The sequence below is a fragment of the Typopeltis vanoorti genome, chromosome 10 (assembly GCF_054136105.1).
Source record: "Typopeltis vanoorti isolate ZY-2024b chromosome 10, IOZ_Tvanoo_1.0, whole genome shotgun sequence".
NCBI classification, from domain to species: domain Eukaryota; kingdom Metazoa; phylum Arthropoda; class Arachnida; order Uropygi; family Thelyphonidae; genus Typopeltis; species Typopeltis vanoorti.
Window position 1 is genome coordinate 32,878,490 of NC_143558.1, and position 576,716 is coordinate 33,455,205.

The 576,716-nt window shown below is 34.6% G+C and overlaps 2 protein-coding genes across 2 annotated transcripts in view; both read right to left on the reverse strand.

The window, feature by feature from the left end:
• Positions 1-23,377: 23,377 nt before the first annotated feature.
• hppy (MAP4K3-like protein hppy) lies at positions 23,378-475,739 on the reverse strand. Its single transcript, XM_090399556.1, has 29 exons — positions 475,454-475,739; positions 447,395-447,452; positions 428,281-428,371; positions 406,011-406,075; positions 380,983-381,129; positions 372,353-372,425; positions 362,639-362,833; positions 351,826-351,907; positions 328,006-328,113; positions 311,968-312,046; positions 302,655-302,713; positions 290,242-290,286; positions 269,832-269,908; positions 269,315-269,353; positions 228,170-228,223; positions 191,049-191,094; positions 181,102-181,252; positions 180,589-180,797; positions 155,938-156,022; positions 137,178-137,257; positions 126,331-126,391; positions 112,457-112,562; positions 104,804-104,966; positions 85,002-85,099; positions 76,133-76,299; positions 72,217-72,309; positions 69,990-70,116; positions 49,037-49,111; positions 23,378-26,598 (listed from the first exon to the last, which is right to left on the reverse strand). The coding sequence occupies exons 1-29, from the start codon at positions 475,553-475,555 to the stop codon at positions 26,511-26,513; spliced, it is 2,823 nt and encodes a 940-aa protein (XP_090255682.1). The 5' UTR covers positions 475,556-475,739; the 3' UTR covers positions 23,378-26,510.
• Positions 475,740-514,303: 38,564 nt separating this feature from the next.
• The window catches only part of LOC150102316 (uncharacterized), a 107,009-nt gene continuing 44,596 nt past the window's right edge, over positions 514,304-576,716 (reverse strand). The window contains exons 4-7 of the mRNA XM_090399498.1: positions 576,375-576,427; positions 565,257-565,713; positions 536,541-536,686; positions 514,304-514,603 (exon numbers count right to left, since the gene is read on the reverse strand). Coding sequence (XP_090255624.1) covers positions 514,469-514,603; positions 536,541-536,686; positions 565,257-565,713; positions 576,375-576,427 — 791 coding nt within the window. The 3' untranslated portion in view covers positions 514,304-514,468. The remainder of the gene's footprint in view (positions 514,604-536,540; positions 536,687-565,256; positions 565,714-576,374; positions 576,428-576,716) is intronic.

Sequence of the window (576,716 nt, forward strand, 5' to 3'; positions counted from 1 at the left end):
AACTTTTTCGAGAACTGGTCGAAAAAAATGCTTCGACCGGTTCTCAGTCGAAGATATATTTCGTCTTATGTATCGTAAGATATCATCGGAAAATTATCGAACAATAGGAATTGAATTCAAAAAAACAGTAGTGCGCATGCTTAAATTGGAATTCCTCTACGTATACAGTTGTATGTTCATGGATTAAAACTACTGGCCTGAAATTAAAATTAATTAAATTAAAATATAACAGATAATTTATTTAATGCAATTGAAGATAACAATTTCTCAAACTTTTGGAATAGCAAGACAGTCGTTTCCGATTAAGATTAGGTCTATGGCGTAAGGCTTTAGCACTTTCTTTATATAAACGTTTATGTATATATACGGATGTATGTAGTAGCTTAGCATTTATTCATTGGATCCTATGGTTAGCATTTTCGATTGCATGTTGCCCCAGGCCAAATGTGTGAGGTTTTGTAAGACGGTGTGGTCTTGATGTTCAGAAATACGTTTATTTATAGATCTTTCTGTTTGTCTATAGTAAGACAGGTTACATGAACATGGTACTTCGAATACGCCAGGTAGCATCATTGGTGAGAGTTTGTCTTTTGGAGAAGGTAGCAAGTTGTGAATTTGTTGATGAGTTTGTAGGTAGAATGAGTTGATATTTTTTTTTATAATTTTTACCAAACGTTCAGAGATGCCTTTAATATATGGTATAGGTGTCCTATGGGCTTCTTTTTATCAGGATTAATTTGTAGGGAAGGAGTGTTAATTGTTTTTTGGAATGTTATTTGATTATATACGTTTAGTAAGGATGTTTCTTTAATAATTTCCAATTTTTAAAGATTCTTCAGAAGAACAAATCTTGTGCGCTCTGGATACTACAGGTTTTACGATGCCATATTTTTTAGATGGATGGTGTGTTGATGTTTTTGTAGGTATAACGACCTGAAAAAGTTGGTTTTCGGTAGACAGAAATGAAAATGGACCCATCATGTTTATGCTGGATGTGTACATCAAGAAAAGAAATATCTTTTTATGTTCTTTTTCTAGTGGATGATGCAGGGTGTTGATTTTTTGTAAAAGTGCGTAGAGTTCTGTGTGACTCCAAACTACAAAGACGTCAACATAGCCTAGCTAATTGTTGGTTTTGGGTCAAGAGCGAAAATTCTATCTTCTTCTACGTGTTCAAGAAAAAAGTGGCTAAGTTAGGTGATAAGGATGAGCCTATTGCTGTTCCTTCCTGTAGTTTATATATTTTACCTTTCCATGTGAAGCAACTTGATGGGATTGTAAATTTGAATAATTCCATTATATCCGGTGGAAATTTTTGGGTTAACAATTCTATTGTTTCTTTGTGAGGGATATTAATAAAGAGAGAGACAATGTCAAAGCTTACTAACATGTCTATACGAGGGTGGTCTGAAAAGTTCTCGGCCTAACATTGAAAAAACGAATTTATAATTTCAAAATTATTTTTATTTGTCAACATAATCTCCCTTAAGACTAATACATTTATTCCAGCGATGCTCCATCGCCATTATCCTGTCCCTGTAGTGTTCTCAGTAAAATCTGCAAAATACTTCTTTACAGCAGCAATCACCTCTTGATTCAAAGAAAAACGTTGACCAGCTAAGGAGAGTTTTAGCTTTGGGAAGAGATAAAAGTCAGAGGGAGTCAAATCTGGGGAATAGGGTGGATGTTCCAGCAATTCATGGCGCAGATGGCTTGATGTCTTAATTTTCCCATTGCCAAAACACCTTTGTAGGCAGATGCATTGTCCTGATGATAGATGATTTTTTCTTCTGCAAACCGGGATTTTTCTCACGATTTTTTTCGTCTTGTCTGGTTAAAAGATCGGAAATATTCCCCGGTTATTGTTTTACCCTTTTCAAGACAATAAGCAAAATGCCTTTAGCATCACAAAACACCGATGCTATGACTTTTCCTGCTGATGAAACCGACTTTGTCTTCTTTGACGCCAGGGGCGGCTCGTACAAATGCACTGCGGAACTGCAGCACCCCCAATTTTTCTCGATATATAAATATATTTATTAATTTATTTAATTTACTGTAATATTTAATTTTATCGTCAACAATCCTATACAATTTTCTTACTTTGTATAAAAATAATGAAAATCCATCTTGTAGCACTTAGGAGGGCGAAGGACGCTAGCAGCACTGTGTTTACCGCAGTGTCATATTGCTACGCGCGCAAGCATATGCACGTCATAGTGAGACGCGAGCTATTAGCGTAATGTGGGCACTATCCCTCGCGCAAGTTCCACTTGTTTATATGCAGTTTGCGCCAGTAGTAGGGTGTTCGTTGTGCTTATCGTGTTTACTCTGTCTCTTTAAATATTTGGACATTATAATTAAAGACATAACACTTGTTATAGTTTTGATTTCAGAACATTATTGGAGTTATGATAATGGATTTTATTTTTAAGTAATTTTGAATTATACTAAACTGTATAATTTTATCGATAATAAAGAATATTTTCATGTTTAAATTTTTTTTAAAATTTTACTATAATTTTGATATTTTATCCAAACACGTATACTCTGTACTTACAGTGTGTATGTGTATTTCGAAAGTTGCAGCACCCCCCACGTTTTCAAGCCACGAGCCGTCACTGTTTGGCGCTGAACAACCGGCTTCTGTCCACTGTTTTGGCTGCTGTTTGGATTCTAGTATGTAATGGCGAATCCAAGTCTCATCCATAGTAATAAATCGATGCACAAAATCACTTTTATTCTTGTTAAAACGCTCCAAGCACTATTCAGAGATTTTCATTCGAGTGCGTTTTTGATTTGCTGTGAGCAAGTGCGGCACCCATCTTGCGCAAAGCTTTTTCATATGCAATTCTTCATGCAAAATGTTTCCTACACGTTCTTTTGAAATGCCTATAGTCTCAGGAATTTCACGCACTTTGACTTGCCGGTCATCCAATACCATATCGTACACTTGATCAATGATTTCTGGTGTTGTTACACTTTCTGGACGACCTTCACGTGTATCATCTTCAAGGCTGGTAAGGCCACGTTTAAACTAGGCAGCCCATTTCTTATTTGTCGAAAACGAAGGAGAGGAGTGCCCATAAACTTTTATAAACTTCGAATAAATTTCTTTTGGCTTTAAACCTTCTTTTCAAAGAATTTTATAACCGCGCGATACTCATTTTTATCCATTTCAAGGGATACAGACAATACTTTGATTTCCTACAGTATAAAAAAAAAACTACTTGATAGAATGACTGACTTGCAATTTCAAATGGATGCTTTTGAGAGATATATACCAACTTAGAAAAAAAATCGTACCGAGAGTGTTGCCATCTATGGTCGAGGCCGAGAACTTTTCAGACCACCCTTGTATCTATTAGTTTAATGTCTTTTATTCTTATATGAAATTCTTCAGAATTTTATTATTATTATTATTATTATTATTATTATTATCGAAGAAGCTGAGTGCCATTGAGGGAGGGGAGAAGGTTAGACAGAATCTTGATATTTTATACTTGGGACTGCATATAAAATCCACAATATTTCTTAGTGAACCGTTACTTTTATGTAATTTTGGTGAACCATATATTCTAGGAGGTGTTACATGGTATAATTTGAATCTTTTGGTGGTTTCTTGATCTATGGCTGTTGTTTCAGCCAATAACTTGTTGAGTTTTTTTAATCGGGAGTATTTTTTTAAATCTAATTATTTCTTTCTGACTTTTGGTACGATCATTATTAAATTGGGAGTATGCATTGCAATCACAAAGCAGTAAATTCATTTTCCGATCATACGATTTAACATCTAAGACTACAGTGGTATTGCGTTTGTCAGCTTTGGTGATAACTATGTTATTATTTCGTTTTAAGGATTTCAGATAAATAAACATATCTCTGAACATCAAGACATCCCCGTAGAGGGATTCCACGCACGCTACTGTTTTTGAATTCAGTCTCTGTTGTTGTTCGATAATTGTACTGATGATGTCTTATATATGTTACCGCTAAAGTGCAGAAATCGGTTATTCTGCAGATTATCTAGGTATTGTGCAGATTAACTACGGTGATCCGTTAATGTGCGGAAAATTGTTTCATTTCTCAAATTACCTAGGTAATCTGCACATTACCTACTAGGCACTCGTTAAAGTGAAAATAACATCTTTGCTGGAACAACAGCAACGTTTCTGTACGCTTAAATTAACGTAATGTTATTTATTTATTTTTCGATATCTAAAGAATCAAGTTAATACAATCAAACAATCAACAAATTAGTTGATAGAATCAATCATCAATCAATTAATATAATACAAGGAATCAAACGGTTTAAAATATTATTACAACTAAGAAAAAAAAACATATGATAAAATTATGTTCACTTATTAAAAAACTAAACTAAAAGTGGAGGGAGAAGGGGGAAGGAGTAGGGAAAGGAAATGAGAAAAACAAACTTTTGAACTTTAACGATATGGAAGCCGTTAATGTGCACATTACCTAGGTAAAATGCGGAAAACTCTTGATTCCGCACGTTAACGGAGCAAATCAGTTAATCTGCAGATTAGCTAGGTAACATATTAACGGTTTTCGCACTTTAGCGGTAACATATATACGAGTATATAAGACGAAATATTTACATTAAAAAGAAATTATTTACTGTGGCATACGTGTTATTCTATAGTTATGGATACCCCACAGGATTCACTATATATATATATATATAAACTTTCAGTGTCGTTGACTAGAATTGAATCTACAAAATCTTTCCCTTATATACTGTTTTATTTATTTAAATTACAACAGCAACTTTCATTCCAACGTGACGCCTTCTGACGATCGAATAAAATAGAGAAAGAAAAATCACTTAACTATAAGGCAAACGATTTTTGATATAAAGTCAAAAACGGCAAGTCTAAATTTGAGATACAAACATGGGGAGAGACTATGTACAATTGTACATGGTCTCTTTGGTAGGTCCAAAGCAAATTTCTATCCGGACAGATAGCCAAGCACACAGGTGATCGTTCTTTATGTGAAGATGTTCAGTAGCGCACCCAGGGGGGGGGGAAGGGGCCCGGGCACCCCCCCAAAGAAAAGGAAAAAACACTAGAAAAATTTCCAAAAATCTTTTCCTAATTAAAATTCATTTTTTTATTTATGTTGTGTGCTACTTATGAATTAGCGATCACTGCAGATGCTCAGTTATAGGTCGTATGCGATGTGTAGTGTGTATTCGCAAAACGTCTACTCAACTCGTCCCCCCCCCCCAAAGGTTAAATCCTGAGCGCTCGGCCCCCTCCAAGATTAAATCCTGAGTGCGCCACTGAAGATGTTTATGTACAAAATGTCAGTAGTTAGTAGTTATGGGGGGGGGGGGGAAAGACAACAGAATGGAAACGTCGGTTTTATATATTTTATTTCGTACGTTAGAAATATCGAGACTAACTTTATTTGAACGCAACTTTCGCAACTCCCCCCCACACACTACTCCCCCCCCTCCCTGCTGTAATTTCACATATCTAAGTTTATTTGCCTTTTTCCCTTTAAATTAGATCGAACTGAATTAAGAAAATACGAAATTTTTTTTTTTTCTTCGAATTTAGGATGCGATGTTTCACTAACTTGAAATTATGATTGGAATCCATTTTAAACGCGCAAAAGGAATAAATCGAAATAAATGTGTGCAATGTAAAAGAACTTCAGTCTTGATTTCACTAATCGGTACAATGATATTAGATAAATATCCTATTTTTAACAGGTGCAATTTTATTTGGAAGAAAGGATGAACATCAAGTCAGTGACGTCATCTGAATTGCCGCACGCCACTTCCATGAGTTTTCGCCATATCATTCCAGTCATCTGTCATTCATCTGACATGGAGATAAGGAACGATTATCGAGTAATTCCCGTCGTCCTTCACTCCATTGAGTAGCCCCTTTATGTTTCTTGTAGATTTAAACGGGAAAAAAGAAAACCAAAAAAAAAGCTTACCTTTGACATTACTGAAGCTCAATCTCAGTAGTCGCAATGAATAAAATCTGTCATCCTCTCCCATCACATCACTATGCTAATAATTTATGGAAATTCTACGCATCTAGAAGGGTGGAAGGGGAAGACAGTAAAGAAGCACGGATATTCTGACATGGTCACTTGCAATACATATTAAATGCTATATTGATTTTTTCAGTGCTTGCTTTCAACGTGCTTAATGACATTCGAAATTGATTGCAAACGGAAGAGCCAATATTTCGGTTCGAAATAGGAAGTTCATCAATAATCTACCAACATAACAATTAGAAAAAGTGGAGGAAAATAGCGCATTTTGAATGCAACATCTAGTGTGTGGTGTGTCGTGGAACAATAAATTATAGACAGATGGGCACAGCTGTTTTGATTACGCTAAAGCGATGAGACAAGAATATTATGTCGGTCAATTGAAGTTCTCTGGCCTGTTTACATAACACCTGCTAATCTAGGAAGGTGTGTGTGTATGTGGGGCGTGGGTACTACCTCAGTTACAGAGCCTTTGTTCGTCGTAAACTGGGTACTATGACGGAATCGAATTCAACTCTGCCGTCAAAAAGGTGTCGCTACCGACCGATGCTACGGAGACGCTACAGAGATTCGAGGACTCCTAGAAACAAGGCTGTTGCACTAAAGAACACATGTGTTTCAACGAAATTCTAAGAAAAGTCAGTGTTAGTGTGTTTGTGTGTGTGGTGGAACAATAATTTGTAGGTGGACACGCACAGTAGAAGATGATGGTTGCTAGCTGTTTAGATTACGCTAAAAATGCGAGGCTAGAGTATTATGTCTTTCAGTAGCCTGTTTGTATGTTACGCTAAAGGAAACACCTGCTAATCCAGGAAGAGTGGGGTGGGGGGGGGGCACTTAAGTTAATTCAACTTTCCAGTCAAAAAGGCGTTGCTAGGAGACGCTAGAGAGATTCGAAGATGACTTCTAGAAAGAAGGCTGTTGCACTATCGAACACATGCTTTTCGTGAACGAAATTCTAAGAAAAGTCGGTGTGTGTGTGTGCGCGCGCGCGCTTATTTATATATCATCAAGTTTATTTCGTTGTGAAAGGCACAAAGAAAATAACTAGAGCTCAGGTGCATTCAACCAAATAGAGTATTCCCAAAGCAGTGGACTAAAGAAGATTTTAAAATAAGCAAATGGACGAGCAGTTGATTATAGAAGCCTACCGCAGTTTCCTTATCTTATCAACAACCTTAACTATCATTGAAGTCGCGGGGAAAGCATGAGGAATTAAGACTGAACTTCTGTCCCATTTATTACTGTGTTCTCTGACTGCTGTACCTATCTTGTGGAAAGGGGAAAAAAAAATTCTGCCTAATACGAGTTAACACAGCTCTGTTCGAGGTCTGGAAATCATCAGCTACAAAGAGAATTTAAACTCGGGGACTTTTCCCAACCAAACAAGTGAATCGTCAGTGAAAACTGTGGAGACTTTGTAGTCAGTTGTCATCCAATTAACTGACAGACGATTAACATTCAGAAGTTGATGAATAAAGAAACTTCTATTTAACGTATAGGTTTGTCAGTAGAGGAGCCGCTACAAATTGGTTGTGTGACCAAAGAATGCGAAGGCTGTTGGCGATTGCTTTCCTTTTGCGATGAAAAAGCATGATCTGCGTAAAATAGCTGCCATAGCGGTCGGAATTGTGAATCTAGATAGCTGCGTTCGCAAAGTTCCCATAGGTGTGTGTGTGTGTGTGTGTGTGTGTGTATCAGTGGTGTAGCTAGAGCTTTTGCCACTCCTCTCAGTACACACCAAAAATACTACAAAATGTCAAAACGACGTATAGGGAAATAAATAAAAACACTGTTTATTTGTGAAGTAAAACTTTAATTCCAACATTCTAAAATGTTATTTTTCTTGCTTTTCTGTTAGCAAAATTGTCGATGACATTGTCGAAGTCGATTTCATAGTAATGTAGGTAATTCTCAATCAATTTTATTTAGAAAAGTTCACAACTAGCAACACTTACAGCAATTGGGAGGAAAATTCTCTGTAGTATCGCAATAGTTGGAACTGAGTTCTCGAGACTGTATTTTAGAATTAACTGCAAAAGTTCAAAGTGCCGCCAGGGGAGGACCGCCCCCCCCTCTAGCTACGCCTCTGGTGTGTATGTCAGCGAAGTATCCGATTCAAAATTTCAATAAACCTCTTGTTTTCTTAGTACTTGCCTCACGCTTCTGCAAAGATGCTTTTTTTCGATTTTTTACATGAATTAAGTAAACCAAGATTTCATTATCGACATAAGTTAAATTGAAAAATAAAAGTAAATGCCACGGTGTTTACAGCATTTTTCTTTTCATTACAACCTTCCCACGCCGTTCGTTTAGATTGAAATGTGCAGAAATTTCCGACGTCCATATATAAGACAAGCAACCATATTCAAATGTCATCAAAATTGAACGAGGTGACCTGTACAAATGTCTGAGGCATTATCCCTCCCACTTCATATTTTCCCGTTTTCACAACGAACTTGAAGTTCATAACAAACGGTACATATGCTAGCGTTTGGTGAAAAAGGTGAACACCTTCATTTTTGCCCAATTAGACTGAATTTCCCAGGAGACATTAAGTATTGTAAGGAACAACTATATTCCATATTTAGTCAAGAACAACTCTCCCCTTTGTTTTAGTCCGATTAGAATGAATTCCACATAGGGAAATGTCAAAAACAGGCATATTCTAGATTTTGCACGAAATCGGATGAAGCACGAGGCTAGTGGTGGTGATGTCTGGAGAGGAGGTGCCTTCCCCGCCACTTCACTAAGTCGGATATTATGCATAATTTCTCAGGGTTTCCTTCTGTATGAGAAACGACTTTTTATTTATTTATTTAGATTTGGCTGAAATCGATTGAAATGCAACTTATATAGATGTGCCCGCGGAACAGGAAAATGATGGAGAAGAAAAAGAAATAAATAAAAAAGGACCGTCTTTGAGTGGTTTTCGCTGTTAAAAAAAAAAATGGGTTCTCTAGTTATTTATATTTAATGAGACAGTTATTTAGGCTCTGAATTATGATTATTGTGTGTGTGCCACATTTCATTGGCCCTGGAAGAACGTATTCTCAGGTTGAGAAACCCGCAATACAACATACAGATGTTCCTGGTCTAAATTTATGATATTTTGAATGGCTGCCAGTTCGTGTTATAATAATATCCGCGTATAGAAACCGTTTATTTTATTTTTATTTCAGAGGGCAATTATCCCCCCCCCCAAAAACTAAAAGAGTATTAAGAATACCTGCAGTGATGATTAAAATTATTACGGTAAGAATATTACTTGTTTTTTTTTTTTTTTGTCAATATTATCCCTGCTAATTTGTAAACTTTTATACTCTATGATCTTTAAGAGCAATGTATTGACTTTCTGTAAAGAGAAAAGAAAATGATTGCGTGATGGCTTTTTTTTTTTTTTTTTTTAGTTAGTTTCAAAAGTACTTTTTTTTATTCTTCTGACAGACATATATATCATTATGTTGCGTGCACAGTTACATAACTGCGTTAGCGTAAAAGGAAAAAAAAAAGTTTTCGCTAACTTCGTTAAAGACAAAAGTTTCTACGAAAAAAACAGCACATGCAATTAAAGAAACAATTTTCTTGTGTCTGTTGATTTGGAACCGACTGGGCCCTATCTACTATTTGGAAACCTATTAACAGAGTTAATTAAAAACGTCCATTAAACTGGTGTTATTATGCTATATGATCCTGGCATTGTCTGTAGATTAATTACGTGGATCTGAACTAAAATATTTGACTTTATATATAAAATACTTGGTTTAGCCATTTCAAACCAGTCCCTCCCCAGCAATGTTTCACTACCCCCTGATGACAGAACAACACTTCTAATTCCCTTCATCACTGACTTCTTGCATCACTTCCGAGTGTATGTCCCCTTGTCTTGAATGCAACAAGACCAGCCAAAAGAAAAGATGTTTCGTTTCAAACAGAGTTTGAGTTTGTTTATAAAAAAATGCGAACAGAAGCTGAAGTTCTCGTAGTCATATGAATCCTTTTGACGCATCCGTATGCCTTCAGCCATCTCCTTGTAACTGAAGAGGCCAAATTGGACTCCTAGGTCGTAGATGACGCATCCGTATGCCCTCAGCCATCTCCTTGTAACTGAAGAGGCCAAATTGGACTCCTAGGTCGTAGAAGTGTCATGCTTTTCCATGTGAAAGTCAGACAAAACCTAAAATTGAAAATATTCTGCGAAATTTATTATTGCAAGTCGTTTTTTTTTTTAGTACTAGAGTTATGTGTGTGGATTCCTAGAACTAGAACCTGGATTTAGGCTGAGAAAAATATTAATAACCTGCTGATATCGGGAATGAATATCCGGAATCTAAGTTTGGATTAATGTTGAGAAGCTGCCTATATTGAGAACCTCAATATGAAAGTTCCTCAATATGAAACGCAAACACCCAAATAATAACTCTTATTTGGGTGTTTGCGTTTCCCAGTCGCAAAGGCCATGCGGCATTCATTTAAAAAAACCCGAGTTCGAATCTCATTCCTAGTGTGAGGAACCTTTAGAAGCGTTTTTAAAGAGTGAGTTAACAGATCTCACACGGGATGGAGGTTTTTCTTCCAATCAGGCTATAGAACGAGCACAGTTAACAGACGCATTGATATAATAGTCTCATAACATTAATTACTTTGGTCTTAATATCGAATTGGGTATTTGTCCAAGAGTAATCAATCAGAGATTAATAACTCTTCCAACTTTTCATCATTCGGAAACCTGTGGTACCACTCCATCCATCACAGTATACTGATTTAACAAAGAGAGGAACGAAATCACCTCACACGCACACACACACACACACACAAAAAATCCTGGATATATTGTTGATATATATTTCTTAGTCGTTTCCACTTTTGATTCGTTCAGATTCACGAAATCAGACTTTTTATACTGTTCTTTCATTTTTGGAAACTAGTGCATGCTTCAGATAAATTCGAATTTAGTTGTTATGAATATCAAATCAGTTAGCCTGTAGCAAACTGTTGTATCATACAGAGAAATTTTTTATATAAATAGCCATAGGAACACAATGTAATTTGATAATGTAATTTAATAGGTACATTGATATAGACTGAAAAAATAACTCAGTTACAAAAACGACTTCAGCTATCCACAGTGAGGGACAATGGCAATATTCATTCTTACCTTAAGTCAACTCTTCTATTTTAATAGAGCCTTTCTTGGCTTTGCACTCAGTACCAGTTCCGTATTTTAATCTAATACGTGGGCTGTTCAATAAGTAATAAGACTAATTTTACTGTGGCGAAACCACTCATCACAATATTAATTTCTGTGGAATAAAGAAATGTTGCTGTATGTATTAACAAAAAAAGGTTGATAGATGGCGTATACGGGCCGATGTGTCACGTGACTAAACGCAAGTGCTCATCGGCGCGCCTACGAGATGCGACCAGTCTTCGAAATGGAAGCGTCCTTGGAACAGCGTTATGCGATTAAATTTTGTGTGTGTTTTCAAAAATCGGCATCGGACACTTTTAACATGATACGCGAAGCTTTCCACGATGAAGCAATGTCGAGGGCAAGTGTTTTTCGCTGGCATAAAACTTTTAAGGAAGGAAGGCAAAATGTGGAAGATCTTGAACGTGAGGGGGGGGGGGAAGACCTTCAACGTGCATCACAGAGACAATGATCAACACGGCAGCGATTATCATCAAGCACGTCAAAAGGAAGCGTCCATTGCTGAAGAATGGCTTCTTATTGCACCACGATAATGCAAGGCCACATATTGCTGGTTGTGTAGTGGACGTTTTGCAGAACAACAACAACAGATATCCTACCACAACCTCCATACAGTCCTGATCTCGCACCGTGCGATTTCTGGCTGTTTCCTCAGCTCAAGAAACCACTAAGAGGCCGCCATTTCGAAAGCAAAAAAGCATGTGTAAAAGCTGCGGAGACGGTTTTGAAAGAACTCTCACATGTGTTTAAGAAGTGGACGCAACGTTGGGACAAATGCATCGCGTCTCACAGTAGTTACTTCGAATAAGACCATGTAAATGATGACGATTAAAGGTAATCTGTTTTCTGTATAAATATAGTCTTATTGAACAGCATACGTACTAAATTTAGTTTCTGTATTTTAGTTTAGTGCTAAGTTACGTCCGATTTTACTGAATGCTTATTCTGTTTATACCTTCTATATTCTAAGACTAATTTAGATTTGATGAAACTGCTCTTTTCATTACCCTAGGTATGGAGTTCTGGATCTGTAGTCAGTTCTGTTTAAAAAAAAAAAATAAAATAAAAATGTCTACTTTTCTGTGGTCAGCGTCCACTGCCGTTTACGTTGTTGGTTTCTGTGAATATTTTTGTGATTTTCGTTCCATTTAAATTTTATATTTAATAAACTTTAAATTTAAAGAATATGAACTATTCCTTTAAATTTAAAGGAATAGTGCATATTCTTAAGTAGCTAATTTCACTTAAATATCATACCTACAGTATTTGCAATTGCCTGAACGTAAATTTTTAATATGTTGAACACAAATTATACTAGAAGAAATAATACAAAAAAAAAATATATTTGCTTATCATATTTAAGATTTAAGTTAAAATCTTACTTATTTTAGTTAAAAAGTTTAAACTAAAAAAAAATTAGTTAAAAACTACGTTAAATTAAAGTTTAGTATTCGAACCCTTCAGTATTTAATTCAGCACATAAGATAGAGAAAGTGTTTCCAGTGTACCTGGAGACTGAGAAGTCACTTCCGGAAACAACAGATGAACATCGTAAGCTGCGAGGTTAGGGATCGGTTGTTTTGCAAGAACTGTGGTAGGAGGATTGGAATGCTTTTCTTCGTGTGGTAGTGGGGGACATCGTTGTTGAGGAAGCTTCAGATAACTTTTATTACCAACTTAACGTGGATGAGATTTTTCATAGAATATCAGGAGACAAAGGAGAACGGGAAACCATCCCTGGAAGCTGTGTGTAAGGTGGATGTGAGCAAGGGGGTGAAGAGTAGATTTTTTTTCGCATGGAGAGCAGTAGGTGGTTGGAATGCATTGCCTGAGAGTGTAGTGAGTGCAGGGACAGTGAATGCGTTTAAGCCGAGGTATGGTGAGATGTGCGTGTGTGAGAGTGGGACCTCCCACGATGAGTCTCTTGACTCCATGGGGGTCTGTTGATAATAACTTACCAATTGTTGATTGCTATGATATGAGAATGGACTTCATGCGGTGAGTCGTTTGACTAGATAGAGAATCGGAATGACGCCAATTATATTTATACTATCTAATCTAGTGGCTAGCAAAGTATTTTCGAAACATATCGTAGTTGAGAAAGGAAATGTAATGCATGCGAAGCAACTGAATATCACATGTCATTCGTCTTTTTTTTTTTATGTGAATCTCTCCCATGGAAAGTTAAACCTCAGTCTCACACTGGATAGTGAAAATTAAATATCACCTAACGTTTAATATTTAATGCAATCGTTTATTTGTTAAGTAAAATGAAAAAAAAAAAAAAAGGAAATTGACACAATAAACAATCAGTTTTCAATATCAATCTTTGTTATACCGCATGGAATCCTGATGCAAAATGTATACCAACTGGGTATGGACATGAAGCTGGTGATGTGGATAAGAAATTGGTTGATGGAGAGATACTAATTTATACAGGTGCAGTCATGCAGAAGAGAACTGTGACTAGTGTTGTGCTACAGGACTCTATATTTGGGTCACTACTATTTAATTTGTTCATTAATGATATAGGAAATCATCTGAGGGGAAATATTCAGTTGTTTAAAAAGGATGCAAAAGTAGCTAGAGCAATAGTCAATAAAGATGATGTTGTTGTTGTACATGATTTAAATAGACTGGCAGTATGAGTAAAGAAGAATGGATACCAATTTAATGTGGCAAAGTGTAAGTTACGGATTTTGAAGGGAAAAGATTACCAGCTGTGTTGTATTGATGGCCTGTATTCTCCAGGAACTTGATGAAACCAGGTATTTGGAGTATTGGTAGATGGGAGTTGAAATTCGGTGGATTTTGTGGTGGAGACAGACAGATGTAGAGTAGGTGTCCTCCCTCGATGAGTCTTTGGACTCCCTGGAGGCGTCACGTAATAATAATAATATTGAAAAGTGGCTAAAACAGCTCATAGAATTACCTGCTTATTGAAGAACATCCTAAGATAAGGTTATTATTCCATTTTATAAGGCCTCATCTAGATTACTGCGCACAAATCTGGTCGCCTGGGTTTTCTTGGAGATGTGGAGTGGATTTAGAGGCGAATAACATACACATACTAACGTACTATAGGTTGATTAACCAACCTCTCATGTATGGGTTCAATACATACGCAAACAACCTAAGATGGTGGCAGGCCTGTGATGCTCCATATGAAGAGAGATGGGTGATTCGTAAGTTACAGAAGCTGGTGGATAAGATAGACATATAAGTTGCTTAGGGAGATTTAGATTGATGCGGAATAATGTGAGAAAAATTAGAGGTCATCCATGGAAACTGAGCAAGAGTGCGAGGACTAGATTTTTAGTTTGGAGAGTGGTGAATGAGTTTGCCAAAGTCAGTTGTGTGGGCTTTGTTGGTGATTGATTTAAAAAGGCAAAATATGACAGATGCTACACATGTATTTGATAAGGTTGAATTTTGAAATGAACCTCCTGCAATGAGTTATTATACAGGCACCTCCATGGAGATTGGTTGATGGCGAGATAGTATATTATGGAGTCCAGAGGCGCCTATATTATATTATATAATAATAATATTTTATATTTGAGTATTTTAGAGAACGTTAATGAATTAAATCCCAAGATCAAAATATAAGTCACTTTCCTTTAAATGCGCTACAGAATAGAACTTGATCGCGTGCAACTTTTAACCCAAAATAGCGATCTTCGATTGCAGCAACATTTGGATGTCTGATAATTACACAACTCCTAAAGCGAATGCATTAATACATGCAATAAAAACAATTTTGAAAAATACCTCGTAGTTGACTTTAGCAGGAAGGTCATTTTATCGAGTGGCGTAGTATGGGGGGGGAAGGAAGATTAAACAGCACATAATCATAGGGATATATACAATAAATGATTTGGAGATCACACATTTTTCCTCTGTCTCTGAATGCTTATAATACTTACGATGCCGCTGATGTTACCATAAATCGAAATTTATCCTCACTTGCATATTACGGTATCAATATGTTGTGGAACTGCATATAAATCGATCATTTCAAATAATAAAATATAATGTGCAGGGCGGGCTAAGAAAAGAAAAACTTTAACCCAGGTGCCATTGGTGTAAGTCTTTAGCTTTGTTTATTCATTTATTTAATGGAAACTTTTATTGGTTACAGTATAGTTTCGCTTCTTTTATGATTATTTTACTGTATGATTTTAATATTTGCCTGCAAATTAAAACTAAATAGTTGTTTCATTTTGCGTGAATTTATTATCGACACAAAGTCCTTTCTATGGAATATTCATGACGAACCAAACGCATAATGAAACCTGACGTGATGCGACCTTTGCTTTTGGGACTTCACTTGGTGCCATGATTCATTATCTCTCAGTTTCACCACCTATGTGTAGATCTTGGCTCGATCCACTGTGGTTACCATTATCAACACTGGGTTGTCAAGACATCCAATTATTTACTGTGGCATGAACGCCATTATAACACTTGTTACACGCAATGTACATCGTTCAGTAAGTCAACGAGTATCGAAGGCGATATGTAGAATAAAGTGAGGCCGCTGTTGATATAAATGAACAGTCGCGTGATGCTTATAAAACCTGTGTTAAGAGTAGAACAATTTTTCTACAAACAGCTAGTTGGCATCAAGAGAATGAGGTTTATTTTTGTTTTTATTTAATAAACACTATATATATATATCGATTCTTTTATTTGTTATGGTCAAACAAGAAATGCGACGACTTATTTATTACTCAAAAATTGATATTACTGTGGTTAAAGTTAATTCCCGCAAAAAAAAAAAAAAAAAAAAAAAAAAAAAAAAAAAAAACAGACGAATTTTATAAATAAAGTTACGATCCCCCCCCCCCCTTCTTTTTATAATAAGTTTCTCTATTCGCCGATTACAGGAACCTTTTTTTTTTTTTTTTTTGCTGGTCCCCGAGTTAGTCGATCCTGTCAATAAGCAAGTAGACGTTTTTCTCCCGGCTTTTAACCGTCAAAAATCGACTGTAAAACTCACACCATTTCAGAATAAATAAAAAAATAAAAAAAAAATCATTATTATAATGGAAGAATTATTTTAGAATTTTTAATTGTATAAAATTTACCCCCAAGTATTAAGGATATCTTTAGTATGGATTCAAAATTAAACAAATCACATGACAAAGATCCAATAATGAAAACTTGTCATCTACATGTGAATGTAGATTAGCACAGTCCAAACCGCTCTATAGTCCCAACGACATTTTATACGTTACAAAAAGTATATTAATTATGGAGTAATGTGCGAAGAAAAATTTTCTATACATAGATAACTTAAGTCAGTCAGTCAGATTGGGACGATGTAGTAATATTTCTCAGCTTTATTTATATACGACGGTGGTCTGAAAAGTTCTCGGCCTCGACCATAGATAGCAACACTATCGGCATGATTTTTTTTTTAAATTGGTACGTTTGTCATAAGCATCTATGTGAAATTAAAAGTCATTCTATCAAGTAGTTTGTTTTATACATTGTCTGAAGCAAACGTGTTGTCTGTAGCCCTTGAAATGGATAAAATTGAAAATCGTGCGGTTATAAAATTCTTTCTAAAAGGTTTAACGACAAAAGAAATTCATAAGTTTATGGACCCTCTTCTCCTTCATTTTTAGTAATTAAGAAATGGGCTACCGAGTTTAAAACGTGGCCGTACCAGTCTTGAATATGATCCATGTGAAGGACGTCCAAGAAGTGTAACACCACCAGAAATCATTGATCAAGTGCATAACATAGTATTGGATGACCGGCAAGTCACAGTGAGTGAAATTGCTGAGACTGTAGGCATTTCAAAAGAACGTGCAGGATATATTTTGCATGAAGAATTGAAAATGAAAAAGCTTTGCTCAAGATGGGTGCTGCACTTGCTCACAGCAGATCAATCTCTGAACAGTTGCTTGGAGCGTTTTAACAAGAATAAAAACTGATTTTGTGCGTCGATTTATTACTATGGATGAGACTTGGATTCACCATTACGCACCAGAATCCAAAATGCAGTCAAAACAGTGGACAGTGCCAAAGAAGACAAGTCGGTTCCATCAGCAGGAAAGGTCATGGTCGGTGTTTTGGGATGCTGAAGGCATTTTGTTTACAATGGGAAAATTAAGGGATCTACCCTATTCCCCAAATTTGGCTCCCTCTGACTTCTATCTCTTTCCAAAAACTAACTCTTCCTTGCTGGTCAGTTGCAGCTGTAGAGGGGTATTTTGCAGATTTTACTAAGAACCACTACAGGGATGGGATAATGGAGCTGGAATAAATGTATTAGTCTTAAGGGAGATTATGTTGAAAAAAAAATTTTTTTTTCCCCAACATGTTTTTGAAATTACAATTTTTTTTTTTTCATTGTTAGGTGGAGAACTTTTCAGACCACCCTCGTGTATGTATATATATATACATACACGCGACTCCATAAGAAAATTACTTATGTAAGACTAGTCTTTTTTCCAAAGAACCCTACGTTTGGAGGAGATAGCATGTTCAGCAAGTCCAGCTTGTTCACATTCGGCTTTGGTTGTTTTGGTCTGATAAAAAAAAAAAAAAAAGCGAATCACCAACATGTGACTAATATCCAGGAAGAGTAGTTCCATCAGCAGGAAAGGTGTCCTCGAGTAACTGTTGCGAAGTCCACGAATACTGTACTTGGAAAGGTCATGGGTGCTCAAGTACCTGTTAGGACCACTGATAAGATATAATTATATCTACTTAAGTTTGACAAATTAGGAGGTGGTTATGAAAGTATGTTTAGTGTGAAATCATTGGAGAAAGATATTTAGTTGGGAGTTTGCGATACACCAAGAGTTTACTACAGATGACAATGAGAAGTGTATTTTTGCGGAAGTTATCGTGATGGGAGATTTCGACTATGGAAATATAAACTGGCAGGAAAAAAACAGTATGGAAAGAAAGTGAATCGCTCGACTTCTAGCAGGATAGAAGACGTACTCCGCTTACAGGGTATGTATTAGAGAGAATATGCTTGTTAAGAGTACTAAGTTTAAGAGAATTGGATATCTGATCTGATTGGAGAGAAGATGCCAACTCTGCCTCTAGCTGGTTAGAAAAAGTGATCATATATTCCTGATTAAGAGGTAAATAAACATATGGAAACCTCAGGAGAAAGAATATTTATGTGGAATGGTGAAGCAGAGGATTACTGCAGACTTAGAAGAGATAGCTTCAAAAATTTCTTATGGATACAGTAATGCCCAGAAAATAAATACTGTTTGAAGACAATACCACATTATGTAGTAATATCGTAGGATTCGGATGAATGAATTGAGAACTGATGGAAAAGAAGACAAAGGAGTGTTGAAAAAAAAAAAGGGAGATGGCGAACAGTTACGTGAGGAGTATGCAAACTGCAAAATAATGGCAAGTAAGGAAAGAGAAGTTTCAGTATTACAAAAGATCAGCAACATAACCCGTGAAATTTTTTTTTTCGCTGGGAAGTGTCAGCAAAAATTGGTACTGGTTTGAAATTACGGGACGAAAAAGGAGAAAAATCCTTTCGCACTCGTATTTTTTTTTTAATCTGTTTTGAGAGATAATTGGAATTTTCAAGCGATAATACCAGCCACACTACCCTTTCACTTTGGTTCTACTATCTAATCAGCAATTTTAACTTAGGCAGCTCATGGATAAATTTAATTTAGAGAAACACTGTGACACGGTGTAGAATCATAACCATTATTACTTTTTATAATAATGTAAAATGTTTCCTAATCCCCTTTGCTTTAGAAATTTAAATTTCACTGTTACTTTTTTTGCAAGATCAAAAAAATAATAAAAAAAATACTTGATTCATATAGTGTATTTGTAGGACCAGGAAATCGCTTTAATAAATGGAAATTTAGATCAGTGTTGCACTTAATGACTGTCCATTAGCAAAGTAGTTACGGTACGTCATATAATTACTCATAAGACGGGCGTTGCACTTTTCTAAAACGAACCTTAACAGATTCGCGCACCTCTCGTGAAGCAAATGCCGGAACGCAATCAATACTGTTAGGCTACTGTTATCTCATTGATGATTTCCCAGGGGGGGTTATTGACCACTGCTTAACTAAGTATTTAAAAAAAGAGTTAATCACTTCAAGTATCTCTTGTAGATGTAAATTTGTTTCCCCTAAAATTCGCTTTAGTACTTTACAAATTGGCATAATTATTACCTGAACTGAAACTGAAGTTTTTTTTGAGCCCATACGCATCAGTGCATCTTCTTTTAAAATATGATTACGTTGTTTTAAACATCATATTCGATAAAATGTATTATTTTAACATTATTGATAATACAATAAAATTATGTTATTTTCAATTAAAATTGTTAGTTTAATAATTTTATTATAATACATATATGACTGATGATCCCAGATCAATAGAAGAAAAGTTGTTATAGGTTTGATTAGTTACATAGTAGGAACTTTTTCTATGCCGTATTGTCGATCTTTGGCGCAGGCTACTGGGATTTTTTTTTTCTTCTTCTTTTCCCTCCCGAATATTCTGGTTTTTAATCAGAATGATTAAATGTAGAACACACATTATTGCACACAATAATATCTGTTAAGATTACAAATCATTAAACAGAAATGGTCTTCATTTACCTATAAAAATAAATAAATAATACAAGATAAAACAATTAGGGTTAAAAAAGGGGTTCCTCCTATTCTCTTTGAGGAATGTAAAGGCATTACAGGATTGATTTTCATGATACCTTTATAAAAAGAAAACCAACATCCCGAGCCATAGGCAATTCTGTTGCCTAAGAGTAAATATGGAAGATGATTAGCTTACATCTTATAAAAATAGGAATTCAGATTAAGGCATCATCAGTTGGCTAGGAACAAAAATAGAGGATTGAGTAGATGATGGAAAGAGTTGGTATACAAAGGTCAACATTAACACGAATTATGACTATGTCTTATTTTAGTTATACGGTTACATCTACGTTATACGACGTGACTACAAGATGTATTATAATAGAGATGCATATACTGCAATATTTCTGGATTTTACCAGTGCATTTGATATATTTCCAGGTGGTAGATTGGCATATACATTGCTGCAAACGAGTTTGAATAATCAGTTGATTGGATAGATTGACTCTAATACCCAACTCTGATATTAGAGTCAATCTATCCAGTAGACTTTCTAATAGATACCAAAGAGTTATGTATGGAGAAGTATTACTTTTAACACCTCTCCTTGGATTGCTAATGTTTAACTATATGTAGATACTTTTATGAGTAATTTTTAGGGAGATACCCAAATGCTTGCAAATGATTTACAGTTGAACAAAACTACAAAGCATGATGCTGACGATGTAGCTCTTTAAAATAACTTGAATAGTCTTATGTGACCAGAAGGGGAGGTGTACTTGGAAAACAAATGTAAGGGAAATGGGATCTTGAAATAATACCAGATAGAAGATTATCATTCGAAGGACATTTTTAGTGCTGAAAACAGCATAAAGAAAAATAAGAAGGGCATTAACAAGTAAAGATAAAGAAGTGGCCGTTCCCTTATATCATGCATTGACTGGGCTACAATCTGACCGTGCATAGATTTGATCACACAGAGTTCGGCAAGCCGTGAAAAGGTTCAAGGAGGCTAATAACGACTATATCAGATATGTGGAATATTGGCTAAGAGGATGGATGGGTAAAATGTAATTTTTAGAGGTATGCAGTAGTGGAGAGGGATCGGTGAAACAATTGAGTCATATAAATTGATAGTAGTTTAACAGATGAATACCTGTGATTGTTCTTTACTACAAGTGCACTCTGGGCAGCTGCCCTTCACCAGCCACTGGATTTTGCAGTTATTAATATCCTACTATTAACTGAACTCCAGGTTGTTTGTATCTATGTATAAAAAAAATAAAGTAAAATAAAGAAAAAAAAATCATATTTTAAACAAAAAAAATTTTACAACCCTCTTGTTGTAAATCTATAAGTCATAAATAGAGAGAGCTCAAAACATGGAAATTTTTCAAGCCACTTCAGGTCTCTAATACAAAGGGTGGTGGTCTCATGTCAAGCAGTAAAATTCATCTACTACCTAAACACATTCACAAGCATCATACCCTGGGTGGTAATTCAAACTCACCCTGTATGTTACACACTCAGCCAACAGGGTGGGTCTTTCTGTCTTGGGTTGAGGCAGCACCATCACATTTCTATTGGCTTTGATAATGTTACCTATAATCAATTTTGAATGACTGTCATTTTTTGCCTATCTAAATCATTGATGACAGGTTATGACACTTTTTTTTAAAGTTTAGTTCTTCTCTATATGCTACCAAGTTTACAGAGATATGCAATTCATTCTTGAGGTATGTGATTTCTTTATATAGTAACATAAGCCACATATGATGAGTGCAATATTTCAGTATATTTCATTCAAAAACAGTGGGAGGGAATCCCAGTGGAATACCTATTTCAACAAACATATTGGAGACAGCTATGATTTTAGCTTTACCCTTTTCGTGAAAATACATATCCAAAAAAAAATATAATAATAAAATAATACTGTATCACTTCCCAGTGATTTTTATGGCTGAACAGCAAAACAACCCAATGCTTTTTTTCTTCCAAAAAATGTTTGAACTGATAGTGAGCCAAGTTTCAGCAATGGTAATTAGTTATTATGCATCCTTACCTTGAAAAAATACCTCTTAGTTTTTAAAATACAGTTATGTAAAAGTAATTTACTGAATTTTCATTCAATGCTGCATGGCATCTTCAGTATGATTTGAAAGATGAAATAATAGCACAGATGTACATGACAGAATGGACAATAATGCAGATACTAAATCACGAATTGTAATAGAGCAGCCTGATGTTATCATTAATTTCACAGCAAGGTTCAGTAAAAAAAAATATATATATATATATATATAAAAGAAAATAACATCAACACCATGGGGATAAACATAATGTACTAAGCCTGTTCAGATTAGAATGATGACGTAATACTTCTTAACTTTCTGGAAATAATTAGATAAAAAGATTGTGTCTTCTACATAGTAAAACATCCATGGAGCACAAAAAGTGAAGTCTTTACTTTACAATACTTTTATATGGATGATTGTGAAATAGAGAATAATGTTCCCTTTGTACCAAAGGGAACAGTAATAAAAGATAAAGTTCTTGGAAAAAAAGGAAACGGGTACATCGCCATTGAGATGGATAGATAGTATATGAGGAGCGACTGATTTTCAGAGTTGAAGCCTCCAGAAAAGTATACAACAGGACCACATGGTGAGGACTGGTGTGGCACATCACCGAGCATTGGACTGACCACAAGACATCTGTGGATGTGAAATGAACAGAACATGAAGTGTACCAAAGGCTGCCCTCTATTTGGTTAGCAAATAATCAATGACAAAAACTAGTCACTCATGCACTTTGATGCTTACTTTCCTTGCTCCATGGACACTATTACAAAAATACACGAAACGTACACAATCCACTTTTTCTATCTAATGTATTTTGCTTTCAGCCACTGAAAAAGAGGAAGTTATTAGAAGGATGAGAATCGTACCTTCAGTTGGGAAGAGCTGCATGTATTATCAGTCTAGGATACAAAGAACCTTTATAAGTCTTTTCAGCTAAAGTTTGACAGTTTTAATTTGAGGCAGTAGGGTGTGATTCCTCCCACAATACAAGAAAACTGGCTGGGAAATGCATAGGCAGTTCTTTAATTATTTGCTATAAGCCTTGTGGCCACAAGACCTCTTTGTTACCACTTTACATGTTTGGCTAATAATAATTGTTATTATTAGCCAAACATGTGGAACTGGAAAAGAGTTACAATGCAGAACTCTTTTCCAGTTCTGGAAACTTACCAGGGTTGGTCAAAGAAAACTAGGTGATAAATGATTTTGCATAGCTTTGTGCCTAAATTTAAAGCTTTGAAGTAACATAAAAAATGACTCAATGTATGATTCACCTGCTATCTCCTTCCCCAAAAGATTACTACTATCTCACATAATTCATCCATATATGAGAGGGATTGCCATACTGTTTATGATATGCAGTTGATTTAATGATAATTATTATTCAACTCCCCCTTCCCATCTGTTTAAGTGTGAAAATAAAAAAAAAGCACTACGAAATATGTTTTTATTTTTTACATACAGCATATTTTAAATTAAACACTCTTATATTTGACATCTTTCACAAAACCTAATTTTGGCCTTTGAAACACTGCGTATACAATACAAAAACAAAACATGAATGCATAATGCTAAAAGCACTCTGAAGTTTGAGTATTGTCTAAAACCTATAAAATTAAGCTGCTCTACAACTTTATGATTCAATAATACTTTTCTATTATTCATAACTATGCTTGTAATTTCTTTTATGTCCTTTCATCATGGCAAAGCAGAAAAAAACAATCTCGAAGATTTTTATTTCTGCTCTAGCATATCTTGATGCTGCAACATATTTATATGCCCCCCCCCCACCTCCCTGTTTAATAACCCACAGATACCCTTAGGTTTTCTGCATATTCATCTAATTTCATGCATAGTTTAACCTGCATAACAGATTAAATTAGTATAAAATAAAATTTTTTGATAGTTTTCTTAGAAACAACTACACCAGGTATAATACAAAGGCCTGAGCAACTATGCTATTTAATTATATCGTAAGAGATGATTTCTTATAAACTTTTAACAGTGTATAATAACATTTTATAATACATCCTGAACATTATAGGTAAAAAACAATGCACAACAGTGTTGAACTTTCAGGTTCTCTGAACAGTATAAACATAGTTCCAGCAAAATTTAGAGCAACAAACATTCCCATTAACAAAGAATGGTAAAAAAAAAAATAAAATAATAAAAGTACTTGAAACTTTCAGGTGATGCAATGTATGTACAATGTTTAAAAGGTATTTACGTTAACTACAGCTTGGTTTTACTTAAAAAAGGACATACATCCTATGAATAAGAATATCAACAAAATTTTAACATAATTAAATTATATATATAAATAGAGTACTAAAAGATATGATTAGTGAGCATTTATATAACACAATTTCTGCTATAACGAAACTAAATAATCTATTTCTTAGTGATGTATTTATAATTTACTTACTTTATAACATGACACTATTGATTTATAAAGTTTTTGCGAGGTAAATGAATTTCTGAAGCAACTTAATAACCTTACTGTATTATTGGAATAAATTACAAAGAGAGAGATTTTAATCAATATAAAATATTGCATGCTCACAACCTAATATATAAAAATAAAACCATTCAGATCAAAGCCCATTTTTTTGAGGTTTGTAAGTAACTGGAATACATATTTATTAAAGAAATAATCAATTATTCTCAAAGCTGTCAGATTATTTATTGTTAGCTATTAATATGTGCTAATATGTTTACTTTTTTTTTTTCCTTTTAGAGTATAACTATCAACATCAATTTCTCAATAAAAAAGGGGCATTTGTTTACAAAATTTATGCCGAAGTATCTCACAAATTTAAACAAAAGAATAGTAATAATCCTTTAATTTATTAATATATATTAATGGATAATGACAAGCTCGGTAGTTAAGTAACCTCACACAGTTATTAATTACCCTGAAACCTCATTCATTACCTAATCAACAGTTTACTACACAATAAATACATTATATGTATTTTAGAATATGATGGGGAATGGTGAGGGGAAAATAACTCCTTAACCTACTGTCTTTCAGCTTTTTAACTTTACTGCTTACTTGCTATATGTATACTAATGAAAAATATCTTTGTATTTCTAATGACTCCATGATAGTAAAAGCAGTAATTTACTTATTTATGCATTCTTTAGCTACTTTTTTTAGTGGGTTGCACATTAGGAAAATTAATCTTAACCAGTAGAAGAGTGAGGCAGATTCTTAAGCTCTGTTTAGAACAGGTAATTATAATATAGAAAAACCAAGCACATATCTGATATCATCTTTGGCAGGCATTACAAAATGATTCAAACTACTGATAAATGTTAACGGTTCAAAGCTGACAAAAATGACAAACATATAGATGTTTTTAGTCGGAAAATCCAGCAGATCACAAAGGGATGCTGCAAACAGGAACATATACAAATGGGAATGCTTATGGTTCTGTACATTATAATAATGCATGGTGAGATATTTGCATACACAGTACAAAGCAACAAGTATTAACTTACAATATATTACACAGGGATAAAAAAAAAAAAAAAAAATATGCACCAGTTATACCATCTGCCTAAATATATAAGGTAGGCAGCAATGGCGTTTAAAGTAAACAGAGCCATTTTAAATATTAAAGACAATCATCATTAAGTGAAAACCCCAAAATGTAAAGTGATGAAAGATACATACACACAGAATAGAATCATAACTAATATTTTTATTACTTCTGCATAGAAGTAATTGGACTAGGCATACACTTAATCAACCGTATATGTCTTTTGAGAGGTAAATATTCTGTAACAAAGAATATAAGCACTATCTTCAGTTGGTAAATCTACACTTAATTATCAAAACTTCAGGGAAGAAAAAATGGCTGAAATAGAGGAGCTTATTGAATATATATAATTTTATGACAGCAAAATCAAGAGAGGGTTGCACAAATGGTTTAGGATAAAAAAAAAAAGGCTGTACATACAAACCTCTCTTAATAAATAACTGTCAGTGAAGTATAACAAAATAGTAGTGACCAATCTTTGAGGTTAGCTTGTAATAAAAATGAAAAAAATAAAATAAAATAAAAATACATACAGTATTTTAAAGCTATGAATATTTACAAATCATGCTGATGGATCACAACTTAAATTGGAATCACATAAAAAAAAACCCTACAGATTAACACCAAATGCAAGAAATCACAAATCTTGTAACATTCTCAAAATCTAAACTGTAATCCACAACTGTGACATCTTGAAAATATGAAGCCATGTTCTGTACAACACTTTCTATCACTTGTCATCCAAACCTGTGGATGCAGATGTGATACAGTTGCAAAATTACACAAAAGCAATGATTAGAAATTTAGTCTAGCACTTAACTTCGAATATGCTAGAAACCATATACCTTCATATACCTTGTGCAGCTTAGCAGCTGCCAGTTGGAAATATTACAATACTTTTTTTTTCACTTAATGGCATGAGTCATAAATTAACACTGTTCTGTTACATGGCACTGTACAGGAGTAACTCTGAAAGTTATCACAAGATCGGCGAGGAATGAAATTTCATTCCTTCACATCAGTAACTATTTTCATGTCCAGCTAAAATATATAGATTTGAAGGACTTTTTGGATCATTTGTGGGTCTGCTTTCTAAAACCACAATCCTAATTAAAAAAAAAAAAAAAGAGAGAGAGAAACAAGAAATTATTTTATTTATGCAATATCTAATATATATATAAATATATACATATACATTTTAATTAATCATAACAATTACAGTGTGCATACACCTGCACACAGGAAAAGTTGATTATTATAAATATAAAATAAAAATCATGAATTCTGATATCAAATTTACAAATCTTAGCTCTGCATTCATGTATTCTGTATAAATCAATACAACGATCTATTATCATTTATCCAGCTTTCAAATAACTGCAATCTCAGTTTAATGGCACTTGAATGAGTTAATGTGCAAAATGAACAACAGTGTGTAATTGTACACACAAGCCAACAAACTGAATCCCTCCCAGTGTAACTATATAATTAAGACATTACTGCATATCTGTGTTTATAATAACACACTGTTAGAAGCAACCATATTTTTATATTAATTCATTAATTTTGACTGATTTTTACGCAAGATCTGCTTCTCCAATAAATATCCACCTATAAGTGACTTTATTTACTTAAAAATTATTTATTGGTTTATTATAACTTAAAATTTTAAGTGTTTACTTATGCATCATCCTAAAGAACCAAAACAACATGAGGGAACTGCTAAAGAAGCTGAATAATCCTTTAAATAAACACTTTTTTCACAGTATTTGAATGTGTAAGGGTAGGCCAGACTTCTTTAATAACTTAATAATAAAACCACAAAAACCGTATTATTTTGAACTTGAAATTTGAGTCTCAAAATTTGCACTGCTTGTTTGACACTGCAATGAATTCACAATGGTTTTTTTTTTTTTTTTTTTTTTTTTTTTGTAATTTGGCATGTATATTCAGAGCATTTTGTTAACACAAGTCCAAGCATTTGTCTATCAGAGTGGTTTGGTACTTAATCAGACACACAAAAACACTGAATCAAAGCAAGCATACAAATTTTCTTAAATTAGGATAGTTGTCAATTGGCAAATATTTTCAAAAAATTATCTTCCAATGCTCTTGTTTTGACAAAAACAAGATGGTCAAAGTGGTTTGGTACTTTTTCTTAATTATAATCATTTGCAAAAATGCTGCTTCACATAAATACATTGAACAAAAGCAGGCACACATATTTTCTGCACATTTTCTTAAATTAGGATAGTTGTCACTTGACCAATATTTCCAAAAATTATCTTCCTAAGCTCTTGTTTTCACAAAAACATCAATTTCTAAGGTTATCATTTCTGCATAAGTTCAAGAATATTCATATAAAAAATCATATGAAAGAGTTGAATGATTTTCTGCAGTTGTTTCACCTTTTATGTCATAATCAAATGGGAAAAATTCATAAATTAAAAAAACTATTCTATCAAGTTTTTTAAAAAAATCTTGGGAACGATTATCAAAATCTGCAATCTCATCTCATCTTCCTTTTCCCTCTTTTACCTTGCGGTGTCGAGGGTTTATTAATCAACGGACCTCAAACCGCTCACAGGATAAGGTGGTCAGCCCTACACCCTGGTGTATCCTATGTCCATAGTGTTGAGTTCTCAAGGCTGGTTTGTCTGCTTTGCTGGATGAAAAACCCTACTGTTCACGCCCAAGACTGGCTAACTTGGCTATGGCTGAGGAAGATCCTTCAGCTCCTCATGTCTCTGATGGGAACTGAACATAGGACACTTCTTCCCCAGGCATATGGTTGCGAAGTGCACAGCCACTAGGCTAACCGCGTGGAATAAGGTTATTAATTTCTTTGATGTACTTAATTCTGTTGAAACTGACATTAGTAGAACATTTTTAGTTGTGTGCCATCATGTTTGAAAAAGATGACAAGTTACTGTCATTAACTTTGGGCACGAGCAGATTTAATTTTTGTGTAAAAGCATTTACAAAACTTATCACAAGAATAATCGTTTTATCCTGACCTTGCAGCTCAAAATTCAATTCATAGTTTGGCTGTAACATTAGTTTAGCATTTTTTGTCAAAATGCTAAATTTCATAAACAAATATCATCTTATATATATATAGATATATATATAAACACACAATTAACCTACCGCTGAATTCTGGAGTGTGCATTTATTATTATTCTTGTTTGATCTTGAAGCAACAGGCACCGACAAATGCTGACATGCATCACCAGTTAATCAATCAGTTTACAGCTGACTCTCGTGTCATAAAGTTCGATGAACTTCTGATTTGATATGAGCGAACAATTCTGTTTTCGAACTTATATGTTTTTATTAACAGTTCTTTAAGTTTAAGATAAGATTTCTGTTTTCATGAAGACTTAATATAGTTCTGTAAATTTAAAAATAAATTTTTTCATTTTGAACACGTATGCCAAGTTCTTGCCCGCTCCCCTAATTTGCTGATTACTGAAACCTGCAATTATTTGGTGTATTTGTGTGTGTTTTTATGTTTTTTTAATACTATATCTTTCCTTTTTATTTACGTATAGTAGGTTTATTCCTAAAATTTAACTGATCATCAGCAAAGCTTTTGTAATGAGGATGTTTGGGTTGTGTGTGTGATTGCCAGCTGATCGATTGTTTTATGGCAGGAAGCGATCTCGTATTTCATTGGACATAATATATTACGAGAGAGAGAGAGAGCGACGAAAACTCTCTATGAAAAAAAATATATACATGATTTTTAAACTTATAGAACTGTATTAGGCCTTCACGAAAACAGGAATCTTATCTTAATTCTCGTGGAAAGGCTTAGACATTGGTTATGCATTTTCACTATATAATTTAAGGAAATTACAACGTACTAGGATATACATTAAAATTAAATTTTAATATATTTCTATATTTCAGCAATGTCACGTTGCCGAAATATAGAAATCTTTCGACAACGTGCTGTTGCCGAAATCTCTATTAGAATTAAAGAAAAACAAGAAAATAATAATCACCAAAGCTGACAAAGGGAATGCCACAGTATTGCTTAACCAAAAAGATTACAGAGGTAAGCTGAAATTTCTATTGTTAGATCGGGCCACTTACCTCCCTATCCAGTACGATCCCACCAACTCACAAATTAGAAAACTCCACAGGCTCCTTAAGAAGGTCACTTCTTGGCCTGTGGAAATTACTAACAAATTAAAACCATATAGCTCCATACCCCCCCCCCCCCGCATTTATGGACTCCCAATAATTCACAAGGAAAATGTGCCATTACGCCCCATAGTGGATGGCATTGATTCCCCCACATACAAACTAGCTAAACATTTGGCCAAAGCTCTCTCTCACTATACTGGCAACACACCTTCATACATAAAAAACTCAGCCCACTTCAAAGTCAGCATAGAAAACCTTACACTCAAATACACTGACATAATGGTCAGTTTTGATGTCTCCTCCCTATTCACGAATGTCCAACTCAAAGAATCTTTAGAGCTAATCCAAGCTAAATTTCCTCCCGATATCTCAGCCCTATTTCAGTTCAAATGAACTCAGGCTATTTTGTTTGGCAAGGAAAATTCTACAAACAAATAGAGGGGACAGCCATAGGTTCCCCACCCTTGGGCAACTTTTATATGGAGACTTTTGTAGAGAAAGCCTTACACTCTGCCCCACAAAAACCAACCATTTGGCTTCACTATGTAGATGATGTATTCACTATTTGGCCACATGACTCTGATGCACTCCTCTCCTTCTTAACCCACCTAAACAACCAACACCCCAGAATCAAATTCACCCTAGAAGAAGAAAAAAACACTGCATTCCTTTCTTAGACACACTAGTCACATGCCAGCCTGATGGAACCTTGGTTTTTTCAATATATAGAAAACCCACCCATACAGGCAGATACATTCACCAACAATCCCACCACCCCTCCTCACAACAATATGGAGTCATTAAGCCACTACACAACAGGGCTAAACTTATCTGCTCGAATGACAATGCCCTAACCACAGAACTAAATCACATTCTCAACACTTTCTCAGCCAATGGCTATCCCCCTCCCCCCCCCCCAAAAAAAATCCAAAAAATATTTAAACCAGTAAATCACAACCCCCATCCCCTCACAACAAGGATTACTCTAAATCCATCACCATACCCTATATCCGAGGCACCTCGGAAAAAATCACAAAAATCCTAAAAAAACAACTTCTTGTTACAGACCATATAAAAAATTGGCATCCCTTATCTGCTCTACTAAAGACCAACCTTCTCCCCCCCCCCCCAGACCTACCTGGTGTATACCAGGTCCCTTGCAGTTGTAAGCTGTCCTACTTTGGCCAAACAGGCAGGACAGCAAATACCAGAATTTCAGAACACCCGGTTTCACCAATACAGCCACTCGGGTCTTGCTGACCATGCTCTGGATACCTGCCATAGAATACGGTGGAAGAAAGCCAGGATAATACACAGTAGCAAATACAGATATGAAAGGCTTTTCATGGAATCAGCTTCAGCCCTAAGAAACGATCCAAGCCTCAACAAATTTGGTTGCACGAGACTTCCTCAAATTTGGGAAACCTACATCAGAAGACGTTCAGCCCAATCGCCCAAGAATACGAACATTGCCTGTATAGAGGGCACCATCAGGACTTTAGGAGAAATAATGAGCTTCCTACTTCTTCCTCACTTACTGTTTGTTGTGCCTGCGTGCACGTGTCTTGTACTTAAGTTCTTGAAAATGGCAATGTGACGTTGCCGAAATATAGAAATATATTAAAATTTAATTTTAATGTATATCCTAGTACGTTGTAATTTCCTTAAATTATACAGTGAAAAAAAAAAAAAAAAAAGAATCTTATCTTAATAGCAAGCGGCAGTTTAATGAACTGTGGGAAAATTAGTTCTCATTTATTGCAGGTCCTGCAGGAAAACATTGTGCATTGTTTGTGAAAGCACTCTCTCAGATAATAGAAGACATGATCTTAACAGACACTATAGAAAACATCAAGCTGAATTAGAAGAAAAACTGAAGTAATTCCTGGGTCTGAGTTGCAGAAAGAATATGTGATTGAGAAAAAGGAAGAAATAAAAAAGTGACAAACTATATTTGTGAAACGAAGTTGTGAAAGTGTTGGCAATGCTGGAGGCGTCTTATGAAATTGCTTTTATGTTGGCTAAAAAACACAAGCCTTTCTCTGATGGAGAGGAAGTTAAGCCCTGTCTCGAAAAATTTGCAAAATGTCTTGGTGATAAGAATGTTGAAAGAAAAGTAAACCAAATTGCTCTGTCCAAGCAAACAATTACAAGATGCATTGAAGAACTTTCCCATGATGTTACAGAGCAATTGAAAGACTATGTTCATGCTTGTTCTTTCTTTTCTTTAGCCTTGGACGAATCTGCTGACATATGTGATTTAGCCCAATTAAGCATTTTTATAAGAGGAATTGATGATAATTTTAACATCTTTGAAGAACTTATCGGTCTTCAGCCACTTCATGGAAAAACCAGAGGGTCAGACATATTTGACGAAGTAAAGTAATGTCTAGAAAATCAACAACTAGATTCTAGTAAGCTCATCAGTGTTTGCACTGATGGAGCACCGTCAATGGTAGGTAGAGTTTCTGGGACTGTAACTTTACTTGAAAGGTTTTTAGGTCATTCTCTACTAAAGTATCATTGTATTATACATGAAGAATCTCTGTGGAAAAACTCTAAATTTGAAGCATGTTATGATACCAGTTGTAAAGTGTGGGAATAAAATTAGAGCAAGAGGGTTAAACAGACTAGAATTCAGAGAATATTGTGAACTGCTAGATATGGAATATGGTGATCTCATCCTTCATTGTGGGGGTGTTCTCAGTAGATTTTGGAAGCTGAAAGAAAGTGTTCGTAATTTTCTGGAAGAGGACGGGCTGCATGAGGAAAAAGCCCTGTTGTGTGATGAGAAATGGCTACTATATTTAGCATTTTTAGTTGATGTTACCAGCCACCTAAATGATCTAAATTTGAAACTGCAGGGCAACAACAAATTGTTTCCTAGCTTAGTAAATGACATCAGTGCATTCAAAATGAAATTAGAACTGTTCATCTCCCAATTAGAAAACGGGGATATAAGTCAATTTCCACATTTAAAAGAACATAGTGAATCTGTTGAACATAATGGCAACTTTACAGAATATACTGAGAAACTCAGATTATTGCAAGAGTCTTTTAACAGTCGTTTTAGCAATTTTGCTGAAGAAGACGACTGCATACTTGCATTTATAAATCCCTTTTCACTTACTGAACAAAAAATCTTGATGATGACTAGTAACATGCAAATGGAACTCATTGATCTGAAATCCAATTCTTTATTGAAAATGAAATTTAATGAACTTCCATCACTCCCAGATGCTTCTGATCTAATTAATTTCTGGCAATTGTTGCCCTGTGAAAATTTTTCAGAACTGAGAAAATTTGCTCAGAGTTATATCTGTCGTTTTGGAACTACATACAGATGCGAACAAGTATTTTCATCAGTGGAAATGATTAAAACACAGTCATGACTGACTGATTCAAATTTGAAAAACTGTTTGATGCTTTCTGTAAATGATTTAACTCCAAACATTACAAGCTTAGCAAAAGCAAAGCAATTTCAAAAGTTTCAATAAAATAATTAATGTTTATCTTGTCTTTATATGAAATCCTTTTGTTTAAAACTGCTAAAAGTGTCTATATTACCATACATAAATAAATCATTTTTATGCATAACTGTTAAATATATCCATATTACCATATTTTAAAAGGGCTGAAAAGTGGTATAAGTTTGTATGGCGCATCTTAACTAAAAAATGAAAAAATTGACGCATGAACTATAAAAGGTTGGCCACCCCTTAAGGATCAAAGCTGTATAACTGAGCGGAGACCTCCACATAGCCTTTAAAGGAATGCAGAGAACCAACCAGGGCTTCTGACCTAATGTCCAATCCTCACTTTCTCGTGGTGCACCCTGTTGGGTATCTACTTGGATACTGAACGAACGAGGATGGGCTGGCAATTTGGGATTTAGCCAACCAAATTGTATTCTTATTGGTTAAACCAAAATAAAATATGAAGGTACAACATGACAAAATTTCATGCCGGCTGGGGCATTGCCCGGTTAAACAAGGCCCTGTTGTTTTCGCCAGGGCACTAGGGCGAACAGTGAAAAGTCAGCTACTGGAACAAATCTGAAAACACACCCCTACTCAACATCACCAGAGTTAAAGATCAGTACTATCAATATAAGAAGCCTGAATGGCAAAGAAATGGAGCTAGCTGAGGAATTAGAAGTTAGAATTAGCTGAGGAATTTATAAATACCAGATCGACATAATAGGGGTGACTGAAACAAAAATTACAAAAACTGGTGAGATCTTTCTGAGCAATAAATACAAAATGTTATATTCAGGCAATGACAATCAAGGAAAAGAAGGAGTAGCCATAGTATTCAACACAAAATACGAGGCTAATCTTCTTGAATGGCAGTCAGTCTCAAGTAGAGTAATGTGGGCAAATATGAGAATGGGAAACTGGACAATGAGACTTATTTGTGCCTATGGTCCCACAGTAGGTTCTACTAAGGTAGAAGTGGAGGAATTTTTTGAGGCTTTAGAAAAAGCAACTGACACAATGAAAAAGGAAAAGTTGGTCCTTGTTGGGGATCTAAATAGCAGAGTAGGAAAGGATTGTGAGACATATAAAAATATTTTGGGAAAATTTGGAGAAAAGAGCAAAGCTAATAATAATGGCAAATATCTGTTGGATTTCTGCTCAGGACATGGACTGGTTATTACTAACACCATGTTCTAACATAAAAATGTGCACAAATTCACATGGAGAGAAGAGGCAAAGTCTCATCGACTATGTTATTGTTGATAGTGATGTTTTCTCCCTGGTGCAGGATACCAGAGTGTGCAGAGGATTTGAAATTGGAAGTGATCACTATTTAGTCTTGAGCAGGATAAAATAAATTTCATATTGAAAAGAATAACATGTAAGAAAGTTTTAAAGCGAATAAAAGTTGAGCAGCTCTCAGATGTGAAGTGTAGATTAAAATACACAGAGATTATTGAAGAAAAAATGAAAGAGTTTGAGAACAGGAACCAAACCTTGGAGAGTCAGTTGCAAGCCTTGAAAAAAGCCCTGATTGATTCAGCTAGAGAGGCATGTGGTGAAGTTGTCTGCCAGGAGAGAAAAATTAGAACTCCATGATGGACACAGGAAATTAAAGAGGCAATGAAGGAAAAGAAGAAAGCATATCAAAAGTTCCTAGCAAATAAGTCAGCTTGTGCTCTTAGAGAATACAGAGACAAATGCAAGAATGCTAAACACTGTGTAAAACTAGCTAAACAAGTCATGGGAGGTCTTTGGCAAGAATACAGAAAATAAATATCAAGAAGGTGGTATCTGGAGCTTGTTGAAAAAGCTTAGAAATGGAGTAAAGAGTGCTGTAAAAGGAGTTAGAGGTGATAAAGGTGACATGAAAACGGGAGAAAAAGATATTTTTGAAGTATGGATTAATTACTTTGAAAAACTGCTAAATGAAACAAGCAGTGATGACAGCACAGTGGTAAAAAACACTGACCAGGCATGCAGTCAGGAATACATATCCATACTTGAAGTAGAAAAAGCCATCAAAGGCTTGAAATGTGGAAAGGCAGCAGGAGTAGATGATATTCGACCAGAAATGCTGAAGTATGGTGGTATAAGACTCTTATAGTGGCTACACTACATAGTTCAGAAAGCCTGGAGACAGAGGGACAAATTCCCGATGATTGGAGTAGAGCTCTCATAGTACCCATATATAAAAAGAGAAATAAAACTGAACGTGAGAATTACAGAGGTATTTCCCTACTGAGTGTTCCTGGCAAGATCATGCAAGTATACTTGAGAAACGGTTGAGAAGAATTTTGGAAGAAAAGCTTGGTGAAGATCAACCCGGATTCCGGCCAAATAGAGGCTGTCAGGATCACATCTTCACTTTACGATCGAGAAAGCATGGGAATATAACAAAGATCTGTATTTAAGTTTTGTCGATCTGGAAAAGGCATTATATCAAGCAATACTTAGTCTTTATTTGATTGTAAGTCAGCAGTTAGAATTGAAGGAAATACAGGAAGATGGTTCAATGTTAAATCTGATGTCAGACAAGGATGTACATTATTCCTCTGTTATTCATTATCTATATGGATCACATTATGAAGGAAAGTGGTATTAAACATGATATCAAAATTGGAGATGTTAATGTCAGCTCTTTGCGTTATGCGGATGATGTTATACTTCTAAATAAATCCGCTACAACTCTGCAAGATTCGCTGACTAAATTGAATAACTGTTGTAATAGATATGGTATGAAGGTCAGCAATAAAAAGACAAAGACAATGAAAATAGGCAGAATCATTGAAAATGTCAACTGTGTTGTGAATGGAGAACCTGTTGAATGAAACATTTCAGCTACTTAGGCATGATTTTTAGTGAAGATGGTAAATTAAATATAGAAATAGACAACAGAATCAGCAAAGCTGGTATGGTGGGAAGTCAATTGAATAAATTTATATAAAATAAGAGAGAAATTAGTGAAAACACTAAATTAGCTGTATACAAGACAGTGTTCAAACCAGTTTTAACTTATGGATTCGAGAGCTGGGTCAGAAGTAAAACACTTGACCAAAGACTAGAGACCGCAGATATGAGAGTCCTGAGAAAGATTATAGGCGTGAACAGATGGCATCAATGGCAATATCATATTAAAAATGAGGATATTAAGAAAGAACTTTACATTGTCAGCATCCAAGAATGCATTAGCAGAGTGGTATGGTCACTTAAACAGAATAGGCGAAGAAAGATTTTTCAAAACAAGTGTTCTCTGCCAGTTTGGTAGCAAAACAACCCTGAGGAATACCAAGATATAGGTGGATTGATACGGTACAAAGTGCCTTAGACGATAGAAATATATGATCTGATAATGTTGGAGTCTGAGGAAAATTGTAGATGGGAAGTTAGTAATGATGTAATTTTTTTTTCATGAAGTACTATCATATCCTCTACACCCCTTGAGGGTACATGGCAGGAATTTGATGATGATGAAAACAGTTCTTTTACATAATTTGTCTAATTTCAATATAATAAGCTGCATAATATTTTGCCACATGCTGTTTATCTCCAACTTGAAATTTGACACATGTTTGGTGTTTGAAAGAAAGCAGTTCCAATTTTTTGCATTAATATATTTAAAAGTATATTTTTTACTTTTTAAAACAAACATAATTCTTTGAATGCTTGAACTTGAATAAACAATTAAACAGTTTAAAAGTGTCACATTTTGGTATCACAATATATCAAATTCCTATCCTAATTTTCCCCCAACTTAATTTTCCACTGAAATATATTAAGGTTATGTATGCTATGCCAACTACTTCACGATCTTGCACTTAGGGATGGCATATGAAGGATCATCTCTAGTGGTAACATATGATCTATTGGTAAATAGCGGAGTACTAGGCCACTGAGTTTTATACTTTGCCCAAGTGGATGGTAGCCAGAAAATTTTGAAGAACAATGTAATGATGGGTTTCTTTCAAACCTGTTGATAATAAAATGGAGAGACCACCTCCTTGTCAGCCTAGACAGATAAATGTAACATTGTGAAATAACCCCTCCAAAAAAAAAACTTTTTTTTTGGGGGGGGGGGGTGACTGACATTGTGAGCTTAAATGGTAACATTAACTGCATTATTAGCATTAATAATATTCTACTATTATATAAGCATCAACAAAGCATGAATCTATGTTTATGATAATATTCATATCTCCAGACCAATCAATCTGACTAGATGTACATCAACTGTACCTTCCCCAGTATCCCAGCAAGTTGGGGGCAACATATTTATGTGTGATATACTGCATTGTAGGTATGTTCATCATAATATTAAGATATATTACTTAACTAAACAAAAGGCAAGAAGATCAGTACGAGACAATGTTTGCTGGTCATTAGTATCATTAGTATAGTAAAAATGCATTTTAGCTTTAATGTAACATGGTAGTTCTTGTCCAATTTTAACAAACATTAAAGTCCTCAAAAGTCTTAAATATTATGTGTCATCAAAATGGATGCCAGCATGTGTGGCTCAGTGGAAGTGATATCTGCACTCCTCAGCAGGCTGCCCAAAATGACCTAGGTTTGACTCTAGTTGCCAACTATAGGAACTTTTTTTCTCACAGAAACTTTTTTTTTTTTTTTGTCTCATAAACTCAAGAAAGAAAATTGGCTGTAGAACCCACCCCTATTTCAGACATTAAAAATATTGTGTTAGGGTTAGGAACCATGGGATGGCAGCATTTGTTAGCCATCTCTTCAATGGATGCTGCTTAAAATTAGTCATAATCATGGGCCAGTCATTCAGGTTGTCTTGAAAAAAAAAAAAAAAGAAATTTTTCATCCATCCAAGTTTTTTTTTTTCTCTCATTAATCTTCAAGTTACAAAGATGAACACAAAAAAAATGAAACTGATTAGTTATCAGTGGAGATTGAACTGTCTACTCAGTCTCCAAAAGTCAGGGCTAAAATGGCCTTGCCTACTTCCCATAAGAGAATAAAAGGCATTAGCTGATTTTTTTAATCAAAACTGATGTGTCAATCATGTTGTTTAATGCAAACAAGCATAACAAAGCTAACAGGTATCATTCAGTGCGAATATATCTTAAAAAGTTTACTTTCATTTCTGTTTCCGACATTTTTGTCCTAAACTGTATGAATATCAAATGTGTCATATGAATATAGATGTAGGAATGGGATACTATCTCACATATCATAAGGGCTGTCTTTAAAAATATCCCTCTACTCATTAAAAATCCTTATTTAAAAGAGATAACTAAGTTAACTATTTCCCTAACAATTATACCAACTTAAATTCTAATAACTTTTTTTAACATACATTTCCATAAGCAATTAGAACTTGTTAGATGTGAAACTGGCTATTTAAAGTACATTCAAAGCTTGCCAAAATAATTTTATCTCCTCATTTATTCTCTTCAAAAATTTTTCATATGCATCTCTTTGAATATCTGCAAATATCAGTATACAGATACTGAAGATGGTACTGATATGTTTCATAATTTTTGTTAATGATTTTATAACTTCATATTCACAGCTTGGAAACTAACTGATTTCTGTAATTTAAATGTCTGAAATGAAAGAAAAACCACATTTTTTCAATATTCTTCTTTCTAAAAACTCTTCATAACAGTTCTTCATGGTATACACAACACCAGAGAAAATAAATAATTTATCGCACTTGCTAAGTTTAATAAATCCATGAATTTTCCTCTGTTGTTTATATTATGAATAAGAACCTATACCTAAGCCTACCTATACATATCTCTAAAAAAACAGAAGGTTGCATTTCACTGGAATTTCTCAAAAACAACCTACCTACACTGGAGTCTTATCTTCATGCCTCATCTTTTAACACCATTCCTTAAAAAACTATCTCCTATTATAAAAGGTGGTAAAGATAAATTAAAACAATTCCAGTCTATACTAAGTTCAGTTTATTCTTAATGGATATTCCAAGAGCACCATCCAGAAACTACTATTTTCTAAGATGCATCCCTACCAAAACACTAACTTTTAATATAGACATTCTATTTCCATCCCATACATCAGGAATCTATCTGCCAAGAAAACTGTTGCTCTACTCACAGTCATAATGTCAAAGCTGTTTAGAAGCAGCTTTGACTATCTATTATGACTATCTAAACAACATTCTTCCTTTCTAGATCTCCAAAAGACAACTTCCTTCATATTCAAGTGTTTAACACACACAGGTCAGGAAAGGAGGAGTTTTGAAATAAGAAAGAAAGAATATCTTTTGTATGGCATGTCAATGAGAAGAAAAATTGGGGTTTTCATATCATTCATCTATCATAAATCACACCATTGATTGCGATCCAACCACCATGCCTTATCTAGAAGATGACTGCATCCTTATGGCTTGCATTAAGAAATTTACATTGCTCTCCTCAAAATAAACCAGGGATAAACCAAATAAACTAATACGATCCCTTCACATATTTCATTTCAGTTTTTCCGACACCTCAAAACCATCCTGGAAAAAAAAAAAAAAAAAAAAAAAAAAAAAGATCGCATGTGCCATACATTACTTAAGCCTTATGTTGTTATCATTCCGTGTAAATATTAATAGCTACTGCAAACCAAAGTTAATCATGGTTACTGACCTCAAGCTATCTACAGCATTGTAATATTAAAGGTTTAACCACCTCTTGTGTGAAATCATCATTAAAATGCAAACTACATTTGTTTTATGTACATGTATCAAATAAAAGGTAATATGCATGCCAAAAATATATGTAAAACTATCTAAGTTCCTTTATCAGTGTTTTATTCTTTCATTGATTCTTTTCTTTGTCTGAATTATTTATATGCTATTTGAATTCCCTGAAACATTAGAAAGAGAAACAGACAGAGAAAAGAAATCAATGATTCAGACAAAAATGGCAGGACAAACAGTGGTAGGTATCTGATGAATTTTTGTCCTAATCAATTTTTTTTATATATCAACCACCAAAACAAGAGTAGTCACAAAGCTTATTGACAAAGGAGAAAGAAGAAATTTTGTTAATGTATTTCATAAACAGCTAGAAGAGTGCAAGAAAGGCTGTTCAAAATAACAGAGATAGATGGAATGAAAGAAGATGAGAAATTAATTTAGTAAGTATGAAATCAAAATGTGTGGCTGATGTTGGCCAACAACTGAGTGTTTGTATATATATATATATATATATATATATATTGGGTTATTGCAAATGAAATGGCCGATTTTAAGGATGACTGAAAAAGAAGAAGAATATCTGTTTAATCAACGTAATCTCCAGCAGCATCAATGCATTGTTGCCAACGTGTGTCAAGGTCATTTATACCACATTTGTAAAAATCAGTGTCTCTGGAAGATGAAGTCCTCCACTGCCCGATAAATTGATGCGTCATTGGCAAAGCATTTCTTGGACAAAAAATGGCTCAAGTGCCGGAAAAAATGGTAATCTGTTGGAGAAATGTCATGAGAGTATGGAGGATGAGGCACAATTTCGTATCCCAAATTGTTGATTTGCTGTATGGTTGACACTGCCGTATGTGGTCGGGCATTATCCTGAAGCAATAGGATTCCATGTCTATTCACAAGTGCTGATTGCTTAAGGCATAATTTGTATGCATTTGCCGCATATCTGTACAATATCGAGCTGCATTTATCGTTTCACCTTGTGGAAGGAATGAGTAGTGAATAACACCAGCAGAAGACCACCATACAGTAAACAACATCTTCATTGGATGCAGAGGTGCCGTTGGAGTCCTTCCTGGAGTGTCTTTCACTCCCCAACCACTGTGACGAACATGTACGATTTTCATAGAATATCCACTTCTCATCCACAGTCACAATTCGTTGCTGGAACCTTTCTTCTTTACTTCTTAAGAGAAAAGAGCACACTTCCAAATGGCATGCTTTGTTTTCATTAGTGAGTTCATGAGGCACTTACTTGTCGAGCTTCCTTATTTTTCCTATTATTGCCAAGTGCCGTGAAACAGTTGAAAAGTGTACATTTAGTGTCTGGGCGATCTCTTGTACAGTTTGTCGGGGATGATTCGATTAAATCCTTTAATTCATTCGAATCAATGGAGGAAGGACGATGGGCACGGGATTCATTTTGTAGCCTCAAATCTCCTGAGTGAAATTTTGCAAACCAACGGTGAGCGGATCTCTCATTAGTTGTTCCTCCACTGAATGCTTTATTGATGTTTTTTACTGCAGCTGCTGCAGAATTTCCCAATTTGAACTCGTAAAGGTATAGCAACCTTAATTGACTGGGTCCACGATTGACTTGATGTTGGTAGTATTCAATGTTTAATGCTAGTTGAACGAAACAAATACTACAATTGCATCACCCATGTGTGACATTGTCACATGACATCAAAAATTTGCATATACCTCAGTGCTTGCTTTCTTCAGTTTTCAACCAGCAGAAACCCGAGAGTCATTCAACGGCCATTTCATCTGCAACAACCCATTATATATATCATCATCATCTTCCTTATACCCTCTTTTACCTTGCGGTGTCGAGGGTCCATCGATCATCGGACCTCACTCCGTTTACAGGATAAGGTGGTCAGCCTTATGCCCCGGTGTATCCTTTGGCCTGTAGTGTTGAGTTCTCAAGGCCAGTTTGCCTGCTTTGCGGGATGAAAAACCCCAGAATAAACTGGGGAAAAAACCCTGCTGTCCACGCCCAAGACTGGCTAACTTGGCTATGGCTGAGGAAGATCCTTCAGCTCCTCACGTCACCGACGGGAATCGAACCTAGGACACTCCTTCCCCAGGCATATGGTTGCGAAGCGCATAGCCACTAGGCTAACCGCACGGACATATACATTATATATATATATGTGTGTGTAAATAAGTTTTTTTTTACCTTGGGAATAATGTATTAGGGTTACCAAGTAATTTTATAAACTTGGTTATTTTACTCCTAATCACAAGTAAGCAAACAGTTAAGTTTGCGACTGAACGTAATTCAAGTCTAAAGGTGGTGCAACACAAGGGCAACTCATTGTAAAGGTGGGTAAAGCTCTGATCACCATTCTTAGTATTTTCCATAATGTAAAGCACATCTCACTAAGAGATGTATACTGCAATACATTATGGGTGAGGTCACTACCCAGACCGGTTTCAACCTTTTTTGAGGTCTCCTCAGTGAGTAGCTAGACCCTAAATACCAAGGGTTTTAGTAATACAGAGCCCTATCAACTTTACCTATACAAGTTGCTACAAGGTGTTTTTATTTTGTATAAGAATCTCTGGAGGACATATAGATGTAAACATCTATATCTCCTCCAGAGATATAGATGATGTTTTGATGTTTACCCACATCTCCATTTGATACTGCCTATAATCGAAGATATCCTCATATTTAGTATAGAATACTATAGCTGGTCCTGCCCTTTTCCCGATCATTATTGTTCAAATATAACATCTTGCATTTGTTATTTAGAAGAACCTTACCTATTTTTTTCTGTAACACCAATTATGTCAGTGTGATACTACCCTACATAATTCTTTTGCCATTTCCATCTCTTTTTCCATTGATGCTGAGTAGAATTTGTTCCAATAGCTCACTTTTCACCGTTTGTCCTGGTTCCATATGGAACTGTTCATTTCATGCTGTTTAGCATGAAATGTCATGTTGTAGCCTCTTTTGTTCTAAGCAAGTGAGGTCTGCAATCCTTTAAAAGGTCAAGCTAAGTCTCCTTCCATTTATCTAAACTTGACCATTGATTGATCCCATCATATGATTTTGGCAAGGGAAAGTTTTACAGTGGCTACACTGTGTAATTCAGAAGATCTGATCAAGAGGTTGAATTCCAGAATGATTGCAATAGAGCTATAATAGTCTGTATCTATATTTTTACAGATGTGTATAATGAAGGGAAATAAAACTGAAAGTGAGAAATACAGAAGAATTTTCTAAGTGTTCATGTTAAAACTTTTGTAAGCATACTTGAGAAACACTTACAAAACAGTGTGGAATGGAAATTTGGAGAAGAACAAGATACAATAGATGGTGCTTATTGTGATCACTCTAGGACAGTTGCTTTTCAATAACAATAACCAGCTGATAACATTGAGCAAAGTATATAAAAAAACTGCATAATTTATTTCAATTTATTGTTATGAACAACTTTTTAATAAGCAACAACATAAAAATTTATTTTAAAAACTTATCTACGAGGGTTGTTTGAAAAGTTTGGGAAAAAAAAAGTTAAACATATTTTTTTTAGAAAAAATCATCTTTATTTCTCAATATAGTCTCCATCGAGGTCTACACATTTGGTCCAATGAGTTTCAAATTTTTTTCATCCCATCTAAAAAGTAGGATTTGCCAAATTGCGCAAAACAGTCACTGACAGTCTTGATGACAACCTTGTTCAAAGAAAATTTTTTCTCACTGAGCCGAATTTTTAAGTTTGGGAACAAAAAATAATTCACAGGGGACCAAGTCTGGAGAATACGGTGGATGTGGAACTAATTCGAACCTTAATTCGTGCAATTTTGCCACTTCAACAGCCAATGTGCGAGACGGTGCATTGTCTTGATGAAAGAGCACTTTTTTTTTTTTTTGTGTGTGTGTGTGTGTGTGTGTGTGTGTGTCAATCTTGGGCGTTTTTTCTTCAGTTCTTCTTTTAAACTGTCCAACAATGATGCATAATAGACTCCTGTTATTGTCTTACTGTTTTCCAAATAGTCTATCATGATAATTCCTTGAAAATATCAAAAAACCTTCCCAGCTGACAAAACGGTCTTTGCTTTTTTCGGTGCTCTTTCACAGTCATTGTCCACTGTTTTGACTGCCGCTTGAACTCAGGTGTGTAGTGGCGGATCCAAGTTTCATCTACAGTCGCAAATCAACACAAAAAATCCTGTGAATTGTGATTAAACATTGCCAAACACTGCACTGAAATGTCTTTTCACATGCATTTTTGATCGACAGTCAACAATCATGCACACAGCTTTTTCATGTGCAATTTTTCATGCAAGATATTATACACCCGTTCAGTTGAGATGCCTGCAATCTCATGCACTTTCACTCAGTGATCTTCCATAATGATACTATGGATTTTGCCAATCATTTCTTTCATAGTGACCTCAGTCGGTCCGGAGTGCGCTTCTTCTTCAATGGACTTACGACCATGTTTAAACTCATTTATCCAAAAATAAGTAGTCTTTAATGCTGGTGCAGAGTCCCAATGAACTGCATCTAATTCGGTTTTGATCTGTGTGGCTGTCCACTTCTTCAAATAAAAGTGTTTTATCACTACACGAAACTCATTTTTCTCAATTTTTATGAAAAATGTGAACAGTCATTTTAAATGTTTGCCAAATGAGAACTACAGGTCGCACATGGCTAAAATTTTGCCAGGGGTCATGAAAAAGATGATATGTGCTGACACTGGTATGAATGAATTGTGTCGGCATTTATTGGAAATTTACCAAACTTTTCAAACAACCCTCATAGTGTTGTCTGTCGTGTGTTTGAATATAATAGTTCATGAATAAAATTGCAATGTTTTTTGAAGTTTGTTGCTCTATGTTGCACACCATGACAAAGTATTCATATAACTTTTTTGCATGTGGGCATTGGTTGGAGGAGCTTGTATTAGGTTCACTTTCTTTTACTAGTTTAAAGTTCTCACCAGAAGCAGCTTGACATATTTCCAACACTGTCATTGCAGTCACCACTTCAACGTTGTTGTCAATATCCAACCAATTTAGAAATTTTTCTTTTGACATACTGTATGGGGTTTTATCAAATATTTCATTTCTAAGATATTCAAATTCTTCTTAAGGAGTTTCTGAGTTTGTTTTAAAAAAATCCACCTTTTTGGAAGCAGTTTTCAAGTCTTCTCTGAGACTAGCTTCCATGACATTGCTACCAAATGCAATGCATCAAAAAGGGTCTTTTTTGCAATTGCACCAGATTGGTCTTTTTCAAGTTCAGCTATAATTCTTGCATGAACTTCCCTGCAATAATAAGCGTTAAAAGTTCATATGATGCCTTGGTCACACAACTGAATTAACGATGTAGTGTTCCAAGGCAAGAAGATTACCTTGATGATCTTTAATGATAAATTGTTTGTGTGTGGATTGATACGGTATAAAGTGCTTTAGACGATAGAAATATAAGATCTGATAATGTTGGAGTCTTGACAAGTAACAGACTGATTTGGAGGAAAATTGTAGATAGGAAATTAATAATGATGTAATTTTTTTCATGTAGTACTATCATATCCTGTACACCCCTTGAGGGTACATGGCAGGAATTTGATGATGATGATGATTGTGTGTGTGTGTGTGTGTGTGTGTGTGTGCAGTGCAGTGCAGTTGTCTACTAACAAGCCAATTTTTCACTTTAATTTAAGATCCCACTTATTAACTAACACCAATTGTTGAAATTGCATTAGTCATCCAAGCATTTGCACTAGAATAGTAGTCAACAGGCAAACTTTTGACACCTTTAAAGCACTGAGTATTTTTCCTTTTTCAATCACTATTAGCTCTTTTTCTCACCTTTCATATTAGCACAACAAGGAACTGTTACTCACTCTTTTGAAGAATTAAATCCTTTAGTACTTTCATTTTTAAACAAATAAGTATGTTCACTCAGGCATTGCACGAAAATAGTCCTGTTTCGTCTGTACTGTAAATATCCTTGAGAGAATATTTGGCAATAATTTTTGGCCACTCAGTCTTAATCCACGCATCAGCTGATAAAAAATCAGCACTTTTTTCTTCATCATGAATACACTTGTACACAATATTCTCTCTTTTTCCACTTAAACCATCCATCAGTTGCCCATTGTTTTTGCAAGTTCTGCTTTTTGACACATCAAAGGCTCATTAATCGAACATTCTTTTCATGAACATTACTAAACCAAATTTTTAATGCTGATTCAACTTGATTATCCTTACCAGGCCAGGCTCTCTTCCGATCCACGTTCTCATTAGTAAGAGCTGATATTTCAATGTTTGATCTGTTTTTTAAGATCTTACACAAGAGTGGTTGTGAAATGTATAGCTGCACTACGCTGATGCATTTTCGACAACTTATCATAGCACTCCCAAAATTTTTTTGTGCAATCTTTCTTGAAAAGATAAATCTAAGTGTTTACTTGCTTCTGCCATAATGCTAAGGACTGTTTTAATGAGCACTTAAACTCAAATTCACTTAATGAAAGAGAGCACGAAAATAAACTCAAAAAATCACAATTCGACTGTATTTATACCTACTTGCATTTGCCTGGAAGATTTAAGATTTATAGAAGATTAAAAGAAGATTAACACAAAACAGATTTCGACAAATGTTCTTTGCCAAATTTTCTCCTGCTTAACTCTCTAAGTTCTTAATTCTGAGATGCAAACGGTTAAACATTTGAGGATTTTGATAACAATAATCGGATAACAGATGGATTATTTTTAATTCATTTTAAATGGTGTGTTTTGGGACCAACTGATTTTGATAACAATAGCCAATTGATAATATTATCTGCGATCATAATAAGCAGACTCTATTGCAATTTAGGCATGAGACAAAAGTGCATATTATCACCAGTTATTCATCATCTATATGGATCACATAATGAAGGAAAGTGGCATTAGGCCTAATATCAGAATTGGAGATATTCAACTCAGCTCTTTACTTCTGTAGGTGATGTATGTTATGATGTTAAATAAATCTGGTACAAGTCTGCAGGATTCCCTAATGAAATTGAATAACTGCTGTAATAAATTAGTAATCAGGGAAAACACACACACACACACACACACACTATGAAAATACCATTCATACACAATGGTATATTTAAATGTCACACCTTGTAATAAGAAGATTGCTAAAACACCATCTTTAACAAACTATGTTGTTCATCAAAGAAGATGCCGTTCATTGTCAACCCAACCCAAGGTGAGATTCTGCTGTTCACTGACCTCTCAACACTAACTATACAACTCCAGATACACAGACTGGCCTATACTTTGAAGCTTCAGTCTCATCACCTCTCTTATGATGTGGAAGAATTCTGTCCCTTTCTACTCCTTTGGAACTTGGTCCAACATAAGATTTATGATATGGAGGTGGCCCATAAGTCACAGAACCTGCTGTAGAAAGGGCCTGTCTTTGTGAATCAACTGCATAAGTTTTTTAACATCACCAGATTTTTTTATTATTCATGAAAAACCACATCAGGTAAATGCTTTCCATTTTCAGCTTCACCAAGACAGGTCCTTTCTACAGAATGTTCCATGTTAACTCCCTCAAACATTCCCTCAAATGGTGATATATCATTATGAATTGTTCATTCAATATCTCAAGCATACCTTTACAACAGTTATCACTCTATCACTTTCACCGGCCAATATCAGTTTCCATAATCATTCTTTCCCTGCTGGCTACAAATCAAAAGAGCTACCTGGGATTTCCCCATCCCCCTTCTTCACTGGCTAACCATTATTCATACTGCAATTTTGCTATCCCTACTTAAGTGAGTCACCTTCATCTGCTCTTTACACTCCTCATGTGATTGATCATTACTATTTATCTTATGCTGCCTCCATAATGCTCACGTTCAGATTGCATGCTTAACCTCTCCATTCATCCATTTCACTTAATCTCCTGATATTTAGGCATTGCTTCTGTGAAACAGTTCTTGAGTAGGGTGCAAGTAACACTAATCTTCTTTCTACCTAATTCCTCATTCCATGATATGGCTGAAGCAAGCTGTCTCCTGGACTTTACATAATAACCAGTCTTGATATTTTACATATATCCTTTCCTCACAGAAGTCCTCATATGGCTGGCTATTAAACATTCTTTATAAGCCAAGAAGCAAATGCATAAGTCAAGATAACATTTGAGCTGCACTTGGTTGGCCTGTTTTAATCTTTCCAGAGAAATTATTTAAAAAAACTGATATGGTTGTATATTTTTATTCAACTCAAAACAAACTGTACATAAAATATATGTAAACATATCAAAGCAATGATAAAATGTAAATTAGCATCAGCTACTGTCAGTTTTTATCATCATCTGATAACCCACTTTACTAGTGTGCCATCGTTGATGACGAACAGGGTATGTATGGACAAATGACAACCCCTGCGCACATCCATGCATGTGTGCAGCTTAGAAGGAATATTGTTGGTCCCTATCCAATATGATCACTCTCCAACTGTAAGTAGATTTGCCACCCCAATCCTAACATCTTCTGATGAGATGCTCAAATCCAAAACCTTCAGTCCTTGCCAAATGCCCCTCTTTCAAATACTGCCTGTAACTGTCCCTGAAAACTTGAGAAATTCATTCTCTTTTTCCTAGATGCCATCTCTTCATTCTAGTCTATATTATAAACCATACTTAAAATCAATCATAATGATCATCCTCTCTAATCTCATCTAATTTGTTTATACATTTTCTTGTCAATGTCCTCCACACTGATAGGTCATTAGCAACATCCAACTAAATATTTTATCCTGTCCACCACTATCCCTTACCATAATACCTCAAAACTGCTGCACTATCCCCTCCACTTTATCAATGAAAAATCCATTTTATGTGGTTTTATTTTAATTCTAATCTTCTCCAAGCAAAACAAAATTGCCTTTTTTTTTTTTTTTTTTAGCTGAACTGAAATTTTACCATTTTAATCATCTTCACAACGATCTTATATGTGATGCCCACCCATAAAAAGGTGGGAGCCACATAAAAATTTGTAGTACAAGTTCTTAAGTGAGTGTAACAGTCTTTAAATAGCTAAAGTGGGACAACTATCTATATTTTCACTACACAGAATAATGAACTATCAAATTAATTACTGTTATGCTGAATTAATGGACTGAAAGCATGTAAAACATAAAAGAACTTTACTGTCTTGCTTTGTCCACATCCTTGGACTAACTAACCTGAAGGGTGCAACCACACTGGCTTGTGTAAGGAACTGTAGAATCTGTCTATCACACATAGCTGTGAACGCGCCACTGTAACCAATAGTATTAAATAACTTACATGTCAAACATCAGCATTTAATACAGTTTGTTTAAACTGATGGTATTTAATTCGCATGCACTAAAATAAATAAACTAAAATAAATAAATAAATCAAATGATGTATTAAAGCTATAATAAAAACTTGCTGATTAATTCCTCATTAGTGAAAAATTAATAAGCAAAGTTGAATTTAGTCATTATGAATTGCCAAAAATTTATATTTCCTCATTATATTTGTCAGGTGATATGAAAATGATGGACTAGAAAAGATATTTGAGCATCCATATAACAAGATATGCAGGATTATTTACAAAATTGAGGTACAAAAATGTATACAATAACTGAATTCTTTCTAAAGGATTACTATTTATGAAGTTTACAACTGATCTAAAAACTCTGGATATGTCTAAATAAATTTACTGTACATGCATGAATATTTCAGAATTAGTTTGCAAAAAATCAGGCTCCAAAGGGTAGGAATAACGCAACAAATTCCTAATAAAAAAAAATCCAGAACCTTATGCTGAAATTCATATTACAAAGTAAATAAAAAAAAAAAAAAAAACACATCCTATGCATTATATACATTTCAGGACACCTTCATAGAAGGCAACAGCCATTCACACACAATTCAAACTATAAAGACAGTTCTGCTATTATATTAACATTATAGCATGAAACGTGATGAGAAATCTACTGTATTTATCCGTATATAAGACAATAATTTTTTCTAAAATTTTTAGACACAAAACTGGGCATCATCTTATACACAGGGGGGAGGAGGAGAGTAACCGGTTGAGAGACCCACAGTTGCCGTGGCGAAACGGCCGGTACCTTGTCTCTGCGAACAGGCTTCCACTAATCACTAGCCTTTGTTAACTCTGTCAATTGGCATCATTAACAGCTGACTCTGAATAAACCAATCAGAACTCTGAAAACATTCATACATTTGTAACTCGTTGGCAAGGTAAGTTAATGCATTAACAATATTTTGAGTATTAGTCCATAAAAATGTCCGAAAATAAAAAACGATTGTCAGTCTTCAAAATTCAAATTAAAAGTCATCAATTATGCAAAAGAACATGGAAATGAAGCTTCAGAGAGACAGTTTGAACCTCCTCCCACTGAGTGTATGATTAGAAAGTGGAGATGTTTAAAATATTGATTTCATAATTTTGGGTTCGAAAAAGTAGGGTTCGTCTGTCTTATACACAAAAAAATATGGTATTTGCTTTCTAATCATGTCTAGAAATAACAGATGCTAATTTTGTTCAATTTCCCACTAAAACTTATTTTCTAATTGATGCTGTTTATACAAGAAAATCTTTGCTATACCTGAACCAAACTTTATTTTAGAAATGTAACAAGTGCCTTCTTTAAGAAGCCCTAAAAGCTATTTAGAATAAGTGAAAATAATGGAGAAGAGTTTTTTTCATATCTCATACAATAGAAACTGAACAAAACTGGTTAACTCTTATTTATTTATAATTATGACAATGCCTAATACACAATTGATTATTCTACACACAAGAAATATTTCCCCTACATAAGTAAATTCTCCTGTTCAAATCCTGATATTATTAAGATCAATTATTATGTGACCCCTCCAAGGAGTCCACTGAGTCCAGGTGTTCATTAGGGCTCTGTTATATCATCCATCCACTCTTATATTATTATTCAGGCTCCTACTGATCTCATGCCATACCTCTCTCATATCTTTCTTGGAAACATTCATCAAAGATGCACTCACCACATCTATACTCTGCTTTCAGACATGACTAAGGTTTTCCTCCCACCTGCCATGAGCTGCAAAATCTCACTTATGTCTATAATGTAAGCTCTCTCTCCTTACCAATTTGCAGATTTCTATTTTAACTCCTCTCTTCCATCAACCTTTGAAGACCACATTTCTTCATGTGGTCTTCAAATTCTCTTTAATTGCTCTTGAGCTTCTTTTTAATTCTCTGTTGACCATCAACTCCAGGTGACTAGCTTCACTGACAACTTGTAGCAAATTACCATTAATATAACACACTGCCTGTAATGTCCTCAACCCAAAAATGTATAACCTTGCACATGGCAACACTGATGTGCCATTCATTAGTCCATAGAACCAGTTTGTTCAGTTCAATCAGCAGAGATTCTGTATCAAAAATGTCCGTTATCACCCTCTCTAACTTTGCATCATTGGTAAATAATTGTATATTACTATTCAGATCAATTCCAAATTTCATTAATTAAGACTCAACGCTCCTAAACATTACTCTTTACCTGTCACTCAGCCATTCTGCTATCTGCATTATAAGCCTATTTCAAATATCCATCATTTACCCTTATCTAGGCCTGCAGTCACTCCTTTATAAAATATGAGCAAATTAATAACGCAAGACCTCATTAACAAATTCATGCTGTCTTCTTCTCCATGGAGGATCAAAGTGCTATCTACCACTTTTGGATGCTGATCTTAATTAGTGTCTCCAACACCTTAATGATGATCATTCCAGCAATAATGACTGATCTATAATAATTGGTTGATTCTGTTTTGTATAATGGAATTACCAATGGATACCAAGGTTCCTGCAGCCAGTGGAGAGATCATAGCTGGTTCAGGGTAGCACTACTTTTTTGGTGAGCAGACAATTTGAGATATCGGTCACTTACTGCAGTTGTATCCCATGGCCTTCCTTCACTGTATCTCTAGGATACTGTTTGTGACTGTTGAAATTGGTTTCATAGTCTATGACCATGGAACGACTCACATGCGACCACCTGGCTACCTCTGTCTGAGTTTGGCTGGCCTGTAGTCTTACAATAATTGCTTGCCACTAAATTCATTGGTTAAATAATGTTTTGCAGCCATACCCCAGAATTTTGTTATCCCAAAATGTCTTGTGATAATGGAAAACCACTCCAAAACAGCTGCTTCTATGCCGTAACTCATCAGCATATACTGATGACAGTGACACTCATTTATATAAGGTAATCAGATTCAGTGTAACTTTTTACATAATGTACCCTACTTTCAGATGCCCCCCCCCCCAAGTTTTCATAAATTTTCTCATTATTCCTTAATTTATGGAAACTAGTATAGTTATCCTTCAGTAACTCTATAAATATTCTTTCTTTCAACTTGCATGTTTTCTTCCCACAGTCTATATTCCCATACTTTAAATTATCTATAATGATAGTCCTACATTATTCAGAGAGTTTGTCTATCTATGCATTTTACTCTTCAGCTGATATAGCCTGTAGGCAGTATGTAATCGTTGCTTTTTTGCTAACTTCAAACACTGTGCCTATATTACTTATACTACCACCACTATTCACTATTGAGATTTCTAATGTGGTTGAATTTAATCCCTCTACAATAATGATTCTCTTCCTCCTTCACCCTTTCTATCCTGTCCTCCATGAATACATTATACTCATCACATTCAATTCCTGTTAAGGAAATCTGCTTCTGTTAGCCAGGTCTCACCAATGCCAATAATTTTTACCCCACTTTCATTTACCAATACTAACAATTCATCACATTTATTTCCAATGCTTCTTACATTAGTGAACATGCACAATATCCAACTGCCAGGTTGATGTGTATTCAAGTAATTCTTAAAACCTGTTTTAAGTGCTCAATTCGTCAATCAAATTTCTTATCTCATTGCTGCAATCACTGCTTTTCTTGTCTAACAATACCACTTCTACCATTCGTAGGATCAATCCTTTCACATTAGTATTCTCTCTCTCTCTTCCGTTCTTTGTTATAACAACCTCGATCTCTTATCTTAGTGCACGTGTCCAAACTCTCATGCAGCTGTCCTCTCATACTTAGTTTTCCTGATTACCTATATTCATCCTTTCACTGAACAACAATTTCTTAAATGGATTCTGCAAGTACAAAATCCTTTCTATCATCAAAAAGCCAGCCATCTCATATAATCAACATATTGCACATAATTTCTCTTGGGCAGTTTGCTCATACCTTGACAACAAGCTCAAAATCTTGAATCTTTTGTTCTTTTTTACTCCATTCAAGGTGTTTGTTCTGACTAACTTAACCATATTTTCCATAATAATGTTTTACAGTATAAACAACACCAAGAGGACAAAAACATATTTATTAAATTCCCTAGTATTTTGCTGGTTTTCTAACCAGTATCATCAGCATACAGCATTAAACTATGTAATTGAGGAAAATAATTTAAATTGTAACTGACAACAGAATTTATGTCCTTACATGGTGCCCTATGTAGGTCAGATAACCAGATTGGCAGACCATGCTTCTTCACATACGATCAGATGGAAGAAAATATTTTTATTACATAAACATCATTATAGATCTGAGAGATGATTAGAATCAGCATCAGCCATGAAGCACTTTTCTAACCTTAACAAGTATGGCTGCATTAATTTACAAAAGATCTGGGAGACTCATTTTAAGACTTGATAGCCTGACTTCAATAAATTAACTCCATGTTTATCCAACTCATGGTAGGTGCTAGTAAGGACATTAGTTCTGTTGTCAGTTAAAATTTGAATTATTTTCCTCAATTATAATTTAGTGCTGTGTGCTTATCACAGTTATAACTGTGCTCTAATGATGATGTTGGTTAGAAAACCAGTGAAATATTAACGAGTTTAATAAGTGTTTTTTTCTCTCTTGGTGTTGTTTATACCGAAAAACATTATAAATCACCATTACCACCTGCTACAATATAGCTTTAGTCACATTACAAATCTATGCTTTCACTATTCATTCATCTAGTGCAATCACCATATTCTTTTTCACCATTTTCTGTTCTTTGACCCCCCCCCCGACAAATATGTCTCCTTTCTTTCCAACTACCTTTCATATTATGAAGGACTTATCAAGGCTGTGTTTTGTCTTGTACTCCTCCCATACTGCATTCTTTCTGGTTTTTCTCTATTACTATTTCAACATCATCTCTTTTTACCTACTTCTGTTATGGCCATGCACTCTACTTCCATTCATGTTTGCAATATTTCTTGCACACATCACTACCAGCAATGTTAGTTCTTTTGGTCCTTCATTAGAAATTTTGCATTAGAAATTCAAAACCAGATAGTTCTGGTTTTGAATTTCTAAACAGATAGTTCCTCTATCTGTTTAATCAGCACTCATTTTTGACAATTTTCCTTAAAATGAGCCCTTTCCTGATGAACTATTTATATTTGCCAGTGACTATATCTTGTATTACATGAAACTACTTATATCGAAGTTAAAGGGCTGACCATTTCCACTGCTGTCACTACACATGCATGCGTGCGCGTGCACACACACACAGCTATACTTTCATTTAATTAAAACACTCAAACCCAATTAAATTAATATTCTAGCTATATACAAACCTTAATATTAAAAAAAAATCACCTCCCTGGCAATAATGAATATATGTCTTATCACCAAGCATTCTCAAATCCCATATATATACAAATGATTTTCTCTTAGTGACTTCAAGCCTTATTAGTAACTTTGCTGATGATAGCACTTCCCATTTTCCTTCTAACCATATGACAAGCACTGTGGCCGTCAAACATCCCAAACTTCAAGATCATTTACAACCAATGCCCTGGATGCAGATCTCCATACTTCCTTAATGAAACAATAACTGGGCAGAAGATGGAAGAAAACTTAATGCTTCCCAAACACAACATTTGGTTTTTCTATCTGCCACTCAGCATTCAAGATCAGGGATCTCTTCTTGTACTGACACCTATCTCCAGTTTCTTGACATATGCACACCACTTCTACCATCCTCGGTATCCAAAACACTTAGTATCCCCCCCCCCCCCCACATAACTTTTTCATTCACCCAGCTAATAGTACATATTCCAATCTGCCACCAAAAATCTCACTAAAAATTCTTAATGCTTACTTATTTTTTCACGGTATTAACAACACCACAAACACTTTTATCAACAAGGATGTTTTATTAACGCTAAAACATCCTTGTTGATAAAAGTGTTTGTGGTGTTGTTAATACCGTGAAAAAATAAGTAATGAATAACCAGCAACGCCTAAGCTTATTAGTTAGATTAATTCTTAATGCTGTTCACTGGCATTCATCATTCCACCATTTCTGTAAGCTTACAATAAAATAAACAACAGCTGTCCAACATCCATTTACAGTTCAGTTGTTAATCACTGAACCTGCTATTCATCTTTCAATCCATCTATCTTTTTTTTTTTCCAGCCTTCCTCTCAATTACTCCCCAAAGGCTATAATCTCCAGTTCATCAAAAAGAAAATTAACAGATTCCTTTTCTCCTATTCTTTACCCAGCATTAATTTGTATAGGTTCTGGCACACCTATGTGCGTGTGTGTGGGGGGGGGGGGAAGAGAATGATATATACAACCTCTGCCCAAAAAGAAACCAAACTTTTTGAAAATAGAACAAACTAGTGGCGCTACATGTTGTATCTTTTTGTTGTTGAAAGCAGCAACCTTCATTTAGTGTTCTGTCAACTGTTTTTATAACATTTGTTTCATTAGAAGCCAAGTTATAGTGCCAAGAGTGACAGTGTGTTTGACGAACGGTCGGAAAATGAGTTTCAAACAGAGCTGCGATTGACTTTTGTGTTAAACTTGATAAAAGTTTTATTTTACCGAAATGCATCAAATGCTTCAAAAAGCATACAGTGATGAATGTTTATCCTGTACTCAAGTTTAAGAGTGGTTTAAGCGATTTCAAAGTGGTCATGAGACGATTCAGGATGATGAAAAGCTGGGCCGTCCAAAAACTGGACTGAGCGAAGTTAATATCCAAAAAGTGTGGATTTCATCAAAGAAAATCCAAAATCGTCCGTGAGATTGATCGAAGATGAACTGGGAATTCCAAAATCAACTGTGCACAACATTTTGACCGAGAGTTTGGGCCTTCATAAATTGAATTAGCGATTTGTTCCCCACAAGTTGACCGACGACCAAATAATCACAATTATTTGGTCGTCAGTCAATATCAAATTGAACACTGCAAGGACCTCATTAAAACCGTTTGTAAGGACTCAAACTTCCTTGAAATGATCCTTACTGGTGATGAAACTTGGTGTTTTGAGTATGAGCCTGAAACAAAACGCCAGAGTGCTGAGTGGAGACCACCAGAAGAGGGGCATCCGAAAAAAAGTCCCTTGGAGAAGTCAAAAGTAAAGACAATGCTAATTTGTTTCTACGATTCCAAGGGCATTATCCAGAAAGAATTCATTCTGGGCCAAACGGTCAACGGTGAGTTTTATCTCAAAGTTTTGTAGCGATTGATAGCAAGAATTCATCTCATACGGCATGAATACATGACTGACCGTTCATCAAAACACGCTGTCATTCTTGGCACTATAACTATTTCTAATGAAACAAATGTCATAAACAGTTGACACAACACTAATGAAGGTTGCTGTTTTCGACAACAAAAAGATACAACAGGGGACACCACTAATTTCTTCTATTTTCGAAAAGTCTGGTTTCTTTTTGGAACAGAGGGTGTAGTTTTAATCAATGGTAAGTTAGAAAAATTAAAAGTTGTCAACCAATTTGTTCTATAATTCAATTAGGCTAATTAATAATTATAATGAAAGCATTTTCTTTTTTTTAACTGAGAACAAAGATGTATTGTTCATTACTTATTATTACGTGACACCTCCAGGGAGTCCAAAGACTAATTGCGAGAAGGCACCTACTCTACAACTCTTCATCTCCACCACTCAATCCACCAACTACAACGAATTGCAACTACATCTACTACCAATCACCACCACCACCAGTATTTTCACAGACAATCACAAACATCCATGCCCACAGCAGGATTCAAACCTACAGCCTTTCCTTTTGAAGAGCAGATATGGCAACTACTCGGCCAACCAGGCAGACAAATATGTGTATGACAAAGCATGATAAATAAGTGAAATCCAACAAGAATCATGGATTTTAAAATACAGTAAAGCAATTATATTTACGATATAATGATATATCCTCTATATCAATCTGAAATAGTTATTTAAGCTCAGGGATTAATTTCAGATATCATGTAGAATATCTGAATACTGCAAAATACTGTAGATTATTCATTACCATCTTGTAGGATTCAGGCTATAATGTCCAAATAATATTAGAAATGTTTCAGGAGTTTCAAGTAAACATTTCCCATACCTAAAAATACATTAAGATATGATAAATATCTATTAGTATTTTGGTTATAATGCAATAAACAGAAACTATTTTAATGCAAGTTCCTAATCTCATATAAGGTGTGTGTCCTTACATGGTGCCCTCTGTGGGTCAGACATTCTTCCACTTGGGAGGAACTAGTTTTCACAAACTAATTCTACAAATGTAATTTAATTCTCCATACTGTTTTATAGGCTTATTGCAATAATGATAGTTTTTCCAAATGGATTTTCATCCATTAGGAAAATAGCAAATATTTTGGTAGTATGTGAAAAACCATGAATAATTTGGTCTGAACTGTTTTAAATGTGTGTAGCTACTAAGACAGCTCCAATATTCAAAATGTCATTGATGTTTGAAAGGATACTATTAATTTAAAAATATATTAAATTTTGCCTTGTAATGGCAATTAACCGAATTCAGTGAATTTGACATACGTGTTTGTAAGTTAATGTTATTTTATTCATTTATTTTTTTTTTAATGTTCATTACCAAGGATAGATATAAAAGTGGCACACCTTGATCATTATTGGCCTCAGCTATTTCAGCACACAAAGGCACTTTATATATATATATATATATATATATATATATATATATATATATATAGTTTCTAAATTACTGTTAAATAGATATGAAATTAACTGGAAATAAAAATTATCACTGGTAAAAATTTGTGAAATAAAGTTTACAAAATCCTTTCCTTCAAGGTTACATGCTTCCAATAATTTTATAATGCAAGTTTACAAGTCTTAAATTCTTTGTACATATTTGTACCTCTAATTTATTAAAACTGCATATTATCTCAGTAGTTCAAATGAAATTATCCTCAAGACCAAGTCATGCAACAATTCTGGATAAATACATTTTTGATTACCACTGAATCAGAAATCTTTTATTTAGGATGCTACTGACTCTTGCCTTACTTTAAGTGTCTTTAACTAAATGTATTAAATAATAATAATAAATATAAAAGAAGAAAAAATAACAAAAAAAAAAACAGTTATTAAGGGAAAAAATAATAATGTCTTATAATTTAAGTAAACAAAATATACTATATGACAAAAAATGCAATATGCTATCAATATTAAAAATTAAAATAAATAAGAAAAAATTAAAGTGCATACAAATGAAAAAGTCCATGGCATTTGTAAATATTTTGATTTAGCAGCCTTTCAAATGAGAAATGACCACAAAGTTTGAATATAAATATGCTACTAACTCTTCTTTGGAGTAACTTGACTAACAGACATGTTAATCTCTCAAGCATAATGTTTTGTTAATATAAGCCAGTTTGATGGTATCAAATCAGCTAAGATAAGGTAAGAGCAACACAGTATTCCAAGTAGTTTGACAGTTGACTCTGGTTACAGCTTGAGTGTACTTCCAGAAGTCCAAATTGTAATATGTAGCCTAATAAAAAAAATCAATCATGCTCCCAAGTGTGATATGTAAAATATTACTGAGAACTACAGAAAATATTGGAGATTTGCACGCATCACATGTTTATATAATATAAATAAAATAAGATGAATTAAAGAATAAATTAATATGTAAACATCAAGAAATTAAGATTACTGAAATATTAAAAAAAAAGTTTTATATTTTACAATTGCTGCTTCTCAGCAGTTCACCCTCCCCTTTTATGAGCAGAGCAGTTAAGACATACAAGTTATATCTGAATTCTGTCATAACATGTCACAAATTACTGATTTTGTGTGTGTGTGTAAACTGTGGCTAGTTTATCAAGTATATTCCCATCATTTTATAATTGCTGCTTCTCAGCAGCAATTTTTTTATGAGCAGAGGAGTTAAGACATACAAGTTATATCTGAATTCTGTGCCATAACATGCCACAAATTACTGATTGTGTGTGTGTGTGTGTGTGTGTGTGTGTGTGTGTGTGTGTGTGTGTGTGTGTGTGTGTGTGTGTGTGTGTGTGTGTGTGTAAACTGTGGCTAGTTTATCAGGTATACTCCCATCAGAGACAAGTTGTGTCCTTTCAGGTAGTATCATTGAAAATGGTACAACAGTCAAAAATAGCCAATAGCAATCCCATTTCATAAGAAAACTTGTTGACAGGTTGATGGAAGATTACAAGAATCATGAAAGGATTTACAGTTTTTAAAGGCACTTATGACAATAACAATTATTAGACAGAGATATTCAAAAAATAAAGAATAATAATTTTAATCACTGCAAATATTTCAGCAGAAATTAATGAGCTATCATTAGTGCATCAGCATAATTACAAGATAAAGGTAGAACAAAAAAGTTAATCCTATTTACAGAGCTTGCATAAGTGTTGGAATGCCACCATACTAGTGGTTATAAAATGTGGCACTCTAGCATGTGGCTCAGCTCTGTAAATAGAATCATGTGGATACACTGATGGCAGGCCATTAATTTCTGGCCAAAAGATTAGCAATAATAAAAATGATTATTTTTAATTCTGGTGAATACATGTGTCTAATAATCATAGAGTTTTACAAAAGAATATATCAGAATGCCCCATGTGCTAGAGTAGACCCTATAACATTCTTCATTATGGCAAAATTACGCAGACTACTAGTCTGTTGGAGTAATAATTTTTAAGTCAAACTAATTACTTGACATTTAGATCTTCAAGTTAAAGTCATTAAATGGTGTATACACACCCACATATACAAAGAAGCCAGCCTCATTACAACACACTCGGTATACCAATCATTTTTGGGTCAGCTATTGACCCTACTTGTCTGACTTCTAGCAAAAATAAATAATTAAATAAAACATATACAGGTAACCCTCATGTAACATGGATATTAGGTTCCACAGAAATGCTGCATTATATAAATCACATTATGCAAGACTTAGATCACAGAGAAAGTAGGGTTATGTTCTGAAATCGTTTTTTTTTTTTTAAATTATGTAAACAACAATGACATATCCAATAAAAATTTTTTTTTATTTAATTCAGGTAATTCATTTAAGTTAAGAAAACATAAATTATGAAACAAACACATAGTATAAACTTATAAAAATTACAAATTGTACGTAAATTCTTTGCACATAATACATAAATGTTTTAGGCAAAATAAAATAAAGTGCATATTTTAATTACTGTCTTCAAAACTAACATTTTGTAGATGTTCTTTATTTACAAGTGGGCGGACATCGTCATCACTTGAAATCTCGTAGACATCATTTGTATAATTCTCATTACATACTTCGGCTGGTTTAGTTATCAAGAAGTCAGTAATAAAACCTTGCTTACCACTCTGCTGCAATTTTTTATTAAGTTTATAATACGGAGCTAAACAAATATCCAATTGTCTCGTGAATTTTTCAGAGTGCTCCATCGAGGGATCATTATCAATAAAATAACTTCTTAACTTTCTTGCCAAGTACAATCCTTCTGCTAATTTCTTTAAATTGAATTCATTAATGGATTCATCACAATCAGAATCTTCAGCAGAACTTCCCCTGCCACTTGGATTGACGTCATCTATTAATTGTACCAGTTCCTCCTCATTTAAATCTATTTTTTAATCAATTAACTCACTAATTTCGTTTTCAACAATATTGCAAAAGCCCTCTAAGTGGCCATTAGTATAAAAATAAATTTTTTATATAAAAAAGCATCACATATTGTAACTCACCAGAAAATAAGGTGCTCAGCTTGATATTAACACACTTAGAAAACAAAGACACTTTATTGAAGAAAACAAAGATTATTTCAACAATAAACACTTTATACTGTAAACAACTGATATACCTGCTAAAAGGTATTTCCCCTATTTATAAATTCGCTACTTATAACTACATGTGGAAATTTAATGATGATAAAATTTGATTTTTAAGTTGTGTGCTGAAAAATATATGAAAAGATAAAGGGTCACTATAATTTGTAGACCATGTTATATCAAAACTGTGTTATATGAGGGTTACCTGTATATATATATATATATATATATGTGTGTGTGTGTGTGTGTGTGTGTGTGTGTGTGTGTGTCATGGGAAGACTTTGGTAAGAACATAGAAAATAAATAACAAGAAAGTGGAAAGATATTCTGGAGGTTGTTGAAGAAGCTCAGAAATGGAGGAAAGAGCTGTAAAAGGAATTAGAGATGATAAAGGTGACAAGAAAACGGGAGAAAAAGATATCCTTGAAGTATGAAGTAATTACTTTGAAAAACTGCTAAATGAAACAAGCAGCAGTGGTAGCACAGTGATACAGTCAAGAATACATGTTCATACTTGAAGTAGGAAAAGCCACCAAAGTCCTGATATGTGGAAAGGCAGCAGGAGTAGATGATATTCAACCAGAAATGCTCAAGTATGGAGGTATAAAACTCTTACAGTGGCTGCACTGCATAGTTCAGAAGGCCTGCATGGAGGGACGAGTTCTGGATGATTGGAGTAGAGCTCTCATAGTCAGAGGTGTAGTGAGGCTATGGTCAATGTGGCCCTGGCCATAGACACTAATTTTACACAGCCCAAAAATTGAGATTTTTAACTGTGAAATATATTATTAAAAAACATTTTTAAAAAAATTTAAAAGGACAGAGACATAAAAAATATTTTTGACATATTTTTATATTTTTGATAATTTGCAAAAATACGACAGTAATTAATTATCTAACATTCATGCATAAAATATCTTTATAAAACACCTCCCACCTTTCCGTGTATCTTGTGACGAATTTTATTTCAAGTAACAATACCCCGCTTCTCTGCACTAGGCTGATAGTCAAGCTGTGTTTCTATTCACATGATAAATTCAAAATAATGCTTCATTAGTTTTTTTACAGTAATTTTTATGTTAAGTCGAAAATTTGGATTTCAATAATCCTATGCATTGGAATGTACTGCTAATTTTAGAAAGCTACTTGTACTTCATGGCCCTGAACATAAAAATTGTAATATTTATCCAACTTCAGAAGACGGTCGTTCATTTCATAATGAATGGATGTACAGAAAATTACAAAATGGTGAGAAACAATACAGACAGTGGCTTTATTGCAAAGATAAAAATAGTTTATATTGTTTTCCATGTTTACTATTTTCTAAAAAGTTATCTTTATTTAGTAAACCAGAATTAGGATTTTCAAAATGGAAACAATTAAATCCACGAATTCCAAATCATGAATCATCAACAGATCCCATTAATAGTTATACGACCTGGAAAATGTTTGAAAAAAATTTGAAAAGTAAATCCAGCAGCCTTGACAACAATTTAGAAAAACAATTATCTGAAGAAATAGAAAAATGGCGACATATTCTTAGAATTATTTAAAATGTTTAATGTTTTGTGCAACTAACAATTTGCCTTTAAGAGGAAGTATTGAGAATGATGATAACGGCGTTGAAAATTCGAAAAAAGGAATTTTTCTTAATCTAATACAACTTATCAATAATTACGATTCTACTTTAAAACTTGCTCTAAGTGAAAGAACCAAAAAACAAGTATCGTATTTAAGTCCTCAAATTCAAAATGAATTTTTAATTTTACTAGCTACCGAATTAAGAAATAATATTATAAAAGATGTTAAAACTGCGAAGTATTACAGTATAATAGTAGACAGTACACCAGATGTTGCACATAAAGAACAAATTTGGCAGATGATACGTTATGTGAAAATTGCCAACAAAATTGCTATTACTGAAGAAAAATTTTTAGATTTTATTTCTTTGATAGAAAAGACAGGAGAGAAACTTGCTAATGAAATTTTAAACAAACTAAACGATTACGGACTTGATGTTAAAGATTTAAGGGGCAAAGTTATGATAATGCAGCAAATATGTTAGGCAAATACAATGGTATGCAGGCTTTCATAATGAAAGTTAATAATTTAGCTACATTTGTACCCTGTTCTGCACATTCGCTTAATCTTGTTGGAGTTCAGGCTGCAAATAATGACTTAGAAATGATAATTTTTTTTGGAATAATTCAAAAAGTATTTAATTTTTTTGTTTTTTCAACTAGAAAATGAGAAAAAATAACATCTACATTAAAAATAACTTTAAAAGGTCATAGTGACACACGATGGTGTTCTAAATTAAATTGTGTATCTGCACTAAAAACACAATTTAAAGAGGTATTAAATATTATTACTGATATATCATATAATCTATCTTTTGGTGCAGATAGTATTAGTGGTGCAAAAGGACTTTTGTTTCATCTTAGTCTAATAAATTTGTTTTTATGCTATTTATGTGGGAAAAAATATTGATGCAGATAAATACAGTAAATTTACAACTGCAAACTAGAGACCAAGATATTTGATGAACATCCACTCTTTTGAACAGATTAGAAAATTATTTTAAAGATTTCAGAAACAATGGTTTTCAAGCGATTAGCATGGAGTGCCAGCAAAAGTGTCAAGAGCTACATATTGAACCTAAAATGACTGAAAAACAGAAAAAGTTAAAATTGTTGTCAGGTGAATCAAGTAATTCGAATATGATTATCACCGCTGAACAAGAACTAAATCGGTTATTTTTAGAAGTTGTCGACATAATTATTTTGCAACTTACCGACCGCTTTGACAGCATTCATACAATATCGTCACTCTTGTCTTTCATAACAGGAAAAGGTTTAGTTTCATTAACTTTAGAAGACTTCACAAAAGCTGCCAAAGATTGTTGCGTTAAATACGGTGGAAGAAAGCTACAGTAATACACCGTAGCAAATACAAATTCGAAAGACTATTTATGGAATCAGCCTCAGCCCTAAGAAACTCTCCAAACTTCAACAAATTTGGTTGTATGCGAATGCCCCAAATTGGGAGGCTTACATCAGCAGACTTTCAGCCCAACAGCCAAGAACACCTACTTAGCCCGCTAGAGGGCACCATCAGGACTTTTGGGAGAACAATACTTCATCTCTTCTTTCTCAGTTACTGTGTTGTATTGCCTACGTGCACATGCCTTTTTTTGTAAGTTCCTTTTGGAAATGGCAACGTGACGTTGCCGAAATATCGGAAATATTTATTAAAGTGTAATTTAATTTATATTCTTATCTACATTGTTCAATTCCTTAAGTGATTTAGTAATATCTCCTCTGTTATTCATTGTCTACATGGATCACATTATGAAGGAAAGTGGTATTAAACCTAATATCAAAATTGGAATGTTAATCTGAGCTCTTTGCTTTATGTGGACAATGTTATACTTCTAAATAAATCCGCTAGAAGTCTGTAAGATTTCCTTAGTAAATTGAATAACTGTTGTAATAGAAAGTCAGCAATAATAAGACAAAGACAATGAAAATAGGCAGAAACATTGAAAATATCAAGTGCATTGTGAATGAAGAATCTATAGAACAAGTAAACATTTCAGCTAATAAGACACAATATTTAGTGAAGATGGGAAATAGACAACAGAATCAACAAAGCTGGTAGGAAGTCAACTGAATAAATTTATATGGAATAAGAGAGAAATTAGTCAAAATACTAAATTAGCTATATACAAGACAGTGTTCAAACCAGTTTTAACTTATGGATCTGAGAGCTGGGTCAGAAGTAAAACACTTGACCAAAGACTAGAGACTGCAGATTTGAGAGTCCTGAGAAAGATTACAGGCATGAACAGATGGCATCAATGGCAATATCATATTAAAAACAAGGCTATTAGGAAAAAATTGAGATTGTCAGCATCCAGAAATGCATTAGCAAAGCTAATCTCAGGTGATATGGTCACTTAAATAGAATGGGAGAGGAAAGTTTAGCAAAACAAGTGTTCTCTGCTAGGTTGGCAGAAAAAAGACCCAGAGGAAGACCGTGATGTAGGTGTATTGATACAGTAAAAAGTGCTTTCGAAATAGAAATATAAGAACTGATAATGTTGGAGTCTGGACAGGTAACAGACTGATTTGGAGGAAAATTGTAGATAGGAAGTTAGTAATGATGTAAGTTTTTCATGTAGTACTATCATATCCTGTACAAATTCCTGCCATGTGTATCCTCAAGGGATACACATGGTAGGAATTTGATGATGATATACTCAAGGGGGTACCCAAAAATAACCAGAATTATTTTTTTTACAAAAATTTCTTAAAGTTTATAATACCATATTCTAGTCTCTTTCAAAGTACTCCATGTGAATCAATGTACTTGTCCCAACATTTTTTCCCACTTGCTGGAAACAGTTCTGAAACTGTTTATGGTCTCCAGCGACTTGTTGCCCATTCATGATTTTCTTTATCTATGGGCATTAAGAACTTGCTCTCTCAAATCATGGCAAATATTTACATGATTTTATTTTATTTTTTTTCTCCATTCTCTGTGAGCAAATGAGGTAGAAATTTAGTGTTCACACGTTTCACTTGCAAATCTTCTGTTAAAATTTGCTGGCACAAGCTCCAGGAGAAATTTGTCTCTTCAGAAACTTGATTGCCTGCCAAACCTTTTGATGTTTTCATCATTTCTGCTTGTTGAAGGTCAGCCAGATTATGGTTGGTCTTCAACTGATATGTCCCCATTTTTGAAATGGGAAAACTACCTAGAGTCCTGTTTTACCTAAAGTGCCATCCTCATTAAAGGTTTGTTGAAGCATAACAATAGTTTTAGCTACAGTTTTACCCAAAAGAAGACAAAATTGTATGCATACTTTTTGTTCCTTGTGGTCAGCCATCACAAAATCGCCAAACTTGCTTGTAAACACTAATAAAAAAAAGCAGCCTGAACAATGAACCAGTTCACACAGGATGATGCCACTTGCCAGACTAGCACAGAAAACTGCAAACTCACGATGCCTATTGGCAACATCCATAACTAGAAAATGTGCATGCAGCTAGTTCAGATTCTGGTTATTTTTAGGTACTCCCGCATATGTGTGTGTGTATATACACACACAGTGTGCTTTTTTTTAGGTGCTTGTACACAATAGTACAGTGTACAAGCATCTTTCTTAAAAATGACATGTGCCATACAAATGCAGTACATTTAGAAATTTGCAATGCTCAGTAATTTTTTATGCATTTACCTAGTATGCAAATAATCTGGGTTATTTAATGAAATTTACATTTTCACTACATCCGCTGTTAGATATTTGGTGTATAAAACTTTTATATATATATATTTGCTACATAAAATTGTCATTAAAAATTATCATATACAATTTACTTATTTTTATATAAAATAAATTGTGTGTTATATACTTTTGTTGTTCTTATTCCAAAAAAAACATTATTACACAATATAAAGTAAAAATTATTTAGTTTTCTTTTCATATCCTTTTAATTTTCAATTTTTCCTGCTAGCAAAGAATGAGTACCGACACCTATTGTTTTACAAACAAAACACTGTGTGTGGGAAACTGCATCAAAACTAGAGTTTTTTTAAAGGTGTTTTAAACTAGCAGATAACATATCTGCTAGTTTAAAAAAATGCTACTCTGATGCTAGCATCATTTCTGGTAGTGTCCTAAGACCTATCAATGTAAGGTATTTGCATCCAAAATAAAGATTTAAGTTGTTACTATTTAATGCCAAGTTTTGGTATGATGCAAGGAACAGCTGGCTTTCCAATCAATTCTGTTGGTATAATTAGAAAGGCCCAATTTCCCATAATTATTAAATTTATGTCATTTTCATTCCTCCCCACTCCATGACTGAAGCCATGTATCCTGTTTCATCTATATATATATATATATATATATATAGCAAGTTATAGGTATAGTGAATTTGGCACAGCCACATTCTTGGAGAAGTTGAATAACTTTAATTTTGTGTGTGTGGAGGGGACACTATAAAGGTAGTAACAGTAAAGTTGTATTTGTGTGGTATTGTTTATTTTTTTTTAGATATTTCTTTAAATGGTTATGGTTTTACTGTCTAAATTTTTAAGTTTATTATTTTTTTTTTTAGGTGTAGCCTCATGAAGAATTTTGCTGATAATTTGTGATTCATGCTTAAGCTGTTCATCACAGTAAATTGTTATTGCTCTATTTCTGAGGATGCTAATGACAGTTTTTGTGCCTCTTACTGTTTAATGCCTCGAGACATTAAACACTAAGAACATCAATCCTTATTTTAGATGCAAATACTTTTATATTAATAGGTCTTAACATACCAACTAATGCTGCAAGCATTAAAGTGTCTTTTAAATTAGCAGCTAATATGGCTTAAAGCCATTCTCCAATCACTTATAAAAAACAGAATTCTAGATCTGATGTAGTTTACACACACACACACACACACATACTTTTAACAGAGGCCAGGTTAGTATAGTCAACAGGTGACCATATTATTAATAATTTAGTGTGCTATGTGTACTCCAAATGATGACCTTAAATACGAAGGTCAAAATGTTGAGTAATCATTTTGGTTTATTTTAAATTATGTAAATTAAAGATATTGCTCCAACAGTGTCACCTAATTTTGAAATAATGAATGCTAATCACCAGATATCAATAAAGAAAAGAACTGTCACATTTTAACATTTATTCTATTAAGTACTGTGATACATGATAAAAAATATTCATACTGATTGTGATTTCTGATCAAATGTGCCTGAGATTAGTGTTAAGTGACACTCATTTGGAAGGCCAACTGAAGCTGCCCTATGAATTTGCTGAAACCAGACAAGTTCTTAATTCACCATATGCTTTTCTTTTTGAAAACAAAGTTTACTTTTTTTTTTCCTTCTTTTTTTTTATAGGTAAATGTAAACAAATGCTTTATAATAAATTTAAATAGAGAAACTTTTTAGTGAGCTTCATTTTCTTTGTTTCAAATTTTGCCCCTTTTTACCATAAAATGCTACATTAAAAAACTCAAAATTTGAAACACATTTTGAATTTTTTTTACTGTGATATTTTATGGCAAAAAAGCATTCTGATTTGACTAAGAGTAAAAAGTAGACTGGACAACAGATTAAATTGTATTTACTTTCTTTTAATTTTTTTTCTGCTCTCCCAATTTTGCTAAATATGAAGAAATACAACACATTATTCAATATACAAAATTTTCTCTAGCTATGATTGTCTATAATCAAATGGAGAACTTCTTAAATAACTTTTTTCCTATTAAAGAAAAAATTTCATACATGCATGCCTGTATAAGTACTTCTCCAAGAATTTTGTTTGCCTGTTTTGCAGAAAATTAAAAAATCTATTACCTTTTTCCAACACATTTGGCTCAATCCTGATTAAGAAGACCTAAAAATTCCTCATATTTATGATGGGATTCAAATGAAAGCCTTTTCGAGTAAACAATAGCAAGGAAACTGATGTATACCTTTGAACACATTATTTAAGCAATAATTTTACAGGTTTATTATAATTAAATTACAGTATAATCAGTGATGAGCTATAAGGGGCTCGTGAGAGCCCTTTGTTAATTTTTTCTCAAATATGTGAGTCTCTTTGTTTACTTTTTTATTTTTTTCAAAAAAAAATTTTTTTTTTTCCAAACATATTAAGCGACATTTTGTTTCAACTCCTCTATAACGAATGCATCCAAGTTTGAAAATAAAATAAGCGCATACGCCATCGTTACCCTTTACTCTTCTGGTAGCCAATCATATGGTAAAACCAGTAGTCAATCAAATGTTTTATGAAAGATTATAAAAGATTTCATTCTTATTATATTTTGATAGTTAAAAAATGTTTTTTTTCTTATGTAAGATAAATTAACATAGTTGATTGTGTGCGTGCAAATATTTCATTTTTAGATCATGAAATATTTGTTTAAAAATGATAGCCTTTAGAGGTTGATTGTCCTCTCATACTTTTTGATTGGAATTTGTACACGAGTTGTATTAATAAAAGTTTTCGTGTGAAATGCAACTTTTTTTTTTTGCTCAACGATGCAAGCCTTTTGTTAAAATTTCCATAGCTCACCACTGAGTATAATCACAATAAATACAGCAATTTCAATATAACTGCATCAAGAATGAGCCTTCCAAGGTTCTTCTCTCCTTTATAAAGTATCTATATTACATATATTATCTTATCTTTCCCTTCATGTTAGGCTCAACCTGTTTATGATGGAGTAACTTGACTACTTAGAAAGCTGATTATTGCTTATGATAGGGTGGTTAATTATATCTGCATTGTCTGCTATGCCTGTAATTGTCCTTCTGACTGGTTCTCTTGTTTTGTGGGATAAAAACGCTGCCACTTCCATGTGAAGCCAGATAACTCACCTTCATCTGAAAAGTTCTTCACATCCTACATGGGATTAGAACTAAAGTCTTTCCAAACAAATGACACTTTTAACAGGGACTGAGCTAAGAAGGCTCAAAGCATAATATATGTATTAACATATTTCTAGTTATAAAATAATTAATCATACACAGAAGCTTAAAAAAAGGTCTTGAGATTTGCAGAAAATTAAAAAATCTATCTTCTTTTTTCCAACACATTTGGCTCAACCCTGATTAAGAAGACCTAAAAATTCTTGTATATAATTAAACCAAGTACAATGCTATTTATGAATATAATGAAGAAAAGAGTTCAAGTTTTTTATGAGGAGCATATAATATAAAATATTTTTAAAACAGAGGAAGTATTTAATATTTTTTTATTAAATGCATGTTTGAAGAATAATCAGTGCTATAATTCAAAGAAATTTTTTTCACTTCACTATGTGAGAATTATCAGAGTATCAAATTTAAAGTCATATTAATCTTCTAATTACATAAGAAATGTATTATAATGTAAATTACTAAATATTTTACTTTCTATTTCAACCAAAGTTTACTCACCTGTCCGAGCCCAACATCCTGAATATCCTTGTACTGTCACTAATTTCTTGTACCACTTCATTATTTTTGAAGCTTCGACCTTGCATTCCATGTTTGTGAAATGCCAATACACTATCTGCTAGGCACACTAAACATTTAAATACAGTAAATTTTTATAAGATAACAGAATTAAAAATATTAATATAGGTTTTAATGTTAAAATTAGAGGGCTCCATCTCTGCAGCCTTCAGTTATAACTATGGCTGTGAGAGTTCTTTGCCACTCCACCCCCTTCCCCAATCAAAGACAATCTCTCACACTTTGACTAGCTGTTGACAAAGACTGTTTAGAGTTAAGAAATAATGCTTTTGGAGGCTATATATAGAAAAAAAAAAAAAAAAATTCTAAGCAACTCTCAAGCATGCAAAATATTTTGGGAAATTCATTAATGAACTTAAGTTAGCATATGCTTTCCTTAAGCCCTATTCAATTGTGGAAAAAATTATATTCTGATGTCTTTGAGCATTCACAAGTTATTATTATCATTGTTATCAGACTACTACAGAGTCAAAAGACTAAATGTATAGGAAGTACCACTGTGAAATACATAGCTCATCATAGCTGCACCTAAAATCCACTCACCTCTTAGATAATACATTCCACTCACAACCACTCTCCATTCCAAACACTAACTCTTTACTCTCACACTCCTCCTTACACAGCTTCTAGAATGAATTTTAACCAGTTTCTCTCACTCCATGAATCCCCCCCTCCCATTAATCTGGTAACAACTCCTCACTAACTTAAATGGTTCAATCATGTCTAGGCTCTCTTTATCTTCATCCCCCATGAAAACCAGGCAACCAAATGTGCACAGTAATCCATATGTGGCATGATCAAGATGTTATACAAGAGAATCCTAACCTGCTTACTTCTACATATCAATGTTCTCTGCATCATTGCCATAATATGTTGTAATGCCACCAAAAATTCAGCAATACACCATCCAAATTTTTGAGTCTTGTCTATCAATTACCTCCAGATCCCTTATCCCCTCCACCTCCTGCAAGATATCCTAATAAGTTATATAATCTGCAACCTATCCCTGCTTTAAAAAATTTTATAACCAGAAACTTTACTTTAGCAACTCTACTCATCTGTTCTATTCACACAGTTTACTCAAATCCTTCTATAAAGCCACAATATCTGCTTCATTCCTTATAGTTCTCTCAACTTTGTATTATTTATAAACACTTGCATATTACCACTTAAGCCTTTCCCAATATCACTTAACATATAAGTTAAAAATCGGCAGCCAGATCATAGACTTCTAGGTCACACCACTTGTAATTATCCCCTTTCAGAATGCTGCCCCTCTCTCTCTCCATATACAACTTTCATAGCAGACAATCGATCACCTAACCAATGTACTAATCTATTATCCAGCCCATTCTATTCCAGTTTAATTACTAACTTGTCATGTGATAATTTAGCAAAGTTAAAGGGAGTTAAAAAGTTAAAAGCAAAATCTCACATTTTGAGGATTTCCTCCATCAGTTTTAAACAGATGTTAATTCTGTGCAAAATTTCAGCTTCTTAGCCCATGGAAATGGAATAAGCATTGTAATTTATGAATCGGTCAGCTACCCACTGATTCATTCACTTAATAGCATGATATTATTCATGCTGTTTTGAAATCTTTGTTAAAGTAATAAAATTGTATTACTGGATGGATATTTTTCAAGTATTAAAAAGATTTAAACATTAATAAATTTGCCAATCACTCGACCTGGTTGGCCGAGTGGTTAGTGTGTCCACTCTCCAGCCAAGAGGCTGCGGGTTCGAATCCTGCCGTGGGCATGGATGTTTGTGATTATACTACAAACTTTGTGTGGAAAGGGAATCTGCGACCCTACCACTTATTCTAGCAGAAGACATCATTGCCAAAACCATTTGAAGTACGGCAGTGACCATAATGGCATCTACGGATGTCAAATGTGAATTTTTTTATTTTATTTTAAAAAAACATTAATAGTAATGTTTTAATTTTAATCTTAATCCTCATTAACGCGATCAAATCCATCTTGAAAATTTTGCTATTATTTAATATTACATTTAATGTTAATCCTCATTAACTCGATCAAATCCATCTTGAAAATTTTGCTATTATTTCAAGTGGAAAGTGTAAGTATTTCCATTATTATTTTTCATGGTATGCAAATTTACATACATATCTGTAAATACTTACCAATTGATTCTACAGGAAAATCAAAATGTAGCTCTGCTGGTTGGTGGCGGCTAGATTTTAGTTTTCCCTGCAGGTTTACCACTTTTACTAGATCTGAAAATACAAAGCAGACAATATTCTCATGACCTAAAATAAAAAATACTTGCCAAATATAACAATTTAGAAGCAATGAACTGCAGACTGTTGTTCACCAAAATAAATTTCACAATTGTTTCTGCCATGGAAAATTTCTTATAGGAATATATTATGGGCTAATGCCCATAATATATTCCCAAGAAGATAAATAATTAAATCTTTTAAATAATTAATATTTAACGATGTGCTATTTAATAGTGAAATTTATAGAAGGAAACCTTATGGACACTTTATCCACATTTTACCATCCTTTAAATTTCTCAATGGATGATCATAATGGTATAGGGAATTCTTTGGCCTATTAAGGACAAAAACTGAATTTTCTGAAATTCAATTTCTGGCTTCTTAGTACAAAAAGTTTAGTTAATTAAATACACTTTTTATTTAACTGGAAATGCTTAAAATCATGCAAGATTTTTAAGTCAAGCAGAGAAAGGATGCTTTTTAGGTGCTCAGATTAGAACCAGATATAGACCAGAGGATATTGTGATTAGTATCCACTCTGTGCTGTGCAAGGCCAGATTTTAGAAGTCTACTGTTGTTGGTATAAGACTAGCGTTCTTGTAGTTGTTTTTTGACCAAACATCGTCTTGTCCAAAGGAGTAGAGGCAATCACAATGAAATATAATAAATTTAGTTTAATCCTTTATCCACGTGTAAGCAAACAAAGTTTGTACCTGAAAATATCTTCAGGACTGAGGTGATACAACACTTTGGCAACTCGCAGCAAAGGTGGACCAAGCTCTCATCACTCCTTGTCTCAGTATCTCCAATAATGCAAAGTACATCTCCTTGCAGACATGTATAATGCTATGCATTAAGGTAAGGGCCACTACCCAGACCGGTTTGGACCTTTATTGAGGTCTCGTCAGTGGAAGGCACACCCAGAAGTGGTGATACTAAGGCAGAAGCAATAGGAGAGGTCATATTTACCTATATGAGTTGCCAACAGGTATACCACCTTATTATTAAATTACTCTGGATTTAGAGAAAGATGTTGGAAGTTTATTTTGCACTTGGTTAGACTGTAATAAATTTAGTTTAATCCTTTATCCAAGTGTAAGCAAACAAAGTTTGTGCCTGAAAATATCTTCAGGACTGAGATAAAGTGGTACAACACTTTCGCAACTCGCAGCAAAGGTGGACCAAGCATTATGGGAGATACTGAGACAAGGAGTGATGAGAGCTTAGTCCACCTTTGCTGCGAGTTGCCAAAGTATTGTACCACCTTACCTCAGTGCTGAAGATATTTTCAGGTGCAAACTTTGTTTGCTTACACTTGGATAAAGGAACCTGGTAAACACCAAGGAGGGAAAGAGGGGGGGGGGAGAAAGAGAGAGAGGACTGTTTCATGAATGGTAACCAGGAGGAGATTTTATTGATAAGGGGGGAAAATTTACATATAATGTAGCTTTTGTACAGTTTTCTTTGTGTGCTCTAGGAGTACATTCTGACTACTAACAAAGAATTTTCTGATTTCTTCATTTCCACAACTACCTCTTTACTCCTTGAGTCAGATTTTTCAGTTTCTGTACAGAACTTCACCATAGACTTTCCTGGCTGAACCAATCAATGTTATATTCAGATTTTGCCACTGGTATTTTCAAATTTCACTCATGTTTTCAAATTCTTTCACTTTTCTCCAAAAAAAGACTTTTGTATTTGAATCTACAGTCTACCTCTTAAAGATGACTTAAAAAAAAACTTTCATATCTAGTCGGTCCTCAACTTACAACAGGAATTCCATTAAAGTCAAAAAGGTAATAAGTTGGAATGAACTAAAAGAATATTAACATAAGGCATTTAACAAATAACATGCCTGAATGCTAAAATGTGTAGGCCTGTTTATTTGTTTAAAACTAATTTACATTAATAGTGAAATAATACAATATACAGATAACATAAAATTGTTATATATACACACACACACTACTGTACCATGCTTCTGTGCACTCAACACTAAAATACTCACTGGAAACACATGGAGCAACAGTATTCTCCAAAGAGTTACTATTTTATTAATTGGATGATTTATCAGAAGAAACAAGAGAGGGTAACAACAACAACATCAGCAACCAAGTGTTCTGAGGATGGCAAGATTGGGTTTCTTTAAAAATTGGTACATTATGTCTAACTTAGTCTGCACAGTTTGCCTTTTGTACAATACTTATGACCACATACTATATGTGGTCATAAGTCAAGGAGTGACCATGTGTGTGTGTTCAGAAATTTTAATGACTTAAACACCGAGATAATTAAGAATAAAAGTTTAATACAGACACAACTAGTTTCGTTGGTAAGCCAACTGTGTTAGGTGTCAAAGTACAAAGATATATACACAAAAAAGACCCACAGAAACATTACATAATTACAACAGAGCTGTCAAAAAAAACTACAGTTAACTTTCAAATTGGAGTCCGTGCTTCAGTTCTAGCTACTTATCACTGCCTCATTTATATGCATGTGTGTGATCTCGCGAGAATGCCGGCACTGAACAGCAGAGTTATGCGAATCTGGCAAATTGTAGCTAAGGTAGAATCGAGGGCGAATTCATGTGGGCAGAATTGAGGGCGATTTTTTTTTGACTCTAGAATAAATCTTTCAAATACATCATAACATTTGTGAGTATTAGAAGTTTGATTTGGTTTTACCAGTGCCCTCGCCAGCCACGTCTTGTTCTCTGTAAACTCTGATGAAGGCCGCCAACACCAAATAGGCTGGAATCAAACTTCTAATATTCACAAATGTTATGATGAACTCGAAAGACGTATTCTGGAGTCAAAAGAAATCACCCTCGATTCTACCAACATGAATAACAATGTTAGCTACAATTTGCCAGATTCACATAGCTCTGCTGTTCAGTGGTGGCGTTCTCGCGAGATCACACGCACGCGTATAAATGTATCTAGAACTGAAGCACGGACTCCAATTTGAAGTTAACTGTAGTTTTTTTGACAGCTCTGTTGTTGTTGTTGCAAGTGTGTAATGTTTCTGTCGGTCTTTTTTGTGTATATATATCTTTGTACTTTGACATCTGACAAAGTTGGCTTATCAACGAAACTAGTTGTGTCCGTATTAAACTTTTATTCTTAATTATCTTGGTGTTTAAGTCATTAAAATTTCTAAACATGTTCATAAAGCGAGTCAATCTGCATACAAATATATATATATGTGTGTGTGTACACACACTCCTTTTCAATGTGATATTTATTTTTTATCTTGTTGTAAAAGAAATTATGCTGGAAAAGATTCAAATCTAGATCTCTCCAACTAAATGACAAATACCTGTGTGGCAAATGATAATTAACATTGGGTTTAATAGGATGTAATATAGATAAACCTACCAGTTTCACCACATATGCTAGTTGGCTTCTTCTGGGTTATGAAGAGCAAAAAAATATATAATAACCAGTACACATGAACCATTACATAACTAAAACTGAAAATGTAGTAACCATTATACAAAAGTAAAAAAAAACAGCAACACGTGGGGCATGGAAGCTGGCAGAAAATTTAAAGCCTGACACGTGTTGAAAGATTTAATAAGTGACTTCCAAATGTCACATAAAATCATTCCATGGTTTCTGTTGAGAATGCCTTATGATTGGATAACCATCATAGCCTCTTTGATGTTGGGATATTGAGGTTGTCTTCTATGTTATTATTATTATTTATTAGCACTTTGCTTACTTTGTATTTAAATTATCAAAAAAAGAATACATTACTCTAAGCAACAAAAACAGATTTACTTATATATGAGCATGTTAAAACTGTTACTTACTATCATAGCAGACCAGAATTGTATCCTTTTCAAGTTGAGTTACACTAACAATATTGAGATATTCATGACGAGGGACTATTGTATCAGTTCCTTCCACGTCTTCCCCAAACCAACTGGCAGTAGAATTCAAGTTAATCATGTCTAATTTTAGATAACCTCGATCATACCTAAGTAAGCAAAAGAGCAATACTATATAGCTATATCATGTCACTGACAGAGGTGAATGTGAAATAATTGTGTTAACCAAATATTCACTTTATAACTTACAGAAATTGTATTAAAAAAACTTGCCATCAAATGCTTATATAATTATTCAAATGCCATGGCACTTGTGAAATCATTAGCCTCTATATAAAAATAGCCCAGTTGTGAAGTGAATTCACATGTAAACTTTGTTTACTTACACTTGGACAAAGGATGAAACCAAGAATATAATTTATTGGCATCCTTAATTTATAGTATAACCAACTACAAAAACAAGTGAAAAAAACTTTCAACATCAATAATTAAAGTACATAATTACAACATGTAACCGATATATGTGTTAACTAAAATCCTTGAGAAGCATTCACTCCTTGAGCAAGTTTAAGAGAAAGTAACCAAAAGAATTACTGGATTCAGGAACTGAAAGGAAATTAAATATTTTCAGATTTGATCAGTTTGATCTATTAACTCAGCAGATTAGAGTAAATATGATTAGTTGGATATTTTGAATGACTTACATGCGATATTGTTTTAAACAATATAAATAATATTCATTTGATACTCATTCATTCATCTACATACATTTGCTATTTAATTGCTTAAAGGAGAATATTAAATTGTCCCCTCAAAGCATATATCATCTAGGTTATTTAAAATAATGTAAATAATATGCATTCTATGCTTGTGAGCAAACAAATATTATTTATAATGTAATCATTTGATATTCATTCACATATAGCTACTTAAGGGAGAACATTAACGCTTCACTACCACTCAAGGTTATTCGATTCTAATCTTACAGCAACATACAACAGATAAGAAAGATACTGTGTTAGATCTGAAATGGGCGACCTCATTCTAAATGACATCACCTTTCCAGAGTCTAACAGAAATTTTCCACTGAATAAGCATACTTATCATTTTGGCACAATTTAACTATGTTTTAAAAGAAATAACAACTTGCAAATTAAAATAAGAACTATTTAATGAAGTTAATGTATCTATATATTAAATGTAACTGTAAGTCAACAAAAAGGGCAAATGTAAGAGTAATTATAAGTGATTTTTCTACACGTGAAAGAATGCCAATAATTCGGCAAGAAGGGGCAAAGGTCGCCCTAATGCTACAAAAGCAGCGTAAGCGCCCATGAGTGCTACCTCTAAGAAAACATCAAAATGCATTCCCAGAATTGGAAAGGTCTGTATGAGGAACGATGAAATCACCCAGTCGGGGATGAATCAGAAGGGCAAAAACAATCTCGGAAAGGTGGTGCTCATAGGGAGCATATAAAACCTGCAACACAGAGTTGAAAACATCAAAACGCATACATTCCAGAATTGGAAAGGTCCGTATGAGGAACGATGAAATCATCCAGTCGGGGACGAATCGGAAGGGCGAAGACAATCTCAGAAAGGTGGTGCTCGTAGGGAGCGTATAAAACCTGTAATACAGAGTTGAAAACCCCCCGTTTTGTTTGTTCCTGTATTCTCACCATGTGCTTCGAGTGATCATCGTGGTTCAGTTCTTATCTTTAAGAGCTGGCCTTCGAGAAATTCCAGCATGGCACCGCCACTGAACACGGCAAGATCGAACGTAGGCCGTCGATGAGGAAAAGCATTGACGTAAATCCTTAGCAAAGAAACCCAGTGCCCAATTCAGGGAGAGCACGTGATTCCCACGTGGCAGCAGAACCAAGGCAGCCAGAATTTCGTATGAAGGAAGGATGGAGAAAATCCTGAGATAGTGTAGATAAGTACTCTTACATATTCTAGCCCCTTTTAGAGAAATTGATTAACAGAAATGGAAGAAAGTGTATTTCGAATTTGTGATAAAAAGAAGCATGAAGAATTAAAATATGTGTGAATAACTCTATACCATTGGATTGAGTTCTGAGAACTATTAGTTTACTAGATATTTTGTCGTGACCCACTCGAGGGAAATTAATAATGTGCTAAATACCTAGCTGGTTCCAATAAGTTGTAAACTAAATATTTGATAAGTTGCAAGAATTTGTATTATAAAGATTAAGAAATCCATTTATCTAAGAATGAGATAGTGAGAGAAACGTAAGAGATTTAACACCTAGCATTAATATCAATTTTGTCTTTGTATTGTAATTTATTATGAATTCATTAAAATTATTTGTTACTTTTCATGTTTGTTTTTCTGACCATGTTGACTGACCTAGACCCTTCATAAAAATACGAACCTGGTGATTATATATGTGCGCAGAGATATCCTATGTAAGAATGGAAAAGGGGGCACAACTGCAAACAAACTAGAATATCTACGGCTTTTAACTTCAAGTGAAATATATTAGTAGCATCTGATTATTATAACCATCCTTAGGCTGAGATTTACTCTGTCCTTAAGCTTAGGCTGGCGCAATATAAATTTGTCTGAGTAATTGGGGATGACTTATAGAGATCAGAGAACAGGTATTTCTGGGGAGCCCTAAATTAGAATTGTTAGATAAGCAATAAGATCTGATATTCAAAATAGACAGACAATTTTAGAAGTATATAAGGGTTAAAGATAACAGATAGAGGCCAACATATATAACAAAGAAAAAAAAAAGAGTAGAGATCACTAAATCAAAAAGTGTAATACAAAAAAAGAGACGTAACAACTGGATGCAGAATACACACAGAAATATAACAGAGAAGGAACATTTCATTAAGATCTAGAACTACTTTGAACTTTCACGTTTGTATGTTATAGAGGGTTCTGATTCACTGATTATACATGTCCGAGGTATTTCTCTATAAAATTGTGTTAATTTATCTTCATTTATACAACTGATGCAAAGTATAGCATTATAGTGGTGTTGTTTTTTTGCCAGTTTTTATCATTTTAAATGATCACAGCATCACGTAGACTGCTAATTTTTTACAATAGCTATCTCGTTCTGCTTAGTTCAGTCCGTACATTATGGTTTTTAACTTTTTCCAATTTCCTTATTTTGTGTTATTTTTTTCACTGCAGCACATCACATTCTCCCCATTTCTTTATAACCTGGATACAGCAGATGTTTTCTCATAAGGCTTTTCATACATGCTCTCTAATTAAGCAAAACATATGAAGTAATATAAAAACTGAAGCATGTGAAACAATGTTGGAACGAGGCTTTGATGATGGCTTTATAGTAATACACAGGAACTGAAGAGAGACTCAGCAAACAAATAGCAGGAAAGGTATAAAAGGAAGCATGGAAAGTAAAGGAAGGCTCAAGAAAGCAGAAATGGATGAAAAAGAATATAGTCACACACAGTGATTCCATGATCAAGGGTGTGATCATGGATGATCTGGATGAGTGAGCAACAGAAGTATGCTTTCCTGAAGTAAAGATACATTATGTGACTGAAGCAATGTGTAAGCAAGTAGGAGTGGATTATGTTGGTTAGGAAAAAAATGATGTAAATGACAAAAACCTGAGGAAACTAGGACTGAAAAAACATCAGTTTTTTATATATTTCCACATGATTAATACCAGTCATTATTAAAAAAAAAAAAAAAAAAAAAAAAGAAAGAAAAAAAAAAGTTAATCTCAAATCTAAGACATTCTGGATTTAATGCTCTCAGACCATTCTCAAAAATCTGATTAGCAAAACCAATACGATTTACCAAAGTACCCAAATTTACAGAACTACATATAATTATAATGCACCATACCTTGGCTAAACATAAAAAATCCAAAGAGATACGAGCTAAACGGAATTGAATAACATTTGAATTATCCCGAAGATCTATAAGATCTTCAGGAGAGTTTGTGTAGTTTCTGAAAGCAAATATGGTGGTTTCCATAAATTAAGAAACAGAGAGAAAAATCATGATAAATCAAAAACTGTATAATGAATTTTTATGCAATTTGGTGAAAAGTAGTATGATATGAGATATGAAAGAAACATTGACAAAAATTATTAATGAATAGTTTAATTCAGTAACAAATGGGTACATGAAGACAATGTTGACCCTTCACGGCAATACAGTGCTCACAACACTCTTACATACTGTTTAAAATGATGTCCAAGAGCTCAACTGATAATAACAACCATTGTTCCTGCAAAGCTCATAAATCCCTCAAGGTTTTGGAGAGGGGGGAACTGAGAGCAGCAACACATCTACCTAGGGCATCCCAGACATGCTCAATACAATTAAGGCCAGCAGACCAGGCTAGCCAGTCCATACATACAAGTCTCTTCTTGAAGATATTGGTCCATGAGCGTTGTTCAATGAGGATGAGCATATTATCTTGTAGGCTTGCACCTTCATACAGTTGAACATAGGGACTTCATCTCTATAAGTTTCAGCATTCATGGTTCTGCTAAGAAACATGTACAGGTTCCTAGCACCCAATGAGATGCCTCCCCAAACCATGAAACTACCTCCACCATAAGTGTTCTCTTTTCCCTTTCATGGAAAAGGGACACAAAATCATGACCTGTCTGTAAATAATATTTACCCCATTGGTCTCGGGTCCAGCTGACATGGAGCCTGGCCGATTTCAAATGTTCTCTCTGCGGCATATGGAGTCTATCAGTCACTTATTATACAGACTACATTCGTGCAGCCCTCTGTGCACAATGGAAGAAGATATCAATGTTCTTGTAACCAACATGAGGTCAGATTGTAGCTGTTTTGGCAAGCAGCTGATCAAAGATTTCAGTCACTCACTGCAATTGTAACCTGCGACCTTCATTGTATCTCCAGGATGCTGTTTGTTTATGTTAGAAATGGCTCCACAGTCTGTAAACCACAGAACAACTCATATGCAATCATCTGATTACCTTCTAACTTTGGTTGGCCTTTGGTCTTATGATAGCTTGCAGCCTGAATTCATCAGTTAAAATCATGTCTTGCACATATCCAAAAATTTTGCATTCATGAAATGTCTTTCTCACTCTAGACACAAAATAGAAAAACACTCCAAAATATCCACTTTTATGCCATGGCTCATTTGCACATACCTCTGATAACACCACTCATGTTACTTTTTACATAATGCACCTCACTTTCAGATGCCTGCCCACCCACCCACCCAAGTTATCATGATTTTTCTCTTTGTGTCTTAATTTATGGAATTAATGTATTTTGACCAAATTATGAGAAACCACTGTAGATGGTTTCTATACAATTTCGGTCACTGTATGTAGATATTTACCAATGTATTTCAATAGTGATACTTCATCATCATCAAATTCCTGCCATGTACCCTCCAAGGTATATAGGATATGATAGTACTACATGAAAAATTTACATCATTACTAACTTCCTGTCTACAATTTTCCTCCAAATCAGTCTGTTACTTGTGAAGACTCCAACATTATCAGATCTCAAATTTCTATCGTCTAAGGCACTTTATACCGTATCAATCCACCTATATCTTGGTCTTCCTCTGGGTCATTTTCCTGCCAACCTGGCAGAGAACACTTATTTTGCTAATCATTCCTCGCCCATTCTATTTAAGTGACCATACCAACTGAGACTAACTCTGCTAACGCATTCCAGGATGCTGACAATATCAAGTTCTTTCCTAATATCCTCGTTTTTAATATGATATTGCCATTGATGCAATCTGTTCATGCCTCTGATCTTTCTCAGAACTACTTTCGTCAAAAGTGTTTTACTTCTGACCCAGCCTTCAGATCCATAAGTTAAAACTGGTTGAAACGCTGTCTTGTATACAGCTAATTTAGTGTTCCGACTAATTTCTCTCTTATTCCATATGAATTTATTCAGTTGACTTCCTACCATACCAGCTTTGTTGATTCTGTTGTCTATTTCCATATTTAATTTACCATTTTCACTAAAAATCGTGCAAGTAGCAGAAATGTTTTACTTGTTCCACAGGTTCTCAATTCACAAGCAGTCGACATTTTCAATGATTCTGCCTATTTTCATTGTCTTTTTATTGCTGACCTTCATACCATATCTATTACAACAGTTATTCAATTTAGTCAGTGGATCTTGCAGACTAGTAGTGGATTTATTTAGAAATATAACATCATCCGCATAAAGCAAACAGCTGACATTAACATCTCCAATTTTGATATCATGTTTAATACCACTTTTCTTCATAATGTGATCCATATAGATAATGAATAACAGAGTGGGATAATGTGCATCCTTGTCTCACACCAGATTTAACATTAAACCACCTTCCTGTACTTCCTTCAATTCTAACTGCTGACCTACAACTCAAATAAAGACTAAGTATTGCTTGATATAATGCCCGATTGACACCATATAACTGTAGCGTATTGAATAGCTTCTCTCTTGGCACCATGTAATATGCCTTTTCCAAATAGACAAAACTTAAATACAAATCTTTGTTATATTCCCATGATTTCTGCACTATTTGTTGTAAAGTGAAGATCTGATCCTGAAAGCCTCTATCTGACCTGAATCCAGCTTGTTCTTCACCAAGCTTTTCTTCCACAATTCTTCTCAACCGTTTCTCAAGTATACTTGCATATATCTTACCAGGAACACTCAGTAGGGAAATACCTCTGTAATTCTCACATTCAGTTTTATTTCCTCTTTTTATATATGGGTACTATGAGAGCTCTACTCCAATCATCGAAAATTCGTCCCTCTGTCCAGGCATTTTGAACTATGTAGTGCAGCCACTGCTGTAAGACTTTTATACCACCATACTTCAGCATATCATCTACTCCTGCTGCCTTTAAACATTTCAAGCCTCTGATGGCTTTTTCTACTTCAAGTATAGATATGTATTCCTGACTGCATGCCTGGTCAGTGTTTTTTTACCACTGTGCTGTCATCACTTGTTTCATTTAGCAGTTTTTCAAACTAATTACTCCATACTTCAAAAATATCTTTTTCTTCCGTTTTCATGTCACCTTTATCATCTCTAACTCCTTTTACAGCATTCTTTCCTCCATTCCTAAGCTTCTTCAACAACCTCCAGAATATTTTGCCACCTTCTCGATATTTATTTTCTATGTTCTTGCCAAAGTCCTCCCATGACTTTTTAGGTAGTTTTACACAGTGTTTAGCTTTCTTACATTTGTCTCTGTATTTCCTAAGAGCACAAGCTGACTTATTTGCCAGGAATGTTTGATATGCTTTCTTCTTTTCCTTCACTGCCTCTTTAACTTCCTGTGTCACCATGCAGTTCTAATTTTTCTATTCTTGCAGACAACTTCACCACATGCCTCTCTAGCTGAATCAATCAGGGCTTTTTTCAAGGCTTGCCACTGAATCTCCAAGGTTTGGTTCCTGTTTTCAAACTCTTTCATTTTTTCTTCAATAATCTTTGTGTATTTTAGTCTACAGTTCACATCTGAGAGCTGCTCAACTTTTATTCGCTTTAAAACTTTTTTACATGTTATTCTTTTCAATATGAAATTCAATTTTATCCTGCTCAAGACTAAATAGTGATCACTTCCAATTTCAAATCCTCTGTACACTGTAGTGTCCTGCACCAGGTCGAAAACATCACTATCAACAATAACATAGTCAATGAGACGTTTCTTATTCCTTGTCTCTTCTCTCCATATGAATTTGTGCACATTTTTATGTTGGAACATGGTGTTAGTAATAACCAGTCCATGTCCTGAGCAGAAATCCAACTGATATTTGCCATTATTATTAGCTTTGCTCTTTTCTCCAAATTATCCCAAAATATTTTTGTATGACTGACAATCATTTCCTACTCTGCTATTTAGATCCCCAACAAGGACCATCTTTTCCTCTGTCATTGAGTCAGTTGCTTTTTCTAAAGCGTCAAAAAATTCCTCCACTTCTACCTTAGTAGAACCTTCTGTGGGACCATAGGCACAAATAAGTCTCATTGTCCAGTTCCCCATTCTCATATTTGTCCGCATTACTCTACTTGAGACTGCCTGCCATTCAAGAAGAGTAGCCTCATATATTGTGTTGAATAGGCTACTCCTTCTTTTCCTTGATTGTCATTGACTGAGTATAACATTTTGTATAGTGATACTTAGCTAGTATAAACTGGTCACAAATAATAGACAGCAACTTGGAAAATATGTACAGCATTTAGAGAAACACAGGAAGCAGACACAAAGCCTAAAATGGTGAAAAATCTGTATCGGTTGATTGATCACTTGATGATGCACACGCACACACACCATGAGGTGTGTCATCAAGACCCATAATCACTGGTTATGATGAACTAAAGGCCATCACAAGTTGGATTTATGTCAAACATGCACGGTGCTTGCAAAAAAAAACATTGTGAGTAATGAAATCATTTATATGCGTCAAATGGGAAAGGCATACAAACTTAGCAAATAAGTTTACATAAACACACACAGCTGACAATAAATTTCAAGCTAATCAGTGTGCTTGTAACCGCTTCTTTGTCCCAATAATGAACCATTTTTGGAGTGGCTGTTAATGAAAAATGGCTTATGTACAGTAACCAAACAAGCATATTACTGGTTAAAATCTAGCAAAGCTTGTTGCAATTCACTAACAGAAGATTCTGCTGCATATCTGATGGAATACAGCTAAAGTTTTTTTTTTAAATATTCTTAATACTTTTATGTGTGCATATGTATGCATATTTTTTACTATTCAGTAATATTAGCAATCATATCTGCTAATATCATTATTCATTATTTACAATTTAGTTTCAAATTAAAAAAAAATGTAATGGCCGATGGGACTTACCCTTTTCTAACTCCAATACAGATCATAGGATATTCCATATCTGGAGAAATTATCATTTCAAAAGTGGACAGCTTGGAAGGAACACAGCACTCAAATTGCTGTCGAATAACAAAAAGAACAATCAAAATATATCAAAGAACAAATATATAGATACAAAATAAATTTTCCAAGAGCAAGCTCAGTAAGCATATTTTATCAACTTATTTTCAGGAAATCATTTTCCAAAGACAGAAAACTGATTAGTTCTAAACAATAACATAATTTTCTACTAAGCCCTCTCTCTCTCTCTCTCTCTATATATATACAGGGTGTTCGGGATAAATTTGACATATTTATAATTAATTATATTTTTCCATAAGTTACATGTATTAACACACACTTCTCTTCATTTAAAAGTTTGGACCCTTCTTCATTCATATACAAGATGTCAGAAAGGATGGATAGCTGGAACCCACCTGAATCATGGAAGAGAATAACTTGTATCATGATGATTCGTGCCTGCCATCAAAATAAGGATATTACGACTGCTGCCCAATGCTCCCTGAATACAGTAAAAACAATCAGGCATGAACTAGAGACTTGCAATGGTGACTACGAGGATGTAGCAAGAAGAAAGATCCCTAGCAGACGATCTGATTGCGTTCGTACAGCAGAATTCCTCGCAAATCTGCAGGAACAGGTGTTGAAGAACCCTGGCATTGGAATTCGGGCTTTGTTCGTGGAGTTGCTAACTGTAGTCAAGCCCTGGATAACAAGGGTAGCCAATGGTAGGCCGTATGTATGGCAGCAGGATTCGGCCCCTTGCCACACCTCTGGGAAAAGTCAAAAATGGTTGTCTGAAAATTTCTACGACTTCACCAGTCCAAATGTTTGGCCTCCAAACTCCCCAGACCTTAACCCCATGGATTATTTTGTATGGGGCGCAGTTGAAAAAGACACCAATCGCACTTCCAGTAATACAAAAGCCCAGTTAATGGATAAAATTAAAACAGTTTTTGCGGCCCTTCCCAGGGAGACTGTAGCATCAGCTTGTTCGAGGTTCCGAAGCAGGATTGAAGCTGTGATCGATGCTAATGGTGGTTATTTTGAGTAAATCTTGTTGATAGTATTGTAATTAACTCTGCCTGTAATGTTTTTTGTCAATTCATTAAATTTAATAGATACAAAGAAGATTTTCTTTTTCCTTACGAAACGGTCAAATTTATCCCGAACACCCTGTATATATATAACTTTATAAATACTTCAAAAATAAATATTTATTCTAACATATTAATTAAGAAAATGATACTAAAACATTAATTGTGTAAATTGATATACCAAAATTACTAATGTATAGATTCAAATAATTTATTTCTAAATGACAATATATCCAGAATGTATCCAATATATAACCTGCAACAAACCAAATAATAGTCATGAATTATTTTTATAATTCTACTATTAATGAAGTAATAGATCATAAGTATTTTGCCAGATATCAATTGCTCTGTTTTTTTTTTTTTTAATTTCCAGATATCAATTACTTATTACTAGCATATGCATATGACTAAATTAAAATGGAGAAGCTATACAAAAAAGCAAATCTTTACTGATTACATTATTGTCAATACTGATATCTTCAGATTGATCCAAAAATATTTGAAAAAGTGATTGCTAAGAGTTCTAAGCACTTTCAATATAATGGGTATCATTATACTGAAAAGAAAAACATCCCATAAGGACAGATATTTCTGAAATGACAACAGTAAGGATTAATCAAATGAAAGATATAAAGCAGACTTAGTGGGTTAGACAGCTCCTGTTGCTCATATTATTATAGGTTAAGTGGAAAAGTGAAGAAATAATGGACATAGTTCACTGGAACAATGCCCATGAAAGTATTTGCAGAAAAGACAAAACAAACATCTATGAGATATTAGTTGGAGTAAGTCTGTAAAAAAAGTGTCCATACATTAGCTGACCTGCCTTCTTGTGAATATTATCAAGAATTCTTGAGCCCCCCCCCCCCCCCCCACAATTGTAGTACTCAAACATTTCAAGTCTTTCTTAACCAATAATATCTTAAAGAAATTAATGTGGACAACACATCTAGTATATATATTCAAAATAGTCAAATTCATTTCAGACAAATTATGGAGACTACAACCATGTTAGAAATAACTATTTTAATTTCCCGACATTTCGACCTTCATATTAAGGTCATCATCTGCAGTATACAGATGATGCCCTTAATATGACAGGTCATATTAAGGTCATCATTAATCATTATGATGATTGATAAGAATTTCACAGGCCTCCTTAAATTTACATTCATACTACATTTTGGGTGTGATGTAAACAACAGATTCATTTATATTACATAGAATTGACTTGAAAAGCATCTGTTGTTTACATCATACCAAAATGTGGTATGAATGTAAATATGTAATACATATGTAAGATTATGGCCATTCAGAATAGTTCAGTGCATGTACCTTTGTTGTGCCAGTGTACTTCTGTTTGAAGTAAGTGAACCATTGTTTGAAAGCAGTCAGACAGATTAATGTTTGGATTTAGGATTAAATTTTCTTTCTGAAGCAGCAGTGTAGGATTTCCAATGAAAAATTTTACATTCTGAACATTCTAAACAGCTTCTATGAGGACTTAGCAGAAAGACTAAGGATAACACATGCTGAAAGTGCCATAGCCTCATGGCTCTGGTATTCTGTATCTAGTTTGCTCTTTAGTCAGAACTTTAGAGATTTTTTGTATGCCTGTGATATAGGCACTGCAGTTAGACCAAGGCAATGAACTCCAGGATATTTTGGTGAACTATATTTAGGCTTAATGGATTAAAGTAATGAGTGTATTTTTATGAAGGGAATGAACAATGTTTTGATTTTTTACTCTTTGAGAATTTTGGCTTGCCTGACAGAAATGAAACCAATATATGAAAGGGAAATATATTTCATTTCATCATTTTCAGGTATTGGCTACAAAAAGTATGGAGATACTGCAGTATGTGGTCCATTATGTCCTAATCATTTTGTAGGAAGAATTGAAGCTCTTGCTCAAAGGGCTGAAATGATGCCCAATTTGGGAGGTTTAGAATGGTATGTAGAAGCATGGCAGTAACTGTGTGTGTGTACACAAGTCTATATATAGATTTTTGGCTGTTTTATATCCAAGAAAGGAAGTAAACCATTTGACTCTAGGTAAGGATTAAACTTTATATTAGGGAGTGTTGGTTACTGAGGTGTTTTAAAAAAAATCAAGAAGTGAATATTGGCCATTGCTCCAAATTAAAACCGACTACATCAAAGTAATATCCATCTCGATATCGTGTTCATCGAGATGAATATTGCTAAAGAAATGTTAATTGACCTGTCACAACCTTTGATGGTATTGTAAATGCAGGTTGTAAATTGAGAAATCTATATCTTCAACAATAAAACGTTATGAATTTTGGGAGTCCCATAAAAGACAAAGGATGCATTTGACAAAGCAGGTGAAGAGTTATAAGAGCCAATCTAGTGTCTCTGCTAAATTCGTGTTATGTGAAATTACAAATAATTTCCATAAGCTTTTATTATAACAACAGAATTTTCAGTCATGTGCCATGACCAATATCACTATAACTGAATGGTTTAAAAAGAGGCTTGGTTGGTTGAGTATGTATGTTTGTGATTTTTATTAAGCAGTAGATGAATTTAATCATTTCAGGCCTCCAATAACTGGTTATTGGAGGCCTGATATGACTTTAGAAACAATTTTAGTCTTTAGAGCAGTGTATCAGATATCTACCTATGTCTTTAATGCAGATTTAGAGTAGAGATATCAGATATATAATTGTGTTAAACCACCTAAATGGCCACATGGATAAAATATATCATAAATAGATGCTTCATATCCACATTGTGTCAGTTCAATGTCAGTAAATTAAAGTCATTCACTTCGGCATGATTAGACATCCAACATCGCATTATATTGGTAGGATTAGGCTAGAAGAAACTGATGAGGCTAGGGATCTTGGAGTGTTAATAGATAGGAAATTAAAGTTTAGGGGCCATGTGGCAAAGATTGCAAATACAACTCAAAAGATAATTGCAATGCTGAAATGAACATTCACATGTAAAGATAAGGATGTTATTTTGCCTCTTTAGATTGATAAGCCCTCACTTGGACTATTGTGCACAGGTCTGGTCTCCTGGTTTCCGTTGTGATTCTGATATATTGGAGAGAGTACAAAGGAGAGTGTTATAATTATCAAAAGATAATTGCAATGCTGAAATGAATGTTCACATGTAAAGATAAGGATGTTATTTTGCCTCTTTGCAAGGCCTTGATAAGACCTCACTTGGACTATTGTGCACAGGATTGGTCTCCTGTTTCTGTTGTAATTCTGATATATTGGAGAGAGTACAAAGGAGAGTATTAAAAATGATATCAGGATTGTGGAATACTGATTATATTCCACAGATTGAGAATTTGTAGACTGCAGACACTGGCAAACAGAAGAAAGAGGGGGTGATACAATTGAGACTTACAAACTTCTGAAAGAGTCATACGGGATTTTAATTGATGGAATTTTTCAATTTATGGAGGGTGGGGAAAGGACGAGAGGTCATCCTTGGAAGCTGAGAATGAAGGTCACCAAGAAGGGTGTGAGGGCTAGATTTTTTTCTCAGAGGGTGGTGCATGATTAAAATGGATTGCCATTGGATGTTGTGAGTGCAAGCAGTGTGAACGAATTCAAGAATAAGTATGATAGCTGGTGTATGTAGTATATGGCCTCCCTCGATGAGTCTCTGATTCCCTGGAGGTCTCTCTTAATAATAATAATATCAAAAGGTTATATTGACTTCAATAAGCAATTTGCATCCATGTTACTATGGACATATATACAAATGAAAGGTTCTGCTATGGTATGGGAGTTTCCTCCTATTCCATCCCATAAAGCACAAATGGCAGCTATGGGCTATAACTGATTTAAGCAACTTATAAAATAGTTTACAAAGAAAGAAGAAACAGAGATATCTCTCTTAACCAAATAACCACAAATTATAATTTGTACTAAAAATGTGAGTTCATTGCAGAAATCGACTGTGTGCTGATTCAATAATTTATGTTAATTTTACAAAAATATATTTAACTAGTAACTGCTATGTTTGCCTAATCCCAAGTGAGAAAATATATTTTTTCCTTCAAATTTTATTATTGTATTTTATTTCATTTTTATGTCAAAACCACATCCCCCCCCCCTTTTTTTTTGGTCTTTTCAGCTCTGCATGTTGTATTGCACTTTCAAACACCACTACTGCTAAAATGATGCCAATAATTATCAAAATTATATAAATTAATAGTTTTTAACGAAACTCATGAGACTGACAGATGAGTACTGGTAATGTGATAGCTCAGTTCACATACCAGACATATGATGACACCACTTTAGCTAATGCATCACCGAAAAGCACTATTTCCAGGACGTGCAAAAATATCCACTATCCAAAGATGCCATTGACCAAGCTGTTTCAAGCAAGTTAGGCAAATTCCATATGATAAAAAAATGCCCCAACATTATTAAACTTCCATCATTATTCTTGACAGTTTAGAGAATGCAGGCCTATTTATGGGATTTATAGTGCTGATAGCAGATCAAGGTGTTCCATCTCATGAAAACAGACTTAGCAAGATTTAAAATTTGTTCTTCTAAAGTACCAATTTGTAGTCATACAAATGCCAGTTTTTGTGGTTTGTGCACCACTGTAATTGTTGATCATGAACTCTTGTTATCAAGAATTTGTGGGTGTCAGCTTGCCTAAGGAAAATACACGAGTAATGTCTGTGCACCCTGGATCTCCTGGATGATTATGTTGCAGCTTTTCTTGCGAGAATGCCTGACAACAGGTGCTAAATTTCACAGACTCATAAGATCACAGAAAAATCTGTGGTCTTATGAGTCAATGTTTCATTATGGCATTTCTGAACAATCTCTATTTTCACGTGATATTCCGCTCTTTTGTGCAGGGAAAGTTTAACAAAAATCTTTAATGTGCTCACAGTTTCCTACAATGTGACATCTAATAACCCTTTGCAAATTAAAGTTATTAAGCTTCGCCCAGCATAATATTTCAGTTCATACAGAATATGGTGCTTAATAACATATCTTAGATAATTATCTTCTAGAACACTATGTAGATCTTTTGCATAACTTTTACATTTACACATCCTTTGCACCATATACTTCTGTTTGAATATTCTAATAAATATGTCAATATAATATAATATTACAATTGCAAGGAATTTTCAAATAATTGTGATCATCTCTTTCCTCACTCCTTTCTAATTTTCAGGCACATTTAGCAAAATACAGTAGATGATTGCTATATCAAACCTCCAGGACTAGATACTCCAAATTCTCATGAAACAAAAGAAATCCCAAGAAATAAAATAGAAGAAATCATGAGAAATAACACAGAAAACTGCAGGAAGCAGAACAAAAGAAACTGTGAGAAATAAAAGAAATTATATGAAATAACATACAAGAAATCATGAAAAATGTAACAAAGGAAATGGCATAAAATTATACACTGATGACAGAATACCAGGAATTGTTAGTAACCATACATAAAGCACACATAATGACAACATGAAAAAGTAGAAATGGAAACAATAATAGAAGACAAAGGAAACCGCCAGAAGAGTATTATAAAAAGCATATTATAAACTGTCACCTCTATCTTTAGTTGGTGTTTACCAGATCCCAGATGTGAATGTAATTTAATATACCTCAGACAGAAAAAATAATTAATGAACATCATTACTACAGTGAATAGGTGAAACCTCAAAAGTCTGGCACAGCATAGTATTGACACTAAACACAGTATTCAGTGGGATGAAGCACATCTTCTGCAGATAAGCAGTTTTAAATATGAACGCATTCTCAAAAAAAGCTGTAAAGTCCTTTTACATTGGCCTAAATTGAATTGGAATGATTATCTTCCCCCCCTCCCCTCCTCCTAAGTTGGGAGATTCTCATCTTATGTAAACATTAAAAATAGTTTTAATATTATTTACAGCACATGGCAACCATTTTTAATTGATAAAGTGATTGTTATTTGTAGCTCGTATTCCTGTTCTTTGATTTGCTTGCTATTTTCACACATTGATGATGTACTGTTATTTTCAGTAAGAAATATTTGTACTTTCATTAAAGTTTATTACTGTGGTTATCATGTAATTTGTTGTTTTATATATAGGACTGATTATATACTGAAAAAAACATGAATTGTGTTTATTCATGAATGCCAAGAGTATATCAAAAATTGTGGAGGAGAAGTGCTGTTAATGATAGCAGGGGAATTATGGCTGCACATGGTGGAGACACAAGAGGAAAATAATGGCAGTAGCTTTGAGGAAGTATTGTGTTAGTTGGAGGTTGATAAGAAGAGATATTTAGTTAGTGTTGCATTGCGAGAGGAAATGTGAAGGGCAGTGATGAAGTAACATATAGGAAACTTGGGTTTGTGAAGAAAGGAAGGTTGATCATTAACAATGATTTTAATTATAGTAAAATAAATTGAAATGAAGAAATCTAAGAATAAGGAAAATTTGAGTTCTTGGAAGACAATTATTGGCAACAGGTAACAGAGGATACACAAGGATCAAAAATCTTAGATCTGATCATTTCATCAGATGGTGTGAATGAGATGATACATTCCCCAACTAGTTATGGTTGGGAAATGTAACAATAAATAAATACATAATAAATATAAAAATTGAATAAAAAAAATAGAAAAATAAATCCTTAGCCCACCCACCAAATGTACTATAGATTTGCAAATAACCATTTGCCACAAAAGATATCATAATATCATAAACCTGTTTGTCTAAATCAGACAGAAAAAAGTCTCCTGGCCCTGAGGGCATTCCTCCAATTGTTCTGAAGGTCTGTGCACCAGAATTGACTCCTATCCAATGCCATCGGTACACACTCTCTTACTCCTATATATTCCAAAGCCTGGAAACTGGCCAATATTCAACCAATTCCTAAGAAGGGTGACAAATTACTGCCATCTAACTACCGCCCTATCTCACTCACTTCAGTCCTATCTAAAGTCCTATCATCAACTCTCAACTCCTAATCTACCTTAAAGGTACCCTACCCAGCTATTAAGCGACCACCAGTATGGATTCCATCGAAGCCAATCAATAGGAGATCTACTCTCATATATCACCCATCGCTGGACAAATGCCATGGAGAAATTTGGTGAATCCGAAGTAGTTGCACTTAATATCTCTAAAGCCTTTGATTGAGTCTAGCACAAAGGTTTACTAAGCAAACTCCCACCGTTTGGACTGCCTCAGGACTTCTGCAGATGGATTGCCAGCTTCCTGTCTGGAACAAACACTATGTGTGATGGTAGATGGCGCCCTATCTTCTCACCACCCAACTAATGATGCGGTCCCACAAGGTTCAGTTCTCTCACCGACCCTCTTCCTTCTATATATCAATGACCTCTAACCCAATACACAGTTTTGCAGATGACAGCGGATTACACTCCTCCCTTTCATTTGACAAACCTTACTCTACACAACTCACTTCAACCCACAGAACATCAACCACCACTGCTCTTAATTCCGACCTCCAAGCCATCCTCCAATGGGGGCTCAGATAACCTTGTCAACTTCAAAGCTAGTAAAACCCAGTTCTGTCTTATTTCTCACAAAAAAAAAGATCCATTTTCCACACAGCACTGTTTTTGATAACACTCAAATTCTCAGACAAGATGAGATTTCTCTTCTCGAAATTACCCTGACATCAAGCCTCTCCTGACATAAACACATCACAACCTTTGCATCCTCAGATTCCAAACAAACTAGGTTTTCTTTTTCGCTCAAGATGCTACTTCACCTCTAAACAGTTATTAACATTATACAAATCACAAATCTGCCCAGCTATCGAATACTACTCTCACATTTAGAGTGGGACTACTAAAAGCTCCCTCAAAATGCTTGACTCAATACAGAGGAGAGCAATTAGATTGATAAATGACCCATCTCTCGCAACTTGCTCCCCCACTTTCACATAGACGCTTGGTCTCTGCAATTTGTATGTTCTATAAACATTTCCATGGGAAATGTTCATCTGAAACAGCATCAATAATTCCTCCACTCTGTACTAAGGCCATTGGAACATGTACAGTTGCTGCCCAACATCCTTTCACATTACACCTTGAAACCTACAGAACAGGTTTCTTTTCCTCCTCCTTCATCCCTGTTACTGCTGTAATGTGGAACAGTCTTCCCCTCGTGTATTTTCCAAGGAAATACAACACACAGGTTTTTAAATCAAATGTCAACAAGTTTCCCCTTTCTCAACCCACCACCCATATACAGTACTAACATACTATAGGTTGACCAGCCAATGGGCCCAACATAAAAAACTGTTGTGGGTGGGAGCAATATATATAAAAAAAAATTCGTGAGATTATCATGATTACCTAGGTGATGGTCAATGCTATGTAGACTTCTGTGACCTATGGAAAGTTTAGGAGACAGCTTGAAGCTGTAGCATGGAACAAGGAATTAAACAAAAGGAGATAAATGCTGCTTAGACAATGACTAAGAGCTATTTAACAGCACTGATGCGTTAATGTATTCCAAAAGTTAAAGGGATGAATAAGGTAAGTATCAAATGTATGTGAAGGGATTAAGCAAGAAATTTGGAAGAAGAAAGTACCATGGAGGCAACAAAAGATGAATAATTCTAACCTTTAAAGGTGCTTGTGACATAACTATAAAATATCAAAATCACACATCATCATCACGAATCATGGGCTCACTGCCCGTTGATGTCTGATGCCTGTTTCACTATCTTCTTCCACCTTTCTTTGTCCAGGGCACAGTGTCGCAGTTTTTGTACGCCCATTCCACACCAGTCTTTTATATCGTCTATCCATTCTCTGTATGGTCTACCTCTTCTGTTGAAACCATCCAAAATACCAAACATAAATGTCTTTATCTTCCGGTCCTCACTCATTCTACAGATGTGTCCAAATAATTGCAGCTTCAGTTTTATAATCTTCTGCATTATATTCTGTTTTGGTTGTATCTTCTGATAGAGCTCTTCATTGGTGAGTTTTCTGTACCTATCCTATTCTTAGAATCTTCCTGTAACAAGTTCTTTCAAATGACAAAATTCTTTTTCTTGATTCCTTATTTATTACCCATGTTTCAGATCCGTACAGTACACCACTGAAGATGCATGTTTCCAATACTCTTAGTTTTGTTTGCAGACTGATCACTTTACTTTTCCAGATGTTATCCATGGCCTTCAGATTTGTTCTTCCCTTTGCAATCCTGATCTTTATTTCTTTTTTACAGTCCAAGTCATATGTCAGTTTACTTCCCAAATATGTGAATTGTTCTACATTTTCTATATCAGTTCCATCCACTTGTATCTTTTGTTTCATGTTCTTCTCACCAAATACCATTGTCTTTGTTTTTTCAAAGTTCATAACAAGTCCAAATCTCTTCCCTTCCTCATTTAACAGTTTCAGTGTTTTTTTTAGTTCTCTTTCATCTTCTTCAATAATAACAATGTCATCTGCAAATCTCAGATTGTTAATTCTCATTCCATGTACAGATATTCCTTTGGCATCTTCTTTCATTTTATCCATTGCTCTTTCTAGATGTGCGATGAAAATGCTTGGTGATATTGGATCTCCCTGTCTAGTACTTCTGCTTGTTTTAAACCATTTTCCCAAATCATCACCTATTCTAATTGCTGCAACTGCATTCTGGTAAACATCTTTTAATATAGCTATTAGTTTTTTATCAATTCCATAGGATTCCAGAACTGCTAATGTCACTTTCTAGTCAATACTGTCAAATGCTTTCTGAACGTCAACAAAGCAAGTATATATGTTTTTGTTTTTTCTCTTAGCTTTCTCTGCTATTAACCTCATTGTCAAAATCTGTGGAATTGTAGTTCTATCCTTCCTAAATCCTGCTTGCTCATCTGCAAGGTATGTTTCCAATTGTGTTCTCACTATCTTTCTGTCAACATGATCATCGTCACTTTACCAAGGTGACTTATCAAGGCAACTGTTCTATAATTTTTACATTCTAGCTTATTTCCTTTCTTGTATAATGTTACTAATATTGATTTCACCCACTCCTCTGGCATTTCCCCTTCTTTCCATACCATATTGCATAGTTGGTGCATTTCTGTAACCATACTTTCACCACCATATTTAATCATTTCTCCAGTAATGTTATCGTTACCAGGACTCTTGTTGTGTTTTAGCCGTCCTATTGCTTTTTCTACCTCTCCTCTTAAAATGTCCAATCATGCTCATTAAAATCACAATAGAACTATAAAACAATAAGTCAATATGTTGGGACCCCAGATTGTAGGAATTAGTGAGACTTGGCTATCAGAATCACATACTAACTGGTAAAGGATAAAGGATGAGTGTAAAGGATACACTATTTTTAGGAAGAATAGAAAGGGTAGGAGAGGGCATGCTGCTAATGATATCGGATGACTTGAATCCAGTTAAGAGTTGAGACCTATGATTTGTAGTTCTACTACTAACAGTTTTATGTGGCATTGAGTTTGAAGCCATCTGGTGTGAGGTGGAATCTAACATGATCAATTCCATAGTGGGGTTTTGTTACAGACCTGGTGGATCGGTTGCTTGTGATGAAGAAATGCATCACCAAATAGACAAGATGAATGCAAAAAGAGTAATCATAATGGGAGACTAATTATCCAAATACTGATTGGGTAGCAGTAGAATCTCATGAGAAGAATGAAATTGTATTTATTGAGCTGCAGCGAGACAAAAAACTCAAGCAGCATGTGACAGAAGTAACATGAAGTCAAAGAGTATTAGATTTCATTATACTGTTAGAGGGTGTTTCAGTTAAAGATGTAACTATTCTGCCTCTGGTTGATAACAGTGATCATGAGGTACTCACTTGGGAAGTGATTAAGCTTATGAATGTTCCATTCAGAAAAGGTTACATGCTGAACTACAAAGCAGAAAATTATAACCAACTGAGGAGTATACTGAGTTCAGTGAAATGGGATTAGTTGCTGGATGGGAAGAATATTGACAGTGCATAGGAAACATTTAAACAATACTTAAATGATGTGATATCAGAGCGTGTCTCGAGAGTTTGAAGAATAAATAGGGTAGGAGTCAAATGGATGTGTAATCCATTTGACTCCTGTAATCCATTTCGTAAGAAAAGGATGATGTGTGTTATGAAAGTTATAAGCAGCAGGCTAGAATACTCACAACAGTTGTATGGAAAGCAAAGTCTGAGTATGAAAAGAAACTGGCTCTGTGTGCTAAAGACAACCCACAAGAATTCTATTGATATGCTGCAAGTAAAAGAAAAAGAATATGAAAGAATAACTCTTCTAAATGCAGATGGCGTGAGGATTACAGATGCAGACAGAAGAGGTTGTTCAACTAATGTCTCCCATTTTGTTAAAAGCTATCAAACATGGTATACACAACACTGAGCTCACTGCTACCTCTTCACTGGATGAACAAACTCAGGTGTATGAGGACGAGGTATCAGAGGTGTTGCAGAAACTGAATAAGAATTCAACAATAGGGACTGATGGGATATCAGCACATGCACTAAAAGAGTGTTCAGCTGAACTGAATTATTCCTTTCACCAGACTGTTTACTATGAGTCTCAGAACAGGGAAGATTCTGCAGGAATGTATGGTAATTCCATTGCACAAGGGCGGTACAAAGACCGATGTATTCAACTATCGACCAATTAGTATCTCAGGAGTGGTGGTGAAGATTTTGAAAAACTGGTTAGGGCTAATATTCAAAAATGGATTGACAGTGAATCTCTACTTTACAATGGGCAACATGGGCTTACTAAGGCTATAACAACTTGCTCACATTCTATAACAATGTTACCATTGAACTAGACAAGTGGAATGGATATGGCATGTTACTTTTGGATTTTGCTAAGGCTTTTGACAGAATACAGCATGGTAGACTGTTGCATAAATTGGAGAATATGGGTTTGGATTATAAAATATTAGCGTGAATAAGAGGATGGCTGACTGACAGATATCAAAAAGTAGTATATGAGTCTGTAAGATTTAAGGTAATTAGTGGTGTACCACAAGGATCAGTGCTTGGTCTACTGTTATTCAATCTGTACATTAATGATATTGGGAAGGATTTGACAAGCAACATACAGCTATCTGCTGATGATGCAAAGACAGGTAGGGTAATCAGGAATGCTGCTGATATGCAGTACTTGCAGAATGATTTGAATAAGTTGGAATTGTGGGCATGGGAAAATGGATGTCAGTTCAATGTTAGTAAATGTAATGTCATTCACTTCAGCATGATTAGATATCCAATGGCATATTATATTGGTGGGATTATGCTTGAAGAAACTGATGAGGCTAAGGGATTTGGAGTGTTAGTAGACAGGAATTTGAAGTTCAGGGGCATGTTTAGCACTGCAATTATCAAAAGATAATTGCAGTGCTAAAATGAATGTTCACATGTAAAGATAATACAGGTCTGAGCAAAAAAGTAAGGAGCAGGTTTTTTGCCTGAAGAGTAGCTGGTGAGTGGAATGCATTAAATGTTAAAATAAATCTAAAGCATGGTTTGATAAGCTGTATGTCTGACAGCATGTACCTTACCTTCCACAATGAGCCTTTCTAACTCCATGGATATGTAGTGTTAAAACATGGAACAAATAGATGAAATATTCTACGTACTATCATATGCCATACTTTGAAATACGAGGTGTGGTTATTAAATAATGAGACAAGGTGCACTGTAAATTGTGTATACTCGTAGCAGTGGGATGTGCTTGCGCCATAAATGACCTTGAAGGTTTTAGAAGCAGTTGAGATAAGCATTGTTCGCTGTTGCTCATAGTTAGTCTGTAGGTAGTTATAAAAGAAACACACGCGAAGTCACTTTGCCAGAATAATGTCTAAAGTTAAACTCGAGCAGCACATTAATCTCAAATTCCTTCAGAAATTGAAGAAATTGCTGATCGAGTGTTTGAAACTGTTGCAGGAGGTGTACAGTGATGATGTAACGTCTTGTGTGCAAATTTTGAATGCCACAAATGCTTTGCTGAAGGTCAAGAAAATATTGAAAATGTTGAATGACTAGGTCACCCTGTCACAGCAGCAACCGAACAAAACGTAAAAATTAATGAAATTATCCGCAACAATTTCCAATTAAGCATTTGGATGACAGCATTTAAGTTTTGTAGATCTGGATAAGGCATATGACAGGGTGCCAAGAGAAGAGCTATTCAAAACGCTACAATTATATGGTGTCAATGAGGGTATGATATAAGAAATACTTAGTCTTTATTTGAGTTGTAAGTCAGCAGTTAGAAATGAAGAAAGTACAGGAAGATGGTTTAATGTTAAATCTGGTGTTAGCCAAGGATGTACATTATCCCCTCTGTTATTCATCTATATGGATCACATTATAAAGGAAAGTGGTATTAAACCTAATATCAAAATTGGAATGTTAATCTCAGCTCTTTGCTTTATGTGGACGATGTTATACTTCTAAATAAATCCACTACTACAAGTCTGCAAGATTCCCTAACTAAATTGAATAACTGTTGTAATAATATGATATGAAGGTCAGCAACAAGACAAAGGCAATGAAATTAGGCAGAATCATTGAAAATATCAATTGCACTGTGAATCGAGAACCTACAGAACAAGAAAAACATTTCAGCTGCTTAGGCATGATTTTTAGTGAAGATGGTAAATTAAATATGGAAATAGAAAACACTAAATTAGCTGCATACAAGACAGCGTTCAAACCAGTTTTAACTTAGGGATCTGAGAGCTGAGTTAGAAGTAAAACACTTGACCAAAGACTAGAGAATGCAGATATGAGGTCCTGATAAAGATTAGGGGGCGTGAACAAATGGAAATACCATATTAAAAATGAGGCTATTAGGAAAGAACTTGATATTGTCAGCATCCAGGAATGCATTAGCAGAGCTAATCTCAAGTAGTATGGTCACTTAAACAGAATGAGAGAGGAAAGGATTAGCAAAACAAGTGTTCTCTCTGCCAGGTTGGCAGGAAAAAGACCCACAGGAAGACCAAGGTATAGGTGGAGATATGGTAAAAAGTGCTTTAGAAGATAGAAATATAAGATCTGATAATCTTGGAGTCTTGACAGGTAACAGATTGATTTGGAGGAGAATTGTAGATCGGAAGTTAGTAATGATGTAAATTTTTCATGTAGTACCATCATACCCTGTACACCCCTTGAGGATACATATCAGGAATTTGATGATGATGATAGCAGACATGGTGCACATTGATAAGGAGACTGTGCGACAAATTCTGCATGAGCAATTGAACACGAACAAAGTCTGTACCAAAATGGTTCCCAAAAACTTGAGTCAGGAGCAGAAAGACACCTGGAAACAAATTTGCACTGACATCATGGAATGGCTGACAGCGGAGGCAGACTTGTAGGAGAAGATCATCACATGTGATGAGATGTGGATTTCCGGTACGATCCAGAAACAAAGAGACAATCGATGCACTGGAAAACTCCCACATCACCGAGAATGAAAAAAGCAAGAATAAGCAAGTCAAAACTGAAGGCAATGATGATCGTTTTTTTTATATATATATATATATATCAATGGTGTGGTAATGGTTGAATGGGCACCAGAGGGTCAGAGTTAACCAACATTATTACCTTGAGGTTCTGGCCAAGCTGAGAGAACAAGTGAGGAAGAAGAGACCTGATTTGTGGAATAACAACGCTTGGATTCTCTATCAGGACAATGCTCCAGTCAACAGTGCTCTGTCTGTAAAGCAGTATATGGCTGATAAGAAGATTACAGTGTTAGATCATCCACCTTACTCACTGGACTTAGCTCAATGCGACTTTTATTTTTTTCCAAAAATCCACATTGAAGGGCACCCATTTTCAGTTAGTGGATGAGGGAAAGGAGAAAATGGCAGTGCCACTGAAGCAGATAACACCTGATGACTTGCAGCACTGCTTTCCAACAATGAAAAATTTGTATGCAATGATGTATAGATAGAGGAGAGGAGTATGTTGAAGGGGATAACAATTAAGTTGTACAATTGTAATAATAAACCACAATTTTGCAAGCAATCGTGTTATTTAATAGCTACACCTCGTATACTCCTGTTAGGCTTGTGTTGGCCCAATGGAAGTAATCATGAAGGAGGATAATATCTAGTTGTAAAGAGGCTCACCAAAAGCTTATGAAAGTGTTTGTGTGGAGGGAGAGAGGAAGGGGAGTTATCCTTAAGAATGCCATAATTCTAAGGGATATTTATTCCTGAGAACTAACCCATGGATCTTTTTAATACAAAATTCACTAGAATATGCTATGAGTGAATGCATGATATTATTCAAAAATGCAAAAGTTTACAAGAATGCTTATTCAAATATTTTTTCTTAATAGAAAAAAATCATTCCCTATAGGGATTTTCAAAAGATGATCAGCATAATTATATTCTTGATATGTATCTTCAAGATGTAGGATAATATGATAATACTACATAATGTTATTGTTGATAGTGATGTTTTCTCCCTGGTGCAGGACACCAGAGTGTACAGAGGATTTGAAATTGGAAATGATCACTATTTAGTCTTGAGTAGGATAAAATTGAATTTCATATTGAAAAGAATAACATGTAAGAAAGTTTTAAAGCGAATAAAAGTTGAGCAGCTCTCAGATGTGATCTGTAGACTAAAATACACAAAGATTACTGAAGAAAAAATGAAAGAGTATGAGAACAGGAATCAAACCTTGGAGATTCAGTGGCAAACTCTGAAGAAAACATTGATTGATTCTGCCAGAGAGGCATGTGGTGAGGTTGTCTGCAAGGATAAAAAAATCAGAACTCCCTTGTGGACACAGGAAGTTAAAGAGGCAGTGAAGGAAAAGAAGAAAGCATATCAAACGTTCCTGGCAAATAAGTCAGCTTGTGCTCTTAGGAAATACAGAGACAAATGTAAGAAAGCTAAACACTGTGTAAAACTACCTAAAAAGTCATGGGAGGACTTTGGCAAGAATATAGAAAATAAATATCAAGAAGGTGGCAAAATATTCTGGAGGTTGTTGAAGAAGCTTAGGAATGGAGGAAAGAATGCTGTAAAAGGAGTTAGAGATGATAAAGGTGACATGAAAATGGAAGAAAAAGATATCCTTGAATTATGGAGTAATTACTTTGAAAAACTGCTAAATGAAACAAGCAGTGATGACAGCACAGTGGTAAAAAACACTGACCAGGCATGCAGTCAAGAATACATATCCATACTTGAAGTAGAAAAAGCCATCAAAGGCTTGAAATGTGGAAAGGCAGTTGGAGTAGATGATTATTAAACCAAAAATGCTGAAGTATGATGGTATAAAAGTCTTACAGTGGCTGCACTGCATAGTTTAGAAAGCTTGGACAGAGGGACGAATTTTCGATGATTGGAGTAGAGCTCTCATAGTACCCATATATAAAAAGGGAAATAAAACTGAATGTGAGAATTACAGAGGTATTTCCCTACTCAGTGTTCCTGGCAAGATCTATGCAAGTATACTTGAGAAACGGTTGAGAAGAATTGCGGAAGAAAAGCTTGGTGAAGAACAAGCTAGATTCAGGCTAAATAGAGGCTGTCAGGATCAGATCTTTAGTTTACGACAAATAGTCGAGAAAGCATGGGAATATAACAAAGATCTCTATTTAAGTTTTGTCGATTTGGAAAAGGCATACGATAAGGTGCCAAGAAAGAAGCTACTCAATACGCTGCAGTTATATGGTGTCAATGGGGCATTATATCAAGCAATACTCAGTCTTTATTTGAGCTGTAAGTCAGCAGTTAGAATTGAAAGGAGTACAGGAAGATGGTTTAATGTTAAATCTGGTGTGAGACAAGGATGTACATTATCCCCTCTGTTATTCATTATCTATATGGATCACATTATGAAGAAAAGTGGTATTAAACATGATATCAAAATTGGAGATGTTAATGTCAGCTGTTTGCTTTATGCAGATGTTATACTTTTAAATAAATCAGCTACAAGTCTGCAAGATTCTCTGACTAAATTGAATAACTGTTGTAATAGATATGGTATGAAGGTCATCAATAAAAAGACAAAGACAATGAAAATAGGCAGAATCATTGAAAATGTCAACTGTGTTGTGAATGGAGAACCTGTGGAACAAGTAAAACATTTCAGCTACTTAGGTACGATTTTTAGTGAAGATGGTAAATTAAATATAGAAATAGACAACAGAATCAGCAAAGCTGGTATGGTGGGAAGTCAATTGAATAGATTCATATGGAATAAGAGAGAAATTAGTTGGAATACTAAATTAGCTGTATACAAGACAGTGTTCAAACCAGTTTTAACTTATGGATTCGAGAGCTGGGTCAGAAGTAAAACACTTGACCAAAGACTAGAGACCGCAGATATGAGAGTCCTGAGAATGATTATAGGCGTGAACAGATGGCATCAATGGCAATATCATATTAAAAACGAGGATATTAGGAAAGAACTTGACATTGTCGGCATCCAGGAATGCGTTAGCAGAGCTAATCTCAGGTGGTATGGTCACCTAAACAGAATGGGCGAGGAAAGATTAGCAAAACAAGTGTTCTCTGCCAGGTTAGCAGCAAAACGACCCAGAGGAAGACCTGATACGGTACAAAGTGCCTTAGACGATAGAAATATAAGATCTGATAATGTTGGAGTCTTGACAAGTAACAGAGTGATTTGGAGGAAAATTGTAGATAGGCAGTTAGTAATGATGTAATTTTTTTCATGTAGAATTTTTTTCATCATATCCTGTACACCCCCTTGAGGGTACATGGCAGGAATTTGATGATGATACTACATAATAAGTTCACATTATTATTAGCTTCCTATCAATAGTTTTGGACAGGAAAGAGCAGTGCACAACTGCTCAGATTAGCACAAGAGCGCAGTTTGTTCGCCAAGATGGTCGCTGACCTTCGATAGAAGATAGCACAATAAGAAGAAGATCAATAATTTTCTTCCCAGTTAGCCTGCCATTTGTCAGGACTGCAGTATTGTCAGATCTAACATTTTGATTTCTAAGACACTATTAACTGCAACAATCCACCTAGACAAGTCTTTTTTCTGTGTCATCACACCTCTCTGTTAACCTTTCTTCTCACACATTCTTGAATGCTAATAATGTCAAATTCCTTTCTGATATCTTCATTTGTAATACGATTCTGTCATGATATCTGTTTATTCCGCTCATATTTCTGAGAAGTCTCGTATCTGTGATTTCCAGTCTCTGAAGAGCCATAAATTAAAATGGATGGCTTAATGTTCTGTCTTATTTCTCTCTTATTCCATATAAAATTAATCAACTGGCTTCTGCCATACCAATTTTGCTTATTTTACTGTCTAGTTCCAAATTTAATTTGCTATCTTTACTACAAATTTTATCTGAGCTGAAATATTTTACTCGTTCTACAGGATCTCCATTGAGAATGCAGTTGATATTTTCCCTGTTCCTGCTTATTTTCATTGTTTTATGTATGTTCTGCATTTTACAAGGGCAAGGTGTACTGCAATCAAATATACAATTTTTGTCCTACTAGTTTATCATTTTCAATATTTCTCCCTACCAAAATTAACAGGGGAAAAAGCTAAGAGATGGACTTTCTGCCAAACTATAAAGTAGTTTTAATGGTGAGTTAATAAATCTCAAGAGAAAGATTCAGAATTTACTTCGATATGCAAAGTATCACAATACCTTGAGGAGCATAAACTTATTAAGTGGGTTATACCACTGCATTAAGAAAATGCCACAAGGAGTAGCTCCACATAAATATTTGTAGCCATTGTATGGATTCCTTCCAACACAGCATTTAACACAACCTTTGGTATCTGGAACTTTACTAGTAGCAGCAAACCTCCTAAAAAAAAAAAAGTATATTTATATTGATATAACTAATAGCAGTAAGATATATTATCACTTCCTGCACAACATTCAACTCCAGCTTTTACAAGATTCTTTGTAATAAACTGTTTTTCACTGGTTATCTATATATAAAAAAAAATCATCTATAATAATGCATCACTATCATAAATAGAATGGTTAGTCCAACAAAGATTAAAGCTTATTTCATTATGAGAAATTAGTTAATAATTTAATATTACCTCAGAAACAGCAGTGAATTACGTGGGTAAATTTTTACTTCTTATAATCTCAAATTTTCCATAAATTTCCTTCAACTAATCAATTTAATGATTACAGACCTGAATATTTCACTTGTAATTCTGATAGTATTTTTTGAAATAATTTAAATATTACTCAAGCATTTGTTTCAAAAGCATATTAAGTTGTAATAACTTATTTAATACAGTTACTACTTATTTCCCTATCAGAAATTCATTACACAAATAATTCAGTTCTCTCTGTATTATGTGTTCTAATTTTTCAACTTACCTTGTAATTTTATTAACTTATTACTTTTTTTTTTGGTCTAGCAAAGCTATGGAAGAGAAAAAACAACTGTTTGTAGCATACAATGTATTACAGACGGAGAGGATCTCAAAGGAAAACGTACACTTTTCCATTGGATCCATGATCTGTATCCACCTGTTTCTGCATAAGAGGGAGTTTTTTCCCATTGGATCTGATGACCAAGTCACAGGTATCTATCCCAATGGCTTTAACAGGCCTTTAAGGCCCACAACCTTCCAAGCATGCTTGGATTTCGTAACCGAAATACGAGGATAGAATGGTCACTCCTATGCCTCAAGGTATTCTTGGCTGTATCCCTGTGTGTTCAAGGGGCCGGTTTGCCTGCTTGCGGGATGAAAAACACCAGATAAACTGGCGGAAAAAACCCTACGGCCCAAGACCGGCTAACTTGGCTATGGATGAGGAAGATCCTTCAGCTCCTCACGTCTCCGACGGGAATTGAACCTAGGACACTCCTTCCCCAGGCATATGGTTGCGAAGCGCAAAGCCACTAGGCTAACCGCACGGCAAGTCACAGGTATAGATTACAGAATTTGAAAAGAAATTCATTTTATGCAGAACTTACCACACTTAAAAAACACCAAAGTAGGGGTAATGCCAGAGCTTTACTTGCTCTCTTTGAGTATGATAAAAAAAAATGTTGATCTTACTCAGAGATCAATCTACATGCTACCTAATTGACACCCCCCCCACACACACACAACAAAGAGCTCTCAAAAATTATTACAGAAAGCTGTCCTGCTCTCCTGAAACTATCCAAAAACTTAAACCATATAATCTTGGATCTCCCAAGATTTATGGGCTACCAAAAATACACAAAGTGAATATATCCTTGAGATCCACAGTTGACAGTACTGCTTTCTTTACTTACAAAGTGATCAAAAAGTCCAAGAGTTATCTTCATTACAGGCCAACACTTTTTCCATGTTAAAAACTCTGTGCATTACAAATCTTGCTTGTCAGATATGATCCTTGTAGAAACTGACATCACAGTTAGTTCTGATATGGTCTCCCTATTCACTGATGTACCTATAAAAGAAACTTCAGAACTTATTCAGACTCTATCCCCAGACATATCATTTTTATTCACTTCAACATGCATTCTGGCTAGTTTATTTGGCAAGGCAAAACCTACAAGCAGACTGAAGGCACAACCATGGGTTCCCCTTCTTTCTCTCTCCGCATCCAATCATTGTGTGGAACATTTTGAAAATACAGCCCAAAACACCGTTCCTCTGAAACTTACAATATGGCTAACTTGCACTGACAAGTTCTCTATTTGGTCATATCAAAAAAGGAGTTTGAAAATAAGAACCAGACCTTGGAGTCTGAGTGGCAACCTCTAAAGAAATATGAACTGATTCAGCTAGGAAAGATGCAGTAAGGTAGGTTGGAAGGATAAAAAAAAATGAAAACTCCAGATAGACACAAGAAGTTAAAAGAAGCAGTCTTGAAACTTAGCAAGTAAGTCAGCAGATATTGTAAGAGAAACAAAAGATAAATATCTGTGGCAAAATGATCTGGAGGAAATATTGCAATCTATTCATGTCAGAGATGATAAATGTCACATGAAAACAGACACAAAAGGTGTTTTGGATATCTGGAGCAATTACTTTGAAAGGCTGTTAAATGAAACATGTAATGGCAGAACAGCAGCAAAAATATTCAAGAATAATACAATCAGGAGTACATGTCAATACCTCAGTTAGAAAGTCATATCTAAAGTGTGGAGAGGCATCTGAGATAGATGATATTTGACCAGAAATGATCAAATATGGAGATATAAAAGTTTTACAGTGACTGCACTGTATAATTCAATAGGCCTGATCAGAAGGTCAAATTCCAGATGATCGAAGTGGATTTCTCATAATTCCCATCTATAAAAAAAGCAAAATAAAACTGAATGTAAGAATTAGAAATTTCTCTACTAAGTGTTCCAGGTAAGATTTATGCAAGCATACTTGAAAAGCAGGTAAGAAAACTTGTGAAGGAGAAACTTGGAAAACACAAACTGGGTTCAGACCAAACAGAGGCTGTCAAGATCATATTCACTTTATAATAAATAGTCTAGAAATCATGGGAATATAACAAGTCTGTACTTAAATTTTGTAGATCTGGAAAAGTATATGAAGAGATCAAGAAAAAAAAAAGTAACTTTCCAAAATGCTACAATTAAATTATATCAGGTAAATTGAACATTATACAGAGCAATATGTAGTCTATATTTAAGTTGAAAGTCAACAGTTAGAATTAAAGGAATTAGGGAGATGGGTGCATGTAAAGTCAGCTGTAAGATGAAGATCTCCACTCTTACTCATCATCTATATGGATTACATTATGAAAGAAAGTGATTTTAAATCTAATATCAAAATCACTGTGTAAAACTAGCTAAACAAAAATTATGGAGACTTTGGCAAGAACATAGAAAATAAATCTCAGGAAGGCGGCAAAATATTTTGGAGGCTATTGGAAGCACTTAGAAATGATAAATGTGACATGAAAACTGAAGATAAAGATATTCTAGATGTATGGAGTAATTATTTTGAAAGGTTGCTAAATGAAACAAGCAGTGTCAGCAGAGTGGTAAAAAACACCCAACAGAAATGTAGTCATTAATATATATCCATACTAGAAACAGAAAAAGCCATCAAAAACCTGAAATGTGGAAAGGAAGCTGAAGAAGACAAGATGAAATTCGAACAGAAATGCTCAAATATGGAGGTATAGAAGTTTTGCACTGGCAGCAGTGCATAATTTAGAAGGTCCGGTCAGGTGATCAAATTCTGCCCTATCCATAAAAAAAAGGAACATGAGCATATAAAATGGTATGCGAGAATTACAGAGGTATTTCCCTACTCAGTATTCCTGTTAAGATTTATGCAAGTATACTTGAGAAATGGCTAAGAAAAACTGTGGAAGGGAAGCTTGGCAAAGAACAAGTTGGATTCAGGCCAAATAAAGGTTATCAAGATCAGATTTCCACAAACAGCTGAAAAATCTTAGGAATATAACAAGGATTTGTATTTAAGTTTTATAGATCTGGACAAGGCATAAGGTGTCGAGAGGAAAGCTCTTCAAAACAATACAGTTATATGGTGTAAATGGGATATTATATTGCAATTCAAAGTCTATTTAAGCTGTAAGTTAGCAGTTAAAATTGAAGGAGGTACAGGCGGATGGTTTGATGTTAAATCAGGTGTATGACAAGTTTGCACATTATCTCTGTTATCCATTATCCGTGTGAATCACATTATGAAGAAAGTAGAGTGGTATTATGATATCAAAATATGTGATGTTAATCTTAGATCTTTGCTTTAACAGATGATGTTATACTTCTGAATAAATCTAGTAAAAGTCTACAAGTTTCTCTGACTAAATTGAATAACTGTTGCAATGAATTTGGTATGAAAATCAGCAATAAAAAGACAAAGAAAATGAAATCAGGCAGAATCATTGAAACTGTATCCTGAATGGTGATAGAACAAGTAAAACATTTCAGCTATTTAGGTACAATTTTAGTGAAGGTGGCAAGTTAAATATGGAAAAGGACAACAGAATTATTAAATCTGTTATGGTAAGAAGTCAGTTGAATACATTTATATGGAATAAGAAAGAAATTAGTCAAAACATGAAATTATCTATATACAAGACAGTGTTCAAACTAATTTTAACTTATGGATCTGAGAGCTGGGTCAGAAATAAAACACTTGATCAAAGAGTTTTGAGCAAGATTAGTGGAATGAACAGATGGTATCAATGGCAGTATCATATTAAAAATGAGGATATTAGGAAAGACCTGACATTGTTAGCATTCAGGAATGTGTTAGCAGAGCTAATCTCAGATGGTATGGTCACTTAAACAGAATAGCAGAACTAGTGTTCTTTGCCCAGTTGGCAGGAAAAAGACCCAAGATGTAGGTTGATTGATACAGTAAAGAGTACCTTAGAAGACAGAAATATAATACGTGTTATCTTGACAGATAATAGATTTGGAGGAAAGTTAGTAATGGTCTAACTTTTTCATGTAGTACTATCATAATATCCTGTACACTTCCCTAAGGATATATATCAGGAATTTGATGATGATAATTATGATATAAGTTGGTGACAGAAGTTTATCAGAGAGAGAGAGAGAGAGAGAGAGAGAGAGAGAGAGAGAGGGAGATAAGGGAGATATTGCACAGTGTAATAGGTGGTAGGAGAATGAGTCATTACCTTTGGAATTGTATGAGTCAAGTGAGAAAGAAGGGAAGGAAATGAAAATATTTTTTGCACAGAAAGTAGCAAATGAGTAGAATGCTTTCACCAGAGTGGATGGTGAATGCTGTGAAACTGAATGTATTGAAGGCTAGGTATAATGTGAATTATCCAAGTCTGGCTTCCTGCAATGAGTCTTCTGGCTCCATGATGGGTTAAAGTTTTCAATTGTACACTTTGATGAACTGAAGTGAACTGGCTGCTGTTATCTTTTGCCAAAAAAAAAAAACACCCTGTCATTCTATTTAGGTCATCCTACAGAATATATAATATAATAACCACTGCTATTCACAGTTTAGCATAACTGGAAAACAAATGATATTCTCCTTCAGATCATTCTAATATCATTAATGTACAAACTGAACAGCAGTGGACTGAGTATAGAGCCTCTGCATATCACAGAGATTTGATTCAACTCCACCATCTAGTATTCTCTGATATCTATCAGAAACATCTTGCCAGTTTCATATCCATACCCTGAACATATCCAACAGGGTATCTAACCCCATCTTCATTCTGCTCAAACTTATATGTGGTCAACTCTCACTAAGGCAAACATCACTATAACAAACTACTGAAAAATTCTGGTCAAAGCTCTAATATCGCAATGATATGCCAAAAGAAACTGACTATAGCAAACTATTCAAAATAACAAATTATTTACATGGTCCTTCTCATTTTCTTATAGTGAAAATCAAATGCTTTCACAAAGTTGAGCAACATCATGGCATAGTTATCTCTTATTGAAGTCAGCTGGCTCTTTATTATAGAAAGTGAGTAAATTACTAAAATTTACTCACTGTTCATACCCATCTGTTCTGAATTCTGCCCTTAACCAACTTTTCCAATACCTTAACCACCACTCATGAAATACTAACTGGTCTTTCCTTTCCTTTGGGAGTCTAGCATTGCTGATTAGGATTAAATAGCTAGTTAGAGGATATGCCATTTCACATTCACTTTCCTGTAAAACATGGGCTGATATCCAATTGCAATCATATTGACATTTCTTAATAACTTGATAAATTGGGTGGATAGGAATTGATACTCTATGAGGGATAACATGGTTGTGAAGGGTCGGTCATGCCTTAGTAATTTACCAACTTTTTATAACAGAGTGACAGCTGCGCTGGATAAAAGAAATGGTTACAAGATGATTCTGCTAGATTTTGCAAAGCCACTTGACAGAACAACACATGGAACTCTGTTATGCAATAAATGGATATGCTCATGATGCGAATATGAGGGTGGTTGAGAGATAGATACAAAAGGGTAGGGGGGAGACATATGGAAGCATAGAATCCAGGATGTAAGCATCCTTTTCAAAATGTATACCCCTATTTTCATAAATTATGAAGATCAATTTACATATTTTTTTTGGAAATATATCAGCAACGTAAATCTACTGTTTCTATGTGTGCCTTAAAGCCATGTCAGCAACTAGAATAGAAAAAAATTTACAAGAAAATGGCTCAACAACTACAAGCAATGATATTAAACCCAACATCTAAACAGGGAATATTAAGCTTAACATTCTGCACACAATGGTATGCTATGTATAAATCTGTTTTCCCTATTTTCATAAATTATGAAGATCAATTTATATATTTTTTTTGGAAATATATCAGCAACGTAAATCTACTGTTTCTATGTGTGCCTTAAAGCCATGTCAGCAACTAGAATAGAAAAAAATTTACAAGAAAATGGCTCAACAACTACAAGCAATGATATTAAACCCAACATCTAAACAGGGAATATTAAGCTTAACATTCTGCACACAATGGTATGCTATGTATAAATCTGCTACAGGGCTTCAAGAATCTTGAACCAAATTAAATAAGTGCAATTACAAATTTAGTATGGAAATCAACAACAAAAAGATGAACTTTATAAAAATAGGCAGGGAAATAGAAAACATTATTGAATCCCAATGGTGGTCCTATAAAGTTAAAGCATTTTTGCTAATTAGGTACAATATGTCTGGTGAAGACCAATTTAGTATGGAAGCAGTACAAGAATAAGCACATATGGCATAACTGAGAATTATTTCATTAAACTGATATAAAACAAGAATAAAAATATAATGAAAACTACTGAGAAAAAAAGCAGCAGCCAAAACAACAAACTAGCAAAATGGTATTCAAAGCTATTTGAAGATAATATTTAATATAATCAATAAAGCAGGTATTTGGAAGAAGCCGACTTTCACTGTTGCATACTTCTCGGAACTATAGGAACAGTTCATTATAGTGGAGGGTTTGTTGTGGTAACTTTTAGGATAGCATAGTTATGGACTTTGTTCTGAACTATTCGAGTAGTTTGTTATACTGTTTGTTATAAAGATTAAATTTGTTCTAGTGGTGTTTGCTATTTTGTTTTTGAAAATCAACTATACAAACACACATAAAATGGATTAATGTAGTTGAATTCTTGATAAGATAGAAATTAAGAGCTGACCAAATCAGACATGACTTTGAAGAAAATTATTGATAGTAAACTAGTAATGACACCTTAACTGTGTTGCATTATTATAGTATCTATCATAAACTCTCTTGACAGTACTTAATAAGAAATTACCAGAAAGCTAACATAATCCAGATAAAAATATTATCACTATTATAAATTATTAATTAGGAAAATAATTCTAAGAAAAATGCTCACCTTGGAACAAACCTCTCTGGAATTTTGTTCATTGGTAATGAAAAGCGATGGGTTTGCTTACTATGTAAAGATAAGAGATCATGCCTATATAATTGTGGAGCTTTGCCTATAAAGAAAAAAACATGAAGTAAATAACAAACTTAAAGATACTGATTTGTATGTATGTGTGTATATATACACACACACACACCAACACTAGTAATATAAAAAACAATCAACAATTACAAACGATACATTATGAGGCATCAATGCTCAAAGAGAATTGCAGAATATAACAATGCCAAGCAAAGCTCTGTTATTAAAAGAGCTTTTAGGATCAATAATTTTTTCGCATCAACTTTTCTCACACAATCAAAGACTTAGAAGGACAAAAAAAGTCAGTGGGGGTTTTGCTGTCCTAGCTAGCAGCATGGACAATGCCTCTGATCTCCAACCAATAAGTCATGGGATTGAATCCCACTGAGGCATGGATATTTGTGAAAATCATCTCAGGTGGTAGATGAATTTCAGTGCCCAGTGTGAGACTATCTGCTTGCTTCCTGAAGATGTGAACTGGCTTGAATTCCATGTCTGTTCTCTAATCTAAAAAACAGTTTATGGATTATATGCACCTTAGCTTGTACATGCTGGGCTATAGATAAGGTGTAATCCTATACACTCCTCAAGGGCATATATATACCAGAAACTGATGACAACAGCTCACTCTTAACTGAGTAATAATGTGTGATGAGTACTACAGCTGGATAAAGGAACAATGTGTCTGGCATGCTTATATGTTAAATACAATTATACAAATATTTAATCTGCTAGTTTTAGTTTATAAAGCAAATATTTTTTTTTTAATCCATTTCAAAATAAACTGTTAAATTTTTTTTTTTAAAAATGCATTTTGCAAAATGTGTAAATACCTGTGATTTATTTTATTCATCTGTCCACATGCTAGTTATTCTTGGACTCTGGCTGGCTAGATCTTACCAATATTCTGATTTTATTATTATTTTTATTTTTATTTGAAACATTTGCAGGATTATAAAAAGGCACAATGTGTCAAATTTAGTATGGTATACTATAGTAATTCTGCTGATTCAAAGTGGCATTCAATAAACTTAGGGATTTAAATCACCAGAAACCTGACTTAAATATTGAGGTATAAAAATTTTACAAGGTCTACAGTGCATAATTCAGATTGTTACATTCTAGACGATTGGAGTGGAGATCTCATAGTACTCATTTATAAGAAGGGAATCAAACGGAATCTGAGAATTACACAGACACTTCTCTATGAAGCATGCCACATAAGATATAAACATAAGCAGACTTGCATATATATCTTATAACTTACAGCCACTATTGAAAGAAGCAGCTAAAAAAAGTTTTGGAGCAGAAACTTAGGGAAGAACAAGCTGGGTTCAACCAAATAGCCAAAATAATACTCATGTAGCTTAAGGATCAATGCTAAATAACTGAGAGTGGGGAGACATTCATGCAGCCTTTTAAGAAATGCAGAAAAATGACCAGGACTTGTGACTTGCAGGTCACAAGCCCTGGATACCTATCCCATTTGTCTATTCAGAAGAATGCCTGTTGCATTAGTAAGCGTCTACCTGGATACTGAATGAATGAGTATGGACTAACAATTTGGGGAATAGCTGACCAAATTTTATTCTGCGTTGGCTTAAACCAAAAGACAATGATGGTATATCAAAATCAAAATTAATCACGTTGTTTAACTAGGTGAAAGCTGAGCATCACCTAGTTGAACAAGGCCAATCATCAGGAACCTGGGTGAATGAATAGTCAAAAGTTAGCTAGAGGAACCAACTAAAACTCAATATCAGCAGAAGAATTCAAGACTCAAATATAAGTGAAACTGGCAGCCATAAATATAAGAACTATCAATGGGAAGAAGTGAAACTGGTAGAAGAATTGGAGAAGTACCAGACTAACATAATTAGAGTTGATGAAACAAAGAAGAAAAACCTACAGGATATTTAGGTAATGATGATCAGGGAAAGAAAGGAGTAGCTAGAGTCTTCAACAATGAACATGAAGATAATCTTTTAGAATGACAGGCAATATCAAGTACAGTGATATGGGCAAACATCAAAATGGAGAACTAGACAATGAGACTTATTTGTGACTACAGTACAAGAGAAAGTTCTATTTTCCAAGTCATTAGAGGAGGCAGTTGATAAATTTTCAATACAAAAATGTATTGAAAATTTATTGTATTGCTGGGCAGAGAGATGTTGTCGTGTGTTGTTGGTGAATTAAGTAGTGGAGATGGTGAGTTGTGTGTAGTAGAGCAGATTACCCTTCCTGGATGAGTCCTTGGAGGTGTGATGAAATAGTAATATGGAGAAGAGGGTAACGCTAATAATAATGGTAATTCTGTTGGATTTCTGTTCAGGACACAATTCATCACTAATACCATTGTTCCGGCATAAAAAATGTGCACAATTTGCATGCAGAAAAGATAGAATGAATAAGAAAAGTCTCATTGGCTATATTATTGTAGATAGCAATACCTTCATGCTGGTTCAGGACACTAGAGTATACAGGGTATTTGAAATAGGTAGTGATTGCAATTTAGTTTTGAGCTAGAATAAAATAAAATATCATTCTGAAAAGAAAAATAGTTTTAAAATGAATCAAAGTTGAGAAGCTTGCAGATGTGAACTGTAGACTGAAGTACACAAATATTACTGGAGAAAAAATGCAGGAATCTGAAAATAATAATCAAACCTTGGAGAATCTGTGGCAGACTCTGAAGAAAATATTGGCTGATTCAGCCAGAGAGGCATGCGGTGAAATTGCAAGGATGGAAAAATCAGAACTCCAAGATGGTCTCAAGTAAAGAGCCAGTCATGAAAAAAGACGAAAGCATACTGAAAGCTCCTAGAAAGTAAATCAGTATGTGCTACATGAAAATAGAGAGAAAAATGTAAGAAATTAAAGCAATATATAAAAGTAGCTAAGCATTTAAAAAAAAATTTTTTTTTATAAAGTTACCCCTGATGTTTAAAGTCTAATGATTTACAAAACTTGTTGGGTTATATTATTTGGCAAGGTGGCAAGGATAATATCAGGAAGGAACAACAAACTTCTTCCTAATATCCTCATTTCTAACCCATCTGTCAGATTCACATGTTAAAATTGATTTTAACATGTCTCATATACAGGTACTTGAGTGCTTTGACTAATTTTTCTCTCTCTCATTCCATATAAATTTTATTTGTCTGACTTCCTATCTACCACTTTTTTTCTAATTCCTTTTCTCGAGCATGCTTGCATAAATCTTACTAGAAACACTAAGTAGGGAAATTCCTCTATTTAGAGTAATTATTTTGAAAGACTTAAATGAAACATGAAGTGACAATAGTGGCAGAAAATATGCAAGAGGAATGCAATCAGAAGTACACATCAATATATCAGGTATTAAAAAAAGAAAAAGCAATTGATACTGAAATGTGGAAGTGCATCTGGAATAGATGATATTCGATAAGAAATACTCAAATGTGAAGGTATAATTAGATCTAGACATTGGCTGAACTGCATAATTCAGAAGGCATGGTCAGAAGGATGAATTCCAGAGGACTGGATTAGAGTTCTCATAGTACCATCAAATAAAACTGAATGTGAGAATTACAGAGAAATTTCCCTACAAAGTGTTCTTGGTAAGATTTATAAAAGCAGACTAGAGAAAAGGTTAAGAAAAATTGAGTATTGGAAGCTTGGAGAAGAACAAGGTAGATTCAGGCCACAAGGCTGTCAAAATCAGATTTTCACTTCACAACAAATAGTTGAGAAATCACAAGAATATAACAAGGATCTATTACTTAAATTAAGGGGATATTAAATCCCACATAGTTTTAAAACCGAATAAGAAACTCAACGATCGGAATCAGAGAGTTTCTTGCCGAATATAGCAAACTATGAAGTATCGGCGACACTAGCGTTAGCCAATGCAAGTGATCCTAGTACGTAGTACAATAGCGTTAGCCAATGCAAGTGATCCTAGTACGTAGTACAATACCGGGCAACTCGTTTGAACTTCCCCCACCTTTGCAACGAGTTGCCCGGTATTGTACTACGTACTAGGATCACTTGCATTGGCTAACGCTAGTGTCGCCGATACTTTATAGTTTACTATATTCGGCAAGAAACTCTCTGATTCCGATCTTTGAGTTTCTTATTCGTTTTAAAACTATGTGGGATTTAATATCCCCTTAATTTAAGTAATGTTTTCATTGCCGAAATGAAGCTTATTAGCTCTTTATACTTAAGTAACAAGGATCTATATTTAAATTTTTTAGATCTGGAAAATGTACAAGGAAATGTACAAAATGTGCCAAGAAAGATGTTCAAAAGGCTACAGTTATACAGTGTAAATGAGACATTATATAAAGCAATACATAGCCTACATTTAAATTGTAAATTGTAGATTTTTTTACAGTTACTACAATTTTTCTGGTGGAAAGGAAGGAGGTGTAGGAATAGACGATAATCTATTCCTACACCTATTAAACAGATTATCTCCACTGTTATTAATCATTATACAGATCACATTATGAAAGAAAGTGGCATTAAATCTGATAAAAAAAAATTGGAAATATTAATCTCAGCTCTTTACTTGATGCAGATGTGTCATACTTCTAAATAAATCCAGTAAAAGTTTGGAGGATTCTGTAACTAAACTGAATAATAGCTGTAATAAATATGTCAGAAAAATCAGCAATAAAAAGTCCAAAACTATGAAAGTCTTGACCAAAAGTCCAAAACTAGTTATGCATACCTCACAGGTTTCACTTACAAAAAAAAACTATGAAAATAGACAGGAACATAGAAAACTTCAAGTTCTGAATTATGAACTTATGGTACAAGTAAATCATTTCATCTATTTAGGCACAATTTTTTGTGAAGATGACCAACAAAATAAGGTAATAGACAACAGAGTTCTGGTATGGTGGGGAGTCAACTAAATAAGTTTATGTAGAATAAAGAAATTACTCAACATTAAACTAGCATTATTCAAGCCAGTTTTACCTTATGGATTTGAGAGCTGGGTTAGAAGTAAAACAGTTGATCAAAGACTGGAGACCACAGATATAAGGGTCCTGAGGAAGATTAGAAGAGTGAACAGATGATAGAATCATATTAAAAGCAAAGATATTAGGAAGGAGTCACTTAAAAGTCAAAGCCAAATAACAGGAAGGGGACCTCCACATTGCCTTTTAGGAATGCAGAGAACTGACTAATGCTTTTGACCTGATGTCCAATAATCACCTGTGGTGTGTCCGTTAGTAGGTATCTACTGGGTACTGAACAAATGAGGATGGGCTGGGAATTTGGGACTTAGCTGACCAAATTGTACTCTCTATTGGTGTAAATCACAAATGCATATGATGGTAGAACACGATGAGAATTCATGCTGGCTGGGGCATCACCCAATTGAACAAGGCCCTGCTGTTTTGGCCACAGAACCAGGGCAAACAGTGAAAAGTCAGCTACTGGAACAAGCTCTAACTCAAGAAGAATAAACCCAATGTCAGAAGAGCTGAAAATAGGAACTACCAATATAAAGAGTATTAATGGAAAGGAAATCCAAATTGCAGAAGAATTGGAAAATTACCACATGAACATCATTGGCATTACTGAGACAAAGAAGACAAAAACAGGTGAGATTTTACTAAATAATTAGTATAGGATGTTATATTCAAGAAATAATAATCAGGGAAAGGAAGGAGTAGTGATAGCATTCAATACCAACATGAAGATAAATTTCTTGAATGGTAGGAAGTTTCAAGTAGAATTATGTTGGCAAACTTAAGTCTTGCTCCATCAAGGCTGCTGAAGATTTTTTCTGATATCCACCTGGCAAAACTTCAGAGGAGGCATACTCTGGATAGTTTGTGGAATGATAGGAGTTCTGCCTTAACCTTTGGGAGGTGTTACCATATAAGTTGAGTGAGAGGCTGGAGTTTTTGATTGGAGCCATAGGACATATGCTGAATTTTTGGTTTGGATTGCTTTGGCACAATTATTGGAGAACCATGGTTTGGATAAAGGTCCAGGATTTTATATTAAGTAGGGAATAAAAGCACTCATCCTAGTAAGAATAATTTCTATTATTAGATCAGAGCAGAAGCAATAATCAGACCATGGAAATGAGACACAGAAGTCCTGATGATCATTGCAATTGGCACTGTTGTAGGTGACACAGGAACAAGATGGGAGAAGGCCAATGTGGAACAAAAGAGATAAGGACAAGGTTAGGCATGACATGGAATATCAGACCAGACAAAAGCACAGGTCCACATCTTCCATCATGATGGAAGATGTATTGAGGAAAGCTGAAGTGAGATGTTGTTGTAGAAGATGCAAGTTGTGGTTTGGGGATAAATAGTATATCATGTTTGGATGACTAAGTGGTGGTGGTGGTGCACATCACTGATATTGGAATTAAGACTCCTGATGTGTATTTATTTATTTTTTGAAAGAAGGAATTTTGAGAATTTTTTATTTTTATTTTTAGGATGTATTTTTGCTTTCTTACAATTTTTTGAAGCGTTTTTAATGTTTTTAGAGGTCTTTTGGTTTGTAGGAGATTTTTTTTCTGGGATTCTGGGATTTTTTTTTTATTGTTGATCACAGTCATAAGTAAAAAAAATAGTGTTGGATCCTACTTCGTCTTAATCTATACCTTGGATCCAACATGTTGATCACTATGATGTTCTTAAACATAATAATAAGTTGCTAGTTGGTTTCTAATTCAAATATAGAGAAAATTTATATTTATAGACTGTGCCACTCTATATCTGAATTAGTTCAAGAATTGAAGAAAAACCAACTCACAACTATCTCTCCTTTTAGGTGTTAATATTATATATACTGGCCGAGTATATTTGACTTACTTAATTCACCCGCTTTGGTTTGAATATTTTATGAATGGTGCAGTAAAAGAGATTCAGGCAAAATACAACCTTTGATTAACAAAAACAAACATTTAATTTAGTATCACAAATCTTACACTTAAGTTCAAATCACTAAATAAGATATTATAAACATTTTAGCTCTCACAAAATTCAATTAAGCACTTGGTAAAGCTTAAAGTCATCAAGTTCCTCAGTAACCAATTGCACAAATATCTCACAGTTTCATAAGTTTCAAATACAATAAAAATGCAGTAACACTTCTTCATAAGCATACACTTTTAAATCTACACTTCAGCTAATCTCCACAATAGTTACTGTTATTATAGGGATATTCTAGGATGAAACTCACACATATTTCTGCATAGGAATATTAATGGTTGGAATATTCTTACCGATAATCTTCTTTATTCATCTACCTTTATGCGAACATTTTTTTTGTAATTGTAAACACTTTAAACAACTTAACGGCACTCATTAAACAAATCTTCTCAGTAATAACTGAATTAATTAATGGTTCACAATACACATAATTAAACGTTCTAGCATGAAGTACTACTGATCACTTATGAATTAAGGTAACACACAATAATTCTTTAACTTGAAGTTTTATATGCACAGTTGCCATTCCTCTGGCATTCAATTAATCCTTTAGGCACTACAATTCTAAACACGGCTATCGTTAAATTTTAACTTTACAGTCTCTACTTATTCTCTAATTACTCCATGCTATGCTTCAAGATTCAGTGTGTCCTTGAAAGGTCGGCGCTGAAATTAAATCTCAACTAAAATATTGCTAGTCATTCAGTAGTCACTCAGCTGTCTTCTGTAGCTATAACTGTTATTCTACAACTTATTAGCTAACCGCTTCTCGACTACTGGACTTTAATTAGCTACTTGAGTGACTCGCCGACTCGCTATTACCGCACTCCGATTCCCCGAATCAATCTCCTTTTTGATTCCTTCTCCGAATGTCGAATTAGAATATCCTCTGATTCCAACCCAAAGCCTCTCCTCTTTTTTTTTTTAGCGTTCCTCGCTTATATATCCATTCTTCACGCCTAAATTGTTCTCGTGCTCTCTTTAACTCAAATCCTTTTTAGTAAACTTTCAACATTCTCCCTCATACTCTGTTCCAAACTCGTGCAAGCTATCTAACATACGTTTCCATGACAACAAAACAAAACATAATAAAATTGAGGTATTACATAATGCTAAACCTCTACAAGTAGGAACAAATAAAGAATATTTACATTTCAATTAATGCGCAGTTAAAATATCAAATACAAATTCTTATAATATTAACATAGCAATAAATAAAATAGCGTAATAATATTTTAATACAGAGTCTTATTAATATTATTATTAATACATATCTTTAATATTACTATTAATACATATCTTTGATTAAATAATTAAAAATCAAATAAAGTTAAAGGTAGTTATATGAATATTAATTTATAAACAAGTGATTTACATTACATAATATTTACAAGTCTAGCCTATGTGATGGAAGATCATGTTGGATTCTGAAGCAAATAATAATTACTCCAATCTCTATATTATCAGAATCCAACAATAGGAAATTTAAAGAGTAGGAGAATGCATGGCCTTAGACAGAGTCACCTGCAAAGCAAACAGCAGGATTATTATTTGCCAGTCAATCGGGAAGCCTCCTGAAGAGTTATCAGGTTTGTTCCTGTGCACTACCTGGCAGCTGGCCCATGGAAATAGCTTTACAGCTCGTAAAGCTAAATAATAAAAATAAGCTAAAAAATAAAATTAGGCCTACAGGAATCCTCAGGTGGATCCCTGGTTAAAAGATTTGAAAGTGGAGAGCAAAGAACAGGGAGGCCTTCATCCATGCCACATGTAGGAAATAAAAAAAAAGGGGAGTGGGGTGCAGAAATTGGAAATCCTACTCTGAAGATGAAATATGTGATAAGATGAAATAAGATGAAAATAAGATGAAATCAATTCGGAAGTGGATCTAGATCCACTTCCGAATTGATGCAATCAAAAGTACCTTAGAAAACAAAAATATAAGAGACAACAATATTGGAAGTCCTGGAAGATTACAAAGTAATTTGGAAGAAAATTGTTGACAGGAAGTTAGCAATAATATAAATCTTTTATATAGTACTGTCATAAAAATTGTATCCTTTAACCCCCCCCCCCCCAACACTCTTGAGGGCACACATCCAGAATTTGATGACAAAAAAAATCAATAAACCATATCGATATTTAGGTTTTGTATATCTGGAAAAACATTCTGATAAGAGGAAAGCACTTCAAAATGCTGCAATTATAGGATGTATACAGCAAATTATATAGAACTTAGCAGGTAGAATGAAAGGAAATTGAGAATGTTAGTTTGATATAAAATTAGGCCTAAGACAAGGATAAGTGCTATTTTCAGTCATTCACCATTAAATGGATCAAATTATCAAATGGCATTAAACCGATATCAAATGTTAAATCTAGCTTTTTTTTTTTTTACTTTATGTGGATGATGTTCTACTTTTAAATAAATCCAGTGCAAATCTCCACGACCATTAACTGAGTGATTGCTATAACAAATTTGGTATGAAAATCAGCAAGAAAAAGACAAAAACTATGAAAATAGGCAGGAAAATTAAAAAAAAATCAACTGCATTCTCAATAGAGAACAATCTACAGAATAATTCATATATTTCAGCTATTTAGGCACACAATTTTTAGTGACAATGCCAATTAAATCTAGAAACAGATAACAAAATAATTAAAGCTAATATTGTGGTAATCTAGCAGATGAATAAATTTTTTCAAAGAATAGCCAAACACTAAACTAGCAGTATATAAGATAGTTGATTCCAATTAAGTGGATATTGAATCCAACATTATTTCAGTAAGATAGTTTGGTTCGAAATAAAACAGATCAAAGACTAGAACTAGAGATATGAGCATTCTGTGTGATAATGGCAGATCTCATATTTAAAATAAAGATATTACACAATTAACATTCAAGAATGTGTGAGTGGAGCTAATCTCAAGTAATGCTACGATAGTAACTTAAACAGATTAGGGGAGATAAATTTCGAAAATAAGGTGTATGATGACAGAATGACAAGAAAAATATCTAAATGAAGACCATAGGTGATATGACAATATTAGAGACCTGTCAAATAACAAATTAATTAGAATAAAATTGTCAACAAAATTTGGAATAATGCAAGCTTAATCAGTGCTCTTATAGTGCAGCATTCTGTACTCATCTTGAGGATTTATATTAGGAATCTGATAATGAGGAAATTTAAGATATACTATTTATCCTTCTGGAAGGAAAAATTCTAGTATACATCTTAAATTTGTAGTTTCTGTGAGAAAAATTCCCCCATATGAGACTTTGTTGCAGCAAAATTAGGCAAACACAACTACATCTATAGTACATAAACAAAAAAAAAAACAGGCTGAACGTGCATAAACTGCACTTTGAGTTTATAAGATTTTTACAAAAGTACCATTAATAAAAGTACCTTTCTTTGAAAATCATACTTCTGTCAGACATTGTGACGGTTCTTGCAAGACAGCCATATTTACAAATAAAAACTTAACTGAACCATATCAAATTCTACTGTATATAAATGATTATAAGTACCTGAAGTACATGTATTTGGTCATATGGATATACTGCAACACTGAATTTCACAGTCTCAGTTCAAGATTCAATGAAATAATTTCCATCCCTTCAACACACACACACACACACACACACACACACACACACACACACACACACACACACACACACACACACACACACACGCACGCACGCACGCACGCACACACACACACACACGCACACACACACGCACAACATAGCCAAACAGATTCCCACTTCTTACTGCTATGCAATGCTAAAATTCTTAAGCTGCTCAGCATTTATGCAGCTTGTCTGGTCTGAAAATTTTCAACTTTTCTTTCTTCACCTAAAGACAAACTTCTTCCATTAAGCTTGCTAGACATCTAACAGATATCCTGCTCTTATACACTATGATATTTTAGACAATTTGGAAGATCTGATTCAGTTTGTCATGAAGAACATAAAATGTACATCAAGTTTCCTGAAAAGTCATGTCTTGTTGAACGTGCAGTCTCCACTAAATACCGGGTTCTCTGGAAAAACAGAACAACAACAACAGACAAAAATAAAACAGTTTATGGAACAGCTTTATAAATAAAGTTGTGGGGTAATATTACATCATCCTAATTGAACAGATATGATGGCCTACATGTAACTCCCTTCTGGGAAACAATACTTCCACAATCCTAATCTTTCATTTTAACTCTATGAATTAGATGATCATTTGTTACCATACTAAAACTTTCATGACTTGCCGAATTTTTTCTCTTAAGTTATATTTTAACCCCCCCCCCCCCCCCCACTGAAAATGCCTGTGATACACAAGCAAAAATTTTACTAATAATTAACGTCATGTACTCACTTGGTATGAATGTAGTCACAAAAGAAAATTTTATGTCTCTAAATTTAAATCCAATTTCTAAATCCAATTCCTTCCTCCCGTGTGTCCACGGGAGGAAGTCGATAGTGCATGGGAGGTAGTTAAGAAGTGTTTGCATGAAGCAATGGCTGACTGTATACTAGAGTCTGAATAATAAATCAACTAGGGGTTAAATGGATGAATAACACCATTAAGCTTGAGCTGCAAAAAAAGAAACAACTATGGAGGGAATTTAAAGAGAAAGGTGACCGGCAGGCACACGAACGGTAAAAAGCGCAGGCCAGAAGGGTAGCGAGTGTGGTAAGAAAAGCAAAAAAGGATTACGAAAGAACATTGGCCATGCAAGCTAAAGAGAATCCTAAACAGTTTTTTAGATATGTAGCAAGTAAAAGGAAAAATGTACATGGCAGAATGATTTTAAAGAATGAATGCCGATGGTAGGGAGGTAACTGAATCAGTTGATATAGTTGAGTTACTGAGTGAGCACTTTGCAAAAATATATCATCCAGGTGGTGACATTGCAGAAACGAATGTACCAGTAGATTATACGGGAATTGTGGTGAATGAAGTGGAGGTGAGTAGTCTATTGCATAACCTAAATGTCAATACATCTGTGGGATTGGATGGTATACCAGCTCATGTTGTACGAAAAGCAGCTAAAGAATTGTCAGTACCCTTGACCATTTTGTTTAATTTGAGTCTCGGGTCTGGGTTAGTCCCGAGGGGGTGGAAAGAGGGGAAAATAGTTCTACTGCATAAAGGTGGTTCCAAGACTGCTGTTGTAAATTACCAACCGATTAGCATATAAGGAATCATTGTGAAGGTCTTAGAGAAATAAGTCAAGAAAAGAATACAGGATTGGATAGATGAAAATGGGATATTGTATGGGGGACAACATGGTTTTGTGAAGGGTAGATCATGCCTCAGTAACTTGCTCACATTTTATAACACAGTGATGGCTGAACTGGATAGGGGTAATGGGTTTACAGTAATACTACTGGACCATGCCAAGGCTTTTGATAGGATACCACATAGAACCCTAATCAGTAAACTGGAGTAGATGGGGATAGATATAGGATTGGTGAGATGGATAGGCGGGTGGTTGAAGGAGAGATACCAGAGAGTGGTTTATTCAGGAGTGGATTCTAAAAGATGGCTTGTGACTAGTGGAGTGCCACAGGGCTCTGTTATTGGACCACTGCTTTTCAATTTGTTCATCAATGATATAGGAAAGGATTTGAGAGGAAGTGTTCACTTGTTTGCTGATGATGCAAAGTTGGGTAGAGCAATTATGAGTGCACAGCAATTATGAGTGCACAGGAGCAATTATGAGTGCACAAAATTTTACAGGATGATTTGGATAGTTTGGAGGACTGGGCTAGGAAAAATGGATGTCAATTTAATGTGCCAAAGTGTAAGGTTATGCACTTTGGGGTGAAAAGAATAGCAGCAGTATATCGCATTGGTGGAACCGTACTCCAGGAGATTGATGAGGCCAGGGATTTGGGAGTGTTGGTGGATAGAGAATTGAGGTTTAGGGGGCACGTTGCAAAAGTGACCAAAATAGCTCACCAAAATCACTTGGCTTCTGAAAAATACTTTAACATGCAGAGACAAATAAGTTGTTGTTCCTCTGTATCGAGCCTTGATAAGACCCCATCTGGACTACTGTGCCCAGTTATGGGCACCAGGGTTTCTTCGTGATGGGGAGGAAGTGGAGAGGATCCAGAGACGAGTGACCAAGATGATAACAGGTCTGTGGAACGAACCTTATGAGAATAGGTTGAAGATTTGTGGGTTGCAGAAATTGGTCGATAGGCAAAGGAGGGGTGATATGATTGAGATATTCAAATTACTGAAGGGTTTCTATAAGATTGAGCCAGAAGATATTTTTGAAAATATGACTGGTGGTGGGAGGACTAGGGGCCATGAATGGAAGCTGGGCAACAGCGTGGTTGACAAGGGTGTTAGAGCTAGGTTTTTTACTTGGAGAGTAGTGAATGAGCGGAATAAGCTTCCAGAGTCTGTTGTGGGTGCTACGACCGTGAATGAGTTCAAGGCAAGGTATGATAGATACTGTGTGAATGTCGAATAGTTGTTCTTGACATGATGTTAGGGCCTCCCTCGATGAGTCTGTCGACTCCTTGGAGTTGCCCAGAACAACAATAATAATAATAATAATAATAATAATAATAATAATAATAAATTCACAAAGAGTAATATGTACTAGCTTGGAAACTTTAGTTTATGATCAGCAGCACGCTTGTATCCATTTTTTTCTCGATTATAACAAAAAAAAATCAATAAACAAATAGAAATATAGTTCACTGCTACATTATTTTCTAGTTGTTCAAATTTATATATAACTTAAACTTAAGTATAAAGAAATGCACTGCATTGTAAATGACAACATTAAGGAAAAGTATGTTTTAACTAGTACCTGAAAGAGTCATTAACACATCCTTAACAACAAACATCCACACTGTCCTCCTGGGATAAAGCTAGAAATAGATAAAAAAAAAAAAAAAATTAACATAAATATCCAAGTAATGACTTAAATTCTGAAATCTAGTTTTATTAAAGTTTTGTACTAAAGTGTAATGATATTCTAAAGAATGTCATTACAATCTAAGAGTAAATACTACATATGCAGGAGGAAAAACTATTTGAAATACAGTTATTATTAATCAATTATTTAAACAGCACATTTGCTGAATTTGCAGGTGAAAGCAGATTCTGCTTTCTTTATCAAAAATGCTTCAACTTATGCTGAACAGTTTGTCTGTCTGTCTCTCCCTCACTTACATAAAACACAATAGTGTTTTAATATACGTAAGCTCACATAATTAGAAAATTCTTCTTCTGATAGAATAAGATAGCTCTTCTTAAGATAGCTCTGTAACAGGCCTACTGGCCTGTTACAGAGCTATCTTAAGCCCTTATAAGTCGTACCTGTCCTGAGGATAAGGTGACTAGCCCTATGCCTCCTGGTCTATTTATGGCTGTAGCTGCGCGTGTTCACAGGGCTGGTATGCCTGCTTGTGGGATAATTAGAAAATTAAAGATAGGAACTAAAACTACAGTGAAATAAATTTATGAGCTGCAAAATTTTTGCCAAGTACCATAGGCATGTCCAATACAATAACAATGGAACACAAAATAAAATTACAATAAAATAATCAATTAAAAAAAAAAAAAAAAATTAGTATATTGTATTGACTTCCCCACATATAAAGTTTCTAAATCCTTCATTTCAGAAATTATGGACTTTACAACCGTGTTAAAAATAACTATTTTAATTTCCCAACGTTTTGATCTTCATATTAAGATCATCATCTGGAGTATATACAAATATACAAGGACAAGCTGAGTTACATTATACACAGTAAGCTAAAGGAAAAATGATTTGATCACTGGTTAATCTACTGGCATGACCTCTAGCGGGAAAAAAAAAAAAAAAAAAAAAAAAATATATATATATATTTAGAAACTACATCAAAACTAAATTCTATTTAAGATAACATGGGAAAATATTCTTTCTTATAGATGGTCTTCTTTCAGTAACAATGATGTCCTATTTTTAGCATTACAATTGTTATTTTAGATTTAGGATTCTGGATTATCTACAGTCCTGTTTATAGTTAACTCTTAGAGAGAAAAGTTCCGTGGATAGAATATGTGCCTTCCATATGCTTGGGATTTTTAGACCATCATTATTGTTCAGACTGGAGTGGTTGATAAGGATCTCACAGGCTTCCTTAAATTTGCATTCATACCATGTTTTGGTGTGATGTAAACAACTGGTGCTTTTCCAGTCAATTCTATGTCAAGTGTTCAGGGCATGGTCAAAAAGGCCAGCTTCACCATAGTTATTATATTTAATGTGTTGTTTATGTTTCTTTTGTCAGGAATTGTGCATCCTGTTTCTCCTATATATGATATATTTAGCTGGCAAGGTTGAAGCAATGCTTTAATCTTGGTATCACCAATGGGTCTGGCTCCAACTGAAGAGACCTCAATAAAGGTTGAAACTAGTCTGGGTTGTGACCCTTCCCATAATGAATAGCATTATACATGTCTGCAAGGAGATGTGCTTTGCATTATGGGATACTAAGGAAAGTGATGAGAACTTAGTCCACCTTTGCCACAAGTTGTCCTACTCCTGAAGATATAATACTTCAGGTGCAAACTTTGTTTGCTAGGCAGCTCATGGTGTGTTGCACTTATTTAGATATTCAGAAAAGAGTAAAGTGCAGCACTTTGCATCTCCTTATGTGTATGTTATTATAAATTAAACAAAGCTTTTTATAAGAGATGCTGAGTCAATTTTATTTAATAGGCACAGTTGATTTACTACAGAAATTTGGTTGGCTAAATCTCAAGCTGAGATCTCATTCTTATGTGTGCAGTATCTGGGCAGATACTTGGTGATGGGGGTTCACCATGAGAAGGTGAGGACTGGACATTACATCAGAAGCTTCAGTAAGTTCTCCACATTGCAGAATATGGAGAACTGATTTTGACTAGTTTTGACCTTTATTAATTAAACAATTATACAATTAAATTAATTGACTCCAATTAATTAAATTGTATATACAGTAATGTACCATTTATTCAACCTTCCAAACAGCAATTCTTCAATTACATGATATCAACTGACTTATCGCACAGTGCTAACTGTACTTTCAATTATCAGAACAGCAAATTGCCTTCCTGCTGTGGTCTGAGTACTGTAATTCTGATTAAATAAACTAAACGGTAATATTATTATGATTAGTTTAAACTAGCTAGCTAGTTTCATAATGACAAATTACAATGGCATTCTTCTTAAATTCATACTGTCAAAATAAACACATATACTGTCAAAATAAACATATAAAAAGTAAAACAATTTAATAAATCAATGACTAGTTTCATACTATTTAATTAAATTAAATAATTTATTTGATGAGACTTCAATAAAGGTTGAAATTAGTCTGGGCAGTGGCCCTTCCCATAATGCATTGCATTATACATGTCTGAAATGGGTGTGTGTTTTGCATTATGGGATACTAAGGCAACTGATATGAAGTCATTAGCCTCTATATACAATTAGTCCACTTGTGAAGATACCTCACATGCAAACTTTGTTTGCTTACCCTTGGATAAAGGATTAAACCAAGAATATAATTTCCTGGTATCTTTAATTTATAGAATAACCAAGTAAAAAAACTTTCAGCAATAATTTAATAATTATGAATAACACAAGCCATGGAATATAAGCTCCATAATGACATTCTGTCATACAGCCATGATATAGTAACAAATGTCCTGGAACTTCAGTTTTGATGTGTTGTTATTATCTCCATCAGATCCCAAAATTCACTGTTATTATTATTCCTTATACCTCCAAGGAGTCCGAAGACTCATCGCGAGAGGACACCTACAACTGTCTCAACCACTACTGTGAATCATCTCCATCAATGCCATCTACTGCTCACCTTCACAACTAGTATTTTTTGTCTGTAAATTGCATGTATTCTGAAGGGCCGATTTGTCTGTATGCGGGATGAAAAACCCTGCTACCCCACGTATGAGATCGGCTAACTCACCTTCGATTGAAATCGTCCAGATAAAGATTCCTCCCATCGCGACGAGAATCGAACTTAGGCCTATTCCAATCAAAAGGCGCAATGTACCGTTTTTCTTTCAATTGCACTATGGAGGCACTTTTTTATTCAAAAATTGAAAGTAAAAGGAGAAAAACAGAGAAAATTTTGGTTTGGTTTAGTCAGCATTAAGAATATAGGCTGAGGACAGTATTTTATGTCTGTTAAATGAAAAACATGAGTTACTCATTCTGCCAACTGGTGAGTTTGCTGTTCTGCAGGGTGAAAAAAACATATTTAAAAAGCATGGTGACAGTGTTGATATGCAGGAAGTGAAACTCTGTCAATATCACAGATTTCAACAAACTGTCTTAACTTTATTAAAATCAAATATAACTTTATTACAGTTAATGAGCAAATAGAAATCCTGTGATGAAATCAAGATTCATATCATAAATATTATATTCTTTCCAATGTCTACAATTGTCATATTATTGGTATTTTTTGATTTGTCATATATGGGAGTGACCTAAAAAAAGATGCAACCATCAACACCAAATCAAATCTTTTATTCTTTTTCCAACAATAGTCACTTTCACATTTTAAGCTATTTTAGAAAACAATGAAAAACAAATATGAGACAGTTTGTTTTTTTAGATTTATCCTATAAAACAGCATCCTATAGAGCAAACTAGTTAACAGATTAGTATCATCATCATCAAATTCCTGCCATGTACCCTCAAGGGGTGTGCAGGATATGATAGTACTACATGAAAAATTTACATCATTACTAACTTCCTATCTACAATTTTTCCTCCGAATCAGTCTGTTACTTGTCAAGATTCCAACATTATCAGATCTTATATTTCTATCGTCTAAGGCACTTTGTACCGTATCAATCAATCTATATCTTGGTCTTCCTCTGGGTCGTTTTCCTGCCAACCTGGCTGAGAACACTTGTTTTGCTAATCTTTCTTCGCCCATTCTGTTTAGCTCTGCTAACGCATTCCTGGATGCTGACAATGTCAAGTTCTTTCCTATTATCGTCGTTTTTAATATGATATTGCCATTGATGCCATCTGTTCACGCCTCTAATCTTTCTCAGGACTCTCATATCTGCGGTTTCTAGTCTTTGGTCAAGTGTTTTACTTCTGACCCAGCTCTCAGATCCATAAATTAAAACTGGTTTAATTTATGGATCTGTATGAAGCTGTATAACTGAGAGGAGACCTCTACATAGCCTTTAAAGGAATGCTGAGAACCGACCAGGGCTTCTGACCTAATGTCCAATCCTCACCTTCTCATGGTGCACCTTGTTGGGTATCTACCTGGATACTGAATGAACGAGGATGGGCTGGCAATTTGGGATTTAGCAGACCAAATTGTATTCTTATTGGCTTAAACCAAAATACAAAACAGATTAATAAGGTTTTTTTAAAAAAAAATAATAATACCCCCCCCCCCACAAACACACAAGAGGTTACAAAACTAAACAGTACCATGTGTGGACAAGAGGGTAAGGAGAAAGAAGGAATTTATGATCAAGTTTCTTGAAAAGATGGAGATTGTATTCACTGGGGAAAAGTATGGGGGGGGGGGCGCTGTTTCAAAGAATAAGTTGAATAGAATGAAAGAAGATCAGAAGTTGGTTCAACATTTGGAGATAAACTGTGTACAGATGTTGCCCAGCAGCTGCTCCAGTTCTCACATGCTTAGAGAAAATTAGACGAATAGTAGAGTCAGTTCAGTAAGGCCTATGAAAATATCTATAAAAACGCATAATGCAGAAATATAAAGCACCTATATAAAAAGCGAGCAGAACAAGTTTGAGGGAGAGAGGAGTCACACATTAGGCAGATTGCCCTTCCTTCTGTATACAATCAAGAATTCATTCTTATGAAGGTTTTGGGTACACCACCCCAAATGCGAGAGTGCTAAGGCCATTGGAATTTACTTATTCTTCTGTGCCAGAAGAGTAAATAAAGAAGAGTGCCAGCCTCTGATATATATATATATATATATTCCTGACAGGTTCCACTAGGTCTCTTGATCTTTCAGAAAACTTTCCAAGGTTGACAGGCAGTAATCAGTACTTTCGCATTTCCAGACGGGTTTGGAGCACAGCTGACAATATATCTGAAACATATCTGAATAGAAACATTTAGTTTTGGGAAAGCTGTTGCCTAAGTGACCATATAAGTCATGAAATATGATTGTTGCTGCACTACTGGATAATTCACCAAAACTTGAATTCTACCGATGTTGACAAAACTTGGTATGGGTGCCTTCATGTCCACTGTGAAGATGACTTTGCCAAAAATCTAGTTGGGATTATCACTTGAGTGTTTTTTGATGTTACTAATTTTACACTGTTTTGAGAATGTTTGGATCAGAGTTTCACCACTGCTCACAATGTATTCCACTGGACATCTCCCTATTTTAACTGTTCTTAATTGGCTACCTAGCTTCTTACAGAGTTTTACATTTCAAGATAGCACAGTAATCAGGTATTGTTGTGCTACACTGAAACATAAAATTTAACCAAGAGTTTGTCTAGCTCCCACAACTTTAACTAAAACTAAACATTTCCCCCTCCCATCTGTGCAGAGTGAAAGAAAATATCTTAATGGCCCTAGTATGTTTTCCTTCATAGTTACAAGGTGATCAGCAGTCATTATTAAAAAATTATGGAAGCAACTACTGTGTCATAGTAAAACTTCAGTTTAATATAAACCAAAATAACCACTTGTGTTTTGACCTTTATATCAAGATCATACACACATATATATACAAAGAAACAACTATGTTACAATCCACATAGTATGCTAAAGTCAGTAATTTGGTCAACATTAACACTTCTGGCCTGATCTCTGGTGAAAAAAAATAAAATAAAATAAATTCTACACCATTACAATCTTGGCGCTACTTTTAAATCATCTATAAAATTAAAAAAACATATGAATTCTCCATAGATCTCTTCCCTAACTCACCTTGGGTTACACTGAATCCATTACACCTGTAATTTACCTTATATTGATGAAACTGGATGCACAATTCATATCCATAAAAAGAACACAAATGGCACATTAAATTTAACAATTTTGGTAAAGAAGGTCTCTCAGATCATGCTCTTAACACCAACTTGATTGGAAAGGTAACTGTTTCTTTCATTATACAAAAATTCTGGTATGAATGCAAATTTAAAAAGTCTGTGAAATTTGATCGACCTCCTAATGTAAACAATACTGGTGGCATAAAAATTCCAAGAATTTGGATAGCACACATTCAGCCCACTTAAATTCTTAAGTTCTCCAGCAAACCCTTACTTTAGGACTCGAATAATTTCAGCCCTCATTGGCCATCTATACTGTTTTGTTATAATTTATGTGAGAGCATGTTGCTCTCTAGCTTAATATATCTTTTAGTGATTTGTAACCAAATGGATAATAATAACAACAGGACTATAGCTTTGATGTAGTAATTTTTTTTTCACCAGAAGGCAGGCCAGTAGTGTTAACAGTTGACCAAATTACTGTGACTTTAGCATAAAGTAGATTGTTTCTTTGTGTGTGTGAGCACACGCACATGGGCTCCAGATGACCTTGATATGAAGATCAAAATGTCAGGTGATTATTTTGGTTTATATTAAACTGAAATATTACTATAACATGATAGTTGTTTCCATATTTTTTAATAATGAAGACTCTAGTATCTGTTTTAAAACTTAGTCACTCACCTCACCTCTTCATATTTTGATATTTCACTTCCTACTGTATCTAATCGGCAAGCTTTGGTGTTGGATGTTATTTATAACTATTTTAATAGTTTTACAACACTAGACAAACTAAATTATACAAAGATGTTTATTAACTGGCTTATATTATGCTGGATTTCAAACCAGCATCTTCATAGCAAAACAAAATGTTGCAATTTACACATGACAATAAGTATGTGAAACAAGAAGATGCTGATTTGAATTCCTAGTGTTACCTTTGAGGAAATTGGTACAATTATCTCAAAAACTGAAAACTCTGAATTTACTTATTAAAAACACCTTTCTGTCATAAACCCAATGATATAGCTACATTTGATGTTGTAGCTGTACCACTGTGAAATTATTGCCAGAATGTGGCCAAAAAAAAATCCCATAGAACAGATATAAATTGCACTACTAGCAATCTTATAACTTCAAATGAGATTACTATCATATAAATTTCTTATGAATATCAGCTTGAATAATCCATGCTTAGTATGATGGAGAGAACCAACACCAGCAAAATAAAATAAAAAATATCAAAAAATAAGAATGCAGAAGAAACAAAAAATACTTATCTGTTGAAATTCCATATAACCATATACAATAGGAAAATGGATATATTGCCATATTATTAAAATAGTCTGCATTAACCACCTAACCAGCCAAGGTATATATACGTCCAGGTTACCATGGATGTGAAGTGCATATTAAAATTGCAATACCATTGATATTACATTGAAATATATGATGGATACGAAGTGTAGAGGAGCGTATTTTATCCATATTGAAGGCAACATGGTTAAAGAGAGAGAGAGAGAGAGAGAGAGAGAGAGAGTTTTGCAAAGTTTTTCACTTTTTTACAATATATATATAATTTAGCTGACAAAGCAAAACATCTTAAATTAGTGCTACTCTCAGTTTTTACGTATAAGAACTAAAACCTCACCACAATTTTGAAATGTGCTAATATGGTGAGAAACCTCTTATTGAGGTTTCTCAATTCTTGTTACGATTCACTGATTTTTCAAATTAATGATTCCCTAAAGCTCTGTGTGGATGCAAGATGCCTCAATAATTATTTACATCAGAGGTTCACTATAGCAAACCCCAAGTGAGCAAGGAAATGGTGTATTATAGTGCAAGGTTCATATCACAGAAAATTTAGTAGGGGAAAAAAAAAAAAATTCCTGTTCCAGGAAGCAAACTGGGAAACAGAACAAAGTAAATAGCAGATATGATAATTGACAACAGAACACAAAGAATTAACAAAAGCATACAAAATTACATGATGAGAAAGTACAAAGGCCATTTTGTACTTTCACATCTCCTTGTACTAAGTCATGAATGGGTTTAAAATATAACTATTTTGATTATTAATTTTGTTCATTAGGTCTAGGGGAGATGGTTCATTTGAAGCCATCTAGTGCAAGATAGTAGTCAATAGGCCAAAATGTATTGTTGATTGTTGCTATAAACCAGGAGGTCTAACAAGAAGATGTAGATGCCATGCATTGGCAGATTAGATTGAACAATTATTATGGGAGACTTCAATTATAAGGGCATAGAGTGGAGGGAGGAAAGGATGCATGGTCAAAATGGAATTTATACGTACTCGTACAGCTATTGAGTAATAATTACTAGCATATGATGGAGGGATTTGAGAGTGCTGGATCTGATAACAGCATCAGATGATGTATCCATAACAGGGATAGTCATTCTGCCTCCAATTGGGGAAAGTACCCAATACAATCTTGCTGTGGGAGATTGTTAAACATGTGGAATTATTAGTGTCATGGCTTAAGAAGTACAAGGAGAGAATGTCAGTAATGCATGGGATGTAGTCAGGGACTGTTTCAAAGGAGCAATATCAGACTGCAAACCCAGGTTAGGAGGATAAACCAAGTTTGTGGAGGGGGGGGGGGCGTTCAAGTAGATAAATAGCATTATAATGTAGGTACTCAAAAAAAAAAAAAAAAAAATACTGTGAAGGGAATATATAAAAAAAAGTGATCAGCACACTTCTGAGCAGTACAAAGTGCATGCAATAAGGGTGACCTCACAAACTAAAACAATTTATGGATGGAATGATGATACAAAAGAGATATTGTCTAATGCAAACCAAGTTCAATGTTTGATCCCTTCATGGCTAAAGTTTCATGTGCGTGTGTGTGGGGGGGGGGCAGAAATGATCCAACAATCATAATAGGACACATTTTTGCAATGGCATTCTTTACCACTTTAACATTCATTACCACAGCACTTGAACTATTTTAACTTAAGTTAATTTAACTGAATCTCTGTCTCTCCCTCTAACCCCAACACAAATGATTATTTCTATCTTATGTCTCTTCTGCAGGTAATTCTATGAGTGCTGAATAGCACCTATCACTCATACATTTTCAATTAACATATAAAATCAGACTAGTCAATATCCTTTTATAATTTAGCTGCAATGAAATCCAACAAAATCAATTCCTCCTTTCATTTCTCCTCTCTATTTCCCTTAAGAATGCTCAATGTTTCTCAGCAGAAAGCAATTTGGTTAACTCATATTACCTCTTCATCCACACAGAATTTCATTCTAATCACTATCTCATAGGCATTCTCATTCTGTTACTATCTTGTGCATGCCTCTTCTGTACAGTATTTTCATAGACAATGGTACTGAACTGGCCACTACCATTTTGTCACTTTCTTTAAGACTGTAAGACCATGAGCAGCTAATGGTAAACAGTTACTGTCACTTCAAACCAATCAAACCAACTTCCCTTCCTCCTCTTTCATTCTGCCTATGCCTGGGCAGCAACTACTCAACATCCTTTTACTGACCTCATTTAAACCTCCGAAATCAATTTCTCTTCATCAATCCATCTGTCTTGGTTCATTGGAACAAACTCCCTCACTTTCACAAAGACTACAACCTCTAGTTATTCAAGAAACACATTAGCTAATACCTGACTTACTTGCTCATTCTTTAACCTCTTGCTCTATCTCTCTCATAGCACTGATGTGTTACAGGTTTGCAATATTTTGTGTGTGTGTGTGTGTGTGTGTGTTATTATTACATGACTCTCTACAGTAACTCATTGTGGGAGAGCACACTATTCCACTACACAACTTGCCATCTCCTCTACTTAATCCTCCAACTACACAACCACACTATAACAACAACAACACATACAGCACCATCAATTCCCACCACTGCCACCAATAGCATTTTTTTTACTATAAATCGAATGTGCTGTCATGGCCAATTTGCCTGTATGCAGAATGAAAAATCTGAGTTTCTGGGAGGAAAAACACAATGCTCCCTCCACATGAGATCAGCTAATTCACCTTCAACCGGAAAAAATACATGCAAAGATTGCTCTCATCACAATGAGAATTAAACTCAGTCTTTTCAAATTGAAGGGAGTCCCACTATTCTTCAAATCGCTTTATGGAGGCAGTTAAATATATCTAATATACACATAATAATATTAGTACAGATAGAGATATTAGTAGTATGGGCTAAGGGATTTTAACAAAATTTCTTAGCCCACTTTAGGGATCCAATAAGCAGGGCGATGGTCTCACACCAGGTGATAAAATTCATCTCTTATCTAAAATTTTATATATATAAGATTCTCTGCAACTTTAGAGAGGATAGAATTAATAATATATTGTACCAATTCAAATCATTTTACCAAAATTTCACTGCAAAGAGCAATTCACATGCATTGACAAATTTTAACAGATATTCTAAATATCTGATTTCAATTTCCACTAGCCAGAATGTAATTTTAATAGAAGTATATAGACAGACAAACAAAATAAATCTAAGTGCTTAAGCACTGTGCTAAACCTAAAAAGAAAAAAATACACTGGGGTGATTTACATCCAATTAACAGGGACCAAATTTAAATATTTGAGTCATTTGTATAAACGAAATATTATACTTACTTGATCCATACATGCATCATGCAGTTCATTGAGATTAAGGGTATATATACCTTCTTCACACCCAAAGAGAATATGCTGATCTGTAAACAAGAATAAAAGGATTAATTATTATTATGGGCAGCTCCAAGGAGTCCTTAGACTCATCGAGGGAGGCCCAACATCATGTCAAGAACAACTATTCAACATTTACACAGTATCTATCACAGTATCTTGAACTCATTTACAGTCATGGCACCATAACAGACTCTGGCAGCTTATTCCACTCATTTACCACTCTCCAAGTAAAAAACCTAGCTCTAACACCCTTGCTAACCACACTCTTACTAAGCTTCCATGGATGGCCCTAGTCCTCCCACTACCAGTCCTATTCTCAAAAATATCTTCTGAATTAATCTTATAGAAACTCTTCAGTAATTTGAATGGCTCAATCATATCACCCCTTTTCCACCTATCAACCAATTTCTGCAGCCCACAAATCTTCAACCTGTTCTCATAAGGTTCATTTTTCCATAGTCCTGCTATTATCTTGGTCACTCGTCTCTGGATCCTCTCCACCTCCTCCCCATTGAGAAGAAACTCTGGCACCCATATCTGGGCATGTCTAGATGGGGTCTTATCTAGACTCGAAAGAGGAACAATAACCTGTTTGTCTCTGCTAGTTAAAGTGTTTTTCACCAACCAAGTGATTTGATGAGCTGATTTTGCCACTTTTGCGATGTGTCCCCTAAACTTCAACTCCCTATCCACCAACACTCCCAAATCCCTGGCCTCGTCAATCTCCTGGAGTACAGTTCCACCAATGTGATATACTGTTGTTAATTTTTTCACCCCAAAATGCAAAACCTTACATTTTTCCACATTAAATTGACATCCATTCTCCTTAGCCCAGTCCTCCAAACTATCCAAATCATCCTGCAAAATTTTGACATCCTGAGCATTCACTATTGCTCTACCTAACTTTGCATCATTTGCAAACAGATGCACAGTTCCTCTCAGATCCTTTCCTATGTCGTTAATGAACAAATTAAACAGTAGTGGTCCAAGAACAGAACCCTGCGGCACACCACTAGTCACAGGCAGTCTTTTCGACTGTGATATTATTATTATTATTATATATATATATTATATATATACAATCTAGAACAACCTCTTTCTTTCCGTCTTTTCCACACATGCAGATACATAAATCAGTACTTCTATCAGAGGTAACAATTTAATTATTTATCTGTACCATTTTTTTTAATAAGTCAGCAAAAAGTAGGTTTGTATTTAGAGCTCAAAGTAAATATAACTACAACCTTTTTAAGAATTTCAAGCAATGTGTATTTAGAAAAACATGTACATTAAATATGAAAATTACAAATACAGCATACAACATATGGATGTGGAGGTCCATAGGGGAAATCTCTGCACAGCTCAGCAGAGATTTCCATATGGGAAAGTCCGTAAGCCACCCACCCACAAATGCTACTCTAATAGTAGTCATCATCAATTTCCTAATATGTATCTTTACTCAAGGGGTGTTCGGCTAATATGACAGCACTACATGATTAAGTTATTATTAATCTCCTATCAACAATTTTCCTGCAAATACAGGGTGTTCGGGATAAATTTGACATATTTATAATTAATTATATTTTTCCGTAAGTTACATGTATTAACACACACTTCTCTTCATTTAAAAGTTTGGACCCTTCTTCATTCATATACAAGATGTCAGAAAGGATGGATAGCTGGAACCCACCTGAATCATGGAAGAGAATAACTTGTATCATGATGATTCGTGCCCGCCATCAAAATAAGGATATTACGACTGCTGCCCAATGCTCCCTGAATACAGTAAAAACAATCAGGCATGAACTAGAGACTTGCAATGGTGACTACGAGGATGTAGCAAGAAGAAAGATCCCTAGCAGACGATCTGATTGCGTTCGTACAGCAGAATTCCTCGCAAATCTGCAGGAACAGGTGTTGAAGAACCCTGGCATTGGAATTCGGGCTTTGTTCGTGGAGTTGCTAACTGTAGTCAAGCCCTGGATAACAAGGGTAGCCAATGGTAGGCCGTATGTATGGCAGCAGGATTCGGCCCCTTGCCACACCTCTGGGAAAAGTCAAAAATGGTTGTCTGAAAATTTCTACGACTTCACCAGTCCAAATGTTTGGCATCCAAACTCCCCAGACCTTAACCCCATGGATTATTTTGTATGGGGCGCAGTTGAAAAAGACACCAATCGCACTTCCAGTAATACAAAAGCCCAGTTAATGGATAAAATTAAAACAGTTTTTGCGGCCCTTCCCAGGGAGACTGTAGCATCAGCTTGTTCGAGGTTCCGAAGCAGAATTGAAGCTGTGATCGATGCTAATGGTGGTTATTTTGAGTAAATCTTGTTGATAGTATTGTAATTAACTCTGCCTGTAATGTTTTTTTGTCAATTCATTAAATTTAATAGATACAAAGAAGATTTTCTTTTTCCTTACGAAACTGTCAAATTTATCCCGAACACCCTGTAGATCTATTAATTATACGCGTGGATAGGCTTATGTGTTCATCAGACATGTTATAATAGATTTCACGGTATTGATATGAACACAGATGGAAAAGAAAATAACTATTTATTAACTTAAAAGCCAATATTTCGCTGGTATTATATTCAGCATCTTCAGAGCACACAACACAAAGTTTGTTACAAATGTAAGACAACCACAATCCGATGTAACAGTGGGGCTAGTATAAGTAATTGCAGCATGCAACACAAGACGAAAGTCCTAATATGGCACCATCTAGGTTAAAAAAAATTTTTTTTTTTTTTTTGATTGCCTGCCCCGGAAGGGCAGGCAGTCAAAAAATGTAATCAATGTGTCTGGGCCACGTGGCCAAATAGCAAACACACCATCAACATAGCATAGCGAGAGACTAGGTTTGAGAATGGCTGTGTTGATAGCTAATTTTTTTAGATGTTCTATGTAGAAGTAGGCTAAGGGTGGGGGGGAGAGAAAGTGGCAAACCCATCTAATTGTTTGTATATTTTCCCTTTCCATGTAAAATAACCTGCCTGTACTGTGAATTTAAACAGCTGAAATATATCTGGGGGAAATTGTGAATTTAGTAAGTTAAGTGTTTCAATCAGTGGTACATTAGTGAATAATGAGGTGACATCAAAACTCACCATTAGGTCTGGACTATTTAAGGTGTGGTTTTCTAAAATACTTTTTAGGTGGGTAGAATTTTTAACAAAAGAGGGAGAATTGTTTGTGTAAGTGGTTAGTAATTTGGCTAAATGTTTAGCTAGTTTATATGTAGGACTGTTTATACTATCTACAATAGGATGCAAAGGTGTACCTTGTTTGTGTATTTTAGGAGCACTATATATTCTGGGTGTTTTAAGGTGCAAGGGTTTGAGTGTTTTTGACAATTTCATTTGGCCAGGAAGTGACTTTGTTCAGTAACCTGCACACCTTATTCTTTTGTGAGTTGGTGGGATCTCGATCTATGGTTTGATATGTAGATTGGTCTTGGAGCAGTGCATGCATTTTGCTTTCATATTCTGTTGTATCCATTACTACAGTGGCGTTTCCTTTGTCTGATTTAGTTATTGTAATGTGGTTATTATTGGGAGCTATTATTTCTTCATGTGGGATATTATTTTTGGGAGGTTTAGAATGGATGAGGATATTGGCCACGTCTAACCTAATATTATTGGCTATAGCTGGAGGAAAGTGGTAAATCCCACATTCAACGGAAGCCATTATTTTGGTTTTAGGCACATCTTTAGGAGTAACGGCAAAATTGTGTCCAAGACTTAATGCACTCGTGGCTTCTTTGGATAAGGTTGTCGATGATAGGTTCACAACGACGCCATCTTGATGAAATTGCGGCAGCTGCATAACATTGCGTTGCTGGAAGATTTCAAATTTTTTCCAGTGTCGGTTTTTAACTTTAGCAAATTCTTTATTGGCTGTCGAGTCGGAGATTCTATCCAAGATATCCCATAGCTCCGGTTTCAAAATGTCAGATAATATATCACGTAGTACACTGATGGAGGAATTTTTTTTGAAAGTTCAGCGAGAATTCCCTCTTTTGTTAAAAATTCTACTCTAGAAAACCACACCTTAAATAATTCAGACCTAATGGTGAGTTTTGATGTCACCTTATTATTCATTAATGTACCACTGATTGAAACACCTAACTTACTAAATTCACAATTTCCCCCAGATATATTTCAGCTATTTAAATTCACAGTACAGGCAGGTTATTTTACATGGAAAGGGAAAATATACAAACAATTAGATGGGACAGCTATGGGTTCACCCCTTTCTCCCCCCTTAGCCAACTTCTACATAGAACATCTGGAAAAATTAGCTATCAACACAGTCACTCTCAAACCTAGTCTCTGGCTACGCTATGTTGATGTGTTTGCTATTTGGCCACATGGCCAAGACACATTGAATACATTTTTAGTGCATCTAAATAGCCAGCACCCTAAAATCCACTTTACAATGGAACTAGAAGCCAATGACTGTCTGCCCTTCCTGGACACACTAATCACGTCTTCCAGCAGGTTCCTTATCATTTTCGGTTTATAGAAAACCTACACATACAGGGAGATAATTACACAAACAATCACACCATCACTCTTCTCAACGATATGGTATCTTAAAAACACTAAGCCATAGAGCTAGAGCAATCGGTTTCAATGACATTGCTCTCACTGCTGAACTTTCTCACCTACATCACACCTTCTTAACCAATGGTTATAATCCCCATAAGATAGATAACATACTAAATGCTACCCAGAAATCCCCTCTATCTACCATAGAAGACTACAACAAAACCATCACCATCCCATACATTAAAGGCACATCTGAAAAGATATCTAGGGTGCTTAACAAACACCAACCATGCACAGTATTTAAACCTTATGTAAATTTAGCAACTCTCATCTGTTCACCTAAGGACAAATGCATTCCTTTATCACATCCAGGAGTCTATGAAGTGCCCTGTTCTTGCCATCAAGCCTACTATGGACAGACAGGAAGAACTGTGGACATCCGTCTCAGTGAACACAAAAAATATATCCGACACTTTCGCTATAGCAAGTCGGGTCTGGCAGACCATGCTTTGGATACCCTTGCACACAGGATCAATTGGAAAGAAACAAAAGTAATGCACAGAAGCTTCTAGAAGTCAGAGAGGTTGTTCCTGGAATCAACAGAAGCCTTAAAACATAATCCAAACCTTAACAAGTATGGCTGTATAAATCTATCAAAGATTTGGGAGACAGTCATCCTAAGACCAAATTAATATTTATTACTTTTATTTTATTTTTTCAAACTTTCTAAGACTATCATTTGGACTACTATTTCAAAACTTGGGACTTTTTTTTTTTTTTTTTTTTTTTTTTTTTTTTTTAACCTAGATGGTGCCATATTAGGACTTTAGTCTTGTGTTACACACTGCAATTACTTATACTAGCCCAACTGTTACACTGGATTATGGTTGTCTTGTATTTGCAACAAACTTTGTATTGTGTGCTCTGAAGATGCTGGATATAACACCAGCGAAATATTAGCTTTTAAGTTAATAAATAGTTATTTTCTTATCCATCTGTGTTCATATCAATACCATGAAATTTATTGCAACAGATCTATTAATTATCACACTCCAACACTGCCATATCTAACATTTGATTCTTCAAAGGTACAGCAGTACCTTTGAAGAATATTCCTTCTTAATGTCTTCATTTTTAATATGATTCTGCCATTGACACCATCTGTACATTCCCCTAATATTTCAGAATCCTCATATCTATGATTAAGTTATTATTAATCTTCTATCAACAACTTTCTTGCTAATCTTCTTCTCTGGCACTACAGCCCCACGTAGGGCTGTGGCCTCCCATTTTTGAGTTTTCATAACTCACGACGAGGTGAGGTTGTTACCCCCCCACACTCAATCATGTGTAATTGTCTGTGAAGCATTGTGTTCTTAAGACTGGTTTGCCTGCTTTGAGGGAGGAAAAACCCCACAGCTCATGCCCAAGACCAGCTAACTATGTCTGAGAAAGATCCTAAGCTCCTCACGTCGCCGACAAGAATCGAACACAGGACACTCCTTTCCCAGGCATATCGGTTGTGGAGTGTGTAACCAATTGGCTAACCGAGCGGAATGTTCCTGCTAATAGATCTATTAATTATTGTCACTCCAAGACCGACATCTCTAACATTTCAGTCTTCAAAGGCACTGCTGACTGATTCAATCCACCTAGACTTTAGTCTTCCTCGTTAATTAATTATTGTCACTCCAAGACTGCCATATCTAACATTTCATTATTTTCGGTTTCTTTCCTGCCATCTTGTATACTGCTAGTTGGGTGTTTTGGCTAATTTTTCTGTTATTCCATATACATTTATTCAACTGGCTTTGCTTATTCTGTTGTCTATTTTCAAATTTACTTATCATCCTTACTAAAAAACTGTGCATAAATGGCTAAATATTTTATTCGTTCTATAGGCTCTCCATTCAGAATTCAGCTGAGGTTTTCTATGTTCTTGCCTATTATCATAGTTTTGGTCTTTTCATTGCTGATAGTATATCATTATTACACTCATATCATATCGTTCTGAAATTTCATTTAATCATTTTGCTGATCTTTGTAGATCATCTTCCGATACCTAATGCAATTTTTTCATCTGCAAATAATAGCGTAATCTATCTTTATTTGTACACCAAATGGATTATACTGTTTCCAGATTGTTATAATTTTATATATATCATCATCATCAAGAGCCTGTGTAGCTCAGTGGATGTGGCGTTTGCACACCACAGCGCTTGGCCGCATGAAGGAAGACTTGGTTTTGAGTCTAGTCGGCGACTAGAGGAAATTTTTCTAAGCCTTTTTTCGACTGGTTCCCAAGTTAGTTGATCTCTGGCATGGGCAAGTGGGTTTTTCGTCCCATAAATTCAAGAAAATCGACCATAGAACCTACATTATTTCAGACATTAAATATATTGTGTTAGGGACCACGAGATGGCGGCACATTTGAGCCGTCTCTCTTCACTGTGCACCGCTTAATTAGTGATAGCCTTGGGCCATCTATCTCTGATTGGGTACCAGTGGAGATTGAACTGCCCACTCAGTCTCCAAAAGTTAGATAGGGCTAAACGGCCTCGCCTACTCCCTGTATACGGGAATAAAAAGGCGTTAGCTGATTTTTTTTTTGTTTTTTTTATCATCATCAAATTCCTAATATATACCTGTAAAATTAATAATAATTTAAAATTCTGAATATTTTTACGTATGGTTTATGTTAGTATGTTTATTAGTTTGGTTTCATAACATGCACTGTTGGCATTTGCGATGTGCCCATTATTGATATTATTTTGTTAAAATGATATGTAAAGCAATTAAAATTTTATGTACTTACCGGATTTGAATAGTTGTAGTTTAAAATATTAAGTTGTGTTTTTTGAAGACATTCTCTTGTTGCTAACGGAGAATAAACAAGAGTGTTCAAAGAGAAAATTAGAACACAAGCTGGCAGACATTCAGATTCGGAGGAAATTGAGTTTTTTGTGACGGTCAGAGGAAAATCAATAGTATATTCTGAAAAAGGAATTGTGGAAATATGAAGTTTCAAAGTGGAATAAGTATTGATAAATAAACAAAAATATTACTATAGATCGTTTTAAAAGGAATATTCGAGGAAACGCTAATTGGAAGATTAGTAGTAGATTCCGAAAAGGGAATCGTAGAACTGTGAATTTTTTTAAAGTGGAAGAGTTAATTAAGACTGTCAATAAGCAATAGTGAATAAAAGATGAAATTGCTATTTACGTTCTAAAGGAATGTTCGAGAAAACTCTGATTAGGAAGTTTCATCTGTCTTAAGGACGCCGGATCTAACTATTATTTCTACTAAAAAGAGACAGAATTAAGTTAGGAAGAATTAATGTGTGCTACATGAGTGATAAGAAAGGATCCTGTGAAAATGAAGAATAAAGTCATATATCTTCGGAAATGGGCCTTGACACAGACAGAAACTGGCTATGAACATTTTGCCATTGTGAAAACAAAGTGTTTAGTCTAGTCTTAAGTGTAAGTTTATTTTTTAAAAGGCCTTGGATCCAATTAAATTTGTAGTTATGTAATATTGTTTGAAGTGTGTGTGTATGTATATATATATATATATATATATATATATATATATATATATATATATATATATATTGTTTTTGTTTTATTAAATGTGTTAATTTTTTATTTTGGTTTTGAGTCAGTGATTTTTTTGGATTCTGAAAGCAATAGTAAAAAAAGAGGTCACTGCACCAATCGGAGTGAATCCTTGTGCATATATAGGTACACTCGGAAATTAAAAATAATTGTTAGAAATAAAGAGATGAAATAATAAAAAAAATCATTTCTTTTTACAATGGCGCAGTCAACTGACAGGATTGGTTGTGACTTAACTTTATTTTAGAATCCAGAAAGTAAATCTTGACTCAAGTAAAATGGCTACAGGAGATAGTAATTTTAGTAGTGAAGTTTCTTCAATTAAAGATGAGGAATTTTTTAGGTTAATTAATCCAACTTTAGTAATACCTTCTTTTTCAGGAGATAGTAGTGAAAGTGTAGAAACATTTTTTAAATATGCAGGAAAAATTAGAGATTTAGGAAAATGGTCAGATTTTCATTTATTAATTATACTTCATAATAAATTATTGGGAAAAGCCAAAGCATTCTTAAACACATCTAATTTATTGAGAGACACTGACAGTTATGCAACATTTAAAGGTTTGCTAACATCAGAATTTTCAAGTGTAAGAGAATTAGGGTCTAACATTTGGAAAATTCAACTGTGCATTCAAGGTAATAGGGAGTCTGTTTGAGAATATTATCACAGACTTTGGAGTGTTGCTCATAAATTTAATGTTTCATCTGAAGAGAAATCCTCTTTAGAATGGTTGCTGTTTAATCAATTTAGACATGGCCTTAAAGATAATTTGAAAGAAATAGCATACAAGAAAAAGGTTAAAAATCTTGAACAGTGTTTTGAACTTGTTAATGAAAAGGAAGAGAGACTTAGAGATATATTTCATTCTGCAAATAATAAACAGGTAAATTCTTTTCAGTATAATGTAACTCATTCTCCTAGCATTGTGGCTACAGATAAAGTGAGAGAAGGAAAGTCTCATAAATTAAAAAGCTCTAAGAAAGAGAAACAGTCTAAGGAAATTTCTGTAAATCTAACAGAAAATGTTCCAGAATCTGAGTCCAAAGTAAAATCACATGATTTGGGAAAATTAGAGGAACTGAAAACATTTCTTAGTGAAGAAATAGAAAGACAACAGAGACCAATAGTAAAAGGACAGGAACTTCTGTTTAAGATGATATCGGATTTAACAATATCCAAGAATTTTACAGATAATCAATCTTCCTCTTGTGAATCTAATGGTATTGACAGGAATAAAATATCTCAAAGGAGATATATTCCAAAATGCTTTAGATGCAATAAACCTGGTCATTTTGCTAAAGACTGTTATGTTAGGGAAAAAATCTTGTTTTCAACATAAGAAATCAGAGAATAAAGAAAAATCTGGGAATAATTATTATTCCAATATCATACTGGCAAGGACAGAAATGTCAAACTACTCATTAGACTTGGGTAAAGCTAAAGACAGCTCAAACCCTGAAAGAGAGTTTGATGTATCATTAACTCCTTATGCTAATGGAGGTAATCCTTTGACAGTTCTACAAGGATTTATTGAAGATGTGCCTTGTAAAATCTTACTTGACACAGGTGCACATATCTCACTCATTTCTTATAGTTTGTTTAACAGAATTAAATCTCTAATTCCAAATGACATTTCAGTTTTAAGTTATCCAATTAAAGGATATATTAAAGGAGAAATTTCAGCTGATAAGCAAATAAATGCTTTTATCTCAATTTCTTGTTTTCCATTGAAAGTTTGTCATCCATTAATAGTTCTTCCAGAATCATCTTAAGCCAAATGTACAAGTAATATTTGGAATCGATTTTCTGAAACGTCATGCTTTTGCATGCAATTTTTGGTGACGGTACAGTGCCTTTGTGTGGACTAGAATGTCATTTAGACAGGACATCAGGTGATAAAGAAAAATCTGAACAGTCTTCAGAAGTTTTTAAACACCTTGATCATAATGATCAAGTGTTTAATATTGAGACTCTAAAGAATAAAGAACCTGGTTCACAAATTTGGGAAAAGGATGAGATTGTCCAAGCTCAGAAAGATGATCCCGTACTCAAAAGTATTCATGAAGCAGTATTGAAGGGTGAAACTCAACTGGATACATTTTGAAACTTGGAAAACTTATGTTTTGATAAAGATGGATTACTCTTATCTAGACAAATGGAAGAAGGAAGGTTGAAAGTGAAAATATTGGCACCAACTCAAATGATTCCTTGGATTATGTACACTTTCCATGATTCTGACTTGGCAGGACACCAAGGATTTTCTAGAACTTGGGAAAGAATAAAGGATCGTTATATCTGGAAAGGTATGAAGAGTGACATACTCACATATGTCAAATCATGCCATAAGTGCCAAACAAGATCCCCTTTCAGAGGAAAAGCTCCACTACAACCATTTCCAATTCAACTAGATCTTTTCAGGCTGTTGCTATTGATGTAGTAGGTCCACTGCCAATTACTAAAAAAAGCAATAGGTACATTCTAGTAGCCATAGATATGCTAACTAGATTTCCTGAAGCAGTCTCAATGAAGGATCAAACTGCAAAGACTATTGCAAGAAAGTTCTTGCATATGATAATTTGTAGATATGGAACTCCTCAGACCTCACTTTCAGATCAAGGAGCAAATTTCACATCTGAACTGTTATTACAATTATGTAAATTACTCAATATTAGGAAGATTTTTACTACACCTTACCACCCACAGTGTAATGGTATATGTGAAAGGCTGAATAAAAATATAAAGCAAATACTTTCCAATCTGGCAAACACTAAAATGAATGATTGGGACACACATATACTTCTCAAGCATTATTTGCATGTAGATCTGCTTTTCATTCTGCTATCAAAGAAAAAACCATTTTTTGCTTTATATGGCTTTGATCCAATCTTTCATAATGAACTTGTTTCAGTCATTCCTAATACAGGATATAATGACATAAATAAGTATCTGGAAACAGTAGTAGATAAATTTTCCACTACTCATAGATTAGTAGGTGAAGTAAGTAAGTTAAGTTCGCAGAAAACTAGACAGTACATAAATCATTTTAGAAAGTATGTCATTTGCACCAGGTGATTTAGTATTGTTAGATGATAAATCTAGTATAAAAAGAGTTGGGAAATTAGGAAGGAAAGCTTTAGGTCCATATAGAATTTTAGAAAAATTTTCTTCTGTGAATTTTAGGATTCAAGATGTCAAAAATCCTAGTAAAATTATAAATGTACACTCTTATAGGTTAAAAAAGTACTTTTTGGGGAGTAAAAAGTTAGTTATATTAGGAGACAACATGAATAGAATATTGAAAGATCAGCGTTGTTTTCCTAGTACTAATTGTGCATCTCATTCACAATCAAATAGTAGGAAAGGGAATAGTTTTAAAGCTCATAATTCAAATACACAGCAAAGGAGAAAATTAAATTTAGGTAAAACAAAATCTAATGCAGGAAATTTTAGAAACCCCAGGGTACATAATTCAGATGATATACAATGTAAGAGTGATGACAATCAAACTGACTCGAACATGGATGAAATTATAGCAGAATATCATAGGTTAGTTAACTTACAGTTAAATAGTTCAAAAAAATGTGAAAATACCTGTAATTTAGTTAATGAGGATAAAGAATCTCAGACACCTGTAGAATTTGATTCTGATAGTGATGATTCTGCAGATTTAGGGCATAATTCAAATAATTTAAATGAAATATTTGAAAGGTATAGAAATGAGATTTGTAAGTATAGTAAATTGGAAAAAGAAAATTCTGAATTATCTCTAGCATCAGATGACTCTGAAACTAGTGATTCCGAGAGTGTAAATAACGATAAGCAAGAATCACGTTATTTTTTAAGACATAGGAATAAGCATTAAAAGTTTTCTTAGATATATGTTAATTTTTAAAATTTAAAAAAAAAAAAAAATTTTTTTTTCAGAGAAAGATGAAACTGATGTAAAATTAATCATAATTTAAAATTCTGAATATTTTTACGTATGATTTATTAGTTTGGTTTCATAACATGCATTGTTGGCACTTGTGATGTGCCTGTTATTGATGTTATTTTGTTAAATTGATATGTATAGCAGTTAAAATTTTATGTACTTACTGGATTTGAAGTTGTGTTACTTTAAACAATTTTATTGTAGTTTAAAATATTAAGTTGTGTTTTTTGAAGACATTCTCTTATCGCTAACGGAGAATAAACAAAAGAGTGTTTTTTTTTTTTTTTAATTAATGAAACCTGTGGTGAGTTCATAATTAAAAGAAACACACACATTAACCACAGTGAAAATTATTTAATTGTAAATATTTCATCCTAAGTATCTTAGGACATCATCAGTACAGTAGTTTAAACAATAATAGGAATAACATACAGTTAGGGCACATGATTACAATAGAATCTCATTAAACGAGTTTAATGAGTTTCTATTGTAATACCACAATCCTTCTCAAGTATACTTACATATATCTTATCAGTAACACTCAGTAATGAAATGCCTCTGTAATTTCAGTTTTATTTCCCTTTTTATATATGAGTACTATGAGAGCTCTACTCCAATCATCTGAAATTTGTCCCTCTGTCCAGGCCTTCGGAACTATGCAGTGCAGCCACTGTAAGACTCTTATACCTCCATACTCGAGCATTTCTGGTCGAATATCATCTACTCCTGCTGCCTTTCCACATTTCAGGCAATTGATGGCTTTTTCTTCTCTAAGTATGGATATGTATTCCTGACTGCATGCCTGGTCAGTGTTATTTACCACTGTGGTACCACTGCTGCTTGTTTCATTTAGCAATTTTTCAAAGTAATTACTTCATACTTCAAGGATATCTTTTTCATCTGTTTTCTTGTCACCTCTATCATCTCTAATTTCTGAGCTTCTTCAACAACCTCAGAATATCTCGCCACTTTCTTGATATTTATTTTCTATGTTCTTGCCAAAGTTCTCCCATGACTTTTGTTTAGCCAGTTTTACACAGTGTTTAGCTTTCTTTCTAAATAGTGATCACTTCGAATTTCAAATCCTCTGTACACTCTGGTGTCCTCCATCAGTGGGGAAACATCACTATCAACAATAACATAGTGAATAAGACTTTCCTTATTCCTTGCCTCTTCTCTTCATGTGAATTTGTGCACATTTTTATGTTGGAACATGGTGTTAGTAATGACTAGTCCATGTCCTGAGCAGAAATCCAACAGGTATGTCATTATTATTAGCTTTGCTCTTTTCTCCAAATTTTCCCAAAATATTTTTGTATGTCTGAGAATCATTTCCTACTCTGCTATTCAGATCCCTAACAAGGACCAACTTTTCCTTTTTCATTGTGTCAGTTGCTTTCTCTAAAGCCTCAAAAAATTCCTCTACTTCTACCTTAGTAGAACCTTCTATGGGACCATAGACACAAATAAGTCTCATTGTCCAGTTCCCCATTCTCATATTTGCCCACATCACTCTACTTGAGACTGCCTGCCAATCAAGAAGATTAGCCTCATATTTATTGTTGAATACTATGGCTACTCCTTCTTTTCCTTGATTGTCATTGCCTGAATATAACATTTTGTATTTATTGCTCAGAAAGATCTCACCAGTTTTTTTTTTGTTTGTTTGTTTCAGTCAACCCTATTATGTCGATCAGGTACTTATTCAATTCCTCAACTAGCTCCATTTCTTTGCCATTCAGGCTTCTTATAGTACCGATGTTGAACTCTGGTAATGTTGAGTTGTGGTAAGTTTTAGGATTTGTTCCAATAGCTAACTTTTCACTGTTTGCCCTGGCAAAAAGAACGGGGGCCTTGTTTAACCGGGCAAAGCTCCCAGTCCGCAAGAAATTCTGTGATGTTGTACCATCATTTGAAATTTTGGTTTAAGCCAATAAGAATACAATTTAGTTGGCTAAATCCCAAAGTGCCAGCCCATCCTCATCCGTTCAGTATCCAGGTAGATACCTAACAGGGTGCACCACGAGAAGGTGAGGATTGGCCATTAGGTCAGAAGCCCTGGTCGGTTCTCCGCATTCCTTTAAAGGCTATGTGGAGGTCTCCTCTCAGTTATATAGCGCTGACCCTTAAGCACACCTTATATATATATATATATATATATATATATATTAAAAAGCAGTGATAATAGAGAATGTAAAAAGAAAATAAGAGAATGTAAAGGCATATTAAGAGGAGTACATCAATGATGTACTCCTCTTGATATGCCTTTACATTCTGAAATTTGCAATAATTTGAGTGCTATTTTATTTCCTGTGTATATTTTTTGAACAGACTATAAGATCTGGTTGGTATGTTCAGATTGTTTAATATTTTAAATGATTTTTGTCTATTAATTTTATTAAAAGCTATTTTCATAATCAATGAAAGTCGCATGTGTTTCATTTTGAATTCTCTTTTCAATTAATAATTTTAGGATGAAAACAGTATATGCAAGATCACATAGCATGCGTTTTCAGAATTCAATCTGTTTTTCTAATTTATCCATTTCTTGTAGTTTGTCCTCTACAATACTGTTTAGTTTTTCTTTTTAATATTCCTGCATATATTTTGTACCTTGCATTTAGCAGATTAATTCCCCAATAAAATTATCGTAGTTATCTTTATTTCTTTTTTTAATATAAATTGGGATAACAAGTACTGTTTTCCAACAGTTTGGAGGTTTTCGAGAAATCCAAACCATATTAAAGAATTTCAGAAGTCTTTTATTAAATTTGTGCAGTTTTATATTTATTGTTTTCTCCTAGTTTTCCTATTTTTCATCTTATTTACTGTATTTTTTTAGTTCTGATATTATAATATTTTCTGCTAATCATTCTTTGTTATATAAAATTTTATTTCTTTATTATCATCAGTCCAGAGACTTTGAAAAGAAGTTACCCATTTTTCTCTATTGTTTGCATTTTTTACTTTTTTATTTCTTTGTTCATGTATTTTATTATTATATTTTTATAGGTTTTGGCTTAGATATATCCTTTTTTAGTTTTGTTATAAAATTGTTCAATCTCTCTCTCTCTCTCCCTCCCTCTATATTTTTTTCCCCTTACTTCTCATTTTTCAACTGTTCTATTTCTTTTGTACTTAATTTTTGCTTCTATTATCTTGGAATTTAGCCATTTCTTGTAACTCTCTCTCTCTCTTCTGTTTGTTTTCATTATCTTTTCTATTTCTTTGTCCCAGTTTAGTAGTCCTCTTTTTCTATTTTCTATCCTGAGTACTGATATGCATTTCTGGGTGAATGTGTACTCAATATTTTCTACATTTATTAGTTTTTCAAATTTTAAAATTTTATATATATTTTCACACACACACACACACACACACACACACACACACTGGTGTCCAAAAGCTAAGGACAAACTACATTTTTACATGTTTATGAAAAAATTTTCATGACTATAGCCAAATGTGGACATAAATGTATTGCCAACATACCAATAAATGATACTCACAAAAGAATGTATTATAAATTTTGTACAAATTAAAATGCAATACATTTTTGGCAAAGTTATCAATTTCCTAAGGACACAGTAAGGAATTAATGTGTGGTACTTATAGAAAACTATGCAGAGAGGCATTTCAGTATGGAATATGTCCACCCCAAACTGCGATGCAGCTTTCACAATGTTGTACTATTCTTAGCACCAAGTGATTCAGTTCTTGAGGCAAACTGGCCCACTCCTCCTTCAGACCAAGAATAACTCCTTGTTTGTTTTTTGGAGGAGAATATCAAGCAGCAATGCATCTCCTATCACATACACGTGTTCTATGGGGTTGAGATCTGGGGAGTGTGTGCTGGCCACTCAATTTGATTAATATCCTTGGTCTCCACAACCATCTCCACTACCCACTGTCATCCATAAAAATGAATTCTTTGCCTACAGCACCATGTAACAATCGAACATGATGTTGAAGAACTTTGTTGCAATATTGTTCACCAGTCAGTCCCTTTTTCTAGCACTTGTAGTTTGGTGCATCCATTAAGCATAATGCATCCTCATACCATGACCCCAGCACTGCTGTATATATCCCTTTCAAGAACATTCTCGCGATAGTAAGCACTTTCACACAAGATCAAGTGTTGCTTGGTATAGGCCATTGGTGTCTTGTCCACTTTTTATGGATATAACACCACTGGAAATGTGTTCTACGATGAGCTGTGGATAAAGGGATGTGCAGAGTACAGGCATTTGGGCATATAAGCCTGCTTGTTGCAGAAGACATCTTACCACAGTTTGTTAAGAAATCTGTATACCTGTGCTTGATTGGAGCCGACTTGCAAGCTGACCTGCCGTGGTGCATTGATTACGTTTTGCTGTTATAACCAAAAATTTGTCTTCATACTCCATGCTAGAGCGAAAGAGGCCTCTCAAACATCTGGAACACATCTCATTGGTTTGAAACATTGCCCAGAGCTAAGATGCAACACTATGTGAGATTCCAAGTTCTCCAGCAATATTAGTAATTCTGTGGCCTTCTTCGAGCTTTCCAATAATTCTTCCCCATGTGAAATCATCTATATGATGTTTTGAGACATTACAAGACATCTGAGTTTACAACTTTATTCCTTCATGAAAAGAGCTTCCTTCAAACACATGCTTAGTGCAGCCTTTTATCCTGTTGAGTGACCCCTCTTGTGCGTGATTCAAAAATTTGAGTGTGTACCTGCTTTCTACTTGAAATTATTACTTATACAAGTTGCCACATGCTAATTCATCTGAATTTGTGGCTGTAATCTTCAGAAATAGTGTTCATCCTTAGGTTTTGGACACTAGCATATTATTGGAATAGAGCTTTTATTATACATTTCTATAAAAAATGAAATAAAACTCAATGAGAATTACAGACGAATCTCCCAGTCAACTTTTCTAGAAAACACATGCAAGCATATTTCCTAGAACAGGCTAAGAAAAATTATGATGGGAAACTAGACAAAAAAAAAAGTTAAACATTCTCTGGACCAGCTGTTTTACCTTTTATCCTGTTCATTGCTACTATGTGACCCCTTTGCATGTGATTTGAAAATATGAATGTGTACCCACTTCTTACTCAAAATTGTCAGTTATACAAATTGGCACAAACTGATTTGTCTGAATTTAATGTGATTGTAATCTTGAGAAATAGTGTTCGTTCCCAAAATGTACACACATTTTGGACATATGTGGGCACACATATGTGACAAACTATGGCATAAAATCTTTGTGATTTTTGATCCATTTGAGATATTCTTTCCTTCTTTGCTCTCTTAGTAGCTGCCTAAACATTTTGCTTCTTTCATGATGCTTATCTTCTGTATTCTTTACAAAATCTTTTTATAACTTTTATTTATAACTTTTACATATAATTTAGCTTGCCTATTTTTTCCTCTTTTGTTTCTAAGAGCACATACAGCTTTTTCATTACTTCCTAATGCCAGTTTTTATTTCCAAACCGCTTCACTTTTTCCTTCCAATAAAATTTGCCTACTTGAGTCCACAGTTCACATTTTTGGTTATTTTCAAATTTTAATACACACTTTTCTTTAAACTGGAATACTCCACTTCCTGCTGAACAGAGCAACTTCCTATCTCAAATCCATCCCTACATACAACTGTTTCCTGAACCAATATGAAGATACCACCAATAACTTTTTTTTTAATTTGTATGTGTTCTCTCCAGGATAATTTCTGAACATTTTTATATTAAAACATAGTGTTCCTGATATGATCATATGATATGCTGAAACATGCTGTGACTGCCAACAAGAATCACCCTCTTTTCTTTATGTAAGCTGCTACCTCTAATGACCCAAAAAATTCTTCTACTTCTCCCCAATTTTTCAGTTGAAATTACATTTCTGTATTTGAATTTGGATCTCACTCAAGATGTCATCTTCATGTTTAGTGTCAACTACTACAGCTACTTCCTCCTTCTCCTAATCCCTAGTGGCTGAGTAAATCATCTTGTAATTACTATTTAGAAGGATCTTACCTGTTTTGGCATTCTTAGTGTCATTTATACCAATTATGTCAATAAGATACTTATCTAATGCTAACTCTACTTCTTTTCACTAACAGGGTCTTGGACCCATGTTATTTGAATTACAGTGTATTATTATGATTATAATGTGCATGTAGTTTAAGATAACCAACACAGAATGTAATTTGGTCTGTTATATCCTGAACTGCCAGCCCCATCTTTGTTTATTCAACATCCAAATGAATATCATGTCAAAAAGCCAGTTTTCTATATTCTTTCTATATTTCTCCTACAATCATAAATACATTAAAATATCTCTCTGCAGATGTCAGCATAGATTAAACTGTTTTATTTCTTTCAACCTTGACAAGATGGATTACTTAAGGGTTGAAGCTAGATAACCAGAATGAACTTAATTTTTGTCTAGTTATCTAGCTTCAACCCTTAAGTAATCCATCTTGTCAAGGTTGAAAGAAATAAAACAGTTTAATCTATGCTGACATCTGCAGAGAGATATTTTAATGTATTTATGATTCAATGCCCCCCCACCCATTGTCAACATTTTTATATTTTAAAATATTACCTCGTGTGTCTGGATGAATCCAACTAGCTGTACAATGAATTCTTAATGGACATTCATTAAAAACTTTGGAGAAACAAGCTCCCATCTACAAAAAATAAATAAATATAAATAAATAAATAAAAAACAACACACACACACAATGGTATATTATGTATAACACATTTAAATGTCAAATTGCATAAGTGCAGAATGTTTCTTTTCACAAAATTAAAAATTTTCTGCATAATCACAAATTAAAACAAAGATTAGAAGTCATAAAAATATTACATCATCATCATTATTCTGATGTACATGAAAACTGAATGGGAAATTCCAGACTTCAAATTCGGAAAGAAGTTTGATGGGAGAAGAAGTGAAAAATGGAAAGAATATGCAGAGAATCTGTACAAGAAAGATATTAATATTGAAGGAGAATATGAAAGGAGAAAATATGTTGGGGAACTATGATAACAAAAAGTGAGATGATATAGGTAATGACACAGCTGCCCCTATGGAGCTGATGGAGTATTCAGTGGAACTGTATAGAGCAACTGGGACAAAGCAATGAATATATTAAATGAAATCTCTCAACAGATATGGAAGAAAATATTCTGATCTAGAGATCAGAATTATTAATCTCAATTCCAATAAAGAAATAAAAATCAGATCCCAGAGAATGTGAGAATTACAGAACGTTGCTTTAATTTTGCATACAAGTAAAGTTACATTGAAAGTAATCCAAAAGAGACAGGAACTATATACAAATGAAGAAATAATAGAAGAACATGATTTAGGAAGCATTTGACTGTGCTGGTCATAACAGACTATTAGACTACAGAATGTGACAAAAGTAATGTGAATATCTGAGCATCTAATTCTCTTAATTGGATCACCTGCAGTAAAAACACTCTTGAGAAATGAACAGTGTTTACATGGATAAAAAAGGGTGAGCAAGGGGTGTATACTGTCACCCCCCCCCCCTTTCTCTCTCTTTTTTTTTTTTTATAGTGAATATGTTGTGAGAATGGCTGACTTAAAGGCCTGGCAGGAATTAAGATTGAAGTAAGAAAAATAAATGAAGTATGCAGATGATACAACCCAAACAGCAGAAAGTAAGGAAGATCTGAAGTTGTTGATTCTGTTGTTTAAGAGGGAAAGCAAAAAAGTTGGGCTTCATTTAAATATCAGTAAAACAAAAGTGACCACTTCTGGAAACGTGGATGAATTTATTGAGGGAGATAATATAGAGGTGGCTAAAAGTTCCAGAATAAGAAATAATGGTCAATGCAAAGATGAAATTAAAAGGATAGCTATGTGGGAGGAAAAAGATCTGTGTCAAACTTTCGTAAAGCCATGAAAGTTAGAACAATTTAAGCAATAGTCTTTCCAGTGATGCATATGCAAAAGCTGACTCATTCTTCTTCTTATTGTGCTATCTTCTATCGAAGGTCAGCGACCATCTTGGCGAACAAACTGCGGTCTTGTGCTAATCTGAGCAGTTGTGCACTGCTCTTTCCTGTCCACGTCTTGATGTTGTCAAACCATGATATTCTTTTTCTTCCTCTAGTTCCTTTGCCATCAATTCTTCCTACCAAAATAGTTTGGTAGGAATAATTTGGTAGGAAGGCTGACTCATTAAAAGGAAAGAAAACAAACTGATTCATCTAATTATGGATGTCGATGAGACTATTAAGAATCCCAAGGACAGCAAGAACAAAAGAAAGATCAAATGATCCTTGAAAGGACTGCCTATTTTGTAGAAGTTAATATACAAGTATTTGAACATATTATGGGAGCAGATGAATTATTGGAAAAAGCAATTATGTTAGAGAAGGTTGAGATTACCAACATGAAATTACAACTGCCAGCAATAAAGACAAGGCTGATCAGACGGAAAACCTATTTTCATAAGGTCACTGGAAAGTCAGTAACAACTGACTGACATATAACATTGGATCTAGTCAGGTTATTATCAGAATATGGCATCTGCTGTTCAGATAATCACATCTTCTGATAATAGCCAACAAGATCTAATCATGTGTGCAAACATCATAATGCAAAAAAACCAAGTGATTTAGAAATGCATTGGGAGAGCTATAATGCTATGATTATGCACATTTTCATGGGATTTTCTCCTGTCATTATTTTGAAATTTTCAATCATAAGGATATGCATCTGACAAGAAAATGAAAGGTAGTGTGAATAAAACCAAACTGAATAATTCATTAATATAACATATACTAATAGAGTGAGCGTGTCTACCTGTCTAACACAATGCTGCTCACCATGACATCAACATTATGATTTCTCTTTTCAAACACATGAAAACAACATCACAGTCAAATCTGCAATTCCCCTCCAGATGAAAAAAGTGAAATTCCATACTGCTCGTTAGTGAGAAGTATGTACTTCAGCAGAGGATGGGGTAAAGCACTGAATTCCCCCCCCCCCCACACACACACAATGGAGGGAATGAAAAAATAAATATTAAACAGTACAATGGGCTGAATGTATTTTTTCATGCCCACTGAATTTTGAGCCATTTGTTTGTATATTTATCTATTAGTTTGAAATTTGTTTTTGTTTCCAATTAGTAACAGAGAAAAAAGCCAATTTTGTTTTTCATCTGATGTCATGAGATATAACAAGATATATCATATGAAAGCTAATAGGTTGCAATCAAAGTACAAAAACACACAGATCATGGTCAACTGTAAGAGACAATCACAAGTAGGGGCTCATTAAAGACTAAGTCATGGATTGGTTGCCAGCATCTTTTACCATTATACACAATCAGTTTTTGGTTTCTGAGTAGGTGACATACAGTATCACAAACTGGAGAGATAAGGATTACATAATCTAAAAACTATGGTCTAGAGACCAAACATGAAACTTTTTTTTTTCTAGATGCTTCAGGCCAATAAAAGCAGAGGGATGTTGGTAAAATTCATTTACCCAATGCAGCAAAGCATCCATATACCCATGATGGGATTTGAACCTTAAGCCTGTTGGAAAGTGAAGATGCCACACACCCAGCCAACGAAGCTGGAAGACAGTAACTGGATAAATATTCTTCTTTTCAGTTCTTCCTTTGTTACTATCATGAGCAAACATGTCTTAGGTTTGCTTCATCTATCTCAATCTTCTCCTCTAAATATTGTTGAAAATATTCTCTTTTCTCCTGCTTCCCCTCACCCCTAAAATTGCTCTATTTGTTCTTTTCAATCTTCTCCACACTACATATCTCCAAGGCTTCTAATTTGTTATGCACATAGGGAAATTCTTATTTTGGAGTTCAGTATTTGCTTCCTTAAGGTTTTTTTTTTTTTTTTTTTTTAAATATCTGTTGTAGCAGGCAAGCTCCTTTTACCATGAATACTTTATCTGTATTTAATCATGACTTCTTTTATTCATGACTTTAGATTTTACTTCTTCCAGTACTTCTCATTCCTTTGCTTTCTAATTATTGATTACAGCAATAAAGTTGAACAAATGTGAGCAATAAAAGTTAACATTTGATCAACTTTATTGTTGTAATCAATAATTAGAATCTAAATTCTATAATATTCCAGTCAATACCTCATATTTATTATCATTACATAATAATTTAATATTATGTTTACATGATACTTCATCACTGCTAGGTTATTTGCGATTTTGACGGGGGGGAAGGTTTGTTTCCCTTGTTATTTGCAGCTTTTATATATTAACTCTATTGATATTCTATTGTTTTCTTTCTTAGAGCTGTATCCAACATGTCTTCCTTCTGCAAAGATGTTAAAGAGTGCTGGCAAATGTAGTGATGCTGTGAAAAAGTATGACTGAACAAGTCACCTATTTGCGAACTTTTCAGTTTAAACATACACTGAGACAGCCGCATTTTGTTTTTTGTGGACGACCGTCCCCCATTCAATTTCTTAAATAAATTAAAGTCTATAGGCTGTTACATTTGATCAAATGTAACGGCCTAACAGTTACTAAAGTGTATGTTTTGAAATGTAACTTAATGCATTTGTTTTCACGCCAGTTCAGCCTTGAAAATGCTAGATAGTGGCTAGTGAAACTTATTGGCTCTTTGTATATTTTATCATTTATCTTCTGGTCTTTTAATAATAAGAGTTCTTTATTTTAATACATCAGACCAAATATGTACAATTTAAATATTAAAGTCTCCTCAATAATACCTTGTTATATGCTTATTTGAAGTCTATAAAACAAGTGTACAGGTTCTTCTTTCTCCGATTTGTAACCATTTTCCAAGCATTTTTGTTAAATTGTGAATGAAGATATTTATAATTAATAATATTTCATTCATAATTAACAAGACCTACCATATCATAAGCAGGATTTATTTAAATTTATTTTGTTAGTCTCTTGCTTACAAAATGTTATTCATGAATTCCTTTTTAGTTCTGTTAGTTAATTTTAGTTATGTAATTTTTAAATATATTATAGACACGAAAAGCCTCTATATTAAAGTGTCATTTATTTTATTTGCTTTATTCTTTTAATAATAACATTAGAAACTGTAATGTATGTAATTTTAATATATCCAGAAGATTCTTTGTGATATCATTTGATTGGTTGTTGTGAGAAAACATGCAAATTTCTCCTAGTGCGTGTTGGAGCGTGAACTACTATATACGAAAGGAAAAACAAGTTTGATGTGAGCCTAACCGGTGAGAATCAGTTATTAGTGGGGAAAAAAAGAAGGAGTGGATATGAAAACGAAAGTAAGACAGAATCGAATAGGGGAGTATAGAGAACAGTAGCTGGAGACTGGAGGGGAATTTTGACATGCCGAAAAGGGAATTTAAAGGACCAGGAATCACTTGGCAATTTAACTTACCCTTTTCTGAGTTGGATTTTTACCAAAACTTCCTAATGCCTAAGAGTGAAATAGTGCTAGAAATAGGGTAATATGTATAAGAAAAAGAAGAAATAGGTGGATAATTTAAATCAAGTGCATAAAGTTTATATTCTCCCGAGTCTATAAATCAATCGCGAAAATGGAAGATTCTTTTAAGTTTGTGTTACTACAAAGTAAAAGTCAGCAAGGACTTTAAAAATTGTTGTTCGATCTCCTTAAAATGTGATGAAGCTATATTCTGGTAAGATTACCTATACTATACTTAGTGAGAAGTAACGAAAATTAATTCCGTCGAAAGTAAATTGTTCCTAGTTGTTGCATTCAGTGAGTCAAGATTTAATGTGTGATGTGTTAAGACTTTTCCCTCTTTAAGTGACAAGTGCTATTTTATTGAATTAAGTGTCCATTGACTGAACGAGAATATTGAGAAGCATGTTTGTTGTAATTTAGGAATTTCGAACGTACAAGAACTAATTTTGATTAACTGGGCTTAGAGAATTACAAATAAATGTCTGATGGTTCACGGGTTATTCTTTCTGAATATCTTGAACTGATTTGATATTTAAATGTTTTGAGATGTAACCTTGATCATAGTAAGGTTATGATAGAAGTTCTCTGTAATGAGAAGAATAAGATCTGTTAAATATAATCTTTAATTATAAAGTTTAAGCTCAGCTGAGTAGTATACCAGAATCTTAATGAGAGCTTTATATTCGTTTAATTATAATGTCCCTGTTGGAATGCTGTGTTATGATGTAATTTATGCGACACTGCATTAAATAATTTTATTTGAATTGAATCTTGTATTTGTCTGATTGTTTCATTGCACTGCTCATTAAAATAATACGAATCTTAGCGGGAACCCTATGTAGTAAGAATAAAAACCTCGGCCTAAAATTAGCTTATGATAACCTAATACAGTTGAAGGTTAATTTATCTAAATTGCTCTTGCAATTCAGAACATGGAGTGGCACAGTATAATATAAATTTTCTTCATATTCGATCGATATATCAGCCTATAACTAGTTAAATACTAAAGAGAGAGAATTGTAAGACAATAAAACGTAACTGAGAAGAAGTTACGATCAAATATTATCCTACAACTATTTTCTTTGTTTTTGCAATATTGCATTATTATTATTTTATCATCATCAATCATCATCATCATCAAATTCCTGCCATGTACCCTCAAGGGGTGTACAGGATATGACAGTACTACATGAAAAAATTACATCATTACTAACTTCCTATTTACAATTTTCCTCCAAATCAGTCTGTTACTTGTCAAGACTCCAACATTATCAGATCTTATATTTCTATCGTCTAAGGCACTTTGTACCGTATCAATCCACCTATATCTTGGTCTTCCTCTGGGTCGTTTTCCTGCCAACCTGGCAGAGAACACTTGTTTTGCTAATCTTTCCTCTCCCATTCTATTTAAGTGACCATACCATCTGAGATTAGCTCTGCTAACGCATTCCTGGATGCTGACAATGTCAAGTTCTTTCCTAATATCCTCATTTTTAATATGATATTGCCATTGATGCCATCTGTTCATGCCTCTAATCTTTCTCAGGACTCTCATATCTGCAGTCTCTAGTCTTTGGTCAAGTGTTTTACTTCTGACCCAGCTCTCAGATCCATAAGTTAAAATTGGTTCGAACACAGTCTTGTATACAGCTAATAGTGTTCCGACTAATTTCTTTCTTATTCCATATGAATTTATTCAATTGACTTCCCACGATACCAGCTTTGCTGATTCTGTTGTCTATTTCTATATTTAGTTTACCATCTTCAGTAAAAATCGTGCCTAAGTAGCTGAAATGTTTTACTTGTTCCACAGGTTCTCCATTCACAACGCAGTTGACATTTTCAATGATTCTGCCTATTTTCATTGTCTTTGTCTTTTTATTGCTGACCTTCATACCATATCTATTACAACAGCTATTCAATTTAGTCAGAGAATCTTGCAGACTTGTAGCGGATTTATTTAGAAGTATAACATCATCCGCATAAAGCAAAGAGCTGAATAGCTTCTCTCTTGGCACCTTGTCATATGCCTTTTCCAAATCGACAAAACTTAAATACAGATCTTTGTTATATTCCCATGCTTTCTCGACTATTTGTCGTAAAGTGAAGATCTGATCCTGACAGCCTCTATTTGGCCTGAATCCAGCTTGTTCTTCACCAAGCTTTTCTTCCACAATTCTTCTCAACCGTTTCTCAAGTATACTTGCATAGATCTTGCCAGGAACACTGAGTAGGGAAATACCTCTGTAATTCTCACATTCAGTTTTATTTCCCTTTTTATATATGGGTACTATGAGAGCTCTACTCCAATCATCGGGAATTCGTCCCTCTGTCCAGGCTTTCTGAACTATGCAGTGCAGCCACTGTAAGACTCTTATACCACCATACTTCAGCATTTCTGGTCGAATATCATCTACTCCTGCTGCCTTTCCACATTTCAAGCCTTTGATGGCTTTTTTTACTTCAAGTATGGATATGTATTCCTGACTGCATGCCTGGTCAGTGTTTTTTATCACTGTGCTGTCATCACTGCTTGTTTCATTTAGCAGTTTTTCAAAGTAATTACTCCATACTTCAAGGATATCTTTTTCTCCTTTTTTCATTTCACCTTTATCATCTCTAATTCCTTTTACAGCACTCTTTCCTCCATTCCTAAGCTTCTTCAACAACCTCTCCAGAATATTTTGCCACCTTCTTGATATTTATTTTCTATATTCTTGCCAAAGTCCTCCCATGACTTTTGTTTAGCTAGTTTTACACACTGTTTAGCTTTCCCACCCCCCCCCCCCCCCACCCCCCCCCCCCCCCACCCCCCCCCCCCCCCACCCCCCCCCCCCCCCACCCCCCCCCCCCCCCACCCCCCCCCCCCCCCACCCCCCCCCCCCCCCACCCCCCCCCCCCCCCACCCCCCCCCCCCCCCACCCCCCCCCCCCCCCACCCCCCCCCCCCCCCACCCCCCCCCCCCCCCACCCCCCCCCCCCCCCACCCCCCCCCCCCCCCACCCCCCCCCCCCCCCACCCCCCCCCCCCCCCACCCCCCCCCCCCCCCACCCCCCCCCCCCCCCACCCCCCCCCCCCCCCACCCCCCCCCCCCCCCACCCCCCCCCCCCCCCACCCCCCCCCCCCCCCACCCCCCCCCCCCCCCACCCCCCCCCCCCCCCACCCCCCCCCCCCCCCACCCCCCCCCCCCCCCACCCCCCCCCCCCCCCACCCCCCCCCCCCCCCACCCCCCCCCCCCCCCACCCCCCCCCCCCCCCACCCCCCCCCCCCCCCAAATCCAATCATAAATCCACCATCAGCACTGAGACATGCATCCCACTGATTTACAAAACAAATCCCTGCAGAAGAATCCTTTGCTGGATAAACTACCTGCCATGTGTCCTCTTCCATTTCAGTTTTAACATTGTGAGTACCATCTTTAGAACTCATTTTAAACTGAAGGTACAGTTTAAATACAATATACATCCATATTTACATGGATGTGAAGAGTCCAATGAAGTCAGCCACCAGATATTATAGAAAAAATATGGATATGAAGCATATATTTCTGATATATATTATTCATATGGCCATTTCAGTGGTTAATACTATTCAAGCTATGTGAAAACCTTTTCCTGTATAATCTATAAATATGAAATTTGCATTCTCATGAAGAGCAATTTCTTATTAATTCCCTGAACACTTATTTTTGAGAGCTCCATGGTACTAATAGAAAGGCTCTTTAATATCCAATGGTATAGATTATTGGAGATCAGAAAACAAATGGGACATTGATGGATGACTCTGTCAAATTTGCCTTTGGGGACTCTTCAGCTGTAAAATTGCTTGATGTCTTTGACTCTACCTTTTGACTGTGGCAATATCACATTTAACCACAGGTGTCTAATTGGTTCAGGAAAATTATTACCAGTTTGGTCCAAATCATGCACAGCATAGGCAAAATTGATGACTAGTGTCTTTCAGTGTTTTTGATGCATATGTATTTCCATATATTGCTTTCAATCATTGATAAACCTCTACTAATTAATAATGTTCTGCATCTGAGAATGAAATCAGAGCATGCTAATTTTTCTTTGATGTACATGGAAACTGATACACTGTGTTGCCTGATCTTCAAAAAGAATCACATATCTGTTATGCTAAAACTGCTTAAGCCATTGACTAGAACTTTCACTATCTATAAACAGGCTTCTGAATCTGGAAAATGCAATATGCATAAATAGCACACCTCAGGTAATTTCTAGTGAATCACTCCTAGATCAATAATGTCAGTAGAGTAAGATATACAGATATTATCTAAGCAACTTTCTGAATTCATGAAAAATTACAGCGATATCTATTCAAGTCAGATACAAATATAATACAGAATTTCACGAATTCTCTATTATATGTGTGCCATACAAATACGTTATTTTTATTAATGTGATTCTCACCCACAGATTATAAACCTATAGTATATTAGTACTGTATATGTTCTAAAGATTATTTCATGTATTTTATATGTATATTTTTGTATTTCTTTTGTATTATTATTTTTAATATAAAAAAAAACTCCACTCTAGAGACCAAACACTTCAGCCCTCCAGTAAGTAGAGTTGTGGTTCCACACCTGCAAAGAAATTCATCTTCCATCTAAAATATCAATGTATTATTCTATTTATTATTATTATTACTTTTTTTTGTGACAGAATTTGGATACAAAATATAACATAAGAAAGGTGAAAACAGTAATCTAAAAAGATACCTATGAAAAGGCAGGCATAAAGCAGAAACTGACTTCGGTGATGAGAGAAGTCATCAATCTAATTATAGACTGAGAAATTCATCTTCCATCTAAAATATCAATGTATTATTCTATTTATTATTATTATTACTTTTTTTTGTGACAGAATTTGGATACAAAATATAACATAAGAAAGGTGAAAACAGTAATCTAAAAAGATACCTATGAAAAGGCAGGCATAAAGCAGAAACTGACTTCGGTGATGAGAGAAGTCATCAATCTAATTATAGACTGCTAGCATTAAACATTTTTGGAAGAGAACAATATTTTAAAGTAAGGCATTTTTGGGATTTTATAGTATCCCCCACCCCCACAAGTTGTAGAGATAAGAAGTACTGTCTTAAAAGGGTTGTGTGTGTGTGAGAGAGAGTGTGAGTGAGGGAGGAGGAGGGGGGGATAGAAGTCAGACAGACCACATAATGAGAACTTAATATTAGCCTTTTTGTCAAACCAGATCAGATGCTTCAGAGATATCAATAGTAAAGCAGTTGAGATGCCTCAAACTTTTCTATGTCATTAGTTGAAAAATTTATGAATAATAAAAGAAATGCATACTAGCAACTGTGCATCAATCGAGAGGATTGAAGCCAATGTAGAATTGAATGTTAACAATTCTTACCACTACTTTAGAAAGTGCTGAAGTGAGTGAAAGCAGACAGTAATTTGAAAGTAAAGATTTGTTGCTCTTTTTAGGAAAGGTCTGAAAATGAGCTAATTTCCAGTATGAGAGATAGATAGCAGTGGAACAGGAGATCATAAAAAGATATAAACAATACTTCCACCTTAGTATCACCACCTCTGGGTCTGGCTACCACTGATGAGACCTCAATAAAGGTCAAAACCGGTCTGGGTAGTGACCCTTCCCTTAATGCATAGCATTATACATATCCACAAGGAGATGTGCTTTGCATTATGGGATACTGAGGAAAGTGGTGAGAAGTTATACCACCTTTGCAATGAGTTGCCCCAGTCCTGAAAGATACTTCGGGTGGAAATTTTGTTTCCTTACACTTGGATAATGGATTAAACCAAGTATAGACATACCCCAACTTACGCGAATCCAGAGTTACATGGTTTCTTATATGTATGTATTCCCATTCTGCTTCACTACTGGTCGTATGTTTCCAGCACCGGCCACATTCGCCAGTGTCGTACATGCTGTGAACAAGCACTGATATATTTCGCACGTTCTCCATTCATACATGATTTTTATAGTCTACAAACCTTGCGATTGTTTAATGTTATGTTCTTGATACAAATTTTATCACATAAAAAATAATAATGTCATCCAAAAGAAGCAAGTCCGATTCTGATATAGCTAGCAAGAAAAGAAAAACATCGACTTTGGAAACAAAACTCAACATTATTAAGGATTTTGAAGGCAGAATGAAAATTTGTAAGCTAGCAAAGAAGTTCGGTCTACATGAATCCACAGTAAGAACAATCATAAAAGAAAGGGTTACAGATTTTGGAGGACATAGATTCTAACGGGGAACGAATTGTAGCCACAATATTTACATTATGGAAAATACCAAGAATAGCGATCAGAACTTTACCACCTTTGCTGCGAGTTGCCCGAGATTGTACTACATACTAGGACTACTCGCATTAGCTCACGCTAGTATTCGCCGATACTTTTATAATTTATTATACTATATTCGGCATGAAACTCTCTGATTCCAATCTTTGAGTTTCTTATTCGGCTTTAACACGTTCATTGCCAAGCTGAAAATTGGCATTTCATGTGGTGGCCAAATTTTGTTTACCTGATAGCGATGTCCACGCGATAACGAGTGACCGGCTGCCCGGCGAATCACGCGATATCGCGTGATTGACAATGAATGTGTTGAAGCAATGTGGGATTTAATATCCCCTTAATTTAAATAATGTTTATATCGCCGAAATGAAGCCTATTGGCTCTTTATATTTAAGTAAAGAAAGGGTTAGACAACTGAGTGCAGATTTCCAAAGACAGGCTAGGAAAGATAAGCAAAGACATCTAAACAAAATGTGCAAGGAAACTGAAGAAAGCAATATTATGGATAGAACAAGAGATCTGTTTAGAAAAATAAATGATGTAACAGGGAAGTTTATTTCTAGATTAGGAGTTGTAAAAAGTGATTGGGGTAAATGTCTGGTGGAAGAAGAAGTATGTTGATTGGATTTTAATGGTATAGATGCAAACACAGATTAATAAGAAAATAACTATTTATTGACTTAATTGCTAATATTTTGTTGGTATTCTATCCAGCATCTTCAGAGCACACAAACAAAGTTTGTTACAGTAGTGAGACAACTGCAATCTAGTGTATATAATGGCTTCCATTGAATGTGGGATATATGACCTGCCTCAAGCAATAGCCAATATTTGGTTAGACATGGCCAACATCCTAGTCCATTCTAAGCCTCCCAAAAATAATAACCCACACAAAAAAACTTGCCTCTAAAAGAGCTACACAATAACAACCACATTACCATAACCAAATCAGACAAAGGAAATGCAACTGTGGTGATGGATACAACAGAATATGAAAGCACTTCTGAAAGATCAGTCAACATACCAAATTATAGATCGAGATCCCACCAACTCACAAAAGAATAAGGTGTGCAAATTATTGAACAAAATCACTTCCTGGCCTAAAGAGATAGTCAACAAACTCAAGCCCTTCCACATTAAAACATCCAGGATATATGGAGCTCTAAAAATTCGCAACAAGGTTCACCTTTACATCCTATTGTATAGTATAAACAGCCCTATATATAAACTTCCTAAACATTTAGCCAAACTACTAGCCACTTTCACAAACAATTCTCCTTCTTTTGTTAAAAATTTTACCCACCTAAAAAGTATCTTAGAAAATAACACCTTAAAAAGTTCAGACTTAATGGTGAGTTTTGATATACCTCACTATTTGCGGATGTACCATTAACTGAAACCCTTAATTTACTAAATTCACAATTTTCCCCCTGATATATTTCAGCTATTCAAATTCACAGTACAGGCAGGTTACATGGAAAAGGAAAATATACAAACAATTAGATGGGACAGCAATGGGATCCCCCCCCCCTTTCTCCCCCTTAGCCAACTTCTACATAGAACATCTGGAAAGCTAGCTATCAATACAGCCACTCTCAAACCTAATCTCTGGCTATGCTACGCTGATGATGTGTTTGCTATTTGGTCACATGGCCCAGACACATTGAATACATTTTTAGTGAATCTAAATAGCCAGCACCCAAAAATCCACTTTACAATGAAACTAGAAGCCAATGACTGTCTGCCTTTCCTGGACACACTAATCACGTCTTCCAGAAGGTTCCTTATCATTCTTGGTTTATAGAAAACCCACACATTTCAGAAGCCTTGAAACATACTCCAAACCTCAACAAGGGAGATATTTACACAAACAATCACACCATCACCCTTCTCAAAAATATGGTATCTTAAAAACATTAATCCATAGAGCTAGAGCAATTTGTTCCAATGACATTGCTGAACTTTCTCACCTATATCACACCTTCCTGACCAATGGCTATAATCCCCATAAGATAGATAACATGCTAAATGCTACCCAGAAATCCCCTCTATCGACCACAGAACACTACAACAAAACTATCACCATCCCATATATTAAAGGCACATCTGAAAAGATATCTAGAGTGCTTAACAAACACCAACTACGCACCGTATTTAAACCTTATGTGAAATTGGCAACTCTCATCCATTCACCTGACAGATTCTCTCCTTTATCACATCCAGGAGCCCTGTTCATGTCATCAAGCCTACTGTGGACATTCGCATCAGTGAACACAAAAAAATATACCCGGCACTTTCACTATGGCAAGTTAGATCTGGCAGACCATGCTCTGAATACCCCCCCCCCTGCATAAGGATCAACTGGAAAAAAACATAAAGGTGCTGCACAGAAGCTTTTACAAGTCAGAGAGGTTGTTCCTGGAATCAACAGAAGCCTTGAAACATACTCCAAATCTTAACAAGTATGGCTGTATAAATCTACCAAATATTTGGGAGACAGTCATCCTAAGACCAAATTAATACCTTCTTTTCTATCTCATTTTTTTTTCCAACTTAGATGGCACCTAATTAGGACTTTAGTCTTTGTGCTGCATGTTACAATTACTCATACTAGTCCCACTGTTACATCAGACTGCAGTTGTCTCACTACTGTAACAAACTTTGTTTGTGTGCTCTGAAGAAAAATATCAGCGAAATATTAGCAATTAAGTCAACAAATAGTTATTTTTTTATCAATCTGTGTTAGCATCTATACCATTAAAATTCAATCAACATGTGCAACAAACACATAAGCCTTTCCACACGGACGAAGTAGTGAAAAAAAAAAGATGAAAAGAGTATGTAGAGGATTTGTACAAGAAAGGTAATAATATTGAAGGAGAATTTGTTGAGGAATCCATGATAATGAAAAGTGAAGTGATATCAGCAATGGAACTGCCAAAGGGAAACTCCAGGAGCTCCAGGGGCTGATGGTGTGTCAGTGGAATTATTGAGAGCAGCTGGGGATGAAGTAGTGAATATATTAACTGAAATTTGTCAATGGGTTTGGAAGAAAATATATTGGCCTAGAGATTGGAAAACATCAGTATTCATCCCAATCCCAAAAACATCAAATGCCAGAGATTGAGAGAATTATAGAACTATCACTTTAATTTCACATGAAGTTATACTGAAAGTGATCCAACAAAGGTTGAAGCCATATGTGACTAGAGAAATGAAACAAGAACAAGAGAATTCAGAAAGAAGTATTCATTTGTTTTATTTATTATAAGAACGCGTTTGGCTGTGGATTGTAATGAGATTGATGGGAATACCTGAACATCTAATTCTTTTAATAAGAGAGCCATATGATAACCAAGAAGCTTCAACAAAAAACAATTTTTGGAGAAAAGTGTTAGAGTGGAAAAAGGGGTGTGGCAGGGTTATACTGTTGCTCTACCTTTTTAATATTTATAGTGAATATGTTGTGAGAATGGCTGATTTAGACAAAGATCCAGCTGGAATTAAGATTGGTGACAGGAAAATAAATAATTTAAGATATGCAGATGATACAACCCTCACAGCAGAAACTAAGGAAGATGATCTGGAGTGGTTGATTGTATTGGTTAAGACGGATTGGTTAAGATTAGTAACAAAGCCAGGCTTAATTTAAACATCAGCAAAACATGTGTGATGGCTTCTGGCAATTTAAATGAATTTATAATAGAGAGAGATAAAATAGAAATTGTTGAAAGTTATAATTTACTGAGGTCCACAATCAGAAATGATAAATGTGAAGATGAAATTAAAAGAAGGATAGTCATGGAAAAAAAAGCGATGTTAAACCCGACAAAAATTATGAAAGATAGAGGCATGAATAAGGCCATGAAAGTTAGAATTGTCAAAGCAGTGGTATTTTCAGTAGTGATGTATGGATGTGAAAGTTGGAATATTAAGAAGAAAGACAGAAAGCGAATTGATTCATTTGAATTACAGGTGTGGAGGAGACTATTAAGAATCTCATGGATTGCAAGAATGACCAATAAGGTTTTAAATCTTCTTATTAGTCATTATAAAGAATATCAAGATAGAATGCTCCTTGGAGGGAATGATTGCTAAACAGAAGTTGATGCACTTTGGACATATTATGTGAGCAGATGAATCATTGGAAAAGGAAGTTATGTTGGGGAAGATTAAGGGAATGAAAAGTGGAAGACCACAAACTAGTTGGATGGACAACATAAAAGAGATGTCAAATAACAATAATAAAAGAACTTACCAAGTTGAACTTACAATTACTAAAAAAAAAGTATGAGGCCGAATAGGATGGAGAGCCTTTGTTCACAAGATCACCAAGAGTTGAAAACTAATTGATAGCACATAACAACAATGCTTTAAAAAAATAAAAAAAAATAAAAATAAACCCCGATTGTGGTAGGTTTCTTGAAGTTTTACTAAATAGGAACTTGAAGAGTCATGTAGCAAAGAACGAAACTACAACTCAGAGGATAATGGCACTGTTGAACAGTGCCGTAACGAGGGCGTGATGAAAGAGGCACCTGCCAGGGAAGCAAAACATAAAAAATAAAAAAAATAAAAAAAAAATAAATAGATATAAAAGTCCGCTATTTTATATTGTATTTTTAAATTTCAGCAATACGCTGCTTTAGACACACAAATTCTGCAACACACTGCAACTCATTTTGATGGGGTTAATAGTAAGTATTTAACATATCGCATTTAGTAAAATTTACTTGTTACATTTAAATTTTTCAAAACGTTTGTTATTTTTGGGTCCGGGGGGGGGAGGGGAGTTAGACACTTGCCACAGGCGATTTCATACCCTCGTTACTGTACTGCTTGAAGCAACAGAGTGGTGAATGGAATGGACTGCCAATGAATTCAAGAATGACATCTAATGCAATATGCAGCCTCCCTCATGGAATCCCAACTCCATGAGGTCTCTCTCTCTCTCTCTCTCTCTTAATAATAAAAAATATAAACAAGAGCAACTCCCTAGTCGGCATGATTGTACAACATTATGATGACACAACAGAATCATGTTGTATCATGATTCTGTTGTATCCTTGAACAAACAAAGCTCACAACTGACTTAAAAAAGCATACCAGGGCCCAAGAGAAAAATTTTTCGAAATGCTACAATTCATCATCATCATCATCATCAAATTCCTGCCGTGTACCCTCAAGGGGTGTACAGGATATGACAGTACTACATGAAAAAATTACATCATTACAAACTTCCTATCTACAACTTTCCTCCAAATCAGTCTGTTACTTGTCAAGACTCCAACATTATCAGATCTTATATTTCTATCGTCTAAGGCACTTTGTACCGTATCAATCCACCTATATCTTGGTCTTCCTCTGGGTCGTTTTCCTGCCAACCTGGCAGAGAACACTTGTTTTGCTAATCTTTCCTCTCCCATTCTATTTAAGTGACCATACCATCTGAGATTAGCTCTGCTAACGCATTCCTGGATGCTGACAATGTCAAGTTCTTTCCTAATATCCTCATTTTTAATATGATATTGCCATTGATGCCATCTGTTCACGCCTCTAATCTTTGGTCAAGTGTTTTACTTCTGACCCAGCTCTCAGATCCATAAGTTAAAATTGGTTTGAACACAGTCTTGTATACAGCTAATTTAGTGTTCCGACTAATTTCTTTCTTATTCCATATGAATTTATTCAATTGACTTCCCACCATACCAGCTTTGCTGATTTTGTTGTCTATTTTCATATTTAATTTACCATCTTCACTAAAAATCGTGCCTAAGTAGCTGAAATGTTTCATTTGTTCCACAGGTTCCCCTTCAAAACACAGTTGGCATTTTCAACGATTCTACCTATTTTCATTGTCTTTGTCTTTTTATTTCTGACATATATACCATATCTATTACAACAGTTATTCAATTTAGTCAGGGAATCTTGCAAACTTGTAGCTGATTTATTTAGAAGTATAACATCATCCGCATAAAGCAAAGAGCTGACATTAACATCTCCAATTTTGATATCAGGTTTAATACCACATTCCTTCATAATGTGATCCATATAGATAATGAATAACAGAGGGGATAATGTACATCCTTGTCTCACACCAGATTTAACATTAAACCAGCTTCCTGTACTTCCTTCAATTCTAACTGCTGACTCACAACTCAAATAAAGACTAAGTATTGCTTGATATAATGCCCCATTGACACCATATAACTGCAGCGTATTGAATAGCTTCTCTCTTGGCACCTTGTCATATGCCTTTTCCAAATCGACAAAACTTAAATACAGATCTTTGTTATATTCCCATGCTTTCTCGACTATTTGTCGTAAAGTGAAGATCTGATCCTGACAGCCTCTATTTGGCCTGAATCCAGCTTGTTCTTCACCAAGCTTTTCTTCCACAATTCTTCTCATACTTGCATAGATCTTGCCAGGAACACTCAGTAGGGAAATACCTCTGTAATTCTCACATTCAGTTTTATTTCCCTTTTTATATATGGGTACTAAGAGAGCTCTACTCCAATCATCGGGAATTCGTCCCTCTGTCCAGGCTTTCTGAACTATGCAGTGCAGCCACTGTAAGACTCTTATACCACCATACTTCAGCATTTCTGGTCGAATATCATCTACTCCTGCTGCTCTTCCACATTTCAAGCCTTTGATGGCTTTTTCTACTTCAAGTATGGATATGTATTCCTGACTGCATGCCTGGTCAGTGTTTTTTTATCACTGTGCTGTCATCACTGCTTGTTTCATTTAGCAATTTTTCGAAGTAATTACTTCATACTTCAAAGATATCTTTTTCTCCTGTTTTCATTTCACCTTTATCATCTCTAATTCCTTTTACAGCACTCTTTCCTCCATTCCTAAGCTTCTTCAACAACCTCCAGAATATTTTGCCACCTTCTTGATATTTATTTTCTATATTCTTGCCAAAGTCCTCCCATGACTTTTGTTTAGCTAGTTTTACACACTGTTTAGCTTTCTTACATTTGTCTCTGTATTCTGTAAGAGTAAAAGGTGACTTATTTGCCAGGAACTTTTGATATGCTTTCTTCTTTTCCTTCACTGCCTCTTTAACTTCCTGTGTCCACCAGGGAGTTCTGATTTTTTTATCCTTGCACACAACCTCACCACATGCCTCTCTGGCAGAATCAATCAATGTTTCCTTCAGAGTTTGCGACTGGATCTCCAAGGTTTGATTCCTGTTCTCAAACTCTTTCATTTTCTTTTCAATAATATTTCTGTATTTTAGTCTACAGTTCACATCTGAGAGCTGCTCAACTTTTATTCGCTTTAAAACTTTCTTACATGTTATTCTTTTCAATATGAAATTCAATTTTATCCTGCTCAAGACTAAATAGTGATCACTTCCAATTTCAAATCCTCTGTACACTCTGGTGTCCTGCACCAGGGAGAAAACATCACTATCAACAATAACATAGTCAATGAGACTTTTCTTATTCCTAGCCTCTTCTCTCCATGTGAATTTGTGCACATTTTTATGTTGGAACATGGTGTTAGTAATAACAAGTCCATGTCCTGAGCAGAAATCCAACAGATATTTGCCATTATTATTAGCTTTGCTCTTTTCTCCAAATTTTCCCAAAATATTTTTGTATGTCTCACAATCATTTCCTACTCTACTATTTAGATCCCCAACAAGAACCAACTTTTCATTTTTCATTGTGTCAGTTGCTTTTTCTAAAGCGTCAAAAAATTCCTCCACTTCTACCTTAGTAGAACCTTCTGTGGGACCATAGGCACAAATAAGTCTCATTGTCCAGTTCCCCATTCTCATATTTGCCCACATTACTCTACTTGAGACTGACTGCCATTCAAGAAGATTAGCCTCGTATTTTGTGTTGAATACTATGGCTACTCCTTCTTTTCCTTGATTGTCATTGCCTGAATATAACATTTTGTATTTATTGCTCAGAAAGATCTCACCAGTTTTGGTCTTTTTTGTTTCAGTCACCCCTATTATGTCGATCTGGTACTTATCTAATTCCTCAGCTAGCTCCATTTCTTTGCCATTCAGGCTTCTTATGTTGATAGTACCGATCTTTAACTCTGGTGATGTTGAGTTGGGGTTTGTTTTCCGATTTGTTCCAGTAGCTGACTTTTCGCTGTTCGCCCTGGTTCCATGGCAAAAACAACGGGGGCCTTGTTTAACCGGGCGACGCCCCAGCCAGCATGAAATTTTGTCATGTTGTACCATCATTTTTTATTTTGGTTTAACCAATAAGAATACAATTTGGTCGGCTAAATCCCAAATTGCCAGCCCATCCTCGTTCGTTCAGTATCAAAGTAGATACCCAACAGGGTGCACCACGAGAAGGTGAGGATTGGACATTAGGTCAGAAGGCCTGGTCGGTTCTCCGCATTCCTTTAAAGGCTATGTGGAGGTCTCCTCTCAGTTATACAGCTTTGACCCTTAAGCACCCCCACAACATTATGTATAATGCAGAGCAATAAGAATACACAATATCTCCACTCTTATTCAACACTATATAAATCACAACATGAAGAAAGTGGCAATAAACCAGATATCGATCTTAGTTTTTGCTTTATGCAAATGATATGCACCTAAAGCAAATCCAATGCAAGTTTTTAGAATTCTTTAAATAAATTGCTTATAAGCTATAACAAATTTGGCATAAAATTTAGCAATAAAAAGACTAAATTTGGAAAACAAGAAAGAACACAGAAAACTTTAACTGCATTCTCAATGGAGAACCTATAGAACAAGTCAAATATTTTGGCTATTTAGGCACACTTTTTAGTGAAGATGGTAAATTAAATATGAAAATAGAGAACAGGGATGCTTAAGGGTCAAAGCTATATAACTGAGAGGAGACCTTCATATAGCCTTTAAAAGAATGCAGAGAACCGACCAGGGCTTCTGACCTAATGTTAAATCCTCACCTTCTCGTGGTGCATCCTGTTGGGTATCTACCTGGATAATGAACGAACGAGGATGGGCTGGCAATTTGGGATTTAGCCGACCTAATTGTATTATTATTGGCTTAAACCAATATACAAAATGATGGTACAACATGACAAAATTTCATGCCAGCTGGGGCGTCGCCCGGTTAAACAAGGCCCCCGTTGTTTTTACCAGGGAACCAGAGCAAAACAGCGAAAAGTCAGCTACTGGAACAAATCTGAAAGCACACCCCCAACTCAACATCACCAGAGTTAAAGATCGGTACTATCAATATAAGATGTCTGAATGGCAAAGAGATGGAGCTAGCTTAGGAATTAAATAAGTACCAGATCGACATAATAGTGGTGACTGAAACAAAAAAGACAAAAACTGGTGAGATCTGTGTGAGCAATAAATACAAAATGTTATATTCAGGCAATGACAATCAAGGAAAATAAGGAGTAGCCATAGCATTCAACACTAAATACGAGGCTAATCTTCTTGAATGGCAGGCAGTCTCAAGTAGAGTGATGTGGGCAAATATCAGAATGGGGAACTGGACAATGAGACTTATTTGTGAATATGGTCCCACAGAAGGCTCTACTAAGATAGAAGTGGAGAAATTTTTTGAGGATATAGAGAAAGCTACTGACATAATGAGAAAGGAAAAGCTGGTCCTTGTTGGGGATCTAAATAACAGAGTAGGAAGTGATTGTCAGACATACAAAAATGTTTTGGGAAAATTTGAAGAAAAGAGCCAAGCTAATAATAATGGCAAATATCTGTTGGATTTCTGCTCAGGACGTGGACCGGTTATTATTACTAACACCATGTTTCAACATAAAAATGTGCAAAAATTCACATGGAGAGAAGAGGCAAGGAATAAGAAAAGTCTCATTGACTATTTTATTGTTGATAGTGATGTTTTCCCACTGGTGCAGAACACCAGAGCGTACAGAGGATTTGAAATTGGAAGTGATCACTATTTAGTCTTGGGCAGGATAAAATTGAATTTCATATTGAAAAGAATGACAAGTAAGAAAGTTTTAAAGCGAATAAAAGTTGAGCAGCTCTCAGATGTGAACTGTAGACTAAAATACACAAAGATTATTGAAGAAAAAATGAAGGAGATTAAGAACAGGAACCAAACCATAGAGATTCAGTGGCAAATCTTGAAGAAAACCCTGATTGATTCAGCCAGAGAGGCATGTGGTGAAGTTGTCTGCAAGGATAGAGAAATCAGAACTCCATGGTGGATACAGGAAGTTAAAGACACAGTGAAGGAAAAGAAGAAAGCATATCAAAAGTTCCTGGCAAATAAGTCAGCTTGTGTTCTTAGAGAATACAGAGAAAAATGAAAGAAAGCTTAACACTGTGTAAAACTAGTTAAACAAAAGTCATGGGAGGACTTAGGCAAAAACATTGAAAATAAATATCAAGAAGGTGGTAAGATATTCTGGAGGTTGTTAAAGAAGTTTAGAAATTGAGGAAAGAGTGCTGTCTAATAAGTTAGAGATGATAAAGGTGACATGAAAACAGAAGAAAAAGATATCTTTGAAGTATGAAGTAATTACTTCGAAAAATTGCTAAATGAAACAAGCAGTGATGACAGCACAGTGATAAAAAACACTGACCAGGCATGCAGTCAGGAATACATATCCATACTTGAAGTAGAAAAAGCCATCAAAGGCTTGAAATGTGGAAAGGCAGCAGGAGTAGATGATATTCGACCAGAAATGCTGAAGTATGGTGGTATAAGAGTCTTACAGTGGCTGCACTGCATAGTTCAGAAAGCCTGGACAGAGGGACGAATTCCCGACAATTGGAGTAGAACTCTAATAGTACCCATATATAAAAAGGGAAACAAAACTGAATGTGAGAATTAGAGGTATTTCCCTACTGAGTGTTCCAGGCAAGATTTATGCCAGTATACTTGAGAAACGGTCGAGAGGAATTGTGGAAGAACAAGCTGGATTCAGGTCAAATAGAGGCTGTCAGGATCAGATCTTCACTTTACGACAGTTAGTTGAGAAAGCATGGGAATATAACAAAGATCTGTATTTAAGTTTTGTCGATTTGGAAAAGGCATATGACAAGGTGCCAAGAGAGAAGCTATTCAATACGCTGCAGTTATATGGTGTCAATGGGGCATTATATCAAGCAATACTTAGTCTTTATTTGAGTTGCAAGTCAGCAGTTAGAATTGAAGGAAGTACAGGAAAAGGTTTAATGTTAAATCTGGTGTGAGACAAGGATGTACATTATCCCATCTGTTATTCATTATCTATATGGATCACATTATGAAGGAAAGTAGTATTAAACATGATATCAGAATTGGAGATGTTAATGTCAGCTCTTTGCTTTATGCGGATGATGTTATACTTCTAAATAAATCAGCTACAAGTTTGCAAGATTCCCTGACTAAATTGAATAACTGTTGTAATAGATATGGTATATATGTCAGAAATAAAAAGACAAAGACAATGAAAATAGGTAGAATCGTTGAAAATGCCAACTGTGTTTTGAAGGGGAACCTGTGGAACAAATGAAACATTTCAGCTACTTAGGCACGATTTTTAGTGAAGATGGTAAATTAAATATGAAAATAGACAACAGAATCAACAAAGCTGGTATGGTAGGCAGTCGATTGAATAAATTCATATGGAATAAGAGAGAAATTAGTCGGAACACTAAATTAGCTGTATACAAGACAGTGTTCAAACCAGTTTTAACTTATGGATCTGAGAGTTGGATCAGAAGTAAAAACATTTGACCAAAGACTAGAGACTGCAGATATGAGAGTCCTGAGAAAGATTAGGGACGTGAACCGATGGCATCAATGGCAATATCATATTAAAAACGAGGATATTAGGAAAGAACTTGACATTGTCAGCATCAAGGAATGCGTTAGCAGAGCTAATCTCAGTTATGGTCACTTGAACAGAATGAGCGAGGAAAGATTAGCAAAACAAGTGTTCTCTGCCAGGTTGGCATGAAAACGACCCAGAGGAAGGCCAAGATATAGGTGGATTGATACGATACAAAGTGCCTTAGATGATAGAAATATAAGATCAGATAATGTTGGAGTCTTGACAAGTAACAGATTGATTTGGAGGAAAATTGTAGATAGGAAGTTAGTAATGATATAAATTTTTCATGTAAAACTATCATATCCTGTACACCCCCTTGAGGGTACATGTCAGGAATTTGATAATGATGATGATGAAATGAAACAGAGAACTGAATAAGCAAAGCTAGTATGTTGGGTAGCAAGTTGAATAAATTTATATAGAAGAAAAGAGAAATTAGCCAAATCACTACCAGTATACAAACCACTGTTCAAACTAGTTTTAGGTTATGGATCAGAGAGTTGAGTTAGAAATATGGAAATTCTGAGAACAAATTAGAGGAGAACAGAAGGCATGAGTGGCAGAAGTCTATTAAAAATGAAAATATATTAGGAAGGAACATGACATTGTTAGCATTCAAAAATGTGTCAGTAGAGCTTATCTAATGTGGCTATAAGAATGGAGGGAGGAAAGATTAGCAAAAACAGGTGTTTTATGTCAAGATGGTATGAAAAAAAATCCAGAGGGAGACCAAGACCTAGAATTATCCTAGAAAACAGCAATATAAGATATGATAGTATCACAGTGCTGACTAGTGATGGACTAATTTGGAGGAAATTTTTGACAGGAAATTGGTAATAATGCAAAACTTCATGCAGTACTCTCATAGTATCCTGTATATCCCTTGAAAGTACATGTCAAAAAATTAATGATAATGGTTGGAGTTGAGCCACTTGGAAATTTTGATCTTAGACTGCTTTCACAACTTATTTCAGAACCAAGGCGGTCAGGTATTTTGAGTCAAATGGGGGATAAGGGCTTCATTCAAGTTCTCTGAATTTAATGGGAAACAAAACTGAACAAAACAGTCTCTGAAGATATGGATCAAAGATATGGATCCACAAAACCAGTGTGCTTTCTGTCACTCAGTAGATTGCTGTATGGAAATGTGTATTTATGACAGTGCTGCTGCTGCTTTTAGTTTTCAATAAAAAAAAGAAATTTTTTTTTCATCAGATTGGTGAGTGATATAAAACTATACCAGATAGTACTATATAGACTACTACTATGAATAGTGCACACTGCATACAAACAGCACACACATTTAATCCTATAATGGAAATTTCATATCCTTCTGATGCACTTCAAATTAATGAAAAGAAATACAGCCAATTCTCACTACAACGATTGGTTGGTTTATAATGTACATGTTTGTTATAATGATTTTCAATATAGTGAGAGTCAACTGCATAGAATTTTATGTACTAATTAATTAATATTCATACTATTCATATATCTAATCGTTTACAAAATCACTTATATCATAAAGTATGGTTTAGAGCTTAACCTGTCAAATTTGGAAATGTGGCCACTGTACAAGCATTTTGATCATTATCCATTTAGAAAGGAAAATGATAGTTAAATCAGTTAGTATTTCTAAACAAAAATAAACACTCACTGGCGATGTGCTTCTCTTTTTAACTCTTCTCCTTGGGGGTACTTCTGGAGGTTGTTCATTTTCTAAAGAATTTTCCTTATCATCATCTTCACTAATACTATTTCTATTATTATTATCAAGTCGGGTTTCAAGTCGTGGACTATTTCTTGGTGTAAGTGTGCCATTTTGATGTGGAGGTGGTGAAGGTGTTGGATGAAGATCTGTTAAATCTGTTTAAAGAAAAACAAAGAAACATATACATTGGCTAAGTCATTACCTACTGCAATATGAATGATATGAAGTATATTAAATATTTTTAATTAGACATACAAATTTAAGCTTTTTAATTACTTATTTTCAATTAGTATAAAGTTTACTAATTAACATTAATCACTTTAATACAACAGTGCCAACTTATTTTTTATAACTATAATTTAAACATCTCTTAGGTAAAACAAACAAGTAATTTGAATGAACTATTTTATTACCCACATTAATTATGGCATATGATTAATGTCTAATTTAAAAAATTACCTGCTGAAAGATGGGATGATAGCTCATCAGATGAAATGGTCATTGTTTTACTATCATTTTCAACTCTATCATCATCGTCATGTATGCTCAAACCACGTCTATTTTTCCTTCGATAATTTTTTTCACTTGGTGAAGGTCTTTGAATAATAGGCTTCAAATGCAGATATAAATAATGTTATTTATATAAATTTTAGAGGATACATATTCATTAACCACACATTTACTTCTCAGTATATTTGCATTAATTTTTAAAAGTTTAGAAAACATTCTGAATATCATTATTAAATATGTTATTACATTCAAAAATGCTACTACATAAACAAGTGACTCTTGCTACAACATATCTGAAGAATCAAAGAAACAGTATATTACAATAGAAAGTTTGCTATAGCAAAATTTTCTTCAAACCAGTGTTAATATGGGACTCTTGCCAAGAATTTTCAGTTTGATAACATGAGTGAAACTGATATAGAGAGTTGACTGTAGTTTAATCACATATTTCAGTCATTTTAGTGATTTAATAGAGCACTCAAGAAATTCCATCTGTCCTCATTCATTTTTGTTTAACTTTGAAATACAGTTAATTTTTATGATGAAAAACTTTTAATTTGTAATGATTAACAGGATTGTAAATATATTTTATGGCAGATAAAGTCAACACTGAATAATAACAGTGCAGATGAGATAACTTATAACAAATCTTTAGCAATCACTTTGTTCTGGTACCACACAATAATAATAATTATGGAAGTCACTTTATGTGAATGTACAATTTATTGTGTGGAATTTTCAGAAATGTTTCATAGCCATTTTCGATATACTACAGTAAGAAGAGATAAACATAAAAATGAACAATGATTAAATTAAGAGTGCATGATATTATGTGCGCTATCCTCTTGCAGTTATCAACTGCAGGAGGATAACTCCATCTACACTAATAGATACCAATACAAGTCAAATTTAGGCAACACAATAAGCATTCAAATAATTTGTCGAATTAAATGTTTTGCAAAAAAGGTGGAGCGAAGAAGGGGGGGGGATGCAAAATACACTTAGGACTGGTAGTGAGTAGACAAATTTTAGAGACAAATTATACTAAGAAAACATGGTAAAAAGATATAATCAAAGAATATTTTAAAAATCCAAATGTTCTTAATGCAAATAAAGTACTTCATACATAAACAAGAACCAAAACTGACATTTCAAAAATTGCATAATTGCATATTTTTTTTTGGACTTGACAACAATAATTTTTTAATTAACTAAAGGAATGTTGAAAAAAAAAAAAGTAATACTAAGCAATGCTAACTCAAAAATAATCATACTGATAAAAAAATTGCAGATTTTTCATGACTAGTATTTATCAGTAATTATGTGTTATAACATAATCTGTTTTATTTTATGACATATAAATTACAAAATTCATTTGGTTTGGAATTCATATGGCAAAGCATAAGAATGGGAGTCGTTGAATGAGCTGAATGAATGCTTTGGAGGCTATTGAAAAATTTAGAAATGGAGGAAACAGTACTGTAAAAAAAAAGAATCAAAGATAATAAAGGTGATTTGAAAACTGTAAATAAGGATATCTTCAATGTCTGAAGTAATTACTTTGAAAGACTGTTAAATGAAACAAGAAGTGATAGAACCATACTAGAATATTTTCAAGAGGAATGCAAAGAAGAGTGCATATCAATACTTGAGGTAGAAAAAGCTATCAAAAACTTGAAATGTATAAAGGCAGCGGTTGGAGCAGATGATGTCTGACTAGAAATGCTTAATTATGGAAGTAAAAAGTTCTGCAGTGGCTACACTGCATAATTCTGAAGGTCAAATTCCAGATGATTGGAGTACAACTCTAATAGTTCTCATCTATTTAAAAAAAAATTATTAACACACTCAACGTGAGAATTAGAGAGGAAATTCTCTACTAAGTGTTCCAATAAGATTTATGCAAGTACAACTGAAAAAAGGTTGAGAAAGATTGTGGAAAATAAACTTGGAGAAGAACAAACTGTGTTCAGGCCAAACAGAGATCTTAAGGATCAGATTTTAATTTTATGAAAAATATTTGAAAAATCATGGGAATATCACAAGGATCTGTACTTAAGTTTTGTAGATCTGGAAAAGGCATATGACAAAGTGCCCACTGAAAAGCTTATCAAACACTACAATTATATGGGTTAAATGGAACATTGTGCAGAGTAATACATAATCTATATTTAAGTTGTAAGTCAGCAGTTAGAATTGAGGAAATACAGGAAGATGGGCTGATCTAAAATTAATGCTAAGAGAAGGATGTACATTATGAAAGAAAGTGGCATTAGGCCTCATATTAGAATTGGAAATGTTAAACTTAGCTCTTTGCTTTATGTAGATGATGTATTCCTAAACACATCTAGTGCAAGTCTCCAGAATTCTCTAACTAAATTGAATAATAGATGCAACAAATTTGGCATGAAAATCAACAATAAAAAGACCAAACTATGAAAATAGGCAAAAACATTGAACAGGTAAACTGCATCCTGAATAGAGAGCCTATAGAACAAGTAAAATATTCAACTATTCAGGTGCAGTTTTTTGTGAGGATGGCCAGATGAATAAATTTATATGGAATAAGAGAAATTAGCCAAAATACCAAACTAGTAGTATACAAGACTGTGTTCAAACCAGTTTTAAGTTATGGATCTGAGAGTTGGGTTAAAAATAAAGCACTCAATCAAAGACTGGAGACTACAGATATAAGGGTTCTGAGAAAAATTAGAGGAGTGGACAGATGGCATCAATGGCAGAATCATATTAAAATGAAGATATTTAAAAGGAACTTTGCATTGTTAGCATTCAACAATGTGTAAGCAGAGGATATCTAAGGTAGTATGGTAATTTAAACAGAATGGATTAGCAAAATACAGGAAATACAGGAACTTATTGCTGATAGTGTTTGATCCAATATGGCATGAAGGAAACCCAGAGGAAGACCAAGGTCCATGGATCCGGTCAAAAGTGACTTAGAAACAAAAAATATTAGATATGACAATATTGGACTGCTGATAAGTAATCCAATATTCCTGACATCATGACTGTGCTACTTGTATATAGAGACTAATGACTTCACATCATAAAGGATGAAAGCAAGAATATAATCTCTTGGCATCTTTAATTTATAGTATAACCATGTGAAAAACTTTCAACATCTATCTCTATTACAGAGTATCTTAGTAATAAGGTATGACACCTTTTGACTACTTGCATATGGAGATATGACTTGTGCAATGCTTCAACCTTAGTATCACTTCTGGGTCTGGCTCCCAACGAGACTGCAATAAAGGTTGAAACTAGTCTGGGTAGTGGCCCTTCCCATAATGCATAGCATTATACATGTCTGTAAGGATATGTGCTTTGCATTATGGGATACTAAGGCAATTGATGTGAAGTCATTAGATAAAGGATTAAACCAAGAATATAATCACTTGGCATCTTTAATTTACAGAATCCATAGGTGGTGATTCAAATCTACCACACTAGAAGAATTTTTTCTGTTAAGAAAGGATATATCTGGAATTGTTGTACAAAGCAGGTGAGTATGACAAGCTGAGTAGTCAGTTTACAGCAGAGCCATAAAAATTTGGAGAGATGTTAGTGATGCACAGGAGGCGATCAAGGGGTGTTTGAAGAAAGCAGTAGTTGAATGTCTACCTAGAATCAGAAGGGTAAATAGCTCTATTAAGCAGGAGTTACACACAAAGAACAAAGAAAAGGTCATGGAGAGAGTATTAAAAAAAAAAAGGTGATCAGCATGCCCGTGAATGGTATAAGGCACACACAAGAAAAGTGACCAGTATGGTAAAGAAGGCCAAAGCTAATTATGAGAGAAAAAACGCTGATGAGGCTAAAAGAAATCCTAAAGAGTTCTTTCACTGTGGTAAGTAAAAAGAGGAATAACTATGGAAGGATAACCTTACAATGTGCTGATTGTAGGGATGTAACAGAACCAAACCAAATAGTTGAATTACTGAGTGAGCATTTGGCAAGGGTGCACCATCTAGGTAGTGAAACTACAATGCCAGATGTGATATTGACTGATAGGAGAATAGAAGGTGAAGAAATTGTGGTGCTTAAAATACCTCAATACAAACACAGGATTAGATGGCATCTCAGCCCTTATACATTATGAGAATGTATAAGGGCTGAGATGCCAAGCTGTTTAATTTAAGCCTCAGTACTGGGAATGTGCCTGTGGAATGGAAAGAGGGCAAAATAGTCCCATTTCATAAAGGAGTTACCAAGACAGAAGTAGTAAATTATAGGCCAATCACCATCTCAGGAGTGGTGGATAAGGTATTGGAGATGTTGTTTATTTTTTTTACGGTATATATTAGAACACAGAAACTAAGTAAATAATTAATTTATTAACTTATTGCAAAAAAAAAAATGTCCTGCCATTCCAAATTTACATAGCATATACATCTCAGAAACAAAGGATTGAAGTGATCTATAAATAATGATTTTTTTCTCAATAAATTAAGTTTTTTATACAAATTTAATTCTTTTTATTAATGTTGCCCTACCCACCATACGGCACTGGTTTCCGTGTATGGATGTGCAAGTGATATGGATGTGCAAGTCTAGTAGTAATCATATGCAAGATGTGCATATGATTACTACTAGAGGATCATGACCTAGAGACCGGAAGAAGTCAGTTTTCATAACATTACATAAGAAGAGAGATATATGAAGGCTTGCAATAACTATAGAACTATTAGTTTAACATCTCATGCAAGCAAAATTTTATTGAAGATCATGCTAAATAGGATTGCAGCCAAAGTTGAGGCAGAAATGCCCAAGGAACAAGCACGTTTTAGGAAAGGTAAGGGCACCAAAGATCCTTTGTCTTAGAAAGATCATAGAAAAATATAAAGAATTCAGACTCCCTCTGGTAATGTGTTTCTTAGACTACTTTAAAGCTTTTGACTGTGTTCAGCATGTGAAACTGTGGGAAGTAATGAAAAGAATGGGTTTTCCTCAACACACTATCAGGTCAATAGCTAACTTGTACAGGAAGCAAGAATCAACTGTTGGATTAACTGATTGACTTCAGGTGAGAAAAGAAGTTAGGCAAATATGTTTATTTTCTCCTCACTTGTTTAGTATATATGTGGAGGACATCATGCGTGAAGCAATGGATAAGCTCAAGACAGAAATTAGGATATGAAATACAAACAGGGAAGCTCTTGAGAAACAAGTGTACCTTAGTGGAGAAAGAATTGAGAAAGTCAGCAAGTTTGAGTACCTGGGATCTATTATTAATGTGAAGAATTGCTGTTCAGAAGACGTCAGAAGAAAATTAGGAATGGCTAAGACAACAGTCAGAGACTTGTCTAAAATCTGGAAGGATGGATCTATCCAGGGGAATAAAGTTGAGGATTTTAGATGGGGTTGTTTTTCCAAAAGTGACTTATGGATGTGAGACTTGGTACCTAAAGAAATCAGACAAGAAAAGAATAGCTGCTTATGGGATGTGGTGTTACAGAAGGCTGTTGAGGATATCATATACTGAAAGGCGTACGAATGAATGGGTGTTAGAAAAGATCAACAGAACTTTAAGACTCCTCAAGGATATTAAAAGAAAAAAATTAAAATATTTTGGACACATTGAAAGGATGGAAGGAGGACTTCTCAGACTACATGGCAAAGCATGGTGTGGCACGTCACTGAGCATCGGAGTGACCATACAACACCTATGGATGTCCAGCGAACATACGATGATGATTGCTAGACAACATAATGTCTAGTGCTGCACTCTATTTGGTGAATTGGAATTCCATTCCAGCAATCATTCAAGTTTCATGTATAAACTGCATCACAAAAGGCATTTATATGAAGTCCAGAGAAGTCAACATAACAGTGTTGCCATGAGCAGCGTGTACCACAGAAAACTGTGTGACAAATTCAGCAAAAAAGCCTTCACTCAGGACATACTATTTACACTTACTGAAAGCCATTACACCAAATGACACAACCACCTACTACACGTTTTGCACAGACATCATAACATCGTCTCTTACATTGAGGAGGATGCATCATTCCTGTTAACAATGTGTTTCAATGAAGTAATTTTTGAATCAGGAAAAGCAAAGACATGACATCAATATTTGTAGCTCTGAAAATCTGCACACCACTCTTGAATACTCAAAGGACAATCCAAAAGTTGACATATTTTGTGCCTTGACATGAGTCATTTTCTTGAAATATTATGGACAGTTATTGTCACATTTCCTAGAGGCTAAATCCAATGAAACACATGCATAAACAAAGATTCATGAAAATTAAGGACCAATTTCTATGGAATAAATAGAAATATATTAAAATTCAGGGAGATATAGTCTGCAAATGCATAAGTAGTCCTTAACATTTTTTATTCCTGAATATCTTTTTGTCTACATAGATTCTTATCTTTTCATAACTTCAATAACTTTCGCTTCTAAATTTAAGATTTTTCTTCTTCTATTCTGAGCACTACATGCAGCACTTGGTCATTCAGAAGTCATATTAAAATATTTTTTCACTGTTTTATTATTAAATAAAAATAGTGTGTGTGTGTGAGAGAGAGAGAGTAATACAACTGATTTACTCGGCTGAGGGACATATTTCAAGTAGATTAAATAAACTGGAAGCCAAGAGATAAAAATAGAATTACTATTTTTTAATGAAATAAGACACACACAACTAGTTTTGTCTTCTTCATCAGGTGCATTACATGAAAAAAGCATGCAAAAAAAAAAAAAAAAAAAACATAGCTATAAATTAAATTGCCAATGTATTACTGACGTTGGCAATTTTAATGTCCAGAATTTTGATATCCAGAATGCCTTCATGACATTGGAAGGCATTCTGGATATCAAAGTATTGTTGGGCATATGCACGTAGTCATGATCTCGTGAAAGGCAAAGCTGGATAGCAGTGCAGTGACAATCAGAAAGATTACAACTGAGGTTAGTGTTCGGATGTAATGAATTGAGGCCGATTTCCTTAGATTTCATCATTTTTCTCCCGAGTTCATCATAGCATCTAAAGATGCTCTCTGATTTGTTCCAGATGACTGATAGAAATTTTATAATTAGGGTCAGTGGAATTAAGGAAGTGATTAGATATTTGCACTAGTTCTGCCATATGTGATATCTCTTATATGCTCTTCCAGACTTAAAATTTTTCCAATTTTAAGATTTTTTACACTGGAGTTATGGACGTGATTCCTTAACAGGTTCATTGCCAAGCTGAAAATTGGAATTTCGTGCGGTGGCCAAATGTTTTTTACTTGATAGCGATGACCACGCGCTAACGCGCGATCGACCGCCCGGCGAGAATTCACATCACGCGATATCGCGTGACTGTCAATGACCGTGTTAAAAGAGTTCCTAAACCATCTCAACAGTCAGCACCTGAAAATACAATTTACATCGAAATTAGAAGTTGATGGCTCTCTCCCGTTCCTAGATGTCAAACTCACTCATGTATCTGAAAAATTGAAGATCTCCATTTACAGAAAACCCACTCATACCAATAGAATAGATACTCCATGCACAATCTCATCATTAGCAGCATCACAAACTTGGCATTATCTCTACATTAAGTAAACATGCTTGCTTCCTCCTCTGTGAAGAAGAGGATATCAACAAAGAACTACAGTTTCTTCTTACACCCTTTCAGAAAAATGGTGTCTAAATAGACAGAAAGCTACTATTTAATCCACCTCCTCGCCATATTGAAGATAAAGATTAACGAAAATGCATTAGATCTCTACCATATATCAGGCAGTTTCTCCTAAGCTAGTTAAAGTTCTGAAGAAATTTAAAATCTGAACTTCCTTCATTCCTAAGCCCAAGCTCTGTTCTGTACACAGTACACCTAAACAAACACTGTACACAGCACACCCAAACAGCTTAAAATATCCTAACATTTACTATCTTTGGTACAACTGCAACATGCCCTATTTTGGTCAGATTGAAACATCCATTGAATTAAGTCTGGAAGAGCATGTGAAAGATATCACATATGGCAGAACTGGAACTAGGGTACTATCTAACCACGTCCTTAATTCTACTGACCCTAAAGATAAAAATTCTATCACTCATCCAGTTATCTGGAACAAATTGGAGAGCATGTTTAGAATGAACTCAAGAGAAGAAATGTAGAATATAAGGAAAAAATTCCTCAATCCATTACATCCAAACGCTAACCTCAGCTATAATCTTTCTTATTGTCACTGCACTGCTATCCAACTTTAGCATTCAAAAGATCATGACTGCATGCATGTGCTCAACAATACTGTGACATCTGAAATGCCTTCAAATGTCAGTAATATGTTGCCGATTTAATTTATAGCTATGTTCTTGTCTCTTTTCATGAATTGCACCCAATGAAGTCTTCTAAGAAGACGAGACTAGTTGTGTGCATTTATTTAAATAAAAAAAGTATTTCTATTTTTATCTCTCAGCTTCCAGTCTATTTAATCTATTTCAAATGTTTGTCTGTTTGCTTACTTGGGAAATGGAGTAAAACCATATTTAAAATAGCTTGGTATCTTTAACATTTATTATACCCAAGGTAAAATATTTTCTACATTTATATCTCATCCAGAGATTTTTATTTAATAAGGTTAAAACACCTTATGGTAACTTGTTCTGCAAAATACTTATAAGCTCTGTATTACTAAAATCTTGGTATTTCTAGCCTGGCTTCCACTGATGAGACCTCAATAAAGGTCGAAACCGGTCTGGGTAGTGGCCCCTTGCCTTTAATACATAGTATCATACATCTCCTCAAGGAGATGGGCTGTGCATTAAGGATAAATATTAAGAATAGTGATCAGAGCTTATTCTACTTTTACCATGAGTTGCCTTGACTTGCACTACTTTGAGGGTCAGCTAGACTTCCAATACGTGCAGACACAAACTTGACTTGTTTGTCTGTTTGCTTACTTGGGAAATGGAGTAAAACCAGTTTTAAAATAGCTTGGTATCTTTAACATTTATTATACCCAAGGTAAAATATTTTCTACATATAGCAATTTGTAGTATTAACTCGGTACTGGGATATGTTCATTTAATTGTTATTCTAGTCTCGGTTATAGTCAGTATATATAAATATGAATATATATATATATATATATATATATATATATTACTATTATTATGACATAGGTATCTCTACGGAGTCCAAAGACAACACTCATTGCAGAAAGCTCACAGTAACCGTTATCGGCATCAGTGCTCTTCAAAGTTGTTCACTAACAAAGCACACACGCAAATAGTTTGTCTTTACAGCCTACAAACTTCTATTTTGCAGGCTGTAAAGCACAATAGTCCAGATATAGTATCAAAACCTTATAAAGAAGGATAATGACTTGCTTATCCCTGCTTGTCAGTGTGTTTCTTAACATCTAGTGATCCTTTGAATATTTTGTCCACTTTTGAAATGGATCCTCTGAATTTCAACTCTGTTGAAATCTCTCACCTCATCAATACAATACAAAGCCTAGTTCATATATTTATTACTCCGTAATAAAAAGGCACTTTCACTGAACAGATGTGCTCACAGAACTGGGCACTGTAATTATTTACTGTTTAGTGAATATTTGCCATCTATTGAGAAAAGCATCACTCACTGTGATCTTTGAATCTTGAGTTTGCTGTTGATTTTGTAAGTTTTTTTTTATCCTACATAAACATATAACATGTTATTTTAATTTTTATGCATATAATAAGATTTATGATTATAGATACATGTTATATCAAAACTGTGCAAAATAAGACCACATACATGATGACTGAACAGTGTGTGCGCACACGCGATTTATTCTTTTGCAAAGTCAGAATAAAGAATTCAAAAAATTAAATGCAAAATCTCATGAAAGATTCAAACAAAGAAAAAAAAAATGCGTTTCTTACCCTTGTTACAGAATCTTGACCTGTACTTCCAATTGGCAGGGTTGCTCTATTAAAAATAATAAAAATAACATCTCGCATAAATGGAATAGAAACATAGCAACAATAACATTGACAAGGTTATTATTTTTATTATATACTCTCCCCTCATTTATTAGTTTTTGTTAGTATCAATTCTTTAAAATTATGAATTATATTAATCCTTCCCACAATGTGAAAATTAAGTAGTTACCAGACTTTCACATTGGTGTCACTTTTATGTCAAGGTTAGCAATTGGTGGATTTATATATTCAGGACATGAACCACGATTAAGTAACACCATGTTCCAACATAATGAAGTGCATGAATTCAAATGGAGAGAACACAGAAGAAATGAGTAAGGTCTTGAGAAGTTATTAGATGGTAAAATCTTCAATACTGAATGGAATGTAAGACATGATAATTAATTAACATAAGATGGATTTAACTTACGTATATTTTTGTAACTGATATAAAATGTCGCTGAATATGACATGTTTAAACATGTCATATGTCGCTGAATTGAAGCCTTTGGCTCTTCATATATCTAATAATTTATTAGGACACCTCTCGGCAATACTCATAGAAGGGTTGTAAGTTCTGTTTGCTACAAACTTGATATTAACTAGGTCTACCTACTCACTGATGAGACCTCAATAAAGGTTGAAACTGGTCTGGGTAGTGACCTTCTCTCATTATGTTAAACAGTAATACAGCTCCTAGGAGCTAAGTTCACATTATGGGTAAATATCAAGAATAGTGATCGGAGCTTGCTCCACCTTTGACATGAGTTGCCTCAGCTTGCACTACCTTAAGGGTCAGTTGCTGCAGTATCCAGGTATTTGCTTACGCTTGGAATCGCCGAACTTTATTTATATAGTTTCTACTATATTCGGCACGAAACTCTTTGAGTTTCTTATTCGGCTAAGAAATGATATGGGATGTAATATCCCTTAACTTAAACATGTCATATGTTGCCGAATTGAAGCAACATATGACATGTTACTAGATATATGAAGAGCCTTTGGCTCTTCATATATCTAGTAACTATGGAACTATGGATTTAAATTATCCCTCTTATGAGAAATAGTTTTTTGCAAGTTCCAGAATTATTTCTTTTTCAAATCTCTTTAAATAATAAAAATAACTTTAATAAGCTATTTTATGAAGCTTAATTATAATTAGACCATAACACACTGCATCACTTAAGTACAGTTTGCATATTTCATTGCTGAATCTATTGGTTTCTGTTCTTATTTAATCTGAAAATTATAGTGAAGATGCCCTTAATATTATAACAAAAATTTTATACCAATAAAATATATAAATTAAATCCCTCTTATGTTAATTAATTACTTCAGTTCAAGATATGAAATATAGGAGATTTGAAATAAGAAGTGATCATCATCTAGTTTTGAGCAAAACAAAAATGAATATCACATTGAAAATAAAAATGTGTATAAAAGTTCAAAACAAAATTCAAGAAGCCCTCAGATTTGACTCCAGCAAAAAAAATCTGAAGAAAACATTTACTGACTAAGTATGACAAGCATGTGGTTAAGCTGTCTAATTTAAAAAAGCAAAATTAGGTCTGTATGGTCAACTGAAAAAGGTACAGAAATAGCTCAGGTGAAAAAAAAGAATATTGATACTTTCTTGCAAGCAAATCAGCATGCATAGAGCAAACATAAGAAAGTTAAGTTACATGTAAAAGCAGCTGAACAAAAATCCCAGGAAAATTCAGAAAAATATCTGTATGCGAAGGTTTCTGTGGGTAGTTCGAGAGATAGATTCTGGTATTGAGAAAATATGCTTATTAAATACGAACAAGATACGTGAAAACCCAACAAGTTTCGTAAGTCGTATGACTTACATCATCAGGGGGAATTGGTGTATAAAAAGTTAAACACAACTAACAAAGATTAATTTCATAGTCCATGTTTCCAACTGTAACATTGAAAAAATTGAAACATTAGTTACTGAATGTTTGTTGGAACATTATTATTCATTGTCACGTTCTGTGCTTCACGTGTGTTATGTCTGAGAATTGAGGAAGTTAGATTTTTTATGAATGCCGACCACACTTGGTGTAATATCAAACCTTGGTTTTTGTTGTACTGTGTAAAAATTCTAAGCATTTTTGCCGCTTCCTTGAATTTTCTTGTGAAACAGTTTTTATCAATATACGATATGATCGTTTTTTCCCAAAGTACTTTATGGCCAGTGAAAGTTGTGTGGAAAGCTAGGCTTGATTTGTGTTCTCTTCTTTTTTAAGTTCTGCCATTCAGATTTCTCCTGACCTTCCTGACTGGCCTACATAACAAATATTACAAGAAGAATAGATTTGATAGACGCCTGGTTTTTTTTTTATGGGATGGTGTGAAGGTTTCGGTGGATGTAGGAATCTTGATAATTTTCTAAAGGGAGAAAAGCTACTTTTAAGTTGTACTTGTGGAGCAATGTTGCTAATCTGTCTGTGACATTCATTTTTGATGTATGGTAGTGAGATTGCGTTCTTGAAATCTTGGTTTTCTGCATCGGTTGTGGGAACTGTGTTGAGGATTTTCTTGATTGTTTTTGGTTCAAATCCATTAAGTATAAGGCTCTGTGTTAAGTAGTGTAATTGCTCATTTCGCTTTTTTTTGTGCTGAATATCTTATATGCTCTGTCTCTCAAGGTTTTATTATACCTATTTTTTGTGAGGGGGTGGTGGTAGTGGTGTGAGGCCGCATTAAGAAATTTTCTTGTAGTTGTCAGCTTTTTGTGAACGGAAAAGATTAAACTTTTTTCCTTCTTCATTATTTTCTATGAGGATATCCAGGAAAGGTAATTTTTTATGTTCCTCTATTTCCAAAGTGAATTTTATAGTTGGGTGTATTCTGTTAAGATATTCTTAAAGAGTTAATTCATTTGTTATTCCTGGACAAATGACAAAAATGCCATCCATATAACGTAGCCATCTCTTAGGTTTCTTTTGATAGTTTTTTAGAGCATTAGTTTCAAAGGTTTCAATGAAGAGGTTGAGCTAGGGAGAGGGAGGCAGCCCATTGCTAGTTCTTCCTGTTGTTCCCAAAATTTATCCTGGAATGTGAAAAACGTATTATTCATGCAGTGGTTATATAGTTCTACAATGTCTGGTGGAAAAAGATTTTCAAGAAGAGTCACCGTATCATTTCTTGGTACATTAATGAAGAGGCTGACTATATTCAAGCTTGCTAAAATGTCTGAAGGTTCTGTTAACATCCTTGACCTTCTCGATGAAATGTAAACTGTTCTTTATGAATGAATCTGTTTTTCCTATGTGTGGAACTAACATGTTTGTCAGATATTTTGCCAGATTTGATGTCGGGGAGTCTCTTTCATCCACAATTGGCCTTAACGGGGTATCTTTTTTTATGTATTTTTTGCACACCATAAATTCTAATGGGTGTTTGGATGATAGAGTTCTTTTTTTTTAGTTCTTCAGACCAGTTAGGTATCTTTTTGATTAAGTCATTAGTTTTATTATGTGCTCGCCATGTGGGATCTCTAGCAATAGGCAAATAGGTGGTGGAATCCTCTAAGAGAGTGTTCATATTACTTGTGTAATCTTCTGTATTCATGATGACTGTTGCATTTCCTTTATCTGCTTTAATTATCACAATGTCAGTGTCAAGCCTTAATTCTTTAAGTGCTGCAGATTCCAGTTTTGATAAGTTCTTACGTGGTATTTTTCATTTTAATAGTGATGCAGAACTTTGTATGCGGATGAGGTCTGCTGTCTCGCTAGGAAAATTGCAGATTCCTTTTTCAATTTGTGAAATAATATCTACTTTCGGAATGTGATGAGGCATTAAAGCGAAATTGAAGCTTTTCATTAGAAGAATTTTTTCTGCTTTTGACAGGACTCGTGAAGATAGCTTAATCACTACTTTAGAGTTATCTAGATGTTTTTGTTGTTTTTCTTTTTCTTGCTGAAGTAAATTGAATTTCCTTATTAAATTATATTTTCTCTGTTCAGCAACTGATGTAGCTTTATTGTATGTAATGTTATCAATATTATTTTTAGATGCTTCCTCAGCATCTAAAAAAATAGAGCATTGTCTTCTGCTCAAGAATTATTTTCCACCTTCCCTTCTATTAGCTCTATACAAATCCCAGATCCGCCATCCTTAGAGTACTGCTCACATGTTTGGGGTAGTATGCCTAAAATCTCCTTAAAGATTCTTGATACTGCCTAGCAGAGAGCACTTTGGCCCATGGATAATTCCTCCCTTACAAACTTACTTAACACTCTATCTCACAGATGCAAATGTTTCAAGTTCTGCATGTGTTCTACAGGTACTTCACATCAATTCTCCACTTTCTGCTGGTCCTGTTAAAACAAGAGTAGCAGATATTCACAATCCCTTTTCAGTGCAACTACAAACATATCAAACTGGCTTCTCATCCTCTTTTATTCTATCTACTTCTGTCCGTGACATAAGTAAGCTTTGCTGCAGGTATATGGAATCTTGTATGCTCCAAGATGTTTATTTTATTTTATTTTTTAAAGGAAAACTGTCATTTGACAAATGAAGAAAATTCTGTAGGGTGTGAACAGGTTTAAAAGTAACTCTAATAGTGACTTATTTTAGAAAGCGAGCTATATATTTAGAAACTTTACCTATGTAAGGTAAAGAAATGGTACCTTTATAATCTATTTTTGCAATCACACTAGTTGGATTCTCAAAGAAGATTAATTTATTTGGTAACCATTTATTTATTTGAGTAGCCAATTTGAAATAACTAGTGGAAAAGAAGATCAATTTCATCTTTAATTATTCTTTCAGCACAGTTCTTTAAGGTTGTGATGATTCCTAACTTTTCTAGATGATGATGACAGAAGCTATCTTTCCATACATTGGCTTCTAAAGATATTCCTCTGCTTTTTTTTTTTTTTTAAACATCTAAAAATGGAAGTTTATTAGCCTTCTTAATATCAAGAATAAACTTAATTTAAGAGTATAATTGTTACAGAAACTAACAAATGGATTCAGGTTTTTTTTGAGTATGTTTCTGAGGAACAAAAGCATCATTCATCATCACTCAACACTGTCCATGTAGTTTTAAAGTAGCTTAAGACAGAACTTTTTCAAAGTTTGAATTTTTCCATGTATGAATCAGTGACCTGAGGGGACAATATTGAGGAGTCCATCGTTAAATCATATTTTTGAAAATAGAACTTTCTCTTCCAAGTAAGTAATATAAATGAAGGCAATGTTGAAAAAGATTTATGGTGTTAGGAGGGATATTGTCTTCAAGGACACTGATGGGAATTAGATGATTACCTTGCAACAATAATGAACAACTGTATTTCTTACAAACTTGCAAAATAGACTAATATATTAACTAAAATAAATTTAATTAATACTTCCAATATTTTGGCAAAGTCAAATTGCTATCATCAGGGAACATAATGTGTGCACACATGCACTAGACTAAATAATAATGTTGAAGCATGTCAACTGAGGGTAAGCCTAAAGTACTAAATATCCAACCCCACCCCAAAGCGGACTAAAATGGGCATCCTTAACTATTGGGCTGAAATACAGGGGATGAAAGCTTCCCAAATTTGGGACAGTTTCATATGACCAAATTTGTTGAGGTTTCGATAGTTTCTTAAAACAGAAGCAGATTCAAGGAAAAGTCTTTCATATTTATATTTGCTGTGATGGGGAAGAGTGGCCTTCTTCCAGTGTATCCTATGATGGTTGGTTCCTGATGATGATGGCAATTTAATTTTGCCAAAATACTGACAGTATTAATTAAATTTATTTTAGTTAATATATTAGTCTATTTGTAATTTCTTAAAAATAAAGTATGGAATAGTCTCTCTTCATATCTCTTATACAGCTATGTATAAGTCTTACTACCAGACAACAATAAAAGATCATGCATCACACGTCAAATAACATGTGGAACTGATTTACATTTTTATTCATGTTATGCATTTGACAAGCAACTTTTGTTTGCAGTGTTCAGATTTTTTGTATATTCTCTAATAGGTTTATCTTCCAGATGAAGCTGTTAATTATTTACATCAAAACATACAGAGGTTTCGTTTCTCACCATAATAAATCTCCGAGTGAAATTCTGTAAATATAGTTTGTTTAATCCACTGTCCCTATAATTCTGTTTCACGATGAATGTGTGAATAAATGAGGGATTTCCTCACTAAGTGTCTCAGGTAAGATTTATGAAAGCACAAGTGAAAAGAGGCTGCAAAAAATTGTCAAACTCAAGGATGAACAAATTGGGTTCAGGTCACATAGGATTTGTGTTTACGTTAACCCAAACAGTCAATGGGATGTTACTGAGAACAATATATAGCATGTACTAAGTGAGAAGTGAGCTGTTAGAATCGAAAGATGCAGAAAGTTGTATTCATGTAAAATGAGATATAAGGTAAGGTTGTACACTATCTCTACTCTTTATGCATCAATAGTATGAACTACATTATAAAACCTATATCAAAAGCTGTTTATATTCATGACCTACAAAACTCAATATCAAAACCTGTTTAAAACTACATCAAACTTGATACCAAAGGCTATGAATTTATGCTATCAAGATTTAATACCACAGGTTTAACTCATTCTTTACCATAATGTTATAAAAAAAAAAAAAAATAATAATAAATAATTACAAATATTCAAATTTCGCAAACTAAACTGAGTAAGTGATGAAACACATTTGGAACATAAATATAAAACTGTGAAAAATACTGGAATATTAAAAATATTAATTACATTCTTAATGGCAAACTTGAGTAAAAAAGTAGAAAATACTTCAAGCTAATTAGAAGAATTTTTAGTAAAGATGGCAAATTAGATATGGAAATAGATAATACAATAAATAAATTTATATTTATACAGATGTCTATCATATTTTAATGTATAGATATGAGAGTGAGCACTTAGAAATCAGCTATTCAAGCAGAACAGTCGATGGATTACCAATTAAAATTGTTGCCGTGTGCCAGAAAATTAATATTAATAAAATATTATTAAATAATTCTTAAAAACTATTTCAATCAATGGTTGCATAAGATAAGAATCTCCCAAACTTTTGGGGTAGAGAGAGAGAGAGAGAGAGAGAGAGAGAGAGAGACAGTCATTTCGATTCAAATTCGACCGATGTAAAAGGGCTTCGCAACTTTCAAAGAAAGTTGTGAAGAATTCAACCATTGGCTGAATTTGAATCGAAATGGCTGTCTCTCTCTCCCAAAAGTTTGGGAGATTCTTATCTTATGCAACAGTCAATGAAATAGTTTTTAAGAATTATTTAATAATATTTTATTAATATTAATTTTCTGGCTTGCAGCAACAAGTTTAACTGGTAATCCACCGACTGTTCTGCACTTTGTATTCCATTCCTTTAACTGTTTGTTCTACTGATGATATACTGTTACTTTCAGTATGAAATATTTGTACCTTTAATTCATTAAAGTTATTACTGTTGGTTTTATACATGTTAAGTTATTAATTTTAATTATGCCACGGGTACCTCTAAAGATTAGCAGAAGTCATATATTTACCATGTATGAATAACAAAAATATCTGGCTCCCACTGATGAGACCTCAATAAAGGTAGAAATTCTGGGTAGTGGCCTTTTCATACACATCTGAAAGGCTGGTGTGTGTTTTGCATTATGGGACACATGGCAATTAATATGAAGTCACTGGCCTCTATATACAGGTAGCCCAGTCGTTAATATAATTCATGCGCAAACTTTGCTTTGAAGTTTTATTAAAAGGTAGTGTATGGTATGGAAAGGTGCTATGTAATCTTGTGGAAATGACATTTATTTCCATGGTGCTAAATCACTTGAAGAAAGACTGATGCTAAACACTAATTAGAGAAACTTTTTCTAGTTTTTTTATTTGGTTGGTTCCTGAATTAGTTAATCTTTGGCATGGGCAAGTAGGTCGTGCCATTTCCTGGAAACCTAGGTTTTTAATCCCTGGAAAAAACCTCCCATAGAATGCCCACTATTACAGAAAATAGCACGAACATATGGGTTTAGGGCTGTGAGATGACAGCAATCACCTATCAGCAATCCTCTCTCTCTCCCTCCTGAAAGTCTTGATTCATTAACAGCTTGAGTTCACTATCAATGAAAACTGAAGATGGAGACTGACTGCCCACTGTTTTCAAAAAAAAGTAGAGGAAAAGCTCTGACTACTCATTTTGAAAAATAAAAGGTGTTGGAGAATTTTTTTTTTTTAAATAGTAGAGCAAATATATGTAGAAAGAAATTCTATCCTCAGTACATGGATAAAACAAAGAACTTATAACAATTAATTAATAGAATCATAAGAGAAGTAGATCAAAACGGAATGAATGTTCCCTCAAACAGTTTCACGAAAACAAGCAGAGAATAGAGGAAATAACTTGCAGTTATACGCTGAATTTAGTAGGGACTTTTCTTACTGAGATGGAAAACAGTAATTCTTCCAGTTTGTTTGGATTAATGCACAGTGACAACCCTATCTATTAAGCATCTAGAGTTACTGTGTAATATACATTTACTGTATGCTGTATTATTATTTATATTTTTTTTTCATAAGTCAACATTATACTTTTCAATCTGAAATTAACGATAAAGCATATAAATATTATTTATTAACTGTTTATTGAATGGTGTATATGGTGAAACAGAACCTAGAAGAATGAGACTGACTCGTGGAGTACCTCAGGATTTTGTACTAGACCACAATTCCTTAATCTGCATATGATACAAACTGGGAAGGGCAGTAGTTCATAAAGATGATGTGGATATCCTGCAAGATGAAATAAATAAACTGGCACTATGGATAAAGCACATTATGGTTGTCAACTCAATGCTGGAAAATGTAAGGTCATGTAATTCAGGTTGAAAAGATTACATACTGTATATTATGGTGATGGAATTGGATTGAAGGAAACTGATGAGGCTAGAGACTTGTCGGTAATGATGGACAGAGAGTTTAAGTTCAAGAGGCATACGCAAAAGTTAATAAGATTAGTTGGATGTTGAGAAACACACTAATAAGTAAAGATAAGGAAGTGATTATCCCTCTTTATAAGGCTATGATTCAGCTGCATCTTGACTACAGTGCACAGATTTGGTCACCTGGGTTTCTTGGATCAGGATGTGGTGGAGAGAGGATTCTGAGACTAGTGACCAAGTTGGTGATAGGTCTGCAGAATGCTCTTCATGAGGATAGGTTGAAAGTGTGTCAGTTGCAAAGTTTAGTTAATAGGCAGAAAAGAGGGGATACAATAGAAACTTATAAGTCATTAAAGGTTCTATGAGATTGACACAATAAAAATTTTTCAATACATGATAGAAAGAGAGAGAGAGAGCACTATGAGTCACTCTTGGAAGTTATGCAAGAATGCAGTTAGTAAAGGTGTGCAGACTATAATTTTTGCTTGGAGATTGGTAAATGAGTGGAAAGGATTGCCAGAAGTAGTGTTGAGTGACTTAACAGTGAATAAGTTAAAAAAAAAAGTATGATAAGTGTTATGAGAGGTATGATTATTACATGGGTATCTCCATGGGGTCTTCCCACTCCATGGAGATATCCGTGTAATAATAATAATATTTTATACCACTTCAAGTCTCCACTATGCAAATGGTGATGTCACAATGAACAATAAAACTCGCCTACCACTAAGACTTATAAATAAAAAATAAATAAATAAAATGCAGGACAATGGTGATATTCCAATGTAGGTTATGTTTGTGACTCGATGTCAAGTTATCCTATGCACGTCCACTTTACTTTTAACAGTGAGACTTAAAAATCATATGTCTCCTGCAACATGCCTACTATAGATGAACACATGGGGTCTTTTTAAACAATACATAAAATCATCTTCCACAAAAGTGTGAGACCATTAAGATTAAGTAAAAATGTCTATTCATTTTAACATAGCTAATACAGATACCACATCAATTTTCTGAAGCCTCCTGTAGTCTGGGACCAAATTACGAAAGCACACTTGAAATTCATGGGCCAAACATATATGCTATAGTGTGACACAACACTACATATCTCAGCCCGGTAAAATAGTGCCCTCCCAAAGCAGAAACCGGGTCACTTTGATAAAGTAGTATTGCAACATTCTTTATAAGTACAGTGACTGATAAACCTGTTTTCATTTATACTATACTGATAAACCTTACTAATTTCTATCTGTACTATATGTAGTACATTAAATCACTTAATCCTGTAATTAATAATTCTGTTTCAGTGATACTAATAAACTTGTTCCGATCATTTATATTAATGTATTCATTATATATTTAATTAATATTAATTTACATTTAATATTTAAGTTTCTAATTAATAGTCTTAATGGAACATGTGCACTAGCATATCAAAGTAAATTTTACGGCTTACATATGTAGTAAAAATTAAAAATAGAATTTACAATACATTTCATCCAATGTTATGTGAACATCATCATGGAGATAGATCATTAACCACATTCAAAAGATGAATCAAAATAATGAGTCATAAATCATGAGTATATTTGCTCATGTTTCAGTTGCAACTGAAGTATATAATATTACACTCTATATAATTATTAATTCATTAAACCTTATGAAATTAATAGTGATCACTTCCTAGAACTTGGATATTGGCATACAGTCTGACTGGTTCTGATTCAGACAATGAGATGACTGAATTTAAACTTCCTAGAGTGAAGAAGTTTTGTTGGGTTCTAAAGAACTTTGTGACTGGTGTTAATAGCATGAGAAGCAAGAACAGACACATATATATATACATCATCATCCATCAAGTAGCATCCTTTCATTTAAATAATATCCAGGTCAACTATATCATAAAAGTTTACTTCAGAAATAAACAGGTGAAATTTAACAATCATCCAAAATACCTAGGAGTTACCCTAGACAGAAGTTTCATATTTAAATATCTAGAAAATATTGCTGGAAAATTAAAAACTCGTAATAATATAATGCATAAACTTGCTGGTACTTCTTGGGGTGCTGATGCCAACACAATGCGTACTACCGCACTGTCTTTGGCCTATTCTACAGAGTATTGTGCTCCTGTGTGGCTGAACAGTGCACACACTTCTTTAGTAGATGTCCAGCTGAATCAAACTATGAGGATAATCTCTGGAGCTCTAAAATTTACTCCTGGCTACTGGCTCCCAACTCTCAGTAATATAGCCCCTCCTTCGCTTTGGAGGACCCAAGCCTTAAGCAAATTATGGACAAAAATAATTGGAAACAGTTCCTTGCCTATCCACCAAGACATTTCCTTCCATACCTCACAAAGACTGAATTTCACCCCTGCCTGGGGGGAGTGAAATACAAATGAACAACCAGAACTTAGACCTATCGAGTCATGGGGAGAGTATTGGCTTCAATACTCTCCCCAACGTACCTCCAATCTTCAAATGCCCATTTCAAATCCAACATCTCATCTGGAGGGCTTCAACCTCCCTAGACATGTATGGACCACTTTAAACCGGATCAGAACAGGACACGGAAGATGTAAGCATCTCTTGAATAAATGGAACTGGTCCGATACTCCAAACTGTGAATGCGGAAACGGGATACAGACTATCAATCACATTGTGCTTGAGTGCCCTATCTACTCATTCTCCAGTACTAAAGAGGACTTTTTTAAACTGACCCCAGAATTCCTGGAGTGGATCCAAGATTTAAGGATTAAGCTCTGACTCCTGATTCTTAATTTTGATGTTTAATCATGTCAACCTATTGTACCCCTTTGAATATGATTTTACAATTGTTTTTATGCTATTTTATGTAATATCCTGAGACCTGTACATCATACGCTAAATAAAATAATCAGCCATTGTCGATCCATTGTTGGATGAAGACCTTTCCAAGATTGCTCCAAAACTGTCTGTCCATGGCTCTCCTTTCCCATGTCACTCCTGCAAATCTATATCATCAATTCACTGTAATTTAGGTCAGCGTTGTGGTAGTTTTTCCTCTGGTGGAATCCAATCCAGTACTTCTTTTGTCCATCACTGATTCTGTCTTGAAGCAATATGCCCAGCCCAGTGCCACTTCAAATGTTTCACTCTTCCTATGATGTCTTTGGTTTGATTTCTTATCCACGTATTCCTTTTGTGATCCAGTCTCGCAATACCATGCATACTTCTTTCCATACTTAATTGTGCTGTTCTTCATTTTTGAATTTCCTTTGCATTTAGTCCATGTTTCACAGTCATATGTCAATACAGGAAGAATACACAGGTTAAAAACATTTCAGGCATAATGGTAGTTGGCTTTTGAATATTGAATAATTTTCAAAATGCTTTCCACCCAAGCATCGTGCATCTTTTAATTTTGTCCATGATATTTTGTTCCATTGATATCTGTTGTCCTAAGTATATGTAATGATCTACTTGTTTAATTTCATCATTATTGATTTTTATTATTTCTGGTTGGACATAGCTATTGAACATAACTTGGGTCTTCTTTAGGTTTATCTTTGGTTCAGCTGTTTTGCTAGCAATTTGGAGATCTTGGATATGAGTCTGTAATTCATGCACAGTTGAAGTAAAGATAACTATGTCATCTACAAAGCTTAATGGTTTAAATATCTTCCATTTATCTCCAAACCTTTCCTTTCCCAATCAAGAAGTTTAAATACTTCTTTTAGGCATGCTGTGAATAATTTCAGAGATATTGTGTCACCCTGTCTTATACTTCTCTGTATTTCCACAGTACAGATGTTTCCATTGAAATGAACTGCTGCTGTGGCATTGGTGTATGATGATTTGATGATCTTGATGTATGGCTCTTCCACTTGTTGGTTTCGTAATGCTTTAAAAGTACTGCACAAGTTTTTACTGAATCAAAGACTTTCTCATAATCAATAAAACCAAGACATAATGGTAACTGATATTCATTACTCTGTTCAATAATCTGTTGTACAATTTGAATATGGTCCTTTGTACTAAAGCCACTTCGAAAGTCCAACTGTTCTTTTGGTTGTATTAGGTCCAGAGTTGTACAAAGCCTATGAGTTAAGACTTTTGTAAAAATTTTGTAAGCCACTGATAGTAGACTGATGGGGCAGTAGTTTGCCAAGTGTTCTACTTCACCTTTTTTATGTAGCTGAATTAGGGTAGCCTTCTTCCATGTTCTTTTTACATCATTTTTCTTTAGGCATAAAGTAAATAGTTTTGCTAAGAGTTTGTAGATAATTTCTCCGCCTGCTTTTAGAAGTTCCATCTAAAAACTCCATCCTCATCTGTAGCTTTTCTATTTTGCAAACTTTGAATGCTCCACATAACTTCTTCTGGTAGAATCTGTGGTACTTCAGCTATTTCGTAGTTGTTTCTTCATTTAATTCATCATCCTGATATTATGCTGAGTAAAATGCTTCAATTCTTTTTGCTACAGCATATCTATCTCTGATTATGGTCCCATCTCGTAGTTTGACTGCAACCATCTGTTTATTGCTGTTTGGTTTTTTTTGAGAGTACAGTTGTTTTCAATTGTTTGTTGTATGAATTTAAATTGAATTTTCTTAATTCTTCTATGATACATTTTCTGATCGTTTTGCACAATTCAGTGTATTCAATTTTATTCTGTAAGTTATTTGAGTGTTTCACATTTCTTCGTTTCTTCATCAGCTGTTTTGTTTCTTCAGAAATTTTGTCTTGTTTCTGTTCTGTGGTACAAGCTATTTCAAGTTCAAATTGTAAAAGGTTTTGGGTAATAATGTCATTATTTTTTGATGGATCAGCATTGTCATCTATAATAGGATTTTTAAATCTATTGTTGTTTAGTTCATGTTGGAATATATCTTTTTTTAATGTTGAGTTTGTGTACATCTATGTTTTGCTTTGATCTTTGAAACATTTTTCTTCCTTCTTTTTGGCAGTTTATTTGAATCGAGCCATACGATGGTCACTTCCAAAGCTGAAGGTGTTTATAACAGAGCAGTCTTGAAAGATATTTTTCTTATTGCTGAGGATAAAGTCAATTTCACTAGTTTTGCCATTTGGACTTTTCCATATTCAGTTCCCACGTTTTTAAATATTACACTATTATAGTTGAAAGGAACAACTGTAGTAAGTTGCGTAGTAATAAAAAAATTATATATATACATACGAGGGTGGTCTGAAAAGTTCTCAGCTTAATAATAAAAAAATTAATTTATAATTTCAAAATTATTTTTATTTTTCAACATAATCTCCCTTAAGACTAATACATTTATTCCAGTGATGATCCAGCACCATTATCCCGTCCCTGTAGTGGTTCTCAGTAAGATCTGCAAAATACCCCTCTACAGCTGCAATCACCTCTTCATTCAAAGAAAAACGCTGACCGGCGAGGAAGAGTTTTAGTTTTGGGAAGAGATAGAAGTCAGAGGGAGCCAAATCTGGGGAATAGGGTGGATGTTCCAACAATTCATAGTGCAGATCCCTTAATTTTCCCATTTCCAAAACACCTTTGTGGGCAGGTGCATTGTCCTGATGAAAGATGATTTTTTTCTTCTGCAAACTAGGTCTTTTCTCACAAAATTTTTCGTAACCGACTTTGTCTTCTTTGGCGCTGAACAACAGGCTTCTGTCCACTGTTTTGACTGCTGTTTGGATTCTGGTGTGTAATGGTGAATCCAAGTGCCATCCATAGTAATAAATCGACACACAAAATCAGTTTTATTCTTGTTAAAATGCTCCAAGCACTGTTCAGAGAAACTCACATGGTTATTCACACATGAAACTTAATTTTCATCCTATACCATACACATACCACAGAAGAACACACACATTAAAACAAAGGCCTTATATAGTCTTAGTTGCTTAGGCTGTAATTCAAAACGACCTAATCCAAAACAGTAAGTGGTGGATCAGTTTAATTTAATTTTATTAAACTGAAAATAGTATAATAGGTTAGTAATAATGTAAACTTGTTATGTATTACTATCATAATATCCTGTGCCTCCCTTGAGGATACATATCAGAAATTTATTATGATAATAAACTGATTTATACTGTTTTTAAGTAGTTTTTACACTTGGTTTTTAAGTAGTTTTCATTCTAAATTTATGAACAACTCAAATCTTGTCACAGACTATTGTTGTTTATATTGCATAGAGGATTTAACAGCAATTTAACTCAACACAGGTTCAGAAATTAATATTTTAAAATCAATATTTGCTTCTAGTTATGTATATATATTCAAAATACATGAACAAGAATTTAAATTGAGAGGGTGCTAGAACTATCTTGAGTAGTGGTTGCAGTACAGGTGTTGCTTAGCTAAGTTATTATTTTTAGTAGATATTAGTGAAACTGTTATATATTTGGTGGTATTTTGTTTATTTTGACTGTGTAGTTAAGTCATGTTGTTTTAAGTCATTTATTATTAAGCAATATTTTTTCAGAATCATTTTTTGTTATGGCACCGATATGAACGAGAAAAATGGCAACCAAGATGTCAATCTTGGCTGATATCAAAGTGTGGGATTTAGTGCAATGCATTGTGTGTTTGATGTATTCATTGCTGAGACTGAATGGTTTGTGGTACGAGAGCGAGATTGGAGAGAATATTTGTCAGAAATGAGTCATGAAAGAATGGAATGACTGATAATGAGGATATAAAGCAGGATTGTCAAGGTATCATGGAGAATGTAGTAGCGGAAGCAGTGAGTGATAGTGCACAAAATATGGCTGAAAATTTGAAAGAAGTGGTTGAATGTAATGTGGATGATGAGACACTAGTGCAGAAAGAAATTGCATGCACACGTGGACTCCTTCACAGGACAAGCTGTGAGCTTGGGTGACTGGAGAAATGATTGGCATGTGGTAAGAAAGGACAGCATGAAAGAAAGAGTGAATGGGAAAAGTATAATAGTGTGAGAGACTAGGAGAAAAGAGAGAGTATTGTATGTGGATTCGATAATAAGAAGTTTACTTAGAGTGAAAGTGATGAAAGCATGTTTTCCAAGTGCAAAGATAAAGGATGCTAGTGATGCTGTAAGTATGCAGAAGAATGGAGCGAATGAGTAACTGTATTGACTGGCACAAATGATTTGAAAGGTGAGAAATATGCAATTAGACAAGATACGAAAAAGTTGTTAGTGGAAGTAAAAATGAAGAGCAAGAAAGTAAAGATTATGAGTCTGCTACCTCAGCATGATAAAACAGAACTGAGACGCTATGATTGCCAATGAGAAGGTTGTGCATGAGGAATGGTGTGCAGTTTATTGATGTATGGAGTGAGTTTGATAGACAAAAGGACTTGTATATGCCTGATGGACTGCATTTGAATATTTTTGGAGTCAGATGTTTGGAGAAAGTGTTGTTTAGAGTGTGGTAGAGAAAAACCAGGGAAACTATAGGTATTATGGAGCATGAAATCTAACATGTGTCTGGCCACCCCTGTGATAAATGAGCATGGGTACAGTAATGATTATGCAATGCCAAATGGGATTTCACGTCTCCAATTTAAATGGGTCGGTAATGACATTACACAAGGGTAACTATCAGTACAAAGGGATATCGAAATGTATGTACATGAATGCAAGAAGTATCAGGAATAAGGGTGAGGAGTTTTGGGCACTGGAAGATCAACTTGGCCAAAAATTATAGGCATCACTGAGATCTGGTTGACTGAAAATGATATAGTTACAGGGTTAGAATAATGGAATTGGAGGGAGGAAAGGGGGGGGGGGGAGGGGACACAGAAAGATGGAAGTAGTATTTATACAAATGCTAAGGGATAATTACACGAAACAACATTTGAGGGTGTTGGATCTGATAATAGCATCAGAAGATGTATTCTTAACCAAGAAATAAACTCTGCCTCCAACTGGGGAGAGTGACAATGTGGTCTTGTCCTGGGAACTTGCCAAATACAAACCCCTTCTCTTAAGAAGGGGTTTATATTCAATTATAAAGCTGGTGATTATGAGAGACTCAGGAGTCATCTTGGAACAGTGCCATGGCAAATGGTCAGAGATTGCTCGAGGGTAGCAGTATCAGACTGCATACCCAAGATCAGGAGGATAAACCAAGTTGGAATTAAGTGGATGTGTAGGGATATGAAGGGATGCAAAAAAAGAAAACATTGTGGAGGAAATATAAAGAAAAAAAGTGATCAGCATACTCATGAGCAGTGCAAAGTGCAAGCACAAAAAAGGTGATTAGTATGGTAAGGAAGGCCAAATGAGACTATGAGAGAAAATTAGCAAAAGTAAACCCCAAAGTTTTTTTTCCCTTATGTAGCAAGTAAGAGGAAAAATGATTATGGTAGAATGACTTTAAACAATGCCATGGCAGGAAGGTGACTGAACCAAAAGAAATAGTTGAGTTGCTGAGTGATCATTTTGCAAAGGTGTATCATCCAGGTGGTGATTTATTTTACAGTTGCCAATGTTAAGTTGTTACAGACAAGCATATCAACATTGAGGTGGATGAACAGGAGGTGTTCAGCATATTAAAAATTATGAATGTGAACACAGCAGTGGGACTGGATGGCATACCAGCCCATGTACTACATGAATATGCAAGAGAAGTGGCATTGCCTCTGACGAAGTTGTTCAATCTAAGTCTCATCTCTAGCAGGGTTCCAAGGGAATGGAAAGAGGATGAGATAGTACCATTGCATAAAGGTGGCTCAAGACAAAAGTTGCAAACTACAGATCAATTAATATATCATGAGTGGTTGTTAAAGTACTGGAAAAGTTGGTAAAAGATAAAATACAACAGTGGGTGGATAGGGATGCAATACTCTATAGCAGGTAGCATGGCTTTGTAAAAGTTAGGTCCTGTCTTAGTAACTTATTCACATTTTATAATAGAGGGAATCTGACAGCAGACTGGATAAAAGATACCATGATACTGCTCGACTTTGTCAAGGAATCTGACAGAACACCACATGGAAAACTATTACAAAAACTGGAGAGGATGGGAATGGATATGAGGCTAGCAGCATGGATAGAGGGATGGCTGACTGACAAACTGGTGACTAGCAGAAAACATACAGGTATGTTTTCCCCTAGTACTGAACCCTGAGGTACTTAGAGTTCAGTATTAGGGCCAATACTCTTTAATTTCTATATATCAATGACATAAGGAAAGATTTAAGAGGGGATTTTTTTTTTTTTTTGTACTGAGAAGTTCAGCAGGACAGAGGATACTAACAGTTTTAGATAGAAAAATTATGGAAAAAGGATCAAGAGGCAAAAAACGAAGGACATGGCTTGAAGATATAAGATCATAGACAGGATCACATGGCTATGCAGAAACAAAAAGGAAAGCCACCAACAGAGAGAACTGGAAGGACATGGTGCTGTACCCTCTCACTGCGGAAGCTACATGATGATGACGATGATGATTCAGTTGTTTGCTGATGGTGCAAAACTGGAGAGAGTAATAGTTGATAAAGGTAATGTAAATATCCTGCAGGATGATTTAAATATATAGGGGTCCTCGAGTTACGTTGGAAATCCGTTCCTACGGACCGACGTAAGGCGATTTTCGATAGAAGTTGGAATCACCATAGCTTAAGTTACTTACCTAACCTAAAACACCCTAAAATCCCCTTTTCTTGAATTAACATGAGGCTAATTGGGATACGGCGTTGATGCTGGTCTTCTAGCCAAAGAACAAGCCTTTCCATCTCAATCATGAGCCCTACTACGTTTTTTTCGTAATCACAGTTGATTTTATGGGCGCCAATCCTTTCACGTGTTCAAGGATGCGAACTTTATCTTTGATAACAGTCACTGTGGTACGACTTAAGTTCAACATGCGGCCGATGTTCATTGACGTTTCTCCCTTTTAATAATGTCTAATTTCACTTCTAATATAATGGCTTTCCTTTTCTTCGACACACTGCCATCAGAAGAGTCTGCCTTACATTTGGGAGCCATATTCATGGGTAAAAAGTCATAAAAAAAACACAAACACAAAAGTGAGAGAGCAGAGGTAAACAAAGCACGCGGTACTCAAGCGATGCCACCTCTCCTAAACAAACACCGTGTAATGGCATATTCTTCTGCCACGCGCTCACAAACAAGTTCGCCTGCGATGTTTGAATTTGACGTCGTGCTGCTTCAAATCGAAATTTATTTTTCAAATTATTTATGGGATTACCGCTGTAAAGTCGAAACACCGCATGTTGAGGACCCCCTGTATTGACATTGTAAGCAAAGGATAATGATTGTCAATTTAATATCTCAAAATGTAAAGTTATGCACTTTAGGTTGAAAAGGTTGTATATGGTGTATCACAGGGATGGCCAACTGTGCATCCTTTTGGAGCAAAAATAATTCCGGTAAGACTTAAAAGACCAGCAACCTTTAACCAATGTGAAGGTACAGGAGTAAGTGAGTGTGCGGATGGTGAGGTTGTAACAAGCTTGTAAGAAATGCTTTGACTAATTACACACCTAATTTTAAGGAGCTTACTAAGAAAATGGATACAAGGCCTCTACTAGTAAATAAGTAACTAAAATTATTGTGTTTCAACTTTAAAATCATTCTGATTGTTCAAAGTAAACTTTATTTAATGTGTTTTGAATTAAACCATTTTATTGCAATAATTTTATTAACCCTGTTTTTTTCTCTCACTCTCTCTTCTCTGTTTTTTTTTTTTTTTGGTTCATCTTTTTTTGTTGTCTCCTCTTCTCTTTTTGTTTATTTTTTCCTAGTAGATCGTGAAAAGCCGCGTGACGCGTGGATGCGAGCCGCATGTGGCTCGTTGTAGCCACCCCTGGCATATCATATTGGTGGTATTGGATTGTAGGAAATGGATGAGACTAGGGACTTGGGGATAATGGTGGACAAAGAAGCTTAAAGTGCATGGTCTGACAGGCTTATTTTAACTCCTCCATCTCAAATTCCTCCACTATGGTAAAATAGGCCTATCAGATCACGCACTTCGAACATGTCACAGAATTAACTGGAAAGGCACCAAGTCCTCACACCACACCAAAACCCACTCTGAAAGAAAATTCAAAGAAGTCTGTTAAATGTTGAAATATCATTCAAATCTAAACAAGAATGATGGATTAATAATTCCAAAAAGCTGGAAAATGCATCTTCAGCTCATATAGCAACCCGAACAACCCCCAAACAGAAGAAAACCTTAATATGAGAAGACTTTAGAAATTGTTTAATGCTATAAAACTTTTTTTTTTATCATCGGTATATTATTATACCGATGATAAAAAAAAATGTCGAGACTGATGCAACGAGTGAGATCGCACAGTTATGCAGAGCGATACAAAGGACAAATCAGCAGCTGGAGTGCTGACAAAAATGTTTACCGAGTGTGCCGACTAATAAACGGCAAAATTATGATAGGAAAAATAAGAGTATGATAGTGAGCGTAAACAAAATGAAAGAGCGAGTGTTGTACGAAGATTCTTTAGTAAGAGGTGTCATAGTTGAGAGCTTAACAAAATCGTACCAACCTGGTGCGAACGTTAAGGATGTAAGCGAGTCAATTAGAATGCAAAAGAATTGATAGTAGCAGCAGGTACAAATGATTTGAAAAGAGACAAAATGGTTATGAGAGAAGATTTGAAGGAATTACTTGAGGTAGCAAAAGAGAAGAGTGAGAGAGTTAGGATGGTGAGTCTGTTGCCGCGGTATGACAGTGAAGAGCATAGAAGGAGGCCATAATTGCTGACTTTATGCGTGAATTATACAGGAGGAGTGGCGTGGAATTTATGGATGTGTGCAGTGAGTTCGATGGGAGAAAGGATTTATATAAGATGGATGGTTTACATTTGAATGGATTTGGTGTACGGAGACTTGAAAAGGTGTTGTTGAATGTAGTGGAAGTGGATGTGCAGAATCAGGGAAACTAGAGTTATTAAGGGGGGGGGGGGTAGATATGCAGACTTTAGGGAGACAGTTGAGTGTATGAATGTGTGTAATATGCCTGAGCGAGTACGAAAGACAACAAATCAGAATGGGATAGTTAGTATAAGGCATCAAAATAGAGGTGGGACAAATGGGCTTCAGAAATTCATGTATACTAATGCCAGACGTATTAGGAACAAGAAGGAAGAATTTTTGGCCATAGTGTGTTCAGGAATGACAGGGAGAATAAAATGGGGGGAGGAGTATTGTTGATGATAGCTGATGACCTACAGCCAAGGAGAATAGAAGTTGAATTGCAGGATAGAGAAAAGAGCACATTTGAGGCTATTTGGTGTGTGATTGAAACTAGCAGAACAAAATATACAGTTGGGTGCTGCTATAGACCAGGTGATTGAATAGATGGTGGAGATAGTATGCATAAGCAAATAGAAGAAATGAGTGGAAGGAGGGTAATTATTATGGGAGATTTTAACTTTGGTAACATTGATTGGAAGGAGGGAAGGACACATGGGAGGAAGGAATTGGATTTCATGCTGTTATTAAGGGATAACTATCTGCGACAGCATGTAACGGAAAATACTAGTGGTCAGAGAGTGCTTGACCTAGTAATTACATCTAAGGATTTGGCTGTAACAAATATGACCACGTTGCCACCAATTGGTGAGAGTGATCATAGGTCTTGACTTGGGAGGTGACTGATTTGATTGGTTCAGTGCCATGGCATGTAAAACTGCAAGAGCTATATGTTAATAGTGCATGAGAGGCAGTTAAGAAGTGTTTGCATGAGGCAATGGCTGACTGCATATACCTAGAGTCAGAATAATAAATCGAATTGGGGTTAAATGTATGAATAACACTATTAAGCTTGAGCTGCAAAAAAAGAAACAACTATGGAGGGAATGTAAGGAGAGAGGTGACCAGCAAGCTCATGAACGGTATAAAGCACAGGCCAGAAGGGTAACGAGTGTGGTAAGAAAAGCAAAAACGGATTATAAAAGAACATTAGCCATGCAGGCTAAAGAGAATCCCAAACAGTTTTTTCGATATGTTGCAAGTAAAAGAAAAAATGTATATGGCAGAATGATTTTAAAGATGCCGATGGTAGGGAGGTAACTGAATCGGTTGATATAGTTGAATTAATGAGCGAGCACTTTGCAAGAGTATATCATCCAGAATTGTCAGTGGCCTTGACCATTTTGTTTAATTTGAGTCTCGGGTCTGGGTTAGTCCCGAGGAGGTGGAAAGAGGGGAAAATAGTTCCAAGACTGCTGTTGTAAATTACCGACCAATCAGCATATCAGGAATCGTTGTCAAGGTCTTGGGGAAAATAGTCAAGAGAAAAATACAGGATTGGATAGATGAAAATGGGATACTGTAAGGGGGACAGCATGGCTTTGTGAAGGGTAGATCATGCCTCAGTAACTTGTTCATGTTTTATAACACAGTGATGGCTGAACTGGATAAGGGTAATGGGTTTACAGTGATTCTACTGGACCTTGCTAAGGCCTTTGACAGGATACCACATGGAATTCTAATCAGTAAACTACAGCATATGGGAATGGATATAGGGTTGGTGAGATGGATAGGAGGGTGGTTGATGGAGAGATATCAGAGAGTGGTTTATTCAGGAGGGGAGTCTGAAAGACGGCCTGTGACTAGTGGTGTGCTGCAGGGTTCTGTTCTTGGACCACTACTTTTCAATTTGTTCATTAATGGAATAGGAAAGGATCTGAGAGGAAGTGTTCACTTGTTTGCTGATGATGCAAAGTTGGGTAGAGCAATAGTGAGTGCACAGGATGTCAAAATTTTGCAAGATGATTTGGATAGTTTGGAGGACTGGGCTAAGGAGAATGGATGTCAATTTAATGTGGCAAAGTGTAAGGTTATGCATTTTGGGGTGAAAAGATTAGCAGCAGTATATCACATTGGTGGAACCGTACTCCAGGAGATTGATGAGACCAGGGATTTGGGAGTGTTGATGGATAGGGAGTTAAAGTTTAGTTGGCACATTGCAAAAGTGGCTAAATCAGCTCATCAAATCACTTGGTTGCTGAAAAATACTTTAACAAGCAGAGACAAACAAGTTATTGTTCCTCTGTATCGATCCTTGATAAGACCCCATCTAGACTACTGTGCCCAGATATGTGAACCAGGGTTTCTTCTTGATGGGGAGGAGGTGGAGAGGATCCAGAGACGAGTGACCAAGATGATAGCAGGCCTATGGAATGAACCTTATGAGAACAGGTTGAAGATTTGTGGGTTGCAGAAATTGTTTGATAGGCGGAAAAGATGTGATATGATTGAGACATTCAAATTACTGAAGGGTTTCTATAAGATTAATTCAGAAGATATTTTTGAGAATAGGACTGGTGGTGGGAGGACTAGGGTCCATCCATGGAAGCTTGGTAAGAGTGTGGTTAGCAAGGGTGTTAGAGCTAGGTTTTTTACTTGGAGAGTGGTGAATGAGTGGAATAAGCTGCTAGAGTCTGTTGTGGGTTCCATGACTGTGAATGAGTTCCAGGCAAGGTATGATAGATACTGTGTGAATGTCGAATAGTTGTTCTTGACATGATGTTAGGGTCTCCCTCGATGAGTCTGTCGACTCCCTGGAGTTGCCCATAATAATAATAATATGTATGAAAAGTTCATTTTATTTTGTGAATTAATTTTTAATTTTGTATACATTTTGTTTAAAAATTAAAAAATATTTTAATTTTTAAATTAAAATATTTTTTTCATCAGCAATCAAGCTATGGTAAACAATTAACAAAGAATTTAGATTCATCTTACTTTTGTGTAGTATCATGTAGCTTGTGTCCTGTAACATATGTGTTTTCCTGATGATGACCTCAATACAGAGGTTGAAACGTCGAATATTATTATATTTTCTTAATTATAAGTAATTATCCCAACATAGAAAGTATTTTTTAACTTGGGTATAGTTATGTTAAAGATACCAAGCAATTTTAAACCTGGTTTTACTCCATTTTTTCCAAGTAAGCAAACAGACAAAATGTCAAGTTTGCGCCTGCAATTTATGCAAGACTAGCTGATCCCACAGGTCGTGCAAGACCAAGGCAACTTGTGGTAGAGGTGGAGCAAGCTCTGATCACTAATCTTAATATTTACCCTTAATGCCAAAACACATCTCCAAGAAGGGGATGTATGATGTTTTGTATTAAAGGCAAGGGGCAACTACCCAGACCGGTTTCGACCTTTATTGAGGTCTCATCAGTGGGGAGCCAGGCTAGAAATACCAAGATTTAGTAATGCAGAGCTTGTAAGTATTTTACCAGATCAGCTAGTCTTGCATAAATTGCAGGTGCAAACTTGACATTTTGTCTGTTTGCTTACTTGGAAAAAATGGAGTAAAACCAGGTTTAAAATTGCTTGGTATCTTTAACATAACTATACCGAAGTTAAAAATACTTTCTACATCTATATCTCCTCCTGAGATTTTTATTTAATAAGGTTATAACACCTTATGGTAACTCGTTTTGGTAAAATACTTACAAGCTCTGCATTACTAAATCTTGGTATTTCTAGCCTGGCTCCCCACTGATGAGACCTCAATAAAGGTCGAAACCGGTCTGGGTAGTGGCCCCTTGCCTTTAATACAAAACATCATACATCCCCTTCTTGGAGATGTGTTTTGGCATTAAGGGTAAATATTAAGATTAGTGATCAGAGCTAGTTCCACCTCTACCACTAGTTGCCTTGGTCTTGCACGACCTGTGGGATCAGCTAGTCTTGCATAAATTGCAGGTGCAAACTTGACATTTTGTCTGTTTGCTTACTTGGAAAAAATGGAGTAAAACCAGGTTTAAAATTGCTTGGTATCTTTAACATAATTATCCCAACACGTGTATTTTTGTCTCCACAAATTCTTCAGTATAAATGGAAGTAATATCATGTGTATTGCAATTACAGAATATATTTCACTATTTTATAAGTAGGAAGGTGTTGAATCAAAATAATAAAATTCTGCATTAAAATATAGAGTACATTACATTCAGTGAAAGCATTCAGTATAAAAAACTAGCTAAGCCTTACTGTGAAAACAGATAACAGCCATATGGGTAGAAGCTAAAAAATTAATCAAAATATAAAATAGAACAATTACAGAACATACTCTCTTCAATACTTGCAGAATTATGGATATTACTGACTAAAAACTAAGCTATAAAATAAATCAAAGTACTTGAGGGAAAAAAAAAATTAAAACCACTCTACAATAAAACAAATCATGGGCTGCTTTAGAAAGAGAACACACTGTTATTAATCTAGCATTATTCCCACATAACAAACCAGCTATCAAGAGTAGAGTTTTAATTACAACAAGAGTGCTGAAAGAAATTCTAACCACTCACATCATTATATGAATAGAAAAGTAAGTTTAAATTGTACATATTTGGTCTGATGTATTAAAATAAAGAACTTTTATTATTAAAAGACCAGAAGATAAATGATAAAATATACAAAGAGCCAACAAGTTTCACTAGCCACTGTCTAGCATTTTCAAGGCTGAACTGGTGTGAAAACAAAATGCATTAAGTTACATTTCAAACATACACTTTAGTAACTGTTAGGCCGTTACATTTGATCATTCTGTTTAAAGGTGTGCATGTGTTCGAAAGCTTCAGTCAGATTCCGGTACATGACCACGTGTTGTGTAGTTTTTTGCATATTGTAATTCTGTCGAACTGAGAGAGATGATGAGATTTTTCCATATGTCTTTAAGAATAATACCCTGATTTCTATTCAAATTATTGCCTGTGCGTAGTACCACAGCTGCTTCTTTTAAAGTTCTGTATCTGTAGTCATTCTCGATGTGAGGCATAGAACTGTTTTTCCAATCTATAACGTGATTTGATGTTGAGAAATGATGAGCTAAACCAGAAGTGATGATTCTATTATGATTGACATCCCTCACATGTTCCTTCTGTCTTATTTCAAAACTTCTAGAAGTCTGACCAATGTAAGAAAGGCCACACGTGCATGGAATTTCATATACTCCAGGACATTTGAAGAAAGGTACCTCATCTTTAGGTGATCTTAAGATTTGTCTGATCATGGTAGTTGGTTTAAAAACCACTCTGATGTTATGAGCTTTTAAAAATCAAGAGTATTAAAATATCAGAAACGGACATTATGGCTAGTCTTGATGTAGTGTCCTTATTCACTAATGTACCGATCGTAGAGGTGGTTAACATTCTGAAAGATCTTTTCCCTCAAGACATCACATAGCTGTTTCATCATTGCCTGAAATCAAATTTCTTCAAATTTAACAACACTGTATACAAACAATTGGAAGGTCTAGCCATGGGTAGTCCTCTGTCACCACCATGTGCAGACCTTTTTATGGAAAAACTTGAAAAGGATATTCTTTCCACCATTGTACCAAAACCGTCAATTTGGTGGAGATATGTCAATGACGTGTTCTCGTGTTTCTGAACAAAATCAACTCGCTACACAATAAGATCAAATTCACTATAGAACTAGAGAAGAACAAAGAACTTCCTTTTCTTGACATCCTAGTGAGAAGAGAAGATAACAATTTCCAACTGTCCATTTACAAGAAATCCACAGATACTGGTAGATATCTACATTATTCGTCCAACCATCATAGATCACAAAAACACAGCATCATTCACATGCTCTGTAATAGAGCCTTAAGGTCTATTTCAAAAGAAACAGATGTGCAGAGAGAACTGTCACTAATAACTAACACTCTATCTCTTAATGGATACCCTTCTAACATTTTAAACAAATGGCTATTTAAAGACAACCACCAACAACGTGTTACGGTGCCCCAATATGTGTCCACAGCTGTCATTCCATATATTAATTCAGTTTCCACAAAATTGGCAAGAATGTTAAAAGCTCATAACATCAGAGTGTTTTTTAAACCAACTACCATGATCAGACAAATCTTAAGATCACCTAAAGATGAGGTACCTTTCTTCAAATGTCCTGGAGTATATGAAATTCCATGCACGTGTGGCCTTTCTTACATTGGTCAGACTTCTAGAAGTTTTGAAATAAGACAGAAGGAACATGTGAGGGATGTCAATCATAATAGAATCATCACTTCTGGTTTAGCTCATCATTTCTCAACATCAAATCACGTTATAGATTGGAAAAACAGTTCTATGCTTTACATCGAGAATGACTACAGATACAGAACTTTAAAAGAAGCAGCTGTGGTACTACGCACAGGCAATAATTTAAATAGAAATCAGGGTATTTCTATTTTCTTAAAGACATATGGAAAAATCTCATCATCTCTCTCAGTTCGACAGAATTACAATATGCAAAAAATTACACAACACGTGGTCATGTACCGGAATCTGACTGAAGCTTTCGAACACATGCACGTCTTCAAACAGAATGATCAAATGTGACGGCCTAACAGTTACTAAAGTGTATGTTTGAAATGTAACTTAATGCATTTGTTTTCACACCAGTTCAGCCTTGAAAATGCTAGACAGTGGCTAGTGAAACTTGTTGGCTCTTTGTATATTTTATCATTTATCTTCTGGTCTTTTAATAATAAAAGTTCTTTATTTTATTAGAAAAGTAAGTTGCCAATAATGTTCATTTGGATATGGTCCAAATTTGAACAACAGCAAAACTCAAAGAAAGATTTACCAATAAAAACCATAGAATACTTACAAATTTTCAGAAAAATAAAATCTTAAATAAATAAATAAAAACAAATTGGGTTATTTAAGAGGTAAAACTAGGTAACTGGGAAGAGACTTGCATATAGTCTTTTAAGAACTGCAAAAACTGACCACAGCTTTTGACCTAATGTTGAATCCTCATCTACTCTATAGTACACATCTTTGGTGTACCAGGAATCTCTCATTACAGTGAACAAGAATGAGATGGCAATTTGAAGTTGAGCTGACTAAACTATATTCTGTATTGGCTTAAACCAAAAAACAATGTTGGTTACAACAAGATGAAATGCAATGCTGATTAGAGCATTATCTGTTAAACAAGGTGCCTGATGTTTCATCAAAGAACCAGGGTAAACAGTTACTGAGTTAGCTAATGAAACAAACACATTAGCAGAATTCCAGATATCCAGAAGTCCACTATCAACATAGTACCAATGGAAAAGAAGAGAAATTAGCAGAAGAATAGACATATCATGTTGACATAACTGATGTAACTTACCATAACAAAGAAGAAAGACAAAACAGGTGAGACTCCTCTAAATAACAACTATAAGAATTATATTCAGGCAATAATGGTCATATAAAGGAAGCAGAAGCTATAGCATTCAACTAAACATGAAGACAATTTCAAGTAGAGTGATATGGACAGGCATCAAAATAGGAATTGGGTAATGAGACATTTCTACCTATGGACCTAAAGAAGGATCTACTCAGGAAGTCATTAAAGAATGTAACTATTATAAAGAAATAGGACAAATTGGTCCTTGATGAAGACCTAAACAGTAGAGCAGGAAATGAATACCAGGCATGCAGAAATGTTTTTGGAAAATTTGAAGAAAAGACTAATGGCTAATAATAATATCAGGTGGATTTCCTTTTGGAACATAGACTAACAGTGTGTTTAAACATAAAGATGTGCATAAATTCATATATAGAAAACATAAGAAGTCTCACTGACTGCGGTTATCCTTGATAGATATATTCTATCTTGATACTAGTTCAGAACACAAGAGTATAAAGTGATCATCATTTCCTTTTAAGCAAAATAAAAATGAAGTTTTAAAAAGAATCAAACTGGAACAGATTTCAGAAGTAAATCTGGTGTTTAGTCTTATACGTTATCATACATGTTGTTTCAGGAAAATGACAACATAGACTGAATAATAATGTCATCAAAGTTAAATTGGTATCTTCAGAGATTAATATACTTCTATATATGTATGTATCAACACAGGCACTTTCTATAAATGAAATGGAACAGTAGAAATACAGGAAGGACTAAAGTCCTAAAACTAAGTCACCTATTGGCTTTGGTTGGGTGTTCTTGGTGGATGGCTGATTGTCTGCATGAGGGATTCCCATATGAGAGGCAGTTTGATGCAACCATATTTATTCAGGTTGGGATAGTTTGTAAGGGCTGCAGCAGCAGATTTGAACAAAAGCCTCTCAAATTTAAACTGGCTTTGGTGGAGTAAGGTGGTTGTTTTCCATCAGCTGCTGTGATTCAGGTACAATCTACCAAACCTGAGCTGCCTTAGTGATGGAAATGGATGTAGTTTTCGGGTTCTGATGTTGGTTGGCCTATCTGTCTGGTCATAGTATAAATGGCTGCAGATGGTGTTTAGGAGAATGGATAAGAGATGCAAACTTTCAGTGTGTAATCACAAGATTTTGCTTTTTTAAAAATCTTGGTCATCTTTCAGAGAGGTGACAGATATAACTAATAGTGATGGATTTGCTGTGATGTTTAGATGGGGGGGGATGGTATTTACTATTCGTTTCATCTGGTGGAGATGTAATCATTGGCTAAAAAGATGTTTAGTGTGTGGTTGGATTCTGTGGTGAGTGCTGTGTCCTGTACACTAAGATTTTTAGTGCTATATTGTTAGGGGGAAATGGACCAAATGAGTTGCCATTAGAAGATAATATAAAGAAGGTAAATGAAGATGATCTAGGCTCAGAGATTTTGAAGACAGAAGTAGAAATGGCCATTAAAGAACTAAAATGTGGAAAGGCAGAAGGAATAGATGAAATACTTGCAGAATTCCTGAAACAACTTCAGAAGAAAGGAACTGAAAAAATAACAAAATAATAAATTTAATTTATAACAAACGAGAATTACCAAAAGATTTCATGACCTTAATATTTATATCTATACCAAAGAAAAGTAATGCAGTGAACTGCAAGGATTTTAGAACAATAAGTATCATTTCCCATACATCAAAAATACTTATGAGAATCTTAACACAAAGAATTGCACCTAAGGTGGAAGAATTTCTTGGAGAAGTTTGGTTTCGGGACGGGTAGGGGAACAAGAGGTGCGATTGGGCTGTTAAGAATAGTAAGTGACAGAAGTGTCTGGAAGTGAATAAAGAAGTTAATATCTGTTATGTAGATTTTGAAAAAGCTTTTGACTTTGTAAAATGGGATAAAATGGTGGAAGTAATGGAAAAAATTGGTACAGATTGGAAAGACAGAAGGCTAATTATTTCACTATATATGGGACAAACTGCCACGGTGAGAGATATATGGTACAACAGAACTAGGTATCATTGGACGAGGAGTAAGACAAGGTTGTTCTCTGTCACCAAATTTGTTCAACACATATTCCAAAGCAATGTTAAAAGAAGCACTGGAGAATTCGGAAGAAGAAATAAAGATTGGAGGTAGACAGACATTTGCAATAAGATACGCAAATGACAAGGCATTACTATCAAACACTGCAACAGGACTACAACATCTGTTGAACAGATTACTAGAATCCTGTATCAATTATGGAATGAAAATTAACATCAGAAAAACAAAAGTAATGAAAATAGCAAGGAAAGAGGCAAATAGGGATATCAGAATAAATGGGGAAAAATTGAATCAAGTAAAGCCATTTAAATATCTAGGAAGTGTTATTAGCAGTGATGGAAGATGTAAAAGTGACATAAAAGCAAGAATAGAGATGGGAAGAGATGCCTTTAATAGAAAATGGAATTTATTCAAAAGTAAAATGGATAGAAACCTAAAGAAAAGACTAATAAAATGTTATGTGGGGAGTGTTGCCCTCTATGCAGCTGAAACTTGGACATTGAAGAAAGAAGAAATTAAGATTTTGGAAAGCTTTGATATGTGGATTTGGAGAAGGATGGAAAAAATCAAATGGACAGATAAAATAACTAATGAAGAGATCTTAAAAAGAGTAGAAAAGAAGTCTGTTAAGGAGGATAAAAAGAAGAAAGGGAAACTGGATCGGATATTCTGAGAGGGAATGAAATCATCAGAGATGCCATCGAAAGAAAAATAAACAGAAAAAGACCCAGAGGAAGAGTAAGGAAAACAATTTTTCCTTAGGAGTAAGGAAAAGATGAAATGCTGAATGGAGATAGGTACACAACCTTGAAAGAAGAGGGTGGAAGGAGAGTTTTTGCTGCTAAGAGAAGAACCTGCTCAATTGCAGAATACTAAAGAAGAAGAAGATTGTTGGGGTATTTATCTGTGTGTGGAGGGGGATTCATAGATGGTAAATGCCAAGGATCCATCTGGTTGTCGTGCAACTATGGCACCCAGGATGGGCAAACTGTTGTTATTACATTCTATTTCTGTTGTGAATTGGATCCTTGAATGTTGGCTGTTAAAATGGAAAAGGAAAGAGTTTAAAGTGTCCAAGTCTATGTAGCCAAACAGCAAACACATCATCTTTATAGTTTAGCCACAGAGTAGATTCGAGGGAACAGAGTTTAAGATGTTCTTTAAATTGTCTCCATAATAAAGTTTGCCAAGGGGGAAGAAAGAGGGTAAGTCCGTGCCTGTGTCCTCTATTTGTTTGTAGAATTTTTCTTGCCAAACAAAATAGCCTGCTAAGTTCATACTGAATTGAAACAGGACAGCAATGTGGGATGAAATTCTGTTTGAATACTAGAAAAGGGGGTCTTTAAGCAACCATTTATGAATAAGAAGGAGATATTGAAAGCAACTATTATGTCTGTGTTGAGAAGGGTGAGATCTTGTATACTGGACTTAATGAGCATTTTAGCTAAATGTTTGGCTAGTTGGTGAGTATCTAATTCCATCTACAATCAGGTATAGTGGTATTTCCTCTTTATGGATTTTTGGAATTAAGTGTATGGTTTTAGTTTGTTGGTCACCTCTGTAGGCCTGGATGTGACATATTTTAGGAGTCTGGATGGTTGTGGTCTGTGTGTGTGTTGGTGGTGTTTTACTCTACCAAAGTAAGTTTAAATTTGAGAGATTTTTCTGAGAATCTGCTGTAGCCCTCATGATATCCCAATTTGAACCAATATGACTGCATCAAACTGCCTCTCATATGAGAAAACCCTAATCTGCAGACAGTCAGCTCAATGGTCAAGAACACACAACCAAAGCCAAAGGTAGCAGTTTTCAGATATTAGGTCTTCCTGTATTTCTGCTGTTCCATCTCATTTACTAAAGTATGCTTATGTGCACATGTTGATATAAGTATATTAATCTCTGAAGATGCCGATGTTAAATTGACATCTCCAGGGAAAATACTGGAAATAATAAGCAAATTTTTAGTTACTATTCAGTATATGTTGTCAATTTCCTGGAACCGCATCATGTATTTCAGAGGTAAACTAAGCATACGGTCACTTCTGAAATATATAAATATTATTCGAGAAAAAATAAGAGTTTGAAAACAATAATCAAACCCTGGAAGCTCTGAAGAAAATACTGAATGATTCAGCTAGACCAGAGTACATACTATCTCCACTGTTATCACTAAGATCAACAGGTGGCATCATTGGAAGAATCATATTAAAAATGAAGATATTAGGAAGGACCTTAACAGTGTTTCATTCAGGAATGTGTGAGCAGAGATGATCTCAGCTATGGTCACTTAAACAGAATGGAAGTAGGAAGATCAGTAAACAATGTATTTGATGCCATGATAAGAGTTTCTTTTTATCATGATCCAGAGGAAGGCTAAGATCTAGCCAGATTGATGCAGCTAGATCTAGCGAAAATACTGGAGTTCATGACAGATAATTAAAACAAATGAGACCTCAATAAAGGTTGAAACTGGTCTGGGTAGTGGCTTTTCCCATAATGTATAGCACTATATACACCGAAAAGGATGTGTGTGTGCTTTGCATTATGGGATACTAAGGTCACTTATGTTAAGTCATTAGCTTCTAAACACAAGTAGCCCCAGTTGTCAAGATAATTCAGATCTAAACTTTGTTTGCTTACACTTGGATAAAGGAATAAACCAAGAATATGTTTAATGATGTTAGTGAGGCTATTAGAGGACAAAAGGGGTAAGGTGAAAGAAATGATCATAATAGCTGAATGAATGATTTAAAGGAGAAAAGTATGGCATGAGAGAGGACATGAAAGAATTACTGGAAGTAGCAAAAGAAAAGATTGAAAAAGTTGAGATAGTGAGTCTGTTGCCACAGTATGACAGAGTAGAGCTGAAAAGGAGAGCCATAATAGTGAATGACTCAAAGCACAGGTTAGGCAGGAGGAGTGGTGTGGAGTGAGTTTGAAGGGTGAAAGGACTTATACAAGAAGGACGGTTTGCATCTGAATGGATCTGGTGTTTGGATACTGGAAAACGTGTTGTTGAATAAAGGTGGATGTGCAAAATCAGGGAAACTAGAGCTTTTTCGGGGTGGAGGGGGAGGAGAGACTGTTGAATGGATGCAGACATCAGTGAGGCAGTTCAGTGTAAGAATGGGATAGTTAAAATATGGTGTCAGGATAGGAGTGGGCCTAAGTATGGATAATTCTTGACACATGTTTAGGGTCTGCCTCAATGAGTCTAAGGACTCCTTAGAGTTGCCCATAATAATAATAATAATATAATTTCTTGATATCATTAATTTAGTTGAACCAAGTGAAAAATCTCTGATCCAGAGTAATTTAATAAGTGGGTGATACACCTTTTCACTACTTGTATATGGGAAATATATCATTACTTCAACCTTGGTATCCCTTTTAGGTCTGGCTTCCACTGATGAGACCTCAATAAAGGTCAAAATTGATCTAGGTAGTGGGCCTTCCCATAATGCATCTTTATTCACACCTAAAAGGATGTGTGCTTTACATTATGAGATACTAAGCAAACAGAAATTTAAAGTAACAGGACTATAAGAAACAAATAACTGCTGATGTAATTTTAATAAGAGAATTATGTTCTATATTATTTTATTTATTTTTCCCCAGAGGTCAGGCTATAGTCAACAGTTGACCAAGCCATTATTCTCAGCCCATTGTAGTAATATGTATTCCTGAAGATGACCTTGATATAAAGGTCAAAATGTTGAATTTTATTTTAAGTAAGTTCTTAAATATGGTAGTGTGTCTCCTCCATAATTATTCACAATGATTGCTGATCACCATGCAATCCTGAGGGGGAGAGAGAGGAAAAAAAAATCACTTCTCCCAGTTCTTAAAATTATGGTGGAAATTGTCTTATCATTTTTATCGCAAAGTTGCTAGGTGGTTCACTCTCTACATTCTTCCTAAACCAACAGAAAATCTACACACACTAGCAGATATGTGAATATTAACATTACCAGACTTCAATAGTAAAAAGAAACATTAGTAAGTACCCCACTTCAAAATGAATTAGATAACATTATAAGCTATTTTATATTACAAATGGATACATTCCTACAAAAATCAAATGATTTATAAATCACCAACTGCAAAAACTTGCTTATTTATATAGGAAAGTTTGCATTAGCAGGTCTAAAATATCTGCAGCAATGGGGAAAAAAAAATAACACACAAGAAATTAATAATTATTAACTAATTCAGAAAAAATACTACATGCTTGCTACTGTCTATGCAGTTGGAGAGAAAAATGAAAATAACAAAAAAAAAACTGTTTGAAAACTGAGAGAGGATATTCTGGGAATGAGCATATACATTAAGAGTATGACAATACTCTTTTAACTATAAACAACATCAAAAGCAGACAGCCTTGATTACATCCACAGAGCACAGTTAGGCCACAAAGACACAAGCTTGGATCATTGATATCTTGCTCATTTCTTTCTTGTGTGCCACTGTGATCACATGCTGATTCTGAATCTTTACCTTGAGAATGATGAATCAATTACTAGCAGTAAAATACTAGTATTAACATATTTAGTTCTGTACCTATAGTGTTGTGAAATTCCATGATGCAAAAATCCTTTAAAAATTACTAGTAATTTGGTGTTTTCTACCAGTATTTTGGTATATGAAAAGTACTTTTAATGCATGAGGTAATAATTTTATTCTTGACTCATTTTATAAAGTACAGTTCCTTATTTGAATAAGCCAGACCACCCAGATCAATGAAGGTTTCAAATTGCCAGTTGAAATTAACTGGCAATAAGGGGGGGATTCGAAGCAGTCTATGAGATCCAACTCAAAAGCAAAAAGAGCTAAAGACATGTCATTAGAAAGGAATTTCTGTATTTTCATGAAGAAAAAAATATTTTAAAATGGCTTTTGATTTCCTAATGAGCAGTGAGCCAACAAATTGAAATAAGGTCACATTTAAGGGAGCACAGCCTTGATAAGTTGTGTTTTCTATGTGCTCATATTAACAAAAATGACTTTATATTACAAAAAAGTTTACTTTCCTTATTTTTAAAGTTGCCATTTATGTTTTGAAATGAATTCTTTATAATTTATATTAATAGCATTAATACTATATTTTTGTTTGGTGTAAAATGTTTTTATTCGTTTATATTTTTATCATGTTTTGTGTTTCTTTTTGAAAATTGAAGAAATTATTGGTAAATCACTATTGAATTACTGGTAATCAGAAAAGTCAATAAATTTACAAACCCTATTTCAACATTATTCAATCATATGTTTCAACTGCTAAAGCCAAAAGGTATATTATGGTTATCTGAATCCAGATTTAAGTTTTTTTCTTACAATAGCAAGGCCAGAGTCTAAAAATAACCATGAGATAAATCCTTCATATTTCATCCCTCCAGTACAGTACAGTGCAGGAGAGCATAGTCATAATGTTCACATGCATATTACATAGAGCAGTTCATTAATATCTCTGAAAGGGACAAAAAAAAATGCATCCATTCAGTGCACCAGATATGAATCTGAGTAATGGTTTGAGAAACAAAACATCCGGTGTCGACTTTTCCTACAGCGAATACTAACTCATGCAAAAAGATGCCACTGTTGCATTTTCAGTTGTAGCAATTGTAACCATTTGAAGTTTAGATTTTTCTAGCAAGTCATGTCATCTCTTAAAAAAATGTATACGATACCTGAGGAAAATAAGGCCCACCTTATTTAAAATTTGAATAAGTTAGACAATTGTTTAGATTAATTAAAACAACAGTGTTCGTGTAGGTGATGAAGATGGTTGGTGGAGATGGAGAGTTGTAGAGTAGGTACCCTCCCTCGATGAGTCTTTGGACTCCCTGGAGGTGTTAATAATAATAATAATACTTCCATACCATTCCAATATTAGACAAATGACAAATCCATGTGATGTGAAATTTACTTACATGATACTGAGGTAACATTTCTAATTTTCTGATCAAGCAGCATATATATTTCTTTTGATTTACAAAAGAAATTCACAAATTACATTCATTTATCATAAAAAAGAAGATCAGTGCAATGTTTAAACAGGTCTTTAATGCTTTCTAATTTACTTCTGACTGATGATCATAATAAAAGACACAAAGCATTGGAGATAATGTTCTTAAAAGAAATCACTCTCTTATAATTTTTAACATTTATTAGCCATAATTTGCACTCAACATAGAAGCAAATGCTCACAAAATGTTTGATAAACTCTACTGTTTGAATTTTTTTTAAAATTTGGTAATAACCTTGTTTACTAAAAATTAATACATTTCAGTGTTTCCTACCAATTTTTATAATGTAAAAATGTGCAATATAATTCTATACAGACTAATTTTCTCCTTGCCTTACATGAAGAGAATATTACGCTAATGTATTATCATGAAATAATATCCAGTAATTAATTACCATTACACTGTGACTACAAACAACAGTATCCACAACTGTGCACTGTTTTTTGTATAGCAATAAACACTTTTGTTCGATTTCTTTGCATTGATGCAGAATTTCTTAATAGTTAATAACAATAAAGAAATGAATATACAATAATGAAACTGTTTATAAAACTGCTTATTTTCATTTGTTTTATAATTGCAAAAAAAAAAAAAAAAAATTAAAGCTTAATAATTTATTGCACTGTATATGCAATGAATCTTAAAAAAAATGGAGTTCTTAAATCAGATGTAAGAATAAATTTTCAACAAATTTGACTATGAAAATGAAATTCTTGTTTACAAGCATTTCATTTTTAATGAAAAAAAAATGTAATTTTCAATTTAATTTGTTTTAAATTAATTAGGAATAAACAATTACAAAAGTTGTTATTACTGTTACCAAAATATATATTTAAAAATGTGTATTATGGTTTTTTAAGAAATTTACACCGGCCATGTGATAAAAGAACATCAGACATGCAAGACAACCAATTAAAATGATTTTGCAATACATTGGATTCTATATGCTTACTGCTGACAGTACTTGAAATCCTCATCCAAATTTGCCAATCGTTCAGTGTGTCCCCTGAAAGCACACACAGGACAAGGAAGTGAGGGATTAAGGGGTGCCAAAAAACTTTTGTTATATAGTACAGAAAGGTATTCATGCACACAAGACTAACAAAGCAAGTATGGTTAGTAGGTAAGAATATTAAAATGATAAAAATCTACCATATACAAAATTTAAAAATTGGCTCTACATGCAAAAATTAACTTTAAAGAAAGAACAAAATAAAACACCACTCTGTGACATATATAGAATTTGAAAATTAACCTAAAAATAAACACATTAAACAGATAATGCAATCATTAAGTAACAAAACTTTTTATGTACACATAATTTGCAAGCATGCAGTAAACAAAACAACAATAAAAATACATAAAAACTTGATTTTATATATAAACACAATATACACACGCACACACAAACTTTGTGATGAATATAATATATAAACATGAACAACAACAAGAATGTGAACTTGTGCCTCTTAACATAATACCATTCCTATTAAACAAAAAATATTTTTTTACAATTAATACTAAGATCAGTTAAGTTCAGAATTTTTCTATCAGCTTCGTCTTCATAAAGATAAATTGTAATATAATGTATAAGTGAAAGAACAATAAAGTAAACAGAAAAGGAAAAATAATCCAAAATTATTTCACTATTGTAAATATGTTAAAACATTAATGTGATTAAAATAACCTACAATAATATACAATAAATCCACTATTTCATCATAACATGAAGAAATCGATAACCTCAGCTTTACAAGATCAAGTCACAAGGCTTGGTTACTGCTCTGTCAACCAGGAGACACCAGTGCTCCAAACAGAACTAAAGGAAAAGTAAACCCAAACAGCAGTGCAAAAATCTTAGGACAAAAAGCTAAACCCAAAATTTCTACAATATCAAAAAAGGGATCCATCACTTTAAAAAAAAAAAAGAAGTTTTCTTATCATGTCTTACAGCTGCAGCAAAACAGCAAACTTCAATCCAGTAACTCCAGACAAAATTGATGCAGCCCTCAAAACTAAAGCAGATAAAGCTGGCATTGATGGCATCCTTCCAGACTTTCTTACTCATCTCGGCCCAAGAGCAAAATCCTGGCCATCTAATTTCTTTTCCTCAATGATAAATAATGAATGATTTCCAAAACTTGGGCATGAATCAAAGATAATAGTTTTGCCAAAACCCAATAAATCAACTGATGATACTAATACCTACTGCCCTATAGCATCGCTTTGCACTTCTTACAAACTTTTTTAAATGATTATCCTCTCTAGGATTTCTCCCAGTGAACAGACTAGAATTAGACCTGGCAGAAACTGTTGAGAACAAGTCCTAGCTCTCTCAACCCAGATAGAAGCTGGATACCAAAAGGGTTTAAAAAGAGGCACTGCCTTCATAGACCTAACATCAACTTATGACACCATATGGAAGAAAGGTTTACTGTATAAAACAGCCAAAATAATCAACTGTCAAAAAACTTTGAAATTATTAGAACAAATGCTCTCCAATAGGAAAATAAAAATTCATTTGAATTCACAAAAAAAAGCAGAACATTTATCCTGCAGGATGGATTGTCGCAAAGATCTGTCCTCACACCAGCTCTATTCAATTTATACACAAGCGACATCCCCTCCTCAACAGCCAGTCAAAAGTTTATTTATACTGATGGAATAGCAATTGCCACCCAAGACAGCACCTTCCAAGGCCTTGAGGAAACACCAAACAAGATTGAGCTCATTACAAAATTACTTTGAAAGCTGGGGACTATCTCATAACCCAACAAAACTGTTGTTTCAGCTTTCTGCCTAAATAACCTTGAAGCTCATAGAAAACTAAACTTCTGCAACAGGAGTAATTCATGAAGGTAACCTCTGTTATTTTGGTGTCGCACTTTACTGTAGTCTAATATACCAGAAACATTCAGGGAAAAAACTAAGTTAAACAAATCTTCCAGGAACAACATCATAAACAAGTTCATGGTACAACTTGGGGTCGTAATGCCTCAACTCTTACAACAGCAGCCCTGACTCTGGTTTTCCCAGTGACAGAGTATTGTTCACCAGTTTGGAACCAAAGTCACCACCTGACTCTAATGGACAACACAGCTTAACATAACAATGAGAACAATCTCTGGTACGCTAAGATTCCCCCCACTCTTTCATGGTTGCCTGTTCTTACCCACATCACTCATCCATGCTTCAGAAGAGAAGAAGCTGCCATCAAAGAAAGAAATAAAATCAGAAATAATACACACCTTCCTATACATCAAGATATCACTCGAATGCCAGCTTGCTGCCCTACCCCCAGATCTCCCATCTAGCTCATGGAAATACCAGATGATAGTCTAGATTGGTGGAGAAGATTCTGGAACAATACAAACTAAAAAAAGTACCTGATTATAGATCCAATTAGCAAGCCTCCAGGATTCAATCTACCTTCACCTCTAGTGCCAGCTAAATATATTTAGGACTGGACAAGGCAGCTGCACCCACTTATTACATCTGTGGGGAATTGCACAGTTACTTTTTTTGCATGTATGATGCTGTGCAGACTATGTCATATGGCTGATGACTGTACCACACACTCCTTTCCTGGAGGCCTCAGGAACTTGCGTTTACTCCCATATAGTGCAACTGATTGGTTAACTGAGCTGTCAATCTATTATATAGTTTTGCTCATTAATATCTTGTATTTATACACATACATTAAATAAATAAATAACTATGACTAAAGAAAGGATATTAAATATCCATTCTTTTTTTCAACCAAATATACTGAACCTATAAAGTTTCAAAACTAGCACAAGCTTTTGAGAGCACAACAATTAGGCATCAGAGATGCCTTAGGTATTGCTCCACTTAAAAGATGGTGGCCTTTATCCAGAAGTCTATTAGTGTTTTTGATTAAGGTTTTGCAGCTTTGGCAGAAGGTTGTTCTCTCATAAGCTCCCTCGTCATTTCTGAATACTAAAATCTGAAACTTAATAATTTTAGTATTTTTTGGCTGAAAAAAAGGATAGATTTTAATCCTTTCTTTGAAAATTTGGCTAATCCAAGTAATTTTAGGCATTTTTGTCAATATTTACAACTTACGTTCATTTTCAGAGGAATATACTGATTTTAGATTTGACTAAAATTAAGAGGCTATAATGAAGTGGAGTTGCAATTGATGTAAACTGGTTACATAACCTACTGTTGCTAGGCAAGGGACAAAGTAGATGTCACAGTTGCTCACCAACAATGACTAATAGATGTCTACCATTTATTGGTTATGATGGACGTGAACGGAGAGTACCTGGTTTCTCGATTGCTAAGTTTGATATAGTTCAATCTTTATATAATTTGGGTAGAACAGTCTCTTATTTTATACATTATTAGTTAAAGAACAAAGTGATTTTCATGGATGTTCCCTGACAGTAACATTATAATAGATATCTATCATTTACAGATTATGGAAGTGAATAGGAAGACCTTTTAGCTAGCCTGAATGCTCAAAGAGATAACACTTTTTCTACTCTCCAACCAACAGGCTGAATAGATTTGAATCCTGACAGCCTGTTGGTTGGATGTCATTGGGTGGTAGGTGAATTTCATTGCCATTATGTTTATCAGAGGTCTTAAATGGTTTGAAAAAAACTCAAACCTCTTGAGCAGAAACTCCAAATTATCCCACCAACAGCACTAGTGTACTATAGGTTTACACAACCTTTCATAAATGGGATTCACATTTTAAAAACTCTTTTTTTTTTTGGATATAAAGTTTGACATAGTCCAATCTTTATTTGAATGGCACAGTGCAACAACACAGATGTTTTGCAGCTTCTTTTATCAAGCAGCTGTATATGGCTTTTATCTAGCTAACCATATGTATATTCAGAATAATCCAAAGAACACCTGTATTATGAATGGGCCAGAGGTTAGATAAAATAAAACTGCTGTATAGAGACCAAAAATGGTATTCTTCATGTCATTTCAGGCTTCCAATAAGCAAAGTTCCACACTGCTGAAAGAATTTCATTAATACTAATGCAGTAGTGAAGTAGCCTAGTTAACTGTGAGCTCAAAAGCATGCACGTATACACACACACACACTGAGAGAGAGAGAGAAAGGAGACGACATTACCAGTACATAATAATGCATGATGCATTCATGCCAGTTCTCTAAGACATCAGTTGTTATATTTTAAGTGTTTTTTTTTTTTTTAAATCTGATTTAAAGAAGTGAGAGAAATGGTTGATAATTTTCAAAAATTATCTATAAACAAGCTGCTCATGTTTATAGACATCGAAGAAAGCAGATGACTGTTCACTGTCAGTTCAACAGAACCTTGACTATGACAACATCTATCAGAAAAGAAACAGGTAGAAACAGAATGTCTATGATAAAGTAATTGGAGTGAATCTGGAGAAAGATTAAGGGCATCAATTAACCAAAATGCCCTATTCTGGACAGTATCAAGCATTTTTAAGAAGTTCTTTCTAAGGTACTGTCTTAAGCAGAAAAAAAAACTTTGTGGACAAAGTTTTTTTTTTTTTTTTTTTTTTTTTAAGCTGAAAAAGCTTGTAATGTGTTTCTGCCAGGAAAGACTATAGAGGTGTAAATCAGCCTAAGAAGTTATCTGATTTTGCTTGGAAATCTGGGTATTTATTACAAAAAGTAAAGGGGTGAAGTGAGATCTCATGAGAAGTACAACTGGACTGTGTTTTAGTAACACTGAAGTTCATAAGACTGTCCTCCTCACCCCATCTGGAGAATGACAATGAGATTGGAATTTTAGGCAGATCTTGCAGTTGGGAATATGCCACCATCGCCAAAACTATGGATAGAGATTTGTAGTCAGTGAGAGAAGGTCATTTCAGGAGGAAGAGCATGCAAAAAGTACAGAAGCAATCTAGAATGACATGTAGTGGATGACTAAAGAGGAAGCTGGCAATTCAGATCCAACAGGTAAAATGCAAATCATAAAATGGTATTTATTGAGCACTTCTATGCATTCAAATATGTGTTCAAAGGTTGATGGTGAAGCTAGAATGATGTTGTGGACTGAAAGTAGCAGAATCCATTCTAATAATCACTAATTCAGATAGCGTGCTTCCAGGTGGTGAGGAATAAAAAACACTAATGATGACTTTCTCCATGAATTTTTTGAGAATTAATTGAGAGAAATGGAACAATTCTGAGAGCCAACTTTTATTACTTTTTTTTTTTGGAATGGACTGAATATAGCCTCATCCACGCTGCATGGCAGATATAGAATGAGTAAAGAAAATGGAAAAAGGTAATATAAGATGGATGCTAATTCTGTAGCACAAGTTTTGATCACAAATGGAGAGATTCCATCAGAAAATGTGCAGATCTCTAGGCTATTTAAAGATTTTTCTAGTTTTTTTTTTTTGATGAAAGACTAGAAGACAAAGAACTGTTATTGGTATCATAAGAGGTAATTTGATATGGAGAAGTTGGGAAAGAAGTATAACAATAAGCTGGACTTATAGCAAAGTGGATATTAGATCCCGCATTAATTCCCGTAAACTCTCTGGTCAACTTACAAAACTTTCATAGTTTCTACATTCAGCTTTTAAATAATGCTGGATATCCACTTTGATCCTTTGCTTATGTAATTTTGCATCACTGAAATGAAGCCTTTTGGCTCTTTAATTTTAGTAATTATCTATGGATGATTTTATAATGTTGCACCTAATAATATGCTAATAAGGGAACAGACCATCTGATTGTTGTTGTCTGAACAGGAGACAAGTTTTTTTGCATTTGACTTCAGAGTTAGATTTGAATTTGTCAGTGAGTTTTGGCAGAAGTGTAAGATGGATACAAAGCTGGTGCTAGTCTTCAGCTCCTACTTGAGAGGAATATTTTTCATGGACAGCCTTGACACACTTAATGGAGAATGAATGTTTGGATAATGATTGGAGACTTTGAGGAGAATGAAAGAGCTCTTCATTCCAGTTAGGATTATTTCTTACATAACTCATGCTTTCAATGACACATTTTGCCATTGCAAATAAATCCAGGATTTCCTGTTTCCAACCTAAATGCTGTGGTTCTTATTGCAGTATGGATATGAATATCTTCATATAACAGAATTTTCACTGTCTGGCACTGGACTACCACCAGTCCAGTGCCAGACAGTGAAATCTTCAATCCTTTACCCAAGTCTAAACAAACAATGTGCATGTGAAGTATCTTTATGATGAGTCTACTTGTATATAGGCTATTTCTGGTCTATATATAGTCTACTTGTATATAGAATAAAAATGCCCTAAGCTCTTTTATATCATAATGTAGCAAAAGGTTATCTATCCCTCTTCCTTTTTCACCAGTCTCATATATCTGAACAAATCAAAAGACCAATTAAAAATAAATCCAGAGATAACTGGTACCCAGGTGGTTAGCTTTATCTAAGTTAACCACCCTGGCTTGGCCTTCTCTGCCTGGGATAGCTCTCCAGTCATCACTGAAGTTGACCATAAGACCACAGCAAAATAATACGATGGAACCATGAAAAACTTCTCAATAAAAATAGACATCTCCCCACTGGTGAATAATGCATAAGATGGGTGGTCTACACTACCTAGCCAAAAATTTGGTATCTCCTAGAATGCTGCTTTCTAAATATAAAAATCATCAGAATGAACAATTTCCATACTACAACATTGTAGAGAATTTGTTGCCGCATTGCTGGTTTCGAAGCCATGTTTTTAAACTAACTTTCCATAAATGATATTTTAACTCACTAATTATAAAAATCAAAATTCTCTTTCTGTTGCTGAGAGGTGTGTGGGTGTGGGAGGATATTGCAAAATAACCTGTTCTGTTGTAAGTAATGAAATGCCCACCACATTACACAATCTGTAACATATGTCAGAGACTGGATCTCAGATGCTAAAGTACCTCCCCATTTGATGATGTTTATTTGAAGATGACCACATGCAATTCTTCAAGTAAGATCGCTCCTGTTAGGGTATCCTTGGAACTTCTGTAAGTTATTAAATACAGTATCGCTGTTAGTACCCAATTATGGAAGTTTATCGCATTCACGAAAAAATTTGTGAATCTGCACTATGAATTGTTGGAACATCCACCCCTATTCTCCAGATTTGGCTTCCTCTGACTTCTATCTCTTCCCAAAACTAAAACTCTTCCTCGCTAGTCAGCATTTTTCTTCAAATCAAGAGGTGATTGCAGCTGTAGAGGAGTATTTTGCAGATCTTACTGAGAACAACTACAGGGATGGGATAATGGCACTGGAGCATTGCTGGAATAAATGTATGTCTTAAGGGAGATTATGTTGAAAAATAAAAATAATTTTGAAATTATAAATTCGTTTTTTTATTCTTAGGCTGAGAACTTTTCAGACCACCCTCATATAATTGCTTTTCTTCAATTTCTGTAATGTCTGTAATATTTATTATGTACAACTAAGTAAGAAAGATTATGGTTTTAAGTACTATGATTTTAAAAGAAAAGAATAGAAAAGTGACTCATTTTTTACTATACATATTTTTGTGTACAAGTTCCGAATTGACAGATGAAAAATGAAATGGGAGGTGGAAAATTCTAAGTATGGTGATGGATTCTCTCTTAGGGGTTTGTCTAAAAGAAATGCCTCCAAGATCCCATCTTCCGAAAACTTTTAATTTTCTCTTTCAGCACTGAAAGTTAGTCCACTGATTTTGCCAAAGTTTTCAAAAAAAAAAAAAAAGTATACTGAATCATTATCCCTCAAAGTCATCACCTGCATTTGCTAATACAGTGGTATCTCGCTAATCCGAACCTCTTTAGTCCGAACTGCGGTTTGAAAGAAAAAAAAGTTTTATTTATTACGTATTATTATTTTGTGTACTATTATTTTTATTTAATAATTATTAAATATTATTACTACAGTACAGCTTTTGTTTCATACTGTCGACTGTACGGTTATACTGGAGGCCTATTTTGATGTATTGTGTGTTCACGTTTGCTTTTTTTATACTGTACAGTACGTACTGTTTTGTCGGCATGAATCACAAATATACACAAAAAGAGGAAATTCAAAACGTGCATAATTTGGTTAAAAATATAAATCCAGATGTTGAAATTTCACAGACAAATGTTGCGGAATGAATTACAGGTAGAACCGAAAGTGAATTCGAAATCAAATCAGATGCTGAAATTATAAATATGACGCTACAGAATGAATTAGAAGACGATGGTGACGATGAAGAACTCGAAGAAAAAAAAGTAAAACATGAAGAGGCAGTTGACAGTTTTAATATGTGTATAGAATGTGTTAAGAAGAATGATATGCCATTCCACAAAATTTTTATTGCTGATGCAGCTCCGAGAACAAGCATTCGAAAAAAGTTTAACTTCCAAGAAGCAAAAGAAAATTAGTGACAAAAAAAATTAGTTTACAAAGAAATAAAAAACTTTTTTGTGTTATTTTGTGAAACTTTTTGTGTGTTGTGTACAAGAAAGTGATATTTTTTTACACAAATTAAGTTATGTACTGAACTATGCAATTTTATTAAATCAGAATCCTTAATACAGTACAGGTATGTGCAAATTAAATTTTTTAGTAAAATAAACTGGTGTACTGTATTATTATTATTTTTTTTTTGTTTTACAATACAGTATAGTAGCTTTTTTTCTATCAGTTACTTCATTTATTTACAGAATTAAATTGATGCACCATTAGAATCTGATTATTTTGTCTTAAACGCTAGTTATTGTTGTTCTCTTGGGAAAAAATTCGATAATCTGAACTTTTCGCTAATCCGAACGAGCATGGTTTTTATTAGTTCAGATTAGCGAGATAGCACTGTACTTTATTTTTCTTCATAGTCAAGAGAAGTGTTATCTTCTCTCACACAACATGTGAATTGTCAACATGCTGCAAAAAAAAAGGTCCATAATTAATGTAAAGGGCAAGGAACCAAGAGGACAACCTTGCTTGACTCCTTTTTGAATTTTGACCAGGTCTGATAGGAAACTGTTAACTAGGATGCAGGCAGAAGTGTATATATTGGCATAGGCTCCTTTAATAACAGATAGCAGCATCTTGCCCATCCCTATTTGGTGGAGGATGCGAAATAGAAAGTGATGCTGAACATTATCAAATGCTTGAGTAAGATCCAAGATTACTGCCATTGGTTGTTTTAACTAGTCAGAGTCGATCACATAACAGAAACAGATTCCATTCTACTGCTCAGCAGGAACTCCATATACCCATGTGCATTTGGATTATGTATCACATTCCTACTTTGAGCCTGCTATTGATAATATGATAAGAGATCTTATAGCCAGTATTAGACAGAGAAATAAGCCTTCGGCTGTTGATTAAAGTGTAATCGCTATTAGGTTTTTGAATGAGGATGGTATGGTTTGCCAAAATTTACTTCATATGTGACCTGTAGAGTAAAAAGAATTAAAGAGTATAACTAGAATGGGAAGAATAAAATCCCAGGGCTTTTAGTAAAGTTCTATCCCTAGAACGTTGAATCTCAGGGATTTTTCTGTCTAACATTCTTTATGGGCTATAATAACTTGAGCTACTGTAATGGGTCTGTTGAGTTCATCTTGGATATGAACAGGAAAGGCATTAATTTTCCAAGAGTTATAGTTTCCCACAGTACTACTACTATCTTCAAACAGATTTTCATAGTATTTCTGAAAGAAATCAAGGACATCTTGTTTGTTGGACATGTCTTCAACATGTACACAGATATTTGGATAATATTAATTTCTTCACAGAATTTAGTGAACTCTATATTGAAGAAAACAGCTGAAGGGCTGTCTGCTAAGTGCTGCTATATTCTTATTTTAATTTCATTCTTCCACTTGTTTCTGCCTTTCCAGTTCTATCTTTATGTTGATGCATTCTATACCATTGTCTCGATTTGTGAACCAGCTTCTCTCTTTATACAGGTTTCAACCTTTTCCTTTTGAGGATAGCATGTCCCCCCCAACTACATTCAATCATATTGTGTTTTACTGCTTCTTTGAACTTCATGTATTCCAGTACTAATTAACATTATTCCAATTTCAACAGTGTCTGGAGTTTGGTTGAAAAGATCAATGGGAAATCTGGTGGAAGTCTCCAGGGCCAAGAACTGATCACTATAGTTCCATACAGTGGAATTTAAGTAAGACTGGATTGTGATCTGATATGCAGTATCAAATGTTTTATCTGAATTACTCTGTTTTTATATAAGGGAAGAAGAGATATAAATTCAATCAAGATGAAAACCAATAGCTTCATTAATGTTATCATAAGCTTGCATTACCTAGGGATTAGGGTTGTGAATTCTCCATATGTCTACTAGTTGAACATTGTCAATGCATATTTTTAACAGTGTATATCCTACTTTTCCATTCTGGAGTCAACTCCTATTTTGTCTAATGTGAGATTTTCAATATAGTTCCAATCCAGCTGCTATGATGTAGTGGGCACTGTATAAAAATATGGCAGTAATTCCTGGAAAAATATATTGCCTAACTGTTCCCCTGGATAGAGCACATAAGCCTTTAAATATTACAGAATAACCCCTATTCCAGTCCTGTTAGTGTTTTGAGAAACAACAACCTAATGATGGTGTAGCATAAGTTTTCATATGGCTTCTTGTTTAACTGGACTGTGCAATCCTCACATTTAATGAGGCAAAGCAGAAAGGAGATGATATGATCAGTGAAGTGTGTCATAACTTAGCTTTAACCTCTAGATTTTGGATGAATCTGATGAGGTCTTAAAATTTGTGAAGGAGCAATTATGTATCTTGCTTCTTGTAAATTCTTTTCCAACTTTTTTGCAGTTGCCTGCCATTATTTCAATTTCATGGCTACTGTCTTTAATGTGGAACCTGGTTATTTTCTTGTCATGTAGATGGTAATTATAGTGAGAGAGCTTTGCATCAGTGAACTTTATTATTTTTTATTTAATCGTATCCATCTATTTTCCTTGTTCTGTATGAGATAGTTCCCCATAATCCATGAACTCTTTTGAGACTGAGAGTCTTCAATTGGTGATCCACAACATTCTACATCTTTACATTTTTTATTCTTCTCCTTTTAGATTTTGTTCCTTTTTTTTTTAAGTTTGTCTTTTAATTTCTTCTGTCTTCAATTTCTTGAGTTAAATTCACCTTTCCTTTTCAACGATCTTTGTCTAAATGCTAAGTTCTTTCGAATGTGTTACTTGCCTTTCTGTTTCCTCTTCTTGATTTCTTGTATAAGGATTTCATTTGTTTTGTATTTGGTCTTCTGTATGTTCAGATATCATACTAAATTTATTATTATTTTAACTACTGATGTTCTGTTCCATCTGCATTTGACAAAAAAAGTGACTCCTGCTATTCTTAAATTTTTGGGCTACCTTCTGGTTGATACTGTCATGCACTTTTTATGATTTTAGCAAGTATAATTTGTTTGAAAGAGTCCACTTTGTTAGACTGAATTAGAAGATCTCAGAACTCTTTATTATTTACCACTGATGCTTATGTTGTTCTGACAGGTTCTACTGATGCTCTAACTCTTTCAGCAAAAGTTCTAAAAGGGCAGGTAGTAATGCAATGGTCAGAATTTTTGTATATCTGGCAGGATTTGGGACACTGATTGGCAATATGTCTGATGCCTAGAGAGTTAAAATCAGTGCTTTTTTTGGGAGGGGAAAGGAGGCATACAGGCACCTTTATTAACAGTAAAAGGTGACATCTGGATGTAATATCGTTTTAATTTTCAAGTTTTTCTACTAGTAAAGAATGCATACAGGCACCTACTGTTTGACTAAAAAAGGCACTGGTTAAAACATTGTCTTAGGAAGTCACCACCATCCAAGTGATCATATGAACTGCAATGCAGGCACCATCTCTGCACCCCAGGATAGTTCATCATAACTGAAGTAGTACCAATATTGACAAAATTTGCTAAGGGTGTCTTCATGTCCATTGTGAAGGTGATCTCATATCTGAAGGGTATCTGAAGGTGAAGATCCCCTTTCTAGTGTTACTGATATTACCCCAATTTGAGAATGTCTGGATAAGGATTTCATCATTGTTTTCTATATTCCATAGGAAATCTCTCAATTTTTTAATGTGGTTATCCTACCATTATAGGAATTATTGTGCTACCTCAGAATGTAAAACACTGTAATAGTTTATCCCTGGTTTCCACATCTTTAACAACTAAATATTTCCCTCCAACATACAGTTTTACTCTTTCAAACTGTACTAGTCCCCTGCTATTTCTTTTAAAACCTTAAAAAAAAAAACTGTATTTAATTATAAGTTAATTAAATAAATTTCAGCTGTAAGAATGAAAATAAAATAATCCTGTGATATAGAAACAAACAATTCTACACCGCCAGCAAATGCTGTAGCTGAGCTACTATAAAATTATGTCTGTGATGTGGCCCAAAGTAATCCTATATACCGTAACTGCGCTACCATCACACTTCTTAATGCTTACTCAAAAAATCCCAGGCTAATGGGGGAGATCACAACTAGCACCAGCAATATAAAATTAAAATATCAATGGAAAAAAAGCAACTAAGTACAAGTACTTATCTTACTGAAATTTCAAGGTGTCATAAAAAAATTGGAGCCAGACCCAGGAAGATGCCAAGATTAAATCAATGCAGAAATCATATAATTTCTATATACAAGTAGTAAAATTGTGTATCACCATATTATTAAATATTCTGGATGATTAGAGATAGGTGTAGAAAGCTTTAGCTGGGTTAGAAAGTATGTTATACTTGACACGAAATTATATTCTAGATTTAATTCTTTACCCAAGCATAAGTTTGGGTAAAGGATAGTTAAGTTTTACTGTTCAGCAGTTAACTGTTAAGATAGTTGGCCAAGATGATAACTTACATTAAGGACATTAGGAAAAACATATTTGGAAAGACTAAATGAAGAAAGTTGCAATGTCAGTGACTAAATTCTGGCCTGATGGGTCCATAATGACTACATAGATGGTCTTGATAGACCTGGAAAATGCACAGGATAGGAACTTACATGATTTAGTATGGTGAGCACTGAAATGGAAGAATCATTGATTTTTAGTGTGTATCCTCTAGGAGCGTATCATATTATAATAATCCAACAATTAGAGACAGTATGCTATTTGTGTAACAAAAAACAAAGAAATCTACCTCTTTCAAATGACTTCCTTACTACTGAAACTTTTGTAAACTAGTTATATCTTGAAAACTTAATTTACGATAGAAAATATGCAGTGAAAACTTTTCATTACATTGTAATTTAAAGGATTGAAATTACAATTCCTGGAAATGCAAAAATATAATGCTGAAGAAATCTTTCAAATTTAAAAAAACTGTCCACTTGAAATGTCAAATATTAAAAGAACAGAAAGTTGATTAAATTATACAGCTTAATATTTTATATATATATATATATATATATATATATATATATATATATATATATATATATATTTCAACAGTTTTACTGAAAAATTTCTGTTTCTGAAGAACAAGAATGTGCAAATGAAAGATTTCTAAATTAACATGTTTTCTGCATAACAAACTGGAAGTGGAAACTGCACTTCAGGCACTCATTTATTTCTAACATTCATAAAGTTATAAAGAATGTTTCTCCATAATGATGATGATGTAAAGTAATAAATAACACATGCATAACCACTGACCTTTCATCATTCCTTAATTCAATATTTTTTCTCTACTCCACAAAGTTTGATAGCCTTCAATATTTCCATGAAATTTCTCACTTCACATTTGATGACCTGGTTTTTCTAAGTATCTATTTTCTAACCAACAGGATGTGGGTGCAATGCCCACCATGAGCATGGGTATTTGTCTTCAGATAAAAGACAAATTTCCTCATCAGTGCGAAACCATTGCCCTGCTTATTGGAAGCATAAAGTGGCTAGAAAAAAGTACCATGTTTTGTCTCTAGAGCAGGGTTTCCAGATTATGTAAGAAATAAATAAAAATACAAAATAATATGAAATTAAGTTAAACAGAAAAAATCCTTAGCACATGGTACTAATGTGAATAGTTGATAATCTTTTGTGGATGGGACTGATATAAAGAGCAATTCATCAACACACCTCAACAAGAACCGAACTAGAACCATTAATTTGTCATTCATCAACCAGAATCATCCCCATGCCTGAATAGTCATAACATAAAATGTCATTAACCATGTATCAACCACTATATGCATCATGTTATCTCAATAGAACACTTAGCATCCATCATCCATGTTTTGATTAAAACACATCATGGCCAGTTGGGTGGTTAATAAAAATAATATTTTTCAAAAGTCACTCAACTCTGAAGTCTACATCTTACTACATGAAACAAGTAGCAAAATCTAGCCACAAAAATAAAGTAACTACTGTAGTATGTCTTTTTTTTTTATATTAGAAATAAACATGCCCAAATTATATATGCTGCATTCAAGTTTAACAACTTACTAGTTTTAATCTGATGTCAATATATTTAATTAGTATTAGAATAAAAAAAAAAGAAGAAAAACAATTTAACATCACACAACTAGGTGCACCGAAATAACTTCCCAGTTAGCATGGGTTAATTTTGATTAAACTATGGGATGACAAGCATTTATGAGCAAATAGAAATAACATCATTATAAATGACATTTATATTAAGATAATTATACAAAGATAATTCAAACCAGGAAAATGCTGTAAATGTTATTTTAGATCAAATAAAAATTTATCGGTATGGCTTTTTTTTTAGCATTCATTGAATATAATGGATAATTTATTCATAAGTTAATCTATGAAAGATGAAAATGACTTTTGAAAACAATACAATTGAGTAGAGAATATCTTGATTGCCTAGTTGGCCAAATGGTTACTGTATTTGTTCTCCAACCAACAGGGGATGCGGGTTCGAATCCCACTACTTTGTGAATGTTCAGGTGGGGGATGAATTACACCACTCAGTGTAAGCTCATCAACCTGCTTATTGGGGGGGGGGGGGCTAGAAGTAGTTTGAAGAAAGTAATATTTGGTCCCTAGAGTGGCGCTCTTAGATTATGTAAGAAATAAATAAAAAAAAATATAAAATTAATAGAAATAAAAAAGAAGTCCTTTTCCCATCCACAGTATTGAATGTTGAATAGTTTTAATGAAACATGTGCACTAGACATTAAAATACTTTTACTTCTTACATATGTAACAAAAATTATATAGAATTTATTTAAAAACGCCAATTTATTTCATTCAACGTTGTGTGTACATTGCCAGAAAGAGACAGTCAATCACATTCAAAACATGAATCGTGAGTCATAAATCATGCACATATTAGCTTGTTTTGTTAATTTATTTTTAACAGTATTGATGAGAACACAGACTAATAAGAAAATAACTATTTATTAACTTATTGCTGATATTTCACTGGTATTATATTCAGCATCTTCAGAGCACAAAAACAATTTGTCACAGTATGCAAAAGAACAACTATCTGGTATAACAATGGGACTAGTTTAAACAATTGCAACAGACAATACAAAGACTAAAGGTCTAATTAGGTGCAATCTATGGGGGGGGGGGGACCAGAGAAAGAAGGTATTAATTAGGTTTTAAGATGACCGTCTCCCAGATTTTTGGTAAAGTTATACAACCATATACTTGTTGAGGTTTGGAGGCTTCTGTTGATTCCAAAAACAATTTCTCTGGCTTATGACTTCTGTATAGCACTTTTGTTTTTTGTTTTTTTCAGTTGATCCTGTGTGCAGGGGTATTAAGGCATGGTCTGTTAGCCCTGACTTGCCATAACAACAGTGCCAGATGTATTTTTTATGTTCACTGAGGAAGAGGTCCACAGTTCTTCCTGTCAGTCCATTGTAAGCTCGATCACATGAACAGGGCACTTCACAGATTCCTGAATGTGATAAAGAAGAGATTCTGTCCTTGGGTGAAAGGATGAGAGTTGCCAACTTGACCATATGTAAAGTTGGCAACTTTCATACTGCTTTCTCTATTTTTTTTCCCCTCCAACATAGATGGCACCTAATTAGAACTGTAGTCTTTGTATTGTCCGTTGCAATTGTTTAAACTAGTTCCATTGTTATACCAGATAGTTATTGTTTTGCATACTGTGACAAGCTGTTTTTGTGCCAGTGAAATATCAGCAATCAGTGAACACGTAAGCCCTGCCACGCATATTAGCTCATGTCTCAGTAGCAGCTGAAATATATGATATTACACTTGGTTGGAAGTTTTTTCCCACTAGGTCAGACTATAATAAATTTAGTTTAATCCTTTATCCAAGTGTAATCAAACAAAGTTTTCACCTGAAGTATCTTAAGGACTAAGGCAACTCATGGTAAAGGTGGACCAAGCTCTCATCACTACTTGTCTTAGTATTTCCCATAATGCAAACCAGACCGGTTTCTGGGTAGTGGTCCTTCTCTTAATGCATAGCATTATACATGTCTGCAAGGAGATGTGCTTTGTATTATGGGAGATACCAAGACAAGTAGTGATGAGAGCTTGGTCCACCTTTACCACGAGTTGCCTCAGTCCTGAAGATACTTCAGGTGCAAACTTTGTTTGCTTACACTTGGATAAAGGATTAAACTAAATTCAGTATAATATTACACTATTAGAGTTCAAAGGAACAATTGTAGAAAGTTGTATAGAAGAAAAAATTTAAATAATTATTAATTAAAAAAAAAAAACTTATGAACAATTAACAGTGATCACTTCCCAAAACTTGGATATTGGTATGCAATCTGATTGGTTCAGGTTCAAATGATTTTGTAGCTTCACATTTCAAGGAAAAGACGACTGAATTTAAACTTGCTCTGGAATGAAGAAATTTTGTCTGGTTCTAAAGAACTTTGTGTGTAGTGTCAATAGTATGAGAAGCAAGGCTAGCCAGATTTGTTGGATTCCAAAAATGCTGTTCTTCAATTCTAATCAAGGCAGAATGGTCAGCCCGTCCAAAATAACAAAGATAGCATGAGTAGGATGCTTGATAGACACCTGGTAAAAGGAAAGAGGTGGTAATGTAGCCTTCGTAGATGGCAGCAAGGAAGACAGTTTCTGAGCTGGTTTGAAAGGAGTATATAGATTGAATTTATGAAGAATGCTTGCTATTTTTTTCTGAGGTTCCTGAAAGGTAAGGCATTGAAATTCTTTTCACACTGAATTGTAGTCTGACAGAAAGATGATAATTGTGACAAATGATAACTGACACTGGGGTTAGCAGGTCGTGACAATACAGTTTATACATAACTAAAACCAAACGTGTAGGAACTACTGATGGCAGAAATTTAAAGAGGGCATAAAAAAAGCAGTAAAACAAACAATTTCCAAATTTGAGAAGAACATGGGTAAACCCTGGATGAATGAAAAGATACTGAAAATGATGGAGGAAAGAAAGAAACATAAAAATCGTCCTGAATACAAGAACTTGTAAAAATAATCATAATCTAAAATTTTGAATATTTTTATGAGTTGTTTATGTTACAATGTTTTAGTACATAACTAATACAATGTATTAGTTTTAGTTTCATAACACGCATTGTCGGCACTTGCGATGTGCCTGTTATTGAAATTGTTTTGTCAAAGTGATATGTAAAGCATTTAAAAAAATTTATGTACTTACTGGATTTGATATTTGTATTACTTACAGGAATTTTATTGTAGTTTAAAATTATCAAAAGTTGTGTTTTATGAAGACATTCTCTTGTCCCTATCGGAGACAACGTGCCAGTCATACCTAGTTTCTTGCTTGCCACTTTCATTGAGTGCGCATGCTTGCAGAGAAGTTTGATGTGTGATTGAGAGCTGACAAGAACAGCATTCGGTATCAGAGTTAACGGGAGTAAACAAGAAGAGTGTTCAGAAGGAAATAAGAACACAGGTCGGCAGATATTTAGGAGGAACTTGTTTTTATGTGACAGTCGGAGGAAAATTAATAGTATATTCCAAAAAAGGAATCGTGGAACTATGAAGTTTCAAAGTGGAATAAGTTTTGATAAATAAAAGAAAATATTGCTATAGATGTTTTAAAAGGAATATTTGAGGAAACGCTAATTAAAAGATTAGTAGTAGATTCTGAAAAGGGAATCATAGAACTTTATTAAATCATAGAACTGAATTTTTTAAAGTGGAAGAGTTAAGACTGTCAATAAGCATTAGTGAATAAAAGAAGAAGTTGCTATTTACATTCTAAAGGAATGTTTGAGAAAACTCTGATTAGGAAGTTTCATCTGTATTAAGGACACTGAATCTAACTGTTATTTCTACTAAAAAGAAGACAGAATTAAGTCAGGAAGAATAAATGTGTGCTACATAAGTGATGAGAAAGGATCCTATCTTCTTCTTCTGCAGCTTCTCCCACTTAAGTGGGGTCACTGTTGATAATGAGTCTCCTCCACACCTTCCTGTCTTGGGCTGTCACCACATCCAAGTTCTTCATCCTCATGTCTTCTACCAGCTCCCTCCATCTCTTCTTTGGCCGCCCACGCTTCCACCTTCCTTGTACATCCATCTGCATGACCCGTCTTTCCACATATTCGTCCTCCCTCCTCATCACATGACCAAACCATCTCAACCTTGCCTCCTGTATTTTCGCTCCTAAGTTAGTAACTCACTGTTCCCCTGACATAGGCATTTCTCAGATGATCCTTTCTGGTCACACTGCACAATCACCTAAGCATTCTCATCTCTGCTACTTCCATCCTGCTAATGTTATTTTTCCTCAGGACCACAGTTTCTATAGCATATGTCATAGCTGGCTTCATTACTGTCCTATAGATTTTGCCTTTCAGATTGATCGGCACCCTCTTATCGCATAACACTTCAGCCATCTCCCTCCAGTTCCTCCAACCCGCTTGTATCCTGCATCCCACTTCCTTCTCAGCTCCTCCATCTTCTTCCACTGTTGAACCTAAGTATCTAAAGTCTCTCACCTTCCTGATGACATTTCCTTCCAGCTCTAGATCTGTCGCCTATCCGCTGCCGACTGTGCAACACATATACTCGGTCTTATTTCTGCTCAGTCTCATACCTCTCTCTCTCTCTTCCAGTACTTTTCTCCATCTTTCCAGTTTAGTTCCTGCTTCTTCTCTTGAATCTGCACACAGCAAGATGTCATTTGCATACAACATTGTCCAAGGTGCATCTTCTATTACCTCCTCTGTTACCACCTCCATCACAATATTAAACAGAAACGGACTTAATGCTGACTCTCAATGCAAGCCAACTGTTACTTGAAAACTTTCTGTCTGTCCCAGACAGGTCCGAACACTTGTCTTCACATTTCTGTACATTTCCCGCATCAACCTGACATATTTCTCCGGCACCTTCTTCTCCCTCAGACACCTCCAGACTTCTTGCCTTGGCACTCTGGTTTTCAGGAAAATTAAAGGAACTAGAGAAGGACTCTTCAACATTAGAACTATTATAGAAAAATATCTGGAGAAGCAGAAAGAAGTCTACTTATGTTTTATTGACTACACAAAGGCCTTTGACAATATACAACATGAACAACTAATAAAATGCATCAGAGGAGTAGATGGTAAAGTTACCAGATTACTAATAAATCTATATTGGGAGCAAACTGCCTCAATAAAAATATCAGGAGAAATCTTGGAGGAATTCCCAGTAAAGAAGGGTGTCAGACAAGGCTGTGTTCTTTCTCCTATATTGTTTAACCTCTATACTGAAAGTATCTTCCAGCAATTAGAAGAATTTAAAGGAGTCAACATAGAAGGCAGGAATATAAATACTTAAGATATGCAGATGATACAATACTGCTAGCTGAAAATAAAAAAGATCTTCAAAACCTACTAGAAGAGACCAAAGCTAAGCAAAAAATATGGGCTTAATTTCAACTTCAAAAAAACTAAAACCATGCTGGTAACAAGAGAAAAAGGGAAAATACCCGATATAAATATAAATAAATAGAGAAATATTAAGAAGAATAGAAATTGCTAGATCAACCTTCATTAGCATGAAAAACATTCTGACCTCAAGGGAAATTCACACAAAAAGAAGAATTATGTTGTCCAAATGCTACATATGGTAAACACTGCTATATGGAGCAGAAACCTGGACAATATCAAAATATTATGAAAATAAATTAGCCTTTGAGATGTGGATCCTCAGAAGAATTCTTAGAGTCCCATGGACTGCAAAAAAAACTAATTTAGAAATATTAGATATGATTGGAGAAGATAGGAATCTGTTGAAAACCATTAAGAAAAGAAAAACCATCTACCTTGGTCACATACTAAGGCATGAATCCCTACAAAAAACACTTCTAGAAGGAATGATACAAGGAAAAAGAAGAAGAGGAAGACAAAGAACAGATTGGATGAAAAAGATTATGGACTGAACCTTTTTGTCCTATGAAGAATGCAAAAGAGAAACACAAAACCGTACACGGTGGAAGCTCATGGTAGTCAACCTCTGGAAGGAGATGACATCTGACAAGAGAGAGAGAGGGGAACTGTTACACCACTACATACTCATCAAGGATGACAATTATCAATAAAATTTTGAATAGTACCTTTGTTGTATCCATTACATATCAGATTACTCATAGTCATCCTTCTAACAGACTACAATCCAATGTGAAAAGAATTTCAAGATCCCTACCTTCAAGGAACCTCAGGACAAATAGCATGGATTCAAGGAAGACAGTTTCTGAGTTGGTTTGAAGGAAGTGCAAACCAACTAAGAAACTGTCTTCCTTCCTGCCATCTATGAAGGATACTGCCACCTCTTTCCTTAGCAGGTTGTCTATCAAGTACCCTGCTCATCTCATCTTTGCTATTTTGGACAGACTGGCCATTCTGTCTTGATTAAAACTGAAGAACATCGAGACTATATTACATTTTTGAAATTGGATAAGTCTGGCCTTGCTTCTTATACTATTGACAATAGACACAAAGTTCTTCAGAACCAGAAAAAGCTTCTTCATTTGAGCAAGTTCAAATTTGATAGCCTTTTCCTCATAACATGAAAGGTCTAAAAATCATCTGAACCTGAACCAATCAACTGCATGCCAATATCCAAGTTTTGGGAGGTGATAAGTTTTTGTTAAATTGATAATTATTTTAAATTATTTTTATCTATGCAACTTTATACAATTGTTCCTTTGAACTCTTATAGTGTAATATCATATACTTCAGCTGTGACTGAGACACGAGCTAATATACACATGATTTATTACTCATTATTATGATTTTCATGTTTTGAATATGGTTAACAGTCTCTTCCTGATGATGTCCATGTAACGTTGGATGAAATATAATGGAATTTTTGGATAAAATTCTATATAATTTTTGTTACGTGTAAGCTATGAAAGTTATTTTAATAGTACTAAATGTTCTATAAGTTTACAAAATTTTATGGATGAGAATTACATTAAAAATAAATAAAATAAAACAAAAAAGTAATTTGACATGGTACATCTTGATAAATGTTTTCTTTTTTATTCTTTAAACAACCAATTTCACTGAATTAAACAACCAAGTTAAGCATATGAAACAATTTAGTACTGCTTTATTACTCAAAAAAAGTCCATGAGCAGTATAAAACAGCATCAGAAATAATTTTCAGAAAGCAGGAAAAAGAAGGATGAATGAAAAACCTCCATACAATAATGATATTTTATTACCAGTTTACCATAAATTGCAGGTCTCTGATTTCATCAGCTCCTTGCTGATCTTCATTCTTAATTGCAATCAATCTATCTCGATGTGATTCTTCCCACAAGAATTATATATCAATCAATCATATTAAAGGCAAAACTATGGGTTCTGCTTTCATCCACCTCCTTTTTATATAAACATTTGAGGAAAAGTGATAAGATCTTCCTCTTTACAATGTTCCTACATCTGCATTATGTTGAAAACATGTTCACTACTTGGTTACATGGCTGGAATGCATTAGATATGTTTCCAACATGTTTAAGTAGCCTAAATTCTAGAATAAAATTTACAGAAGAAACTGAAAATGACCCTGCTAACTATATCTAGATACTATAGTCACACTTTATTCCTAGACAGCTTTTTCTTTGTGCAATCTGCAGAAAATCCACACACACACACACACACACACACACACACACACACACACACACACACACACACACACACACACACACACACATGCATGCATGCAGTAACAGATACTAAAATATTAATTCAGAAAATCCACAAAGACATATGCATGCAGTGACAGATACTGAAATATTAATTCATATCACTATCCTACACAAAAAAAATGGCATAATAAAAAAAAAAAACACATGCAGAGCCAAAGCCATTTGTGCCAATGACATCACATCCCAAAAAAAGAATTACATCTCAAATATCTTAATGGATTCCACTCTACAAAAGAGTTATTACCCCCCCCCCCCAAATCACAAATACACAACAGCAGCATACTGACTAAGAGAGAACATACAGATCACTCCACAAAACAATAGCAATTTCTTAAATCAAGTGGGGAAGGATATATATATCTGTCTATCAAGTACAAACTATCGATAAACCAATAATCAAGCTAACCTCCCTTAATAGCTTGCCTAAATAAATGAGTAGTAGTTTTTACTTACAGCCAAAGCAAATATGAGATCAGCATATTATTCTTTAATTGCACATGTTCTTCAGGTCTACCTGTTTTTTGCAGATGAAAAACTCAAATTTCTAGGAGGAAAACCCTGACATCTTCACAAAAGATTTGCTAACTCACCTTCAATTGAAACGCTTTTAAAAAGGTTCATGGTGTAGACAAGATTTGAATCAGGTGTTTCCATTCAAAGGGCATTGTATGCATTGAGCTAAGGAACTCCTCTCCTAAAGATGAAATCCATATACTGCAAGTATATCAGGATACTGCAAGTATATCAGGATACTGACAATATAAAATGCCTATACTAGACAATTTGGCAGGTTTGTACTAAACCAAGTGTACACCAAAACCATATATTTATTAATCAAATGAAAAAAACCTTATTCTAGGAATTATTATATGCTCTACAGAACACTCCTAATTTAAATAAATCTAGTTGCAAAAAATTACCAAAGATTCAGGAGAATGTATCAAAAACAACAAAACAATTTTACTTAGTCTTTTCTATTATACTCCTGTATAAAATCTTTCCAGGAAAACAAACTCAGTAAGGAAATTCTTTCATAATTATCTTCAGTTTTATTTTTCTTTTTATAAATTAGCACGAGAACTCTACCAACTAACCAAACTTTCTGAATTATCAAGCAAAACCACTTAAAACGAGGGGGGAGGCTGAAAAGTTCAGATAAACACCTAGAACAAAAACGATATTAAAGCAACAGATATAACCATAAGAAAGAACACATCTTAAAACCCTTTAACCCCATGTTTCATCAAATTGTAATAATTTGTTCTTTTTCTTCTGGATATATAAGAAGATATATCAAAGGTTTTGAAGAAATTCAAAGACAGGGGTGCAGACCATCATCAAGTTTTTCGTGCTGCAAGAAAAGTCTGCAACTAAGAGTCACCAAACTATCTGTGAGACTTTAGGGCCTTAGAATTTTTTGTGTGCCCTAGAATATCCAACAATTGGAAGATACGTGGCCAAGTTTAAAACTATGCATCCTGAGACAACAGATGCCCCCAGATCAGAAGACTTTCCACAGTGATCACACCAGAAACATCAATGCACTGCATTGATGCAACTAAGAGAAAACATGTTAAATGAAGATAAGCAATGAAAAAAAAAAAAAATCCAACTCATTCATAGGCTTTCAAAATCTTTATTAATTTTTTTAAAAATGTATTTGTTTTTACCCTTTTTTATTGCCAATATAGAGCCTCCATAGCTCAGTCGGTATATATGAAGCCCTTTGATCGGAAAGACCTGGGTTTGATTCCTATCCAGAATGTAAGAAACCTTTATCTGGTTTCTTTCGACTAAAGGTGAGCAGCCAGTCTCATACGGAGGTGGAGGGTTTTTTCACCTGAAACTTGGGTTTTTCATCCCTCAGAACAAGCAAACCAGCTCATGAATACACACGGATTTACAATCATAAAATACATACTTAATCCCTCACTAGGAGGGCTCGACCAGTCTTAAGGGATAGTCAAGAAACGGGGAAACTCCGCACGAATAAATTGTCAATATAACTATAAAGGAAAATAAAATGTTTTTAAAAGATTTAAAAATAATAAAATATAAAAATATATATTTAAAATAAAATTATGAGAAATATTTGAACAAGATACTTTTGCAATGACTTTTGTTTCTTTGTCAATGTATGTATATCTTATGGTAACAACTCACAGCTTTGTCTACATTCCAACATACTACAATCAAGATTACAGTCAATATCCATAAACTGTTGTTTTAAAGTTATGTTTTTCACTGGTACATTTTCTTCTGCATCGTTGTTCCAAGATTAATGTCATTATCATTCAATTCTTCTGAATGTGAATAATTCTCAAACATTTATTGAATAAGGCAAGTATTTGCACTGCCGCCATTCCGTCCAAAATCACATGCAATTTTTGCATTATCACAATTGTATCTCTTAATTCAACTTTTTGCTGTAAATAATTTTTCATTTATTTTTATTCTTGAGATTCATTATTCCACTCTACCTTTTATCCATAGTTAATAATGAAGGATAATTTTTTTTAATATTAGTCAGCAGCACAAGGCTTACTAGGCACACAGTAGGTATGTATGTGATTACACATTCTGTATGCACATACATTGAAATTATAAAACAACTCTCAGCAAAAACACTGTAAATTAGTTCATGATACAGCAGCATCACTATGTTTCACTTTCACTTGATGATATACACTATTTGGAAGAAGTCAACAAATATCATAGTGTGAGGAAAAAAACAGCCATCATGCCCACCTTAATAAAATGAAGGGCCTCCTTTTGCTGTGATGACTGCAGCAATCTGCTTGGTGGCAAAAGTGCCTAATAGTCGTGTGAAACAGTGCTCTGTAGTAAACAACGTTTTAATTAGTATTCTATTTAAAAAATGTGTTATAGCAATTCCTGAAGTGTAGTTTGTAACTCGCTCTACCAGGTACAGTAATGCTCAGCTCTATGAAAGTTAACCTCTGCAAGCAGTTTTTAAAAAATTGCCTATTCAACCTGCTGTTATTCAACGGTTGCCATTGGGCTAGTATACAGGCTGAGTACTTAGAACAAAGAATAGGATTAACTTTTGCTAAACTTTATCTAACATAATGGCAGTCCATTGCAAAGTTTGTGAAGAGACATGTATTGATATTACATCTGTTATGAAGTGTGCAGATAAATGCTAACTACTTTTGCATTTTTATTGTGCTGGTCTCAGCGAAAGCCAATTTAAAAAGCTCTCCAAAGACAGGAAACAAAACTGGATATGTGATTCGTGCAAATTCGGTGAACAACAAAGACCTGCTCAATGTTTCAACTCTTTGTTCCACAAAGGATGCCATTCCAGTGCTAGCCAATGCCTGCCAGTACTTCTCCCAGAGTGATGACTCGGGCATTCCAGAGATTAGTAACACAGACAATATATGTATAACGGATTTAATGGGATTAATAAAAGAATTAAAAAAAGACGCCAATGACTTAAGAAGTTTGACTAAATATACCTCGAACAAAATAGATGACTTTCTATCACTGGTGTCAGGCCAGCAATGATGACTTTCTGACTATCATTGCTGGCCTGATAAGGAACTTAAAACAAAGAACTTTGGACTAGAAAACGCAAATATCGAGCTGCATAAGGAGCTTAAAAAATTCATGAAACAGTGGATGACCTGAATCAACAGGCAATTAGCTCCAACCTGCAAATTGTCGGTGTTCCTCATGAACCACATGAAAATGTGCATGAAATAGCAAAGAAAACTGCACGTAAAATCAAGATCAACTATAATGAAGATTATATTGAGGCTATACATCATGTTCCTAGTGGGCAGAAAAACAGAGCGCTTATCATTATAAAATTTAAAAGTAAAGCGATCAGAGACAAATGGCTGGACGGAAACAAAAGTGTCAAATATAGACTAAGTGCAACTGATATATGTAACAATTTTAAGAATAGTAAAATATAATTAAATGAGCACTTGACTGGAAACCTAAAACACATACTGTTTATTGCCAAGAAATGTAAAGAAGTCCACTACAAATATCTCTGGGCCAAACAAGGCAAACTTTTCATGAGAAGAGACGATACATCTAAAATATGGTGAATCAGGTGTGAAGAAGACTTGTCTAAAGTTCGAGAAAACAGTGAAAGTAATAACTAATTATGAACAACAATGGCAGATGAGAATAACAATTGTGATGTCACTTTTCATAAAAGTGAAATTTATCATGATTCAGTAGAGTTAAGAAACTTTTTATCCTCAGGCACTGTAAGTACTTTGAATATTTTGCATATAAATATGAGAAGTATTCGAGATAAATTAGAACACTGTGAATTACTACTAGGCGATTTAAACTATCGGCTAGATGTTCTAATATTAACAGAAATTTGGGTTAAAGATGAAATTGATTTGTACCATTTAAGCGGATTTAAAAATTATTATCAATGTAGAAATTATAACAAATCTGGAGGTGTAATTATCTTTATTCGAAATTCCATATCTGTTAATAACATTACTAACATAAAAATGAAAACAGCTGAAAATGTCAATTTATATTTAGAACATCATAATATATATATAATGGCTATATATAAGGCAGATTGCTACATAGAGTCCAACTTTATACAAGAATTCGAGTGTAGTCTAAATGAGATCAGAAGTGACAATGTTCTCGTAAATGGGGATATGAATATTGACTTGCTGAGGAATAGTGATTCGTCTCAAGATTATTTAGATTTACTTGCCATGCATGGACTTGAACAATATATTAATGTCCCCAAGAGCGAATTCAATGGTGATAGAACAAGCCTAGGTCATGTATTTGGGAGAACTTTATGTGGAAACAAAATCTAAGCAGTAGTTCTGCATCAACATCTCGCAGATCACTTTCCAATCGGTATTAAAGTGTATTTGCAAGTACAGCACAGAGATAGTACAACTGAAAACATTCCCTACATAACAATCGACTCCAGAGTATTGAAAACGATAGAAACAAATATTGATACCTCATATCATAAATTTATTGCAATATTAAACAATAAAATACAAGACTCAATTCAAGTTAAAATACACAAAATGAAAGAGACAAAGCCCTGGATTACACAGGAAATCAGACACTACATAAAAATTAGAGTAATGTGTATAAAAAGTTTAAATAATACCTGCACAATCAATATTATGAACACAGTTTCAAGTACTATAGAAATATAATACACCATAAATTAAAAGAAAGTAAAAATGAATACTAGAGAAATATTCCTAAAATGCCAAGGAAACCCCAGAAAACAATAGAAATTTGTGAATAAATTAATCAGCAAAGATATACACAAACGAACCCTCCGCATACTAAAAGATATCGATAAGAACAGAGGATTAGCTGAAGAATTCAATAATCACTTAATCAATAATCGCTACGGTCAGTGAAAGCATTCTGAAAAATGCTAAAACCACCCCTCAGAATTGCACCCTCAAGAGCAATTGCAATTCCCAAGAGAATTGATAACTCCGTATATATCATTTCCCCACTTGTGAAAATGAAATCAAAAGTGTTAACTTGAATACTATCCCTTAGACATAAAAAAACAACAATGAATACATAAATATCAAGATGCCTTCCTTAGTAGACATAAACGCCTAAATATATAGTTCCTAAAGCAAATAAAGAAGCAATACACTAAACAAGTATAATGTTGCCAAAAATATTCAACACACCACCTTTAACAATAAGAAATGAAACTAACCCAAACAAATACAAAACTCAAATAAAATAATATTTATTTTCACACAGAAATGAGGAAGCTCTGTTCAGAATAATATAAATGATTGGTTTTTGCATATTGGTATTAAAATCGCAGGAGACATGCTAATATGTACAGAGAAGGTTGCATAACATTAATTAGGAACAAAATAAAACAAAGTAGTTAAATAGCATTTAAATTTTTTACATTTTACACCTTCTGCGATTTTATTATATTATAATAATATATGATATGTATTATATTATATGGATGTACATATGTGCATATATAATGATAATGCATTACATAACTTTTTGTAACTTTATGCATATTGTAACCTGGACAAGCTTGTTGCTCTTAGGTTCACATATGATTGTCAAAATTTTGTACTTGAATATGAAGCTTACAAAATAAATTAATAACAAAAAATAAATAATTAAAAAAAACCTAACAGAGCATTTTCCATAAGTATACAATAGCGATCAAAGGGAATTTTGGACCATTCTTCCAGTAGGTGTGTCATGAGGTTCCGGACTGTAGTGGGGTAGCCATCTCTTCATCTCACCTGATGTTCCAATTCATCCCACAGATGTTCAACAGGGCTGAGATTGGGGATGGAGGGGGGGGGGGTGGCCCTCTGTGGAGGCCAGTCAAGTGTGGTGACATTCATGTGCAAAAATCATGCAGTTACAGTAGCAGTCTTATGACACTGTGTATTGTCTTGCTGAAATAGAACAATGGTCAGTTCCATAGAAACATCACAAAGCAGGACTCATTGCACTGTCCAGAATGTTCAGATACCTCTTGGAGTTCAGTTTGTAGCACCACAAACTGAGGTCTGAGGCCAAAACAGGACAGGACCATATCATCACGCCACCTCCAAATTTATAGTTGGGATTATGCACTACACCAAGGGTTCCCAACCTTTTTGTTTCCTAGAGCACATTCTAAAATACCGGTAGGGCGACAGGCACAAGTTATTTTTTCAAGCAAATTTTTTGAATTCTTTTGTCAAATGAATACATACAAAGTTTACATTATATTCAAATGTTTTATTACTTAAAAGTTTACATTATATTTTTAAATATATATATGTAAGTTAGTGTGATCTTTGGCATTGCATTTCATTGGCCAGCGCTTCATACTTAGGAGAATATGATGATATTCCAGTTCTTAAACAATCATCAGTGAATCGTGATCTATATTTTGATTTTATGATGTTCATGGTTGAAAACAATGATTCACAAAGGTATGAACCAAAAAACGATTTTATCTTGTACGCTGCTCTTTTTAAGAATGGAAACTTTTTTCTATCCATTAGATTCCAGAAGTATTCATCTGTAATATTGGATTTTAGCATAATGTCATTCTGAAGAACCAAAATTTCTAGCTCCAGTTCTTCAGCATTTACTTGAACAAGCTTTGCAATGCATGCAGCTATTTCCATTATATTTACTTGGCAAGTAAAAGGATTGATAAAAAAAGGAGATCATTGGCTCGATTGATAGTAAATTCCTGAAATCTCTTTTCAAACTGTTCTTTAAGCACTTGAAGATGTTTAACAAATGGTGACAAGTTAAATTCACTATCACCTACCATTTTTTTCATATTTGGGAAATGAACGGGAGTTCCTATCTGCAGATGTGATATCCACAAATCCAGTTTTGCTTTAAATGAGTTTACAGAGCCTATCATTTTAGCGACATGTCTATCTTTCCCTTGCAACTCCAAATTTAAAGAATTCAATTTTTCCATGATGTCTGTGAGAAAATATAAATCCAACAGCCAGCAAAAGTCATTTACTTCATCAAAATTTTCATTTTTGATGTGACGATATTTTATTTCATCAATTAAGCTTAAAAATCTTGCAAGGACTTTACCTTTACTGAGCCAATGTACTTCAGTATGCAGGATGAGATCAGGTTCTTTATCTGCAATGTCTTGCAATAGAGCCTTGAAAAGTCGGTGCTGCTCGAATGGAGTTGATTATTTTTGTAACAACTTTCATAACATGTCCAAAGGGCAGTATTTTACTGCACAAAGCTTCCTGGTGGATAATACAGTGGTTTATAGTTTTCAAACTATATGGCACATGGTTAAACAGCAGCGGGCACACACAAATTGGTCGACGGGCGCCATGGTGCCCACAGGCATAGGGTTGGGAACGCATGCACTACACCATGTTAGATACTGAATGGAGAACTTCTTGACAAGTTATTCATTCAGGATCTAACATGTAAGCTTTACAAAATTACAAAGAAATTTGAATAATACCTGCTTACCAGTGGAAGGTGAGAAACACCTAAGTTTTTGTATATGTAAGTATGTATCAGTATGAGTAATATTTTGGAATTTATTTATTGTAAAACAGAAAACTAAAAATCAAGAATAATGTCAGATTAGCATTTCATGTAAAGGAATAATAGCTTAATTTATGTATTATCAAACTATCATAAAATCGTAAGTCGCTCGGTAAGAAATGACTAATAGGATCAACAGTCATGTCTAAGCTGCAAGTACCTGTCGTAACACGAAGGCTGATGTAAGCACTTTTCCTCGAAAACAAACACCTAATAGCAAGGGGATCAACCTAAGGGCGATGTAAGCTATGGATTGTGTGAAAAACAATACAGAAAAGAGGGCGCCGAGAAAAAGTATTTAAGGCAATATGCGCCAAGCTCAAGGCTTCTTTTTACCTGTTTTCTTCGGGGATTTTGGAGATCGAGGACTCTCAACGAGTGATCGGAGACAGGACAAGCCGAGGGTGCTATGTCGATGACAGCCGGCCATATTCATGACCTGCGCTGAGAGGTATTCAGCAGAGATCCGTACGAGAATCAACAGCTGATGGAGAATGGTGCCAAACGCTGTACTGTACGATCCACCCGAGCGAGCGGAGAAAGCTTGTAGCAACAGCCATTTCTTGATTTGTGTCCGGTAGCAGAGAACGGAACAACTCAGCTACAAGACAAAGGATGACCCGAACAACATGTTGCAGCTAATAGACCTTCGGAGGGACTTGGTAAAGTAAAGATTCTTTTGTTTTATATCTTGAGATTCTTTGAAGGTGGAATTTGTGTATTATTGATAAAGCAAGACTGAGGACATTTTAGAGAACTTTGATAGGATAGAGTAGCTAATACAGCCAATTCTATTAGACAAAGAATTGTATATCATAAATCTCTAACGCATATATGATTGAATTAGTGAAAACCTTTTGTTAACTGAGTAAACTTAACTAAGAGAGAAATGATTTGAGAAGTATCTATCTAAAGTAAAAATGTGAATGAAGGAACTTAACTTGAGTATAACATTGTTTGTATTATGATTTTGCATGTCAGTTTATGTGAGAAAGTCAGATTAGTATTGAACAGTTTGTATAGATAAGCATAAGACATTAACTTAGCTAGAAATTCAGAAGTTTTGATAACTTGATACAATATTTAATGTAGCTGTCATTTAGCATTAATAAACATGTTTTGTTACTTGAAACTGAGTCGTGCCTGAATTCGAGGTGTCAACCTATCACTTATAAAATTCGAACCAAACAGCGAGAAAGAGTTTAGAAAATTATATAATAGAGATTAGATCTTAGGTCATGACTGCAAGAAACCGAGATCTATATACTCGCGTGTGAATTTAGATTAAAGTATATGCCTAAAACCTAGGAATATTTACCTGAGCCTGAATTATATTCTTGTTATAGGAAGCTGGCTGGCGCAGTTAAAATATAAATTTGCCAGTTTCTGAAGAGGAAATATCCCTAGGAGTCAACCCAGGTTATATATGGTAGCCAAGATATTAAGATATAAGATAGAGAGGTAGAGAACAATATATATAACAAATAACGTTACAACCCTCTACTGAGCAGATGCACCCACAATCGTGCATCTGCTCAGTAGAGGGTGTAGTGTGGTTTGTTGCACCATAACACAGCTTTCCAAATTTCCACTGTACATACTTTTTGCACCACTGAAGATAACAATACTTGTTGCTTTGGGTAATGCAGAGCTTGCATATTACAGTGCTATCATAGAAACCCATGCTGTGAGGCTTGATTCTGAATGCTTTTGTGCAGATGTGTTCCAGCCAATGCTCGGAACTCTGCATACAACATGTTGACCGACGAATGGCAGTTTTTACATATTATCTTTCATAGCACCCTATGGTCACTTTCAGTAAGTGTGATAAGCCATCCACTGCAGGTTACACTTGCAGCTGCCTCCCTGCACTTCCATCTCAGTATGGTGTCAGTGACAACCCACCACACTCACCAAATGTGACATTAAGGTGCTATGAAGGATAACATGTAAAAGCTGCTATTCACTGGCTGACACGTTGAATGCGGAGTTCTGGGCACCAAACGGAATATGAATCTGTACAAAAAAAGTCAGAACCGAGGCTCACAACATAGGTTTCCATGGTAGGACTGTAATATGTAAGCCCCACATTACCTGAACTAACATGCAGCATCCATTCCAGTGGCACAAAGAGTATGTACAGTGGAACATAGAAGCTTGGAATGCTATGTTATGGAGCGACGAATCATGCTACCATCTACTGAGCAGATGGAGGTGTGGGTGTGCTTGATGCTCAGTGAACATCTCGTATAAGAGTGTGTAATCCCCAACTATGATGAGGAGGTGGTATGATGGTATGGTCCTGTTTTGGCCTCAGACCTCTGTGGTGCCATGAACACTGAACTACCAGAGGTATCTAAACATTCTGGACAATGCAATGCTTCCTACACTTTGAGGTATTTCTATGGAACTAGTCACTGTCTCTTTCAGCAAGACAATACACAGTGTCATAAGACTGCTGCTGTAACTGCATGGTTTGTGGACATGAACATCACCACACCTGACTAGACTCAGAGCCCTGATCTCAATCCTATTGAACATCTGTGGGATAAACTTGAGCATCGCGTGAGGTCAAGGGATGCCTTCCACACAACAGTCCAGGACCTCATTACATGCCTACTGGAAGAATGGTCCAAAATTTCCCATTGATCATATGCTTGTGGAAAATATGACCTGTAGGATTGCTGCACTCACTCACTCACTGCAGTGAAAGGAGGTCCTTCATTTTATTAAGGTAAGCACACAATGGCTATTTGTTCCTCACACCATAGTGTCTGTTGACTTCTTTCCAAGCAGCACACGCAAACAGCGTTTCAAGTTAAAGTAACCCTATTCAGAACAATCTGTAGAGAGAACCAGTAGGTGAAATACCCTCAAACTTGATATCCTTACCAGATCACGGGAAAGAGATTTTGACAATAAAAAACTGTTTCAAAAATGACAAATATGGTGCTGTGAGAAGTAGGAAATTACATTAATGTGAACCTGATTGTATATGACTGCAAAATGATTCAGTCAATGACAAAGTTATTCAATGATGTTTATTTTATTTGCTCATTTGACAAAATAATGTGATACAAAATACATATCACATAGAGCTGGCATGCTACAAGGAGATCTAGATGATCAATGGAGGTGACACTGAATGTGTTGCTCTTTGTACAGGCCAATAGCTGATCCTGCCAATACAACACTGTCTACTGTAGAATGCAACTGATCTGTCAAAAGGCTTCACACATGATGTGCCAAGTGAAAGCAGATTTGAAAGAATTTATCCCGATACACCATGCTTTTGAGGTATCCCATAAATCAAAGCCAAAAGTCATGGGTTAAGGGCTGGTGAATGTGATGATCATTTCATAGAAAGTGAGTGACTGATTATTCTTTGTGAAATGATGACACAATAACTGTTGAACTTCACATGCTATGTGGAAAGGTGCTCATCTTGTATTAACACTATTGTGTTCAGGCATCCTCTTTCTGCAGTTGCAGGACGATGAATGAAACTGCTCAACATGTCCTGATAACATGCAATCCTGACAACGCAAGATCGTTGGTCCAGTTCAATAGATTTCTTTGAAGAAAAACAGTCCAATAACGAACTTGGCCATAAATCCTATCCACACCCTGTGTGACTTTCAGCAAATGTAAGGGAACTTGTTGAAATGCATGGGGATTCTCTGTAGCCCAGATGTGACAGTTTTGCATGTTTACTGTTCTACAACTCATGTATGCAATGGTATTGGAGAAGTTTGCATAAAGCATTGTGTTGCTACCTATATTAAATCCAGCCATAGCAGAGAGTTGCAAGTGGGAGATGCCAGGATCAGAGAAATGTTTGCATTGACATTTTTGGCACACATGGAGGTGGACAAAGATTGACCTTGGAACATCCTGTGCTTTATCACTCCACAGGATGTTCCAAGGTCAATCTTTGTCCACCTCCATGTGTGCCAAAAATGTCAATGCAAACATTTCTCTGATCCTGGCATCTCCCACTTGCAACTCTCTGCTATGGCTGGATTTAATATAGGTAGCAACACAATGCTTTATGCAAACTTCTCCAATACCATTGCATACAGCAAATCTAATGGGTTGCTATGACACATGCACTGAATGCATCTACATCATTCTCATTTGACTAAAATGCCAGTCTCTTTAAATCAACAAACGATGCATTGCAGTGGATTCAGTGTCACTGGGCCTTTTCAAAAAATGTTCAGGCATCTGTACTTGCCAAGTGCTGATGCGTGTGAAGTGCAAGTGGCAAGTGAAGTGCAAAATACCATTCACTTGCCAAGTGAATGGTATTTTCCCCATTCCTATAGAAACACCTTAGGCAAGGCATGTTCAGGCAAAGTGAGATTCAGTGCACAAGTTGAATGACTGTAGAGTCATCAAAGTGAGGAATTCTTGTATATGACTTCTGCATTGATTAACCTTAGCAACTTCCAGGGTCTAGCTCCCATTCATGACACTTCAAATAAAGGTTGAAACTGGTTGGGGTGGCGATCCTTCCCATAATGTATAACAAGATACTTATCCAAAAGGGAGTATGCTATGTATTATGGAATAATGCAACATGTGATGTGAAATTACTAACTTTTATATACAAGTAGTGTGGTTGTAAAGCAGCTATACATGCAAACTATTTGCTTACAATTGGCTAAAGATTAAAACAAGAATATAATTTCTTGTGTAAGTAAGCAAGAAAATTACAACTCCAACAGTAATCAAGCTTTATCAATAACATTTTACATTATCTGGTTCCATAGTCAAACTACATGCTCTTGTATCCCATATTAACATCTACCATCACCACAAAATTATATTCACTACATTCAACTATTTTTAGCTGTTTAGCAATGATCCTAAACTGGACTATACTAAAATTTCTAAATATATGCAAGTTATAAAAAACATTTGATAGTGATTTGATAGTGATTGTCAATTTAATGTTGCAAAATGTAAGGTTATGCACTTCAGGTTGAAAAAGTTGTATATTGCATATCACATTGATGATACTGGATTGCAGGAAATTGATGAGGCTAGGGACTTGGAGATAATGGTGGACAGAAAATTGAAGTTCAGAGGGCATATTGCAAAATTTGATAAAATAGCTCAGAGGATTACTTGGATGTTTAAAAACATATAAGTAAAGATAGGGAAGTTATTCCTCTTTATAAGGTTACGAGTCAACCACATCTTGACTACTGTGCACAGATTTTGTCACCAGGGTTTCTTGAAGTGGTATCAGGAGGTGGATTCAGAGACAAGTGACCAACTTGGCAAGAGGTCTGTGGAATGCTCCTTTTGAGGATAGGTTGTATATGTGTGGGTTTACAAAGTTTACAAAGTTTAGTTGACAGGCAGAAAAGAGTGGACATGATAGAAATTTATAGATAAAGGGATTTTATAAAACTGACACAAAGGAAATTTTTCAGTATTTGACAAATAGAAAACTAGGGGAGTCATCTGTGGAAGTTGTTTAAGAGTGTGGTTAATAAGGGTGTGCAGACTATGTTTGTTATTTGGAAAATGATGATAAATGAGTGGAATAGATTGCCAGAATTAGTTGTGTTTCATGACAGTGAATGGGTTCAAGGAGACGCATGATAGGTTTTGTGTGCATAAATGTTAGGTCTCCCATAACGAGTCTTCAGTCTCCATAGAGATACCGTATAATAATAATAATATTATCAATAAAGTTATAGAGATACAAAAACACAACCTGTCCTCTGACAATATCTACAAGGATATTGAGCCCTTATGTTCAAGGGTGTATCTGAATGCACTGACACAGTTTATTGAGATTCAGAGGCCCTCAGTCATACTGTATATCATCCAATTAAGAGGTATATTGATTTTTAATCGCTTTTAAAGAAACACTATTTCAGATATCATTTTCTGGTGTTTAAAGTGTCACATGCATGCAACCTTTCATAGGTAAATGTAAATTATCTACTTAACATTTCCACATAGAATCATTTTTCTTTACTCACACGTATTTGAAGTGATTTTTAGCTATGTGTAATAAGAGAAACAGGTGGTCTAAAGTATGCAAGATTTTGTAGTAATTTTAGACTTGTTTTTATATGCCCTCAGTGGCATAACTCTCAGTTTTTGATTCTCTCACAGCTATGTGAAATTTCATTACTTCTGCAAAAAAATTTCCTTGGACTCAATCTGAGCTACATGCAGAGCCTCACACCATGGATTTCCTAATACAGTTGACTCTCACTGCACCCAAGACCAGCATCAACAATATTAATCATCAAGGAAATTCACTAAAATTATGTTATGCTACAAGAAACTGAAGAGGCAGAGGATCTTGGTGTATTGGTGGATAAGAATTTAAAGTTCAAAGGTCACATAGCAAAAGTTGCAAATACAACTCAGAGGATAATTGCTATGTTGAAGCGAACCTTGACATATAAGGATAAGGAAGTAATTTTGTCTCTTTATAAGGCTTTGATAAGACCAAACTTGGATTATTGTGAGCAGATTTGGTCTCCCGGGTTCCAAGGGAATAAAGAAGCTGTGGAAAGGGTACAAAGATTATATCTGGATTATGGAATTTAGATTATGAGGACAGATTGCAAGTATGTGGATTACAGACTCTGGTTAACAGGAGAAAGAGGGGTGATATGATAGAGATCTATAAACTTTTGAATGGGCATTTCAAATGATGAAAATTTTTAGTTATATGGAAGGTGGGAAGAGAACACATGGGCATCCATGGAAGTAAGGTTGTTCTCAGTCAAGAAAGGGTTAAGAGCTAGATTTTTCTCTGAGAGGGCAGTGAGTGAGTGGAATAATTTGCCCTTATGGGTAGTGAGTGCATCTAACATAAACAAATTTAAGGGAAGGTATGATAGATGGGGTAGGTAATTTACAGCCTCCCTGGAGGTCTCGGATAATAATAATAATAAACAATTATTGCTAGAATTCGAAGGTGATGCTACTGTGTCCTAATTTCATTAAAATTAATTACTGTGGTGATCATGTAATATTATTTTTAGATAAATCTTTAATAATGTTATGTTGAGCTTTGAGCCCGCCTGCTTGGCCGAGTGGTTAGCATGTCCGCTCACCAGCCGAGTGGCTGCAGATTATAATCCCAGGATGGATGTTTGTGATTGTCCTACAAACTTTGTGTGGAAAGGGAATCTATGACCCTACCACTTAATCTAGCAGAAGACATCATTGTCGTATTGGCAATGATGTCTTCTGCTTCTACAGATGTCAAATGTGAAATTAAAAAATTAAATCGTGAGCTTTGATGTCACCTCTATACTCAAAAATATTGTTCTTTCTGACTAAATTTGCTGAAAAATGCTCCCCCCCCCCCAGACATTATTGATCCTTTTAATTTTGCTATCCATACTGTTACCTCTCTTGGAAGGGCATCTTATATAAACAGAAAGTACTTTCTGTTTATATTATGTTTATATTATTCTGTTTATAAATTTGCTGAAAAATGCTTCCCCCCCCCCCCAGACATTATTGATCCTTTTAATTTTGCTATCCATACTGTTACCTCTCTTGGAAGGGCATCTTATATAAACAGAAAGTACTTTCAGGGGCTCCCCCCCCCCTGACTATTTTCTTTATAGAGCATTTTGAAAAACAAGCTATTGATACTGTCAGCCTCACCTTCTATTTGGTTAAGATATATTGATGATGTGTTCTCTATTTTGCAACATGGCTCAGCCACATTACTTTCTCTTCCTCCACCTCAACTGTCAGCATTCCAGAATCCAGTTCACCATTGGGAGGGGGGAAAAGAAACTGTCTTTTTTAGATACCCCAATCATATGTCTGGTCAATAGCACCATTTCTTTTGCAGTTTACAGAAAACCCACCTACACAGGTAGATAGATACATAAACTTTCCCACCATTCCCCATCTCAACATGGTGTCATCAAAACCCTTGTCAATGGAGACACCAACCTCTGTTCCAGAATTCACCTTTATTTGCGAAACCTTCCTGTCTAATGGTTACAATACCAAAAATATTTATAAATCTGTCTCTTCCACCTCCTCACATCCCTCTCAACATAAAGGCTACAGTAATGCCATAACGATTTCCTATATCCAGGGTACCTTAGAAAAAATAGCCAGAACTTTAGAGAAATATAATCTCCGCACTGCTTTCAAATCTAAATTGAAGCTAGCTTCCCTTCTCCACTCTCCTAAGAATCCACTTCCTCTCCTCTCTATTCCAGGTATTTACAAGGTTCCTTGTTCATGCAACTTATCATATTATAGCCAAACTGGGAGATCCGCTAACATCATCCACCTAGAAGAACAAAAAAATACATTCACTGCCACAACTATAGTCAGTCAAGTCTGGCAGACCATGCCTTGGATACCTTGAACAGAATCAGATGGAAGAAACTATCATGCTCCATCACAGTAAATACAAACTTGAAAGACTATTTTTATAATCAGTAGTAAATTTAAAAAAAAAAAAACAGCCTTATCTTAAATAATAAATAAATAACTAATTCTTTAGACCTCCTGCCCAACATCTAAGGCTAGCCAATAGCCTCCCCTCAGTGGGAGGCAGATCCAGAGTGGTGATACAAAGGCAGAAGCAATGGAGAGGTCATATTTACCTTAGTATCGCCACTCTGGGTCTGCCCCACGCTGACGAGACCTCAATAAAGCCTTTGTGGTATGGCATTCTAACACAATATCTCATTAACACATTATTTTTCTGGCTTCGAAAAATTTTCAAAACTTGTTTATACACTGTCTATGATCCAAAATATCTGTATGTCCCTTCACTATAGGGATATGGCTATATATATCACAACTATGGCTCATACAGGTATAAAAGGAAGCACATAGTCTTGCAATCTTCATAGTTAAACATCAACAGTAAAATGGGCCATAACGAAGAGCTCAGTGACTTTTCAAAGTGGCACACTTTTGGTATAATTCACAATATATCCCATTCTTATGCTGATTTTTCTTTGACTTAATGTTCTACTGAAAAATATTAAGGCTGTTTGTTATGTCAACTATTCCACAATTTTGTACTTAGAAGTGACATACAAAGGCTCACCTCTCGTGGTGAAACATGACTCATCAGTAAAGATTGGCACTAGTGGGTTCTGAGTTCTATGCTTTCTTCAGGTGAAATGTAGTCAGAAAAGTTCTGACTGCAGCACACAAAGAATCGTGTTTCCATAAAGTTGGAAACACAATTCTGTGCTTCCAATTATGGCAACAATTCAGTGATGACACTTTCCTATCAACACAAAAATGCTCCTTCCACAACATAAGGTCTGTGCAGGAATGGAAGGGAATTATCATAGCAATGTACCAACATCTAGCAGAAAGTCTTTCCAGAAGATTGAAGGCTGTTAGAGCAGCAAAGGATGGACCTACTACATATTTCTGACTTTAATATTAGAGCAAGAGTTCAGATGAAGAGGTGTCTGGATATTTTTGATCAGATAGTGCATGCTTATGATGATGAGCTGACATAAGTGAAAAAGTGATGGTTGATTAAGAATAGAAAATAGCTTACAAGAATGGATGGAGGGAAGTTTTTATTTCTAAAGTAACTTCCTCTTAACTATCTGGAATTCTCAATATACTTTTCACTCTTCCTGCCATTTGCCTTTTATTTCTATTAATACCATTTGATAAGTTAATTTATTTTTTTACCGCCATCCTCCTACTTACCTTTCAATACAGGATGGTCACCCAAACTGCTTATTTTTTCATTCTTTCCTATAGCAATGAATTCTGTTTAAGTGGAGCTATTCCACATTCAGTAATTACACTTACGCTTTCAATTAGATATCTTGAAGTATTTTTAACAATAAACAAATGCAGACATTAATTTAATTTACAAATGATGCACCTAATAACACAAATGAAGACAGATGATTCACAATAAAAAATACTTAGCTTTACTGTATATTTTAATGTCATATTTTACATTAGAATGTAAAACTTTAGTTTGGGTGCATTAAGGTAGAAGTAAAAACTGATGTATAATGATTACCTAATTCAGCACTATCAAAGATGTCAGTATGTGAATATAAAAATAAAAAAAATACATAAAACTTAAAAGATATGAGAAAATGGAGGTGGAGAGAATATAGCATTTGGTATTATTAGTTTGAATATACACAAGTGAATTTATATGTAAGGTGTATTCTTCCATTACACTTATTGGTTTAATTTGAAATAATAAGAGTAATGATTACTCAGCATGCTTACCTGCTATTCGATATCCCCTCCCAATACTAATATAACTGGTCTTGGGTTGTGAGGTTGAATTTCCTTCTGGTGTAGTTTTTCCCTCACTAATAAAACTTATCTTGAACATAATTAGTAAATATATCATAATTAGGTAGAATGTAAAAATTCAGATAATTTGTGATTAAGTTCATTGTAATGCTGCTCCAAATGAACTTAAGCCTTCCAGTGGAAAATTGACAATAATAATATCATTATTATCATCATCATAAAAAAAATGCCTCAAAACAGACATACCCATAAGAGATAAAAAGATAATACTAAGTTAGTCATCAACTTATTATTAACTTTTTTGTTCTGTTTCATATTGCTATATATGAAAGAGCAGAAAAATATCACTACCAGATGAACTGTAGAAACAGAAATCGCTACATTATTTTGTCATAATGCATGCACTGCAGAATGCAATACACGCTTTATTTTTATATATATTTGTTAGCTGAGGTTAGTATAATATTATCATAATAAAACAGTTCCAGGTTGTTTATCAAACTGGAACCTACGAAACTACAAAGTCAGAAATGATTTTTAAAAAAAAAGGCAATAAGCCCACAGTCCTGCATTTATAAGAGAGAGAAAGAGAGAAGACAAAGGGGGAACACATTTCATACCTTTGCAGAAGTTCTTCATCTACAACTTCCAAAAGACTCCTAAAGACAAAATTAAGTTCAATATAATACAGGGAATAAAATATCTGATTTAAATTTAGTACAATAAGTATTAATATATTAGTCACTTAAAACTGAAGAGAAGAATGATTCACCTGCTAAACTGATGCACTGTTTCAAAACGAATGCAAATTTTATCATTATTAATAAAAACAGAAGATGAATTTTATATGCAAGACAAAACAAACAAAGCTATAAATAACCCATTTAATGTCCTTATCCTATCATTGTAGTTCATAGCAAGATTTATCTTGCCATTATAAGATACAACAAAATATAATGACACATATTATAAAAATGAGATGATTTAGTTCTAATCCTGGAATCAAAGTCAATTTCATTTTATAGATGCCACAAGTATACCTGTAATTTATTTTCTTGAAAAAGTTTAACTGCCTAACAATTATAAATGATTATTTATAATAACATGAAGCTAAATAAAATTTATCAGGATGCTTACTTGCAGATCACTTCAGGCTCCATGTCTTGCTCCATCCATGCTGTAGCTAAATCGTATCCATTCTCTACTGTGGTATCCTGAAATGCATATATACAATCAAAATATCACAATGAAATGAAAATGTTTCATTCCAATACTTATATAATGAAATAAACAAGATTTATTTTGATCATGGTGTGCATTAAATTATGAACAATTATTTTAAATATTAATATCCATATGCTATTTTATAGTACTCTGTTGTATGTGGTGAATTCAGAAAACATGTGTATCTTTCATGCTCTATCTTGTTTTTGTGGCAATAGCATGACAGTGTCTACATAAGTATCTTAAAAGATTTCGACACTGTTCACACGCACAACACCAATATGTAAAATTTTTGCAACTGCTCATGTGGAGTGATAAAAAAAATAACATCTTCAGTTACTTTATGGACATTCTGAGATAATCTGTCATCAAGAGCCCTCCCTCCACACATTTTTTGCTAATGGATTAAAATGTAGACTGATTATTATTATTATTATTTGACACCTCCAGGAAGTGCATGGATTCATCGAGGGAGGGCACCTGCTCCACAGCTGTCCCCACCAACTCAATACACCAACTGACTGCAACTACACCAGCACCATCTACTGCAACCACTGGTATTTCCACAGACAATCACAAACACCCATGCCCAAGGCGGGATTCAAACCTGCAGCCGTTTGGCAGAAGAGCGGATACGCTAACTCGGCCAACCAGGCTACCAGGGTTTTATTAATTAAAACAGCTATTTTTGAATAACATGAGAAATATGGAAATAAGCAAATTAAATGCTATACACTCTAGGACATACTTCATCAGGAATATTTTAATTAATTTAAAAACTTTATATTAGCAAAATGATTCCTATAACAAACTGCCATAGGTAGAACTAACATTAAATTGATGGTATGCATCATGCATACCACAATCAATCATGCTCAGATTTCGAACGATATTTTTGTTATCAGTATCATGGCAACTTTTAAGCTGAAATTGTCCAACTGTGTCATGTAGACTGCAAACAAGAGTATACAAAAGAACATGCAGGTAGATTATTATGTCTGTACACAAATGCTAGGAGTATCAGAAACAAATGGGTAGAGTTTGTTGCCTTAGTCAGTATGTTGCGACCTCAGATTGCAGGAATTAGTGAGACCTGACTATCAGAATCAGACCTACTAACTGGTATCAACTGTCATGGGTACAGTATTTTTAGGAAGAATAGAGTGAATAGGAGAGGAGGGGGTGTGCTGCTAATGATACTGGATGACTTAAATCCAGTTAGAGTTGAGACCTATGAATTTAGTAATGCTACTAACAATATTTCATGTGGCAGTGAGTTTGAAGCCATCTGGTGTGAGGTGAAATCTAACAAGACAAATTATATAGTGGGGTGTTGTTACAGACCTGTCAGTTGCTGTTAATGAAGAAATGCATCACTAAATAGAAAAGATGAGTGCAAAAAGAGTAATCATAATGGGAGACTTTAATTATCCAAATATTGATTGGATAGCAGTAGAATCTCCTAAGAAGAATGAAAATGCATTTATTGAGCTGTTGCGGGACAACTTCCTCAAGCAGCATGTGACAGAAGGAACTCGAGGTCAAAGTGTGTTAGATTTGATTATAGTGTCAGAGGGCATTTCAGTTAAAGACATGACTATTGTGCTCCAGTTGGTGACAGTGATCATGCGGTATTCACTTGGGAAGAGACCAAGTTTATGAATGTTCCATTCAGAAAAGATTACATGCTGAACCACAAAGCAGGAAATTATGACCAACTGAGGAGTATACTGAGTTCAGTGGAATGGGATCGGTTACTGGATGGAACGAATATCAACAGTGTATGGGAAGCATTTAAACAATACTTAAATGATGCGATATCAGAATGTGTCCCGAGAGTTCAAAGAATAAATAGAGTAGGAGTCAAATGGATATGTAATCTTATTAAGCAAGAGATTTGTAAGAAAAGGACGATGTGGAATGAATACCATTTGCATATGGATGATATCCATTATGAACGTTATAAGCATCAGGCTAGAATAGTCACAACTGCTGTACGAAAAGCAAAGTCTGATTATGAAAAGAAGCTGGCTCTGCGTGCTAAAGACAACCCACAAGAATTCTATCAATATGCTGCAAGTAAAAGAAAGAATGAATATGAAAGAATAACTCTTCTAAATCCAGATGGCATGAGGGTTACAGATGCAGAAGAGGTTGTTCAGTTAATGAGTGCCCATTTCGTTAAAAGCTATCAACCTGGTGAATGCAACATTGAGCTCAGTGTTACCTCTTCACTAGATAAAGAAATGCAGGTGTGTGAGACCGAGATATTAGAGCTGTTGCACAAACTGAATAAGAATTCAGCAATAGGGACTGATGGAATATCAGGAAGTGTGATAAAAGAGTGTTCAGCTGAACTGGCCATTCCTTTGACCAGGATGTTTAATATGAGTCTCAGAACAGGGAAGATTCTACAGGAACGTATGGTAATTCCATTGCACAAGGGCGGTGCAAAGACCAATGTATTCAACTATCGACCAATTAAGTATCTCAAGAGTTGTGGTGAAGATTTTGGAAAAATTGGTTAGGGCCCATATTCAGAAATGGGTTGACAGTGACTTTGCAATGAACAACATGGATTTACTAAGGGAAGGTCATGTTTTAGCAACTTACTCACATTCTATAACAATATTACAATTGAACTAGACAAGGGGGAATGGACACACCATGATACTTTTGGATTTTGCTAAGGCTTTTGACAGAATACAGCATGGCAGACTGCTGCATAAATTGGAGAAAATGGTTTTGGGTTATATAATATTAGCATGGATAAGAGGATGGCTGACTGACAGATATCAAAAAGTGGTATAAGGGAGGGATCCGAGTCTGCAAGGTTTAAGGTAACAAGTAGGGTACTACAAGGATCAGTGCTTGGTCTACTGTTATTCAATCTGTACATTAATGATATTGGGAAGGATTTGAAAAGCGACATACAGTTATTTGCTGATGATGCAAAGTAGGTAGGGTAATTAGGAATGCTGCTGATCTGCAGTCTTTGCAGAATGATTTGAATAGGCTGGAATTGTAGGCATGGGAAAATGTGTGTCAGCTCAATGTCAGTAAATGTAAAGTCATTCACTTCGGCATGATTAGATATCCAATGTCGTATTATATTGGTGGGATTAGGCTAGAAGAAACTGATGAGGTTAGGGATCTTGGAGTATTAGTAGATAGGAAGTTAAAGTTTAGGGCCATGTGGCAAAGAATGCAAATACAACTCAAAAGACAATTGCAATGCTGAAACGAACGTTCACACGTAAAGATAAGGATGTTATTTTGCCTCTTTACAAGACCTTGATAAGACCTCACTTGGACTATTGTGTGCAGATCTGGTCTCCTGGTTTAAGTTGTGATTTTGATATATTGGAGAGAATACAAAGGACAGTGTTAAAAAAATACCGAGATTGTGGAATACTGATTATGAAGACAGATTGAGAATTTGTTGACTGTAGACACTAGCAAACAGGAAAAAGAAAGGTGATATGATTGAGACTTACAAACTTCTGAAAGGGTGATACAGGATTTCAATTGATGGAATTTTTCAATTTATGGAAGGTGGGGAAAGGACATCCTTGGAAGCTGAGAATGAAGACTGCGAAGAAGGGTGTGAAGGCTAGATTTTTCTCTCGGAGGGTGTGTGTGATTGGAATGGATTGCCATTGGATGTTGTGAATGCAAGCAGTGTGAATGAATTCAAGAATAAGTGTGATAGCTGGTGTGTGTAATATGTGGCCTTCCTCGATGAGTCTCTGACTCCATGGAGGTCTTTCTTAATAATAATAATAATAATAATAATAATTCTTTAAAACACTAACAATTTTATCCATGAAGTTTTCCATGTGTGGTAAAGAAACTACACCTTTGTAGTTATATTTTCTTATTGTTGTTGTCGAGTCTGTTGAAGAGTTTCTAGATGACTGTGAGCCTGTAGACCTGCTTTGGCAATCTGTTGAACTTTGATGGAGTAGAGCTTTTCTCTAGGGTTATTGTCAATTTTCTGTAGAGCAGTGGCAACTGCTGGACAAGAATAGATATGAGCAGGTGTTAGTTCGACTCCTTGACAGTTCTTCCAAATTTCATAGCTTCCAGTACCATCTGGCTGAATTTTCATTAATTTTGCTGATTTCATGCTTCTTCTTGATAGTTTGTTTTAACAACCTTATTTTTGCAATAGAATTAGCATCAGTTAGGGGTAGCGGGTGTAATTTTTCAGGTGAGTATCTTGTTTCTTTGGCTAGTCTGTCTGCGCTCTCACTGCCTTCAATATTTACATGGGTTGGAATCCATTGCAGTGTACAACTCTTATATTTCAAATTTAAAGTTGTTAGATGTTCATGAATTTCCTGTGTATTTTGTTTTTCCATTTTTTAATGCTTCAAGTGCAGATTTTGAGTCACTGTAGATGGTTATTCCTTCTGTAATGTTTATTATTGAATTAAAGAGATAGAACTTTAGAGCAGCTTGGATGGCTGTTAATTCACAAGTGAAGTTTGAAGCAATTTTGCAAAGCTGTGGATTTGATTTGTGTTTCCTTACCGCTCCAGGTAGAATTAACAAAACCCCAGCTCCTTTTTGATTGAGTACTTCATCAAATGATCCATCAGTGTAGGTGATGACATGGTTATTTAAGTGATGTATAGTGTCAAGTCCTTTTCTTTTCATGCTGTGAATCCTTTTTTGAACTAGATTCTAGGAGATTTAAGTTAATCATTGTGTTTTTTGGTGGTACAGTGGGAAAGAATGACTCTTTGCTTATTTCAATAGACAAGTGTAAAATCTCTTATGGTGAAATAAAGAAAATTTTTTTCACCTATAACAATTGTACATAAGTCATAAAATATATAAAATTAGAAGTGTATATAACCTGCTTTAATGTATTAAACTTTGTATTATATTGTGAAAACAATTGAATGTAGAACTACAAGTATATGTAACTAAAAGGATTAGACAGGATTATGCTAGTGAGGTGGAGGTGAACAATAATCTCTAAGGTCACTGAAATATAGGAGTTTTGCCGCCAAGACCTAAAGTAAGCATGGGTGACGTCAGGGCGATTCCAGAAAATCCAGGAAGTTTGGATGGTAAGAAAAGGAACGAGTGATATAAAATGCCATGATTGGCAGGCAAAAGGGCCCTTTTTTTTTCCAAATTTTTCTGGAGTCTTGGGAGGAGAAGAGTAGGGAGTCCCTTGAGGAGTTGTCTGGGAGAGCTTGGGAAGTTTGTTGGTAGGTAACCCCAGTGCAAGGGGAGAGTTCAGGAGAGGTCAGATTCAAAGGAACCATCCAAGATGTTCTTCGGTGAAAGTATCGATCCATATGCAGGCTGATATGCTGCAACCGGAGCAGTTCCTAACATCGCCGAAAAACTATATTACTTTTCCAAAGGAGAGAACTTGCAAGACGACAACCGTCGAATAGTGCTCAATCGCTTCAGACAGCAGAACTCACCCATACCCCTCGAAAACCCTAGGACTTTACAAGATAATGAGAGCTAGTAAGCAGATTGCTCTATGTTAATGTCCAAGATTGTTTGTGTAGATAATTGATGCTAGTCCTGTTTAATCAATTGTAGCATATAGCAAAGAAGTTAGAGAGTGAAGCGATAGTCTGTATGTGCATAAATGTTAAGTAAAAATTTTATATAAGTTAATTTTGGTATAAGTTTGTATATTGCTTGTGTTAATTAATGCATAGAAAGTGTTACATATACTTTGTCTCAATTTTTATAAAATTGAATGCAAGGCTTTGTGGGCTAAGGACCTTTCATGTAATAAGTTGAGTGTGAGATTTCTTTGTTTAATCTCAAGAGGTTAACTATACTGCATAAATTGTGATTCAAGCATGTGATATGCCCATTGCTGATTGTAAAATATTTGTCTTAGTTAAAATAAACATGTTTAGTTTTGTAAATGGCTTGCCTGATCTTTGTTAACCAATGCACTGTCTTACAAAAACTAATTGGACCTGTGTGACCAAGGTAAGTAACAGCCACGACTGTACAATTCAGAGTTGCTTGAGATTAATGAACAAAGGGCTCTTACATGTGCTTAGTAAATAAATTCTCATGTTTGTAAAGAATATAAAATTTACATAATCCTTGATGGTGCAGTTGCTAACTAATATAAATTTTTCAAGGACTACTAAACATGAGCATTAGCAATCTAAATTAAGGACCTGCCCTTAACTAGAGGTTTTTCCTTTTTTTTTTTCGACACTAGCATGTATAAGGGTATACCTTAAAATATTGAGGGGGGGGGGGTAAGTAAAGCAGATTGCAAACAGACTAAGGTCAAGTAATAGTATCAGATGCGAGTTTTAAGAATAGAATATTTTAGGCTAAAATAGAGGTTACCATCTCCGAGGGAATTTAACATAAACAATTAATAATAATCACAAATTAAATAATAATAAATTTATACAATAAAACGTAATGATATATCATGTGTCACACAGGAACGTTCCAGAGAGTAAGCATGACTTGGCACGTATGTTGAACAAGATTCTTGCAAAAGCACAAGTCCAAATGAGTGAAAGTAAGGGAAAAATGGTTCTGTATGTCCTTCTGTCTGGTTGTCATTATAGACTGGAGCAGTTCATTAACTTTTTAGTTAATATAACAGATTCAGATCTGGGATTAAGAGATTGAGTGAGAGATAAAGAAAATTCAAAAATAATATCTTTATTTCTAAACAATTTAATATTAGTGTAAATTCATGTAAATAACAATGTGTGTAAAATGTTTATATTTTACAAGTTCTATATACAAATTTGCATTATAAATAACACCTACCTTCTAAAGAGAAAAAGGCCTACACACTTAACAACAGAGTTAAAGAATATAAAAAAAAAAGAATTCCTGTGTGCTCTTCACGATCACAGAATTTAATGAGAATACACAAACTGCAAATTTATAAGGCATGGTTTCTTATACTATAAACAGTAGTCTGTCTTTCTTTGAAAACAAAAAGATAATTTGTGTGCAACTTTTCTTAAGAATGAACGTATTTCTTCTTTCATATTTTCTCTGCAATATCAGTTGCTTTCTATTTCCTTGAAATACAAAGATCATTTTAAAGTTTCTTTTTCCTTGTGGAAACTTCTTCCTTAAAAGAATTCATCTCTTTCAGGTTTACAGAGCTTAACTCGAATACATTTGCTGCATAACATATCAAAAGAAATTGTCCATTGTTTTGGAAGAAGATATACAATATATAATTTATCTATGCCACAACCTAGCTTCATTTAAAAGAAATAAATAGTTAATTCTGAGATAACTGTTTGTTTCTCTAATAATGCTCTTTTCCACCTTTTTTAGCTTAAGTATTCTTTCAACTATATTTCTTCCCCAAACTTCCAACTTTTAAGAACATTGCATCTGTTCTAATCAATGCAAGAGCTGTTCTTGCAACTTTGCAACATTGCACTGAAGTACCACTCATATAATCTATTCAAGTCTTCCTGTAAGGCCACAATATCTGCTTCACCCCTCACCATTTTTCCAAATTTTGCACCATCTACAACAGTTACATATCTCCAGTTAGATTAATCACATTATCATTAATATAAAAGTTAAAGAACAGTGGCCCAAAACAGATCCCTGCAGCCACTTGTGACTTACTCTTTCAGATTCCTTACCCATCTACACAACTCAATGATGTCTATCTGACAGCCAGTCATCTATCCACCTCACCAATCTAACATCCAATCCCTAAACTGGGTCAGTTTAATTACCAACTTGTTGCGTGGTAATCTAACAAAAACCTTTGTGAAATTTAAATATACCACTGTATATACATCTATCTTGTCCAATGCATTTGTCAACTTGTTATATAATACATAAGTAAATTGGTAAAATGACCTCCTTTTAACAAAGCCATGCTGACAATCACAAAGAATATTGATGTTATCAACCCACTTCTTTATCTTAACTCTCACCAACCACTCAAACACTTTAACCACAACTCCAGATTATACAGACTGACCTATAATTTGTAGCTTCAGCCTTATTCCCTACCTTTGTGAAGTGTAACTGTAGGATATCTGCTATTTAGTGATATCAGATTCTCTTACATTATTTTCATTTTTTTTTTAAAATAAATTTTTGAATAAATAAAAAAAGAAAGAATAGTGAAGTTTTGTCGTCATCATCATCAAATTCCTGACATGTACCCTCAAGGGGTGTACAGGATATGATAGTACTACATGAAACATTTACATCATTACTAACTTCCTATCTACAATTTTCCTCCAAATCAGTCTGTTACTTGTCAAGACTCCAACATTATCAGATCTTATATTTCTATCGTCTGAGGCACTTTGTACCGTATCAATCTACCTATATCTTGGTCTTCCTCTGGGTTGTTTTCCTGCCAACCTGGAAGAGAATGCTTGTTCTGCTAATCTTTCCTCGCCCATTCTGTCTAAGTGACCATACCACCTGAGATTAGCTCTGCTAACGCATTCCTGGATGCTGACAATGTCAAGTTCTTTCCTAATATCCTCGTTTTTAATATGATATTGCCATTGATGCCATCTGTTCATGGCTCTAATCTTTCTCAGGACTCTCATATCTGCAGTCTCTAGTCTTTAGTCAAATGTTTTTACTTCTGACCCAGCTCTCAGATCCATAAGTTAAACTTGGTTTGAACACTGTCTTGTATACAGCTAATTCAGTGTTCTGACTAATTTCTCTCTTATTCCATATGAATTTATTCAACTGACTTTCTACCATACCAGCTTTGTTGATCCTACTGTCTATTTCTATATTTAATTTACCATCTTCACTAAAAATCATGCTAGCTGAAATGTTTTACTTGTTCTATAGGTTCTCCTTTCAAAATGAAGTTGATATTTTCAATGCTTCTGCCTATTTTCATTGTCTTTGTCTTTTTATTGCAGACCTTCATACCATATCTATTACAACAGTTATTCAATTTAGTCAGGGAATCTTGCAAACTTGTAGAGAATTTATTTAGAAGTATAACATTGTCCGCATAAAGCAAAGAGCTGACATTAACATGAAGGACAAAGTCTGACTGTCACCTCCTCGTGGTGCTCTCTGGATGATCTAACAACAGCAGCATTTCTTTTTTTCCCCGTCATGAAGATAAATTTCAGTGATTATACCTATGCTACAGCGTATGGGGCAGCCGTAAATTACATTGGAATATTAATATAATCCAATGTAATTTAAATGGTATCGTTACCCCAGCAAGCAAAGAAAAACTAAATGAACTATTACTACTAGATGACAAACATGATGCTGATATTATCTGCGTCCAGGAAAACAAACTTCGACAAACCAACAGACTAAACATTAAAAACTATGAAATCACACGACAAGATAGGACTACTGACCAAAATGGAGGAGGCTTCTAACACTAATCCGAAACCTGTCATATAAAGTTGTTGAGCTAGACATAGTACAGAAGAAACTGAAATACAAGGAATCCAAATACTGGAACCAAGTAAAAAGCCATTAAACATATTCAATTGTTATTCAAAAGCCATTAAACATATTCATCCTCCTGACAAACCTGGACCAAATCTTTCCAACCTATCCCATCTCATTGAAGAAAACTCCATTATCTTAGGAGACATGAATAGCAAACACCTGTTATGGGGTTCTGAGGAAATAAACCCAAGAGGAGAAAACCTGAGTAATTTCTTAGATGAAACAGGACTAATAACTCTCAACAGTGAAGAACCTACTTATCTGTCTCATTCTTATGGTATAAAAGATGCCCTAGATATCACTGCAGTGTCTCCAGATCTTCACGACAAAGCTATTTGGTCTGTTATGGAACCAGTAGAAAGCGACCATACCCCAATATTAATCAATCTGAACCCAAAAATGAAAATATCATTGTAACTTCCAGAAGGCAAATTGGAAGAAATACAAGAATGAATTAAAATACAAGTAATATACTAAAAGATCACACATAACTTGGAAAAGTACTATCCTAAATGCAGCAAAGAAAAGTATCCCAAAAGGCTACAGGAGAAAAGTTATTTCAAACTTCACAAAGGTTCACCAGGAACTTGCCAGTAAAATAATTAAACAAAATGAATTATTTAATATCTTAAAAATTATTGAAAGCTCTCCAGAAACCAGGATCGAGTACAACAATATAAATGCTGAAATTAAACAAAAATACAATATATTACAAAGAACTAGGTGGCAAGAATTTTGCCACAACTTAAATCCAAACACTTCAGAGACCAAACTTTGGAAACTGACTGCTAATTTACAAAAAGACCTACCAAAGACAAGTGAGACTAACACGTTAAAAGATCCAGATGGAAATATCAAAATTGGAGATAGGGAGATCGCAAATACCTTGGCCTTTCATTTTCAAAATATAAACAAACTAGAGATGAATACTAGGAAAGACCATCAAATATCAAAACAGGCTCGACAGCAGAAAAATGCTGCAAACTCCCACAATATCAAAACAAACTATTCTGGGATCCATTTACAATCTCTGAATTGGGAGATGCCTTGGAGAGACTAGATATAAATAAATCATGTGGACCAAATAACATACAAGGAATTATGATCAAGCATCTTCCTTCCCTAGCCCTAGATTGGCTACTTCGCCTATACAACAATAGCCTAAAACAAGGAAAAGTTCCGAAAGACTGGAAGACAGCCACAATCATACCAATCTTAAAGTCTAACAAACCGCAAGACCAACCAGGAAGTTATAGACCAATTTCACTGACTTCAATTCCTGGCAAATTAATGTACTCCAACGTCTGAATTACTATCTAAACAAAAATAGTATACTACCACATTTTCAGGCTGCCTTTAGAAGAAATCACTTAACAACTGATCAACTTTTCTACTTAACCCAGACAATTAAAGATAACTTCCAGACCAAACCTACCAAATCCACCATTGCAGCTTTTATAAATTTTAGCAATGCCTTTGACAAGGTGTGGAGGCAGAAACCCTTTTCCAAACTTTGTCATATTGGAATAGAAGGGTTCTTAACTGGATCTATGACTTTCTAAGAAATAGAACAATTAAAGTAAGAATAAATAATACCTTTTCCAAGAAAGTGAAAATAAGACAGAGACTCCCTCAAGGTAGCATTTTGAGCACACTCGTTTTTTCCATCTACTTAAATGACTTAGATAAAAATATAAATAAAGAAACAAAGATATTTGCTGATGATTTGGTCCTATTCTCAGCTCACAACAACCTAGAAACAGCAGAAGGTCACTTAAACAAAGCCATTGAAAGCCTAGCTACATACTGTGAAAACCAAAAAATCAAAATTAACCCTACTAAATGAGAAATCTGTGTTTTTACTATTAATAACCACCTCAGAAAGTGGAGACCAAAGATTAAACTAAACAGTCAAATAATTACATTTAATGAAAACCCCAAATACCTTGGAGTTGTACTCTGGATCCATTCACTAAGCTTCAATAAACATATCAACAATGTTGCAGTCAGAGCAAAAAGATGAATAAATATCATGAAAAGTATTATTATTATGTGACACCTACAGGGAGTCCAAAGACTCATCGAGGGAGAGTGTGCCAACAGCATCAAACGATTAATCTCTTCCAACTACTAACCAAGCTCAAACTTGCTTAACTTTTTGCAAGCCATTAGTAGCAGAGGCTTTACCAATCAACCAACCTTTCAAACTTGCTTAACTTTTTTGTGAGCCATTAGTAGCAGAGGCTCTACCAATCGACCTACCTTTCTCAGGTAAAGAGTGGGGAGCCGATGTTAAAACCTTAAAAGTCACACATACCTCTAATATCCATTACATAATGGAATATGTTTCGCCTATCTGGATGCAAACATTACAAACCAGTTTAGACAAGCTTATAAAAATTCAGAAAAATGCAGCTAAAATCATATGTGGATTAAGGAATACAACTCCTGGAAAAATAGCAGAATTCGAATCCAACCTTGTTCCTTTAAAAATTAGGTGGCAAGAAAATCTTACCAAATTTGTAGAAAAAAGAGCCAACCTTGCACATCATAGAACAAGTGAACTTTTTAAAAACTGGAAACCAACAAACAGAATAAAGAAAAAATCAACAATGCATGAAATCATAGAAAACAAAATTCCCTTGGATTGTCCAAATAAAATAGCCGACTACCCAGCATTTCCTCCAAATCAAGACAGGAAAAATATAGTTATCAACTCTGAAATAGGAAACATGAGAAAAAAAGCCTAGAAAACCCTGAAATCTTGAGATCATTAGCCCTTTCAAAAATAAAACGAAACGCAACCAAATATACAGTTGGATGCTGCTATAGGCCAGGGAGTACGGGGGGAGATATTGAATTCATGCATCAGCAACTTAGTGCAATGAGTGAAGGCTTAGTGATTATTATGGGGGATTTTAATTATGATGATATCAATTGGAAGGAGGAAATATCACGTAGCAAAAAGGAAATGGAGTTCATACATCTTCTACGAGATAATTACTTGAAACAGCACGTAACTGAAGGGACACGTGGTGTGAGAGTGTTGGACCTGGTTATTGGTTCAGAGGTTATATGCATAAGTAAGGTGTTCTCGTTACCTCCAGTTGGTGAAAGCGATCATGTGGTATTGACTTGGGAGGTTGCAAAATCTGTGGATTTTTCTATTAAGAAGGGGTATGTACGGAACTACAGGTTAGGCAATTATAACAAGCTTCGGAGTGAGCTTGCAGCCATCCCATGGCAGAACATATTGCAAGGGAAAGATGTTAGCAGTGCTTGGGATAAAATCAGCGGGTATCTGAGGAAAGCAATATCAGATTGTGTCCCCATGGTCAGGAGGTCAAACAAGGCAGGCATTAGATGGATGAGCAGTAGTATCAAGCTTGAACTGCAAAAAAAGAAAATGTTATGGAGAATTTACAAGGAGAAGGGCGATCAGGACACCCATGAGCAGTACAAGGCTCAAGCTAGGAAGGTTACCAGCATAGTAAGAAAAGCTAAATCAGATTATGAGAAGACCTTAGCCAAAGAGATCAAGGGTAATCCCAAAGAGTTCTTCCGCTATGTGGCAAGTAAGAGGAAGAATGACTTCGGAAGGATAACCTTAGTGGGTGCTGATGGTATTGAAGTGACAAAATCAGATGTAATAGTCGAGTTACTGAGTGATCACTTCTCGAAAGTCTATCACCCAAGTGAGGATATCTCTAGACCTATAGCAATACCAAATGTGAGAATTGAAGCTAAAGAATCAGAGGTATTAAATATATTGCAAAACTTAAATGCAAACACTGCAGTAGGCTTAGATGGAATATCAGCTCGGGTGTTGCGTGAATGTGCAAATGAATTGTCAACCCCTCTTACCTGGATATTTAATTTAAGTTTGAACTCTGGTATGGTCCCTAGGGAGTGGAAGTTAGGCAAAGTGGTTCCTTTGCATAAGGATGGCTCTAAAACTGCGGTATTGAATTACAGACCAATCACCATCTCAGGAGTAGTGGTAAAAGTATTGGAAAAGTTGGTTAAAGACAAAATTCAAGAATGGGTGGATCAGGATATGATACTCTATAGAGGCCAACATGGTTTTATTAAAGGTAGATCCTGCCTTAGCAATCTATTAACTATTCATAATAGAATAACATCTGAGTTGGACAAAGGAACTGGCTACACAGTGGTACTTCTGGATTTTGCTAAGGCTTTTGACAGGATACCCCATACAACACTGTTACGCAAATTGGAGCAGATGGGAATGGATATTAAATTGGTGATATGGATAGGAGAATGGCTCAGGGAGAGATACCATAAGGTGGTGTATGGAGGAGCCGAGTCCAGAATGAGGCAGGTGACCAGTGGTGTGCCTCAGGGCTCTGTGCTTGGGCCAATGTTGTTTAATTTGTATATAAATGATATAGGAAATGGCTTAAAGGGAGATATTCAGTTGTTTGCTGATGATGCAAAGTTGTGTAGTGCAATAAAAAATCAAGCTGATGTTGAAAGTTTGCAGGAGGATTTAAATAAGCTGGTAAAATGGGCAAAAGAAAATGGATGTCAGTTCAATGTGGAAAAGTGTAAAGTCATGCATTTTGGGATTAAAAGATTACCAGCTGTGTACTACATCGATGGAAAGGTACTCCAAGAGATTGATGAGGCTAGGGCTTAGGGGTATTGGTAGATAGGGAGATGAAGTTCAGAGGACACATTGCTAAGGTGTCCAAGATTGCACATAGGATTACTTGGTTGTTGAGGAACACACTGACATCCAGAGATAAAGAGGTTATTATTCCCCTTTATAAAGCATTGATACTTCCACATTTGGATTACTGTGCTCAGGTCTGGTCACCTGGATTCCTTGGAGATGAGGAGGCTGTGGAGAGGGTTCAGAGAAGAGTGACCAAGTTGGTGAGTGATATAAAAAATGCTCCCTACATTGATAGATTGAGAGCTTGTAGATTGCAGAGATTGGTTGATAGGCGAAGAAGAGGGGATATGATAGAAACATTCAAATTACTAAAAGGTTTTTATAGGATTGATGCAGGGGAAATGTTTCAGCTATGTGATAGTGATGGAAGAACAAGAGGCCATCTCTGGAAATTAAAGAAGAGCGTGGTTAACAAAGGTGTCAGAACAAGGTTTTTTGCCTGGAGGGTGGTGAATGAGTGGAATTCATTGCCTGACTTAGTTGTGAGCTCTTTGTCTGTAAATGAATTCAAGAAGAGATATGACAGATATTGTTTTGCTAGTTTGGGTCTCCCGCGATGAGTCTACTGACTCCATGGAGATACCCGTAATAATAATAATAATAATAATGGAATATGGAGCTGACTCATTTCCTCTACCCAGCATTTCCTCCAAATCAAGACAGGAAAAATATAGTTATCAACTCTGAAATAGGAAACATGAGAATAAAAGCCTAGAAAACCCTGAAATCTTGAGATCATTAGCCCTTTCAAAAATAATGGAATATGGACCTGACTCAATAAAGATCTACACAGATGGCTACAAAAATCCAAATGGCAATTCTGGGAGTGGAGTACTCATCTATGGCTCTCATAATGTAGAACTAAAAACAACTAACAGTATTGGATGCAACTCATACCATGCAGAATTAATAGCAATTAACACAGCACTGCAATATTTGGACAAACAAAACCTGAAGGAGTTTATATTTTTCACAGATTCCTTAGCAGTCCTTCAAGCTATTAAGAACTGCTACACTAGCCATCAAGAAATACTTAAGAGACATAGCAAAAAACATAAATAAACTACACAAGGATTCCGAAATAATCTTCCAATGGATCCCATCCCATGTGGGATTAAAGGGAAATGAAACTTCAGATGAAGTAGCAAAAATGGCCGCAGCATCAAGTGATACCACAGATTTCAATCTTTTTAAAACCACCCACAAAGAAAACAGTGGTGAGTCATGTCCTGAACAATTCTTCAGGACATGACTCACCACTGGTACACAGCAGAAAATCCAGGAGCTACCATCAACTCCAAGTTTAATCACAGTGCCACTACCATGATCTCAAGACTGGCCACACAAGATCAATCAAGTTCAGCAATGGCATAAAAGTCTTCCCCACCTGCAAAATCTGTAACATTGAGAAAGCATCACCAATGCATTTGCTAAACTGCATGAATATTTCCAAATGTGAACTCTATAACAACCCAGAAAAGGTGCTGTATAAAATACATGCAGTTGACCTCTATGATCTGGTGTAATAATACCATGGGATAATAAAAAATAAATAAATAAAAAAAAAAAAAAAACATCTCCAATTCTGACATGTTTAATACCACTTTCCTACATTATCTATATGTGATCCATATAGATAATGAATAACAGAGGGGATAATGTACAGTCTCACACCAGATTTAACATTAAACCATCTTCCTGTACTTCCTTCAATTCGAACTGCTGACTTACAACTCAAATAAAGACTAAGCATTGCTTGATATATAATGCCCCATTGACACCATATAACTGTAGCATATTGAATAGCTTCTCTCTTGGCACCTTGTCATATGCCTTTTCCAGATCGACAAAATTTAAATACAGATCTTTGTTATACTCCGATGCTTTCTCAACTATTTGTTGTAAAGTGAAGATCTGATCCTGACAGCCTCTATTTGGCCTGAATCAAGCTTGTTCTTCACCAAGATTCTCTTTCACAATCCTTCTCAAGTATACTGGAATAAATCATGTCAGGAACACTCAGTAGGGAAATACTTCTGTAATTCTCACATTCGGATTTATTTCCCTTTTTATATATGGGTTACTATGAGAGCTCTACTCCAATCATCAGGAATTCATCCCTCTGTCCAGGCCTTTTGAACTATGCAGTGCAGCCACTGTAAGACTTTTATACCACCATACTTCAGCATTTCTGGTCGAATATCAACTACTTCTGCCGCCTTTCCACATTTCAAGCCTTTGATGGCTTTTTCTACTTCAAGTATGGATATGTATTCCTGACTGTATGCCCATTAAGTGTTTTTTACCACTGTCTATCACTGCTTGTTTCACTTAGCAATTTTTCAAAGTAATTACTCCATACTTCAAGGATATCTTTTTCTCCTGTTTCCATGTCACCTTTATCATCTCTAATTCCTTTTACAGCACTCTTTCCTCCATTTCTAAGCTTCTTCAACAACCTCCAGAATATTTAGCCACCTTCTTGATATTCATTTTCTATATTCTTGCCAAAGTCCTCTCATGACTTTTGTTTAGCTAGTTTTACACAGTGTTTCGCTTTCTTACATTTGTCTCTGTATTCTCTAAGAGCACAAGCTGACTTATTTGCCAGGAACTTTTGATATGGTTTCTTCTTTTCCTTCCTGTGTCCACCATGGAGTTCTGATTTTTCTATCCTTGCAGACAACCTCACCACATGCCTCTCTGGCTGAATCAATCAGGGTTTTCTTCAAGGCTCACCAGTGAATCTCCAAGGTTTGGTTCCTGTTCGCAAACTCTTTCATTTTTTCTTCAATAATCATTGTGTATTTTAGTCTCAGTTCACCTCTGAGAGCTGCTCAACTTTCAATCGCTTTAAAATTTTCTTACATGTCATTTTTTTCAATATGAAATTCAATTTTATCCTGCTCAAGACTAAATAGTGTTCACTTCCAATTTCAAATCCTCTGCACACTCTGGTGTCCTGCACCAGGGAGAAAACATCACTTATCAACAATAACATAGTCAATGAGACTTTTCTTATTCCTTGCCTCTTCTCTCCATATGAATTTGTGCACATTTTTATATTGGAACATGGTGTTAGTAATAACCAGTCCATGTCCTGAACAGAAATCCAACAGGTATTTGCCATTATTATTAGCTTTGCTCTTTTCTCCAAATTTTCCCAAAATATTTTTGTATGTCTGACAATCACTTCTTACTCTGCTATTTAGATCCTCAACAAGGACCAACTTTTCCTTTTTCATTGTGTCAGTTGCTTTTTCTGAAGCATCATAAAATTCCTCCACGTCTACCTTAGTAGTACCTTCTGTGGGACCATAGACACAAATAAGTCTGATTGTCCAATTCCCCATTCTCATTTTTGCCCACATCACTCTACTTGAAACTGCCTGCCATTCAAGAAGATTAGCCTCATATTTTGTGTTGAATACTATGACTACTCCTTCTTTTCCTTGATTGTCATTGCCCGGATATAACATTTTATATTTATTGCTTAGAAAGATCTCACCAGTTTTTGTCTTTTTTGTTTCAGTCACTCCTACTATGTTGATCTGGTACTTATCTAATTCCTCAGCTAGCTTCATTTCTTTGCCATTCAGGCTTCTTATGTTGATAGTACCAATCTTTAACTCTGGTGATGTTGAGTTGGTGTGTGTTTTCAGATTTGTTCCAGTAGTTGACTTTTTGCCCTGGTTCCCTGCAAAAATCAATTGGGGGGGGGGCTTGTTTATCCTGGTGACGCCCCAGCCGGCATGAAATTCTGTCATGTTGTACCATCATTTCTGTCTTCCTTTTTTAAGCCAATAAGAATACAATTTGTTCAGCTAAATCCGAAATTGCCAGCCCATCCTCATTCGTTCAGTATCCAGGTAGATACCTAACAGGGTGTACCACGAGAAGGTGAGGATTGGACATTAGATCAGAAGCCCTGGTGGTTCTCCATATTCCTTTAGAGGCTATGGTGGAGGTCTCCTCAGTTATACAGTTTTGACCCTTGATCACCCCTCCCCCCCTAAGGAATTCAATACCAAGAATTATTTTCAAAACATGACTTATCTTTGAGCTCTGAATATCACTGTTGGGATTATAAAAATACTTTCAGAAACTGACTTTCAGAATTACTTTTTTTTTTCTTCTGAATTTATCTTTTTTTTATATTAAAAAAAAAAACAAGTTATCAGAATCAACTACTAGCTTTTATCGCTCATCATTTTTTTGTGATATAATAGCTATCTATTAATCAATATTTTATCTCATGCTGTTCAATCCCCTCTCACCATTTAATTTCTAATTTATATGTTGTGGGATTACCATTTTTCTGTTGATGTCTTTAAACTTTTCTATTCTGATATATTATTATTTTGTACACACTAGCCAGTAAGATATGCATGTTAAACAATAGGTGGCTTTTTTTTTTTCTTTTCAAATTCATCAACATTTATTGACAACTGATGTCTATGAGAATAAAAATTATCCATGAAAGTAATCAAACTGGATATATGAAAAAAAAAGTTTATATCTGACTGAAAGAAAGTTCTGTTTTAGTAAGGAGACTGTTTCACCTATAGGGATATTAGTGAAGAGGAAGGATATGTCAAACCTAACTAAAATTCACCTATGTCCAAACTGTTGAAGATTACAGAAACTATTTGAAAACTGGTAATAATCACTAAGGAGTTAAAGATGGTACATGTGCAGTCCATTTCTGCAAAAACTATCCATTGAGATATACAGAAAACAGAGATAGCAGCTATAATCTTTTCAAAAATTCCTTCTCTCTCAAGAATCAGGTAATGCATTAAACACTGCAATTCTGAACAGTGCACTGTACAATCTGATGAATCAAAATTTCCAACACAATAATCAGGCACTAGAAATGACTTCACAGGAGCTTAAATTTTTCATATGATGTTACCAAAGTTCAAGCAGACAAAAGATAGGTGATAGCTAAGCAATCTTTGAAGATTATGTAATAACTGCGAGACAACAGATCTATTAAATGTCTATTACTTGTGATATCATAATCTATTCAATAATCACTGAATCTTTCAAAATGACAAAGCTACGTATATTAATGAGCAATGTTTATACAGTTTGAGGAGAATGATTGGGTTCCAACCTCCTAGTCATTCATTATCTTAATATAGAGATTTATCTTAAGGTAAAGCACTGTAACAAGTGATAAGGACATTCATCCACTTGCTTATGCAATGTGCTGCTAGAAAAGTGGTCTCTTGGAGAGCACTTAGCTTTCAGAAACTAAGAAAGAACAAATTTCTTGTTAATCAATGTTCCACACTTTTTTAAACAAGATGTATGAATGTTAAATATATATATTAAAATTATACAATTTCAATGAATTAGTATTTTATTATTATTAAGAGAGACCTCCAGGAAGGCCACATACTACACACACCAGCTATCAAACTATTCTTGAATTCATTCACACTGCTTGCACTCACAACATCCAATGGCAATCCATTCCAATCACGCACCACCCTATGAGAGAAAAATCTAGTCTAATTATATATATATATATATATATATAGAGAGAGAGAGAGAGAGAGAGTCATGATTGAGATGGCTAAAGATAAGTGGAGAACCTTTCTTCTTAGTGGACTCAACCCGTTACCAATTGAATGAGATGAGATATATATATATATATATATATATATATATATTAACATTCATACATCTTGTTAAAAAAGAAAGTGTGGAATATTGATTAATAAGGAATTAACAAGGATCAGGAATAGGAAGAGAAGATCATAGGTGAGTGACCAAAATGGTGATGATTGGTTTGTGGAACATTTGTATCCCTACAAGAGTAGACTGAAAGGTTGTGGGTTACAAAGTTTAAATGAGATTTTACTGAAGGGATTTTACTAAATAAATGCTGAAAAAATTTTTCAACTTGACAGGAAACATGAGATAATCTCCCTTACTCCTGAAGCAGTTTATGATTATAGTTAGGAAGGATATGAGAACTAGAATGTTTGGCTGGAGAAAGTAATGAAAAGAACAAGTTGCTATAGGGTGGTTGTAAGTGCTTTTTTAGTGAGGAAAAAAAACAACAATAACTCATGACCACCATATCTATGTGGTCTGTTTAATTTCAGTCAGCCTGTAAGTAGTAAGTAAAAACACAAAGGGAGGAAAAAAAAGTCTTACCTCAGAAATACCCCACGCCTGCGATATATCATACTGGCCAGAACTCTGAAAAATATTGTTAAAAGTTATTTAAATAAACCATACTGGCCTATCAATATTTAAAAATCTAATTCACAGCTCATTTATACAAATGCATTTTGATATTTATAGACATTTGCTATTTGTAAGGAAACAACAGTAAGATTAGCAGCAATATATTATTATTTAGACTATATTTAGATTTTCAGATCATTCTAAAATAGTTTCTATCATGTTTTAGAAAGCAAAATTGTTATAACTAAAATCAATTGCACATTCCCTATCTTAGCTCTGATTACCTTTATGTAACAAGAGAAGTCTTCTTATTATTTTCCATCATTATTCTTCCTTAAGATTCCACTCTAGTTACTTAAATTGGATCACCTGACAAGGAAACATTCCTCTACATTATAAAAATAGTGGATTTCAGTGGTATTTCCACAACCCTTGCTTACTGTATTCTCAACTATTAACCCAGGTAGTATTAGCCTTTGCCTGCATTATGTGGACAATGTGTTTGATATCTGGAGGTTCATTTGTGGGGATGGAGAAATGCATCACCAAATTACCTAAATGAGTACTAAACAAGCAATTATTAGGGTAACCTAAATTATCCAAATACTGATTGGTCATCAGAGTAAACTCATAAGCATGAAGGAGAATTTATTGACCTGTTGCATGACAACTTTCTCAAGCAGAATGTGAAAGAAGCAACTCAAGGACAAAGAGTGTTAAATTTTATCATAGCATCAGAAGGTGTCTCAGTTAAGGATGTGACTATTTGACCACCAATTAGTGATCTATAACCTGTACTGACATAAGAAGTGGCCAACTATATGGATGTTCCAATCAGGACAGGTTATATGTTGAACTACAAATCTGGAAATTATGATGAACTCAGGAGAATACTATCTTTAGTTCCATGGCATCAGTTGTTGAATGGAAAGGATATCAGCAGTGCTTGCACATCCATCTCACTCCAATGCAGACATTGGAGTGAGATGGATGTGCAAGCTCATTAAGCAAGAGATCCATAAAATGATGTGGAAGAAATATTGTGAGAATAAGAGTGAGAGGAGTATGAAATATATAAAACTCAGTATAGGAAAGTTACAAGTATTATTCGGAAAGTTGGAGTATGAAAAGAAATTGGCTGCACAGGCTAAAGACAACTAAAAGAATTTTATTGTTATGCTACAAGTAAAAGAAAGAATGACTGTGGGAAAAATAATTTTATAATGCAGACAGTACTCTAGTATCAGAAGCAGATGAGGTACTTCAAATAATGAGTGCTCACTTCACCAAGATCTATCAACCTGATGTATGTAACCTACTGCACAGTGATACCACTCCATTGGATGAAGAGATAGAGGTGCAAAAGGAGGAGGCTCTAGAGCTGCTACATAACCTGGATAAGAATTCAGCACTTGGAACAGATGGGATATCAGCATCTATGTTAAAGTAATGTTCAGCCAAACTGGTAGACCCTTGAAGTGTTTGTATAATTTGAAGGAAAGATCACACAGGAATGGAAAGAATGTATGATAATCCCATTACAAAAACTGATGTGTCTAACTATTGCCCTATCAGTTTTTCTGGAGTAACCGAAAAGATTTTAGAGAAGTTGGTAAGGACTCACATACAGAAATGGGTGGACAAACAAAATATACTTTGCAAGCAACAGCATGGGTTTACTAAAGGGAAGTAATGTGTTAGCAATTTGCTCATATTTTACAATAACGATGTTATGGCAGTTGGATAAAGGGAATGGATACACTATGATGCCACTGGATAAACAGTTTCAATACAAGTAGTGACCAAGTGACCAGAGATAGTGAGATCAAAAAGTGTTATTAACAAAAGATGGGAAAAACAGAAACTGATTAAAAGAAAAGGACCTATTAATTCATCAAATCTGGAAAAAACAAGAGATCTTCCAGAAAGAGAAAGAAGAAGAGTTTATAAAGTTGATATGAATGAAGACTTGGATAAAAACTATCAAATAATAACTGACACCCTACTAAATAATGGAAGAAACTCTAAACCTTCTTAGGAAGAGAAGAGAAATGAAAAGAGATCTAGACCAGAAAAGTAAAACAGAATTCTTGGAGCTGTGTAAAACAATAAAGAAATTGCTGACACAAGAAATTAGAAACTTCACAACAAGGAAAATCAAAATTATAATAGAAAACAATAGGGGTCTAAAAGGAGTGAGAAGAGAGTTGTCCATAGGGAAAAATAAACAAATTAATAGCCATTAAAGATGAAAATGGAGGACTAATTAAAGACAAAGAATATACAGTAAAAAAAAAACCTGAAGTTTCAAAAGAAGTTCAGTATGAAATAGGTAGCATGAATAGTTGAAAGATACCAGGTAAGATGAGATATCGATAGAAGTTCTGAAAGAAGATGGTAAACTAGTAGTGATTATGTAAGTAAAATTTATACATGCTTTCTAAGATAGAAGAGAATGCTAAAGCATTGAAATAACAGTATCCTTACTATACTTTTTAAAAAGGGAGATAGAGAAGATGTTAAAAATTACAGTCCTATCAGTCTCCTTTCAACAATATATACAATTTTTTACAAAATTCATTAGCAACAGAATATAAAACTAACTAGGTTTTTGCCAATCTCCAGAAGCAGGATTCAGAGAATACTATAGCACTACTGATAATACAGGTATCCCTCGATTAACGCGGTTAATTAATCCCTTGATGTTACCATGTATATCAAAATCGCGTTAATCAAATCTAATAATCAATTGTAAAAATTACAATTCATCCATGATCGATTACTGTATTAATAATTCATTTTATATGGTACTCTTTTAGGAAAGATAAAAAATGAATGCAAAGTAAATGTTTAATAAATGCTTGTAAATTTTTTGATAAAAAAAATTTACTGCAATTTTTTTTTTTATCAAAAGAAGTTATCAAGAGTCGTTTGAACAGTTTTAGTTTTTTTCTTATCGGCACAAATTCTACGATAACAAGCAAAATGACTCTCCAAATTCGGCAATAAAACATAAAGAAAAAATACTGCAAATATAATGCATGATGGTACAAATTAAGTGGATATTGAATCCAACATTATTTCATAGCCGAATATAGAAACTAGAAGAGTTTCGTGCTGAATATATAGAAACCAAAAGTTTCGGCGTATGCAAGCATAAGCAACCTTATGGGCAACTCGTAGTAAAGGTGGAGTAAGCTCCAAATCGCTTTCATTAGTATTTTCCATAATGTAAATCACATCTCCTAGAGGACATGTATGATAAATAAGCCTTTGGCTCTCTATTTCAGTTTATTTATTTATTTATTTTCAGTTACAATCTAGAAATTATTGAACAAATAATAAAAAAACAACAACTAAACCATACTATACTGACATCGGAAGTCGCAGTATCTCTCAGTACAATTTACTGTCAAATATCACAAACCTTTACATAACATGTGTTAAACCAAATTGATAGCAAAAAATAGTGCGGAATATCACTCGTAATATATAAATGCACAGCTACTCATGACCTCCAAGCTATACACTGAACTGTGTAAGAATATTTATATTAAACATTTTGCATGTATCTGTCAGATCAGCTGTGAGCTCCGCAGAGTTAAAGGTGCATTAATCAAAACTTTTGCCACGTATATCAAGGGATTGCCGCAATTAATTTTGCTGCATTAATCAAGGGATACCTGTATATGTATATAATAAGACAAATCACTGAAGGACAGTTGAATACCAAAACCCAAAGTCTAGTATTTATTGATTCTGAAAAGATATTTGATTCAATCTCGATGTCAGCTATTTCAGAAGCTCTAAAAAATCAAGGTTAAAAAAAAAAAAAAAAAAAGACAAAACAAAAATAATGCATAATAAATACATCACCAGAAAGCCAGTACAAATGGAACACCAGAAAATTGATATAGTAACCTCCTATGTTTCCCTAGGACAATAGGACAAAAGATTATAGTAGAGGGAGGCAGTGGAGAAGAAATTATATGTAGATTTAAACTAGGTTAAATACCACCATGGAAAACACCATGAACCACTCAGAAGAAACATCCCAATCTCCTTAAAAAAAAAAAAAAAAAAAGTTGTATATTTCTGGTCAAAATGGAAGTGAAATTGTGGACTTTAACTAAAAAAACTGACCAACAAGTTGTTGTTATGTGCCATTCAGTCATGTCCGACTCTTTGTGATCATGTGAACAATGGATCTCCATCTCACTCGGCTTCTTGCCTTTTCTTTCAACAATTGTAAGTTCAAGTTGATAAGTCCCTTTATGCTGTCCCTCCAACTCTTCATGGTCTTCCTCTCCTTCTCATGCTCTCAATCTTCCCCAACATAAATGCCTTTTCCAATGATTCATCTGCTTATATAATATGCCCAAAGTACATTAACTTTTGTTTAGCAATCATTGCCTCCAAGGAGCATTCTGTCTCTAAAAACTTATTAGTCATTGTTGCAGTCCATGGGATTCTTAATAGTCTCTTCCATGTCTATAATTCACTGTCTTTCTTCTTAATAATCCAGCTTTCATATCCATAGATCACTACTGGAAATACCACTGCTTTGACAATTCTAACTTTCGTGGCCTTAATCACACTTCTTTCATAATTTTTGTAAGTTTTAACATAGCTTTTTCCCCTATGGCTATCCGTTTCATTTCATCTTCACTCCAGTAAATCATAACTTTCAATGTTTATTTTATCTCCCTTATTCTTAAATTCATCCAAATTACCAGAAAACCAAATTACCTTTTGTTTTGCTGATGTTTAGATTAAGCCCAACTTTTTTTTTTTTATTACTTTCCTTCTTACCAACAGAATCAACCAAGCCAGATCCTCCTCAATTTCTGCTTTTGAGAGTTGTATCATCTGCATATCTTAAATTATTTTTCTGCCAGTAATCTTAATTCCTGCTTGGTTTTTGTGAAAGTTGGCAATTGTCACAATATATTCACTATAAACATTAACAATAGTTGTATAATGTCATTAACAATGACATTATACAACCCTGCCACAGCCCTTTTCCCACTCGAACACCAAGTGTTTCTACAAAGGGTTTAGGAGAAACAGAAGGTTCTTGATTGTTATACAGCTCTTCTAATCAAGAGAATTAGATAATCAGGTATTCTAACTGATCTCATTACAATCCATAGTCTGTTGTGATCCATACAATCAAAAGCTTTCTTATAATCGCTAAAATAGATGAATACTTCCTTCTGAGATTCTCTTGTACTTTCCATAATCCATCTAAAGTTTGTTATGTAGTCTCTCTAGTTCCTCAACCTCTCCTAAAGCCTGCCTATTCTTGTGGCATTTCTTAATTCACATATGGGCTCCAGCCTTTGTTGGATCACTTTCAGCATAACTTTACTTAAAGTGAATTAAAGCGATGGTTCTATAATTCTCACAATCTCTGGGATTTGATTTTTTAGGAATTGGGATGAATATTGATTTTTTTTTTTCTAGGCCAGATTATTTTCTTCCAAATATGTTGACAAATTTCAGTTAATATATTCACTATACACTAGTGGCCAAAATTGTGGAAACCTTTTGGAAAAAGTGTATTTTTGAGGTTTGATGGCTCATAACACCACTTTTTTTGGTGTGATACCATAAAATTATATATCAATGGAAAGATAATTTAATCAAGAATGTAATGCAACAAAGTTCGTTCAATTATCTATATTCTATGAAAAGTTATAGCCAAATAACCAGAAAAAAGAAGTACAACTTGCTTAGGTTGATACGAAGTAGCTTTCCTTCATTTGAATGTAGCCAATGAGCATGAGTGTTTAGAGAGCCAATCAGGTGTCATCTTGTTTTGGCAATGAGCCAATACGGTCACAGTAGGATTCAGTTATTGATGTCATGTATTGGAGCTGAGAGGAGGACATTTGTCAGTGTGTTATGTGATTACTATCAAGTTGATTGACTTTTTTTGTATTCTTTCATTTAGTGAGCTTGTAAAACGTAATAAAATTAAAGAAATGGCGCAAAGAGTTGACTGGTCACCCAGAAAGTGATGTAAAATAGTACAATTAAGTGAACAAGGCTACAGTTATGAAGAAATTAGAAGAAAAATTGGTGGATACTTAACCAAAGGTGGCATTTCTAAATTTTTGAAGAGGTATAAGGAGACTCTGTCACTACAAAACCAGACTGGTAAAGGCAGGAAAAGGTGCACAACAGCAAGTGATGATAGAAGAATTGAGAGACTATACCTACGTGACAGAAGAAAATCATCTGAGTGTATACAAGATGAAATGGCGGAATACAATGTGAAGTTGAATGCAAGGACTGTTCGGCGCAGACTGCAGGAATTTGGTCTAAATGCTAGAATTCCACGAAAAAAGCCATTTTTATCTCCTAAACCAAGGTTGAAAAGATTAAACTGGGCTAAAACCCATGTTAACTGGACAGCCGAACAATGGGCCAGTGTTATTTGGAGTGATGAGAACAAAATCTTCCTGTTTGGTAGCGATGGCATAAAATATGTAAGGAGAAGAATCGGAGAAGAATTGCATCCTGATTGCATTACACCTACCGTGACACACCTACTTAGTGTTATGATCTGGGGTTGTATAACATCAAAAGGTGTGGGCAGAATTTGCATGATTAATGGGAATATAAATGCCCAAAAATACATAAATGAAATACTTGAGCCCAAACTGAAGCCTTCAGCACGTGATCTTTTCCAAGATAATGAAGCATTTATATTTCAACAGGATTCAGCTCCATGTCATGTTGCTGCTGTGTGCAAAACGTGGTTTCAAGATAATCATATTCCACTGCTGGAATGGTCTGCAATAGCCCAGACCTTAACCCAATCGAAAATTTATGGAGCCAACTAAAGAAACTTGTTAGTCAGAAGCAACCCAGCAATCTTCTTCTTTCGCTATCCCTTATCCCGTGTTAAACGGGGTCGGCATTCCCATCTTTAATCTTCTTCCAGATTCTCCGGTCCAAGGCATCTTCCCGACTCCATCCTTTCTCCCCCTAAGATCCTCTCTGCCACCTTATCCCTCCATCTGAGTTTGGGCCTGCCTCTTTTCCCTCCACCTCCATACGCTCCACTCGTTTACCAACATACTCCTCACTCTTTCTCTCTACATGACTGAACCACCTCAGCCTGCTTTCTTGTACCTTCTTACCGATCAGTCCCACCTTGATCGCCCCTCTGATGTAGTCATTCCTTATCCTGTCCTTCTTTGTCACACCACTCATCCATCTCAACATCCGCATCTCCATCTTCCTCTCCTGTGCCTTTGTTATAGGCCACGTCTCCACACCATGGAGCCTCACCGGCCTCACCACCATCTTATACAGCTTTCCTTTCATCTTACAACTCACTCTCTTGTCGCACAGGACCCTGCTCATCTTCCTCCAGTTCATCCAGCCGCATGTTATTCGGTGCTGTATTTCCTCATCCAGGTCGCCAGAAAACATTCCTCTCGACAACTGACCCAAGGTACTTGAATTTCTTCCCTGAAGTTAACCTTTCACCCTGGAGTCGTATGATCATATCCTCGTCACTCCCCATTGACATATATTCGGTCTTTACCCAGTTAATTTTCATGCCTCTCTCCTCCAATACCTTTCTCCACTCTTCCAGGGTCTTTTCAAACTTCTCTCGGGATGATTCGCAGAGAACAATATCATCGGCAAACATCATGCTCCCTGACGCCTCCTTCTTGACATCCTCCACTAGTACATCCATGACCAGATCAAAGAAGTAGGGGCTCAGAGTTGATCCCTGATGGAGCCCTACGACAATGGGGAACCCCTCTGACCGGAGTTTTCAATCCCTCATATATCTCCTTAACCAACCCTCACGTACTTTTCTGACACCCCATTCTTCCTCATACACCTCCATACCTCCTGTCTGGCCACTCTGTCTTACGCCTTTTCCAGGTCTATAAACACCATATGTAGCTCTGCCTGCATCTCCCTATATTTCTCCATCAATCGCCTTAGTGCAAATATTGCATCTGTCGTCCCTCTTCCATACATAAATCCAAACTGCTCCTCACCAATTTTTGTTTCCTGCCATATCCTTCCTTCAATTACTCTTTCCCATATCTTCAATGGGTGTGACATCAGCTTGATCCCTCTATAGTTGCCACAATCTTGAACATCTCCTTTTCCCTTGTAGATTGGGACGAGAATGCTTTTCCTCCATTCCTGTGGTATCTTTTCTGTTGGGTTATTTTTCTCATCAGATCCCATAACATGTCTACGCCCTCACTGCCCAAGCTTCTCCAGGTATCTGGTCCTCTCCCACAGCCTTTCCATTCTTCGTTTTTCTCAGTGCCCAATACACTTCCTCTCTGCTTATGTCCTGCACCGATTCTTCGTTTGCCTCTCCATCCTCACACCTCTCTCTTGGATTCTCCTCATTTAGTAGATTACGAAAATATTCTTCCCATCTTCCTCTGATTTTGTCCTCCTCTTGTAGTACTACTCCTGTGGCGTCCTTTATCTGCTCAAGTGATGTTATGTCTTTCAAGACCTTATCTCTAGCTTTCACTATTCTCAACAACTCAGCTTCACCACCGTTTCTCTCCAGTACTCCATAAACCTCTTCAACTGCCCTCGCCTTCACCCTTGCCACAGCTCTCTTTGCACTTAATAGAAGCAATATTTCAATCTTGGTTTCACATTATAACAGCTGCAGAATGAAAAAGCTTGGTTCACTCCATGGGAAGGCATTGTAAGGCCGTAATTAATGCTAAAGGTTACCCAACTAAGTAATAACTTACAATGTGAGAATTTCTGTATATCTCATTTTTTCTGTGTTTCACTTTTCTTCTTTATAACTGCTGTTCTAATAAAAAAATCCTTCATAATAGTTATTGCATTACATTCTTGATTAAATTATCTTTCCATTGATATATAATTTTATGGTATTACTCCCAAAAAAGTAGTGTTATGAGCCGTCAAACCTCAGAAACACACTTTTTCAAAAGGTTTCCACAATTTTGGTTACTAGTGTATTGATAATATCTATCTAGATAGAAAGTACAATACTCGAATCAAAGATTCGACAAGGTGAGACACATTATATCAGCCATCATCATCAAATTCCTGATATTGTACCCTCAAGGGATATACAGGATATGATAGTACTAGATGAAAAACTTACACCATTACTAACTTCCTAACTAGAATTTTCCTCCAAATCAATCTGTTATCTGTCAAGACTCCAACATCAGAATTTATACATCTGTCTTCTAAGACCCTTTTTAACTGTATTAATCCATCTACATCTTAGTCTTCCTCTGGGTCTTTTTCCTGCCAACCAGGCAGAGAACACTTGTTTCACTAATCTTTCCTTTCCAATTCTGTTTAAATGACCACACCATCGATATTAGCATCGATAAAGACAACAATTCCTGGATGCTAATAATGTCAAGTTCTTTCCTAATACCCTTGTTTTTAATATGATATTGCCATTCATGCCATCTGTTCAAGTCCCTAATCTTTCTCAGGACTCACATATCTACAGTCTCTAATCTTTGGTCAAGAGTTTTATTTCTAACCCAGCTCTTAGCTCGATAAGTAAAAACTGGTTTGAATACTGTCTTTATACAGCTAATTTAGTGTGTTGACTAATTTCCCTCTTATTCCATATAAATTTATTCGGTTGGCTTCCTATCATACCAGCTTTGTTGATTCTGTTGTCTATTTCCATATTTAATTCACCATCTTCACTAAAAATCGTGCCTAAGTAGCTGAAATGTTTTACTTGTTCTGTTGGTTCTCCATTCACAATGCAGTTAATATTTTCAATGCTTCTGCCTATTTTCATTGTCTTTGTCTTGTTATTGCTGATTTTCATACCAAATCTATTACAACAATTATTCAATTTAGTTAGGGAATCTTGCAGAGTTGTACTGGATTTATTTAAAAGTATAGCATCATCTGCATAAAGCAAAAAGCCTTAAATTAACATTTCCAATTTTGATATCAGGTTTAATACCACTTTCCTTCATAATGTGATCCATATTGATAATAAATAAAAAAGCGATAATGTACATCCTTGTCTGACACCAGATTTAACATTAAACCATCTTCCTGTACTTCCTTCAATCCTAACTGCTGACTTAGAACTCAAATAAAGACTAAGTGTTGATTGATATAATGCCTACTGACACCATACAACTGTTGCATTTTGAATAGCTTCTCTCTTGGCACCTTGTCACATGCCTTTTCCCAGATCTACAAAACTAAAATACAGATTTTTGTTACATTACCATGATTTCTCAACTATTTGAAGTGGAAATCAGATCCTAACAGCCTCTATTTGGCATGAATCCAACTGATTCTTCACTAAGATTCCCCTTCTACAATCATTCTCAACCTTTTCTCAAGTGTACTTGGATAAATTTTACTAAGAACATTTAGTAGGGAAATACCTCTGTAATTCCCCCAATAGTTTTATTTTCCTTTTTCTATATGGGTAGTATGAAAACTCTACTCCAATCATCTGGAATTTGTCTCTCTGTCCAGATTTTCTGAACTATACAGTGCAACCATTGCAATATTTTTACAGCTCCATACTTGAGCATTTCTAGTTGAATACCATTTTACTCCTGCTGCCTTTCTGCATTTCAGACTTTTGATGGCTTTTTCTACTTCAAGTATGGATATGTATTCCTGATTGGATGCCTGTTGAGTATTTTTTCCCACTGTGCTGTCATTGCTTGTTTCATTTAGCAATTTTTCAAAGTAATCACTCCATACTTCAAGGATATCTTTTTCTCCAGTTTTCATGTCACCTTTATCATCTCTAATTCCTTTTACAGCACTGTTTTCTCCATTTCTGAGCTTCTTCAACAACCTCCAGAATATCTTACCACCTTCTTGATATTTATTTTCCATGTTCTTACCAAAGTCTTCCCATGATTTTTGTTTAGCTAGTTTTACACAGTGTTTAGCTTTCTTACATTTGTCTCTGTATTCTCTAAGAGCACAAGCTGACTTATTCACCAGGAACTTTTGATGTGATATCTTCTTTTCCTTCACTGCCCCCTTAACTTCCTGTGTCCACCATGGAGTTCTGATTTTTCTATCCTGCAGACAACGTCACCACATACCTCCGGCTGAATCAATGTTTTCTTCAGGGCTTGCCACTGAAACTCCAAAGTTTGGTTCATGTTCTCAAACTCTTTCATTTTTTCTTCAATAATTTTTGTGTATTTTAGTTTATGGTTCACATCTGGGAGCTGCTCAACTTTTATTCGTTTTAAAACTTTCTTACATATTCTTCTTTTCAATATGAAATTCAATTTTATCCTGGTCAAGACTAAATGGTGATCACTTCAAATTTGAAATCTTCTGTACACTGTAATGTCCTGCACCAGTGAGAAAACATCACTATCAACAAAAACACAGTCAATCAGACTTTTCTTATTCCTTGCCTCTTCTCTTCATGTGAATTTGTGCACATTTTTATGTTGGAACATGGTGTTAGTAATAACCAGTCCATGTCCTGAGCAGAAATCCAACAGATATTTGCCATTATTATTAGCTTTGCTCTTTTCTCCAAACTTTCCCAAAATATTTTTGTATGTCTGACAATCATTTCGTGCTCTGCTATTTAGATCCCAAACAAGGACCGACCAACTTTGCCTTTTTCATTGTGTCCGTTGCTTCCTCTAAAGCCATAAAAACTCCCTCCACTTCTACCTGCTAACTTATAAATTAAATATACACTATATATTAGTCTGTATAATGTTCCATTTACTCCATATAACTTATGTTTCAAGAGGCTTTTCCAATGGCACTCTGTCATTTCCAGATCTACAAAACTTAACTGCAGATCATGCATGTATCTAATCAAATGTGTGTGTATAATTCTTACCTGGAACACCCAGTAGGGATATTCCTCTGTAATTCTCACATTCAGTTTTATTTCCCTTTTTATAAATAGTAATATGAGAGCTGTACTTCAATCATCTGGAATGTGACCTTCTGACAAATATGATGTATGTTCTATGTCCATGCATCATATTGGTAATTAGGATTCAAAAAAAAAAAAAAAAAAAAAAGTTGCAAATGAAGTGAGTGAACCATTTTATTGTCATTAACCCAAAAGCATATGAACAATTATAACAAAATTAGAATCAAGACTAAAATAAGAGATGAATGAAATTCCTCAACTTATAATTTATTTTCCAATGCTTTTTTTTTATATATTTTTTTTTATTTAAGATTTATATGCCTATCATAAACACAACATTTTTTCTAGACAAATGTTGCAAGAATATCAACACGTCAAATAAGTATATAATATATATGCAGTATCAATTATAAAACAAATTCAAATCCCGACATGTTATTCAAAATGAGACTTAAAAAAAAAAAAAAAAAATTATCACCTGTTCAGTAGATGTCGATAATTCGGTAAGAAGTGGTGGCTCAAAGTTCATACTCTCCACTGAAAACAGATAAATAAAAAAATTAATAAGCATAATATGGTAAAATACATAAAGTATTAAATAATAATCATGATATAATCTAAGATTTATACATAGTAGATTTAAAGTGGTATATTTTCTTTCAGTTCTGACAGCAGAATTTCAAGAGAAAATTAATATCTAGATGTTTAGTTTATCAGGGAATTTTTACTCTAGGAAAGAAGGTACACTGAACTTTATAGTAAACACTGTTGTAAGATACCTGCTTATTATAACAAACTAAAAAAAAAACTCAACCAAAGCCCCAAGCATAATAATACTCCAAAGAAAATTCACTACACACTAATCCACTATAACAAATCATTTCTAAGTTCTTATGAGTTTGCTATGGTGGGAGCTGGTTTTAATATAATCAGTAAAATACGTTTACTGATAAAAGCAGCTTGTGTAGGCAGTATTGCTCAAGAAACACAAGTTTAAATAGTTTTACAAATAGTTTTACTATTAATGTCAGCAGATAAAATAACAGATTGTAAAAGGAAAGTAATGATTTTTATCTTCAAAATATAATTTATCCATAAAATAAAGAAAAGCATAAAAAATTGGCATTTGTGTAATCATAAAATTATAAAATTTGAAACAACAGAGCAAATAGCAAAATGGTAAGAACATGGAAAATAAATATTAGAAAGGTGGCAAAATTGAAAAAGCTTAGAAATTGAGGAAAAATGACTAAAATGAATCACATATAATAAAGGAATGATAACTGAAAATAAAGATATTCTAGATGTCTGGAATAATTACTTTGAAAGACTGCTAAATGAAACAGTGTCAGCATGATGGTAAAAAAACTCCCAACACTTATACATGAAGTAGCAAAAAATCATCAACAACCTGAAGTGTGGAAAGAACAGTTTGAGTACATGAAATTTGACCAGAAATGCTCAAATATGGAGGTATTAAAGTTTTCAGTGGCTGCATTGCATAATTCAGAGAGTCGAATTCCAGATGATTGGACCAGAAGTCTCAGAGTACTCATCTACAAAAAGGGAAATAAAAAAACTGTGAGAATTACAGAGGTATTTCCCTGCTGAGTTTCCTGGTAAGATTTATGTAAGTATACTTGAAAAACTGCTAAGAACAATTGTGGAAGGAAAGCTTGGATTCAGTTCAAAGGGAGGTTGTCAGGATCAGATTTTCACTTGAAGACAAACAGTTGAGAAATCTTGAGAATATAACAAGGATCGGTATTGAAATTTTGTTGATCAGGAAAAGGTATATGACAAGGTGCCAAGAGAAAAGCTCTTCAAAACTCTACAGTTATATGGTGTAAATGGGACATTATATCAAGCAATACATAATCTCTAATTAAGCTGTGAATGGGTAGTTAGAATTGAAAGAAGTACAGGAAGATGGTTTGATGTTAAATCAGGTGTATGTATGACAAGGGTGCACATTATCTCCACTGTTATTCATTATCTATAAAGATCACATTATGAAGAAAAGTGTTATTAAACCTGACATCAAAATTGGAGATGTTAATCACATCTCTTTACTTGATGCCGATGATGCTATACTTTTAAATAAATCAAATACAAGGTCTGCAAGATTCCTTGACTAAACTGAATAACTGCTGTAATAAATTTGGTATGAAAATCAGCAATAAAAAGACAAATAGGCAGAAATATTGAAACATCAACTATATCTTGAATGGTGAACCTATAGAACAGTAAAACATTTCAGCTATTTAGGCACAATTTTTAGTGAAGATGGTAAATTAAATATGGAAATAGACAACAGAATTTGTAAAGCTCGTATGGTAGGAAATCAGCTGAATAAATTTATATGGAATAAGAAAGAAATTAGTCAAAGCCAGTGGTGGCTGGTGAAAATTTCAAGTGGGGGTGCTGCATATAGAAAAAACTTTTTTCCTAATCAGTAACGAATTTATTAATAAATAAATTTACATATTAAAAATTGCTTTATTAAAAATATTTCATCCTCACCACGAACAAACACCAATAATAAAAGTTTCGTATCAATAGCAATGACAAGTGCAAACGAATATCAGCGTTAGATCGCAGTGCATTTGTTTTGTGTAACGATAATTGAAAAAATATAATTCTTTTCATATTTTCAACAGTGACACTCGTCATAATTCAGCCTTGTGTCTATAATAAATAAATAATTATATGTTATTTTAACAAAATAAATTAAGATTTACAAAAAAATAGTTCACTACGAACACACGCCAATAATAAACATTTCATATCTCACAGAAATAACGAGCACAAGCATAAGATACACTGCCCAAGTGGCAGTGTATCTAATGATGTCACATGCAACGACAGCAAATGAATATCGGCGTTAGATCGCAGTGCATTTGTTTCGTGTAATGATAATTGAAAAAATATTATTCTTTTCATATTTTCAACAGTGGCACTTGTCATAATTCAGCCTTGTATCTATAATAAATAATTATATGTTATTTTAACAAAATAAAATAAGATTTTCAAAAACTAGTTCACCACGCACACGCACCAATAATAAACGTTTCATATCTCACAGAATAAGGCATAGAATACTAAAAATACACTGCCATTTGAGCAGTGTGGGAATGACATAACGTGCAATGACAAGTGCAAATGAATATCGGCGTTAGATAGCAGTGCATTTGTTTCATAATATAAAGCGTTAATCAAACAATTCCAATTATTAACTATTCAATCAATGTCAAAACATAAGCTGTAACCTTTAACATGTTGTACTGCATTTAGATAATGTTGTAAGCATTGTTATTATTTATAAACACAAACAAAATTTAATTTTTTCATTGGGAGTGCTGCAGTGTCGCAGTGCTTATGTATAGGCCACCACTGGTCAAAATATTAAATTAGCTATATACAGGATAGTGTTCAAACCAAGTTTAACTTATGGATCTGAGAGCTGGTAAGAAATAAAACATGTGATCAAAGACTGGAGACCTCTGATATGAGAGTTCTGAGAAAGATTAGTGGAGTGAACAGATGGCAGTACCACATTAAAAATGAGGATATTAGGAAAGAACTTGCCATTGTTAGCATTCAGGAATGTTTTAGTACAGCTAATCTCAGGTGATATGGTCACTTAAATGGGAGAGAAAAGATTAGCAAATCAACTGTTCTTTGCCAGGTTGGCAGGAAAAAGACCCAACTGGAAGTTAGTAGTTGTGTAACTTTTTCATGTAGTACTATCGTAATTATCCTGTACATTCCCCTGCAGATGCATATCAGGAATATGATGATGTTCTATTATGTTCTACTATTTATCTTAAAGTGAAAATGTGATGCTAACAACCTTGATTTGTTCTTAATTCTTTCTCTTTACAAGTTTTCTTAGCCTCTTAAGCTTTATTCAATAGCCTATAGTACTTTTGCCATCTTCCTGATATTTTTCTTCTATATTCTAAACATCTTCACTTTCTTTCATTTTTCTCTGTATTCTCTCAGAACACTTGCTGACTTACTTGATATGTTTTCTTTCTTTTCCGTGACTATCTCTTTATCTTTCTGAGATACCCACAGAGTTCTGATTTTTCTACCATTAAGATAAGTTTTCTCCATGTGCTTTTCTGGGTGAATCAATGAATATTTTTCTTCAGAAGCTGCCAATAAGTCTTAAAGGTCTGATGGTTTGCAAACTCCTGCATTTTTACCCAATAATATATGTACATTTATGTCTACATTTCACTATGAAAGCTATTCCACTTTTATTCTTTCTGAAATTTCTTTAGATATTTTCAATATAATATTCATTTTTATTCTGCTCAGAACTAAATGATAAACAAAACAAAGTAAATTTCACATTATCTGTATTTTCAAATCTCTTCCTATTTGAAATTTGCTTATATCCTGAACTATAGAGATATGAAGATATCTCTATCCCATAACACAGTCAACGAGAACTTTGTGTCTTCTCTTCCAAAATAAAGATGTGAAAAATTCATTTCTCAAGTGAATTTTTCACATCTTCATGTTGAAACACAATATCAGTAATGACTAGTCAATTTTCTGAACAGAAATCCAGCAGGTAAAATGATTATTAACTCTGCAATTTTCTCTACATTTTTCAAAACATTTCTGTATGTCTAGTATTTATTCCTACTCTATAACTTTCAACAGGACTGTCTCATTGTCCAATTCACCATTTTGGTGTTTGCCTAGTCACTCTACTTGAAACTGCTTGTATTCAAGGTTATCTTGGTGTTTAGTGTTGAACACTACAGCTAATTCTTCCTTAGCTGATCATTATTGACAGAATATAACATCTTGTAATTGTTATATAAAATAGCCACATTTGATCTTGTCTTCTTTGTTTAGATAATGCATCTTTAATTCTCTGCTTTTATAATTCTTTAGTTGCTATTCTTTTATTTCTAGTGACACTTATGATGATGATGTTCCCAGCTGCTGCAACCATTACACTTTTAAGCAATGGAACCAAGCTTGCAGATAATACAACATTAGGTGTGTTATGCAATTAACTACGGTTAATGCATTACAAATGTGCAACTGCTTATGAGATATCATCTGTTTTCTTTCTTAATATATCCTTTCTTATTACATTTTTTAGCTGTTGCATTATCTTGGCACTATTGTAGAATCCAGATGTGCTGTTTTTTTTTTTTTTTTTTTTTGGGGGGGGGGGGGTGGAACCATAACATTTCTTCAAAAAATTATTTTCAATGACCTGAAATTCATTATTTTGAGCAAAAATATAGTTAATAAAAATTCAAAGAAAATTATGTATTCAAAGTTACTCTAGTACACTTGCTACAATATTTTAATGTTTTTACTGTAAATTAGTGATGTAATAGCAGATAATAAAGTAAATAAGTGTTAATAAGTAATTAAGAGTAAATAACACACACACACACAAAAAAAAAACATTCTATAACTTTTTGCAGGGCTGTCTCATTGTCAAATTGACTTTTTTTCTTTTTCTTTTCTTTTTTTTTTTTTAACAATAAGAAAGTGAAACTTAAAGTAAAATACATAACATGTACCACAATATTTACCCACTTCTCAGATGTGAAGGCTCACCAGTTTCTGGTTTTTAAATTTTTGCTGCAATGGCTGATATAGTTGGTGACTTTTTGTCTATTATAAACTTTTCAGAAGTACATTTTTTTAAATAATTTTTTTCCTATGTGGCCTAACTTGTTAGCATTATCGCACTTCATTCCTCTGATTTTTTTTAATTATCACTGATTTTACTGTGTCAATATGCAACAATCAGTTGCATATTGACACAGTAAAATCAATGATAATTAAAATTTGTTCTTGTTCAAAAATTTCACTAAAGAGAAAACTTTTTAAACTGAATCAGTAGAATCAAGCGGTGTCAAATTCAACAATGATTTTCATATTCTCAAAAGGAATGTTTTCGTTATAAGTGTTGGAAACTTCCATCACTAACAGAAGTCATGAAATCATGAAAGATGGTAAACTAAATATAGAAATAGACAACAGAATCAGCAAAGCTGGTATCGTGGGAAGTCAATTGAATAAATTCATATGGAATAAGAAAGAAATTAGTCGGAACACTAAATTAGCTGTATACAAGACTGTGTTCAAACCAATTTTAACTTATGGATCTGAGAGCTGGGTCAGAAGTAAAACACTTGACCAAAGACTAGAGACCGCAGATATGAGAGTCCTGAGAAAGATTAGAGGCGTGAACAGATGGCATCAATGGCAATATCATATTAAAATGAGGATATTAGGAAAGAACTTGACATTGCCAGCATCCAGGAATGCGTTAGCAGAGCTAATCTCAGATGGTATGGTCACTTAAATAGAATGGGAGAGGAAAGATTAGCAAAACAAGTGTTCTCTGCCAGGTTGGCAGGAAAACGACCCAGAGGAAGACCAAGATATAGGTGGATTGATACGGTACAAAGTGCCTTAGACGATAGAAATATAAGATCTGATAATGTTGGAGTCTTGACAAGTAACAGACTGATTTGGAGGAAAATTGTAGATAGGAAGTTAGTAATGATGTAATTTTTTCATGTAGTACTGTCATATCCTGTACACCCCTTGAGGGTACATGGCAGGAATTTGATGATGATGATGATGAAATCTTTCCAAAAAATCAATTTTTCCTTCAGTTAGTTTTTATGTCCTAGGCAGTAATGCTCCACAGGACATAAAATTAAATGACCTGGACAGCACTAAATAAAACTATAGAAAGGAAAAATGTCATCATGCCAATCAAATGTCAAAAGAATTCATCCATGTAAACTTAAAATGTGATAAATAAAACTTGAAATGTGAATGTGTAAGAAAACTATCATCAATAAAATTATGCAATAACTCTTCAACGGTGGTAGGCAACCATTAATTTTGTTTCATTTTAATTTTGTCAATTAAGATTTAGATCTCAGAGCTTATTTCAAATGCCCACTACATCTGGTTTTTCAGTTCTCTGAAAGACTAGATGTTTTCATGTCGGAATCATAGATGAAAATGACACTCACTGCATATGAAATGTAATTATGAGTGAAAGCAGATTTTCAAAAAAAAAGTTAATATGGTGGGGCATTTATTGATGGAAGGAAAATATCATATTTAAGTTCATTAAAAAAGCAGTTTATTACTCAAAACATAGTAGGCAATAGTGTTAACCAATGTGTGACGTTGTGTCCTAAAATTGTTTATATTCTTCACGAACAAAGTCGCAAAATAATTTTAGTTGTACATCCTTTAGGACAGTGGTTCTCAAACTGGGTGCCGCAAGTATGCCACAAGGGTGCCGCGAAATTTTGAATCGTTTATTTGAAAAAAGCAAAATATTCAATTGCCACAAATAACTAAATCAAAAACAAAAAAATTATATATTTTGATTTTAATGGATGAAGCGTATATAAAAATTATCATTTTTGTATCACTCTTATATTATATCCTGGGATTTCATTAGATCACCGCGTAACTAGATATGTGACGGCACATAAATACTGGGGAAAATGAACTAATGAATGGTTAGTTGTCCTGCTGTCTGTTTTAGTATTTCTCTGTTCAGTGTGACAAGTATTATACATGATTATTTCCCCTAAACAAAAATCATGAATCTTTTGTCATCGGTGAGAATAAACGGAGTACAATATTAAAGTCGTTAAATTCAGTGAGTAGAGGTTTTTCTTATTGTTATATATTCCAACTATAACGAGAGACATCGTAAAGAAATGTTTTTCCTTTTTCCATCCGGAAAAAAAATCATTTACTTGAAAAAAATTTTTAAATAAAATATTATAGTTACATATGCCCTTCAAAATCATGAATAATTTTTTTCCTTAAAAAAGAAGAAGTGAAGATTCTGACGATCAAGAAATGTCTACTTGTAGCAAAGCTAACGAACCAATTCACACTAATAAATTATCAAAAACTGATACTTGCATTAATGAAGATTTGACTATTTTTAACATTCAGCAACAAAAAAAAAAAAAGAAAAGAAAATGAGAACATTATAACGACTCATTGCTTCATTCATCGTGAATCATTGGTGGCAAAGACAATAGGCATGGAATTAAAAAGTGTATTAGAAGAAATCATTCAGATGGTTAATTATATCAAGACCAGACCATTAAAATCTAGAATATTTACAGGGCTATGTGAAGAGATGCAATCTCATTACAAGAATCTTCTTCTTCATACTGAAGTAGGATGGCTTTCAAAAGGTCGCGTATTGGATCGTTTTTTTGAACTTAAAGAAGAAATATTAATGTTTTTCCAAAATGAGGACAAACCAGAATTTTATAAATTATTACAAGATGATTTTTAGTGTTCCAAACTAGCCTATTTAACAGACATATTCGATCATCTGAACAAGCTGAACTCCAACATGCAAGGAAGAAATGAGAATATTTTGACATCTACAGATAAAATTAAAGCTTTTAAAGATAAAATAAAAATGTAGAAGATAAAATTAAGCACCAACAATGTAGAAATGTTCCTTAAAGTTGCCTCCAGAAAATGTAAGAACACTGATCTGCAAAAGCTTATTTACAGTCATTTAACATCGTTAGAAGAAAAAATTGACCATTACTTTCCAGACATTTCAGTCAATTTATATGATTGGATTCGAAATACATTTGTAGAGTCAACATCAGCAATGAGTGAGTTAAGTCTTATAGAAGCCGAAGAATTAATTGATATAAGTAACGACCGTACGTTGAGATTGAAGCATTCAGAAATGTGTCTGAATTAATTTTGGATAACAACTATGAAGGAGTACCCCAATATAGGATTCAAAGCACTTAACATCTTATTTGTGTGAACTGGGTTTTTCTGCACTTGTAAATATTAAAACAAAGAAGAGAGAAAGACTAAAGGCCCTTGAAAATGAGATGAGAATATGTCCCTCAAAAACAAGGCCTAATATCAAAGAAATATGCAACAACACCAGGCACATATTTCATATTTTATTATCTGAACCTTTATAATAGCTTTTGTTTTGTATGTTTTAGGGTTGTTTGAAAATAAACCAATTTAGTTTAAATAAAATCTGTTTTCTTTTAAACACGCTTTCCTTCATATCTTTAGTATCTGTAATATCAATTTATTTATGGGTTATACATGTGAGTCTTTCAGAATCAATTAATCGGCACTTTACTCTCTATAAAAAGCAAATAATACTAGGGGTGCCGTGAAATTTATTTATTGATTTTAGTGTGCCACCAGACAAAAAAGTTTGAGAACCGCTGCTTTAGGATATACTTTGCAATAATAATGATAACACTGTGCTGTAATGCATAGTGTTTTTATTATGCACAACAATATCACTGTTGACTCTTACACTTGAATAAAAGAATAAATATTTTGCTAATAGAAATATATCTATATATGACAAGTTATAAGAAGATAAAAATAAACTTTATTTCTTTGATAATTGTTTGTTTTCTAAATGTTATATGAAAACATTTCATCTAGGGAATCAGACACTGAAAAAAAAAAAGAAGAACATATCGATGTCTGGGAACACTGGGACAATTTTCATGAAAACAGGGGCACTCCATACATATTGGATTCCACCAAATGGAAGCATAAACAATAAATATGAGAAGTAGATAGGAACTCCTGTTTTTAATTTCTATGGTTATTGTTTGAATATATAGTTAAACTTGCTTTATTAACTTACAGTGCCTTATATATGTGAATATGTTTTCTAAATTTATAAAAATTTGTTGTTTGCAGATGAACTTATACTGTTAAGTCAAGAAATAAAGCAAACTTACTGTGCAATTCTGACTGCGTTTTCTGTCTGTTTCGGGCTGAGCGTTTTGAAGCTATTCTTTGTGGCACATTCATTAACACCTAAAAGTATTAACATTTTCAGAAAATAAGAATACTATTTAGATATTCGTAAACATTTTAATAATTGTTATTTTTACAATAAAAAAATTAATTCTATACATGTTCCTCAATTCCTAATTCCTCAAAAGAAATAAGTGGTATTTCTATTGAGGAATAAAATTAAAACCTATAAGACCACTCTTCTACTAAACCAGAATGCTGCGTCAGTAGAAGAAAGGCCACATCATCATCATCAAATTCCTGACATGTACTTTCACGGTGTACATATCAGGAAGTTTCAATAAGTGTTTTATTTCTTACTCTCAGATCAATAAGTTAAAATTGGTTTAAACACTTTCTTGTATACAGCTAATTTAGTGTTTTGACTAATTTCTTGCTTATTCCATAAAAATTTATTCAGCCGACTTCCTACCATACCAGCTTAACTAATTCCGTTGTCTTTTTCCAAATTCAATAAACTGCATGACTTATTTCATTATGTGAAGTAATATATGCTTTTGTTTTGTTTTATGTGATATTTGTTTTGTTTAAAAAGTAATCATAACAAAAAATGAATTCTTTCTTAAGGGAAACTTAAGGGACAAGGTATGAAAAATAATGAGTAAATTAAATTCATTATAGTTATATACAAAACTTAAGAATTATTCAGGAATTCAAGTTCATCAGGATGTTGAAAAATGTGATACATATCATTTAAGATGAATAAACTGATACTCAATGTTTTACAGTAATATTTTTTTTATGAATTTATGCTACACTGACAGATCTATAATGACCAGGACAAATATCATAATGAAGATAATATATAAAGGGAATGAATATTAATACAATGCTAACCTTCTTGTGTAAAAAATATTCAAGTATTCTTACATTTAATGTCAAGAACTATTGCCTCCTCCTTCTTTCACTATTAAGCTTGGATGCATGTAGTGCCACTGTTTTCAAGAACATTCCACCATCTTTGCCTCAGTCTTCCATTGCTTCTCTTCCCCTTTAGTATCCGGTTACATGATCCAAATTTTTTTTCATATGCTTTTTCCATTCTTCATTTTTGTATCCAATCATTTATTGACTGTATATTACAATTTTCTCTGATTTCTGAGTTTCTAATTTTGTTTAATACTGTTACAACTTGAATTTTTCTTAATGTTTTCAATCTCAATAGTTTCATTTTTTTTGTCTAATTTTTGGAGTTTCTGCATGTATTTTTGCAGAATAAGAACATGAGAAACAAAAATAAGAATCTATAAAGAAGTTATAAGACCATTTAGTACTGGTCTAACAACTCCTTCGTAGATTCCTATTTTTGTTTCTTTTCTTATGTTTTTATTCTTCGAGATGAGGCTGTTGAGGCATCCAGATATTCTACTAGATTTTATTAACTATTCTTATATTTAATTTTGTGTGGTTCCATTTAGTTTTATTCCTAAATATTTTATCTTAACTTCAATTGTTTCTAATTTACATCTTATGGGTCCATTAGAAACTGTAATGGTTTGAGTGCTCTATTGATCTCTTCATATTTTTCTTTTTTTGCTGCATTAATGAATGCATTTAGTCATTGTAAATCATCTTCATTTTCTTCTAGGTGAATTGCATAATATAATCTTACATTATATCCACAGCATATCCAGTTATTCTTAAGTTTGTTTTTTTATTTGTATTCCACAATTTTATATTTTGTTTATTTATTTTATTATTTAATCCATTACTAAGTATTTAAATAAAGCAGGAGATAATGAGTCACCTTGTCTAATTCCTTTGGTTATTTTAATTTTATCCATTTGGTTATGCATTTTAAATTGGTTCTGAATTTTGTTTTAGTATTTATTTTTAATGTGGTTATTATGTGTTTTAAGCGCATTATATCAAATACTTAAATCAATAAAATGCATATAAAGAATTTATTGTATTCTAATGATTTCTCTATTCTTTGCTTAATATAAATACTGATCTATATATATTGTTAATCAATTTTTCCTAAATTCTTGTTGCTCATGAGAAAATTCAATATTTTTTTTTTTATAATTCCAAATATAATAACCGAATTGACAACCATTATCCTCTGCCCACACTGCCAATTTATTTAAATCATCCTGTAAGATATCAATATCACCTTTATCAACTATTGTCCATCCCAGTTTTGCATTATTGCCAAACAACTGAATATTCCCTTTCAAATCGTCCACTATATCATTACTGTACAAATTAAAGAGTAGTGATCCTAGTACAGAGCCCTGGGCACTCCACTAGTCACTCTAATTCGTCTTAATTCCACTCCATCATACACCACCCTCACCCACTGTCTGTCTGTCTATCAGCCAACTCCACTATTCAATGCCACCAACCACATACCCATTCCCCTTCAAACAGTTTTCCATGCAGTATTCTGTCAAATGTTTTGCAAAGTCCAGCAGTATCAAGATGTAGTCATTTCTTTTAGCCAATTCTGATGTCACTTTATTATAAAATGTGAATAAATTACTGAGGTAGGACCTACCTTTTACAAAGCCATGCCGCCCCTGAATCATAGGGGGTAGCATGGCTTTCAATTCCCATCCACCTATTCCTGAATTTTACTTTATATTATAATAAAATCCTGTTTAATTTTCCTTATCTCACTGTTTACTTTGTTTCACACAGTTATATTCTTCATAAACTGATATATTTGATTAATGTTATAGTTATTTGTGAAATGCAGTTACCTTTTTGTTCCTTAAGATTTTTACCTCTTTTTTAAACTATAGTGTCAATCTTTGTTTAGTTTTATGTAAGTTTTTTTTTCCTCATAATGTTTTCTCATTTTTCTGCATTATGTACAATATCTTTAAAAGCTATCAATAGTTCTTCAATTGTTTTCTAGTAGGAAAACAATGGAATGGTGCTGTTTTTGGAATTTATCTAACAATCTTTACTAGTACAAGTTGGAATAATTTTATCCTTCTCTATTCTATCCTATTTTTTATTGAGTCAATTCTTAATGAAAGAATTCTTTCATTAAGAATTCTGTCTTAATGAAAAAACAATACAAAATGAAAATATGTTAAGTGAGAATAGTAGTAGCAGTAATTACTTCAAACACATTCAGGATTTTTGAGGAAAAATACAGATATAACTCACTGAAAATACTACATGTAAAAATAAAAATAATAAAACAGCGATGCCTGTCAAGGTAGGTTCTTCAAAAAATGTGTTTCATAAGTAATCATTGAAAATAAGATCCCTCATATACAATAACAAAAGTAAACTGATTAAAGATTATATCATTTATGTTTTGTTTGCTGCTTATAATTTATTACAAAATAAAACATATAATAATATTTAATATATTTAATTCTTCTTAGAGCTAAGGTTTCAGAATGGAATAATTATGTATTCAAGGTGTTATCAAAAGTTTCTTGAATAGCAGCTGAAAGAAAATGTACTTATTACAAATCATTGTTGTAATCATTGTAATCTTCAAACCACTGCATAGGCAAGTTTACACACTGAGTTCAGCATTTATGCCATTGCCAGAAATACCACTAGTAGTCTTCCTTTGAGATTATTTGAGATACTGCATGTGATTTAATCTGAATCTCAAAAACTTCTGCAAATCTTCCTCATATTGAAAAAAAAAAAGAGAAAAAGAAATCACTTAAAGTTAGGCCTAGAAAATACAGAAATATGAGGAGTGCAGGATCACAACCATATTGTTTTAGATGAAAATAACTGTTATATACAAAATACGGCAACCAATTCTGTGAGCATATGCAGTTTAACCCTTGAACAACACAGGTTTGAATTGCACAGGATCACTCGTACACAGATTTTTTTTTTCAATAAATATATTGAAAAATGTTTTTGGAGATTTGTGAGTTTTTTCAAATTGTCATAGAAGCTTAGAAATATCTAAAAAATTAAGAAAAAGTTAGGCATGTCATGTCATGAATGCATAAAATATATGTAGATACTAGTCTATTTTATCATTTACTACCATAAAATATATATAAACCTATTATAAAAAGTTAAAATGCTAAAATTTATCAAAAGTTATGCACGTAAACACTTACAGACTGTACTTGGTGCCATTCACAGTCGAGAGAAACATAAACAAATGTAAAGATGCAGTACTAAATCATAACTGAATAAAATTAATTGTTACTAATTAATTAGTTAAATTTAATTAGCATAAAATAAAAGTTTTATAACGATTCATTCATTAATATAGGGACTAGACTACTGTGAAGCAATAGTGTAATCATATCAATTATACTAAGCTACGATAAAGCAATCATATTGCTGCTTCTTTTTTCACATTATCTTTTCATTTTTGATGTCTAGTGCTAGTAATATGTATAACATCTGAAGTGTTTTGAAACATAAGACAATACTGATGTAGGTACTGACAGATGATTCATCTTGTAAACAATGTGAATTTACAGCATTGATAAATACAGTACAGTACTGTAAAATGTATTTTCTCTTCCTTATGATTTTCTTAATAACATTTTCTTTCCTCTAGCTTACTTTATTGTAAAACTACAGTATATAATACATATAACATAAAAATTATGTGTTAATCGATTTCAGTCTAGAGTAGGATTTTTGATTGCACGGGGAGTCGGTGGCCTTAACCCCCATGTTGCTCAAGGGTCAACCACTTTTTTTGGTAATTTTTTTAAAATGCCTAAGTAATATTGCTGGCTGATAATCTGACATGCAGGAACAAGCTCAACCACTGATATTTGTGATTGGGTTTCTTTTGGGTGCTCTAGTTTTCTCCTCAAATAGGAATGTAATCTAAAGTAATTGAGAGTTAATGCTTTAGGCACTATCGTTGGACTTAAGTCTCTTGTGAAAGACTGACATAATAAAAATAATGTCTCACTAATGCCTACAACACGAGGTCCCAAATGGTCTGGCTAGCCGAGTGGTTAGCATATCTGCTTTCCAGGAAAACGGCTGCGGGTTCGAATCCTGCCATGGGCATGGATATTTGTGATTGTCTGTGAAAATACTAGTGGTGGTGGTGGTGGGCAGTAGATGGCATCAGTGTAGATGATGATGGTAACTGTGGTTTGTTGTAGTTGGTGGACTGAGTGGTGGAGATGAAGAGTTGTGAGTAGGTGCCCTCCCTCAATGAGGCCTTGGACTTCTCAGAGATGTCACTAATAATAATAATCAAGGAAACAAACTCTACTCCTTTGTTTCTGATACTCTTAGCATTCATGTATAGAAATAATAAATTATCTGCATGCTCTTTTGTATACGCTTGTCTGTGGTCTGCATGACACAGTTCAACAACTTGCAGGTGCAATCTTCCCTCAAACTCACTCCATGCATCCAAAAACTCGCATCCATTCCTTCTACACACCTATGCATCGAATCATTTGCATCATAGCCCTTCTTCTAAATTAATTTTTTATCATATCGAGGTAATATACTTACTATTTTCCCTTCCTCACTCTCGTCTCTTCCATCAACCATTTCATGTCCCATTTTATATAATCTACCCATTACTTAACTAAATATGGATGTAAGAATAGCCAGATGAACAGAATATTGGATTATTCTATTCGATGAGTCTCCCTCGATAAGTCTTTGAACTCCCTGGAGGTGTCAATTATTATTATTATTTGACACCTCCAGGGAGTCCAAAGACTCATCAAGAGAGGGCACCTGCTTTATAGCTCTTTCTCCACCACTCAATCCTCCAACTGACCACAACTACACCAACATCATCTACCGCCGACAACTACCACTAGTATTTCCACAGAAAATCACAAACATCCATGCCCACAGCAGGATTCAAACTCGCAATCTTTTGGCTGGAGAGTGGATATGCTAACGATTTGGCCAGCCAGGCTGGCATGGCTGGCCAAGTGGTTAGCGGCATCAAAAAATCATTTCTAATTCCTAATCAAAAAGGAAATTTAACTGATTGTAGTAACTAGAGAGGAAATATCATTATTGAGTACAACAAGTAAAATACTACCAAGAATAGTACTGGGGGGGGGGGGTCAGTAAAAAAAAAGCTATGAGAAAAACAAGCAGGATTTAGAGCCGAGTCATATATAGATCAAATAGCGACACTCCAAATAATAGTAGAAAATCAACAGAATAGTAGCCAAATCTTTATATCAACTGTGTTGATTTCGAACCCAGTACAACAATATTTCTTATTGTTGTAGACCGGGTTAAACCGGTTGACGTTGACCTTGATTAGATTACTCTTTAGTATTTTGATCTCCAAACATATGCATTGAGCTTTCTGAAGCAGTTCTTACTGGTATGAAAACATTTCTTCTTATTTTGCTTCAGTTTCGTTCCCTATGTAAGTCTCAACTTTCCAAGAAGTCTGCACAGGCTATAAAAGAGACACAACTGATAGGCAGCACCTGTGAATAAGTTTCGTTAAACTTATACTCCTGAATTTTATTGTAATTGCAAGTATCTTTTTTGTGCAAAATAACCAGTAAACAGAATACAGAGGGTGCTAAGGAGCCAGTTACTTCTACATAACTTGTAAGTACCCATAGTCCTTCATATCAGTTATTTTTCAATTAAAAAAGCAGCCATGTGAAAGTGCCCAATATGCCTACCATGCGAAGTAAAGATGGCGGCAACAAAGGCCAACAACAAAAGAATACTTCGAGTCCTGTCAGCATAGCGCAGCCGATAGCCAACAAACTTAAAGACAATACGAAGTGCCACAGTTGCGAAACCAAAGTTACCGAAAAGAAAAAAGATATATAGTGTGATTTCTGTTGCAACTGGCTACATACTTCCTGCACAAAAATAGATGAATCGGCATTCAAGCTTTTTATCGAACTTAACCAGCCTTTTTTCTGTTTGATGTGCTTTCCTTCTGTTAAACAGCTGCTGAACCTAGGCAAACAAGTTGAAAATCTTGAACAACACCTTAACAACACAATCAATACTTTCTCGTTCAAAATCCGAAAGTTGGAAATAAAGCTCGAGATACTCGATGACCTGCAGCCGATTGCAAATGATCTGTACCAGCTAACGAGTTCCGTGATTTAATCGCATCAATGGTACATGCATCGCTCGAGGCCGAAAACAGGAGACTCAACGCTGTTATTCTCAACTTTCCAGAGGAAAACGGTAAATCTTTGAAAGAAGAAGGCAACAAACCTAGCAGATGAATGCAACTTCGGTCCCAGGAATATCATCAAATGTCGTTTTGGTCCCATAAACAAAAGAAAGGACGAAACGAACTTTCTACGTCTCGTGAAAGTGATCTGTGATACACGGACAAACACTTCCAAATTAATAATGGCGATAAATAGCAAGCTAAAGGACACTTGCCTAAAATCACGTGTATGTGCTCGACCTAACTTAATATTTGTACAAAGGAAACAAAGATTCCAAATCCGAAGACAGCTAGAAGAAAAACGCCAAAATGGAGACAACAGCTGGACCATAGACTACAAATAAACCAAACTAGTGCAAAAACTAAGTGACACAACTAGTAGCCACCAAGGAGCCCAGTATGCAGGCACCGCACAGTAAACGTGCAAGACCCTTGCGGTCAAAGCCATGCCCCACAGACCCTTGCATATCCACTACACCAACATCCGTGGTTTCGACTCCAACCTTAATAACATTCACTATCATCTGCAGTCAACCAAACCCCACCTACTCTTCTTAACAGAAACTCAAATTTCACCTTCCCCAAGCACCATCCACCTCAACCATCCAAACTGTTCACTATTTAACTCCTTTCGACCCAAGGGTGGTGTGTGTGTGTGTGTGTGTGTGTGTGTGTGTGTGTGTGCGCGCGCACGCATATATCCGCTCTGACATACCCTACCAGAGAGCACCTAACCTAGAATCGCCCAACTTTGACCTTCTTTGGCTAAAAATATCCCTCCCCCACTCAGTGAAATTCATCTGCTGTCTCTATCACTCTCCCAATACCACCAACCACTCCGAGCTCTTTAATTTCATCTCCTCAAAAGTTGATTTCCTCCAGTTCCACTACAACTGCAACATTCTGCAACATTCACTACAGGGGATCTGCAACATCAAAAAGGTTGGGAAACACTGCAATAGTGGAAGGATCTTAACCCTCAAACTTTGCAATTAATGATAGGATTCCAAAAGGATCTGTTCTTTCACTTAGTCTCTTCCTTCTATATTTCAATGACCTTCTCTGTTGGCTGTAAACAAGTGACAGTATACTAAACTTATACTCACATGACAAACCTTGCACTATACAAAATTAACAAAACTACCAAAATATCAACTTCTACAACCCAGAATTCTTATCACAAAACTATTCTTCAATAGGGCTCTGACAACCTTGTAAAACTCAATCCGATCTTATTTCTCACAAAAAAACTGGCTTTCATCCAGTTATTTCCTTTTCTTCTTGGAAAAACTCTTCCAAATCTTTTATACTCTCCTCATTATTCAAGAAATTAGAAGAAATTTTGTTTTAATTTAGCATGTTATGTTACCTTTGAACAGTTACAGGTGGCTTTACAAAAATGACATAGCCATACATTAGGGAAATATCAGAAAAAAAAAACAGAACACAACAGAAATACAATATTAAGGTGACTTTCAAACCTCCTGCAAAATTAAGAAGTATACTCAGCATATGCCAAAGATTCCCCTTCCTTACCTTGCCCACCCAGGAGTTTACAAAATCCAGTGCATCTGCAACTTACCATACATAGAGGAAACAGAACACACAATTCCAATAAGAAAAGATGAACACAAATGGCACATTAAATTCCTTCACTATGGTAAAACAGGCCTGTCAGACCACGCACTCCAAACCTGTCAAAATTAACTGGAAAGGCACCAAAGTTGTTACACCACACCAAAACCTGATTTGAAAGAAAATTCAAGGAATCTTGTTAGATGCCGATTCATCATCTGAATTTCAACAAGAATGATAGATTAGTATTTCCAAGAATCTGGAAGACCCATCTGCAACCTACATAGCATCCAGAACATGATGGCAGAACCCAACAAAAGAAAACCTTAAGGCAACAGGACTATAAAGATGCAATGTAGTTCTGCTGTAATTTTTTTTAATCATCTATGTTATTATACTTATTATGTATAAAAAGCATTTATTGATTTTATTTTTATTTTATTTATCAATTGTTTTTTTGTTTGTTTGCTTGTTTCACCTCTTGTGAAACAAACAAACAAGTTAAACATTTATGGTAGATTTAGCTTACTTTTGTGTATTAAAAAGTCTTTTAATACACAAAAGTAATTTGTCTTTGTTTCACATGTATGTTTTCCTGATGATGACCTCACAACACGGAGGCTGAAATGTCGTGTGCCATTTTCCAAATTATAAGTAATTACTCTAACACCTGTGTTTTTGTCTCCATAAATTCTACACAATGAATCACTACTGAAAAGAGTCAGGCTGATTAATAATAACCTCTCTCTCACCAATTCTCTCTACTCACTTCAACACAGATGTATACAGTTTCTGCAGCCTGTATTTTTCAGAAGTCTCCAGAATCACTGTTCATCAGAATTGGTATCTGTAATTCTATTGCACCATTCTAAATCTGTCCAAACATATTTAGCAGCTATTCAACATGCCTTCACAATTCAACTCAAAGAACAAGCTTCTCTTCATGTGTTTCCTGAAGAGTGCCACCTGCATTCTTCAAATCTAATGTTAATGAGTTTCTTCTTTCTCTTCAACTTTCTGTCCATTCATGGTTCTAATGGACTAACTACAGCTTTAACTACCCATTGTATTAAATAATCATAAAAATTATTTGAAAGAACTGCTTTATCTAACTACAGCTCTAAATCGGTATTCATTCTCACTTTCTGTTATTTATCTTTTCTATACTATCCTAAAGAGGTTTAAAAAAAAATCACTAAGTATTATGCTAAGTGAATGATAATTTAGTCAAAGTTTTAAGCTGTATTATACTTGACAAGAAATTATATTCTTGTTTTAATTCTATTCACATTAACTTCATGACTTGTATATGGAAAATACATTAGTTCGGCATTGATTTAACCTTGGTACTTTGGGTCTAGCTCCTGCCAATGAGACCTCAATAAAGGTTAAAACGAGCCTGGCTAGTGACACTTCCCATAATGTTTTTTGCATTATGGGATACTAAGGCATAAAGTCATCAGTCTCTATATACAGCAAACTTAGTCATGCTTAGACATACTTCACAACTATGTCTATGACTGGGTATAGGAATAAAACAAGAACATGACTGCTTATCAAGTATAATATACAGGAAGGCCTCATTCTATGTTTCCTATGAGCAACGTTTTAAGAACTGCTAAAAAATGAAAGTTTTACTAATATTAGTATTTAAATAATAAATTAAAAATGTCATTTAAATAGCTGATTTGATGTTTTCCTCAGCAGAGGGGGGGGGATAAAATCACTTACCATTGAGAAAAAAATGGAAGTGATTCAATGCATCAAATCAGATGAGTGTCATTCTATTATATAGTATTTTTATTTTAATTTATAATGTATTGGCTCATTATTTATAAAAATTGCAAAGTTATTAACTTGTAGAGGTCAGTTTGTAATGAAGGAATCAATATCATTTAAATACATCATAATTTTAGCTTAATTTACAAAGGCTGAGAAACCCTTCATCAAGTTTTAAGTTATCTTGCCCAGCCCATTTAATAAGTTTACTATTTTAACACTGTAAAACTTATTCAATCTAAACATGATGCTAACTTCTTATCAAGAATGCTGCTCAAACAAAACATTCATCTATATAAATTTTATCCAGCATAATTTTAATTAAATAGCATTTTTTGTTAAACAAAACCTATGAGTAAATAAAAAGAAATAAAATCTTCAAGATTACAAATTAATAACATCCCAAATAAATGCTCATCTTTCAATTATCTAATAAGATTAATTTCAATGTTAATGTAACAGATAAGCTTAGGTGTTGATGGTTATTCATGACTTATTTTTCACGGTATTAACAACACCACAAACACTTTTATCAACAAAGATGTTTTATTAACGTTTATATTTTGCTGATTTTCAACTCAGCATCATCAGAGCACAACACACTTGTAAACGCAACAGTGAGTGAGTGAAACAATATAATTGCAAAAGACAAAAGATCTAAATTCCTATTTTTTGGTGCCTTTAACGGGAAAAAAAAAAACAAAAACAGCAGTTATCCAGGAGTTTTTCTTAGAATAACCGTCTCCCAAATTTTTGGCAAATTAATGCAACCATATTTGTTAAGGTTGGGAGAATTCTTCAAAGCCATTGCTGACTCAAAAAATAATCTTTCAGATCTATAACGACTCCTAAATAGCACATTCGTTTTCATCCATCTAATCCTGTGTGAAGGAGTGTCCAAAGCGTGGTCTGCCAGTCATGACTTGCCATAGTAATAGTAGCGAATGTATCTTTCATGTTCTTCCAGGCGGATGTTCACTGATCTTTCTTTTGCCCATAATAGGCCAAGTCACAGTCACATGAAACTTCATACACTTCTGGGTGTGCTAAAGGGTGAAGTTTATCCTTAGGCGAGCAGATCAGAGTTGCCAGCTTGACATGAAGTTTGAAAGTGGTGCGAAGGCCATGTTTCAACAATACTTTGGCTATCTTTTCCGATGTACCTCTGATATAGGGAATAGAAATGGTCATGTTGTATTCTTGTGTGTTAGGGGAGGGCAGAGTAATGGGCCTATGTAGTATTTTATCTATTTTGTAGGGATTGTAGCCGTTGGCTAAGAACGTATGGCGCAGGTATTGGAGTTCAGTGGTCAGAGCTGTATCGTTAGAACAAATGGCTCTGGCTCTGTCTGTAAGTGTTTTTAAAATGCCGTACTGGATGATGATGTGATTGTTTATGTAGGTATCTTCCTGTGTGTGTGTGTGGGCTTTCTGTAAATAGAAAAAGATAGTGATACATCTGAAAGGCGGGTGACTAATGTGTCAAGAAATGGTAAACAGTTATTTGATTCTTTTTCTACTGTGAAGTGAATTTTGGGGTGTTGGCTGTTTAGGTAGGTGACAAAAGCATCCAAAGTGTCTTGTCCGTGGGGCCAGATGGCAAACACATCATCTACATAACGTAACCACACTTGCGGTTTGTATGTAGCTGTGGTAAGTACTTTGTTTTCAAAGTGTTCCATGTAAAAATTTGCTAACGGGGGAGGGTGGGGGGGGGGGGAACCCATAGCAGTACCGTTAATCTGTTTGTAGAATTCCCCCCCCATGTAAAGTAACCTGCATTCTTGGTAAATTGAAATAATTCAAAAATATCTGGGGGAAATTTAGACTTGATTAAATCAAGAGTGTCTATAAGTGGTACATTGGTAAATAAGGAGGTGACATCGAAACTAACCATTATGTCTGAATCTTTTAGGATTAGATTTTTAACCAGTGTTTTGAAATGGATTGAATTTTTTACAAAAGTAGAGGAGTTGGCAGTAAAGGGGGCAAGCGACTTGGCTAAATGCCAGGCCAGTTTATATGTGGGACTATCTATGCTATCAACTATGGGGCATAGGGGAATATCAGAAAATTACTGAAAACTTTTTTTTTCAGTAATTTTCGGACTTTTTTCTTTTGAGACATCGTAGGGTCTCGATGTATAATTTGATATGTGGAACTGTCACATATGAGATCTTGCATTTTTCTGTTATACTCTTCTTTATTCATGAGAACTGTTGCATTTCCTTTATCGGCTTTTGTAATAATAATATTTTTATTATTATATAACTTTTTTAGGGCAGTTATTTGCTTACGTGGCATATTGCTTTTTGGAGGCTTAGCCTTGTTTATAATACTTGCTATATCTAGTTGCACGTTATTGGCCAATGGCGGAAGATCGTGGATACCCCGTTCTATTTTCATCATAATTTCTAGTTTAGGAATTTGTTTGGGCATGACGGCAAAGTTATGTCCTAGACTGAGAGCGTTCTTGGATGCTTTTGTCACCTACCTAAACAGCCAACACCCCAAAATTCACTTCACAGTAGAAAAAGAATCAAATAACTGTTTACCATTTCTTGACACATTAGTCACCCGCCTTTCAGATGGATCACTATCTTTTTCTATTTACAGAAAGCCCACACACAGGAAGATACCTACATAAACAATCACATCATTATCCATTCCAACAGTACAGCGTTTTAAAAACACTTACACAAAGAGCCAGAGCCATTTGTTCTAACAATACAGCTCTGACCACTGAACTCCAATACCTGCGCCATACGTTCTTAGCCAACGGCTACAATCCCTACAAAATAGATAAAACACTACATAGGCCCATTACTCTGCCCTCCCCTAATACACAAGAATACAACATGACCATTTCTATTCCCTATATCAGAGGTACATCAGAAAAGATAGCCAAAGTATTGTTGAAACATGGCCTTCGTACCACTTTCAAACTTCATGTCAAGCTGGCAACTCTGATCTGCTCGCCTAAGGATAAACTTCACCCTTTAGCACACCCAGAAGTGTATGAAGTTTCATGTGACTGTGACTTGGCCTATTATGGGCAAAAGGAAGATCAGTGAACATCTGCCTGGAAGAACATGAAAGATACATTCGCTACTATTACTATGGCAAGTCATGACTGGCAGACCACGCTTTGGACACTCCTTCACACAGGATTAGATGGAGGAAAACAAATGTGCTATTTAGGAGTCGTTATAGATCTGAAAGATTATTTTTTGAGTCAGCAATGGCTTTGAAGAATTCTCCCAACCTTAACAAATATGGTTGCATTAATTTGCCAAAAATTTGGGAGACGGTTATTCTAAGAAAAACTCCTGGATAACTGCTGTTTTTGTTTTTTTTTCCCCCCGTTAAAGGCACCAAAAAATAGGAATTTAGATCTTTTGTCTTTTGCAATTATATTGTTTCACTCACTCACTGTCACGTTTACAAGTGTGTTGTGCTCTGATGATGCTGAGTTGAAAATCAGCAAAATATAAATGTTAATAAAACATCTTTGTTGATAAAAGTGTTTGTGGTGTTGTTAATACCGTGAAAAATAAGTCCTCAATGTTAATGAAAAATCATATCTTCAGAGATCTCTTTATAGGAACACATCACGTCATCATCATCATCAAATTCCTGCAATGCACCCTCAAGGGGTGTACAGACACATCAGGTGAGATTTTATAAATCTGGATCATATTTCTACATTTAGAATAACTATAATTTCTAAACTTTCTTGATATACACTTTCCACAAGACTGAAAAACATTAAGTAAACAATTAAATAAAAGTTTCCGCTTTTATTTCCAGAATATTTTTGATTCTGAATAACTATTAATCCTATATCTGTTATGTTACAGACTGACTTGTAATATTATTCCCATATAGGAACTGGTATAATAATAGCTTCTCATAAAATAAAGCCTATCTCCTGCTTCAGCCCTATTATTAAAATAAGTAAAGTGTTTTGTTCTATGCTTTTTCTACAGGAATAGAGCAAATTAAGCAGGTACATCACAGAAAGATTTCACCACTTTCAACCATGAGACTGAATAAAACTGAGGTTTCTGTTAGCACTGCCCATCCCACGCTGTTCAATCAATGTTCTGACATTGTAGCTCATGTGGCATTAGCCACTAACCATTCAAGGTTCAACTCCACACCCACTGAAATAACTTTTCTTCTTTTTCATTCATCAAACTGATCTTCATATGCATTTATGAAAATTATAACTTACGGAAATTCAAGTCCACTGTATTAAAATAATATAAAATAAGATTTTTTCTATCTCATGACCCAATCAACTGCTCTAGGATATGTTCTAGTGCTTTTCTCATCATCTCCTCTTTCTTTTCCCTCTTTTACTTTGCAGTGTCAAGGGTTAGTTAATCATCAGACCTCAAATCGTTCACAGGATAAGGTGGTCAGCCCTACGCCCCGGTGTGTCCTATGTCCGTAGTGTTGAGTTCTCAAGGCCGGTTTGTCTGCTTTGCGGGATGAAAAACCCCAGAAAAAACCCTACTGTCCACGCCCAAGACCGGCTAACTTGGTTATGGCTGAGGATCCTTCAGCTTCTCAAGTCTCCAACGGGAATCAAACCTAGGACACTCCTTCCCCAGGCATATGGTTGCGAAGCACACAGCCACTAAACTAATCACGCATTTCTGGGTTTACAAATATCATAAAAAACATGTCTACTACAAAATACTGTTAATACCGTATAATGTGCATATCATAACATTGCGTGTATCATACAATAGTATTATGATATAGAATGCACTATACTACATAATGCATTTCTAACAGCAACTGAAATCAATACATTATAATTTAAAAAGCACTGACTAAGTCAACAAAGTTAACTAATAATTAAGGAATTGACAGCGTACACTAGAAATATAAATTAAATAAACTTTAATATATACTTTCCGATATTTCGGCAAACATCACATTGCCATCTTCTTGGGAACTTATTACAAAGACAAGTGTACACAAGTACTACATAACAGCAAATGAGATCCGAAGATGGAAGAAAGCCACAGTAATACACCGCACCAAGTTCAAATATGAAAGACTATTCATGGAATCAGCCTCAGTCCTTAGGAACATGCCAAACCTCAACAAATTTGGATGCATGAGACTGCCCCAAATTTGGGAAACATTTATCAGAAGAACTTCAGCCCAACGGCCAAGAACTACCAATATAGCCCGCCAGGGGGCACCATCAGGACTTTAGGAAAACGTTAGCTTCCTAGCTTCGGTTCTCATTTGCTGTTAGGTAGTACTTGTGTGCACTTGTATTTGTAATAAGTTCCCAAGAAGATGGCAACGTGACGTTTGTCGAAATATCGGAAAAGTATATATTAAAGTTTATTTAATTTATATTTCTAGTGTACGGTGTCAATTCCTTAATTATTAGTTATCATGTATAACCAGCGTATAAGCCTCTCAACAAGAATAAGTCAACAAAGAATAATGCATTGATAGCTATATAAATTATATGACATACCCCTTCATCATCTGGATCTAATTCTGCATAGCTATGTTGAGGATTATTAACTTTTTCAAGCATTTCTCTTGCTAACCTTTTGCTTAGGTCCCCTTGGAAAAACGGATGCTGAAGAATAAAAAAAATTCTGATGAAATTTCATAAAATAATTTCTCGTTTATACAAAACCACTTTTTTGATGATAACTGTACTTAAAAAAACTGTTTTGACTGTAATATCAACTGGTAGTATTATTTATATGAATAAATGAATACAATTATATATCTTGCTTTCTGAATGGAACTGTAAAGAATAATAATATATTTTAGTTAAAAATATGGGACTTATTTTAAAATATTTACAGGTCAATAAGGATGCTGACTGTGAAATATTTTCTGTGAAATAAGATTAATATACAAAAGAATAGGCAATAAAAAATAAATGAAACTAAAACAGATTTTAGGGACTTGCTCTGTATGCAAGTAAATAAGGGGAAAAAATTAATCTTTTAACAAATTCCAAATGAATTATTTCATAATTCACTTCAAATTTATGTCGACAGGAAGACAATAACAGTACAAAATAAATACTAGAAGACAGCACATGAAACAATAATGAATGGTTTATTCTCTTTTTCCTTTTGCAATAATAAACCGGTATACCATCCAATCCCACAGCAGTGGGATTGGATGGTATACTGGCATGAGTCTTGCGTGAAGCAGCTAAGGAATTATCAGTGCCCTTGGCCATGTTGTTTAATCTGAGTTTCGGGTCTGGTTTAGTCCCGAAGGCATGGAAAGAGGGGAAAATAGTTTCACTGCATAAAGGAGGATCCAAGACTACGGTTGCAAATTACCGACTGATCAGCATATCAGGAGTCGTTGTCAAGGTCTTGGAGAAAGTAGTCAAGGGAAAAATACAGGAATGGATTGATGAAAATGAGATACTGTACAGGGGACAGCGGCTTTGTGAAGGGTAGATCATGCCTCAGTAACTTGCTCAAGTTTTATAACAAGGTGATGGCAGAACTGGATAAGGGAAATGGGTTTACAGTGTTACTGCTGGACCTGGCAAAAGCGTTTCACAAGATACCACATGGAATTCTAATCCGTAAACTACAACATATGGGAATGGATATAGGGTTGGTGAGATAGATAGGTGGGTGGTTGATGGAGAGATATCAAAGAGTAGTTTATTCAGGAGTAGAGTCCAAAAGACAGCCTGTGACTAGTGGTGTGCCGCAGGGTTCTTTTCTTGGACCACTGCTGTTTAATCTGTTCATTAACGATATAGGGAAGGATCTAAGTGGAACAGTTCATTTGTTCGCTGATGATGCAAAGTTGGGTAGGGCGATAGTGAATGCAGAAGATGTCAAAGTCTTGCAGGATGACTTAGATAGATTGGAGTTCTGGGCTAAGGAGAATGGATGTCAATTTAATGTGACAAAATGTAAGGTTATACATTTTGGGATGAAAAGATTGGTAGCAGTATACCACATTGGTGGAACTGTACTCCAAGAGATTGATGAGGCTAGGGACTTGGGAGTGTTGGTGGATAGGGAGATGAAGTTTAGGGGGCACATTGCAAAAATAGCTAAATCAGCTCATCAACTCACTTGGTTGTTGAAAAATACCTTGACGAGCAGAGACAAGCAAGTTATTGTACCTCTGTACCGAACCCTGATAAGACCTCATCTCGACTACTGTGCCCAGATTTGGTCACCTCGGTTCCTTCTTGATGGGGAGGAGGTGGAGAGGATCCAGAGGCGAGTGACTAAGATAGCAGGTCGATGGAATGAACCATATGAGAACAGGTTGAAGATTTGTGGGTTGTAGAAACTAGTTGATAGGCGGAAAAGGGGAGATATGATTGAGACATTCAAATTGCTAAAAGGATTCTATACGATTAATTCAGAGGATATTTTTGAGATCAGGACTGGTGGTGGAGAACTAGGGGATACCTATGGAAGCTGGACTAGGGGACACCTATGGAAGCTGGGCAAGAGTGTGGTTAGCAGGGGTGTTAGAGCTGGGTTCTTTACTTTTAGAGTGGTAAATGAGTGGAATAAGCTGCCAGAGTCTGTTGTGGGTGCTATGACAGTGAGCGAGTTCAAGGCAAGGTATGATAGATACTGTGAGAATGTCGAATAGTTGTGTGGACATGATGTTTAGGGCCTCCCTCGATGAGTCTAAGGACTCCTTGGAGTAGCCCGAAATAATAATAATAATAATTCCTTTTCCATACTTCTCCAAAAATAAGATATCAAAAAAAAAAAAAAATCCTTAAAAAACTGATATAGTCAACTCTTTATAGCAAATTACCAAAAAAACCCACCAAGGCTTCATAGGTAGAGGGGGGGGGGAGTATAACTTTCAAATAATAATTGCAAGAATCACTAAATAAATCTCTAAAATATTCAATTATCACACTAATCGCAATGAAGCATAAATAGCAAGTAAAATTTGAAAAAAGTGAGACATCAGGAATGATTATTTTTTCAAGTTTTTCTTTTTCACATATCATTTATCAGATTGCTTAAGCGTCCAAAATAGATAACTTCACATAGCCTAGGAAGGAATGTAGAGAACAGACTTGAACTTCTGATCCAATTTCCAAGCCTTGCCCTATAGTTGTGATCACAGTTATTAGGTATCTAGCAGGATGGTGAATGAACAAAAAATCGATTGGCAATTTAGCTAACTAAACTGTATTCTCTATTGGCTTAAACCACTGAAAAATAGTTAGCATAATCAAATGTCATACCAACTGAGGTATCATTTCTCAGTTTTTGCCAGTGAACCGCAGTGCATTCCTCTTGAATAGAGAATATTCAAGAGGAATGCAGATAAGAGTACATATCAATACTTGAGGTAGAAAAAGTTATCAAAACCCTGAAATGTGGAAAGGAATAGAGAAGCTGAAATTTGACCAGAAATTCTCAAATATATAAAAGTTTTACAGTAGCTACACGACTTAATTCTGAAGACCTGGTCAGAAGGTTGAATTCCAGATGACTGGAGCACTCATATATAGTTTGCATCTATAAAAAGGGGAATAAAACTGAATGTGAAAATTAGAGGAATTTCTCTACTAAGTATTCCATGTGAGATTTACACAAGCACACTTGATCAGAGACTAAGAAAAATTGTAGGAAAAAAAATTAAGAAAAGAATAAGCTGGGTCCAGGCCAAATAAAGGTTGCTAAGATCATATTTTTGCTTTATGACATATAACTAAGAAATCGTCGGAATATAACAAAGATATGTACATAAGTTTTGTAGATCTGGTAAAGCCATATGACAAGGTGCCTAGAAAAAAGGAAAAGAGCTTTTCAGAACTCATGTTGAAAATTTCTGAAATAAACTATGTAGACACAGGAAATGAAATAACTAAATTAAGTAGTTACAACCTGATGTTGCACTAGCTCAAGTAAGCATTATCAAAGGCATTTTTAAGGCACACATACTATACTCAACAGAGACTAGAATTACAATGGCTTCCAGAAGAATAGTCACATGAATGGAATAGGGCAGTACACCAAAATTGATACAGAATTACACCATTATTTCTGTTACAGTTTAGAAGGTTTTGTAGCACATGAGCAGCTTATAAGAACAGTCACTATGATTCAAACCGGGATCTATGAAGTAGCTTTTTTTTTTTTCCCACCAGATGAAATGGTCTTCATCTAAGGCATGTTAGGCTATTCCACTTTTAGGTAGTCCATTTCAAATATATATATTTTTTAATTGTTCTTTTCTTCTAGTAATGTCATTTCTTCTGGATGGTCTGTCCTATTTGTCCAAAATGCTGGATCCTATATTGACAGAAGATACTGTAGACACCAGGAAAGGATCGTGATGGTTCTTAATTTGTCTTAGGAAATTGGAGACTTGTCCAGAGGTTTGTAAACTGTTTTCATTTTGTGTGGTTTCAAGAGTGAGTCCAGTTTATTTGTTTTACCTTTGATATAAGGTAAGAGTATGGTATACATATAGTCAAGTTGAGAGGGAGGGGGGATAGAAGTTTAGTGAATATTTTTCCATGTTGCCTTCTATGCACGTGGCTGTTCTTGTCCTGGAAACCATTGCAATTCTAGTCTTTGCTGAGTGTACATCTTAAAAATGCCTTTGATAATGCTAGCTTGAGCCAGTGAAACATCAGGTTGTAAATACTTAATTTAATTATTAATTCAGTTATTTCATTCCTGTATCTGCATAGTTTATTTCGGAAATTTTCAACATGCATAACTACAACTACAGAAATCTCAATATGGAAGCTTTTCAGAATGTTACAATTTTATAGAATAAATGGGAAATTACATAGAGCAATATGCAACATATATCTGAGTTGTCAGCAGTTAGAATTAAAGGAAAAGCAAGAAGATGACACCTACATCTCCTTGCGGATATGTAGGTGTGACAGCTTTTGGTAACTCATATATGAAAATATGACTTCTGTATTACTTCATCTTCATATTTCTATATCTCTGGGGGGGGGGGGGTAACCCCTAGAGAGCACATCCCCTGGGTGGCGGATAGGTGAGCCCACCATGTGTGTGTGCATGTGCATGCGTGTGTGTGTGCATATATATGGTGGGGTGGTCCGAATATACTGAATAAGGACTCATGGACCAACAGGGCCATAAGGGGCAATCATCTTGATTGTAAGGGAAGTGGCACTCTCATGGACCCCTAGCTGGATCTATCCTCTCCTTCTTCTACTTTGAGGAAGACCCACTTACTTTAATCTTTCCTATAAGGCCTTATCAGCCAACTCTTCTTCTTATTTTATGACCCTTATGCTATTAGAGTACTCGAGGGCCATGGGGTCATTTCGAGCCTTACAACTATGCCCTCTCTATAAACCTTACTATAATTCTTCTATAATCTACTCTTTCCCCTTCAATATACCCTATTCCTCCTATGGGTTTAAATTCAGAAGAAGGCTAGTTCAGAAGCCTTAAGGTAGCAGCCCTACCTGAACTATTCCATCGTCAGGCTAGTCTCCTGACATAGAGAACATAATCCTACTTGTCAGCTGACAGAAAAAGACAATCGGATTGAATCTATGGGAAACAACCCTGGAATGGAAAAGGTAAAACAAAAATGGAAACGACAAAATATAATACACATAGCAAACTGGAATGTAAGAGGAATAGTATATAAAGAAATATAATTAGACCAGTTATTAAATGAAAGAAATTTTAAAATAGCAGTAATCACCGAAACAAAAAAGAAATTAAAAGGAACTATGAGAACTGAAAATTTTAATGTGATATACATTGGAGTCGACAGAGACCAAAGAGCACAAGCAGGAGTCATGATTTGGATTCATAACTCCCTTTCAAAACAGTTAAAACATTATAAATTATGGAATGAAAGAATAATAAAAGCTAGAATAAAAATAGATAGAGGCTATTTAACAATAATTGGTTTATATGCCCCAGAAGAAGGAAGAGAACAGGATAATAATGATTTTTATAATCAGTATAAAACATATATAATAAAATAAATAAAAATGATTACACAATTTTAGCAAGAGACTTAAATGCAAGAATTGGAAACACAAAAATTAATAATAATATAGGAATACATGGAGAACACACTCTAGACAGAAATGATAAAAAATTGATTGACTTTGTAGTTTATAATAACCTAAAAATAATGAATTCCTTCTATAAACATAAAGACATACATAAATATACTTGGGCAGCAAGAGGATGGAAATCAATATTAGATTACTTCATGTTAAATGAAAAGACATCAAAATTTTCACTAGATGTTAGAGTTCACAGAGGATATGAAATAAGCAGTAACCACTTCCTTGTTAAAATAAAATTAAGATTACCACCTAAATGGCTACAAGTAACAAGAACAGAAAGAAAAAGTGAAACATTTGTTTATAAAACTAGACTACTGAATGACACAAATGTACAATGGCTATATGAACAAAGAATTAATCAATATCTAGATAAAATAAAACAAAATGTAGAAATAGAATGGCTTAATATAAAATGATACTAAATGCAGCAGCAAATGAAAGCTTAGGAAAGACCAAAAAATTCAATAAAATCTGGGATGATACAATCAAAGAAATAATCAAAAAGAAAAAAGAAGCCTATCACAAATGGTTAAGCAGTAAAAGATTAGAAGATGAAATAGAATATAAAAGAATAAGAGCCATAGCTAAAAGAGAAGTCAGAAAAAGACGAGAATCATGGAATAAATTTGTTTCTAATTTAGAACATGATTTATATAAAATAAGACCCAATGTATATAAAATTTTGAAACACTTAAATGCAGATACCAAAGAAAACATAAAATTAAACACTGAATTGAAATTAGAAGAATTTCTAAATTACTACACAGAACTGTGGACAGACAAATATTTTAAAAAAGACAACTGGCAAACAATTAACGAAAATGAAAAGGAAATAACTGAAGAAGAATTAGAAATCAGCCTGAAAGAAAAGAAATGGAAAATTACCTGGAGAAGATAAGCTAGGTTCAGAACTATATAAATATGCAGGAACAAGATTCAAAGAAAGACTCTTATTATTTTTAAATAAAATTTACTCAACTGGTACTCCCCCCCCCCCCCCCCAATAGAATGGAAAAAAGCAATTGTGATTCCTATCTTTAAGAAAGGTAACAGAGATGACCCTAAAAACTATAGAGGTATCAGTATACTAAATTCCTGTTACAAAATATATAGCAGAATCTTAAATAACAAACTAATGAAATATTCCGAAAACTTTATTCTAAAAGTACAGAATGAATTTAGAAAAGGACGATCATGTATAGACCCGGCCTTTTGCCTAAAATTAATAATAGAGAAAAGAAGAGAATATAATTTATAAACACATATTGCATTTATTGACTTTGAAAAAGCATTTGACAAAGTTAAAAGAAACATATTATTTAACATATTAAAAGAAAGATAAATACCAAATAATATCCTAAAAGCTATCACAAGTATATATGAAAATAATCAAATACAAATAAGATTAAATCACGAGCTATCATATACGAGAGAGATAAACCAAGGGGTCCGACAGGGATGTCCCCTCTCAGCAACTCTTAATATCTACTTAAATGAAATAATAATAAAATGGAATAAAAATTTACATCAAGGAATTAAACTTTCTCCTACAGTTAACTTAAACACTCTCCTCTTTGCCGACGACCAAATAATAATTACAAATTCTAAAGATAATTTACAGAAAGCTATTTTAAATCTAAATGAAATATCCAAAGATTATGGTATGATAATATCAACGGAAAAATCAAAAACTATGGCCTTTAAAGGACAAGATCCAGCAAGAACTAAAATAGTAATAGATAACAAGATCTTAGAACAGGTGAATTCATTTAACTACCTAGGATGTATGATCACATATGAAAATGAAAAAGATATGAACGTAAAAATTGCAAAATATTTAAAAATAACAGGTGTAATTAACTCTATATTTAAACCAAACCTAGTTCAAAAACAAACCAGGCTAAAAGTATACAATATAGTATAGGAAGAGTATAAAAAAGTATAGGAAGAGTTTGTCCTAGGAAGGTAAAATCGGAAAAAGGTAGAGACCAGTGTAGAAGACCCGAGTCAAGAGGTAGTGTAAAATCTCGTATCAATTCACGAGATTTTACAGTACCTCTTGACTTGGGTCTTCTGTAACTGTAATCATTGTTCAATTACTGAACAGTTGAAGGGATTAATGAGAATTATACTAGGACTTGAGTACATGTCAGACTAGAATGAAAATGAGCTTGTTACTATTAATTAACAAGTATTCATGTGCCTAGAGATTTATGCATTTACATTGTATTTTAATTAAGAGAGTTTTAAAGGTCAAAAGTGTATATTAGCTCAGCGAAAGGATAGTTTTAATCCATATTGTGTTAGTGAGAAAATTAGAGTAACTGATTTATACATGTCCTAGAAGATACAGAATTATAGCGTGATCAGACCAGTAAGAGGTTAGACAAAGGGTCAACTAGTTCTAGAATTATACATGTTTGTATGTATAGAATCTGTTATGGCGATATGATCACAATTCTTATATAGGATCTTAACCTAATACTTATGTTTAGCTAGTGTTAATATATATTATATATTCTTAGTATTGAATTGAGTTTTATTTGATAAAGAATGAATTGTCTCATGTTTACGAGTTCAATAAACTTTTGTTCCTTGAAAATACAGTTGTCTGAGACTGCAACTCAATGCACCATTTGTAACAACGTAGGAACCTAATCACACCGGGGGGGTTGTTAAGGTGCGAGATAATGGTCACGACTGCATATTAGTTTCACACTCAGACATATTTTGGTAATTACTCCTTGTTTTTGAATTTTATATCTTAAACTAAATGTCATGAAAGGCACAGTATAAAATAAATATTTAGGGACACTAAGGGGAAAAGAAGCTTGAATATTTGTATTTGGGTGATATCTCGTATACAGATAAGATTTGGATAAAGACAAGTAGAGTTTCACATGTAAGGATAGTTGAAAGCCTAATAATCGTAAATTGGGACACAAAAATAGTACTACATGAAAAATTTACATCATTACTAACTTCCTATCTACAATTTTCCTCCAACTCAGTCTGTTACTTGTCAAGACTCCAACATTATCAGATCTTATATTTCTATTGTCTAAGGCACTTTGAACCATAAATCCACCTATATCTTGGTCTTCCTCTGGGTCGTTTTCCAGCCAACCTGGCAGAGAACACTTGTTTTGCTAATTTTTCCTTGTACATTCTGTTTAAGTGACCATACCACCTGAGATTAGCTCTGCTAACGCATTCCTGGATGCTGACAATGTCAAGTTCTTTCCTAATATCCTCGTTTTTAATATGATATTGCCATCGATGCCATCTGTTCACGCCTATAATCGTTCTCAGAACTCTCATATCTGTGGGCTCTAGTCTTCAGTCATGTGTTTTATTTCTGACCAAGCTCTCAGATCCATAAGTTAAAACTGGTTCGAACACTGTCTTCTACACAGCTAATTTAGTGTTTCGACTGATTTCTCTCTTATTCCATACGAATTTATTCAATTTACTTCCTACCATACTGACTTGGTTGTTTCTGTTGTCTATTTCTATATTTAATTTGCCATCTTCACTAAAAGTCGTGCCTAAGCAGCTGAAAGGTTTTAATTTTTCCACAGGTTCTCCATTCACAACACAGTTGACATTTTCAATGATTCTGCTTATTTTCATTGTCTTTGTCTTTTTATTGCTGACCTTCATACCATATCTATTACAACAGTTATTCAATTTAGTCAGAGAATCTTGCAGACTTGTAGCGAATTTATTTAGAAGTATAACATCGTCTGCATAAAGCAAAGAGCTGACATTAACATCTCCAATTTTGATATCATGTTTAATACCACTTTCGTTCATAATGGGATCCATATAGAATAATGAATAACAGATGGAATAATGTACATCCTTGTCTCACACCAGATTTAACATTAAACCATCTTCCTGTACTTCCTTCAATTCTAACTGCTAACTTACAACTCAAATAAAGACTAAGTATTGCTTGATATAATGCCCCATTGACACCATATAACTGTAGCGTATTGAATAGCTTCTCTCTTGGCACCTAGTCATATGCCTTTTCCAAATCGACAAAACTTAAATACAGATCTTTGTTATATTCCCATGATATCTGCACTATTTGTCGTAAAGTGAAGATCTGATCCCGACCGCCTCTATTTGACCTGAATCCAGCTAGTTCTTCACCAAGCTTTTCTTCCACAATTCTTCTCAACCATTTCTCAAGTATACTTGCATATATCTTACAAGGAACATTCAGTAAGGATATACCTCTGTAATTCTCACATTCAGTTTTATTTCCCTTTTTATATATGGGTGCTATGAGAGCTCTACTCCAATCATTGGGAATTCGTTCCTCTGTCCAGGCATTCTGAACTATGCAGTGCAGCCACTGTAAGACTTTTATACCACCATACTTCAGCATTTCTGGTCGAATATCATCTACTCCTGCTGCCTTTACACATTTCAAGCATTTGATGGCTTTTTTCTACTTCAAGTATGGATATGTATTCCTGACTGTATGCCTGTTGAGTGTTTTTAAGCACTGTGCTATCACTGCTTGTTTCATTTAGTAATTTTTTGAAGTAAATACTCCATACTTCAAGGATATCTCTTTCTCCCGTTTTCATGTCACCTTTTCATCTCTTAATTCCTTTCGCAGCACTCTTTCCTCCATTTCTGAGCTTCTTCAACAACCTCCAGCATATTTTGCCACCTACTTGATATTTATTTTCTATGTTCTTGCCAAAGTTCTCCCATGACTTTTTTTATAGCTAGTTTTACACAGTGTTTAGCTTTTTTACATTTGTCTCTGTATTCTCTAAGATCACAAGCTGACTTATTTGACAGGAACTTTGAATATGCTTTCTTCTTTTCCTTCACTGCCTCATTTACTTCCTGTGTCCACCATTCAGTTCAGATTTTTCTATCCTTGCAGACAACCTCACCACATGCCTCTCTGGCTGAATCAATCAGGGTTTTCTTCAAGGTTTGCCACTGAATCTCCAAGGTTTGGTTCCTTTTCTCAATCTCCTTCATTTTTTCTTCAATAATCTTTGTGTATTTTAGTCTACAGTTCACATCTGAGAGCTGCTCAACTTTTATTTGCTTTAAAACTTTCTTACATGTTATTCTTTTCAATATGAAATTCAATTTTATATTACTCAAGACTAAATAGTGATCACTTCCAATTTCAAATCCTCTGTATACGTCGGTGTGCTGCACCAGGTAGAAAACCTCACTATCAACGATAACACAGTCAATGAGACTTTTCTTACTCCTTGCCTCTTTTCTCCATGTGAATTTGTGCACATTTTTATGTTGGAACATGGTGTTCGTAATAACCAGTCCATGTCCTGAGCAGAAATCCAAAATATATTTGCTATTATTATTAGATTTGCTCTTTTCTCCAAATTTTCCCAAAATATTTTTGTATGTCTGACAATCATTTCCTACTCTGTTATTTAGATTCCCAACAAGGACCACCTTTTCCTTTTTCATTGTGTCAGCTGCTTTTTCTAAAGCTTCAAAAAATTCCTCCATTTCTACCTTAGTAGAATCTTCTGTGGGACCATAGGCACAAATAAGACTCATTGTCCAGTTCCCCATTCTCATATTTGCCCACATCACTCTACTCGAGACTGCCTGCCATTCAAGAAGATTAGCCTCATATTTTGTGTTGAATACTATGGCTACTCCTTCTTTTCCTTGATTGTCATTGCCTGAATTTAACATTTTGTATTTATTGCTCAGAAAGATCTCACTAGTTTTTGTTTCAGTCACTCCTTTTATGTTGATCTGGTACTTATCTTATTCCTCAAATAGCTCCATTTCTTTGCCATTCAGGCTTCTTATGTTGATAGTACCGATCTTTAACTCTGCTGATGTTGAGTTGGGGTGTGTTTTCAGATTTCTTACAGTAGCTGACTTTTCGCTGTTCGCCCTGGTTCCCTAGCGAAAACAACGATAAAAATAGGTAATGCATGTAAATCAACATGTTCATTAAATATCGGGAGCGGCACTTTCTGCGGGCCTAGGGGCAGTAAATACCTAAATAAGCCACTGGCTGGAAGATAAAACAAATAACAGACATTTGAAAGGAAATTGTTGATAGTAATAATGCAAGCTGGATTACACAATACCTGTACACTAATTATAGGAATTGACAATGAAATGAGATTATCAAGGTAATGGAATAATCACTGTAAACTAGACTAAGTAGAGAAATAATTATAGAGAAAAAAAAATTTTTAAGAACATTCATATATAATGACATTTATTATCAAAAATAACTGAATCTAGAGCTTTTTTTTTTTGGCTTATATTCTGTAGATGTAATTTTGTTTTACTAGTTTAAATATATGTTTTTTTTAAACTAAATTATACAATTACATAATTAAATAAAGCAATTTAATTAAATAAAGAAATTATACTTGGATTAGGTACTAATGATCTAGTGAGATGAATAAAAAACTGTTTGGCAATAGGTGACATGAAGTAGTGTTTAGAGAGGAATCTTCAAAGAGATGGGTTTTATGACAAAAAAAGCTAACATAAGTAGCAGATTATACGACTTATTGTTAAACTGACCATAGATTTTTAATTCGTACGTATGTTCGTACAATATTGCCTACCGGTTTTGCTAGTAACAGACTAGCTTTCTCTAGGCTTGCACAGTACAAAAATATGGTAAATGCAAAAAAGGTTTAATACAAAAAAAAAAACGTTAGTACTTGTTAGGTAGCTAAGGTAACACGTTTGCGTGATATGATTATTCGCATACTGTAGTTCTGTGGAACTGAGGGAATTAATTAGATTTTTCCAAATATCGTTCAGTATGACCCCTTGATTTCTGTTTAGGTTGCTGCCTGTAAGTAGCACTACTGCTGCTTCTTTAAATAATCGATGTCTGTAATCTTCGTCTACACAGGGCATAGAGCTGTTATTCCAGTCTATAGTGCGGTTCGAAGTTGAAAAGTGATGTGCTAACCCAGAGGTGATCATTCTGTTGTGATTTACATCACCAACATGTTCTTTTCTGTCTTATTTCCAGGCTTCTCATGAAATATTATACACGCCTGGATATTTATAAAATGGAACACTGTCTTTAGGAGATCTTAGAACCTGTCTGATGCTAGTAGTTGGTTTAAATACAAACCTAATGTTATGGGCCTTTAACAATCTCGCAATTTTTGTAGAAATTGAACCCATAAAGGGGATGACTGCTGCTGAAATTTTGCTGGGAAATTGTTCTTTCTTGTTGGTTATCTTTGTAGAGAAATTTGTTGATGATGTTTCGAGGATAACCATTTTGCGATAGTGTTATAGAGATTTGAGACAGTTCTGTTTGAACTTCTTCATTGTCGGAGATAAAGTTTCTAGCTCGATTTCTCAACATGTGGATGATGCTCTGTTTATGTGATCTGTGATGGTTTGAAGAGTAATGTAGATATTGTCCATTGTCCATAGGTTTTTTGTAAATGGACAGTTTGATATTGTTACTTTGTCTTTTAACTAGTATGCCCAAGAAGTGTAGCTTTTTTTTTTTTTTTTTTTTTTTTGGTTTCTTAAACCATTTTTGCATTTACCATTTTTTTGTACTGTGCAAGCCTTGAGAAAGCTAGTCTGTTACTAGCAAAACTGGTAGGCAATATTGTACGAACATACGTATGAATTAAAAATCTATGGTCAGTTTAACAATAAGTCTTATTTTGTAACATTTTACGACCAAACACATGTATAATTGAAATAGTCTGATGAAACACAAAGTACAGTGCCTAGAAAAGGAAAAATGCAGAAAGGCCAAGCTATTAACCACTTAACATTCCTAAAAAGGTGTAGGGATTTCTCTATCATCCCTAAATTCCTTATCATATTCAAAGGACATATTCAATCCATAGAAGCCAAAAGAATTTACCAAAGGACTTCATTGGCACTACTCAGAGAAAACATCCAACACATCAGGTACGAATTGAATATATGTGATATTAATTGCCGCAACTATTTTGATGACATTTCTAATAGTCTAGATTACACAACCTGGAATAATATAGACCACATGATAGAACAGAGCTACGAAAAAACTTTCCAGTTAAATAAAGCGAACAAATTTGAAAATTTGAAGAACTTTACAAGAAAAAATACCAGATACACAAAGGCCTCCCAGATAACGAAGTGATTTTCAACATGTCGAATCACTGCCTTTCGAAACATGAATCAGATATACTAAAGAAATGTTTCAACTTTTCAATCACTCCAAATTACATTCCTAAAATGGACTTTATGTGTGAATTGAAAAAAGTCTCTACCCACTACCACAGGTTGTAGCCAATGATATTAGATTCAAAAGCACGATCATCCTAGCAACAGCAAAACAACCAAAACTGAATACCACTCTATATGATAGGAAAGATATTCGGAACTTGAAGAACAAAGAAATAATAATAACTAAAGCGGCCAATGGGAATGCCACCGTCATCCTAAACTCAAGACTATTTCAAGAAGATAAACGACTTACTATCAGACAGTTCCACGTATAAAATCCTCAACAAAGATCCATGAGACAAACTTCCTGATCCGTAACATGAATACTTGGCCTGAAGAACTAAAACGAAAACCTAAATCCTCACATTCCATTACTCCTAGACTGTATGGGGCACCTAAAGTGCATAAGGAAGAAGGGCCACTTTGCCTGATTGTGTATGGCAGGTCCCCCCCCCCCCACTTACCTATTGGCTAAGCACACCTAGTGAACTTACTTAAAGGAAAAATTAGACAAACAGAATAATACATAAAAAATTCTCAACGCTTTGTTGACAAACTCAAAAACTTGAAGATAACACAAACAGACATGATGGCCAGTCTAGACGTAGTATCCTTGTTCACGAATATTATCGAAGATCTCTTTCCTGTTGATATTACAAAGATGTTCAAGCATTGCCTACAATCAAATTTCTTCAAAGTTAATAACAAGGTATACAAACAATTAGAAGGCCTAGCCATGGGCAGCCTTCTGTCACCACTATGTACAGACCTTTTCACGGAGAAATTTGAAAATGAAATCTTCACCAGCATTACTCCTAAATCTTCAATATGGTGGAGATATGTAGACGATATCTTCATCATATGGCAAGACAACATGGAAAACCTACATATGTTTGTCAATAGAATCAACGCACTCCACAATAAAATCATTACTCTAGAAGTAAAACACAATGAACAGCTACACTTCTTGGACATACTAGTTAAAAGACAAGGTAACAATATCAACCTGTCCATTTACAAAAAACCTACAGACACTGGACGATATCTACATTACTCTTTGTTAGATCTAAAATAGGTGACTTCAATTTTACATGATGTCACCATTCCAGAATCTAACAATTAACAAAAAATATATATGCATACTTATCTTTTAGCGCAGTGTAACTATTTTTTTTTTGTAACATCTTATATGATAAACTGTGAATTATGTGAATTTAAATTAACGTATCTATATGTCTAGCATGAATGTAAGTCAGCAAAAAAGGGGCAGATATGAGAGAAATCATTAGTGAAATATTATAAATGAAAGAATGCGTATTATTCAGCAACATAGGGCAAAGATCGCCCTAATACTATAGGAGCAGCGTAAGCACCCGCGGGCATCACATCTGAGAAGACATCATGACGCATACGTTCCCAGAAACAAGAAGTCCTGTGTGTTGATGGGTGAAGTCACCCAGCCTGAGACCAATGGGTGAGACGATAAGAGAAATTCAAACTCGGAAAGGTGGCGCTCTAGGGGAGCGTATAAAACCCACGACACAGAAGTAAATCACCCCATTTTTTTTGTTCCTGCATTTCTCTTCGTGTGCTCCAAGAGTTCATCGCAGTTCAGCTCTCATTTTTGAGGGCTGACTTACGAAAAGTTCCGGCATGACACCTCAGCAGAATTCAGCAAGATCAACCGTAGGCCGTCAATGAGAAGGTCATCGACGTAAAACCTTAGCAGAGAGATAGCGCCCAGCTCAGGCGAGTACATGTAACCCACGTGGCGATAAGATCGAGACAACCAGAGTAGTAACAAAGAAGGAAGGACGGAAGAAAACTGATAAGATAAGTACTCTCACTTGTTCTAGCCCCTTTTGAGAATTGACTAACTGTGTTAAGAGAATGCATCTTAAAATTTGTAATGGAAGAAAGAGTGAAGAACTAAGATTCATGTAAATGACTATGCTTCGAAATGAACTTTAAGAACTTTCAGTTAGATAGAGATTCTGTCGTAATTAATCCGAGAGAGATTATTTATATGCTAAAATGCCTAAATGTCCAATTGAGCTGTAATTAAGAATGTATTATATGTTGAGTTATTGAATTTGCTAACATTTTGAAGTCAATGCATAATGGTTTTAAGAGTGAGAGAGTGAAAGAATGGTAGAAGTTTAAATTAGATTTGATGACTACTTTAACTTGTATGGCATTATATAATGAGTTTAATAAATATTTGATTCCTTACTTACATGTGTTTCTGATCATGATGACTGACCCTTCATAAAACATCGAACCTGTGATCGTGTGTGTCTGTGCGGGGATATCCCAATTGAAAATAGTAGGGCACGACTGCAAATAAAATAAGCCAGAGAACTCAGAATTCAATTCTGAGTTCTCTGGCTCTAATTGAGCTTCTAAGAATTCAATTAACATTATTAGTGGCACCTGATATTCTATGATTACCTTAAAGGCTGAGTTTATCTCTAACCTTAAGGCCCAGGCTGGCGCAGATAAAAAAAAAAAGGATTTCTATTGCCACTGTATGAGAAATTCCTGGTGTTTTCGCCAATCACTACCTCGAAGGTGTGAAGCCTGCATTAATGTTGGCGGTCACTCTTTTGAGAGTTTCTGTAATTTGTTCAATAAAATTCTTTAATTTATGTTCTGTAATTTCTGCAATTGTTTCAAATCTCCTCTGTCATTCTTGTGTTTCTTCATTGCCTGACACAGTAGTTGCTAACCCCTAGTGCTTCACCGCTTGAGTTCGGACCAGCATTGTATGATGAAAAGTGCTTGTTTAGGTGTGTTCTATCACCCCTTAAAGTTTGGCCTAAGAGTTCTGAATCATCCTCTATGACAAGCAGAAAAGATTCACATGAGGAGTTGCACTCATGCACTTCACAGAAAACTGATAGTTGATTTAATAAAGAAAGCAACGAAGTTTAGACATGCATTTTAGTTTATAATTTTGTATGCATTTCGTAATATTAATATAGCTTTTTAATATAGAAATATACTTGTAATAATTTTAATTTAGAATTTAATAGAATCCTGATTATTCAGAATACAATGAAACGACATATATTTTAGATAACTGTTGGCAGATAGCCCTGGTCAAGCAGCTCTCCAACCAACAGTCTGTAGGTTCGAATCCCACTATGAGTAAGGATGTTTTGTGAATGTCTTTAGGTGGCAAATGGATGTAATTACAAGGAAGAAAAGTAAATAAGTTACAAACAAAAGAAGAAGAAATGAATTGGAAAGGAAAAAAATGCATCATTAGGTAGTCTTGGTTGAAAGCATGGATAACATTATGAAAGTGACATTACAAATGACACTAAAATCATGCACATTTTGTAGCTGTTTTCAGCAGTCTAAAATAGTGACCATGCTCAAGGAGTGTACAAATGTCAAACAGTGTGCTGTTGCATGTTTCTTGGTAGTAAAGGGCTTCCTGCAAAGGATAGCCTGTTTGTGGTGAGAAATATTTGCACATGCAACAGCTCTCAACTACTGCCAACTTCATGAGGCAGACAATTCTGATCGCCCTGTTGAGACGAGTGGAACAGATGATCCAAGATGACAGGCAGATAACAACAGACAGCATAGTGAGTGCAATACATTATTCTCATGATCTGGCCTACAGCATAATCATTTAAATTTTTGGAAAGTGTGTGCATGATGGATCCCCAGGCTTTGCAAGATCTCTTCCGCTATACAGATGAAGGAGAAGATATGTTAAACAGCATCATTGCAAGGGATAAATCATGGATTCACACTGCCAACCAGAACCAAAGTGTGCTTCAATGCAAAACATTCCACTTCACCAGCAAACAAGAAGTTCTAAGGTTATGCCATCAGCAGGAAATTGATAGTCTATTGAGATTCCTGGGGAGTACTTCTGGCAAATTTTCAGAAATATGGGAATATGAATACCAAATTGTATTATGAAATCTTAATGAAGCTTTAGGATGCAATTTCCCAAAAATGTCCAGGCCTACTGACAAGTTACTGCTCCTGCATGACAATGCGAGATCCCATATAGCTACAAAAATCCTGGAGAGAATTCAAGAACTTCAGTTGGAACTCCTTCAACATCCAACTTATAACCCTGAACTTGTCCCAAGTGACTTCTCACCGGTTTGGGCAACTGAAACAGCACCTTTGTGGAAAACAGAATTCTATGCTACTGGTTTTGAAGGACTGATAAAGAGATGGGACAAGTGTATAAATGTCATCATCATCATCATCATCATCAAATTCCTGCCGTGTACCCTCAAGGGGTGTACAGGATATGACAGTACTACATGAAAAAATTACATCATTACTAACTTCCTATCTACAATTTTCCTCCAAATGTTGAGGGGATTATATAGTGAAATAAATGTTTATTTTGAGGTTCACTTTCACCTGTTTTATTTTTTATAACCAATTTGTAACATATTTACTGACTTTTCTTCATATTTCTTCTACCCCCCCCCAATATCTCAGTAATGTATCACTGGTCACTTCTCTTGGATTCATTTCATCATCCACCCTCATAGCCACAAGATCAGCTTTATGTCCTACCCCATTTGCTCATCATCAAATTCCTGATATGTACTGTACCCTTGAGGGGGGGGGGGGGAATTTCAGGATAATTATGATTGTACTGCTTGAAAAAATTACACCAACAATTTTCCTCCAAATTAATATGTTCTCTGAAAAGATTTTGACCTTATCAGATCTTATATTTCTGTCTTTTAAGGCTCTTTTTGCTGTATCAATCCATCTACACCTTGGTTTGCTCTGGGTCTTTTCCCTGCTCACCTGACAAAGAACAGTTGAATTTGCTAATCTTTCCTCTCCCATTTAAGTGACCATATCACCTAAGATTAGCTCTGCTAACACATTCCTGAATGTTAACAATGGCAAGTTCTTTCCTAATATCCTTATTAATGTGACACTGAATAGGTGGCAGATGGATGCAATTACAAGGAAAAGAATAAATAAGCAAAAAACAAAAGAAGAAATCTACTGACACCATCTGGTCACTACACTAATCTTTCTCAGAACTCTCATATCAGATGTCTCTAGTCTATGATCAAATATTTTAATTCTAACCTAGGTCTCAGATCCATAAGTTAAAATTGTTTGAACACTGTCTTGTATATAGCTAATTTAGTTTTCTGACTAATTTCTTTCCTATTTCATATACATTTATTCAGCTAACTTCCTGCCATGTAGTAGAAGATTTTTTTGAGGCTTTAGAGAAAGCAACTGACACAACTCTTGTTGGGAATCTAAATAGCAGAGTAGGAAGTGATTGTCAGACATACAGAAATATTTTGGGAAAATTTGGAGAAAAGAGCAAAGCTAATAACAATGGCGAATACCTGTTGGATTTCTCCTCAGAACATGGAATGGTTATTACTAATGCAATGTTGCAACATATTGTATGCCCACAGGTCATAGAATCCGGTCTGGCAGATTATCAAGAATTGCCAAGAATTAATTTTCTGACGTGTAATAACAAACAACTCATCCCATTATCGGAATGGATTCTCCTTCTTCTGACATGCGCACAAGTGTCGAAGGGTCTAGCATCTGTGAGGTACAGTAAAAATGTGCACAAAATCACATGGAGAGAGGACACGAGGATAAGAAGTTTCATTGACTATGTTATTGTTCAGAGTGATGTTTTCTCATTGGAGCAGGACACTACAATGTACAGAGGTTTTGAAATTGGAAATGATCACCATTTAGTCTTGAGCAGGATAAAAGTGAATTTCTTATTGAAAACAAGAACATGTAAGAAAGTTTTAAAGTGATTAAAAGTTAAACAGCTCTCTGATGTGAACTGTAGACAAACATACACAAACATTATTCATGAAAAAATGAAAGTGTTTGAGAACAGGAACCCAACCTTGGAGATTCAGTGCAAATAGTGAAGAAAACATTGACTGATTCAGCCAGAGAGGGCATGTAGTGAGGTTGTCTGCAAGAATGGAAAAATCAGAACTCCATAGTGGATACAGGAAGTTAAAGAGGCAATGGAAAAAAAGAAGAAAGCATATTAAAAGTTCCTGGCAAATAAGTCAGCTTGTGCTCTTAGAGAATACAGAGACAAATGTAAGAAAGCAAAACATTGGATAAAACTAGCTAAAGAAAAGTCATGGGAAGACTTTGGTAAGAACATAGAAAATAAATATCAGAAAGGTGGCAAGATATTCTGGAGGCTGTTAAAAAAAGCTCAGAAATGGAGGAAAGAGTGCTTGCTGTAAAAGGAATTAGAGATGATAAAGGTGACACGAAACTGAAGAAAAAGATATCCTTGATGTATGGAGTATATAATTCAAAAAATTGCTAAATGAAACAAGAAGTGACAGCATAGTAGTAAAAAACACTCAACAGGCATGCAATGTATTGGAGTCCAAATCAATCTGACAGGTAACAGATTACTATGGAGGAAAATTGGAGATAGGAAGTTAGTAATGATGTAAGTTTTTCATGTATTAATATCTTATCCTGTACCCCCCCCATTGGGGTACATATCAGGAATTTGATGATGACTTCCTACCATATCAGCTTTACTAATTCTGTTGTCTATTTCTATATTTAATTTGTCATCTTCATTAAAATTGGGCCTAAATAGCTTAAATCACTTGAGGTTTTCAATGCCTATTTTCATTGTCTTCATCTTTTTACTGTTGATTTTCATACCAAATTTATTACAATAGTTATTTAATTTAGTTAGGGAATCTTGCAAACTTGTACTGAATTTATTTATAAGTATAACATCATCTGCAAAAAAAAAAAAATAAAAAATAAAGAGCTAAGATTAACATTACCAATTTATATCAGATTTATCACTTTCCTTCATAACATAATCCATATAGATACTGAATAATAGTGGAGATAATGTGCACCCTTGTTCCACACCTGATGTAACATCAAACCATCTTCCTGTACCTTCTTCAATTCTAAACTGCTGACTTAGAGCTTAAATGGATTATGTATTGCTCGATATAAAGTCCCATTTACACCAAATAACTGTAGCATTTTGAAGCGCTTTTGTGTTGGCACTTTGTCATATGTCCTTTCCAGATCAACAAAACTAAAATACAAATCCTTGTTATATTCTCAAGATTTCTCAACTATTTGTCTTGAAGTGAAAATCTGATCCTGACAATCTCTATTCTGCCTGAATCCAGCTTGTTCTTCACCAAGTTCCCCTTCCACAACTGTTCTTAGCTTTTTCTCAAGTATACTTGTATAAATCTTACCAGGAACACTGAGTTAGTAAAATACCTCTGTAATTCTCACATTATTTTTTTATTTCGCTTTTTATAGATGAGTACTATGAGGGCTCTGGTCCAATCATCCGGAATTCATCCCGCTGACCAGGCCTTCTGAATTATGCTATGTAGCACTTGTAATCTTTTATACCTCCATATTTTAGCATTTCTGGTCAGATGTCATCTACTTTGGCTGCCTTTCTGCATTTTAGGTTTTTGATGACTTTTTTCTACTTCACATATGGATAAGTATTCCTGACTGCATTCCTGTTGGGAGTTTTCTACCACCGTGTTGACACTGCCTGTTTCATTTAGCAGTCTTTCAAAGTAATTACTCCAAACATCTAGAATATCTTTATCGTCAGTTTTCATATCACCTGTATTGTGTCTGATTCCTTTTATGGTACTTTTTTCTCATCTACTCAAGCTGCCGTTCTGCATTTTAGGTTTTTGATGACTTTTTCTACTTCACATATGGATATGTATTCCTGAGTGCATGCCTGTTCAGTGTTTTTTCCACTGTACTGTCACTGCTTGATTCATTTAGCAATTTTGTGAAGTAATTACTCCATATATCAAGGATATCTTTTCCTCCAGTTTTCATGTCACCTTTATCATTATCTAATTCCTTTTGCAGTACTCTTTCCTCCATTTCTGAGCTTTTTCAACAGCCTCCAGAATATTTTGCCACCTTTCTGATATTTATTTTCTATGTTCTTGCCAAAGTCTTCTCATGACTTTTGTTAGCTAGTTTCACACAGTGCTTTGCTTTCTAACATTTTTCTCTGTATTCTCTAAGAGCACAAGCTGACTTACTTGACAGGAACTTTTAATATGCTTTCTTCTTTTCCTTGACTGCCTCATTAACTTCCTGTGTCCACCATGGAGTTCTGATTTTTCTAATCCTACAGACAACCTCACATGCTTCTTTGGCTGAATCAATCAATGTTTTCTTCAGGGTTTGTCACTGAATCTCCAAGGTTTGGTTCCTGTTTTAAAACTTTCTTTCACATTATTCTTTTTTCCTTATGAAATTCAATTTTATTTCAAATCCTGTGTATACTCTTGTCCTGAACCAGTAAGAATACATCGCTATCAGCAATAACATAGTCAATGAGACGTTTTTTATTTCTTGCAAATTCTCTCCATGTGAATTTGTGCACAGTTGGAACATGGTGTTAGTAATAACTAATCCATGTACTAAACAGAAATCCAGCAAGCATTTATCATTATTATTAGCTTTGAGCTTTTCTCTTCCAAATTTTCTCAAAACATTTCTATATGTCTGGTAATTCTCTCCTACTCTGCTGTTTAGATCTCTAATAAGAGCCAACTTTTCCTTTTTCATCTGCTCTTATATGCATAATAGAGTTCCATGAAGAATCCTGTTAAGTCATTAAACATTTGTGTGAAAAATATCTTTCTTGTTCTTAAGATACAAGGTTTTAGAAGCTCTTCTGGGACACAGTAATGAGTTATCATATGGATCCAAATTTGGTTTAATTATACTAAATGCCGTATTTTTCGATATAATGCGCACCTAATGTATAACGCACACCCCTAACATTTTCATCACTCCTTTTGATGTTATCAGCAATAACATAGTCAATGAGACGTTTTTTATTTCTTGCAAATTCTCTCCATGTGAATTTGTGCACAGTTGGAACATGGTGTTAGTAATAACTAATCCATGTACTAAACAGAAATCCAGCAAGCATTTATCATTATTATTAGCTTTGAGCTTTTCTCTTCCAAATTTTCTCAAAACATTTCTATATGTCTGGTAATTCTCTCCTACTCTGCTGTTTAGATCTCTAATAAGAGCCAACTTTTCCTTTTTCATCTGCTCTTATATGCATAATAGAGTTCCATGAAGAATCCTGTTAAGTCATTAAACATTTGTGTGAAAAATATCTTTCTTGTTCTTAAGATACAAGGTTTTAGAAGCTCTTCTGGGACACAGTAATGAGTTATCATATGGATCCAAATTTGGTTTAATTATACTAAATGCCGTATTTTTCGATATAATGCGCACCTAATGTATAACGCACACCCCTAACATTTTCATCACTCCTTTTGATGTATAGATAAAGCGCATGTGCCTACTAGCGGTAGAGTTAGGAAGTACAGGCAGAGGACGGAGGAATTCTTTAAAAGCATGTGTGTTGCTAGTAGCAGTGTTCGAGAACATCATGTAAAGATATAGTTACGTGGATTGTAGAAAGTTGGGCTGCTGTAAGTGAAAACTGTGTTAGAAAAGGTTTCATTAAATCACAAGGGAATGTAGGGGTGTCCGGTGACAATGGTTATGAAGCTGAAGAAATACCAAACGAAATTTTTAACGCAATTGATTCTTTCACTATTGGGTCTGATGAAGAATTTTTTGGATTTGAATAGTGTAATGTTCAATAAATATTAAGTAATACTTCTATCTTAGTTTTGTTATTACATTTGATTTACCTGTCATACATTTCAAATGTAACACGCGCATTATCTATCGAAAAATACAGTATATTATATATGGGGGGGGGGTTGTTATGTTATGTTGTTATGTTAAAGTTGTAACACAACTTTAACATAAACTGCATATATATTTAGTTAGCATGAAAAGGCAACAGGACATCAGCTTTGCATTATTTTCTTTTCAGTTTTCTTTTTTATATAAAAATCATCAATTATATGTCTAGGGAAATCTTTACTTATAATCAATTTGCCATTTGATAAGGAAATTTACTTGTAGTAGTCTTTCTGCAGTAGGCCTTTTCTTAGGATTTTTTGTGAGTGCCACCTTGACAAAGTGATGAAAGATGGGAGACCTAAATAAATAAAAATATAAATTAAAATGCTATAAAAATATTTTATCATGCTTCTAAGCAAAACATTGAAATTAATAAAACAAAAATATCCACTTTCAGTGATCAACTGTATATTAAATTTAATTCTAGTGGACTTTTTTCTCATTTGTTGGGTCATATCAAAATTATTGTTCATAAAGTTAACTTTCACCATAACAAATAGTATCTTGACCATATATTTATATATATTCAATTCAATTTGGAAGTATTTCTTTAAAATTTTTACAGTGGCAGGAAGTAATGTGATTTTTTTGTAGCTTTCCAGGTCTAAATGCTTTCTTTTCAAATGAGTCGAGAATTTTTAAAAACTATTTAGGTCTTAGCAGGAACACCATTCCAAATGTGAAAATATTCTAAGGTTGGATAGATTTTCAATTTGTGCAGAGCTGTTCAGAGATAAAGTATCATTCAGAATGGAAAAATTGAGTGTTAAGAAAGCAATACAATTCAAAGATATATTTATGCAAAATAAGATTTATAATTCAAATTAAAAAGGATAAACTAGAGAGAGAGAGAGAGGCAGGGGGAGAGAGAGAGAAAAAGAGAGAGATTTCATTTTGTCTGCTGCAGCTGAGTATTATCAAATGCAAGAATAGAAGAGAGAGTTATTTTTTGTGAGCAATACTATAAAATTGAGTATTATAAACACTGAAACACTGACAAATAGTATTGAAGATCAGAAGTTCTAAGATATTTTTTAAAAATCAATCTATCAAATAGGAAAGTGAATTGCAAAATACTGCCATAATCAAAACAGTAGATTGCATTGCCACTATAGAAGGAGGTCATCAAATAACAAGAATTATCAATGATTATTTTTTAATAAGTGCAAATCCCATCAAATTTGGTTCATGGCAGTATATATTCTACTCCTTTTACATTAATCACAGATCATTAAAACCATTTATCTTTTTGTTATTTTTTAATTGTTACCCTAAGATCTATGGAGTCAAAGACTCATCTGGGAATTCATCTTTTGATGAAATATTTTAAATAATTTGTTTCCACTAGCAGAAATGTTTGGAATTTCTGTTTTTCCTTAGAGATAGCTTTATTTAGATCACTATCTTTAGCTTGAGGCAAAATACTTAAGTAACATTCTTATGATCTAATCCATACAAAATATCCCTCTTAGTAAGAATTACCACAGATTTTGGCCATATGGATGAAATATATCAAATGAGTTATACTTCATACATGTTATTTCCGTAGGCTCCAAATTTTATTTTGGAATCTACAGAAATAATATAATTATAAAATGCATTTCCGTAATACCACGGAAATACATATCAAAGTGGGTATGGTATTAAAACACTGTTTCTACAAGAAACAGTGTAAGATTATTCTAAATATCAAAATCTTCTCCCTCATCAAATTAATCACCATACGAGGATGGTCTGAAAAGTTCTCGGCCTAACAATGAAAAAACGAATTTATAATTTCAAAATTATTTTTATTTTTCAACATAATCTCCCTTAGGACTAATACATTTATTCTAGCGATGCTCCACTGCTACTATCCCATCCCTGTAGTGGTTGTCAGTAAGATCTGCCAAATACCCCACTACAGCTGAAATCACCTCTTCATTCGAAGAAAAATGCTGACCAGCAAGGAAGAGTTTTAGTTTTGTGAAGAGATAAAAGTCAGTGGGAACCAAATCTGGGGAATAAGGTGGATGTTCCAACAATTCATAGTGCAGATCCCTTAATTTTACCATTGCCAAAACACCTTTGTGGGCAAGTGCATTGTACTGATGCAAGATTTATTGATTTAATGATTTATTTCTTCTGCAAACCGGTCTTTTCTCATGCATTTTTCATCTAGTCTGATTAAAAGATCAAAATAATATTCCCCGGTTATTGTTTTACCCTTTTCAAGATAATTAATAAAAAAAAGCTCTTAGCGGGGTGCTTAACAGTCAAAGCTGTATAACTGAGATGAGACCTCCACATAGCCTTTAAAGGAATGCGGAGAACCGACCAGGGCTTCTGACCAAATGTCCGATCCTCACCTTCTCGTGGTGCACCCTGTTGGGTATCTACCTCGATACTGAACGAACGAGGATGGGCTGCCAATTTGGGATTTAGCCGAACAAATTGTATTCTTATTGGTTAAACCAAAATAAAAAATGATGGTACAACATGACAAAATTTCATGCTGGCTGGGGGGTGTTGCCTGGTTAAACAAGGCCCTTGTTGTTTTCGCCAGGGAACCAGGGCAAACAGCGAAAAGTCAGCTACTGGAACAAATCTGAAAACAAACCCCAACTCAACATCGCCAGAGTTAAAGATCAGTACTATCAACAAAAGAAGCCTGAATGGCAAAGAAATGGAGCTAGCTGAGGAATCAGATAAGTACCAGATCGACATAATAGGGGTGACTGAAACAAAAAACCCCAAAACTGGTGAGATCTTTCTGAGCAATAAATACAAAATGTTATATTCAGGCAATAACGATCAAGGAAAAGAAGGAGTAGCCATAGTATTCAACACAAAATACGAGGCTAATCTTCTTGAATGGCAGTCAGTCTCAAATAGAGTAATGTGGGCAAATATGAGAATGGGGAACAGGACAATGAGACTTATTTGTGCCTATGGTCCCACAGAAGGTTCTACTAAAGTAGAAGTGGAGGAATTTCTTGATACTTTAGAGAAGCAGCTGACACAATGAAAAAGGAAAAGTTGGTCCTTGTTGGGGATCTAAATAGCAGAGTAAGAAATGATTGTCAGACATACAAAAATATTTTGGGAAAATTTGGAGAAAAGAGCAAAGCTAATAATAATGGCAAATATCTGTTGGATTTCTGCTCAGGACATGGACTGGTTATTACTAACACCAAGTTCCAACATAAAACTGTGCACAAATTCACATGGAGAGAAAAGGCTAGGAATAAGAAAAGTTTCATTGACTATGTTATTGTTGATAGTGATGTCATCCCCCCGGTGCAGGACACCAGAGTGTACAGAGGATTTGAAATTGGAATTGATCACTATTTAGTCTTGAGCAGGATAAAATTGAATTTCATATTGAAAAGAATAACATGTAAGAAAGTTTTAAAGCGAATAAAAGTTGAGCAGCTCTCAGATGTGAACTGTAGACTAAAATACACAAAGATTATTGAAGAAAAAAAGAAAGAGTTTGAGAACAGGAATCAAATCTTGGAGATTCAGTGGCAAACTCTGAAGAAAACATTGATTGATTCTGCCAGAGAGGCATGTGGTGAGGTTGTCTGCAAGGATAAAAAAAAATTTGATGATGATGATGAATACTTTTAGTATCCCAAAACAACAATGCCATGACCTTTCCTGCTGATGGAACTGACTTTGTCTTCTTTAGTTGAACAACTGCTTTTGTCCACTGTCTGGATTCTGGTGTGTAATGGTGAATCCAAGTCTCATGCATAGTAATAAATCAATGCACAAAATCAGTTTTATTCTTGTTCAAACGCTCCAAGCACTGTTCAGAGATTTTTTTATGTGAGTGCATTTTTGATCTGCTTTGAGCAAGCAAGGCACCCATCTTGTGCAAAGCTTTTTTATTTGCAATTCTTCATGCAAAATATATCCTCCACGTTTTCTTTTGAAATGCCTATAGTCTCAGCAATTTCACTCACTTTGACTCGTCAGTCATTCAATACCATATCGTGCACTTGAGCAATGATTTCTGGTGTTGTTACACTTTTTGGATGTCCTTCACATGGATCATCTTGAAGGCTGGTATGGCCACGTTTAAACTCGGCAGCCCATTTCTTAATTCTCGAAAATGAAGGAGAAGGGTGCCCATAAACTTTTATGAGCTTCGAATGAATTTCTTCTGGTGTTAAACCTTCTTTTACAAAGAATTTTATAACTGCACGATAATCAATTTTATCCATTTCAAGAGATACAGACAACATTTTTGCTTCAGATAGCTGTATGAAACAAATTACTTGATAGAAATGGCCTGCAATTTCACATGGATGCTTATGACAGATGTATCACCTTAGGAAAAAAAAAATCTTGCCAATAGTGTTGCTATCTATAGTAAAGGCTGAGAACTTTTCAGACCACCCTCGTATAAGCTATGGTGATTAATTAATTATGGTGAATAATTTTTATTTACATGTCAATAAGAATATGGCTGTGAAGTGTCCTATGTCATTTCATTTTCAAAGCTTTTATTTATTTTTTTTTGTATACTTTGTTTCATGAAATGAAACAAAGTATACAATATATTTCATTCATATCACCAAATGGATGGTGATTTCACTCAAAAGCCATCTACTATCACCTGAATCATGACTAAATTTATTTAAATCCCAGAACCTTTATTCTATGCTAAATATATCAATTTTCTATATAATTCAGCCAACATATGTCCTGCATCAAAGTAATTCAGTGAGGCAAATGCCAGACATCATCTGAAAGGAATTATTACAATATCTGGATAACTGTTTAGATTCTGTTCACAGAAGAGCAGTTAGGTTAATTTATTACACTATTTCTCTTCCCATTTTTCAATACTCCTCTACATAGTATTCCATAGTATTTGTAATTCTTCAAAAACTTTCCTCAAAAACATGTTAATGTTCAAGTAGTAATTATCACACTATGTATGTTTTGGCATCAAGCTCATAAAACTAGTTTTCTGAGTTTGTCATTTATTTCTTCTATCTTTTCCTCCCTCTGTTTTACCAATTATACACCCATAGTATAGCAGGCTCAATACTCTCCCCTCAGGAGTGGGAGAGTATTGGACTTGGTCATAGACTCAGAAGAGCTATCCATAACCAAGGTGACAACATTATCTTGAATTGGTGAAAGTGACCATGGAGTATTGACTTGGGAGATTGTAAAACATAAGGAATATTCTATCAAGAAGGAGTATTTGTGGAACTACAAGGCAGGTGATTGTGACATGCTTAGGGAAAAAGCTTAAATGCACCATGGCATACAACACTGCAGGGTAAGGATGTTAGTAGTGATGGGATATAGTTAAGGGTCTTCTAGAGGAAGCAGAATTAAATTATGTACCTAGGGTAAGGAGAGTTAATCGGGTAGAAGTTAGATGGATGAGTAAAATCATTAAGCAAGACCTGCAGAAGAAGAAAATGCTGTGGAGGGTATATAAACAGAAAAGTGACCAGCATAGCAAGGAAGGCAAAATCAGATTATGATAAGAATTTAGCAAAGTAGGCTAAAGGAAATCCCAAAGAGTTCATTCGTTATGTGGCAAGTAAGAGGAAGAATGATTATGGAAGATTAATCTTAATGAGCGATGATGGTCATGAGGAGACAGAAGTGGATAAAATAGTTGAGTTACTGAGTGACGACTTTGCAAGCATATATCTTCCTAGTGAGGTTACTGCTTTAACCTATGTGAGAGACACTAATGTGGGAACAGAGGTGGATGAATTTGAGGCTCTTATGATATTGCAGAATCTCAATATAAATAGAGCTGTGGGATTAGATGAGATATCAACTAGGGTTTTGCGAGAATGTGCAAGGGAACTGGCAATGCCTTTGACTAAGCTGTTTAATTTAAGTCTCAGTTCTGGTGGAGTACCAAGGGAGTGCAAAGAGGGCAAAATTATTCCTCTGCATAAGGGAGGTTCTAAGATTACAGTAGCAAATTATAGACTAATCAGTATCTCAGGCATGGTGGTAAAAGTACTAGAAAAATTGGTAAAAAAGAGAATTCAAGAATGGGTAAATAAAAATATGATACTGTACGAGGATCATCATGACTTTTGTGAAGGGTTGGCTATGCCTTAGTAATTTACTAACTTTTTATAACAGAGTAACAGCTGAGTTGGATAAAGGAAATGCTACACGATGATTTTGCAGGATTTTTCAAATGCATTTGACAGAATACCACATGGAACACTGCTATGCAAATTAGAACAAATGGGGATGGATACAACATTGGTTAAATGGATAAGATGGTGGCTGCGCATGGTTAGCCAAGTGGCTATATGCATTACAACCATATGCCTGGGAAAGGGGTGTCCTGGGTTCGATTCCATTGCTGATGTGAGGAAAGGATCTTTCTCAGACATAGCCAAGTTAGCTGATCTTGGGCATGGACTGTAGGGTTTTTCTTGCAGGAGAGCTTGCAGATAAACTGGGGAGAAAAACCCTGCAAACGGGGGCAAACTGACCTTGAGAACTCAACACCTTTACAGACATAGGATACACCTGGAGGCATAGGGCTAACCACCTTATCCTTGTGCATGGTTGCAATTAAATGAATAGAAAACCCTCGATAGTGCAAGGTAAAAGAGGGGGGAAAAGGAAGAAGAAGAAGAGGGTGGCTGCTGAACAGATATCAAAAGGTATATATGGAGGGGCAGAAATGAGGTGAAAACAGGTGACTCGTGGTGTGCCCCAAGGTTCAGTGATGGAACCATTGCTGTTTAATTTGTACATAAATGATATAGGAAAGGACCTGAAAGGAAATATTCAGTTGTTTACTGATGATATGAAAATTAGGTAGAGTAATAATCAAGGTGATGTGGAGAGCTTGCAGAAAAATTTAAATAGGCTGTCAGTATAGGCAAAAGTTAATGGGTATCAGTTTAATGTTGAGAAATGTAAAGTTATGCATTTTGGGATAAATAGATTACAAGCTGTGTATCACATTGATGGCACTGTACTCCAGGAAATAGATAAAGCTAGAGATTTAGGGATGGTGGTAGACAGAGAGTTAAAGCTTAGAAGACATATTGCTAAGGTAGCCCATAAGATTACTTGGCTACTGAAGAACACATTAACAAGTAGAGATAAGGAAGTTGTTATTCCTTTTTATAAGGCCTTGATACGCCAACATCTGGATTACTATGCTCAAGTCTGGTCCCCTGGGTTTCTTGGGGACGAGGAAGCAGTGAATTCAGAGGCCAGTGACCAAGAGTGGCTTTTGGAATGTTCCCTATGAGGATAGATTGAAGGAATATGGATTGCAGAAGTTGGTTGATAGGAGAAAAAGAGGAGATATGATAGAAACATTTAAGTTGCTTAAAGGATTTTATAAGATAGATGCAGGGGAAAGGTTTCAGCACTTTGCTAGAGGGACCAGAACAAGGGTCATCCCTGGAAGTTGAATAAAGGTGTGGTTAGTGGGGGGGAAACTAGATTTTTTGCTTGGAGAGTGTCGAATGAGTGGAATGGGTTGCCAGAGTCAGCTGTGAGTGCTTTCTCTGTTAATGAGTTCAGGGAGTGGCAAGATAGATTGTATGGATAGATTGGGTCTCCTGCGATGAGTCTTCGGACTCCAAGGAGGTGCCCATATAATAATAATAATATATCATCATCATCACCATCTTCAATTTCCTGATATGCACCCTCAAGAGATGTTCAGGCTACTATGATAGCACCACATAATTAAGTTTACATTGTTATTAATCTCCTATCAACAATTTTCCTCAAAATTAGTCGATTACTTGTCAGCACTCTGATACTGTCATATCTAAAATTTCATTCTTCTAAGGCACTTCTGAATGAATCAATCCACATAGATCTTGGTCTTCCTGTGGTTTTTTCCCCTACCATCTTGGCATCAAACACCTTTGCTATCCTTTTTTCTGCCATTCTGTTTAAGTGACTATACCACTTTAGATAGCCCTGCTCACACATTCCTGATTGCAACCATTAAATTCCTTCCTAATATATCCACATTTTTAATGATTCTGCCACTGATGCCACCTGTTCAGATCCCTAATTTTTCTCAGAGCATTCATATCTGTGGTCTCTAATCTTTGATCACGTGCTTTATTTCTAACCAATAACTTAAAATGTTTTGAAAACTGTCTTGTATACTGCTAGCTTAGTGTTTTAGCTAATTTCTCTTATATTCCATATAAATTTATTCAACTGGTTAAATTCAACTAGATAATTATGGCTCTCCATTATGCCAGCTTTGCTAATTCTGTTATCTATTTCCAAATTTAATCTGTTATCTTCACCAAAAACTGTGCTAAACAGTTTAAATATTTTACTTATCTTTGAGACTTGCACTGAATGTATTTAGGTGTTCAACATCACTGACATAAAGCAGTGATTAGTTTGATATCTCCGATTCATACTGGAATCGAATCATATTGGAATATAAGGTTTAATGGCACTTTCTTTCATGACGTGATCCATATAGATGATAAGAGTGGAAGTAGCGTGCATCCTTGTTTTACACCAAATTTTACATCAGACTGTATTTCCTCCAATTCTAACTGTTGACTTAAATATAGAGTTACATAAAAAAGTTATAAATACAATATAATATAACAATATAAATATAAAGAAAATTTAAGTTATATGAAAAACTTAAATATAGACTAAAATAAAGAGCCGAAAGGCTTCAGTTTGGCAATGCAAAATTATATAAGTAAAGTAGATGTTAAATCCAGCATTATTTCAAAGCCGAACATAGAAACTATGAAAGTTTCATAAAGTAAGTTGACCAGAGAGCTTACAGGAATACACTCCCCCAGCATTCACAAGTTGCCTTAGTATGTCTTCTGTTAGTCATGCTAATATAATGCTAATATTGCCCAAGTGTCTATATATTCGCCTTCCATCGGTCCATTTTGATAAGATTTCACTGGTCTGAAAGATGTTTCGAACTGTTGGTTCTCCTCAGGCCAAGGAGAAACCTTAAGAGAGCAAAAAACTTTCATAGTTTCTACATTTGGCTTTGAAGTAATGCTGGATTTAATATCCACTTTACTTATATTAAATATAGACTATTTATTGCTCTGTATAATGTTCTATTTATCCCATATAAATGTAGTGATTAAAAAAAGCTTATATTTGCACACTTTATCGTATGCCTTTTCAGGTCTACAAAATTCAAATATGGATCCTTGTTATATTCACGATTTCTCAACTATATGTCATAAAGTGAAAATCTGATCTTGACAACATCTATTTGGCCTGACCAAAGCCTGTTCTTCAAGTTTCTGTTCCACAATTTTTCTTGGTCCTCAAGCATACTTGCATAAATCGTACCAGGAATACTTAGTGGGGAAATTTCTCTATAATTCTCACATTCAGCTTTATTCTCCTTTTTTATAGATGGGAACTATGAGAGCTACTCCAATCATCTGGATTTGACCTTCTGATAGATCCTCTGAATTATACAGTTGGCCACTGCAAAACTTTTATACCTCCATATTTAAGCATTTCTGATCGAAAATCATCTGCTCCAACTGCCTTTCCACATTTCAAGTTTTTCACATTTTTTTGTTTACCTCAAGTATTAATATGTACTTCTGTTTGTGTTGTTATTAAAAAATTTTCTACTACTGTTCTGTCACTGCTTGTTTTGTTTAACAGTCTTTGAAAGTAATTATTCCAGACATCCAGGATATCCTTATCTTCAATTTGCACATCACCTTTATTATCTTTGATTCCTTTTACAGTACTCTTTCTTCCATCTCTAAGCTTTTTCAGTAGCCTCCAGAACACATATATTATATATATATTGTATGTGTAGGGACTACAGGAATGGTTCAGCTCAAATATTCCATGAATAAACCATGTTTCTTCTCCATGCCAAGGAAATATCATTGAGCACATTGCAAAAGTTTGTAACAGATTTTGCAGGAAGTCACAGTAGAAAGGTCTTGTAAGGCCTGTGTGTCAAACATGATCCTATTAATTGGTCTCCAACGATATCTTTCCATTTGTTGATACAGAATTGCTACACATCTTGACTGATTAATTACATGTAGGTTTTGAGTGGCATTATTAATTTTTATTCTTGTTATTATTATATACTATGACTAATATTATTTGTATGGCTACTTGTGTTTTCTCCAGTTAACATGGAAAAACACAAGGGATAAGTAATACTGTTTAAGTCCATATATTTCAGGCAAATCTATTAGATTTAGACTGAACATAACTCCAGGTACATCTTACATATGATTCTGATCATTTATAATCACATTATTCTTCATTGTATATAACTATCTTCTTTGCATGTTCAGCATTTGTTCTTCAACTACGAATTGCTGTGTCTCAGAAATGCAAGGTTTCTGGTTTTTTTTTTTTTATCTTTTATCACACTATTCATCATTGTATCTAACTATCTTCTTTGCATGTTCAGCATTTGTTCTTCAACTACGAATTGCTGTGTCTCAGAAATGCATGATTTATTGGGATTCTTTTTTCTATTTTTTTATAATAGTTTTCTGGTATAAAACACACCTTTAAAGTTTATGACAGGGTGTAAAATCATCCTGTGTATGCCTGGTGAATTTGCAGTTGGACTATGGTAAGACAGCAGAGAGCTAGTGCTCAAGTTATTAGACAGTGGAAGGCAAAGGAATGATATATGCCATGAGTGCTTTCAGTGGAAAACTGATTATGGAAGTAGCTGCAGAAAATACATAAGGAAGAATCAGTCTACAAGACAGAAGTTGAAGTGAGTCTCTATGAAAAAAGAATTACCAAAGTACCCTCTTCCAGACAGCATCAAGAATTTTTATGGAAGTTTTTGGTACCCTACCTCAATCTAGGAACAGGGTTGAATGAAACTAGTTTTATACAGCAAGTTCAAGGTTTAAGATTCATGCCAATTTTTTTTTTAAAGCATTTAGACTGGTCTTCCACAAATGATTAGAACAGTATCTAATTATTTATGAAAAATTCTCCACAAAAAAAAAAAAAGAAAGAAAAAGAAAAAAAAAAGCTATCTTAAAGAAACTAGACAACTTACCATTTATTTTTGTCCTTAAGTTGAGGCGACTTAAACCCAGACTTAGACATTAGAAAAAGTGCTCTCATTGGATGTAAATCAAACATAGGAGGCTGCAGCTCAGCTAATTCAATTGCTGTTATACCAACTGCCCATATATCACATTGTTGGTTATATCCACCCTTTCTTTCCACAGCAGCAACTTCAGGAGCCATCCTAAACATTTTCGAGAAAAACAGAGATGCATGACATATTGTGAACATTCCTCATTTATAATATTACAATTTTTATGCAAGTGTATATTCTTTCACATGCTAAATGAACATTCCAGCAACTGACCATTATCTTGGCAGCATGCATATACAACCTGTATTACAACAGCCTTCAATTAGAAAAAATTTTGATTTGTTCAGAGACCATGTTTTGCTATATTTTTAGACCAGAACCACCTTTGCCTGGCACAAAACCTTGTAGTGGATTAATTTCTGTTGTTTATATATATTTTGAACCAATTCCAACCGTAAAATTGCCTCCATTACGAACATCTTAAATAAATAGTGAAAAATTTACAACTAGAAACATATAAACACTTAGTAGTTACTTAATTAGGAGCAGCTTCCCATTTAGGAAAATACTGTTCCTGAAGACTGAATTGTTCTTGGAATGCAGAGTTCATCGCACACAGCCATGGATGGGTACAGGAACAAACAACCATTCTGGGTCATGTGGTTGCAGTTTGTTATATAAATCAGGCAGGCAGACAGGCACCCAATCTGTTTTTTTTTGTGTGTGTGTGTGTGTGTGTGTGTGTGTGTGTGTGTGTGTGTGTGTGTGTGTGTGTTTGATGCATCAGAATGGATAAAAGGTATGACAAGGGGACTTTGAATATGGTATGATTGTTGATGCCAAATGTGCTTGTGCTAGTATCTCACAAATTACACCAGAATGGTGTAATAGCCAGACAACTTCAAGCCAACAGTCCAGTGTACAGAAACAGCTCATTGATACACAAGGTCAGATAAGAATGGCAAGAACTGTGAAAAGTGACAACAGGGCCACAACCAGTCAAATCACAGCTTAGTACAACAGTGGTGGTCAGAACATGATCTTGGAGTGCACAGTTCATCACACACAAGGTCAGATAAGAATGGCAAGAACTGTGAAAAGTAACAACAGGGCCACAACCAGTCAAATCACAGCTTAGTACAACAGTGGTGGTCAGAACATCATCTTGGAGTGCACAGTTCATCACACGTTCTCACAGATAGGGTCCAGGATGGTTATCTACTAAGAGGGTTAGATGACCACCTGAGTCCCAATGCTGTCACTAAGAAAAGGAAGATGCAGCTTCAGTGGGCATATAATCACCAACACTAGACAGATGGACTGCAAAAATACCTAGTTTGATAAGTCTCATTTTGTGCTGTATTCATGCTGATGGCAGAATGAGAATATGGTGGCAACAACATGAAGCCATGAACCCCAAAATTGTTGTAGGATGATTTTGTATCAGATAATGCCCCTTATCAAATTGGATGTTATTCTCCAGAGTATCCAAAAGAAATATAATTAATATACAAGTTAAACAATAATGGCCCGAGTACAGACCCCTGTAGTGCTCCAGTAGTGATCATCCTTTTAGACTTGGCACCTCCATATACTGAATCTATTTTGCAGCATACTAATCACTCAGGATTCATAAAACAATCTTACATATGCAAACCAGTCAAATATAGGGATGTGCTGAATATTCAACTTTGTTTTAGTATTTGGCTGATTTGGCATGTTTTTCAAATATTTGGCTTTAACCGAATGAGTAGAAAGATTTGGTATTCAGGAGTTACTAAAGGGTTGTTGATGCACAACATATAGCCTCTCGTAGTCAAGTCATCCCCAGCTTCAAGTGGTACAGCCTGTTTCCACAAACGGGGCTCTGGTGAACCTGGTGAGCATTGCCTGCAACTAGGAAAAAATGCAACAATAAACCTCTAGATAGTAGATGTCTTTCATCACTCAGTTCTCCTTCCCTCCCCCTACTCTTCCCACATGCAGTGAGTGTGATACCCTCAATGACATACCTATCTTACTGTAGGGGTCCCAGACCCTCCTTCATTTGAGGGTACAGCAGTAAAGGGGTTCTGCAGGCCGGCCATTGGTTAGTACATGGGACTGATTCACACACACAGGGAAATTATGGGAGGAAGGGAGTATTGAAGTTTATGTATACTAATGCTCGAAGTATTCGGAATAAGTGCGAAGAATTTTTGTCATTACTTAGTACAACATGGCCAAAAATTATTGGAATTAGTGAGACTTGGTTAACTAAGAATGATATAGTTATAGGGATTGAATGTAAGGGGTACAGTATTTTCAGACAGAACAGAGATGGCAGAATGGCGGAGGGGGTACCACTGACAGACGAAGTGTTAAAGCCAAAAAAAAGGTAGAAGTGCCTCAAGGTGACAGGTATGTAGAGGGCAGTTCATTTGAGATTGTTTGGTGTGAGATAGAGATCAATAAGGCGAATGAAATATGTAATCGGTTGTTGCTATAATCCAAGGGGTATAAGGGAGAATGTAGATAGTACATATTGGCAGATTAACACGATGAGTGAAGATCGTGTTAATTATTATGGGAGATTTTAACTTTGGGGACATAGATTGGGAGAAGGAATGGTCTCAAAGAACAAAGGAAATGGAGTTTATACAGTTGTTAAGAGATAACTACCTGAGATAGCATGTAATGGAAGGAACAAGAGATTCTAGAGTGTTAGATCTGGTCATAACATCGGAGAACATATCAATAAGTAATTTCGTTACACTGTCTCCACTTGGGGAAAGCGATCATGTGGTCTTGACCTAGGAGATTGTAAGATGTGCTGAATATTCTGTTAAGAAGGGGTATATGCAGAATTACAAGGCTGGTGATTATGACAAGCTGAGAAGTCAGCTTTCAGCAGTGCTATGGCATGAGAATTTGAAGGGAAGAGATGTTGATGGTGCGTGGGAGATTGTCAAGGAGTATTTAAAGAAAGCTGTATCAAGACTGTATTGTCAGAGTTAGAAGGAGAAAGCAAGTAGGAGTAAGATGGATGAATAATATTATTAAGCAGGAGTTGCAGATAAAGAAAAGGTTGTGGAGGAAGTATAAAGAAAAAGGTGATGAGTGTTCCCATGAACAGTACAAGGTATAGGCAAAGAAAGTAACCTGTATTGTAAGGAAAGCCAAAGCTGATTATGAGAGGAAGCTAACTGATGAATCCAAAAGAAACCCTAAGGAGTTCTTTCACTATGTGGCAAGGTAAAAGGAAGAATAACCATGGAAAGATTACTTTAAAAAGTGTTGATGGTAGGGAAATTACAGAAGCAAATCAAATAGTTGAGTTGCTTAGTGATCATTTTGCAAAAGTGTACCATCTTGGTTGTGATAGTGCAGTGTCAAATGTGTCATTAACTGATGAGAGTCTAGAGATAGATGAAATAGAGGTGCTTAATATATTACAGAACCTTAATGCTAACACTGTCATTGGGTTAGATGGCATATCGGCCCATGTGTTACAAGAATGTGCAAGAGAATTAGCACCTCCTCTAACCAGGCTGTTCAATTTAAGCCTCAGTTCTGGTAAAGTACCAATAGAGTGGAAAGAGGAGAAAATAATTCCACTGCACAAAGGAGGCTCCAAGACTGAGGTTGCAAATTATAGACCAATCGATATATCTGGTGTGGTGGTTAAGGTTTTTGAGAAATTGGTAAAAATTGGAATTCAGGACTGGGTGGACAACAATATGATACTTTATAAGGGACAACATGGTTTTGTGAAAGGTAGGTCTTGCCTCAGTAACTTGCTTACTTTCTATAATAAAGTAACAGTAGAGTTGGATAAAGGAAATCCTTATCAGTGATACTGCTGGACTTTGCAAAGGCATTTGACAAGATTCCACACGGAACTCTGTTGCATAAATTAGAGCAAATGGGTATGGATCCGAAGATGTTGATTTGGATTAGAGGATGGCTGGTGGATAGATATCAACGAGTGGTTTACGGAGGAGCTAAGTCCAGGAGAAGGCAAGTGACTAGTGGTGTACCTCAAGGCTCAGTGCTTGGTCCTCTATTGTTTAATTTATACATCAATGATACTGGAAATACTTTGAAAGGAAATATCCACTTGTTTGCTGATGATGCAAAATTAGGAAGAGTGATAGTCAATTTAGATGATGTAGATATCTTGCAGGATGACTTAAGTAGGCTGACAGTATGGACTAAGGTAAATTGCTGTCAGTTTAACATGGCTAAGTGTAAGGTGATGCACTTCGGGAGGATGAGATCACATGGTGTTTACTATATTAACGAAACTGAACTGCAAGAAATTGACAAGGCAAGGGACTTGGGAGTTATTATTGTGGACAGAGAACATAAGTTTGAAGAGCATACTGCAAAGATTGCCAAAACATTACATCAAATTACATGGTTATTGAAGAACACACTAACAAGTAAGGATAAGGAAGTTATTGTTCCACTTTATAAAGCATTAATAAAACCGCATTTGGACTATTGTGCACAGATCTGGTCACCTGGATTTCTTGGTGATGAAGAAATGATGGAGAGTATTCAGAGGTGAGTTACAAAGATTGTTGCAGGTCTGTGAGATGTTCCCTACGAGGATAGATTGAAGATCTGTGGGCTCCAAAAACTAGTTGCTAGACGTGGGCGAGGAGATATAATAGAAGCTTATAAATTATTAAAGGGATTTTTCAGGATTGATACTGATGACATTTTTAAGATCAGTGCAGGAAGGGAGAGAATGACGGGTCATTCCTGGAGATTGTGTAAGAACGTGGTTAACAAGGGTGTTAGGACTAGATTTTTCACTTGGAGGGTTGTGAAGGGTTGGAATGCATTGCCAGAGGTGGTTGTGAATGAATTTAAGGAGACGTATGATAGGTATTGTGTAAATATTGGTTAGTGTGTCAATGTGGATGAGTCTTTTGACTCCATGGAGATACCTTTATAATAATAATAATATAATAATAATAATAATAATAAAAATTCAAACAAAATAGACATTTACAATGAAATATACTTTATTTATTTATTGTTATTTTGATAAGGGGGTACTTGGTAATAATGAAAATTAAGAAAGGGTACATGGATATCTGAAGTTTGAAAAACAATGGTATAAAGAATATAAATGATATGCACCACAACCTACGATCATCTAAACCAGAATTACTGTTCCTTTCAGAATCCTCAACTGGCTACCTCAATAGCCACTGTACACCTCAACTGTCCAAACTACACATTACACAGATTTCTCAGCAACAAGGGTGACACTTGTGCATTCGTGAGAACTGACATGCCATGCCAGAGACTGCAAATCCTTGAATCACCATGTGATCTGCTTTGGTTCAAAATTTCTCTACCAAATCAACCTGTCCTTTTCATATGTCCCCTCTATTGCTCTCCAAACTCCAACCACTCTGACCACTTCAAATTTTTCTCTCTAAAGCTTGACTTTCTGTAGTCTAAGTACTCCAACAGTGAGATCATCCTTCTTGGAGAATTCAATATCCAGAATTCATATTGACTCCCCTTCTCCAGTTTTACTGATCAAGCAAGCAGGGATGCTGAGGTGTTTGCAATCAGCAATGACCTATCTCAGATCATCAATCTTCCCACCAGAATATGAAACAACCCCCCACCAATTTGCCAACACACTTGACCCCTTCCTACAAGCTCCCCTTCCAGGTATACTTTGGCTTCTGGTTCTCTTCTCTTGAAAACTCTGACCACAAACTCATACAAGTCTCTTTTGCTGCAGAATAACCTACATCCATCAGTTCGCGTGTCCTTTGGCACCAGAAGGGTGCCAACTGGGAGGACCTCTGTGACTTCTATTCCTCCTTCCCATGGTCCAAATATTGCTTCAGTTCTTCTGATCCAAATGCCTGCTCAGACTGAATAACAGAAATCATTCTCACAGGAATGAAGGCTTTCATCCTTATTCCAGTCAAACTCTTGGCCACTGTTGAATTGTGATAGATTATGCATCTTAGAAATTCCAATATTATCACAGTTCAACATGAGTTTCCCGACAAACAGGAAAATAAGCACATATGTTTGCCTCTGGGTAATATGAATGCCGTATATATATATATATATATATATATATATATAACAGAAAGACAGAAGTGAAGAAATAATTATTGTGAATAATATGTGAGACTTAACCTGTTTTGTAGGAAGTCTAATAGTAAATTTATTTAAGGTATTAATTTATTTAAAGTATCCCATTTCATGTAGTATAAGAAAGCAAAGTGTATAAGCTAAGGTCCAAGGGTCACAATTTAGCCGTCCAAAATAACGTATGGCCGGAGGGAAAGTGAAGTTATACGAAAAGGAAGCTAGAACGCTTTCTAGGAAAACACGCCACGCGACGCGGAAGAGTGAATGTAGCGCGATAAACAATGTGGCAAAATGCCCGCTTCAATCTCCGAGATTGAAGTGGGCAATATAAATGCCAATCCCCCCCCCCACACACACACACACACGAGGCTTTTTGGTTCCTGTTTCCTGACCTCGTGGACGTTGGCTCTCAGTCTCCGCCAGTGGAGAAGATTCTAGGCTGGCCGTAGAAGTTATGTGTCGCCTGCCGTAGCGTGCGAGCTAGGGCTAGCTATTTCCTCAGATCAGGATAGCTATGCTATATCGTGCAACGGTAATCCAGATGTGTGCCTGCGATACTGGTGAAAGTCCTGAGCGGCACATCGCCTTTCCAGTTCGGAGAATCTGGCCGTGCAGCTATCGTATGTAACCCGGAAAATTGTAGACCTTAGAGGAGCCTTGATGTCCAGACAAGGCTGAAGAAAGAACTGAAAGTCATTCCAGGAACGGTAATGTAGATTGTCATATTTTGATTTCCAGTTGAAGATTTGTGTGTGAATTCATTAGGATATTTTGTGTAATGGACATATTGTAAAGAACTTTAGGAACTATCCCTATTTTGGCATTGACCTGTCCCTGTTTGAGAAATGTCTCCCTAGAAGGGATTTGTATAAGAGATGATTGTGATATGTTGTGAGATATAACTAGTGACCACGTGAGTGATAAAAGATAGACTACATAATCTAGAAGTTTGTTAAAATATATATATAAGTGGTCCAAGTAATTTGTTCTTGTATTGTAATGTTAATATTGAAATTGAGATCTTGCTAGCAACGCAATATAGTTAATCATGCATTTATATTTTCTCATGTATAATTTCTTGATGTAATAAATATGTTTCATAGCATTTGCCTGAGTCCAGCTTGTTATATAAATTCAAATAGCCACTCATAAAATTACCACCAAACCTAGCGGGAGGGACCCACGAGTCTAATTTGATATTTAGAGCCATGACTGCATGCAAAGATAACGAGAACAGGAATTAGTTTATTTTATTGTTGGAAGTTTATTACTGTGTATCACTCTGAGAGATCCACCTTGGATAAGAGCTTCGTCTATCCTCAGTATTGGCAATACTGAGGATAGACGAAGAGCGGTCTGAATTTAGCTTGTTTAAAGAAAGGGAAATTTGTATGAGTGTGTAGGGTATACATAACAAACAAGAGTATGTAAAGATACAAAGGTAATACAGTCAAAGAATATGCAACCTATGTAGAGGGTAGGTACATACAACCATCCATCCAAGCCTTGGTTCTCAAAAAAACTGAGCCAGTTCTGTAAAAGAAAAAACCTCTGCTTACCACAATTGGCTCAGGACCAAAACTCCAGCTGCCTTCTCTGCAGTCCGCAACAGTTGTAAAAGAATCATCACCAAGTCCAAGTCAGACTTTGAAAGAGAAATGCTGCAAACTTGCCTCCTGCCCAAACGGGAGTCACTCCTAATCCTTTGCCAAGGCGCAACTTCTGCCCGCTCAGGTTTCCATCACTCTTACACCATCTCACATCACCTCACCAAAAGACAAGGCTAACTTACTTGCATTACTCTTTTCTTCCAATTTGTGTATTGATGTCCTAGGCAAAGTTCCCTCCACTCCATAAAGATGGTTCCATTCGTGTCTTCCAAAAGAAATCCAAAAAATTCTTAATAACCTGAACACAAACAGGGCATCTGGTCCTGATGATATCTCACCATTTGCATTAAAAATTCGTACAGGAGGTTCTTTGAGAACATTTTATGGTAGCCAGAGTGATCAGCCATGTGCTTCCCACTGCATGCTTGCCTCATTCATTTGATCTGACCCCTGTGAAGTTTTGCTCTGGGGATTTCTCAAAGACAGTGTTTATTGGGATTATCCTGATAACTTACAAGAGATGAAAGACAGCTTAATGTAGTATGTGCATACCAACCATATCAGTCGCGACCAGCTGCTATTGAACATGTTGCCCATGAATGCATAATGAAAGTGAATAAAAATGTGTTATTTATGCTTGTGTCACTTTCCTTCTTCTTACACACATAGAAAAATGACTACATCTACATTCGGGTTCGGTGAATTGTGGAACTGCTTTTTATCCCCCTCCTCAGATATCGCTTCCACATGACATACAATGTATTCCTGCAAAGTTTCACAGCATTTAGATCACCAAGTGAAGTGCCACCCGGTGATCTAAATGGGGATACTTTAACCCTTTAACTGCTACGGTCGAGTTAACTCGAGTGCGGAAAAAAATGGTGCCCTCAAGTGGACATCCCTTGCAGATTATGTAAACACTATTATTGCCATTTTTGTGAGTGAACAAGTGTATATCAAGAATGTATGATGGTGTCCGGACTTCTTACTTGTAAGAATTTTAACTGATTTTATTTATAAATTTTTTGCAGAATTAATTCAGCACATGGGACAATGTCAGTAGAATATAAAATCAGCAGTTAAAGTGTTAATTTTGATCACCTTGTACATCATATATATATATGCACACACACACACACCTTTTATCACAATTCATACTATGAGTGAGTAAATTTTTTTTTTGTAAACTGTAGATATAAAGCCTTGTAAAATGTGTATTACATTATATGTCATCTTCATAATACATAATTTGCAATTAATGATTAATAAAACAACAAAACTAAATCTAAATTCATTTATGGCTTTTTAGAATATATCAAAAAAATAATAATAATAATGGGTCACAGGATGCTAAATTATTACCATTCTTTCAATGAATTTCCAATAATGATTATGATGTGAAGTAACATAAAATACTTTATTAAAGTATTTCATGTTCATTTTATTGAACTATGTTACTTCACATCACCTAATGAATACCAGAAATTCAATAAATGTCTTACCAACCAATGAAATCTAATCTAAAACTTTTACCATATTTTTTGCTTAAATTTGCTGAACTATTACTATTCCAATTACAAACTAAGCACTGAAAGAATGCTTTAGATTCATTATTAACAATGAACAATCCTTAAGATACATGCCATCATACTATCAATGAATCAATGATAAGGCCAGAGTACATGATTGAATTTGGTAAAATGCAGTTAAGTAATCTTGACTACATCCAAGTGTAGCTTGCTAAGTCTGTGATCAACTGCATCAAATATACTTTCTTTTAGCTGTTAAAAGAAATAAACAGAACAATAAAGGCATAGAAATAAATATACTTCGAACTTTATTTAGGAATTTAAATTTAAACATTTTGTTCAGATTTCCATTTTGATTCTATCATTATGATTCCACTACACAGCTATTTTCAAGTCATAAATTAGCAACTTACCAATATGGTGTGCCAATAAAGGATTTTCTTTTACTTATTGTTGCTGTGATCTGTGCAGAAACTCCAAAATCAGCTATAAAATATGCACCAAAGCAAATATTAATACTTGACATATATCATTACCATATTCACAAATATTTAGAAAAACATATACAAAAGCAAACACTGTTGTATCATACTTTTTTAATCTAAGTTATATTTTTCTTTGGCAATGTAAGGATATTTGTTCAAAACATTTCAGTCTGAATTTCTGTTTAACTAGGAATTTTTATTTCAAGTTACTGTTGAAACAGGCTCAAACTTTAGTCAAACCATATATAATTAAATTGTGTTTTTAAGTGCAAAACTGATTTTTACTGCAGTTAAGTACATCGTGAAGTTATTTGTGGCAGAATTTCACTTTATAAGGAGCATATCTGCACATGAATATATATTTTTTCATATCCACTAAATCTCACACTTTTTTGAATTTTAGACCTCTCAATTATATGATTTCTATTTTTTTTTTCCAGATTTAAAATGTTTCGTAAAGATTGCAAAAATTACAGTTTTTCTTATTAAATCTGAACTTACAGCTTACAATTGACTTATAACTTACGAAGTTAATTGCTAGAGTATATTGCTTGCATATAACGGAAAATGTTTTAAAAAAAACATTCACACCAAATTAATGTTTTTCTCAGCAAGCTGTATATAAAGCTTACAAAGGAATAGTGTAAATTAAATAGCAAGGCCATAAACTGACATATTTTTAACAAAAAAAAATTAATAAGTAGAAAGAAACACAACCCACCTTTAAATGAAAAGCCTTATGAAGATTACTCACATCCTAGATGGAATCCAAAATCAGGATTTTCCACCCAATATCTTTTGGGTGGAAAATCCTGATAAAAAAATATGTTGTGCTGACATGAAATATATACAAATGAGCAGCCAGGTACATCCCCATCATTCCAATTTATATATATTTATATGCATCTCATCCCCATTCCACTTTCCTTTTTGTGTTAGGTAGGATGATATACTGGTTAATCCTATCTGCATTGTCTACCATGTTTATAAATTGTATCCTCCCCCCCCCCTGCTAGTTTGTTTTGAAAGATGAAAAAACTTATTTCCAAGGGGGAAAACCTCTACCTCCACCTTTATTTTAGCTGCATATAATAAGGACTGCTGCCGATGTTGAAGTGACAAAGACAATTCATTTGCTTTGACATAAAGACTAGGAATAGATGATATTCAAAATAAACTATCTCAAATAATTTTCTGTGGCAAAAATCTAGACCATTTGAGTGTGTGCTTAGTTAGAAAGATGATCAGTGGCATACTGCAACTGCCTTTTTATGATTCTCATATTGCAAGAATGCCAAAGGATTGGAATCTTCAAAACATTAGGCATAAGAAAGTAGTGGTCATTCTTATTGAAATTATATGATGTAATTAAACCTCCAACCTCTCTCTATGAACAAACATTCATGCTTACAATTACTTCTATGGAGACTTCCAATACTAGATATAGCATTAAGCATTCACTAATTCTCTTCTCCACAGGGTGGTAAATCTATCCAAAATACATAAGATGATGTTCCATCCACTTAATAGCAAAGGCAATTAATTAGTGAGCACTAGAACTACATCTGATACCACAAGTCTTCACAAACTTAAAAGGACTAGTCCTTTTAAGCATGAATGTTTGTTTAAATAGAGCTTCATGGTCTTGTTCTACTGTCTTAACAAAAATTACAATGATGGCTTATATAATTATGCCTAAAGTTCAGGGAATTCTGATCCTAATGTAGTTTTAAGTAATAGTCACTTACAGTTGTTTCTGTTTAATTTGTAGAATTCTAGTAGAATTTGTAGAAGCTGTTTTGAATGGTTAATTGGTTGTTGTGCATTCTATTTATTTCAATGCTTGTTGTATTAAGGATGGAATGTTAATTTCAGGTGTGATATCTAATTTTTTAAGATCAATAAAAATTATTTGCATTTCTACTGTGTTTATACTTTTGTAATGTATCTGCTATGTCCCAAGATCCATTAAGAGTTTACTACTCAGAATGATACTGAGAGCCATTGGCATAAAAACAAAACAATATCAGAATTATAAAGGAATTTATTTACTGGATGTTCTAGGTAAGAGTTTTTCAAGCATATATGAAAAGAGAAAAAGTAAAATTTTGGAAGAGAAACTTAATGAAACAATCTGTGTTCAGATAGGGTCAAACAGGGTCTATGAGGACCAGATTTTGACTTTAAGAAAAACACATTGAGAACTTACATATTCAAGTTGTTAATATGTTAACTGAGAATGGTGAGAAAAGTTATCAAGGAATAGTATTCAGATCTGGAAAAGGCATATGATAGGGTGCCAACTTCATCAAAATATTACAATTATAGGGTATAAAAGTGACATTATACAGACAGCCTATACTTAAGTTATATATCAGTTCTAACATCTGACAAACTCATGCTATCAGATATTGGAACTAAAAGATTTACAGGAAGAATGGTTTGATGTCAAGTCAGATCCAGGAGAAGAGTACACACATCTTCATTGTTATTCATCATATATGCAAATAACAATAAGAAAGAAAGTGACAATAAACTTGATATAAAAACTGGAGATATAAAACTTAGTTGTACTTTATGCAGATGATTTTGAACTCCTAAATAAATCCATTATAAGTCTTCAAGATTCTTTATGAATAACTGATAAAACAAATTTGGCATGAAATTAGCAATAAAACAACAAAAACTATAAGAAAACTGAAAACATCAGTTGCAATCTGAATGGAGAACAATTAACATTAGATATTTAGGCAAATTTTAATGATGATGGCAATTAAGGAAATAGATTATAGAATAAGCAAAGCTGGCATGCCAGGAGTCAGTTGATAAATTTATATGGGGGGAGAGAGAGAGAGAGAGAGCAAAAATTAGTCAAAAGAGTAAAACTTTAAGCTGTATAATTTATACCCGGTCAACACTGAGACATCATGTCCAAAAGTAAAATCTCCTCTCATTGCTTGTCCCCACTCTGTCCCTTCATCTAACCCAGAATGCACTCCATGATAGTGATGCTGTGATCAAAATAAATCTCCCTCAAATACTAATCCCAATAAATAAGCTAAACCAAGCACAATATACAAAGATCAATACCAAAATCCCTAGAAGAAAAAAAAACTCTTTCACATCATCAACATTTCATGGCATAAAGGATGCACATGATTACTTACAAACATCCATACCAGAGACTTTACCCCTGACAGAAGAGCAAATTGCAGCTACATTAACCACAGTCCATCTACAATATCAAATTACACATTTGTAATTATGAAACCTGTAGCTTTGCAAGATCTGACAATGCCTGTCAAAGAATGCCTAATTTACAATCTCCTGCTTTTGACCTCTTCTAGCTCAATGTTTCCTTATCCCATTTAGTAATATTCATCTGTATTTAACACTGCTATATTTAGAGAGAGAGTGGTAAATACATTTACTGCTGTATTTACCACTCTCTAAATTTCAAAAATCGCTCTGGCTTCTTAACCTTCTACAAGCTAGCTGTTCAAATAATGAAATCATCTTCCTAGTTTACCTTCATGTTTATAACTCTAATTGGCTCCACTTTTCTGATACCCACTCGCCAAGGTGATGTAATACAAATGTAAGTCTGTGCTTTACCAATACCCTTGCATTTTTTTTTTAAAATTAGTTATCTTTCCAGGTCACCTCTCCTCTAAATAACTCAGATCATATCTTGTGCAAGGTTCCTCTCAAAAAGAATACCATCCCTCCAATCACTCCCAACCTCATGTCCTTTGGCACAATAAAGGTACAAAGTAGGATGACCTCCAGAATCCACTCTTCCTTTCCATGGTCTGACCACTGCTTCCACTCTTTTGATTCCAATCCCCTGTCTAACAGAAACTTAGTTGTTGAAGGTTATTCATAATTTATTCCCCTGTCTAACAGAAGCTTAGTTGTTGAAGGTTATTCATAATTTATTTTTAATGGTATTAACAACACTAAACAAACAATTTCATAAAAAAGATGCTTATTAACTTGCTTATATTTCACTAAATTTCAAACCAGCAACTTTAGAGCCCAATGCAGCATGTATATGGAACAGTGAATAAGCGATACAGTTCAAACTGTAACAGACAAAAGATCTAAAGTCCTAATTTGGCAGTCTCTAATGTTGTAAAAAAGAAGTATTACAGCTATATGGAAGTCAATCTTAAGATACCAGTTTCCCAAATTTGTCCATTGATTTTTGTCAAATCAATGCAACTATATTTGTTCCGGTTAGGAGAATCCTTCATAGTCATGGCTGACCCTAAAAATAATCTTTCTGATCTGTAATGACTTCTAAATAGCACATTAGTTTTCTTCCATCTAATAATGTGTGAAGGGGTGTCCAAAACATGGTCTGCCAGTCATGATTTGCCATAAAAATGGTAGCAAATGTATTTTTTTATATTCTCCAAGACAGATGTTAATAGATCTTCCTGTCTGCCTATAGTAGACTGAGTCAGAGGAACAAAACATTACTATTCCCATTCCCTATGTCAGAGATACATCAAAAAAGATAGCCAAAGTACTAATAAAACATGTCCTTCGCACCACATTCAAACCTCGTTAAATTAACGACACTGATCTGTTCTCCTAAGGATAAATGTCATCCCTCTACACATCCTGGAATGTATGAAGTTTCTTGTGACTTGGCCTACTATGGGCAGAAAGGAAGATCAGTTAACTAGGAGAACATAAACACATTCGCTACTGCATCAGGACTGGCAGACCATGCTTTGGACACCCCTTCACACAGGATTAGATGGAGGAAAACTAATGTGCTATTTAGAAGTTATTACAGATTGGAAACATTTTTAGAGTCAGCCATGGCTATGAAGAATTCTCTTAACCTGAACAAACATGTCTGCATTAATTTGCCATGGGAGACTATTATTTTAAGATCAACTCCCACATAGCTGTAATACTTCTTTTTTTGTTTCCCAACATTAGAGGGAGCCAAATTAGGACTTTAGATCTTTTGTTTGTTACAATTTGAATTGTTTCACTCACTCACTGTCACATATACATGCTGCATTGTGCTCTGAAGATGCTGATTTGAAATTCAGCAAAATATAAACAAGTTAATAAACATATTTTTTATAAAATAGTTCATTTGGTGATAGCTTCCTGGTTTCCGTTGTGATTCTGATATACTGGAGAGTGCAAAGGAGAGTATTAAAAATGATATCAGGATTGTGGAATTTGTAGACTGCAGACACTAGCAAACAGGAGAAAGAGAGGTGATATGATTGGGACTTACAAACTTCTGAAAGCATCATACAGGATTTCAATTGATGAATTTTTCAATTTATGGAGGATGGGAAAAAGACAAGAGGGCATCCTTGGAAGCTGAGAATGAATGCCGCTAAGAAGGGGTGAGAACTATATTTTTCTCTCATAGGGTGGTGTGTGATTGAAATGGATTGCCATTGGATGTTATCAGTGAAAGTAATGTGAATGAATTCAAGAATAAGTATGATAGCTGGTGCATGTAGTATGTGGCCTCCCTCAATGAGTCCCTCACTCCCTGGAGGTAGGTCTCTCTTAATAATAAGTTATGGCCTTCATTCCCCATTCTACCAAAAATTCTCATCCATATTTCAAGCCCCAGCTCAACATAAGATGAATCAAAGCAGCTGAAGAAAAAACTCAGCTTACTAATGTATCATGCAAGAATCCCAGCTTCCAAACTGAGACATGTTGAAGCATGAAATAAATGCAAAAACAATTATCAGAAAATTTGCCAACTGTCCAAATGGAAGCTGTGCCTTCTGGTCTCTTGAAAAGACAACTGGACACAACTTCTGCTCACCTGCACTTCCACTTATTTCATCCAAATTTAAAGCTGACCTCCTGACATCACTCTTTTCCTCTAACGACTGTATAGATGACCAAGGCAAATTGCATCCTACCATACCAAAAGCTGGGCACTTTATGCCTCCTGTGGTTTCAGCAAAAAAAAAAATGACATCAGAAGAATGCTAAATAAGTCAGAACTTCAGAAGAACACTTACAACTTCTGGTCATGATGGCATCTCTTCAATTGTACTCAAACATACTCCAGAACTGACACCAGTCCTTTATCATCTCTACAACCTTCTATACTGAGCTGGCACTTATCCAAATGCACAGAAGCAAGCATATAGCCAAAAAAGGGAGAGAGAAATAAAAATCTGCCATCCAATTAACAACCAACCACTATTATCTTAGTTTTTTTCCAAAACAGTGAAAAATCATCCCTAATCAACTTAATCAGTTGATCAGTGATGACTAATTAACTGATTAAGTTAATCAGTGACCAACAATACAGATTTTGTCAAGCCTCTACTAGCCTCCTTGGTCCATGGTTGAGCTCTTTGCCTACATTACCCACCACAAGACACTTACCATAGAAAGTGCTTGAGAAAATATGTTACTCTTGACATTTCTAGGATTTCTGACCATGTTTGGTATCAAGGCCTGTTAAGCAAACTGCCTTCCTTTGGTCTACCCACCACCTTCTACAATTTGATAGCCTGATATCTCTCTGATCAATCAGTACATGTTGAGGTGGATGGCTCTCTCTTCAAACTTCACCACCAATGCTGGAGTGTCTTGGGGCATTCCTTTGGTCTACCCACCACCTGCTGCAATTTGATAGCCAGCTATCTCACTGGTCATTCAGTATATGTCGTGGTATACAGCTATCTCTTCAAACTTCACCACCAATGCTGGAGTGTCTCGGGGCACTGTTCTATCACTGATACTCTTTCTCAATGGCAATAATAAATGAATAATTCCAATTAAATACATATTCAATTATGTTGAAACTAAATTTAAAAAATTACTTTTATTCAACAAAAAAAGGGCCATTGCTGGGAAACATATTCATGAGTAGGAGACCTATTAATGAGTATTGATTTAGAGCAGGGTTTCGCAAACTGTGTTCCTTGAGAAGTCCTGGAATTTGTCATTTTAGTTTTCTAAGCATTTTTCATGAATAAATATTTTATAGTGGAAATATTCTGAGGAGAATAATATTTGTGAATATGTTGAAAAGCTCAGACCTAGAACGCCTAATAGCATATGTGTATTGTTAATTTTCAAGCATCGAAACCTTTGAACATTTTGAAAAAAATTACTTTTATTCAACAAAAAAAAGGCCATTGCTGGGAAACATATTCAGGAGTAGGAGGCCTATTAATGAGTACTTGATTTAGAGCAGGGCTTCCCAAACTGTGTTCTGCAAGAAGTTCTGGAATTTGTCATTTTAGTTTTTTTAAGCATTTTTCATGAATAAATATTTTATAGTGGAAATATTCTGAGGAGAATAATATTTGTGAATATGTCGAAAAGCTCAGACCTGGAATGCCTAATAGCATCAGTGTATCGTTAATTTTCAAGCATCAAAACCTTTCAACATTTGGGAAAGGGAATACTGCTGTTTATGAAATTTTCCAGCATATTTACAGCTTGCAGGCAATTTTTCTGTAAAATTGCCTGAAAGCCGATTACAACAATGGGCGGCGTATCCTCTGTTCTCAAAACTGAAAGAAATAACATCTGTTGCAAATGTTAGTGACCAATCAGCAAGGAAATATAAAGAAAATTTTTCCACTGAAATTGAAGATCAAGATAGTCTATCTGATTCTCAATCCAGTAATACTGAATACTTTTTTTGCAAGTTCATATTGTAGGTTGAAAGTTTCGAAACCATAGTGCCGTGATTTTTTAAAAGTAATAGGCCTGCAGATTTAAATTTTAATATGAATAAGAGACAAGGAACTTTGTTTAATTTTGGTATTAAGAAATCTCTTATTGAAGGTGTTTGTGATGCAACAGATAGCGAGTCATCCACCACCAGCCTAAAAAAAGTGATCTCCAGGATGTACAAAAGGAGGGGAAAACTACCAGCAGACAGGAGAAAAAGTCTGCATTCACTCGTAAGTACAAATATTACAAATTTTTGGTGATCAGAATGGGATATGTCAATGAAAATGAGTGCAAATTTAATTATGTTAATGTTTAATTGTTGATTTATTATTAATTAGTATGATCAATTATTAATTAATAATAAAAAATCAGCTAAATTCACAATTAATTATTAATTAATACATTAAAAAATAACCAAGGTGTTCAGTGAAAAATTTCAGGATTTGTAAAGTGTTCTGTCATAGAAAAAGTTTGGAAACCCTGATTTAGAGTGTTAAAAAAAATTACATTTTTTGTTTATAATCATTTTTCAAGCATATTTATTATTATTCATGTTCACCTTGTTGTGTTTAAGTTCAATGACCTATAAATATTATTCAAAAAATATAAATTTCTTCACATGCAAACTATTTGTATGATTTTTCCAAAAACACCTGAGTAATTCTGAAATCCATAAAATAAGCAAAACAAATGGAAGATATAAAACATGCATAAGTTACAGGATCAAACTGCACTTTATTAATTTATTTGTGAGATGGATGAATTTTGAATGTGAAAATGACATTATTCAAAAAGAAATAAATATGATGATGGATCTTGAAATTTATAAAAAAACAACATTTAGTCACATTAAACCTCACCTAATTTAACATCTCCATTTTCTGTTAGCAAGATATTAGCACCCTTAATATCTCTGTGCATTTTCCCCATTGAATGAAGATATGCTAAACCTTTTAATGTTTCTCTGCACATATATGCAATCTGAGGCTCAGTTAAAGGACCAGTTACTGCAAAAAAAAAAATAATAACAATATAATAAATAGTAAATAAATAAATAAAACAATAATAAATATCTCTGATATCTTGCAGGTTTAATTATGCTTATTTCTCACTAAGAGTTAGGATGAGATTATGTACTACTATGGGCTGGTGATGGATAATATACATAGCCTCTACCAGCCTTCTTGAGGTGGGTGGCCTATTTTCACCAAGGATACTGATGCCTTCACCGAGCATTTCCAACTGTAAAAGAATACCTTCCTAGTTGGATGAAATGCCAAGATCTTATAAGTGGTAGATGATCTTCATCACTAAGTGAAATGTCACCACTTCGCCTAGTGGTGACATTTCACCACTAGGCGAAATGTTTAGTTCCCCAATCAGGAGTTTTGCTCTCCCCAATCTTCCAACATGCTAAAGCGAGTAATGCCCATCAAGGGCATGCCAAATATGAATACAGAGGAACGTTATTGTGCATGACAGAAATTGCCAATTTCAGTCATGCACTATTATTTAGAAATTGATCAGATTATCAATTACTTCATCAGAGAATTCAAAGAATCAGTGGAAATGTTAAAAAATTCCAATCAACATACATAAACAATCAGACAATGACTGTTGTTGTGTCCCATTCTTGTTTAAATATATATTTTCCTTATACTTTTTCTTCATTTATATATCTTTTCTCCGCATATCGTCACTTCCGTACTAGAAATCTAAGCTCTTGCTCCTTTTAATATCCTAAAACATTTATTTTTTAAAGCTGCGCCAATTAGGACATTTAGTTTATAAAGAAATTTAAAACAAGAAGCAATTCCTAAATAAGTCTAGAAGTGAAATAATCATGCAGTCGTAACCTTGATCTCATAACTTAACTTTTTCTTCTCCCCATGCCTAAGTTCACACGTTATAACAAGGGATGCATTGAATGGCAATCTCAGACAACTGATTATTTGATAAGCAAAAGTTTATTAAATTCATAAATACAATACAATACATTAAATTCTAAAACTTCAATTCAATACTAACATGATACAATGTTAATTAGACTAGCAAAATACAAAAAGGAAAATCTCACACTAGCACGTGGGATAAACTGTTATGCCTCCACAAAGACTACACACACAAGATAAAGGGGCTTTCCCGTCAATGATTAAGTTGGCTTAAATCTTTCACCCGCTTAAGCACATTAGACACAATTGGATTACACACATTAATTTACAAGAGTTATGTGGGCTTAGCAATTCCGTTGCTACAATGAACGCCACATTCAATTCTTTTGACCTTTCTCAATTAAGGGTAAATTACATATACTAGTATCTATACACACTATCACTCGTTCAGCAACAGTGATAAACTAGTTCCCTCTTTCTCTATACTATCAAGTGAGCTAAAGTCCTAGTTCAAGTCTCATTCAAGTCCTTCAAATTGCTTAGTAATACGAACTACAATTATAGCCATATTAAATTAACAGAATTAACATAAAATCTTTCACAATACCGTTTGATGAAGCTCTTCTACTAGACGTTACTTGTCCGATTCCTGAAGAAATATTCCTTCTGTAGTGGGACATATTTGGAGTACTTCGGATCATGAGGGCCACCTCGGTTACACCATATCAGCTTCTTCTTCTAAGGAAACACAATCTATCTGCTGTTCTGCAGTCATCAGATTCGTCATGAGGATATCCACAATTTCTATTGATAATCTCCTTCCTTTAGACCAGGGTTGACTTAGTATACAATAAATACCTTTCTTCCTGACCATGTGGCGGCCTCTGTTCTCGATAGTAGGAAAACGGGACCTAAAATCCCACTTACTAATATTCCATGTTGTGGCAGACGAAGGGGGACTCCTGACCGTCACTCAGGAAACTCCTAAGGTAATCTCCAAACGAAAACTGGCAAAAGACTTCATGAGGGGAGTTCCTAACCCTTTTATATTATGACCCTACTGGCACCTCCTGCAATTAATTTTTCTTCCCCCTGACCTTAGGATACGTTTCTCGTAACCTGATAGGGTGGCTTCTCCCTGCTGGAACCTCTACCTTTGGTAGGCTGTGTGCACGTGACTGACCCACGGCAGTGTCTAAATCGGGAACCGTGATCTTGGAATTTACTTTGTTTCTAGTTAATCCTATGTGTCAGCTTTATCAAACTCTATCAGCTCACCCAATTTTTCCTAGAATTAGCATAACTTACAATCTCTGGTTTCAAGTGTATAACAAGCAAGCCTTTTAGATGCAAATTTCTTATAACTAAACACTGTAAATGAATTATCTTATTTTCTAATATTATACAATCAATGTTCTTATACTAGTTAACATTTATTCTTTTCAATATATTTATTTCATTTATACCTGGATGCAAGCACTATTTTCTCATTAAGGTTTCTACTTGTTAAATTGTGATCAAGTAAATTCTCTTATGAAGTTTACAAGGATCACAAATTTAACACTGTCCATCACCAAGTGAACATTTTTTTTCACTTGGTTAAAAATGAAATTAAATATGCTGAAAAAATTATATTCTTCTTTCATTCTTTATCCAAGTGTAAGCAAACAAAGTTTGTGCATGAATCAACACAATCAAACAATCAGGTTTGGCTGTCCTTTATCAAAAACCTGGTGCAAGATCTCAAACATTCTATGCATCACATTGCTATTTCATTTCAAATATTCTGGATTCCTGATGTTACCTTGTTTGTTGCAAAATCCAGTCAATGTAATGTCAGTGTAATGAAAATTAACTATTATTTAGATATTGGTCAAGTGTAGGTGAATAACTAATTTAATTACCTACCCTTGACCAATATCTAAATAATAGTTAATTTTCATTAATCTTTGTGGTCAAGAATTAACAATTTCTAGCAATGTCAGTGTAGTTTATTTCACCTCCTGAAGAAGTGTATTATAATGCACACAAAACGAGAAGAGATTAAAACTTAAATTCAAAAACACTTAATGTGGCATACACAATGAACATAAACATTCAAAAATGATCACTGTATCACAAAGAGATTCTAAGTAGTTAACATGAGTTGGCAATTCTCATAGTAATAAAAGTTTAATAGAGTGAAACAGCACTAGGAAACGATTAAAAATAGTATTTAATGCTTCTAATATTTCATCTCAGTTACAGAGACATCATCAGGGAGTACAAAATGAGACTAGTGACACGCACACAAAGTTAACACTAAAATAACTGACACGTGGATGAAAGACTAGAGCCCTAACTAGGTGGGGCACCCTCAATGGACACCTGTCGGCGACCTAGGATCTAAACTGGGAGTATTAGTGTTGCCCCTATTTTGGGAAGTTTTATGCAATGATATTTATTTAAATAAGGCTGATTTTTAAGAGCAGCAGCAGATTCTTTAAAAGTCTTTCTCTTCTAAATTTACTGTGATGGAGCACGATGGTCTTTTTCCAATTGATTCTGTGATCTGTATCCAAAGCATGGTCTGTAAGACCAGATTGACTAGTCATGACTGCAGATGTATTTTTATTTTCTTCCATTCCGATGGTAGCTGATCTTCCTGTCTGTCCATAGTGTAGGCCAACTTGCAGGAACAAGTTGGCCTACACTATGGAGACTGTTGTTAGTAGGGGATAAGGGTAGCTAGTTTTAAATAGGGCCAACTTGTTCATGCAAGTTGGCCTGCTATGGACAGACAGGAAGATTTTTAATTGTTTCCTAGTGCTGTTTCACTCCATTAAATTTTTATGATGAGTTTTACCTCTGATGATGTTATGAAAACCCAAGATCCTGTCTGCTCTAAGAGGTTCACATACATGTTGCTTCAGACAATTAACATACATATGCTCCAAAGAATTACTATCTACTGTATTATGAACTCTTTCATTCTCCTAGTCAATAGCTCCCATATTAAAATTTTCCATCTCACTCTTAACAAATTTTTTACTAGAAAGTTTTTTTTCACTTGGTTATAAATTAAATTAAATATGCCAAGAAATTGGATCAAAGCTGTATTACTGAGAGGAGACCTCTACATAGCCTTTAAAGCAGTGGTTCTTAACCTGGGGTATGTGTGCACCCCTGGGAGTGCGAGAAAGCATTTCCAGGGGTGCGAGAGAAGTTTCTAAATTTTGACCCAGATTCGATGGACGACAGCTATTTAATAAAAGACGATCTTATTGAAATACGAGCCAATGCACATATTCAAATGGAATTTGAAAAACTGGACTTAGAACAATTCTGGTGTACACAGAACCTTATTCACAGCTGGTAAAAGCAGCTGTGAATAAGGTTCCTACCTTATTCACCTACCTGTGTGAAATGGGATTTTCATCACTTTTGTGCACAAAAACAAAAGCCAGAAATCGCTTAAATGCAAGTGATGACTTACGTGGCTCTTTCAAAAAAGGAGCCTCGCTTCAAAAGTATTATTATGAATAAACAACAACATAGCCATTAAAAATGTAAATATTGTTTTGTATGTATATGTAAATGTATGTGTTTATGTTTCAATAAATAAATTATCTTGCAATAGATGTAATTTCCTAAATAAAAAAATAGAAACACATTTTTCAAAGGGGTGTGAGAACTTATTTTTAGATTCAAGGGGGTGCCGATCACTAAAAAGGTTAAGACCCACTACTTTAAAGGAATGAAAAGAACTGACCAGAGCTTCTGACCTAATGTCCAATCCTCACCTTCTCTTGGGCACCCTGTTAGGAATCTACCTGGCTACTGAACAAGGATGGGCTGGCAATTTGGGATTTAGCTAACCAAATTGTATTCTTATTGGCTTAAACCAGGAGGTGCTTAAGGGTCAAAGCTGAGAGGAGACCTCCAAATGGCCTTTAAAGAAATGCAGAGAACCGACCATGTTCAATTCTCACCTTCTCTTGGGCACCCTGTTAGGAATCTACCTGGCTACTGAACAAGAATGGGCTGGCAATTTGGGATTTAGCTAACCAAATTGTATTCTTATTGGCTTAAACCAGGAGGTGCTTAAGGGTCAAAGCTGAGAGGAGACCTCCAAATGGCCTTTAAAGAAATGCAGAGAACCGACCATGTTCAATTCTCACCTTCTCTTGGGCACCCTGTTAGGAATCTATCTGGCTACTGAACAAGGATGGGCTTGCAATTTGGGATTTAGCTAATCAAATTGTATTCTTATTGGCTTAAACCAGGAGGTGCTTAAGGGTCAAAGCTGAGAGAAGACCTCCACATGGCCTTTAAAGGAATGCAGAGAACTGACCATGGCTTCAGACCTAATGTCCAATTCCTCACCTTCTCATGGTGCACTCTGTTAGGTATCTGCCTAACAGAGTACACAAGGATGGGCTGGCAACTTGGGATTTAGCCGACCAAATTGTATTCTTATTGGCTTAAATAAAAATACAAAATGATGGTACAACATGACAGAATTTCAAGCCAGTTGGGGAGGATCGCCCGGTTAAACAAGAGCCCCCCCCCCCATTGTTTTCGCCAGGAAACCAGGGCAAACAGTGAAAAGTCAGATACTAGAACAAATTCTAAAACACACCCCAACTCAACATCACCACAGTTCAAGATCGGTACTATCAACATAAGAAGTCTGAATGGCAAAGAAATGGAGCTAGCTGAGTAATTGGATAAGTACCAGATGGGCATAATAGGGGTGACTGAAACAAAAAAGACAAAAATTGGTGAGATCTTTCTTAGCAATAAATACAAAATGCTATATTCAGGCAATGACAAACCAGAAAAACGAGTAGCCATAGCATTCAAAACTCAATATGAAGCTAATCTTCTTGAATGGCAGGCAGTCTCAAGTAGAGTGATGTGGGGAACTGGACAATCAGATTTGTGCCTATGGTCCCACAGAAGATTTTACTAAGGTAGAAGTGGAGGAATTTTTTGAGGCTTTAGAGAAAGCAACTGACACAACAAAAATGGAAAAATTGGTCCTTGTTGGGATCTAAATAGCTGAGTAGGAAATAATTGTCAGACAAACAAAAAATTATTTGCATATCTGACAAATAATTGTCAGATATGCAAAGCTAATAATAATAACAAATACCTGTTGGATTTCTGCTCAGGACATGGACTAGTTATTACTAACATATGTTCCAACATAAAAATGTGCATAAATTCACATGGAGAGAAGAGACAAGGAATAAGAAAAGTCTCATTGACTATGTCATTGTCGATAGTGATGTTTTCTCACTGGTGCAGGACACTACAGTGTACAGAGGATTTCAAATTTGAAGTCATCACTATTTAGTCTTGAGCAGAATAAAACCAAATTATTGAAAAGAACATACAGGAAAGTTTTAAAGCAAAGAGAAGTTGAGCAGCTCTCAGATGTGAACTGTCGACTAAAATACACAAAACATTATTCAAGAAAAAATTAGAGTTTGGGAACAGAAACCAAACCTTGGAGATTCAATGGCAAGCCCTGAAGAAAACACTGATTGATTCACCCAGAGAGGCATGTGGTGAGGTAGTCTGCAATGGTAGAAAAATCAGAACTCCAAGGTGGACACAGGAAGTTAAAGAGACAGAAGGAAAAGAAGAAGAAAGCATATCAAAAGTTCTTGGGAAACAAGTCAGCTTGTGCTCTTAGAGAATACAGAGAGAAATGTAAGAAAGCTAAACACTATGTAAAACTGGCTAAACAAAAGTCATGGGAGGACTTTGGCAAAAACATAGAAAATAAATATCAAGAAGGTGACAAGATATTCTGGAGGTTGTTGAATAAGCTCAGAAATGGAGAAAAGAGTACTGTAAAAGGAATTAGAGATCATAAAGGTAATATGATAACTGGAAAAAAATATTGAAGTATAAAGTAATTACTTTGAAAAATTGCTAAATGAAACAATCAGTGACAGCACAGTGATCAAAAAACACTGACCAGGTATGCAATCAGGAAGATATATCTATATTTTGGATATATCTTCCTGTTTATGGATATGTATGGATATGTCATCAAAAGCCTGAAATGTGGAAAGGCAGCTAGAGTAGATGTTATTTGACCAGAAAGGCTCAAGTGTGAAGGTATAAAAGTCTTACAGTGGCTGCACTGCATAGGTCAGAAGGCCTGGACAGAGGGACAAATTCCCGATGATTGGAGTAGAGCTCTCATAGCACCCATATATAAAAAGGTAAATAAAACTGAATGTGAGAATTACAGAGTTATTTCCCTACTGAGCGTTCCTGGTAAGATTTACATAATTATACTTGAGAAATGGTTGAGAAGGATTATGGAAGAAAAGCTTGGTGAAGAACAAGCTGGACTCAGGCCAAATAGAGGCTGTCAAGATCAGATTTTCACTTTACAACAGATAGTTGAGAAACATGGGAATATTACAAAGATCTGTATTTAAGTTTTGTAGATCTGGAAAAGGCATATGACAAGGTGCCAAGAGAGAAGCTATTCTAAACTCTACAGTTATATGATGTTAATGGGGCATTATATCAAGCAATACTTAGTCTTTATTTGAGTTGTAAGTCAGCAGTTAGAATTGAAGGAAGTACAGAGAGATGGTTTAATGTTAAATCTGGTGTGAAACAAGGATGTACATTATCCCCTCTGTTATTCATTATCTATATGGATCACATTATGAAGGAAAGTGGTATTAAACCTGATATCCAAATTGGAGATGTTAATCTCAGCTCTTTGCTTTATGCAGATGATGTTATATAAATAAATCTCCTTGAAGTCTGCAAGATTCCCTGACTAAATCCTTTCTTTTAATTTTACACAGTGATCCAAATGCATTTTTGAAAATTATGGAGACAACTACCATGTTTGAATAAAAACTTTAGTTTAATATAACTAAACTACATTCGACATTTCGACCTTTATGTCAAGGTAATCTTCTGGAGCATACAACTACACACAGAAAACAAGCTACACTACAATCAAACTGGTTTGTTAAACATACTGACCAACCACTACAACAATTGTTGGCCTGACCTCTGGTGAAAAAAAAAATATATATATATATATATATATATATACATATATACATCAACGGTAGTCCTATTATTAGTGTTATCTGTTGGTTGTAGAAACACATTGGGCACAACAACAAGTATCTATCCATATACATATATTAACATAATGATTATACTTGTACATTCCAGCCAGGAATGTACAAGGTTTCTAATACTAGCTGGAGATTGGCTACAGTCCTGACTTATGCTGGATCTTATATATTAGATAGGCTGAATGTGTGCCATCCAGATCCTTGGAATTTTCATGCCATCTTTGTTATAGATATTTGGATAGTTTATTAGGATTTCGCAGGCTTCCGTAAATTTCCTTTCATACCAGGTTTTTGTGTGGTGTAAAGAGCGGGTGCTTTTCCAGTTGATTTAGTGTAAGGTGTTGAGCATGCGTGGTCTGAGAGGCCTGCTTCACCATAATGGTTATATTTAATGTGTCTAATGTGTTCTTTCTTGTGTATAGGGATTGTCCATCCTGTTTCACCGATGTACGGTAAGTCACAGGTGTAGTGGATGCAATAGACTCCAGGATGTACTAATGGGAGGAGAGGATCCTTAGAGGAGTTGAATATGGTTTTAAGTTTAGTGGGTGGTTTAAAGGTGGCATTGAGGTTATAATGTTGTAGGATTCTGTTGATTTTTTCTGATAACCCTTTAATGTATGGGATGGCTATGGTTTTACTGTAATCTAGATTTGTTTTTGTTGTATGGAGTATTTTATTAATAGTATTTTTGTTATAGTCATTATTTATGAATGTGTCGCTGACAATTTTTAGTTCTTGTTTCAGGGCTTGTTGGTTAGAGCAAATTGTTGTAGCACTGTTTTTAAGGGTGTTAATGACTCCATATTTTTGTGATGGGTGGTGGTATGAATTAGCATGTGTGTATTGGCCAGTGTGTGTCGGTTTTCGGTAGACCATGAAGGATAGACTGCCTGAAGGAAGACGTGTGACTAGTGTGTCTAGGAACGGGAGCGAATTTTGATTTTCGATGGTAAATTGTATGCGTTCGTGTTGTTTGTTCAGGTGGCCAAGGAATGTGTTTAGCATTTATCGCCGTGCGGCCAGATCATGAACACGTCAACAACGTATCTAAGCCAGACTGTCGATCTTAGCATGACAGAATCAAGAGCCCTTTGCTTCAAAGGTTTCCATGTAGAATTTAGCAATTTGGGGGGGGTAGTGGTGAGCCCATGGCTGTACCTTCTTTTTGTAGGTAAAATTTGTTTTGCTACACGAAGTAACCAGACTGTAGTACGTGGGCAAAGAGGGCCGTAATGTCGGGCAGAAATTTGTTCTGTAGTAGGAGAATTGTGTCATTGATGGGGACATTAGTGAAAAGGGCAAAAATGTCAAAACTGACTAATAAGTCTTCTTTGTCGAGTTTTATGTTTTTAATTTTGTTTATAAAGTGTTGTGTATTTTTTATGTATATAACATATATGTATATTTTTATGTATATAACAATGGCTATAACAAAAATACTATTAATAAAATACTCCATAAAACAACAACAAAAACGAATCTAGATTACAGTAAAACCATAGCCATCCCATACATTAAAGGGTTAGCAGAAAAAATCAACAGAATCCTACAACATTATAACCTCAATGCCACCTTTAAACCACCCACTAAACTTAAAACCATATTCAACTCCTCTAAGGATCCTCTCCTCCCATTAGCAATTCCTGGAGTCTATTGTATCCACTGCACCTGTAACTTACTGTACATCGGTGAAACAGGATGGACAATCCCTATACGCAAGAAAGAACACATTAGACACATTAAATATAACTATTATGGCAAAGCAGGCCTCTCAGACCACGCCTGCTCAACACCTTACACCAAATCAACTGGAAAAGCACCCACTCTTTACGCCACACAAAAACCTGGTATGAAAGGAAATTTAAGGAAGCCTGCGAAATCCTGATAAACCACCCAAATATCAATAACAAAGATGGCATGAAAATTCCAAGGATCTGGATGGCACACATTCAGCCTATCTAATATATAAGATCCAGCATAAGTCAGGACTGTAGCCAATCTCCAGCTAGTATTAGAAACCTTGTACATTCCTGGCTGGAATGTACAAGTATAATCATGATGTTAATATATGTATATAGATAGATACTTGTTGTTGTGCCCAATGTGTTTTCTACAACCAACAGATAATACTAATAATAGGACTCTAGCGTTGATTTTATAATTTTTTTTTTCCCCACCAGAGGTCAGTCCAACAATTGTTGTGCGGTTGGTTAGTATCTTTTAACAAACCAGTTTGATTGTAGTGTAGCTTGTTTTCTGTGTATAGTTGTATGCTCCCGAAGATGACCTTGACATAAAGGTCGAAACGTCGAATGTAGATTTTAGTTATTTTAAACTAAAGTTTTTTATTCAAACACGGTAGTTGTCTCCAATAATTTTCAAAAATGATTCCCTGACTAAATTGAATAGCTGTTGTAATAGATATGGTATGAAGGTCAGCAATAACAAGACAAAGACAATGAAAATAGAACTAAAGACTAGAGACCTCAGATGGCATCAATGGCAATATCATATTAAAAATGAAGATATTAGGAAAGAACTTGACATTTTCGGCATCTAGGAATGCATTAGCAGAGTTAATCTCATGTGGTATGGTCACTTAAACAGAATGGGGAGAGAAAAGATTAGCAAAACAAGTGTTCTCTGCCAGGTTGGCAGGAAAAATATCAAAGGAAGACCAAGATACAGGTGGATTGATACAGTTAACAGTTCCTTAGAACAGCGCTTCCCAAACTGTGGACTGTGGCCCTCTTGGGGGATGTAGGTTTTGTTGGGGGGGGGGGGGGTGAAATAATGAAAACAAATTTAAAATATTTTAAGACTAAGTAGATTTTTTTTATTTTAAAAGAAACATATTTAACTTTTATTATTTATTATTTCTTTCTTGTTATTTTTTATATTTTAATGGAAAAAATTAACACATTGGTGTTGGTTTCCCAAACTTTGCTTCCTGCATATTTCGGCGCTTAATGAATATTAGTAAATATTGCTTATTCATATGTTTTCATTTCAAAGCAGTGGGTAATTGTATTTACTTCGAATGCTCTCCAGGGAAGCTCCAAATCTTCCTGTCCCTTTCATCACGCGTTCGTAATCGGGGACTGTTGATATTGACTTTATATACATATCAAAACTTGTTTTATATTATCACTGTCATCCGAGCTAGTTTTCTGTTACCAATAAAAGTTTCGCATATACTTCACACATGAAAAAAAAGCTTAAACAAGTTCATGTGGGGAGATAGTAACTTGCTTGCAGTGGTAAACAACACGTCCTCCCCTAACAGCCCACTATACTGCAGAGGCAATAAAAACAAGTACTTTTATTATGCCAGGTGAATAAGGTATGAGGAGTCTGTGTAATATATTTCTCAACAAATAGTGCAACAATAGAGACAACTGGATAAAAACACACTAATTAATGAATCACGTTCTCCCCCCCCCCCCCCCCATACAGAAACTATGCTATATAGACTGAAACAAAACCATGTTGCATGGGCAAACATAGTATCTAACTAAAAACTATTGTTATTAATTAGATGTGTGTGAGTTCAATTTCCCAAGGCAGCAATAAAATTCAAGCCGAACGTGTTTAAAATTCGTTAAAAGTGTTAAAACTAAGTAATATATATATATAATGAATGTTATGGAAGTTTCACGTATGGAATTTGGTTGAAGAGAGTTAGCATTTCAACTCAATTGTCAGCTATGCTTTTATCTTTCGGTTGCACGATCTTTTGTTAATACCGCACCAATCATATGCATTTCTTAATAACCTGTCATTGCTGTCTGTTTCGCGTTAGGCTTAATTACCGTAAAGGGAGAAAAGTCACAAAAGAGAAAAACGTTCCTGGTCCAGCGATTCCCTTATTCAGGTAATATTCACTAATTTCATGTTGTTAGTCTGTGGTGTGCCAGTATTGGTAAGTGGTGTTATTATTTGATCTATTCTACGTTAAAAAATTTAACCCTGAGATGGATAAGTGGCTGATAAAAAATTTTAAAAATTCTCGCGAACAATAAGAAGAAGCAGAAACAGACTCATAAAAAGGAGTATTTCATATTTTACCAGAACAGCCCACATCGTCTTCAGAACCAAAAGGTAAGAGGCAAAAAATGTAATATATGAATTTGATTTTTGCAATATTCGCTGTGTATGTTTTGTATTTAATATAAATACAATAAATATTATAATAATATATCTCTCTATTACGATTTTTTTTCGAGGGGGGGGGGGGCATGAAATATTTTAATTTTTGCAAAGGGGGGCCCTGACATCCAGAAGTTTGGGAAGCACTGCCTTAGAAGACAGAAATATAAGATCTACTAATGTTGGAGTCTTGACAGGTAACAGACTGATTTGGAGGAAAATTGTAGATAGGAAGTTAGTAATGATAATGATGTAAATTTTTCATGTAGTATGATCATATCCTGTACGCCCCTTGAAGGTACAAGAACAGGAATTTGATGATGATTGACTTAAACCACAATGTAAAATGATTACAACATGACAGAATTTCATGCCAGCTAGGGCAACACCTGGATTCAAATTTGGGAATGGCCTATTATATTTTAGAATTTTTACCTGAAGTAGATGTGATGATAGGCTGTTCTGATTCACATCAGAATTTTCGATGTTTTGCTATCTCAAGCTAGTATTATCAGAGGCACTTCAGTGGACACAAAACAAGAAACTGACCTGGATAACAAGGAGAGTCATGTGCATAGAGGGGGAAACAGTGGCGCTCTTTGTGGTGATTCCTGTCATCAATAATAACAGGTATAGAGCAGTGTGCCAAGATATGTTCAAGATCATACCATCAGTTACTAAATTCGGTTGAACTTGTGTTCCTGGAAGTGGCACATGTTGTGAAGAGTCCACTTTTTGGTTATCCATTCCCGATATATATATATATATTTTTTTTTTTCTCCCCTGAACAAGGTCTGTCTGAAATACTGAGTTCCAAATTGGCAGGAGATGCTGCAGACAATCTGATACATCAGTTTATTTTCCTATTGTAAAGAACCCTACAGAATTAACAAAAAATAAAACTTTAAGTATGCTAGATAACATTATAAGTTGGCCGACTGAAACTGTGCACACTAAAAATGTTTTATTTGCATACACTAAAACTATGAAGGCTACCTAAGGTCCACAAACCTGGAGCCCCATTGCATCACATCATGGATGACATAAATTGTCCCACTTATAAACTGGCTAAACATTTGGCATCCGAATACAACAAACACATCAGCAAGGCATTGACTTAGATAGAAAAACTTCATGCACTTTAAAACTACTATAGAATCTTCAATTAGAAGAGAATGATCACTTAATAAGTTTCAATGTGTCTTCCCTTTTTACAAATATTCCAGTAGATGATACACTAGTTCTTTCCAAAATTTATCCTCTGAACATTTGCCAACTTTTTATGTGCTCTTAAATCAGTTTTAAGCTGGAACCATCAACTCTTTAAACAAATTGAAGGTGTAACAATGATCTTCCCACTTTCACCTTCCTTTGCTAATGTATACATGGAATCATATGAATCTTTGACACTTTGCTCCCACCAAAACCCAGCTGAGGTATATAGATGATGTCTTTGCCTTTTGGCCAGATGGCCCATAGGTCTTCTCTAATGTTTATATTTCCTCAACAATATCCATCCTCAAATTAGTTTCACTGTGGAACTGTGGAAGAGGAAAAAAAGAAGAGGGTTCTAGCCTTCTTGGATACTTTAGTTACAAGACAAGAAGATTGGTTCATCATGTATTTAGACTACCATAAGCCCACACACAAGCAGACACCTACATGCTACTTCATACCATGATCCTGCACAGAAACTCAGAATCTTCAAGCCATAAGCCACCAAAACAGAGCAAATTTTGACCTTGGGGACCATCACTGCACCGAAACAACAGGCCTTTACTCATATCATTCCAGCAAAATGGATACACCCAAAAAAAAAAAAAAAAAAGCCTTGCCAACCACCTTAAAAAGAACAACAAATCTCATCCCCATCCCTAAACCAGACTACACATACATCATACTATACATCAAAGGTACAGCAGATAAACTGGACATAGAATCAGAGACAATAATACAAACCTCTAAACTAAGTAACTACCTTCCTGAGACCAATAAATCAAGGATTGCAGGACTTTCTCTCCTTCCCAGGCGTATATATATATACATAATACAGAACAGACAACCAACCAAAAAAAGAACAATAAATCTCATCCCTAAACCAGACTACACATACAGCATACTTTACATCAAAGGTACAACAGATAAACTGGACACAGAATCAGAGACAATAATACAAACCTCTAAACAAAGTGACTACCTTCCTGAGACCAATAAATCAAGGATTGCCAGGACTTTCTCTCCTTCCCAGGTGTCTACAGCATACCATGCCAGTGTGGAACTTAGTATTTCAGAAAGATAGGACAATATATATATACAAAACAGACAACCAACCAAAAATGGACTCTCACAACATGCCTTGCAAAAAGACCACTTTATCAGATGGAAAAAAAACCAGGCTACTTCACAATTCTCAGTTTAAAGCAGAGAGATTGTTCCTGGAAGTGGCTCAGTTCTACAGAATCCAGGTAACTGTAACAGCACCAAAAGTATGATCTTGAATAAATTTTGGCACACTGCTTTATTTATTCATCATCTTTAATAACAAGAATTGCCACAAAGGGTGCCACTGTTGTCCTCCATACACGACTGTCCTTGTTATCCAGGTCATTTTGTTTTTTGTCTTCAACGAGTGTGTATTGTTAAAGTGACCGATAATGCTAGCTTGAGCCAGTGAAACATCGCTTGTAAATAATTAATTCTAGTCAGTAAATTATTTATTTGTATTCCTAGTTATTATTATTATTATTAGTTTTCTGTTCCAGAAACTGCAACATGAATCATAGCAACAACTTATGGAAATTTGAACATGGAAATAAAATGATAGTGTTTTAAATCCTGGACAGGTGATAAAAATGTTATGACATAAGACAGCCAGAATCTTCATCATCATCAAATTCCTGACATGTACCCTCAAGGGGTGTACAGGATATGATAGTACTATGAAAAATTTACATCATTACTAACTCCCTATCTACAATTTTCCTCCAAATCAGTCTATTACTTGTCAAGACTCCAACATTATCATTATCAGATCTTATATTTCTATCGTCTAAGGCACATTGTACCGTATCAATCCACCTATATCTTGGTCTTTCTCTGGATCATTTTCCTACCAACCTGGCAGAGAACACTTGTTTTGCAAATCTTTCCTCACCCATTCTGTTTAAGAGACCATATCACCTGAGATTAGCTCTGCTAACGCATTTCTGGATGCTGACAATGTCAAGTTCTTTCCTAATATCCTCGTTTTTAATATGATACTGCCAATGATGCCATCTGTTCACGCCTTAAATCATTCTCAGGACTCTCATATCTGCGGTCTCTAGTCTTTGGTCAAGTATTTTACTTCTGACTCAGCTCTTAGATCCATAAGTTAAAACTGGTTTGAACACTGTCTTGTATACAGATAATTTAGTGTTCTGACTAATTTCTCTCTTATTCCATATGAATTTATTCAATTGACTTCCTATCATACCAGCTTTGTTGATTCTGTTGTCTATTTCCATATTTAATTTACCATCTTCACTAAAAATTGTGCCTAAGTAGCTGAAATGTTTTACTTGTTCCACAGGTTCCCATTCACAACAGTTGACATTTTCAACAATTCTACCTATTTTAATTGTTTTTGTCTTTTTAATGCTGACCTTCATACTATATCTATTACAACAGTTATTCAATTTAGTCAAGGAATCTTGCAAACTTGTAGTGGATATTTATTCAAAAGTATAACATAATCCGCATAAAGCAAAGATCTGACATTAACATCTCCAATTTTGATATCATGTTTAATACCACTTCCCTTCATAATGTGATCCACATAGATAATGAATAACAGAGGGGATAATGTACATCCTTGTCTCACACCAGATTTAACATGAAACCATCTTTCGGTACATCCTTCAATTCTAACTGCCGACTTCCAACTCAAATACAGACTAAGTATTACTTGATATATAATGCCCCATTGACACCATATAACTGTAGCATATTGAATAGCTTCTCTCTTGGCACCTTGTCATATGCCTTTTCCAGATCGACAAAACTTAAATACAGATCTCTGTTATATTCCAATGCTTTCTCGACTATTTGTCATAAAGTGAAGATCTGATCTTGACAGCCTCTATTTGGCCTGAATCCAGCTTGTTCTTCACCAAGCTTTTCTTCCACAATTCTTCTCAACCGTTTCTCAAGTATACTTGCATATATCTTGCCATGAACACTCATTAGGGAAATACCTCTGTAATTCTCACATCCAGTTTTATTTCCCTTTTTATATATGGGTACTATGAGAGCTCTACTCCAATCATTGAGAATTCGTCCCTCTGTCCAGGCTTTCTGAACTATGCAGTGCAGCCACTGTAAGACTCTTATACCACCATACTTCAGCATTTCTGGTCGAATATCATCTACTCCTGCTGCCTTTCCACATTTCCACTAATTCAAGTATGGATATGTATTCCTTACTCTATGCCTGTTGAGTGTTTTTTAACACTGAGCTGTCATCACTACTTGTTTCATTTGGCAATTTTTTGAAGTAATTATTCCATACTTCAAGGATATCTTTTGCTCCTGTTTTCATGTCACCTTTATCATATCTAACTTCTTTTACCGCACTCTTTCCTCCATTTCTAAGCTTCTTCAACAACCTCCAGAATATCTTATCACCTTCTTGATATTTATTTTCTATATTCTTGCCAAAGTCCTCCCATGACTTTTGTTTAGCTAGTTTTACACAGTGTTTAGCTTTCTTACATTTGTCTCTGTATTCTCTAAGAGCAAAAGCTGACTTATTTGCCAGGAACTTTTGATATGATTTCTTCTTTTTCTTCACTGCCTCTTTAACTTCCTGTGTCCACCAGGGAGTTCTGATTTTTTTATCCTTGCACACAACCTCACCACATGCCTCTCTGGCAGAATCAATCAATGTTTTCTTCAGAGTTTGCCAATGAATCTCCAAGGTTTGATTCCTGTTCTCAAACTCTTTCATTTTCTTTTCAATAATCTTTCTGTATTTTAGTCTACAGTTCACATCTGAGAGCTGCTCAACTTTTATTTGCTTTAAAACTTTCTTACATGTTATTCTTTTCAATATGAAATTCAATTTTATCCTGCTCAAGACTAAATAGCGATCGCTTCCAATTTCAAATTCTTTGTACACTCTGGTGTCTTGCACCAGGGAGAAAACATCACTATCAACAATAACATAGTCAATGAGACTTTTCTTATTCCTTGCCTCTTCTCTCCATGTGAATTTGTGCACATTTTTATGTTGGAACATGGTGTTAGTAATAACCAGTCCATGTCCTGAGCAGAAATCCAACAGGTATTTGCCATTATTATTAGCTTTGCTCTTTTCTCCAAATTTCCCCAAAATATTTTTGTATGTCTGACAATCATTTCCTACTCTGCTATTTAGATCCCTAACAAGGACCAACTTTTCCTTTTTCATTGTGTCAGTTGCTTTCTATAAAGACTCACAAAATTCCTCCGCTTCTACCTTAGTAGAATCTTCTGTGGTACCATAGGCACAAATAAGTCTCATTGCCCAGTTCCCCATTCTGATATTTGCCCACATCACTCTACTTGAGACTGCCTGCCATTCAAGAAGATTAACCTCGTATTTTGTGTTGAATACTATGGCTACTCCTTCTTTTTCTTTAATTTTCATTGCCTGAATACAACATTTTGTATTTATTGCTCAGAAAGGTCTCACTAGTTTTTGTCTTTTTTGTTTGAGTCACCCCTATTATGTCGATCTTGTATACTTATCTAATTCCTCCACTAGCTCCATTTCTTTGCCATTCAGGCTTCTTATGTTGATAGTACTGATCTTTAACTCTGGTGATGTTGAGTTGGGGTTTGTTTTCAGATTTCTTACAGTAGCTGACTTTTGGCTGTTCGCCCTGGTTCCCTGGTCTAAACAACGGGGGCCTTGTTTAACCTTGCGATGCCCCACCAGGCATGAAATTTTGTCATGTTGTACCATCATTTTTTATTTTGGTTTATCCAATAAGAATATAATTTGGTCAGCTAAATTCCAAATTGCCAGCTCATCCTCGTTCATTCAGTATCCAGGTAGATACCCAACAAGGTGCACCACAAGAAGGTGAGAATTGGACATTAGGTCAGAAGCCCTGGTCGGTTCTCTGCATTCCTTTAAAGGCTGTGTGGCAGTCTCCTCTCAGTTATACAGTTTTGACCCTTAAGCACCCCGAGAGCCAGAATCTTAGGTTTTAAATAGAAGTTATCAGGGGACTATTTTTTTAAAGGACTCCATGAATAAATCTGCTAAGAATGGAGAAAGTGATCCTGGCTCTAGACATTATTTTTACTGGTAGTATTTATCATCAAAATGTAAAAAACATCAGAGCATCCATGCAGTTTGCTGGAGTCAGGAGGGAGAAAAGTTCTTGTAAACAACATAAGGTGTCACTCCTATAGAGTAAAGGCTTAGCAGGAAATCAAGTTGAGTCTAATATTAAATCATTTGCTTTCTCAATGAAGTGCAAGGATTCTTGGAATGGATTCTGTTCTTCCTGTATGAGTATATTAACCTTCATAAACATTCAGATAAACTTTGAGAGGGCGAATCTCTGGCATCTACAATGCTGTATAAAGAAATTACAGCCTTGAATATTTTTGGAATAAGTGTTAAGGGTGGTCAGTAAATTCTCTGGGCCAAATTCAGAAGTCTTTTATTAGATAATTTTGCCTGGAATGCTATGTTAGCATTATATTAGTGTCTAATAAGACACTGACCCAACTACAATCTAAATGTGTGCTAGTCATTAAGTTTTCCATCACCATCTAATTCCTGATAAGTACTATCATGGGGTGTACAAGAAATTTTGATAGTACATGAAAAGTTTGCATCATTACTAACTTCTTACTGATAATTTTCCATCAAACCAATCGTTATCTGTCAGGAATCCAACATTGTTGGATCTTATATTGCAGTCTTCTAAAGCGCACTAATGTATGCCAGCTTGAGCTAGTGAAATCAACCTAGATCTTAGTCTTCCTCTGGGTCTCTTTCCTGTCATTCTGGTAAAAAAACACTTGTTTTGCTAACCTTTCTTCTCCCATTATGTTTAAACGACCATACCACCTGAGATTAGCATTGCTCATACATTCCTGAATGCAAATAATGTCAAGTTCCTTCCTAATATTCTCAGTTTTCATTCCCCCCACCACTGATGTCATCTGTATTCTCCTAATCTTTCTCATAACTCTCATACCTGTGGTCATCTCATCATTGATCAAGTATTTTATTTCTAATCCAATGCTCTAAACTATAAGTTAAAACTGGTCTGAATACTGTCTTGTATACAGTTAATCACTAATTTAGTGTTTAGACTAATTTCTTTCTTATTCCATATAAATTTATTCAGTTGACTTCCTACCATACCAGCTTTGCTAATTCTGTTGTCTACTTCCATATTTAATTTGCCATCTTCACTAAAATTGTGCCTAAACATCTGAAATGTGTTTCTTTGTTCTGTAGGTTCTCCATTGAAGATGCAGTTGATGTTTTCGATCTTCCAATCTATTTTCATCTTTTTATTGCTGGCTTTCATATAAAATTTATTACAGCAGTTATACAATTTAGTTAGAGAATCCTACAAACTTATGGTAGATTTATTTAGGGGTGTAACACCATATGCATAAAGTAATGAGCTGAGATTAACAGATTTGATAGCACTTCCTTCATAATGTGATGCATACATATGATGAATAACACAGGAGATGGTGTGCACTCTTGTTTTACATCTGATTTAACATTAAACCATCTTCCTATATCTCTTTCAATTCCAACTTCTGGCTTAACTACTGAAATATGGACTATGCAATGCTCAATATAATGTTCCATTTACTCCATAACACTGTAGTGTTATGAACAGTTTTTCTCTTTGAATCTCTTCACATGCTTTTGTCAAATCAACAAAACTTAAATACAGATGGCAGTCCCCGGTTAAGTACGATCCAATTTACTGCATTCCGTACTTACGAACGGGCTCCCAAGGCTCCCCATAATGATAATTAATAATTAAATCAGTGTTCCCAAACTGTGCACAGCAAAATATTCCAATATTTTCACTGAAATAACTGCACAAACTACACGCTGCAACTGTTAGGTAGGCCTATGTTCTGACTTATGGCAATGTGGAAAAATTCTGATACACTAAGGGTACCGTGAACCAAAAAAGTTAGGGAACCACTGAATTAAATAATTAAATTAATAATTCAGGAAATAGTTTCTTCAGTACATGTAAACAAACTCATGTGTATGAGTTTGTTTTTACATTCTGTTTGAATTAAAATAAAAAGCACAATAGTTTCTGAAAATTATTATTATTATAGTAAAAAGGTATTATTATTATTACACTGTATTATTATTGCCATATATGAGCCATTATAGTACTGTTATTATTATTACCATATATGAGTGTTCATCAGGGATCCGAGTTACATACAAATCCGACTTAAAGACGCCTGTATTTGCTATTTTTGTGTAATTTCTCAACTATATGTCTTAATGTGAAAATCTTATCCCATTTCTATTTGGCCTGAACCCAGCTTTCTCTTTTACAATGTTTCTTAGCCTTTTTTTCCAAAATGTCTGTATAAATTAACAGGAACACACAGTAACAGAAATTATTATTTCTGGTACTGAGTGTTCAGTAACATATTACAGAAATTTAATTCTTCTTGAATTTTATCACATGCCTTTGCCAAATCAATAATACTTAAAATACAGATACTTGCTATATTTGTATGATTTCTCAACTATTTGTTTTAATGTGAAATTCTCATCCTAACAAATTCTATTTGGCCTAGCTTTATATCATACAATGTTTCTTAGCCTTTTTTTTTCTTTTTTTCAAGAATGTTCGCATAAATCTAACAGGAACACTGAATACAGAAATTGCCCTGTTACGTTGTTGTTTTCTTAAATATTTTACCTCTATTGTTCTCCTTGTGCCTGCTGAGATCTGGCTTCTAAACTGACTTTCTGGGGCCGTTTCTCTCTTCGATCTCTGACAAAATTTATTTGTTTATGCTGCGCCAGTCAGAAGTTCTCAGTATACAGTCATGGCCTTGACAATCTTAAATTCCCCTTTTTCCTCTAAACATTGGTTCGATATTTTCGTGAGTGGTAAAATTCAATCTCTTACTCAGACAAACTCAGGTATACATGGGAAAACACATTTATTATTTATCTAAGAACATTACATTTATATTTAAACAACACATATAATCAAGCAAATTGAGGTTAATACTAAAATACAAGTAAAGCAGGGTAATAATAATCAAACAGATAGGCTATTTAAACACACTTATGAGAATCTAATGTTCATTTATATCACAAACATGGATGTCGGTATTAAACTTGGTCTAGACAACTTATGAATGTAGACTACCAGTCCAATTCAATTAACATAACACAGGAAACTGTCTCAAAAATCTCTCTTTCTTCTTTTCTAAACTGTCCATTTTACACCTTCATCACCAATAGATAACACAAAAAAAGGAAGATTTGTACATTACCACCTTGTTAGATGACTTCTCGATCCTTACGTCTGTTCTTTGTTATAGATTGTCCCTCTGTATGATGGATTGTCGTCACGTGCTCGTCCCAAATTCACCACTTGTTTCTTCTGGGCTTACAAACTTTTTGCATCGCCGCTTCTAACACAATTTACCTTCGAAGGAATCCTTTGCTGCTTTCTCATCAGTCAGATCCACACAGATGGTCTAAAACTCGAACGCTGCCATCATCTCATGTTATATTTTCTTCAACTCACGCCGCTCAGCAACGGGAAACACGCTGCCACTTTGCTGTCTTCACATGTCTAGTCAGGTATCAGACATGCTGATCCGCTCGGGAACTTCGAGCAGGAGACCCGCGGGGGAGGGTCTCCTGCTCGAACACGCAACCAGAGAGCACCACAGGAACCAGGAGAAAACATAAAAAGAAACAAAAGGAAGTTTCTCTCAACAATGTGAATTCGTTTTAAACCCCCCTTATAGTGCTCCAAACTTGTCTACGACGCTCTCCCATTTGCTGTCTCCGAGTGACGTCACCTCCTTGCTGTACGTGCATCGCTTTTTTCGGGGAACGCGAATATCTTGTGCATTCCACAAATGCTTACTCATCGCTCATTACATCATCTTTGGTAGTCAAACTGCAACCTTTGAACTTTCATTTGCACGATGATACATGACTTTATACATGGCATATTTTAACACTGATGTTTTTGACAAATTAAGATTCCATCTATATTAGACAATAGCTTTAAACATAGTACAATTTAATATTTATTTCCTCCTTCAATTTCATTTTAATTTAAGATTCAACCTCTTCTTTTATATTTAAATTCCTTTTTAAGCAAAGTTAATATCTGCATCTTCACATAATATGTCTGTTTTGCCAAGATTACAAGTGTGCTTTTGCTTGATATTGTTCTTCTTGATAAATCTTGAATGGAGCAGTTCTATTCTTGATAGAGCCATCATTCAAGATCTAACAGCCCTCAGATTCAGTTTTAATTTACCTTTTACAGAAAGGTGCTATGAGAGCTCTACTTTAATCATCTGGAATTAAACCCTCTGATCATAAGCCTTCTGAATTATGTAGTGTTGCCATTGAAAAACTTTTACACCTCCAGCAGTGACATCTGCTGTCACTGCTTCTCTCATTTAGCAATCTTTCAAAGTAATTACTCCATTTCTTCAATATTCTTACTTTGGTTTCAATGACTTTTACACACTACTTCACTTTCTTACATTTTTCTCTGTATTCCCTCAGACTAAATGGTAACTTAATTGTCAGAAACGTTTGATACTGTCTTCTTTTCCATGACTGCCTCTAACTTCCAGAGTCCAACATTCTGATTTTTCTATCCTTGAAAACAATCTCATCACATGCCTTTCTGGCTGAATAAATGTTTTTCATCAGGATATGCTACTGAATCTCCAAAACTTGGCTCTTGTCTTCAAAATCTTTCATTTTTTCTTCAATAACATTTCTGTATTTGAGTCCATAGTGTACCTTCAAAAGCTAATCAACTTTGATTTTTTTAAAAACTTTCTTAAACATTTTTCTTTTCAATTTGATATTCAATTTTATTCTGCTCAAAGGTAAATGGTGTTCACTTTCCTATTGCAAATGCTCTGTATACTCATGTTTCGAACCATCACAAAAATATTATCAACAATAACATAATCAATGAGACTTTTCTTATTTCTTCTCTACATGTGAATTTGTGTACATCTTTATATTAGAACATGGCATTAGTAACAAGTAGTACCCATACCAAATAAGAAACCAGCAGGTACTTACCATTATTATTAACTTTGCTATTTTCTGAAGACATTTATTTCTACATATATGGTAATCATTTCCTACTGTACTGTTTAGATCTCTGACAATGACCTTTTTTTTTTTTTCCTTTCATCAGCTGCCTTCTGTAATGCCTCAAAAAAATTCCCACAATCTTCCTTAGTAACCTTCTGTGGAGTGATAGGAACAAATAAGTCTCACTGTCCAATTCACCATTCTGATATTTGAACACATCACTCTACATGATGTTGCCTGCCATTTAAGATTATCCTCATATATTTAGTGTTAAATACTCTAGCTGCTGCTTTTCCCTGATCATTATTTCTGAATATAATATCTAGTGTGCTTAGTAGATTTATATCTCACCTATTTTTGTCTTATTTGTTTCAGTAACAGCGATTATGCTCATCTGGTACTAATCCAATGAAATTTTTCATTTTGAATGAATATGTATTAATGTTCATGATAAGTGTAAAACTTCACAGTTATCATGGAAAATCCATCTAAAACACATCCAAACCCGTTATCAGCAATTAGGAACTCTCACAGTTAATAAAGACATCTTTGTATTAGAGAGAAGACAAAATTCCAAAATGCTACAAATCCCACCACCAACCCAGTGTAATAAAAATTAAGGGCTCATTTTACATCATATCTCACCCTTTCTTATTAAACATCTCAACCATGAGGACCTAGGATATGATGTATATACTTTTTACCACCACCACAATTATATGTACCTCTTAGTATCATTTGCATCATATGCATACTTATGATATTTGCAATGTACCTATAACTATTGAACTGTTTATTCCTATTTTTTGAATATTGTAATTTACTTGCGATTTTTAATACCTTTATTTGTATATTTCTCTGGAGAAAAAAAACCTACCGAAAAGTATACAATAAATCTGAATAGTATTATTAGTAAACCTTTTTTTTTTTAAATTAATTTTATTATTTCTTTGTAGCTAATATCAGCAGTCTCTTTTAACAAATTTTACTGCATTTACAAACTGGAATAATCATTATTAGACTTGAAATATTAAGCTGCAAAGAGTAATGTTGAAATCTTAGAATAAATGAAAAATTCAGTATTGTCTTCTCTTAAAACATTTTCATTGCCAAAATATCATATTTAAAAATACTTTAGTTTTGGATCTATTTTTTTTTCTGCATTTATTATAATGCTTACATAGTTTTCACTTCTTTTTTTTTTTTTTCTTTTTCTGACTAATGATTCTTTCAAAATATACTGAAGTTTCACCACTGTTTAAGGTGAAACTGAATGCTACCTTTAAATGCAATAAAGAAAACTACACTTGCATTGCTTGTAAATTATTTGATTTTCATCAATTCAAAAAATTTGCATTACACTAGCTCATACTTACTGTGATATATATCTTGTAAGGAGCCACCACCACAGTACTCCATGCATATCCAAAGTTTGTCACGCCTAAAATAAAATTTATAAAATAATAAATAATAATAATAAGAGCAAGCCATAAGCTTCTACAATTCTTAGAGTTATATTTTAAAATTACACCTCTTCAAATTGCAACTGAATTATAAATATTGAATACTGAAGCAGTATTCAATAAAATATGTCATTATGTTCTTGATATCTCTCTCTCTCTCTCTCTGCAAGCAGTTCAATCTCTATACGAGGACTGATAGATTTTTGCTTCCAAGGAGGTGAAAAACTCTCAACTCCATTTTGACTCACTCCAGATCTGCAGAGCAGCAGACATGCAGGAAGTGAGGCACTAAATGGAACATACAATAATCAGATAGCACCAGATCTGGATTGTATGCTATTAGAAGCTCTATGATATTCTCAAACCCTGTGCTGTTAGAAAATGTACTAAGGGCTTCTATGCACCTTCCATTCTGATTGTTCATGTGGGAGATAAAACCATAACCCCCCCCCCCCCCCACATAAGAATATGAAGAGAAAAAAATGATAGTTGTAACACCCAAGGCAAATTAATATAATCACATATAACACAAATTTCATCTATAAATATGAAGAAACTTTCAAGGGAAAGTTGTCTTAGATGGAAATAAATGACCATGATTTAAAAATGGATAGGACATTAAACAAGAAGGAATGAACAAAATTCTATACACAATGTATAATTTGGATACTGTACTGGAAAAGATTAGTGGATGAAGAGCTCTAAGGTATTAAAATGGATATAACTGAAGTAAGCAAACAGAGATACAAAGGAAATATGATCCAAGATTGAAGAATCTTGGAAAAATAAGATGGAAGCAAATATGAAGTTGGAGTTTTAATTAATTTAAAAAATGAAAATAAATAAGTTAGAAGTAACTTTCATATCTGTCAAATCACAGATAGAAAAATAAGACTAAAGACATAGATATCTTAAAGGCATTGCTAGCTTCTTTTCCTGCAAGTAGCCATGCTGATGAAGAAACTGAACTTGCTTATGACCAAATACATCTAATTTTGTAAAATATAGTTCCTTATTTGAAGAAACCTCTCAGACCTTAATGAACTTCTAGACAACAAAAAACATTATTTGAAAAATTTAGCAAAAGTTTAATACAAAGGTGGGGAGGAGATCCAAATGAATCATCTCATTAATCAAATGTATCATTGTATCATGTTAAAGGTTTAATGGAATATTGATGGCGCTAGGAAAGATTAAAAACTATTTTTAATGCTATCAATATTTTGTCTCAGTCACTGAGACATCTTCAGGGATTACAACTAATAATTAAAACACACACAAAAGTAACATAATACAGAATGAAACATTTGGCTATATAGGTGGTTCTATCTATGGGCATTTGTAGGAGGCATAAGGTTGTAAATTGGAATCTCTGAGGATTAGTGTTTCCCAAATTTTGGAAAGTTTCTTGCACCCATATCTGTTTAAATTTGGTTGATTTCTGAGAGCCACTGCAGATTCCAAAAACAGTCTTTCTTTTTTAAATTTATTATGATGCAGCATGATGTAGAGACCCATGGATATCAGATTCAACATGGGAACTAATCAAAAGAAGGCGGTTGGAAAAACAGAGACACAGGGACCGAAGAATACAAGAGATTACATAGAGAAGTCAGAAGAGCCATCAAGGAGGACAAGGAAAAGTTCTATACTAAATAAATGTGAAGAAATAGAGTTCCAGATGAGAAGGTATAATTATAAAAGGATGTTTTATTTAGTTCATGCTTAAAGCACAAGTTTAAGCCTAAATTGAATGTCATCAAAGACAGGAATGGATCATTACTAACAGAAGACTTGGAAATCAAAAACAGATGTAAAGAATACTGTGAGGAACTGTACAGCAGAGTGGATAAAGAAAATGTGGAGCCCTCCCACCAAGAAAATTTTGATTTGGAACCTCCTCCACTTAGGCATGAAGTTGAAAGAGCAGTTAAGCAGCTTAACAGCAATAAGGCCCCAGGTGCAGATGAAATCCCAGCAGAGTTAATTAAGGCCACAGTGTTTCATAGATTGATTACAAGGATATGGGAGACATGATCATGGCCTAGAGACTGGAAGAAGTCAGTTTTCATACCACTACATAAGAAAGATGATATGAAGGCATGCAAGAATTATAGAACTATTAGTTCGATATCTCATGCAAGCAAAATTTTATTAAAGATCATGCTAAATAGGATTGAGGCCAAAGTTGAAGCAGATGTGCTCGAGGAACAAGCAGGCTTCAGGAAAGGTAAGGGCACCAAAGATCAGATCCTTTGCCTTAGACAGATCATAGAAAAATATAAAGAATTCAGACTTCCTCTGGTAATGTGTTTCTTAGACTACTCTAAAGCTTTTGACTGTGTTGAGCATGTGAAACTGTGGGAAGTAATGAAAAGAATGGATTTTACTCAACATACTATCAGGTTGATAGCCAACTTGTATAAGGAGCAAGAAGCCACAGTAAGAACAGGTGTTGGATTGACTGACTGGCTTCAAATTGGTTAAGGAGTTAGGCAAGGATGTTTACTTTCTCCTCACTTGTTTAGTATATATATGTAGAGGATATCATGTGTGAAGCATTGGATGAGCTCAGGACAGGAATTACGATAGGAGGTAGATTGATCAGTATGCTGATGATACAGTACTCCCTTGTAATGACATCGAAGAACTAGGACTAATTCTTGACGAAGTTAACAAGATCAGTAATAACAGAGGACTTCAACTCAATCCTAGCAAGACAAAGATCATGGTTCTCAAAGGGAAAAGAAACAGAGAAGCTATTGAGAAACAAGTGTACCTTAATGGAAAAAGAATTGAGGAAGTCAGCAAGTTTGAGTACCTTGGATCCATTATTAATGTAAAGAATTGCTGTTCAGAAGATGTCAGAAAAAGGTTAGGAATGGCTAAAACAACAGTCAGAGACCTGTCTAAAATTTGGAAGGATGGATCTATCTCCATGGAAACAAAGTTGAGGATTTTGGATGCAGTTGTTTTTCCAAAAGCGACTTATGGATGTGAGACTTGGAAATAAGAAAATAAGAAACGGATATCTGCTTTTGAGATGTGGTGCAGAAGGCTGTTTAGGACATCTTATACTGAAAGTCGTACAAATGAATGGGTGTTAGAAAAGATCAGTAGAACTTTAAGGCTCCTTAAGGATATTGACAGAGGAAAGTTAAAATATTTTGGACACATAGAAAGGATGGAAAGAGGACTTCTCAGAACAGTAATAGAAGGTAAAGTTCCTGGAAAAAGAGGCAGGGGTAGACCATCAATGAGATGGATGGATGGCGTGTGTGGAGTGACTGATCTTCAGAGAGTTGAGGTGCCAGAAAAGCAAACAACAGGCATCACCAAGCATCGGAGTGACCATACAGCATCTGTAGATGCCCAGTGAACATAGTAGTGATGTAGCATGGTGGTGGTTTTCTTCTAGGAGATCCAGTGAGTGGTACCCAATACATGGTCTGCAAAACAACCAGATTGACCATAGTCACGATTGCAGATGTAAATTTTGTGTTTATCTAAATGGATGGAGGCTTAGAACGGATAAGGGCAACTAGTTTCCAGTGATTGCTTAAAAGCTGTGCAGAGGTTGCATTTTTTTTAATGACTCGGCTATTTTTTCTGATATACCTCAAATGTAGGGAATGGTGGCATTTCTGAAATCCTTCTGAAGGGATGACTGCAGTTTAGGGGAGGATTGATGATGTTTTTAATTCTGTAAAAACTGTAGCCATTGGCAATGGATAGGAAGGTGATGTATATGTGGCTGATTTCTTTTGAAAGAGAGGTTTCACTGGAAAAAAGATTGTAGGGTCTATTGGTTAGAGTTTTAATGATGTCATATTGTTGGGAGGGATGGGGGTGGAGAGAGTATGTGAATGTATCTGACTGTGTCAGTGAATTTTCTGTATACAGTGAAGAAAAGGTTGCCATTTGAAAGTGTGTTACTAAGGTGTCTCAGAAGAGTAAACTATTGTTATTTTCCTTTTCCATCATAAAATGAGTTCCTGGTTGTATACTATTGAGGTGACAGAGGAAGAAGTTTAATGTGTCTGGGCCTGAGGCCAAATAGAACACATATCTACTACATATCTTACCAAATAGAAGATTTGAAAGGGGGGGGGGGTTTGAGTCTATGGATTGTTTTACAAAACATGAGCATAGAAAAATGCATTAGCCTGGTACTTTTTTTCAACCCAGAGCCCACTTTGAGACTTAAATTTGTGAAGCATTTAATATAAACTGTATTACATTCAATTCATAAAATTTGAGGTGGGATTTTACATTACTGGTTAAAAATTTCTTTGGCAAGAGATTCAGGGAATTATTGTTTTGCAAGAAAACAATAATCCCCTGTTCTTGCAGCTTATGTGATTATAGACAGACTGGTCGTCGTTCTGCACAAAAATTCATGTTGAAGAAGATTAAGAATATATTTCATTTTAAGATTCCAATAAATCTGTGTTTTATAGATAAAGTGTTGGTAACTAACACTTTTCTACAAAACACAGAATTCAGTGAAATAAAGTTCTGCACAAAAGCTATTTTCTTCTGGAAAGACTCTAGAAAGAAAGTTGTGAAGCACACATTCACAATCCCAACCTTAACAAAAACAATTGTCTTAAACTTTCTTAAATTTGAAGAGTTATCCTAATTAATACTACTATTCATGTGTTTCATATATTGTAACTAATTAATTATATTTAAGAATATTTTAGTTATTTTGTTTTAATTTATTTCTTGATAACTATTAATGTGGATGGATTTATTTAATTGTTCTCTCTCTTTTTTAGTTATCTTCCTGTAATGCATTGAAAATGGCTATGAAACATAGCCAAAAATTCTACAAACAATTTTACATTCCAGTATTAATTAATATTATATCATTTTGATTTCGCTTATGAAAGAAAATTCTAAATCCTGTACAGGCATATCTCTGGTCATATGACACATTAGGTTTCAGACTAGGGATTGCAATAGCAGCAAATCAATTTACTGGTAAATGGAGCAAAAATCCTTTAAAAATTTACCAGTATTTTGGTAATCAAAAACATTTTTGATGTGTGTTGTAACAATTTTATTGGTGACTAATTTTGTAAAATATAGTTTCTTATTTGAAGAAACCACTCACACCTTAATGAGTCTCATGGCTGTGCAAGCCACATGCTTATGCTAATAGTCGACTGCTTATTATTATTATTGCAAATATTTCATGATTAAATTAACTTTGTAGTACAAGTAACTTGCAAAGCTGACATGTCCATATCAAGTCATGTGTCGCGCATATATATACATATATATTAAAGATACCAAGTTATTTTAAATATAAACCTGGTTTTTTACTCCATGGAGTAAAAAATGTAGTAAAAAATGGAGTAAAAAAACAGGTTTATATTTAAAATAACTTGGTATCTTTAACATATATTATACCCAAGGTAAAAAATTCTACATATATATAAATATATATATATTCATGAAGAAAAATCCCTTATAAATTACATTGAAATAGGTTATTTGGATTTAGTGTTACAATAAAACAACTTTGTGTTGTGACTGTGGGAGAAAAACATTTTTCACTATACTGGATCATAAATTTCAGCAGTCTAATCCATTAAACACTATAATTACTCTGTCACTAATTACAGTGTAATGGCTTAATACCAATAAAAGTGCTTTGCTTGTAGCTGTGCAGTACGACTTTTGGAGGGAATGTTTTCTGGTTACTTTCATTCCAGTATTAAGATACCGATACAAACAGGTGCTTTTTATTATTGATTATTTTAAATATACCAGATGATATGTTTCCTTAATTATGGGTTTCTAATATATCACGAGACAAACCCCCCCCCCCCCCCCCCGCATACATTTGGCTTTGATGAAAGCACTCATCCCTGCCTAATGTGAAAAGTATCAAATTATTTTCACATTGCATATTAATGAGAAAATTATATCTCATGGTTCTGTGTTCTGACTAATCAGAGAGAGAGAGAGAGAGCAGTCAGTTGTTTATAAATAATGTAGAGAATATTCAGTTTTGGTTCTGTATTCGACCAATTCGGTGTGTTTTTCAGATATTCGGCTGAATAAGCAGAAAGATTCAGTATTCAGCCAGTCAAAGCAGCAAAATTCCTGTTACATCCACCATAATAAATGCAACAAATCAGGAAAAGCCCCACATTATCGTGTAAGAATGCATACAAAGTTTACATTTGCAACAGTGCTTTCTTTAATGTTTTTATTTTAGTTTATATTATGCAGTCTTAAAAGTTGTTTATATTATGAAGTATTAAAATCTGTCTTAAAATATTAAAAGAGACGACAGTTTTGACTATAAATAATAATAAAAATATATATATTTAGATTTTATGATTTATGTGAAGATTCAAAATTTGCAAAATGTAAAATATGCAAACAAAATATCTAGGTGACAGGAAAAAGGAAGTACACATCTATGATTAATTGTGTAAAAAAACAAACACAGCAATGAATTTGTAAAACAAAATAAAACTGAAAGATCAAACCATAACTCAAAAAGAGGCAAGCATTAATCTAAAAAAAAATCCAATAAACATCGTGACATTAATGAAGAAGCTAAAAAATAAATAAACAGAATGCAGATGGAAAGCAGATGGCAATGAAAGGGGGGGGGGGTAATCATATATCTTTATTAGGCCTTGATAAAGCCCTATCTGAACTACTATGCACATATCGTCAGCTGGATTCCATGGAGAGATAAAAGAGGTGGAACGGATTGAGAGGTGAATGACTAAGATGGTGGCAAGTCTATGGGATGCTCTAGAAGATAGATTGAACATTTGTAGGTAACAGAAACTGGCTAATAGGCAGAAAGGAGGAGGTTATGATAGAATCATGTAAATTGTTTAGAGGTTGTTATAGGATTGATAAGGTCTTTAGTGGGAGTCATCCCTGGATATTAAGAGAGAGAGTCTAGTTAGCAACAGCATGAAGACTAAATTAATTTTGCTTGGAGAGTTGAATAAGTGGAATGGGTTGTCAGTGTCAGTTGTGTGTACTGCATTGATGAAAGAGTAACGAGTTCAAAGCAAAGTATGACACATATGCAAATTACGATTAGTATTTAGTTTTTCTAATTTTAGCAGGCCTCCCACAGATGATGGAAAACTCTTAGAATAATTTTGCCTTATCAGTTATTTTGAAATGGAGGTTCTCTTAGGAGGCTATATTGTACTTAAATTGTACTGTAAGTTGGATGCCATCATTGATCCAGGAAGTTAGTTTGTTCATGTGCATGTGTTATGCTTATTTAGTAATTTTTCTGTTTGTTGTGAGTAAAACCATTACCATAATTTTCATAAAAATTTTTTCGCTGTATCAAATGTTTTCTATATTATTTAACAATATTTCATATTTTTAAAACTTTCACAATAATCAGTGAAAAATGCAAGTGCAAATTAATTCAATATTTTGTTGCTATATGCACAGAAAGCTTAGATGCTGGTGGTTATTTGCAAACGCTACTAGAAGAAGAAGAAGAAACAATAATTAATTTACTGAACTTGCTAATATTTGCTTGTTTTCTAACTGGCATCATCATCATCAGAGTGCAATTAGAACTGTGGTGGATACACAGCACTCAACTAGAAGAATGTTATGGAAACAACTGATGTAATCGAAAAGAAACTAATGTCAAGGCATCCTCTAGAGCACTGGTTCTTATGCTATGGGTTGCAACCCCTCTGGGATAACAAAAAAGATTTTGGGGAGGTGTGAGCACAAACATTGATAACTGTGAATAACTTAAATATTTATTATAGAATTATTGAAATTATTATACAGATAACTTTCAATTTATGCAGATTCACTTAAAGGTTCATTTTCCGGCACTGTATACTATATACATATGCATGAACATATACATACACATTAAGCCACTGGCAGTGGCTTAACGTGTATGTATAACTGTGACTACACACTTGTGTGCATGGCACATGTACGCAAGTGTGTAGCCAGCATGTCACCTCATATCTGAGAATTCAAAATTTATTGATTTGAAGATGAACTTTAAAAAGAGACGTATGTAAACATCACTTTGATACATTTCTGATGCCAATGCTTGCATATATGTACATGGAAACATGAAAATGGGTCCACATCCGACCCATCCCAAACAAAGGTGATAAAAGTCAACCAAAGAACTACTGTCCAATTGCTCTCACTTCTATTCTCTCTAAAGCTATGGAGAAGGTCATCACTAACCAATTCTCAAACCATCCAGAGTCACACCAACTAATCAGTGACCAGCGGTATGGATTCCACCAATGGCGATCTACAGCTGATCTTGATTACGCCACTCACCTTTAGACTCAGGTCATGGAGAAATTTGGAGAAACTTATGTGGTGGCCCTTGATATTTCAAAGGCATTCAATCGGGTTTGGCAGAGGGGCCTACTTAACAAACTGCCATCCCATAGTCTGCCTTCCTCACTCTACAACTAGATTGTTGACTTTCTCACTGATTGCTCACTACGTATCATGGCGGCCAGATTGATCTCCTCAGATTTCCTCCACGAATGCAGGAGTACCCCAGGATTCTGTTTTCTTTTACCACACTCTCTTCCTCTTGTATATAAATGACCTGCTCTCTCTCAGACTTCCAATTCTATCCATAGCTTTGCTGACAACAGAACATTCCATTCCTCTTTTTACAACGACAAACATTGTACTGCTCAAGTATTAGAATCCTAAGATCTACCACGACAGCGACATGAACTCAGATCTCCTAGCTATATCTCAGCTCAGCACGGTAAGGACATCAATGTTAACTTCAATGCCACCAAAGCTCATTCCTGTCTGATCTCTTGCAAGAAAGAGCTCGCATGCTCATATATATACCTTCAGTAATACTGAGATATCCAAGCATGACCAGACTTGGATTGACCTGCACCAATGATCTTTCCTGACACAACCACATTTCAACTATAGCTTCTACACCCACCAAAAAACTTTGTGCACTTTTTTGCACAAGACACTACTTCATACCTTTGCGGCTGCTAACTCTATACAAAGCCCAAATCCACCCAGTCATGGAATACGAGGTGTAGCTATTAAATAACGAGACTGGTTGCAAAAATGTGGTTTATTATTACAATTGTACAACTTAATTGTTATCCCCTTCAACATACTCCACTCTTCTATCTATACACTGTTGTATACAAATTTTCCATTGTTGGAAGCAGTGCTGCAAGTCATCAGGTGTTATCTGTTTCAGTAGTGCTGCTGTTTTCTTCTTTATCTCATCCACTGACTCAAAACGGGTGCCCTTCAATGCAGATTTCAACACTGGCATCTTCTTATCAACCAGATACTGCTTTACAGACAGTGCACTGTGGGGATTGGAGCATTGTCCTGATGGAGAATCCAAGCATTATTCTTTCATAGATCGGGTATCTTCTTCCTCACTCGTTCTCTCAGCTTGGCCAGAATCTCAAGGTAATAATGTTGGTTAACTGTTGACCCTCTGGTACCCATTCAACCATTATCACACATTGATATATAAAAAAATAAAAAAATCAGCATTGCCTTCAGTTTTGACTTGCTCGTTCTTGCTTTTTTTTTTTTTTTTTCATTCTTGGTAATAATGTGGAGTTTTCCAGTGCATCAATTGTCTCTTTGTTTCTGTTTCTAGACTTAGCTCCATGCAACTTTTACCTTTTCCCCAAAGTTGAAATCTGCACTGAAGGGCACCCATTTTCAGTCAGTGAATGAGGTAAAGGAGAAAACAGCAGCACTACTGAAGCTGATAACACCTGATGACTTGCCGCACTGCTTCCAACAATAGAAAATTCATACGGAATGGTGTATAGATAGAGGAGGGGAGTACACTGAAGGGATAACAATCAAGTTGTACAATTATAATAATAAACCACATTTTCGCAACAGTCTCGTTATTTAATAGCCACACCTTGTATTGCTCCCATATTTGAGGTGGTGCACCAAAATCCTCTCTAACATTGCTCAATTCTATCCAGAAGAGGGGAAATCTGATAATTAATGACCTCTGTAACATACCCAATTCAATCCCCTTCTCAGAGACGTTCAGTTTCTGCCTTGTGTCTCTTCTACAGATACTTTCACAGCAGCACCTGCTAATGAGCTATAGGTCATGTGACTTTTTGTGTGTGGATCAGATATATAATTATTACAAGTTTAATTTACATTCTTATTAAACATGTCAATAAGATTGGCAAAGGAAAGTTACAACAATGAAGATGTGCTGGCATATAAAAAGGGGCTTGCTATTTACAATTTGGATACAAAATTAAAAATCATACAAAAACTCAAGCCTGGCTTTAAGATTGTTGAGATCACACAAGAATTTAAATTAAACAAATCAATTATAAGAACAATCTTTAAAGATAAGGATCAAAAATTAAAGAAGCAAGTGAAAATATTACTCCCTTCTCAGCAAAAAAAAAAAAAAAAAAATCACCCATTCTCAAAGTGAAACCATCCAAGATATTTTATGATGTTTGTTTCAGGAATAAGCTAAGCAAATGTAGCATGAAAGGTTGTAGTAATAAGGGCTCCTCCCATTTTATGCCCAGGACGCATTCCAAGACATATGTATAAAGCAAATTTCCACATTAAATAGGAAATCATTTGTTTCATGTTTTTATTGATTGATTTTTTTTTCTTTTCTCATATTAACCACCCAACCGACCAAGACATATATATACATCCAGGTTACCATAGATGAAAAGTGCATATTAAAATTGTAATATCATTGATATCACATTGAAATATATGATGGATACGAAGTGTTAGAGAAGTGATGTATTTTATCCATATTGACAGCGACGTGGTTAATCAGCGTATAAAATGTATTATTTGCATGCTGATGCAAATAACTTGCATCAGCATGCAATTTTTTTTTTTTTTTTTTATCTCATGCAAAAACTGCAACACTGCTTGTACACTTGATTTGCCAGCAAGTGCAAAAAATAGTGTTTATGATACAGTACTTTCATACAAATATAATTTGCCCTATGAATTAGGTCATCATCACCTATTATAGGTGCCAATATTATTTCAAAAGGTAAATAGTGCTAAAACAGTGTTATTTACTGTTTTTCTTATAATTGTGTTGTTAATATTAAAGCCGGCTTGGTTGGCCGAGTGGTTAGCGTGTCCGCTCTCCAACCAAAAGGCCGCGGGTTCAAATCCCGCCGTGTGCATGGATGTTTGTAATTGTCTGTGAAAATACTAGTGGTGGTGGTCGTGGGTGGTAGATAGTGGTGGTGTAGTTCCAGCTTGTTGGTGGATTGAGTGGTGGAGACAGAGAGCTGTAGAGTGGGTGGCCTCCCTCGATGAGTCTTTGGACTCCCTGGAGGTGTCAGATAATAATAATAATAGCATGGCTGATGGACAGATACCAGAGTGCTTTATGGAAGAAATGAGTCCAGGAGAAAGCAGTGACTAGCACTGTACCACAGAGCTCTTGGTGCTTTGTCCTTGGTCGTTTAATATGTACATCAATGACCCGACAGGAAATATTCAGTTGTCTGCTGATGATGTAAAACTGGGGAGAGTGATGGTAAATGAAGGTGATGCAGACATCCTGCAGGATGGTTTAAATAGACTGGCAGCATGGGTTAAGGTAAATGGCTGCCAGTTGTTAGGTGATGCACTGTGGGAAAAACAGATCACAAACTATGTACTATATTGATGGAACAGAACTGCAGGAAACTGATGATGCCAGGAACATGAGAGTGGCCATGGACAGGGAGTTGGAGTTTAGATGGCATATTGCAAAGGTAGCCAAAACAGCACATCAGATTACATGGTTGTTAACAAGCAGGGATAGGGAGGTTATTGTTTCTCTTTATAAGGCTTTAACAGGGCCAGATCTAGACTATCACATACAGATCTGGTCACTTGGATTCTGTGGGGATGAAGAAGGTGAAGAATCCAGAGACAAGTGACAACGATTGTGGCAGGCCTATGGACTGCTCCCTATGAGAATAGATTGAAGGTCTGTGGGCTTCAAAAACTAGCTGATAAGAGAAAAGAGGAGATGTAATAGAGGCATACAAGTTATTGAAGGTTTTTATAGAACTGACCCTGAACACTTTTTCTTAGTACATGACAAAGGGAGAGAATGGTGGGTCACTTGTGGAAACAGTGTAAGGATGTGGTTAGCAAGGGTATTAGGACTAGATTTTTTTTGTTTGGAGGATGGTGAATGGATTTACAGAGGTTTTTGTGAGTAAATGCTTCATCAGTGAATGAGCTTAAGGAGAAGTATCTTTCGTCCTAGTGACTAGGACGAAATATAGGAAGTATTAAATTCTATTTTAATTCTTTTTGAGTGTTGTAAAAAATCCATTAAGCCTCCAACATGATGTCCACACAGCACTTAAGCCTCTACACACGAAGTGTGTAGAGGCTTAAGTGCTGTGTGGAGAAGTATGATAGGCAGGGCTCCAGAAATCCACTTGCCACAGGTAAGTGATCAAAGACATCTGGTGAGCGAGTTGTCAGCAGCCTTAGTATAAATTCCCCCCCCCCACTTTAAAACATCATCTCGTTCACTGTCGAGTTATTGATAATGGGTGGATACCAACAAACTTATTAAAGAAATTTTATTTCCAGAAAGTTGGAAATAAAACTCCTGGATCTGAAATCCTTAATCCAAACACTACAGTGTTACCTTCTAAAGAATCATAAAAACACTTGCAATTTTAGTTGCCAGTTTTCTCTAAAAGTCATAATGTAAACCTATCATCTTCATTTTCCTTTATCTTCTTTAAGGTCAGAACTTTTTTTTTCTATATGAAAGTCTAATTAAATATGAACACTCATTAAAAACTCAGCACCATATGTCCTCTTCCTCCAACAGTTGTACAGTCATCATTGCCATAGCATAACAATTGATAACTATTAAACATTTTTTTTCCCCTTATATGAACGACTTCATAAACATCTGCTATTGAGTTCCAAAACTCCCCTCTTTTTCTCACAACAGCATTATACATATAGTCTTGCGATATATACTGTTACAACTTCTGCACACTCCCAACACTGCTCACAGAATTGTGAGCCCATTTCCGTTAGCGGCATCATGCAGCCAACATTTTTGTGTTTATCAGTAGAGAGAGAGAGTTGTCTCGCTGTACAGGTTAACATGCATTGAGGAAATTATGAAAACCATGTAGCTGCAATAGCACTTCACAAAGTTGAAATGCAGCCACCTGTTATTTTCAACATGCTAAAAACTTGACTATTAACTATTATTAAAAAGACTATTAATCATTATAACAATACAGAACACGTATCTGACTGCCAAAGAGCAGGTTGATCATGAGCTTGTGAAGGTATGCCTCTGCCATAATCTTATGAGAATGGAAAAAGTGATGTCGCGAGAGTTGAACATTTCACAGAGAACAATGTTATGCATGCTAAGTGATGACTTAGGGGTGAGAGTCTACCATTGTTCTACTGAGTTATTTAACTGCCAAAACAATCAAGTATATGCCCTGGATGGTCACACACCATACAACAGTGGTTGAAAGCAAATGTGCCCAACCACATATCACCATCTAACTGGTCATCTGGAATCCCAATTTGAACCTGCTGAAGTTCAAACTGAGACTTCAGTTTGAACTCCAGCTTGAAGATTGTGAGATTAGCAAGAAATGATACCCCAGCATCACCAGTCTGAAGATGGATTTGGAGCAAGCAGTGGTAGCATTTCCATTGGTTGCTGGTGTGCCGCCATCGATATGTGGCCTCCAAAGGCTTTGAGTGTGCGTGAAAGCAAAAGGGAAAAAATTTCGAACATTGAGTGCTGCTATATGCATGGTATACATGTGGTTCGTATATGCAGAAAGCTGGAAATGATTTACTGTTAGATTACAGGTTTATACACTGTTCAAGATGTAACAGTATTTATGGCTAGACTAGATCGTTATAATTTATCATTCAAACGTCGACTTTTTAAGAGTGCAAGGGAGGGAGACTAAAAATAATTAAAATTACATAATATTTATTTGTTAACTATCTCTAAAACTTGTTAACTATCTCTCTGTCATTAGTATTTTTCTGAAGAATATATTTTTTTCAATATCAGCTTATTATGTTTAATTTTATTATAAAATTGCCTGCAGTCTTCTTCAAAGTTACATTTTATGGTTAATAAATTTGAAATTGCTGACACTTTCAATTGATTCTTCTCCATAATATTTTTAATTGTATGCACAACTTATGGAACAGAATTATTATTTACAAAATAAAATAATGTCGTTTTTCTCACAACATAATTTCATTATCAAAATAAATCTGTAATTATAAATACAAAAATTAAAATTGGCAAAATCTAAATAATGTAGTACGTCTATACATCTTATTCTTCCAACACCTTTACCCTTTAAGTAGGTGTGCAATTTTTTTATTTATTTATGATAAACCCATACATTTGTACAGTGGGTGGACTAAAAATATTTTTGCCATTTTTTTTATCAATTTTATATATATTTTTGTAATTTTTATGTTTTACGTAGTCCAGAAACCCTGCTCTAGAGATCAAACACAGAACTTTTTCAAGTCACTTCAGGCTTCCAATAAGCAGAGTGGTAGTCTCACACCAGGCAATGAAATTCATCTCCCACCTAAACGCAATCACAAACATCCATGCCAATGGCAGGATTTGAACCTGCAAACTGTTGGTTGGAGAGCAGGTATGCTAACCTCTGGGTCAACCAGGGTGGCAATTGTAATGTAGTATTGCATAAGCTGATTTTCACAGCTCACAACGTGAATTAGCTTAGTACAATAATAACCTGAACATTTCACATGATAAAAATGCTTTATAATACTGTTATTAAAAAAAAAATACAATTATCTTGCAAAAACAAGTCAAAGACCAGATCAAATGTGCATTTAGAAAAATGAGTCTGGCTCCATATCAAGCTTTTTACTTTGCTACCTACTTTCTTGATTTTGTGAATTTTACCATTTGCTCATCATCATCAAATTCCTGCCATGTACCCTCAAGGGGTGTACAGGATATGACAGTACTACATGAAAAAATTACATCATTACTAACTTCCTATGTACAATTTTCCTCCAAATCAGTCTGTTACTTGTCAAGACTCCAACATTATCAGATCTTATATTTCTATCGTCTAAGGCACTTTGAACCGTATCAATCAACCTATATCTTGGTATTCCTCTGGGTCGTTTTTTCCTGCCAACCTGGCAGAGAACACTTGTTTTGCTAATCTTTCCTCTCCCATTCTATTTAAGTGACCATACCATCTGAGATTAGCTCTGCTAACTCATTCCTGGAAGCTGACAATGTCAAGTTCTTTCTTAACATCCTCATTTTTAATATGATATTGCCATTGATGCCATCCGTTCACGCCTCTAATCTTTCTCAGGACTCTCATATCTGCGGTCTCTAGTCTTTGGTCAAGTGTTTTACTTCTGACCCAGCTCTCAGATCCATATGTTAAAAATGGTTTCAACACTGTCTTGTATACAGCTAATTTAGTGTTCCGGCTAATTTCTCTCTTATTCCATACGAATTTATTCAATTGACTTCCCACCATACCAGCTTAGCTGATTCTGTTGTCTATTTCTATATTTAATTTACCATCTTCAGTAAAAATCGTGCCTAAGTAGCTGAAATGTTTTACTTGTTCCACAAGTTCTCCATTCACAACACAGTTGACATTTTCAATGATTCTGCCTATTTTCATTGTCTTTGTCTTTTTATTGCTGACCTTCATACCATATCTATTACAACAGCAATTGAATTTAGTCAGAGAAACTTGCAGACTTGTAGCGGATTTATTTAGAAGTATAACATCATCTGCATAAAGCAAAGAGCTGACATTAACATCTCCAATTTTGATATCATGTTTAATACCACTTTTCTTCATAATGTGATCCATATAGATAATGAATAACAGAGGGGATAATGTACATCCTTGTCTCACACCAGATTTAACATTAAACCATCTTCCTGTACTTCCTTCAATTTTAACTGCTGACTTACAACTCAAATAAAGACTAAGTATTGCTTGATATAATGCCCCATTGACACCATATAACTGCAGCGTATTGAATAGCTTCTCTCTTGGCACCTTGTCATATGCCTTTTCTAAATCGACAAAACTTAAATACAGATCTTTGTTATATTCCCATGCTTTCTCGACAATTTGTCGTAAAGTGAAGATCTGATCCTGACAGCCTCTATTTGGCCTGAATCCAGCTTGTTGTTCACCAAGCTTTTCTTCCACAATTCTTCTCAACCGTTTCTCAAGTATACTTGCATAGATCTTGCCAGGAACACTCAGTAGGGAAATACCTCTGTAATTCTCACATTCAGTTTTATTTCCCATTTTATATATGGGTACTATGAGAGCTCTACTCCAATCATCGGGAATTTGTCCCTCTGTCCAGGCTTTCTGAACTATGCAGTGTAGCCACTGTAAGACTTTTATACCACCATATTTCAGCATTTCTGGTCGAATATCATCTACTCCTGCTGCCTTTCCACATTTCAAGCCTTTGATGGCTTTTTCTACTTCAAGTATGGATATGTATTCCTGACTGCATGCCTGGTCAGTGTTTTTTATCACTGTGCTGTCATCACTGCTTGTTTCATTTAGCGGTTTTTCAAAGTAATTACTCCATACTTCAAGGATATCTTTTTCTACCATTTTCATGTCACCTTTATCATCTCTAACTCCTTTTACAGCACTCTTTCCTCCATTCCTAAGCTTCTTCAACAACCTCCAGAATATTTTGCCACCTTCTTGATATTTATTTTCTATATTCTTGCCAAAGTCCTCCCATGACTTTTGCTTAGCGATTTTTACACAGTGTTTAGCATTCTTACATTTGTCTCTGTATTCTCTAAGAGCACCAACTGACTTATTTGACAGGAACTTTTGATATGCTTTCTTCTTTTCCTTCACTGCCTCTTTAACTTCCTGTGTCCACCAGGGAGTTCTGATTTTTTTATCCTTGCACACAACCTCACCACATGCCTCTCTGGAAGAATCAATCAATGTTTTCTTCAGAGTTTGCCAATGAATCTCCAAGGTTTGATTCCTGTTCTCAAACTCTTTCATTTTCTTTTCAATAATCTTTCTGTATTTTAGTCTACAGTTCACATCTGAGAGCTGCTCAACTTTTATTCGCTTTAAAACTTTCTTACATGTTATTCTTTTCAATATGAAATTCAATTTTATCCTGCTCAAGACTAAATAGTGATCACTTCCAATTTCAAATCCTCTGTACACTCTGGTGTCCTGCACCAGGGCGAAAACATCACTATCAACAATAACATAGTCAATGAGACTTTTCTTATTCCTAGCCTCTTCTCTCCATGTGAATTTGTGCACATTTTTATGTTGGAACATGGTGTTAGTAATAACCAGTCCATGTCCTGAGCAGAAATCCAACAGATATTTGCCATTATTATTAGCTTTGCTCTTTTCTCCAAATTTTCCCAAAATATTTTTGTATGTCTCACAATCATTTCCTAGTCTGCTATTTAGATCCCCAACAAGGACCAACTTTTCCTTTTTCATTGTGTCAGTTGCTTTTTCTAAAGCATCAAAAAATTCCTCCACTTCTAACTTAGTAGAACCTTCTGTGGGACCATAGGCACAAATAAGTCTCATTGTCCAGTTCCCCATTGTCATATTTGCCCACATTACTCTACTTGAGACTGACTGCCATTCAAGAAGATTAGCCTCGTATTTTGTGTTGAATACTATGGCTACTCCTTCTTTTCCTTGATTGTCATTGCCTGAATATAACATTTTGTATTTATTGCTCAGAAAGATCTCACCAGTTTTGGTCTTTTATGTTTCAGTCACTCCTATTATGTCAATCTGGTACTTATCTAATTCCTCAGCTAGCTCCATTTCTTTGCCATTCAGGCTTCTTACGTTGATAGTACCGATCTTTAACTCTGGTGATGTTGAGTTGGGGTTTGTTTTCAGATTTATTCCAGTAGCTGACTTTTCGCTGTTCACCCTGGTTCCCTGGTGAAAATAACGGGGGCCTTGTTTAACCGGGCGACGCCCCAGCCGGCATGAAATTTTGTTATGTTGTACCATCATTTTTTATTTTGGTTTAACCAATAAGAATACAATTTAATACAATTATTGTTTATGGATAATTTATATAAATTCTCATCATGAACAATAAATGAAAGAAAATATAAACCGAATTGTGATGAGCTGTGTTGTGCGTTATTTTAAACCCACATTAAAATAACATATTGCTATTTAGTCATCATAACATTTCATTTTTTAAAACTCCACCTATAATAATATTTATATAAAGTAGACCAATGCCTTGAGCGAGTAAAAATTTTTTGTAGCTAGTATATTTAAATAAAATTTAGTTTTCTTTCTTGAGCCCTGATGACAGATATTGTATAAATGGCTAGTGAATGAATATTGGGCTCTGCAATGAGTCTCCTGACTAAATGGAGATACTGTATAATAATAATAATAATAAAGGAAAGAATTTCTTGTGAATTTGTTCCATCAACCTTAAATTCTTTGCTCAATAAACTGTAAACAATTGCAGTATACAAAAGGACTGGCTTGTCGAACAACTCATGAACTTCAACACCAAATGTATGTCATATTTGGAACTATGAAGAAAACAGTTCAATGAGCTGAAGCATTTCAAACAGGTTACATTAAAAAGTGCTGTTGACTGGAAAGATGGAAAGGAGATGCTAATTTTTGCAATAAAATATTTCAATGAAAGAGTTGTCAGGCAATGAGTTATTTGATGAAATCTCATATTTGAAAAGATAGACATGTATCAGATGAAAAAAAAAAATTCAGGAATTCGATGAAATCAAAATGGAATTATCATGAAATTTTTTTTTTTTTTTTACTGGTGCAAGTAAAAAATTTAGTAATAATCAACAAAACAATTTGTAATGACCAGCATTCCTAATAGATGTAATAACTAATATACATATACAAAAAAAATTTACAACATGCAATATGTAATAGAATTGGCATTACGTAAATAAAATTCGTGATTAAACCAAATCCTTCTGTTTTTTTTTTTTCAGTTATCAACTAAGAATTCTCACTCATCAGTGACAAGCGACACTCATATTAAAGTTGGAGATATTCAATTTATCTCTTTACTTCATGCAGATAATATTATAGTCCCAAACACAGTGCAAGTTTCCAGGATTATTTAATTAAATTGAATAACTACTGCAGGAAATTTGGCATCAAAATTAGCAATAAAAAGATCAAACCTATGAAAATAAGCAGGAAAATGGATAACTCCAACTGCAACTTGAATGTAGGACCTATGGAATATGTAAAATATTTCAACTATTTACACAATTTTAAGTGAAGACAGCAACTCAATATGGAAACAGATAACAAAATTGCAAAGCTAGTATGGGAAAGAGCCAAGTGAATAAATTTATATGGGATAAGAGACAAATTAGTTAAACCCAAGAGTAGCTGTATACAAGACAGTGTTATGGATCTAACAACTGGGTTAGAAATAAAACACTTGATCAAAGAATGGAGACCAGATATATGGGAGTTATGAGAAAGATTAGGGGAGTGAACAGATGGTATCAATGGAAGGATCATAGTAAAAATGAGGATATCAGTTAAGAACATGACATTGTTAGCATTCAGGAATGTGTTAGCAGAGATGATCTTACGAGGGTGCTCTGAAAAGTTCTCAGTCTAACAATGAAAAACAAATTTAAAATTTCAAAATTATTTTTATTTTACAACATAATCTCCCTTAAGACTAATTCATTTATTCTAGCAATGCTCCAGAGCAATTATCACATACCTGTAGTGTTTCTCAGTAAGATCTGCAAAATACCCCTCTGCAGATGCAATCACCTCTTGATTCGAAGAAAAACGCTGACCAGCAAGGAAGAGTTTTAGTTTTGGGAAGAGATAGAAGTCAGAGGGAGCCAAATCTGGGGAATAGTGTGGATGTTCCAACAATTCATAGTGCAGATCCCTTAATTTTCCCATTGCCAAAACACCTTTGTGGGCAGGTGCATTGTCCTGATGCAAGATTTATTGATTTAATGATTTTTTGCTTATGTAAACCAGGTCTTTTATCACAGATTTTTTCGTCTAGTCTGGTTAAAACATTGGAATAATATTCCCTGGTTATTGTTTTACCCTTTTCGAGATAATTAATAAACAAAATGCCTTCAGCATCCCAAAACAACAATGCCATGACCTTTCCTGCTGATGGAACCGACTTGATCTTCTTTGGCGCTGAACAACTGGCTTCTGTCCACTGTTTTCACTGCTGTGTAATGGCGAATCCAAGTCTCATCCATAGTAATAAATCGATGCACAAAATCAGTCTTATTCTTGTTAAAACGCTCCAAGCACTGTTCAGATATTTTCATGCGAGAGCATTTTTGATCTGCTGTGAGCAAGCGTGGCACCCATCTTGTGCAAAGCTGGGTGCCACGTTTCATTTGCAATTCTTCATGCACAATATGTCCTACTCATTCTTTTCAAATGCCTATAGTCTCAGAAATTTCACGCACTTTGACTTGCTGGTCATCCAATACCATATTGTGCACTTGATCAATAATTTCTGGTGTTGTTACACTTTTTGGATGTCCTTGACATGGATCATCTTCAAGGCTGGTACAACTACATTTAAACTCAGCAGCCAATTTCTTAATTGTTGAAAATGAAGGAGAAGAATGCCCATAAACTTTTATGAACTTCGAATGAATTTCTTTTCGCATTATACCTTCTTTCCCAAAGAAATTATAACTGCACGATACTCAATTTTATCCATTTCAAGGGATACAGACAACACTTTTGCTTCAGACAGTTGTATAAAACAAACTACTTGGTAGAATGAATTGCAATTTCACATGGATGCTTATGACAGATGTACCAAGTTAGAAAAAAACATCTTGCCGATAGTGTTGCCATCTATGGTCGAGGCCGAGAACTTTTCAGACCATCTTGTAAGTGGTATGATCACTTCAAAATTTAGCAAAACTTTTCCTCTCGTTAGCATGGCTGGACTATCACGCTCAGATTTGGCATCCTTGGCTCTGAGGGAATAAGGAAGCCTTGAGATGCAAAGAAGAGTTACAAAGATATTAGGATTATGAAATGTAGATTATTAGAAGAGATTGAGAGTATGTGAACTGCAGATGGTAAAGAAGGGAAAGAAAGGGAATATGATGGACCTATAAACTTTTGAAAGGGTGTTACAGGATATCAATCGATGAAATGTTTCATTAGATAGAAGTGGAGGAGAGTACAGGGAGGCATCCATGGACGTTAAGTTTGTGTGCATTAAGAAAGCAGTGAGAGCTAGATTTTTCTCTCATGGATCAGTTTGCCTGCTGAAGTAGGAAGTGGATCAAGCATGAATAAGTTTAAGATATCACCTCCAGGAAATCAAGGACTCATTGAGTCCTTAATTCCCTGGAGGTTTCTAATAATAATAATGGGCTTGATTCTGTAAGTCTAAATAAATTACTACTTAAGATAATTCCATGAACACCAAGAATGAATATGTTTTGTAGAACATAATACTGGTATGCTCTTGAATATGTGTTATTTTGTTTATCAAGTCCCAAGGTCACATGTTGATGAGGAAAAATGACAATCATCACCTTTAAATTATACGATTTTTTGTACATTCCAAGAGGAGGCGGTGCAGGAATGATGATAATGTCATACATTTTAAAAATATTTGTGAAATAAAAAATCAAAATAAAGATTTTTCTGAATAATACAATTGTTTTCTTAGAAAATGTCCATTCAAAAGCATTTTTAAAGTTATTTCTAGATGTGAGGCATAAAATTGAGTCTGAATCTAAAAAAAATAATAATAAATCAGTTATTCATATGAAGATTTTTATAAATAATTATTGAGTGTGTGCATACTCATGTATGAGAATATGCAAAAGAGAGAGAAAGAGGAACCATAATAATAAAATTACATTTCAAAAGAATCATCAGCAAATGGGAATAATTAATAGCATTCTGAGCATAATTCTTGAAAGAAAATAATTGAACCTGAATATTCAAATTTTTCCGTTTGATAAATCAATTCAAAAGTATTGAATAACATACTCACATAACAGTTATACAATCAAAATTTCATAATCATCAGTTTTGCAATATGTAATATTCACCTGAGGTAACTTCCATAGTAAGCCACAATATTAGGATATCTGCATCCTTTCATCATCAAAATTTCTTGCTGAATTATTGCAAAATCATCTCCTAGAAATAACAATTTGATTTTTTTGAATGCCACAAAATGTTGTTTTACTGTATAGAATATATATAAAATGGATAATTTATAAGAAACAAGTAGGTAGCTAAATAGGAAAAAAAATGAAAAATTCAAGGTAAATAAAGGCATACGCATAAAATAAACTTTCACTGTAGTAAACAACACAACCATCAGCAAATTTCTGAATTATACCCTTGGACGAGAAGGAGATGGGGAGAGGGGGGTGAAACAGAATATATTACAATAGTGCTACATGAAAAGTTTACATTATGACCAACTTCCTATCAGCAATTTTCTTCCAAATTAATCTATTATTATTAAAACTCCAATCCCACCTAGATCTTGGTTTTTCTACCATCATGGCAAAAAAATGCTTGCTAATCTTTCCTATCACTTTCTGTTTAACTAATGATAGCACTTAAATTAACTCATCATTGTATTGCTTGATATAATACCCCATTGACACCATATAACTATAATGTATTGAATAGCTTCTCTCTTGGCGCCTTGTCATATGTCTTTTCCAGATCTACAAAACTAAAATACAGATCTTTGTTTTATTCTCATGATTTCTCAACTATTTGTCATAAAATTAATATCTGATACTGACAGCCTGTATCTGGCCTGAATCCAGATAAGCTTTTCTTCCACAATCCTTCCCAAATGTTTCTCAAGTACACTTGCATAAATCTTACAAGGAAAACTCAGTAGAGAAATACCTCTGTAATTCTCACATTCAGTTTTATTTTCCTATGAGTACTATGCGAGCTCTACTCCAATCATCCGGAATTCGTCCCTCTGAACTATGCAGTGCAGCCACTGTAAGACTTATACCTCCATACTTGAGCATTTCTGGTCGAATATCATCTACTGCTGCCTTTCCACATTTCAGGCTTTTGGTGGCTTTTTCTACTTCAAGTGTGGATATGTATTTCTCACTGCATGCCTGTTGAGTGTTTTTTTACAGTGCTAACACTGCTTGTTTCATTTAGCAATTTTTTGAAGTAATTACTCCATACTTCAAGGATATCTTTTTCTCCAATTTTCATATCAACTTTATCATCTCTAATTCCTTTTACAGCACTCTTTCCTCCATTTCTGAGCTTCTTCAACAACCTCCAAAATATTTTGCCACCTTCTTGATATTTATTTTCTATTCTTACCAAAGTCTCTTTCCATGACTTTTGTTTAGCTAGTTTTACACAGTGTTTAGCTTTCTTACATTTGTCTCTGTATTCTCTAAGAGCACAAGCTGACTTATTTGCCAGGAACTTTTGATATGATTTCTTCTTTTCCTTCACTGCCTCGTTAACTTCCTGTGTCCACCAGGGAGTTCTGATTTTTTTATCCTTGCAGACAACCTCACCACACGCCTCTCTGGCTGAATCAATCAGGGTTTTCTTCAAGGCTTGCCACTGAATCTCCAAGGTTTGGTTCCTGTTTTCAAACTCTTTCATTTTTTCTTGAATAATGTTTGTGTATTTTAGTCTACAGTTCTCATCTGAGAGCTGCTCAACTTTTATTTGCTTTAAAACTTTCTTACATGTTCTTCTATTCAATATGAAATTCAATTTTATCTTGCTCAAGACTAAATGGTGATCACTTCAAATTTGAAATTCTCTGTACACTGTAGTGTCCTGCACCAGTGAGAAAACATCACTATCAACAATAACATAGTCAATGAGACTTTTCTTATTCCTTGCTTCTTCTCTCCATGTCAATTTGTGCACATTTTTATGTGGGATATTGTGTTAGTAATAACCAGTTCATGTCCTGAACAGAAATCTAACAGCTATTTGCCATTATTATTAGCTTTGCTCTTTTCTTCATTTTTCAAAATATTTTTGTATGTCTGACAATTATTTCCTACTCTGCTATTTAGATCCCCAACAAGGACGAACTTTTCCTTTTTCATTGTGTCAGTCGCTTTCTCTAAAGTTTCAAAAAATTCTTCCACTTCTACTTTAGTAGAACCTTCTGTCGGACCATAGGCATAAATGAGTCTCTTTGTCCAGTTCCTCATTCTGATATTTGCCCTCATCATTCTGCTTGATAATGTTGGCTTCGTAATTAGTGTTGAATACTATGGCTACTCCTTCTTTTCCTGAAACAGGTTTTCCATGATAAAGATGAATAACCTGTTTCAGGTTATCCATGTGCTTGCTTAAGTTTAGGAACATTTAATAGTGGGGGATACAGGGGACAGAAAAATGTCTAGCTAAGGTTGATCTTCGATCTTTGTTTAGAATGTTTGTTTTTACAAAAAATAAAATAAAAAAAAAACTTTGTTTTGTTTTTAGAGTTTGATCTTTGATTCGTTGATTTTGGCTCAGTTGGCATGAGTCCACTGGCAACAAAAATCGCAAAGTAAACTTTTTTATTTTCTATAATGTCAGTTTGCAGTTTTGACATTTTAAAACTTCAAGATGTCTGTCTGTGATTTGAAGTACTTTGGTGTTGCTCTGTTGTGTTGCCACCATCTTTGCTTATGTCAAACTTAGCTCTTTGCTTTATGCAGATGTTGTATTCCTAAACACATCTAGTGCAGGTCTCCAGGAAATTTGGCATGAACATCAGCAATAAAAAGACCAAAACTATGAAAACAGCAGGAACATAGAAAAACTTCAGCTGCATTCTGAATGGAGATCCTATATGACAAGTAAAATATTTCTTCTATTTAGGCATTTAAGATTGTAATGTTTCTTAAACATTATCTTAAACATTTAAATTTTCAATAAATTTCATAAAATAAACATTTTTTTCAAGTATTTTCTGTATTACACAAAATACTTGTCTTGGAACAAAACCTAATATATTTACATATATTCCCATTATATTTTTGCTTAATTTTATGCCAAAAATCTCAGGAACCTAACCTCAGCATAAACTGAGTCATACAAATAAGGCAAATCAATTTAATGTGATTTATTAATAGAAAGTTAGGTTTCTTCAAACAAATGTGGAAGAAATGGGGGAGAAAGCAAAAAAATTCCTTTTCAATTTATGTATTTTTACAATGAATATTTGTTGTAAAAAGACCTACTGTTTTTTAAAAAAAAGGACATAATTTTTTTTTTAATCCACTTAGAATACAGTATTCCCCCCCCCCATTATTCGCGGGTTCGATATCTGCGGTTTCAGTTATCCACGGTCAGTCCTGGTCTGAAGATATTAAATGGAAAATTCGGAAATAAACAATTTATAATTTGGCAAATCAGTAAATATTGCCAAATATTTACTGAGAGTCCAAGGACTCATCGTGGGAGGGCACACTACTCTACTTCGCTAAATACATCTCATTTTCTCTACTACTACTACTTAATTCTCCAACTACAATACTACTACCATCAACGCCATCTATCTCCCATCATCACCAACAACAGTATTTTTTGTCTGTAAATTATGTGTGTTCTGGAGGCCGATTTGTCTGTACGCGGGATGAAAAACCCGAGTTTCCGGGAGATAAAACCCTGCCACCACCGTATGAGATCGGCTAACTCACCTTCAACTGAAAAAGCCCATATAAGGATTCCCCTCGTCGCAGCGAGAATCGAACCCAGGTCTTTTCCAATTGAAGGGCGCAATGTTCCACTATCCTTCCAATTGCGGTACAGCGGCATAAATGTGTGTGTGTGTGTGTGTGTGTGTGTGTATTAGATCCAACATTATTTCAAAGCTGAATGTTTGTATAAACTATGAAAGTTTTGTAAGTTCACTTGAGAGCTTACAAGAATACAATCATCGGCAACCAAGAGTTGCCTTTGCTACTTAAGTCAAGTAGGTAGTTCAACTCGGGGATGTCGATGATTGTATTCTTGCAAGCTCTCAGGTGAACGTATGAAGCTTTCATAGTTTCTACAAACATTCAGGTTTGAAATAATGTTGGATATAATATCTACTTTGCCTATGTAATTTTACATTGCTGAAATGAAGCTGTATGGCTCTTTCTTCTAGTAATAGACAATTTGGCTGATCCCAGAGGTGGTTCAACACCAGGGCAACTCATTGCAAAGGTGGAGAAAGCCACACACACACGCACGCACGCACGCGCTGAGCTTGCTAAGATTCCATTCACATTCAGATAACAGTATTACGGTATGTTGTTATAATTGTTCTATTTTATTATTAGTTATTGTTGTTAATCTCTTACTGTGCTTAATTTATAAATTAAACTTTATCACAGATATGTACGTAAAGGAAAAAACATGGTATATATGGGGTTCGGTACTATTTGCTGGGTGTCTTGGAACGTATCCCCCGCAGATAAGGGGGACTACTGTAAATTATTTTAGAATTATTCATTTTTCACCATCTTTGTATTTATCTGTAGGTTATTTATTTCATGAACACAATAAAAAATGTAGCAATATATCTTATGAAAAGAATAAATTAAACTTCAAGCATATTTCAATGAACACTTTATATTTTGGTTTGCCTGTACCCTATTCTTGTCAACTTTGTTGTTTTGACAGAATGACAGGTTGTTCTTCCTAGATTAGAGTCTATGAACAAAAGACTATATCAGATTCCTGAAGTATGATAGATTTGGTCTTGTTTACCATGCCCCCGCAAAGCAGGCAAACTGGCCTTGAGAACTCAACACTACAGGCCATAGGATACACCGGGGCATAAGGCTGACCACCTTATCCTGTAAACGGAGTGAGGTCCGATGATCAATGGACTCTCGAGGGTATAAGGAAGATGATGACCATGCCACTGAACACAGAGATTCTTGGTTTTCTAACCAAGATTTTGCTTTGACATAATTTAAATTTGATTTTCTGATTCTTTTAATTTGTGAAACCCTATAACACCATCCAAATCTCAACCACTGTGACTGCATGGATATCTCAAAGTTTTGGGAAGTAGTTACTGTATATTTGAATTTAAAAATGCTAACCAGTTTCTTCTGAACTCTGATAGTGTGTTCTCTTGTTTACCCAATTATGACTGAGACATGAGTAAGTAAACACATGCTATTCAACTCATGTAAGTTTTAGAGTAAGTCTTTCTTTCCATGCAAGGAAGAAATACGAGGTGGTATCAAAAGGTTTCAAGACTAGGTATGTAACGATCCAACAGATGGCACCGCAAGGCTGCAAGCACAGTCACGGGGAGCACCTCACCTACCTTCATAAGTCAGTGTGCCAAAAGACATCGTCCTGTGAACATCGGGAGCTGTGCAACTGATGCTATTCTGACCACCTGTGTTACCACATCCATGATTTCATGAACAAAGAGCAAACATGAAATTCTGCATGAAACTGAGCAAATCTGCCACAGAGACATTTGACATGATTCGGCAAGTTTAGGGCGATGCTATAATGAGTTGTTCGAGGTGTTTTGAGTGGCACGCATGCTTCAAGAGTGAAAGAACATCACTGGAAGACGATGAGAGATCAGGAAGACCTTCAATGAGCTCAACACCCCAAAATGTCGAAACCACTTGGCAACTTGTGCATAAGGATCGTCGGAGAACACGCCACAACATTGCTGCCATTGTCGATGTGTCATACGGAACAGTCCAGGCAATCCTCATGTGTGATTTGAACATGCGCCATGTTGCTGCCAAGTTCATTCCCAGGCTGCTGACCCAGGAGCAGAAGGAACACCGCGTCGAAGTCTGCCAAGAATTCCGTCAGTGTGCCGTGGATGACCCATCCTTCATGTCGAGGATAATTATCGGTGACGAAACTTGGGTGTATGGGTATGATCCTGAGACGAAGCAACAGTCTTCACAGTGGAAGAGCCCATCATCTCCACCACCGAAAAAGGCGAGGCTGGTCTGCAGCTCGACCAAGTGCATGCTCATTGTCTTTTTCGACATTTGCGGCATTGTGCATCGAGAATTCGTCCTCAGGAGCCAGACCATCAATAGCGAGTTCTACTGCCAGGTTTTAAGGCGTCCGAGGGAGGACAATCGGCAAAAGCAACCAGATCTGTGGCGCATGAAAAACTGGATGCTCCACGATGACAATGCACCATCACCGAGCTCTCCTCACACGTGAGTTTCTCGCCAGAAACAACATGATCTCACTTCTGCACCCGCCCTACTCACCAGATTTGGCTCCTGCAGACTTCGCCCTCTTCCCAAAGATGAAGATCCAGCTCAAAGGTCACCGTTTTGATACCATTGCGGAGATCCAGTGTGAATTGCAGAAGGTGCTTGATATGCTTCGAAAAGAAGACTTCCAGGACACATTCCAGAGGTGGCAAGAATGCTGGGAGCACTGTATTGATATGCAAGGGGACTATTTTGAAGGTGATAGCGTGTAAACGTAGATAAATAAAGTAATTTCTCGTAAACAGAGCTGGTCTTGAAACTTTTTGATACCACCTCGTATATGAGTAATAATAAGTTCTTTAGGTTTTTTACATTGTTGTACATCATTTAATTCATAATGCCTACTATACAGCAACCCATCGCTATATAGTAGTGGTGTAATATGAAATCCTTTAAAACATCAGTTATTCATAAATATCCATACTACAGTGGGATTTAAACCCACAGCCTTAGAACAGAGATATAATCTATTCAGCCAACCAGACTAGCATCTAGTAGTTGAGTATATTTTATATATATATATATATATATATATATGAGAACTGCTGGAGACATAATTTTCTGGCTACAGATTGTGCATGTATCTATACATATAATATCTGCACATTGTGCATATATATAGTAAACGCTCAGCATATCGTACTTGTATTTATTAAAGGAATTGTTGATTATAGTGAATGAGTTACTATAATCAATTTTGTTTAGAATAGAATTGATGCAGTGTTTCTTAGTTTGTTAAAATGAGTGATGTACTATAGTGATGATGATCAGCCTGTATTTTCACCCACCCACTGCAGAGTGAACACTTCTCTCATTACAGAAGAATTGGGTTTACTTCTTCAATGATTATCCAGTTCATCTTGGGAGAGTGCACACGTGTGTGTGTGTGTGTGTGTGTGTGTGTGTGTGTGTGTGTGTGTGTGTGTGTGTGTGTGTGTGTGTGTGTGTGTGTGTGTGTGTACACATATTCTTGTATAAATGAACATATGAGGGTGAAAGATAATCACAAACAACTGTACCCTAGGTGGGATTCAAACCTGCAGCCTCTTGGCTGGAGAGCGGATGTCCTAACCACTCGGCCAACCAAGCCAGCGATATACTATAGTAGTAATCAGATTTTCACTTTAAGGCAAATAGTTGAGAAATCACAGCAATATAACAAGGAGCTGCGTATTTGAGTTTTGTAGTTCTGGAAAGGCACAGGCATGGTACTAGAAGAAAAGCTGTTCAAAATGCTTCATTTATATAAAGACATTATATTGAGCAATACAGTTTCTATCTAAGTTGTAAAGTCAACATTTAGAATTTGAAAAAGTCATAGAAAGATTATTTGAATTTAAATCAGGTGTGACAGAAGGGTTTACATTATCTCTTATGTTAAATATCATTTGTATGGTTGATATTATGAAAGAAAATGGCATTAAGCCTAATATCAGAGGTGGAGATTTTAATCTCAGCTCTTTGTTTTATGCAGAAAATGTTATATTCAGGCAATGACAATCAAGGAAAAGAAGGAGTAGCCATAAAATTCAACACTAAATATGAGTCTAATCTTCTTGAATGGCAGGTAGTCTCAAGTAGAGTAATGTGGGCAATTTCAAAATGGGAATTGGACAATGAGACTTACTTTGCCTATGGGTTCTACTAAGGTAGAAGTGGAGGAATTTTTTGAGGCTTTAGAGAAAGCAGCTGACACAATGAAAAGTTGGTCCTCGTTGGGGATCTAAATAGCAGCGTAACAAATGATTGTCAGACACACAAAAATATTTTGGGAAAATTTAGAGAAAAGAGCAAAGCTAATAATAATGGCAAATAGCTGTTGGATTTCTGCTCAGGACATGGACTGGTTATTACTAACACAATGTTCCAACATAAAAATGTGCACAAATTGACATGGAGAGAAGAGGCAAGGAATAAGAAGTCTCATTGACTATGTTATTGTTGATAGTGATGTTTTCTTACTGGTGATGTTTTTTCATTGGACACAATGAAGAAAACAGTGATTAAGCCAGAGAGGCATGTGGTGAGGTTGTCTGCAAGGATAGAAAAATCAGAACTCCATGGTGGACACAGGAAGTTAAAGAGGCAGTGAAGAAAAAGAAGAAAGCATATCAAAAGTTCCTGGCAAATAAGTCAGCTTGTGCTCTTAGAGAATATACAGACAAATGTAAGAAAGCTAAACACTGTGTAAAACTAGATAAACAAAACTCATGGGAAAACACTTTGGTAAGAATACAAAATAAATATCAAGAAGGTGGCAAAATATTCTGGAGGTTATTGAAGAAGCTCAGAAATAGAGGAAAGAGTGCTCTAAAAGTAATTAGAGATGATAAAGTTGACATGAAAACTGGAAAAAAATCCTTGATGTATGGAGGGTGTACTTCGAAAGTTTGTACTTCGATTGTACTACATTATGATGTACTTCGAAAAATTGCTAAATGAAACAAGCAGTGACAGCACCGAAGAAGATTGACAGCACAGTGGTTAAAAAAACATTGACCGGGCATGCAATCAGGAATACATATTCATACTTGAAGTAGAAGAAAAAGCCATCAAAAGCCTGAAATGTGGAAAGGCAGCTGGAGTAGATGATATTCGACCAGAAATGCTCAAGTATGGAGATGTAGAAGTCTTATAGTGGCTGCACTGAATAGTTCAGAAGGCCTGGACAGAAGGAAGAATGATTCCGGATGATTGGAGTAGAGATTGGAGTAGAAAAAGATTTAAGCAAGTATACTTGAGAAACAGTTGAGAAGGATTGTGGAAGAGAAGCCTGGTGAAGAACAAGCTGGATTCAGGCCAAATAGAGGCTGTCAGAATCAGATTTCATTTGCACTTTATAGCAAATAGTTGAGAAATCATGGGAATATAACAAAGATCTGTGTCGTCTGTGTCAATGGGTCATTATATCAAGTAATACTTAGTCTTTATATAGTGATCCCAGATACATTGGAAAAAATACAGGACACTTATGACTGAGGGTGAAAGTTTAGTATGCGCATCCATCACATATGCCAGTATTACAAAATGATTTTAACTTTTCAAGTGTGTGCATGGTAAGGTTTACTATGCACACACTTTACTAAGTATAAGTAAACAAATAGTAAATCCAATTGTTTTACAGAAAATTTGTTTTTCTCATCAGTCCACAGTGTATTCATGCAAGAAAATAGTCTTTCGACACACGCATTTGTTCCAGGGATACACATAACGAACTCCACTACTTTCTTTATATTTGATAGTTCTCCTTCAACATTTTTTTAAGAAATCCACCCCGACTTCATCTAAATGTTTGGATTTCAACATGTCCTTCACTTCACTATCTTTTTTGGACTTCAGAGTTGTTTTCACTATCATTACTTCATCAAACAAATCAGATTCAACAATTTTTGATACGGCAGCGGTATGATTAATAGTTTGGACTGTTTGAAGAACATTTTCCCAACATAATGCTGCTCTCAGTTTCACCCAAGATATACTGTCTAATTTCAGCATATACTGTGACCATTCTTTTATATATGGCACACGTGTTGTAGAAATCAATTTGCAACTCAAGAAGTAGCTTCTTTTTGGTGGTAGTTGTCAAATATTCATCTCTTCTCATTTCAATTTTTCCAACCAGTGACTGTATAATTGACTGTGCTTCAACGAAAGATATCGTTTAGCTTTCTATGCTCCTGATAGCAGTATGGAACATTTCACATTGCAACTCCAGAAAAGTAGAAAACAGCTTCGAAACTGGGTTCCGGAAAAAGTCTTTCAACATTGTCAAACGTTTATCTATTGAAAGAAAATAGGCTTTAAGTCCTTCATACATTTCATTCAGCCTTTTGATAGCTGGATGCAACGACTGCCACCTTCTCTTCGAGTGTCAGAGAACTGTTTTATACTCATTGTCCACAAATTCACAAAATTCTTTTAGAGACTGGACTCTTAGAGAGTATATATAAAAGTGTTGAAATATTTTAGCTATAACAGCCCCAATGTCTACAGGCAATGTATCAGCTGCAGTTTACACAGCATTGTTTAAAATATGAGCTGAGCAACCAACTCCAATCAATCCGCGGCCAAACCTATTTCTCAATTTATGGTATACACTGTTTCTTCCCTTTCTCGAACATCTACTGAAGTTAGTATTAGTCTTGTCCGCTGACAAGGCTATGATGTTATCTTTAATCTTCCAAGATTTTAACACGTCCCATATGTAATCCGTAAGTCGTTCTGCACTTTCACTAGGAAGGTCTGTAAATTCTAGAAATCATGGTTTTAACACCTTTTTCTGGAACGAAATATCGAACTATCAATGGCACTAATTTTGAAGCACCATGGTTTGAAGCATCAATCAGGATAGATTAGATAATTTGCTTTCTCCATTTCCAGTTTGAATTGCTTGATTGCAAATGGAGCCAAAACATTTACAATTAATGCTTGTGTTTTTGTTTGCCCACACGTAAATTTTCTATCATATAACTTACTTATTATTTTAGATGTACAATCCATTGATCAAAAACTCTGGTTGTGAAAACACTTTTCCACTTCCCCCATCTCTTCCTTGGTAAAGAAATCACCGACTTTTGCACTTGTACTAGCTCGAGATGCAGATTTATATCTTTTCGTAGCAATGTGTTGGTTAATGTCGGACTTTCCGCCATGCTTGACACTAAACAAGCCACCACAAACCCTACACTCTACTTTATCTGTCTCGCCCAATTTAGTAGATTTTTTTAAAAACAGAAACGGAGTTTTTAAAGTGTCTGTATAATCACCCTTTTCAGCATTTTCAATATTCAACAGGGCCACAGGAGAATTGAAAAACCATACATTTAAACAGCAGCTGTACAGTAATTAATACTCAGCAAGCACTGACTTGTTTCTCTCGGAGCAAGCTTCTAAAATGGTGTGGGCCAAGCAGACCGTTCTGTGCTATTTAAAGATAAGCCAATATCGTGTCAATGCACATGCGCACTGTTCTAACGAACTTATCATTGTTGCAGTGTTGCTATCACTCGCCTTGAGAAAATAATTGCCTACAGTTCCCTCTAATGACGGAGAGCGATGTTTGTAATAGAATAGAAATTGTAACTCATCGATTTTGTTATTCAGTCTTGAACTATAAAATACAGGACAAAAAGCTGTCATGAAGAGTTTTCTCGGGACAACGGGATGCATTAGCCAAAAAACAAGATGAACCTGTATTTTACGGAACGTCTGGGATCCCTATCTTTATTTGAGTTGTAATTCAGCAGTTGGAACTGAAGGAAGTGCAGGAAGATGGTTTAATGTTAAATTTATCAACAAGGATGTACATTATCCTCTCTGTTATTCTATATGGATCACATTATGAAGGAAAGTGGTATTAAACCTGATATCAAAATTGGAGATGGTAATGTCAGCTCTTTACTTTATGCAAATGATGTTATACTTATAAATCCACTACAAGTCTGCAAATTCACTGACTAAATTGAATAGCTGTTGTAATAGATATGGTATGAAGGTCAGCAATAACAAGACAAAGACAATGAAAATAGGCAGATGCAATGAAATATAAACTGCAATGTGAATGGAGAACCTACAGAACAAGTAAATCATTTCAGCTAGTTAGGCACGATTTTTCATGAAGATGGTAAATTAAACATGGAAATAGACAACAGAATCAACAAAGCTGGTATGGTAGGAGGTCAACTAAATAAATTTATATGGAATAAGACGGAAATTAGTCAAAATTTCAGTAAATTAGCTGTATACAAGACAGTGTTCAAACCAATTTTTACTTATGGATCGAGGGCTGGGTTAGAAATGAAACACTTAACCAAAGACTAGAGACTGTAGATAAGAGTCCTGAGAAAGATTAGGAGTACGAACAGATGGCATCGATGGCAATATCATATTAAAAATTAGGATATTAGGAAAGAACTTGACATCATTAGAATCCAGGAATGTGTCGACAGAGCTAATTTCAGGTGGTATGGTTACTTAAAACAGAATGCAAGAGGAAAGGATTGGCAAAACAAGTGTTCTCTGCCAGGTTGGCAGGAAAAAGACCCACAGGAAGACCAAGATATAGGTGGATTGATTCAGTAAAAAGTTCCCTAGAAGACAGAAATATAAGATCTGATAATGTTGACAGGTAAAAGATTGATTTGGAGGAAAATTGTAGATAGGAAGTTAGTAATGATGCAAGTTTTTCATGTAGTACTATCATATCCTGTACACCCCTTGAGGGTACATTCAGGAATTTGATGATGATAACTTGTTTCAAGCTTAAAGAAACCTTCTACTAGAAAACTGACACACACAAAACTTGAAGCAATTCATGATGAGTGTCTCGAACCTAACATGCCTACCACAGACAATAGCAGGAAGCTTCACAATCTGATTGCTGATCAGTTCAAAACACAATTGAGGCAAAAAAAGAAAATTCCTGCAATTACACAGAGAGATGGAATGAATTTCCCACACTTAATAAAAGTGACCCGCAATACTCCAAAAAGCAGATCTGCATTCATATTGACCATCAACTGCAAGTTAAAAGGTACCAGCCCCACATCATGTGTATGAGCATGGCCATATCTGACTATGTGCAGTGTGAAAAAAAAAGGCAGTAATTACAAGAACTAAAGGAGAAACATCAATGTAGAGATAAAGCATGGACAATCAATTATAAAAAAAAGGGATAATAGTGAAAAAAATCAAAACTCTGTAAATAACCAGCATAAAAATCTGATTCCAACACCACAAAGTATGGGACCCACATGGTCAAACACGTATCCAAACAGCAAAGTTATTTTCCTAAGGGAATTTAATGTCTATAATACTAGCCTGCTATCCACTTCCAACTGATCAAGAAGGTAGAGGCTGAGACTTTTGCAATCAGAAACTTTCTCACACAAATTATCCAAATGCAAACCAGAATACCAAACAATCCAAGCCCATCCCCAAACACCCTGGATCTTTGCCTCACTAGTGACCCATCTAAGTATGTTCTGAATATTGTCTGTCTAGGTAGCTCAGACCACAATGTAGTGTACATCTCTTTCCCTATGGAGCAAAACAGTAATGCCATGCATTAGATGGCATTACCAGAAAGCCAAGTGGAACTTTCTTTACAACTTTTATGCTTCACTTCCTTAGTCAGATTACTGTTTTCAGCCATCTGAGCTAAACCAATGTGTAGAATGAATCACCGAAATAATGCTCATTAGCATGGAAACATTTATTTCTGCTCCACACTAAATTCTAGACCCCTATGTAAGCCTTTCCCCCCCACAGGAATACTGCAACTGGTTTGCATCCAAAACTCAATCTTCCTATATTGCCTACACCGAAGTCCTATATAGCTACAAAAAATTATCACCACATCAAAAACTGATTTTGTTCCAAGCAGGAAACTTGCATCCTGTCCAAATGGGCAGTCATACCTTCTGGGCTCCTGCCAAAACTATTGACTGTAACTTCTGTCCAACACAACTCCCACTACTATTACACCCAGATGGCACTATTGCATCATCATCCACAGAAAAAAAGTCAATCTCCTGGTTTCCTATTTCTTCTCCAATTTTTGCATAGCTGATCATGGTAAATGTCCACCAACCATTCCAAACACTCAATGCTGCATTTAACCTTTCATCAGAAAGAGATCAGAAAAATCTTGTTCAAAGTGGATACCAAGAAGTCTCCTGGCTCTGATAGCACTCCTCCTCCAATTGTTCTAAAGGTTGGTGCCCCAGAGTTGACTCCCACCTATTTACACTTTCTTATTCCACTGGTATCTATCCTGTAGTCTGGAAATTAGCCCATATACAATCTACTCCTAAGAAGGGTGACAAATCTTCAATCTACCATCCAATTTCTCTCACCTCAATTCTTTCTAACCAACAACAGCCAACTCCTATATTACCTTGGAGACTTATGTAATAAATGGCCAACAGTATGAATTCCATCACTCCCCTAACTTCATCTGGACAAACACCATGAAAATGTTTGGCAAATCTCAAGTGGTTATCCTTGATATCTCCAAGGCTTTTGACCAAGTTTGGCACAAAGGTTTATTAAGAAAATTCCCATCATTCAGTCTGCCACCTGATTTCTGCAATCAGGTAGCCAGCTTCCTGGCTGGACGCTCACTTCGAGTGATGATAAATGGCTCCTTATCTTCATCTATACAACTAATGCTAGGGTCCCACAAGACTGTTCTTTCATCCACTCTCTTCATTCTATACATAAACGATCTACTCCAGCTGACTGCCAATCCAGTGTACAGTTTTTCTGATTACAGCACATTGCACTCCTTTTCATTTAACAAACCTTGCAAAGTGCAAATCACCACAACCTGCAGAACTCAAACCTCTACCACATTAAATCTGATCTTCAAAACATTCAATGTAGTTTGGATAACACTATCAACTTCAATGCTACCAAAACACAGCTCTGCATTATTTCCCACAAAAAAGAACCTTGTTCTTTCAATCTTATGCTTGACAATAATAAAATCTATCTTGATACAAATATTGCCTCCTCTGCATCCAACAAATTAGGCTCTATAGCTCGTGGTTACTTAAACTCCAAACAGCTCCTTATCCTATACGAGTCACCTTGAATATGACCAGTGAATAGTACTCTTATATCTGGGGGGTGGTGCCCCTAAGGACTCCCTGAAAATACTGGATTCTACACAGAAAAGAGCAGTTAGATTGATTAATGAACCTTCTCTAACATACACCACTCACTTTTGCACAGGTGTTCAGCCTCCACAGTCTGCACGTTCATCAGAATCGTCAACAATATCTGTCCCACCCTCTCGTAAATCCATCCAAATGCATGTAGCAGCTAACCAACATCCTCTCACAGTTCAACTCCAAACCCACAAAACAAATTTCTCCTCTTATTCTTCTTTTTACCTGTTCTGCTGCGACCCTCTAAAACAATCTTCCACTATGTGTTCCCCCAAGAAATGCAATACACAGCTTTTAATGTCAAATGTGAATAAATTCCTTATTGCCCATCCATGGTACTAGAGAACTATAGATTAAACAACTTCTCATGGATGGGTTCTCAATAATAATAATAAAATCTAGGTATGGTATCCACTGAGTGGTTAAAGTCAAGACTCTTTGATAAAACATTTGATTCAACTTGTGTAAACAGAACAGCTCGCTTGTAAAAATTATAATACAGTTGTTAAGAACAGAGGCGGATAAGAGCTTAGCATTGTTGTGGTTTCTCTGCTCTAATAATTCATTATTCTGAATCAATCTCAGCTTGCATTTTAAGTGACTCATCTAAGTTGATGCTAATAAAATTCTAGAAATTAACTCAAAATGTTCTTGGCTATGACTGTTTTTGAGGTGTTTTCTATAACTTTCTATAATTCAGTATCTCTATTCTTCAACAGATACCACACTTAGAAATTATGTGTGTGGAAAAAGGCATTTCAGATTTATGCACAGATCTATTCTTATGTAAAAATTAAAGCAAACATTAAATTCCTTAGTACACAAATTTTATCAAAAGAAATTAAATTTAGAAAAATAAAACAACTAAATATGAAATAGACATATCTAATCAAAGCTAGTATGGTATGATAACTGCTTCTGAGACATGGTATTACAAAAGGCTGTTGAGGATATCATATACTGAAAAGCAGACAAAGGGATGGGTGCTAGAAAAGATCAGTAGAACCTTAAGGCTCCTTAAGGATAATGAAATACAGAAGAAAGTTGAAATACTTTGGACAAATTGAAAGGATGGAAGGACTTCTCAGAACAGTAATAGACGGTCAAGTTTCTGGAAAAAGAGGAAGGGGAATAGACCATCAATGAGATGGATGATGTGTGAATGGAGTGACTGATCTTCAGAGAATTAAAGACTTCAAAAAAGCATACAAGAGGACCACATGGCAAGGACTGCTATGGAACAACTAAGTATCTGAGTAACCATATGGCATCTGTTGATATCCAATGAATAGGTGGATTGATGGCATGTAATATGACAGAAATTAGAACACTCAACTTGCAGCATAAAAGACTGTGTTCAAACAAATTTCAACTTATGGATCTGAGAGCTGGATTAGAAATCAAAGATAAGACCACAGCTCTGAGAGAGAGGAGTGAATAATGGCATCAATGACAGATTCATATAAAAAAAAACAAGGATATTAGGAAAGAATTTGACATTGTCAGCATTCGGGAACGTGTTAGCAGGGCAAATCTCAGTATGGTAATCTCAGGCAAAAGATCCAGAAGAAGACCAAGATCTAGGTGGAGTGATACAGTAAGAAGTGCTTTAGAAGACCAAAATATAAGATCTGATAATATTGGAGTTTTACCAGATAACAAATTGATTTGGAAAAAAGTTGTCAAGGAAGTTAGTTATGATGTAATATTTTCTTTTAGTACTATCATATCCTATATGCCCCTTAGGATATATATATATCAGAAAGTTGGTGATGCTGATACTACAACTGTACCATGAAAGAAGGAGAAGCCTAAGGAATTAATTTTTTTTTATTAATTTTATAATTTTTTTTATATTTTTACTTTTTTTTTTTTTACTAAGCCTAAAAAACCTTGCTCTAAAGACCAAACATGGAATTTTTTGAAGCCACTTCATGTCTCCAATAAGCAGAGTAGTAGTCTTTCTTGACAGTTAAATGGATAAGTAATATCATTAAAGAGGAGCTGAAAAAAAAAAAAAAAAGCATTGTGGAGGGAACGTAAAAAGAAAAGTGATCAGTAACTTTAATGGATGCCGATGGTACACTAATGAGAGCAGCAGAAGGAATAGTTGAATTACTAAAGTAGAATGATTGTGATAGAATAATTTTAATGGATTCTCACAGCAGAGAACTGACAGAAACAGAAGAAAATGGTGAATTACTAAATGATCATTTTGCAAGGGTGTACGATCACCTCCCTTTTTTTTTCTTTCAACATGTGATAGGGGGTGACGGCATCAATGAAATGCTGAATACATTATAAGGGCCTGAAATCTACCCAATTAGAGGATATAGCAATAAAATGGTTTTGCAGGCTGGCCACTAGATAGCATACAGGACTGAATTCAATGTAACACATCAGAAAACATCTCATTAAGCTAGCAAATAATCCTATGCCTTACTCTGAAAAATTGTGCCTGAATTGGAAAAAAATCCAAACAAAAAAAAAAACTTTTTTGAAAAAAAAATCATATCCTCCTCTTCATCAATGTTTGTAATCTCAGCACAAATTTAAACAATATGCACCACCACTTTACAGATATCCATCAAACACTTCAACTACAGATGCCAAAAATTTTTCTCTCTCTCTCTTATACATTCTACCTCTAAGCTTTGGAATATAATAAATTTAGTTTAATCCTTTATCCAAGTGCGAGCAAACTAAGTTTGCGCCTGAAAGTATCTTCAGGACTGGGCTAAGGTGGTACAACACCAATAAACTTTCAAAAGCTTTGGAAGTCTTCACAATACAGTTTTCCATAAGGACCACAGTCTCCAAATGATCAATAGGCTCCTTCTTTCTTCTTGACTTCTAGTTTTCACTGAGGTTGCAAACCTACAGAAGTGAGGCACCATAAGTCAGCAACTTCTCGTGCATAGATATGATAAAAAAACATATGTATATGCACATATATATATATATATATATATATATATATTTTTTTTTTTTTTTTTTTCTTGATCACTTACCTACACATACAGCACTGAGGTTGCAAACCTACAGCACTGACACACTATAAGTTGGCAGCTTATTGTGCATAGATATGATAGAGTGCTGGTTTTATCATTAGGCGACTCTAGGCAATCGCCTAGGGGTGCCAGATTTTGCCACATAGTTTGGGGAAAAATTACAACCTTAGAAAAAATTAGTAACATCTTGATTAATAATAAAAAATTGAAATAAGTCAAGCCATCCTGGTGCTCGCTGATGATCCTACATTATTTTCACCTTTCTCTATTTCTTCCACTCCCCTGCTCTTTGTATACTTAACCTCAAGTGCAGAGATTTTTCCTCCTTCTGGCATCTATCCCAAAATGAGTGGGGAATGATATTATTTTTATAAATACCTACATGTGTGGGTGTATGTGCTTGTGTGAGTATGACAAAATATATATAGAGAGACAATGTATAGGGGTACCTAAATTTTCTTTGCCTAGGGGCATCAGATACTCTCGGACCGGTCCTGATATGATAAAATACATGTGTACATATATATTGGGGGGGGGGGGGGCTGGAAAGTTCTAATAAACACCTAGAACAAAAAATAATTAATTTTATGTTTTCTTATATATCCTAAAAGAAAAGATATTTTTCTGAAAAAACATTTTTATAAGAAAAAAAAATGAAACTTTTTTGTATAAAAAAATGTTTTTTTGTTCTACTTGTTTATCAGAACTTTCCAGATTCCCCCCCCCCCACACACACACCCTTGTGTGCACGCAAGCACATGTGCCTGAATTGGAAAAAGTAAAATAAAAGTAATAATATATATATAATAAATACCATATATAAGCTGGTGAGAGAAATCTGTTACATAAGATATACAGTATATATAAAATTTATCAGAACTTTCCACACACACACACACACACACACACACACACACACACACACACACACACACACACACACACACACACAGTGTGTGTGTGTGTGTGTGTGTGTGTGCACACGCGCGTGCGTGCGTGCAACACGCCTGTCTGAATTGGAAAAAATAAAACAAAAAGTATAATAAATACCATATACAGTTTATAATATATAAGTTGGTGAGTCGTGCTTTTATATCTGTATGAACATTTCATTTAGGAGAGTTTATCCTCAACTTGATAATTGACATAACTGCTATAATGTGGAGATCTTGTAAGTTTTTAAGAATTATAATTTTTTTTAAATGACACTGTTTTTTTTTTAAGTGTACTGTAAACTTAGAAGTTTAAAAAACTTTTTCTTACCTGGTTCCAACTTGATAATTTTAACCGCTGAGAGTTCTCCAGTACTAAGTCTTCTAGCCTGTTTCAAAAAAATAAATAAAATAAAAAAAAAATATATATAATAAATACCATATACAGTTTCAACAAAAGAATGATGGCATTTTATATGCAAACATTTTTCCAACAAAATCACCTAACATAAGATTGTTGTTCACCTATTCAAAGAATTTTGTGCATGTGCACTCATCCCATTCTATTCAAAAGTCAACAATTCAATAAAAAACACAGCGAATAAATGATTCATGGACAATATGAATTTAAGCAAATTATCAGGCTAACTAATCCACCTGATGACTGCATCAAGCAATGATATAGTATAAGCAATTTTAAAGGCGCTGGGAATGATGAGGAACATCAGTCTACAGGATGCCAGAGAAAATCAATTGTTCATGAATTGAAAAGGATCGATTTCCTGGCCACCATCACAGTCCCAACACCTTGTAATGTTTTTCTATGAATCAATGTTGAAACTTTCTGGAATAAACTATGTAGACAAGGAATAAAATAACTGAATTTAATAACTAAATTAAGTATTTACAACCTGACATTTTGCTATTTCAAGCTAGCACTATCAAAAGCATTTTAAGATACACACTCAAACAGAGAGTAGAATTACAATGGGTTCCAGAACAAGAAATCTCAATATGGAATTACAACGAGTTACATAGAGCATATCGATTAAAAGTGATTTCACTACTAAATTTGAGCAGCTATAGCCAGATGAACTCCAAAAACGATGGTGCATGCATGGTAAGAGCTGAGTTATTACTGGTCATACATTATTAAATCCAGAGATGGAATTCACCAAATCTGTTCAAGCTAAATTAAAACTTCAGACTCCAAACTATTATTTGCAATGATCATTATGAATGTATCTAATTTTTTTTAAGGAAACGAAAGATAATAAAGTTGATATAAAAACTGAAGTTAAGTATATTCTACACATATGGAGTAATAACTCTGAAAAATGAATTAAATGAGCAATTGGGAGTACATATCAATGCTTGAGGGTAGAAAAATAATAATAATTATTATCAACATCCGACCTCCATGGAGTCAGAGACTCATCATGGGAGGTACTCACTATTGCATACAATGCTCATCCAACTGTATCTTAAACTGATTCAATGTGTCCACACCCACGACACACTCAGGCAATGCATTCCACTCACCAACCACTCTCCATGCAAAATAAGCTTTTAGAAATCTGAACATTGAAAGACAGCTGGAAAAGAGATTATAACAACTTGAAATGCAGAAAACATGGTTGTATAAAAGTTCGAGAGCAGCTATGATGAAAAATTCAGAAAGCTTGTGAAATGTGGAGAAATGTGAAACAGTGGAGAATTAATTTCATTAGTTTTTTTACTTAATGTTCCATGAAAGATTTATGTAAGCATACTTGGCCAATTATTTTACTTGAATATTAAGAAATACAGCTGAAGAGAAAACTAAAGAAGCTGGATTTAGGCCAAGTAGGGTTTCCAGGTCTTTCCAACTGTAAGGGAAATATTTCATGGTATATATGAGTGCTCTACTGAAGTAAGACTTTAGTTTACCTATGACAAACCATCACAGGTAAACAAGTAAATATGCCAACCTGGTTAAATGAGTGATCAGCATATCTGTTCACCAAGCAAGAGGTTGCAGGTTTCAATTTGCCTAGGGTGAGACCATCACCCTTCTCATTGAAGACCTAAAGTACCTTGAGTTCCATATTTGGTCTTCAGAGTAAGATTTCTAGATTATGTAAAAAATAAAAATACAAACATACAATATATAAAATAAAATAAAAATAAAAAAAAAAATCGTTATCCCAGCATGTAGGCAAAGAAATTTTTAGCACATTATACAGTTTTACCTTTCATAGGTGAGAGGTACATTAAAACAAAAAAAAAACATAAATAAATAAATAAATAAAAATAAGATAAATAAATTTATCACATGTGTTATGTATGGTTGCAAATGGGATCTTATATATCTTGTATAGAGCAATATATGAGCCATTGTTTTTGAAAGGTATAAGTCCATGTATTCATACATTGAGATATTTAAGCGTTTGCATTTGAATCAACTAAGAAAATATTGGCAAACGTTAATAAATTTTGATTAATCTATGAGGATACTGTATACCATTGACTGTGTTATTAAAAATATAAAAAAAGAGAACATCATGTCTCACTAAAACTATCATTAACTCATTTTTTTCCAAAAATGGACTTATACCATTTTCAAAAAAAAAAAAAAAAAAAAAAAAAAAAAAAAAAAAAAAAAAAAAACCAGCTCATATATAGCTTATAGACAGTTTTTCCCATTTAGTTACAAAGTAAATTTTACTAGACAAGAAATTATATTCTTGTTTTAATCCATTACAAAGCATAAGCAAACAAAGTTTGCACATGAAGTAACTGCATGACTAGTCTAGTTGTATATAGAGGCTGTTGACTTCACATCAATTGCTTCAATATCCCAAAATGCGAAGAAGCACACTTCCTTTTAGATACACATGTTGCCATGCATTAAGAGAAGGATCACTACCCAGACCAGTTTCAATCTTTATTAAGGTCTTATCATTGATTAACCTTAGGTTTAACCCAGTGTTTCTCAACGTGGGGCAATTGAAAATGTACATGTACATATTTATATTATACTTTTTCAGAACTTGGCTGACTATTATGCTGGGGGGGGGGGGGGGGGTGCATCAAAATCTTTGAGACGTTGAGGTGGGGCATCAAGATCTTTGAGATGTTGAGGTGTGGCATGATCCAAAAAACGTTGAGAAACACTGGTTTAACCTAAGGATAAATCAATGCAGAAGTCATGTTTTCCATATACGAGTAGTAAAATGGTGTAGCACTATTGCATTTTGGGATATTAAGGCAAATGATGTGACGTCAATAGCCTCTATATACTAGTATATACAGGCTGTTGACTTCACTCTATATGCTAATATAATGAGTTGTGAAGGTACTTCACGTGCAAACTTTGTTTGCTTATGCTTGGGTATTGGATTTAAATGAATATAATTTGTTGTCTATTATAATATACACAGCTTATACTTAAGTTTCAAACTGGCAGTTAGAATGAAGAATGTATAGAAATATAAACACATTAGCCAGTCTCATATAGAGATTGCAGGATTTTTTCATCCTGCAAAACAGGCACCAAAATGACACACATTTACAGACGTAATACACTAGCCTCATAGTCTTAGTTTATTCAGCTATAAATCTAAAACACAAATAAACAAGCTGTTTCTCGTGCTTATTTTGCACAAGTCAGCATCAGTATTAATGATGCACTGCAGATGGAAATATCTCAGTTCAAATCTTATTTAGAACAAGAACTGAATTGAAGTCACTTTTGCATATTTCATATGGAGGTGACAAGTTTTCCTTCAAGGAAACTCAGTCCCCCTCCCTGCAAAAACAGAGAAACCAGCATGGAAATTACACAACTGATGGACATAGATAGCAGGCTATGAAGACAGGATTAGCCATACATTATATAGCATTAAGTTTCTGTGAAGGCAAGTTATTTGGCCATGGAACCTAACATGCAATAAGATAAAAACTTCATACATTTAATAGTATGACGTACTTTCAATGTATTGCCAAATCCTATAGTTTCTAAACCTGGTTTTACTCCATTTCCCAAGTAAGCAAACAGACAAAAAGTCAAGTTTGCACCTGCACGTAATGCAAGACCAAGATAACTCATGGTAAAAGGAGAATAAGCTCTGATCACTAATCTTAATATTTACCCATAATGCAAAGCACATCTCCTGGAGGAGATGTATGATGCTTTGTATTAAAGGCAAGGGGGCCACTACCCAGACCGGTTTCGACCTTTATTGAGGTCTCATCAGTGGGAGCCAGGCTAGAAATATCAAGATTTTAGTAATACAGAGCTTATAAGTATTTTACCAGAACAAGTTACCATAAGGTGTTTTAACCTTATTAAATAAAAATCTCAGGAGGAGATATAAATATAGAAAGTATTTTACCTTGGGTATATTAAATGTTAAAGATACCAAGCTATTTTAAACCTGGTTTTACTCCATTTCCCAAGTAAGCAAACAGACCTGTTTGCTTACTTGGGAAATGGAGTAAAACCAGGTTTAAAATAACTTGGTATCTTTAACATATATATATATATATATATATACACAATTGGTTTATCACTAAAAACTGAGTGATAAACCAATCACCATATGTTCTAAATCATAATGAAGAACAAATTCTTGAAAAAGGTCTCAATTTTGTCCTTGCGCCTAAAACTATTCCCAAGGAAATGTTTTTAACTTAGATGGAGAAAGCTGCATCACTACTTCATGCCGCAGATGCCAGTTTACTTCGCATGGAAGCAATACTTGCAATTAACAATGCAAGACCTCCATCTGATAACATCTCCCTTGGCGAAAGGCTAACCATAAAAAGTCTTAAGAATAACAAAGATATCGTTATCATACAAGCTGACAAGGGCAATGTAACTGTGGTGCTAAATAAAACAGATTACCCTGAAAAAGATACATACTTGGAAATTGAGAGAGATCCAACAAGGGAGATATATAACAAAACAAACAACCTCTTACAAAAAGCCACAGAACTTCCACGAAACATACACCTTGCCACTCGCTCTTTACATCCACTCATCCCAAGGTTATATGGTCTCCCAAAGATACACAAGGAAAACTGCCCAGTGAGACCAATTGTAGATAGTATTGACTCGCCTACCTACAGCTTATCTAAGTTTCTGGCTTCGTCTTTAAAGGTTTTACAGGAAATTCTTCTTCATATATAAAAAACTCAACAGATTTCTTTTTGAAAATCAAAAATTTAAAACTCCAGCCTTCAGATATCATGGTGAACTTTGACGTGGTGGCTCTCTTTACAAACGTTCCAACTCAAGAGGTTCTCGATATTTTAAAGAACAAGATTTCAAAAAAAGATGTTTTCCTTGCTATCACATTGCGTTCACTCTGGCTACTTTCAATATGAGAAAAAAGTTTACAAACAAAATAAGGGATTGGCAATGGGCAGCCCCCTATCTCCTATATTAGCTAACATCTTTTTTGAAGATTTCGAACAAAAGGCAATCTCCTCAGCTACTCTTAAACCAAAAATTTGGCTGAAATTTGTAGATGACATATTTCTTATCTGGGAACATGGCACCGATAACCTTTAGTCTTTTTTAAATCATTTAAACACTTCCACCAAGACATCAAATTAACAATGGAGGTTGAAGAGAATGGATCTCTTCCCTTCCTGGACGTAAGACTTACTAAGACATCTGATTCTATTAAAATCTCAATCTTTAGAAAATCTACACACACACAGATAGATACCTGCATGCGTCCTCACATCACTATCCTGCACAGAAAGTGGATATCATGTCAACTCTAGCACATCGTGCCAGATCTATACTGTCAGATGATGAAGAGCTAAAAAATGAACTACAACATCTACAAAGAACCTTCACAAGTAATGGCTACTCGTCGAAAACTATTAATAAGCATGTATACCGCCACCATCAAAACAACTCAGAAACACAAGACAACCCCAAAGGTTATATCTCCTTACATCAGCTCACTCTCCATGAAACTAAGAAGAATTTTACGAAAGTTCAACATAAAAACCTGCTTCTCTACTCTTCCTAAATTAAGATCGATTTTAAGCAAATACAAACAAGCTCACAACCATCTACAGTTCCCAGGAGTGTACAAAATCATGTGCGACTGCGGGAAGCAATACTATGGCAAAACTGAAAAATCCATCCTCCTATGTCTGGAAGAACACCAGAGGGACATTGCCTACAAAAGAACTAGAGCAAGTGCCCTGTCAAGCCATGTACTATTTTCAGTAAACACAAATGATGAAGGCCGTCAACATGAGATAAACTGGACAACTTCAAACCTTCATATATGCCGTGACAAAGTGGAGCGCTGCATAATCGAGTCTAAGGAAATTGTTATGGACCCTCATCACATAAATAATAACCTGAGCTATAATCTACCGGACTCTTTCAGTTCTGCTATTCGATATTGGCACACTCGTGAAATCAGGCGCACACAGCTGCCTAACAATAGAACTTCAACATGGACTGTAGCTACAGTTCAAAGCCAACTGAATTTTATAATAGTCGTTTTTATAGTGATACAATGTTTCTTATAGTGTTTATTTGCTTTCTATGTTCCCACGCCTGAAGAAGTTAGACAATCCGATGAAACATTTATTGCGTTCTGAATAAATTTAATTGCTATTCTAGTCAGTGTGTGTGTGTGTGTGTGTGTGTGTGTGTGTGTGTGTGTGTGTGTGTGTGTGTGTGTGTGTGTGTGTGTGTGTGTGTGTGTGTGTGTGTGTGTTAAAGATACCAAGCAATTTTTACTCCATTTCCCAAGTAAGCAAACAGACAAACAAATCAAGTTTGCGCCTGCAAGTCTAGCTGACCCTGTACGTAGTGCAAGACCAAGGCAACTCATGGTAAAAATAGAATAAGCTCTGATCACTAATCTTAATATTTACCCTTAATGCAAAGCACATCTCCTTGAGGAGATGTATGATGCTTTGTATTAAAGGCAAGGGGCCACTACCCAGACCGGTTTCGACCTTTATTGAGGTCTCATCAGTATACAAAGCATCATACATCTCCTCCAGGAGATGTGCTTTGCATTAAGGGTAAATACTAAGATTAGTGATCAGAGCTTATTCTATTTTTACCATGAGTTGCCTTGGTCTTGCATTACGTGCATGGTCAGCTAGACTTGCAACACTTGCAGGTGCAAACTTGACTTGTTTGTCTGTTTGCTTACTTGGGAAATGGAGTAAAACCAGGTTTAAAATTGCTTGGTATCTTATAACATTTATTAACATATATATATTAACATTTATATAACATTTATTATACCCAAGGTAAAATACTTTCTACATACATATATACATATTATATATATATACATATACATATTATATATATACATATACATATTATATATATACATATACATATTATATATATACATATACATATTATATATATACATATACATATTATATATATACATATACATATTATATATATACATATACATATATATATATATATATATATATAAGGCATTCGGATAATTTGGGTTCAGTGCTTTATTCCCAAATACATACTATTCATTAATAAGTAGTATCAAATTTCACTATTTTCAAAGTGGGGAGGAAAAAAATTGCATGCATTGGAAACTCATAGTCAAGCAGATTTGGCTGCCTTTTAAATGCATTCCAAAAGAAAAAATCAAAGTAATGCAAATATCACCATGCATTCTCTCCTTTACATGCTGCCTGAGATAGTTGACTCTCAAAAAATTCATTTCCTTGTTCCCAAATGCTATCTCTTCATTCCAATCTATACTGCCATAATTAAAATAGCCCTTCCTTTGTTTTCACTAACCCAAGTTGTTTATACATTTCTTCACCCCCCCCCCCACATTCCCTGGCCTATAGCAACATCCAACTAAATGTCTTTCTGTCAACCTCCACCTCATAACCATTGCCACTATTTCCCTCTTTCATGTCTACCTTATGTGGACCCATTCTATCATCAGCAACACTCCCCTTCCCTTCTCATCCTTTCTATCTTCGCGAAAAACATTATATACTCTTCCATTTCTATTCCTGTTAGGATATCATCTTCATTAAACCATGTTTCACTTATTCCGATAATTTCTGAGCAAATAAACTCAATCAATGAAACTATTTCATCTCCCTTATTTCTGATACTTCCTGTATTTGTAAGTAAATACAGCTGTTCATTTTTAGTTCTATAACCAGCACTACCCAAGCCACTTGTTGGTTGTGATTTCCCCACCACACCTCTCCTTGCCCAATCACCTTTATCACTGCTTACCACATATATCTGTTATTATACAATACAGTTCCATGTGGAATCCTATCAAATCATTTTGCAAAGTCAAGCTGAGGAGCCATTTCCTTTATCCAATTCCACCATCACTTTATTATAAAAACTAAGCAAATTATTAAGGCAAGACTTCACCAAACCTATGTTGCCTCCTATAAAGTATCATATTCCTGTCCACCCAGCTAATTCTGCTTTTTCTTAATACATACCTTAACCACCACTCCTGAGACAATGATTGGCCTATAATTTTCCATTTCACGTCATGAAGGAGACTTCTGTCTTGAAGCTTCCATGACGTTGAATTATTAAGCAGCTTGGTCAGAGGAGGTGCCATTTCCCTTGTATATTCTTATAATATATAGGCTGATATGCAATGGCTGTGTTTGCATTAAAGCTCTGTAATATCCAAAGGCTTTTCCAATTCATCCATCTCTTCACTTCTATCAGTCAATGTCACAGTGCAGTGATGGGACTGCCTTTTTCATTCTTCCTCTTTTTCTTTGCTCTATTTTTGCTATCCTGTCTTCCAGACCACTATTGCGAGGATCTAATGTACTGCTGCTCTGTTTGCCATGCAGTATGACCTGTGGCCATCCAGAAAGAGGGGGGGGGGGGTCCTGTTAGTTTTCCACTACTTTGGCCTCTGCTTCAACAAGATTGGTGAACCTGGATGTCCTGGCCAGAATCAGTCGGTTAGTGGACTTGCCTAAAGTGTCAGTGGTGATGCAGTAAGTCTCCTGCTCCAGGGGCCAGAGACAGGGCTCAATGCTTGTTGTGGTGCTAGAGAGGCTGGGATAGCCCTGTCATTTCACTGTGTGGCTCCACAGTGAATGGGGAGCTCTGGCACTGAACAAATAAACCCTTGAACATTGATAACAGAAGTAAGAAACAAAAGACAATAGTATAAATATACAGTGTTTGTCATCATCCATGCAACAGGTGAAAAGCCAATACAGAAAATGTCACTCTTCTTTATTCAGAAGGGTTTGGGACTGGAAGATTCTCCTAAAACAGATAAGAAACCATATTCTGGCAATATCTTTGTGGACACATCATGTCTAGCAACGCTCTGATGAACTACTGAAAGCAACAGTATTGAACGGAATCCAATCATAGTAACACCTCATAAAATACTCAACTCTTCTAGAAGAGTGATATCAGAATGGGATTTCCTTGATGTTCCAGATGAGGAGATAGTTTCAGAGCTGAAAGATCAAGTAGTGTCAAGTATGAGGTGCATTCTTATATGTAGGGATAGTTCATCTGGTTCTGACCAGAAACATCATCCTTGTGATAACCCTGAACGTCCAACATCTGTAAAGGCAGGTTATCCCAAATGTCCTGTTAGGATTTCATCCCTAATTTAAATGTTGGAAATGCCCAACTTACCTGTTGTAGCTCTACTACCTGTGCTCGATGTGACAGTCAAGAACATAATAAGTCTTGCTCTGCCAAGAAAGCTAAATGTGCCAACTTTGAGGGAGATTACCCAGCTTACTCTCATGCATGTCAGTGGTGGAAGGATAAGAAAGAAATAAGAAAGATAAACAACAGGGAAAAAATATATCATGATGCAAAAAAGAAGTTAGTCATCACCACACCTCTCCTGAAATTGTCTTATGCTGAAAAGGTGGCAGTTAAAAAACATATCAAACACACGTCTATTCCATCATCTGATAATTTCAACATACTTGAGTTTTATGATCATGAGTGCTTCTCTATGGAGTGCATCAATCATACAACCTATGATCTTACTCCTGAAGAAACTCAAAATTGATTCCAGTTGATGAGATCTCATTTGTCAAAAGAATTATGAGAAAGATATTTCTGAAAGCTAAACTACCAGACACCTTCATAGAAAAAATGGATACTTCTGTGTCCACTGAAACTAAATTAAACTTGATAAATGATCCTAACATATCAGATGTATTGAACATTTTTCCAGAGAAAGAGATGGACAACGAACATCTATACTTCCCTAAATCAATAGATAAGCATAAGCCTAAAGTTGTGCCCTCAACTTCTAAGAAGTCAGAGAGGTCTAGAAAGCCGAGAAAATAGGTCAAGTTTTACAGTGAAACTATTGTAGATTCCACCAAAATATCGATGATATCAAGCTTCTGTTGCAGAAACACAAACCATCCTGTTTCTCTATACAGAAAACATATAAACCCAGTGAGGAACCTCACCTTAAAGTATTTCACTGTTCATAAGGAGAGAAATGGAGGTAGTCCTGCTCATGCTATCTTAGGCAGACAATCATACACCTTTTCAATGTGACTAACTTAGCTCTGGCAGCAGTAGCCATTCTCCTCTGTCTGGTTTTTTTTGTTTTTATTGCAATATATTCCATTCATTTACCACCAGGTTCTGAGTTACATGAGATTGAACTTGATAACCTTACACAATAACTTGACAACCGTTATCAAAACATTTAATATGCATAATTAATTGTTAATAGGCTTTTGTTGTGTAAAACTTTTCTGTACCAGGACACCTTATGATGTAAGTCTTACGACTTATCAAACTTGTCGGTTTTTAATTGCTTATTTTTATTAAACTCGTCAATTAAAAAGGTTGTCTGAAATGTTCTTGGCCTCGACCACAGATGGCAACACTATCAGCAAGATTTTATTTTTTCTAAGTTGGAACATCTGTCATAAGTATCCATGTGAAATTGAAAGTCATTCTAACAAGTAGTTTGTTTTATGCAGCTGTCTGAAGCAAAAGTGTTGTCTGTATTCCTTGAAATGGATAAAATTGAGCATTGCATGGTTATAAAATTCTTTGTAAAAGAAGGTTTAATGCCAAAAGAAATTCATAAAAGTTTGATGGATACTCTTCTCCTTCATTTTCGACAATTAAGAAATTGGTTGCCGAGTTTAAACGTGGCTGTACCAGCCTTGAAGATGATCCACATGAAGGACGTCTAAAAAGTGTAACACCACCAGAAATCATTGATCAAGTGCACGATATGGTATTGAATGACCACCGAGTCAAAGTGCATGAAATTGCTGAGACTATAGGCATTTCAAAAGACCGTGGAGGATATATTTTGTATGAAGAATTGCAAATAAAAAAGCTTTGTACAAGATGGAAGCCAAGCTTGCTCACAACAGATCAAAAATGCACTCGTGCGAAAATCTCTGAATAGTGCTTGGAGCATTTTAACAAGAATAAAACTGATTTTGTGCATTGATTTATTACTATGGATGAGACTTGGATTCACCATTATATACCAGAATCCAAACAGCAGTCAAAACAGTGGACAGAAGCGGATTGTTCAGTGCCAAAGAAGACAAAGTCAGTTCCATCAGCAGGAAAGATCATGGCATCACTGTTTTGGGATGCAAAAGGCATTTTGTTTATTAATTATCTTGAAAAGGGTAAAACAATAACCGGGGAATATTATTCTGATGTTTTAACCAGACTAGACGAAACAATTTGTGAGAAAAGACCGGGTTTGCAGAAGGAAAATATCATCTTTCATCAGGACAATGCACTTGCCCACAGAGGTGTTTTGGCAATGAGAAAATTAAAGGATCTGCACTATGAATTGTTGGAACATCCACCTTATTCCCCAGATCTGGCCCCCCTCTGACTTCTATCTCTTCCTAAAACTCTTCCTTGCTGTTCAGCATTTTTCTTCGAATCAAGAGGTGATTGCAGCTGTAGAGGGGTATTTGGCAGATCTTACTGACAACCACTACAGGGATGGGATAGTGCTGCCGGAGCATCGCTGAAATAAATGTATTAGTCTTAAGGCAGATTATGTTGAAAACTAAAAATAATTTTGAAATTATAATTTCATTTTTTCATTGTTAGGCAGGAAACTTTTCAGACCACCCTCGTACATCATAATGTGGCCTCAATACCAAAAACTTCCCACAGAAACTTGCATTTGCACCAAGAGCTCAATGTTTTGGCAAGACCTCTACCGTATGGAAATGCATTATGAACTATAAAAACAAATAAAGAATAGAAACCTGAGAAATGAAATTCCTATACTCTCTGGGAAAAAAAAGCAGCAGCAGAGAAATATGTAAAGAACTAAAAATAGACTCACTATTGGACAGCATATATAAATACCAAAAGAAGTGGATTGAACATATTGAAAGAACGAACAGTTCAAGACTACCCCACCCGCCCAAAAAAGATACTTCGATAGTACCCATTTGGAGGACAATCGAAGTCAGGGATGAACAAGGAAAAGATGGAATGTGACCAGAACATGTCACTGGATCTAAATCCTTAAAAAGATGATGATATAAAGTGAATTCCAGTTAACCGGGCCACATCAGGAATAGCATAATACATATAAAAGAGCTTGCTTCGGACAGAGAATGGTGGAAGGCTCTCTTATCCACATGTGACTCAACCCTTGAAAATGGAAGAGAAGAATGTACATAAGATAAAATACAAGTTTGTACAAGTTTTTCGTTTATTAACAATTGGCTTTAATTAAAGTAAAACATTTGTTATAATGATAATAATAATAATTATTATTATTTTATGGTATCTCCATGGAGTAAGGAGAATCATTGTGGGAGACCCAAATCAACCATCATACACACAAATCCTATCATACTTCTCCTTACCAAATACCAAAAGAAATGGACTGAACGTATTGAAAAATTAACAGTTCAAGACTACCCAAAAAAGGATACTTCAATACTACCCATTTGGAGGATAATAAAAATCAGGGATGACCAAGAAAAAGATGGAATGTGTCCAGAATTTATTTCATTTATACATCTATTAAACACACATGCAGTTCCTAGATATTAATGATATTATAGGAATCGACTGAGTATAACCTGTCTTTTTTTTTTTTTAATTGACTGCAATTAAATAAAATCAGTACAGCTGTTTAGTGTAGATAAAATATTGGCTTCCTGCATGAAACAGAGTAATAATCCACTAATAAAATTTCTAGCATTCTGGGTAGTCGCTCGTTAAAGTTCAGGCGTGTCATCTTTAAAACGTTCTTTTTTCTTCTATTGTCCTCTCATGTTTTGTTTCAATATCCTCTTCAAAATCTCCATTTTCATTATAATATTGAAGATAATCAATGGATGCAGATGCTTCATAGTTTCTGATGTGGTTTACATCTAACGAAATGCCATTTTCACTCTTGGCCATATCCAGCATACCCATGATTGAATGCCTAAACCAGTGTTTCTCAAACTTCAGATATCTGAGTACCCCGTCTTAAATTTTCATTATTACCAAGTACTCCCCTTATCAGATAATAAATAAAGTATATTTCGTAAATGTCTATTTCATTTGAATTTATATGTTCATGTAAACAAAAAATGATTTATTTTTAATAGAACAAAATTTGGAATAGGTTCCTCTTCATTTTCCGTCCATGAAAATTCACATTTCAAGTAATTCATATCATACTTACAAAGATTTGTCATCATCTTTCTAATTGGTTCTCTAGAGATGTCAGATGACACACCCTTATCAATTTCATTTGATCCAGATGCAATATCAGCATTTTCTTTTTTGCTTACAGCTACTTGTATTTGCTATATTGCTCTCTTTTGTGGGTTTTATTAATCCAATCTTTAACCAATGATCCATACTTAAGAATTTGAAAGTTAAAAAAACTACTGTATTTATTCGAATATAACTCCCACTTTTTTCCCGAAATTAAAGCTTAAAAATCGTGGTGGGAGATATATGCGGGGATTTTTGGAAACTAAAGTTTTCAGAAAAAAACTGAAAATGGTGTGATTTACCAAGAAGCTCCTACTCGCTACTGCCACTTTTAGCATCGAAAACAGTTTCTTTGTGTGCATCAAAGTCATCTACCCAAATAGCTTCAGCTTCTTTCCCATTATTTCAAGCAAAAATTACCAATAATTTACAAGACTCGACATACGTAGAGCAGCTATGAAGAAGAAGTGTATATGATTGGTGTGGTATTAACAAAAGATCGTGCAAATCAAAGACAAATTAGTATTTCAACAGTTGAGTTGAAATGCTAATTCCCTTCAACCGAATTCCATAATATCTGAAACACATTCACTACATATTTCTTAGTTTTAACACGTTCACGACAGAGGTGGTGTCAAGCAATACCATGTTGCACCAGCAACATATGGTTTTGCTTGAGTCTTACAGCAGTTTCTGTTGGAAGAGAGATGCGATTCATTAATTAGTGTCGTTTTTATCCCAATTGTCTCTAATTGCACTATTTGTTGAGAAATATAATGATTCCATGCGTTAATGATGTATAGCTGAAAATTACCACGTATCCCCTGAGGACCTTTTGCGTACAACTGGGGATACACTTACCACACTTTGAGAAACACTGGCCTAAACCAAAGTGAGAAAAACAGTTCTGAAAAGTTTTATTGCTTATTCCTCACCAACTATCAGCCATAAACGTATTGCTCATAAAAGATTAACTTTATACACTGACTTAGCAACTGTCAAGAACCAGTAATTTTTTTCTTGATTTCTGTTATCACATGCCCCAACTCATAGCCAGTTGTTCAAAAATTCAAATATCCACACATTTTTTGTTCACATGATACTGAACTGGTAAATTCTCCATTCTGATCCCTTTAAAGCATCAAGGCCTAGTTCTTTTTTTCCAATAATTAACATATTTTGTTTACTAGTTCCTGACATATTTAACAGCATAATACAGTTACATGATCTATTGCTTTCAAACAGCTATGCTGTTTAAAAGCAATAGATCATGTTTTATAACACAGGGAACCATCCATTGCAGCACAATAAAATAGCCATGTTGTGTATTGCAAATGTCATCAGTATTAAATTTTTGAATCAAGATTGAATAATTTTTCTAACACTATGTGGTAGAGTTACTGGCTGCCATAATTAAGCAGTACTTTGTTCCAAATAAACTAAGCAAATTCTTGTTATATTCTCCCTTTGTTTTTCATCTTCCAGACCTGGTCCAATAAAACAGCTGTCCCAATTAACCACTGGACCAATTAACTGTAATCTACTGCATATGTCAAATATCAGAAATATTAATGTAGAAAATACAAAACTTTAACAACTGTAACAGAATAATCTCAAATTTAAAAAAAAAAACAGAAAACCAGCTGGAGTCAAAAATAAACTGAAATTGAGGTTAATTTTTTTTCATAAAATTAGTTTAATAAATTTTCTTAAAAAGACAGATTTCCAACAAATGGAGGATGAACATTACAATATCGATATTTAAAAACAAAATAAAATCTGAACTCAAAAACTATGCAGAAATAAATTTCCTCTGTTCTAAGTAGTTTGGCATCATAACCAATACCAAACAACAAGAATTCCATTAGAGAAGGGGAGAGTCGATTTGGAACAGCAGTTAAACAGCTTAATAACAATAAGGCCACAGCAGGTGCAGATGGAATATAAGCAGTGTTAATTAAGGCCACAGGGGAGCAAGGGATAAGTTTTCATATCAGAGGGATGATGCACAATGTATTCCTGCAAAGTTCTGCAGCATTTGGAGCACTGGGTGGTGCTCCACAAGGCCTTAAACAGGGATGTATACTTTAATTTTGATCCCCCTGTACATGAAAAATGCAAAAATTAAGAGAAATATTGAAACAACAGAATAAAAAATGAAAGATTTAGCAAAAAACAGCCTGATATTTTTTAAAAAGGAATATAATTATAATGTACATATTACATACTGACAATATCTCAAATAATTCTTCGTATGTCAGTTTGTCTGAGACAATTATTTATAATATACTACTAGAAAATATACATACTTTTGCACTAATGTCTATACCCATACAACATATCTGTAAATCAGATAACCTAAAGTTCTATTAACTTATCTTAAGAAAATCAAAATTAGATTTGTAAAGGTGCCTATGTTACTTGCACAGTAATGTCCCACTTGTTACGTAAAATGTTTCATGATATTACACTAACACACAACGGGCAATTTTTTTTTTTCACTTGTATCTTTCAAAAAAGGTGTTTCTGCATCCACTTTCAAATTCATTTCTTAATAATACTTGGACAGTGTTATGCATCACTTGACCAAGTGCCAAATTGATGTTTTGGAGATTAGTTTGCCATCCGACATATAATGATGTAACCTACCTATAAAAAAACTGAGACCAAGCAGAAGTCTATATTTTCACAGTTTTGTTTCAAAGAACTAAACACCAAATGGAATAAGTTCCTAAGAAAATTGTATAAAACATGACCTTTTTTCCAAAAGCATCAATTTGGTGCTTGGTCAAATGAAGCATAACGCTGTCCAATTATTATTATTACTGCATGGACAACTCCATGGAGTCCTAAGGCTCATCATGGGAGGCCCAAACTATCAATACATATCTTTTTTATATCTTTTTCTTTTTGCCTCTCCTTGAAACCATTAACAGACAAAGCACTCACAACTGACTCATGCAACCCATTCCATTCATTGCTACTCTCCAAGCAAAAAATCTAGATCCCAACTACACTCTTATCCAATTTCTAGGAATGACCCCTTGTTTTACTTCCTTTAATGAAGTGCTGAAACATTTCCCTTGCATCAATTCTATAAAATCCTTTTAAGTAACTTAAATCTTTTTATCCTTTTTCTTCCCTTTTTTCACCTATCAACCAACTCTTTGCAATTCTCCTGGATTCTGCTCTACAATATACTACTTTTTGGTATCTGTCCATCAGCCACCCTTTCAAATCATCAGTTTCCTATCAATCCCCATGCATAACAGTTATGCATGATTGCATCATGCATAGCAGTGTTCCTTGTGATATCTGTCAAATGCCTTTGCAAAATCCACAAGTATCATCATCTAGCTATTCCCTTTATCCAACTCAGTTGTCACTATTATAAAAGGTTATTAGATTACCAAGGCATGACCAACCATTCACAAAGCCATGATGTCCCTCATAGAGTAATATTCTTATCCACCCATTTCTGAATTCTCTTTTTGACAAACTTTTCCATTACTTTTACTACCACTCTTGAGATACTAATTGTTCTATAATTTGCTACCACTTAGATCCTCCTTTATGCAGAGGAATTATTTTGCCCTCCTTCCACTCACTGTCTTGAGACTTTGCCAGACCTCAGACTTAAATTAAACAACCTTTTCAAGGGCAATGTCAGTTTCCCTGCATATCTTAAAATACGAGCCAACATCATACCCAATCCTACAGCTGTATTGGTATTCAGATTCTGCGGTATCCTAAGTGCCTCCTATTCTTCAACCTCTATTCTCATATCAGTCTCTATTACCTCTATTATAACAATTATAACAATATCTTCACTTGGATGATATACTCTTGCAAAATGATCACTCAGTAGCTCTACAATTTTATATCCCTCTGGTACCTCTCTACCATGTACACCCATTAAAATTATCCCTCCATAGTCATTCTTCCTCCTACTTGCAACATAATGAAAAATATCTTTGGGATTTCCTTCACCTGTTCAGCTAATTCCTTCTCATAACCTGATTTTGTCTTCCTTACCATGCTGGTCACCTTTCTTACCTGATCCTTGTACTGTTCAAGAGTTAGCTGGTCACCTTTCTCTTATATACCCTCTGCAACATTTTCTTTGATTGCAGCTCATACTTACTGATACTCATCCATCTAACTCCTACTGGATTTACCCTCCTGACTTTAGGTGCACTATGTGATATTGCTCCCTCCAGATATCCCTTGACTATCTCCCATGGACTGTGAACGTATCTCCTTGCAGAACTTTATGCCATGTCACTGCTTCAAGCTGCCTCCTAAGTGTTTCATAATCACTTGCCTTATAGTTCCATATATATCCTTTCTTAATGGAATAACCACATGTTTTGCTATCTCCCAAATCAAGACACATGAACACTTTTCCCAATTGGAGGCAATGTAGCCAGATAGTTATGGACAGGTCTTCGGACTAAAATAAGATGCACCATTCTTGAATTGAGTCCCCTCCATCACATTCTGCTTCAAGAAATTATCTCTCAGCAAGTATATAAATTCCATTTCCTTCTTGCAATGTGATCATTCTTTTCTGCAACCTATGTCTCTGAATTTGAAGTTCCCCTTAATAATTACCTGACGTGCACTCATTTACAAATCTGCTGAAGCACTTCCACATCATCCCTGGCCTATAGCAGCAACCAATTTTATATTTTGATCTACCGTCCTCACTCTCACACCAGACTGACTCAAAAGAACTGCCATCTGAATGACTGACTCCTACTCTTCTCCTACTGCAATTCATCTGATGTCATCAGCAGTCCTGTCTACTCTATCCTCTCTGATAATACTAAATCCAACACATTCTACTATTCCTTCAACTAAACTGCTGTTAGCCAAGTCTCACTAATGCCTATAACATTTGGCAAGATTGCACTAATCAATGCCAAAAACTCAACCTTCTTGTTCCTGATATTTCTTGGCATTAGCATATAGAAACTGCAGCATTCCTGTAAGCCCCCAACCACCTTTACTTCCTGAAATGACTACCCTATTCAATATGTTTGCTTGAGAGACTAGACCAGGGGTCGCCAAACTTCTTTGACTGTCGACCCCTTCAAGAGTTTCTTGACTTTTTATCGACCACCTCTATTTTACTATTACATAATTATAATAGGACAAGCAAAAAAAAGATGCTTATGTGAGTTTTTAGATTGTTTATTTTATAGTTACAGTGTTCATTGTATGTATAATATAGTATATATTATTATACTAGCTTAAAGTCAAAGGGATACGTTTTTGTTTATGACGTCCTTCTTAACATTATATATTTGATAGGAGGGATAAATAATATATAAAATATAAAATTTAATTTAGATAATAAAATAACAATAATACAATCTTCCTTATATGTCGGGAACCACCGACATCCGTTTATTGGTAAATGCATCATTTTGGCCTATTTGATTGGCCTCCGTAACTATTTTCATGACCTTGCTCCATCTTACAGGTCCTATTCATGTCACTGTTCCCATGATTCACTCTTAATTGTGTTGTCATTCAGGATGGTGGTAATCCAAGTTAACCGAATTAAATATTACCCGTATAATGATGTCTTATATTTTTCTATCAACCCCTAACAATGTTATATCGACCCCTGGAGGTTGATATCGACTACTTTGGCAACCTTTGGACTAGACTCTGCATTTGTTGGTCATTCTCACCATCATCATTTTGGTGAATACCCTTAAGGGTATTAAAAGTTAAAGTGAGGCCTTACTTTAATTTCTTAAAGTAAGGCCCAGTATTTTTATGAATAGTTGTTTCAGTTTTCTGTGAACTCTGTTTTAAATCTTATGTGTATTTGGATACAGTGACATGCTTACTCTAACAATTTTCACTAATTCTGACCAGCAGTCAGCCAGCTACGGCATTAACTCCAATAGCTTAATGCCATAGCTTCTTTCTTGACCTCAACCCTTAGGGGACACCCGAACTGTTTGTCTCCATCTTTTGTCTAAAAAAGATATCACCATGCCAACAATATAACTCCTATTAAACTGAAGTAGAAGGCCAATGATCCCCCACCATTTTTCTGCTGAAGGCAAGTAACATCATTTGGAAAAAAAAAATCAGTTTAACTTAAGCTGGATACACCCCGTTGAGCCTGGAATTCACTGCTTTAGTAGGGAATTTTTCATTTTTATGTAACATGTAAATTCAGCAATCGAATGAAAAAAATAGGTTTTAAGAGTTTGGAACTTGAATCCTGCTAAGCTTTTGCATATATAATAGATGAACCAATTGCCAGTGAAAATATGACAGAGTTAATCTGCTATTCAGAAGATACTGTTGTATTTAATAACTTTGTAATATGTTGTACTTAATAACTTTAATAATAGCTTTTCTGGCTTTAAATCTAGTGAACAATTGTGATTAATTTATAAAAGATGGAAACTTGGCAAATTTATTTGAAATGGAACAATCAACATATCAATGTGTTAACTGTTTTTGATCAACTAGTATCTAATACTGCTCTTCTAGATGTGACTTTAGTGTATGAAGGCAGAAGTCTAAGGGCTCACAGAATAGTGATATCCGCACAGTACAATGGCTAACAGAAGAGGATATAGTAATTGGCATAGAATATGAAGGCTACAGCATTTTCAGGGCAGATAGAGCAATCAAGATTGGGGAGGGGCATTACTGATGATAGCAGATGAATGCCATAAAGAGTAACAGATCAACAGAGGATCAATGAAATATAAAGCAATACATTTGGTGTGAGATAGACTAACATTACAAAATATATAGTTGGTTACTAATATAGGCCAGGGGATGAGAGGGATGATGTGAATTATATGCGTTGGCAAATAAACTCAAAGAGTAGAGAATGGATAATTATGGGGACATAAATTAGGAGGGGGAAAGTCACATGGGTGAAATGGAATTTTTTCAGCTACTAAGGAACAATTCCTTAAGGTAGCATGTGATGGAAGGTACTAAGGGATTGAGAGTGCTCCATCTCGTGACTGCATCAGAGGATTTGTCTATGTTGTCACTAGCTGGTGAGAGCGATTATGTAGTTTTGACTTAGGAGGTGGCTAATTATATAGATTTCTTGCTAGAGAAGGGTTATATATGGAATTACAGAATTGGTAATCACAGCAAACTCAGAAGCCTGCTAGGAGAAGTGACACTGAATGACAAACTGCAGGAGTATGATATTAACAGTAAAAGAAATGGTCAAGGGATGTTTGAAAAAAGGGATAGCAGAGTGCACACGTCAAGTCAGAAGGATAAATAAAGTAGGAATTAAATGGCATGAGGTGCTTGTAGATGACATATAAAAAGAAAAATGATCAACAGTCTCATGAGCAATATAAAGTACAGACCAGAAGAGTGATTGGTATAGTAAGGAAGACAAAAAAAGAATACAAGAAGAAATTAACTGAGTGAGCCAAATGTAATCCAAAGTATGTTTCCATATACAGTAAGTAAAATAAAGAATGCTAATGGTAGGTAGGTGAATGAAGCAGATGAAATAGCTGAATCACTGAGTGATCACTTTGCAAAGATGCATCATCCAAGTGATGATAGTGCAGTAACAGATGTGACAAGGACCTGATGCTGAAACAGATGTAGATAAAACAGAGGTGTACATGATATTACAGAACCTTGATATGAATATAGCTACCAGATTAGATGGGATATCAGCTCACATATCATGAGCACCTTTGACCAGATTGTTTGAGTCTGTCCTGGTAGAATCCCAAGGGAATGGAAAGAAGACAAAATAGTTCCATTATATAAGACAAGCCAAGACAGAAGTCGAAAATTATCAACCAATCTCAGAAGTGGTAATCAAAGAACCGGAGAAGTTGGTTAAAAGCATGATTCAGAAATGGGTGGATAGAAATCAGATACTGTATGCAGGGCAGCATGGTTTTTGTGAAGGGGTAGGTCATGACTCAGTAATGTACTCACTTTTTAAAATAAAGTACCAGCTGAATTAGATGAGGGGAATGGTTACATGATGATACTGCTAGATTTTGTAAAAGCATTTGACAGGATACCACACATTCAGGGCTGGAAATCAATGGCTCTAGGCTTAGGCACTGGCCTAGGTGCGCAATGGCTTTGGGGTGCCAACATCGTAAAAAAAAAGTAATAGTATTAGTCAAAGTAATAGTCAAAGAGTTGGTGGTATGAGCAGTGCCCCCAAAATGCTCTATACACACTTTTTTGGCAGTAACTATACAAACTGCTTTTAATAAATAATTTTATGATGCCTGTCTTGTCTTACAATGCATTGTAAAACTGGCCTAGGGCATCACCACATGCCCTCAAGCCAGCACTGCACACAGTGTTCTGTTATTATATGAACTGGAGCAAATGGGCTTGGATATGAAGCTGGCGAGATAAATATAAAGGCGGCTAATGAATAGATATCTGAGAAGAGTTCATAGAGGAGCTGAGTCCAGGAGAATGTGTGACTAGTGGTATGCCACAGGTTCTGCAGACTGCTATTTAACTTGTACATTAATGATATAGGAGATCAAGGGGGGGGGGGGAATATTGAGTTATGAGCTGATCATGTAAAATTGGGTAGAGCAATAGTTAATAAGGATGATGATATGAAGATTTTGCAGGATGACTTATACAGACTAACACTATGGGCAAAGAAAAATGACCATCAATTTAATAAGGCAAAGTGTGAGGTTATGCATTTTGGGATGAAAAGATCATCAGCTATGTACTACACTGATGGAAATCAACTACAAGAAATTATGGAGGCTAAGGATTTGGGAGTGTTTGTGGACTTCAGGTTCAGAGGCCACATTGCCCAAATTACTAAAATAACTGTGTGTTGAGGTCAGCATCCATCCGGTTAGAAGAACACGGATCTTACATCTGCAATCACGATTATGGTCAATCTGGTCCTGCAGACCATGTTTTGGATATTACCCACAGGATCTCCTGGAAAAAAACAACCATGCTCCACCATAGTAAATTCAAAAGAGAAAGACTGTTTTTTTTAATCTGCATCGGCACTCAAGAATCAACCTAATTTAAACAAATACAGTTGCATTAAACTTCCCAAAATTTAGGAAACATTAATTATTAGAGATCCCTCTTTACATCCTAGGCCAGCCACCTGCAAATGCACACAGAGGGCACACCACCTAGATAGGACTTTAGTTTTTCTTACTACTGTATTGCTTTTGTATATATGTTGTTACAAAAAGTTTTTTGTAATCCCTGAAGATGTCTCTGTGATAGATACGAAATATTGGAAGTATTAAAATTATTTTTAATCCTTTCTCAGTGCTGATAATTATTCCATTAAATCTCCAACATGAATACTAAAATAACTCATAGGATTACCTGGTTATTGAGATAAGGAGGTCATCATATCTAAGGCCTTGATATGTCCCACCCCCCAACCTAGACTAATGTGCACAGATCTGGTCACCTGGGTGGTTCCTTGGAGATGTAGAAGAGGTGGAAAAAATCTAGAGAGTGACTAAGATAGTGGAAGGCCTACAGGATGCTCATTATGATGATGATAGATTGAAGATTTGTGGGTTACTCCTTTTCCTCTTATTCTGCCAATTTCTAATACAATTATTAGAAATTGGCAGATAAGAGGAAAAGGAGTGAACATGATATAGACATAAATTACTTAAACGTTATTACAGGAGTGACACAGTGAAATTTTTCAGTACATGACTAGCATAAGAAGAATTAGGGGTCATCCATAGAAATTAGGAAAGAGTTTAGTCAGCAAGAGCATGAGGGCTAGATTTTTTGCTTGGAGGGTGATAAATGAGTAGAATGGGTTGCAAGAGTTAGTTGCGAGTACTATGTCAGTGAATGAGTTCAAAGCAAAGGATGACAGGTATTACGCAAATAAAGGTTAGTATTTGGTTTTTGGAATGTATAATGGACCTCTCACAAAGTCTATGGACTACATGGAGGTGTCCATAACAATAACGATATCCCAACAATATTTCCCGACTGGTTTCCTACCAACAATTTTCTTCTAAATTAGTATATCATTTACCTGTCTACAGCATTATTCTTTCAGTCCAACACACATTATCATCCTGGAAGACTGAATCCATCTCTGGAAATAGGCACAACATGGGAAAAAAAAAAACATAGGTCAATATTTGGACTGCCTTACAAACACTCCTAACTGCATCAATTCGCCTATATCTTGGTCTTTCTCTGAATCTGTTTCATATCATGTTCGCTTTAAACATTAGTTCTGCCAATCTTTCATCTTTTAGTCTGTTTCAGTGACATTATTATCATAGCTTAGTTCTGATTATATATATATACTGTTGATTAAGAATTGTTTTCAGAATATATAAGTAGATTACCTGTTACTTCTACTAAACAATTAAAGTAAATTTTAACTATTCCTACTGAACTATGTGAAAAACTTGTAAGTGGATATTTATAGGCTCTTAATAATGCATGCGTAAATAAATAAGTCATAAATAGCCAGCTATGAGCAGTTTAATTATTTTAAAATCCATGAAATGGCTATATACTGCTAAAACTATCTTGATCAATACTAAAATATTCATATTTCTTTCGTACACATCTTCAATCAATGATAATTATATTTTAATGTTATTTTTATTCTTTTTTTTTAATTATTACAAGGGATAGTACCACTGTTCTTGAAAAAAACAATAGCAAAGAAACAGCATTTTTAATCTGCTTCATTACTATTAATATACTTCCAAATAGCTAGGCCTTAAACTTTATTTCAGCTCAAACTTTATATTGACTTATCCCCACTACCTAAACATAACAAAATGGAACTTGATCTTTCCAAACGGCACATACCAAAGTGCAGTGACTAAAAAGAAAATGAAAATATAAATATTACAACAGAAAGCAAAAAAAAAAAAAAAAAAAAAAGTGCTTACATACACAAAACACTCAAATTAATGTTCTCATAAAAAGGGTTCACCTTAAGGAAAATGTGACTGCTCTAACTTTTGTATAATGTACATCAAGCTTTTAAATATGTTATTTTTAATATTAACATTCTGATATGTGTTTATTTAAATATAGTTAATTTTTACTTAGTTAAATACAATGTCCAGCAAATCAAATTGCTCATAAGAATTAATATATAAAATGGAATACCTGAGTTCACTAAAGTTAAACAATCTATTCCTACATGTTGCTACATTATGCACTGTACTTAGTATTACGGTGACGAACATGAGCAGTGAAAACTTTAATTCTCTCTCTCGGTGCTCAAATATTAGCTTCAGAAACTAAAGAAAATATTATACAAAATAAAGAAGCAAAACTGAACACTGCAAAAATTATAGAACATTTAACTTCCACTCACAAACAGTTTTAAACCTACAGTTCATTAGTATATAATGAGTATGCTAAAGTTGTTTTTTTAAATACTATATATTTTCATCTTTCCAGAAGAAGGGGGATGCATATCATGATGATATACTTAGTTTTTCAGAAGCTTCTGATAAATTGCCATACAACAAGTTAGTATGAATTGGAAGTGATGGGATAAAATCCTAGATTAATGAGTCGTATAGGTAACTGGCTGTCAAACAGATATATGCCATCAATCCCCAAGCTCCTGTAAATCAGTCACACAATTAACATAATCACTTACTCCAACCCTTTCGAAGGCTATACCTTTTCTTAGATAAAAATTCTACTCATTTTAAGTCTATTATCAAAAATTTATTTTTAAGTAACTCCGATATTATGTTCAATTTTAACATCACTTCACTTTGCTAATTTTTCGTTGAGTGATATCGCACTAATAATTTTTTTTTAAATTCCTCCTTAAAATCATATCTCAATAATTTTATCATCCATAGTGGTGGTTACTTGGAAAAATTGCTTCTGAATTCTCCTAGCAAATTTCTATATGGAGAATTTGAATAAACATGTATTCTCAATTTCCTCACTGACCAGAGACATCAGAAATTCTTCGCCACCTCAACAACCTATAATCCAACTTACCATTTAAAAAGAAAATAACAATCTGGCTTTCTAGACATCCAAACAACATATCTTCCTTTCTAGACATGTGAATAACAACAGATCAACTTTCACTGTCTCCCTTACAGCAATATTGTTGTATAAAAACTGTAGCTAAAAGAGCCACCAAGCTCTTCTAACTAGATACTACTCAGAGTTGAACTTATATATCACACCTACAATTTCCAAAAAAATTATTCCCTGCTCATCAAATCTCTCTAAACACAGATTACAGTTGTGCATTATTCCTTATATATCTGGTATATATCTAAAAAAAAAAATAATCAGAATTTTAAGGAGCTACAATCTGATACTAAATGAAGTTCAGTAGTAAGAAGCTATCCGCATGTGTTATCTTTCGAGCATCATTAGTAACTTTTCTTAAATATTATTACAATTATTACAAGAGACTTTCAGTGATTCAGGAATTCACTGAAGGAGGCAGCATAGCACTCACACATGTCATACCCTGTGTTTAATTCATCTACACTATCTACATTTAAACCTTCAAAGGGCAGCCATTCCAGTCATAGACTGCTCAATGAGAGAAAAATCTAGCACTCAACTCTTTCTTGACTGCATCCATTCTCAACTTCCACAGATGTCCTCTTGTCATCTCCCCACTCTTACATAAAATTAAAAATTCCATCTACTGTTGGAATCTATCCTATATGATCCTTTGCAACATTTATAGATCTATCATATTATCACTCTTTCTCATGTCTGCTAATTGTTCACAAATTCTCAATCTCTCCTTTGTGCCCACTTCACTGTACCTGCAAGTCACCTCGGAAACCAAATCACATCTGTGCATAACAGTTCAGATGAGGTCGTAAAGAGGCAAAATGACCTCCTTATTCTTACATGTTAATATTTTCTCTGAAACTGAAATTATCCTCTGGGTTGTATATGTAATTTGTGCTGTTGTTGTATAATCACTGAACTTCAACTTCCTTCAACTTGCAGCAAAAATTCCAAAATTCATTAACTAGTCAGTTTCTTTTAACATAGTCAAACCAAAATAATATACTGGAAATCTCTTTATATGAAAGTGCACATTCTTTATAACAAAGTGCACAACTGACAGTCATTTTCACATGTCCACATTTCCAACTTATTCAAATCATTCTGCAAGTAAAAGTATTGCATGTCAGTTGCAGTACTTTATCAACTACCTATCTTTTCATCATTAGCAAATGGCTGTATGTCTCCATTAAATCCTTCTCAGTGTCATTAATGTAAAGGGTGAATAACAATAGAACTAAGGCTAATCCCTGGGGTATACAAGTCAACTTAAATTTGGCAGATTAACATTCCCCCATAACTCACATTTTGATATCTGTTAGTCAGCCATCCTCTTATCCAAACTAGTAGTTTATAATTCAATCCCATATCTTCCAACTTGTAGCAACAGCCTCACATGGTGAATCCTGTCAAAAGCTTTAGCAAAGTACAAAGATATTATGTGTATCCTTGTTTAATTCAATCCTCACATTATAAAAAGTGAGCAAGCTACTCAAACATGACTTTCACTTAGTAAATTTATGCTATTCATTGCAACGTATAGATTCTGTCAACCTATTTCTGTATACAATCTCCTACTGACTTTTCCAAAATCTTCACTGCCACTCCAAGTTACTCCTTAAACAGCTGACTAATACTCTCTCAATCATTTTGTACAGTAACAAACCAGATAAATAAAGATCTGGAGAAGAATATTAGCCTTACTGTGAGTAAAGATAACTTTACTAATCAAAATTACACAAAATTCAAATAATACGAAGTTGTATTCTTGTAATCAACAGGATTTGTTATACTTGATGCCATGATTATATCTGTTTTTTTACATGGTCACCTTATAATAACTAATGATTAGCAGCAAACTTCATTCCATACTTATTCCCTCATCGGCAAAACATTTCATAACAAAAAAAAAAAAAAAATTAGTATGATAAACTGCTGACTTTGATCTTCAAAATGTGTTATCAATTTATAATGCCAGCTAAAAGTCATGATATAAATGTTCAGTGTTGAGTTATATTGTTCACTAACACTCAACTATTCAATAAATATTTAAGATAATTTCTTAATAACAGCACACACGTGATATTTTATATTCTTAGAAAATAGGATACGAATAATAATAAATTATGGTTCATACGATTTTAAAAACCAGCTAATAATTATATTGGCTTGTCACTATTTCATCATAATCCATCTACTGATTTTCTTTTCTTGTTTGCTTTGTTTTTTTCTTTTTGCTATGAATAGCTGTTGTAGTAAGGATGTGTTCAAGTAATCAACAACATGGTATAGAATAATTGGTGAGTGAGTGGGAGAGGGAGTACTATTTGCAATTAATGTTTCAACTTAATGTTAAATCTAATGAAACTGCTAACATATAGGAAGCATCACAATAAAATTACAGGATGGATGCAATTTTATTTCTTACCAATAATAATAATAATGACTATTAGGTGCCTACATGCAACTTGCACATGTATCAAGTGTTGTGTTTACACGTTTGGTTTATATCTAATTATATTAGCTAAATTGAAAAGGAATATGAAATATCGAAATGATATTCAATTTTAATAACAAAAAAAATAATCTGCAAAGCTCTACAGAACTATAATTGCCTACCTTATATACATCACCATACGTCCCGCTCCCAATACGTTGAATGAGTTCATATTCGTCTTGAGGATTTCGCCTTGAAATATCAAGAGAAGTCGCTGTTGCCATTCTACACAAGAGTACTAAAGGCCAGTGAACTTTTTAAAAGTAGTGACCTAATGATATAACTAACAAGTAGTAAACGTAATTTCACATCGTGTTTCATTGTATTATGCTTATTCATAAAACATATCCTCAAGGACCAAAATTAAACCACAATTCAACATCAACACAAATACCTACAACGGCAGACATTTTCATTTGTTTTCTTCCTAATGAACTTCCTGTCCTGCGCAGAGGAATTCGAATGATATCACCGTCAAATATCCCTAAATATAAAAATTAAATTAATACGACTTTTAGGTCAACGGTGCTGGTATTATATATAATAATAATAATAATAATAATCAGCTAACTGATTCTTATAGCTAGTATAATACATTTTAAGGATAATTTTTTCAAGCAAACTCAAATAATATTTTAAAAACTATGAATGTGTTTGCTCTTTTTCCACTTAGAAATCAAAGTGATCATAAGCAGATTACTAAATGAAAAGCTTATTTTCATGTATATCAAACTTTTTTTTGTTGTTGTTGTTGTTATTGGTCGTCTTCAGTAGCATCAAAAGCTAGTTATGATTAGATCCATACTAAGATCAAGATGAATAATTGTGTTTTGCCTATCAATCGCACGTTGATCTGTGGGAAGACATTGGCAGCGCATGGGAAGTATTAAAAAAATACATCAATAGTGCGATATCGGTATGTCTCCCTAACGTTCGAAGAAAGAAAAAAAAAGTCGGAGAATATGGGAGCAGATTATAAATTACTCATTTGTATAACTGGGATGATTGACAAACATATCAAAATATGATGTGTGAGGGGATGGGGGGGGATCTGAAGATGAATGTACCCCACTGATCAGTTTTTGGTCCATTGTTAGTCAGTCTTTACATTAGTGGCATTGGAAAGGATTTCACAAGAGATACAGCTGTTTGCTGATGATGGAAAGATAGGCAAGAAAACCAGGAATAACTAACATATGACACTTGCAGAATGATTTGAACAGATCAGAATTGAGAATTAGATTCGAATTATAATCTTCTGGTACCTAATCCTAACAGGATATGTTCTAAATAAATATAAAAAATAAAAAATATGTTCTAAAGTCGATTTTCTTGAGTTTATGGACTAATCTGCATTTCTGGGAGAAAAAACCCCCTTGCTGTGCCAGAGTTCGACTAATCGGGAACCGATCGAAGAAAGGCTCAGGGAGAAAGTTCATCTAGTCGGCGACTAGACCTGAACTTAAGTCTATTATTGGGCAGCCTAGTGCAGAGGATGCAGGTGCCACTACCACTGAGCTCAGGCCTTATAATAATAATAATAATAATAATAATAATAATAATAATAATAATAATAATAATAATAATAATAATAAAATCAAAAACTCATCAAACACCTTTTATTCCTTAACCATGCTACCGAACAAGACGTCTATAGGCGTCAAAGTTATCATGGATGTGAAGTGCATATTAAAATTATAATACTATTGATATTACATTGAAATATATGATGGATACGAAGCATATGAGGATGTATATTTGATTTATAATGGCTGGTGAGGTGGTTAATAGGGAGTAGGCCAGGCCTTAATACCCTATCTAGCTTTTTTGTGACTGAGTAGGCAGTTCAATCTCCACCGGTAGCTAATCAGAGATAGCTGGCTCACTAATTATAGGCGGCTACTGATGAAGAGACCAGCAAACAAGTGCTGCCATCTCTTGGTTCCTAACCCTAATAATATATGTTATTGTCTGAAATAATGTGGATACTACAGTCGATTTTATTGAGTTTATGGGATGAAAAACCCGCGTTTCCAGGAGGAAAAAACCCGCTTGCCTGTGCCCGAGATCGAAAAGTTCCTCCAGTCGGCGATTAGACTTGAACCTAAGTCTAACTTTGAGCGGCCAAGTGCAGAGGTTGCAAGTGCCACTTCCACTGAGATACTTAGGCCTTAATAATAATAATAATAATAATAATAATAATAATAATAATAATAATAATAATAATAATAATAATAATAATAATAATTCAGAATTTTTACAAATCGGAGTAAAAAAGAAAAGAAAAGAAAAATTAAAACTCTCTCTTCTCTTTTCTGCATAACTCAGCTATAGTTGAAAAGTTCAACACATTTGCTTGCAAACCTCAGACTGTTATTTCAAATTCATTTTATTTAGCCTAGTTATTTTTATAAGTTGGAAAGCAGTAACAATTAGTAAACATGAATAATATAATATTGTATACTTTCATCAAAAACTGCTTTTCGATCTTTTGGTATATTTTTTTATTATTTTGATAGACATTTTCTAGCTTTCGTATAAACCAGGCAGATGTTGAGAAACTGTAATTAACTCCAGCACTTTATGTCTTAGTTTTTGCTGTTTTTGAAGTCTACCAGTCAAGCTTCTTATAAAATAATTCTACTGATGTAGTATGCCAATGGCAATCTCATCATGACAAAGTGCATAACCTTACACTTACTAACATTGAAGTGATAGCAAATATCATTTGCTCACACTTTCAGCCTACTCAAATCATTCTCTAAGTATCATATATCAGCAGCATCCCTGATTGTCTTACCTATCTTTCCATCATCAGCAAACAATTGAATATTTCCCATCAGATCCTTCACAATATCATTAATGTACAGATTGCACAAGAATGGTCCAAGAACTGATCAAGACACTACTGGCAACCTTAAAACTGGCAGATTCACACCACCGTATACCATTTTCCAATAGCTGTTCGTTAACGATCTACTTATCCAAGTCAGTAGTCATATTCCAATCCATATTTTCCGATTTATGCAGTTACCTTCCATGTGGTAATCTATCAAATGCCTGAGAAAAATCCAGCAACATCATAGTGTGTCCATTCCCTTTATCCAATATAGCCATGACATTGTTATAAAATACATTGCTTGGAAAGAAATCAACGGCACTCCTCATGGGCAGGGTGCATCGTGCCTTGTAACGAGTCATGTGTTTGTAGACGATATAAATTGGAAGAATATGGCGCTTCCAAGTTACTGTAACTGTGTCCCGGTCCAATGGCTGTGAGAAGGGAACTGACGAAGTTTGAAATGAAAGTTGTGATAGGATACCATGTTGCCATGTCGAATGCGATGTCTATATATTCGACAAATTGTTGACAGATATGGCTATTCCAGTTCAACAATCAGTGGTACCATGCTGAGATGGAAGCTCAGGGAGTTAAAAGCAGTGCCGTAACGATGCCATGGCGTGGCGAAAGAGGCGCCAGCTATGGGAGTAACTAGGTTTGGGCGCAAAACGTAAAAAAATGTAAAAAATTAAAACAAATAAATAGATATAAAAGTCTGCTATTTTATATTGTATTTTTAAATTTCGGCAATACGCCGCTTTAGACACACAAATATTGCAGCACACTGCAACTCATTTTGATGGGGTTAATAGTAAGTATTTATAGTAAGTATTTATTTAACATATTGCATTTAGTAAAATTTAACTTGTTACATTTAGTAAAATTTAACTTGTTACATTTAAATTTTTCAAACTTTTTTTGTCATTTTTGGGTCGGGGGGGTGGGGGGAGCAAGTTAGACACTTGCCACAAGCGCTTCATACCCTCGTTACTGTACTGGTTCAAAGCAAGTGCTACCCATAGTGGATGACCCACCATAATCACCTAACATAAACCTAGGATGCTACGCGCATAACGTAAAAACCGCCATTCGTCGGCCAACACATTGAATGTGCGGAGTTCCGGGCATCGATTGGAACACGAATCCGCACAAAAAACACTCAGAACCGAGGCTCACAACATGGTCCATGGTACGATCACAATATGCAATTCCCACATTACCAGAACCAACATGCACCGTCGTCTTCAGTGATGCAAAGAGCCTACATCGTAGGACGTGGAAGCTTGGAAGGCTATGTTATAGCGACGAATCACGCTACGCCTTATACCGAGCGGACGGTCGTAGGTGTGGCGGATGCCTGGTGAACGTCTCTTATCAGAGTGCGTAAGGAGTTCCCTCATCTTAATAACTTGGGCGTAATAGCTGTTTGTTCCTCACACTATGGTGTTCTTTGACTTCTTTCCAAGCAAATAGCTATTTTTTTTTACAGGATACGAGAGATTGGGTAATCTACTTATAGCACGTTAGTAAAGTATATGGGTAAAGGATAAAGTTCTTTACATTTGATTTAAAAGCCTGTATATTGTATTCTTTAAGAAATACATTAGAGGGAAAGACTGTTCCACAATACAGCAATAGCAGCGATGAAGGAGAAGGATAAAAAACTTGTTCTCTGGGTTTTAAGGTGTACTGTTTGTTGATGTTATTTCAGATGAACATTTGCCATGGAAAATTTATAGAATACAAATATAGAATAGCTTACCTCTCAACCCATTTCTGTATACTCGTGATTACCAACACTGAAATCTTCACCACTATTCTAGAGATACTGACAGGTCGGTGGTTAGATGCATCGGTTTTGTACCAGCTTGTACAACAGAGAGTTGATACATTCTTTCAGTTCCTATGGTAACTCCCCTGAACTGAGAGTGAAGTCATACAAACCACTCAAAGGACTAGTCAATTCGACGAACATTTCTTTAGCATACGTGCTGATATTTCATCTGTCCCTATTGCCCAATTGTGATCCAGACTATGCAACAGCTCATTAACTTGATTCGTAATCATCTCTATCTCTTCATCCAATAGTAGCACTGTGGATTATGTTACATACGCCTTGTTGAGAATCGTAGCAAACTGAAAACTCATTAATCGAACAATCTCATCAACTTTTTACACAATTATGGCATCTGCACTCAGCAAAGCTATTCGCTATTCTTCCATATTCTTTTTTTTTTTTTTTTTTTTACTTACAACCTAAAGATAAAATTTTCTTGGATTGCCTTTAGCCTGAATAGTCTATTACTTTTCGTACTCCGATTTTGCTTTTTTGCACAATATTCATGCTTTCTTGCATACAGTTTATATTTTTCATAAATCCTCTCACTCGTATTTTTCCGATGTTCATTCCATATCATTATCTCCATCTGCGACTCTTGCTTAATAACATTGAACATTCATTTCACATTCATTTTAAAGTGAGAATTTATCAGTATAATTTATAAGTACAATTAATGTGTATATCAGTATGATTTAGTGATATTTTGTAAGCAGAAATAAAACAATTCTGTAGTGGTCTGTGCATCTTTGTGGAAATAGCATATGCATCATAGCACTCAGCCTGCAAAGGAAAGACTGCTATGTTCGATTATAGTCGCCAACTCGAGGAACATTTTCTAGGTCTTTCGATTAGTTCTCTTGTTACTCGATTTCTGACAAGGGCAAGAAGAGTCTTTCTCCCATTAAATTCGGGTTGTTAATTCCTCAACTCAAGAAATCGATGGTGTTAGGATTGAAAGAGATGGCAACAATTGTCTGCCATCCTCCTTTCCCTGGATGTCAGCTAAAATCACTGATCTCCTTGAACCAGCGTTCTGTGATTGGCTGAAGATTGGTTGCCACCAGTCTTCAAAAACCTAAACGTCGTCGCCTACTACTTTTAGAGAATAAAAGGCATTAGCGGATTTATTTTACTTTTATTTTTAACAAGTAGCAACACAAAGAAATAATTTATCTTCCTAACTATATGATACAAAAATATTCAGCTTGGATATTAAGGAAAACATCCATTGACACAGCTATAAAAAATGGCAAAGGAAAAGAGCTCTAAGATACAGAAGGAACAACCATCAATTCTGGTTACAAACGGATAAAGGGAAATGCCATGGGTTCCCCCCTCTCACCAATTTTTACAAGGAAAATTTTGAAAAATGAGCCATAGACTCTTCCCCTCTAAAACCTTCTATCTGGCTAAGATATGTAGATGATGTGTTCTCTATTTGGCCTCATGGCCTAAACACATTAGACTCCTTTCTCAGTCACCTCAATAATCTACATCCAAGAATGCAGTTTACGACAGAAAAGGAAAATAACAATAGTTTACCCTTCCAAGACACCTTAGTAACACGATTTCCTAATGGTAACCTTTCTTTCTCTATATATAGAAAACCTACTCTACAGGCAGATGCATTCGCAAACTCTCCCATCATCCCTCTCAGCAATATGGCATTAATAAAACTCTAACCAATAGAGCCCACAATCTTTGTTCTAGTAAAACTGCCCTTTCAACCAAACTCAAACACATATGCCACACCTTTCTTTCGAATGGCTACAATGATTACAGAATTAAAAAAAAATCAAGTCCTTCCCCATTCCCCGACCATATCTTCAGAAGGACTCCAGAAATGCCACCACCATACCTTACATCCGTGGCACATCAGAAAAAATAGCCAGATCGTTAAAAAAGTACAACCTCCATACAGCTTTTAAGCCCCACTGTAAACTTGCTACCCTTATCCATTCCACCAAAGATCAGCTTCCTCCTCTCTCAGTGCCTGGGCTATATAGCGTACCTTGTTCCTGTAAACTGACTTACTTCGGACAAACAGGCAGATCAACAACTATCCAGTTAGAATAACACAGGTCATACATCTGCAATTCACGATTATGGTCAATCTGGCCTTACAGACCATGTTTTGGATACAACCCACATGATCTCCTGGGAAAAATAACACAGGAATCAACCTTATTTAAACAAATATAGTTGCATAAAACTTTCCAAAATTTGGGAAAAATTAATTATCAGAGAACCCTCTTTATATCCTAGGCCACCTGCAAATGCCCATAGAGGGCGCACCACCTAGATAGGACTTCAGTTTCACTCACTGTCGTATTGTATTTGTGTGTATTGTTACAAAACGTTTTTTGTAATCCCTGAAGATGTCTCTGTGACAGAGACGAAATAGTGGAAGCATTAAAATTAGTTTTAATCCTTTCTCAGTGCTGCTAATATTCCATTAAACCTCCAATATGAATTCTTCACAGCATTTAAGCCTCAACACACGAATTGTCAAAGGTGCCAGGGTCAGAAGATCAGTGGGTGAAATTTTGCCAATTGTCGAAATTGTCACACTTTAGAAGATGATTAACTACGAATTTGCCAAGGACGCTAAAAGCCTAGTTATCGCGTTGGTAGTTGTGAATTCAGTTACTAGTGCCAACTAACAGTAGAAAGAGGGCCAGACGATTTTGATAAATTAGTTAAGGCTTAAAAAGTTCTGTCTACTGCGTTTTGGAGAATAAATAAAAGGCATATGATTTTTTTTTCTTTTAAATGTGTTTTGTGTAAAAATGCTATACATACTGTTAATAGATGTCTATTTTCGTTTTTTGGTCAAGTCTGTTGTTTTTTGGTCATATCTAAAGTTTCCATTTTTCCAAAAAAAAAAAAAAAAAAAAAAAAATGGGGACTTCAAATTAAATTATTATTATTATTATTATTATTATTATTATTATTATTATTATTATTATTATTATTATTATTAAGAGATGATTACATTTCCATTACCATTCACATGATCATTGTTCTTATTTTTTCCTGAATTCAGTGTATTATTATTGGTACCTATTTTCGTCAGTTGGATTGCTTTTTGGGAAGACGATTCCTCAGGTAATATTTTACTATCTGTTGAAAATCGTAATTGGTATTCTGACAGTTTACTGTGGTTTCTATCAAAACCTGAAGATTTGACCAATTTGAAATCAAAGAGATAGGAGAATCAAAAAAAAATTAATATATCAAATAAAATTAATAGTGTAATTAGGAAAGTAATAACACCTGTAACGCCTTATATTCTCCGTTATTGAAATATCTGTTAAATACACACGCACACATAATATATGGAAAAAAGGGAGAAACAGAAAATCTAAAAGAAATAAAAGAGAGAAAAGTAAAAACAAACCCGAAATATTGTACAGTAGCACTGGATGTTTCACTTGAAACTATAGCGCCTCTGTAGCGCAATTGGAAGAATGACGGTACATTGCGCCCTTCGATTGGAATAGGCCTAAGTTCGATTCTCGTCGTGACGGGAGGAATCTTTATGTGGACGATTTTCAATCGAAGGTGAATTAGCCGATCTCATACGGAGGTAGCAGGGTTTTTTCTCCCAGAAACTCGGGTTTTTCATCCCGCATATAGACAAATCGGCCCTTCAGAATACACGCAATTAACAGACAATAAATACCAGTTGTGGTGTTGGTGGGCGATAGATGGAGATGATTGGTAGTAGAGGTTCGGTGTAGTGGTTGAGACAGTTGTATAATAGTAGGTGTCCTCCCGCGATGTGTCTTCGGACTTCTTGGAGGTGTCACGAATAATAATAATAATAATAACTGTTAGTCTGGCACATTTCTGGTCGATCTCCATTCTTAAAATCCAAAGAAAGGAACAGAAAGTGAAGATAAAAATTATTGTCGGATATCGCGCAGAGTTTGCAAGAACAATTTTTCAATACTGCTTGGTTCCTTTGCATTTCTATTTTGCTGCTTTGCTTTTATAGCTATTTCAATCCTTTTATTTTCTTATAATTTCTGGGTAAATCAGTTATTTTCACATTCTATATATGTATAATAATAATAAATAATAAGCTAACGCTTTTTATTCCTTTATAGAGAGTAGGTGAGGCCTTTAAACCTTATCTAACTTTTGGAGACTGAGTGGGCAGTTCAATCTCCGCCAGTAGCCAATCAGAGATAGCTGGCCCATGTCTATCACTAAATATAGGCGTCCACCGATGAATACACTGCCAAACAAGTGCTGCCATCTCTTGGTACCTAACCCTAACAGGATGTGTTGCCGTCTGAAATAAAATGGGTTCTACAGTCGATTTTCTTGAGTTTATGGGACGAAAAACTCGAGTTTCCGGAAGAAAAAAACACCACTTGTCCATGCCAGAAATCTAGGGAACCAGTCGAAAGGCTTAAAAAAAGTTTCTCCAGTCGATGACTAAACTTGATCTATAAGTTTATCTTCAGGCGGCTTAGAGCTGATGATGAAAGCATCACTTCCACTCAGCTGAACAGGCCTACTACAAGATTCAGAATTTAGTATTCTTCAAAGTAAAACTATTCTTCAATAACACAAGCACACATTACTCATGATTTCTTCAGCTCTCGAATGTAAGTTTTTTATTATTATTCATTATTATTGTTTGGTACAGGTATGTGTGGCGGCTAATTTCGTACAATGAGGACAACACTTTTTCATGGAGGTAGATTGAGAAATTATGAAAATGAAATCAAACTCAGATGCAATATTAGATGAGAAACAATGAGCAAGATCACCAGCTTACAGCAGGAAGCGTTATATAATTAAAAAAGAGGAACTAACCCATTCTAATCCATTCCAATGGTAATGCAACAGTTGTCATGAACAATGATGTCTATGTTCCCAAGATATCTCTAATGATTACAAACTCTTCCATCTATTGCGCGACTACGATCTGGCCGGGGCCACTCATGAAGAAACTAAAAATTTGTTTCACAAGATGGTAAACTGGTAATAGCCTGAAAGAAAACATTTCTTTGAGATCTATTTTGGATGGAATAAGCTCACCAACTTTTTAATTTTCCAAATATCTTTCTGGATTATAAAGTCACATTAGTCAATTTAATTCTTCATTGAGAATTCAGCACACTTTGTTCAGAAAATGTCAGATATCTCCACCTCTTCTCGTCTAACATCCTCGTATTTCATCAATGTACTTGATGAAATATTGAGCCCTATTAAAGAGCTCTTCACGAGCCAGCAAAATACTGCTTATGCACTGCCTTCAGTTAACTTTTTTAAGCAGTACAATAATCTTTACAACTTTTGTACTAGGCATGAGAAACCAGTCAAAACGCGTCATTTTCCCCTTATGTTGATTGTTTAATGGAAAACTTTGAAGACCAGCTCCTTCCTAAAACTGAATCACCATCTGCTACTGATGGAGATTTGTTGTCAGTATTTGTATAGTTTCGAAACACATAATGTATTCAATTAAAATATTTGATTCACATTAGAATTAGAGTATGCAGGTACACTACCTTTTCCTGATGTTCTAATCTTAAAAAAAGAAAAAAGAAAAAGAAACACTCACTCATACGCAATACCGTCTTCGCATACTTTGTCTCTTCGCCATTTCCTCAAAAAATAGGCAGAATTCTCACTCTTAAAAAATAAACAGTCTACATTTTAAAACTCGAATTTAAAAAAAAAAGGAAATTTGAACCTCTTCTCTGTCAGTTTGTCTTCAACAAATATTCAAAGAACACTATCCAGATGATGCAGTTTATTTGATATTCCTCGAGAAAATTCCAATATTCACTACAGCGATTCTGTTTCCATTCCATATCTCGAAAATCTTTCCTTCAAGATTGCTACCCCACTAAAAAAATATAGCTTACAAACCTATGCAAACTATCCATAAGATCCTTAGATCTTCAAAACACATCAATCCTTTCTATAAACCTCAGGGAGTTTATCGAACTCCATGTTCTTATGGTCCACTCTTATGATCTGACTTATGTAACATACGTTACATAAGTCAGACGCATTGCAAAATACAAAATAGAAGGAAAATCTCTGTTTCACATCATTCGTCTACCACAAATCAGATTATCGAATGGTTTGCTCAGCAGAAACGATGGTTTCATCTTGAATAGCATCTATAAATCATTCATAAAATCTATCCAACGAGAAACTGATGCATGACACGCATAATTCAAACCTCATTTTGTAACATTAATGCGTAGTTTCATTCCAAAGAAGTCACTGTAACCTTTCCCCTTATCACCCAGAAAAATCAATGTCCCTTAGCCCTAATTATACAAAACAATGATAACAACTGATAAACCAAACAAGGTTTCTTACCAAACTTGTAGTCGCAGAGTTGATTTTAATATAAACCTTGGAAATTTTTATGCTATTCCACTCTCAGGATTCACAAAATAATATTTGATGGATTTCCTCAGTGGCTGGGTGTCATCAAATATGTGACCTTTCAAAACATGTTTGAAACTACAAAAGTTTCACAGAACAAAATATATAAAGATGTGAAAAACTTTCTGTTGATTTTTCATTCTCTATATCTGGAAAGTTCTTGAAGATTGTTTATGTACCTAATTAGTTTATCAAAGTAGTATTATATTTATATTATCGCCGTCTATAATTTTAATTTTTACTGGAATGGGCAAGGGACAGTTGTTAAAAAGTAGAGGTAGTTCTATATAATTAAAATTTTCTTCTAAATGATAATTGTCCGCGAGGTTATGCCAGTCCTGTAAAATATTACAAAAGTTACAAATGCAATATTAGTTTTATTTACAATCAGTACTAAGAAATGGCTGAATTAAAACAAATACTGAAGATAGTAATAAATAATCCTGAAATAGCTCGGGGAAGCAATTACAATGTTTGGAGAATTCAGTGCAAGACGTCTGGTATAAAATATTTCATGAAAGATCATGTAAATATGAAAATTTTTTGAATAAAGAAAATTATTTGGTGGGGGGGAAGGAGTCGCATGAACTGAATTATCTAAAAAAAATCGTTGTTCAATAGAAGGTGATTTAGGTGAAGATGCGGAAGTATCTGCACCTAAATTACGATATAATACAAGTTTACGATTTAGGTGCAGCTAAATCGTAAACTGATAACTATTACAGGATCAAAACGACTAATTGAAAGTAAGATAATTTCTAATCATAATTCGAGGGGTTTTGAATGAATTCTATGGAGATGATGAATTCTAGTAAGCAGGATTTCTTGGAGACTTATTAAATAGTTTCCACTATAAATACTGACATTAAAATCTATGACGATTCGTGATCGGTAGATGTATTCCAGGATCTGCGAATATATCCCAGGATGTATCTCGTAGGTACGTGAATTAGGAATTTTCAAGTTTTATTTTAATTGTTAATGCAAAAAAAAAATAATATTTTAATTTTTATTACATATTTTCAAAACTCCGTTATGCAGTAACAACTTGGTTGTCCTAGTGGATAACGTCTATTCTGTTCAACACGAGGTGAAATGGTTTTTGTAGGTCTTTAGGTAACGGGTGATTTTGGTCATCCGATGTGGACTTATCTTATCCTATCAGTTGTTATCCATCTATAAAGTCAGCTATTATGGATCTCTATATATTCCTATCTTGGTGTATTTGTTTGCTTTTCATATAGTTTATCATCAGCCATTCCTTTATGTTTTATAACACGTGTGTCGTTTTCCTTTTATCATTTTCTATCTAGTCTACCCTCTAATAAATCTTTTTGAAGATTTCCAGCTCTCACAGTATAACCCATGTATGATAATGTTTTTCATTTTTGTATGTTCTTTATTATTTCCATTTTAGTACCTATCCATCACCAAAACTTCCTCTCTTCTTTTCTAACCAAGAGACATTCTGTACATACCGCATCTCCCAAGGGTCAAACCTTTTAGCATTTTTCTTGTTTACTGTTCATGTAAACTGCTCTGTATAGAGGAAAAGTGACTGGAGAAATCATTTAAATATTCTTAATCTACTTTCTTTTATTTCTCTTTATGCTAGTATGTCGTTCATTGTGTGAAGGATTAATTCTGCTCTTTCTGTTCTTCTTATAATCTCTCTTCAGCATTGTTTATCTTCCGTAAATAAGTAAACTAATTAAGTGTAATTCATTCGACTTGTATAATTTTGGTTTCTACCTTGGTTAATGACTTTGGAGTATATTTTTCTCTGCTGTTATTATCATAACTTAGATTTTTTGATTTTTTCTAAGACCATGCATATTTCTTACTTTGTGCATGTATTCTCTCTCTCTCTCTCTCTCTCTCTGTCACACACGCACACACACACACGCACACACACGCACGCACGCACGCACCCCCCCCCACACACACAAATAGTACCTTGTATAGCATCTAAAGAGCAGGAAAACTTGAAATATTGTATCATGTACTGTGTAAAGTGAATTGATAACTCGGGTGGAACAGAAGAAGAAATGATTTGAGAAGAAGAAGATGATTTGAGTATGGACTATTTTAAAAGTTGTAGGAACAGACTGCTGACCAGTAACTTGAGTTAATATTTCTGTTAATATTAAAAGAAGACTATTAGAAAATACTAGCAAATTATCTGTTACCACAGTTGATTCTACTTCCAGTTCTATATCTTTTCCCGATTGCGATCGACCAACATAACTTCAACACAGTTTTCTTGGTTTTGATATCGCTCAGTACCAGTATCCTATAATACTTTTGAAGAGCCTGTATCTAACAGCATCAGATCACTAGTGTTATCACAACTGGAATCACTAAGAGATTTTCGAGACGTTTTTTACATTTTCACTTGTGATTCTGCTCTACGCTGTTGCTATCCACACTAGGCAGCAATATCCAAGTATTTAAGTTTCATTAGTCATCATCCGTTAGGTAAGACCAAACACATTCAAATATTCAGCTATGACTTCTTCCAGACCTTTCACCCTTAATGCCTCAGCTGTTTTTAGAAGTGAAAAGAGCCAATCGTGTGAAACGTTCGTTCACCATAATACATACATCTAGAAGTCTAAAACTTTCAGATGTATGTATGTGTGCTATATCTTTGAGCATTACAGTGAGAGGTTTAGAATGATTATCCAAAAATAAATGATAAAAGAATGGGCTACATACCGATTCAAGCACTCAAACTAATGTCACAGCTACCAAAAGCACACTAGAAAAACTGAGAACTGATCAAAAACAGAAGAAATTGGTCGAGAGGTTGTTCCATTTTAAACAAAATTGCACAATGTCATCTTATCCAGTTATTTTTTACTTTATATGCTGTGCAGTTAGAGAGCATAAAGAATTTAATCATTGAGAGTTCTGATAATCAATACTAATTAATATAATATCCTTATCATAACGCCATTCGCATCATAATTTGAAACAATTTGCTAGTTTCACATATAATATTAGAAATGATGAAATAGTAAATATTGTAACTATAGCATTCCGTTTCAATAAAATTTTGCTTTCCTTATGATAGTTTCTGTTGATGACTAATTAGCAGCTTGAAGAAAAAAGAAAGAAAAAAAAAACGTGTGTGTGTGTGTGTGTGTCGGTATTCATATGATGTAAACACATGCATGCAATATTCCTTATCAGTCATCAACAGCTACTCGAGGTTCGGTTTGACCATAGCACAGTTAAACTTAACTGCAACAATTGCTAATGAAAATACGACAGTTTAAAATTTATTTTTCGCAGTTAATCAATTTTTATCTGTCTAAAGATCACGTTAACTTCATTCTGGTGCAAGATAAGTAATCAGATATTGAATGGTTTTAAATAATTCAGTATAACAATGCCGTCATTATTGAAAGAAAAAAAAACTAATGAAATTATTACTATTATGACAAATACGTCAGCATGATATCATCCTCCAGATGGCACAATTTCTAGTAAGCTTTATCGTCATGAAACTGTTAAGCATACGATATGCCTACTATGAAAATGTTTCAACATGAAACAGTCTTCAATTACTGTTTATAAAAATATTAAAAACAATACTCCTATTCAACATTTTATGCTGCACTAGCCTATGAAAAGACTTCAATTTCTCTTATACAGGAAATAAAATATTAAAAATAATTTAGTGAAGCAACGAACAATTTACATCAGCTAGCATTACTTACAGCAAATAAAATTGTAAAAATAAATAAATAAATAAAGCTAATAAATTTTGCTTCATTTATTTATTATTGTTATTGTTATTATTTATTTCATTTTGTTTAAAAAAAAATCAGATACTCGATAGCTAAATTCCAAAGTTAAGGTGCTGAATACCGTAATTTGTGTTTAGTAAAAATAAAGAACTAATTTTAGTTACTTATAAATACGTATTTTACGAATATAAAATTCTTAAGTATACGAATCTTGTGTTCTGTTTCTACTAAGTAAAATAATTATTTGTCACTCTTTGCTTTGGTGAATAATTTTGAATGCCTTATATCACGATATGAGGCAGTATATCGTGATATATGCCTTATATCACGATATACTTTTACTTCTTTTCACTGTGTTGTGTTCTTCTTGATCAAATCCAGCAGAGCCAGTACAATTATGCATTCCACAGGGAATGCATAATTGTACTGGCAGTTTTCTTTGTATTTTTTAAGTAAAAGGAAAGCAAATAGAAATAAACCAAACCAATAATCTCATTATTTTATTTATGATGTTTTTTATGTTATGTGCGATGTTTTAACTGATTTTTTTTCAGTCAGAATTTATAATTCACATATACTGTTTACCTTATATACATACAAAGGTAGATAGATCATTAAAATTGCTGCTTATATTTATTATTTATTTTTTCTTCTTTTAAAATGGATAATATTTATTTATAGTCCTATAAGATTTATAGGACTGTTTAAAAGCCTACTATAAGGTGATATAATGTACATAAATTAAGGTAAGTTTAAAATGAGAATAACGTGATCTGCACTATAATACCGTAAGAAGCATAAGAAAAAAAGTAGGTATACAGCTGTTACCAAGAATAAACATAAATACAACGTGTAATAAATGTGTAAGCAATGGTAATTGCCATACTGATTAATGGGAGGTAGATAACGGATAGTGTCTCTGCGGATTAAGTAGTGGATACGATGGATTATGAAGAGTGGGAGTACTCTCTCGCGATGAGTCCTCGGACTGCTTGGAGGTGTCTATAGAATTATAGTGTATACGGCATATTTTTCCCGAAAAATATATTCCTTCATACCATTATATTTCCGGGGCATATTAGCTGCATTGTCATACGACTGACCTCCACAATTAAGTTGTTAAACTTAAATTTGCATTCTTTGGTTAAGTATTTCCAAACCATATTCTCGCAGTTGTGGTTTTCTAACTGAATAAATTTGAAAAATTTTTCAATGAGAAATAACTGGGTGAAACGTATCTAATAAATGGCAAATTTATCCACATTTGACAAGTCTGGTGTAGAATCTTCAAATGAAGTGAAACATTCTGTTCTTTAAGTCGTTTAGAACGGATTGACTAACTTTATTTAACATCTTGAATATCTGATTAACATCAGATTGTTTTGGACAGATATGCGGTATATTCCAAAACCTTTATATATATATATATATATATATATATATATATATATATATATATATATATATATATATATATATATATATATATATATATATATATATATATATATATATATATATATATATATATATATATATATATATAATAACTAAAATTAGTTATTATATATATATATAATTTTTAGTAATTATATATATATATAATTACTAAAACCTTGGTATTTAGGGTCTAGCTACTCACTGAGGAGACCTCAAAAAAGGTCGAAACCGGTCTGGGTAGTGACCCCACCCATAATGCATTGCAGTATACATCTTCTAGTGAGATGTGCTTTACATTATGGGAAAATACTAAGAATAGTGATCAAAGCTTTAACCACCTTTACAATGAGCTGCCCTGGTGTTGTACCATCTTTAGACTTGAACTTTGTTTCAGGCGCAAACTTAATTGTTTGCACACTTGGGATTAGGAGCTAAAATAACCAAGCATATAAAATTGCTTGGTTATCCTAATATATATATATATATATATATATATATATATATATATATATATATATATATATATATATATATATATATATTAGGATAACCAAGCAATTTTATATGCTTGGTTATTTTAGCTCCTAATCCCAAGTGTGCAAACAATTAAGTTTGCGCCTGAAACAAAGTTCAAGTCTAAAGATGGTACAACACCAGGGCAACTCATTAAAATTGCTTGGTTATCCTAATATACAATATACCCAAGTTAAAAATTTATTCCCATATATATATATATATATATATATATATATATATATATATATATACAGGGTGTTCGGGATAAATTTGACATATTTATAATTAATTATATTTTTCCGTAAGTTACATGTATTAACACACACTTCTCTTCATTTAAAAGTTTGGACCCTTCTTCATTCACATACAAGATGTCAGAAAGGATGGATAGCTGGAACCCACCTGAATCATGGAAGAGAATAACTTGTATCATGATGATTCGTGCCCGCCATCAAAATAAGGATATTACGACTGCTGCCCAATGCTCCCTGAATACAGTAAAAACAATCAGGCATGAACTAGAGACTTGCAATGGTGACTACGAGGATGTAGCAAGAAGAAAGATCCCTAGCAGACGATCTGATTGCGTTCGTACAGCAGAATTCCTCGCAAATCTGCAGGAACAGGTGTTGAAGAACCCTGGCATTGGAATTCGGGCTTTGTTCGTGGAGTTGCTAACTGTAGTCAAGCCCTGGATAACAAGGGTAGGCAATGGTAGGCCGTATGTATGGCAGCAGGATTCGGCCCCTTGCCACACCTCTGGGAAAAGTCAAAAATGGTTGTCTGAAAATTTCTACGACTTCACCAGTCCAAATGTTTGGCCTCCAAACTCCCCAGACCTTAACCCCATGGATTATTTTGTATGGGGCGCAGTTGAAAAAAACACCAATCGCACTTCCAGTAATACAAAAGCCCAGTTAATGGATAAAATTAAAACAGTTTTTGCGGCCCTTCCCAGGGAGACTGTAGCATCAGCTTGTTCGAGGTTCCGAAGCAGAATTGAAGCTGTGATCGATGCTAATGGTGGTTATTTTGAGTAAATCTTGTTGATAGTATTGTAATTAACTCTGCCTGTAATGTTTTTTGTCAATTCATTAAATTTAATAGATACAAAGAAGATTTTCTTTTTCCTTACGAAACTGTCAAATTTATCCCGAACACCCTGTATATATATATCATGAGTTAAGAAGGAGGGCGATGATAGCAAATGATTTCACGCGCAGGCTATGTAGAAGATATGAATGTGAGTTTTTAGACGTGTGGGGTGTGTTTGATGGCAGAAAAGATTTGTATAAGAATGATGATGGCCTGCACTTGAATTCATTTGGCAAACAGAAGCCTGGAGAAATTACTTCTTGGCAGGAGACTTAATGCATAGAGTCAGGGAAACTAGATCATCAAGGGAGGAATGGAAAATGTGTGTGAAAGTTCAGCTATGGTATACAAACGTGATAACGATATGAATGCCTTTGAACATGGTTATGTATGTGGCAAAGGAGTGGAAAAATATGCTTTAGGTTCGGACCTTTTAAGTATGTCTGAGGAAGAAAAAGAGAAAATTCTAGAACAAGACCAAGTACATCGCATATCTAATTATAAGAATAGGCTACATCGTAATTTATTGTCTATACATAAATGCCAGGAGCATTAGAAACAAAGGGGTTGAGTTTGTTGCTTTATTGAATACGATGTGGGCCTAAGATTGTTGGCATTAGTGAAACCTGGCTATCAGAATCAGATATGGTAAGTGGGATTGAGTATAATGGATATACTATTTTTAGGAATGACAGAAGAGATAGGAGATGAGGAGAAGTGCCACTAATGATATCAGATGACTTAAGTCCAGTTAGGGTAGAAATACAAGAAAACAATGATGGTAACAATGTTCAATGCAGCGATGAGTTTGAGTCTATTTGATGTGAAGTGGAGGGTAACAGAATGAAATATGTGGTGGGGTGTTACTACAGATCTGGCAGCTCAGTTGCAAGGGACGAAGAAATGCATTGCCAATTTAGCCTTATGGGTTCCAAGCGAATGATCATTATGTGTAACTTTAATTTTCCAAACATTGATTGAGTAGAAGAGAAATCTCATGATCAGGCAAGAATTTATTGAATTGCTGTAAGATAACTTTTTCAAGCAGCATGTGAAAGAAGGAACTCGAGGTCAAAGAGTGTTGGATTTGCTTATAGCGTCAGAAGGGATCTCTGTCAAGAATATGGATATTTTACCATATTCTACATGCTGAATTACAAAGCTGGAAATTATGATCAACTTGGAAGAATACTATCTTTGGTCCCATGGTATCAGTTACTGAATGGAAAAAATGTCAGCAGTGCATGGGAATCTTTGAACAAGTGCTTGAAGGAGGGGGTATCTGAATGTATCCCTAGTGTTCGAAAAATAAATAGGTTGGGAGTGAAATGGATGTGCAGCCTTATTAAGCTAGAGATCCACAAGAAGAAGATGATGCGGAAAGAATATCGTGAGAATAAAGTGAGAGGAGTTATGAAATATATAAAGCGCAGGCCAGAAAAGTAAAGAGTATTGTGAGAAAAGTTAAAACGGAATATGAAAAGAAATTGGCCATGCAAGCTAAAGGCAATCCAAAAGAATTTTATCGTTATATGCCCCTGGCTAAAGAAAGAATGAATGTGGAATAATAACTTTATTGAATGCAGATGGTACACGAGTGTCAGAAGCTAAGGAGATTGTTCAGTTAATGAGTGCTCACTTTGCTAAGATATATCAACCAGGTGTATGTAGCATGGTGCTACTGCTACGTTGGATGAAAAGTTAAAGGTTCATGAAAATGAAGTTGAAGAGCTCTTGCATAACCTGGATAAGAATTTGTCAATAGGGACAGATGGAATATCTGCCCGTTGGTTAAAGAAATGTTCAGTGAATTGGCTAGGCCTTTCACACATTTGCATAACTTGAGTCTCAGCTCAGGAATGATACCACAAGAAGGGAAGGAATGTATAATAGTTCCATTGCACAAGGGTGGTGCAAAAACTGAAGTGTCTAACTACCGACATATTAGAATCTCTGGTGTGGTAGTGAAGATTCCAGAGAAGTTAGTAAGAACTCACATACAGAAATGTGTAGACAAGCATTCTATATTATGCAGGGAACAGCATGGGTTTACTAAGGGAAGGTCATGTTTTAGCAATATGCTCATATTTTATAACAATGTAACGGCCGAGTTGAATAAAGGAAATGGATACACTATGATAATGTTGGATTTTTCTAAGGCATTTGATAGGATACCACACGATAGGCTGTTGTGTAAACTGAGGAATATGGAATTGGAACATAATCTATTGACTTGGATCAGGGGATGATTTACAGACAGATATCAAAAAGTGGTATACAGTGGGTGTGAATCTGCCAGATTTAAGGTAACCAGTGGTGTACCTCAGGGTTCAGTCCTTGTGCCATTATTGTTCAATCTATACATTACTGACATCAGGCAGGATCTGACATCAGATGTGCAATGGTTTGCTGATCATGCGAAGATAGTCAGGGAAATCAGGGATGCTGCTGATATTCAGCAATTACAAAAATGATTTGAATAGACTGAAAATCTGGGCAAACGAAAATGGCTGTCAGTTTAATGTTAGTAAGTGTAAAGTTATGCACTTTGGCGTGATTAGAGTTCAAGCAGCATATTATATTAGCGGGGTTATGCTACAAGAAAGAAACAAGAGGTAAGGGATTTTGGTGTATTGGTGGATAACAATTTAAAGTTCAAAGGTCACATAGCAAAAGTCAAATACAACTCAGAGCATAATTGCTATGTTGAAGCGAACCTTGACATGTAAGGATAAGGAAGTAATTTTGTCTCTTTATAAGGCTTTGATAAGACCACACTTGGATTATTGTGCGCAGATTTGGTCTCCCAGGTTCCAAGGGGATAAAGAAGCTGTGGAAAGGGTTCAAAGAAGAGTTACAAAGATTACATACTGATTATGGGATTTAGATTATGAGGACAGATTGCGAGTATGTGAATTTCAGACTCTGGTTAACAGGAGAAAGAGGGATGATATGATAGAGGTCTATAAACTTTTGAATGGGTTTTATAGCATTTCAAATGATGAAATTTTTCGTTATATGGAAGGTGGGGAGAGAACACGGGAACATCCATAGAAGTTAAGTTTGCTCTCGGTCAAGAAAGGATTAAGAGCTAGGTTTTTTCTCCCAGAGAGCAGTGAGTGAGATGAATAATTTGCCCTTACGGGTAGTGAGTGCATCTAGTATAAATGAATTTAAGCGAAGGTATGATAGCTGGGTTGGATAATTTACAGCCTCCCTCGATGAGTCCTTGACTCCCTGGATCTCAGATAATAATAATAATAATAATAATAATAATAATAATAATAATAATAATAATAATAATAATAATAATAATATATAGAAAATAAAGAGTAGAAAATATAGTTGGCTGAGATAAGAGTTTACAAACAAAACAATAAATAGTACTAGTAGGTGGACAGTAAATATTACTAGTATTTGGAGAATATTTCTCTCTGTTCGCTTTCATTCCTTCCGATAAACTTTTGCACAGTATTTATTTTGTCCTTTAAACGATCTCTTGGAATTGTTAAATGTCGCATTTCAATGTTTACATTCTGAAGGTCCCTTTTCTATCTAATGCAAAATATCATCCTTTGAAACAACATCTCAAATGTCAACATTACACAGTGCATTTATAGTTTTTTTTAGACAATACAGTTGAATTTTTTAGAGGTTTAGACAATACAGTTGAATGTCTTTTTCTACAGATAGTGTCATATCCATTTATATCTACGTCCGAGTCGTCTTTGAAGAAAAAAATATTCCATTCAGTAGATGTTTTATCCTTTATTTTGATAAAGTATTTGTCAACTTTGGGTATCTGTGTTTGCTCGACTTCACGTAGTTCTTTGTTTCTTTTTATGATGACTGTTTGAATAATTCCGTTTCATTATAGACTACAAATAAAAATCACAATTTGATATTTCATATTATATTAATTTAGGAAAATAAGTTTAAAATCTAGTTTTTATTGCAATAATAAAATGTGAGATTCTTTCAGTAATGTGATTCTTTGGAAATATATTTTCTTAAATCTCAGAAGTTGCATGGATTAGGAATGAACTGTAATGGCTGAATACTGTACCATATTTTCGTGAACGTCTAAGAAATTCCATCCAACAGAAAAGACCAATATACTATGGTCGAATGATAAATACCAGGTTTTAACTCGTATGCATTTTTTTTTTAATTTATGCTAGATGCGTTTCCTCTGCATGTTTCGCTGTCTATATGGCTAATAGCATCATCGGGAAGGTGTTTAACATAAGTAAAAACGGGGGGAGGGGGAATTAAACTTTTTTTTTTTTTTGAGTATCCATTTTGGAGGAACTGATTAAATAGATTTTGATTATACCTCATTTTTGTTGAGGGTGATGAAATAAGCTTGCTTGTACTTAACCTGCTTGGACTTCTAATGATAATTTTTGTTTTTGCAATCTAAAAACCACATGTACGGTGGGGGTATGTGGATGGCATCTTTATCGTCTCGAAACACACACACACACACACACACACACACACACACACACACACACACACACACACACACACACACACACACACACACACACACACACACACGGAAATGGCCATGCGCCGCATAGCCATTTCCGCTCTCTTCACGTCATCTCACCGTGTTGCTTAAACACGGGCCATACGCAGTGAAAGTAGCTCTAGCCAGTGAGCTTCAGCCAGCCTTTACAAGTGTGCGTGTTGCTTGGGAAAATTAAGTTACAACCAACTTTTTATGACGATGTTATTGACCAGTTCATAAAGAAGAACCGTAGGGTAGAATTTGTATTCAAGTAGCTAAATTGAAAAGATAGAATATCATTTGTAAAATAAATGTTGTATTTGTATGATTAAATGTACATAAAATTCTAAATACAGGTAGCCCTCGTATAACGCAGTACTTATATAACGAGGTCTAAAATTGTAGTAACCTTTGTTGAATGCGGTACTTATACAACACGGTTCCGATAAAAACGTGGTCTACAAATTGTAGTAACCCTTTATCTTTTCATATGTTTTTCACCGCGCGACTTAAAAATCAAATTTTATCTTATTTAAATTTGTGACTGCCTGTATCCCGCATGTAATTATAAGTAGAGAATTTATATTACGGGAACTACCCTTTAGCACGCATTACCGTATAAAACGTTTATTGTTGAAAATTGTCCTCGTTTCTGCCAGGAAAGTACATTAAAAATCATAAGTGTGTTCATCTCAATCTGAGCACTTTATTTTTTGGTGAGTTACATACAATATGTAATACTTGCTTTTTTTGTGTAAAAAATAATTTTTATAGTAATGGCAAACTGCAACGAAAGAGAAAAACCAACATTGAAAACAAAATTAATCTCTCGAAGAAAAATATTCAAAATCTTGGATCGGTTGAAAAATGGAGAAAAACCAGGAGTTTTTGCAGGGACTTTGAATTTAAATGAATCAACAATTCGAACAATCAAACAAAATGAACATAAAATCCGTGTTTATTGTTGGGTCAACGATAAGTGCAAAGATCGTTGTTCGTGTACGCGATATTCTAATGGAAACATGAAAAAATCTCTAATGATTTCGATAGAATACTGCACCTCAAAAGAAAATTCCTATGGAGGGAAATCTTATTAAACAAAAAACTCTCGAAGTTTATAAACATTTATAGTGCAGACCAGGTGTTCAATGCGAATGAATCCTAGTTATATTTGAAAAAAGTGCAAAAACGCACCTATATTTCAAAAAATGAAAGATCGGCTCGTGGATTCAGTTTCCAAAGATAGAATTACTCTACTGTTTTGTAATAATGCATCAGGTGATTACATGAAAAAACCAGTGTTTATTAACCAATCCTCGTGCTATGAAAGATTAAAATATGCACTATTTTATTTTGCCTAAAACATTTATGCATTATGTGCAATGAAGTTTAAGTACAATTTGTAATTTTTATACTTTTATACTATGTATTTGTATCATAGTTTATATCTTTTCTTAACTTACATGAATTACCTGAATTAAATAAAAATATATATTTTGTTGGATATGTCATTATTGTTTATATAATTTTAAAAAAAAACGATTTCGGAACATAACCCTACTTTTTCTATGTGATCTGAGACTCGCATAACGCGATTTATATAACGCGGCATTTCTGCGGAACCTAACATCCGCGTAATACGAGGGTTACCTGTACATAGTTCTAAATGGTCAGTAATTCATTATTCCGCTAATCAGACTTCAATCACACCTCTCATTCCCTGAATGATAACAAGAGCAAGCGTGAATTTCAAGACCAGCATTCGCCCCTGTGTAGAGGATATGATAGTACTACATGAAAAACTTACATCACCACTAACTTCCAATCTACAATTTTCCTCCAAATCAATCTGTTACCTGTAAAGACTCCAACATTATCAGATCTTATATTTCTACCTTCTAAGGCACCTTTTACTGTATCAATCCACCTACATCTTGGTCTTCTTCTTCTGGGTCTTTTCCCTGCCAACCTGGCAGAGAACACTTGCTTTGCTCATCTTTCTTCACCCACCCTGTTTAAGTGACCATACCACCTGAGATTAGCTCTTCTAACGCATTTCTGGATGCTGACAATGTCAAGTTCTTTCATAATATACTCGTTTTTAATATGATATTACCATTGATGCCATCTGTTCATGCCCTTAATCTTTCTCAGGAGTTCTCATATCTGCAGTTTCTAGCCGGTCAAGTGTTTTATTTCTAACCAAGCTCTCAGATCCATAAGTTAAAATTCGCTTAAACACTGTGTTGTATACAGCTAATTTAGTGTTTCGACTAATTTCTCTCTTATTCCATATAAATTTATTCAGTTGACTTCCAACTATACCTGTTTTGTTGATTTTGTTGTTTATTTCGATATTTAATTTACCATCTTTACTAAAAATCGCGCCTAAGTAGCTGAGATGTTTTATTTGTTCTATAGGTTCTCCATTCACAATACAGTTGATATTTTCAATGCTTCTGCCTATTTTCATTGTGTTTGTCTTTTTATTGCTGACCTTCATACCAAATCTATCACAACAGTTATTCAATTTAGTCATGGAATCTTGCAAGCTTGTATACCGGATTTATTTAGAAGTACAACATCATCCGCATAAAGTAAAGAGCTGCGATTAACATCTCCAGTTTTGATATCAGGTTTAATACTACTTTTCTTCATAATGTGATCCATATAGATAATGAATAACAGAGGGAATAATGTACTTCCCTCAATTCTAACTTCTGACTTAGAACTCAATTGTATTGCTTGATATAATGCTCCATTAACACCATACAATTGTAGCATTTTTAAATAGCTTCTCTCTGGCACCTATCCCTTTTCCAGATCTACAAAACTTAAATACAGATCTTTGTTATATTCCAATGATTTCTCAACTATTTGTCGTAAAGTGAAGATGTGATCCTGACAGTCTCTATTCGGCCTGAATTCAGCTTGTTTTTCACCAAGCTTCCCTTCCGCAATCCTTCTCAACTGTTTCTCAAGTATACTTGCATAAATCTTACCAGGAACACTAAATAGGGAAATACCTCTGTAATTCTCACATTCAGTTTTATTTCCCTTTTTATATAATGGGTACTATGAGAGCTCTACTCCAATCATCAGGAATTCATCCCTCTGTCCAGACCTTCTGAACTATGCAGTGCAGCCACTGTAAGACTTTTATACCTCCATACTTGAGCATTTGTGGTCGAATATCATCTGTTCCAGCACCTTTCCAAATTTCAGGATTTTGGTGGCTCTTTCTACTTCAAGTATGGATATGTATTCCTGACTGCATGCCTGTTGAGTGTTTTTTTACCACTGTGCTATTACTGCTTATTTCATTTATCAATTTTTCAAAGTAATTACTCCATACTTCAATCATATATTTTCTCCAGTTTTATCACCTTTATCATCTCTCATTCCTTTTACAGCACTCTTGTCTCTATTTCTGAGCGTTTTCAACAACTTCCAGAATATCCTACCACTCTAAACCTGTGTCCACGATTTAAAACTACATACTGTGCCTAGTTTGGGAAACATTGCTCTAAATGAATTCATTATCATTTTTGATATTCCTTTTAATATAATATTGGGTACATTTTCAGCTAAGACTATGAAACCAATGTATTATGTCTATAAACTCTGTGAGTGTGCGTGTTTCTCTGGTTGATTTGCATGGTTGGCAGAATGAAAGACCCAAGTTACTAAGGCAAATAGATTTGCTAAGCATCGTAAGCATTTGTTCAACAGTCGTGCGCGTATTGATAGACAAGTAATTAAGAGTTTTTCGATCTCAAAAAATATATATACAATTTAAGCAAAAAAAAAAGTATATTATATATCCATTTATTTATTATAGCCAGATACTAATTTTCCAGAGGGCTTATGAGAATATATTCTTTAGCAATGGACTTGCCTTGGTGTGACTACTTAAGGGACGTTTGCACTGCCCAGGAGCCCATAGACTCTCAGAAGAAACCTTAAGATGACTTTTGCTTTCTTAACGTTTCTGCTGAGAACCAACAGTTCAAAACAGCAGTCAGGTCAGTGAAACCTAAAAGCACTAATGAAAGGTCAATCTATAGGCTCCTGGACAGAGGTCATGTCTTTTAAGTAGTACAAACTAAGGCAACCACCAATACCGATCGTAATATTCTCATAAGCTCCGTGGAAAATTTGAATCTGGCTATAATAAATAAATGAATATATAATATCCTTCAGATAATATCGTAATTATGCCAGAATGAAGCCCTTTAAGCGCTTTATTATAGTAAAAAAAAGTATAATATGAAAATGTGTGCAGTTTTTTTTTTTAAATGGCATGCAGCAATTAATTTGCAAAACACTTCTTTAGATGCTGTCTTGCAGTGTCTAAAGAAGTGTTTTGCAAATTAAGTTACCGAAGATATAATAAGGTATTATTGTATCTTCAATAACATAAAGGTCATTAATTAATTACGTTGTCAACAACACCAACAAAAAAAAAAAGTAGTCGACTTTCTGCCTCAAGTGCATGGTTTTTAATGTGTTCTCTTCGTGAATCTCGAGAAAAATAAATAAAAACGGATGAGTAAAATTAACGAACTGCTTTTCATTGTTTAAATGTGGCATCCTTGTTTATTCAGTTCAAGGTTTTGAAATTTAATCAACATTGCTAAAACGTGGCGGAGCATGATTCACTAAGTAAATAGTACTCTTACTAATTTTAATACAAAGCATTGTTTCCTGTCTCCGAGGTTTGTTATCATATACTGTAATGTAAATAACAGAGTGGGTATGAGAAAGAAAGAGAGAATGAGAACAAAAGAACGGAAGCCAAGTTTAATTTAGATCATTAAATTATCTTTACTTTATAAGCTTTTTGAAAAGAAACAGAAATGTTTTTTTTTTTTTTGTCTTCAGTTGACCTTCATCAAGGTCATCTCGCTAGCAGACGAAATAAAAAATAAGCCTTTTTCTAAAATGGCATTTCTTAACTTGAACAGTTCCGAAAAGCTAGCATTAGTACATTAGGTAAAATGGATTTCATTTATTGGTTTGTTTATTTATAAATTTATATTTATATACTTTTACATGATATGGAAATAGATTATGGCGCAAAAAAAAAAAAAAAAAAAAAACAGAGTACTGAATAGCTACTAATATAATACTGAATAATTAAGGGGTGTCGAATTTGAGTATTTTTTTTTCTCGCCATACCGTATTTTGTTATAAAAGTTTTATATTTATATTTTCTATATTTTTAATATAATCCTTGCTTTAGGGACCATATATGGAACTTTTTTCAGACTACTTAAGAGACCTCCAGTAATCGAAGTGGTAGTCTCACACCGGGTAATAAAATTCATCTTCCACCTAAAGACATTTGCAAACATTTCTGCTCACACTGTTCGTTGGAGAGCGGGTACGCTATTCACTGGTCCAACGAGATTATTGTTTTAATAATATATGCGACATTTTCGGGAGAAAAACCCTGCTACTTCCGTATGAGATTGGCTAACTCACTTTCAATAAATTCCTCTCGTAGCAACGAGAATCGAACTCAAGTCTTTTCCAATCGAAGGAAGCAATTTCCCGTTGTTCTTCCAATTGCGCTACAGAGGCGCTTGATCTTTGATTCAAGATAACTTGAAAGAAAGATTTTTTTCCTCATTTCATTTCCGTTTTATTTTTGTTATTTATAAAAGATTTAAAGCAACAATCATAATAATAATACTTTTTTTTTCTCTATTTGCCAGTGGCAAAATTAGATAAAACAAAATTACATCTACAGGACTTGTACATAAAAGACGTTTCAGCATCAGTTATTGTTAAGATAATGGATTAACTTAGTTTTTTTTTTTTTTTTTGTTAAAGTACAATCCTTTCGTCTCTTTAGAGGGTATTGTACGTCACGATTTTTCCAAAAAAAATAACAAAGTCGTGTTAGAAAGGCTAAGAACGAAATGTGTGATCAGTTTTTATTTTGGACGGGAATGGACGGGAATCGAACCCAGAAAGATCTGGGTTCGATTCCCGTCCATGATGTAAGGAAGCTTTATCTGCTCTCTTTCGACTAAAGGCCGGTCTCATACGGTGATAGAGGATTTTTTCCACCGGAAAACTCGGGTTTTTCGTCCCTCAAAACAGGCAAACACACACACACCGATTTGCATGAATATTATAATCCAGCCATAGGCCTAATTCGTCAGCATATTCCAAATCCGGATAAAATGGAGGGTTAGAGAAGCAATGGTGAACTCACCTGTAAAATCTCACCAGAAACATTGTGTGGCAAGAACACTTGCCTACAAAGTTACCAAGAGTCGGACACGACTGAAGGGTTAAATTCACCATAGCAAGCACACTTATATAGACTTCAATTTCAAATCATCATTAAAAAACAAATAAATAAATAAATAAAAATGTATACAAACACTCGTTAAAAGTTTTATGATAATTTTCATTTTTATCTACTTATTAATTTGTTGCCTGTGAGTTAATTTTGACCTTGAGTGTATTCGACTGCCAAATCAACTTTTCTGGTTTGTAATATTAAGAATGGTGGATTTTCTTATCTCTTTTTATTTCCAAATACGTTTTGATCTAACTTAATGTAATAATAATGTAAAATAATTAAACCAGTAAATTGAAAAAGTGATTAGTTTATATAGTTTGTATGGTCAATTATTACAACAAGTCTATTATTATAGCTGTTATGCACATTTGGCATTTTCAGCAAATGGAAATTTTGGCTAGAATATATTAAAAAATAGAAAAAAAATGTCAAATATAAACATAATATTTTCTCCTTTCTGAATGCTTACTCTTAACAAGCAATTTGATCAGCTAACGATATTATGTTTCAGACTTCTTAATGAAATCTGAAAATGGACACCGAGAATAATAGCACAAAGGACATCAGGAGTTTGTAGACTCTGAGCAAATAAGAAAATGGGTCTACGCATTCATGTTAGGACGATCAAAGAGAATACTTTTCTGGCAAACAACTGCAAGTAATTAAAATCACGTAATTGATCACGTAATTAAAAAAGAGACAAGAAAAGAAATGCTCGTTAGAATTTTTTCTTAAATTAAAATTTCATTAGTAAAGCCATTTAAGCAATATACAGAGTTTATATAAGATTTACAATTTTTTTTTACCATTCTAGAATATTTTTTCTAGAACAAATATTTTGCACTTCCCATTTTCACTGTAGCGACTCCTAGTTAACATGTACACAGCAAATACATGTTCACATCCTCATCTGCAATTTTTATGTTACTGCAAAATGTTTTATGAGAATGCGTCATTTTTTATATTACTCCCACAAACAAGAAATGCGATGTGTAGGCTAAATGTATTTATTTAAAGGGTATATATTTATATTGATGGAATCCGTGGTATTTTTCCTTTTTTCTCCTTTTTTTGTGTGATAGAAAGATTGTTGTTGTTCTGATTACGGCCGAAATCACTTAAGCTTTGAGACAACTGCATATATTGAGTGGCTGGTTTGCCTGTTTTCCAGGATAAAAAATGTTCCGTTTCTGAGGGGAAGTATCCTGCGATCTCCATATATGAAACCGGCTAACCATTTCCAGAGTACTATTCATGAGAAATTCTTGATCAAACAAATAACTTTTAATCAATTTTATGTAATTTCTTTATCGAATTTGGGTAAAAATAATATATTAGAAAAGACATCCTAAGATAAAGTGTATCCTCCATTATACTGCAAATGAATTCAGTAGTACAAGTTAGGACTGGCGAAATCTGGATACAAGATTTGGGATGCAATATAGCAAAAGGTTAAGGTTATCACTCCGTGAGGGTAAAACTTTGAAAATGACACGAGAGAAAAGCTACAAAACGAGGTCAATGAAACGTCAAGGAAAAGAAAAAAAAATCAAGAAGATTGTTGCAAGTAGATACTTTGGTCCAAAGTTCAGTGATTAGTAATGTAATCAGGCCCACTGTTTGAACAGTCTACCTCATTAAAGTACTTCAAAGCCCTTCTCAAGTGACAGCCAAGGCTGTTTTTTTTTTCTTTCTTCAATCTACAGAGAATGGAACAGATAGATAAAATGAATATGTAGCTATTGTCATCCAATAAGACAGTGAGTGATACTTCAAAATTTCTCAAGGGCAGATCAGCAAAAATGAAATCTCACAAATCCAACGATATTTGAAAATTCTTATTATGTGATTGCCATTATTATTATTTGAAATGTATATATTCTATTGAATAATTATTCATATTATTTAGGATTGCGATGATTTACAACACGAGAAACATAAATGAAACAGCTTATGAAAAGATATCTTGGAGTGAGTAATATATATATATATATATATATATATATATATATTATTTTTTTTTTAATTGTTGGGCCCATATATGAGAGGTTGGCTGGTCAACCTATAGCACGTTAGTACAGTATATGGGTAGTGGGTTGGGGAAGGAAAACTTATTTACATTTGATTTAAAAGCCTGTATGTTGTATTCCTTGGGAAATACGTCAGGGGTAAGACTGTTCCACAGTACAGCAGTAGCAGGGATGAAGGAGGAGGAAAAGAAACTTGTTCTGTGGGTTTCAAGGTGTACTGTGAAAGTAGGTTGGGCAGCAGCTGTACGTGTTTCAATGGGCTTGGTACAGAATGGGGGAATTATTAATGCTGTTTCACATGAACATTTCCCATGGAAATATTTATAGAATATACAAATTGCAGAGACCAAACGCCTATGTGAGAGTGAGGGGAGCGAGTTGATAAGAGATGGGCCATTTATCAGTTTAATTGCTCTCCTCATTTTGAGGGAACTTTTAGGAGCCCCACTCCAAATGTGAGAGCAGTATTCGATAGCTGGGCGGATTTACGATTTGTATAATGTTAACAGCTGTTTAGAGGTGAAGTAATGTCTTGAGCGAAAGAGAAAACCTAGTTTCTTGGAAGCTGAGGATGCAATGGTTGCGATGTGTTTATGTCAGGATAATTCCGAGAAGAGAAATCTCATCTTGTCTGAAATTTGAGTATTATCAAAAATAATGCTGGGGGAAAATGGTTCTCTTTTGTGAGAAATAAGACAGAACTGGGTTTTACTAGCGTTGAAGTTGACGAGGTTATCTGAGCCCCATTGGAGGATAGCTTGGAGGTAGGAATTAAGGACAGAGGTGGTTCATGCTCTGTGGGTTGAAGTGAGTTGTGTAGAGTAGGGTCTGTCAAATGAGAGGGAGGAGTGCAATGTGCTATCGTCTGCAAAACTGTGTATTGGGTTGGAGGTCAACTGAAGTAGGTCATTGATATACAGAAGGAAGAGGGTTGGTGAGAGAACTGAACCCTGTGGTACCCCAGCATTAGTTGGATGGTAAGAGGATAGGGAGCCGTCTACCATCACACACCTAATGTGTGTCCAGACAGGAAGCTGGCAATCCATCTGCAGAAGTCCTGAGATAGTCCAAACAATGAGAATTTGCTTAGTAAGCCTTTAAGCCTTTGTGCCAGACTCGGTCAAAGGCTTTAGAGATATCAAGTGCAACCACTTGAGATTCGCAAAATTTCTCCATGACATTATTAGTCCAGCTATAGGTGATGTATGAGAGTAGATCTCCTGTTGAACGACGGAATCCGTACTGGTAGTCGCTTAATAGCTGGGTATCTTCAAAGTAGAATAGGAGCTGAGAGTTGATGGTTTTCTCCATCACTTTGGATAGGACTGAAGTGAATGAGACAGGGCGGTAGTTAGATGGCGGTGATTTGTCACCCTTTTTAGGAATAGGTTGAATATAGGCTAGTTTCCAGCCTTTGGGATATGTACCAGTGGAGTAAGAGAGTATGTACAGACGGCATACGATAGGAGTCAGTTCTGGTGCACAGCCCTTCAGGACCAGGAGATTTTTTTTGTGTCTAATTTAGACAACAGATTTATGATCTCTTTATGGCAAAAAGATACAGGGAGGGCATTGTATGTTGGGCAGTTGGAATGACTGTAGGGCATTTGCCATTGTCAGTTATATGTGCATTAGAGACAAAGTATGAAGCCAGGAGGTTAGCTTTTTCTGTGGGTCATGTTGCAATTGAGCCATCTGGGTATGATAGGGGTGGGAATAGTGCAGGGCAAAAGTTACGACTTGGGGAAAGACCAGAAGGCAGGCCTCTGTGTGTGTGTGTGTGTGTGTGTGTGTGTGTGTGTGTGTGTGTGTGTGTGTGTGTGTGTGTGTGTGTGTGTGTGTGTGTGTGTGTGTGTGTGTGTGTGTGTGTGTGTGTGTGTGTGTGTGTTAATCTAAGCTGAAGAAATTTGATCAGTATCGTATGGAATCTTTATTTTAAATTCTTTATTTCTTTTCTGAGACTCTATGATACTTCAGAATGTCTACAAAAAAAAAAATTTCTATTATTAAATTTTAAAAATAATAACAATGCGCATCGATTGCGCAAATTACAGGAGTGAAAAAAAATGAGGCCAATCGAAGCATATGGTGGGAGGAATAAGTGGAATTTGCTAGTAGTATATAAATGCAAGTGCATAGACAAACTATGACCATAAATGGTGGCGAACAATAATGACTTTGTTACCATCCATGGAATAACATTTGATCCATCTCTGCAGGAAATTACCATAATTGCTATTTTTGTATACGAAGACAAACTCAATGGTTAGCTTCACCGGAAAGTAAGGGGGGAAAAACACGCAATGGCAAGAAACATTTAAGTAAAGTCATCGCACCAGGAGAGGGATTGTTGATATTTGGTAAGAATTTCGGCTAATTATCTGAGTGGACAGTGTCGTTTGCTCTCCACCAATTCACAGTAACGGGCTATGGATTCGAATCGTTAGGTGGTAAAATGCATTTCATCGACTACTACAACTCTGCTTATCGGGCGCATGAAGTGGTTTAAAAGAAAACCCGCAGAGAACTAATATACTATAGAAGAGCCTTTCACAGGTGGAATTCGCATAAAAAGCTTACTGTAATACATAAGTGATCATAGCCATTGCGGAAATCATCGACAAACAAAACAGAAAAATAACTACCATAATTAACTTGGTTTTGTGTTTTGAAGTTTATGAATTACAGTAAGTTGCTTACGATTTCGCTACCAACTGGTGAAATTGTAAGCAACTTACTGTGAATTGCTTACAAGGGGTTTGTTTACCTAGTGAAATACTTGGACTGCTGGATTAAACTATCGCATGCTTTGCTTCAGTATTGGACTAGAAATTCATCCTTGAACTGCAATTCAGCGGTCGAAGATATCTGTATGAAACAGATGAGATCTGATAAAGGATGTTTCTTATCCTCACAACCTTAATAACGAAGTTTTTATAAATGATTTCTGACACAAATTGAGACCGTGTGTTGTCATAGTTAATGATGGCGTCAATGGACGCTTATTATTGCTGCTGTACAAAAACGTTCAAGGATTTTTTACTGTATCCTGTAACACTGAACAAAAAATAAAAAAGTGATAAGCATTACATTATGATACAGGTTTGAATCGTAAAACGTGTGTATCTTGGAGATTTCAGACACCAATACTGCATAGATGATTTCTTTGATTTGTGTTCAGTCATTATCCGTTTTCAGTTGTGGAAGTAATCGCAACAAATACTTCCAGGATAGTTCAGTAATTATCACGAGTCCATTCTGCAGAAGTAAAACTACATATAAGATTCGCCAAAATTGGGAGAATCGCTGAAACGTTCTCCATTATTCTAACTTCTCTCTCGGCACTCTGAAAATGGGGATAAAAGGACATTTCCAGTGAAAGGGCCGAGCACCGTATGAATAGCTTAATAAGCAGCCTAAAGAATTCTTTTAGCAAAGGCTTTAACAGGCTGTTAGATTAATTGATATGTATACTTCAATAATTATGGTGACTTTATGAACCGGATCCAATAAAGCACCTATAATACCCAAGGAGGAATTTCTGTCGGACCACTATGATATATAAGAACATACACGGAAGATGATTCATACAATTACATAACTTCACAACATATCTTGCACTAAATAGCAGATACGTAGTTTTTAAAATTGAACCAAAATATAATTGTCTAACATTTTAGGCAACCATATTTGGTATGTGGAATTTTTTAACGTTTTAATATAATGGTTTAAATTTAAATAATGATTTTAAATTATTGCAATATAATTATTGTAACATCAGAATAACAATTTCAACTGAACAGTGCATCACTAAATAACACATAAATCATTATATTTGAAAAATGATAGGTTGCCATTTAGAATTTAGTTAGGTAGGCGAATTTCATCACCCTGAGTGAAACCACCATTCTGCTTTTGGAGACTACTGAAATCCAGTTTATACTTTATCTGATTATGTAGTTTCAAATGTTTTAATATGCGCAAGTAGGACCGATTGTACTACCATAAAGGGAGGGGGGGGGAATAGATATATAGTATAATATTCTCGATAAAAAGAAATAACGGCGTCCTGTATTGAACGATTAGTACAACCTTAACAGGATATAATTCTGTATTGCGCTATCTACTATCCATATCCCAGTCAGGGTCAGGATGTGCACATAATCACACCACAGAGCTATTTGTAGCTGCGGTAGTCTATTTTTATGTTTAGGAACGCATTTTATATTAGATTTAATATTCAGATGGTTCTCCTAATCATTTCGTAATTACTATTCATATCCCCCTTTATATGCAAAATAACGCTGTCCAAATCGGAATGTATTATTATTATTATTATTATTATTATTATTATTATTATCATTATTATCTGACAACAAAGATTTCTTTCGGCGCAACAGCTCATCAATAGAATGTCGTTGACGAAACTGTTATACATTTGGGCAAAAAAGACAAGGAAGTATGTAAACACATAAAAACCCTGATTGATGAAGAGAATGCTTTTATTGACTAAGCAGAAAGGCAGCAAATTGTATACAGAAAGGCGGATCGGTGCAATGCATCTTATACGCGATTAATTTTATTTATTGTTTTCTTACAAAGTATTGTAGCTAATATCTTCTAATCTAATTCCATTTGAATAAAAAGTACAACTAGATCTGTTATTTATCTAGCGAGATGTATTTACCAAGTTCAAGTTTTTAAAATCTTAATATTCAAGTTTCAGATTATTCTAAAAAAATGTTATCTTACAATAGCTGTAAAGCAAGCTCATCGCATTTAATGAATGTTTTAAAATGAACTTAGTATAGGAACTATTACGCAATACAAACACTTGACAAAATAGTAACTTGAATATAACAGTATGGTACAACCATGTACTACAGTAATAACCACAATATATTATGCAGCATATGCTAGCAGTGGTAGCCAAATTGGTGTCATATTTTGTCAATGTTTAGTAGAAAACATTATAAGATATAATGCAATTACAAACAAGACATAAATATCCAAAACTATAAATACATTTTAGTAGATAAAATCATCATGATTATAACTAATATTTGTTATCATTTTAAAAAGTTAAAATTAGGTTAAGAAAACTGTATTTTAAAACTGTAATTTTAAACATGTCATACACTCATATACCAAACTACAATATGATTCAGCTTTTTTTTTTTTTGTATTATCAAAGTTTGTAACATTTCCAATGAGAAATAATTTAAGAAGGAATACAATATTACCATAAAAATTATTCTATGCCTTTTGTGAGTTTTACGTTTCACCGTGAGCAGAAAAGAGAATGAAATATATGCGACTGTAAAAATATAATTCCAAATTATTGACTCATTTTTGTCTTGACATAGTTAACTAGGTTGCAACATACCTCCTGGCTTTGTTGTCTGAATTTTACAATAACAGAAACAGTAATAATAGTAATAATAATAATAAGTTTATTATTTTTTTAAAAAAAAGACATTAAAATTTCGATATAATTGTGGACAAGAGAAATGTTTCCGATATCCTGATTGTTATTTAATTAAGAATAGGAGGTACTGTAATATTACAGTACGTTATAATATTGCAGCGACTAACTAAATTTCTCCTTGGTTAATAAACTAGCGATATATTTATATGCACATGAGTCTTCACAGATAAACTACACATCACAGTAAAATATTACTATATTTTGAAAGTGGGATGGTAAATCCCGTTATATTTTTATTAGCCTTTCGGCTTATTATCTTAGTAATTACTATATTTTATTCATATTTTTTCTTTAAATGTGGGGTAATAAATTGAATGTCGATTAATAAAAATTAACAGTATATATATATATATATATATATATATAAAAACATAAATGAAATGTCCAAAAGTATTGGGTCATATTTTGACCACCACTGCTATTAGTTGCTGTTCATATGTAAATGCATTAAACCTACATAGGAACTTGCTCCGTTGGGTGCAGTTTTTATTTTTATTTTTCAACAAGTTTTCATTTTGTTACATTATACATTTGAAAAATAGAGCACATAATAAGCAATGAGCAGGTACAGAATCTTCAAGAGAAATTAGAAACACAGTCATTCTGCTAGTTGTCTGCGTCGTTTTTTTTTTTTTTTTCAGATTCAATTATTTTTAAAATCACTCCAAAAACTATTCAGTGATTTTATCTTGTTAAAGAATTAATGATTGTTAAAAATTATAGATTGTTATAGAGAATTAATGATTGCTAAAAAGTAGCTCTCTTTTTTTTTTATAATTCTAAGAATTTCTGATTCTAAAATGTATATATTTTTTTACCCTGAATGGTAATTTATGTAAAAATCAACTATGAATTTTCAACTGGCCATTAGTCCTGTTGATACCTAATACGATAATACTATTCTGATTTCCAAATAATAATAAAACTGAAATAATTTCTTTATAAATAAATTTCGTTAATTCTTAAATAAACAGAAATTTCGTATGCCAATAGTATTTAAATATTTGTTTAGGATTCAAATAAAATAATATAAATTTTATTTTATATTATTTTATAAAATAAAATTTTGGGTTTGAAGCGTAGTTAAATAATTCAAAAATCAAAATATATGTCAAAAATCATTTACTATACTAGTAAATGATTTTTGACATCGATAAATAGATGTTACTGTAAATATAGGAAATCAAACGATTAGTGTCCATTCAGTACTTGATACGTTAAATTACCGGAAGATTTTTTTTTTTTTTTTGTCACATGCAGTAATCTCGTTTTATAAAATACCTAAGCGATTATCCGCTATTTATTTATCTCCGCGAAAATTTGCTTCTGTTTTTATGTCATTCAGTGTCAAGTTTTTTTTTTATTAAATTATTCACAAAGAAATATTTACCTTTAGGAAATTAAAGGCGTTAGCGGATTTGCTAATTTATTCACCGTCATCACCATACATTATAAGTTCAGATATTTCTATATTATTGCAGCCATAACATAACCTTTTATAATCTGTAGGCAAACAGTTTACGCAGTCATATGTTTGCGCATGTCTTCTTTTAATATAGTTCGTTTATTTCCTAAACACTAGAACTGAAAAAAAAAAAAAAAAAAATTAAAATAAAGGAAGCACTTGAAAGGCTCTCGTAATGATCACTTGTTTATTATCAAATACTCTAACATTCTATTCATTAATATTACATATTCTGAATATTATTTTATACGATTTCAAAACCATCGCTTTCAAAATATAAAATAATATTTGCTGCACATTACGCTTGGAATGTATTATTCATATTAATTCGCCCAAACACTATCGCTACTAACGTCAATTTCGTTCTCTAAAATATAATTCATTAAAACCCATACAGTATGTACAAAATAAACTGGTTATTTTTGACATTAGATCGACTTGTAACTCGAATCCTAAAATAATATACTTATTAATACGGAAATTCTGTCAATCAAAAAGACTTTAAAAAATTCAAAAGTCGCTTTGGCACCCGGTTTAATTTTGGCACAGAGTATACTAGTTCGAGAGTATATATGAAAATGAGAATATATTTGTATGATTTTTAACAACATTGGCATCCTAGATTATGAGCTAATAAATATGTGCAAGTTTTCGTTTGAGCCATTAATAATTATGGTTATGTGCTATTAAATTACAGTGCAATAGTGAAATGTGGACAAAACATGCAGAAGACAGTGATAATGTTTTGGCTGGTTATAGCTGATTATCACACATTAAGAAAAGGCAAAAATGTTCATTTATGAGTTAATGTTTTGTGCACATATGAAAGAGAATCGAGACACATACTTAATAAAATAAAATAAAAAAATCTGAAGGAACGAAAAACATAATAGTAATCACCGGGAATAGTTAAACGTACTATGTTGTGTTTTTTAAAAATATCTTACTATAGAAAATTAATGCATTTACGAAAATGTCTCATGATAGCAGAAGACACAAAAAATCTTACAGAAGCGCGTTATTAGCATGCTGAATACATTTACGTTGCTATTAACCGTTAGAAATTGTGTTTCCTTAAAGTACATCTCAAATGATTACAATTTCTACCAGACGATGAAAGCGTCCAAAGAGACTGCCAAATGGGTTTCTTCTATTTCGAACTGTAAGCCCCGTTGGTATATATATATATATATATATATATATATATATATATATATATATATATATATATATATATCACGAAAAAAGATTGTCGCATGCATCACTATAAGTGCTACGGTGCTTATCCAAAAGAAATCACATACGTTTTAACAAGCAATGAAATGTATGAAAAAAAAAATGTCTTCGTTTACTTCCTTTCTAGGGAACATTAAAAAGAAAAGCGTTCAACAAGAAGGTTCTTCTGGATTCACATGATCGAATTACGGCGAATTCTTCGCTGATTAATCTGTTCTTGAACTCTTTTCTGTAACCATTCTCGAACTTTCTTCTTATGTTCCATATGCTGTTGAATTCTTTTGGGAGATATGCTATTCTGACGAATCTAAGAGAAAATACGAAAATGCTGATTAGTGTACGAGGGAATACATAACTAATTATAAACTTAGATAATATTTACACTACATAATGAGGCGCATCCTTTCACTTCTGGGAGCAAATAAAAGTTACGTATTAACTTTAATGACTGCAATCATAAAAAATTATATTTGCTTTATTTTATTTTATTTTTTGATATTTTTAATATTTGGTGTTTTTCGTTCGATCCTGTTAATCTACTTGGAGTTCTTTATCATTTAAATATCTTTAAAGGAAAACGAACTACTTAACTGTAGAATAGAATCGATTATAACATCTCATTAGTCTTAACTACTTCCACTTCATCGTAATTGCTAGTCATTCAAAGCTAAGCTTTTTACTTCGAACATGTTTAATGGTACTTGAATATGAACAAAGAATAATCTTTGAAATAAAAAAAAATCTTCGAAAATTTAAAAGATATTGCAAACATTTTTACTGCGTAATTATATCTTATCATCTCTTCCTATTCATTTATCATTTGAAAGACAGAAATTAATGCAAAGGACGCCTTGGTGGTTTTATTTTTACTTTGTAGGAAGCCAAAGTACTTTTTTTTAGCTCCTCTGTAATTTGTAAAACTATTGGGAAAGAAGAAACTCTTCGATTTCTTATTTCATAAATAGAATTGAATTGTTAAATAGTATATGGACAAATTGACATTTTAAAAAAGCATATGTTTTAGCGAATACAATGGAAGACTGAAATAATAATAATAATAATAATAATAATAATAATAATAATAATAATAATAATAATAATAATAATAATAATAAAGCGCAAACTAGATAACAGTACTCATTGCTTCTATTTTGAACGTAACTGAACGAACGTTTCTAAAACACAAAAACATCATTGAAGAAGAATATCCATAAGGATTGATTCATTATTCATTTTTAATGAATAAATAAACACAAAGAATTGCATTTAAAAAAGTGAAAATTTTGTCATTTCCTATTTAGATTATATAACCCTAACTATGCAAATCGGCAGGCAAACGGTTATAGTTGAGCGCTCATGGCTACCAATGATTTTGAAGGAATGGGGAAAAAATATAACACGTAACAGACATCTTGTGATTTTAAACCTTAATTCATGTTGCTGTCAGAAACAAGGCAGATTTTATCTGTACCAAATAAATAAATAACTATGTAACCGACTGAAAAAAAAAAAAAAAGTACTTCTGGTCGGCGATTAGAATCGAACTTATAATGGTCTTCTGGCGATTTACGATTATGAAAACAGAAATGATTCCAGAAGATAACACAGCCACCATAAAATATGAAATAAAATTGTACAGTATTAAAGTTTTGTTAAACTATTTATTGATTTTCTATCATGTCATATGATTTCCAGAGAAATATTTAATTGACAGTTCGTTCGTTCTTTCCTTTATAAATTATGTGGTTATTAACCTATTAAAAATATTAAACTCCCTTGGAGTTCAGCTTATGCACAATGCAGTAAGATTAAATACAGATTAACATGAAACCGACAGAGGAAAACAATCGTTTAACTTGACGACAGCGTATTATATGAAGTGTATCATGGTCACGCGATGCCATGGGTTAATTATTACCTTTGAAACAGTTAAGAAATTTGTATGAATAACAAGAGATAAAAGGGGAGAAAAAATCTCAAATGCTTTAAATATGACGAACTATTTCAGGTAGTATGTCAGATGCAAGTAAGTTCATTTAATATTAATATTTCTTCTGTCTGTTTTCCAAAAGGATGCAGATTTATTAAATTTTTTAAGTCCAAAAATAAATAATTGTTTGAAATGCTTAAAAATGTTACGATCTCATTTAAATTATTTCAGTCAGTCTAATAAAATAAAATATAAATAAATAATAATAAATAAATAAAAACAAGTGCAGTTTTTAAAAATTCAATCAATTATTTACTGTTAAGTTTTTTTTTTTTTTTTTTTTTTTTTTTTTTAAGAATAAACCGAAATACAGTTGATCTTTGAGCAACACGGGGATTTAGTGGCGTAGTATGTCAACAGTAAACTACTAATAGCTTACTGTTGACCGGCCTTACCGATAACATAAACAGTCGATTAACACATATTTTGTATGTTACATGTATTATTATTATTATTATTATTATTATTATTATTATTATTATTATTATTAAATAATAACTAAAGTTCACAGAAATATACAAAAAAGCAACAAAAGCAACAAAACATTACAAACGAGGCGACAGACAACATGGATAAATGACGACATACTAAATACTATTACTGTAAAAGAAAATCTATGGAAAAAACTTAAAAAGTCACCCAATAACACACATTTACAAACCTTATACAAAAACACAAGAAATAAACTAACAACAAAAATTCGTAGGGCAAAAAGACGCTACTACTTCCAAAAATTCATGGAATATAACGACAACATTAAGCAAACATGGCTACACTCAACGAATTAGTAACCCGAAAAAAGAAAACTTCAGCACAAGACTTTATTGCAAAAAGCTTCGGTCAGGACACAAACCAAGAGGAACTAGCAGACTCATTCAACCATGCTTTCACAAACAACATCACAGAACTCAAAAAAGACAAATTACCAACGATCAACAAAAAAACTACCGACACAAAGTCAACAACAAACGATGTATTTTCCACCCATAACAAAACAGGAACTGAAAGAAGCAATCCTACAACTAAAACTAAAGCCCACTCCAGGAATAGACAAAATAAGACTCACAGACCTTATAACACACTTTGAACAAATAAACCCAATACTTTTGAAACTCGTGAATATAATATTCGACACAGGCATTATTCCACAACAACTAAAAACTGCAGTAATTACGCCAATATACAAACACGGCAAAAGAAACGATACTCAGAACTACAGACCAATAGCTACACTACTAGTCATCTCAAAAATTCTAGAAAAAATAATACACACCAGACTACAGAACTATTTACAGAAGTACAACATCATCTCACAAAACCAATACGGCTTTCAGAAAACAAAAAGCACCATTACTTTATTAGAAGACATCGCCGACACAATAAACAAAGCTCTCAACAAAAACAAGGACGCCGTCCTTATACTGCTGGACCTAACCAAAGCATTTACACACTTGAACATGACATACTACTCAGCAAACTATACTCAATAGGTATAAGAGAAACACTGCATACATGGTTCAAGAAGTACCTCTCAAACAGAACACAGGTAACAAAAATAGGTACATATCACAGTCGGAGTATACAAATAAAACACGGCGTACCTCAAGGTGACATATTCATCACCCACTCTATTCAACATATACATTAACGATGTTCATAACATAGCCATAAGAAGTCAAATAATTCAACACGCAGATGACACTGCACTACTAGCAATCCACACAGACATTAACACAGCTCTCTGCAAATCACAACAAGACCTAAACGAAATCACAACAAGACCTAAACGAAATCACAACATACTTCCACCAAAACGCAATTCTAATCAACGGCACCAGAACACAGATGTTGATAATACACAACCCAAGAATCATACGCCCTGCATCACTATCGATACATTGTCACTCATACCGCTGCATTAACAACAAAAATACCTGTCAATGTTCCAAAATCAAACCTGTAACACACGCAAAATACCTCCGTCTCTATATAGATTCCCACCTTAAATGGACAAAACATATAGAATACCTACACACCAAACTCCGGATCATCGCAGCAAAACTCTTCCAAGTTAAAGACATTGTTCCACCCAACATAAAAAAAACGCCTATATCACGGTATCTGCGAATCCCTGCTCAGATACGGAATAATAGTCTATGCAAATACATCAAACAGCCACCTAACAAAATTAGAAACACTACACAGGAAAATAGTGTCAACAGTGATCTGGACACCTTACACCCAACAACCAATATCCGACAAGCACATGGCGATACACAGAATTCTGAGCATTAAAAACCCGAAACACTACATGACATTAACAAGGAATTACTTCAACATCACCTATCGAAACAACAGAGACACACATATAGTATAACACGACCTACAACAACTCTCTACATCCCCACACCCTTCAACAACTCATACGGTTCTTTTGTGAGATCACATCAGATACCCACGCAACTTAACAACCTACCAAGAAAGTTAAAACATAGATAACTACAGAACATTAAAAAACGAACTCTGGAAAATATACCAACAAAGTTAAGAAACCATTAACACTATTATACACATCAGAAATCACTAGCATCCAATGCCTACATCCCATACATAAACAGTAGCAACAACATAAATAGTGAAGGCTAAATCCCACTCTCTTCATAAAAGCTAACCCAAGCTTCGAAGTAGGTGGGATTAACTTGCCTCACTCATCTACAAGTAATCCTTATAAGCAAATGCAGAAATTTGTATGCATAATCACTCTTTCTCAAACTTTAAAAAATAACAATAAATAAATAAATTAAAAAAAAAAAATTATACAAAAAATTCTGTTTAATCTTCATTGTTAATATTAGAAGAACATGTGTTGTAAATACATAATATAAAGGCAAAAAAGTATTATTAAAAAAATTTTAATTGAAATCGAATGTAGGAATTGCAGCACTTAGTGCTGAACTCTGTAAAATTATAAGGTGCAATGTCACACAAGATGTTTATTGTATGTATAAATATTTTAGCAATCAATAAAAAAATTTAAAAAAATTTTTAAAAAAATATTATTAACTGAATATAACTGAAAAGAGCTCTAAGGACATACTATGAACAAGAAACACGCACCCAAAATACCATATAAACTTAATGAAACACAATATATTCGTTCAAGCTTCCAGTTCAGCGACGCATCAAGAGATTCCAAGTTATCGTATGTGTGTGTGTGCGTGGCGTGCGCAAATTTCACAATCAACAGCTGCAGTGGAAATCAAACCTATTAAACATAGGTTTGATTTCGTAACTTTGCAACACAGCAAACAAACCAATAAATAATAACTAACTGGTGTCATCCTCAGATAAGCTTACAAATAAGCTTCGAGAATGAAAGCTGAGAAATTACATCTCATCCAAGATTTAAAAATAAAAATAAAATAAAAATAATAAAAATAAAAAATAACATAAAATAAATCCAAACCCATATATCACATTTTAGTGCTCAGCACTTAAATAATTGTAAATACTGTATATATATAACTCATTGTTAAATGAACAAATTCTGTATTATTATTATTATTATTATTATTATTATTATTATTATTATTATTAATACATTATACAGGAAAAAAAAGAAAAGAAAAGAAAAAAACTTGTACGAATTTCACTGTTACAAAAAAAAAAAAAAAACAGAATTAAACCTGTTGTAAATATGTAATCACAATATTAATCATAATTTTAATTTAAAAAAAGGATTGAATTTTTTTTAAAGAAAAATATGTAATCAAGTAATGTGTCATATGTAATCAAATGCATGTAATGTATGTATCATATGTAAACAAATGTATGCAATGTAGTATCATATGTAATAAATTATTATTATTATTATTATTATTATTATATAAGGTGCCTCCATGGAGTCAAAACACTCATCGTGGGAGACCCAACATTGACATACTAACCATTATTCACACAATACTTGTCATACTTCCTCTTAAACTCATTCCAGATGAAGCATTCACAACTATCTCTGGAAATGCATTCCACCCATTTACAACCCTCCAAGCAAAAAATCTAGTCCCAACACCCTTGTTAACCACACTCTTACACAATCTCCAGGGATGACCCCTCTTTCTCTCCCTTCCTGCACTGGTCTTTAAAAAAAAGTTTCAGTATCAATTCTATAAAATCCTTTTAATAATTTATATGCCTCTATCATATCTCCTCTCCTACGTCTATCAACTAGATTTTGAAGTCCACAGACCTTCAATCTATCCTTAGGAGACATCCCACAGGCCTGCAACAATTTTCGTAACCCGCCTCTGAATCATCACCACCATTTCCACATCACCAAGAAATCCAGGTGACCAGATCTGTGCACAAAAGTTCAAATGAGGTCTTATTAATGCCTTATAAAGTGGGACACCACTTCCTTATCCCTGCTTGTCAGTGTGTTCTTCAATAACCATGTAATTTGATGTGAGGTTTTGGCAACCTCTGCAATATGCCCTCGAAAATTAAGTTATCTGTTCACAATAACACCCAAGTCCCTATCCTCATAAACTTCTTGCAGTGCAGTTCCATTAATATAATAAACAGCATGTGATCTCATCCTTCCGAAGTGCATCACCTTTGGCCACATTAAACTGGCAGCCATTTAGTTTAGCCCAAACCGTCAGCCTATTTAAGTCATCCTGCAAGATATCCACATCATCTGAATTAACTATCGCTCTTCCCAGTTTTGCATCATCAGCAAACAAGCGGATATCTCCTTTCAAACTATTCCCAATATCATTGATGTACAAATTAAATAATAGAGGACCAAGCACTGAGCCCTGAGGCACACCACTAGTCACCCTCTAATCCAAATCACTAGCCTCGGATCCATACCCATTTGGAATTTTAACAATGGAAGCTTTCAAATGCCTTTGCAAAGTCCAGCAGAATCATTGAATAAGAATTTCCTTTACCCAACTCCATTGTTACTTCATTATAGAAGGTGAGAAATAACTAAGGCAAGATCTACCCCTCACAAAACCATGTTTTCCCTTATAAAGTATCATACTGCTCTCCACCCAGTCTTGAATTCTAACTTTTATCAATTTCTCCGGAACCTTAACCACCACTCCCGATATACTGATTGGTCTATAATTTGCTATCTCAGTCCTGGAGCCACACTCCCTTTATGCAGGGGAATTTTCCCCTCTTTCCACTCAATTGGGACTTTATCAGAACTGAGGCTTAAATTAAACAGCCAAGATAGAGGAGGTGCTAATTCTCTTGCGCATTCCTTTAAAACATTGACCGATATGCCATCTAACCCAGTGTCAGTGTTAACATTAAGGTTCTGTAATATACTAAGCACCTCAAATTCTTCTATCACTAGACTCTCATCAGTCAATGACACATTCGACACTGCAATATCACAACCAAGATGGTACGCTTTTGCAAAATCATCACTAAGAAACTCAACTATTTGATTAGTTTCTGTAATTTCCTTACCCTCAACATTTTTTAAAGTCATCCTTCCAAAGTTATTCCTCCTTTTACTTGCCACATAGCGAAAGAACAACTCCTTGGGATTTTTTTTTTTTTTTTGACTCGTCAGCTAGCTTCCTCTCATAATTAGCTTTCGCCTTCCTACCATGCAGGTTACCCTTCTTGCCTGTATCGTGTTCTGCTCATGGGATGCTCATCACCTTTTTTCTTTATACTTACACCACAACTTTCTCTTTATTTGCAACTCTCGCTTAATAATATTATTCACCCATCTTACTCCTACCTGATTCCTCCTCCTCCTGACTCTGGGAATGCAATCAGACACAGCTTTCATTAAATACTCCTTGATAATCTCCCATGAACCATCAATATATCTCTCCCCTTTAAATTCTCATGCCATAGCACTTTTGAAAGCTGACTTCTCAGCTAGTCATAATCACCAGCCTTGTAATTCCACATATAACCCTTCTTAACAGAATATTCAGCACATAATACAATCTCCAAAGTCAAGACCACATGATCACTTTCCCCAAGTGGAGACAGTGTATCTAAATTACTTACTGATATGTTCTCCGATGCTATGACCAGATCTAATACTCTCAAATCTCTTGTCCCTTTCATTACATGCTGTCTCAGGTAGTTATCTCTTAACAATTGTATAAACTCCAATTCCTTTTGTTCCTTGAGACCATTCCTTCTCCCAATTTTAACAAAAGAATGTAGATGGTATGCATTTGCCAATGCATACCATCTACATTCTCCCTCCCTTGGATTATAGCAGCAACCAATTACATATTTCATCCTGTTGATTTCTATCTCACACCAAACAGCGTCAAATGAACCACCCTCCTACATGCCTATCACCTTGAGGCACTTCTACCATTTTTGGCTTCAACACTTCGTCTACCATTAGTGAAACTCCTTCCCCCATTCTGTCCTCTCTGAAGATACTATATCCCTTACATTCAATTTCTATGACTAAATCATTCTTAGTTAACCAAGTCCCACTAATTCCTATAATTTTTGGCCAAGTAGAACTAAGTAATGACAAAAATTCATCACACTTATTCCGAATGCTTCGGGCATTAGTCTACATAAATTGCAATATCTTTCCCCCCCCCCATAATCACAAGGTGTGCGAATTAGCCCACTCTGAATACCGTTAAAATTCTGAGTACAATGAATCCCATATCACAGTTATTATTGACCTTAGTACTATTTACAACTAACTCTAATACCCAGTCATTATTTCTGACAACCATCCTCGCACCCTCCCCTTCTAATAACTCTCGTTTCCCTGGTATACTGTACAGTATTCTTACAATAAAGTAAGCTGTCGTCTGTTTACAAGATGAATAGTATGTCTGTCAGTACCTACATCAATATTGTCTTATATGATACAAAACACAGTATATTACGTATTACTAACATATACCGTATACGTACGGTATATGTTAGTAATATATACGGTGTTTTGTATATGTTATACGTATTACTAACACTAGACATCAAAAATTAAAAGATAATGTGAAAAAGAAATTCATATTTATTTACAGGTATTGATAACGAAGAAGTAGCAATGTGGTTGCTTTATGGTAGCCTAATGCGATCGATATGACTGCTTCGCGGCAGCCTAGCCTACGCACTAATGAATGAATCGTTATAATTTTTTTATTATTTTATGCTAATTAATTAATTAAACTAATTAACAACAGTTAATTTTATGCAGTTATGATTTAATACTGTATCTTTACGTTTGTTTACATTTTTCTCGACTGCAAATGGCGCCATGTATGTTCTGTAAGCGTTTGTGTGCGTAAGTTTGATAATTTTTAACTTTTTATAATAGATTTGTATACTTTATGGTAGTAAATTTTATAAATGATAAAATAGACTAGTATCTACATATATTTTATATGTCGATCGCATTCATGACATACCTAACTTTTTCTTAATTTTTTCGATATTTCTAGACTACGCGGTTCGTCTACGAGTTTTTCAAAAAAAATTTCCAATTATTTATTTAAAAAATATCCGCATATAAGTTCATCCGCAACGGTCAACTGTACTTTCAAATCATTTTCGGCACTTCGAATTTCAGTTCTTTAATTAGCTTTTACATCGGGCGATAGATTTAAAATAATAATAATAATAATAAAAAACTGTATGTTCAAATTATGATGCATATTCATAAAGTAAAAAAAAAAAAAAAATAGAGCTGTGAGATCGCGACCTTAACGTTGTCATTCTATCTGCAGATATCAACCAACTACCGGACATGAATTATTCACATCACTTAGGAAGTAAGGTAAGTTCAGAAGGCGCCATTAAGTCTCCATTTATGGCAAAACTTGTTGATCAGTTCGGTGAACTGTATTATTTTTAGCAATATGTATAAAAGCATTATTAGTAAGTTTAGTGATAATTCCCTTAGATGTGCTAACTGCGTAGTTGAAAAATAGGAAAATATAGGGAGAAATGCGCAATTGTTAATATATTGGTTTAGGTGATTTTTAGTGCATTTTTTATATTATCAGTTAGATCATACTGCTATCACTTGTCGTAGGTGATAAATAAATAAAATACCACAGTTTTTGGATTTTGTTTTTCTAACATGTTAACGATACCAAACTTAACTTTTATTTTTGGGTTTTAATCTTGCCATGTTGATTTCGATCTTATCTAGAATTACAGTACTATAGTTCCAAGGATCAAAATGAGAGTAAATAAAGCAAACGAAAGGGACAATGTCAATCATACTTCAAGGTAGTTTATCATTGTAAAAGTAACTGGAAGTAAAGTGAGATTTAAAAAATATATTTTAATACTTGGCATTAAAAGTTTTTTAATTCATCTTTACTTGACTAATTTATAGCACTCTTTTTTAAAAAAATGAAAATAATAAAGTACGCAGCTACGAAATACTTCGGAAATTTCAACAAACGATTTGAAATATATATCCGCGTTCAAGTATGCGTGTGTGTTATAATCGCAAAGGCCGTGACCTGAGTTAATTTCGAATGGGATATGATAGTGTCCTAGGTGGGCTAAGCGTTACATAATCCAGAATCTATACCCTAAAGACCAAGCATGCAACCTAGCCATTTTAGGCAATCAATAAACAGGATGATGGTTTCACTCCAGCGAAGATGAATGCCATCTCCCACCCTAAAGATATTTACAAAAATATCCATAACTACAATGGGATTCAAACTCACAACCTACTGGCTGAAGAGGTGAACGTGCTATCCACTCGGCAAAATAAACACTTAAAACGATAGAAATACTCAAACTTATCTTAATTATATAATTAAGAACAACTAAAATGAAAGGAAATAACTTGCATATTCTAAGTGTTTTTGAGAAATAGTTGATTATATTTCTGTAATGCTGACAAGTGGTTAACCAACCGCTCTCCAACAAACGGGCTGAGTCGAATCCCATCAATGTTTGTGATTGTCTTGAGGTGTGAGACCAATGCCCAACTTGGTTTTCGGACTAGGTAAAAAAATAAATAAAATACAAAAAAGTAAAAAAAAATTATTACAAATAGAAAATAGAAATAAAATAAAATAGAAAATAAAAATAGCTCATCTTTTTTATCCCCACTCGTACCTATTGTAATGAAAAGAAGAAAACGTTCAGAGAGAGAGAGAGAGAGAGAGAGAGAGAGAGATTAATATGTTCCTTAATATCTTTTCGGTTTGGATAGAGCTTGGTTCGATTCCGTAATAGTACGAGAGGAACATTAATAAAGGCATCAACTAAAGATGATTTATCTCGTCTCACATGCAAGTGGAAGAATTTTTATTCAGAGATATTATCATAGAATTCACAGAATATAAGGTTGTTCATCTTGCATAATACGCAAACTAGGCTTGCAATTTTTAAAGATATAATATTCTTGCCTAATAGTATTGACTGCTGGAGCATAACCCAAACCGCAACTAACTAGTACTCGTTCGACCGAACACCTAATGCTCCTGTTAATGTTGAGGTAGCATATTATTCATTATTCATAATAAACAAATAAGCCATTGACAAAATGCACTGAGGGCCTGCAACATCCAGTGTTCAATAGATATCTGACTGCTGAACTGCTCAGTCTCCATTCTCATTCCCCTCCAACTCCAGTAATGAACTGACATCGGATGCAATCTTTTTTTTTAACAAAGAAGAATTAAGAGTAAAAAATACCTGGATAAATTCAAAATGAACCATTTAGAATGCAATATGAAGAACAGATGGAAAGAGATATAGCTAATGTAATGAACAGAAAATGTTTAAGACTCATAGGGGAAGAGAGAGAGAGAGAGAGAGAGAGATTTCTAAATTTTCCAAAGAAATTTCAAAACTAAATAATGATCGGATAACTGCTAAAATTCTAAATAATTATACGTAAAAAAAATCAAAACAAATTTTTTTCTAAAATATAGAAAATAATAATCAAGTATGGTTTGCGTTGAAGGACACTCCTTATCCTGGCATATGGTTGCGAAGCGCATAGCCACTAGGCTAACCACGCGGACCGATTACAAATCAACTTGGAAAAACTAAACTAATAGAATGTACAAATATTTGCAGAAAACTAGTTAAATAAGAGGCACATCTCGGAATATTTCAGCTTTTACAAACATCAAACGCGCAAAAGTTCCGTAGCAATATAACGAGCAATAAAAGAATACAGAGAAAACAAACTGGAAGCCAAATCCAGAACGAATAAAAAAATAAAAATAAATTAGTAGTCATCATTTTCGTGCTATATTTAAAACAATAGAAATAATAAGTGATACCAAATATTAAGTATGAAAGGCGTTTTTTATATATATATATATATATTTTTTTTTTTCAGAGCAGGAAGGTTTAGCAATCGTTTAATTTCTGTAACCGAATGTCATTTCAAATTAAAAATGTTATATTATTACTGCGGATTATTTTAAAATATTTCGAAAAATGAAAAGAAAAAAAAATGCTAGGAAATTTTTGTTAAAGCGTGCCCCTCACTACAGAAATCACAAAAGCATTTTTGATTTGTGTATTCATAAAATATACACTGCTGCTGAAAGTATAGCGATGTAGAATTTTATAAGCACCTGATATGTAAGATTTTTCTGTAAAGTAAAAATGGGACTACAACAAAGCACCTCGTTAATTTTTCCATAAAAAATAAATAAAGTAAAATAAAATGGGTAAGGAGTCGCAACTCAACCAGGCTGGATGCAACTCTGTAGGTCTGAGTGTTTGGTTATTATTGTTGTTATTGTTATTATTACATTCCACCTTCACTGAGTTCCAAGGACTCGCGAGAGGGCATTCTACACCATCCACACTAAGCTATCTATCACACCCATAAAGAGTATTTTTGTCTGTTAATTGCTCTGACGGTTATTTAGAAGACTCTCGGCTTTTGAAACACCAGCAACAAAACACGCAGAAGTGAAAAGTGAACGACCACCAGCGTTACACCCAGAACCAGCTAACGATGTGTTTCTATAAAATGTGATGTGAGAGTAGTCACGCGTGTTGTTAAAAAAAAAAAAAAAAAAAAAAAAATAGACACCTGCAGACTGCGGAATCAATCACAGAACTACATATATGACGTACGTAGGATACTGCTTCAATAGTAATTTCACTGAGAAGCTAAGGTCCACAAATAAGCACGTTTAACGAAGACTGCTTCGTATCGACTGCATAGCAAAGTGATGGCAGTGTATCAATATGAACATGCTTTTCCCAGTGTGGAATATTATTAGACTTTTGTTTCCGCCTACTTTAAAATACTTCGTCACACTCTGACACCCAAAATAAGTCAGTAATATCTATGAAGTTCTTAAGAATTGCATTTTCGTAATCTCTTTTAGTTTTCCTATGGTTTCCCAGAGGAAAAATAACTTGAACACTATCTTCACTGACAGATTACTGAATGTGTCTCTGCCTGAGATACCCTAGTTGCATGGATCCCACGTGAGACTTCTGTGTGATTCATTGATATTGCCTGCTATGAAACTTTAAGGATTGCATTCTCGGAGATAATCTCTGTTGGCTTTCGTATGGTTTCCCAGAAGGAGAATAACTTGGGCACTATCTTCACTGAACAGACTATTACTGAATATCTCTGCTCCAGATGACCCAATTGCACGGATTCCACACGGGACTTCTATGAAATTCATTAATATTGCCTACTCCTCCCATGATAGCTGTGGTGCACTGTTTCAATGCAGGTTATACACAGATTCGCAGAGTAATGTGATATGCAAATTATCTGGTTATAAATAAATCTACTAGTGCGTTTTTATTCCCAAAGGGAGTGGGCGGAAGTGGAAGTCATAACTAACTCTAACTTTTGGAAATCGGAAATGAGTCCAGGATTCTCAGCCCTTAATTGTCAACGATAGCTGAGTTGGCTGGCGAAGAATGCAATATGGTAGACAACTGTCACCATCTTGATCACAATCCTTATTTCGTATATATTAGAATATCTAAATAGTGTAAGTTCTACGATCAGTCTGAATTGCGTTTCCGGGAGGAAAACCCTATTTACATGTATAAAGTGTTTTTCTGGTTATAATATACAGTACTAAAATGGTGAGATATGTAGTGCTATGATATCTCCAATTCTTAGATGTTTTGTCTAGGTACTGAATGGAAGTATTAATACCTATGGGAATTATCTATAGAAAGTCATGACAAAATAGATGGATGGGGTTTGTGCAAGGTAGTGGTGTGTGTGTGTGTGTGTGTGTGTGTGTGTGTGTGTGTGTGTGTGTGTGTGTGTGTGTGTGTGTGTGTGAGAGAGAGAGAGAGAGAGAGAGAGAGAGAAATTCGTTTTGGATAAAATGTCTAAGATTTGCAAACTATGCTTGCAGAATAATATTCAAATAAGATCCAAGTTAAACATTATAAGCTTATCATTTGTATTATGAAATTTTTCGTGATAAAAAAAAAACCAATATTCTCATCTGGGAAAGCGTAATCTTATACTTCATTAATCATGCGAGACATAGTCCAAAAAAGTTGACTATCATACTAAAAAATAATAATAATATAATAAAATAAATAAATAAAAATAACAAGAGTAGAATCCTTCCCTGCCAAGAAAACCTATAATCAAGATCATGTACTTCAGCTTAATGACACACTTTCAGGAGACTAATCGATGTTTTTCAACAGTTCGGTTTCTTTTCATTTTGTTGGAAGACCTATTGAAATATGAATATCTATAACACGAGTGCATTATTATATGTAATCGGCGCATTGGATGAGTTGTTGAGTTCTCATTCAGCAGCCATAAAGACCAATTTATAGTTCTTATGTGGATTTCTTTCTATTTTGAGATTATGCCTAAGCTTTGGAACACATTCCTCTGTTCCTTCATTTACTTTGAAACGCATTTTTTTTCCAAAAGTAAATGAATTCATATATTCGCATCAACAAATCACAGGGAGGAAAAATCAATGGAGTACCCTTTAAAAATGAATGAAAAATTGGATTTTCGCTTTAATGTGAACAAAGACCAGATTCACATTACATAATTATTGCCACCTTCGTCATCTTTCTTGTCGATATTATGAATAGTCACTTGTTGCGGCAAGTAACTGAGTTTTGAAATATAATTAGACCGAATGAGGTGCTTAGCGCTACCAGTGCAGTAAGTAGAGTGGAACGAGCAGAGATTTTAACACAGGGGCATCAAAATCCCGGAAGCAAGCGTTTGTACAAAAATATAGCATAATAACAAGAAATGCACGTTTAGTTTTGTTATTTAAAAATTATGTTTATTAATGTATTGACTGTTTTTTTTTAATAAACACTAAATACTAAGCGGCATTCTTCTGGTGAAAAAGTTGCGTAAAATGTAATTTACCCCCCCCCCCCCTCTCTCCCACCCGGAGAAGGTTTTTAAAATAAAAATCATTCCCTCCCCACACACAGAGAGACACAGGTAAGATGAAGCACACTACTGAGAAGTTCGTTTAAACATTATCATAAACAAGTCTGCACGAGTTCAGTGTAAATTTGTCTCAAAAATTATTAATGCGCTGTGCAGCTTCAAATAAATGAAGCTGCAAAGTGCACTCGCCAATAGATAGCATTTAGCTGCATGAAGAAAAGGTAGCAAGCTTTGATTGATAAAGTAGGCGTTTTTATAGATAAGGATATCAAAAAAGAAAAAAACAAGTTTCACACCTGACATTCCAACGAAGTACAAGATCTGATTATTCAGCACTAAAATCTTAATACAGATGTGGATTATTTACTAGTTATAGTTTTAGAGTATTTTAAGAATATCGTTATGAAATTCCTGATATGTATCCTCAAGGACTGTACAAGATACTATGATAATACTACACGATTAGTTTACATTATTACTATCAAGATGTTTCCTCAAAATTAATCTGATATTTGTCAGGAGACTCCAATATTCTCAAATTTCATATCTCTTTCCTCTAAGAAAGTTGTAACTACCTACATCTTCGTCTCATTCTGGATATTTTCCCTACTATCTTGGCAAAAACCTTGTTTTCAAACTTTTCCTCTCCATTCTGTTTAAATGACCATGCCACCTTGGTGTACTCTTCACACATGTTTCTAAATGCTAACAATGTCAACTTCTTTCCTAATATTATCATTTCTAACATGATTCTGCCATTGATCCATCTGCTTACTTCCTTAGTATTTTTCAGAACTCTCATATCCGAGTTCTCTAATCTCTGATCAGTTGTTTTATTTATATTAAACGAACAGTGAATCTATTTTAAGATATAGTCACTTCGAATATTTATTAAAATTACTTCTAACATAAAGAATATTTTGCTAGACAGCACGTATCGAAGTCTTCAAATAATTATCTAAACTCTTAATAGATAACTGCATGTGCATTAACTTTCTTAGGTAACTTAAGAAGATTGTGCACGTTAGAATAATAGCAAATTTGTGTATGTGTGCGTTCATTTTGAAAAAGCTTGTTGAGAACGTGTCAGTATTTGCCAATATTTGTGCAATTTTATGCTTTATGTTGCATCAAAAATTATGCATTTTTATTCCTACCTTTTTAATCTTCTTTCCCCATTCTCGTATAACTGTAACTTGGGGTCCCAATCCCTTTAAACTCGGTATAACTTCAGTAGTCAACATTATAAAGAGTTCTGAGATAATGTCCTTTTATAAAATTTTTTTTAGTGACAAATGCATTACTCAACATGTTTATTTTACCTCTAACCGTCTTGAATCAATGGTCAAGCGGGAACCACATTTATTCTCTAATATATCGAGATACATCATTCTGATTTTGTTCAGCAAAAGGAATCGACTTGTACACCGTTTTCTTTTGCTGAGAAAAGAACACAAAATGTGAATGAAAAAAAAATCAGTGACGTTTATAATAACGAATTATAATTCCTCTAACTCTTATAATAACTATCTGATAACTAGGTTATAATAACTCTAATTCCCGGCTATCTATCCTTCACACTTCTTTTGATTTCACATTGCTGAAGCCAACATTTCTCGCTTCAAAATTTTTCATCACGATTTCTCAACAACACAGCTACTGTGTAAAGTAATCATACACATAGTACCTGTTGAACTTCCTTCGACGGGAAACTGTGACGGCGCAGATATTGTTTCATGAAAATACTATACATCAAATGATACTAGAAATATGACCCTTCCTTCTTCTTGGCTATATAATATATAGCAAAAGAAGAATGAAGTTTAATGTACATCAACTAAAAAGGTCGATGTTATTACATAAACTCACTTTTGACCAACACCGGCTTCTTACACTTTTTTCACAGAAGTACTACCACTTGACGGAGTTTTCTGAATAATGCAAATTTGTTACAAGCACCATGATAGTTCTCAGGAAAACAACGGAATATCAACAACTAAAAATTCAAATCTAAATACTTTCAAACAATTATTTATAAGCAAGTAAAAGAATTTATCAGCAAAATGTTCAAGCAGCCTAAAATAAGCAGAATGGTCGTCGTCGCATGCAAAAAACCATTACCATATAAACACATTCCCAAATTAGTATTTAGAATCACTATTTAAAATCTGTTGAGTCGTTTCTTTCGAACATGCCTAAAATGTTCTAGATTCAATCATTTTAATAATGAATAATGCTTCTAATTATATTAATATTTTAATGTAACTTGCACATAGGGATAGACATAGTTATCCCTATGTGCAATCATATGGAAAACGTATCTTGGTGTTTCAATAAGTCATCACACAACTGCAAAGAAAAAAAAAGCATCATCTTGGCTGCTGTAGCTTTTCATGGGTAACAATTCTTTAGCGAACTCTTCTTGATATACAATACAAGGTGTTTCGTTCATCTTAAGACCACATAGTCATTTATATGAAAATAGGCTGATATAAATGCATGAGTTTCTGACTATTTATTCAGTTCAGTTGAAAAAAAAAAAACCTCTTTACGATGACAGAACACAGATTATTTTCATACTAAACAAGGGATAAAGAACTTGTTAGAAATTTGAATGTCTACTGTGCAACTTCGTAAGATACGATTTCCACTTTATAGAGGACAAATTTAAATCTTTATAGCGTATGCTGTGAAAAGATATTAGAGTTACGCTCACGTAGCCGGACAAATGACGAACAGGTTTCTGTGGAGACCAAAATGTATTGCCTCGTTTGTGCTCAGGCACACCCCAAAGGGAAAAAGGTACTGAGTTAGGTCCTCGAAAGGAATCTGGATGTCTGCAGTTATCACTCCCTCGCTCGATTCGGAGCGAGGGAGTGATAACTAACTGCGCTTCGGTTATACTTTGAAAATAAAATTAGCGGATCTTTACTCGAAGCTACTGCTCCTCGTAATGAAGAATTTTTCACTTCTTATGGCGAAATTAAAAAAAAAAGAAGACGAAGAAGAAGAAGAAGCTGCATCATGCGATAAAATGGCACTTCGGCTAATTTGAATAATCTACAAAAAACAGTCTTCCAGACCAAAATCGATTTTCAAAACATTTAAAGCATTATACAGACGCTTTCAGAGATACTGTGTTATTCTGACTGCGAAATGTTTGTACATGTTAAAACTGGATTGTACATGTTAACTTCTATAAGTCAACAGCAACCATAGCTTAATTGTTAACAGCGATTTCGTGTGGTTGGAAAGACATGAGCTAACACGCGAAGAGTGTTTTACTAAAGTAGCAAGGCTTTCCCTCGCGGAAATTCGGTTTTTTCGTCCCACAAAACAGACACAAACCAGCTAGCGAACACACGCAATTAATAAGATTATCACACTGTGATAATAATAATAATAATATCTTGGTGTGCAGTAGTCGTACAATATAGATTAATGCAGGATAGGGTACCTTCAGGGATGATCCTAGAACTTCATGGAGGTGCAGTAATAATGATAATAACTTGAAAGCATTTTACCAAAGAACCTGCTCAAATTTTGGAATAATGTTATGTAAGTAGACCTTCTTGAGATGTATTTAAGTCCCTCACCGATCGTTTATATACTGAATATCTTTTTATTATTTATAACGACTGACAATAAATGGTAAATGTTGTTTGAAAGGAACATGTTTTGCAAGACATTTTTTAAGGATTTAGAGTTTTTATTTATTTATTTATTAATCTTTCAAATCAGGATCTCATATCATGTTACAAATGGTGGAATCTTGAGACATGCAACCCTTTCCCCGATATACTGTTGATGTATTAAATACAAAAATAAACCAAGAAAAATAAAGTTTGGTATTCCACATGTGGAAAATAACTGATTATGTTTTATTATTATTGAGAGATTACTTTATCCACTTGGGTCCAATCCAATAATTAGTACTATGGATAGACTAAAAGTAAGAAAATCCGTTTCCCCTGGTTTAGAGAAACATGGAACGTTTACAAGCCAATCCAGGCCTCCGATAAGGTTGATGATTTGACTTGAAAAGGAATTCATCTTCACCTAAAGATATTTATAAACATCTATACCACAGAAGAATTCGAATTCACGACTTGTCAGGAGTAGCCTATATAGTTGGTATCCATCTTTTCATCGAAAGATTATTCGATTTCTACCGTGCAAACCTGAAAGCAACAGAAGAACGCGGAAGATAATTACTGCATATAGTTATCCCAATACTATGATTTGAATTCCATTTTTCTGAAATACGGTGGATTAAAAACTCGGGTTCTTTCAAGAAGGGAAAACCCTTATATCTGGGCCAAAGACTGATTAATTTGGGAATCGACTGAAAAGAGGTTCTTATAGTCAGTGACTAAAATCGAACCTATAACGTCTTTCTTTTGTTTATCTAGCGGTATGGCATTACTACATTACTCCATTACAACAATAATTCTCCTAGAAGGGAAGTAGCTTTTTTCTTCAATTCATGTGAAGTTTAGGTTTTGAATCATACTTTAGTCAATGGATGTTGTTTAAAAGGGAACAAAGTTGATATACTAATCGACCTATCGATTAAAAATCGCAGAGGTAAAATACTAATTAGGCGTCCCTTCTAATTAAAAAATGCTTCTAAATTTAAAATTTTTTACTTAACGCGTAAAACAATTTTTTTTTTATTGCACTTTTGTATAAAATTCTTTCGTTCAGGAATTTCCTGCGTCTGGAGTGAGTGCCCTTTTCGCGTCGCCCTAGTTGCGACATTGCCATTTACAGTAGTATCCCTAAGTTACGTAGCTTTTGTAAAACCTCACAGGTTTCAGAAAGTTTGGCTTTCTGCTATGTATTCGCATTTTTTATTGAGATCCAAGCCTCACTCAAAAGAAGACTTAATATTACACGGAAGCTACTGTATAATTAACAGATTTTCGATGATGAAACCTATGGAAGAAAGATAAACACATTGTGGAATCCCATGTATGTATGTCGCTTGTTAAAAGTTCCAGACAGCAGCTGTCTCATGACCTTGAAGATCCATGCTTTACAGTTCCTCATTACACAGTGTTTAAGTTGTAGCGCCCGGCGGGCTCGTGGTGTAACCCACACACCAGTAAGTGGTTTAAGGCAGTCTCTTAAGGCACTTTAGTCGTGGCCTATTTGAAGTTTCGTGCTTTGCTCAAACGTCACGGAGCTCAGGTGGTTGAGTTTAAGTTCCTGTTTTATCTTTAGGCAACTCAAAACAATATTTAGCAACTGGAAGGGGGGGGGGTTGTAAATAGGACACAGCCCTTCAGTGACATTACTTTGTTCCATTCAGCTTCATAAAAAATAATGTAAAAAAACCCAGAATTGTATAACAGCCAAAAGATAATATCTGGTGGTTGTATCTGCTGTACTAGTCTCTTAAAAGCACTAAATACTGGAGATTATTTACTAACCCTAGAACACCTGATGTAACAGACCACCATTATGAAATATCCGCTCAAAAGTACCTCCTAAAAGTTATTGAAAACAATTATATATTAAAAATATGAATTCATGATTTTTATGATTTATTTCAAGTATATTTTTTAGAAAGGAATCAATTTATTTATTTTTTTTTTTTTTTACATTTAACGCTTATTTCTGTCCCATGTTTGGTACTCTGTAGGCTATCCGTCTCTTTTATATTATTTCTGGATATATTTTCCAATGGAATTATTTCAGCCTAGAATAATAAGTCGATATGTGCAGAATCTTAGTGACAAGCTTCAACATTACTGCTATTGAAAATTAATACAACCGAAAATTTTTAAAACAATTGAAAAAAAAAGTTTTAAATGCATTTAAAAATTCTCTGATTTATTATTTTCGGTAGGGGATATGTTTATAAACCTAAATGAACTGTTAAAATTATTATTATTATTATTATTATTATTATTATTATTATTATTATTATTATTATTATTATTATATCTCAAAGAAATTCGTCCTACATAAGTTGATGAGGTCACCAAGCTGTGACGTCACCATACTATGTGAGGCTTCCTGTCAGCCATCTTGAAGGTCTAATAATGAAATTTGGAGAGATGTTTCAATAGTGCCGACGTGTCCGATAATAAAAGAAATTTGTAATTCTATCATAACGGCAGTCATAAATATTTTTAATAATCATTTTCAAATAATTTTAATAAATCGCTATATTTTAATAAACGCTTGCAAAACACCAGTAAATAAATAAAAAAAAAGAACTTTTCAGTAACTTGATTTCATATCACATTTCATTTTTGGAATTTTGACGAACAAACTTTGAAAAAAAAATTAAAAAAAGAAAGAAGTCACTTGTCTTGACGCCACAATTTTTAAGTCTGTTCGCTTCTAGCGATTTAATAAAAAATATGAAAAAAATGGAAAGAATATACTAGCGAGATTAACATTATTGACTAATACACAGTATATTACTATAGATGTTCTTTTACAAGTTGAGGTTTTATTTTAAAACTTCTACAAAATATCAAAATACTTTTGTTGGGTGCTTTGGTGAGGCCGAATACAACTGTTCAAAACACTTTTTTTTAAAAAAAGTAAATGTGTGCAATGGAATAAACATAGTAAATACGTCTTACACAAATATTACTTAAAAAGCATGCATCGTCCAGTGTTCACCTGTAAAATATGACGCTGAAAGCGAAATAAAATTCGAGTTGTTTATCAAGTTTTTAGAAAAGCATGTTCCTGTAGCCAAAAGCAAATGGCGTCCATTTGCTGCCGACAGCAAAAATGGTTACCATTAGTATAGCAAGTTTGCGCCTAATCTTGTTTTTTTTTCTTCTTTCTGTATGCGTGTCTGTAACTTCAAATAGTAAGGTGCTTTGACATCCTTGTCTCGTTCACTTTACTCACCGGTTGCTTGGATGCTCCTTTTCCAGCTTTGTTTCTACGTCCAGACACGTCAATCAGCTCCCTCTCGAGATCCTCGCTAGTAACTGGAGTTGTTAAACTGGCGTTTTGCCCAGGTTTCTTACGCCTGTGAACTCTGCCATTTTTACCTAGGGAACAGAATGATTTCTTTTTTAAATTCTATATTTGCTGCATTATAGATTTCTTTTGAGTGCTGCATCATTTTATCATATAGCTCAAATTCGTATGTTGTTTTTATTATGAAAATATTGGACTGTAAGATATTAATATTATGTTTCATTTAAAATGGAATACTTTGAAGTACATAGCACATAATTTTGATGTTTTTTTTTTCTTTCCCGTACTATTTTGCAAAAGCTCTAATTATTAATAAAGACAAGTATTGAATGATCCGAGAGAATTATAAAAGTTACAATACCAATATAGACATTACATTAATTCTGAGAATATGAATAGGTAGTTTATAACCTGATGCACTTCGGGAGGATATCACATGCTGTGTACTATATTAATGGAACTGAACTCAAGAAGCTGACCAAGGTAGGGACTTGGAGGTTATTGTGAACACAGAACTTAAGTTTAGAGAGCATATTACAAAGGTGGCCAAAACACATCAAATTACATGGTGTAATTTGATGTGTTTTGACAAGCAGGGATAGGGAAGTTATTGTTCCACTTTATAAGGCATTAACAATCTGGACTACTGCGCACAGATCTAGTCACCTGGATCTCTTGGTGAAGAAGAAATGGTGGAGAGATCCAGAGAGGAGTTGCAAAGATTGTTGCAGGTCAGTGGAATGTTTCCTATGATGAAAGATTGAAGGTCTGTGGATTCCAAAAACTAGTTGATAGAGGTAAGAGAGGAGATGTAATAGAAGCATTTAAGTTATTAAAGAGGTTTTATAGAATTGATACTGATGACGTCTTTTTTTTTTTTTTTTCTTCTGAACAGTGCAGGAAGGGAGGGAGATCTTTCCAGGAGATTGTGTAAGAGTGTGGTTAACAAGGGCATTGCAGTATAGTTGTGAATGCTTCGTCTGTTAATGAATTTAAGGAGAAGTATGATAGGTATTGTGTGAATAATAGTTAGTGTGTCAATGTAGGGTCTCCTGCGATGAGACTTCTGACTGCACGGAGACACTGTTATAATAATAATAATAATAATAATAATAATAATAATAATAATAATAATAATAATAATAAATATATATACATTGTGAATGAATGAATGAATGAATACTTTTTTTGTATATTAACGGGTGTATATTAACAACCATACTAACTTCCCAAAACTGCTGTATAAAAGCCTTTACATAAAATATACAAAGTCTGTTTAGATTATATCACTCATAATTTTGTAAATTATGAGTGATATAATTGGAGTCCTAGGAGGTGTCACATAATAATAATAATAATAATAAAAAAATTTTGAAGACGAGTATATATGTAGTACAAAATTTTGTTGGGTTCCTCCCCGTGGTAGTTTGGAAAACCTGTAATTATTAATCAAGATATTGAAATGTTTATTTAAATATCTTAATTCGATGAGTCTGTCGACTCCTTGGAGTTTCCCGGAACAACAATAATAATAAAATTAAAAAAAAAAAGTCAAGAGAATTATAAAAAAGAAATGTTTTGCGTATGAGCCTAAGCTTCCGCTGGTACTCAATTTTGATGCATTGGTAAATAATACAGCAGAAGTTGTACACTGACGTCATTTATAATATATCACAGTAACTGAGCATCACAAACTGTCAGTTATAAAAATATAATTTTATATCATTTCAAATTGTTCTACTTAATTCTGTGACTTGCACTGTCACTTTATATGCTTAGAGACAGACGTAGAAAACAAATTAGTTATGCCATTTCTTTGTTTCTAAAAATAAGATTTTATAACAGTTTTATATATAATTTTCTTCCCTATATGTAATTTAAAATTCTGATGTATAGTTTGCTTTTGATATTTTGTCTCTTCTATAAATTGAACAGAGTCCTGACAGCGTGATTGTAGAGGTTAGCGTGACCGAACTATAAGGAAATTATATAATAAAAGTGGCCTATAACTCGTCAAAAATGACAGGTAAATGGCGGTGAAAAAAAAAAAAGGAAATAAATTCTAGGATTCCTTTAAAACGAATCGCTTTCCTTTTCTTTCTTTCTTAACGTTTGATACCTCTAACGTTTGATACCTCTAACGTGTTGTAGCAAAGCTGACTAATGGCAATATTATTATTTATGATTTTCTTTATCTCCATGAATTGTTGTTATACACAAACTTCGGTATATACTTCCTTATTCATACTTAAATAAACTTTGACGATGATGATTTTCTATTTTGCTTTTATTTTTGATGTGCACATGTACCTGCATTATACGTAATACACATAACTGGTAGCAGCGCAGAGGTAAAATTGGCTCACTCTACACTCTACATATCCCCTAGATATAGACATACGATTGAGGTAGACAGATGACTTTCATATTAATAAATAATTCAATATGGAACTTTTGTATGGCCTGTCCATTCAACATACATTAATTGGACAGGCTTTAGCAAAATATAGTTATGATATCGTACTCAGCTAGGTCTCGAACTGATATCAAGAAAAGAAAATCTAGGGTATTCAGAGAAAAATGGTCTAAGTGTGTGTGTAGAGGGATTGTTTCATTAATCATTATGAGAATGGATTGATTGGTCGTAATCAGATGAATATATCTGATAGAAGGAGAGGAAATTTAACTGATATTTATTACTTAGTTCAAGACATATATAGGATAGATAGCCAAAGTTAAACTACACGTGGCTGAATCAGGCTGTACTAGAGAGTAATAAAAAGCTAATGATGAAGAGAATGAAAACAAACATACGAAGTTTATTTTTACAGCAACAGGCTACAGATACGATGGATTTACGTAACTTTAAGAACGAGTTAGTCGTTATGGCTGGAGGATAGGATAATTAAAATATGTATAATAGTTATGAAATTTGGCAACGCTGGACATCGGTACATATCTGTGTATAAATATGTATGGAAAACAATATTAAAAAATAAACAAAAAGACCAGAGAATGAATGAATGAGAGGTTGATTGTTTTGGATTTACAGCCGAAGGTTATGAGGACAGTGTATTATGTCTATAAATTGCGCGTGCTCATCTGTTGTTTTATGGGATTAAAAAATCCCAGTTTTCGGGAGTGTAAAACCCTTATCCTCCGCATGAGACCGGTTTAACTCGCTTTCAGTTGAAAAAAAAAATCCCCTATAAATGCTCTTTTTTTGTCTTAGACGAGATTCGAACTCCGATTTTTCCAACTAAAGGGATTCGTCAATACCGACTGAATTTTGAATGAGTAGAAGATAAATTGAGTGAATATACGCAAGCCGTTTGACTTATACGGATGATGAATTTCATATCGATTTAGCTACGGTGTGTGGGGGCGGTAAAAATATCTGAGGAGAAAAAAATATTTTCTCCTCACAAAAATAAAGCAGACCTTGAACACATATGTAGTGCATAAGTGTGAATCCAATTATAAATGTGAATTTCGGTATTTCGTGAGATTCAACACGTCACTGCCACCCTAGATGGAATTTTGCTTCCTAACAGAAGGCTAATAGTGATAATGATGATATTAATTATTATTAATATCAAAACGAAATCCTATATTCATTTTCTCCTCTCGTGTTTTCTTTACTCCTCTGTTTCATTCTGTTCCAATTATACTTGACAGTGTAAGTATCAGAGTAGCATTAACTATGCTACTCTGATACTTACACTGTCAAGTATACAAATATAAAGCCATATATATGTCAACTTATACTGACATTTTTAATATATCATTATAATTTGTATATAATGAGAACGGTATCGATTAGCAGCATCTCCTGTAAAAATGCTGCATATATTCAGTATAAATGGATCAATCTTATTTTAAAATTAGTTTTCTATCCACTTTAGCTTAGGAAGAGAGACGTTGCCTTAGGTTTTTTTTTTTTTTTAGTTTGCATAATTTAAAATCAAAGAAAACTTCGTAAAAACCTGTCATTTCTTTATTTGTAATCTTCCCCCCCCCCGTAAAAGATGAAGATGACAAACATAAACGTATATTATAATGGAACAATTTATTATAGCAACATTTGTATAACACTTTTTTTTCCCTCCAAGTTTTGGAGCAATTTCTAGACGCAGTCACATGCACACAACATTTGCCGTTTGGTGGGAGAGAAAGACATGGGTTCGAATCCCGTAGAAAATAAGAGCTTTTTAAAAGAAGCTGAGTCAGCAAGTCTCATATATCCAGTTATAGCAGTGTTTTCCATCTGGAAAATTTGAGTTCTTCTTCCCTCAAAAAAGGCAAACCGGCTAGAAGAACACAAGCAATTAACAGACATAATACATTGGCCTCGTGTATTATGTATTATTGGCCTTAACCGTTTCGGCGGTAATTCTAGCTAGCCATATATGGTCAGCTAGAACTTTACAATGTAATCAGTTTTTGCTTTCATTATAAACCAAATCTTACGAGCTAGCCTTCCTCATTGCTTCAGAATTCAGTAGGTAACGAAGATGTTATTTGGTTGAAAAAATTTCGGTTCAAATCCGTAAAGAAGGCTTTATAAGAGCTTTTTCAACTAGAGATTAATTAGCCGGTCTCATATGGAGGTGGAAGATTTTTTTTTTTTCCACAGTAATTCTGGCTTTTCATCTAGCAAAACAGGCAAATCGGCCAGAAGAACAGACACGACTAATAGACATAAACACGCTGGTCTCGTAGATTTATTTGGTCGTAATTCCAAACAACCTAACCCTCATTGTTTTAAAACATTGAATAAATAATATATATATATATATATATATATATATATATATATATATATATATATATATATATATATATATATATATATATATATATATATATATATATATATATATATATATATATATATATATATATATATATATATAATTTTTTTATATATATATTTTATTTTATTTTATTTATTTATTTATTTATTTTTTCTTAAACATGTAAACCATCAGCAAACCACTTAACTGCAAAAGAAACACAGTTGAACATGGCAACTTAACACGATTTGATTTTTGGCAAACGATGCAAATGCCACCTTACAGCTGTGGGGGGGGGAATTCAGATGGATGTAAAATTAAATTAAATAATTTACATAATTTTATTTATTAAACTTTGTTTAGTCATCTGTTTCAAGTTAAAAAATGGTAGAGATAATAATAATAAGAAGAAGAAGAAGAAAAGTGCATTTAAGCTTAGTTTTTTTTTTTTTTTTAAATTAAGCATTATTAGGCATCATTTTGTTTTGCCGCTTAAATGATCCGTTTGTAAACAGAATTAAATTAAACCAAGCGATAAATGTTAGTGGATATCCTAAGCGCCAAATGCCAACTAGAGCAGAGTGCATGAATGGTTGAAACGAAAATTATGCTTCAACGAACAACAAATACGAATTTCAATAAGCCAGAGCAAGCAATAACATTCACACTAAAGAACGAACAGAATGAATCTAACAGATGCTGCACATTTTGTGAAAATTGCCTAAAAAAAATGACTCCTTTACAAGAAAATAACTCAATACTGCGCAGTTGTATTTGAGTAATGCGAGCTTCACCCAAGTACAAATGAACTTTGAACAATACAGTTTATTCCATGAAGTGAATACTTTGCTATTAACCTCACTATTTGGGTATGAAATTGCCTGTTAAAAAAAAAAAAATAACCGTTTCACGAATCTTGCGTGCTGGGAAGAGAAATGGGTAAACGATCCAAGTTGACCGAAGGTAAACAACTCGATATTCAGCCTCGGGCGCATGCCTGTGAAACGTAGAGGCGGAAGATAAACATTTTCTTGCTATTTCAGTCAGTCGTTTATATAAAATTGGACATAAATTAATCATTCGTCACATTCTTGGTCTTCCTGTTACAATTTTGCTACTTCCTCATCTCCTTTAAAAAGTTACTCCGATTGCGAGTAAAATCTCCCCCACCCCCCTCTGCGTCCCTGTCAGTTCTCTTCTTTTTCACCTGGAAGTTTCTGATGATCGGTGCTTTGTTTATCAAACGGTTTTCCTCTTAAAGCAGTCACTACTTGAGGCGTAGTTGGGTGTACTTATGTGGTGACAGCTATTAGTCAGATGACGCCATCGTGGTATAAGCCTAACAAGAACTATGCAACAGGAAGTTTACTAGTTTCGGCATTACGGTGTGAAAATGCGAGAACACCAGAAGAGATTGATGATTTTATTATTATTTTTTCTCCCTCTGTGTAGCTTAAGTATTTAAAACTCTTAGCCTTCACTCGAGCTGGTATTCATGTATTATATAACAGTAATTCTCAACTATGAGTCGTGTATTGTCAATGAATCGCCATGATCACTTATAACTAGTGTATTTCTAAAATAATACATGAGTGAACTAAATTATTCATAAAGTTATTTTTCTGCCATTTTAAAACGTTTAATAGGAATCATTTCATTGTGATTAAGCTAAAATTTGCACATTCTTACCTCCTGTGTTTCCTTATGTCATTAATCACAAGAAAAGTTTTAATAAGAGCTCTATAAAATAGCGACAGCCCTTTCCCATATTTTTTATTTTCATTCACAATATTTTTAAACGTTCTATAAAAATCCTATCTTGAAAACAAAATGTTTTCAGAAAGTTTAATAATAACTCGTATTTCAAAATAACGACCGGTTAAATTGACACATTTAGAACTTCATGTTTTTACGCAGTTAACTCCTAACAATAACAAAGCACTTAGATCAACTCCGCGTGTACCGCAAGAGGGAACTCTCGTGTTGTTCTGAGAAATTCTTGAAAATTCTGAACTGCGTAAAATTGTACCCGGAGAAAGAAATAATATAATAATAAATAAAGCTAAAGCTGTTGATGCTCTTACTAGTATTTACTCTTCAATTAGATAATAAAATTTTCATAATTAACAGGAAACGCTTGCAAATATGCAATTTTCAGAATAGATTCCATTACGAAGACCTTAGTATTCAAACATATTTATCAAGACAATAATTCATTAAGAATCTGTGCATGTCATGGGGATTGCGAGCACGGAAAAGGCTGTTGAGCTTATAATACTGAAGTATGATGGACAGAGAAAAAAAAAGAACTAAGTAAATAAATCGTTAATGTGGAATATGAATCAGTTGTCAGACATGAGTTTTGATAGAGAGGAGATTGGCAAATAGATGGAGTAATTGAGACATCAGAACTGGGATGACTGAGAAAAATAAGTATTCGTTTTTTTGGGTTTTTTTTTCCCCCTCCAACATTAAGATAATAACAATTTTTTGCAAACAATTTTTCTTTTAAATTGTTAAAACTGTTTTTTTTTTTTTTAAAAAAAAGACATTACATGAGAATCGAACCTCCACAGCCTGTCGGTTAAAGAGCTGATACGCTTTCTACCCACTGAACCAGGCTGGTATTAAAATGAGTGAGTGAGAGAGAGAGAGAGAGAGAGAGAGAGAGAGAGAGAGAGAGAGAGAGGGCATAACGATAGGTTCCTTGTTTTCTTTATTTGTCTGAAAATAACTTCTTTTTTTTTTTTTTACTCTAATTTCTCAGAGGGGAAAGGTAATTGCCCTCTCCTAAATAGCCACGGATTTGAATACAAGGAGGTTGTAATTTCATCTGAGACTGCACATGTTCATATTCCGTGACCTTTAGCAGTTTTATCACTACCCGTTATTTGAATTCTGAAGAAACTGAACATTAAATTGTTTTATAATAAAAATTCCGACTATTCGAATTGCCAAATCGCAGGCTTAAGTCAGGAAACAATTCCAAATATTAAAATTCATGCAAATATTCTTACTTCAAAAGATTCTTAAAACATTAAGTGAGATTAATTTCCCACCACAATATAAGAGGAGGAGGTAGAAAAAGTTACTTTACGTAACCTTTTCAACTCCACAGTGCGACACTTGTAATTAAAACTAACTTTGACACATAATAGAATTACCAAAAGAATAACACCGGTACAATGTATATCACTTAAGCAAATGTTTAGGTTAAATGCAGGATAGAATTCATTTAAGTAGATTTAATTGAAATAATGTGCTTAATCATTTAAGTAGATTTAATTGGAATAATGTGCTTAATAAAAAAATTTAGCTTGATTATTAGACTGAATCAAACTACAGTTTGTGCATTAATTGAGTGGTAGATCCGTCTATTATTGTGTTTTGGATCCATTATGTATTTCCTAAAGAGTATAACTATAACCTATACGTTTTCAAATCCAGTGTTAACAAGTTTCTTCTTTTATCTCAGCTTTCTGTTCATACACGGTACTAACTATTACAGATTGAAGAATTTCTCATACATGGGATTGCCATAAAAAACTTAAATGTCCTAACTATTATCTCCTGATATATTGAATACGGCAGAGAGACGCCATCCGAATTAGTAAGAATTCATTAAGCTTGTAAATAAACGAGTTCTTTAGTAAGAAAAGCTGAAGTGCTTACGAACCAAACAATAAGCCAGGACTATTTGTCTCGAAGTGGTTTTGTAGTCCTGCAGAAATGATGTTTTTCCCACAGTACTAGAGCACCCGAAGAAAGACTTGTTAGTTCATCCTAGTTGCTGACTAGCATAACTCTTTCTAGATGTCTTTCTTTGGTACAGGGAAGTAAGGTTTTCCTACCAGAAACTCGGAGTGTTGACCGAGAAACTCACCAAAATTGAAATAATTAATCTATTTTCTTCCCTGAAAGTCTTGATTCATTAATGAACTGACTATCAATGATTGATGAAGGGTAGAACCTAGCTGCGTGCCGATCTTCAACAATTTAGTTAAGGCTAAAGGGTCTCCACTTTCGTTAGAGGCATGTATATCTGGCTTGATGTTAGTTAGAATAAACAGAGAATTAACTAAACAATTACTTGATTGTACACTCGATAAGTAATTTAATTTTCTTTTTCTTTTAAAAAATTTATATTACGTGTCGAGTTGACACTAGACTTCGTCCAATATGTCTAAGTACTCTGACTTCGTCAGAGTACTTAGATTCTTATCCTTAGACTCTTAAAATGACGTCAGCATCTTTTAAAATGATATTCTTTTTTCTAAAACTGAGAAGTTATTTAGCAATGTTTAGCCATTGACAAGGAAATATTTTCTTATTCACTCGAACCTAAGGCTTTAATTAACGTGATCACGAAGTCCTAATTAAATGGAAAGAGGTTCAATTCAATTCTAGTTCTGCGAATGTTATGCTCCCTTTATTTTGACCTGAAATATGTTTTCATCTTGTGTTTCAAGGATAGACGGAAACGGTTCAAATGATTTGTTAATACACTGGTTTCTGTATATTATGGAACAAAGAGAAAAATCGCGATAACTCGGGGAACGGGGGGGGGGTAAACGAAAACAAAATTTGAAAATCAGGTACATTATGTAAAAATATTGCTGTGTCTGACTATTGTATATGTAAATGTGCCAAGCAGAAAAACGTGCGTTTTGTAGTGGTCTTCCATTTCGTGTTTGGATTAAGGGCGAGACATTTCGTGATAGAAAAATTCTTGGATATGGCTGCAAGAAATCATTTAACTGATTAATTCGGGTCGGGAGCAATCGTAAGACTAGAGGCCGACTAAAGTCAGGCGGAGGTAGCCAGGCGGTTACATGTGAGTCGATCCGTGATTCACATACTGCGTAACCAATACTAACTGTCACAAACAGCATCCTGGAGATACAGTGAAGTAATACTACGGGCTACAACCGCAGCGGATGACTGATATATCTGATTATCTGCTCGCTGAAACAGCAGGAATGCTATCTCTTATCAGCTATGATCTGATCTCGCGATGGCTACAGCAACATTGGTATCTGATTGTACTGTGCCCAGAAGGCACGAAGGTGGCCTGCATGCTAGGAGATAGGTAGTCCGCGTGCCTTTATCCCCTCGCAACAGGAGAGAATGCTTGAAATCTGCCAGGCTCCACGTCCACTGGACCTAAGACCAATGGGGTCGGTACTGTTTACAGATGAGTCAGATTTTCTCTAAACTCTAATATCCGTGAAAGGGACACTCATAGTGGAAATAGTGTGATGATTTGGGGATGCACTTCGTTGGGCAGAGGCACCAACCTCTAGGTGTTTACTAGCGGAACCATGAATGTTGTAACTTATAGAGACGAGATCTTGTACCTTTATGTTCGTCAGTATTCGGGTGCAATAGGGTAAACATTTATCCTACAAGACGATGATGCTCGTCCTCATCGAGCGTAACTCTTTGACCAATATGTTCAAAAAGAGACTATCGTACATATGGAGTTGCCAGCCGGGTCTCCTGACCTTAATCCTATTAAGCATATCTGGGATGATCGAGGTAGACATGTTGCTATTCTCAATCTCCTCCACAAAATCTTGAGGGACTTAGGAGAGTTTTGCAGGAGCAGTAATTGTTATTCCCCTATTATAAAAAAAAAGTATGAAATTGTTGTTAGAGGCACCACAGTTCTTACTGAGGCATTCTGACAATCTCATTTTGGAGTCTTGTTTTTTACCATTGTCTTTATGCAACCATTTGTTACTGAATCAAACTATTTATAATTTTTGTGGGTTTTTTTCTTTTTCACTTCTCATATCACACTGCCTTTCACTGAATTGCATCAAAATTCATCATACAGTTTTGAGTTATTTCTTGTCATTTTTCACTTTGTTCCTTAAATTGTGGAAATCAGTATATAGACGAATTTACACAGCTATTTCCACACTGTCTTACAATGGAGATTTCAACTAGAAAATCTTGACATTTTTCTGAAAGCTCGAACAAGCGAACGAATACATGAAGCCAATATACTTCAGTGTGAAATAGGAACTGCGTGTAATAACTGCCCAGCCCATCCCAGTCCAGCTCTTCATAAAACAGCAGAGCATTCAGTGAAAAGCCTTACACTAAGGTAACTCTGAATGACATACAGTATTTGATTCAGATCTGCAAGTATATTTGCCCTTTAACTCCTTTATAAAATGTAACAAAGACAAGACAAAACAACTTCTTAAAAGTCAAAGGGATATTTAATCCTAAACAACTATTTTGTGAACTAGGGGAAAACTAACTGTTACTCTTAGCCGAATCAGAGATAGCTGGCCAGACTGTTAATCATTATTCATGGAATAAAGTGAAGCAGACAGCTGCTGCCACCTCCTGGTCTTTAACCCTAACATTATTTATTATTCTCTAAACAGTGCGAGTTCTATGGTCGATTTTCTTAAGTTGTGGGATTAAAATCCCAAGTTTCCATAAGGAAAATCCCTACTTGCACACGTACCAGAGAACGACTAATTCGGGAACCGATCGAAGTCTGGTAAGGCTCAAAAAAATTCCTCAAGTCAGTGATAGTTCAAAAGGTTTTTCTTTTGGTTGCCTACTATGCTTCTGGCATAGAAAAGCTCAAGATAGAATGAATGGGGGACATTGAGTGAGGCTTTCCCCAGTAAAGTTTTATACCAGTATACACCCTCTGGAATGTAACAACCACTCTAGAAATGCTTAATTGGCCTATAATTAGCTGCTTCCGTTTGAATGAAATTATTCTGCCTTCCTTCTGTTCTTTTGCACTGTGTCAGAAGAATTAAGACTCAAATGGAACAACTCGTGACACGATGATACTAAATTTCACAAAGCTGAGCTCCCACAGAACTTGCCAATATAAAGGACTTTAAATTTGCTACTAATTGTTGAAAAATAACATTTAATGAAAAAAATGCAATTTTCATTAAATCTAATAACTATTAACACATAATAAGATAACAATTTTTAAGTTTCCCGATACTGGACTTCAATTTGCTAATACCTAACAGCAAAGATTGGTGGAATATGCGCCGAATAATATTGCCAACATAAACTTAACAAGGTCAGAAATACTAAATGTTTTTTCTTTTTTATTCCGGTCATCTCCACCACTACATAGAAAAACTTGACATTAATATTTTGTTTAATTTTTATTCTCATTTCCTGCAAATTTGATCAACGACATTTACATACATATCACGAAATCTACGAAGCAAAGGTTTAACAGGATGTTCAGTACTATTGCGCAATGTCACAGGACACTGCACCTATGTGCGTGCCACAGGGAATCAAGGCTATGCTCTGATTATAAATATTATCTATCTTTTTATTATTATTATCCTCCCCCCTTTTTTTTTCTCCGTGTGTGATTATTCATGAATCAGGAAAGGCGTCGATGAAAAATTTTACCGATAAAATACAAATATTTCCAACAAAAAACAAGTTTCCTTATTTTAAATTGAATACTTTTATGCTCTTATAATGAGATTTGGATTCCCACAAAAGAAAAGAAAATTATTGCTGTCTTATCTCATGCTATTTATTGGCGCCTACGTTTTCAATTTCAATGTTCCTTACATAGCTCTAAACATATGAATTTTGTACTTCGTCTGCTGTATATTCATGTTTTATTATTATTTTTATACTCAATTTTAAGCTATGCTATTAGATTCCTTTGCCCAGGCAGACGAAATACTTTTTGGTATCTTGCGTGCTAACACGATTTTGAGGAAAAGGCTTCTTGATAAATTGTTATAAATTCACAATTTGTATAGTCCAGTAGTTAAATAGGCTTCGCAATAAACGTCTTTGTAAAAGTGTTTAAGCTTCGCTTCCTTTGCATGGCTGACACTATTCATCATAATACAATTTCGATTTTCGCTTTTATATTCTGTTGCCTGCAAGAGTGCATTCACATCACGTTATTTGAAAAATGAAAAAAAAAAAAAAAAAAAAAACTGTAGTTACTTTTATTCTTAGTAAAATTTTAATGGATGCTATAGGTTTTTTTTTTTTAAATTTCTTTCTTTTGCAAACGTTTCTTAAAATGCTTAAACGCCTTCAGGTAGTTTAAGCATTTATTTTATAATTAATTAAGGAATCGAGTTAAGAATAATATACTGTAAAAGTTTGTGAGCATATTATAAAGACAGACAGAAAAGCAAATAGTTCACAGTAATTTGTTACTTTGTTTGCGGTCAATGTAGGTTTTCCTGTGATCAAATCTCAGTGAAATTTTATACGCAGTATTTTAATAATACTGACATGTCATACATGAATTTAGTGAGGATCCGATCAGCAGCTCTAGAGATTCAGTCACATAGGTTAGATATGCTATATCTCTGACGTCATAACTTTGGTGACTCACATGTTTACGTTTCGATAATCTGATTTCAGTGAAATTATGTACACTATATTTGCACGATATAGACAAACTCTGTTTTTATTTTCAAATTTTTTAATGTAATCCCCACTCATGAAGGGTTGTAACCATTTTCTGTGTTGTTTTTTTTTAATTAAGAAAACAAACAAACTAACTAAAAATATATATGTAACATTCATAAGTCCGTAAGGTAGGTTAGCCTAGTGGCTGTACGCTTCTCAACCATATGCCTGGGGAAGGAGTGTCCTAGGTTCGATTCTCGTCGGAGACGTCAGGAGCTTAAGGATTTTCCTCAGCCATAGTCAAGTTAGCCGGTCTTGAGCGCGGGTAGTAGGATTTTTCCCCCAGTTTAGCTGTGGGATTTTTATCCCGTAAGCAGGCAAACCGGCCCCTTGAACACACACACACACGGACTGCAGTCATGAATACCTCCAATAGGGATGCAGCAGAGGAGTGCCGTGCCGGCTGCATTATTTCGCCGTGACTCCTCATGAGGACGAGTCCGACAAGTTAAAGATGAATATACGACCATTACTGAGCATATAGTACTGTATCCTATGGATATTTATTTATAACGGTTTTCAGTGATTCATCTGCTTCCGGTTATTTATTATTATTATTATTTTTTGTTGTTGTTGTTAGATCTCCAACACCAGTCCAACTCCAACAAGGTCACCTCTCTTGAGCTGTGATTTTTGGTGTTCTTTTTCCATCACAAAACAAAACGCATGGCATTTATTTGTTTCACGCTTTTGTGGCCTCTCGTACGTGGAGCTCATACAATTATTACCCTACTTTGAGTGATGTCTCCAGGTGGAAAGTTGAAATAACAATTAATCGGGTTGCAAAACCTATAAAAGCTATGTTCTGGAGGTTGTCTAGGAAATATGATTTTCCAACTTGCAAAGTCTCTTGGGAGTGTATAACTGAAAAAGTCATTAAAAATGAAAATTCAAAGATATTAAAAATGGGAGTTGAAAATTCAGACAGACTGACATCAAGAACACAATATTACGGATATTATAGCAGTAGAACAACAACGTGTAGGATTTATCGAAGTGACAATCTTGGGGACAATAGAGTAGAAGAAAAGTGTATGAAATATTAACAAAATATAAAGATCTGAAGATTGAAATTCAACGGATTTGGAAAAAAAGAGCAATGACAGCTCCATTTGTCATGGGAGAGCTATGTGCAATAAGGACAATTTATTAATTATGCGGAAAAGCTGAGCCTCAAGATATAACACCATCTCAACTCCAGAAAGCTCCACTGTTAGAACATCTCACACTGTACACCAATCCAGCCGATTTCCAACCCTTTGGATAATAATTCTTAATTTCTTTAGGAGGCTTTTATAATGGCTCAGTACTGAATATCCGGCCATAATCATTTCATGTAATTAAACTAGCCAGATGTAAAATTTAAAAAAAAATATTCGAATGGTAAAAATTACTCAGTATTATTTCATATGGCTAGTTCACTTTAAATCGTAATTTACGTGAAGACTGAAATATTTCACTGTGTGCCCCATGTCATGGCAGTACATGAACGTTTTTCTCTTACTTTGCTGCAATCTGTTTCACTGCAAATCATTCGCTTTTCAGCAGATGGTGAATGAATGCTGAGATTTTTAATTATAATGAAAACTACTTTACTCTGTCAAGATGAATGGAATTGTTGTAGAACCACTAGGATTGTTGATTTATATCCTCTTGTTCTGAAGGTTGGCATGGTCTATAATCAGTATTGTGTCATACATACTAAAGTAGGTGGCCATTCAAAGATAAGGCTAAACTTCTGGTATCATTTACTCCTCTAACTCCTGCATAGCTCACCAAGGCAAATCGCTTGCCATTCGACTGAGTGAGAAGCGATTTGCCTTGGTGAGCTATGAAAGAATTAGAGGAAATAACTGGAAGTTAAAGGAGATAACCTTGGAGATCTATGCAGGATCTTCCTTCTTTGGCACCCAAAATACAGTATTATCCTAAATAGCATGATAACTGTATCTTCTGTCCTAGATGGCACTTCCACTTTCCTGAACAATTGTTATAACTTGTGGTCAGAATTAACATCCCCCTCCTATGTCATCTTTACTAATTTGACATGGAGTAATCTAGCTCGCCTCCTGTGGTGCACCCTGGGTAACGCTAATTGAGCTAGAGCGATTTGGCAGCCAGTCTAACACTTAGTTCTCCTGGCTAAGGCATGCAGTCAAACAATACTGATTTTTCTAATTTTATTGATGATGCTGACAAAAAACTGGGATTTAGCCTTAAGATGTGGCAACTGAATATCGAGGGAATTAACAGAGCAAAATGTGACTATCTCTGCAAAATACTACAAGAAAATAACATTGATGTTGTGCTTCTTCACGGCCTTAATAGAAGAGGAAAAATAACTAGTTACGCTCTGATTGGTGCTACATACTACCGGAATTATGGCATTGCAACATATATCAAAGATGCTTCTGTCCTGACAACGAGATGTGATAACAATACCCATCTTGTGAGTGTGAAAATTCACAACATAACAATAGTCAATGTCTATAAACCTCCTTTAACATCATGGTTTACAGATGTGATACCTGCTTATCAACATCCAGCAGTATGGATTGGTGATTTTAATAGCCATCATGAAGAATGGAAGTATCACAACGACATCAGTACTACCCTCGTTCAATGGGCAGAAATAAATAATATACACCTTGTATTTGATGCCAAAGACAGAAACACCTTTAGATCATCAGCATGGCAAACAGAGTTTAATCCGGACTTATGCTTTGTTTCAATAAACACAGAAGGGCAACCATTACCAGCAAGACGATATGTACTTTCCAACTTCCCAAACAGTCAACATCGACCGATGTCACTGGAAATTGGCATGACACTACCTATAGCAAGATCCTTTCCACGACCTGTTGAAAATTTAAAAAAGCAAATTGGAGAAATTTTGCAAATGAATTGGATAAATGTGTTCGTTGGATACCAGTTAGAGTTGCGGAGTAGAAGAGATTTGTAGGAACAATCATATCAACTGCGAAAAAAATATATCTCTAGAGATTACAGAAAAGATTATGTCCACAGATGGAATGAAGAGAGTGAACATCTCTATAGAGAGTTCCTGAAAAGTGAAGATCCTGAAATAGCAGATGAATTACTACATAGCCTGAACTCATCTCGAAAATCAAAATGGATTGATACGGTTGAAAACCTTGACTTCAAATTATCAAGTAGAAAAGCTTGAAATCTTCTCCAACAACTATCCACAACTAACTTACCTAAAAGAAAAAGCACAATTATCTCCCCCTGAGAAAATAGCTAATCAAATCGTTAATATTTCAAGGGCACTTAGGGACCGTGAACATACCAAGAAAGTTAAGAAAGAACTTAGAGCTTTAAAAACATATTCTCCTGCATATGTTTTTAAATCATTTAAAATTTTAAATTTTAAATCTCACTTAAAATTTAAAAGTTAAAATTTAAAATTTTAAGTGAGCGTAGTGTAGCTAGGCAAAAGCTCTAGCTACACTCACAATCAGTGGTGTAGCTAGAGCTTTTGCCGCCCAGGGCGATCCCTGAGTTTGCTGCCCTTCTCAGTACACACCAAAAATACTAAAAAAAGTCAAAACGACGTATAGGGAAATAAATTAAAATACTATGTTTATTTTTGAAGTAAAACTTTAATTTCAACATTCTAAAATGTTATTTTCCTTTGCTTTTCTGTTAGCAAAATCGTTGGTGACATTGGTGAACTCTATTTCATAGTAATGCAGGTAATTCTTAATCAATTTTATTTAGAAAAACTCCTCTTACAACTAGCAACACTTAACAGCAATTGTGAGAAAAATTCGCACTAGCATTACAATATTTGGAAATGAGTTCTCGAGACTGTATTTTTGAATTAACTGCAAAAGTTCAAAAAGGTTCAGAGTGTCTCCCCCTCCTCCTCCCCCCCTAGCTACGCCTCTGCTCACAATATGCCTCAATCTTCACTATAGATGAAGTAAAAGCCGTCATAAAAGATATCAAAGCTGGCAAGGTCCCACGCTTCGACGGTGTCCATCCTGAATTTCTGATTAATAGCGAGCCAAATACTATAAAATGGCTCTGTGAATTCTTTTCTGATATATTATTGACTGGCCGACTACCTAGCCAGTTTAAGAAGTCAAAAATAGTTGCCATTCTTAAACCTAGAAAACCATCCCAGGAGGAAAAAAGTTACAGACCTATTGCTTTACTGAGTTGCACCTATAAAATGTTAGAACGCCTTCTGTACAACAGATTGTCGATACCAATTATGCAGCATGTCCTGATTGAACAAGTTGGTTTTAGAGAAAAACGTGGTTGCTGTGATCAAGTGCTCACTTTAACATAATACGTAGAAGCTGGATTTCAGAAGCAATAAAAAACATCAGCTCTCTTTTTTTGGACCTAACAGCAACCTATGATACAGTATGGCGTGAAGGTCTTATATACAAATTTCTTAGCATTGTCCCATGTAAACAGACTGCACACTTAATTTCCTCCATGCTCACTGAACGTTCCTTTGAAGTTATATTAGGAAATAAAATGTCCCGACAACGAAATCTTTATAATGGTCTTCCACAAGGGTCAGTATTGACACCTTTACTTTATAACCTATGACTTGCCTGCTACCATCTGACGCAAGTTCTGTTATGCTGATGACACTGTAATTGCCATTCGACACAAAAACATGGTCAGGCTGAAGACGTACTTACAAAAGATCTAAAAACAATAGGTGAATATTACAAAAAATGGAGGCTTCATCTCAATCCAGACAAAACAGAAGTATGAAGCTTTCACTGTAATAATCACATGGCAGATGTCACTTTACATATCTTCTTTGAAGGATGTTTACGACATCCTTCAAAGAAGATATTCAAAGAAAATTGCCTACGACACAATAAGTTTCCAAAGTACTTGGGCCTGACCTGACCCCAACCGCACGCTCTCTTAAAGTTTGTATTATGTTGTTACGGGTTCTTAACTTTAATCTAAGTTAAGAACCCGTAACAACATAATAGAAAAACTAATAGGATCGACATGGGGAACAAAGCCGATAATCTGCGGATTGCAGCTCTTGGTCTAGTTTTTCTATGTTGCCGGATATTGCTCACCAGTGTAGCTAAATAGCACACGTTAAACTTGTTGATAACCAACTAAATAATACAATGAGACTGATTTCTGGCACAATTAAATCAACGCCCACACACTAGCTTCCAGCTCTTAGCAACATTGTTCCACCGAATCTGAGCAGGACTGAGGCTCTCTTACAGGAGTATAAGAAAATCTTGAAGAACACAGCCCTACCAATACATTTAGATCTCCGTTAAGTGTACGACGATTGAGATCAAGACATCCACCACTACAATTAGTCCAATTACTACTACTACAATCTAACTTTGACCTGAAGCAAAAGTGGAAACAGTGGGCAGTGGGAGAGCCAGACAGATGACATCACAAAATTTTCTCTCAAAGAATTACAAGAAAGTTTTGGCACACCTCCCACGAAAATCCTGGACTCAGCTTAATAGAATACGAACTGGTCATGGCGTATGTGCGGACATGCTTTTTAAATGGGGTAAACGACCATCCCCGCATTGTGATAGAGCTCACAGACAAACTGTGGACCATATTGTAACTCAGTGTTATCTCAGAGCATATTCAGGAGACAAATTGGACTTTTTAAATGCTACATCCGAAGCTGTGAACTATTTGACCAATATGTATATAACTTTAATTTTATTGGTTTTTAAAATGTGTTTTAATTTTATGTCTTTAAAGTGATAGTGTATTGTACTGCATGTTTTTTTATTCATGCCATACGAATAAATAAATAAATACTAATTTAACATCTCCCATACACCACGAAAGCAAGCCTATATGAAGTTCTTTACAAAGAAGGAATGAAAATTTTACCATCAAACTACCACCTTCATCTGTTGAAAATAGTGGAGGTCATCAACAGTCAACTTTTTTTTTTTAAAAGGAAGGCTAACCAATTAATTAGTGACTACTAATATAAAGTCAAAAAGAAGAGCTGCCAACAGAGAGGACTGGAAGGACATGATGCTGCACCCTCGCATTGAGGAAGCTACATGAAGAAGAATATGGAGCAGTCACAGTTGATGTTTAAGGTAACGTTGACAGTGGTCAAGGTCATCCAGAGTATTGCCGACATATTGAAGAGTATGACGAGGAAAAGTATGCGATTCGCGCCATATGACGTTGCATTAACCAAAATTGTATCAGGACATAGAATGTTGAATATAAGAATAAAGCGAAAAGGTGTAGCTGTGCAGAACTTAGCAAATAGGCAGAGGAGAGGAGATATGATTAAAATATACGAGTGGAGCTTATCAGATAAATATAGGAAAACTAATGCATAGGGCAGTAACTTACAGCTCTATGCATTACAAACAGCCATGAAAGTGATCCCCATGAAGAAGGGATCACTTTCTCCCATGCATGGGAGTGAGTGAAGCACAAATTCTTTAGATTGAAGAATGGTTGGTAGGTTGAATACTTAGCAAAAGTGGGTAGTGAGCGTACTACCCACTTTGGTTAAGAATTCAGTAAGAAAATTCATGGCAAGGTATATTAGGTATCGTTGTATATAAATGGAAAGAACTCTCTTGGTGATTCCATTGAATCCATGCAGGGCTAGGAAATAATAGTCTAGCATCACACACACACACACACACACACACACACACACACACACACACACACACACACACACACACACACACACACACACACACACACACACACACACACACACACACACACACACACACACACACACACACACAGTGTGAGTGTTATGAAAATTATAATTACCAAATAATGTGGATAAAATGAATACTAACTATATGGTACTAGGTTTATTATTACCGAGGTATTACCAATAATAACGATTTTGTACGATGACAAAGCTTTTGTAGCTTTTATCATAAATGTAAGTTGAAATATCTTTATTTTAGTTGGTACTGAATTATTACGGTTAATATTTGTTAGTTGAAACAGTTAATATAATTACAGTTCCAACTACCCTGAAATTAGAACGTACTACACTACTTGGAAAGAAGTGAACGGACACCATAGTGTGAGGAACAAACAGCCATGGCGCCAATTTAATAAGATGTAGGACTTCCTTTCTCTGTGATGACTGCAGCAATCCTACGAGGTACCCTTTCCACAAGTGTACAATAGCAACCAATGAGATTTTTGGACCATTTTTCCCGTAGGCATACGATGAGATCCCTGTACTGCCGTGCAGCGGACGTAACTTGACCCCACCAGACGCACCAGTTCATCTCACAGTGTTCAATGGGTTTGAGATCAGGCTCTGTGGAAGCCAGTCAAGTGAGGTGACGCTTATGTCCGCAAACCATGCAGTATTACAGCAGCAGCAGCAGTAGCCTTATGACATGGTGCATTGTCTTACTGAAAGAGACAAGTCAGTTCAGTAGAAACGCCACACAGTAGAAAGCATTAAAATGTCCAGAATGTTCAAATATCTCTCGAAGTTCAATGTTCGTGGCACCACAAACATAGGTCTGAGGCCAAACCAGGAAAAACAGTACCATACCATCACACCACCACCACCTCCGAATTCTCATATTTCGTATTTGGGGTTACGCACTCTGTAAGAGACGTTTATTGGATATCTGCCACACCCACACCGGTACATCTGCATTGTAGATTGTGTGCCACTGTACACGCTCTTTGCACTACTGATGACGCTGCATTTGGTTCGGGTAATGTGGGGCTTGCATATTGCGGTTCTATCATGAAAATCCATGTTGTGAGCCTCGCTTCTGAATGTATTTTGCAAATTTGTGTTCCAATCGATGTCCGAAACTCCGTATTCAACATGTCAGTCGAATGTTGAATACCGAGTATTCAACATTCGGCCGACATTCGCCATTCAACATTCCACATCCAACATTCCGCCAACATTCGGTTGGCGAATGTTGAATGGCGGTTTTAGTATCGTGTCAGTATAGTATCAACGTCAGTATAATATGACTGACAGTGGACCTGGAATGACCCAATTTTTAACAATTTTCCGAACAGATAGGCCTGCAATATGGCATCTTATCAACGCCTCTTTCAAACTCTGTTAGTTTCCTTCTCGCAGCCATTTCATTCTGACACAGTTGCACTGAGAGCATCATATTCCTCCAATTTATACCGGCTACAAACAAATGACTCTTTACATGGCAAGATGCACCTCCCCATGGGGATATCTGTTGACCTCTTTCCAAGCAGTGTATTAATAATAAACAAAGAGCGTGTATTACAACATGACAAACACGTCAAATTGCATGCGGTTAGAAAAGTATGAACTGAAGGTGTAAAATAATAGTGTAAAATGTATATTACATGAGTTTTTTTTTTAAATAATGTGTGTGTGTGTGTGTTATGCATAAGATAAAGTCAGGGTAATGATAACTTTATGAAATGAGTGCGGTAATAATATTTAATAGTGAAGGATGATGACGAGTATTAGATATTAGCAAAGTATTTATAATACTTTGCTGCTAATATCATGCAATTACACGTATCTATCGTATTGTACGAGTAATGTCCTCAGCATTTCAATACTCTGTAGGTAAGTATGATGATAATAATAATTATTATATTATATTATATTACATTATGCTATTATATTATAATAGTATTATGCATATAATCTATCTATATACACGTTACTGTAAAAGCCTGAAAATTTGTAAATCCTAGGTTTTACCGGTAAATCTTAATGAGGTGGTAAAAGTCCGAAAAATGCTTAAACGCTTCCATTTCGGGTTTTTACCAAATCATTTCGATAAATGATTTACCAACACTGATTGGTAAAAGCCCGAAATAAGCGATGAGTCTGTCTGATCCTGCAGTCTGCAGGTTTTCCAACATGCTCGTGACTCTCTTAGCTGTTCGCGTACCTAACGGCTCAGTCGAGTGCGAGTATAGACGGGTGTGAGCGACTACGATCTAGAATCAGTTTGTTTTTGTGCTAATATATTTTACGTTTTTTTTTATTTCCTTCATAAAAATGAGTTTATTTATTTATTTATGAAATACTATGGAGTTCCCTCCCTTTTCTCCTCCGTCTCTATTGGGGCGAGTTGAGCCCCCTTATGGGTGGTTAAGTATTTATGGCTGTAGATTCGTGTGTGTTCACGGGGCAGGTTTGCCTGCTTGCGGGATGAAAAACCCCAGATAAACTGGGGGAAAAAACCCTGCTCTCCACGCCCAAGACCGGCTAACTTGGCCATGGCTGAGGAAAATCCTTAAGCTCCTCGTCGGCGAACCAAGGATACTCCTTCCACAGGCATATGGTTGCGAAGCGCAAAACCACTAGACTAACCGCGCGGACATAAAAATGAGTGATATTGTGCTTATTTTACGGTTTTTTTTTTTATTTCCTTCATAAAAATCATTTCATCGTCTACTTTTTCTTTTTCTTTTAGTGAATAGTTGATTATAGGTTAGGTTAGGTAATCCTGTTTTAATTTCCTATTCCATTTACACAGTTTTTAAATAAACAATGATAATTAAAAATATGGACCTAGTACAACATTATATATAAATTGAGTTTCATAAAATTATGCAAAATAAATGACCGTTAGAATATTTTAAAACTTACATGTTCAAAGAATGATTAAAAATTAAAACACACACACACACACTCTCTCTCTCTACAAAACGGGCTTTTACCAATTGGTGTTGGTAAATGCTGGCATTTACCGAAATGGTTTTTCGGACTTTTACCACCTCGCTATGGTAAATGCTAGGATTTACCAATTTTCGGGCTTTTACAGTAACACACACACACACACACACACACACACACATATATATATATATATATATATGACAGATTGATCATTGACTCGGTTAACATACATAGTTTTATGAAAAAAATTGAATGACTAGAACCGAGATTTAATTAAAAAGGTTTTAATATAAACACACTACTAGTTTCGGCCTGTAACAGCCTTCTTCAGGTGACATTATAAAAGAAAAAACACTAAACATTGAGGGTTAAAAGACTATGAACAACATAGACAGTCTTTATACATAATTAGCATTAAAACGTTGTAGTTGTATTTGAAGCTGTTCTTTCATTTGTTGCATTGTTGGGAGAGTGCGTGCTTGCTGCATCACGTGAACGCCAGTACATGATTACAGCTGAATACATATATATATTGTTCACACATACTATTTACATTATATCCATGTGCACATATGTGAGTACAAGTATATATATATATATATATATATATATATATATATATATATATATATATATATATATATATATATATATATATATATATATATATATATATATATATATATATATACATATATATATATGTATATATATACATATATATATATTAATTATATATTATATATATATTATATATATATATATACTTGTACTCACATATGTGCACATGGATATAATGTAAATAGTATGTGTGAACAATAGTTTGACTCATTGAAAAAAGAAAAATTCCCAATCATTCACTACAAATTAAAATTCAGTGCAAAGAAGAGAAACTGGATAACCTGAGAGAGAGAGAGAGAGAAAGAGAGAGAGAAAGAAAAAAAATGGCTGCATTTAATAGAAAGCTGTCATTGACAAAGAAGATTCTAAATATTTTTTGTTTAAATATACTAATGTCACGACACTGCAACGACAAAAAAAAAAAGAATATAGGGCAACAAGATACTACTATGCCTTCCGTGTTAAATGCACAAAATTCAGTGAACTAGCGAACGATATGTAAATAAGATTTTAAAAATAATATTATTAACTTTTTACGAAATCTATGGTTCAGATCGCAGGTAGGTTCATATTTGTTTACGTAATTTTTGAGGGAAGGTTATTAATATGTCAGAGAAGGTTATTAATATGACAGGGGGTTAAAATCCGAGAAATAGCTGTACGTTATTTAAGGAAGAGCCCTTAGAAAATCTCATCATTCTTGGATAATAAGATTGCGAGAATCTCCATTTGGCACTTGACCAAAATTCATAAGCAATGAAAAGTCGGAGTATGACATCATGTAAGCGTCATCATTCAAATAGTTACATGATTTAATTAGCAAATGAAAGTACAGTATGCATTTTGAAGAGAACGTGTATATGAGTATATACGTAAATTTTAAAAAATATATACGCAGGAATAAAACGAATATCTAAAAAATGCTCTTTTGAGTTTGTTTTGAGTAATATTGGTAGAAATTAAGATTAACCAAACTTTGACGTACATATTAATAAAGCTCACATTACCTAATTTTAATATTTTTGAATTTAATTTAAAAAATTTTATAAAAAATATAAAATGATCATAGTTTTGCAGTTTATTTTTTTCATGCGTTATTTTATATATATTTCTTTTTTCTTTCTTTGTCTTTAAATTTTCAATCCGGGTAGCACAGCTACTCTTTCCCAAATACATATTGGTGAGATACACACACTCGTGGAAAACCATGTTGGAGTTCTCTTCCCCAACTCCCCGAGATGATAAAATATCCTGTACACATATTTATATACAACCCCGCCTTTTTTTTTTTTTTATCGCAAGGGAAACAAATTCTAGGTATGCCTTCATCTGAAATTTTGCTGTGACTGACACTTTAAATCTATTAATCATTTTACAATGGCATCAAGTTGATTATAAAGTATTTTCTTCCAAGTTAGTTTGCATTCAGAAGCAAATTTTTAAATTCTGTTTGGAAATAATAGTTTAAATGATTCGTCACGAATTGAAAAAAAAAAAAAATCCATTCTTGACAAAAAGAAACTTTACTGGCAAAAGTAAAATTAATATGGACAAAATTATCTCTTTTTTTTTTGTATACGCTCATAGTGAAGAGATATATTGCTTTATTCCGATTATTTTTGTCATTACCATCATGTCGTAATGTATGAGGTAATTTACTAAGCTTCCTAAAATTTTTTATCGTCTGCCAACCGCTACTCTTCCTCCAGCTATTTGGCGTGCTTTACTTTTGCGGGTTTCCCAAAACCCTATTTTAAAATAGATTTTAGCTGACACCGTCTTTTAGAACCTATTCAAGTTCTTAACTTTCGTTTCTTTTATTCGGTGTATTTATATTGTTTTAAAATTAGATTATCAGCTTTACAAATGCTACGAAAATAACCGTAGTTTTGTATTAATATCGTCTGATGATTTTCTTGGGATAGTAGGAATTTTTAGTCAAGGTAATTGAAACAATTATCACATCAAAGTAATATGAAATTATAATAAACATAGGTAAGTACATTATTTGTAACAGAAAATTAAATTAGAATGTAATAAAATTAGAACGTTTATATTAAGAGAAGTTTTAAACTATAAACATAACGTACGGTATTTAATATGTTGTGTTTAATGTCCTTGTGACGTATTTTTTTATTGTAGTTCGTTCTAGCCTTATGTAAGAAATATAAAATATTTTTAAATCAACAAGTAGATATTATTTTCTTAAGAGTGTTAAATTATTTTTTTATGATTTTATGATTATTATTTATTTACAAAGATCCAGAAATCTTTGTAAATAAATAAATAAATAAATAAATAAATAAATAAATAATAATGAAACCTCAGACTCCATCGAGGAGCCTGAGGTTTCATTATTATTTCATTAAACAGGCACTATAATTTTTATTCTAATAAGAATAAAAATAATAGTGTCTGTTTATGTTTATATTTACACGGATATATTGCTTTTTATACCACTTACTTTTTTTTCCAGTTAAATATTGAAATAACTGCACTGATTCAACTCACTCGATGCGATTCTCGATTTTTTGCATACGTGGAGTAATTTAAAAATCTTATTATTCAGTTTTATCCTGTATCAGCACTGTTTTACACTGGGTTGTCATAGACTTTTAGGTTTATGTTTTTTCATAAAAAAAATATGAATTCTGGTTGAATTTCGTCTCTCCATTTTTACTGTGTAATTCTCATTTGTCATCTTTTTTTTTTTGTGTGTGTGTGTGTGTGTGTGTGTGTGTGTGTGTGTGTGTGTGTGTGTGTGTGTGTGTGTGTGTGTGTGTGTGTGTGTGTGTGTGTGTGTGTGTGTGTGTGTGTGTGTGTGTGTGTGTGTGTGTGTGTGGATACAATGGCTCGAATGGTTGCTACATTTTTTTGTTGTGGTATACTGCAACCGCATTTTGCGTTATTTACTTTTGTTCTCAGTATTTATTCCTTTGATTTCAAAACAGAATACGTTTTTTTTTTGTTGTTTTTTTGTTTTTCTCATTGTCAGAACACTCGAAGTTAATTTCCTTACTATCGTCTTGTGAGAAGTAAAAAAAAAAAAAAAAAACCTGTAGCAGTAAGGGTAGATTACAACATATCTTGTCATGTATCCCACTCTAGAAGGTTGGCCACTATGAATCTCCTTTTTCTATCCAGACCACTCATTTCCTTGCTCTACAGTATACATAGTTCTGCCTAAGCATTCCATTATGTTTTCTATGTGTGTTCTGGTCTTCCTTTTTTCGTGTTCTACCAATTCTTCCCTTTAATAAATCTATTTGAAGCCTGTGATGTCTCACAATACGACCCAGATATGACTTTTTTTTTTTCCTGCAAGTTCATCAAGATACAGAAACATAAGCTACAATACACATCTAACTTGATTATTAGATTTTAGAAAGAAAAATTCTACAAGGAAAAATTTTCAAGCATACGTATCAGTACTGAACAATTAGTAAATATCAGTACTGAACAATTCTAGATTTGTTTAATGGAATGGAATAAAAATGGAATGTATTGACTGTACCCATAAACAGAAATTCTCAAAAGTGTATCTGGTTTTTTATTTTAGTTAAATTTGGAAATCGATTGGCAGCTGGTTTCCATCTTTCATCATCAGTAAAAGTTGAATGCATTACTAGTCAGCCATTAGAGGGAAGATAACACAAAAATACTGCAGACAAGTGTTGCCATTTTGTGTTCTTTATATTATTACTAGTATTATAGCGTGTTTTCTGATCGTTATTTTAAATTGCGCGATTAAAATCATGAACTTCTTCCGGGAGGGGAAAATACTTACCAGCTCCATACGTAGACTGATTTAGAGACCAACTGAAAAAAAAAAAAAAGCCTAGAAGAAAGATCTTCTAGTCGGTGATTGGTATCGAACCTACAATTTTTTTTGTCGATCTATGGATGTTACCAGAAGGTTGTGCAGACAACGGAGATGTTTTATATTTTATAAAGAAATAGTATGGAAAAAGGAAAATAATTTTTTGAAAGTCATGAATACTTTATTATTATTATTATTATTATACAATCCAACTGAACATGACTGATTTCATTATCAAGTTGCTCAAACAATTCACAGATATATCTAAGGCAAATGGAAGCTGTATTATCCTCGTGTACAAAGTTGTTGCTTTCAGGATCCCAAATTGCTTTATTTATTATCTTTCACTTAATCTTAGAATATTGGTTCTCATTTCGGAATGCATCGCAAAGCTCCCAAAGAAACCACGTAGTGGAATGAGACACATGTCTGTACTTAACTAACTCACTATAACTCCAATCAGTATCTTTGCAGATATGTACACACCACAGTACTGCATGTATTGCGATGATCATTTCCAGGAAACAATGTTTCCACAGTTTGCATTTCAAGCAACCGTCAGGGCTACCAACAACTCGCTGCTTCACCAGGTGGCGAAGAAAATGCAATTTTCCTAGCGTGTAACTGGAGATGTTATGACTTAACAATGCAGAATATATTTGAATAGAAGAAAATAATAACGGAATCGAACACAAAATTCCATGATTTAATATCAAAAATGGCAATTTAATATCTTCTTTTTCTTAATACCGGAAGATTATTTCTAAAGCTGATGGCTTTTTTTTTCTTGAAATAGTAACTGTGAAGTAAGTTGTTTATTTAAAATGAACATGCCGTTTAAAAATAAAATATGGAATCTAGATTTCCGAAGTACATTTACCCGTTAATTATCCGTGTGAATTGATGTAGCATGAAAATGGGACGGGTTATCAAACAATGCATCCAGCCAGTTATCCATACATGCTAAGCAGTATTTTCATGTTCTGGTGACATGGCCCGAAAGGCGATGTCAGACATACCTAGCTTAAAGTATTATTCATTAGTAAGCAGGATGTTCTGAAAGTAGATTAGTGGCATTTCTGTTCCTCCCTAATGGATTCACTCCCGTATATATGTATGTGGGTCACCACATGGGATGAACCGCGATACGAAGAAATGCTTGAGAGAGAGAGAGAAAGAGAGAGATTTATCAAGAATTGTCAATACTACTGATCCTTAAATAAAAACTGAATGTTAGAAAAAATAGGATTTATATAACATTTCTACAAAATATTATTTTGTTATAATTCAATTCAATAGTTTACCTTTATTTTTCCTTCTTTGTTTATAGCGCGGATTTGGCCCATGTCCTTCTTTGCTTTTGCTGATCATTGTTAATTCTGAGGATTCTGGTTCAATGCCCTCTGTCTGACCTTGTTTATTGCCGCCTTTCCCTCTCATTTTCTTCCTTTCCCTGTCTGTGCTCCTTCTATTTCTGTAGCTTGCTTCTGATGCGGTGCCAGCTGTGCGAACATTCTCAATCTTCTGTACGGAGTGCGGTGAAGGAGGTATATCGTTCTTGAGTTCTTTAGAAGCCTTGTGGAACTTGGATCTGTTGTGTACTCTAGAAGAAGGTTCGTTATCACTCACTACACGAAGAAACATATCTTTATGATGCTTTCCTGATCGCAGTTTTCGGTACATTAACTTTCCATCATCCTCGTGTTTGGAGGGAGAGATTTTAAAGCCAGAATGTTTTGATTGTTTGTGATGTTTAAATTCCTTTGAAGAGTGAAATAGAGAAAAATCATGTTCATTTATGTTTACATATATATTCTTACATTTTTTATATTTTATTAAATTTTATATATAATTCTTAAATTTTAGTTTTTAAATATAATAAAATATAGAAAGTTTAAATTAAATTTTGCATTCACACATCTCCATTACAACTGACAGATTTGCGACATTCAGATCAAAAATATGAAAATTTTTGTTGCATATCATTGATTTGTCCGATTCTCACTCACATCATCATGGATACACCGTCATCCTGAGCTAAGTAATTAAAAGCCTTGTGCACGGATTTCAAAAGTAATTTACTAAACTTAGTAATATCCGATGTGTCTGCGTCTCAAACATCTCGTACATTCATTGATTCTAAAATGTAATGCCATAAATTTACAAAGACACATAGTTTTCGGAGAGTAACTGAAAAAAAAAAGAGAGAGAACTGTAGTAGGGAATCCAGTACAAAAAAAAAGCTAATGTACATCATTGTAGATTATGTGATCATCCAGATGAAATGCTTAAAGGTTGAAAGAAAAAAAAAATACGCAAAGCAACAGTTCCTACCGTGTAAGCAGTTCTTGGGGGGAAGGGAAATGTTTTTTTTTTTTTAAACATGTCTCTCGTTTACTCTTCGTTTCTTGATATCACAATTCAAAACAACCACAATATGCATTTGATCATTATTACTAATCAATGCTATTTGCAATTAGGGCCGAAGCAATTAAGGCTGTGAAGCCAACGCATAATGTCTGTTTGCGTGTGTTCTTCTAGCCGGTATGTCTGTTTTGCTGAATGGTAAAGCCTGCTACCTGCTTGTGAGACCGTAGCGGTTCTCCGTTCGGTAATAAGTGTACTCGTATATCCACAAAGTTGTCCTGATACCCTAGTGACGAGGGATATCATTCAATAAGTAGCTAGAATTGCTGTTTTGCATATTAATATCTATTTATGTTATAGCCTTTAAAAAACCATCTCTAAATAATCTTTGAAGAAACTATGTCTAAATAAAAATTAAAAACTAAGAGAGATTTGTAAGCTGGATTGAGCATTTTACTCTCCGAATGTGAGATGTGGAAAGAGTGGCGGGGAGGGTGCATAAATTACGATTGAAGGATTTGTAATTAAAGGGAACTTGCAGACGATAATCGAAACTGTGTGAAAGTATTATTGTTGTTGTTGTGCGTGCGTGCGTGTGTGTGTGTGTGTGTGTGTGTGTGTGTGTGTGTGTGTGTGTGTGTGTGTGTGTGTGTGTGTGTGTGTGTGTGTGTGTGTGTGTGTGTGTGTGTGTGTGTGTGTGTGTGTGTGTGTGTGTGCGTGCGACTCTCTTCCTCATTTTTTATATTCAATTAACAACTAAAAACTTATGAACCTGATAACCAATTGAATTCACAATTTCATATGTATACATCTATTAAATGGTTTAGTCTTCCAAAGTTTAAAAATACGAGTATTATTAATGAAAGTGATATTGGGATATTTTTTGACAATATCTAATGAGTTGTAAATTTTAAATAATTCGACGATTTAAAGTTTCGGATATATTTCGGAAATTTCCGATATATTTGTTGCAATATTTTTCGACGCGATCAGAGAGAGAGAGCAGAGATAGAGATAGATAGATAGAGAGAGAGAGAGAGAGAGAGAGAGAGAGAGAGAGAGAGAGAGAGAGAGAAATAAACTGGTCTTGACTGACTGTACAATTATAACTGGGTTTTTAGTGCGGATCTTTAATTGGAACTGATACCTGATTTGAATTAATGAGAACCTACAGATTTATTATTGAAGGTCACTGAATTTATTTCAAAATCCAGTAGCTTGGTGAGTATCTGATTGGAAATTTTGATTATAGAAAAATTATAATTTGAAAAAAAAAAAAAATCCAAACCTAGAAGTTTCAATCTTTCATTGTGGACACTTTTCTTTATTCATTTCTAAAGGGTTTCCACTCCCCTCTTGGGAAAAAAACAAACAAGTTTTTGTCTCTTGCAATTCAGACACGATATGTATATGAAAACACTTATTCCAGGATTAGGAATGGGATCACGCTACAGTTGGTGTTGCATTCGGGTCTCTTACGCTAGCAGAAATACATTGAATGCTGGAGCTCCACTATCTACTGATTTTCAAAAGAGATAAAGAGCTTCATCTTTTTGGAGGAAAAAAGGTGTTAAAAGATTTTTTTTAAATATCTTTCATTATATGTTTAGATTTGCTTTATACAATTAAAACCCAGTTTCTCTCTGAAAAATACTTTAAAATTTCTCACTATCGACAAGATTTCAAGTTAATATATTATTTTGTTCAGCAATCTTCCCATTATTGCTTCCTTTCGCATTAGGTTCAATGGCCTGTCACAGCCAAGTAACGTGGCATCTTAGAAACCTAATTACTGCTTATAGTACGGAAGTTAATCCTATCTGCAATGTATGTTATGTCTATAAATTGTGCGAGGTCTTCCGGCCTGTTTTTCTAGAGGAAAAACCTACCACTGCCGTATGAGACCGGCTAACTCACCTTCTCATGAAAAGTCCTGATAAAGGTCCTTCTCGTCTTAGACGGGATTCGAGCCAACCTCTTTCCAACGCAAGGGTAGCATCTTCGATACCGATTGAGCTAAGGGAGGCTCTATAAGTCATCTTTTTTACATTTATTGAAATGAGTAAATAAAGTATTTTTCTTTCATTTCATTTCAAAGCCTGCTGTCATGTGGTTTAGGTGTTATTGTAGTTATTGAGCCATGAAAAGCGATAACGCTGTTATCGCGAAAAGAAGAAAAGGAACGTCATGCAAATATCATTCTTCTTCTTCTTTTTCTCTCCCGTAGTCCTAAATGGACCGTTGGGGCACTCATGGCTAGTAGGTGATATTCTTTGTTAGCCTCCTCCAATCATCCCGGTCTCTTGTTCTTGATGTCAGTTGAGAAAGGGAGGAATTTGTCAATTTTTTGATGTTATCAGTCCATTTTAATCGATGTCGGCCCCTAACCCTTGATTCCGGAATGATTCCTTCTAGTGTTTGCTTTGGAATGCCATTAGCCCTCTCCACATGTCCGAACTATTTCATCTGTCTTCTTCTGATGACTGCTAGAATATTTTCCATTTTTCTCCGTCTGTTGAATCAATCAATTTTCGGACATTTTCATTGGTTTCGTGAAATTCTCAAAAATCTTCTGTAAGTTTCCATTTCAAAAGACAGGAATCTCCTCTCTCTTCCCTCAATAAAGTCCAGGCCTCACAACCATACAAGAGGATAGAATTCACCAAAGTCTCATTTAGTCTTAGTCTGGTTGTAATTGCTATTCTGTTATCTCTCCACAATGGTTTTAACTTCTGTAGGGCCACGGTTGACTTTGCAATTCGGTATTTAATGTCGGTTTTTGAGCGACTATCTTGACTCAACGTGCTTCCTACATAAGTGAACTTGTTTACATTCTCAATTTTTTTATTATCAATTTGTATCTTTAAGAGTTCAATCTGATTTTGAGATTATCGTTGTTTTTGTTTTTTGCAGGTTTATGTATAATCCATATTTTTTTAATGTTCCGAAAACGCGGCTGGTTATCTCTTGTAATTCTTCTTCACTTTCTGCCAGAAGATCGATCTGCAAACGTAAGTTGTTTATTCTAAGTCAGCCAACTACTATTTCTGGTTCATATTCATGAAGAGTTTCATCTATGACATATTCCAGAAAACAATTAAGAAGAAGAAGGGACAAGGTGCATTCCTGTCTTACCCCTCGTTCTGCTCGGAACGGTTCACTGCTGTAATTTCTAATTTCAATTCTCATATCAGTTGAGGAATAAAGAGATTTAATAATCCTAATGATTTTGTTGTCAATACCATAATGTTCTAAAATTTTCCATAATGCCTCTTGCCATATTGAGTCAAAAGCTTTTTGAAGGTCTAAAAAGTTGTGACAGATTATCTTGTTGTATGTATTTTTCACCTAGTATGTGTATTGTAAAAATATGGTCGATTGTACTTCTGGACTTTCGGAAACCTGCTTGTTCATCTGATATCTGATTTCTATTTTCTTTTCTATTCTTAACAATAATATTTTTAACAAGATTTTGCTTGGATGGCTAATAAGGCTTATTGTTCTATAGTTGCTACATTTATTGCTGCTTCCCTTTTTAGGAATAGTTACAAGGACAGAAGTCCGCCAATCAGAAGGCCAAGTCTGTGTTCCATACATCCTGAATATATTTAGCAAGGTGTCTATGATGATGATGTCACCTCCTTCGCGTATCAGTTCCATTGTAACACCATCAATTCCCGGTGATTTTTCTATTTTTCGAGGAGCTACCTGCTGCAATGACTTCTAATATCAAGTAATCTCCTTCCTCCGAACTTCCTGGCAAAATTCCGTCCAAAATATCGTCAGTCAGTTGGGGGTCCTTTTGAAAAAGCTTGGTTCATAACATTTCCATCTATCAACTATTTTCTGGTTATCCGTGATAAGAGTTCCATCTTCATCTTCTATACTGTAATTAATTGCAGTAAAAGGTTTGGTTAACTTGATAATTTGAAAAGTACTTTTAGGATTATTTTTATTTAAGTCTTCTATATTTTTGCATTCATCTAGTATTCATAAGTTTCTAGCATGTTTGATTTCTTTTTTAATAATCTTGGTAATATTTTTATACAGTACTGTTCTCTATTATCACCGCTATTAATATGAGATTTCAAATTTCTTCTTTCGTCGCATAGGTCCAAAATATTTTTGGTTATCCATGGTTTATTGACTTTCCTTTTGTATCCAAGAATTTCTTCAGCAGTCTCAATTATCTTTTGTGAGAAATATTTGGTTTTAGATTCGATATTAGTACATTTTTTTGAAGCTTGTGTCAAAAATTTGTTTTAATTTGTATTTATATAATGTATTTATTTGGGGTTCTTTTAATTTTTCTATATTATATCTTTTACGAGTTGATTTTGTAGGTAACATTTCCCTCATTTTCATATTCATAGTTGTGATGACCATATTGTGGTCGCTGCCAATGTCGGCTCCAGGAAATGATCTGGTTCTGGTGAGGTTGATGGAGTTTTTATTTGTGCTAACAAGGATAAAGTCGATTTGGTTGTGTGTTTTACCATCAGAGGAAGTCCATGTCTATCTTCTGGAAGGCTTAGTAATGGTGAGTTCATTTTGTGAGGCAAAAGTGATCAATTCAAAACCTATTTCGTTTGTCTCCCCATAGCCATACGGTTCCGACAAATGGGAGAAAATCCTTACCGATATCTGTTCCAATTTTGGCATTCCAATCGCCTTGTACAATCAAAAGGTTTTTTCTCTTCGCTCTGGTGATTGTTGCATTACGTTGACCACGAGGACTCTACTTCGGAGTCCTTGTGGCCTGTGGTTGGGCATAAACCTGTATGATGGTGATATTGAGTGGCTTTCCTCTTAGGCGGACTAAAGCAATTCTGCTATTTATAGGATTGAATTCTATGACAGAATTTCGTGATAATTTACGTATCAAAAACCCGACAGCTTTTCCGCTGCAATCATATCCAGAGTAAAGGAAATAAATTTCCTTCATCTGTTGTTAGCTTTCCTGTTTTGGGCGATCGAATTTCACAAAGTCCCATAACAGTCCATTCATATATTTTTTGGTTCGTGCTGTAGTAATTTGAGTTGACCTGATTGTAGTAGAGTCCTAATATTCCAAGTTCTAATCATTAAATGGTTGCGGAGTCTGAATCTAGATCCAGTTTTTCATTATTTTTGTCAATAATAGTGCTGGTGGTGGTAGTATCGCCAGTCGCTAACTTCTCATTGTCACCCCTGGAGCTGCTACCAAACGGCAACGCGGACCTTGTTGAACGTACGACGTCCGAGTCGGCATGGTATGCTGTGTTAAATCCTTCGCCATGAATATCTAATGGGCAGTAAATTAAGACGGATGGGGCCTATCTCCTCTTCTGTCTTCGCTGCTAGCATTTAGCTGGGCATAGTGGGATGGTCTTCATGCCTTGGGAGGTCCTACCAGGAGTAATGATACGCCCGACTTGCTTCGCCCATCCCGCCCCCCCCGCAACGGTGAGGCAGCATAGCAGATATTATATATATAAGCAGATATATAAGCAAATATTATTACTTCTGCTAATAATGATAGCAGTAAAATGGCAATAAGAAGAATCGACAGCAGGAACGCTGTTTGGGTGAAAAAAGTTCTAGTTAATAGTATGAAAATTTACAAAAACCTTGTGTTGGATTAGTCGGAATTACAACCGAAGCAGCTAAAGCTATGGGAAAGTAAATTTGCCTTGCCTTTTAACTGCGTCTTTCTCTCTCTCTCTCTCTCTCTCTCTCTCTGTGTGTGTGTGTGTGTGTGTGTGTGTGTGTGTGTGTGTGTGTGTGTGTGTGTGTGTGTGTGTGTGTGTGTGTGTGTGTGTGTGTGTGTGTGTGTGTGTGTGTGTGCGTGCGTGCGTGCGTGCGCGCACTAACCAGATGGTCTATTTTTTTTCGGAATGAAAAACTCGAGTTTCTGGGAGGAAAAGCCTTGCCACTTCTGTATGAGACCAATGTTTTTCTATTAAAGGGCCCTCGACTTCCTGAAGACTGCGCGAAGTCGCTGGGAACTTAAAAGGGAAAATGTCACTAAGAGAGGGCAAGCGATGGATGCAGTTGGAAGAATCCTTTATTATAATAATAAAACATATTCAATAAGATTTCTTGATTCAAATGTAATTCTTAATCATACTTGCAGTCGAACATTATTTTCTAAATTATTTCTTTGAAGTATGTCTCAGAGATATATTTTATATCATCGTTATAACAGGAAAACACTTTGCTAATCACAATGAATTATGATAGAATTAATAATAATATGCGTTCTAATATACTACCTTATAAACATCATGCACAAACCCACTTCTGGATGATTATTTAATTTAGAGAATTAGTTTCATTATAATCGCGGATCAGCCACGTTTTCCTTTCTAGCTATACAATGCTTATTACTGTTTTCTCATGAACGTCATAGTAAATGTATTTCTCTGTTTAAATGTACATTATTTTTAAACGCACACTGTAATGATAGTTTTTGCCAAATTGCTGTATCCTTTTATATGTATATTTCGTTGACTTCTGTTTAAGAGGTTATTTATTTATTATTACAGTTTTTTGCTTCGGCAGTTTATTTTAAAGTTATAAAATTCATTTTCTTGAATAAAAAGATGAATTAGAAGTATCTATGGAAATTAACTAGAAGGATCTATTTTTTTCTTTTGAATCTTGAAAATTTATTATAAACCTCTTAAGCACGATACCTCATTTATTAATTTTCGTTTTATGTATCTTATTCCTTAAATGTCTTTTAAAAATGGAATTTGCTATAATGACTGTGTTAACACTCTAAAGGGGGAAAGGATTTGAATATATTTTTTAAACAATTTTATTATTATATGCATTCATTACTTTTATAAGATCGGAGTAGCGTGATTCATTTGTTGTTTAGTTCTTTCTTAATGAATATAATGATACAGACTTCCTGGACTTTAGTTGCAGTGGTATAACAGGAAATTGTTATATATTGTGTATATATATATATATATATATATATATATATATATATATATATACATACAGATGACCAAACATGGAACTTAAACTACTTCAGACCTTCATTAAGCAGAGTGGAGGCCTCGCGCTGTGAGATGATAACATCTTCATATCATCTGTTTTGTTTGTTATCAGTTTTTCTACAAAACAGATAAACCGGCTAGAGAACACCCGCATAACAGAAGTAATATACCATAATTCCAACCAATCCCGATCATTATGTTCACAAAATCGTGCCAGTCACTAGACAATTCCATTTCCTTTTTTGCATTTAATGGTATTGCATTGTTTCGCCAATGAGCATTGCACATTGAAAATTTATCTTCAGTCTTTTCACAGTTGCCAGTTACAGTTTTAACTGTAACTGGCAACTGTGATTATATCATAATCAAAACAATTCTTAAAGGCTACTACCATTATTTTCTAGCGAACTTCTAAAGATGTAAGTAGCGTTAATAATCCTCTCCGTATTTTATTGTAATTTGCTTGTTTTGCCACTTTTGTCATATTTGAATATTTATTACTGTATCGTTGTTCCTCTAAATCTTCTATTTATTCTAAATCTTTCATTACATATTTCAATCCTTTTCTCTTCTGGTTTTAAAGAAGTTTTAAACTCGGCTTTCGATCCCTTCTTTTCATCGTATTATCTTAAGCCGATGTTTCTTTTTTAATTTGTTTTAGCGGAACTGTTGAATCTACTTTCTTTTGACTTTTTAAAAGTGCCTCTCTATCCTAAGAAATGTAAACATTCGGCTGCCTCTTAAAATCAATAAGTAATTTAAGAGTAACAACGACCCGCTGCTTTTAATTAACTAGTATTTCAAACTTCCAACTATATTAGGCAATTTATTTTCCAATTCTTTTCGACGCTAGCCGAGCGGTTTTCATACTCTGAATATGCAAATTAGGATTTTCATTGATGGTTACGATAAAATAGGAAGCGACTGAATAACTTACTGGAAAAATGGCCTTTTATCGCTACCGTGTGCCTTAGTTCAATCCAGCATAAAAAGAATAAGAACGTAGTAAACAAAGAATCTTATTTAAGGGCGATGTAAGATCGTAATTTATACTCTTACATCTCTTTTTATTGTAAAATCCGTCGGTAATTTGTTTTCGTACAAGAATAAACTTTAATCGGGTTTTGGCTTTCCTTGTGAGCCTATGCCACAATTCTTCCTCTCCTCTACTAAAAGTCATATATCCCCCCCCCCATCCCGTTTTCCTGCCTGTTGAGACCTGCTTCCTTACTTGATAAACAAGAGCTGGATGCTAATTCCATTCAATACTTATAGTAGAAGTGGGTGATTAGAAACCTCGACAAAAGTTTTTCTTCTTGAACTAATTTTCCTCCAGTAGCTACTACAAGATTTCATCTTTTTCTTTCATGCACTAACACTGTCAAGTTACGACCAAAAATTACCCTGTTTCTTCGATTGCATCCTCCCTGTTTCTTTTTTTTTTTTTTTGTTCTTCATACTCTTATTTTGTTTTCTATTTGAAAATTCTTTTTATTTTTGTAGTTCTGTCATCTATCCAAATATATTCCATTTTATTCTTATTATTGACACTTTTGACTGATTTCATATTAACATTATTTTCGCGAATCTTCATTCTTATACCTTTACAACGAGTTTCCCTGGTGTTGCACTACCTTTAGACTTGAAACTACGTTCAGGCGCAAACTTAACTGTTTTGCTTACTTGGGAGAAGGAGTAAAAAACCCAAGTTTATAAAATTACTTGGTATCCTTAATATATATTATATTATCCCTAAGGTAAAAAACGTTTCACATCTTTATCTCATCCAGAGTTTCTTATTCAAAGTAAAAGCGCCTTGTACCAACTTGTATAGGTAAAGTTGATAAGGCTCTGTATTACTAAAAACCTTGGTATTTCAGGGTCTAGCTACTCACTGAGGAGACCTCAAAAAAGGTTGAAACCGGTCTGAGTAGTGACCCCCCCACCCATAATGTATAACAGTATACATCTCTTAGTGAGAAGTGTTTTACATTATGGGAAATACTAAGAATAGTGATCAGATCTTTACCAACCTTTACAACGAGTTGCCCTGGCGTTGCACTGCCTTTAGACTTGAACTACGTTCAGGCGCAAACTTAACTATTTTGCTTACTTGGGAGAAGGAGTAAAAAAAACCACGTTTATATATATATATATATATATATATATATATCCGCTATTATAGAACCAGGAAGATGGCATTTTGTTGGTGTAAATCTCGAAATGCAATATCGACTGAAAAAATCTGAAGTCACATTTTTTGCAGTGTTAGTATCTACTGTCTAGTGCTACTATCTATTTTATGTTATTTTCCCAAAGACATTTTTTATCCTTTAACTGAAAAATGGTTCAAGATATTTGGATAGAATTTTTCCAACATGTAGAGTTTCAGAGAAGCGAATAAGCACTTTGCTTGAGATCATTACGTGGGTTAAAACTCGAAGAAGGTGGGATTCTGGCTCTATTATCTTCCAAACAGTCGGTATAAATTTCGGAAGTTGGATACATTGAAAAAACAAAGATTTTGAGTATGCAATAGTCTACCTAAAGACTTAAGTGTTTGAATATGTAGTTTTACTATAGAGAAAATAAATGTCTCAGTTATTTTGAAATACGAAATACAATTCGATACATGTTCTAAATAACATGAACATCAAAAAATGCCTCGCGTAATTTATTCCTGGGGCTCAGTACCTCTGGGGACAGTTTTCCATCATTGCTTCCGAGTAGAAAACTGCTTAACCATGCCTTTAATGAGAGAGGTCATTAAATACCGAAATACTTTAGCTTGAGCAGTTTATTTTGGGACTAACGTGCAGCTTCTGTTGTAAATACGATATATAGTTATCTTGAGTCTTGTTTGAAAATATCTTGCTTTAAGATAAACATTGTTTCTTTTGAGGTAAAAGTTGTGTGCAATTTCATAATAACCAGGCGGAACATCTCCAAGTCCTTGTAAAAAAATGCATTCGGGCCTTTTTTTTTCTTTTTTTTTTTTGTACATTACTACTTCAGAAATAAATCAGTTAATACAAAAGGATTCTATTTCATATATATTCATACCTCTGAATATGGAGCAGACTCCACTTGAGTCGCTGCATCATCCTTGGCATAATCTGAAAGGAGAGGGGAAAATATCAGATAATTCCAATAACGTCTTCTTCTTTTTTCCTTTATTTCGTAATATTTGCATAGTAGCAGTATCAGTGATATTATTATTATTCAGGTTTTAAATTAAAGAACATTTCATATTATTATTGAATAAAAATACTTCTGAAAATTATGTAATTTATCGGATTAGTTTAAGTGATATAAAATCCACTTGAATATTTTATACTGTTTGTTTCACATATTAAAGTATTTCAGAATAAATGCATTGTGTTTTGTAACTCATTCTGAATTAAC

Coding starts and splice junctions, on each gene's coding strand:
- hppy (XM_090399556.1), bottom strand. CDS start 475,555: ATGGCAACAGCGACTTCTCTTGATATTTCAAGGCGAAATCCTCAAGAC. Junction 362,834..372,352: donor TTTATTGGCACACCATATTG/GTAAGTTGCTAA, acceptor GAAAATGTTTAG/GATGGCTCCTGAAGTTGCTG. Junction 104,967..112,456: donor CCAGAGAGGTTTGTTCCAAG/GTGAGCATTTTT, acceptor TTTTTTTTTTAG/GAGGTTTGCTGCTACTAGTA.